Source organism: Oryctolagus cuniculus, chromosome 9, assembly GCF_051225735.1.
Source record: "Oryctolagus cuniculus isolate XC-2025 breed Fujian yellow rabbit chromosome 9, ASM5122573v1, whole genome shotgun sequence".
Classification (NCBI taxonomy): Eukaryota; Metazoa; Chordata; class Mammalia; order Lagomorpha; family Leporidae; genus Oryctolagus; species Oryctolagus cuniculus.
This window is the reverse complement of record NC_142875.1, coordinates 39,787,169-40,363,884: the sequence shown is the minus strand read 5'-3', so window position 1 is coordinate 40,363,884 and position 576,716 is coordinate 39,787,169. Positions and strand designations below refer to the sequence as shown.

Sequence of the window (576,716 nt, the reverse complement as noted above, 5' to 3'; positions counted from 1 at the left end):
TTAAGATGAAATGATCTGGGACAAACTAATTGAGAAAACTAGTAGTGCATGCCTTCGGGAGGTTTTATTAATGGAACCAGACACATTGCTATAACAGAATGTACGACTGCTCTTTTACATTGATCTAATTAGAACATTTACATACTGAATGCCTCCTGGACAATTCCCTACCAATGACACTTACTGCGTGCACAAGGCAAGACTACTCTTTAGGTGAAATTGAACAAAGAAGTCATCAAGTCTCCTTTTTTTCTAAGAAAAATAACACTGTCAAAGGTCGTAACAGTCAATAAGCAGCTGTCATAGACTCAGCCTAAATGAGGATATTGGATTTCCTTAAATTTATGAAAGATGGGGAAACCAAAAGTTTTTCTCAGTCTGATAAGGAAGACACCCTAACCTTATGAGAAGAAATAGCTCTCTGCTTTTGAACAGAGAAGAGGTGTAAGAATAGAGTCGGGCCATGTAGATCATTTAAGAAAAAATGTAAGAATCATAGGTGAGTTCAATAGTTACAGTGGAAATTTCACAGCTGTGTGGTACTTCATAATAATTTACCTATTTTTATAGGCTTTAGCTCTTTTCATCCTCTAATTCTATGAAATCAGTGATTGTTTTAGAGATATAGGAAAATGGACGTGGCCAAAGGCGTTAGTGGTTGAGTAGGGCCAGGAACCTGAACATCCATCTCCTGGTTCAAGCTTGCTTTGATATATCTGTGTGGAAAAGAGTTTTTTCCATGTCTACTCCCTCCTCCATTCCCCCACAAACTCCTCTCAACAACCCTAACTGCCACAGCCCCAATTTTTAACCTGTTCTTCATTGTCTGAAACTTTCGTGAGTGGATAATGAAATCTCTGTATAAGTTTAGAGCATCACAGATATTTAGAATGCATTAATTAATGGTTCAGAGTATGGAATATCTGAAAAGGAACCTGAAAAAAAAAAAAAGACACATATTTTCAGAACCTACATTTAAAGCCACTATCCTGATACTACAGATACATAAATACCATCCTGATAGGAACTGCTTGTGTGTCCTAGTTTCAGAGAAAGTCTTTAGGGTTCTAAAAAGTTCAGAAATATGGTGGTATAAGTATAAAACAGGCACTTGCATAACATATGTGACACTAAATAGGTAAAACAAATCTACTCATGCATTTCTTTGGTTTCTCTCTTCATTCCAGCTCATTTTCTTTTTACCCCTCACGTCTACTCACAAAAAAGAGGAGACCAACCCACTTATAATGAGACTAAGTAAAAATTCATCATAAAATAATTAAAGCACAATCCCTTATCCCTAAACTAAATAAATAACAAGCATCTGTTAAACAAGGGAAGCAGCTCACTATTCAAAAGAGAAATCACAAGAAAGATATGTCCCTCTTCAAAGGGCATTAGTATGCAAAATATATTAAGTACTGGAATCACATTAAAGAGATGGAAGGCCTTATCCAAACAAGTCTGTTTATATTGTTGACCAACAGCTGAACGAACATTGTTTCTGACCATGATGAGCTTTTTATGGATAGTCAATGCTCACAACATTGGAGAAACAGATCGTTGAGACACAAGCCAGACATTTACAGAGAAGTAGTTCATCCCAGATGCTCTTAGTATCATATTGAAATTTTCCACCAGTGACTCAATAATTATTCTGCTGCATATACTCTGCAAGCTAGACATATGTGTTACTTTATGAGACCTCAAGGCCTTGTCTGGGCAGCACATTCAGCTGGCCTCCAGCCTAATGAACTCGTTGTAGACTGCATCCCAATGGTCCATTGTTCCAGGATTTTTTCACACTCATGGAAGTGCAGCTTCTCCTAGTTTCAGACCTCGGAGAACCAACAGGCATAGAGACAACTAAATTTTCTGAACTGTATATGCATTTATCACATTACAACTCAACTTTGCAAGAAAAATATGAAATATTTTGTAGCTAATTTGATACTTATCATAATGGCCTCAACCAATTACGTAGTGGAGGGAAAATTAAATTTAGTCCAATCTGGATTATAATGTAATCTAAACCAATAATTGAAACTCTCAGTTTCAGTCAGCCTTGGGAAGATATTCAATCATTAGATTTTTTTTTCCATGTCTCCTTTGCTGTAGAGTAATACAGTGTCTTTGTATGTGGATAAGACTTACAGAATACTATGACGCTGAGATTAACAGGAATCTTCGGACCTGTATTGGCCTTTGGTCATTCGTTGGTTCTCTGAAATTTTCTATGTAATGGCTGGTTCATTCCCATGTAGAAGCATACTGTTACATGCCCCAGTCAATAATTGTGGTCGGTGAACTAGTGGTTGATTCTTTCTTGGGTCAGTCATTGCCTAATGGCCCATCCTATGTACTTGACCTCTTCTCTACTCATCCACTTGTTGGTGCCATAGACCCCCTGATCCTCTGTCACATTCTGTAATACCTGTACTTCTTTGTCCCTCTCAGATGCCAGCATGTCAAGGTCCAGCATTGCCAACCAGCTCTCATCTTGTTATTCATACCTCACAGTGATCAATGGGTTTCTGAAGTGCAAACTAAACCCTCTATCTACCTGAGTCCTCTACTTTTCTGCTTTATAGTGCATGAGCTGCCCCCACATTATTGCAAGAACACCCTGCTCAGTCTCTCTGCAGAGCTAAAAAAGCAAAACAATTAAAAACAAAAACCATGGAGCAAAAGTTCCTCTACTTTCTGTTTGCATCTATAACCTAGCTAACTCATCTCTTCTGCACTCACATACTTGAAGCCACAAAGACAGAATGTGGAGACAAAATTCTAACAACTTTCCTCCCTTAGCCCACTCATCTTCTCCCCGGTAACCACCGAGTATGAAGGAGAGGGGAGCTGGGGGCTCACTTTTTCTACCTAACTGCACAGAACATTCGTTATGTCGTAGCTTTATGTTTTCCAAAATGACTTCCTCTTTTCTCTCTTACTTGAACCCAGTAGTAAATACAAGAAACTGAATTATTATTAATGGCAGATAAGTCAGGAAGTTGTATAAAATATCGTATTTATGACACAGACTTAGGAGACATCTCAGGCAGAGAGAAAATGGGAAAATTCTTTCAGAGCCCAGTGTTTGGCCAGAGGTGGATTTGGCTATCAGCAGTGAAATTCTAGATACCATTCGTTTTGTTTCAGAACCTTACTAAACTGCCGCATTTTACATACTTGTCCTAAGGCTTATTATAGAAGACCACAATAGCACTTTTCATTCTCTCTTCTAACCATTGACACCCCTCTGCTATAAGCAATTTTTAGATATAAAGCCTTGCGTGTGCTGACAGAACATTCTATCCTGTTTTCTTAACCTGTTTATTTTAGAAATTGCCTTCATGGTTTCAAGGACAAAGTGAATGCATTTCTTTTTTATAGTTCCCTTTGGTCTTCTGTTGTTTGATTTGTTTGTTGCCTCATGTTCGACTTGGATAGTCCAAGAGCTTCAGACATGTTAAGGGTTGAAGGGGAGACCATCCAAATTGATTTTTATGGTTACTAATTATGCTCTATCAAAGAAAGAAATTGTCCTAAGTATTCAAGGAACTTGAACAAAATTCCAGATACCAAAGTTCAGTGGGGGAAAATTCCCAGTGTTAAGCAAACTAATCTACCTTAAATGCTTTCATGGAACACGTTTCTCCTTTTCTTATCTTTCAGTTGAACTGTTCCCTCAAGCAAATGCAGAGTTTAAAAGCAATATTTTTACAAGAAGGAATAAATGATCTTCTTCTCAGTGTTCCACTTCAGGGCCCGGGAACCAGACACAAACTATCCTTGTCTCTTGGAGACAAAGTCCATCCTTCAATACCAGCCTAGAAAGAAGAAGCCAGGTTCTCTGCCTGGCTTCCCTGAATCAACTTCATCAGTATATAACAGATAAGTCATTGAAACACTGGGCATTACTTCCATGCCTCCCTAAGTCTGCAGTCCTGTTTTGGTTCTCTCAGGATTATTGTTGTTCATGCCATTCTTCTGATGGATATAAATAGCCAAGCCCTCCCCTCCACACACACCTGGATCCAGTCTGACAGAGGTAGGTTCACACACACAACTTGTTAAGGATAACATGTGGGCAAGGTTCTGGTTTGAAATCCACAGGGTTTGACCAACATAATTGACTAAAACACATCGTGGTACACCCCAAAGCATGACAAATTGCTCCAGACACAGAAGTTAATGCAACACGTCTGAAACCAAGATCTCGTAATCTCCATCATGTGATAGGTATTAGGATTTTCCTGGTGAAGGAATAGCACTATTATCTAACACAGTTGACTAACGTGTTAGAGAAATCACACAATTTGTTGTTCTCTTCCAAGTTATACTGACTATTAAAAAATCATAATAGGAGTGAGCATTTAGCCTAGCAGACAAGACATCCACATCCAACACTGAAGTGCCTGGGTTCTGTTCCCAGCTCCAGCTCCTGACTCCAGCTTCCCATCAGTGCAGACCACAGGAGGCAGCAGATGATGGCTCAAGTGACTGACTCCCTGTCACCCTGCAGAAAAACTGGGTTGCATTCCTGGGCTCCAGGCTTCCAGCTTCTGCCTCTGCCCATCAGTCTAGCAGCCCAGCAACCTCGACCTCTGCAAGCAGCTGGGGAATAAACCAATGGATGAATCTCCTCCCCTCTCTTCCTTTTCTCCTCTCTCTCTTCCTCTCCCTCTCCCCCTCTCTCTTCCTCTCAAGTAAGTACAGAAAATCATAATTCTTTATATATTCGACTTTATGTAGAAGGCCAGTGGGATGATCTATATGTGGCCCAAAGAAATGTTTGTTGTTCATTTCCCAAATCATATATGCAAGCAATGTCTCTCAAATGTGACTCCCTCTGTTCTTTAAACAACAAAACGTGCAGACCACAAGGATCTGACACGTGGTAACTGTATTTATTTTTATACTTTGTAATTTTCAAGATACAGATTGTCACACAAGCAAATTCTAGAGAATAAATATTAAAATAATGCTAAGATTTCACTGAGGGGATTTCAAATTAAACCTTATATTCTTGGTAGGTTTCATGTAATACCAGCCCAAATTTCACCAAACCATAAAAATCATTTTGAACTAACATGATACGAAATTAGATGAGCCATGATGTCTAGGCAAAATCAGCTAAGTTTAAAATGTAGCAGCATATATAAATGTATATATTATAAATATAAATGAAACAGATCACAGGGTAGTCAAAAAGTGACAGCTGCTTTAATTCGTAGGAGTTTAGACTTCCAGCCCCTCTGGAAATTATGAAATGAGGAATAACAAAAAAAAACCTACCCCCTATTATTATCCAAGCACAAGTGGTATAAGATCATTTATCTTGATGTATGTCACCTTAGAGCACATATTATCCCTATCTCTCAAAGTGTTTTTTCCCCCTTATTTCATCTCTGACATTCATTGTAAATTTAATGATCCACATACGATTTGCTGGTGTCTCAGTCTGGTGTTTTGAATCATGAAACTAGTGCTAAATTTATGGCACTGCAGTACCACTTAGTGAATCATTAAGCAGTACAGTGATTTTAATGATTTGGATCATACTGGACCTCATCACTATATAATGAGGTTCCATTTAGTGTAAATTTTATGTAAAAATTCAATTTGCAAACCAACAACATGAAACTACAACATTTTTTCTAACTTGACATTGTATTTATTTATCACATATTTCTACCAGATTCTATTATTAATTTCATTAGCAGAGTAATCTTTTCTTCTCTTTTCTTTTTGTTAGCATAATATTTAAGTGAGTCCAACAATGAAGGTGACCAGCAATACCTTACACCACCTAAAACTTTTTCTTTGTCAAGTTTGCTCAACTCAGAGGTCTCCAAAATAATTGCAGCTTTTATATGGTTGTAATATCCTTGATAGTATACATTCCTGTTACCATTCACAAATTAAATCACTTTATAGGCCATCTTTCAGTCTCAGGACACATCACGAATGCAGAAAAGAAACAATGGCTACTCCACTCTCTCCTGCCACTTCCATTTGATAAAAGTACATAGGCTTCAACAATGACGCTCCTTCTGAGGAGACAAAATTTAACACTGTAAATGATATGGAATTAAAATGCCAACTATAATTTGACTATGCCAAATCAATTAGTTGAGAATCTCCCTTAATATAATCTTCGACCTCAAAGAATATGCAGATTAATATTATAGCATTAAACTTCACAACTGGAATTAGTTTCAAAAATAGTTAAGAGTTGGCTGGGTGCTTAGTGATAATCTTTTATTTAGCAGAAAAGGAAACTGAGACCAAGAGAGATTAATTATCTTGACCAAGGTTATGTAGCTGTTATGTGACATCGAGAAGCAAATCCATGTCCCTGGACTGCAACTGTTTTCTAAATTCATTTTAAAATTGAAGAGTAACATAGCAATATATTCATATTTTATCTGTTAGCTAAATTTGTTTTTTAATTAATTTTTAAAAATTTTTAAGGTAAACAGATTTCATATATACAGATTTAGGAACATAGTGATTAAATAAATTTCTGACTTTACGTTTTATATTTCACTTTCCTCTGTATCATTGATAAGCATGTCTGCCTAGTGACCTGTTTCACCCCGTATTAAATAAAGACTCTAACAACCAAGTTCTAACAAGCATAGTAATAATATTAAGTTCATAAGGTACACTGAAACTGAATTATTTACAGTCTGAATGAATAGTAAAGTATAATTTTAAAAGTAGTTCCTTGACCTAAGCAAATGTTATTCAAAGGGCTAAGCCTATAGTTGATTGCAGAACTCATTCCTTGTTCATACTGAATAATACATGCTTTTTAACTTTAAAAGAATGGAAGAGAAATTAAGAACATAATTTGAATAGACCCATGTTTCCAATAGAAGCAATGAACTATACAGCTGTGTGCTTTTTATTATTTTTTTTTCTTTAAAAGAATTATTTGAGGCAGAGAGGGAGGCAGACACACAGAAGGAGAGAGAAAGAGCTCCCTTCCTGGTTCACCACCTACATGCTCCCAACAGCCAGAGTTAGGCCAGGCTGAAGTTGGGAGCTGGGAACTCAATTTATGTCTCCCAGGTGGGTGGCAGACATCCAACTACTTGAACTGTTACTGGGGCCTCTCTGGGCTCACATTAGCAGGAAACTGGAATCAGGAGTTAGAGCTGGGGATCAAATTCCTGCATTCATATACAGGACACAAGCACCCCAACAGGAGGCTTACCCACTCGGCTAATCAACCTCCCCTATGTTGTGTTTTCAAGTCAGGAAGAACCATGGGGGACAATCTCCCCAAAACTCCCACTTAGACCTAATCCACTAAGTACTGAAACTTGAAAACATGAAACATAGCTGCTTTCTGATTTATTTCAGTGCATCAGGAAACGGTGGTGTCCGTTGCTCTGTGGGTACTGACAGAGTCAGAGCACGGGAAGAGAGGTTTTCAAACTGCCTCTTCTTGGGTAGGTGAGGTCACTAAAGCCAGGGTACTTACTTCCTTTCAAAGGGGCCCAGTATACACAGCCATACTTTGGCAGGGACTGCCTCATGCCTTGGAGATGGCAACAGATTACATGATTTTAGTCCTTTTTTCCTATGCTGATTGCCATTTTTCATCTTGTTTGGACTTCAGCTGCTACTTTGTATTTTTTTTTTTTTTTAAGATTTAGTTACTTGAAAGGCAGAATTACAGAGAGGCAGAGGCAGAGAGAGAGAGAGAGAGGTCTTCCATCCACTCATTCACTCCCCAGATGGCCGAAACGGCCAGAGCTGCACTGATCCGAAGCCAGGAGCCAGGAGCTTCTTCTAGGTCTTCCACGTGGGTGCAGGGCCCAAAGACTTGGGCCATCTTCAACTGCTTTCCCAGGCCATAGCAGAGAGCTCTATCAGAAGTGGAGTAGCCAGGACTCTAACCAGCACCCATATGGGATGCCGGCGCTGCAGGCCTCAACCTTAGCAACTTTGCCACAGCGCAAGTTTCCCGGCTGCTACTATTGAAAAGGTTCATACTCAAGTGTAAGAATGCATAGGAGGGGCTGGCGCCGTGGCGCACTAGGTTAATCCTCCGCCTGCAGTGCCGGCATCCCATATGGTCACCAGGTTCTAGTCCCAATTGCTCCCCTTCCAGTCCAGGTCTCTGCTATGGCCTGGGAAATCAGTAGAAGCTGGCCCAAGCGTTTGGGCCCCTGCACCCACATGGGAGACCAGGAAGAGGCACCTGGCTCCTGGCGTAGCAGCCATTTGGGGAGTGAACCAATGGAAGGAAGACCTTTCTCTCTGTCTCTTTCTCTCTCACTGTCTGTAACTCTGCCTGTCAAATAAATAAAATAAAAAAATCTTTAAAACCAAAAAAAAAAAACAAACAAAAAGAATGCATAGGAATGAGAACAAGACAGCCCAGGGTTCCTTCTACCCAAAATTCTCTGTTTCCTCCATTTCTAACTGCTAGGTCAAACACCCAAATTTTCTATGAATGGTACCCAATTTGTCAGGATTATCAATAATCTCAAAAAATAAAGGTACATCGTATATTACTCTTATGCTTATTACTGGCATTTCTTTTTTAATAATAAATAAAATATACAAGTAGTCAAGATACGTATTCAAATCTCTCACACTGATATCAAGGGACAGAAGATCTCAAAACTGTATGATTCCAATGTGGTCAGTCAAAGGTGCTAACTTACATGGTAACATGTTGAAAAGTAGACAAACCTGAATGTGGTCAAATGTGGAAGAGTATAGTTAGATGCAAGGTTGACAAGCAGATTAAGTTCAAACTGTGGCAGCCAAGCAATGCTCTGAAGAAGAATTGTATAGATATTACAGAGGGGAAAATTGAGGAGGTCTAGAAATTTGTATTTAAGTCTCTAAGTCTTCCCCCAAGGGATTTCTATTTTGATCACATTTCCATAGAACATTCTACCATTCTTTTAACTCTACTTGGTCTAAACAGCTATTCCTGGTGCTAGGTTTTAGAGATTCCCTTTTCTTTTTTGACAGGCAGAGTTAGACAGTGAGAGAGAGAGGCAGAGAGAAAGGGTCTTCCTTCCATTGGTTCACCCCCCAAATGGCCACTACGTTCAACTGGACTAGGCTAATCCTCCACCTGCAGTGTCGGCACCCCGGGTTCTAGTCCTGGTTGGGGCGCTGGATTCTGTCCTGGTTGCTCCTCTTCCAGTCCAGCTCTCTGCTGTGGCCCGGGAAGGCAGTGGAGGATGGCCCAAGTGCTTGGGCCCTACACCCACATGGGAGACCAGGAGGAAGCACCTGGCTCCTGGCTTCGGATCGGCACAGTGCGCCAGCTGTAGCAGCCATTTGGGGGGTGAACCAACAGAAGGAAGACCTTTCTCTCTGTCTCTCTCTCACTGACTGTCTAACTCGGCCTGTCAAAAAATTTAAAAATAAAAAAAAAAAGACATTGTTTGGGATACCTGCATTCCATATTGGAGTGTCCAGGTTCGAGTGTGGGCTACACTCCTAATTGCAGCTTCCTACTAACAGGCATCTTGGAGGTAGAAGATTATGGCTGAAGTGCTTTGTTACACATGGGAGGCTTGGATTGAGTTCTCAGCTCCCAGCTTCAATTTGGCCCAGACCCAGCTTTGGAAAGAATTGGCAAATGGGAGGTTCTCTATTTCTCTCTCTCTCTCTCTCTCTCTCTCTCTCTCTCTCTCTCTCTCTCATTCATTCTTTCTATCTTTCAAATAAAATTTAAAAACAAACAAAAACATCAGTATCCTAGGACTGGCGCTATGGTTTAATGGGTAAAGCCGCTGCCTGCAGTGCCAACATCCCATATGGACACCGGTTCAAGACCCAGCTGCTCCACTTCCAATCCAGCTCTCTGCTATGGCCTGGGAAAGCAGTGGAAGATGGCCCAGATGCTCAGGCCCCTACATTTTGGATTGGCTCAGCTCCGGCCATTTCAGCCATTTGGAGAGTGAACCAGTGGGTGGAAAAGCTTTCTCTCTGTCTCAGTCTCTCACTATCTATAATTCATCTCTCAAAATATAAATGAAATCTTTAAAAAAAAATCAGTCTCCTTATTTTACTCTGGGCTCATCTTCATCACCCACTTGTCCTAGGGATCCCAGGATTTCAGAGCAAGAATTATACTTGGGAAGGGCATTTTCTAGTCAAGTGGTCACGCGGTTACTCTTTGCCATTACCTTAACATTCCCATATGGAAACTGGAAGAGATGAGAGCCCGGGGTCACAGAACTCCTGCAGTGCTGAAGCCCAGGTGCCAAAGGCCCAGCCCCCAAGGGGAACCATGACCCTTCCCAACATGCCCTGCATCATGGCAGGGGCCCAAATGTTACAAGTTCCTCCCTAGTCTTGATGACCTCACACGCTTGCTCCGATGCAGCCACTTCCATCTCTTTCTCCAAGCTCAGCCTCTCTGAGATAGATTGTGATGATGTCTTCAAAGAGCTCTGACTCTCAAAACCAGAACCTGGAGGAAATATAGATTGAATGTAGAAGAGAAGTTTAACAATATATTCAAGAACATTCTGTTTTCTGCACTATAAAACAATGATCTTGAGGCAAAGGAACCAAGAGTTCTGGTTATTTTCATGATAAAGGAAAGAAGGAAAAATAGGTTAATATTTTAATTTTCCAATAAATACTTATCCTGCCAAACAGATCAAACAATAGCATTAAGTATATATTTAAGTATTAATTGTTAATTATACTATTAATTGAGTATTTATTATGTACAGAGCTCTGTCCTCCTCACTATGGAAAAATAACAAATAGAAGAAACTTATTAAACACCTATTATGTACCAAATACAGCTACAACAGTCTCTGTCAGAGACACCCACAGTTAAATAAGGGTACAGTGTGTATTCATAATACATAGGAATACTAAGATAGGGACTGATGGGTTATCTATCATAGTTTAAGTGGCAGAGAGTTAGTTCACAGGTACCAAGGAATCACAGTGGGTGGGTAAGTGACCAGTGTGAGGTAGAGTACATATAAATGTCTCAGTTGTATTCATTACATTTTTTGCATTTTCATCCTAGGTCACTGAACACTTGCCAGTTTTTAAAGTAAATTATATTCATGATGCTTTAAGTCACAATTTATCATAGAAGGGAAAAGAGACAGGGGTAGGGTCTCCAACTGCTCAGTCTCAAATGCAGGGCTCTGATGTGAAATCCTGACTCTTGATTTATTAACTTCTAGTCCACTCATGGAAATGCTTACACCTAAGAAAAGTAACTTCAGTGCATTTCACAAGCCCGCGTGACATCTTGGTATGACTGGCCCCTGATGTGATTGCCCTTTGTGAAAATTCACCCAAACTTCAAAAAAATGCAAGAAATGAGAACCCATGCCTAGCAATACACACTAGAAAACTTCTGAATTGTACCAAAAGTTTGATAAAATGTATCCCTTTCAATGCTTGTCAAAAGTTGATACCTAGAAAAATTCTCTAAATGGTAATTTTAACTATATTCTGAATGAATATTGGACTTCAAAGATTTTAACCTACAATTATGTACCATTGGATGGGTCTTTGACGCGTTCAGTGAGTTGTGGACCGAGGGAGATGAAATATTTGAATGTCATTACTTTGGCTGCTGAGAATCCATGAGGATGAATAGTGAACTCTCACCACTGCACAGTTCTCTCTTTTTTACACACTAAAGTCAGTTTCTTTTAATTGACATAATAATTGTACATATGTATGAGGTACAAGGTGATAATCTGATACATGTATACTTTATGCAATGATTAAATCAGGGTACATAGCTTATCCATCACCTCATGCATTTATCATTTCTTTGTGGTGAGGTAACTCAGACGCAGAAAGACAAATCTTATGTGATCTCACTAATATGTGGAATTTAAAAATGCTAACCAAATTGCAGGGGAAAGTTGAAGAATGGGAAGAGTGGGGAAAGGTAGGGTGAAGGTGTGAAGGAGGAGGCTGATAGGTATAAAGTCACAAGTAGAAAGGAAGAAGTGCCAGTGCTGATTTCCACTGTGTGGTGACTGTAGTTAACAATGATACACTGTATATTCCAAAACAGCTGGAAAAGAGGTTTCCAAATGTTCTTACCTCCAAGAATGGTAAACAAAGACAATTGTTGCCTCTACCTAACTTTCTGTTTGGAAAGGTTCTATAAATATACATAAACTCATGTTAACAAGACTTCGTGCTCATTGGGAAATAGTAAAACCTCCATCTTCAAGAGTCTTGTGTTTGCAGCTTCACTTCTTTTCAGAGTATTTACTCTGAATTTAGCAATTACCTAAACTCAAGGAATTAAATTCCAGTGATTCTGGTTTAGGACCCGGCCCTTATCTGATTCTAGTCCCTATTCTGTAACAAGCTGCAGGGATAAAATTCCTTAAACCAAAACCATAGAACTCCTTTTGGTAGGGAGAGGGAAAAATACCCTATTTAGACCAGCGTATATAAATAGTGATAACGCTAGTATTTTACAGCAAAGAAAATATGTAACATTTACAACCTAAAAAATCCATTGCAGTGTTTCTGGGTACAATTTTAACACATGACAGCATTCTCAATTACATAGACTTCATGGAACATGAAGCTTTACTTTTGAAAAATTTGTTCAAGCTTTCTAAATAAATGCTCATTCACCAGATACAGGAAAAATACACTTAGCAACAAACCTGAACCATGGGAAATGTCCTCAGATGTGTCATCCACGGTGACTCTCTGCTCTAGTTTCGGGGCAGTTACAGTGTTAATCAGTATGTGATACTCCCAAGTGCCCCAAGCCAGGCCCAACACAAATCTTAGAATAGGAATTAGAGTTCAGGAGCTCCAGGAGTCGCAGGCCATTCTCTCAGGAGTGAAGAGGAAAGCCAGAACTCCAGGAGCCCAGGACAAGCATTTGGCGCAGTGATTAAGCTGCTGCTTGGGACACCTGCATCCAATGCCTGGGTTGTAGACCTGGCTCCGCTGTGAATTCCAGCTCCCTATTAATGCACACCCTGTGAAGCAGCAGATCCTGGCCCAAGTACTGGGGTCCCTGGCAGCTGCGTGGGATACCTGGGCTGAATTCTAGGCTCCTGGATTCAGCCTGACCCAATCCCAAAGTCGTGGGCATTTGGAAAACGAATCAGCAGATGGAAAATCTCTCTCCTTTCCCCCAAATAAAATTTTTAAACATGATAAAGTGAGTTTTTAAAAATCTCAAGGCCCATGGCAAGATCCTTTGTCTGCTAGCACTTACTGCCTGCCTTATGACAATCAGGATGAGCTTTAGGGGTCCTTTATCTCTGTTTAGATTGTCCCATGAAGCCCAGGAATCCCAGCCAGTCCCTCATCCCCTGCATGCTAATTGTCATTTGGTTCATGAGTAGAGAAGCAATAAAACCTCTACCCATGTCTCCTGCTACACTCCCCCCCCCCTTAGTGCTTTATTTTTCTTTATTGTAGTTACCATCAGCTGAAAAACCATATTTATCCCTAGTTGTTTCCCTCTGAATGCATGGTCGAGGAAGTCTTTTTTTATACTGTTGTATTCCAAACACTGAAAACAGTTCCCAGGAGAGAGCATGTGCTTAATAATGAAAAACTGAGTGGATGAATGAATGAACTACAAGTAAATTATACGAATCTGATTTATGTCAATTTATGTTTATCATGCACTAAAAGGTGTCAGGCACCTGTGTGATGATGCTGAGTTAGGAATTAGAGGTATTGGGATGGTGGAGATGAATGAGATCTGGTGCCTTCGTGTTACAATCCTTGATCCCTCGTAAGTGGCGTTTGCCTTAAAAATGTAGGAGCGGGCAGTTGGCATAGAAGTTGAGACATCCACTTGAAACACCAGCATCCCATATACAAATGACTGAGCCCGAGTCCTGGCTCCACTCCTAATTCTATCTTCTTGCTAATATGAACCCTAGAAGGCAGCAGACAACAGTCAACTATTGGATCCCTGCTGCCCATGTGGGAGATATGGATTGAGCTTCAGGTTCCTGGCTTTATGCTGACCCAGTCCCAGGGATTTGGGGCAACAGTTAGGAGATCTCTTATCTGTCCATTTTCTTTTCCTCTCTCTCTCTCTCCCCCTTTCCTTCCAAATACACGAAATAATTAAATGATTTTTTAAAGATAGATGACGCTCTAGAGAAAATATCACTAATTTTTATATCACATTTATATGGCTCCATAGGAGGAAGTATTGACACAATACACAATATTGACACTCCATTTCATCTCCTTGTAATTTTTGATGAACAAGTATGTAAACCTACAATGGTATAGGCAATATTTAGTGAGAAATATGTATTTTTAGGGCTCAAATCAAATTCCCTTATATGCCAAGTAAAAATAATTTGTTTGAATGGGATATTTTCAGTGAAGAAAATAATGTACCAAAAGACATTGAAAGTCACAAGAGAAAACAAGGTTATTAGTAGGCCTTTATTCAATTTGTGATAACCTATCTCCAGAGGGCCAAAAATGGTCCCATTCCTCATTGTTGGCAATTCTTCTCAATGACCAATATGTCTACCAACATTTTCTTCTTCAAAATACAGTCAAAGTTGTAACAGAAAATCACAGATGCAATCAAATTCATACTAATGGATGAAATGTACCATATGTGCTCTGATACCTATGCACAATAGGGTGCAGGTTTAATGACTTTCTTATTGTGCCCCTGTTGTAATTAGGTATTAAAGGACATATGGTATGCTGCCGTTTTAACAGTGAATTTCCTTGTTTTTTATTGTTTTCCATCAGAAGCTTAACAGTCTTTCAGGGTAGTATTAGTAGTGAGAATTAAACCACATGTTGATTTCATTTTTTTAAGCCTTGGAATCTCATCTTGATTAGCCTTATTAGTGTAGTGCCAAAGAAAACATCCAAATCAAATCTATTTTCAGTAAATATGGAACAAAAACACATTTGAATTGCTAAGAAATTAGGGGAAACTCCATTAGAAATAGGCTTAGGATACTATAGAAAGAGGCTTAGAAATCAAATAATAGCTATATTTTTAGTCATCGAAGTATGATGGTTTTCAGATTTTTCCAACATGTGTCAAAAATAGACAGTTACCTTTTAAGAGTTTTTGTGTGATAGGTAAAGGATTCAATAAAATTCCAAACAAATGTACTCACACACACACACACACACACACACACGAAAACCAAATATGAGCATTGGAACTGTGAGTCATGTTGTTTAATTTTGCTTGTCCAAACACAAGCTAAAATTTTTCAAATACCATGATTTATGCCAATTTAATAAGTTTGCAGAAAATCTGGATCAACCTCAGAAGATGATTTTTATCACCATAAAAAAATATTGAGAAACAGAGATGATAGCAAACCACCTTCTTTCAAGTTGTTCCAAAATTTACCTTAAATTTAATTAAGTCTTCCTCATATTTTAGCATGTATATCAACCAAGCACTGGGCAATTTCAAATTCTAATGGTCCTGGGCATCTAGAAGGAATGCTACAGACCCTCAGGAAGGATTTTTTTCACTAGAATCCACAGCATTCCTCTCAGCTTTATGAGATTCTGCATTTCGGGTCAAGGAAAGGGAAAGATCTTATCATGCAAGTTTATATTCTTCAGTCATAAGCATGACTACACATCCCTGTCCCAGTCAGCACGAGGGCACATTACAAGATAGCCAGCTAGGCTTCCAAATGAGGCATGAAGATTAATAAAATACAGTCTCCAGTGCATGTTGGCACCTCCTTGTCAGGCTAGCTAATGAGTACTGTGTTACTCTAAGAGTCAACTGTCACATTATCTCTGGACTAATAAATGGATTCTAAGACAAATAACAATACACAACTAAAATTCAGTCTGAAAAGAGCTTTTCATTTGCTGCAGCCCCAAGAGGCTTTCTTGCTGTCAGCTCCATAAGCGTTGTCACTTATTACAGGAAGTGTTCAATAAGGACAGAGTCAGTTGAGGCAAAAGAAATTTAGAGCTGTGTTGCAAAAATCAAGGTTTAAAATTAATGCCCACTATTATGAAGTTTAATTTGTTTTCATCCAAGTAATTTATAATACTTAGAGAAAAATATGTTTAAACTAGGCCTATTAAAAATGCACTAGACAAAGCTGGTTTGGGGAAAATAGTTGTTTCATATTTGAAAAACTTTTAAAATGTCAATGAGAATTCCTATCCTGTCGCGATATGTCTACTAGAAGTTAACTTCACTAGAGAGATGAAATGGCACTGCAGTACTTTTGTGTACATCTTTCCAGACCCTAACAGAGAGAGGGGACTGGGTAGATGACTATAAATATGGACATCACACTTGTAATTGTCTTTCTTCAGATTGCAGTTTGGCAATCCATGGATTTATTCTGATTAGGAGAGTATGCATATACTATAATAAGGAGAAACAATTCCTGCAAAGTTACAAAAGATCAAAGTTTCTGATAATAACTATGATGAATGGGATAAAGGATATGACCTAAAAAGTAGTTTTTCTCATTTTCAATTACTGAGACCAGAAGCAGAGAAAGAAGAAAGGGGAAGAAGAAAAGAAAAAGAAAGAAATTTGTACTAATACAATGCACCATAATTCACCTCGTAGCATCTGGAAAGTATGTTCTCAAACATAAATGATGAGGTGGTTGGCCAATGGTGGATTTCTATGAGAATTTCATGAACAGGAAAAAAAATATGAAAGGGTTACCATCGTGGCATGAATTTCTGATCTAGCCAGTGGAATATTCTAACTATAGTGATAATTTAGGACTTGTATGATGAAATGTGAATTCTATTTGTTTTCTGTTTCTATTACTTTCATGTTGCAAATTAAATTCCAAAAGCATGAGATGCCTTCCTTGACCCCTGATGTAGCAGATTTAATGCACTCTGGGCTATACCTCACACTTAGCAGGAGCTTAAGACATATTCATTCTCTTCCTCTCTTCCTCTTTATCTCCTTCTCCTTTTACTTCCTCTCTCCTCTGTTCAACTTTCAAGTGATGAATCATGCAGAGGACAGAGATCAATTACTCTGGAGAGCTTCCTTCTCTACCTCTCCCTGCCCCTCCCTGATCCTCCATGGTTGATGTCAACAAGATGATCACAAAAAAAATCTTTGATACATGAAGGGCTAATTTTTCAATCCACTAAGGGACTAATTTTATAAAATATTGGGTTGACTTACCAAGAAAATGAGATAAAATAAATATAACAATGAGATAAAATAAATATTAGCTACTATTGTTACCATAATATTGTTATTACTGTATTGGCTAGAAATTTGTTAAGTTATTTTTGGGTTTACATAAGCTCTGAAAGTAAGGAGCTCCCTGGCTTCCTTCTTTCAATTTATTGCAGTGCTTCTTTTTATTGGTTCTTTGTACTGCCCACAGACATTGCAGAAAAAGATTCTGTCCATGAAATACTCAGAATGACAAGAAGAAAAACAATGGTTAAGTGCCAGTCACTTCACCGGCATTATTTATTGAATCTTCACAGAAACTTACAGCCAAGTGCTGTGATGATCTTGATTTTACAGATGTGGAAACTGAGGCTTAGAGATTTAAATAACTCAAAGTCACACACTGGGAACCAACAGTAAAATCAGATTCAAACTTTGGCTATCAGACTCCCCATGTGAACAATATTCTGCCACCCAAGTGCATCCTTCCCCTGACCATGCCCCGTGTAGGGTGTTTTCCTGAGGACAAGTTTATGACCAATATTTGGTATTCTCCTTTTTCAGAAACCAGATGCCCCAGGATTCCCAGAGAACCACTCTAGCTTTATTGAGCCTTCTGTTGAGGGTGTTGTAAAAATGCAGTGGGGCACCACTCACATCATTTCATCAGCCCACGGAAGAGCTGCAAACAAACAGGACAAACCAAATAAGGAAGGCTTTTCTTCCTTCTCCCACCCAGTTCTAAAGGCTGCGTGGTTGTGTGTTCCAGACCCAAAATGAAGACTTGCAGCATATTACATACGTCTGCAACATTCGCAGCATCTTGGTCAAGATACAGATCTCCAAATGGGCAAGCCAAAATTGAATTAATTGAAGAGGATACTCCAAGTTCTCACCAAGCAGGCTCTTGTAGGCTGTGACAGAGAAACACACTGACTGTCTTTGTTGCATCTTCTTTGTGTGGGGGAGATTTTTCCAGTCGTGTCTGTTGCATGCCAGCTTTGTAAGCCTGGAACTTTTTTAAAAAAAAGTACTGAAAAAAAAAAAAAAAAGAGAGACGAACATGTCCAAGAATAACAAATGAGAAAATATCTTCAAAATATGTAGATTTGAGATTTGTTTCAGTGGAAAAAAAAACACAAGCTCTACTGAGCATCTGTAACAATGATATATCTACACATTATATGGCCGGCTATCTTTAGTTTGTTTTTATATCCTGTGGAGTGTGACATCTGTGCAAAAATTATGAACTGACTCATATACACGAGGTGCTTTTTCAGAATTTGAAAAATGGGCCTATTCTTCTGAAGTCCAATTATTTATGAAGAAATTAGGAAGAAACTTTAAAACCTTGGAATCTTTTTCTTCATTTATTTGTGTGTTACTCTCGTCAGCCTGATCAAGCAGAAACTATCTGTAACAAAGGTGAAGGTTTTCCAAAGTGGGTTAATTATATTTATTTTCATGGAGACCAGTCCCTCATTTGCTTTTTATAAATTACTCAGGGCAAGGGGCTAATCTCTGTGATCGCTCTCAATCTAGATGTTACAGCTCAACCTTTCATTTGAAGTGGATCTTTTCTATTACTACCCTTTTATGAACCACCTGTGAAAGGAAGGAAGGCTATATCCACGTGGAGATATAGATATATGCATATAAAAATTTATAACTATTCCCTAATCACTCAGACGTGTAGGCTAAGCATCACTTATGATTACTACACAGATACTATTACACAGAGAAGTACATTTATATGGAAAACTAAAGAAAGCTTTTATTATAAGAATAAATGCTCACTGATCCTTAACTCTAACTATCCTATTAATGCAACAATAAGAAGGTTCATTCATCTTTGTCAGTCCATACTTAAGTCCCCTTAAGTGTGTCTACAAGTAACTAAGAGAATTTAGATGATTTTCTCTCCCTACTTTCCTATTCTGGCATGAAATTCTTCCCCTGTCCTGTCCTCCCCCTGTATTTTCCTTTGACTTCTAAATAAGTTTTCAATCAGTATTCTAGTAATAGTATAGAACATTAATCCTTGGTGTATTAAAAACATCTTTGCAGATAGTCTGTTCAAATCTATTTTGATACCAACTATGGTGAAGGACACTGCTTGGGAGCATATAGAGAGCATGTAACCCTCCAGGTGGCAGGCATTCGGCCCAGCAATTAAGATGCCCCTTGGGATGCCTGCATTCCATATGAGAGTGACTGGGTTTGAGTCCCAGCTCTCCTTCTTTATTATTTTTTTAAAATTTATTTATTTGTGGCTGGTGTTGTGGCATACAGGGTTAAGGTGCCACAGCAATGCCAATGTCCCCTATGGGTGCTGGATTGTGATCTGGCTGCTCTACTTCCTATCCAGCTATTTGTTAATATACTTGGGAAATCAGCAGAAGATGGCCCAAGTGATTGGGTGCCTCCACCCACATGGGAGACCTGTAAGAAGCTCCTGGCTCCTGGCTTCAGCCTGGCCCAGTGCTGGCTGTTGCAACCATCTGGAGAGTGAAATAGCAGATGGAAGATCTCTCTCTCTCTCTCTCTCTCTCTCTCTCTCTTTGTCTCTCCCTCACTCTTTGTGACTCTGCCTTTCAAATAAATCTTTTTTAAAATAATTTTTAAAGGTTTATTTATTTATTTGAAAGGCAGAGTGACAGTTTAAGAGACTTTCCATCCACTGATTCACTTCCTAAACACCTGCAAGAGCCAAAGCTGAGCCAGGCTGAAACTAAGAGCCAGGAACTCCACCCCGGTCTCCCTCATAGGTGGCAGGAACCCAAGTACTCAGGCCATCACTTGCTGCCTCCCAGGTACATAAGCATGAAGTTGGATTGGAAGCAGAGAAGCTATGATTCAAACCAGGCACTCTCATATTGAATGAATGCACCCTACTTGTGGTCTAACCCACTGCACACCCAGCCCCCAGCTCTACTTCTGATTCCAGTTTCTTTATTTAAAAAAAAAAAAAAAAGATTTATTTTATTTATTTGAAAGACAGAGTTACAGAGAGAGGGAGAGACAGAGAGAGAAGTCTTCCATCCACTGGTTCACTCCCCAGATGGCCACAACAGCTGGAGCTGCGTTGATCTGAAACCAGGAGCCAGGAGCTTCTTCCAGGCCTCCCATGTGGGTGCAGGGGCCCAAGGACTTGCGCCATAGTCTACTGTTTTCCCAGGTCATAGCAGAGAACTGGATCGGAAGAGGAACAGCCAGGACTAGAACCAGAGCCCACATGGGATGCTGGTGCTTCAGGCCAGGGCTTTAACCTGCTGTGCCACAGTGCCAGCCCTGTCTGATTCTAGTTTCATGCTAATGTGCACCCTGGGATGCAGCAGGTGATGGCTCAATTACTCAGGTCCCTGCCACCCATATGAAGACCTAGGCTGAGTTCTACACTCCTGACTTTAGCCTGGCTCACTCTCTTGCTCGAGCTCACTCTCTCTCTCTCTCTCTCTCCCTCTCCATTTCAAATCCATAATAAAATAAAATTTTAAAAATACACATTTTTTAAAAAAGAATTCACACCTCCAAAACAACTGACTTCCATCTTCTGCCCAGTCCTCTCTGAAGCTGAATCCACATCAGGAGAGAAAAATAAGGAAAGTAGAAAAAGTGAAAGAACCAGGGAGTGCAGTGGAGGATGGCCCAAGTACTTGGGTCCTGCACCCCATGGGAGACCAGGAGAAGCACCTGGCTCCTGCCATCGGATCAGCGCGGTGCGCCGGCCGCAGTGTGCCAGCCGCAGCGGCCATTGGAGGGTGAACCAACGGCAAAAGGAAGACCTTTCTCTCTGTCTCTGTCTCTCTCTCTCACTGTCCACTCTGCCTGTCCAAAAAAAAAAAAAAAAGTGAAAGAGAAGACGGTAGAAGAGAACTAGATTTTTTTCTTTGAGCAGCTACCATGTGCCAGGCACTGCACCCAGTACATTATCATACATTTTTAAAAAGTATGAAGCAATTTAAGTTAACTTTTCAGCATGGAAATAATAAACAGTTGAAAACGTATGAGCTTAGAGGCAATTTTCCCTTCAACTATTGGGATCGTCTCCATCTGAAAATAGTCACACACATCTGAGAGACAAGGAAGGTATTTTCTTACAAGTTGGTTGTTTATAGCTCCTGTAGGGGGCGCAAAGCCAAGCGTCTGCATTCTCTAGCATTCAAGTAAACAAGGGAAGCTTTACAATTGAAGTCAGTAACTTCTAGGCTGTTTTTAAGGAATTGTTTGGCAGGGCTCTCAACTACAAATCGTAACCCCAACACACATCATTTCACCAGTGTGGTTGTGTTTTGTTTATTCTCAATGATGCCTCTGAAACCTAACAATAGAGTTGCATGTTTGGTCAGTGTGAGGTACATTCTGACCTGTCCATTAATAGGCTAGCTACGGTTAGTGGAAAGTGATAAGTGTTGTTTGGAACAAGGGATATAGGTCTGAAAAGTAATACAGGAATTTAAGAGAAGAATTTGATAGGAAGAAGTAACTTTGAAAAGAAGTATGTGAAAGTATGGGCACAATAGGATAGATTGACACAAAGAAGCATTGGCCAACTGTCTACATTTAGCTAAAGCAGCCATGTGCAGAAATTGTAACAAAACACAGAAAAGAAATTACACCATACTTGGGCCAGCGTGGTGACAAAGCAGGTTAAGCCACAACCTGGAACACTGGCTTCCCATATGGGTGCAAGTTTGCATCTTTGCAGCTCTACTTCCAGTCCAACACCCTGCTGATGCACCTGGGAAAGCAGTGGAAGATGGCCCAGATACTTGGATGCCTGCACCCGTGTGGGAGACCCAGATGGAGCTCCTGACTTGGCTTTGGTCTGGCCAGAACAGTCTTGGCTATTTCAGCCACCTGAGGAATGAACCAGCAGACAGAAGATTCTCTCTCTCTCTCTCTCTCTCTTACTTTTCTGTTATTCTGCCTTTCAAATAAATAAATAAATCTTTAAAAGGAAGAAAGACCATATTGATTGCTATTTTTAATCAGCTCTATTGGCTGTTCTAATTTTTAATGGCGTGATAATCTTGCAAAGTCAGCCCCTCAATGCAAAAAATAAAAAATAAAAACAAAAAAAAAAAGGAAAGCTGTTCTTTGTTCCAATAGGCACCTGTCTTACATCAAATTCATGAACAGTCAATAACATCACCTGTGGGAAGAATGTAGATAGGATTTTTGATTGCTGCAGAATCCCTAAAACAGGATTGTCAAGGAGTTGGCAATAGTGAGTTGTGAAGTAATTACTCGACTACTGGTTTTGGTTTGTTTGGCTTTAGTTTCTTTCAGTAAATATCTTATTATAAAAATATTGTTTTCAGGTCACTAAAAAGTAAGCAAAAAGCAAGGCACAGAGACAAGTTTCCTTTAAAATTTGCCAGACTGACAGCATCCTTGTTAATCAAGCGTTTATTGGGGGCCCACTGAGCACCGTGACAGTCCAGCCTCCCAGTGCTCCTTCCCGCCTCGTTCTCCCCTGGACACCAGCCTCTCTGTGCATAGTTAAACACCGCCCATGAAGCTCTCTTGGTTTATCGTTAATTAACTTTAAGTCTAGATTCCCTCCACATACAACTGAAAATACAAATTGTGCACACTTTGAACATAAAGTCTTTGAACATTCCTCACTAATTGTTTAAATGATGTGTGGATTTTGTCTTTAGCAGTTAGTTTCACTTTAACCTTTGGACAAATTGAAAACTCCTTTTTTTTTTTTTTAAGAAAAACTCCGTTCCTCTTTGTAGTCTTAATTTTGTACTACAGGGACTCTTTAATAAGCTGTGTGCAGGTAGAAAGGAAAGACCTGATGACCCAATATTCTCAGTTTTCCCCAATGATTAGACGTAAAAATTAGTCAACAAAAAGAAAACTGGATTATGATTGGTTACATATAAATAGGACCAATTCCCTGAAGTCGTTAAGGAAGCAATAATGAGAGAAGAGTTGTTGCTAAAATTGATTTTAGGCGGAAGCCAGCTTTATTTTCCTAAAAAATCTTTTGTATATTTATTTAGTAATTGGTCATGAAATAATGCTTTGGACAGGCATTTTCGAAAGCATACCTCCTGTTTCATAAATCTGAGACTTTGATAATTATTAATGCACAAATGCCAGCAGAGAGATGCTTTATTCCCCATGTCGTGGTACAGCTATTAATGATACTCAAAGGAGTGAAAATTACCATTTCGGAAGTGTCCAAAGCAGTAAACTGGTAAACAAGCCTGCAGTTAGGGATCTGGATGATGTGAATCAACAAGGGTGAAAAGATTTGGTTATTCTGTGTATTAGTGTTAATAGGAATAGATTATAGAGGAATATTTGTGATGTGACCTTCTGTGCACTAATTGAAATAGTATTCAGAGTCAGCATTGGCGTAATCAAGTTAAACACGGAATCATAAATCATCATGAAAAGTGCTGTCACAACTTCACCGTTAATGCCCTGGACTGCTGGGCAGCCTCGAGAAAATATCTGCTATGCCGATCTTTAGGTTAATAGGAACAGAAATGGCATTTAAAGACTATTTGGATCAAATCTGCTCTGAGGTTGAAAGTGTTCCTCTGTTAATTTACTGGTAATTTGAAGTGATGTAGTTAGGGTTAGAAGGAGCACAGCTGAGCCCCTTATAGCAAAACAAAGGGCTGTGGGAGTTTCTTCTAATATTTATTTAATTGCTTTAGGGTACAATGCTAATCAGTTTTAATATACATGTGTAGTTTCCTTTGTTTCTCCGATATAAAACAGTTGGCAAGGTGATCAAATGCATATCGTTAACGATATAGCTGGAGGTGATGAGTTTGACGAGGATAACTTGAGCACCCTTCTATTTGACAAACAGAAAGGTTTTGTATTTTGTATACATGGGAATATTTCTGACAAGTTTTAAACTATGCTGTATTCTGGAGTAAGAATAGGAGTTTACTAGCAATACTTTTCTTAAGAACATTTTCTATTGATTGAATGGACTCAAACTAACTGGCTCACAAAAGAATCACAGAGGAATTTGTTAAGAAATGATATATACTATTGCCAATAAAGCCTCATGTCTCCAAGCAGGGAAAGGTTGTGCTAATTTAATCAGCTGCTCATCAGCTCATGTAGACAATAAGATGTATGATGCTAAGAAGTAAAGGGCTTGTTTATTATAATTTGTTCCAAATGCTATAAACTGATAGAAAATCCAGCAAGTAATGATAATAAAATCTTTTCAAAAGTAGCATATTTTACCTAAAATCTGAAAACACTTCAAGTCTACCCCAGTTGCAATAATGGATTTTAAACTTGGTGGGCAAGGTAGGTGCATAAATGTATGGAATCCATACATATGAGGGGTCTTCAACAAGCTTACAGAAATGTATATTGTGAAAAAAAACTAGATACCAATTTCAAAATATTTTTGCACCTAAATAAACTTACCATTTAATTCCATTTTTTTCTGGAATTTTTGAAGTGCCCCTTTAGATTTGTCTGTTAGATAATCCTAGGAGGAAATTTCTTCTGAATTGTTGAATTCCCACTAAGTAGGGAGGGAAGGGAGGAAGGGACTACTCACTCATAAATAAAGTAGAACCTTTTAAGTAAGTACTAAATTTTAACTGATCGTGTGGTTCACCTATAACAGAAAAATACATGCTATAGAAACGCTGAGATCACTCTGCAGTTCAGATGCATTAGATTCTTTCTCCTGGAGATTCGTGACTTTTGCAATCCTTCAAGTTACTCTGGTTCCCCTTCAGGATCTTGGCACGTTGCCAGGCCCAGGTGGCCCACCTCAGCCCAAACTCAATGAACAAATGAGAAAGCTCAGACTTGAGCACAGCAGCTTGGCTAAATTCCCACAGCCAGCCAGAATGCACACTGTTTAATGATAACTAATCCACACGGGCGTCCCTAAGCCATTACCCCGAAAGTTCCCACTTCATATTCTTACATGAAAGTTTATCATCTTGTAGATGGCACTCCACTTTTTTCACTTGCAACATTTTTAAAAAATTTTCTACCTTGTACTCTCACTTAAAAATTCTACTTTAATTTTCACTTCATACTCCCAGTAGCCAAATCAACTGCTGACACTTGAAAGAGTATATGCTGGGGCCAGCATTGTGGCATAGCAGGTTAGAGCCCCGGAATCCCATATGCGCACCAGTTCAAGTCCCAGCTGCTCCACTGCCAACAGCTCCCTGCTAATGCACCTGGGAAAGCAGCAGAGGATGGTCCAAGTCCCTGGGCCCCTCCACCCACCTCCAGGGAGACCTGGAAGAAGCTCCTGGCTCCTGGCTTCATTCAGTTCAGCTCAGCTCCAGCCATTGTGCCTATTTAGGGAGTGAACCAGCAGATGGAAAATCTTTCTCTCTGCCTCTACCTCTCTCTGTAAAGCTGTCTTTCAAATAAATAAAATAAATCTTTAAAACCAAAAGAGTATATGCTTCCCTGCTAAGTATCAGAAGTGTTTGCTACCATAAAATGACCAAAATGTGGCTAACAAAATATTCACTGAAATGGAAGTCGTATTTCAGGAAAATTACTAAAAAATGTTGAAAAAAGTTTCAATCAATACATTAAATGGGGTGTTAGTCATGAAAAATCAGCTGATGATCTCTGCATTAATTTGATTAACAGCAAAGTGAATTAGTTGTCATATGCAGTGAATTCTCTGTCTTTGGAAGAGGAAACTGGTTCTTCATCGATTAAGCAAGGTGAAGAAAAGGAAGGAGGAATCTTTACTTCATATGGAGAACTTTGTCTTCTACCCTTTCTTCCTTTACCACTAGAGATTTTTAGGAAAGGAAAAAAAAAAAAGAATTAGACACAGTTGCTAATGTTGTAAACTAAACTCACAGTCTAAAAGGGACTAACCCTTTGAGGGGCAAAGTCAGATAAAAACCTTAAAAAGCTCCTAGCTCTTAGTGGACTGTGGCAGCAGCAGGACCTGAAGCAGTGTTCCCGAGTCTAAGCCCATGGCCCAAGCTCTTCCACCACAAGGCTCTGGATAACCTGCGGAGCAGGGAATAACTCATCCCACCCTGGACTGCAACTCCAAAATGACTAGAGGAGAAAAAGCAAGGAAGTCAGAGACAGTCCCTGTACATTTAGGGACTCTACAAACCTACACTAGCGTAGGAGCACCCGCTGCTGCCAGCAAACAACGTGACCAACCCTTTCACAACGACATGTGGCCCCTCTTCCAGAAAATCTGAAATGGGAAGCCACAGAACAGCTCTTGTCACCAACTGATGACTTGGTGTTTCCTGTCATTCAGGATAGGTGATGCTCGCGCTGTAATATCAACTGAATACATGTTGTTAAGGCATTTTTTTTCTTGTTGTTGCTACCTGTTGTCTTCTGAAAACTGCAGGTTGTTCCCAATTTTGGTTTACTTATAATGACCTAGCAAGTGTCTGGCACACAGTGAATACTGTTATAAATATTTGTTTAACTTCAAGATGTGTCCGGGTTCCTTATCTTGCGTGTCTACTCTGCTGTCATAATTTTCAGTTTTTAAGATTTTTAAAAGATGGGTTTCTGAGAAGTATAACAGAACCGTGAATGGAACTGACAACCAAGTGGAGATGTTGTACTTGAGTGTAACAATTCCACATCTGACAGTAATTTTAAACTCTTTTCTCCCAAATGCCCGCTCACTACCTTGGCTTTATAGGCTGCCCTGCCATCCGTGAGCATAGCTGCGTGTCTCCTCCACTTGAAGAGCCCCAGGAGCATAATATAGTCAGTGGGAGTGCAAGACAGGAAAAATATACACTGCTTTGCACACAGCCTGAAAATCAAGGCATAAAAGAGGGAAAATAAATCAGTGAGCCCCATTCAGCCTTTGCATGCATAATTCATCAGTAGAAATAAGTATCTAAAGTGTCTCACCACTGAGTGTAGGGTAAGTAACTTTGTTTTTCATTAATATCTAAATCTCACCTGTGTCCCAGATAATTCCAGTATAGATTATTTGAACTATGTATGCCAGATATTTAAGGTGCATAAATATCAACTTGTTGATTTTAAGGCTATATTTATTTCTTAAAAGTGTGGTTCATCCAGTTTTAAGGATGGTCTATAAAACCGAAGCACTTAGATCCGTTTGCAAATAGCTGAAAGACTGTGAAAACATCAGTGATCACTATAGTAAGCATTTTCATATGTATTATCTCACTTAATCTTCCCAGGCATCTCTATTTAGAGATAAAAGCACTAAGGGCCGACTCAGTAGCTTACTCATGGTCACACAGGTATTGAACAGCAGAGTCCAGATCTGAACCCAGGTTTCTTAGATCTAAAGCCAAGCATATTTTATCACCTTATACTGCTCCTCTATTCAGTTCCAGAACTGTATATAAAATAGGCTATATTCTTGAAGAGAGCCATGCGTTTAAATATATTTACCTATAGTTATGTGTAAGTATATATTTACTTATGCTATTGGGTTTGTGGATAATAAATGAGCAAAAAAAATTGCCAGGTCAAATTTGGGCACTGTTAGCTGTATAATCCTTCTCTGCTAAGCGAGTATAGCCCGACCAGCCCTTGGCAAACATTTGTAACTTTACCTTTCTCCTCCAACAGAAAGGGCTTTTGACATTTGAGGATGGATGAGCTGGTGGACCCAGAGGGATAGGATGAAGGAAGCTTTGCTCTCTGGGTACTCTTGTCTGATTTTCCACTACAATCAGAGATCCAAGGAATCACGCACATCCAGAGAACCTGCACGGTACTGAAAGATGGCCAAAAAAGACTATGACCAGTAAGTACAGAGGGGACAAATGTAAGGCAAAAGGAGTAACAAGAATTTTCTCTCCCGAAGTATAAAGTATCACCTTCCATGATCAAAGTTCTGATAGCATAGTTCAGGGTACCTTTCCCTTGGTCACCCTCACAGGAGTGCCTTCCCTGGACTAGCAGAGGAGGAGTGGAGAAGAGCGTCCTTCACCTTCTTCATCTTCAGCTGGGATCTCCAGGCACCTGTTGTTCACCAGCATATGCATCCCCTCCTCCCCTGCCCCGCTTCCCACAGAGGAATCAACTCCACTGAGCCTTGACACACCTGATCCTGTGATAAAAAGAAGTAGATTGATAATTTCAGGTAAATGAATCCTCAACCACAGAAAGACAGGTACATGGTTAGATATATTTTATGGATGATAGTTTTATAGATTTTAATATGTCCTCCTGTAAATAACAATGCTATCATGAAAGTCACCCTAATTCCATTTCATCCTGTGATCTTTGAAGAAATCTATAGCCAAATCATAGCTGACATTTAATACATTATGTGAACATCAGCTAAAAATGTACCATTTGTATGAAAACCATGGGTAATCACATTAACAACCAAAAAATTACATTCAAACTGTTTCACATGTGAAAGGCATTTTATCACATAGTTAAGTTCCTTTAACTCTCAAAAATTTGAAAACTCAATTATTTTACTCATAAAATAAGTATATTTATATCAACATTATCAGTTTCGCAATATTTTTCCTGTTCTGTTTTCCCAAGATATTGTGTCTCTATCTTCACATTATGTACCAACAGTGCATTTAAAAAAAGGAGCCTGATTTATTAACTTAAATTAGAACAAAATAACTGTATTATTTTTTGAGATGCTGTTCTCTGCTAAGTTCCTAAAGATTTTCAAATTAAATGTTCAGTTCCAAAACTCCAAGCAACTTATTTTACTTGAGAGGCAAAAAAAGACTTAAAATATGATTTAATAAAATTCTATCCCATACATTAGGCTGCTTGGCAAAGAACAAAGTATGTACAAGAGAAAGATAAATCAAAACTAATATTATAACTTTTAATAATAAAAATATATAGATTCAAAACCCCTTCAGTGACCCTGTTTTACACAGTATAATTCCCTAAAACTTCTAAGTCACTCAATGATAAGAGGCTGATCTAAACGCTTCCACTGCATTAATCAAATACCAGGTCTAATTAAAAGAGCCATGCACAAAGCTTTTTCAAAATGTTGCTCAGGTATTGCAATAATTTCTGATCACCCAAGCCTGGAAGACAAATAATTAGAGCTGCCAGAGCATTCTGATGAGTGATGTCAGCATCTCCAAGTGACCTTCCCTCCACTAATTAATTTTCATCTTAAGAAAAGAGACCCTGTTGTTGCACATTATTAATTGAGTTCACTAAAAGATGCGCCTGATTAATTTTTGTTGATAATACTTGTCATTCTAGGCAGCGGCTGTAATCATTCTATTGGGTTTTATTTTTTTAAGTTGATCTAAGTCCTTTGCAATGTGACTGATATATCTGATACAAAATATCATGCATAAGGGCATATCCTATAATGTGTCTGGGCTATTTTTCATTGCAGTTGTTTGCCGAGGTAAAATGAAATGTCAGAGTGGAGTTTTCTGAACTGCTGGAAACTGCAAAAGTGTCGTTTCGCTTTGCCCTTGTGGCTCAGCACCGCCGCTGACTCCCAAGTCCCTGAAACATATAGCTGCACCCATTGTGTAGCTTCTTCTTGTGTGTTGGGGTGAATCATCCATCACCAGCAAAGACACTGCACTCCTCTTACAAGAGTTCCTCTTGTCATCTCTGTGATTGCCAAAGACTTCTAACAACTTCCTTTGTCCTAGTCGGCTAGGTAATTCCAGCCACCTGACCCTGTGGGAGAGGAAAACTAAGTCCAGAGTTTGGATTGTTGCCCTGTTCATTCATAGAATATGAGGATTAGGAAAAATATAGGGACAGCTGTCTTAAAGTATTTATTTAATTAATCTAAAATTAAATAGGAAATTCAGTCACACACCTAATGAATGCAAGCTGTACTCTACAGGGGACATTCCCATGTCATTGAATTGCAGACCCCTTATTAAAACCAGTTTGTTTTCAGTGGAACCTTCTAAATGTAGAATTAATTTCTTGGGAAAATATTTTGTTTCGCTTTCTAAGTGAAAATATTTTATTTGTATTCGGAAAATGAGCTCACAGTCTTCTGAGGTTTTAAAGGGGTCCCAGTAGGCAAATCTGGATGAATTAGTCGAAGTGACCCAAAAATGTCATTTTGTGAATGCATGTGCTTAAAAACTGGAAGAAAAATGCTTAATGTCTTTTGTTTTGCAGAACCCAAGCTTCCATAAAGTGTCTTGTTAGTCTAAACAGACAAATTCAGATTCTATCATCCACACCTATGCTATTTGCTTAGAAGTACAAAAGAACTCATAAATAGTATGACTCCGAAAGAAAACTACAAAACTGTATCTCTTGAATCTCTTTTGAGGAAGCCTTCCCCTGCTCTGTTGTAAGCCTTTTTCCTTATTCATTTCCCACTGGGTAAATACAAGATGGTTCTAAGTCATCCTATGCCAAAAGTTGCCCTATTGTAAGCCAAACTTCTACCTCTCTGTGAGTGATCTTCAGTAAAGGGAAATGTGTCACTGGTTCCCCAATATCAGAGCTTAAATTCACCATAATCAATCAATACCACTATTAAATATCCGCCAAGAAGGAAGCACTTTGCATAGCCTTAAATTTAGAAGACCTGCAGCGGGCAAACCATTCCATTTCATTCCTGAAGAAACAGCTTTGAAAGCCTAAGGTTTGGTCTGAGATAGATACACTCACCCTGATTTGAATATCATACAGTAAACACATGGATCCAAATATCAGGTGGTATCCACAAATGGTGTAAATTTATGCATAAATTTAAGTGTACAAGAAGCAAGTGTTGTGGTGCAATGGGTTAAACCTCCACTAGGGGCACTCACATCCCACATCAGAATGTCAGTTTGAGTTCTGGCTACTGTATTTCCAATCCAGCTTCCTACTAATGTGCACCCTGGGAGGCAGCAAAAGATAGCTCAAATGCTTGGGTCTCTGTCACCTATGTGGGGGAACTCAATGGAGTTCTAGGTTCCTGGCTGTGGCCTGGTCCAGCCCCCTTGCTCTTGCATGCATTTGGGGATAAAAATCAGACTATGGAATCTCTCTCACTTTCTCTCTCTCTCTCTGCCTTTCAAGTATATGAAAATTAACCTTTTTTTATAAGAATATGAAAGTGTGGCTGTTTTGGAGCACGAAAGAAAAAAGGAAAACTTAAGTTTTGAGGACAATGATAATACTTATGTGAGTTGAATGCTGTAGTCATAATTCAAAAAACACCTCATGTACTAACACCAAATTTGATGTTTTATGAGATGTTTTATTGCCACAGTCTTTTAGAACCCAAAAGAACTTTAAATATCACTTCTAACCCCAATATTTCACATATAAAGAAGCAGATTCCTAGAACATTTTGACTGAGTAACAGAAGATTTAATCCTTTGCTATGCAAAGGGTATATACAGACAGTGATTGATAAACACTAACTTGTATTTAGTTAAAATGTAATTATTCAGAATCACAAGGGTTCATATTTCTCATGAGTCATTGCAGTTGTTTTTTTTTTTAAGATTTATTTTATTTTTTGAAAGGTAGAGAGAGGGAGGGACAGAGAGAGATAAAGCTTCCATCCTCTGGTTCACTCCCCAAAGTGGCCACAAAAGCTGGGGCTGGACCAGGAAGTGAAGAGCCGGGAACTCCAGCCAAGCCTCCCCCATGGGTGGTAGGGGCCTAAGCACTTGGGCCATCTTCTGCTGCTCTCCCAGGCACATTAGCAGGGAGCTGGATAAGAAGTGAAGCAGCTGGGACTCGAACCAACACTGTGTTACTGTGTGCCTATGATGCAGGTAGCTGCTTAACCCACTGCTCCACAAGGCCAGCCTCCACGCAGTTGTTTCATAGCACTGTTTAGGTATCTGTATGTATCATCGCATAGGTATTTATGGGTATTGATGTCTTCCACATTAATGTACAAACTGTTGCCTTCTTCGGTTGGAAAGCAATGAACAAATGGGACAAGGGAGAGGAAGAAAAAGTAAAGGAGAGGAAGGGGACAGAAAGGGAAGCGAGGAATGAAGGAAAGAGGCATGAGAATATTTTCTCCTAATTACGCTTTCAGATTTTAATGTGCAAACTTAGGAAGGTTGCCATTCATCTGATAATGTCTGGGCAATTGTAATGTCTTTCCTCTGAAGATTTATTTATTTATTTTAAAGGCAGAGTTACAGAAAGTTAGAAGTAGAAACGGAGAGGGAGACAGTGAGACCTTCCATCTGCTGGTTCTCTCCCCAAATGGCTGCAATGACAGGGGGTAGGCCAGGCTGAAGCCAGGAGCCAGGAGTTTTATTCTGGGTGTAGGGGCCCAAGTACTTGGACCATCTTCTGCTGCTTTCCCAGGCCATTAGCAGGGAGCTGGATCGAAAGTGAAGCAACCAGGACTCAAACTGACTCCCATAAGGGATGCTGGCCCTGCAGTCCATGGCTTAACCCACTGTGCCACAGGACCAACTCCAGTGTCTTTCCTTTGAGAAACTCATCTCAAAAATATTAAACAAATAGGAGAAAATAAAGTTGGAAAGGGGCTATGCTACAGTGTTCCTCACAAATTCACTTTGCATAACCTCTACTCTGTAGAATCTTCCTGGGTTCAGTGACTGCAAGAAGTGATAGGGCATTTGCAAAGCAATGTCAATGAAACACATCAGGATAGGATTTCTACCAGTGAGAAAATATTAAGTTTTTTTTTTTCAATTCAAAGAAAGCTTAATGATCTTGAGAGAACAGCATTTGGGATTTTATGGAAGAAAAGACAAATGGGACCCAGGATACCTTCCTGAGGATACAGAAGAGGAAGCTGGAGGGGAACGGCAGGGTTGCTCTGAGTCCAGGTCATTAGAGCTAAAAGAACACAGACTTCTGAGAGTTTGTTCTTTGAGTGATGTGATTGAAATCAATACGGAGAGGGATTCTCTGGCTAATATAGCTGGCATTAATCTTCGAATCAGATTTCACTTATAGGCTATCAGCATTCCTTTGACAAATAATCATCAGTATTTACTTCCATGCATGATCTCTCTCCTTTTTTGTAGTCTTTTTCCGGTTTGAGTAATACTGCACTGCAGTAATTATATTTAAGCAAATGACAAACTGAAAAAGAGATCCTCCAACTTTGGAGTCTGACTTTCAGCTGCATCATCACTCTAGACCACCAGTGAGTTTTCAGCATCAATTAAAGAACACTTACATAGGGGCAAGCGATGTGACACAACTGGATAAGCTGCTGCCTGCAATGTCAGCCTCGCCTTGTGAGTGCCAGTACCTGTCCCAGCTGCTCCACTTCCATTTCAGCTCCCTGGAATGCTCCTTCGAAAGCACCAGAAGATAGCCCATGTGCTCGGGCCCCTGCCACCCACGTGGGAGATGGGAATGAGGTTCCTGGTTGCTGGATTTGGACTAATCCTTACCCAAGGTCAAATTTGCTAGACAGTTTGAAATTATACAAGTGTTTCATGAAATAGCTCATATTTAACAAGCATTAGAAAGTTGCTCAGAGGTTTTGAGGTGGAAATGCAATAGGAAAGAGCCATTGGCAGTTAAAAATTTTAAAGTAACGATTTGATTGTTTTTCAACCCTTTTCAACCAAAAAAAAAAAAAAAAGAATTTTAAAGTTTAAAAGGTTGGCAAGCACTATGATCTTATGATCTAGTTTAACTTCTTAAATGGAGTTTCACAGACCTTACTAATTTTTGACAAATCTCATATCATTTAATGTTTTAAGGAGGTATGTTTGACCCAAGGTTTGTGAAATACCTTTATGTCTGACCTAGAATGCACCTTCAGCCTTGCCTCTTTTAAAGATAATTTTGACAGAAAGTTAGTTTTGGCTAGTAGCCACACCACCATAAGTTTTGACCTTGAATGAGCTCCAATTTCTAGTAGTATTTGAATAAGTGACTGTTGGGTAAAAGTGAGAGGTCAGGAGATAAAGTACTGAAGTTATCAGGATTGATTTTTATTATTCCTCTCTCATTAATTGCCTCTGTACTACCCCTTACCCTCCAATTTAATACCTTCTGAAAATCTCCTTCATTTGTAGGTCATTAACAGTAATTTTAATGTAGGTCATGTCCTATTATAACAAATTTCAAAGATTTGTCAGAAGCAAGATGATAGAGTAGAAAAAGCTTTAGACTTGTAATAAGAATGCATAGATTCCCAACCAGTTTCTGCCACTAACTAGTTGAATAAACTGTCCTTACCTCATATGAGATGATAATCAGCCCTCCAAACTCACAGGATTTTTACTTGGTTTAAGTAACTTCTCTCCTGTGAAAGCATATAGAAAGCTGTAATGTATTGCACACATAAATCATTACACTAATTAAATTATACATTTGATTTATGGTCTTGAAAATCTGAGGATCAAATATTGTTTCAATAAAGGACTCTTGGAAATAAGCTCATTTTAAAGATATTGAAATAAAAATATTTGCATTCACAGAATTTAGGCTACAACATCCAAGGTTGTGGTTCCCAAAATAATTCTGCTCTGTGAAGTTAACCCTGCTTTACTACAAGAGCCTCTTAAGGAGTCACATTGCTTCTTTCCTTGCCCGTTGAAAGTTTACTTTCAATAGTTGCCAGAATAAGCCTTTTAAATGAGTCAGATCATTTCATTCCTCAATTCAAAACTATCCAGTGATTTCCCATGACTCTTTGTCACTCAAAGGAATAGCTAAAGGGCTCACAATGACCAAAAGGACTTACTGGGACTGAGATTTCTATAGCACTTGTCTCTTGTAGACCTTGCCTACTATTGAAATCCAAGATACACATTTTGTCCTAAGAATCCCTGTGCTGTCTGTTCCTTCTACCTGGACCAATTTTCTCCAGTTGTGGCTGACTCACTCATGGCATTCAAGTGTTTGTTTAAAGATCATCTTCCCTATTAGACCTACCCTCATGATCCAACTTAAAACTGCACCCCTCCTCCAAGCATCCAAAGACCTTTTTCAACTCTAATTGTTTGTTTTTAATCACAAACATTGCCTGCTAACCTATTATATATATAATGTATACATTTATTACATTGATCATTTGCCTCCACTCACCATAACATAAATTCTATCAAGTAGAGGATTTCATCTTTCTTGTTCACTGATATATCCCAAGTACTTCAAACAACACCCGGGCTATACAAGTTCCCAAAAATTGTTAATTGAGAGAACAAATGATTTAGCGATGATGTCACATATACCCTTGTCAGTAGGTGTGCTGACTTCTCCGACCCATTCTTGTGACCAACCTAAGCATTTATGACATATGTGCATCCAGTAAGAGGTGATAAATGTGACTGTAAAAAGAAAATAAAACTATCTGGCTTTTCTAGCCAGGGAAACCATGACATTAAAAACTCTTTGTACATTTCTCAACCAATGATATTAACAGGATTTTCTCTGTCCTAGGTCTATTGAATAGAACAATATTAATCTCTTACTAAATTTGCATAAAATTTACAAACAGACTTTCATGATTTGTAATACCAAAATCAAAGCATAACTCAGCAACTTCACTGTCTTCTATCAACAGTAATCAGATTTTCCCATAATTCTTTTTAAATGATCATAGCTCATCTTTCTGCCGTTCTCAAGAGACAGATTAGTAAATTCTCCTCTTTTATTATTTTATTTCAATATTCTGTTTAAGATTTAACTAATTACACCTAGTATTGCAAATTACCCAAATATTTCATCTTTCAATCTATACATTGCTTCTAAGCCTTTTGGCTAAGTTCAAAGGTGAAACCTATAATATATTTCTTTTTATTTGTATTTAGCAATCTAAAGTTTCATACTGGTCTTTAAAATCCAATCAGTATTGGGTCAGTAATTCAGCTACTTGGGCATCTTAGACAAATGGGCAAACTAGTGCCTTTAACTGGGGCTGCATCACACTTTAGTAGTACTATAAATTCATTAATACTGTCATTTAATGATGGCAACTGTGATCTTTGGTTTCCTGTTTATAGTATTAGTCTTTCTTTCTAGTTTATAGTGGTATACCAAGATTCTGCTTCTGTCCCCAAATTCCCAATATAAAGATAAGGGATTTGGTCTGAGCAGATTATTATATGTAATGATGAGAATGAAGGAAGGAAATCAAAGATAGTCTTATCAATGAAGCCATAGCTCTTCTTTTTTTTTTTTTTTTTTTTTTTTTGACAGGCAGAGTTAGACAATGACAGAGAGAGAGAGACAGAGAGAAAGGTCTTCCTTTTTCCATTGGTTCACCCCCCAAGTGGCCACTAAGGCCGGCACATTGCGGTTGGTGTGCTGCGCTGATCCAAAGCCAGAAGCCAGGTGCTTCCTCCTGGTCTCCCATGTGGGTGCAGGGCCCAAGGACCTGGGTCATCCTCCACTGCACTCCTGGGCCACAGCAGAGAGCTGGACTGGAAGAGGAGCAACAGAATCCAGCGCCCCGACCGGGACTAGAACCTGGGGTGCCAGCACTGCAGGTGGAGGATTAGCCTAGTGAGCCGTGGCACCAGCAGCCATAACTCTTAAGATGACTTGTGTCTCCATATTATCAGCAATGGTGGACCTCTGGAAACTGCCACACAAGACTGAAATCCTTTTCCACAGTCATGTTGCTACAAAAATCTGAATTTTAAATATTCAGTCATTCAGTAAAATATGTTTAAATACTTTGCCAGTCTTGTTTTTCTTTCTTTCCCTTTTATTTATTTATTTACTGGTGTATTTATTGTCTGAGCACACAAATGCCTAAAGGTTGCTAGATACATTTTCTAGGGATTTTCATTTTTCCTAATTTTGACCAACAACCTGAGAATTCTGTTCCTCCTTAGTTTTCACTAACCATCATTCAACTCAAGTGTTAATGCACTCTCTCTCTCTCTGGCTTTTAGGACAATTGAAATTTTCATAAAAATTAACTTGGGGAGGCAACGCTGTGACATGGTGGATAAAGCTGCTGTCAAAAGTGCCAGCATCCCACGTGGGCGCCAGTCCAAGTCCCAGCTGCTCCACTTCTGATCCAGCTCTCTGCTATGGCCTGGGAAAACAGTAGAAGATGGCCCAAGTCCTTCGGCCCCTGCACCCACATGAGAGATCTGGAAGAAGCTCCTGGCTCTTGGTTTCAGATCAGCCCAGCTCCAGCCATTGCAGCCATCTGGTAAGTGAACCAGTGGATGGAAGACCTCTCTCTCTCTCTCTCTCTCTCTCCCTCTGCCTCTGTCTCTCGATAACTTTGCCTTTCAAATAAATAAATAAATATTTTATTAAAAAATTGATATGAAGGGCCCGCGCTGTGGCGTGAGAGGTTAAGCCTCTGCCCGCAGCACCAGCATCCCATATGAGCACTACTTCCAACCTAGCTCTCTGCTAATGGCCTGGAGAAGCAGTGGAAGATGGCCGAGTCCTTGGGCCCCTGCACCCACGTGGGAGACCTGAAAGAAGCTCCTGGCTGCTGGCCTTGGCCTGGCCCAGCCCCAGCCCCAGCCCCAGCAGTTGCAGTGATCTGGGGAGTGAACTGGAAATGAAAGATTTTTTTTCTATATTTCTGCCTTTCAAATAAATTAATAAATCTTTTTTTAAAAAATTGAAAGAGAAACTAAATCTATCTCACTGGATGGCAGCGATAGGACAAACTGGGGGAAAAGCTAAGACTCCTCAGTGTGTTTGTGTACACAGGACTCTACAGACATTTTTAAACAACACAGAGTATGTTGTGCTCCTCTTCCCATTTCTCTGTATAACCTGGTTTCTCTTCTAAAGTTTGAAACAGGATTATGTGATATAATTCTATGATTTTGTTTCCTAAAATGTCTCCATTTCCCTCATTAATCTTTAAAAATATCATTATTTGCTGCCTTATCAAAATATATTTCTCTAGAAATATTACATAAACATTATCCAGGTGTGCTAACTCCAGGGTTTTGGCTATTGTCCAAAACTTGAACAATTAGTTAAATTCTCTTTTAGTTTTAACCAGATGTTACAGTGCTCATTTCCTGACTCGAAGGCTCTTTCAAATTATAGAGAACTTTTAAATGCTTGTCCCATTCTCCTTTCAAACTAGCTGCACTGGAGTGCTAACTTAATATGGTCTGATATTCAATATGTCCATGTAATTAGTTAGGTTTATACAACACTTGGAATAAATCAGGCCTAAACATACTTTAAACATAAAAATGCAAGCAGTAATCAGCAAAGATCCCCACTCTGTGTATCCACTGACTCTAAACTCCTTTCACCAAGTTTTTCAGTTGAGATATTGGGGACTAAAGAAGTGGGGACTTTAGTGTTAGAGTGTTCAAACCAAGGGGTAGTTTCTTCTATTCAATTCAACTGTCATCTTTCTGATGTGTGCCTTTTACCTAATTTGTATGTTATTCATGAAATAGTTCATACTACTCACATTGCAAGTCCCCAATACATGCCAGTTAATTTATGATGTGCAGCCTTGTGTTTTTATGTTTGAAGAATTTTGAAAAACCACCAGGAAAATCAAAATTTTTCTAGCCCTAAGAAACAATATAAGTCATCCATGATCACAACCGTTTTAAACTATTTTTTCTTAAATTAGCTTTATTTTAGTTTACTTATTCGAGAAGCAAGGGGACAAACAGAATTCCTATCCATTGGTTTCTTCCCCAATTGCCTGAAACAGCCGGGGCTGTGCCAATCCAAAGACAGGAACAGGAAATGCAATCTGGGCTTCCCACGGAGGTAACCAACTCAGTCACTTGATCCATCAGCCGCTGCCTCTCATAGAGAACAGAGTTGGGACTGGAACCCAGGCACCCCAATAGGAGATGCCAGCGTCCTAGCTGCTACCTTAGCTACTTAGTCCAAATGCCACCACTACTCCCTACCAGAAGCAACATTATTGAAGTTCAATCTACCGATTAGGAGAAAATCCTCAAGATGTACAATGTGTGCAACAAACTTCTGGGAGAAAATACCAGCCCAAAGCAATGCTTAATCTTCCTGTTCCTTACATCTCAGACTGCTGAAACCAAATGCTTAGGTCTTTTAGACACAGCCTTTGGGTAAGTGTTGTTCCGTGTTTAGATAAAAGTGAGTTCAATATTTCTATATTAATTTTAATGACATAACAAGAATGCTGTATCATTTTGACATAAAGAGCTCAAAGTTACTATGCAAGCACTCTTCCATTAATCTTTAAAATATATTTGCTGGGTGAGCAGCCAGCATAATCCTGGCTAAACAGATAAGAAAATAGAGAGCTGGTGATAAGGTGACTTGTTTAAAGCTGCACAACAAATCAAGAATGAAACTGGAGCTCAATTTCTGCCCAGTGTCCCTGGCTGTGGGCGCCGCCTCAGGCACACACGCCCTCACCAGCAGCAAGAACCCGATGCCCCAGAGCTGCAAATCACAGGATAAAAGGACCTCATTCTGACCATTTCTGGGGAGTTCAGAAGAGAATTCCTCAACTGAAAAAATATATATATTTTTCTGTCATGTCAGTATTTTGAGCTGTGTGCCACACTTGCATAGCATCAGTTTTTAATTATTTAGAGAATAATTATCCACTTGTGGCTTATCAAATCCCCTTCCTTCTCTCTTGCTTCCTGCCTTTGGGCCATTTCACTGCTCATTAATATTTGCACCAGAGGCCAGATCTGCTGCTTTGCTGGTGAGTCCTGTGAAAAGACACAGTGGGCAAACAGATAGAAGCCACTGACCACATGAAGTTCAGTGATTACCTGAAAGTTGAACCCGGCCGTACTGGACTAAAGAGTTGAGCTCAATAACAAATGATAACGTAGTTTGTGAAGCAAGGGTCCACTCCTTTCTGCCTATCTATTTTTCTCTAACTCTATATTTGCTGCTTATTATCACAGATCATCGAAATTCAACAAAATATGCAATCATCTAATAGATTTCGACAGGGTCCGTGTGTTTAAAGTTCGCGTTTCCTGCCCTTCAGAAAAGAAAACTCAATAAATACATCTTGCGTTTATTAAGGAATAAATGAAAGACGTGTTGTTTCCGTATTATTTGTGGGTTGCTAGATAAAATACAGCAACCAGCGTCCTGCCATCTGCCTCCCACCCCTCCAGGTTCCTCCCCCATTAAAGAGCTGGAGCTGGTGGTGGCGGATTAGTAACAAGTTGTGATTGCTTCATGAATCAGGGTGAAGCCGCTCACAGGTGGCAGAGAGTTTGATCTTCCTAGTCACTCAAGGAGGACATATATCCTTCGTGATGATTACTCACAAGGATATCCTTGAAGGAAAACGAGGCTGCCTCACCAAAATACAGCTAAAGGAAACAAACAAAATGAACAGTGACAAGGTAAGGGAGCAAAGGAGAAAATTCTTTCAGAATCTAGACCAATAAAACGGAGTGTACTAGTGAACTCCCTCTGCTGCCACCTCTCAAAGTCCTATTCCTAGAGCTGTGCTGACCGCATCAAAACAATGCTGCTGCATAAGCAAGGGAATAAACAAAGCAAAGACCCATTAGCTCTGTTTCCATTAGACACGCAGAGGGTAAAAAAAAATCAATAACAGGCAAACAGAGATAAAATTGATAGGAAAGAAATGTTAATTTTAGAGCTTTCAAATAAAGCATTGCAAACAATGGCATGCAATAAAGCCTTAAAAACTATTTTTAAAACTTTCAAAATCATTTACATGGGGAGAAGAACTCTAGTAGAAACATATACAGCATATTAAACTTTAGTGCATTTTTAATGACTTGTCTTAAACAAATTATGCATGAGATAGATTACACATCCCTCACCCACTTAACAAAAAGGCAGACGCATGAACAACAAACAAAACCAGGTGGCTTTTAAAAAGAAATTAAGTGTATACTTGGTGACTGGTTGGGAGAAATGCCAAGAGATATGAAGGACTGCACAGAATAGAGGTCTCTTGAAAGAACTTAGATTGATGGCCCTTTCAAGGCCAGACAGTAGGCAGAGCTGTGCAGATCAGTCCCCACTACTGGAGCCCACAACCTGTAAATGCCCTCAGCAGACAGGGTAGGAGTAGAAAGAGCAAGAACTCTGGGGGAACAAGCCCTAGATTTCAGTCCCAACCTCACCATTCATTAACTGTACCCAACATGGGCAAGTCGTGCACCTGCCCTTCATTTCTTCCTTTGTAAGACAGAGATAATAATACTCATGCTGTCTTGCCTTTCTAACTTGGAGGGAGGTCCATGCTTTGGTATTTTAAAGGTCTCAGTTTATTGTAATCTACAGCCTAGTTCAAAGCCACTGGCTTAGAGCATCGGTTCTCAAACATTCACGGTGTGTCTGAATCACCTGGAAGAATTTATTAAAACAGACGCTGCTGAGCCCTGGCCTTAGAGTTTCTGAGTCAGTAAATCAGGAATGATGCATAAAAATTTGTATGTCTACCAAACACCCAAGTGATTTTTACACTGTTTTCAGAGTCCGTGCTTTGAGGACTCCTTCTCAAGCCCTGTGATTTTAGCGTGGTCCACTCTCCCGCAGGGTCAGGATCATCCAGGACCATACAGACCCACCTACAGAGCCATTCTAGATTTCCCAATGATTGGTAGGCACATAAAAGTTTGAGAGGCACTGGTCTAGAGTACATTGGAAGGCAGCAGAACAGATTTTAAAAATTGTCAAAATACACTGGAGGATGCTTGTAAGAAAAAGTCCCCCACCACACAAAACAACAAAAAAACAGGTCATTAGTGTTAGTATTTCCCCATAGGAAGTCCCATTTTTGTGAAAGCAACAACACACACCTACTGGAAAAACAGTTCTTGTCATGCAGGGGGCTTACATCCACCACAGCAGATGCCAGGTCGATGGGTGCCTTCAGAGCCCTGGGGCCGGGTTGCACACACTGGAGCATCTTTTCATGTTTAATATGAATTTGTTTCCTTAGACGAAGACCTTTTCCGTGCTTCCTTTCCTGTCATCCCTAGAAGGCTTCCCTCGTGTTTCCTGTTTATTTGCTTGTTTTGTACATAATTATGATCTTGGTAATATGAAATTTGGTCAGAAGCAAAGTAAACTGAAAACATCATGTGCATTTCCATCCGAGAGATCCTGTAAGCTGAAGAGGCATTGGGTTAGGTGTCAATGATCTAATATCAGCCTAGCATCACCACAACCCCTTCATTCAAACAAGGCTCCCATTACAGGGAATACAAATCGGAGAACCCGCTTCACATTTGTGAGATTTATATGACCATTTAGAGAAATTCCTCTTGTACCTCCTCTGATAACATCACTGGCAATACAACGCTGAATGGTTCAACTCAGATTTCATCTGTACTATGTAGTGGTTTAGTGTTTGAGGATGAACTTACAGACTATTAAATTTAAAAAAACAAAGACAAATATACAACATAAAACAATTCAAGCTCCAAACGCTTTATATTAGCTTTTTTAAAAGAACAGCTCCAGAAAGAAAAAGGTAGTGAAGATTAAATCTTTGAAGATTCAATTTGTCTGTCCTGCCATATAAGGCATAACCTTGCCGGAGACTTAGAATTACGACTTTATTTCGGTCCACAAGTAAGCAAAGCAGCAGATAACATTTCAATGATAAGTTTTACAGTAAAATCAATGGGAAAATATTCTGAATTTCAGAACTACCACCATAAGTGATATTAATAATGCAAGTATTATTGTGAAAATGTGTATATCATAGTAACAATATAACACAATTTTTCCCTTTTAGTTTCATATTGATGATTTCTTTCTTAAAAATGAAGAAATGCTGAAAATAACGAACTATTAGAACCTAAGAGATATTCAGATTTGAATTAGTTTTCAGCATAGCAACCCAATCTTTTTTCTTGCTAACATCTTAAAAACAGAGGCAGGAGGTTCAAACATTGGTTGGGACAGCTGTATCCCATATCAGAGTACCTGGGTTCTAGTCCTGACTCCTGTCTGAATTCTAGTATCTTGCTAATTCACACCCTGGGAAGCAGTAAGTGAGGACTTGAGTAATTGTGTCCCTGCCATCCAATGAGGGAGACCTACACTGAGTTTCCAGCTCACAGTTTTGGTCAGGCACAGTTCCACAAATGGAATTCTCATTCTCTTCTCTCTCTCCTTCATAAATAATTAGAACTTTTGGGGCTGGTGCTTTGGCGCAGTGGGTTAACATCCTGGCCTGAAGCACTGGCATGCCATATGGGCGCTGGTTCTAGTCCCGGCTGCTCCACTTCCAATCCAGCTCTCTGCTATGGCTTGGGAAAATAGTAGAAGATGGCCCAAGTCCTTGAGCCCCTGCACCCACGTGGGAGACCTGGAGGAGACTCCTGGCTTCGGATCGGCGCAGCTCTGGCCATTGCAGCCAATTGCAGAGTGAACCATTGGATGGAAGACCTCTCTCTCTCTCTCTCTCTCTGCCTCTCCTCTCTCTGCGTAACTCTGACTTTCAAATAAATGAATAAATCTTTTTAAAACTCTTTTAAGAAATGAAATAAAATTGAAGACATCATCTTTCTCAAACAAATAAATCAGAACTCAACACTCCCTTCAGGGCACATACTTCTGGCTTCCAATAGTTTGCATTTCCAATGCAGCATTTCTCTGAACAGATTTTTTTTCTCCTTACATCAGTTTGCTGTTGCATTCAAAATTACTCCTGGTTTTATGGGAATCAAAGAATTCATGTTTCTTCATTGCCATTGATGGAAATTTTCTGTTATATATTTTTGGATTTATTAACTAATCACATTACATAATCTAGTACACACCTGTGGAAAGAAGTCTGATTATTTCAATTGAATGATAGTTCACTGATTTTCTTTATATTCAATATATTTACCCCAAAAATAATCCAATCTTGCATCGAGGAATTATTTGTTTGAAAGATATCAGACATATTTGAAATATTCCTACTTCTGCATTGCACCAAGCCTTTAGGAATATTAGCCACTGTTGAAGTAATAATGCCATAACAATGAAATCTCTTAGATTATGACTTTTTAAACACAGCAGCCCAAATACTTTTTCTCTGATGTCAGGAGACACAGAAAGTTCAAAACTGAATCTATATTCCAAGTAGACATGAACTGGATGCACCTGCCAACACCCATGCAAAGGACCCTGCACTGAGCATTCTGCCTGTTGAATGGAAGAATGGAAAAACAGAACTCGCCCCTAGGCATCCACTTCGGTATGCAAGGGGATGAGCTGCTTCCTACTCACAGTGTTGAACAGGGAACACTGGGTAAGACCCTTATCCAAATAAAAAGAGGCTTTGAATTATGGAATAAATAGCCTCTGTTGACTTGGATTTAATTGTTGAGCTCCTTGAAGGCAGGTTGTTCGCTGTCAACCCCACTGAGCCTAGCAAAGAGCTGTGGACTTAGCAGTTACTTGTCAAATTCAACTAAATTGGCTCAATAACAGCCATTTACTATTAACAACATAAAAACATGTATTACTACAGTGTTCCAAATATACTCAATAGAATTATCCTGTTTCAAAAACTACTTTTTTAAATTTCAAGTTAATTGTTGATTAGGTACTTCATGTGAGTTGTGAAAGGGGATATGGTAAAGTGAGTCTCCATTACCCTGACTCCCAGGTACCTCGAATTCGTCCAGGGGAAAAAATACAGAAAACACATTACTATAAAAGGAAGTGTGGTGTTGTTGCTGCTGCTGCTGCTGCTGCTGCTGCTGCTCTTGTAAGTTCGATGGAAAGTGAATGCTTTCTTTTTCATACTATTATTCTCAAATTTTTCTTAGTATTTTTCAATCCAGAAACTAAAACACAGTATACCAACTGAGATCTGCAAATAGTATTAGTAATATTAGCAGCATAACTGATCTTCTGTATATAAAGAGAATCGAAAATGAATCTTGATGTGAATGGAAGGGGAGAGGGAGTGGGAAAGGGGAGGGTTGCGGGTGGGAGGGCTGTTATTGGGGGGAAGCCATTGTAATCCATAAGCCATACTTTGGAAATTTATATTCATTAAATAAAAGTTTTTTAAAAAAAAGTAATATTAGCAGCAGCAAGTCCAAAAGCCACCCACCTGGGACAAATGGCCTTACCATGCTTTCTCCTCTGCAATCTGGAACAATCGCACTGCTGCTCTCAGTACAACGGAGCGCAGGTCTTAGCTCCCACAGCCCTCTGTGGTGGCAGCAGCCACGGATCAGCTGGGATGTGAGTTTGCACTGGAAGTGTTCTGCGTTCCCTAGGTTATTTCTCATAGTCAGCGCCCATACAATCAAGGACCTTTCCTAAGCGGTAGTTTAAGGAAGCAGTGAGTGCTTTGCTGCTCTTTCTGATCCCATAGGTAGGGATCAACCACTCAGACTAAGACTAAAGATGGAGGATTAAGACCAACAGCAGCCATTTATATTGACAGAATTTCCTGATGTGTCAAATCTACTGTTCCTATTTTTTGTTGGTTTATTTGGCTTTGTTATGGTTTATTAGATTACATAGACATTTCACATATATAGAGGAGGACAGAAATTTCACTAAAGCTAGAAGAAAATGTTGCTTTATGTGCTAAATAAGCACAGATCCAAAAAATGCATTTTGGCCCTATGAGGGGAATAGCATTATTAACTCCATTTGTGATCTTACTTGAATGTTAGTGAATTTAAAGAAATTCTATAGCATTTCTTATGTGTTCAGCAACCATTGTTCAGAAATGACTTTAAATAGGAAAACAGAAAGGGAAGAAGCTAGCCTTGAAAAAAGATGTTTTGGAGACAATGACAAATGCACCTTATATGAACACTTATGAAATATTTCACACCATGCCTGCCTGCTCCACCATACCACAAAATCCTGGCTTTGACCCGAGATAACTTTTTTAGGCACTAGATAAGCATTAAATTGTCTTTGGATTTATTTGAGGGCCTGAAATCTCTCAAGTAACACTTCATGCTAAATTAAATAAGAGAATACTACAAACAGATCATCTTGTGTATTATGAGTTTGCAAATCAATTCCACAACTCAGGATGCTATTTTGTTCTCTGAGCAGTTGGCATAAAGTACAACATAATATGAACAATCACCTACTAAAACTTGCAAGCACATGCCTAATGCAGATTTTTCCAAAATACGTGATAATGCATACTGTGTATTAGAAGGTAAGGCAGAGCCCTTAACATTCCCCAAGGGATCACTGACTCTCTTTTTCTTCATTCTTTCCAACAGCAATGGTCCTTGCTTCAGGTTCTCTGGTTTTAAGATGTTTTATGAATTATTTCAACTTTTAAAAAGTGAATCAGATTAAATCCAAAAAGGAAAAGGAAGATAGTAGCATTTACACATTTCTGGAAGCTGGCAGCAAGATAAATGCAATGTGACAAATCTCTGTGGGCTATTAAGTGAATTTTGTTATGGAAAGCACACATAAGGCATGCCTAATGAGAATGGAAGGTGCTGGGTTTTGAGAAATGGCTATTATTTATGAACACGAGGTGGTATCCAAAGACATGCATTTAAGGGTTTAAACACTGATCTCTCCAGGGCCTAAACTTTGCTCTATGCATTACTCAAGACAGAAAGCAAGAGATGACATGGTGTATATGTGATCCTTTGGATAACCACACATTTTTATAGGATAATACATAAGTCTTTGAAGCCTCTGGGCTTTTCATTTTACTAACCAAAACCCCAGTACAGATTTTCAAAGAAAACATCTGTGCCAGAGTAGAAAGAGCTCTATCCTAGAAGTCAGAAATTTTTGATTCAAATTGTGATCTGGGGACCACAGTTTCTTTACCTAACACTAGATATAATGCTTGCCCTTCTCACTGCACAATGTCCTTGTAAGTTCCCATGAAATAATGCTTAGGAGAGAGATTTTAAAATAAGAGTGCTTTAAACGTGCACAACATTAGCATTATTAATGTCTGAGAAATCATCATGGCCATTTGGACTTACTCTATGTCAAAATTGCTTCAGGAACCACAAAAGACCCTGAATAGACAAAGCAATCTTGAGTAAAAACAACAAAGAGTGATCACACTGACTCCAAAATAGAATGCTGAGGTGCCAGCATTGTGGCACAGTGGGTTAAGCTGCCTCTTGGGATGCCAGCATCCCCTGTGAGCACCAGTTCGAGTCCCACCTATTCCACTTCTTATCCAGCTCATAGCTAATGCACCTGGGAAAGCAACGGAAGATGGTCCAAATGCTTGGGCCCCTACCACCCATGTGGGAGACCCAGATGGAGTTCTAGGCTCCTGGCTTTGGCCTGGCCAGGCCCTGACCCATGAGGCCATTTGGGGAGTGATCCAGCAGATGGAGGAACTCTCTCTCTGTGTCTCTCTGTCTCTCCCCCTTTCTCTCCCTCTGTTTCTTCCTCCTTCCCTCTCTCTCTCTCTGTGTAACTCTGCCATTCAACTAAAGAAATAAATCTTATTTAAAAATGTGATGCTCGTTTGTTCTACTTAATACTTTTGGTTGAATACTGTAATCAATACACAATTATTCTTAAGTGCTGAAACTTAACTGAAAAGTGATCGCTGTTAAATATAAGAGTGGGAATAAGAGAGGGAAGAGATGTGCAATTCGGGACATGCTCAAGCTGACTTACCTCAAACGGTAGAGTTAGAAACATACCAGGAGATTCCAATTCAATCCCATCAAGGTGGCATGTACCAATGCCATCTCACTAGTCCCAGTGATCAATTTCTGTTCACAATTGATCATAATGATAGGACTAAGAACAAAGGGATCACATAAACAAGAATAGTGTCTGCAAATACTAGCTGATAGAATAAAAAGGGAGAGAATGATCCAACATGGGAAGTGAGATACTCAGCAGACCCATAGAATGGCAGATGTCCTAAACAGCACTCTGGCCTCAGAATCAGCCCTTAAGGCATGCAGATCCTGCTGAAAAGCCCATGAGAGTATTTCAGGCATGGAAAGCCAAGACACTCTGGGGAAAAAAAAAAAAAAAACCTAAATGAAAGATCTCTGTGAATGAGATCCCAGTGGAAAGAACGGGTCATCAAAGAAGGAGGGACCTTTCTCTTAAGGGAGGAGAGAACTTCCACTTTGACCATGGCCTTGTCTAAATATGATCAGAGTCAGTGAACTCAGAGGGCTTCCATAGCCTTGGCAGCTCATGACAAGAGCCTAGGGTGATGACTGATGCCATAAACAAGAGTGTCAATTTGTTAAGTCAACAACAGGAGTCACTGTGCACTTACTCCTCATGTAGGATCTTTGTCCTTAGTGTGCTGTACATTGAGATTTAATGCTATAACTAGTACTCAAACAGTATTTTTCACTCTATGTTTCTGTGTGGGAGCAAACTGTTGAAATCGTTACTTAATGTATGCTAAACTGATCTTCTGTATATAAAGAGAATCGAAAATGAATCTTGATGTGAATGGAAAGGGAGAGGGAGTGGGAAAGGGGAGGGTTGCGGGTGGGAGGGACGAATGGGGGGGGAAACCATTGTAATCCATAAGCTGTACTTTGGAAATTTATATTCATTAAATAAAAGTTAAAAAAAAATGTGATGCAAAGCTATAATAACCTGAACAGCAAGGTACTGACAAAAAACAGATACATCGACTAATAAAACAGAACAGAGACCCCAGAAATAAATTCACACTTATGGTCAGTTGATTTTCTTCTCTTTTCTTTTTTTATTTGAAAGGCAGAGTTACAGAGAGAAGAGGAAAGAGAGGTCTTCCATCTGATGGTTCACTCCCCAGACAGCCATAACGGCCAGGGCCGGGCCAGGCCAAAGTCTGGAGCCTGGAACTTTTTCAGGGTCTCCCACGTGGGTGCAGGGGCCCAAGCACTAGGACCATCATCCGCTGCTTTCCTGGGTGCATTTAGCAGGGAGCCTGATCGGAAGTAGAGCAACCGGACCTAGAACCTGTGCCCATACGAAATGCTGGTGCTATAGGTGGCGGCTTTACCCACTACACAAAACAGCACTGGCGCTGGTGAGTTGATTGTTAACAAGATACCAAGAACACACAGTGGAGAAAGGACAATCTTTTTAGTAAATGATATTGGAACAACTGGATATCACAAGCAGGAGAATAAAATGACACCCTTATGTCGCACTAAATATAAAAATCAATGCAAAATAGTTTAAAGTATTAATCATAAGACCTTCAATATGAACTACTAAAACAAAACATTGGAGAAAATTTCCATGATATTTATCTGGGAAATGATTTTTTGGAAATTAGCCCAAAAGTTCAGAAAATAAAGCAAAAATACATAAATGAGATTGCATAAAATAAAAAGCTCTACATAACAAAGAAAACAATCAACAGAATGAAGAGGCAACTTACACAATGGAGAAAATATTTTTAAACAGTACATCTGAGAAGTAGGTAGTACCCAAAAAATATAAGGAACTACAATAAGTTAATAGTAAGAAAAGAACTAATCTGTTTTCTTAAGTGGACAAAAGACCTGGATAGACATTCCTCAAAAGAAGAGATACAAATGGTCTGTAGGTGTATGGGAAAAATGTTCAGCATCATTAATCATCAGCAAAATGAAAATTAAAACCACAATAAGGTACTATCTCAGACTTGCCAGCATGGTTATTATCAAAAAGACAAAAGATAACAAGTGTTGGAGAGAACGGAGAGATAAGAAAAGCTTCCTGCTACTGTTAGTACAAGCCATCAAGGATAATAGTATGAAAGTCCCTCAAAAACCTAAAATTAGAACTCTCATTGGATCCAGCAATCTCACCATTAGGTATGTACCCAAGGGAAATTCAAAGGTGTCTTCACTTCCACAGTCATCGCAGTATTATTTGCAATAGTTGTTTAGATGCAGAATCAATGTGAGTGTCCATCAACAGGTGAATGGGTAGAGAATTTATGACACATATATATACACAATAGAATACTCTCTAGCCCTTAAATAAAAAGGAACATCTACCATCTGCAGCAACTCGGATGAACCTGGAAGACTTTATGTTAAGTGAGATAATCCAGGCTTAGAAAGACAAATACTGCACAATCCCAACTATATGTAGAATCTAGAATAGTTTAATTCATATCAACAGAGAGTAGGATGGTGGGTACTAATGACTAGAGCACAAGAGGGAAATGTTGGTCAAGAATATAAAATATTAGTTAAATGTAAGGAATAACTTAGTAAAACATACTGACTGTAGATAATAACAATTGCATTATACTCATATGCTTGAAAATGTTTTGAAAACTAGGTTTTAAGTGTTCTCACCATACAAAAAATAGATTAGTATTAAAGTAACACATATGTTAACTGACTTCATTTGGCTATTCTATGATGTACACATATTTTAAAACAACACGCTGTACATAGTAAAAATATATATATTTGATTTTTACTTACTGATTTTATGAATAACTTTTTAAAACCTCTAGGGAAAAAATATTGCCTCATGGCCAAAATTGAGCAGGACAAACTGCTCTACCAGCCCAAGGAAACCAGCCAATCCAAATCCATTGCTGTGAAGGTTGAAAGGGCAAAGGTGCCAGAAGCCAATTTCATGAATATTGCGGCTTTAAGCTCTTCTACCCTATTCCAGGCACCTTGTCTGCTCAGATCCTACTTTGTTCATCTCTGTATCCCCAGCATCCAGCAGAGTTAACCCTCACCAAATGACTGTGAAGGAAATGAGCCAGATGTCTGCTATGTCCATATGGACTGTGTCAGTCATTGGGACAGGTGGATGAGTCAGAGTGCGAACAGAGAAGTAGAATCACTAGGAAATGCACACACTAAGTGATTTGTTGAAGAAAGGAGTGACCCTGCTCCATTGGGGAGCAGCTTAAACAGGACTGGGAGATTTTGCTCTTGCGTTGGTGCTGGAGTCTGAAGTGGGCAAACAGGACAAAGTAGAATCTGCAGGAACAAGTGGAATGCAAACTCACGCAGATGTCTCACCACCTCCCAGACACCTCCTTTGATGAGAAAGGGGTCCTGCAGTTAACACAGATGTTCATCAGAGCCATTCACCTGGCCTGAGAGAGAGAGAAACTGACAGAAAAAAGCCCACAGGCCCACCGTAGCCATGCCACCCAGGTGAGTCAGTAGATATTTGACCACTGAGCTGCAAGAAGACCTCGTATCCTGTACAGATTCTCAACCCAAATGATGTGGCTGCAGTTTCATTTGTGTCTTCCAAATCTCATGCAAAAAGGTCTCTCGTGACCCACAAAATGCAGAGAAGGGGATTCTGGGAAACAAGTGGTAAGCATCAAGTGGTAAGCATCTGCTAGTTGCCTGACAATTTGCATATTCATTAGAACCCTACAACTCTGTAGAGCTATTGTCTTCCATTTCAAAGATGAAATCTTAAAAATTCAGTTCGCAGTGCTGACATACAGAGCAGCTGGAGCATTCCCATGCATCCTGAGCTTGCCTTTGAGTTATTTGTCAGGACAGCCCTGAGGACAACCTGCAGCATCTGGGAAGAGCACCTATCAGCTTCCCCATTGTCAACAGTGATGAAGACAAAGCTGAGGATGGACATTCTTTCAATGTGTCCCAGCAGTGCCTCGTACAGAAGCCCCTAGAGGAACATGTTGAGATCCCTCCAATCCTACACTCTTAAACTGGGTTGAGGTCACTCACTTCAGATGTTCCCAGGCACACTCAGCAAGCAGGTAACAAGGAGCCTCCATGGGCTTGGATGGGCCAGTCATGGGTGTCCTTCTGGCACTCAGTAACAAGTTGTGCCATGCAGAGATCACTTGTTCCTTCCTAGGGACTCTCTCCCATGGTGCCTGCCTGTGAGCTACCTCACATTCCTGAACACTGGAGCTGGTTATGTTAGATGCATTTCACAATTCCTGGTTTCTTAAAAATGCAGTTGCTTCCTTCAACATAAAAAAATGCAATTGCTGCTCTCTGTCTCTCCCTCTTTCCCCCTGTAACTCTACCTTTTAAATAATTAAATCTTGAAAAAAAATACAACTGTTCATATTCGCATACACCCCTTTCTAGTAGTGGCATTTCTCTCAGGTATGCTTCCCTGGAGCCCGAAGTGCTTCAGGAAATCGCATTTTATTTCATTAGAGTCTTTTTAAGTTTGAAATCTGAGAAAAAACGAAGTCAGCTGTGTTGTAGGAAGAGAAATACATAAATTTGTGAACTTGAGGTTCATTGATAATTTTAGGAGAATTTTTACATTTTAAAATCTACCTGCTAGCTTTTCATGTATGTAACATTACTAAAAGAATGTGAATTTTGAAGTCTTGAAAATATTTAGATATAAACTCTTTAAAAATTGTTTCATTTTGCTCCACCTTGCGGCGCCGGCACACCGGGTTCTAGTCCCGGTTGGGGCGCCAGATTCTGTCCCGGTTGCCCCTCTTCCAGGCCAGCTCTCTGCTATGGCCAGGGAGTGCAGTGGAGGATGGCCCAAGTGCTTGGGCCCTGCACCCCATGGGAGACCAGGAAAAGCACCTGGCTCCTGGCTCCTGCCAGGATCAGCGCGGTGCGCCGGCTGCAGCGGCGGCCATTGGAGGGTGAACCAGCGGCAAAGGAAGACCTTTCTCTCTCTGTCTCTCTCTCTCACTGTCCACTCTGCCTGTCAAAAAAAAAAAAAAAAAAAATTGTTTCATTTTGCTATTAATTGTGTGCATGAACCAAGTGAGGAATAGAACCAGCCCTATTTCATTTTAGCACTAGCACATCTTCAGTCTACCCAAGGCAGGCCTCGGGCAAAGCAGGAAGGAGAGGAAGTTAAATATTTCAAAGATCTCCAAACTTGCATCCTGCCACAAGGCATTCTAGAACCCATGAACTAGAAACTTCCTAACATAAGTTTAATTTCGCTTGTGCTCATTCTTGCTGAGTCTCTGTCTACTACCAAAACATCATATTTATATAATTGCATACAAGACTTAATAATGACCCGCCCTGTAACACAATTCCTATGGAGACCTTCAAATTCTCAAGTAAGTGGCTGAAAAAGGTTTTTTTTTAATTTTCTGGAAGGCAAATGAGGTAGTTGCTTTGTTAAGGGGGCCAACAAAAGTCAGTCACAGACAAAAAGGGAATCTGAATCTTTAAGAAAGATGAAAATTATACAGAAAACCTTTGTGGTCATAAAGTAGATAAAATATGGTTCATGGGAACATGTACTTTTATGCCATTCTCTTTTGAGTAAAACATCATTTCCATGCAGTGAGATATTTTTAGGAAGGTAGAAATCACCTTTCCTTTCTCTCCTCCTATTTCACATTAGAGTTTTTTCCAAGGTCGTTAAAATGAAAGAATGACAGTAGACTTTCTTATCAACAGCTTGTTCCAACAGATACAATACATGGGTAGGGGATCAAAAAGAGCAGGAGAAGCATTTCTGCCAACATTGTAGAAAATATTGAACATCTGCTATATCTGGGATACTGGGAGTTGTAATTATAATTTTTTGAAATCTGTACACAAGAGTTATAAATATTAGAACTGTAGCCTGTGAAAGCCATGAAATATTTAACTTGTTTGGCAGGCTTAAGCAAAACTCATAAACTTAATTTAAGCAAGCCAAACACTATAGTTTTACCAATTTTATATCTTTCATGTCATTAGTTAGATAAATTAAAGCAAACTATAAAACAGTGTAGAGACTGCCGAGTGGAAGTCCTGTGGGTATACCAAAAACAATGCACTTGGAAAAACGGCTCATGTTATGAGCTAAAGGTTTACCTTTCACCTCTCCCAGTTACCCACACACGTCAAGACGTCACTCTAGCTTGGGGTTGGGGAGGCAGATTGCCAATAAGAAGCAGCTTCAAAGACAAAAACAGGTACCAAGAGCCCTAAGCAGGTCCACAAAAGCTTCAGCAAACCCCAAAGGCCACTCGTGGTTTCCACAAGCGTTGGTTCAATCTGTTAACAGCCCACAGGCCAGCCTGGGCGGAAACCTTTCCAATTGAAAAACGAAGTCCTGGCGGACAGGTTGGTGCTGCTGCAGCAGGTGAGTCCAGTTACGTCTCAGAGATGTGGAAAGGAATATGGGGTGGGGTGAGTCCGCCGCATCACCTTCCAGGTGCTTTTATACTTAACAGGTGACAGGGATGACAGAGCCAACCGCCATGCCTATTTCAAAGCTAACAGCACCCGACAATCAGCCTCGGTATTTCCTCCCTGACATCCCCCACGTGCTCTCTACCCCTGCCCAGAAATTAAGGTTAAGAACATTCCCATGAGAGATCCTGAGTGCGGAAGATAACTGATGATGATGCTATTTATGTGACAGCCCTTTATTTTTTGTATCGTTTTGCAACTGAACTTCAAAGCAAGCCTGTTTATATGTGTGACTTTTGCATATTAAAGATAAATAAAAAGGCACAAAACAGTGGTAAGATAGGCTCACAATTGAACCACTGACAGCCCTGCCACTGGCCCTGTGTTCTCCCAGGACTTGGATCAGCGCTCTGGTCACCAGGATGGCAGCAATTCACAGAACATCTGCTCTGACAAGAGACTGAAACCGGAATGAGCTGCGGATGGTACTTTTAGGACTCATAGCTTCCCTTCCTCTTGCCCCTACCCTGTGCCCTGCTGCTTTGCACATTCGGTATCTCTATTAAAACTTCTCCTCCTCTTTGCCGGCCTTGTCTCCCTCTCTTAACCCCTACAAAGAACTGAAACTGGCTGTCAGCTCTGGGGCTCGCCACAGTCATAGCAGCCTTTGTTAACAAGTTAAGAAGCTACAGGAATCCCCTCTTTGCTGTCTCTACACTCTGTACAAGAGAGCAATCAAATGGATCAGCTGGAAACCCCTCGCTGTGAATGCATAAAAGAGCAAATGAATAGGAAAGTTCAAAGGAGATATTTCACTGAAATACCCTGCTGGTCCTGTTTTATTCCGCATTTAAGAAAATAATACCCATGCCCAAACAGCCTCTTTCTCGCTGAAGTAGAAGGTTGATATCATACAGGCTTGTCTACACAGGGGAACCAATTCAAGGCAGAACTGAAAGTCCCAATTCAATCCACTCAGCCCTTGTCATATGTCTGGGGCCCATCCAACAGGGCTTAGACTGCAGTTTAAAAGAGCCTATGTGGGTTGTGGTTGGCCCACACAGGCAGACACTGCTACCTCAGGTTCTCTTGGAGGAAAAGAAACTCCAAGATTTTTAGTGAACCTCCTGTGCACCAGGCATCGTGTGAGCTTTCAATAGGCATTTCCTAATTCGCCTCCACAACAGGCTTAGGAGATAGATTTTGGTACCAGTACCGCCCCTTCTTTTATTTTTTAAAATATTTATTTACTTATTTGAAAGGCAGAATTACAGAGAAAGAGAGAGAGCCAGAGAAGGAGAGATCCATGCAGAAGCCAGCAGCCAGCGACTCCATCTGGGTCTCCCACAAGGGTGGCAGGGACCCAGGCACTTGGGCCATCTTACACTGCTTTCTCAGGTGCATTAGCAGGAAGCTGGATCAGAAGTGGAGAAGCCAAGACTTGAACCGGCACTCATGTGAGATGCCAGTGATGTCACAGGTGGCAATTTAACTTGCTGTGCCACAACACTGACCCTATAGTATTCCCCCTTTTAAACAGACATTAAATCATTTCTATATAATCAATAAGCCAGTAAGTAGAAGACAGAAATATTGCATGCAAATCTACAGCAAACAAAAATTTTAGGATTATCTGTACTCAACTTACCCTCAAGAACGGTGCATTCCTAGGGAAGAAGGAGGAGAAGAAGGAGGGATGCTAAAAAAAAAAAAAAAAAAAAAAAAAAAACAAAAAAAAAAACAGCTGAGTGCTAATTCTAAGGGGGAATATCCTCCCCGCAAGCCTCCACAAAGGGCACCCAAGACGTCGGTGCCATGGTCCCGACTCTAGAGATAGGTGTGAGCAGCATGAAAAGAAAGACTGAAGGAGCAAGGGCCCTTGCCTTCCTTCCTGTCGCATCACAAATAAAATCAAAACAGGACCAGAATCAAGGCTCAAAGACTTTTATAACATGGACACTAAAGAGACATAAATGGGGGCATGGGTAAAGCCACTGCCTGCAGTGCTGGCATCCCATTTGGGCGCAAGTTCAAGTCCCGGCTGCTCCACTTCTGATCCAGCTCTCTGCTGTGGCCTGGGAAAGCAGTAGAAGATGGCCCAAGTCCTTGGGCCCCTGCACCCACATGAGAGACCTGAAAGAAGCTCCTGGTTCCTGGCTTCGGATCAGCATAGCTCCTGCCATTGCGGCCTATTGGGGAGTGAACCAGTGGATGGAAGACCTCTCTCTCTCTCTCTCTCTCTCTGTCTCTCTCTCTCTGCCTCTCCCTCTCTCTGTGTGTAACTTAGACTTTCAAATAAATTTTCTTTTTTTAAAAAAAACTAATCTTAGACTTCCTTTTTGAAAAAAGACATAAGTGTCATGATGAGCCATGATTTTTCCTTTTGCAAAGAATCATAAGCTGGAAATGCCAGTCGCTCTGCAGAAGTCTTCAATTCAGTTCCCCCTCAGAGTGGAAAACTGTGTTTCTGCTGCCTGGTACTGGCGCTTCTCTTCCACAGGAAGGCGTTGTCTCAATCTGATTAGATGGACAGGTTCAAGGTCTTGAGGGTCAGGGCCACTGACAAGTTCTGCGAGCAGACAGAGCGGTGTTTAGTGAGACCTGCGGCACAGGAGCTGTAGGCTGCAGGGTGCAAACACCTTGCTGCTTTCTTTCTCTGTGTGCATAAGTAGTGCAGGCTCGGAGCCCCTTTCCAGGATGGCTGTATGAGAGTGAAAGCTGCTACCCCTCCAAGATTTCACAGTGACAGGAGGCAGCCCCACCAGGACTCCTCATCAAGCCACCACGTCTGGTGGGAACTGCATTCCGGCGAAGATAGTTAGGCTTGTTTACATGTGTTTTATTCCACACTACAGTAATCTGCTCACAAGAGACAGAAATCCTGGTAAATCAATCCTTATGGCCTGTTGACATTTGTCCACTTGGCAGATCATAAAAGCCCCTGGAAAAATCGCAGGAGTAAATGTGTAAACCACTTCCCAAATTAGATGATGTAAATGCCGAGAGAAGGCGTTCTCAGGATAAGATCACTGAATTGTGACTGCCTTCCGAACGTAACTTTATTTGGGCCTTGGGTTCTATCTGAGGTATTGCCAAGATCAACCGAGAGAGAGACAAAGATGTATGAATTCAGCCCCCAAACTGGCTTTTAAGTTCTCTGTCTTCAAAAAAGAGTGGAGATTCTTTATGAGATGTAGTTTTGCATAAACAATCTCTGCTAACAAGGCTTTTCCCTGAATATCAGTTAACTTTTAACTAGTTTCCTACAAATGTTTCGTGAGTGAGTGCCAGAAACGGCCGTGGAGTGTTGACAGAAAAAAAACAGAACTGAAGAAGACTTCATTGCATACATATATACATAAACTACATGCTGCAATGGTTGGTGGCAACCGCACCGCAAGGGGCTGAGACTTCAAGGCGACTGGCACCACTGCCCCAGGATTATCTCCAGAGAGATTGCCCAGAAGACTTGAAGAGGAATGTAAGAGAATAATCCCTCACAAAGAAACGAGAAGTGCTCAGTCCTCGTATCAGTACAGGCAAATCTACACCTGAAGCTGTCCTGACGGAATGGAGGCTTAGCGCAGCCTCTTTGAGAAATCCAGCCCAAAGTCTAAAACCTTTTTATGTTACAGTGATCTCTACACATAGATTCCATTTGAAGCCCTGGCCTCGGTTGCCTACCAGTTGCTCATGTCTGAATCGTCCACAGAGACAGCACATTCGGGCTTTACATCTCTCTACTGTTTTACACGTCGTACTGGATACTCAGTGAGAAGTGAGACAGGAGGGGCAGGCGAGGGAGGACAGAGGGGGAAGAGGTTGGTAGAGCAGGGGAGAGGGAGAGAGTTGGAAATGAACGTTATTGTGTACTGTGAGGTATGGAATCCCATTAATATTCATGCATGTCTTGCATCAGCTAAAGCTAATGTAAGGAATAGCTCTGGATCTCCAGGGTCACCAGAGTTCTTGTGGATGGAAGGGGCGTGACTTCTTCCTGTGGGAGGAGCCTGGGCAGGGTTTCTGGTGCAACACAGCCATCTCCCTCTTCACTGTGTATGATATATGTGGTGAGACATATGTATGATGTTGAGGCCTACACAAAAGATTTTATGTGTTAAATTGTGTTTCTGTCAAATTAAGTTATATTTGAATATCAAGGATTGAAGTAAATTTCACCCACTTAATGCAGAGATCTGACCACTGAGACACAAAGGAGGATAAAATGTTTTTGTCTGTGAAACTCATCATGTGGTAGAAGCAGTATCTTTTTTAAATTTCATGTTGTCAAAAACAACATTATCAAATGACAGCAATAGTTATTTAGTTTTGTAAAAAGATTGAAAGGTGTTTTGAGTAATTGGGTTGAGTAGACAGAAATCCAAAATAAAAGTTTCTGTCCTCTTACTCATAAGTATTAATTCCTATCCTTAAATGTCCACTGAAAATCAAAATGCATTGTGATCAGAAGTTAGCTCAGTGACACTTCCCTATATTGACTTTGAGAGTCACTACAGAGCTAACAGACAAAATGAAACAAAGCATTGAAGTGGATGTACGAGAGGCTGATGTGAGCCAAGCGTGGACATGGTGAGAAATGGACTGTAAGAACAAGCTCTAGGCCGGCGCAGCGGCTCACTAGGCTAATCCTCCGCCTTGCGGCGCCAGCACACCGGGTTCTAGTCCCGGTCGGGGCGCCAGATTCTGTCCCGGTTGCCCCTCTTCCAGGCCAGCTCTCTGCTGTGGCCAGGGAGTGCAGTGGAGGATGGCCCAAGTCCTTGGGTCCTGCACCCACATGGGAGACCTGGCTTCAGATCAGCGCGGTGCACCGGCCGCAGCGCCAGCCGCAGCGGCCATTGGCGGGTGAACCAACGGCAAAGGAAGACCTTTCTCTCTGTCTCTCTCTCTCTCACTGTCCACTCTGCCTGTCAAAAAAAAAAAAAAGCTCTGTGAGAAAATTCTGAAAAGGAAGAAACCATCATTGGCAGTTAAATGTTTACCAAGAAGGGAGGGTTACAGGTCAAAATTAAAGAAGATAATCTGATCTTTAAAAAGATCTCCTAGATTCCACTTGAACCTCTTTCTGCCCTAATCAAAGGATTTTTTTTTTGAGATTCTCTTAATTTAAACCAAGGTTTCTCAACATTGGCATTAACTTTTGACAGCTTGGACTGCACTCTTCCTTTTTCGAAGGCTGCCCTCTGCACTGTAGGGTCTTCTACAGTACCCTTGGCAAGTCTACACTGAATGCCAATTTCAACAAATAATGTCTCCAAATATTGCCTATGCCCCATGATGGGGCAAAATCAATCCTCTTGAAGAGCCACTAAATTTTTATTTTTCATAAGATTTATTTTATTTATTTGAAAGAAAGAGCCAAAGAGGGGAGAGAGAGAGAGAGAGAGAGGTCCTCCATCTGCTGGTTCACTCCCCAAATGGCTGCAATGGCCAGGGCCAGGCCAGGCCAAAGCTAGGAGCCAGGAGCTTCTTCCAGGTCTCCCACATGGGTTCAGTGGTCCAAGCATTTGAGTCAACCTCCATTGCTTTCCCAGGCCATTAGCAGGGAGCTGGATTGGACGTGGGGAAGCCAGAACTCACACTGGTGTCCATATGGGATATGGGCACTGCAGGTGGCAGCCCAACCCAGTACACCACAACACTGGCCCTAGAACCTCTGATTTAAACTAACAGAGATGAGGAAACAGAATGTAATCAAAGGAATTTAGTGGGCATTGAAAAGGATCTTTATTACAAAAATTCTTCTAATTCCTAATTCCACTATTGTAGATAATAAACATTCTCCGAGATTTTCAATTTGAATAATCTTTAGAGTCTGATACACACACCAACACACACACACACACACACATTACAAATGAAGTGGATTTTTTCTGTCTTTGTATTATGTTCATACTACAAAAACAAATTGTGCTCTGTGTAACACAAGAATTAAATGGATTTCCAAATCAGCTTCCTAGGGTTTCAGAATAATTTTGTGTTACCCTATCAATGCTGGAAAAAATATACATCTCATCAAAACTATTCCAGAAGTACCTCATTTTGATAGGAAAGTACTTTGTGATGATTACCTAATAGGCAGCATTTGTTGAAATGCTTTTAATAGACCTTTTTTATCACATGCAAAAGAATTTCTATGCTAGTTCAGTCTCCTGTTTCATTCTGTCATGAATCAATTTGTAGAGACATTTAGAAGTCAATAATCCACTGCAGCTTTGATGACAGGTGATTAATTTCTACATTTTAGAGACATAATAAGATTTAGCAATAAAAAGGCCTTGAAGTAACCTACCAAACAGCTTTAATCTCAGCCTTGGGACTGTTGCTAAATATGAATGCTTGTACACAAATGCGAATGATTTAAGTTAGTAGGTTTTATTGCAGACTCCTTGTGCTTTCATATTAATCTTGCTTACAATCAGGCTATCTATACAATCAATTTATGTTGGGTATTTTTTCCAACACAATGCTTGAAGGGAGGAGGGGGCCAACAAATTATTTACACTCAAAGGGTTTGTTCTACAAAAGAAGTCATTTTACATGCTTATTGCTGAGGGGATGACTGATTTTATTGGTGTAGCAAGGAAAGAGAAAAAAGTGAAGGTGGTCTCCAAAAGGCTCAGACAGGGGACAGAACCAGAGAGCAGATTGGAATGAGTGCTGAGCCATACCTAAAACTCTCTTCGTAATGACCAGCTACGCTCTTGCTCAAAGCATCTCTCTCCTTTCTTATTCTTTACATGATTAGAGTCCTAAGAGTAGTTTCCAATTCTTATCAAATGATTTCTGTACATCGAAGAACTAACTTTAGAAAGGTGATGGGGTTGGTTTTTGGTCCAGCAAATAAGATGCTGCTTGGGACACCTGCCTGCCTCAGGGAAGCGTGTGTGTTTGAGTCTCAGCTCCAGTTCCAGTCCAGCTTCCTGCTAATGTGCACCCTGGGAGACAGCAGCAGATGATTCAAGTATCTGTGCTCTTCCCACTCACAGGAGACCCAGTTGGAGTTCCAGGATTCTGGTTTCAGCCTGGCCCAACCTCGGCTCTTGCAGGCATTTGGGGCGTGAACCAGAGGATGGGAGAGCATGCTCTGTCTGTCCATTCCCCTCTATCTTTTCCTGCCTTTCAAATAAATAAAATGCATAAATAATTTTTAAAAGTGTGACATTAATCTATCTTTTATTTAAAAAAAGTGTCTTTTGTTGCCACTGAGGGAACTGAAGACCAAATATAGAACTTTGTTTAAAAATAAATGTATAAATGAATATGGATAAATTTGATGTTCTACATAATATATCATTTCTGATCAGCAAATGACAGTGTTCTTAGAAAGCACTGAGTATTCCTAAAGCAGATATCCCAGGTTCAGCCGAGCTGTGCCCGTGCTTGTTAAGTCTTGGGAGCTTGAGGTTTCACTTTGTTCTGACATGTTTTTGATGTAAGTGGAGGATCATTGCTGACATTCTTTATGGAAAAAAAATTTTCTCCTTTCAGAAGAAAACAACTAGAGAAGCGTGGCTGCTTGACACACACAGCAAAAACGACAAGGCAGTAGGCTTTCAGGGAAGCTCCTGGAACAGCACACAGACACAGAAATAAATGGCTTCTTAGGAGACCACCCAGCAGACCCAAAATCAAACTCACCTCCCACCACTGTGTTCTTTCCCTTCCCCAACCACCATGATCAAGATTCTCCTTTCGTCATAATTCTCCCTGTTTTAAATATTAAACATCTGTTATTTCCTTTAATTCTTCCCTGTTTTTTTAATCCAAATTTGGCACATCTCCTATTAAAATGTTTAACGGAGTCCCTTCTTCTTTCTTGTCTGAGTTAGGGCAGCAAGTCCTCCTAAAGCATCTCTATGCTCACAACTGATGTGGCTGCCTCCAGCCTAAGCCCAAGCACTCTCCCAAGCAGAATCAGCACCACTGCCAGACTAGCCTTCCCACAGCTTGCTTACCTCTTTCCTTCTTTGTTCATTCACATGTCCAAGGAGCAAGTCTGAAAATTAATACATGCTGGGCAGTAGGGTAGGGACTGGGAATCTAAAGATGAAAGTACAGAATCTATCCAGAAAGACAGACACATAAGTAACCAGCAGAGTGCAAGTGCTGTGGCATATGTGCAGGTAAGTAATGGACAAAGTGCAGTATGTGCCCGACTGAAACTGTGATTAATACCTCTCAAGAAGAAGATATCAGGGCTAAAATGTGACAGATCTTACCAGGGGGAGAGGAGCTATCCAGACAAAGCAAGCAATGCAGTAAACAGTCACTGATAGAGAAGAGGGCTAAGGGAGAGAGAGAGAGAGAGAGAGGGAGAGAGAGAGAGAGAGAGAGAGAGAGAGAGGAAGGAAGGAAGGAAGGAAGGAAGGAAGGAAGGAAGGAAGGAAGGAAGGAAGGAAGGAAGGAAGGAAGGAAGGAAGAGGGAGGGAGGGAGGGAAGGAGGGAAGGAAGGAGGGAGGGAGGGAGGGAAGGTAGGAGGGAGAGAGGGAAGGAAAGAAAGTAGGAGGGAGGGAGGGAGGAAGGAAGGAGGAAGAGAGGGAGGGAGGGTGGGAGGAAGGGAGGGAAGGAAAGAAGGAAGGAGGGAAGAGAGGGAAGGAAGGAAAAGGGAAATAGATAATAAAGGATAGAACAGGATCTCCTGTTTCTCCCTCCCTTTCCCACCCCACTCTGTCATGCACACATACACATGAACACACATATATCATTTTACTCCTTTCTTTCTCTTGAAAATCTCTGTTTGCTGCCTTCCCACTAATCTCAGCCCATGAAACCACTGACACTCTTCCCTGCACTGAAAAGCTATGTGATCTCCTAGATACCAAATCAAAAGCATGCTTTCCATTTTTATCTTACTGGAATACACTTGCATTTAAATTTTTTGTGTATGCCCTCATTTTAAAACTCTCTAGTTCCTTGGCTTTGACACACATTCAAACATCCTTGTGCATCTGCTATCTCCAACGCTCCTTTTTGGGCATTGCTTTTTCACCCTTCACTGAAGGTTGAGTTCTTGAACTATCCCTTCTCATTGCACACACCTTCATTTAAGAGAAGAGAAGCATCATTGTCATGGTTATAAACAGATCTTATAAACCAACCCCCATCAGTCTCCAGCCCAAACTTCCCTCCTAGAGTCAGAAATATTGTATAAAGCTACCTGTAGAATAGCCTACAGCATTATATCTAATGATCTATAGAATGTCTGTCAATGGGCCACAAAATATTATTTTTAAGGAGAAGGGAAGAAAGATGGCGATTTTCAAAAGTAGAGAGTTTGCTTCATCTAGATTCAGCAGCTCCATGTGTCAGAGAGGCGATCTGTACAATAACGAACACATCCATGAGTGAAACAGCATATTCCAATCAGGATGAAGGGAGATGAACACTACTAGTACCTGAATATTTTAAATAAGACTAAGCCCCACTGTGTGTGTGTGTATATATATATATATATAGAGAGAGAGAGAGAGAGAGAAAGAGACATAAAAATAATTTGATTAGACTACAGGATCAAAAATCCTTGGAAATCACCGAATAAACCATATTTCCTATAAGACAAGCTTATGGGTTCAGTCCTGGAAAGAACAATTATTTTACTCTGTTACTTACAAGTTAGTCTATGTTCCTATTTTTTTCTGCAGAAGAATGAAAAAATACTAATTCAAATCCTAAATATTACTGTTATCCTATTTATATAAAATGTTATTTTTCATGTCAATATGCCCTTTGACATCCAGACAATAAATTCTAAAGATATTATCAAGATTGACAATCTCATGAGTATTTGGCCCCATCAGCAAATGATGGGATAATGTCCACTGTCTCTCACAGGTTTTCCAACACTCCCATTGATCATATAGAAACCTTAAACACACACATACACAAAACAGGTACATACATATTTGTTAATCTCCCTTTTGTTTGAATAGCAGTATCTACCATTTACTGGCATTTTCTGTGACAGGCTATAAATGTTATATATGCATTTACTTATCTAAGCTTCAGAACAATCTGATGAAGTAAATACTACTCTCACATTAATTTTACAGGAAACAGAGAGACAAAGAAAATAACTAATAACTAATTTTTCAGGATTTGTTTGGATTCAGGTCAGTCTCCATGATGTCTCAGCTCTTCCACAATTAAGAGGCAGAAAGACAAGACCTAATAGATCTTTTTTAAAAAGATTTATTTATTTACTTGAAAGTCAGAGTTATACAGAGAGAGAAGGAGAAGGAGAAGCAGAGACAGAGAGAGAAAGAGAGAGAGAGAGACAGAGAGATAGAGGTCTTCATCCGCTGGTGCACTCCCCAGATGGCCTCAACGGCTGGAGCTGCACCAATCCAAAGCCAGGAGCCTCTTCTGGGTCTCCCAAGTGGGTGCAGGGGCCCAAGGACTTGGGCCATCTTCTACTGCTTTCCCAGGCCATAGCAGAGAGCTGGATCAGAAGTGGAGCAGCCGGGACTCGAGCCAGCACCCATATGGGATGCACGCACTGCAAGCGGCAGCTCCACTCACTACACCACAGCGCCGGCCCCAACCTCGGCCCTAGCTCCAGAGAACAAAACTTCAGCATCCCCCCTCCAATTCAATGCTCATTCCTACTCCAGTCCTTTGATCAATCCTTTCCTCTCCCCCTCAAAAGTTGAAAAGTCACCTTCTCTTTCTTGTTCAAAACCTTTACTTGGAAGGGGAGAGGGAGTGGGAAAGGGGAGGGTTGTGGGTGGGAGGGACGGTATGGGGGGGGAAGCCATTGTAATCCATAAGTCGTACTTTGGAAATTTATATGCATTAAATAAAAGTTAAAAAAAAAAAAAACCTTTACTTCCTTCAAGCCCAACTCATATCTTTGACCAGGAACTTCTTTGGCAGTTATCATCTATATTACTATCTCTAGTTATCTGTTCTTGAGTTGTTTTCATGTATACAGTTTTTTCCCCATTATAGTACAATTTCCATGAAGACAGAGAGCCATCTCATTTCTCTTTTCTCCATAACTTCACACCTGCCTATGTAGCATGCTATCAATAAGTATTTGTGAATGATTAAATGAATGAAGGGCAATCAGGCATAATAAAATAAATGAATAAAGGTAGCAAGGAACTTAAAAGTTCATCTTATGTAAATAAATAGAACTCATCCAATAGTTTCAAAAGTTTCATAAAAGTATTTTTTATAGTTCCAATCTCCATGAAGCTGACAGTAAATGGGGGATAGAAGCTAACATTGATAGAGCACTTATTGCGTGCCAGGTCTCCACGTGCACTCTGAAGTGTCTCAGTCAAGTCATGCAATAGTCCTGCAACGTTCATCAGCCCCACTTTACAGATGATGAAACTAAGATTCAGAAAAGATAGGTAACAGTCCCAAGTACAAGGAACATACTGTGAATCCAGCTCTAAATGAATCTCCAGCCAATCTCTTTCCATTGGTTTTTCTTCACTCTCAGTAAGATGATTAAAGTTTCCTTGGCCGTTCTGTGAAGCTATGCCAACACTATCAATGTTTTTCTAAAGATGTGTGAAGACCACAAGAAGGGACACGCAGATCTTGTTCTGCTCTCATAGGTGAACTATTCTCAATCAATATCAGTATCTATTTTAATCTCTACAAATACCACCAATCCCCAAAGTCTCTCTGCACCTCTCCTGAAATATCCAAAGTCCCACTCTGTAGAGGACCTTTGGAGATTAATTTGGAGATAATATGGAGACTACCTCCTCAGAAGCACATTCTCCAATACTCAGCATGCAAACATGAGAAAACAGCATTTTTCTGAAGATGCTTAAGTGAGGAGAAGGCATGAGAATCCAGGCTAAGTCAACTTCCTACAAATGTTCAACTCAAGTCCCATACATAATTTGGAATCACAGAGCCACATGGTATGTCGAGAAAAGCACAGGCTACACTGAGAAAACTAAACTCAACTTCTAGATCTGCCACTTTTGAGCTGCGTAACATCAGGGAGGAATTGTAGCCTCTGTGACAGCCACTGTTTTCCCAGCTGCAAAATGGAGATAAGACCCAGAAGGTTTCCATAAAGATTAATCAAAACATTTACATAAAGAACCTGCAAAATAATGAATAATTAATATTATTTTCTGTCCTCACAGAAGTATTCTCAACAGGGAATATTTACTCTCTCTCTCTCTCTCTCTCTCTATATATATATATATATATATATATAACAGAAACATGTAAAAATACAGGCATGAATTAGTATTCAGACAAACTGATGAAAATTAACTAAGTATTGCTATAACTGATAAAAGTCTTAAGAATACCTATAAATATTACAGAATTATAAGTTATGAATATCAGTTGAGATAGAAAAAATTAATTTTATAGACACATTGAAAGAAAAAATACTTAATCCTACATCTTTTTTTATTCTTCAGTTATTTGCTTTAGCAGATTTATCAAAGAACACAGTTAAGAGGCAAGAAAAATTACTTAAAACCACAACTAGCTTTATTATCCATTCTTGTGATTTTTTTTCTGATTTTTCTGGCTCTTACGTATCAAAAAAAATATCAAAGATGGAAACACTGCTAAGACAAAAGGATAATTGTTTGCTGTGTTAACTTCAAAAGCTATTGCAGCACAGTAGCATCTGTAATAAGACGACGGATGCCTGCTTTTTCACCAATGTCAAATCATCGTAAAATACTGAGGAGAAGGGAGGAATCAAATCTTGCAGTCCTAGAAATCTGATATGAAGTCTATAACCAAGCCTGAGCGAGACGGGTAGCTTTTACAAGAGGGCAAACACACAGTAAGGGAATGAATCAAAGCAAAGGATTAGATAATTGAGGAGGTGACAACACATCAGATCGCGGGTGGCAGAGTGAGGTATGGAACAGGAGTTGCCTGCCCAGTAACACACAAGAAGAGTTACGACATTTATGCATTTTCATTTCTACAGGTGGGAACCTCAAATCATTCCATGGGCTAGCCCCTGAGTACCTCTAATCCAAGCCTGCCAAGGATCAGGTGATATACTCCTGTATCGTCAGAGATGGGCCCAACATATTTTCAACAATATTTCTTTGGTTGTAACAAGATACATTTTAAGTCTAAATAACCTGTAAATTCAAACCTTGTTTTCTATCTTTAAGATATATGTCCTTACAGGTTCCATTGTACACAGCCATAGATCTAGGAAACATTCTATGACCACCTACTCTGTGCCAGGCTGGTGTAAAACTATTCTGTGATTTTTTTCATTGAATCCTAATAGCCATGCTCTGATGTTTATGCTAGTATCCTCCTTGAGTAGGCGAGAGATTAAGAATCAGAGACAATAAGTGACAAGCTCAGGGTGTTCTGCTTTAGAAGAATGCTTTACCCTCAATAGGGAACGTGGTGTTACAGTGGCAACAGTGAAGGACTGTAAGACTAGAATGCACTCACCCTTCCCGGAGGCTCAGAGCTTTTGAGCACAGACTTTCTCTCCTCTCCAGGGCTATGTAAGGATCTCACACCCAGGAAGTCTTCAGCCAAGCTTGTCAACTTTTGGCAGCATTTTGTCCATTTTGTTTCCAACAGTAGATTTGTCCTTATTAAAGACAATATAAAATGATTGTTTTCCAACTTCATTGTATGGTATATTTTACAATATTCAAGTTTTTCTTTCTCAGTCTTCAGCAGATGAAATAAGTATATAGATTAAAGGGCCAAGAATAAGTCAGCACCCTAACAAAGGACAATTATCCCTCAAAATAGATTTGAGCCCTCCTAACAGATCTCCATTTCAATTTTAAATTATCTTCTTGACCTTAAAGACAATGCTCTGTGGGAGTGAGACACCTAAAACTACTGTTCTTCATAACTCAGTTCAACAATGAATATAAAGGTTCCCACAAAATAGCAATAAATCCATATTCAAAGACAGTTTAGGAAAGCTATAGGAAAAAATGTTGCTCTCTTATCCCAAGGACTTTTCAGTGCTTAAAGAAGCTAATTGTTTAAACTCCAGAGTCTTGAACTCATAGGACTTTCTGAAGCAAATCAGGTGTCCCCCCAAAAAATCTGCCTGAAAACCTAAAGGACATCAAAATGTCAGCATAGGGGGCCCCTCACTGTGATCTTGCCACACATTGAATGTTGAACGCAAGAACTGGCACTGTGGTGCGTCAGTTTAAGCCACCTTCTACAAATCTGGCATCCCATATGAGAGCCAATTCAGTCCTATTAATGCACCCAAAAAAGCAGCAGAAGATGGCCTCAGAGCTTAGGACACTGTCACCCAGTGAGAGACCCTGATGAAGTTACTGGCTCCTGGCTAAGACCTGGCCCAGCCCCAGCCTTTGCAGCCATTAGAAGAGTGAATCAGCTGAAAATACTTCTTTCTGGGGCTGGCGCTGTGGCATAGCGGGTTAAAGCCCTGGCTTGAAACACCAGCATTTCATGTGGGTGCCAGTTCTAGTCCCGGCTGCTCCACTTCCAATCCAGCTCTCTGCTGTGGCCTGGGAAAGCAGTGGAAGATGGCCCAAATCCTTGGGCCCCTCCATCCACGTGGGAGACCTGGAAGAAGCTCCTGGCTCCTGGTTCCTGGCTTCGGATCGGCGCAGCTACGGCCATTGCAGCCATCTGGGGAGCAGATGGAAGGCCTCTCTCTCTCTATCTCTACCTCTCTCTCTCTGTAAATCTGTCTTTCAAATAAATAAAAATAAATCTATAAAAAAAAAAAGGATACCTCTGTCTACTCTCTCCCTGATCCCTACTCTCTACCCCCACATGTGACTCTGCCTTTCAAATAAATAAAATAAATCTTTAAAAAAAAATAGCTGAAAGCAAAGTAATTCCAACTTTTAATGGGATTCAGTGTAGGAAGTCAGTGTTATGAATGGGATGGGAAGGAACAGATCGGTTAAGACTTGTACCCAGATGACCAGTTTACAGAGCTTGAGCTTTGTAGAAGATCAAAGTCCACAGGCGGAGCTGGCTTGAAATCTGCCTTCCATGATCTGAAAAAGACTTTTATATCATTCTGGAATCCACATTATTGTACATATGTACATTATCGTGCATGATGCTTGGAATATTGTAGGAGAATCAAATACTGAGACAAAACTAATTCTCCTCCTACCTCCAATGACTCAGCATGAGACCTAGCACATGTAGTTCTGGGCACTTTGCTGACTCACTTAAAAACTGTAGGATACTCAACTAAGGTATTTAGAAACCTCTTATGATTTCACTTCATTAATAAACCTTTGAAGTTTACTTCAAAGTAAACTTAATCATCTTGATTTCAGAATGGATTTATCTAATACCAAGTTCTTTTCAACTCATTCATTATGGAAGCCAAGCAGTAGTTGTCTGGAGTTAGAGGAGTTCCTTGTTGGTATTTCTTTTTTTAAAAGATGTAACTATTTATTTGAAAGGCAAAGAGAGAGAGCAGCAGGACTGAAACCAGCATCCCAACATGGAATTGTTGGTTTCACAAACAGTGGCTTAACCTGCTGCACTAAGGCACTGGCCCCTTCCTCTTTAGTCCTAAAGATGAAGTGAGTCATATCTCTGCTAGAACACTCATTTCAACAGAACTCTATTGAATAACCCTAGAGCATGACAAGCATTCTGAGGTCCCTATAACTGTGGGGGGCAGGGAAGAAGGCATTATGATATAATATGATAAGGCAATAATAAGTTCTATTCTTTCAGCATGTACTAGATGTCAGTAGGTGATACTATTAAATAGACAATGGTGAACTGAAAAATGGGACATTTTTGAAACCAGTCAATGAGCAACTCATTTTCTACTGCCTCCCTCAAGACTAGAACAACACTCTAAGACATAGGTTGGGTTATATATTTTATGAATCAATAAATAAATGAAAACAATTAATGAATCTGTTTCAACCTTGCCATCCAACAAGCAAAACACACAGAAGCTAAGGAATTTATCCTTAATTATTAGCAAACAAAAATTCAAACTTATGCCCTCTATATTTTCTCCTATGTCATATTGTAAATTTTCCTGCTGTTTACTTGCTTGTTTTAATATTTAGAAAATGTAAGTTTGTATTGACTAATCTCAAAATACCATAGCACACAATTTCAAATGTGCCTACGTACAGAAATCACCTGGTGTGCTTATTAAAGTTCCCAGACCTCTGCCTGAGGCTTCTGATTCAGTATCTCTCACCAGCCAAAGCTAGAAGGCACCAACCAAGACAGGTCTCAGTAGAGGGGAGGGTCTCATGTCCTCATTTTAAGTCCACTCAGTTCAAATCAGAGAAAAGAGGGTGAGGAGACCCTTGCCTACTCCATTAGATGCAGCATATAAGAGGCTTTGTGTATTGCTCATAGTCAAAGGACACAGAAGTGAGCAGAGAGGGAGGTGAGTTTGAGGGCAGAAAACACCTGGGAGATACAGCACTCACCTCTGATTCGTTAATTAGATCTGCACAAAGGCAGCTGCTCCAGAGGCCAGCAGCTGCACTGCTGCTCTCCACCTTTTTATGAAAAAGAAACAAATGACGTAAGGGCAGACTGATGTAGGGTTTTTCTTCTGCCAAAACCTAAGTTTCAGCACTATTAATTAGTACTCAATTATTTCTATGGTCCATATCAATTTCATGGACATTTTTACCATTTCTACCACTGACCAGAAAAGGATTCAGATATAAATATTTGCTGGTTGAGTGAATGAATAAGAGGAGCATTCTCTCTTCAATTATTAGTACTAGTGAATGAGAATTTATTTGAATATTTTTTTTCTGGACTCAATATCTTTCCTTTCTGAAATATGTATACTATGAATTACATTATTGTAGATATCAAAAAATGGGGGAAGAACCAATGATAGGGCAGAAGGAAAAACGCAATTTTGAAAGCACACAAGTTAAAGCCCTGAGGAAAATAAAACACTACTCAAGACTAAACATGAAGATGCAGTCTGAAGATTGCATGAAGATTGCAGTCTGGTCTCTGTATCCATGAAGGAGAAAGATGAGAAGCCAAGAGATGTGCTTAGGAGGGGTTCACGTCTCTAGTTTTCAGTTTTCATGAACTAAGCTAATATAATAATGGACAGCAACGTCCATGAACACTGTGCATTTGCTGAATGCAAGTTTTCAAGGGCAAAGTCAATGTCAGCCTTGACACATTTATTGTAGACAATAAATTTTGGATGGATGGATGGGTAGATAATCTTGGATATTTAAGGGATGAGTAAGGATATAAAAATTCTGAGCTTTTTTAATATCCACAAGCCAAATTGTTCTTAGTCTCTGGAATCATAATGGGATACAGAAGATGGGACCTACCAAGTGGAAGTCAGTAATCTCTTCATAAAATCAGCAGGGCATTAAGTGTTGATGGAAGACTGATGTGCTAGGTTTACTAGGGCACCTGCAGCAAAGTGCCGCACAGAGGGTGCCTTCAACACCAGTATCTATTGTCTCCCAGTTCAGGATACGAGAAGTCCAGGATCAAGCTTTTAGAAGGGATGGTTCCTTCAAAGTGCTGTGAAAAAGAATCTGTTCCACGCTTCTCTGTCCTTCTGGGGCTTTGCTGGCAGGTTCTGGTATTGCCTGACTTGTAGACACATCACTCCATCTCTGCCCTGATGTTTATCTGCCACTCTCCATGGGTGAATGTGTAGGTCCTCACATTTACTCTTTTGTATGGGATATTCATGAGTTATAGTATATTGGGGTCCATGCTCTGTAAAGAATCTACCTAAGATCCTGGGGGTTAGAATCTCAACACATGAACTTGAACATGGGGCCAGGACATAATTCAACCAATAACATCCAATTACATTAATGAGTTTCTCCTCGAGTTCTTCAACAAAATAAAACTAAATTATTGTTTAAGTTTTTCATTAAAAGAGAGGATATCTTGGCCGGCGCCGCGGCTCACTAGGCTAATTCTCCTCCTGCGGCGCCGGCACACCGGGTTCTAGTCCCGGTCGGGGCGCCGGATTCTGTCCCGGTTGCCCCTCTTCCAGGCCAGCTCTCTGCTGTGGCCAGGGAGTGCAGTGGAGGATGGCCCAGGTGCTTGGGCCCTGCACCCGCATGGGAGACCAGGAGAAGCACCTGGCTCCTGCCTTCGGATCAGCGCGGTGCGCCGGCTGCAGCAGCCATTGGAGGGTGAACCAACGGAAAAAGGAAGACCTTTCTTTCTGTCTCTCTCTCTCTCTCACTGTCCACTCTGCCTGTCAAAAAAATAAAAATAAAAAAAAGAGAGAGGATATCCCAGTAATAAAGAGATAGTAAATAAAAATCAGTACAAATTATCCAATTGTTATTTAAGATTTCTAAAATGCTATTGATATTCTCTTAGTTCTATTTCTGGTAGTTTTTTTCTCTTTTGTTCTTTTTATTTTTAATTAATTTTTATTCATATAAACAGAACAGGTTTCATGTAGTTCATAGATAAAATTTTAAGAATGTAATGATGCTTTCCTCCCTCACTCACTCCATCTTGTCTTTGTTCCTTTCTTTTAATTTTTGCAATAACATTTTTAATTTAGTTTATAGTCACAGGCTTAATCCTCCATAAATAAAGAGCTCAACAAGTAAAAAGTAAGAACACCACTGTTCTGCAGGAATATAGAGAAAGGTTACAAACAATAATCAAATTCCAAGATGTCAATTTCACTCATATACATTAAGTTTTCTGTGTATGCCTTTATTAAGACTTTAAACACTCAGCCTTTATGTAATAATTATAACAGCCTTAGTAGCTGCACTTGTAACACCATTTCCCTCTTATCCTCTTTTCCATCTAACAGCTAAGTTCCTCCAACACAGGGTTTTTAGAAAAACTAAACTCTGTGGAGGAAAATAAATATATATAGCGTTGCATATATTTGGAAAAATATCAGTCTAAAATAAATTTAGAACTTTGACCCTTGAAAAGATAACATTCTCAGAAAATTTACTTATTCAAAAAGCTCATATTCTGACAATAATGAACAACTGAGATTGTGGTATTTATAAAAGTGATTTAACCGGATCTATGCGCAGTGTACTTCACATGAGAACAAGTGCTCTATGAAGGTGGAAAAGGAGAGGACTAAAGGAATGTCCAACACAAGCTTTCAAAAGCTTAGCTATGCTGTACAAGTCACATCCATTGGGAGTCTGATAAACATCAAGAGGAAAAGATCAAAATCACTGTCATAGTAAAAAATCAGGATACTTGCCATTTTTTGCTCTATGAAAGAGGCATCAAACATATCCTCTGAGTACAATGGACTTGGAAAAGAGAAAATTGGGAGAGCTAAATGTTAAGTCGTACACTCAGAAAGCTCAGGGAAAGCAAGATGGCCCGGGCATAGATTCTAAATGAGCAAAAAGACTAAGAATGCAGAAATACTGAAAAGCAAGGTTTATTTCACTGTCCAACACTTATAATTCACCCTGATCATAAAAGGAAAGATTTTAATTAAGCAAGCCTTTGCTATGAAATCAAGGATCCATGTATATCTGTACTAATAAGAGTCTCTCTTTCTCTCTCTCTTTCTCTCTGTGACTCTGCCCTTCAAATAAGTAAAATAAATCTTTCTTTAAAAAGAATTATACAGATGTTCAGAAAAAGGAATATATTAAAATTATGTTTCCTGACTATTGACAATATTCCAATAGAAATATGCTACTTTAGCCTCCCACTCATAATTGCATAAAAATATGTAAAATATATAGGAATAAATCAAGCATAAAATACATAAAATCAATATGCAGAAAATTATAAAATAGTTTTAGCAAATAAATAGGGTAAGCAAGTTAATGAGGTGATTCAATATTGCAATAATGTCCATTTTCCTCATCTACAGTTTTAAGATTTTTCCACTGAAAACTCCCATAGAGTTTTCTAACTAAATGAATACAAAGTTTATTTGAAAGAATAATGTCTCAGTATAATCAAGAATATTTTCAGAAAGAAAAATTGCATGGAGATTTGCCCCAGCAGATCTTAAATGTGTTTTTGTGAAGCTGCAATAATTACATGAGTTCAATGAACTATAATTGCACACAACTTACCATATGATAGGCCAAAAAGCTCCTGAAAATTTAGACTGCATTTCCAACAATGTCAAGAGGAACACTGCCAAAGCAGAGTTTACCTCAAGAAGAGGATGCTGTCATTGGACTGCTTCCATGGTAGAAGTTTGGCCTAAAGGACTTCAGCTGTTCCTCTCTACTAAGACTCTATGAAATTAAAGCGGAATATATGCAGATGTCTGTGATCATAAGTCTTTTAAAAATCTTTTCATCCAAGCCCTTCTATTTTATCAGAGTGCTTTAGGCACCCCTGTGGCAAGTAAGTGGAGGGAGAAAAGGGTGTGTTCAGGTTTGCATATCATAAAGATCACTTGGTGCAGTGTAACAGAGTGGAGGGGGAGGAGAAGGCAGCAGGAAGGCCATCTTGACAGTTACTATAATAGTTTCGTGTTGATGGAAGAGAGTAGCTGTGAAGGTGAACAAGAAACAGAAGAGTCAAGAAGTATTTAGGAGGTGAAATTGTCTTGACGCTCAACAGTCCATCAAAATAAATTTGAAAGAAATTCCAAAATCATTCACAGGTATTCAATCTTAAAGCAATTGGTGATGAAGAATAAAGACAGACTGGTTTAGAAAGAAAGATAATGAGTTCAGTTGTTAGTCTAGTTTTAAGGACAAAAGGTACAGTTTAATAATCAACTTTTTAGGGCTTACTACAAGTGTGCTTATGAAGTCATGTGATTTTCATCTATTCACCTGATCAGTGTCAAACATGAACCTGTTAGTTCTGAGATGTAACCCCAGCCTTGTTTTCAGATTACTAGACTACATGATCATAGAACGTGTGGATCTTTCACTTCTGACCTGGTGAGTACCTGTAAATTCTCTTCGTCTAATTATTTACATTGTGCAAGAAATTTGAATCCAAGACATTGTCCTGGCTCACACAGTGAATCTAGCGACAGAACCCGGATTACAAGAAATCCCAATCTGCCATGTGGCCTCCTGCTGCACCCTGCCTCACCACTGGATGCTAAATCTGGCAATAAAATGAATAGCATTTCATAAAACTTTGCGAAATAAGTTACATTTTTAATTAATAAAAGAGATTAAATGTATTATCTTACTCCATCCTCATGACTCTATGAGACAAGAAGATATCCTCTGTACAGATGAAGAAACCAAAATTTATACAAAAATGTAACTTGCCCAATCACACAGCAGGTGTAAAACTTGAACCCAGATCTTGGAAAGCAAAGCTCTTTCCCCTAAATCCCACAATCATGAGAGAAATGAAATTAAACACGCACATCCATACTTACGTACTCCATTGATGCTATTTTTATGATTTAATGCCAAATTCCACATAGCTCTGTTGTACCATGGCGAAAAATAAATAAAATATACAAGGCTTGTGTATCCTATTAAAATCAGAATTTTAAAACCTGCTTACCTAATACATTTACTTTGACATCATAGATTACCTTTAATACTACCCTTGTCCTGATATATTTGACCTCTATTCATAGAAAATGAAACACAGCTGTAAGGATTGATTTTTAGATCTCTTTATTCAAAGTAAAAGATGAGCCAAAATCAAATTTTGGTGTGTCTAATATTTATGCTTGCAAAGACACTCTAGCAAGTGTCAACACTGGGTGTATATTAGCATTATGGAAGATCAGCAGGTATTGGGTGAAAAGGCCATCATCAATAAGACAGCCTCATGTAACAGAAAACATAAATTCAGAGAAGCATCATTTGCAAAGTATATGCAGCATGTACTTAGGCTTCAGTTATAACAGTGTCCCTTAAGTCAATTTTCCTAAAATACATAAAACTAATTAATTTAATTAATTTATTTGAAAGGCGGAGAAACAAACAGATCTTCCACCCACTGGTTCATTCCCCAAATGCTCACAACAATCAAGGCAAAGCCAGGCTGAAATCAAAAACCAAAACTCAATGCAGGCCTCCCAAGTGAGTGGCAGGGACTCAAGTACTTGAGCCATCATCCACTACTTCCCAAGATGCACGTTAGCAGGAAGCTAGAATCAGGAGCAAAGTCAGGTTTCAAACCCAGGGATTCCAATAAGGGATGTGGGTATCCCAAGCAGCATCTTAACTGTTGCACCAAGTACCTGTCACATAACTAATTTTTTTTTTTTTTTTTTGACAGGCAGAGTGGACAGTGAGAGAGAGAGACAGAGAAAGGTCTTCCTTTGCCGTTGGTTCAACCTCCAATGGCCGCCACTGCCTGCGCACTGCGGCCGGCGCACCATGCTGATCCAAAGGCAGGAGCCAGGTGCTTCTCCTGGTCTCCCATACGGGTGCAGGGCCCAAGCACTTGGGCCATCCTCCACTGCACTCCCTGGCCACAGCAGAGAGCTGGCCTGGAAGAGGGACAACCGGGACAGAATCCGGTGCCCCGACCGGGACTAGAACCCGGTGTGCCGGCGCTGCAAGATGGAGGATTAGCCTAGTGAGCCGCGGCGCCGGCCCCATAACTAATTATTTTTAACACCAGATTCCAGGCAACCTTCTTCATATTTGGAAATAGAAGTAATTAGCCAATGTGGTAGAAATTTAAATGTATGAAACCAATAGCACTGGATTCTTGCTCTAGACAACATAATGAAGTAAGGACAAAGACTCAACTAGCTGCCTCATTCCATTTCTGGCTTTCCCACTCACTAGTATGTGATAGTGGCCATCTTCTTCATCTTCATCGTGCCTCAATTTCTTCATCTATTACATAAAGCTAGTGATAGTTCCATCTATCTCATAGAGTTAGTATTAGGAACAAATTAATATTCATAAAGCATATAGAATAACATTTGACACAAACTAAGAATTGAACAAATCGTCAGCCAAATCATTCAACTTATCTGTGCCTTGATTGCATTTTTTATAATAGAAATTGCACAACCTCTATTTTCTGTTGGTTTTATTATTTTAATATTTATGTATTTTTAAATGCAGTGCAAAAGAGGGGGGTGGCTGACAGAGAGAGAGAGAAAGAGGTCTTCCATTCACTGAGTCATTCCCACAAATGGATGCAACAGCCAAGTCTGAGCCAGATCAAAGCCTGCAACTCCATCCCGGCCTCCCACAAGTGTGAAGGGGGCCCAAGTACTTGGTCCATCTTCTGCTGCATGCCCAGGCGCATTAGCAGGAAACTGAATCAGAAGTGGAGTAGGTGGGACTCCAACCAGCATTCTGAGGTGAGATATGGTACACCAAGTGATTGCTTAACCCCCTGCACCACATTGCCAGTCCCCCTGTTGATTTTAAATCTTGATGAACCAAATGTTCACAACTACTGAATACCTTTTTTGCAAATTAAAAGCAAACAGCTTCCAATATTTATGAATTTCAAGTCTCCTCTTTGGGGGATAATTAGAAGCAGAATTGTAATGTAAAGAGGAAACAGAGGTAAAACAAAAGGATAAGTAATAGAATCATTGGAAATTAGATTTTGGGAAAGTGGTTAGGGGATTACAGCACTTGAATTTTGGAGGTAGTTTGACCATGGCCACTTCTGGCTTCTAACATGTGTGACCAATGACAGATTATTCAGCATCTCTGATCCTCACCATCCCATCTCTATTGCAACTTAATGACAACCACTATTTCAAAGTAGTCGGTAATGAGATTTGGCAAGTAAGCAAACCGTAAGTCTTGGCACATAGTAGAAATAAGAAATGATAATATCTAGTGTTCTGGTGGTGATGGAAAATAATGATTATGATGTCTATAAGCAAAATCAACAATTTTATAACTCTCCTATCAATTCATGAAATCATCATAAATATAAGAACTACATTAAACATGAAGTGTGGACTTTAGTCCAATTTAATTTTTTATTTTAGTTACCAGTTTCCAACACCTAAATTATATAAATATGAAGGTGAGCATTTTGCCTAGCAGCTAAGATACTGCATTAGAAAACCTGAGTTCAATTCCCAGTTCTGACCCCTAACTCCAACTTCCTGCTAATGCTGACCCTGGAGAGCAGAGAAAATGGCTCAAATAATTGGGCTTCTACCACCCACATAGAAGACCTGGATTGAGGACATGGCTCCGAACTTCAGCCCCAGCCATCACTGGCTGTTGTGGACATTTAGGAAATAAATCAATAAAATCAGAAGATGATTTCTCTCTCTCCCTCCCCTCTACCCCCCCCAACCTCTTAAATAAGTTTTTAAAGACTTGTTCTTTAAAATTTTAGATAAATATGAAAGTAGAAAAACATGTCATCACATCTCTTTCATTTTGAAATAAAAGACACCCACAATTTGAAAATTTGTAAGTGGAATTAAAACAACAATAATGTATTTGATGACTTTGTTTTAAGTAACAGAGAAGCAGAGAATTATCAATAACTCAAGGATGTGTGACTGTGGAGCACCAGAAATCTAGTGGAAGTCGTCCTGTCCAGATATGAAATTGTTTCTGCTGATGTCATGATCAGTGTACCTGCTCTAGTTGAATCAATAAGATTACTAATAATTTTGCAGGCTGAATAGATTTTAGTAGATCAAAGTAAGTTTTTAAACTGTTTCCAAAGCAACCCATAAACTCTATTTCAAAGCCATAAGAATTACTTGAGGGGGAAGAATGATGCTAAGGGCTCATTTTATGTATTTATTTGTAATCTTTATGAAAGTTCTAATATCGTTCTCTTTTTGTATTTTACTATGCTACTATTTAGGCAAAATATGGTAAATGCTGTTTTAAAAAATAATGTACAGCAAAGATAAAAACTACCCCAAAACTGGACACACAAAAATGTTAATAGTTTGGAAAATATGAGACCTCAGATATTTACTTATATTAATTATGTACATACAGTTTTATGTTAATTATGACATTCCACATAGTATTTAACATTTTTCTCTCAAAAATATGTGTGTCCCTCTTTTTTTATTTCCATGAATTGTGGGTCTGTGTCATCATGTTCATTCTTGTATTGTGTTTCTAATACATATTACCAAAATTTAGGTAGTACATCATTGACAAACAATTAAACATTCTTATGTAATTATTTTATAGCATAAGATTATCTTCTCCCTCTAGTAATTCTTCCAGCCAATTGAAAGGTATTTAAAGAAAAAATACTTTAAAAATTAAAAGATCTTCTCTATCATGAAAATTACGAAACATTAAAGAAAGAAATAGAAAAAATGGAAAAATCTTCCATGTTCATGAATTAGAAAAATTAATAACATCAAAATGTCCATACTACTGAAAGCAACCTACAGATTCAATGCAATCTCAATCAAAATACCAACAACATTCTTCCCAGATCTAGAAAACACAATGCTAAAATCCATATGGAAGCACAAAAGAGGCCCCGAATAGCTAAAGCAATCTTTTTTGTTTTTATTTGACAGGTAGAGTTAGACAGTGAGAGGGAAGGACAGAGAGAAAGGTCTTCCTTCCGTTGGTTCACTCCCCAAATGGCCACCACGGCCGGAGCTACGCCGATCCGAAGCCAGGAGCCAGGAGCTTCCTCCTGGCCTCCCATGCGGGTGCAAGGGCCCAAGCACCTGGGCCATCCTCCACTGCCCTCCTGGGTCACAGCAGAGAGCTGGACTGGAAGAGGAGCAGCTGGGACTAGAACCGGCACTCATATGGGTTGCCGGCACTGCAGGCAGAGGATTAACCAAGTGAGCCACGGCACCGGCCCTAAAGCAATCTTATACAACAATAACAAAGCCAGAGGCATCACAATACCAGATTTCAAAACATACTACAGGGCAGTTATAGTCAAAACAGCCTGGTACTAGCACAAAAATAGATGCTGTAGACCAATGCAACAGAATAGAAACTCCAGAAATCAATCCACGCTTCTCCAACTAAACTTTTTTTTTTAACTTTTATTTCATGAATATAAATTTCCAAAGCACAGCTGATGGATTACAATGGCCTCCCCCGCCCCATAACTTCCCTCCCACTCGCAACCCTCCCATTTCCCGCTTCCTCTCCCCTTCCATTCACATCAAGATTCATTTTCAATTCTCTTTATATACAGAAGGTCAGTTTAGCATATATTAAGTAAAGATTTCAACAGTTTGCACCCACATAGAAACACAAAGTGAAAAATACTGTTTGAGTACTAGTTATAGCATTAAATCACAATGTACAGCACATAAGGACAGAGTTCCTACATGAGGAGTAAGTGCACAGTGACTACTCTTGTTGACTTAACAAATTGACACTCTTGTTTATGGCATCAGTCATCACCCTAGGCTCTTGTCATGAGTTGCCAAGGCTATGGAAGCCTTTTGACAAGGAGCCAAAATCAATCTCTGGAGTAAGGACAGTCTCTTCAATAAATGTTGATGGGAAAACTAGATCTCCTCATGCAGAAATATGAAACAAGACCCCTACCTTACACCTTATATAAAAATCCACTCAAAATGGATCAAGGACCTAAATCTATGACCCTATACCATCAAATTACTAGAGAACACTGGGGAAATTCTGCAAGACATTGGCATTGGCAAAGACGTCTTGGAAAATATCCCAGAACCATCACCAATCAGAGCCAAAATTGACAAATGGGATGATATCAAACTGAGAATCTTTTGCACTTAAAAAAAAACACTCAGCGAAATGAAGAGGCAACTGACAGAATGGGAGAAAATATTTGGAAACTATGAAATCATAAGGATTAATATCCAGAATCTATAAAGAGCTCAAAAAAATCAACAACAACAAAACAAACAATCCAGCTAAGAAACAGACTTGAATAGGCATTTTTCAAAAGAAGAAATTCAAATGACCAACAGACACATGAAAAAATGCTCAGGATCACTAACAATCAGGGAAATGTAAATCGAAACCAAAATGAGGTTTCAGTATTGTAAGAAAATTAATTCTTCCTAAAACAACCATAAGTTCAGTATAATTCCATTTTTTAAATTCTAGATTTTCGGTGTTTCTAAATATTATCTAAATAATAAATATGAAAGGATATTATGAATATTCAAGACCATTCTAGAAACTCTGAAAGAAGAGGAGAAAAAGAAACAGGAAGAGAATTAAGAAGCTAAGAAAAGAAAGAAGAGGCTTGCGTCGCGGCTCACTAGGCTAATCCTCCGTCTGCAGCGCCGGCACACCGGGTTCTAGTCCCGGTTGGGGCACCGGATTCTGTCCCGGTTGCCCCTCTTCCAGGCCAGCTCTCTGCTGTGGCCTGGGAGTGCAGTGGAAGATGGCCCAAGTGCTTGTTCCCTGCACCCCATGGGAGACCAGGAGAAGCACCTGGCTCCTGGCTTCGGATCAGCACAGTGCGCTGTCCGCAGTGCGCCAGCCGCAGCAGCCATTGTAGGGTGAACCAACGGAAAAAGGAAGATCTTTCTCTCTGTCTCTCTCTCTCACTGTCCACTCTGCCTGTCAAAAAAAAGAGAGAGAGAGAGAAGAAAGAAATGGAGAAGAACAAGAAGGAGGACACCAAAAATCCATTCCTAGCTAGTGAATTGTGAAAGAAATATCACATTCTTTGCCAGAGATGAGCCTTTGGCCTAGTGGTTACGATCCCCATAAGCCACAATGGAGTGCCTGGGTTTGACCCCTGGCTCCACTCTTGATTCCAGCTTCCTGCAAATGTGAACCCTGTTGTGATGGCTCAAGTAATTGAGTCCCTGTCACCCACTTGAGAAGTCTGGGGAGAGTTCCTGGTCCCTGGCCCAATCCTCACTGCTATGGGCATCTGGGGAGTTAACCAGCAAATGGGAACTCTGTCTTTCTGTCTTCTTTCTCTCTATATCTTCAATTAATTAATAATTTCTGAAAAATGTAGTACTGACAAAGGAATACGTGATGAGATCAGTGGAAGAGAATGCGCTTTCCAGGAATTTATGCAACGATCTACTGTATAATGAAGGTATTATTTCAAATCAAATCTGCAACTGTAATAAACAACATTAAGGTCAATTGTCATTGTTTATAAGAAGAAAATTAAAGCTAATGGCAACCTCAATCTTTACACTATAACAAATTCAAATAAGTCAAATATTTGAACTTCTACAATAAACCTACAAGCTATTAGAAGAAAACTAGGAGCTGTAGTATAATTTCAAAATAAGAGACATCTTTAAACATGTCATGACAAGTGGAAATCATAGAGGAATTGGACCTATTTGATTATATAAATTTTAAATGTTCCATATGATTTTTTTTTAAGAAATGGCATACACAATGTCAAAAGTCAAACCACAAACTGCTATCATTTTATGCAATTTTTCTACTGTAAAAAGGGTTTCACTTAATGATTGCCTAAAAAAATTATTTTAGACAGCTCACAAAATCTCAGTACAGGATGAATTCATGACCCTGCATCAACAACATACCAAAGTTTTTTTGAAATGCTCAGTATTCTCAATTCTTCCATCTGTAGCCTTTTTGCTTTAACACTGTTTAACACAGTAAACTTATTTAGTTATAAGGTGTTCAGATAGAGCCTTATTTTGCCATGTCAGTAAACTTCACATTTGTTGATGAACTTTGTTTCTAGTTCATTTATTTTATTTACTTGAGAAAGAAACGAGAGAGGGAGAGGGAGAGGGGGAGGAAGAGGGGGGAGGGAGAGGGAGAAGGAGGAGAAGGAGAGGGGGAGGGAGAGAGAGAAAGAGAGGATCTTCCATCCACTGTTTCACTCTCCAAATTCCCCCAATAGCCAGAGTTGGGCCAGGCCAAAGCCAGCAGGAACTCCCTCCAGGTCTCCCACATGGGTGCAGGGACCCACTTACTTGAGCCATCACCTGCTACCTCCAATTTTAGCAGGAATGCTGGATTGGAAGCAGGTCATTCAGGATTCAAACCAGGCACTCCGACATAGGATGCAGACATACCAAGCAGCAGCTTAACCCCAGTTCCTGCTGCAGAGATTTTTTTTAAGATATCTGTTCAGTCTCTGAAGGAATGCTGGGAAAAGGTTTCTCTTGCTTTCCCTGAGATAACCTTCCTTAATGGTACAAAGGTCCCTGGTGTAGTTATGAGCAGCTGATAGACAATTTCAGTACATACACACCCACACACACAAACAAAAACCCTAGACTACCTCAGCTGTAATGCAGGTGCCAACAAAATCATCATCATTTAGTCTAAAATAGTTTCTTTGTTATTTTTTCCCCTTCTTTTTGCCAGAACAACAGGATGTCAATGATTCGGACAGATTCATATCTACCCTCCATTTGACCAGGAGGGTCAAATGACTTAATATATCTATTTAAAACAATTTCTTAGCACCTAAGATTGTTTAATTAAGATGAATTGTTAATATCATTATTAGTGGTTACTATGTAGTCAAACTTAAGACAGGAACCCCTTACAGGCAGGAAACCATTACCTATGCCCCCTTAAATAAACTGTCCCTATGTGTCCATTTGATATTGGCATTGAAATGAGAACCAGATAGTGGCTCTGAGCCAGGTGATGATTTGTGGGATCTCACTAACGATGTCATTGCACTGTGCAATGCAGTCAGGGTGAAGGGGCAGGAGTTGGTCCATTGGTGCTCTTACCAAAGTCTGTTTAAGTTGCTCCTCTCACAACACTGTGCACTGTAGTCATAACAAAGGGAGAGCATGAGAAAGTAAACAGAGGCACTCAGGCTGTGGAGTCATCGGGGCAGCATCACATCCACAGCCTAGAAAGACTAGATGGGCAGCTAGCATTTTTAAGGCAATTGAGAGAGATGCTTTGTAGAGGGAACTTTGTGAAAGCGAATGAGGATTTGGTGTCCTACAGCAGATAACATGGGACAAGGGCCGTCCTGAGCTTTCTAAAGAGAATCCAGGCTGAATCACAACGGAATTGAATCCCCTTGACATGTCAATTAAGAGTTAAATGTCATCACCTCTTCTTCATAGTGGAGAAACTGCAAGTTGATATTAGAATTCATTGTGTTTCCTTAGTGTATGATATATATTCAGGAAAAAGCATTGTGTGTTTCAGATATGGGTTCAGTCAATCTCAAGAAATCCCATTGCCCATTGTCCTTTTCAAAAATTCCTGCATTAAGGGAAAAGCACAGAACAAAACTCTGATACCTTGAATGGACAGAACCAAAAAACAAAGACACATTTCCACATGTGAACAAACTTCTTGCAGCCTGGCCATGCTCTCATTGAATAAGGACCTCCTAATGGACGGCATCTGGAAATGCCTGATGACTTCACACATTGGTCTGGTTTTGGTCATACAACATTTGCTTCAAATTATTCTTCTGTACCACGGAAAGAGGAAGTTCCCAGCCTCAATATTTAATTAGTACCTAATTAAGAGCATCAACACGACAAGTGATGCAGGGTCTGGCCCCAATGTTTGTACCTGGATATGGGCAAACAGTTCTAGTGAGTCTTGGCTGCCTGACAGCTCTCAGCTGTCATTGGCAATGCAGAGCCCAGGGAGGTGCTGACGCTCCTTGGCAAGTGTGCACTAGTCAACATCCAAAACGGTGGGAGAAGTCCGATCACACCAAGTAAAGCACTGAAAGGGAAAATATGGGCAGCCGGATACCGCAATACACGCACATGTAGGTGAGTCATAGTGAGCTGAAGTCATTCTTTCAGCCACTGGAGAGAGTTTTTCAACTCCTCCCACTTTGAACCAAGATATCAACTACTGCAAAGGTGTATTCAAGACTAGTGCTCACCCAGGCAGAGTCAGTACAACTGCCAAAAACCAAGTACTCATTTCATGCCAACAAAATCCTTGATGAACAGCAATTACCAAATTGACTTGCCTCTGGGGAGCAACCTGCCTTATGCCAAGCCACCCAGGGACTACATCAGTGATACCTGGAAATACTTGGAATTCTGAATGTTTTACCACTAGCCATTTTCTAAATGGAAAACTAAGCGACCGGGATTTTTGTACTTTCCTGCACATTCACTGATCGTGCAACCTTCGACTAGCCATTTAACCTTTCCAGACCTCAGCTTCTACACCTATAAAACAAAAGGATTATCCCAACTGCTTTCTATGAGCTCTTTCAGTTCTAAAATATGATTTGGTGCTGCGTATTTATATAGCATCTTCCTTCTGCAGATTTCAAAATCTCTCAAGAGACTCTCATTAGTATTCTCAATATTGCTGTGAGGCAGGCAGGTGGCAAGGTTTATTATCCCCATTTTTTTAAAAAAAAGAGACAATGAGACACTTTGCTGACAAAGCACTCTTGACCAAGTAAGGACTACAGATTCGGTGTCCTAATACTAATCAAGAACTCTGTTAAGTCACTTTGCAACTAAACTAAATGGAAAGTCTCTGATGAATAAAATATTCTGTGCTCATGGGGGCCAAAAAATGGAGTTTGATCATCCTGCAGAGATGTAATGGTTTAAAACAATGATTTCCAAATTGTATCCCAAACAATATTCCAGGTGATTTTCTCAGTTCTCACTGGCATAAGCATGTGCACATTTTCTCTTTCCTGATCCAAGTATCAAAATGAGAGTCTACCGAAGTGAAGGAGTGTAAAGGACATGTATAGGAAAAGTAAGAAGAGTGCCTGATGTAACAGTAATGAAACTTGCAACGGATAATTCTCAGAAAATAAACTCTATAATCCATATTAATATATAGATATTATAGCTAAATCTCAAGCATACTTATCCATGAACTGAGATTGTCATCCAAGGAACAATCCAGTTTTTAATAATATGTATGTATCCAGAACTATAAAAAGTCTAAAATTTTACACGTTTTGCAAGCCAATAAGTCAACAGAACACAGTTTCATGGATGCTGGCAGAAGACATGATACTCATAGGTCAGATGTAAAAGCTATTATTACTATCAGCAATAGCGATATCCAAGGTGTCATTACATTGGCTTTGCTTTCCCAGGCCCCAGTTCCCACAGTTCCCTTGCACAGAGTGCCAAGTGACCCCGGCACAAGCAGTCTGTTGCACTGGAGGAGAGAGACCCTGAGCTTGGAGATTTGGAATCATTTATTGTAGTAGACAGTAAGCATGTCTGCCCTGTTCTCCAGAGGAATACACTATATCTTCCAAGGATGGTCAACACACCAACATGCCTGGAAAGATGGCAGAGAACTAAATCAGTCAGTTCCAAAAAGTGTAGAAGCAGGAAATATGCAGAGAAAAATCTCCCAATGATGTTTTCTGGTTTGACTATCTGTGTGTCCTTTGTTCTGAGAATTCTTAAGTACTCAAAGTAAACAATGTGAGGTCCGTGTTATGGTACAGCAGGTTAAACCACCACCTGTGATACCAGCATCCCATATCGAGTCCCTGCTAATATCTTCATTATTGTTTGAGCAATAAGTCTGTGAATTTGGGCAATTAGAGAAGACATTTGTGGATAAATCAACTTTTCCACATCACCTATTCATCAGCAAAACTGTTATCAGTTGTTACAAAGAACTACTCCAAGTACTTTCTGTACATGAAATATTTTAATCCTCCCCAAGCCCTAAAATGTTGGTGTTATTACACTCATTTTGGAAAACCTGGGAAAGCAGTAGAAGACAGCCCAATTGCTTAGGTCCTGTCACCCATGTGGGAGACCCGGATGGAGTTCCAAGATTCTGGCCCAGCCCTGGCTGCTGTTGCCATTTGTGGAATATGGATGGAAGATATCTCTCGCGCGCGCACACGCGCTCGGGGTATGTGTGTGTGTGTGTGTGTGTGTGTGTGTCTTTCCCTTTCTCTTGGTGACTCAACCTTTTACATAAATAAAATTTAAATAATTAAGAATGTGATAAAACTGAAGGAAAATAGAACATTTTCCCTAGCCTGCACTCCTACTGGATGTCTTCTTGCTTCTGTCTCCATCGTAATAGTTCCATGAATCCTTGGTTCACACTTGCCACTTGTGTGGTGGGCCAGCGGGTGGATGCTCCAGAGACTGGCAATGGCAGACAAATCCTGGAGGTGCTACTCACTAGCTATTTGACCTTGACTTGGCCTTATTAAAGTTCTTAGTGCCTCAGCTCTCCTATCTGCAAAATGAGTGTAATAACACCAACATTTTAGGGCTTGGAGAGGATTAAAATATTTCATATACAGAAAGTACTTGGAGTAGGTCTTTGTAACAACTGATAACAGTTTTGCTGATGAATAGGTGATGTGGAAAAGTTGATTTATCCACAAATGTCTTCTCTAATTGCCCAAATTCACAGACTTATTGCTCAAACAATAATGAAGATATTAAGGGAAAGGTGTAGATAATGAGCAGCACAGTTTTTGTAGAGCCTACCTCTCATTTCTAGTCTGTTCTTATGATCTGGGAGGAAGGAAGAGCGTAATCTAATTCATACATTAAGAAAGAAAACTATTTCGGTGTAGTTTGCTGTATTCAATCTATTTCATCGGTTATTAAATGAGCATTTTCTCCTGCACTCAAGGTCTAATATCAAACTGCTAGTTTTGTTTCTTAACAGATTATGAGGTTATGATTGGTGAGCTGTGACCTTCCCCTCTGCACAGGGAAAGTTAGGTTTTGCAGAAATATAAATTGTTATTTTGAGTGGAAATGTGAAGGTCTTACAAGCAGTACAACGGTACAAGTGGACAAACAAACATAGAACAAGACGAAGTAAATAAATGGTAATGACCTTTCTGAAATGACATTTTAGGATATTTAAAGGGACCACAAGAACAATAAGTACAGTTTGTGTTTGACTGTCTTTGAAGTTCTAATCAGTTCATGCCACTAAATCATCAAGGAAGATTATTTTTAACTTGTTATGTTAGGAAATTTAAAAAAAAAAATAGAGCTTTCTCTGAGTATGAAACGTCAGCTACAGAGGGATTTCTCCATGTCCTGAGTCTACTAAGGTGATAGATACATGGATCGGAGAGAATTCTTTTCTCCCAAAATTTTCCAAAAGACTATGACAAGATTCACCGCATAGGAATGGTGTGTTTTCCTAAACATCTTCTTTGAGCTGCTTTATAAGTGAAATATTTGTGTGTCTCCTTAAACCACAGTACAGATTTCACCAATTACAAAGCAGCATCATTGGAAACTAGATGCGAACCTGATTAGAGGGCCCTCCAGAAAAGAGACCAGCATCCCTGCCGTCCCGCAGAAGAAATGCGACACCAGACCCAGGAAGGAGTGCACTGTTCTCAGGAAAGTCCCCTCCACTGGCTCCTTTATGAAAAAGTCTTTTCCCTCCCTGCATTGCCCTTCTCTCCCTCTCATTTTCCTCTGGTCAGCTCTCTCAAGCACCATGCAGACCCCTATACCCTTACCTCCTTTAACCTATGTTATTTTGTATTATTATTCTTTTATTTCTATCTAAAAATATATGTTTCCATGGTATCTTCCCTTCACCCTAAAATAGATATATCTGATACATAATGTTCCCGCACATCCTGAATTTTGTTAAATCACTGAGTGAGACTTTGGCTGTAGACACCCCCTTGCTTTGAGTCCGCGTGAGATTCTGCATTCAACATTCTTCTTCCAAGAGAGTGAATCGCTCTCGCCGTGCCACACGGTCCACTCTTCTTTAATCAGGTCTTGAAACTTTTATTTTTATAATGTGCAACATAAATAGTGCCCTCTCTGCAGTTGGGGAGAGAATGGAAAGATCCAAATTTCTCTCACACTTTAATGTGGGTGAGCCATGATCTACTTGTTAAAATTCTTGGATTGCTAATAAAAGTCATAATATACCAAATGGTGGTAATTTGGATGAAACAAGCATATCAATCATTGAAGAATGGGCTCATGGCTCTTTATCTGGGCAGAATCATTAAGTAGAATTTATGATATATAATGTATACTATTAAGCAGCTTCCATTAAACTTGCCTGCCAAACTCATTCTATATAGCAGGACGTTGCTAAAACAAGATGTATGCAAGAGCGCCACCTATAGTAAAACGTCCACATTTATTTTACAGTGCAAAAACTGCAGAGAATTGCTAGGTTTTGAACCAGAAACTTTAAAGAAAACAAGAATATCCAAGAAATGAAATGTATGGTTTAACTTATAAATCTGAACTAGCTCAAAAAATGAAATTGTATAAAATTCATTTGAATAAAAATATAAGTATTCTAAAATACAATTAAAGAAAATATGTTCCAGTTTTACATGTTTGCCACAGGAATAGCTTCTCTTCTAATTTGAATAAATTATAATTCAAACAAGCTGTTATATACTTTGTTATTCTCTATCTTGCTTTTGTTAACTTGGCTTTTTGAGACCAAAAAGCAGCCATCTAAAGTACAAATTAAAAAAACTGCTTTCTCTTGCTTAATTCCTTAAAAACACATGGCCCGAATTCTTTACTTCATCCCAAATATAAGATAAATGGAGAAGGCTAAGGAAGTGGTGCCTGGTACTGCTGCTGTGACATGTCCTTTAGGAGTTGATATCCACAGAAATTTAGTCTTAAACACTTGTTACTTTGACCTAAAAGCTAATTATGAGGGAGTTGAGCCAAAAAGCGGGATGAATAAAAAGACATTTTATTGGTATTGCAGAGATAGTTGCCAGAAACAGCTTACAAATCATGGATCTACGCAAAGATGAAAAGTTGAGTCTAAATTATTATTCAGCTGGGTCTTTAAATCAATGGAGAACAAAAATGATTACAGCGGACCTTTAATTTTCAACAATAAAAAGTCAACGCACTGGCACATTCAACAATGTTCTACTGCAGGCTATTGAGAGAGGCCTTGGCTTCTTCATTTCCAAAAAGAATAAGCTTTGTTGCCGTTGTGGTTTTCACATAAGCTAAAACCAGTCATTGCAGCAGGTCACAGAGGAAGCCACTCGGCTTTCTGAGCTAGAGTGGGTTAGCAGGAAGCAAACCAGGAGAGAATGAGGCCCGGCAGGTAGCCCTCATTATCTCACACCTGAGTACCTTTGACTTCTCATGGGCCCAGGGTTCATTTGGGCGAGGCTGGATTTAAGTGGATTCAGTGCCCATCAAGCAAGGTGCCAAACAGCACTACAAACCGATGTCCTCTGTTTGCTAAGCACAGTAGCAGGGACCGTGCCCGCTTTCCCACAATGCACTGCACCGCTGCTTCATCTCTGCCCTGGGAGGCCTACTTCTCAGGATGAGAGGATAATTCACTTGCTATAGCCCATTCAATCTTCCGCATCTCGGCTGACGCTGCCAACAGAAGTGCCAATTAATGCCAATTACAATGGTGACTTTTCTGATATGGACACCTACTCATATAGGCCATCAAACAGCCATCATATATTAATGACTGTCAGTCATTACCAATATGGGCAAAGTTTGAACTAGTGACCTAGAGGAGAACTGCTCTTTATCCTACTTCCAACTCCCTGAACCGTCCAATTCCCCTCCCCCTTTCTTGGCCAATGTTCTTAATTATAGTTTTGTACCTGAATAATGAATGTGCTACATTTTGACAGTGACAATTGCCGAAACTGTGACAGCAGAAGTGCAGCTACTGTCTGCCATTTAGCAGTCCCTGTCACAGCCTTCAGGCCAGCGAGGTCCAGCTCAAACCTTCAGGGGGCACTGCCCTTCGCAATGTCATTTCACCAGGTACATTTTTTTTTATTTGTCTTTACTTCTCCTTAGAAATAAGGAGAGCATTTTTTATGCAGATAAAATGTGTCAGGGACTTCTTATGCAGATGCTGCATTGGGCTTTTCTTATCTGCTCATTATTTCTATAGCCTTATGAGACAGAAACTCCTCAGACAATTAAATATGAGGCAAATTGATCTCCAAGTACACTTTTCAGTTTCAAAAAGGGAAAACAGGTTCAGCACAACAAATATTCTAAATGATAGAAAAGTTCCGAGTTCCTTTTGGAAAGCAAAAACCTTAGCCTTTATGTCTGGGAGTATCATTTTGAGCTACTCCTGGCTACAAGCCCCTAACTGACCAGTGGCTGGCTGTTCTCTTCACCCAGATGTTTTTGTTTTTCAGACACCTGGAGTGAATCACCTTACTTAACTCTCAGAGTGTACACAGCCTACAGCAGTTGGGTGTCGAGTCTGTTATTCTGAGATCTGAGCAGTAAAAACTTCATGGCAAAGAAATTGATACTAAGGGGCTGGTGCTGTGGCACAGTGGGTAAAACTGCCACCTGCTGTGCTGGCATCCTATATAGGTGCTGGTTTCAGTTCCAACTGCTCCTCTTCCCATCCAGCTCTCTGCTATGGCCTGGGAAAGCAGTGAAAGATGGCCCAGGTCCTTGGGCTGCTGTGCCCACATGGGAGACCTGGAAGAAGCTCCTGGCTCCTGACTTCAGATCAGCACGGCTCTGGCCATTGCAGTGGATCAAAGACCCCTCTCTCTCTCTCTCTCTCTCTCTCTCTCTCTCTCTGCCTTTACTTCTCTCTGTGTGTAACTCTGACTTTCAAGTAAATAAATAAATCTTAAAAAAAAAAAAAAAGAAATTGATGCTAAGCCCCTCACTGTCCCTGCCAAGGACCCAGAATGAAGACCCAGAAATCGCCCCCACACTCCTGAAATGTTAGAATAACAGAAGGAAGCAAGCGGCAAAGTACCTCACACTTCTAACTTCTCACTCTTTCTTTAAAAATGGCACCAAAAAAATTTCTAAAAGAAAAAATATTCTGAAATTTCCCTTAACTCCTCTACATTATAATGTGTTTCAAAAAGAACAATTCCTTTAAAATCTGAATCCCAACACATGAACCCAGTGGTAAAGGTTACATAATCTGCCCTGTCCACCTGGAAAGGCTGTGGGAAAAGTCAGATTAAAACACAAGCTGGTGCTGCCCCGGAGCAGATTAAACCACACGGGCATCCCATCTGGGTGCCAGTTTGTATCTTGCCTGCTTCACTTCTATCTCCATGAGAAACAGCCAAAGATGATCCAAGGGCCTAGGCCCCTAACAACGAAGTGGGAGACCTAGATGAAGCCCTTGGCTTCTTGCTTCAGCCTGGTCCATCCAAGGCCACTGTGACTATTTAGCAAGTGAACCAGCAGATGGAAAAGCTCTCTCGCCCATTCACTCTCTCTTGCCCTCTCTGTCTCTATCTCTGTAACTCTGCCTTTCAAATAAATAAATAAATCTTTTTTAAAAAATAAACTCAAGCACAAAGGTTTTTTTATTTTTTTCTTTTTTTATTATCTCTCCTTAAACACAAAGGTTTTTCCATTCTTGTTGACACCACTGATGTTTTCAACTTTGGCATCCTCCTCTGAGTGCTACACACACACAGCTCCATGCAACAGACAACCTGAAAGGGCAAAATAATCAGCGAGCACCATTCTGCGGATTCTGAGACTGCCCAAGATACCCGTCTCTTGGTATCACTAGCTCCAAAGAACCAGATGGTTCAACATGTCACAAGGCTTTGAGGCTGCTCAGTGTTCCTTGGGCCATCGCAATTGCTATACCCAATAGTCAGGTGATCTACAAATTGTTGAGATGTTATGTCACTGCAAGGCACCATACAGTAAATCAGGACAGACAGCATTCAATACTAAATAAAGGTGGCAGAAAATGCTCTAGTTTCCATTCTTCTCAATGGTGTTGAAGAGACTGGGAGGTAGGAAATTCAGGACATGGGCTTTTCTTGAATACTCCAAGGATGTGAATCCCAAAGGGCCCCGTAGAATACTATTTTAAATAAAATACAATATTTTTAGTACTATCAGTGACCATTTACTGAAGTCTACCGAGAACTTTATAGCATCATATGCTATTTAATCCTGATGATTGGGTGTTATTATCCCATTTAATAGATTAAGAAACTGAGCTCAACTAAGTTCAGCAAGTTGTCCAAATGTACCAAGGTTGAGCTGGAGTCTGGGCCCAGCACCCACAAACTCCAGAGTCAGAGGTGCATTTTCACAGCTCTTTCCCTCAACATGATCTTTCTTCACATAGCTTTCTGTGCTTATATGTTTGGGGATGGGAGAGGAGGGAGTCCCAGAAGGATATTTTTTAAATAGATTAAGGAGTCTATCCTTGAATAACAGGCAGAAGAGTACATGAAAAAGTATTTTGGAAAGTACCAACCTCAAGAGAAAATATCAAAAATATCTTAAGATGATTCTTTATCTTGCAGCCTATTTTAAATGACAAAGACTTTTCCAACTTCTAGATTGGAAAAAAAAAAAAAACAGGCCAGTCAGTGTACACTGTACATAGACTACTGACGTCTAGAAAAATAACTAAGAGTAACCTTTCTCTCTGCTGACCCTGCTTCTCAAAATAGTTACAACATCAGCTCGCCTGCAATATGGAATAAACTCCCTTAAAGACACAACAGTCTCTGGTTTTTGAAAAATGCATGTTGAAATATCCCCACCACCATGACACAAAGGCTCAGCTACAATATTTCCTTTACCTAAAGCATATTAAGATTCAAGAATCCCTTCTTGTCCTATGCAAAAATACACATGAAATATTAGAAATTACAATGGCAATGAATTCTTTCTTAAGAGTAGAATTCTAACCCTGGATGTGATAGATGCTTCAAGGGCACAGCACCACAGCAGTATGAGGTCACTCTGAACCAAACCCAAGGAAATGGGCCTGGGAGATAAGCAATTTTAAGGTCCTGGTAAGGAAAACTCTAGGATCAAGGGATAATAAATACAACAAAGAGTGAACTGCAAAGTCGTGAAAGATTCAAGGAAATAATAAAATGTTTGTGATTTCAGGAAATCTGGCTTGGAGGAAATGTACCGCAACTAGAGGAATGTCCCTGGAGGAAATGCACTACAGAAATATAGACATTACTTGTTGGTTCAGCGTCAACCAAACGGCTTCTGATGCTCTGCAAGATTTAGCTGGGATGCAATTTTGAGAATTTCTGACAACTTCCCTGCAGAAAAGCCAGGACATCCTTTAAAAGAACAAAAATTTAAATATTCCACTCTTGATGCCAAACAAGAAAATAAACGCCAGTATATGAAACAAGAAAAGACACAAGGATCAAAGCTTTTTTTTTTTTTAAAGAACATGAAAAACTGAGAACAATGAGAATGAAAAAGAAGATGAAATAAGTTGCTAAACAAACCGGTTTACATTTCAGACGAAAATTAAATGTGAAGATTGAGTTGTGTGCTTGAGTCTTCTTGGTTTCCATTCACAGAAAAATAGCAGTTGTTCATCTTTTAAGACCTCGAAGCCCTTCCTCTAACTTACAAATCTTATCTGAAAGCTTTCTTCCCCTTGCTTTCATTTTTCTTCTTAGATTTGAATATTTTCCTTGCTCTAGCTACATTTGGAATGTTACTATTTCAACTTTTAAACAGTTTGTATGCAAGATGTTGTTTTATGTAAAGAAGGGGAAAGATTGACAAATCTAAACCAAACAGGGCAGAATTATAAATATTTTGCTTCACTATTGCAGCTTTCTCCATATGCCTCAAATAAAACATTTCCAATCAAGCTCCACTTCTGCAGAAAGCTTACCAACAAAATACGTCTTTATTTGCATGTAACATGTGTAAATGTAATTAGCTTTTTAAAAAGAAACAATTGAAATACGATGCTTGTGGAAAGAGACTGGATTTTTATTTATTTATTTCTTGCAAATGAAATCTGAAACTGTACAAGATATTGACAGACTGATGGCTGGGTCTGTTGCCAGAAACTGGTTAGGAAGTCGGTATGAAGGTCACTAATTTCATTCTGTTTTATTTCAACAGGACCTTGAAACAAAGAACACAGTGTTAAATAGATGGTGAGGAGGGATGGGTTATTAAACCAGTGCTATACTATCAGTTCTGCCTGATCTTTAAAAATATAGAGGGAGCATACTTTACCAGAATATATATATATTTTCTTTTATGATAATATATATATATATATATATCCTACATTTTATTATAAAAGCAAAGTAACTAAGAATAAGGTAGGGAAATGTTATTTGTAGCAGTGACTGACTTTTATTTTTGCAATATTACTTGCATTTTCCTTTCTATTTCCTGATATTATTATTATTATTATTATAATTTGAAGGAAATCAGTTAATGCCTTTATGAAGTGGATGCCCAGGCTGTATAGGGATTATTCTATACTTTGAGAAAATCCTATAATTTCTCATCTTATTTCAGTAGTCTCTCTCAGATATCATCCTTTGTTTTTCCAAGTTCATTCTTCTCATCAATTAGCAAGGAAATCACCAAACAGCAGTCCATTTCTCAAAGACCATGACTTGTAAGTTGTTTTTTAATAAAATTAAGTAGTGAAAGAAAAGGGTATCATATTTAGTACAAATATTTTAGCTAAAATATTTTAGTTCAGCTAAAAATTTTTGCTTTGTTTTGGTTTTTATTAGAAGAAATAAGTCTGAGTAAGCTCATAAATGACCTGAACTATGCTGTATGCATAAAATTACTAAGCACAGTACCATTATAGTTTAAAGTTCTCTCAAAATCTAAATACACAATCCTAAACCTTATAATGAATTCTACTCTATTTTTTTCTCTTTTTCTGATCTGAGAATTATTCTAAAATATACAATCTGTTGTGCAAAGACACATAGACACACACCCGTGGGAGAATTTAAATCTAGTAAATAGTACAGAAGGAAATTAAGAGGGAAAAAGCTAATTAGTCAAAAAAATCAAAAGAAGTCCTCATGTGTTCTGCTGAATAGACAAAAACCCAAGAGAAATCAAGAATGAACCTAAACATTACACAGGACCCCATTACTCTCAAGTACTTTCTGGTACTTGAGTTAACACCCCAAATGTCAGCAGCGCCAGGAACCTCCAACAGCATAAGGCTTGGTTCAACCCTGCAGAGATAGCACGGCAAGGTCAGCCTCAAAAATGCAGTCCCCTCCATGTCTATTTGTCCCCAGGAGAGAAAAGAGGGTTCATGTGTTTTCCCTTGGGCCACAGAGACTTTTCACTTCCTAAGTCCTTCCAAAGCCACCAGCTAGAGGACATTACATGGTGCTATGGACTGAATGGTGTGTGTGTATGTGTGTGGGGGGAAGGTATGTATGTGTGTGTATGGGGGTGTGGTGTGTGTGTGTATGTGTGTGTATATGTGTAGGGGTGTGTATGTGTGTATAGGGGGTGTGGGGTGTGTGTGGAGTGTGTGTATGTGTGATGCATATGTATGTCTATGGTGTGTGTGTGTGCAGGGTGTGTATGTGTGTAGGAGGGTGGGAGGGGGTGTGGGGTTGTGTGTGCAGGGTGTGTATGTGTGTAGCAGGGTGGGAGGGGGTGTGGGGTGTGTGTGTGTGTTCTCAAAATCCTCATGTAGAAACCCTCATCCCCAAGAAAGCAGTATTTGGAGCTGGAGCCTTTGGGAGATAATTAGGCCATGAGGGCGGAGCCTTCAGGAAGGGCATAGTCTCCTTGTAAGAAGAGATGGGGAAAAGTTTGTCCTCGTTCTCTGTCTCTGTCTCTCTGTCTCTCTCTCTCTCTCTTTCTCCCACCCGCCTCCGCCTCTGTCTCTACCAACCGAGGAGATAGCAAGAAAGTGATTGCAACCCAGTGCCAGTCTTCCCAAGAACCCAGCCATGCCAAGTATGAGAAATAGAAGCTGCTGAAGCCACTCAAGCTACAGTATTCTTGGTACAGCAGCCCAAACACAGACTCCTAGATGGCACAGCAGTGATGAGCTAACTGTTCCCAGATGCACACAGCATTGCCCTCTCCAGTGCTTTTTTAACCACTGGCTGAAACCTCCCTCCTCCCAGCTGCCAGACCTGCGGGCCCTCTGGTGTTTGTGGGGTGAAGGCTTAGAATCATGGTTTCCCCTTTCCCTCACTAGTTTCAAGGCTGACCTTGCTCCAAGCTGTGCCAAGACTGCCTCTCCACAAGGTGGAGCTCTAGTCCCCTTATTTGAGAAAGACATTCCAAGACCCTACCCCCCTTCCCACACCCCCACCTCCCAACCCCCTCCAACCCCCACCCCCATAACCCTCACACCCCCAGTGGGTGCCTGAACACATGAATAGTACCAAACTCTATGTAAACAATCACTGAAGAGTTTTTTCCTGAGTGGCTAAAGGGTAGGTAGCATATACAGAGTGAAGACCCTGGACAAAAAGATGATTGATGTCCAAATGGAACAGCACAAGATTCCATCACACTACATAGATTATGAGCAAATTAAAACATATGAATTGTTTATTTCCAGAATTTTCCATTTCATTTTTAAAGGTTTTTTTTTGTTGGTTTATTTATTTGAAAGTCAGAGTTATAGAGAGGGAGGGACAGACAGAGAAAGATCTTCCCTCTACTCCCCAGATGGCCACAATGCCCAGGGCTGGGGCAGATGAAAGCCAGCAACCAGGAGCTTCTTGCGGGTCTTCCACATGGACAACAGGGGCCTAAGTACTTGGGCCATCTTCTGCTGCTTTCCCAGGCCATCAGCAGGGAGTTGGTTCAGAAGTAGAGCAGCCATGACTTGAACCCACATACTGGCACCCATTTAGGATGCCAATGCCTCAGGCAGTGCCTTTACCCACTCTACCACAATGTCGGCCTCCATTTCATATTTTCAAATCACAGTTGACTGATATAACTGAAACTGTGGAAAGCAACACCACAGCTAAGGGGGTACTGCTATACCTTGTAGCAACTCCTCTGACACAACTTCCTGCCGTGTAGAAAACAGGTGTGAGCCTTGCCAGTGAAATCTCACACTTCTCTGTCCCTCTTTGCCCCCTCTTACCCCGATTCACCTTGCGAGGCCAGATTCCCAGAACAGGGCTTCACTGCCTCAGAGGCAGGAGTTGTCAGCAGAACAGCTCAGCAGGATCTCTGCGTGCCACCTGCACCATCTTACCTGTGGCTCCATTTACCAACCTACTTTACAGGAGGGCAAACCCTTCCCCGTACTGTCTGTGGAGTGCTGCTTCCCTTGGACTTTCTCCACCAGGTCCCAAAACATTCCTTGCTTCTAATATGTATTTTGTATGATCTGTAGAGCAGCCTTCCCCATCCCCAACATCCATGATCACCTAAGCCAAAGAGTCAGGCACATATTGCAGACTTCAGAGCTCCGGGCACACAAAGTAATTTCTCTTCTTGTTTCCTTCCACTCCTCAGTTATCAGATTGCATGCCTTTACATAGGAATTCTAATCAATTAATCATCCAAAACTTCCTTACCTGGAAAAAAAAAAGTGCCCCTACCATGAAGGGGAAAAAAAAAATCTGTTAAAAATATTAAGCGATCCCAGTGCTAAATAGTTTATGAGCTCTCTGGAAATGTATACACAAACACATACACAGAACAGTAACAGTGCCAGTGACTACAATGTACCGGCAGTGGGGATAATCTCTTAGACTTCCTCTTTGTGGCACATTAACTTCACAAAAGGACATTGCAGTAGAATTGCATCTTCATGATTTTAACATAAGAGACATTAGCTTACATATCTTGCTTTTCAGAATTTCTGATTAAATGTTTTAATTTAAATGGAAAATAATATTTAATGTAATATCTAGCCTAAAGTGTCCCTGAAGCTTCAATTGCAAACAATCATAATAAAGAATGTTCCTGTTTAATCTACAAAATAAGTACATTTGATTTTAATTACTTGGATAATGACCAAGCAAGTACATCAGGCACATCCCTTCCAAGAGATAATGAAAGACACAGAGGAGCAAACAATATTCCTGCGAACAGACCATCACATTCTGACTCTGAGGATGACTCCACTAATGAAAATCTGTCTTTGCAAATGACTCATCTTCTGAAGATGTTGGAAATCAGAATGATGCATGTGAAAATGAAATTAATCAATATGAAGATGGGGAACAGCAGTCTATCACAGAAGGGCTGTTTGATAATAATGAAATTGAGGAAACAGTCAGTGGTAGAGAAACAAATGAAAGCACAGGAAATGTCAATGATAATAATGAATAAGTAACTAATTCTTGAAATTCAAGAGGAAGAGTTAGCAAACAAAGATAAATTATCATACAGATAAATGACACAGAAATGAGACCGTGACTTTTAAGTTGATTCCAAGTTTCTAAAGTTATGAAAACACTACTATGGTAGGAAACTCAATAGCAAGAGAGTCTAAAATTTTCAAAATTTCACATCAATAGTGAAGCTATGTAAGTGTCTCATTTGGCCTGAACAATTTAGTATAACAGGGTAGTGGTAGTTGGAGATAAGACTAAAACATTCTTCTGGGTTTCCAGGAGGCATCCGTCAACAGTAGGAGTCTTCTTCCTTTATGACCTTGCCTGTTTTAGGTCACATTGTCCCAGGTCCACAGTTCTAGCCAGATCCACAGCTGTTTGTCACATCATGAGATTTCCCAGTCTGTCTTCAACTGCTCTCTAAGTTCAGTCTTCAAAGTGCAAGGATTTTACCTCAATTGCAAGGTTTTTATCAGTTTGTTTCCCTCCTAAATGCTGTTATTTTTATGCCAAATTCACACATCCACGTCATGGTACCTGGAGAAACTACAGTTCCCTTGTGCGTTTGAAAGGCAAATACCTCTGACACTGCTTTGAATGCTGTCCAGAAGATTCTTTGCTGCTCTGAAATAATCTGTTCTCTATAGCATAAATATTCTCTTTTCTCACTTCAGAAACCTCCAAAAGCTCATTTGAACCAAGACTCATAAGCTTTTATTTAACTGGGTCATATCCTCAAAGTGTTAGGTACACTGAACAACAGTTCATATTCGTTCATTTTTTTCCTGATTGCTCATAGACCTTAGGTCTTTGTATGTCTGCTAATTTTTTTCCACAAACTCAATTCATTACATTTGGTTGCTCTCTCTACTTGCACTGTGACTTTTGAGCTATGTTTTCCTCAGGTTGGACCTCATTCAACCTAAATCCTGGTATTTAATATGTACCAGGTATTTAACAGTTATTGGAAGTTTTACTGAAGGAATTATGGAGGACAAGGTAAGAATAGGGTAGAAAGCATACTACTGGGTACAAATGTCACTTTAATTCAGTTATTTTCATCAGTTTTCAAAACTACACTGGAAGCATTTAATTGTGGATGTTTCCTTGTCTGACCTATGCTGTCCATGCCATATATAGCGTAGGAGAATATCCAAATGGAAAAGGACCACACCATCAGTGCGTCCCCAGAATGTTAAGCCACCGGTGGTAATATGTGTAAATGAGAAAGAAGTTACAGTGGATTAAGCCACAGAGATTTGGAGTTTGATGACACAGCATAGTATCCTACTATATCCTGACTGATACCCAGGGGCAGCATGCGAATCACAGAGTGATGGACCCAATATTGCTGGGTTCACACTTGTTAAATGATTTATTAGTTTTTTTTATCAGTCACGTGGTATGCTGAATTTTTGGTAAACAAAAATTGGAAACCAGAATTTTTTCATTACAGGAGCCCTCACTTAATTCAATAGAAGCTTACGTTTCTTCTAAACATATAAACTTACAAATATTGCCATAACAGACACTTGTCAGAGATTCAGGGAACACTCGCTTTAACAAGACCAGGATCCTTAAACTTCCCACTAAGTTATTCCTCACATCTCCCATCATAAACTCTGTGCTCTGAAACTTAAACAAGTGGAAATTTCCTCATAAAATTCCTGCCTCTATGTTTAATTTATACTATCTTTGCCTAGATGCTTTTACCTACCATCAACTTAACCCAGTAGACCCTTTTTTTGTGAAGTGTTTCATTTCTCTTTTAAACACATGCATCTATAATACACACACCAAAAAAAAAATCCTTCATTCAGGGCCTGCATTGTGGCGTAGCAGGAAAAGCCACCGCTTGCAGTGCCAGCATCCCATATGGATGCTGGTTCGAGTCCCAGCTACTCCACTTCCAATCCAGTTCTCTGCTATGGCCTGGGAAAGCAACAGAAAATGGCCAAAGTCCTTAGGCCCCTGCATCCACGTGGGAGACCTGGAAGAAGCTTCTGGCTCCTGGCTTGAGATCAATGCAGCTCCGACTATTGCGGCTATCTGGGGAGTGAACCAGCGGTTCACAGTGAACCTCTCTCTCTCTCTCTCTCTCTCTCTGCCTCTCCTCTCTGTGTAACTCTTTCAAATAAATAAATAAACCTTAAAAAAATCCTTCATTCAAGTAAAAGAAAGGGAAAACACACTTTCTCTTTAAAAATATTCATTAACATGCAATACTTGTACATTTGTATGGGGGGCAGTGCAATACTTCAACACATATACACAGATTAAACTAATCAAACCAGGTAAGTAGACTTTCCATTTCCTTATCTTTTCTTTGTGTGGGAGCACAGCTCCTGTCTTTCTGTTCTTTATATATATTATATATAATACATTGCTCTGAACAACAGCAGCCCCGCAGTGTAACACCAGAACCTGTTACCTCCATGACTATGTTTGGCTAGCTGATATCCAAACTCCTTCTGACTGTCTCCTACCAGGCTTTTCCCAGCCTCAAGTAATCACTATCTTAAATTTAGACTTCTCATAGTTTGTAACACTCACATACGAGAGAGGGCACATGGTACTTGTCTTCCTGAGTCTGGCTCCTTTCACATAGCATAATGATCTCCAGTTCTACCTATGTCACTACAAATGTCAGAATTACTATATTTTATCGAATACCCCATGATGCTACTGTTACTGTATGTGTTTTTTATGTTTGTCCTTGAATTCCTTGAGTGCTCTATTTTCTCCTCTCTTGTGGCTATATATTATATGTTAGATAGATAGATAAATAGATAGATAGATAGATAGATAGATAGATATTTGCGTCTTTATCATCATTCTTAAAAAGAGTTATTCATTTGAAAGGCTAGTGACAGAGAGAGAAAGTGAGAGAAACAGAGAGGGGGGACCTTCCAGCTGATGGTTCATTCCCCAAATGCCCACAACAATAAAGGGCTGAGTTAGTCTGAAGCCAGGAATAGGAGCTCCATACGGGTCTCCTGCATAGGTGACAGATACTCAAGTATTTGATCCATTACCTGCTGCCTCCGATGTGCACTGGCAGAAAGCTGGATCAGAAGCATAATACTGAAACTTGAAGTGGAGCTCTGATGTAAGATGTGAGTGTCCCAAACAGAGGCTAAACTCACTGTACCTCCGTGCCCCTCCCCATCCCTTTACCATCTTTGAGGACAAATTCAAGGTCACTTGCAGGTGCACCCTGACGTCTGGCATGTGGCAAAGTCTCCAGAAATATTTTTTAAATGAAAGAATGCTCTTAAGTTCCTTTTTAATGTCTCCAATATACAAAAGATTCTGAAGGGGCAAGAAATCTGATGGTAATATGATTTTTGCCTCTACTAGTATGCCTGATTGCACAGCTTAAGAAATTATTCCAATGTCAGGTTGCAGGCATGATTTAAAGCTTCATTCTGTCCCCTGAAAAAAAAAAAAGGCACAGGTAGCCAGGGTCCTACCACTGAAGTTTCCTTCCCAGTAAAGACACTCAGGAATTGTATCTGTTACACACATCTCATGAGCATGAACACTTAACTATCATAAAGTGAGACTCACTGAAACAACTGACCAATCAGGAGACAGGAATAAAACTGTGCGAGGAAGCCCAGAGAAACAGTAAAACAGCTTTCAGCTTCACAGGACACTAATTAATCATTTTGGCTAGAAAGCCCCTCTCCCCATGGAGCACAATGGCTTCCAAGGAAGGTTTGGATGAAACATTTCACCAGATGGACCCAGTACCTACATTAAGACTCTGCCACCCACACCCTTATGTATTCCTTAATTTCTCCATAAAGCATTTGTTCATGTGTTGAGGTAGAAGAGGAATCTGTGTTAACCCCAGACTAAAGAAAATGTGTGACAATTCAACTCCAATTTCTCATAGCCGCGTGTAGGCTAAAATGGAGGCTCATAATTAAAATTATGTCATCGTATAAATATTGAGCAGTTTGGAGTGATTTAAGCTTAAATTTTCAATTTATTCTTTTTGAATAATGAACCAGGGTGGCAGGATGGCAGTGGTAAGCAAATTCCACAACAACTCAGGGCCTATTTCATACTGCCTCACTCACATTTAGAGAAGTAAAACATCTGCTTAATTTCGAAACCACATGGGGATAAAAATCTGTATAGTACATATTCCCTTAAGTCATTGGATTTAAATTGCAAATTACATAACAAGAGTTGCCACTTTTTGAGCACTACAACATAGCTATGATTATCCCATTGCAGAAATGAGAAAAGTGAGCCTCAGAAAGGTTAAGTTACCCAAGGTGATGGACTCGTATTAGGAAGAGCCAGTATTCAACTCCAGGTCCTCCAGGTCCCCCATATGCAAAGCTTTAGGCTCCCTTCAAAATTACTCTTTGTTATACAGCAACATGCTGTTTCAGAGTTTTCATTCATATATGTAAGAAACACGTAAGACTTACCAAGACAATGAACATTGAAAAAGAAGCACCTCAAGTATTTAACCTGCTAAGAGCAGACAGTGATAAAAGAACTGAGCCACAAAATACGAGTTTTTGCTTTTACCTAAAAATTAATAATGATCAGCTTTATCTGCAAGGCTTTACAGCAAAGGTTAAAATAAATGTTGATAAATTAAGACTATTAACACAGACTGGTAATAGTCTAAATAGCAATTTAGTGGCATTGCTATCTTACACTTTAATGAAATGAAAACTTGAATTGATTATATAAGGAAAGAATCTCTTGTTTATTCTGATCTTAATATTATGGTTGATAATTTCAGCAGCAGTCCTGATGAAAATGTACCTGATATAACAACGCCACAGGAAACTAATGATCATAATGAATCTACTTGTCGCTGAAGAACAAAGATACAGACTCATAAATCTTGTAAAAATTACTAAAACCAAACAAGTGATCAGGGCAAGCAAATTATTATTTTAGCATTGTTTATATGTCTTCTACTCTATATTTATTATCTTGTTTCCTGGGGAAAGTGGTCAAAATCCCTTTAAATATTTGCATTTAATTTTAACCTTTATTATCTTCACTCCACAGAAGCTCTTAGAAACTGAATTTCAGCAACCTTTGTTTAATTGTCTTTGTGAGATGGCTATTTAATCTTTTTTTTTCCTCTTCCTCAAAAGATAATCAGTAGTCAGCTGACAAACAATATTTATTCACCTCTTAATACAATCTTTTCCCAATTTTTATGACTCAGTAACTTGATTGTAAATTATTATTCAATCTGAAAGTGTGTGTAGATAGCCTTGTTTTAAAGAATACCTTTTTTCCCAAAAATGTCTAAAACTCATGATGCAGTTTATTATTTATTTTGTTACTTTAAGTTGATATTCCATAACCGAAATGAGAAGTCCAATAAATTACTCAGAAAGTTCCGTTGTCCCCATCGTCACCTCTGGAGAAAACAAAGCTTAACAAAATAAAATAGTACTTCACTCAAAGATAGTTACAATTGGCATAGCAGTTGCGAAAGCTACTTAGGAAGTCTCTATCTCAGATCAGAGTGCCTGGGTATGAGTCCTGCTCTACTGCTGATTCCAGCTTCCCTTTGGGAGGCAGGGCTGATGGCTCAAGTACATGGATCCCTGCCACCCATAGTGGAGACCCAGAATGGATTCTGGGCCCTTGGCTTCAGCCTGTCCTGGTCCTGGCTGTTACAAGCATTTGGAGAGTGAACCAATGGACTGGGTCTCTTTCTCTTTTTCTCAATCATTCTCTTTTTCAAATAGATAGTTGTAATCATTTAGGTAATTGCCTCTTGCAAACTTTCTTTAAGAGTGCCAAGTCCAAACATGACCAATGTGTCATAATCAGAGACTAAAGCTATGCATGCTGAGTTCAGATGAATAGGAATAGAAGATCAGAAATTTATTTTTAAAAAAAATCAGAATATTTTGGGGCTGGTGCTGTGGCATAGCAGGTAAAGCTGCCGCCTGCAGTGCCAGCATCTCATATGGGTGCCGGTTCAAGTCCCGGCTGCTCCACTTCCTACCCAGCTCTCTGCTATGGCATGGGAAAGCAGTAGAAGATGGCCCAAGCCCTTGGATCCCTGCACCCACATGGGAGACCCAGAAGAAGCTCCTGGCTCCTGGCTTCGGATCAGCTCAGCTCCAGCCTTATGACCAACTGGGGAGTGAACCAGTGGATGGAAGACCTCTCTTTCTCTCTGCCTCTCCTTCTCTCTCTGTGTAACTCTGACTTTCAAATAAATAAATACATGTTAAAAAATCAGAATATTTTTATTTATAATATTTACTGTTGTTTTTATAGAATTTAACATTTCCATATTCTTAGATACTACCATGTCTCCCAAAACTATGCATGGGATAAAAAAAATTTAAAAATACATAATCTTCTATAACTGCTTCATCCTTGATCACCCAGTAACCAACTAGACTAGTTAAGTAGCATTATGACAGCAGTCATGAGCACAGTCAGGGGTGGGGGCAAATACTCTTCCCAACATCATCGAGCATATTCAAGTTTGAACCTTGGTCTCAAATAAACTTAGATTTGAAATCCAGCCATCCCAATTATTAGCTACATGACATTGATTAAGTCACTTAACGTTTCTGTGCCTCAGCTTCCTGGTCTCTACAATGAGAATAATAAAAGCACCGGCCCCAGAGGTGTGGCTGTCAATATTAAAAAAGATAAGGCACTCAAGTGGTAAAGCCAGGGCTTGGCATGTATGAAGGATCCAATATATATAAATATTGCTGTAGCTTTTTAAAGTTTGTTTTGGTATCTGAAAGGCTGAGACAGGGAGACAGACAGAGATCTTTCAGCCACTCAAATGCCCTCAACAGCCAGGGCTGAGCTACCCTGAAGCCAGGAGGCCAGAACTCAATCCAGGTCTCCTACATGAGTGACAAGGACCCAGCTACTTTTACCATCACCACTTCCTCCCAGGGTACACATTAGCAGAAAGCTGGAATTGGGAGAAGAGCCAAGATTCAAACCAAGATACTCTAATGTGGGATGAAGGCATCCCTAACAGTGGCTTACCCCCTGGATCAAACACCTGCCCCTGTGGTTATTCTTAAAGACACTTCCATGTGTGCAAACAGTAAGGATTCCAAACCAGAGACTGAGCACACACACATTTTCCTAATCCTAGTAAATCTACGTAAATGGAATGGCTAAAACATTGGTTAGCTGAGAAACCCACAGGAAAAGAATGCTAAACAGTGACTTCTACAGGATGACTTGCAGTCATTACACAAAAATTTGAGCCAAAAATTCGATATTCTTTGGTGACCCACAGCTGGGCCCTGACCTGTTTCCATTGTTAGATACCCTTTGTTCTTCTCATGTTCAAATCAATCTGTTGCTTAGCTGTTTTTCTTAGATTAGCACAACATTCATTTCTGGCATGGGAGAGTCGTTGATTCTTCTCTCTCTGGTTCTCAATCTCAGGGTTATGGATCTGAGAGGTTATTTAGACCTTTCAAGAGAGCAGAAATTCCATATATTCACCCCATGGTGAATTCAACTGAAGTATTATGTCTTTCCATAGATGATAGATAGATAGATACATAGATACATAGATAGATAGATACATAGATACATAGATTGATTGAAAGATACACAGTATTTTTCAAATGTATGTAGATGCTGTTTTGACTCAGGAAATATTCTCACAACAAATTGGCCCTAGTCCTATGAATTTTAACCTAGCAATGCTTCTAGAATACTCACTTTTCTATTCCCACTGGCACTGCCTTCAGCCTGACCCTCACATTCATCACCTAACTCTTCCAGCGGACTTCTAACTGGCCCTCTTCACCCCAGTGTGGCTCAACTCAAGTCTGTTCCTTTGTTCATGATCTGGGGCTCAGTTTTCTCCTCTTAAAATGGACCGATATTAATCTAGTCACTCATAAGATCACTAGGGAGATATAATGAGTTGACTGTAAAAGCATCTTATATAGTATACCTCTCTCTGAAAATATTAATTACTGTTAGGAAGAATTCTGACTTTAGCCAGGAGTGATTTATTTATTCAACAAAAATGTATCAATGCTTATTAGGTTTGTGCAAAATGGTATGCAAAGTGCTAGTGACAAAAATATCAATGAAACACAGTCCGTACCCTTGAAGGAGCACAAAATCAATTACTGGTAACCATTCCTAGTATCTGTCTGACTGAGGCCCTGGTGTCCTGATCCTGAGGGCTGTCTCTCATTCACAGGATGGGCCTGAACAGACAGAAACTATGTGACTCCCTCCCCATGGATAGGGTGGATTGGACAGGGATGGACTTTGGAAGTAAGATCAACCCTGCAGACCGGAATTCTCCAGAAAATTTGAAACAGATTCACAGACAGCCACTTAGTCTCCACAGGCGGTCAGAACTGCAACTCCTGTGAATTTAGTTACCGAGTCTCAGTGGGGACAGGAAAACCAGGAAGCTGGTCTGCAGGATAAGAGGAATGAATGTGACAACAAAAACAGGCTATCTGAATGTCTGGCAACCTTTTCACTCAATTCAGGTCCCTGCCTGAGCCCAGGTGTATTTTCTTATTTCTACCCCAGTAGAATTAAAATACCATCTTTTCTCCTAATAATACCCACTATGAGTTCCATTACTTTCAACCACAAGAACATAATATATTATAATCATCACATAATTACAGCCAACATAACACAACAACTACTATGATAAAAAAAAAAAAAAAGCTTTGGAAGCCTATAGATTGCTGCAAGTTGACTGACTTTTAGATTGCTTTCCAGGAGAAATGAAATTTGGGTTGTTATCTGTTGCCATGTCTTCCTTCTAAGAGACCTGATCGGCCTGCCTAAAGAGCCTTCCTCCACACCCATGCTCTGCTTATGAACCACCCTCAGGAAAAGGATTCGTTCCAAACCCCAGCCTCATTGTGCCCAGTCACAAGCTATTTAAGTGAACCACATCAGCTTGAAGGTCAACACACCCATGCTGTCAAAATTTTTCAAGCAGAGAAACTGAGTCATTGTTCTGTGTTTTGGGTTATTTGCTCAGGATCATAAAAGCTCTTAAGAGATTTTGAAGACAAATATTCTGATTCCTAGAGGTGGGCAGGTGGCTAGGAAGGCACAGATTGAGTAATCTTGCAGACCCTGTTGCCAACAAACTCAAGTCCAAAGTCTTTGGCATGTCATTCAAAACCTTCAGCAAGCTGGTTTCTATCAGTCACTCCTGTCTCTCTGCCCACATACCCACCATATCAGACCTTGGGCAACCCCTACACTGGCCACTGCTTCTCTTTGTCTTACTCCAGCAGTCATGACTTTCTACCCACTGCTTCCCTCCATCAAGCCTTCCTCTAGTCACGGGCAGATTTCATCACCCCAAACTCTACTTGACCTTGTACTTCAGTCATCTGCTAACACGGTGCTGAACCATAAATGCCCCCTCAGTAGACTGTCAGTCCATACCAAATTCTCATTTCCACATAATCACGGTCAAACACATTTAAACAGGAAACAGGTAGGAGCGGAGACAAATTTACAAAGAAAGAGAGTGGATATGATCTGAGATGTAGCTAAAGATTGTGCCAGCAGCAAAATTTTTTTCATACCCAAGGACTTTGGTGCCTGAAATCACACTATTAGAGATTTATTTCTTTGACTCTGGCATTACTTGGTCTTTTATTAATATGAAAATGTTTGAGTAACCTGAGTGTAAATTACTGTGGAATATATTTCCTCTGTGACAACAGGAACGAAGCCATGAAAGAAGCAGGTGCATAAGAAATGAGGTATAGAAAAGAGAGGAAAGGTCAGAGCAAGGGAACATCCAGATAGCAAAATGTATCCTTGATTGGGGCTTAAGAATCATGCATTTAATTGATTAGAAAACTAATGACATCACTATCACTGGTATCAGCAGGATTTTGTTTCCTTCTCTGAAAGAATTTTCTGCAACTGGAGTTGAAATTTTATTTCAATTGATTTTTAATACATGACAGCTTACATTTCCTTTTGCCATCTTGCTGTGACAATTGAGAAGACACTGGCTATAGCATTAATAGATGAGAAACTCCATTATACCCAGTTCATAAGAATGATTTGATAATGTAACGAAAGTCAATTCAGTTTTTGGTCAGTTAGCACAAGAGGTGTTAAATACCCATCACTCGGTTTCTTGTGCTGCAAATCACTTGATGTTCTCATTGATACCAACAATGTAGAAAGATGCAAAGCCTGCCAGATAAGAGGAAAAGTAGCTCAACCCCATTTTGCTTTGCCACTAACCCAGTATACAGTATCATGACTATGTTGCTAAATCTGCATGTAGGTTTCTTCACTTGCGAAATTAGGATAAGAATGCTGTACCCCTCAAAGAGCATAAAATAATTAGTTGAGTGCATTAAAAAATAGAAACTGATTTTATGATAAGCAAGGTAAATAAAACACATCCTTGGCCAGAAAATGGTCTCATGATCAAAATTACTTTATAAACAATATTTATAATCATCTTTAATTTACTAAAAGAAGGCATTTTAAAAACAGTGTTAAGTTGTGGGCATTTGGCCAATTGGTTAGGATACCCACAACCCACATCAGAGTACCTGGGTTCAGCTCCTAGCTCTGGCTCCTGATTCCAGCTTCCTACTAATAATATAAACTCTGGGAGGCAATAGCGACAGCTCAAGAAATTGGCTTCCTGTCACCCTCCTGGGAGATTTGAATTGAGTCACCAGCTTCCAGCTTCAGCTTCAGCCCATCTCTTGCCATAGCAGGCATTTGGAGAGCGAACCAGATGTGAGTACTCTCACTCTCTCACTCTCTCGCTTGGACGCTCTCCTCACAAGCATTCTGTGTGTGTGTGTGTGTGTGTGTGTGTGACTGTTTTTGTGTCCCTCTGCTTCTCAAATGAATAATTTAAAAAAAATTTTATAAGCAAAGATACTTCATGATCTCAAACATAAACTAAAGATTTGTTTTCATCTTATTCTTTTCTTCTGGAATCCATGCTGCAGCCTGTGGTTTTAATATTTGCAATGAACCCTCTCCCAGTAGTAAGTTGCTGTTTTTTATTTTTTGTGCTTTTTTTGATGAATGTAAAAATCTCATCTCATTACAGCCACAAAAACAATAGTAATAACATCAGGAAACAAAACATGTGTTTTCCTTGCATGATCTCATTTAATTCACACAGTTAATTTTATAGGTAAGGAAACAGGGAGTTTAAGAGAGTACAAACAACTTGGTCCCAATGACAGTTGGTGGAATCACAAAACTCAAACCTGTATAATACAGCCCAGGTATGTTCAGCATTGCCGATGTTGTTGTTGTACTTGGCCTTGGGTTATTAGGGAACACACAGCTCAACTTGATATCCCCAAGCAACTTCTAGGAAGTAGGCATCAGAATTCCCTCTACCACACCAGCCTACCTTGCTTGCCGTGTTTGCCTGTGCTCAGTCCCCGAGCTGGTAAATCGCATGTTGAGCCCTGTCTTCCAGGATCTCTCCCTTTTTCAGGGACTATTCCTTTTGTATCTATTTCAAGCCTTTGTATTATGAAAGCTTCCCAGCTGCTGGCTGTATGTAAATGGGACTTAAAAAGACAAGATTACAGGTATGAATATCAAGCAGTATGCCATGTGAAATACACTTGTAAAGGAAAATGCACACCTATTAATCATGTGTACAAAATTGCGCATCTTCTCTTGTATTTTGTTGGCTATTATAATTGACCAACTATACACACCATTCTTTAAATATTGTAACATTCGAAGAATAACTCCCCTCCCCTGTTAGGACTCTCTCATTTTTGTTTCGGCTGGCACACTTCATGTCAGTTGGCAACTACACTCTTTACCTAATTCTGAAATATTAAACTGTATGCTAAATAAGTAAAATATTTTAAGATAATGTCCTAAGGGAATAGTATTTCATATTATAACTCAATACACTCTAAGGTAATTATTCAGATATCAATATGCAAAACAGCAGTATGTTGTAGTACACATATTTCTTTTTATTTTGCTTCTTTGTAGCAAGCAATACATTTCAGGGTACAAAGGGAAAAAAACATTAAAGGAAAAGTTTGCCGTTGATTTTCTTAATAAGATTGTTTGCCTAGGGAGAGAGAAATTTCACTTGGTCCTTTCCTAATTATTCATGTAAATTAAATTCTACGAGTGAAGAAAAATTCATAAAAGTCATACTTACTCATCTGAGAGGGAGACACGGCATATGAATGGGGCCCATAACCTTAGAAGGTGAAATGTGGAAAATATCACAAGCAACTCCCACATTAAGTTAAGTGAACCAAAAAAGGGAGATTCCCGGTGTGAAGGAGACTTCAAGGATACCCTCCCTAATCGCCTCTTAATAGCCTCAAATCTCTGACACAGGAAGCAAATCAAGAATTCAAAGAACATGGAATTATTAATCACTTATATTTGATACCAAATGTAAGCACTACTAGACACATTTTAAATTTTAAAAAGCTCTTGCATATTATGTTCAAAAAGGAAGCACAGCATGTAATCTAATTTTTAAGCCATTGGTATGTTGCACATCTTAAAAGAGACAACTGCACATTCTTTTGTATTTCTGAAATCCACAATTTTTTCTTCCTGAGCCTAAAATATGCCAGGATGAAATTATGCAATCAACTACTACAGACTCATTCACTGACTGACATCCAATATTCAGAGTGAATGCAAATCATTCAGCAAATATTTATGAAGTGCCTCTTGTGTGTAAGGCATTGTACTCAACAGCACTTATAATAGCACCTTTCTTTGAATAAACAGTTTAATCGATATTTTTCACAAAAGAGTTCATCATTAAATGGAAAAATATGTCCACCAATCAGGAGTATATCTGTCTCCCCTCAGGATGGAGTTAAAAACTGTGAAGGAAAAATACGCCAAAGCTGGTGATTAGTTGAATGTGGAAGATGAAGATGAAGAAAATGATGAGAAACCAAAACAAAGCAAAGGTAAAAACAGTCAGTGACAGGAATTGGGAGACAATGGTAAGATCAGGGCAGCATTTTAAGCACCATGAACGTAGAGCTTGAAATACATCTAGGTATCCAAAGACAGCTGTGTGAGAGAAGCTGGTATCTGACCAGAACTTGAAAGCCAGCTTTAAGGGAGAGTCTAAAACTATACAATGAGAGGCCAGCTTGGTGTCTCAGTTGGTTACCTTTCTGGGACATCCCATGTCAGAGTGCTACTCTGCTTCCAACCCAGTTTCCTGACAATGCACCTGGGAAAGCAGCGGGTGGCAGAAGATTGTTCAAGTACTTGGGCACCTGCCACCTACCTGGGAGACTCAGATGGAGTTCTTGGCTTCTGGCTTTTGCCTGGCCCACAATAGCTGTTTCAACCATTTGGGAAATAAACCAGTGGATAGAAGATTTCTCTCTCTCTCTCTCTCTCTCTCTCTCTCTCTCTCTCTCCCTCCCTCCTCCTCCTCCTCCTTCCCCTCTCACTCTCCCTCTCCATCTCTATCTCTATCTTTATCTCTCTCTCTGCCCCCTTGCTTTGCTTTTCAAATAAATAAATCATTTTAAAAAAATAACATAAAAGACACAGTGAGAAATAAATTATCAAGAGTACTTGCAGTTAAGAAACAAACATATCCGGCCGGCGCCGCGGCTCAATAGGCTAATCCTCCGCCTAGCGGCGCCGGCACACCGGGTTCTAGTCCCGGTCGGGGCGCCGGATTCTGTCTCGGTTGCCCCTCTTCCAGGCCAGCCCTCTGCTGTGGCCAGGGAGTGCAGTGGAGGATGGCCCAGGTGCTTGGGCCCTGCACCCCATGGGAGACCAGGAAAAGCACCTGGCTCCTGGCTCCTGCCATCGGATCAGCGCGGTGCGCCGGCTGCAGCGCGCCGGCCGCGGCGGCCATTGGAGGGTGAACCAACGGCAAAGGAAGACCTTTCTCTCTGTCTCTCTCTCTCACTGTCCACTCTGCCTGTCAAAAAATAAAAAAAAAAAAAAAAAAGAAACAAACATATCTGAAATGAAAGGCAACACCAGTGGCTTTAAGAACAGAACATTCAAGTATATACACAGCAAGAATATATATCCATCTATAATATATCCATCTATACAACAAGAATATGCATATATAAAACAAAACAAATATTAGCAAGGACATGGAAAGATGATAACTTTCACTCACTGCTATGGAAAAGTGTGATAATTCCTAAGTTACTCATACAATTATCATGGGGTCTAGCAATTCTACTACCAGATGTATACCCAAAAGAATTGAAAGAAGAAATGCAGGGGCCATTGCTGTGGCCTAATGGGTAAAGCCACCACCTGCAGTGCCAGCATCCCATATAGACTCTGGTTCAAGTCCTGGCTGCTCTACTTCTGATCCAGCTTCCTGCTTGTGTGCCTGGGAAAACAGCAGAGGATGGCTCAAGTGCTGAGGCCCCTGCACCTATGTGGGAGAGCCAGAGGAAGCTCCTGGCTCCTACCTTCTGTCTGGCTCAGCCCTGGCTGTTGCGGCCATTTGGAAAGTTAAACAGCAAATGGAACGTCTCTCTTTCTCTCCCTCTCTCTGTGTAACTCTACATTTCAAATAAATAAAATAAATCTTTAAAGAGAGAGAGAAAGAGAAGAGATGCAAAAGATACTTGCCCATCAATTCCTAGAAGCGTTACTCACAATAGCCAAAATACGGACACAGCACAATGTCCACTGATGAGTGAAAGGATCAACAAAATGTGGTGGATACCTCCAATGAAATGTTATTCAGTCATTAAAAGGAATGGCATTCTGATACATGGAGGACGCTAGAGGACACAAAAGGAAAAATGCATCATAATTCCACTTATATGAGGTACCTAGGAAAGACAGAAAGGAGAACAGAGGTTCTCAGAGGCTGGGAGGAAAGGGGAGGATGGAGAGTTTTCGCTTACTGGGTGCAGTGTTTCCATTAGGGGTGATGGAGAGTTCTGGAGAATGGTGAAGATTCCACAACACCATGATAGTACTAAATGCCAAGAAATGGGCAGGGAGCGGGGAGGACACAGCAGAAGGCTGTTAGAGGAAAAACCGGACAACAGGAGATCACAAAGCAGAGAGGGGCGGTGCAGGGATGATCTGGGGCTTACACATGACTCTCAGCTGAGAAATAGGTACACCTGCAGGACAGTAAGGCTTCCTCTTCCCTACCCAACTGCTGTGGTCTGAAGGGGTTCCTCCCAAAATCCATAGGCTGAGACCTAATCACCATGTGATGGTATTAAGAGGCAAGGCCTTTGAGGAGTGATTAAGTCATGAGGATGGCGCCTTTGTGATGGGATGAGTGCTCCTAAAAGAGAGGAGTGAGGGAGCTGTTCACTCCTTCCACCAAGAGAGACACAGCAATAAGGCACCATCTATGAAGCAGAGATGGAGCCCTGAACAAGACCCAAAGCTCCCCGCACCTTAATCTTGGATTTCTCAGCCGCCCAAACTAGAAACAGAAAGTTCCTGTTTATAAGTTACTCAGCTAAATGGACTAAGACACCAATCTTCCCCCCAAAATACTCAGTACAGCTCCAAACCTGTAAAGCCTTTTATACAGTAAACTAATAACTCAAAAGTCAGCCTCAATTCAAAGAAGTAGCATGCTAACTTAAATTCCTCCTGAGATACAATTGTTAGGTATCAGACTTCCTAAAAATAACATTCATGAAGATTCTAGTTTTCCCTTTTACCCAAGGTTGGCAACATGATTCAGCAATATTTAAAAAAACCAAAAGTTAAACTGTTATGAAATTAACATTGCTGAGCACTTTCTACATAGTACCTCCTAGGAGGTAGGTTTCTGAAATTTTCAAAAATATCAAATTCGACATCATTATAAATTACAGATAGCCACTAAAGCATACCTATTTATCTTTTGAGGAGACTTCAGCAATTTCATGGATCATAAGGGAACCATAATCTTAGTTCTACAGTTTTAATGTGCCATCTACTTGTTTTCAAAAATCAATTGATCAATTTTTTTATTCTAAGTAAAATTGTCAGAAACTTATACTTTTTTCTTTGCATTTCATGTTTGTATTTTTCCTTGAGATTATGGTGGTAAATATTATCTCTTAAAATGTGTCCTTAAGTAAACTGTGTACAAATAATTATGTATTTATTCAATGAACAATCATTTCCTACAAAACTACTGTGTATCAAACACTGTATCTGATACATGATAAGAGCGGACAGAGAAGGAGAGGGAGAGATAGTGGAAGCAAAAAGAAAAGAGTCAAGTCTTTCTTCCTCTCAAGGATCACCCTGTCCAGTAGGAGAGATAGGCATATATAACTCATCATAATACAAGTGGGGACTGCCAGACACAGACAGGTATGGGACTATGAAGACCCAGAAATAAAGTCCCTACCATCTCAATGGGTAAGGCCTAGTATTACGTAGTGGGGTCTTCAAGCTTATGAAAGGATATGCTGCAGCCTTCTAAAAGCTTATAACTATATAATAGAATAAAATACATACAGAAAGTATACAAACACATCAAGGGAATATTTACGAGCGCCACGAGAGTGATACAAAAATATAAATTCCTAGGATGGTCTTCACATGCAACTAGGAATGATAACACAGCCCCTTATGGAATAGATTTCAACCATCAGGCACCTCTCTGAAGTCTTCATATACCTAAGTTTCACATTTGAGGGCTGAGAATTGTGGCAGATCCTCATATAGCCGCACACCATCTCCACTCCTCCATTCTCACTCCTTGGGTGATTCACTTCGTCCTGAGTGCAGCCAATGTCTGAGACTTTCTTTTAGTCAACACAACATGACAGAGGTGATGCGATGTCATTTCCTGGATCCATCATTCTCAAGATCGTAACATCAGCTTGCAGGCTGTAAGAAGCAAGATGACAGTTGACACGGAGCTGAGGGGAAATTTCAGCCTCCAACCAGCAGAGAGGCTGTCAGTGCAACAGCCAGAAGGAACTGATTTCTGTCTGTAAGCATGTAGAGCTAGAGGCAGATGCTTCCCCTGTCAAGTCTTGAGATGAGACTGCAGCCCAGGCTCAAACCTTGATTACAGCTTTCATAAGAAATCCTAGAGCATGGAACTCAATAAAGCCGTGTCTGACTCCCGACCCACAGAAGCTGTGAGGTAGACAGTTGTTGTGTAAGTCATAAAATTGGTGATGATATTGCTACAAAACCACAGAAAATCAACACAGATATTGTGATGCCCATTTTTAAATAGAGAAATGTGCCTTAGAGGCCACTCAAACATTCAAAAATTAAAAACTAGTGGTAGGGAAGAAAGTCAAGAGGAGAAGCTGCAGTTAAAGACAGGTTAAAGAGATTAGTTTCCAGCAGGAGATTCATATAGAGTTGTACAACTAGTCATTGGAATCTTGAACTTGAACCAAAGAAAAGAGATGGCATGACAGTGTCTTCCAAGTGGATTGATACCAAGAAAATGAGCTTAAAGAACAGAAGACTGTAAGCAATGTGGAGCTGCATACATATGCACACCAATGAAATCACACGTGTGTATCTAACCTCAGGAAGAGGTAAGAGAAGGAGATGTAGAGTTATGATGTTGTGAACGTTGTGGTTGACTCTTCAGCATCCTTTCTGCCCCAGATGATTGGTCTAGACCACCCAGACAAATGAATTCCCTTAGCAATTAACATTGGTCCAGGAGCTTCTCATTTCCTATGTTGGCCTGATCATGTTGAAGGGAAGATTTTATACTTCTGAATGAGAATAGCGTTTTTAGATATGATAAGGCAACATGCAGTAATAATTATCACTGGCAGCCATCTACCAGCCATGAGTGAAGCCAGTATGAGAACAAATCCGACTCAAGCAGAAGACAGAGTTCCCAAGAATGCAAAGATACAGCTCTGACATGCTCAGTCTAGATTGCACTCCTCCAGGAATTTCATTAAATAAAATGCTGTGTTTTCTTGTTGCATGAAACCACTTAGTGGAGACAAAGATCTTTCTAGCTAATGCAAGTATGGATAAAGAAAATTCAAATATTGCAGACAAGGAAAGTATGAGGGGAAAAAAAACTGTTTTTCACCAGTTAGGTAGATTGTACTTTAATTTATCATGACTTACTCCTGCTCTCCATCACCTGAAAGAGTGAATTGTATTTTCCTGCCCCTTGTCAGGGGACTTGCCCATGTCTTCTTTGACAGGCATATACACCCAGCTTCAGATGCATGCAGACAATGGAATACTAGTGGGCAGGGAAGATACTTCAGGAAGCATCAGGTGTTTCCACCGAAGTTCTTATTCTTGCCATCTGCCACATCCCAAACTGTGACTTCTTTTAGCTGAGTTCTGAAAGAGAAGACAAAGAAAGAGTGCCCAACAGAGCTGAAAAGTGAGAGCCATAGGGGCAGTGGTCAATCGACAACTGACAATATGTTATGTGAGTAAAAGCCAAATATTTAGGGGTAAGCATTTGGCATACTGGTTGAGACACATTTGGATCCCACAGCCTGTATTCAAGTGCCTAGTTTTCAGCCCTGACATTGCTCCTGAGTCCAGTTTCCTGACAATGGGTACCCTGGGAAGCGGCAAGGATGACTCAAGTAGTTGGGAGATCTGGATTGAGTTCCCTGCTCCTAGCTTTAGCCTGGCACAGACTCAGCTCTTGCAGCCATTTGGAGAATGAACCAGCAGATGAGAGTTTGATATATCTCTCTGTGTGTCACTCTCTCTCTTCTTCTCTGTTCCTTTTAAATCAAATAAAAAATAAATAATAAATAAATTTAAACAAATATTTATATGTTAATTGAATGATACATTTGGATTGTTACTACAGCAAAGGTGACTAGTATACCAATAGAAAACCAAGAAGATCTTCAAGAAAGCAGTTTTTCTAGACTGGTTACACCAATAGATAATTTCCAAAAAGATTAAGAATTGAAAGAATAGGCAGGAAGAGAAACAGCTCCTTTACCACTGCTTCAGACACCCACATCACCTATCAGTGTCTGGATTCAAGTCCTGCTTCCACTTCTGATCCAGCTTCCTGCTAACGCACAACCAGGGAGGCAGCAGTAACTGGTTCAAGTAGTTGAGTTTCTGCCACCCACATGGAAGACCTGGATTGAGTTCCTGACTCCTGCCTCTGGCCTGGGCCAGCCCCAGATGTTGGAGGCATTTGGGGAGTGAATCAGCAGATGGAAGATAGCTCCCTCTTTTCCTGTTTCTTTCTCCCTCTCTCTCTCTCTCTCTCTCTCTCCCCCTCCCTTCCCTTCCTCCATCCCCCTCCCTCCATCCCTCTCAAATAAATGAAAATAAGTGTTTTTTAAAAAGAATGTAGAAAGCCCCATACCAAGTCATTCAGCCTAACATTGAGACAATCTTAATCAATATACAAGCCATAACTTCTCTTGGGTCCATCAGAGAGGTTGGCAACCACCTCCAGTGAGAGACATGGCACACAAACTGCTTCACACATGTCAGAGCATGAGAGGAGCAGACGATGACCATGGGAGTAGGTAAAAAGTAAGTGAAAGTCGGGGCCAGTGCTGTGGCACGGCAGGTTAAAGCCATGGCCCAAAACGCTGGTATCCTATATGAGCACCAGTTCTAGTCCCAGCAGCTCCTCTTCCAATCCATCTCTCTGCTATGGCCTGGGAAAGCAGTAGAAGATGGCCCAAGTTCTTGGGCCCCTGCACCCATGTAGCAGACCCGGAAGAAACTCCTGGCTCCTGGCTTCAGATTGGTGCAGCTCCAGCCGTTGTGGCCTTCTGGGGAGTGAACCAGTGGATGGAAGACCTCTTTCTCTCTCTCTATCTCTCTCTGTAAATCTGTCTTTCAAATAAATAAAATAAATCTTTTAAAAAAAATAAGTGAAAGTCATGAAAAATGTTCAGGACCACTAGCCATCAGGAAATGCAAATCAAAACCACATGAGGTTACATCTCACCCCAATTAGAATGGCTATCATACAGAAATCAACAAAGAACAAATGCTGGTGAGGATGTAGGAACAAAGGTACACTAATCCACTGTTGGTGGGAATGTAAACTGGTACAGCCACTGTGGAAGACAGTATGGAGATACCTCAGAAATTTGAATATAGACACCATATGATGAGCCACCCACTCCTGGGAATTTACCCAAAGGAAATGAAATTAGCATATGGAAGAGTTATCTGTACCTCCTGTTAACTGCAGCTCAATTCACAATAGCCAAGATATGGAATCAACCCAAATGTCCATTAACTGAAGACCAGATAAAGACAGTATGATGTAAGTACACTATAGATTACTACACAATGGTGAAAAAAATGAAATCCTGTAATTTGCAACAAAATGGATGCAACTAGAAAACATTATACTTACTGAAATCAGCCAGTTCCAATAAAACAAGTGTTCTCCCTGATCTGCAGTAACTAATAGAATACCTAAAAGATAATCTATAGAAGTAAAACTGACACTTTGAGATGTGATGATTTTGAACAGCCCTTCTCTCAACTGTTGAGGAATAGTTTTTTTCTTCATCTATTTGTTGAAATCTTTACTTAGTGTAGGGTTAATCTCATGTGTATAAAGTTAATTGAAAATAGATCTTTGTGGGGCCGATGCTGTGGCATAGCAGGTAAAGGCGCAGCCTGCAGTGCCAGCATCATATGGGTACCAGTTCTAGTCCCAGCTGCTCCACTCCCAATCCAGCTCTCTGCTATGGCCTGGGAAAGCAGTGGAAGATGGCCCAAGTCCGTGGGCCCCTGCAGCCATGTGGGAGACCCAGAAGAAGCTCCTGGATCAGCACAGCTCTGGCTGTTGTGGTCATCTGGGGTCACCAGTGGATGGAAGACTTCCTTCTCTCTCTCTTTCTCTTTCTCTCTCTCTCTGCCTCTGCATCTCTGTAACTCTGCCTTTAAAATAAATAAATAAAACCTTTTTTAAAAAGAAACAAAATATATCTTTGTAAAAAATAAGAATGAGAATAGGAGAGAGAGGAGGAAGAAGGGTGGGAGTGCGGGTGGGAGGAAAGATAGGATGGGAAGAATCACTATGTTCCTAAATTTGTATATATGAAATGCATGAAGTTTGTATACCCTAAATAAAAGCTTTCTAGGTTAAATAAATAAATAAATAAATTGAACTACTGTTTGAAAAATAAACAAACAAATAAGTGAAAGTAACGAGCTTACTCATTTAACAATGGTAAGAAAAAAAGCAAAGCCCAAAATGAGGAAAGCAATTGAAGACAGAACCTTACTGCTTTACCAAGTTCAAGTTTTTGGCCTAAATTATACCGGAAGATACTGAAAGAACTTGCAAGTGAGAGTTCCCAGCCACTGATAATGACTTTTGAATAAAGATGAAGGAAAAGTGAATGTTTAAAAAAGTAGATTGGGGTAAAGTGAGTGAAACTTTTAAAAAGGGGAGGTAGGCTCTGCAAACACCAGATCTAGCTCTGTGAGGATAGACCCAGGCAAGTCTTCACAACGAATTACAAAAGGGATGTTTGCAAGTCTCTAGAGGACAAAATGAGTTAGCCAAGAAGAATGCTTACCTCTTCTTATCCTGAATAAGATAGACTAGTAGGTCAGCAAAATCCATTGCCATGATGTAGTTGAATGTTAGTAAGCTGTGTGATAAAGTCTTTCGTGATATTCATATACACAAGTTGGAGTTATATGAATTGGCATAAGTAGAAAACAAGAACAATCAGGACATGGGGATATAGGAATTTGAAAAATAGTGGTCCCTGTTATAAAGAGATTCCAGGAAAGTGAGCGTTAATGTGGACAGGCTGCTCAATTAAGGCAAAAAATTAGTGTAGCCATTATTTGAATAGGTTTAGTAACAGCAAGAATGACTTATTTTAAAATGAATTAATTATAGATTTATTTCATTTGAAAGCCAGAGAGACAGAGACACACCAAGAGACACACAGAGACAGAGATCTCCTACCCACTGGTTCTCTTCCCAAATGCCTACAAAAGCCAGGAGCCAAGAGCTCAATCCAGAGCAAGTTGGAACTCAAACTCAGGCTTTCATATGGGAGATGCAGGCATCTCAAGTTGGGTATTAACTTTTGCACCAAGTGCCGGCCCTGATAATGACTTATTTAGTACTTACTTACTCTATGCCAGGTAAGATGCTAAAGCATCAGAGAAACATAAGCTCCTTTAGCCGTCAGCACAATCATTTTAGTTAGATATGATTTCCTATTTTACAAAGGAAAGTTTCAGAGAGGTTAAGCAGCCTCCCCAGTGTAACACAGCTAGCAGGAGGAAGAATGGTATTATGAGCTAAGTTTGAGTCTAATATCTGTGCTCTTCAGAATTATGCTGGGCCGGCGCCGCGGCTCAGTAGGCTAATCCTCTGCCTTGCAGCGCCAGCACACCGGGTTCTAGTCCCAGTCGGGGCGCCGGATTCTGTCCCGGTTGCCCCTCTTCCAGGCCAGCTCTCTGCTGTGGCCAGGGAGTGCAGTGGAGGATGGCCCAAGTACTTGGGCCCTGCACCCGCATGGGAGACCAGGAGAAGCACCTGGCTCCTGCCATAGGATCAGCGCGGTGCGCCGGCCGCGGTGGCCATTGGAGGGTGAACCAACGGCAAAGGAAGACCTTTCTCTCTGTCTCTCTCTCTCACTGTCCACTCTGCCTGTCAAAAAAAAAATAAAAAAAAAAAAAAGAATTATGCTGACCCTGAGATGCTTCTGGGCACTTATCAAACACAGGGCAAAAATCACCAGACGATGTGGAAAGATTGGCAAGACCTGATCTGCAGCAAGAGGCGGCAGTAAAAGCCAGTGTTAGAGCTGGCAGAAGGCAAGGATGACAGGAATGAAATGGGAAGAGGACGAGAGGCAGGTTATGGGGACTTGGTTGTGGGGCAAGTGGAGCAGGGAAACAGTGGGCTGCTATGAATTGTGACTAATGAAGCAGATTAAAGGAATGATGTGACTTACTTTTCTTCTAACAAAGACACTAGAGAATGCACCTATCAACAATGCTATGCTCAGTCCAGTCAACGCCCTCACTATTGCTGGTGGAAATAAACAGATTGGTTGATGGAGACTTTCACAGGACTGATGTAATAGATATGTCTGCAGCCTTCTCCTTTAATTACTCCTAATAACTTTATTACTCTTAATAACTTCATAATTAAAATATATGGCCTTCCTCACAAATCTCAAAATTTTCTTCACTTATCAAACAAGACAAAATATGTAAAATGTAATATTTTTTCAATATTTAATCTCATTATTCTTTCTTTCATTTATATCAATATTGCACTTAAACAATGGAAATCTATCTATATAAATTTTTTTAACTGTTGGAAGATACTACTATTATATGTTGCTGTCAAGTACCACAGAAACCTAAGCAGAGTAATTTTTCCAAGCTTAATGTGCAGCAATTTGTGCTATCTAAATAACAAATCTGGAATTGGGGGACGTCATTAAGGTTTATGGAAGTAAATAAGAAGAGGTTCAAAAGCAACAGAGCTTTTTAAGTTTCAGTGGTTAATACAGACAGAAATTAACATAGCCAAATAATCCAGAGGTAGCGCCATAAATGGGGAGCTAATATCATTATGTTTGTGTATGTTACACTGTATGCACACTTTGCAAATTTTGAGTTCAAACAGTGCAAAGGAAACGCCGTTTTTATCTAAGCCTATGGAAACAGTCGGTCACCTGCTGAGTCCAAGGAGGGTCTCAAGTTTTCCGTCATTTATAAGCAGTCTCCTGCCTTAAATATAAAATCATTGGCTTACACAGTGAATCATTATAAATCTCTCACAAGCTTTTAAACCAATCAGTCAAGCTTAGAACGCAGTGATTTGGAGAATCATAGCTCTGAGGCTTTGGGGCCTCACTGTGCAAGGGTAATAAATGTAAATGATTTTGTAACTTGTAGAAACATAGGTTAGTTCGCTCTTTACCTCCCAAAGAGCAACTGAGTTTGACTAAGGAGGTTTACTGTGATCCTAGGGAAAAAAAAATCTATTATGTCATTTTCTTTCCTGGATCCTGGGGAAAAGAATAACATAAAAAGCAGTTAATCTGTTAAGCACACAAAGCCTACTATATAGAAAACTGCCAGTCAAAAAGCCTGGATTCCTTATGTAATTTGTAGCCTACCCGGAGAGAAAAGAACCTTTCTAAAGTGGTGCCATTTACCCAATTTATCCCACTTGAGGTGAGAGAAACTTAAGTACAACAGTCAGGGAATACTCATTGTATGTCATCACCATCCACCCAACCCCCCAGAAAAAAAGCAATCCAAATTTTAAAATAACTCATACACAGAACTCAAGTGACTCTTTTCAACCTGAGCTTTAATTTCATGAATACAGCAAACAGATTTACTGAGAATGGCAGTGATGTTTAAAAAATGAGAAGTATATACATATCATCGCACAGTTAATTAAATCTTAATTATATACAACAAAACTATACATGATATAAAATGAGGTTTTGATTATTCTTACCATGCTGCCTCCCGTAACGCAAAAAGGATAATAAAATGTACCTCTTGTAAGTCCAGTCTGGATTTTTCATCTCTGGTTGTTTTATTTCTTTTGAAGGTCTTTGTGTCCGTGGATCATATGTATATGCTCCCATAGTGTCATCTACAAAGTCATGTTGTCTTCATGTCAAAACATGTATTGCTTCATCTTTTTTTCCCTTCTCAATACTTGGGTTTTAAATAAATAGTTGCCTGAACAGGTTTTGTCAAATTCCTTCCACTCAGCACCTCTGCTTTCTCGAACCTACTCTAAGCCCTTGTGTTCCCATCCATGCCTTCCGCATTTTTCACCTTCATATAAAGAAGTCAGCTTGGATATCTTTTTAGCAAGATTTCTAATTGAAGTCCAAACAACAAGAGAAAGCTTTTAAAAAGGTCTGGATATTCACAACGGGGAGAAATGTAGATAACGTAAAGCATTCTAACATGCAACACCTTCTCCCTACCCTACGCTCTCTCTGCCACCAAAGCTGAAGCTGTCTGGGGGATGCTCTTGGATAACCCATTTGTTGCCAATATCATCTCAGCTAAGCTTACAGATGCCCAAGGCTAAATTACATGTTACTATATTTAAGCAATGATTTCTACTTTAACTGAGAGGAGAACTTTTGGCGATGGTAGGTCCTGAACCAGTTGAAAAGGGTCATTTTAGAACAGTGCATGAATGAAATGCAGACATATATGGGAGAGGTGTATGAATATACACCATTCTCTCCAATCAATGCATTTTTATATACTTTTAAAATTACACTGAAACTCAATATGTTCAAGGCACGGAAGCATACAATAAATCTTCATTTCTGTAGGAGAACCAATACATCGATATCCAAACAAATTTTTTCCTTTGAAAATTTGTTATAATGGTTGATTAGCAGTGATTACTAACAGAATACAAGTAATTAAAAACAAGCAGAAATTGATTGAAAATTGATTAAGAAAACAACTTAGTAGAAGCAAGGAACTTAAGAATAAGAGCATTTTGAATACAGTTTCAGATTTTTTAAATATTTATTTATTTATTCAAAAAGTAGAGTTATAAAGGGGTCAGGGGGAGAGACAGAAATCTTCCATCTGCTGGTTTACTCCCCAAATGGCCACAGTGATCAGTGCTGGGTCGATCTGAAGCCAAGAGCCAGAAGCTTCTTCTGGGTCTCCTTTATGGGTGCAGGGGTCCAAGGACTTGGGCCATCTTCAACTGTTTTCCCAGGTGCATTAGCAGGAAGCTGGATCAGAAGTGGAGCAGCCGAGACCTAAACCTGGGATGCCAGCACCGCAGGAGGCAGCTTTACCTGCTACACCACAGCATTGACTCATTAGCCTTTTTTCTCTTCCAACATGAAATACAAAAGAAAAATCTTTGTATATTGGTGAAAAAGATTTTTTGATCTGTGAACAGTTCTCAATTTAATTATTTATTGGAACCTGTAAATTCCAAAAGACCTTTTATTAAATTGTATAAATTATTTATGTAACAACATTAGTAAATAACATTAGGTACTAAAAAAACTATCAATTTCATGTTTCCAAACATAGTTCAAGATAAAACAGGCTCAAGGAAGACCCTATGAAAGATTCTTATTGAATATAAGCAAAAAATGTAGACTCTTTGAAGAAAACAATGGGATGAGCTTATGAGATTTTGAAATGCCTTTCACTGGCAATCTTCCACCCAGAGTCATTTTTTAGTCATATCTTAAAAGAGAAAAATGGCTGGCACCACAGCTCACTAGGCTAATCCCCTGCCTGTGGCACCAGCACCCTGGGTTCTAGTCCCGGTTGGGGTGCCGGATTCTGTCCTGGTTGCTCCTCTTCCAGTCCAGCTCTCTGCTGTGGCCCAGGAAAGCAGTGGAGGATGGCCCAAGAGCTTGGGCTTTGCACCCCATGGGAGACCAGGAGGAAGCATCTGGCTCCTGCCTTCGGATCAGCGCAGCGTGCCGACCATGGCAGCCATTTGGGGGATGAACCAACGGAAGGAAGACCTTTCTCTCTGTCTCTCTCTCTCAGTCTAACTCTGCTTGTCAAAAAAATAAATAAATAAATAAAAATAAAAAAATAAAAAGAGAGAGAGAAAGAATAATAAGTTTTCCAAAAGTAAAGGCATGACTAAATGGTTGCTTCAAGATCCCTCAGAAGTGTCTAGTATTACATTCCTTTTTGTTTATGTATATGCTTCCACTTGTGCTTGCATAGACATGGACCAAATTGACTCTATAATTTTTCAATACAGTCATACACCCAAATTAAAATTTCAATGAGTGACGGACCACATAGATGAAGGTAGTGCCTGAGATTATAAAGGAGCTAAAATATTCCTAATGCCTAATGACGTCATAATTGACAGCATATGGTGCCACAACATGTTATTCACATGTTTGTAGTCTACTACACTGCCACCCATATAAAGGTAGAACACATACAATTAGTATACTACATAATACCTGGTAATAAGAAATGATCATGCTACTCTTTTATGTATTTACTATATTGGACTTTTTATCATTAGAGTGTACTCCTATTTATAAAAAAATATTTACTGTAAAACAATATGCAGCATTATGCCAGCAGCAGCCTCATATATCCGGAGCATTATTTCCCTACATTCTTGATTTAATCTCAGGTTGTTTTGCTCATCATGGCAATAAGAACAATATACTATAAATATGTCCCATATAGTCTGGGTGTCTATTAGACCATGCCATTGGGGTTTGTATAAGCACAATCCTCCCACAATGACACGGTCACCTAGTGATACATTTCTCAGAATGTATCCCCATGGTTAAGTGCATGACTATACTCAGATTATCACTAAAAATCCTGTGTGGAGTAAATAGCCCAAAAGGGTTTATGTGTATAAATTGAGCTTTACATTTCCTGGTCAAGTTTCCAACCATTATTATGTACAACAATCCGCTTTTATAGTTTAAGAGTTAATTTATTAACATTAATTATTGGTCCATGTAAAGTTAGAAAATGTGATCTTGAAAAAAACTAAGTTTAACTATAATATCACAGAGCCGATACTTCAATGGTTACATTCATCAGGTAATAAATAGCTCCCTTTGATCATTGTTTTTAAAGTCTCTTGAACCATGCTTTGATTAGTTCTATTTAATATTTAACATCTGGTTAGTCAATTTCAATCTGCAGGAAACACTGCTGGAAAAATTCTATGCTGACTAAATACATTTATAATACTACAAAGCTGACATGTAATTGATTTTAGTTCTCATAAAAGGATTATGTTAACTTTCCTTAATCTATATATTTGTATTTTGTGCAGTCTAGTGAGTTCACACCAGGGATGCTAAATTTTTATTTCTTATCAATATTTTATGTCAAATTGATAGGATTATATTTTAGTCTAAGTACCACTTTCCCATTTTTCCCTTGAAAAGAAAATAACAAACCGAAATATGACTGCACCGCCACAGCGCTACCACAGCTGGCCAGAGGTTTGCTGGCAGACTGAGTGCTTCTAATCATCAAAAAGCACATTGCAGTGCTTTGCACGGGCTCTCAGATCCCAGAGAGAATGTGAGATACTAAATAAAAAAGGAAACATTTTTATTTCTCTCAGGTCTAAGTCTGCTGGTCTGTTTTTAGTATTGTCTAATTACAAATTAAATAAAGCAATGGTTGCAAGCATTTATTTATCAGTGTTCTGGCTGAACGTCCTTGAATATTTAATATTATTGTTTATTAAAATGTGTATGACAAATTTCTAATTAAGAACCGTTCCTAGATCCAGCAGTTGGCCTACTAGGAAAGATGCTGGTTGAGAACCTTGCTTCCTGCAGCACTGTCTGGGTTCGTGTCCTGGCTCTGGTTCTCAATTCTTTTTTTTTTTTTTTGACAGAGTGGACAGTGAGAGAGAGAAACAGAGAGAAAGATCTTCCTTTTGCTGTTGGTTCACCCTCCAATGGCCGCCGCGGCCGGCGCGCTGCGGCCGGCGCACCGCGCTGATCCGATGGCAGGAGCCAGGTGCTTCTCCTGGTCTCCCATGGGGTGCAGGGCCCAAGCACTTGGGCCATCCTCCACTGCACTCCCTGGCCACAGCAGAGAGCTGGCCTGGAAGAGGGGCAACCGGGACAGAATCCGGCGCCCCGACCAGGACTAGAACCCGGTGTGCCGGCACTGCAAGGCGTAGGATTAGCCTAGTGAGCCGCGGCGCTGGCCATGGTTCCCAATTTCAGCTTCTCACTAAGCAGACTCTGAGAGGCAGCATGTGATAGCTCAAGTAATTGGATCTCTTCTACTCACACAGGAGACCTGGCTTTGGCCTGCACTGGCTGCAACTGTTGTAGCATTTGCGGAATGAAGCATTGGATGCGAGCTCTCTCCTATCCCGCCCTCACTCTGTCTTTGTCTCTCTTGCCCCATCACTCACTCTCTCTTTCTGCCTCTCAAATAATAAATAAAATAGCCATTTCTAATCAGGCTATTTTATAGAACAGAAATTTTATGAAACAGAAATTTTGGTTGTCCTCATAACATTGACCCAACTGACAGAGAAGTTCGTTTTTCTTAGATAGATAAAACTTACTTTTAGTCTATTTGATTTCAGAGACTCAATTTGTTGAAATTGGAGTTCCTTTAAATTTATGGTTTTGATTTTCCTTTTGTGTGGGGGGAAGATGGGTAAAAAGTCAAAATGTGATATGAAAAGTATGAAAACAAAATCCAAACCTAGACTCATTCTCTAATCTTCTCTCTAATCTTCTCTAATATATATCTTCCATTATAGTTCCAAAAAGTTAAAACAGTCACTAATTATGGAAAGAAAGAATACTTAAAGCAACACTAAAAGAGCAATAAAATTTTTCACAGGGTTAGTGCTGCGGCACAGTAAATTAATCTTCTGCATGAGAACCCAAAATCTCATATGGGCGCTGGTTCCAGTCCTAGCTGCTCCACTTCTGATCCAACTCCCAGCTTATGGCCTGGGAAAGCAGTGGAAGAGGGCCCCTGCATCCACATGGGAGGCCCAGAAGAAACTCCTGGCTCCTGGCTTCAGATAAGCTCAGCTCCAATCACTGTGGCCATTTGGGGAGTGAAGCAGCGGATGGAAGACCTCTCTCTGTGTAACTATGCCTCTCAAATAAATAAACAAACCTTAAAATTAAAAAAAAAAACTGTTGAACAAGAAAGATTTGTGAAGTCTCAAATTTCTGAAAGTTTTACTAACATGTCTTGGTCAAAGGTTATTGAACACATACAGAAAGCTTTAACAACTGGTTAAAATTCAGTGATATGGAAGGATGCTGTATTTGCTTTAAACTATAATGACTTTGTCAATCCAAGTCTTAATTCAGGTGCCACCTAATGTATTGATACTCAAGGAACTCGAGAGAGGGAAGCAGGAGAGAACACGCAGGCATTTATTTATTTATAATTGATTAATAAAAATTACATGTATTTATAGTATACATGTTATTTTGAAATATTCATTGTATATATTTGTAATATAGTAAAATTTAACTAGTTAGCACATGCTTTCCCATATAGATTTATTGTTTTTGTGATGAGAACATCTTACATCCATCCTCATAGCAACTTGCAAGAATACCATAACAGGCCAGCATTGTGACACACTGGCTTAACCTGCTGCATGGGACACTTGCATCTCATATCAAAGCACTGGTCTGAGACCTGGCTTCTCCACTTCTGATTCAGCTCCCTGCTGATGGCCTGGGAAAGCTGCAGAAGATGGCTGAAGTACTTGGGCCCCTGAACCCACGAGGGTGACTCGAATGGAGTTTCTGGCTCCTGGCTTCAGCCTTGCCTAGCCTTGTCTGTTGCAGCCATTTGTAGACTGAACCTTGGACTAAAAGATCTCTTTGTTTCTCTCCCTTTATGTCTGTCACTCTGCCTCTCAAATAAGTAAGTGAATCAATAAAATAAATCTTTTTTTCTAAAAAGGAATACAATGAGATAAGGCATTTTTATAGAGTTACATTCTTTCTGACATCTTGTGAAATTTTCCAGAAGTATACGAAATGGCAAATACATTTTTAGTAATTCCATTCCATTTTAACAATATTTATTGAGCATTTGTGATAGGATGGTTTCTGAGGGACTTAAAAGTTAAATAGAAATCTCATAAATTTTGAAAAATACAACATATTATGACTCTCAAGATACCTGCATTCTAAAGGGGAAATATAAGCAATATAGGAGATATGCTTCAAAAGCAGTGGTTTTTAAAACTAATGTGAATAAGAATTTATGCATCCAACCCAAGAGATTCTTTGATGGATCCAGAGTGAGACCTAACATTTAAACCAAATTCCATGTGATTCTTTTTTTAATTAATTAATCTGAGAGGCAGAGACTGTGTGGGAGCAAGTGCCATCCACTGGTTCACCTCCCCTTCCCAGCCATGGTGAGAACTCAACCCATATCTCCCACAAGCATAGCAGGAAACCAATTATTTGAACCCTGTTTTCCAGTGCTGTCATTAACCAGGAGCTGAAATCAGGATCTGCAACCAAGACTTGAACCGAGGTACGGTGATACGAAACATAGGATTTTTTTCTTTTTAAAGATTTATTTATTTACTTATTTGAAAGGCAGAGTTACAGAGAGGCAGAGACAGAGGTAGAAGAGAGAGAGAGCTCTTCCATTCGCTGGCTCACTCCCCCAAATGGCCAATCTGAAGCCAGCAGCCAGGAGCTTCTTCTGGGCCTCCCACGCAGGTGCAGGGGCCCAAGTACTTGGGCCATCTTCCACTGCTTTCCCAGGTCATAGCAAAGAGCTGGATCGGAAGAGGAGCAGCCAGGACTTGAACCGGTGCCCACATGGGATGTCTACACTGTATGGGGCAGCTTTAGCCACTATGCCATGGCACTCTTAAACAAAGGACTCTTAACTAGCATCTTTACCATTAGGCTAAACATCTACCCCAAATTCCATGCAACTCTAATGAGGATGGTCTGTAGCTTTAAATATTGGGACTAACTTTCAAATGTACCTGGAGAAAATTATCCTATTGATTTATAATGTCATATAACTAATTTAGATAAGTAGGGGTATTCTAAGCCTTAAGATAAAGGTAACACTGGTTTAACTTCCAAAATGTGTCCCCTACTTGGGGGCCAATGCTGTGGTGTAGTAGGTAAAGCCACCACCTGCAGTGCCGGCATCCCCCTTGGGTTTTTTGAGACCCGGCTGCTTCACTTCTGATCCAGGTCTCTGCTATGGGCTGGGAAAGCAGTGGAAGATGGCTCAAATACTTCAGCTCCTGCACCGGTGTGGGAGACCTGGTAGAAGCTCCTGGCTCCTGGCTTCAGATCAGCACAGCTCTGGCCATTGTGGCCACCTGGGGAGTGAACCAATGGATGGAAGATTTCTCTCTCTCTGCCTCTGCCTCTGCCTGTCTGTAACTCTGCCTTCCAAATCAATAAATAAATCTTTAAAAAAAAAAAAAAACTGTCACTCTGAAAGTCTAAAAGTTCTCTTTAAGATTTCAGAGAAGTAAACTTTTCAGCCTTTTGCTCAATTCTGACTCTCAGATACCTGCTTCTATATACCACTTCTTTCCTGCACAGTTTTTTTAAAGATATATTTTATTTATTTGAAAGGCAGAGTTGTAGGGAGAGAGAGGGAGAGAGAGAGAGAGAGAGAGAGAGAGAGAGTCTTTCATCCACTGTTTCACTCCCCAATGGCCCCATGGCCCCAGTGTCTGGGGCTGGGCCAGACTGGAGCCAGGAGCACAGAACTCCTTAGGCCGTCTTCTGCTGCTTCCCCAGGCCATTAGCAGCAAGCTGAGTCAGAAACGGAGCAGCCAGGACTCAACCTGCCACTCAGACGGGATGCTGGTGTCACAGCAGCAGCTTAACCCCTGCACTCCAACACTGGACCCCAGGCACAGTTTTTACACAGCTGTGAGTCTCCTCCCTCTACCACCCTATCCTCCACGTATACGCACACTCAGCGTTGAGAAATAGAATGGATATTACTAAAACTTGAGGGAAAAGAGTTGAGACAATGAAGAGCAGACCCTATAAAAACGTGTTAGCACGGGGCAGTCAGTTGGCAGAGTAGTTAAGTCACTGCTTGGGGTGCTGGTGTTGCACATCAGAGTGCCTGATTCATGTCCCAGCTCCTCTGCTTTCTGTCCAGCTCCCTGCCGATGCGCACCTTGCGAAGCAGCAGGTGATGGCTCAAGTACTTGGGTCCCTGCCACCCACAGGAGCACCTGGCTCCTGGCTTCAGCATGTTCCAGCCCCTGTAGCTGCAGGCACCTGGGGAGTAGGCCAGCAGATGGAGGGTCCTCTCCAGCCCCCCTCCCTTTCAAATAAAATCAAAATAAATTTAAATGTTTTAGAAAAGAAACTTCTCAATTTTAAAATTTAAAATTCAGGATTAAGTATCACTGGCACTCCCTTCCCTCAAATCAGAATTTTCCTATCTCTGCGCTTTGCAACAGTTACCTGAAGCACTATATATAAAACAGAAATAAGTGATACTTAAACTTACTCTATTGTGGAGATACTGAAATATCAGATCATTCTGTAGAATTGCTCCTTATTAAGTTGGTAGAAACAACAGCTACCGTGATTTCTCCACCTTAAAGAACAGGGTTTGGGGCAGCAGTATGGCATAGTAGGTTAGGCCTCCGCCCGCGGCACTGGCCTCCCATTTGGGCAGCAGTTTGAGTCTGGACTGCTCCAATTCCAATCCAACTCCCGGTAAATGCCCTGGGAAAGCAGTAGAAGATGGCCCAAGTGCTTGGGTCCTTGCACCCACATGGGAGACCCAGAAGAAGCTCCAGGCTCTGGCTTCGGATTGGCCCAGCTCCAATTGTTGAGGCCATTTGGGGCATGAATCAGTGGACAGAAGACCTCTCTCTCTCTCTCTCTCTCTCTCTCTCTCTCTCTGTAACTCTGCCTCTCAAATAAATAAATAAATCTTAAAAAAAAAAAAAAAGAAGAAGAAGAAGAAGAATAGGTATAATAGGACCTTTTCCCCATCAGCGTCTGTTCTGTAGTTATTACTACTGGCTCAGAACTTCTCTCTAAGGCCCCCTAAAAGAGCATATTCACATATGATGTGAGTTCAGTTGGAAACTTGCAGCAGTAAGCAATTCATTTAAAATTTGGGAGCCTAAGAGACACACAGGAAATCAGAGGAGCCGTATGCTATGGTACCGCTAAATCAACAGAGGATCATTTCCGAAGCGTAACAAAGAACTCGGTACACACAACACTCACTTCAGCCTCATTTACAGTATCTGTGCCAGGGGAGCAAAGGTCTCCAGATTCCTCTTCCATGTAGAGAAGGCCCCATCCTGGTTCCAACGGCAATGTGAAGTTAACTGTACATAAAACTGTAAAGAACCAACCACAGCATCAAATTTAGGTCATTTTTTTCTTCTATTTTGGATTTGCCTCTTAATCATCATGTTAATATTGTAGGCCACAGGCATGACAGCCAATGAGCAGGTGAAATCAGAAGGAAAGGGTTCAAAGACCCCTGTGCTCCCCAGCAGGCTTCTGAGTGGACCGCTGTGGCCCACAGAGAAGGCTGGAGAAGGAGCCAGGAGACGCTGCATGCGCTCTGACAGCCCGCAAACTACGCTGTGTCTCTTTGGACTTTCAAGTTGTTCCTATGCAGCTTCTTTCATTTCTTTGGAATTGAATAAACCAGATGATTCTTCCACGGTGGGGAGAAAGTCAGTTAGACAGCAGTGATTGTCACAGTGGGCTACTGTGCTGTTGTCTTGAAGGGATCAGACAGATCAGAAGACAGATTCCTTGGGGGAAAAAAAATCCTTAGAGGAGCCCAAACTTGACACAGGGAGAGGATGGGCATAGGTGCATTTTGACGAGAAGTGGAGCTTAAGAGTGGAAGTGGAGGGCGCACTGGTGAAGAGTGACAGGATAGATACCTGGTTGAGGCGGCGTGCCCATCTGTCATTGTCAGGGAGGCTGGATAGTTTGGATAAAAGTGGCTCATGAGGAATATTAGAGGTTTAATTTCAAACACATGGTTGGAAGATAGAAGATGATTATTTTGGGGCTTCAGGGGGATTCAATTCAAAATTGAAAAGGGAATAACTTAATTTAAAAGAGAAAGCAAGTGTTTCAATAAGCCTGATGAATAATAAATGAATGCATGATTATTTCAGAGGCAGGAGACTGGCCTAGCCGTTAAAACGCCAGTGAGTGCCGTGTGCCACACAGAAGCACCTGGATTCAATACCTAGCTCCAGCTCCTGGTTAGAGCTTCCTACTAATGCAGACCCTGGGAGGCAGCAGGTAGTTGAGTCCCTGCCACCTACATGAGAGACTTGGATTGAGTTTCCAGCTCTTAGCTTAAGCCTGGCCCAGTCCCTGCACTTCTGAACATTTGAAGAGTGGACTAGTGGAAGACAGCATTTCTGGCCGGCGCCGCAGCTCAATAGGCTAATCCTCCACCTGGCGGCGCCGGCACACCGGGTTCTAGTCCCAGTCGGGGCGCCGGATTCTGTCCCGGTTGTCCCTCTTCCAGGCCAGCTCTCTGCTATAGCCCGGGAAGGCAGTGGAGGATGGCCCAAGTCCTTGGGCCCTGCACCCCATGGGAGACCAGGAGAAACACCTGGCTCCTGCCATCAGATCAGCACGGAGCGCCAGCCGCAGCGCGCTGGCTGCGGCGGCCATTGGGGGTTGAACCAATGGAAAAAAGGAAGACCTTTCTCTCTGTCTCTCACTATCCACTCTGCCTGTCAAAAAAAAAAAAAAAAAGACAGCATTTCTATCTCTATCTCTATCTCTATCCCACTCCTCTGTATCTGCCTTCCAAATAATTTTTTTATTATTTTAGTTGCCTATGTAATAATAACAGCCGAAATGTATTGAGAGCATGTTATAGGTGATTTTATTTCCCTCTACAACCTGTTTAGAAGCCCATTTTACAGGTGATAAAATTGAGGCACAGGGTTGTTAAATCACATGCCTAAGTTTACATTGCATGTAAAGTAACTGAAATTTTAAACTAAGCACCTCATCTCCTATAAGTCTGATCTCTTAACTACTATAACTCACTAGAGGTGTGAAGGATTGTAAAAAGAAAGAAAAGAGAGCTAATAAACATTACAAAGCAAGAACTGCAAGGATTTAGGGGTCAAATGAGAGGAAGGAACTGAAGATGGCTCCAGTCTCCAGTGTAAGGAAGGAACAGGAAGGATTGATAGTGTGTTTGATACCAACTTAAGTTTTAGAAGTGTGTTAGTGACACAGTAATAGGCAGAGGTGATGATCTATTTCCCAATCAATATGTGAATGTCGTTTCTTTTAATGTAAGGCATTTTCCACATTGGGGAAAAAATAGATTAGGAGTTGATTGTTCCTCTTAGTAGCTATATTTAAAGTATTCCAGCTATTTTTCATATGAGACAATACTCTATATTTATGTAACACCTTTCTTCTAAGGAGCTCAAAGCATTTTACCACCACGTATTACCTTATTCATCCTCATCATATCCCCTGTTAAGAAAGGAAGTGTCAAGTATAATGACCACAATTTTACAGACGGGAACACTAAGACAAATGGAGCCAGTGACTTGCCAAGATCGCAAAAAAAGTCCTGTAGCACAACTAAGCATGGAACTGGTGCTTTTGGAAATTTAAAATGCTTTCCAATCTCTTCTCAGTGCTATGTCTGAAACCTGTCTTAACTTGTGGCATTACTTTATCTATAATTTGTTTAGAATTGAGTTATAATCTGGTGTTATCCAAGAAGTGTGCATCATGAACTTGAATAAACCTATAAAACTGTGAAGGACAGTGCTTTTTGCTTTTAAAATATCAAAACTCTCCCCCACAATTAACTCTAAAGAAGTTTTCATGTATACAAAAACCCTAAAAGACTTAAGAAAATGCTTTTAGGGGCCGGCGCCATAGCATAGCAGGTAAAGCTGCTGTCTGCAGTGCCAGTATCCCATATGGTTCCTAGTTTGAGTCCTGGCTGCTCCACTTCTGATCCAGCTCTCCACTATGGCCTGGGAAAGCAGTGGAAATTGTGCCCAAGTCCTTGGGCCCCTGCACCCTCATGGGAGGACCTGGAGGAAGCTCCTGGCCCCTGGCTTCAGATCAGCGCAGCTCCACCCATTGTGGCCAACTGGGGAGTAAACCAGCAGATGGAAGACCTCTCTCTCTCTCTGCCTCTCCTCTGTGTAACTCTGACTTTCAAATAAATTGATAAATCTTTAAAAAAAAATGTTTTTATTTAAGGCAACCTTACTATTTAGAAACCCCAGATTATCAATAAAAGAAATAAGATGACACACACCCATGCCAACTCAGGTAATAAAGCAAGAAATCAAGTGGTTTTTTTTTTTTTTAGAGGAAACTAGGTATTTTTCTCCAGATAATAAGACAACAAACAAAAGGCCCTCAAATCCTAGGAAATATTTTTTAAGATATTTATTTATTTATTTATTTGACAGGTAGGGTTACAGACAATGAGAGTGACAGAGACAGAAAGAAAGGTCTTCCTTCCATTGGTTTACTCCCCAATGGCTGCTACGGCCAGCGCTGTGCCGTTCCGAAGCCAGGAGCCAGGTGCTTCATCCTGGTCTCTCATGCGGGTGCAGGGGCCCAAGCACTTGGGCCATCCTCCACTGCCCTCCTGGGCCACAGCAGAGAGCTGGACTGGAAGAGGGGCAGCCGGGACTAGAACCCGGCGCCCATATGGGATGCCAGCGCCAGAGGCAGAGGATTAACCTAGTGAGCCACGGCACTGGCCCCCCTAGGAAATATTTTTAAACTCAAAAATTATGTTATTGCTCACTTCTATATTAACTAAGATTTCTATCTGATTTTTTAATTTATCTCATTATAAATGCAATGCAAAATTAGTTAATAATTGCATATTTAGATGTTCAAGTCTTAAAACAGAAAAGAGAGAAGTGTCCATTGAATTTCTTTTAAACAGCTAAAAATAATATTCGCTTTCAGAGTCCTTTAATAGAATCCTTATGTATACTGTGGGTGGTGAGCACAGGCTATGGTACAAGGTGAACTACATACAACAAGACAACCGAAGATCAAAGGCTCAGTCATTGGTTTCCACACTTAAAGGCACCTACGTGTTTTACTTTTCCTCCTTAAGTTGCACCAGCTCTGCTCTTAAATGTGTAAAATCTTTTAGAAATTCTACCACAGGTTAGCAGGATATTACAGTTGAAAAATGAAGCAGAATAGCTTTTACAATGACAGTACATGAAAAGAACAAAGAAGATGAAAAACAAATTGTGCATAATAACATGCCCAAAACTGTGTCAAATCAGATTCATCAGTGCCCCCAAAGTTAGAGGATCGTTCTGGGAACTAAGTTATATCGTATGTTTATGCTATTTTCTCTAGCAAGTATAAAACATTGTAGATAAACACTTCATATTTTTTTTTAATAACTACCATTAATACTCAAGGACATGATTAACCATCTCCAAATTAAATAGAAATTCTAAGTGGGCCTTCTGAATCACTCAGATTATTGCTATATGCTTTGGGTATTATAAAATGTCAAACTCAGCTTGAAAATGGACACAGACAAAAAAGGCAGTTTTTTGACAGCACAAATGATACAATGTAAATTCATTCATTTATTCAACAAATATTTTTAAACATTTTCTATGTTTCAAGTGTTGTTGAGAACAATTGAAAAAAAGCAATGAAGAAAATCAAAGTCACTACTTTTCTTGGTACACATATTCCAGAGGGAAAACACAGAACATACTTTATAATGAATTAATTATAATATGTAGTATGTTTAGTGGTGATAATTGCTAAGAACAAAAGTAAACTGCCTTAGGGCCGGCGCCGCGGCTCACTAGGCTAATCCTCCGCCTAGCGGCGCCAGCACACCGGGTTCTAGTCCCGGTCGGGGCGCCAGATTCTGTCCCGGTTGCCCCTCTTCCAGGCCAGCCCTCTGCTGTGGCCAGGGAGTGCAGTGGAGGATGGCCCAGGTGCTTGGGCCCTGCACCCCATGGGAGACCAGGAAAAGCACCTGGCTCCTGGCTCCTGCCATCGGATCAGCGCGGTGCGCCGGCCGCAGCGCGCCGGCCGCGGCGGCCAGTGGAGGGTGAACCAACGGCAAAGGAAGACCTTTCTCTCTGTCTCTCTCTCTCACTGTCCACTCTGCCTGTCAAAAAAAAAAAAAAAAAAAAAAAAGTAAACTGCCTTAGAATCAATGCAGTAGGACTGTAAATGGATAATAAAACATTCTATCCTTGTGTTGCTTGAATTAGATCAAATCTGGAAGCTATCAAAGGTAATTCAAAAATGTATTATATTTTGCCTTATTAGAGAGTTCAGGAAAATCCAATATAGTTGGAAAAACACTGGTGAATTGCTCTGCTGTGTTGTTCATTTCTGGGATTTCTTCCACGTGAAAATGATGAGCATTGAATTTTTTCATACATCCCATAAACATGTACTAAAGACCTGCTGTATACACGGTCATATGTTCAGGACTGTGTATGTTAAGTGAGATCCGCACTTGATCCTTAGGGACACTCTACTTCCCTGAAAAAAGAAGGCACAAAACCAAGTGAGCTATATAGGTACTCAAAAATAGTCTAGAAACATTACCAAAAGTGCAAAGAATTGAGCAAATAAATCCTTGTAAAGGACTCAAGAGAGGCTTCAGAGAGAGTGGTACCTGAGTAGGACCATGGAGGATGAGCGCATTTAAGTCAAAAGTACAGCAGAAGCAGAGGAGAGTGTGGGGAGGTTTGCTGGGTCTTGGTGGGACCAGAAGTACAGGAAGCAGTGGCGATGGGGCTGTAAAGGTTAAGTTGAGGACAGATGATGGGAGGACTGAAAAGAATAGATATAAACTTCATCCTTCAGGAAACTGAGAACCTCTGAATATTATTGAACCAACAAAATATTGGCACAACCTAGAGGAGAACTGAAAAGGGAAAACAGTGAAGTCAAAACAGAATGTCAGCTCCTGCATTAGTCACGTGGGAAACGCAATGGCTCTAAACTGAAAAAGTGGAAACAGAGATTGGAAGGATAGAAACAGATGAACTTTTCACTTGACAGCAAATTAACAATGAGTATGGAGCAATGGAAACATCTTTTTATACTCAGAAGTGGGATATTTTCAGGAACCACTTTTTTTTTTTAAGATTTATTTTATTTATTTGAAAGACAGAGTTACAGAAAGAGGTAGAGACAGAGAAAGAGGTCCTCCGTCCACTGGTTCATTCCCCAGATGGCCACAACGGCTGGAACTGCGGCCATTTGAAGCCAGGAGCCAGGAGCCTCTTCGGGGTCTCCCACGTGGGTGAAGGGGCCCAAGCTCATAGGTCATCTTGTACTGCTTTCCCAGGCCATAGCAGAGAGCTGGATCGGAAGAGGAGCAGCTGGGTCTTGAACCAGCACCCGTATGGGATGCAAGCATCTCAGGCCGAGGCACTAACCCACTGCACCACAGCGCCGGCCCCAGGAACCACTTTAAATGTACACATTCTGCTTCAAAAGTAAGTATGGCTTTTGACTTAATGAAGCATACATGGAGGGTATAATGGGTGCCCAACATTGGTAGGCTCTGTATGAAATGAAAATATAAAGCCTCAAACCAATTCTTCCTCCCAACATAAAAGATAGTAAACTGTTAAAATCAGTATGTAATACAGCGTTTAATTAAGTGGCACATTCTAAAAACGCTACTGGGGCACTAGCAATTAACATGAGGTCCTTGGTAAGTGTTCTGTTAATCACCCTTAGACTTTTTATATTTGAATGTTTTGTTCACAAGAAGAGTTGAATGATTTGATCAGTCTTCCATCGGCCAGAAAACAACTGCTTACAATAAAAACTCATTTTCTGGGGCAAATGCTTGGTGAAGCAGTGATGACATCAGCTAGGACGCCTGTATCTCCTGCTCCTGACTCCAGCTTCCTACTAATGTAGACCCTGGGAGGCAGCCATGCTAACTCAAGCAATGGGATTCCTGCCTCCCTAGAGAGACCTGAACTGAATTTCCAGCTCCCAGCTTCAGCCTGGCCCAGACTGAGCTATTGCAGGCATTTGGGGGAGTGAACCAGAGGATGGGAGTCTTCTCTGTCTCTCTCCCTTTTAAATAAGTAAACCCTTTGTTTTTCCTTTTTTTTATAAGAACATTATCAGACTAGATTAGGACTCACTCTATCAGCCTCTTTTTTTAAAGAAAGATTGATTTATTTATTCGAAAGCCAGAGTTACAGAGAGAGAGAGGGAGAGACAAAGAGAGAGAGAGAGATCTGGGGCCAGCGCCATGGCTCACTTGGTTAATCCTCCGCCTTGCAGCGCTGGCATCCCATATGGGAGCAGGGTTCTAGTCCCGGTTGCTCCTCTTCCAGTCAAGCTCTCTGCTGTGGCCCCAGAGTGCAGTGGAGGATGGCTCAAGTGCTTGGGCCCTGCACCCGCATGGGAGACCAGGAAGAAGCTCCTGGCTTCGGATCGGCACAGTGCTGGCCATAGCAGCCATTTGGGGAGTGAACCAAAGGAAGGAAGACCTTTGTCTCTGTCTCTCTCTCTCTCACACTGTCTATAACTGTACCTGTCAAATAAAAGAGAGAGAGAGAGAGAGAGAGAGAGAGAATCTTCCACCCACTGGCCTACTCCCCAGATCAGAGTTGGACCAATCTGAAGCCAGGACACAGGAGCTTCTCCCAGGTCTCCCACGAGGGTGCAGGGGCCCAAGGTCTTAGGCTATCTTCCTCTGCCCTCCCAGGCACATTAGCAGGGAGCTGTATCAGAAGTGGAACAGCCAGGACTCGAACCAGTGCCTATATAGGATGCTGGCACTGTGAGCAGCGGCTTTGCCTGCTATACCACAGAGTTAGCTCCAAATAAGTGAACTTTAAAAAAAAATATTTCTTTTCTGGAACCAGCAGTGTGGCATAGAAATAAAGCCGCTGCCTGCAAAACCTGCATCCCTAATGGGTGCTGGTTCAGGTCCTGGCTACTCCACTTCCGATACAGCTCCCTGCTAACAGCCCGGGCAAAGCAACAGAAGATGGCCAAAGTGCCTAAGCCCCTGCTACCCACGTGGGAACCTGGAAGAAACTCCTGGCTCCTGGCTTCAGCCTGGCCCAGTGCTGGCCATTGCAGCTACCTGGGGGGTGAACAAATGGATGGAAGATCTCTCTCTCACTCGCTCTCTCTTTCTCTGTCTGTCTCTCCCTTTCTCTAATTCTGACTTTCAAATAAATAGATAAATGTTTTGAAAAAAAAATTTCCTTTCTAGTTTCAAACCTTCAGAAATAATAGGTACTTTGAACTTCCCATAAGAAGAGTTTTCCAAAAACTGATGATTTTCAATGTCAAAGAGTTCTTCTGTCTAAATTATTCCCGGTAATTTACTCTTTTGTATCATTTTAAATAATTCCACTGCCACCTTTTTAACTTTCAAATATTTGTAGAATCTTATAATATAGTCTGTAGTCATTACTTGCCTAGCTATATATTTATCTACTTAAACCTTTACTTATAAATTAATCCTTTCCTTCTCTTAATCATTGCAATTGCTTTTTCCTGGCCTAGCTCCAAATTTTCTTCAAATCATTGGTTCTGAGGTACCTGAAGTCTAATACACTATTTTAGGCTTAGATTATATCCAGATATTTCCTTTTTATTTATTTATTGTACTGCCCTTGTGTGGGTGATTTGCTGTATACTATTGCCCTTATAGATACTAGGCCAGGCAGAAATGTACTTCATATATTAATGATAATCATAAAAACACCCAAATGTGATAAGCATCTCTTTCTATCCAGCACTTATTAGCTAGCATAATGAATCTAAAATACTCCATTACCCACATTAATAAAGTAACTTATTTAATTTTTTATTTTTATTTTGTTTCAATTTTCATTTTAACATCATATTTTTCTTCTTGGTCTTTATAAAAATGTATTCAACTATAATATTTTATTTTTCAATGTGTATGTCACTTGGGAGAAAGGTATAAATTCCTGAAATTATTTTGTGTATTTCTCCTTTCATTATATTCTTACTAAATTTATATATTGCTTGTATGTTAAGCTATTTTTGTTGTTTTTAAAATAATAATATTTACCCTAGTTTCCAAAACATCTGGACCTATTGACTGTGTTAGCAGATGGAGTCAGTATTTGCAGAAGGAATTTTTTAAAAGTGACCTGATTGAGAAAAACTACCATTCTTTCTTTTCTTCATTATGTTGCTTTCCATTTTCTCTGACTCCTTGGAATCCCATTTATTTTCATATACACTTATAACAGTGGCATTTGATAATAGTAAATTATGTAGTAAATGCTGGCCATCTGATAATAGTAGATTTTAGACATCCATAAACCAGTTGTTGAAATTGGAATAAGCTCTGTATATTAGCTCATTTTCTTTTGCTGTAATCAAATACAAAAGGCCAAGCACTTTATGAATAAGGTTATTTCACTCCCACTTCTGAAGGTTCAAGGATTGCTCCAGCACCAGCCCAGCTCCAGCCATATCCCAGCATGGTAGATGGTGGCATGGTTAGAGCGTGTGGGAGAGGGAGAGGCCACGTGGGCAGACAAGAAGCCAAAGGGATTCAGAGGCAGGCTTGCTCTTTTCATAACAACTCACCCTCACAGCAACTCACCCACTCCACAAGACCAGCACTAATGCTTTCCAAGGGTGATGTCCCCTGACCTAATTACCTCACACTAGACCACACCTCAACACTGCCACAATGAAGACCAAGCTTCTGGCACACGAACCTCTTGGGAGACACACTGAAGGCATATCCTAGCCATGTCACTGTAAGTCAGATATTACCACTGTGGTAACTATTGACTTCCTAATTGTCATGTTAGATTATGGCCTTGTTTTCAAAAAATACATGTGAAAGTATTTAGAGAAAAAGGTGTTACGTCTACAACTTATCTTCTAATGGTTCTGAATAAAAAATCCCCCCTGCACACAGACATGTAAGGTAGAGAGAGACAGCAAAAGAGAGACATAGTAACAGAGAAGAGAGAATAGTTAAAGAAATAATAAAACAAATTAAGCAAATGTGACCATTTGGGGAATATGGGTGAGGGTTCGTGAGAATTTCTTACTTATGTGACTTATCTGCAAGTCTGAAATTGTTATTAAAAAAGAAAAACTCTTTTAAAATATTACTTTTCATTTGATTGGTAACATCCCATTCATAAAATGTTTTCACATATGACACTATCTTACTGAATCTTTCCCATTGCTTTTTCTTTATTTTTCCCCTTAAATAAAAGAAGGAAACTCAGTGTTAGAAGTGAAAATAAAAGGCTCTGGGGCCTGTGTTGTGGCACAGCAGGTTAAGCCACCACCTGAGACGCCAGCATCCCAAATGAGATGGATCGTGAGCATGAGTCCCGCCATCTTAGGACAGGCCCCGAAAATGGAAGCACAAGTCAGCAAGCATCACAACCCACCCAACATCACCAGAGTCCACGCAAACAAGCTTAACCCACCTAGTGCCCAGCTACCCGGAACTGCTGACAAGAGCAAGTAACTCTGGCTCTACACAAACTTAATCGTACAAAAATGGTATGCAATACTCTTGCTGGTAGTGAGTCCCTCTTGGGTTTGTCTCCAAGTAAACCTATACTGGCCATTGAGTTCGTGATCTCCTCCTCCTCTTTGGCTCATTCCTATACTTTAACAATATGAGCACTGGTTCGAATCCTGGCTCCTCCATTTCTAAATCAGTTCCATATTGATGCACCTGAGAAAAGCAAAGGAAAACGGCCCAAGAGCTCAGGACCCTGCACTCACATGGGACACCTGGATGGAGTTCCAGGTTCCTGGCTTCTTGCTGCCATATGAAGAATACCCAGTGGATGGATGGACAGATGGATGGTCTCTCCCTGTCTCCTCTCCCTCTCTCCCTCTCTCCCTCTCTCTCTCTCTCTCTCTCTCTCCAACTCTGTAACTCTGTATTTCCAATACATAAATAAAAATCTTCAAAAACACAAAATCAAAGGCTTCTAACTCAAAATACATGGTTCTATTACAGGATCATAAAGGTCATTTCAGTTCTTGTCATACATTGAGGAAGAATTTCCATGCACACAGGGACTGTGAGCAAAGTGAGACTTTGTGAAGTGAGAACCTCCTGCTTCAGCAGTCGGTGGAGGGTGGGGGATGGAGTCCAAGGGAGGAGTTGCCTGGGGAAGCCTGCAGACCTTGGCTCTTTTATGCACAAAAGTGGCTACGTAGATTTAACCAATCAGGGAGGAGAATAACAGCAAACAACCAATCAGATAGCTAAAATAACAACCAATCAGAGGGCTGCAATAAGAGCCAAACAGAGGTAGGGATAAAAACCCATCAGAGGACTGGAATTTGTAATCCTCTGCAGCCTGCTTTTGTGAAAAAACTAAAAACACTGGACCCGGCATTGTGACCTACTGGGTTAAGCAGCTGCCTGTGGTGCCGGTATCCCATATCTTGTTTAAGTCCCAGCTGCTCCAGTTCCAATCCAGCTCCCTGCTGATGTACCCGGGGAAAGCAGTGGAGGACAGTCCAAGTGCTTGGGCCCCTGCTCCCATGTGGGAGATCTGGAAGAAGCTCCTGGCTCTTGGCTTTGGCTTAGCCCAGTCTCAGCTACTGTGGCTATTTGGGGAGTGAACCAGTGGATAGAAGACCTCTCTGTATTTCTTCTTCTCTGTGTGTAACTCTGCCTTTCAAATAAATAAGTAAATCTTCAAAAACAAATAAATAAACAACTAAAAATTAAAATTGGTGATCCTGACTAGCCTATTCTCATGGTAAAACTAAGTGTTGCTAAAGGCAGCCTCTGGGAAGAAGCAAACACTTTGACCACCCTTAAAGGGACTCTGCCCCTTTTCTGATTCCTGCAGGAACTTGACCTACTGCCTATTAACCCATCAAACTGCCCAAAATTTCACCTGCCATTCTTCTTTTTAATTAAAAAAATTCAAATACATTGCATTGAGACATTTGAAGTGTTTTGTGTCATTAATAAATATTTCCTTTTTTTCAACTTATATTTTATTTATATTGACAAACTTGGTACAAATGCAGGAAATCCATTATGAAAGTAACTGTATTCAATAACTAGGTTTTTTTCCCCCAAATGACAGTTTGCAAATTGTAATATACACGATACATCTATTTTGGTTCATTCTTTAGCAGCAAAATACAGTACTTTATTCCCATTAAAATTTCCAACAGAATTAATTGCATGTAGATTCTTTGTATTACAAAAAAAAAAGATAAATTATGCGTGTTGTAATTGTAACAGGTGTGTTTACACAAAAACAACCCAATTTCAGGTTTGTGAAATATTTTTTCTATTAAAATTGAATGCATCAGAGGAGAATTCAAATAAGTGAATTTAGCCTGATTCCTCCATAGTTAAAGGCATCTAAAATCAGAGGCCTATGGAAACTACCAGTGCTGTATTGAACCCATCCACTCCCCAACTGTTCTCTCACACCCATCCACATTCCCTTCCTGATCACTGTCTCTTGACTGTGGCCACAATTCTGCGACAAAAAAAAATTCACTCAGCGTCTCCATCGTTCTCATGAAAACAGACTTGCATGAATAAGAAAGCATATTAAAGATCACTTCTGATTTCTTTCTAATTCTGGACACCACATCTGAATGGCACCCTAGTTCCTTGGAAGCATCAGACTATCCCAAGGATGATTTCATCCAGACCACTCTAGATCCTTTAATTAAGTATGAACTTTCATGGCCCAAAAAAGTAGTCACAATTCCATTTACATCTCTCCAGAATTCATTAACATGGGGCAGGATACATAAGAATAGGTCTTTCACTCAGAGTCACTAACTTTCATATGCTATGCCTTGGTTTCAATAATTCCTTTCACCGCTCTGATTCAAGACTCTGGAATACTTACCACTTCCCAATCATTTCAAATTATTTTTTTAACTTTTTGCCCAATACACACTAATTTCAATAAACTCCACTGTCTCGATAATTCACTCACTTTGGAAGCAGAATAAAAAGCTGATCTCCGTGGACTGCATTTTATTATAAAGAAGACTACTCTTCCTCATTTAAAAACTACTCACAACTAAATAGTTTAAGCTCTTTCCTTTTCTTTCTAGAAAGATTGACCCTGAACTGACAACAAAACCCTAGGTGGGATATTTAAATCTTAAGTGAGTGGTCAGTTAAGCGCTTGTAGAGGTAAAAGGACAGATCACATATTTGGTATGCTAATAGAACCTATTTACTTCAAGGAAAGTGACAAAAACATCAATCAAATCAGAAGAGGCTATTAAGGATTGTTAACTCCCTTTCAGATGAGCAATGATTTCCATTGGGATTTAAATAAATATTCATGAAAAAGACCAATGACAGAAATTTCACCAAAAATCATGCCATAGTAAGGTTTCCAAATGGCTTACAACAAGACTTACATGGCCCCCAGTTTCACAGGAGTTTTGAATGTTTGTGGCATGCTCACACTTAAAATATCAATGAAGATTGGCATTTTTTTTTTTGTAATTTTAGATCTAGAATGCACTTAGGTAAAATTATGCCCTTAATGGATCTCTAATTCTCAAAAATATCATATAAATATCTTCTCCAATCATAAAATTCATACCAATGCTAATCCACTGGTATTATTCAGAATATACTGTACAAAAATAAAACTCTGAAGAAATATAAAAAGATTAAGAAAGCAGTATAAAGTCATAATTTAAAATTACATGCAAATTATGTGACAGCAATTTTTATTAAACAGGTTAGGTGGTGATAGCTCTATACAGGTTTACCTCAAATAAATAACCCAAAATAAAACCTCATTAGTAAAGTCCAGTTCAATTTAATTCAACTCAATTCAATTCGTAAATATCCATCAAGCTATTAGGATATTCCTGACACTGGTTTAGACTGTTAGGAACACAAAAGTAAAGCATTGGGACCCTATCTTAAAGGTACTTTTAATTGAGATAGAAAATCAAGCTAATAGGCCGGCGCCACCGTGGCTCAATAGGCTAATCCTCCACCTTGCAGCGCCGGCATACCGGGTTCTAGTCCCGGTCGGGGCACCGGATTCTGTCCCGGTTGCCCCTCTTCCAGTCCAGCTCTCTGCTATGGCCCGGGAGTGCAGTGGAGGATGGCCCAAGTCCTTGGACCCTGCACCCGCATGGGAGACCAGGAAAAGCACCTGGCTCCTGGCTTTGGATCAGCGTGATGTGCCGGCTGCAGCGGCCATTGGAGGGTGAACCAACGGCAAAAGGAAGACCTTCCTCTCTGTCTCTCTCTCTCTCTCACTGTCCACTCTGCCTGTCAAAAAAAAAAAAAATCAAGCTAATAAAAGAAAAATTCTTAAACACTATAGAACAGTATTAAATAAATATTAAACATAAGAGAAAAGGCAAGAAATCAGATATAAACCTGACATATCAAGTTTCTAGGTGAACTGAGACTTGAAATGGGATTTAGAAAAATTGGGAGAGGACAGATCATAAAGGTAAATCAAGAGGATGTTAGACATGGTATATAAAGTAACGGGGAGCCTGGAAATTTCTTGATCACATGATTGACATAATAAAAGTGAAATTTGGGTAAGAGTCCTCCAAAAGAAATCTCCAGTATGGACAAGACCAAAAAGATGGGGACCGGTCCAGAAGCAGGACTCCAATTATGAGTTGACAGAATCTATGTAGATCAACAGCTATCAAAATGGAAAGGAAATAAACAAGCTAGGATATCTCACAAGAAAACTTTAAAGAAATTATTGGTTTTTGAAAAGGAGAGAGAAAGTCATCACTTTAACACCATTAGCAAAAGAATTGAGAGAAGAAAAGTGCATGAGTGGAAAAAAATTATGCATTGGAGACACTGATTTTGAGAGGATACTGAGATATGAAGGAAGAGATTCCAAACTTAGATCCTCTTTGTAGAAGTTAGGATGTAGGCTGGCGCCATGGCTCAATAGGCTAATCCTCCGCCTTGCAGCACCAGCACACCAGGTTCTAGTCCCGTTCGGGGCACCAGATTCTGTCCCGGTTGCCCCTCTTCCAGGTGGCCATTGGAGGATGAACCAACGGCAAAAGGAAGACCTTTCTCTCTGTCTCTCTCTCTCTCTCTCTCTCACTGTCCACTCTGTCAAAAAAAAAAAAAAAAAAAAAAAAAAGAAGAAGTTAGGATGTAACTAATGACAGAATTATGTAGCATTTCTCCATTTTTAATTCTCTACCTAAGAGTGAAGTTTCACCTCAAAGAAATCCTTGTGAAAATTAGTCTTGATAAGATTCATATCCCACTAATTGAGTCCCTTCGAACTGCCAATCACTGTGGTAGACACTTTCACATACATTATCACATTTAATTCTCACAGCAACTGCGTGAAGTTGTTTATCTAGAAATTCTAATTAATTATATTGTAATGAAAATGCAACTGCCAAATATTAATCAAATATTCATTGAATTAATTAGACATATATTGTTTGATTTCTAATCCTATACTGCTCCACTGCCCAGGTTCCAATTTTCCTTTTAATAGACATTATTAGCACAAAGTAACAAAAAGAGTAGTTCAATGTCAAATAATGCACATGAAAATTCCTCAGTGAAAACAGAGGCATGTTGGGGATGGAAGATCCAAGTTACTAACCAAGCTCAACCTTAGGCAAATCATTAAATTTTTCGAGCCCTAGATATTTCATCCTTCTCACATGGAATTAATGATTCTCTTTCAGTCCATCTTCAGAGGTTGCTGTATGGTTCAAATAGGGTACAGGCAAAAAATAAAAACGTTGCTCACTAAACAGAGGATATAGGTCAAGGTTTAGAAAAAAGGGAAGGGAGATATCTTTCTCCAGGCCTCTCTTTCTATTTTCAAAATCTTCCTCCAAGTCTATCAAGTGGATAGAAAAATGGCAGGAAAGGGGACCTGTGGTCCTTACCAATATCCGACACCTGTTCCTTTTCCTCTTCTGTGTACCTAAATCCATACTCAGATATGTTCTTGCAACTAAGCCAATCAACTTGCTATAAACAACAGTTCATATGGTTTTACTCAATCATTGTTGTAACTCTTGGCTTTGAATCATTGAAATTCACCAACCATTGACACTCACCAGTGAACTGAGAAGTTCTTTGAAGAAGCAAAAGTGAGTAGATTGAGCATCACCAGCATATTAACTGCAAATATGAGCTGAGCTTATCTGCAGAATCCACTTCTTCAAAACAAAACCTTAAGAAGAAAGCTATAAAGTCATTAGGAGCAAAAGCCATACAGAGCTTACCTAACATCTAATTTTAAATGCATATATAATTACAAGCTAACTCAAGCATCCCTGCAGCACTGATTTGATGTCAATGGCCAACCTTTCCTTCCAGGGAATTCATGAAGCACTCACAGAGGCTCTGATAGGGTATCTGTCCTTGGACTTGTAAGAAATGGCACCAAGTCCTACCCTCACTTCTTTACCTGGTAGAGTTCCCTTCTTCAACCTCATCCCGGACTTCTCAGTTCTGTCTTGATGCCCACATGCTGAGGTCTCAGCCTACCTATCCACAGTTGCTCAGCATTGAGGCACAGCTGTTCTCTCTGACACTCACAGAATTACTACCTGTAGTTCACTGTGGCCTCTGTTCTAGTTCAACCCAGTGAGCTTGTACAGCACAGGAACTATACAAGTTTCACCTTCCCCCATGACTCCCTCAATATAAATGTGCACAAATGGTCCCCAAAGACCTTGGACCCTGATGTTGCTGGAGTGAGAAAGGTTTGAAGAACTCTATAGCCTTAGGTACGGGAAGGAATATCTCACCAGAGCCCCTCGTCTACCACGCAAGGTTTCCATCCATGACTGCAAGCATCTTCTCCTTTATAGGAATCCCCTTACCCCCTCCATTTTGCTAAGAACTACTTATCACTGAATATTGCATACAACCAGGGTAAACTGCCCTGTTTAACATACACTGATGGGCCAGCACTGTGGCACAGCAGGTTAACGCCCCAGGCTACAGTGCCATATGGGTGCTGGTTCGAGACCCGGCTGCTCCACTTCCGATCCAATTCTCTGCTATGGCCTGGGAGGGCAGTGGAAGATGGCCCAAATCCTCGGGCCCCTGCACCCACGTAGGAGACCTGGAGGAAGCTCCTGGATCCTGGCTTCATATTGGTGCAGCTCCATTGGTTGCGGCCAATTGGGGATTGGATGGACCTCTCCTCTCTCCAACTCTGTCTTTTAAATAAATAAATAAATCTTTTAAAAAAATACACTTAACATGGTCAATATGCTTTCTAAATTAAAGCTGTGAGGTACACCTTTTATTTTCATCAACCCTCTATGATTCCTTCTATTATCACTGTAGCAAATATCATTTATGGGACCACCACCTATGGCACTGTACTTAGCCCTTACAAACATTAAATATAACAAGAAGAAATTATCATTTTCATAAGGAAGATATAGGCCATTTCCTATGATTCACATAATATTTTTCATCCACAATCCTTCACAACCATAAAAAAATAGACGTAATTATGCCCATACCAGAGCCAAGAAAACCAAAACTCAGGATAGTTACTAGGCCATGGTCAGACACCTGAAGAAGTGCTGGAGCTCAGCTTGAAAGCAACTACCGGGGCTGGAGCTATGGCCTTGCTGGTAAAGCCACCACCTGCAGTGCCAGCATCCCATATGGGTGCTGGTTTACATCCTGGCTGCTCCACTTCCGATCCAGCTCTCTGCTGTGGGCTGGGAAAGCAGTAGAAGATGGCTCAAGTCCTTGGGCCCCTGCACCCATGTGGGAAGACCCAGAGGAGGCTCCTGGCTCCTGGCTTCAGATTGGCACAGCCCCGGTTGTTGCAGCCAATTGGGGAGTAAACCAGCGGATGGAAGATCTGTCTCTCTCTCTCTGCCTCTCCTTCTCTCTGTGTGCAACACTGACTTTCAAATAAATAAATAAATCTTAAAAAAAAAAAAAAAAGAGTAACTACCAAAGTGCCATCATCACATGCACCCTCACAAAGAGAGATAAGGAGGTAAATGGGAGTGTGGAGCAATCTGTGGAAGCGAGTACAGGTAAGGAAAGCAGACTACGAGACAACGTGAGGATGACAGCGCAGAGGCAACGCGTAGTAACAGACTCCAGGGACACATCCTGGAATGCAAATAAAACACTCTTCTTCCCCTCTGCAAGGACAGCACAGGAAGAAAAAAGTGTAGAAGCCTGCACAAAATTAGCTTGAAAATAAAGAAAAATGGCCTCGCAATTTAAATATAGGAATGGCTTACCCATAAAACCAGATGGCTTGCCCTCTTCCGGGTCTCCCACGTGGGTGCAGGGGCCCAAGGACTTGGGCCATCTTCTACTGCTTTCCCAGGCCATAGCAGAGAGCTGGATCAGAAGCAAAACAGCCAGGTCTTGAACCAGCACCCATATGGGATGCCAGCACTGTATGCCAGGCCGTTAACCTGCTGTGCCACAGCGCCAGCCCCTCAGTGTATGCCCTCAGTCTTTAAAATGTGTAATACCAAGAATCCTAAAGAAAAAGAAGTGACCAAATGATGGGAAAAAATGTTAATAAGTTGACCCCAACCGCAAGTGAGGACAGTAAGAGGGGAAAATGCAGACAGCTTGAGAACCCGACAGCATCAGTCACTGAGCTGCCACTCGGATCCCGTCTCCCAGCTGTGCTTGGAAAAGGACTCGCAACTGGGCAGTGCAACTTTGGGGCCGAAGTGGAAGGAAGGGTTAATTTACCTAATTTTATGCTACTTGACAAAACAGAAATCCAAGAGCAAGCTATCAAGGCCAAACCTTGAGAAGGATTAATATCCAATAAGTTTGCATAAAAGTGTATATCTTGGTAAGATCTAAAGCCAGTGAAATGAAGAGCCAGTCATCAGTAAGAGAGAAGTGGACATTTGACGCAGGCACTGTGCTATAAAGGACATGGAATGTCTCTCAAAGCTACTACGAATATGCTGAAGGCACACATTCCCATCTAATGAGGTCAACCTTCATTCATTCACTGAGCTTCCTCTTTTCTTTCATTAAAAATCATCTGGATAAATCAGAAATATGTTAAATGGAAATTATCCATGAACACTCTCACTGAAGCTAAAAAAGCTTTTCATATTTTAAATTTCTCTTCTAGACTAAGTAATTGTGACCACTGTGCTCATAAAATTTGTAATAGGGCTTTCAAGATAGAAACTAGGGCCAGCGCCGCAGCTCACTAGGCTAATCCTCCGCCTTGCAGCACCGGCACACCGGATTCTAGTCCCGGTCGGGGCGCCGGATTCTGTCCTGGTTGCCCCTCTTCCAGGCCGGCTCTCTGCTGTGGCCAGGGAGTGCAGTGGAGGATGGCCCAAATGTTTGGACCCTGCACCCCAGGGGAGACCAGGATAAGTACCTGGCTCCTGCCATCGGATCAGTGCGGTGCGCCGGCCACAGCGCGCCGGCCGCGCCGGCCATTGGAGGGTGAACCAACGGCAAAGGAAGCCTTTCTCTCTGTCTCTCTCTCTCACTGTCCACTCTGCCTGTCAAAAAAAAAAAAAAAAAAAAAAAAAAAAAAAGATAGAAACTAGGATCTATTCTGAATACTCCCCTGAAAAATTGAAAACATTTTTTTCTTTCTTTAAGTTCCAAATTCCAACAAAGAGTTCTATAGTGGGCATCTGTTGCATTTGCCTTCCCAGGATTAATTCCCTTATGTAAAAGAATAATTCTCCTTTGGGAACATTTGTCTATCCCTACCTTAGCCCATTTGGTTTAGGTCAGTTTGACTCGGGCCAGGAGACAGGTAGTGAGTGGATTGGACAAACTGGGCAGCAAAAAGTCGTGTGACACTCATCAATTCAATTAGGCACAATCTTGGAAAGTTCCCCATCTGCTAGGTTTAAAGCTGAAAGACTACAGAGGCTGGTGTGTGGCATAGCATGTAAAGCCACCACCTGCAACACTGGCACCCTATGTGGGTACTGGTTCCTGTCGCAGCTGCTCCACTTCCCATCCAGCACTCGCTAATAGCCTGAGAAAATAACAGAGAATGGCCCAAATACTTAGTTCCCTGCCATCCATGTGGGAGACCCAGAAGAAGCTCCTGGATCTTGGCTTCAGCCTGGCCATTGTGGCCATCGGGGGGCGGGGGGGACAGTAAACAAACAAACAAAAAAAAAACCCTCAAAAGGGTTTAGGCCTGAACTTACCTAAGGCCAGCACAGGTAGGAGTTTGGGACTTTATAACCAACAGAGAGGAGTTTAATTTGAACAACGGATTTGGAAATAAGAGAAAAAAAGAACAAATCCAAGCCTTATTGATCGTTTTTGAGTCCCTAGATGCAGTTGTGCCTGACTCTTTAAATGTTTGAGCCAAAAACTTCCCTTTGAGGTTTAAGCCAATTTGAGTTAGATTTCTATTACTTGGAACTGAAATGGCCTCAAATGATACAATGTATTTGAGAAAGCAGGCGTAACAATAGGAAACAGGGTATATACACCGAGAACCTTAGATTTAAGGGAACATGTGGACAACTTTCTCTGTTAATATATATGAGGGGATTTAAGAAATTTCTTGGAAAGTGAAATTTAAGAGATAATGTGAATTTTCCATGAATTCTTGGACCCTTCTCATATACAGTCCTGTGCTGCATATGGCCATCCTGGTCAACAAGAGACCTTACAGACATCAGGATGTGCCATCCAGCCTGGGTATATGTGACATATATCATTTAGGTTTGTGTAGATACACTGTATGATTTTAATGACGCCTTTCTTGAATATATCCCATTATTAAGTGACACACGGCTGTACTTCACTCAGACATAAACTAAACATTATGGGGTTTAAAACTTAAAATGTATAAGACACAGAAGAGGGTATTTGATGTAGAGATTAGGTTGCCTCTTGGGTAGCTTATTTGTTATATTGGAGTGCCTGGTTCAAATCTAGGCTCCTCTGGTTCCAATCCAGCTTCTTGCTAGTGCACACCCTGGAAGGCAGCAGATGGAGATGGCTCAAGTCCTTGGGTACCTGACACCCAAGTGGGACATCTGTGTTGAGTTCCGGGCTCCTGGCTTCAACCTGGCCTGGGCCAGGCTATTGGGAGTGTTAGGGGAGTGAACCAGCAATGGAAGATCTCTCTTTCTCTCTCTCTCTCTGTCCCTTTCAAATAAAATGAAAATAATTGTTAATGTATAAAAATGCAGTGTTGTTATGAGGTGACTCAAGAGACTGCAGTGAGCCTGCACAGCTAGCTGGGCTCTGAGGTCTGGCTGCAGGATGAAATCCAACCTTGTTCCAGCTACTTTTTGTTGCTGCCCAGTAGGAGTCAGCCCCTCTGCCTTACATACTGGTGGGGAATTCTACATTCTGTCTCAGACTTCAACTCTTAAGACAGGTGCAGGGCTGGCACTGTGACACAGTAGGTTAATGCCCTGGCCCGAAGCGCCGGCATCCCTTATGGGTGCTAGTTCTAGTCCCAGCTGCTCTGCTTCCGATCCAGCTCTCTGCTGTGGTCTGGGAAAGCAGTAGAAGATGGCTCAAGTGCTTGGGCCCCTGCACCCACGTGGGAGACCCGGAGGAAGCTCCTGGCTCCTGGCTTCGGATCAGCTCAGCTCCAGCTGTTGCAGCCAGTTGGGGACTGAACCATCGGATGGAAGACCTCTCTCTCTCTCTGCCTCTCTCTCTCTCTGTGTGTGTGTGTGTAACTCTGACTTTCAAATAAATAAATAAATCTTAAAAGAAATAAAAAAAAGGTGCACATAATCTGATTTGTTCTTAAGCTCATACTCTGTGAGGTAGGGCTTATTGGAGTGGCCACTGTATAGGTGAGGACATTATCCTGTCTTCCTAATAATGATCCTCCATGTTTCATTTTCAGGCCCATCATTTTACATGTGAGGCCCTGAGCCATGAGGAGTCAGAGTGGCTCCCCAAAAATCAGCAAATCTCAAACAAGATGAGGGCTTGAACATAGCTCCCCTCACCCTGTTCTTTCTCTCCCATATGCTCACTTTGTTCTTTAGATTTCTGTCCTATAGCCTTAAGAACAGATACAGAATTGGGGAAAACTACTTTTCAACAATCCACATTAGACATAGCATGGCAAGCTTTAAAACCAGCAAGGGGCCGGCGCCACGGGTCACTAGGCTAATCCTTCGCCTTGCTGCGCCGGCACACCGGGTTCTAGTCCCGGTAAGGGCTCCGGATTCTGTCCCGGTTGCCCCTCTTCCAGGCCAGCTCTCTGCTGTGGCCCGGGAGTGCAGTGGAGGGTGGCCAAAGTGCTTGGGCCCTGTACCCGCATGGGAGACCAGGAGAAGGACCTGGCTCCTGCCTTCTGATCAGCACGGTGCGCCGGCTGCAGTGTGCCGGCCGCGGCAGCCATTGGAGGGTGAACCAATGGCGAAGGAACACCTCTCTCTCTGTCTCTCTCTCTCTCAGTGTCCACTCTGCCTGTCAAAAATATATATATATAAATAAATTTAAAAAAAAAAACAGCAAGGAAGGAATTGATAGAGTGAGGCGGGTGGGGGACAACAGGCCATTTGGGAGGAGAAATCTTAAACAGCCTCTCCTTGGAGGGGTGGGCAGCAAAACTCCAATGCATGTCCTTATTCTTAACTGCCATATTTACAATTGATCCTTTCCAGTATAAAAGTATCCCTGGGTGGGGAAGATACCCATGAGGAAACAATTCAGGAATTTGTAAGAAATTAAATTCTTCTCCCTTATTCTCATCATTGGAAGAATCAAAAATAAATGTCAAAGGAGTTTTCCTCTTGTTTATTAAGTAACATCTAGTAAGATGAGCCAAGAACAAACTGCAAACAGTGAATACAAGAGTGGGTAGAACTCGGGCATTGTGAGATGAGAGTGATTCAAAAAGCCCAAACAGCTGACATGGTGGGTCACTTGCTCACCCAGTGAGGCTCATTATGCTCAAGCCAGTGAACTTGGTGCTTGAAATGATGTCCACGTGAGCAACTGGGGTCGCTCTGTGCTCGCCTACTCCATCCCATCCTAAAAAAGCATTATCAAGAATAAGGCCAGTTTCTCTTTCTTCATGTATTAGGCGGATCAGATCCAAGCACAAATCTCCCTTAAAGAGCTCGGATAAACACCACAGGGTGCCAAGTAAAACAGACACCAAGAACCTCAACATGGCTTATTTAACCAGCTAATTGTTAACTGGTAGGAGGTGGGTGATGGCAGGGAACAGGAATGGGCCCACCTTCCACATGAATGAATTCAGCACATGGAATTCATGTTCATATTTACATTTATAACTTACAGGATTTCTATGTCATTGACCCCAAGCTGATAAACAAAATTACAAAGTTCATTTTAATTTCACAGACTTGGCCAACCTCATCAGTCTCCCCATTAGGTTTTCATATTAAAAGGAAGAGAAAAAAATGAGAAAGCATATGTTTATGGCCAAGAATAAATATAACAATAATAAAGGAAATAAAAAAGAAAAACTAACCTTGGCACAGTTACTTAAATTTTTCCACCTTTCTCATATGGATGGTTTCCAAGTTCTACCATTTCAAAGAAAACACCTCATCGAAGAACACATAATTGCACGTTGTTTCCATTCTTTAAATGTGGGAAATGAAGCCTTTTCACATTCACATCATCAGCTGTGCCCCAGGAAACCTTCCATTCTTTCCAAATTAGTTTTTGTATCATTAAACCAATCAGCATTAGGTGCTTAGGATTATTTTCTGGAATAAACCCTGAATCATTACCTACATTGTGTATGTAATAAAGTCAAATAATGACATCATTATATAGCACATGAGCACTGACCCTAAGTGACCAGGACCTAAAAAAGTAAAAAAAATAAAATAAAAAATAAAAAATCAGGGCAGTGCTAATAAGAATCAGGCAGGATGCCTAATGAAAATCAAACAGCAAGCCTAATAAGAAACAATGTATTTTGCCTCTCCTTCAAATTCACTTTTGATTTGCTTTTCATGAGAATCTCTGTTTGAAGTGGAGCTCCCACAGGCTAGAACTCTCAGAGGTAGCTCTGAGATGAGTAACTTCCAGATGTTTCCCTGGACCATTTGATCTGGGATAAGAACCACTCGCTTGTGGAGTTTAAGTGTCTGTTGAACATTTACTATAACATCGACTTCAGCTGCTTGGCTCTTGTTTTAGGTCAACAAACATTTACTGAGTGCCTAGCACAAAGAATGATGGCAGCCTTAGAAACTGAACTGATGTCATAGATGCCACTTAGAGTATATTTACTACATGCCAGGCACAAACACACATGCATTATTTACTAATGATTTAATATTCCCAGCAACCCTATAAGTAAGTGTATATTTTACCCATTTTACAGGTGTGGAAAGTAAGGGTCGTCTAGACTAAGAGGCTTACCCAAGACCACACTGCTAAGGAGTGGCAGAGCTGGTCAGAAAGTCTGTCCTCATTTCAAGCAATGCATTCTCTTCAGCTTAAACTACTTACAATTGTTGCTATTTAACCATTTTTTATGTACAGATGACAAATATTCCTCCACCCGCATCTCCAGCAGAGCTCAGGGTATGGTAGAGAAGCAGAAATGTCACCAAAGCAACACAATGTCGGATGAGTTGCAGTATGATATCATCTCACATGAGTATGCCCAGCCCCCATTCTTTGTCTAAAGAAGGAAACCATCATTTTAGATGAATTTTTACTTATTTATTCTCATTTTACTTGAAAGAGAGACAGACGAAAAGACATTTTTTTTCCATCTGCTGGTTTACTCCCCAGATGCCCACAACAGCTAAGGAGAGGCCAGAATGAAACCAGGAGCCCAGAATTCAGCCTGTTTCTCCCACATTGCTGGCCAGGACAGAAGTACTTGAGCCATCATCACCTGCTGCCTCTGATGGTGCGCATCAACAGGAAGCTGAATTAGACGTGGAATAGGCAGGACTTCACCTAGGCGCTTAACGATTTAAAAACTGCATTCTCCCCCCTGCACACACACACACACACACAGAGACACACACACATTCTGTGGCCTTATCTGTAAACTGAAACTCTTCACTTTTTGTCCCCATCAAAAATAAGCAAGCAGATAATGTGCTCATCTGCATCTTCTTTTCCTTTTTAAAAAAGATTTATTTATTTATTTGCAAGCAGAGTTAACAGAGAGAGAGAGAAGGAGAGACAGAGAGACAGAGAGAGAAGAAGGAGACACATAGAGAGAGAAAGAGAGAGAGATCTTTCATCTGCTGGTTCACTACGCAAATGGTTGCAACAGCCAGGACTGAGCCAGGCCTAAGCCAGAAGCCAGGAGCCTCTTCCTGGCCTCCTGCATGGGTGCAGGAGCCCAAGCACTTGGGCCATCTTCCATTGCTTTCCAAGGTACAGTAGCAGGGACCTGGATCGAAGGTGGAGCAGCCAGGACTTGAGCTGACAGTCAAATGGTATGCCAGCGCTGCAGGCTGGAGTTTAACCGGTGAGCCACAATGCCAGCCCCTCTTTTTTCTTATGCTGACTAAGGCCCCAGTCACCCTTGTCATAGCTCTCATAACCTTGGAATGGAAAAGCAAAAAGTATTTGTTGTGATTTGTCCTGCCAAAGATGGAGATTCAAATATCCTGGACATGGTGTGTGTCCAAGAAAAAGCCCACACACACAAGCTTCTAAGTGGCAGATTTGCAACATTCTTTTATACAAATTATTTACAAGCTTGATTCTCTGGCTCATATTTTTTAAAGCATCTTGCAAATCTTAAAGAATAGATATAGTGTGAGCATCCGCATGTTTTTTCCTTCTTAAATTTATTTTTATTATTAATATAAAGAGAAGATATTTCATATATTTCATAAATTAAATTCTAAGAACATAAAGAGACAGAAACTTTCTATCTTCCGTGGTAAATGTTGGATAAGCACTAATTCCTCCAACCACTTGTTTTCTATTCTGCACCCGTGTTCAGCTAGTACCTAACTGTGCATGAGCCTTGAGAAAGACCAGAAATGACTGTACGTTAGCATGATTCCCTAGATATCTAAGTATGCAAACAGTGATAGAATTGGTTGATTAACATACTTTGTACGGGGAATTAGTCTTTTGCTTCCAAGACTCTCAGCCCCTTGAAAGCAAGGTCCACATCTTTTAATTCCGGATGTTTCATGCATTAATGGTACACCATGCAAATGGAGTTGCTTGCTTGGTTTATTTAGGGCTCAAATAGTATTTGCAACTACTAGAGTGATGAACCAAGTAAGAAAATGTGTCTATAGCCTTGATGTTTATAATAAAAAAAAAAAAAAGGCTGAGTTGCAGGAAGCAATGTTTTGTCAGTCAACCATTAAAAATATTCCACATAGTATTAAGCCTATGCAGCGCCCAAACTGAGCAACATGAAATACTTCATCTCCTTGGACAACATATCCCGTAAATTATGAAAAGAAAACGGTATTTTATGAGAGCCAGGCAACCTCATTTTCTAGGCAGCACATTTCATTCATATTGCAGTTATTAATAGGTCACTTAGAGGATTCATAACTTGTACCCCTGCATGAAGGTACCCACACATGGACAATCACCAGGGCAAAGCAGTAACTTTAGCAAAACTCTCACAGATGCCCTTTGAACGCCACGTTAATATTCTCTAATTGGATTTTAGATTTTGTTCACCAGAGTTCCTAGAAGACTTTTTTTTTAACTTTAAAACTTTCAAAAAAAAACTTTCAAAATCTCCTTTTCACCATGAATTTTGCCTCCTGAAGTTAGCATGTCCATGAACTTAAGCACTTAAAGTGCCTGGTTGTACTTTGTAACTCACATCAGCTAGTCTCTTGCATGAGCAAATGTATTCAATATTTTCAAAATTAGAAGGGAAAGCATACCTAGGATAAGGTGTCACTATAAAGTGAGCAAGGACAGATAATTAAGGATTAAAATCTAAACCATTACCTCTCGGGCAAGGTACAGCAAGAAGCACGGCTGACTTCTCATCTCCCTAGAGACATACAGATACAATGCACCAGATAAGGCATCCTGTAGTTTTCATTATAAAGTTAATATTTATCTTACAGCATTGAGTTTATCTTACCAACACATCTCGTTCACAAAAAGAAGAATTTCTTGATTTACAACATTAAAGTAAATATTGCTTGAGATACGTGTTAAATTTTTAATAAAAACCACCCTATCTCTGTTGGATCAAAGAGAGCTGCTTCAGCTGAGATACAAACAAAACCAAATAAAAATACCTAACACCAAATACTGAGCATCCCCACACATGTTGACCAGCCTGCCTGCGTTAGTAGCAGTTTGTTGTGCCTGAACATTTCAGAGCTTCGCCCACATTTATTGCAAGCCATAATCTTGGAGCTAAAAAGTGCAATTAACCGCACCTGTAAAGCTGACCCACAGGGTAGCATTTCAGAGCTGCATATTCCTTGTCCCTGAACTATGCCCCCAAAAGGCACAAAAGTGAAATTCAATTCAATTAGATTTGCAAACATCACCCTTTGCCTTGTGTGGACACAGTGCTAGCATGGGAGATTTATTAGCGTGGTGTGTTTTTCTCTGTTCAGGATAGATTTAGATGTAAAAAGCAAGTTTGTTTTCACTTGCTCAGAATTCCTTACGCTCACAATAAAAATCCTATTACTGAAGAGCAAAAACGACCTGGTATAAAGGAGAAGACACAGTCAGCAAGCCCAGCAAGGGTGACCCTCGCGTATTTATGAAATGTTTCTCCATCAGCCTGTGGTTAGGACTCATAGAATCTCTTTCTCATTCTGGAATAAGCTATTTAGAGGGGGAGAACACAAGACAAGAGGAGCACAGGATAAAGATTGCTTCAAACCTTCAAGTTCAAAGGGAAAGAATAAAATCCTCAAAATTATAGCATCAATCAAAACAACAGGTCTCAGTCTGGCCTCTTTTGTGCAATGCCCTGTAATGGAAAAGCACCAAGGGGCAGGTGGCACAGCAGTTAAGTCGCTGCTTGCAACACCCACATCCCAAATTGGAGTGCCTGGTTTGAGTTCGGGCTATGCCACTTACCATCTAGTTTCCTGCTAACTTGCTGCCTGGGAGTAAACAGATGGTGGCTCAAGTACTTTGGTCCTTGCCACACATGTGGGAGACCAGGATGGAATTCCGGGCTTCCAGCTTTGGCCCAGGCCAGCCCCAGTATCGCAGGCATTTGGAAGATCCTCTCTGTCTGTCTGTCTAATTTTCAAATAAAATGAAAATAAATAATAGTTTAAAAAAGGAAAGCACTATGGCCTAAGACCACAAACTCTGCATCCTGACTCCCATGCATTTGAATTTGCCACCTGCTAGCTGTGTGAACTCCAGGAAGTTTCGTAACTTCTCTGTGCCTGGGTTTCCTCATCTGTAGAATGAAGGTAATAACCATTTCTATCTCTTAGGGCTGAAATGAAAAGTAAATGAGTTAATATGTGTTAAGCTCTTGGATAGACTTTGCACATGACACTGTATAAGTACTTGTCAAATAAAGTAAAATGTTGATTCTGCTGGCTTTCTTGATTTATACTATTAGAAACCTGGAGATAAAATCAAATTCTATCTTCCTCCAACCCCATGACTTTTTTCTTTTCCTCTCTCCCCAACTCATATCACATTCAGTGATATCTCTTTCTCTCAATGAAAAGAAAAGCTGACATTTAGTAAACTCTCTCTATGTGCCAGGCAATTTATTTCAGTCAATCCTCATTAAATACCATGAATTGAATGCTGTTATTTTCCCCATTTGAAAGATGAAGGCATGAAGGCTCTCAAAGTTTAAGTGAATTGTCCAAGATAATAGCATTTATGGAGCAGAACCAGGATTTGAACCCAGCATTGATATTTTTAAAGAATTTTTATTAATATAAGGAGAACAGATTTTATGTAGCTCATAGATACAATCCTAAGAGAAGAACCATATTTCCTTGGCTCCCTCAATCTCCTCTTTTTCCTTCCTTTCTTTTTTTTAATTTCTTTTTAATTTTGGCAATAACCTGATTTCAATTTACTTTATAATCACAGGCTTAATGCACCACCAACCATAATGCTCAATAAGTAAAAAGTAGAAAGACCAGTGTTCCCAGAGTTAAAGTAGGTAAAAGCAATAATCAAATCATGAGATGTCAGACTTGTCACATGGAGAGGAAATAGGTCATACTACAAAAACATTCCCTAATAAACTTTCTAAAAAAGTAATCCTCATGCAAAATTTCCTCCTACACCAGTCAAGCTCACTGTAGGCAAGCTAATGCCCAGACACCCTGCAAACCCATGAGAACAAATGATTGTTGTCTTCAGCCATGGAGTTTGAGGGTTGCTTCTTTTATAGCAAGCCTATAGCAAAGCTCACGGACACAGGCTTTTTGAATGCTTGTGATAAAAACAAATACGCAACAAAGAAATGTTGAACGCCTGTATATTTTCTTTGCTTACCCACATATATGCAAATTTTAGGCCTATTGTTTAAAGGCAGCATAAATAAAATTTCTGCTAATAAACAATCCCTTTCCCCCTTAACACTAAAGTCCATCCCTACATTCCAGGTTAGTGTGTTTTTAAATCAGCAGCAAAAAGACACTTAATTCTTACAAAAGATCCAATTTTCTATGAAGACGAAAGGCTATCACCAAAACAGTTAAACCAGACAACAGCTGAAGAAGAGAAACAGCAAGTATGATGACAAAAGTGTTCCCAAAGAGAGACATTCAGATGCCAAAGAATTAAAGGATTCCCTTGCAAAAATTGATAAAGTCCTTGAGTCACTTTACACAATGGTATCTTTTATGATTGTGCTATGTAGAGAAGGCAAGTCCGGAACTCCTCCCCTAGGGGGCAGAGCTGAGCTAGCAGAGCATAGGGGGAGTCTACCCAAAAAGGAGAAAAAAGGTACTTAATTCATTTTGATACATGGCTGAAAATAAAATCTAAACTTAGCTAAATGTAAGAATAATTGGAAAAATTTTTATAATCCTCAAGTTCTTTTTCAAGATAAATTCCCACTCAAACCCTTTTTTCCTCATCATGTTTTGGCCAACATTTGTAAGTGGATTCACTTTTTTTTTATTAGAAAAGCAGAGAGGGAGAGAGAGAGAATCTTTCCATCTACTGATTTATTCTCCAAATGCCCATAATAGCCAGAATGAGGCCGGGCCAAAACAAGGAGTCTAGAAGTCCATCCAGATCTCTCACATGAGCGGCAGGGAAGAGGTACTTGAGCCATCAGCTGCTGCCTCCCAGGTGCACACCAGCAAGCAGCTGGATGGGAAGCAGAGCTGGACTGAAACCCAGGACTCCAATATGGTGCTAGGGCTTCCAAAGCGATGCCTTAACATGCTGTGCCAAAGGCCTTGGATTCACTTTAAGAAGCCTTTTTTCCCTCTGGTTATAGGTGTGGCATTCCTTATTCTGAGCTGCTTCATAACTGGGATGTTTTTTGGTTTCAGGTCTTGGAATATTTTCATATTCATCATGAGGTACATTGGGAATGGGACTCAAGTCTAAACATGAAATTTACTCACTTCATATAAACATTACACACATGGTCTAGAGGGATCATTATCTAACATTTTCTGTGTGCCCATATTTTAATTGTGACCTATCATGTGAAGTCAGGTGTGGAATTTTCAACTCGTGGCATCATGTCAGTGTCACAAAGTTTCAGGTTTTGGAGCATTTTGGATTTCAGATTTTTTCATTAGGACACTCACCATGTACCAATTATCGTCAGATAATGAGGTAAGGAAAAATTCATCTCCTGCATTGCTGCAAGAGTTTCCAATAAATAAACCTAAGTCAGAGAAAGATTATAACAAGAGTAATTCTGCTATCTGGTGGCAAAACACATAAACAACAGGAGCAAAGAATTGAGCACCAAAGAATGGGTCTAAAGTTTTATTACATTTCTTAAGAATGGCGGATTTGGGGGGCTGGTATCGTGGTGTAATGGGTTAAGCTGCCAACTGCCATGCTGACATCCCATATGGATGCCAGTTAAAGTCGTGGCTGCTCCATTTCTGATCCAGCTCCCTACTAATGTACCTGGGAAAGCAACGGAAGATGGCCCAAGTCCTTGGTCCCCTGCCACACAAGAGCAAGACCCAGAAGAAGCTTCTGGCTCCTTGCTTCAGCCTGGCCCATCCCCAGCCATTACAGCCTTTTGAGGAGTGAACCAGTGGATGGAAGATCTCTCTCTATACTCACACACACACACACACACACACACACACACATCTTTCCCTTCCCCTCTCTCTTTACAACTCTGCCTTTAAATAAATTTAAAAAAATTTTTAAAGAACGACTGATTTTCTCATCTGAACTAAAAAATAAACCACTTGAATTTTGTTAAGAACTCATTACTTTTAATAAGATAAGAAAGAAACTGAAAGGAAGGAATATTATCGAATACTGTGTACTGTAGGCTGCCATTGGAAGCCTAGCATTCAATTTAATAGAAAATTTGAATCACCAAGACCTTCCTTCACCAACAATGGACAGCTATCCAGTGAAATTCAACTGCCACCAAGACAAACTGGTTCATCTGTCATCGTGTGACCAATGCTTCCTCTGATTGACAAACATACCAAATGAATCTTAGAGCAGGAAGAGATCTTAAACATCATCTAGGCTGCCAGCCTTGGTTTGCAGAAACCAGGATTAAGTGACTTGTCTATAACTATACAGCTTGTTGGAATCAACACAGGGCCCAGAACCAACAGAGATCTTTCCTTTCTCTCCACTGAGAAGTGGCAGTAGAGTTACCAGGGAGAAGTTCACCTGAAGCCTGTTTCACCTCTTAGATTCTCCTCCAGTGAGCCTATTTCTCCCATGTGAAAAAGAGTGGAACGGATACACCAAGTGTACCGCTAGTGTTGTTTTCCACGCTTAAACCCGACAGAGCCTTACGCCCTCAGAGCAGACTGCAGGGGCACCTGGAGCAGGGCAGAGCAGCCTGTGGGTTTGATCTGCTCCGCATTTCCACGACCAGGCACTCTAGAGCAGCACACAGCCTGCACGGTGGTTCTCAAACCGTGGGACTCAGATCTGCAGCAGCAGCATCCGAGAACTTCTGAGAAATCCACACTCGTGGGTGCCACCCCAGATCTACTGGACGAGAAACTCTGCGAGTGAGGTCTCAAGCAAACTGTGGTTTACCAAGCCCATCAGATGTTTCTGATGCACCCTGAACTTGGAGGACCACTGATCTACATACCCAATACACTGGCTGCATCCATACAACCTGAAGTCGTCCCACCTGAGAGGCAGTTTTTGTCAAGTACAGAAATGCCAGCTCACTTTGCACGTGGATTTTGTTACCTTAAGTTTAAAACACTGGCACAAAACTTTCCCTACAGCAATTGTTTCTTTTTAAAAAAAAGGTTTTATTTATTTATTTATTTGAGAAGTAGAGTTACAGACAGTGAGAGGGAGAAAAAGAAAGGTCTTCCTTCTGTTGGTTCACTCCCCAAATGGTCCCAACGGCTGGAGCTGCGCCTATCTGAAGCCAGGAGCCAGGAGTCTCTTCCTGGTCTCCCAAGTGGGTGCAGGGGCCCAAGGACTTGGGCCATCTTCTACTGCTTTCCCAGGCCTCAGCAGAGAGCTGGATTGGAAGAGGAGCAGCTGGGACTAGAACCGGTGCCCATATGGGATGCCGGCACCGCAAGAGGAGGATTAACATACTGTGCCACGGTACCGGCCACACAGCAATTGTTTCAATCTGCTTGTGGAAGCCCATTCTTACTTATATTTAAGATTTGGAGGGTAGGTTGCTTTATTCCCCACGAATAACGTTTTCCCATCTGTGCAGAAACCAATGAGCAGAATGGGAAGCAATGTGCCCAGAGCACGGAGACCAGTCCAAGAGACATCTGCATTTCCTTCTTTTCCTCTCATGTCTCTGCTTTCTTCACCTCAATCTATTCAGGCACAACTAACTTCTTTTCATTTTTTAAAAAGATGTATTTATTTATTTATTTATTTGAGAAGCGGGGGGAGGGAGTGTCTTCCATCTCCTGGTTCACTCCCCAAATGGCTGCAACAGCTGAAGCTGAGCCAATCTGAAGCCAGGAACTTCTTCCAGGTCTCCCACACAGGTTCAAGGGCCCAAGCACTTGGACCATCTTCCTTAGCTTTCCCAGGCACGTTAGCAGGGAGCTGGATTGGAAGAGGAGTAGCCTGGACACACACCGGTGCCCATATGGGATGCTGGCAGAGGTGGAGGCTTAACCCACCATGCCACAGTGCTGGTCCTCACAACTAACTTTTCAACCATGATTGACTCCTGCTTCCACTAAATGCTGCTGATATGGCCACTGTCAGCTACTATCACTACAACCTCTGTCCCTTTTCCTTCACTTTGTAACTACCATGACTTCCCCTTTTTAACTGCCAATTTCACTATGCGATCATTTAACTTCAGAACTTAAGTAATCTCATTACCTACAAGATATTTAAGTCTAGTAAGATCCATCTGATACAGACGACAAAAATCTAGGCCTGGGAAAATTAAATAAATCACTCACTGCTATACAACTCTTCCAACTAATGAAATATGATTACATATTTTTCTTCTATATAGATGTATTGCTTGAATCCAGAATTTTAGCTCCCTCAAAAATTGGTATAGCTTGGTTTTAAAATTGTGTAGTTATTTTTCCTAGCTCAACTTCATCACAAAAGTTCCTAAGTCTTCTTTTTGTATGTTCAACCAAGCTTTATTGAGAATGAGAAGGATCCTAAAGCAATCCGTCCACTGGAGACCTTCCTTGAGGTTATCATCAAGACATTGGCTCTGAAGATGGTGGACTAGGGAGGGAGCTTGCTGCTCATGATAGGGGGCGATAGTTAAAAAGGCGTTGAGAGAGTGCAATCTCAGGGAAGAGTTAGGGAGAAAATAGCAGAGGGAACTCCACCAAATTAGAGGGACGCTGTGAACCTGCACGGATGGTGTGGATGTGCACAACTCGGGACTCCGGTAGCTGAGAGCCTCAGCACCAGCTTTGGAGAGTGAGGTGAGACCAGACTGCAGCAGCCCAAGCCACTGGTGATAAAGCCACAGGAAGAGCCTGAGATGAGTCTGGCTTGGAGCTGGTGGGGGACAGTGTACCTGCCAACCTAGAGGACAGAGAGAGGGCACGTTTCTCTCTCCCCAGCTCTATACTTTGTATAGAGTTCATCTTCTGTGTATAAAGTTCATTGAAAATAGGCCTTAGTAAAAAGAATGGGCATAGGAGAAGGAAGAGGAAGAAGGGTGCGAGTGGGATGGGAGGGTGGGTGCTGCGGTGAAAAAAATCACTATCACCATGTTCCTAAAGTTGTATTTATGAAATGCATGAAGTGTGTATACCTTAAATAAAAGGTTTCTGAGAACAAAAAAAAAAAAAAAGACAGCAGCTCTGAAGGTTCAATTCCAATAGCACTTATTACCATTTGGTCTGTTTATCAGTATCTACAGAAAATTATTCCTCCTTTGGAACACTAGTTGTGTGCCATGTACTGGTGATACAGCAGTTCAGAGAAAGGGGTGGGGCAAGGGAGTTAAACTGCCCCCTTGCAGCCCACATTCCAGCTGGGGAGAGAGAATCAGTGCATTAAACAATACACGTGCCAAGGAGAAAACAGGGAGAGGGAAAGTTGACATTTAAAATAGGGTGAACAGGTGAGGTCATTAAGATGGGAACATTTGCATATCTCAAGTTTCTTATATGTGCTTTTCTCCAATGTCTTAGGCTTCTGATCTAAAGATCGGATCTAAAGATCACTAGAAACTATTTGCTTTTAGATTGCTCAAAAGCCCTTTGTTTAACAATACATCCTGGAATTCTCTAGAATTTAACTTCAACTCTTTTAGGTCTGTGTGTTTCTGAATCTGCCCTTTATTTTCTCAGAATCAGTAATTTCAAAATACTAGTGAAAAAACAGATCTACCGGTCTGTATAAAAATAAACGGAAAGTATCATGTCACAGTTGAAGAACTGTTTGTTTCCCAACAAGGAAAAATCCCATGGAAGTTACAATTTAGAAAACATGGTTTGCCCTTGTGCCCTCGTCTACTGAAAGAAAAATATCAGTGCTTATTATGATTATAGCCAGCTTCCCAATCTACTAAGAACTTGGCAATAAACTGTGAAATGGCTACGTGGGTAGGAAAGAAAAATTGTGAGTAAAAGCAGGATGAGTCTTTCAAGCATCTTTTGTTGTGAACTGTATTCACCTCTTTGTTCAGCCTGAACTAGTAAAGACATAATTTATTTATCTGAAGCACCTCAAGTCAGATAGAGTGTCCGCATTGTCCAGGGGATATCTTTTTATGCCGTTTTATGGCTTGGTTCACACAGGAACAATGAGTTCATGCAATTTGGCCAAGGTCACATGCCAAGAGTTTCTGGTTTTGTCTGTTTTAAAATTGGAGAACTTAATGATTTCCCCTTCTTCTTGTAATCATCAGAATCCATTGTCTCTTTAAGTCTCTGCTCAATTTTACAGGAAAAAAAAAAAAACAACTTTAAATCCTTAAGTACTTTACCTGTTTTGATCATTTTAATACTTCCAAAGTTGACATTAGCACGAATAACTTAACATTCACTATAATTAGTCACTGTAAAAGAATTGTCCAGAAAAATGAAGCGTTGCTGCTTGAGAAAAATGAATGTTGTGGGGATACCGGGTAAAACAAGAACAAAAGCGCAAACAATGAACAAAATTTGTACAGAATAAACACACAGTGACTGAATCAGACTTCCCAGGGTCATATGCAAAATCTGATGACATACCCTGCTTTTTTTGGAAAAGACTTGTGGTGATAAGTCAAAACACTGAACTATAACCTCCTCCAAATAAGCTAATTAAAGAATCCATAGGTTGCTGATTAAGTTTCAAACTATAGTGGCCTTTGTGCACCATAAAATCCTGGTTTTTTTGCTTCTTTCTATTTAGCAATTTTTCAAAAGGATTGCTTCTGACACCTAATTGTCTTAGTACAAATTAGAACTTTACATCGAGAAGTTTTTCTCCATTCTCGAATTCCCTGCTTTATTTTTTCCTCACAAGAAGTTTTTCTTTGTTGCCTTAAACAATATGCTTTATTACATAAGGTTTACAGGATAATTCTCAAAAATATAGAGAATTAAGATAAGTAAAATGAAGAACATCTAAATTATTCATATTCCTGATAATTAAAAATAATGGTTAACAGTTTGTGTGTATCTTTCCAATCTTTTCTTCTACAGCTACATATAGTATTTCTTTTTTATTGTGTTATTAACACCTCATCATTAAAATGCAATACATACACAGTCAAAAAGTACATAAGTCAATGAATTTTCACAAAGTGAATAGACAATGTCAGTACTTTCTCAAAAAAAATTATGTATTTATTTGAAAGTCAGAATTAGAGAGAGAAAGGGAAAGACAGAGAGGTCTTCCATGTAATGGTTCACTCCCATGATGGCCACAATGGCCAGGGCTGGGCCAGGCTGAAGCCAGGAGCCAAGAGCTTCTTCTGGGTCTCCCATGTGGCTGGAAGGGTCACAAGCACTTGTGTCACCTTCTGCTGCTTTCCCGGGCACTTTAGCAGGGAGCTGGATCAGAAATGGAGCAGCCAGGACTGAAACCAGTGCCCACGTGGGACGCCGGCACCATAAGCGGCAGTTTTACTCTCTATACTAAACAGCACTGGCCCTACCAAGCATGTTTTGTTGTGCTTTTGAACTTAACAATGCATCGGGACCCTGGGGTGGGGGTGGGGGGGCAGACATTTTTGGCATCAAGCTGTCCAGCCAGACTGCCTGAGGCTGAATCCTGCTCTACACAGTCTTGGTGATGTGACTTAGAACACGTTATTTAACCGTTCTAGGTCTTGGTTAACTCATCTGTTAAACATTAATAGCTTCTCCTATTATGAAGATTAAATGAGTTACTGTAAATAATTTATGTAGAACAGCATACAATGTACAGGATACATGCAGTCCACACTCAGGAATGTCAGGTATTATAACTACAATAGCAGGACAGCCTCTTGCCTCACAACGATTAAACGTAGCCTCACACACATGGGAGTCATATTTTTTCTTTTGGGATTTGGTTTGCTCCCTTAAAATCTTCTTTGATTCCCTCTGATACAATTAGTAAAACGCAGAGCAGTCACGATTCTCACAGTAAACCTCATGCTTCCATGTAGGGATCAGACTCCCTCCCCTCTAACAGAGACTACACAGCACCTATCACGCTCTCCAACGTATCTTTCCAAGCATACACCCTTTTGCTCCCTTCTATAAATACTCCTAAATCAAGCGAGCCACCCTCCTCTAAATACTTAAAATCTTTTCCTACTTCTGGCTTTGGGCTTACATCTCCACGCCTCCTGGAATCGCTGTTGTTCCTAAGAATGCTTTCCTCTAGGTGGAGCTGTCTCTGGCCTCTGAACTCAGCATAGCTCCCCGCCCCCCCACACACACACCCTTTTGACAATCTCTGCACTGCCTTCAAATACACTTTGCAGCTTAGAACACACTTAGATATGCAGTGACTTCTTCTCTTCTGTCTTTTTTTCTTATTCAAGAAGAACAGAGGAGAGAGAGAGGGAGAAACTCTAGCTCTCATTCACTGGTTCACATCCCACACCCCAAATGCCCTCAAAGAAACTCAGTTCAGGTCTCCCACCTGAGTGGCAGAAACCCTATGACTTTAGCCACCGCCACTCCTCCCAGGATGCGCCTTGGCTGAAGCTGGAGTGAGAGCCAGGTGGGTATCGAACTCAGGAACTCTGATATGGGACACTAGCATCCTAGTTCATCTTAATCGCTAGGCTAAATATGGGCCACCAGAGTCTCTTTCCATCTGCACACTGTGATGAAATAGATAAAGCTGTGACTATGATCCCTGTTTTGCCTCAAGGAAATGAACTCTTTGTCCTGAAAATACATGCAGTCCCTGCCTAGAATGAAAACTGCCCCAGACCAAAGACATTGTACTTCTCTTGGTTTCCTTGACCTTGAGACATGGGAGTATTTCAGAAAAATCAATGGAAAGTGGAATTAAAGGATAAGTTTATTTGATGCAAAAAAAAATTGAAGCCCTTGCATAGTTTTTTCATAGCACACATTTTACATAAAAATTTTTTGGAAGACCCCTTGTATTTGATCTGGGACTGTATTACATTCATGTAATTGTGATCAATAAAAAGAGCCAACTTGTGGGTACCTTTTGCTAATACACACATCGAGTCATCCTGCAGGATCCTGGACGTCAGTCTCTTCGTGTATGATATGGAGGCAATGCACTCTGACCTGACCCTCTCACACGAGCAGTAGCAAGATCAAAGATACCCACGTGCTCCATACGCTCACGAGTATGAAGAGTGTCAGCACCAGACAGTTGAGACACGGTGCTGCCATCGTGGCCCCACACTCCAGCTGCGAAGAAAAGACATGTACCTAAGGAGACGAAGTCCAATATAACATGATGGCCGAACGCACACACAGGTGACTCAGAACACAAAAACAACATTCAGCTTCTCAATCAGAAAGTTAAAACATTATTCCAAATCTTAGTTTGACCCCTATTTTATTAATGGTTAAATTGTGAAAATATTCATTCTTCTTTTTTATTTATTTTTAAAATTTATGTAAGATATACAAATTTCATGTATTTCCTATAAACAGCTTCAGGAACATAGTGATGCTTCCCACCCAAACCTCCCCGCCCCCCGACCCTTCTTCCTCTCCCCTCTCCTATTCCCATTCTTAAGTTTTACAAAGATCTATATTCAGTTAACTTTATATTCGTCAGATTAAGCCTACACTAAGCAAAGAGTTCGCTAAATAGTATGAAGAAAAAAATACTACTCCTCAATAGTCGAGACGAGGGCTGTTAAAAATCATAGAATCATAATTTTCAACCAGATCAGATTACATTTTTGTGTTTAAAACATGAAGTAAATGCCCTGGTCCTGGGGCAGCAGCTCTCCACCCGGGTTGATTTCATTCTCCCACACCCATTCCAGCGGCCTTAGTTCCTACCCCTCCCAGACTTCTGCGGTAGAAAGAACAGGAGAAAATGTAAGGAAGCAGCTCTTTGATCTCCATGTACATCAATTATAGGTAATAAATCCCCCTGCAGTTGGAGCTAAGACAGAATCTCTGAAGCACATGGGCTTTTCCTATTAGAAAATATAAACCCAATAGTGACTATTTGTTGTTTAGATTTATTTTGTGAGTAATGTAACTGAAAAAACAACCCAGCATTGAAGGATGTATCATTTTTAATCTCAGCACTTTTAGCTACTGCCAACACCAGATAGAGTATCTTATTGCAATAATTCAAGGATTTCTCTATTAGTTTCTCTAAGCCCTTAAAGCAAATGAAGCTCTTATGATATAAAACACCTCCTTTCTCTATTTTTTTTCTCAGCGTTCAGGCCAAAATGCATTTCAGGGTAGAATTTTAAATGAACTAGATAAATGAAATTCTATCTAACTGTATTAATTTTTGACACTCTTTTTATGATTCTTTTAAAAAGAACATAGAAACGAATTGCAGCTCTGGCTGCTGTACAGTCATGATGAATAGCATGCTACAAATAATATTTTTTTCTAACTTTTGAAAGAACAATTTAGATTTTTAATCTCTCAGGTGGGTTTACAAACACCTCACATCGGTAATTGACCAAAGAGCTGTCAATGGGATTTCTAAAACAAAGAAAAGCATTCCTATGTTAAAGGAAGCATTTTCACACTTTTTCTCCCTATTGTTTAACCTTTTGTTCCCATCACAAATATCTACGCATAGTTTTATCTCCGACCTTGGGGAGTGTACAGCCTTATGGAGGCTTCCTTTTAGATCACAGATGACCTTCAGCTGATATCATTGACCTCTGACCTGCCTCCGTAATCTGCTTGCACAAAATACATATGCTGAACAGTGCTGGTGTGTGCAGTAGGGGTAAGTGAATTATTTACAAAAATTTGAGTTGACACCTTTTATCAAATGTGGAAAGATGAAGACAAAACAGCTGCTATTGCTGTCGTAAGCAATCTGCTGGTGATTGAATAAAAGTGTCAAGAAAATGGCTGCTTGATGGCCTTTTGTTCTCCCTCATCCAGCTTGATGTTAGTTTGAGCTGTCAGTTAGGAATCACGGCAGTGTGATTTATCAATAGACTGAGTGACCTTCTGTTTTAGCTTGTGATAGAGCTAGAAGACAGCACCCTCTACTGCGAGTACACAGCGCTTCCTCTGACTCGGCCATGAGTCCTAGGGAATGGTTTGCACTTGCTGAAAGCAACTCACCCTTAGGATACTTCAGGCTTTTTCAATTTTCTCCACGCATTTATTCAAAATTAGTGAAATCTCAAAAAATCTTCAAGCATATTTCTATACCTTCCAGCAAACTAACTCAGAAAATCAGTATTTGAGATGAACTGCTTCCTACTTGCTAATTCAACTGCAGAAAAAGGAAACATCATCTTTGAAAGCAATCTGAATTTCTAATAATGTTTTGATTATATTGATATTAATAACTCATCTGCATTAACTCAAATTATTTGATAGTCTCTATAGAAAGAAGGATTTACTTTTCTGACATAACATCATGGCACCCTCTGGAAAGATGATTATCAATCAGGCATTTGTGGGTCTTTGAGTGACATGAAATCATGTTGGAGCAGGACCTTCCAATGAACAGTCTTACTGCCATCAGGTAGAATACCATATATGTATTTTTTAGGTAGGGTTTTCTAATTGGATAGATGTTTATTTCATCTAAATCCCAAATAAGTTGAAGGTAAATTATGAGAAAAAAGATAGTGTAGCAGTTATTGAGAAGGAAAGACTTAAAAGAATTAAAATAGCATTATCTGATTTCCAGTAGCACATAATCTTTTAATGTTCAGCTCCAATTTGATAAAAATATGCAACAAATATTGTTCTTTTAAAAATGCTACACATATGCTATTTCAAATATAGTTGTAGTCTCTCTAAGGGATTTCATAGTTATTTTTCATTTTAATTTCTCATTTTGCACTTTTGAATCAGACATGAAAAATCATTATGAAAGTCTCATTTTCTTGCCTGTATCATGGGCTTCACTATCTAGAAATACTTTCACAGAGTCATGTCTGTCTCCAGTCTATCTTAGATATAGCCTTCATTGCGCTGTAGATTAGGGCAGACCATGTTAGGAATAGTTAGAAAGATGTGCTTCACTGATTCCAAAATTCTTACTTTGTGCTAAATGCCCTTTCCTCCTCCTGATTAAATGTCCACAGTTAGAGAACTAGTTCACTCTCACATCCACAGAAGCACCACGGGCAGATCCAGACTTGGGGGGGTCAGACCTTGACTTCCTGCCTACGCTTCGCCCTTTGCTTCTCCACCCTGATATACATACACACCATGACTTGTTCGTAAAAGCTCTGCGGCAAAGTTGAATAATATGTAAATTTTATGTTGTAATGAATTAGGTCCTAAGATCTTTAAAGGTCAGACACCTGGTATAATACATCACATTCTTTAATATCAACTACAAAATAACTGTAATAAATTTCTCCAACACCACATCCTCACACACTGTTACCCACAAGGAAGCACCAAAGGAAATGTGTCATTTGTCAAAACATGCACAAAAACTGGCATGTGTACAAGTCACTTTAAAAGTAATGCTCAGATTAGAAAAAGCTTTCCAAATGATATTTTGTGGTTACACAAAGAAAAATACATTAGTGCTTAACTGAAATCATCTCCTGATATGTTACCAAAAAAGGAGAAACAACTAACAGTCTAGAATTTATGATAAGATAGTTTTAATTAGCTACAGGATGATGCATATGCTATAGGCACAGAGCTTTATTTTACTTTCTTTAGGGAAAAATTCAACAGGCAGGGAACTGCAACTTAGCATGGATAAATGAGTAGGACCATGAGTCACAGAAATTTGATAGTTGCTATGTAAACAAAGATATTTATTTCTTTTATAATGCTATTTGTAAGCTTCAATTACATGTCTACTATAAAAGTATGTCTGTTAGCAAGAGAAGGAAAAGAGATTTGCCTGAAAATAAAGCAGATTTGGGGGAACTAAGAAATGCAAACCACATCAACATGTGCTTTCATTCCCAGTCACCTCATGTTCTTATTTTCCAATATCATATTTCATTAACTTACCACACAAAAGAAATAGGTGTGGGCCGGCACCGCGGCTCACTAGGCTAATCCTCCGCCTAGCGGCGCCGGCACACCGGGTTCTAGTCCCGGTCGGGGCGCCGGATTCTGTCCTGGTTGCCCCTCTTCCAGGCCAGCTCTCTGCTGTGGCCAGGGAGTGCAGTGGAGGATGGCCCAGGTGCTTGGGCCCTGCACCCCATGGGAGACCAGGAAAAGCACCTGGCTCCTGGCTCCTGCCATCGGATCAGCGCGGTGCGCCGGCCGCAGCGCGCCGGCCGCGGCGGCCATTGGAGGGTGAACCAACGGCAAAGGAAGACCTTTCTCTCTGTCTCTCTCTCACTGTCCACTCTGCCTGTCAAAAAAAAAAAAAAAAAAAAAGAAATAGGTGTGTAACTCAGAGTGTCTACCTTTAGACTTTCTAGTGTGGATCCAAACAGGTCTCTGATATGTTATTTTTTATGCTTTTAAAGGTTTTTCTTTAAAAATATACATATAAGAGGTTGTTTTGGTTTGGCAATGAATTTCCAGATGGAGACTGAATTGTATTTGAGAAACAACTGGAAGTATTTATCAATTGAAATAATGTTTGTGTTTTAAACTTGAATATGCTTAAGAAATTAATTAAACAATCAATTGGTTTTGTTAAGACATACACGTGGCATCAATCAGAAGTCAGAAAATGAAGTGGCAATATTGTCAAGATCATTAAGAGGCACCCCATGAGTAAAAAAATTGATGTCTGTATAGTTTGGTATTTGGAATTTCTGGAAAATTACCAAAGCCCCACCCTCTTTGATATATACATACATGTTAGCCAAAACATTCATAACCTTTATAGCCAGACCTCAAATGGACTTTCCAAGGTGGGAAGAATGTGTTGGCCTAAACTCCTCCTCCAACAAGCAGCTGGACACCTTTGCTGCTGCTGCTAGTGCATTCAACCCATAGCCCGTTAGGAAGGCCACAGGAAGTAAGGAGTTCAAGAGTGAACCTTTCAGTGTTTTAAATAACTTGTCCAAAGTGGGCAAAGAATGAAGAGACAATTTAAAGAAAAGAAAGATATACTAGTCAGAGGAAGAAATTTGAGGTAAACTGATCCCTGCAAATGTCTTGGATCATAACTCATAATGTGCAGTGCAGCGTAGTGAGAAGCACATGCTGAAACTGCACTTGTGGACATGCGTGTTTCTTTAGCTTTCTGGTAAACGATTTGGCAGTATGACTGATTTTCTGATTCAACAAAGGTATTTTGAGTGCTTAATTAATGCCTCTCTCTGGGTAGAGGGAGAGCACCCTACAATAACACCCCATGGGAACTCAGCCTGTTTTCCTGTGCCTGTCCCAGCTCTGAGTTTTCTCAGAAAGAACTCACATTAATGTTTTCCTTCTATCCTAGGAACCAAGCAGAAATCCAAACCAAATATGTTTTTTAAAGTTATCCATCATCAAGAAGACATACAAATGGTCAGCAAGTATGAGGAAAATGTTCAACATCACTAATCTTCAGGGAAATACAAATCAGAACTACATCACCCCAATTAGAATGATTACTATCAAAAAGACAAATAATAACAAATGCTAAAGTGGACGTGGGGGCCGGCGCCGCAGCTCAATAGGCTAATCCTCTGCCTGCAGTGCCGGCACACCGGGTTCTAGTCCCGGTCGGGGCACCGGATTCTGTCCCAGTTGTCCCTCTTCCAGGCCAGCTCTCTGCTATGGCCTGGGAGAGCAGTAGAGGATGGCCCAAGTGCTTGGGCCCTGCACCCCATGGGAGACCAGGAAAAGCACCTGACTCCTGGCTTCGGATCAGCGCGATGCACTGGCCACAGCGCGCCGGCCGTGGCAGCCGTTGGAGGGTGAACCAACGGCAAAGGAAGACCTTTCTCTCTGTCTCTCTCTCACTGTCCACTCTGCCTGTCAAAATAAATAAATAAATAAAAATAAAAATAAATAAAATGGATGTGGGGAAATGAGAGCCCTTACATTCTGTTGTTAGGAATATAAATTAGTACAACTATTACGGAAAATATGAAGGTCCCTCAAATAAAGATAGAACTACCATGTGATCTAGCAATCCCATAACGAGGTATGTCTCCAAAAGAAATTAAATCAGTTTGTCAAAGAGATTATATGCACTCCCATGTTTATTGCAGCACTAGTCACAACAGCCAAGACATGCACTCAATCTGGATATCCATCAACAAATGAATGGATAGTGAAAATGTGGCATATGCATACAATAGAATGCTATTTGGTCAAAAAAAGGGGTTAAATCCTTTGTGGCAACATGGGTGAACCTGAAGGACACTGTGTTATGGGAAATAAGCCAGGGACAGACAGGTAAATGCCACATGATCCAATTCACTCCTGGTATCCCATAGAGGGACAGAATAGAACAGTGGTTACTAGAGGTTGCAAAGGGTAAGATGGGAGGAGACGGAGAAAGACTAGCCAGTGGGTACAAAATTATGGTTTAATACTAGGAACAAGTTATAGTAGTCTATTGTACAGTAGAATGGCTACCGTTAACTTTTATTTAGCATTTTAGAATAACTAGAAGAGGGGATTTTTAATGTTCTCACATCAAAGAAATTGCACGTTTGAGGTGAGGGATATGCTTAATACTTGGACTTGATCATTACACAATGTATACTTGCATATATGTAAAAACATCACACCCTATCTCACAAATATTTGCAATTATATCTCAATTAAAAAGAAAATAAAATTTAAATATATGTAACATGAAATTAAGTTAGTCATTGTTATTTACACTAGAAGTGGCCAATGAAAAAACAGATGACATTATATACTTACAATGATTTTGACACATATATACACAGCATATGGAAAGAAAAAAAAGAATTACAGTAATGAGTCAGCAATAAGTATGGCACAAGGGTCAGTAAACTATAGCCCATGGCACCAAATCTTACCCAAGTTTGTTTTTGTACATAAAATTTTATTGAAAGACTATCATGCCCATTCATGGAGCTGCTTTTATGTTACAGCAAGGTTCAGTAGCTGCAGTCAAGACTAGATAGCCTACAAGCCTAAAATATTAACTATCTGGCCCTTGACACAAAAAGCTTGTAGTGCCCTGGTCTATACATTTGGGTTGTAGATATTTCCGTTTCTTTCAGTATGTCTCTGTATTTTCCATATTCTCTAAAGATAAAAATATAGGATGATTATAGTCAGGAAAAAAGAAACATAAATAAATAATTTTGTTTTTTTTCCATTGTTCTGAGAATACACTATGAAATGATGAATGGTTAATACCAAACCCGGTTTTGTCCTTGGCCATGGTTAAATAATTTATAATGGGTGTCTATCAAGTTACTATTTATGTCACAAATATTTGTTGTTAGCACTTACTACATTTCAGGCACTGTTCTAAGTGCCTTGCAACTATAAGCTCATCCAATCCTCATAATAACTCTGTAGGACAAGTAGTATTACCTCCTTTCACAAATGAGGAAACTAGAAAACAAAGGAATTCAGTAAGTCAACCCAAGTCACATACACATAGATGGGATCCAGAATTAAAATCCAAGCAGTCTGGAAATAGCATCTACTCTCAAGTTCTACACTGATCCTTGTGCCTTTTACTCTTGCACCTCCTTCTCACAGGAAAATGCTCCTTGTTTGTGGTAACGATTCGTTCTCCCAAGTTAATAGCTAAAGTCCAAAAGCATTGGCAGAGATTGAAAGTGAGAAGAGAGGAGTGGAAAGGAGGAAAAAAATGAAGGGATATAATAGGTTAAATATTCATAGTTACTAAATATTACAAAGGCAGGTTGTGAAAAGAAGTCTGGTTTGCCAGAGAAAAAGAACCAATAGAATGGGTATGTGTATAAATAGAGAGATTTATTTTGAAAAATTGGCTCATATGGTTTTAGATTGCTGAATCCAAAATCTACAGGATAGCCAGGCAGGCTGGACTTTGAGAGTTTACAGCTCAGGTAAATCCAGAGAACAACACGCATTGGATTCTCACAGTGGCCCCAGTAGGGTCCCAAGTGAGTATCGAGTAAGTGTTTGAGCAACAGACATGAGTGAGAGCAGAAGGGGGGTTATTCTACAAGCCAGATGTCAGACATCCCTAGAGAATCTTCAGATAACTAACTGGGGAGGCGGGGCATGGGTTATGAGGATTAGGGGATGGGTTAAGGCTGCTGCTCCCCCAGTTGTATGCATAGGCTGGGGAATCTCTGGTGATCCATTCCTCTGCAATGCCTGGTTTTTGCTTTTTTGTTTTTCTGATTCATGTATTTGTTTATCCAAAAGGCAGAATGACAGCTAGGTATAGACGGAGACTGAGAGAGAGAGAGAGATCTTCCATCCTCCAGTTCACTAGCCACATGCCCACAACAACCAGGGCTTGACCAGGTTGAAACCCAGAGCCAGGACTACCATCCGGGTCTCCCACATGGATGATGGGGACCCAGGTATTTGGGTCATCATCTGCACATTAGCAAGAAGCTGGATCAGTGTGGAGAGAGGCAGAGCAACCTGAGACACTCAGGGGCTGGGACACCTGCATGTGGTTTGCGCATTGGAGTACAGAGTATGCTTGGGGGGCGGGGGCAGAGTGGGCATCACAGAGTCCCTCAGTTCAGATTCAGTCAATGAAGTGTAATGGCTTCTCCTTCCATCTCCCTGCATCCACTACTCCCCAGGCTGCTTCCCTGAAAAGTCCTCTTCCTCATTGCGTCCATCTCCCCTCCCAGAGAAAACTGCCCTGTTAACTTGCAAACCAATAATTACCAAATGTGTTTGATTGGCAGCAAAAGTAGAAGGTAAGCTCCCTCAAGGCAGGAATGTTGTTTTCTGTTGTTCACCGTGTTTTCCGTGGCTCTAAACAGAGAGAGGCAGCCAAGATACTTTGCTAAGAAAAGGAATGGAAAGCCAACACAGTCTCCTTTTATTTTCTCAATCAATAGCAAATCAGGGAAGCCCAGGGGTGGAGGGTGGATATAAAATTACCTACAGATTGCCTGGGACATAGAAAGTGGTCAGCAAATGCCAGCTGTTATTATTCTTTACATAACTAAAATGAGAGAGACTGAAAATCACTTTTTAGGAAACAAAATATTAGGCATGTAGGGGCTGGACTATGTAGGGCCTCCAAGACATGCTTTGATGTTTCAGTTTGATCTGAAGGCAGAAGTGGAACTTTCAGAAAACCTGAAGAAAGGAATCGAGGGGTTACATTTCAAGGAGGTTTTCTTCATAGCAGGAACAAACTGGAGTGGAATTTTGGAAAGCCAGAACAATAGAAAGGAGGCGGCCGACGGAAAGGTATTTGAGAAATTAAATCTGGCAGAAATAGTGAAGCAATTCAAGAAAAAGAATAAGAGCTGACCAAAAAGGAAATGCAGCATGACTACTTTAGGCTTAAAAGAGAATTTTTACACATATCTTTATATGTGGTTTACCAAGGAAACACACACGATCTCCTTTTTTTTTTTTTTTTTTTTTTTTTTTTTGACAGGCAGAGTGGACAGTGAGAGAGAGAGACAGAGAGAAAGGTCTTCCTTTTTTCCATTGGTTCAATCCCCAATGGCCACCGTGGCTGGCGCACCGCGCTGATCTGAAGCCAGGAGCCAGGTGCTTCTCCTGGTCTTCCATGGGGTGCAGGGCCCAAGGACTTGGGCCATCCTCCACTGCACTCCCGGGCCATAGCAGAGAGCTGGACTGGAAGAGGAGCAACCAGGATAGAATCCGGCGCCCCGACCAGGACTGGAATCTGGTGTGCCGGCACTGCAGGCAGAGGATTAGCCTAGTGAGCCACAGCGCCGGCCATGATCTCCTTTAAAAATGAGACAGAGGGGTAGGTGTTGTGGCACAGCAGGGTAAGTTGCTGTTGGGATGCCCACATCCCATGTTGGAGTACCTGCTGTGATCCAACTTCCTGTTAGAGACCTGAAAGGCAGCAAGTGATAGCTCAAGTACTTATATCCCTAACACCCATGTGGGAGACCCAGTTGGAGATCCTGGCTCCTGGCCTCAGTCAGGCCCAGCCCAACTCTTGCAGGCATTTGGGGACTGAACCAGTGAATGAGAGATTGCTCTCTCTCTCTCTCCATGTGTGTGTGTGTGTGTGTGTGTGTGTGTGTGTGTGAAATTTTTAAATGTATACAAATCTTTTGGTTGGTAGTTGAATGCTTGAGCTTGTTCTCTGATACGCTCTTTTGATGCTATGATTTCAAAAGAAAAGCAAAATGCAGATATAAGAGGAAATAGAAATAATTTATAGTATTTAAAAGATTTTAATCATATATACATTTTATCTTTACAACTTCTTAATATGTTGGAGTTTTTATGGCTGAGTTTCAGAGAGAGAGAGAGAGAGAGAGAGAGAGAGATCTTCCATCCACTGGTTCACTTCCCAAATGACCACAGAGATGGAACTGGCCCAGGCTGAAGCCAGGAGCCAGGAGCCAGGAAATCCACCGGGTCTCCCACATGGGTAGCAGGGACCAATGTTCTTGTACCATCATTCACACTGCTTTCCCAAGCACATTCGCAGGGAACTGGAGAGGAAATGGAGCAGCTGGGACTGAACCAGCACTCCATCATGGCAAGCAGTGGCTTAACAAGCTGGGCCACAAAGCCGGCCCCTTCACAATTCCCTGCACTGTTTTTATTTATGTACACAGTTTTGTCCATTCACCTTTAAATATGCTATCTCCCTCTGCCCGTGATTTTTTCCAATCATGTTCTTATTATGTCTCATCACTTTATGAAAATGACATTGCTGCACTGTGACTTCGTGACTGTAAAGAAACAATATGAGTTTACAGCTGAAAAAAGTATAATTAAAAACATCAATTATGGCTGCTGTCAAGAAAACAGACATTAACAATGAAACTTAGAACATAACACAGAAATAGGTTGGGTTCGTGCTACCTGAAACCATTGTCAATCTTGAGAGTGTTTTCTCTACCAATAATCCACCTAAAACTTACTTCATCTTTTTAAACAAAGAAATGAGGTGATTTACTCTATCTTGCCTCTTTTCCTGTTTCATCCTCCAGATACATGACACTCTCTTATTAAAAGGTGTAATGAGAAAGTATTGCAGGCCACTGAGAGAGAGATTAGTATAAACTAGATGGTAGATGGCACTAAAAAAAAACAAAGACAGTAGGAATCTATGCATAAACAGAAATCTTTAAATTTGTACAAAGTCCAAGGAAACTTCTCCAACATCTGAAAAATATGATGGTTCAACTGCCATCTGCTAGGTAAAATCACAGCTGTATCCATTCTTTAATTGGGCACAGTTTTAGAGCTGGAAATCCTTACCAGGCTTTTTTTTTTTTTTTTTTTTTTTTTTGCTTGGACTGATGAGCCTCCTGAGCAGAGATCTACAGCACATGATGCTGTACAAATGCGGAGCGCCTGGTCACTTTATTGGGGGTATTCCAATGGAAATCTATGATCAATTCCAAGGGATACAATGGATGAGCTCTAACAACACCTATCTCCTTCTTTTTTTTAAGATTTATTTATTTATTTGAAAGGCAGAGTTACAGAGAGGAAGAGGCAGAGAGAGAGAGAGATTTTCCTCCATTGGTTCAGCCCCCAGATGGCCACAATGGCCAAAGCTGGGCTGATCTGAAGCCAGGAGCCAGGAGCTTCTTCCAGGTCTCCCACGCGGGTGCAGGAGCCCAAGGACTCGGGCCATCCTCCACTGCTTTCCCAGGCCATAACAGAGAGCTGGATCAGGAGTGGAGCAGCCGAGACTCAAACCGGCACCCAGATGGGATGCCGGCACTGCAGGTGGTGCATTTACCTGCTACCCCACAGCACTGGCCCCAAAAGGTTTTCAAATCTATGGAAATAAGGGTCGGGCATGTAGTACATCACTCAGGACACCCTCATGGTATACTGAAGTACATGAGTTCAAGTCTCAGCTCTGCCCTCAATTTCAACTTCTGCTAACGCACATCCTGAGAGGCAGCTCAAGTACTTTAGTCCCTGCCTCCCACATGAGAAACCTAGATGGAAGGCCAAGCCCGGTTCTCAGCCTGGTCCACACATAGTGGCTCATTTGACAGGAGATTCTCTCTCTTTCGATATATATATATATATATATATATATATACACACACACACACATACATATATACATATATATATTTCTCTATCTTTCGAATAAATAAGTGTAAGTCCACATAAATACACACACACAAAGTGTGTGTGTGTATACCTACATGTCTATATTGATATGTACATAGATACATGAATATATGATGTTTTAGATTCTTGAGATTTTATTTATACATCTATATGTATAAATATGTATGTAGAGATATATGAACCAAACTTCACCAAAGTTCCAGAGACTTAATATATTCATGACCCTACTGAACAAAGAAAGATGTAAATATATAATTTCTAGTTTCTTGAGTTTTTATTTATATATCAATATATATAAATGGGTATATAGATATATATTTTTAAAGTTCAGGGGCTGCTGCTGTGGCATAGCAGGTAAAGCCACCACCTGCTGTGCCAACATCGCATGTGAGTACTGGTTTGAGTCCTGGCTGCTCCACTTCTGATATAGCTCTCTGCTATGGCCTAGGAAAGCAATAGAAGAGAGTCCAAGTCCTCGGGCCTCCGCACCTGTGTGGGACACCCAGAGGAAACTCCTGGCTCCTGGCTTCGGATCAGCCCAGCTCTGGACTTTAGGGCCATTTGGGGAGTGAACCAGTGGATAGAAGGCTTCTCTCCCTTTCTACCTCTGCCTCTCTGTAACTCTGCCTTTCAAATAAATAAATAAATCTTTAAAAAAATGAAAAAAATAAATGAAAGTTCAATAATATTCCAGAGCATGCCCTTACTGAAAAAGAAAAAAGAAAGTGGTACAAAGAAAATGCATCTAAGAACAAGGATTCCTGGGCATTTTGGAAAGACTTAATCTGCTCCACTCTCTGGACCCTGAGAAACACAATGAGACAACCTCACTTGTGTGGTTGTAATATAAGGAAATGTCAGGTTATATATAATATGTCTTCAGAAATATTTTCCATTCTTTGCTTTTAATTTATATATTGCAAACTCCCCTACATATTTCATAATTATTGAAGCTGTTTTACAGAAAGAAAAGAGATTATTCTCAACATATATGAAGAAATAGTTTCCAAATGTCAGAGAGCAGATTATTTATTCCTGTATCCAATACTTCAGCACTAAAGAATCTGCATATGTGATAAACAAGTAGACTCTTTGAAGAGTAATTTGTCATGTTTACCAAAATGTGAGGTCTAATTTCTGTTAAAATATTTTTTCAATATTTTTAATGAATTTTAATAAAGGTTTATCAGGCGCTTGTTATGGTGCAGAACTTTTATTAAATTCTGTGATCCATAAAACGTTTTTTTGAATGACACATAGTTTAGTTTTTCATTTAGAGGCTATAAAAGTGTTCACAAAAGTTATGTTGAAAAAAAAGTGATTGAAAGTGCTAAAACACTGTACAGAATATAAAATCCTTTCATAGACTTTTTATGACACATGAAACATGAGTCTTAAAGGTTTAATGTTACTGACTTTTATACAAGGCTTTTTAATTCTTGATTCCAGTTATGGTTCTGCAAATGAACTGTGACATTAAAAGGAATCAGGCTGGAACTGCTGGACTCCCATTCTAGATGAGCCCCAACTGGCCAGGAGAGGCTTGCCCGAGGACCCGCCCCTCTCACTGTTGATTAGCACTCGCTGGTCTGCCCGGAACTGAGGAGTGAGCCTGCTTGCCAGAGTCCCTCCTACCAAAATTCAGTATTAATGTTAGGGAGGGGCCATGGATTACTATCAGCAAATACGAAGAGTGAAAGATCGCTGGGCCTCCATCTTTGTTTATTTAATGCCATACAATGTTTACTGCTATAACTGCAGTGATGTCTTGGTGAACTACAAAACCAATATTGCCCGCTGTCCCATTAAGATAATGGATAGAAATTCACTTTGTTTCTATCTTTGAGAATTTTGAGTCCACACGCTGACCTGCATCCAGTGCAGAAGACAGATCCACTTCTTTCTCCCAAAGTATTGGATTCAACCAAATGCAGATGCCAGTTTTGAAAGTTTGAAATAGCTGGCACCTTCAATTCCTTATGGCTCACCTTAATTCTCCAAGATTGTCTAAAAGTAATGTTTCAAAAATCATGCTGATGGTTGGTTTACATTAAGAAGAGAACAGAACAATGTATGATGAATCAGATCAATATAAGAAACCAATTTAGGTAATTTAGGTTAGATTTCAGGATAATATGCTTGGCTTAAATGTTCTCGAATACTGTCTTAACATCACACATGATTTTGGATATGTAGATACTGTTCTTCTTGGCTAATTTCCTAGAGGACTCACACAGAGTCCCAGTTTCCATCTGTTGATGTTATACTATAAACATAATTTAGGGAAGAGCTTAAGTTTATAAAAACGAATGAAAAAAAACACGGTGTTGAGTAAGTATATACCATATAAACAATCCAAGGCAATATTTTGGTTCTGTAGCTCAAAAAAACAACATTGTAATTGTAACAGCAAATGGTGTATAACATTAAAGAAACAAAGATTATGGCATAATAGTCCTCCTTCACACTTCATATTCACTAGTAGTAATCTATGTGCCCTTTCCCACATTAATCATCGGTGGTACACTCCAAAAGGCTGAAATAAAATATCTCTGGCATATAAGGTATTCATAATTCATCTGTTTGTTTTAATAAAGAATCCCTTTCTTATTTCAGAATTATTTTAATACAAAAAAAAACCTAGACACTGGATTTCTCAACATGAGTTATAACCTAATATCCTGCATGTAACCACAGGTATATCAAATATTATAAAAATTTCTACTTCCTTGTAATCTGTAAGTTTCTCATATGAAGCATGTGATTCTAATTTAGCATAATTTTAACATAATTTATTTAAACATATAGCACTACATATTTTAAATGGAAGACTCACAAGTTTTACAATACTTTTAATGTACTTCAGAAATTATTGAAAGACATTTTTGATCCATGGCAATACAGTGCACTGAAGACCTATTTTTTCATTAACTTGCATGATTTTATGTATCATTTTTGTAGTTCAGTTATCATATATGTTGTATTTGGAAGATATTGAAGTTGTCTTTCAGCTAGATAGAATATTCTAGAATCACTCATTACAACAAGCTTACTGTTCTCTTATAATTCTAATTTAACAAATTTTTACTGAATTGCCAATGATTTCTCTACGATATGAATTTTGATTACTAGCTCTCTAGTACTCTGAACAATATAAAATTAAAAATATCTAGTCCACTAAAGCAGAGAGCTAACAAGCAAACGTCTTTCCTGACACCCAATAAACTACAAGAAAGGTATCCAGAGGGAGAGAAGCATCTAAGCTTAGTGTGGGGGGCATTACAAGTTGTGTCAATATTAAAGACATCTTTAGAGCAAACATTACTAATTTAGAAGGAGAAAGAATAACTAAGGAACTGAAAAATCTAACTTTTTAAAAAAGTTTCTCTCTTTGAAAGAGAGAGAGAGATCGAGATCCTCTATCCACTGATTGATTCCCCAAATGCCCACAACAGCCGGGCCTGGACCAGGCCAAAGCCAGGATCCAGGCCCTCCATGCAGGTCTCCCAGATAGGTGGCTGGAACCCAAGTACTTGAGCCATGATGTGATGCCTCCCAGGGTGCACATTAGCAGGAAGTTGGACTTGAAGCACTCAATTTAGGCACTCTGATATGGTATTTGATTGTTCCCAAGCAGTGGCTTAATCCATTTCTCCACAGCACCCACCACCAAAATCTAATTTTTTAAAAAATTGCTTCCAAACAGCTGATATTTATAAAAATTATATTTTAATCTTTCAGTGTGTGTTACACATATTGCTTCTTTTATTTTTTTGTGTCTACTGCTTGCTCTTTCTCTGTATTCTAAAATTATGAGCAGACATGTGTTACTTTCCACTGGAGGCAGTAGGAGCAGATGTGTTGTCTCTGTGCTGGGTTCCCTTTCTGCAGTGATTTGAGAAACTACAGCTGAGATGGGAGAGCCACAAAGTGGACAAATCTTGGTTCTGTGGTCACTGCGTGGAGCAGAGCTACTCAGAAGAATGGATCTGAAATTTGCAGGAGGGAAAAAAAACCTTGCGTTAAATCGCTGGTACGTCCGGATTTCTTCATTACAACAAAGCTTATCTCGACAGTACCCTATTGCATAAACTAAATCCTCAGTCTCTTGCTCTTATTCATTCAGCACATCAAGTCAGTCAGCCCCCCACCAAATGTATATATATATATATATATATATATATATAGCCTCCTTAACTCCTGCTCTACTTTCTTTCCTCAAAATTATGCATTTATTTTATTTGTTTGAAAGGCAGAAAGAAAAAGAGCGAGAGAGAAACAAAGAGGTCTGCCATTCACTGGTTCACTCCTGCAATAGGCAGAACTGGGCCAGACTGAGGGGGCTGCGCCTGGCTGAGCCTGGAGCCCACAGCCCATCCCACATGGGTGGTAGGCGCTCAAGTACTTTAGCCATCATCTGCTGTCTCCCAGAGTGCCTGTTAGCAGGAAGCTGAACTAGAAGCGGAGCCGAGACTTGAAACAGACACTCCAAAACGGGATGCAGGTGTCCAAAGTGCCAACCTAACTGCTGCAGCCAAACACCCACCCCTGCTGTTTCAATTTCAGCTGCTAAAATACTATTATAACACCAAGAACTATTAAAATGACACCACCAATCTGGTCTCCCTGCTTTTCAGACCTCTGCCCTCCACTACCCTACTTCCATTCCCCCAGTGCCAATTAGCTGATCCCTTTAAAGTTCAGAAACAACTGGGCCATTCATCTGCTTCAAAGTGCTCCACAGCCTACCCCCCAGTCCCATGTGCAGCACTTCTCTGGGCGCTCACCACAGAAAACTCAGCTTGCCTTAAACACTCCAAGCTTTTCACACCATTCAGCTCATTGTCTACACTTGCCTTGACTTGGCAACTCACCTCGCTTTCCCTTTGCTGGGCGTCAATAACTAGTCCAGGTTTTTACACAGCTGGTGATAGAACCAGTGTAAGAACCTGTCGAGTGCTTCTCCGCCTTCTGACTAAGACCAAGTGAAGAACTTAGCTCATTTGGACAGTTGCATTCCAGATTTGTGCAGCAGAAATTAACCACTATGCTTCTTAATTCCCAGGTAAAAAAAATTCCCTGTGGAACACACTGTCTTCCCTTCTAGCTTCTTTTCCTTCCCTTTCTCCCAAGTACTCAGCAGTAATCTAGCCATAGCAAGCACACACATCTTAGTGTGTCACTCCCTCATTCTGAAAGACCTTCTTCACATATTTGTCCACCTTTTGCCTTGTGCCTCCCTGTGTCAAAGCTAGCATCCCCTTCTCAGCTCTCCACGTCAAACGAATGCCTCCATCACTGCTCTCTCTACACATTCCTGTTGTGGTACGGACCACCGTGTGCTCTTGTTCTCTTTCTCCCTCATCACCCAAGAACCTCGTGAGAGCCAACACTAATCTTACCTCCATCCCCAGAATCTACCAGAATATTTGTCATGTAGTAAGTGCTCAAAAAAATCCGTTTGAGTGAATGCAAGAATGAGATAGATTTTGTTATCCACATTTTATCATTACCAAAAAGTTGGTCTTCCAAATTTTTAACTTTTATTTTTGAATGAAAGGCATTTTCATGCTTTGCTAACAACTTCCTAATGAAAGATTCAATTTGTGAGTTATATTATCACATTCAATATAATATTTCTTAATCCGTTATTTATTTTACTCGTATACTGTGGGGAGCAATTCAGACTAGACTAAGTTACTGGAATTAAGACTTATTCTATGCATCTGCTCTCCCACAATATGGCGCTGGGAGAGAAGAAAACAGCTTCTACGCAGCTGCCTCCAGTTCAACCAATAAACTGTAGGACCTACTCCTGATTGGAGGAGAGCAGCGTACTCGGCGTGTGGGCAGCCGAGTTGGGATTGGCGGAGGAGGACTATAAAGGAGGAGAGAGACGGCATTCACGAGGAACATCTAAGGGAACACCTGTGCAGCCCCCGAGAGAGCCGGCCGGCGGTGTGCCGCTCCCCTGCGGAAGTGGGGAATGTGGCAGGGGGAACTGCCCTTCCACGGAGGTGGAAGGGATAGTAGCCAACCCTGGAAGAACCAGCAGCAAACCCGGGGAGGGCCGAGCAGACGAAAGAATAGCGCAGGGTCCTGTGTCGTTCCTCCACGAAGAGGGGGAGCGACAGTATACAAACATGCAGATATATATTACAGAAAATTAAAGCCTCAGATTGAGAATTAAAATATTTTCTCCTGGCCGGCGCCACAGCTCACTAGGCTAATCCTCCGCCTGCAGCGCTGGCACCCTGGGTTCTAGTCCCAGTTGGGGCGCCAGATTCTGTTCCAGTTGCTCCTGTTCCAGTCCAGCTCTCTGCCGTGGCCCGGGATGGCAGTGGATGATGGCCCACGTCCTTGGGCCCTGTACCCGCATGGGAGACCAGGAGGAAGCACCTGGCTCCTGGCATCGGATCGGCACAGCGAGCTGGCTGTAACACACTGGCCATAGTGGCCACTTGGGGGGTGAACCAACAGAAAAAAGAAGACCTTTCTCTCTGTCTCTCTCTCTCACTGTCTAACTCTGCCTGTCAAAATAAAATTTTTTTTAAATAATAAAATATTTTCTCCAAAAATTTTTATTTCAAAAGCAATCTTAAAATGTAACTGTGGGGAGCAACCCGGACTAGACTAAGTTACTGGAATTAAGACTTATTCTATGCATCTGCTCTCCCACAATATGGCGCTGGGAGAGGAGAAAACAGCTTCTACGCAGCTGCCTCTTGCCAACTTGAGTGATGACCTGCAGGAGCTGATCCTGCTCCTGATTGGAGGAGAGCAGCGTACTCGGCGTGTGGGTAGCAGAGTTGGGATTGGTGGAAGAGGACTATAAAGGAGGAGAGAGACAACATGCACCAGGAACATCTAAGGGGAACATCTATCTGAAGGAACACCTGTGCAGCCCCCGAGAGAGCCGGCCGGCGGTGTGCCGCTCCCCTGCGGAAGTGGGGAAAGTGGCCAGGGGGAACTGCCCTTCCACGGAGGTGGAAGGGAAAGTAGCCAACCCGGGAAGAACCAGCAGCCAACCCGGGAAGGGCCGAGCAGACGAAAGAACAACACAGGGTCCTGTGTCGTTCCTCCACGAAGACGGGGAGCGACAGTAACATTCCCAATTTTGCCATTTTTCTTGTTGTTTCCTAAAAGAGTTAATAATCAGCTGAGGAAATAGTAAGAGTTTCAAAGTATTGAGCTCCTTGAATGCATCAATCTTTGTTTTCATGCCATACATTAAGCGCTCATGTCTCCTTTCAACACACCTACAAGATTGATATTATTATTCCCATTTTATACTTAAAGAAACCAAGGAACTTTGATATTCCGTAATGCATTTAAGGTCACGCAGTGAAAGCAGGGCTTACAGATTGCTTTCCTGCTCAAAGTCATCTCAGAGGGTTTTAAACGAAGAAGATAGTCAGAATGGTAAAATAGTAGTAGCCTACATTTAAGCTATGAGAGAATTATGGGGCTGTAAGAAGGTCTCGCATGTTGTATTTGATTCTACCTGCACATCCTTGCAGTATCTTGGTGAAGTCTAGTACAATCATTGGGCTACTCCTCTCACTGTATGTGACTCTACCTCTCAAAAAAAAAAAAGATGTATCCAGACTCTTTTGTAATATTTTTTCCTAATTCATGTGCCTGAAAAAAGACAAAGCTATAAAAACAGAGAAATGAATATGAACTGTTTTTTTAAAAAAGAGAATTCATTGCTTCAGCAGGCATTTATTAAGTGGTTATTACATGTAGGACGCAGATGATACAAATTAGAATAGAAAGTGCTGTCTTTCCTTGGAGATCTCATTATCCAATTAGGGAAAGGATGTGTTTATAGTTAAAAATATGAGTCTTTAAATAAGATTAAGAAACTTTAAATTGATAGCGAAAATGAATCAAAGAGCAAAAAAAATATTTAAAATAGATTATCATCCAAGCAGAATTAAAGAGCACATTTGAGGAAAGATAAAAACAGGCTCCTTTAAAAGGAATAAAGGGTAAATTGAGCCAGATGGAACACATAAAAGGAACTTAAAAGCTGTGTACGCTACATTAGCTGGAGTTAACGTGTTCTCATATTTTCATCAATAGCAAAAACAGTAGCATGAACCCCCAATGTCATGAGAGCAACTGATATCTGTGATACAGGAACTGACTATTTCAAATATTAGGTTGCATAGAATGATTAAATCCAAACTAGGATTTGGGAAAGTTAGGATCTCTATAAATTCTTGGTAAACAATTTAAATAGCCTAAAGCTACCAGCTATTCATATCACACAATTGACTGGGTATTAGAATGTGTTAATGAGTCTCACTTATCCACTAGAAGTAAAAAGTAACAACCCCTAAACTAATAGAGATCCCCAATGGGGAAAAAATTGGTGATATTAAAATAAATCGAGTCAGCAAAAATGCTTCAGATTTTCCAGAATTATTTTGGCAAAGGGTGAGCAAATAAATTAAGTGGTCGGTAAATACATCAGGGATGCAAAGCAGCAATGCAAATAACAATCCATTTTTTATAATTAAAGCTTAGCTAAACTATCATTTGGTCACAATGATAATTTTTTATAGAACTATAAATACCAACAGGGGATTTGTGGAGAAAAATTGCCTTGCAGCATTTTTGAAAAAATTAATGCATATTCAATATTGATCTTGATTTGTGCATGTTAAATTGTGCCTCCTCAAGTAAAATATTCTTGAAGAAGTCAATAATATGCCATAATTTCATATGACACTAATAAAATAACATAAATGACAATTCATTTTTTGTTTACTTGTCTATGACTTAATGGAAGGATAAATTTTGTTAAAAGAGGAAGCAAAAATTTGGTGCATAGTAGGCATATTTATAAAACAATTGTGATTGATTTTTTTGGTCACTTTCCTAAGAGAGAAAGTGAAACAATCAATCTCTTGGAATTCTTTGCAGAAAAGTGTTTTTATAGCTGTTGATATATGTTATGAATTTCAGAGGACCGAAGCCACATATATTAGGCAGTTTGTTTTGTTTCCCAAGATATAATAGAGTAGTGCTGTTGCAAATAAAGTCCAAGGAAGCTAAAAATATGCAAAACAATGGCATTATAATGACTTTATCTGTAACACGATTAATTGTATTTACTCAAAATTGCTGAAATTAGTAACACTGACACTGTTTTCTTATACTCAAGGGATACTACTACACGAAAAGAGTAACTGAACAGTGAGATAGTCAAGTGAAGCCTTAGACTTAAAAAAAATAGAGCAAATAACTATTTTTCATCTAATCCAATTTTGTTATTCATCCATTATGAGAATGCAATGAATTACTGACTTAGGTTTGCTCAGTACACCAATGTGGTCTGCAGTAACTGGTTTTGTGGAGCGAATACAAACAACATATCTTAAGAAAATAAATTTGAGGAGCAGGTTTGTGTCATAGCTGTTTAAGCTACTGTTTGTAACACTCACATGCCATAAGTAAGTTCAAGTCCTGGCTGCTCCATTTCTTATCTAGCTTCCTGCTAATGCATCTTGGGAAGTAACAAACAAGGTACTGGGGGGCCCCTGAGGCTTGCATGGGAGACTCAAATACAGTTCTTAGAGCCTGTCTTCAGCCTGGCCCTGCCCTGTCTGTTGTAGACATTTAGGGGAATAAGTCAGCAGATGGAAGGTCAGTCTCTCTCTCTACCCCACCTCGTGCCTTTCAAATACATGAAAATAAATAACCAAACATTATTTCTTTTTTAACAGAAAAGAAATTTGAATCCGATTCTTCTAAGTGCCTGCTATTTCCGACTCATCGTTCAAATTCTTAGACAAGCACATGAACTCTTTCAAGATGACAAATAATCCATTTAGATCACAGTAGAAACATTAAAGTAAGAGTTAAGGTTACACTTGAACCCAAAAACTTAGAACATGGAAGTTCCTTGAACAACAAGAATTCCTCTGAGGCAGGCATTCTCTACAGAAAATATTGTTTGAACACGGTGTAAGTTTGACCATGTTATATACAGAACTGAAATGTTAAACAGAGTGATAACTTAGGCAAAGGATCAGTTGTTAAAAACCACCAGCTCACCCACACAGCAATGGTATTTAAAAGGGAAGCTCTATCCCCTTCATGCTTCATTGAGATCTTCCTGACAAAAGAAGATATATAAAAAACCTCACTCACATATAAAAAACCTCACTCAAAATGGAACATGGAACTAAATGTGAAAACTGAAACTATAGAACATGCAAAAGAGAATTTAGGACAAACTCTTTATGACCTTGAGTTTCAGCAAAGGTTTTTCAAATATGACAGCAAAAACACAAAGAAAAAATTGGTAAACTGGGCTTCATCACAATTAAAACCTTTTGTCCTTTAAGACACCACTGCAGAAGGAAAAGATAAAGTATACATCTGAGAAAATATTTACAAAGAATATACAGTTGTTCTACAGTGTTTTTAATGGATTGGTTCCAGGACACCTCACGGATTCCAAAATCCACAATGTTCAAATCCTTTATATAAAATTGCATAGCATTTGCCTGTAACCTGAGCATGTACCCCCATATACTTAAAACACCTCTAGTTTACGTATAACACCAAATACTATATAAATGCTATACAAATAGATGTTATACTATACTATGTAAGGAAAAACGACAAAAGTCTATGTAAGTCCAGTCAGATGCCTTTTTTTTTTTTTTTTTTTTTTTTGTATTTTCCACCTGAGGTTGGTTAAGAACACAGATTTGGAACCTGCCAATACAGGGGATCAAATACATTTGATAAATAACTTTCGTCTAGGGGCCAGCATTGTGGTGTAGAGAGTAAAGCTGTTACCTGCAATGCCAGCATCCCATATGGGCACCTGTTTGAGTCATGGCTGCCCCTCTTCCCATCCAGGTCCCTGCTAATGGCCTTGGAAAAGAAAATGGCGCCGGCGCCTCGGCTCACTAGGCTAATCCTCCGCCTTGCAGCGCCAGCACACCGGGTTCTAGTCCCGGTCGGGGCGCCGGATTCTGTCCCGGTTGCCCCTCTTCCAGGCCAGCTCTCTGCTGTGGCCCAGGAGTGCAGTGGAGGATGGCCCAAGTCCTTGGGCCCTGCACCCTATGGCTCCTGCCTTCGGATCAGCGCGGTGCACTGGCCGCAGCGCACTGGCCACGGCGGCCACTGGAGGGTGAACCAACGGAAAAGGAAGACCTTTCTCTCTGTCTCTCTGTCTCTCTCGCTGTCCACTCTGCCTGTCAAAAAAAAAAAAAAAAAAAGAAAAGAAAAAAAGAAAATGGCCTAAGTGTTTGAGCCCCTGCCACCCACACAGGAAACCAAGAAGAAGCTCCTGGCTCCTGGCTTTGGCCTGGGTGGTTGTGGACATCTGGGAGTGAATCAGGGGATGGAAAATTCTCTCTCTTTATCTCTTTCTCTGTAACTCTTTCAAATAAATAAATAAATCTTTTAAAAAATCCTTGTATCTAGGGATATAAAGATCTCTTAAAATAGTAATGAGATAACAACCTAAATTTTTTTGAATGGGCAAAAGATTTATTATTTTTTTTTTTTGACAGGTAAAGTTATAGACAGTGAGAGAGACAGAGAGAAAGGTCTTCCTTCCGTTGGTTCACTCCCCAAATGGCCACTACGGCGGTGCGCTGCGCCGATCCAAAGCCAGGAGCCAGGTGCTTCTTCCTGGTCTCCCATGTGGGTGCAGGGACCCAAGCACTTGGGCCATCCTCCACTGCCTTCCCGGGCCACAGCAGAGAGCTGGACTGGAAGAGGAGCAACCGGGACTAGAACCCGGCGCCCATATGGGATGCTGGCACTGCAGGCGGAGGATTAACCAAGTGAGACATGGCACCGGCCCCAAATGGGCAGAAGATTTAAACAGATCTTCACCAGAGAAGCTATTCTGATCACAAATAAGTGCATGAAAAGATGATAACTATTATTAGTCATTAGGGAAATACAAATTAATCCACAATGAGATAATAACTCCACGCTTCCTAAAATGATTGAAATTTAAAAAACTGATCACACCAAATGTCAGCAAGAATGTGTAGTAACTAGAATTTGATCACCTATCTATGGGAATGTAAAATGGAACAGTCATTTCAGAAAGCAGTTTGGCTGTTTCTCAAAATGATAGACACCTGCCCATGACTCAGCCATTGCGCTCCCAGATATTCATTCCAGAGAAACGAAAGCATCTGTCCATAGAAAACCTTGCCATCAGTGTTCGAAGTACCTTCACTTGCAATAGCCCAAACTCAAAACAACTCCAATGTCCCACAAAAAACAGTGGCATACTAATCCACTAGAATACTAATCAGCATACACTACTGATCCACAAAACAAATTGGATAAATCTTGAACTAATTACACCCAGTTAAAGGAGCCAGACCAAAAAAAAAAAAAATACATGAGTATGATTCTATTTATATAAAACTAGAAAATGCAAAGTAGAGTTACAGAAAGCAGATCAGTGGTTGCCAGGGAGCGGGTGGGGATAGTAGGAGAGTCTGGGAGGGCAGGTACTGGGGAGGAAATACAAAAAGGACACGGAAATGTTTGGATATGATTGACATGGTAAGCATCTGGACTGTGGTGATGGCTCCAGCTCTTCAAATAGTACATTTAAATATATGTAATTTATTGTATGACAATCATAGCTCCATCAAGTCATTTTTTCCAAGTGAAGATCTAACCCCTTTTTGCTTTACTGGACTCTCCTAGAAAAAGGGAAGTGCAAGTAAGTAAAAACATCTTTTCATCGTGATCTATTAAATCTGCTTGATTGATGGACCCTGAGTTCACAGCACCTGACCTGCAGACTTCTTTGGAGAGGTGACTAATCCCACTCCCCAGGTGAATTCCACAGGTCCTGCTTGTGCATCAGGAACCTCAATAAAAGCTGGACTCTATTGTATGGCAAATGTACTCCTAACACTTCATATGCACTATTTCACTTAATTTCATGATAATACCATGAGATAGACATCAGTATTTCCATTTTACAGCACAAAGAATTGGAACACATAGGGGTTAAGTAAAATGTTCAGTATCACACAGTCAATAACAAGTTAATTACGCCAGAGCATGTGAGCCTAAATATTATGCTATGTTGCTTCAGTGTAGTGACCATGTGATCATTTGTTTATTGCCACTGTGAAAAAGTATGGAAGAAGAGAATTAGTTTCTTAGGACTGTTGTAACAAAGTGCCAAAATGTGGGTGGCTTAAGACAACAGAAATGCACTGTCTTCCAGTTCTGGAGGCTGAAACGAAGATGCTGGCTGGGCTTGGCTCTCTCTCTGATGACTTTCGGGGAGAAGGCACCGTTGTTCGCCTAACTTCTGCTGTTTGCTGGCAGTCCTTGGCTTGCCTCAGCTCCTAGGTCCATCACCCCAGGCACACAGGCTCTTCGGATCCCCTTTCTTCTAGGCAATGTCTCTTACCATGACCAAATTTCCCCTGTTTATGAGGACCCCAGTCACAGTGGATGAGGACCCACCCTAATGATCTCGCTTTAACTCAATTGCTTCTGCAAAGACCCTCTTTCCAAATAGGGTCACATTCTGAGATATTGGGCATGAGGGTTCAAAATTCTTATTCGGGGAAACGTACTTCGACCTGTTTTAGTCTCTTTTCCATTTTTATAACAAAAGCCCTGCTGCTGGGCACTTTCTACATAAAACTAGTTTCTTTAGCTCTCAGTGCTCGAGGCTGAAAATCCAAGCTTGGGCAGCCTTCTCGGTTTGGCTGTACCACATTGGCAACGCGTCGTGCAGCACTGTCACTTTTGACAGTCAGGCCATGGTAGTCCTCCAGTTTCATCCCGACTAAAGGCTGAGCCTTCACAGTGGTTCTAGCTTCTCAGCCTCCCCTGTCCCTGCTGTACTGTTGCTCTCAGACCGCCTTGCTCTACTTACTCCAGTGACACTGCTCTTGCCGCTGGCCTAGAACAGGACACTCTTGTCCCGGCATTAGGGTGTGACATTGACTTATTTTTCTGCCAGAGATCCACCGGCTGATTCCTGCACCTTCGTCAAGTCTTCTTCAGTGTCATCACTCTATGTGAGCTTGCGTCTCACCTTTTCCCAACGACCCTTCCACATTTTCAGTTCCCCGTTCCCTGCCCAATGCTTTTCCCATAGCGTTTACCCCTTGTAACCTACTGCGACTTCCTTAGCTCCGGACACTCATTGCCAGTCGGTCTTCTTCCACTAGGATGCAGGCTCCCTCGGGGTGGAGACCTCTGTTCCCTTCATTGATGTGTCTCCAAATACAGCAACTGTGACATAAAAGACCTTCTTTTTTTTTTTCCTTTAATGAATGAAGTGAGAAAAAAGAAATCCCATGTACTATAAATAATCATTTTCTTATTTTTTTTTTGTTTTTTTGAACTACATTTCAGTTTGTTCTATGAACTGGAAGAAAAATAATCATATTCTTGAAATTACTGATTTTCTATTTTAATCATTTGGTAACACCGATATAAAACTCAAATAGTTTAACTGCTTATGAAATTATTCAAGTATTAACAGGACCAATACATTAGCAACCAATACTTCACCTTCTATACATGCCCAGGAAAACGTATGACTGAAAATCAGTGTAATAATGTAGAAAAGACATTCAATACAAATGAAAAATTGATAATCATTTTTCACTGGAGCATTAAAAGCACATGGCATAAACGCAGAAGGTAAAATATATATCTGTAGAGAGCTCTTCCATGTCTTACAAGAGTATCAAAAAGTAGGGTTCTGCTAATGAGATTTGCACATGGAACGAATACTATCATAACTGCATATCAGATCACTCTAGCAATAGTGTGCATCCTGCTACCTCCAATTTTCAGTGTTCACCAAGATAAATTTAAAAAATAGTTTTTATGGGGCTGGTGTTGTGGCCTAGCGGGTAAAGCCACTGCCTGTGATGCCAGTATCCCATCATGTCCCAGCTGCTACACCTCTGATGCACCTCCCTGCTAATGGCCTGAAAAAAGCAGCAGGTGGCCCAAGGGCTTAGGCCCCTGCACCCATGTGGGCGACCTGGAAGAATTTCCTGGCTCCTGGCTTCAGTCTGGCCCATACCTGGACATTGTGGCCCTCCAGGGAGTGAAACAGCAGATGGAAGATCTCGCTCTGTCTCTCCCTCTCTCTCTGTAGCTCTTTCAAATAAATAAATAAATCTTTTTTAAAAAATTGTTTTCATGTTATCACAACCTGATCCTTCCTGATTCAATACAGCATAATTATTTAGAACACAGACTCTGGGACAGAGTGCCTGGTTTAAATCGGTTTCCAGCAATAGCTCTGGGACTTGAGCAAATTACTCAACTTCTCCCGGCTTCATCCATACATGGGGTGTTTAAAGAATCTAAGTAACACTTAGAGTGGTACCTACACACAGAAAGTGCTGTACACATTTTTACTGTGTTCCTGTAGGCGACTGCAAGCCAAGTTTTTGTGTCCTCAAAAGTTTCTTTAACTAGCAAGATTTAAGTTAGGCAGAAATCCTCTCACAGGAAATGGATAGGTTTTAATACTAAGAGGAGAAAAACATTTCCCAGATATTTCATTAAATTGCAAAACTCTAATCTCATTTTGCCTTCGATAGTTGTGAAGTTTCTAAATGGAGTAAGCCTTTTATGCTTAAATGTTTGTGGTAGTCTCATGTATTTCAAAATTACAGAACTAAAGACATTATCACTAAAACCAGCACTTCAAACAATGTGATCACTTGTGTTTTGACTAGAATCTACTTCTGTCTCAGATTTCCAGGAATTCCAATCTAGATGAGCAACATTCATTAAAGAACCCACTGCTTGCTTTATTATTTATGGTTTCGATGTCTACCCATTCAACAAAGAGGCAGATTGTCTTCTAGCTGGGGCACCTGGAAGGTGCGGGCAGTACAAAGCCCAGGCTTCCCGAGTTTGCAGTGCAGTCAACAAGCAATTACCTTTGCATGGCATGAGACTGTCAGCTTCAAACACAGGACATTCTTTGGGAAGATTAGTCCAAATTACATTTTATTACCTTGGCCCTCTTGAATGGCCTAAACTTCATCTAGTTCTTATTCTAATGGAATTCCAACTGGGGCACTCGTATATTGTTTATGACATGTTTGGCGTTCTTGCGTTATCAGCAGGCATTCATGAGAGAAGCTTCAAATCGTATCAGATAACAGTGAGCGGGATGTTGGATGTTGTACAGCACAGGGGATTTTATCATCTTGTTGAACCAGTGGCAGTGATTAAATTAAACTGTCGGAACAAAGCTTTTGCATGTCAGACTGTTGAATGGCAAAATGAAAGAGTGACACACTTCAAAGATCAGAGAAAGGGAGAGAGGGCTAGGAAAACACAGTTATGTAACTCTTCACAGCACGCAGAAGCAGAGCCAGCAGCTAAGAGTAGCTTCCATTTTCCTCATCTGGAACATTTTCATTTCTACATACATTTCCAAACATTCTGCTTCACATCACGTATTTCATTTTACTTGGGACATTTGACCAAATTATGAGGCCATGTAAAGGTTTTTGCTTATGTTCTGTTCCTTATGTGAGGAGTGGCTTTTTTTTTCCTTTAAAAAAAGATTTATTTACTTATTAATTTGAAAGGCAGAGTTACATAGAGAGGAAGAGACAGAGAGAGAGAGACAGAGAAAGAGATCTTCCATCTCCTGGTTCACTCCCTAAATGACCACAACAGCCAAGCCTGGGCCAGGCCAAAGCCAGGAGTCAGGAGTTCATCTGAGTCTCCCTCTTGGATGCAGAGGCCCAAGGACTTGCATTGTTTTCTTTAGCTTTCCCAGGCACATTAGCAGGGAGCTGGATGGGAAGTGGAGCTGCTGGGACTCAAACCGGCACCCGCTTAGGATGCCAGCATCGCAAGCAGTGCTTAAATTCACTGTGCCACAATGCCAGCTCCTTTTTAACTTGTCTTAATTTCTAATTTTTCTCTATTTCCAAATGAAATAGTTCAGGAAGAAAATTCCAGGAATATTAAGATGTTCCTTTGGCTGGCGCCGCGGCTCACTAGGCTAATCCTCTTGCCTTGCGGCGTCGGCACACCGGGTTCTAGTCCCGGTCAGGGCGCCAGATTCTGTCTCGGTTGCCCCTCTTCCAGGCCAGCTCTCTGCTGTGGCCAGGGAGTGCAGTGGAGGATGGCCCAAGTGCTTGGGCCCTGCACCCCATGGGAGACCAGAAGAAGCACCTGGCTCCCGCCTTCGGATCAGCACGGTGTGTCGGCCGCAGCGTGCCAGCCATGGCGGCCATTGGAAGGTGAACCAATGGCAAAGGAAGACCTTCCTCTCTGTCTCTCTCTCTCACTATACACTCTGCCTGTCAAAAAAAAAAAAAAAAAAAAAAAAAAAAAAAAAAAAAAGATAAGCACAAGTTTTATTTGAGGAGAAAAGCACAAGGTTTTATTTTTCCACTTCAAGCATGATACGAGGATGGGAGGAAGGGTAGGACGGTGGGCATGGTGGGAAGAATCACTATATTCCTAAAGTCATCCTTATGAAATGTATGGTTTGTATTCCTTAAATAAAAGGTTTCTTTGGGAGGGAATAAAAATAAAAATAAACATAAATAAATATTAAAAATTAAGAAAGAATGATACAGAAGTTCAAGACAATAGAACTAAACTAAACTGAAATTTGTAATATGTAAACTTTCTGAGGATGGTTGTTACAGAAAACTTCTAAGTATCTAGATGTATCTGGGTTACAAAATAACTTTTAGAGGAATCCACATGTTTCCCATCCATGAGGTTTTTTAAATCAACAAAGTGTTCTGACATCTCTTTATTATTATCTTTGTTAGTTTTAAAAAGTAGTGGTTCTGTTAGTATTAAGAAAACAGTTATTTCCTCTCAAACAAAATAAAACTGGGAAAAAATCCAGAAAAAGCAAATGGAGTTTTAGTGATATTTCCATGACAAAGTCTACATAGCTTCACTTCTAAATTATTGGCTAGATTAGTGGTTTCCTTTTTATGGGAAACTCTAAGTTAACTGTTAAGAAACATTTTAAAGACTTCAATGTGTCGTCACAAAAGGTAAATTTTCAGGTGCCATCACTCCTTATAAGTTTATCAGTTTCTATTCTTATTTCATTTTTGACTCATCTGTAGGGCAATGCTATTTTGAAGTAAACACTTGCTCTTAGCACATCTTCATGAGCTAGTTTTGTTTTGTTTTGTAATTAATTAATTTGAAACACAAAGTGACAGAGGAAGAGGAGGGAGAGAAAAAGAGAGATCTTCCATCCGCTGGTTCATTCCACAAATGCCTACAACAGTTAAGACTGGGCCAGGCAGAAGGCAGAAGCTAGGAATCCCAACCATGTCTCCTGCATGAATGTCAAGGACCCGAGCACTTGGATCAGCAACTGTTGCCTCCCAGATGTACTCGCCAAAAGCGGGATCAGAAGCACAGACTAAGTGGGACTCAAAGCACGCACCCGAGGGTGGGATGCTGGCATCCTGAACGGCAGCTTAACCCCCTGCGCACAATGCCTGCCCTTAGAATTGCTTTTGGCCAGCGCCCCGGCTCACTAGGCTAATCCTCCGCCTGCGGTGCCGGCACCCCAGGTTCTGGTCCCGGTGGGGTGCCGGATTCTGTCCCCGTTGCCCCTCTTCCAGTCCAGCTCTCTGCTGTGGTCCGGGAGGGCAGTGGAGGATGGCCCAGGTCCTTGGGCCCTGTACCCACATGGGAGACCAGGAGAAGCACCTGGCTCCTGGCTTCGGATTGGCACAGCGCACCAGCCATAGCGGCCATTTGGGGGGTGAACCAACGGAAAAAGGAAGACCTTTCTCTCTCTCTCTCTCTCTCTCTCTCACTGTCTAACTCTGCCTTTCAAAAAAAAAAAAAGAATTGCATTTTAATTTAACATGAAAGATGACAGATTCTCTGCTCAGTGACATCTACTAACATGTTAAAGTACCAAGTGCTCTAAGTTAATTCTGGTTGTCTGGTGGCAAAAAAAAAAAAAAAAAGAAAAAGAAAAAAGTGTAAACAAAGTCAAAGTCAACCCACCCTCTTGGAACATTGCATGAATAACCTCATCAGAGTGAGTGCTTTACAAGTTTACTTAGTCTTTTCTTTAACCTGCAAACTAGCCAAGAAAGCCCAACTAGAGTATGTGATAAACAGCAGAGTCCTTGTAGAATGTACTATGTGAAATATTAGAGAAACAAACAGGATTGTGCACAAATTTAAACAAAAGATGAACTTTGACTTAGCCAAGTAACTGATTCTAGAGTTGGGATAGAAACATTCTTATTTAGAACTCTGTGTGCAGAGCATAAGAATTCTTAAAGTCATAATTGCAGCACCCTGAAATGTATTTGATTGTAAACTTATTCAGTGTTTCATTTGTAAACTGTTTTCAGAGTCTGTACTTTTGATTAAAATATAATCAAGAAGTGAGTTGTTTTGGGCATTTTCTGCTATACAGAATGCTAATGCTTGTGTTTATCAAAGGTGTTCTTTCATTTACTCAAAGTCTTCTATAATCTCAAAATCAAACAAAAATGTAAATGGAGCTAAAATAATACACGTAACAGGAGTTCCATAAAGATCCATGTTTAAAAACAAAAAATAAACATTTCCCTTTCAGATACTTTACAAATATTTATAAATTAGACAATGAAGTAAGCCTCTGAAGTTATAAAGACAGAAAAATGTCAGTATGCATAACCTACTAAATATAATAAAATTAAAAATTAATAACAACATTTATATAATCAATAATCAGGAAATTGCAGGACACATCCTCAATAAAACCTGTCTCAGTAAGAACTATGAAAGCATCATGGATCAAAACTCCTGAAATATTTCCAAGGCAGAATTTTCAAAACAAAGTTATAGACCTGAATGTTTATATCATCCATGAAAAAAAATTAGATACAAATTAGATGACTACTCAAGTAAAGAAGTTACAGGAAAAACAAAAGTATCCACAGAAAGTAAAAAGGAACTAATAAACATAATTTAATAAAATAGAAACAGAAGACTTCAGGATTAATTACTACATCCATAAAATGATACTTGGAAAAGGTCAATAAAACAAACTCTTGGCATGTTTACTTTAAAAAACAGAAATAAAATAAAATACAATGTTAAAAATCAAAAAGAATCTATAAACAAAATTAAATTATAGGGGCTGGCACTGCAGCATAGTAGGTTAAGCCTCCATCTGCAGTGCCAGCATCCCATATGGGTGCCAGTTCATATCCTGGCTGCTCCTCTTCTGATCCAGCTCCCTGCTGATGGCCTGGGAAAGCAGCAGAAGATGGCCCAAGTGTTTGGGCCCCTGCACCCACATGGAAGACCCAGAGGAATATCCTAACTCCTGGTTTCAGACTGGCCCAGCTCCAGTTGTTGCCACCATTTGGGGAGTGAACCAGTGGATGTAAGACCTCTCTTTCTATCTCTCCTCTCTATCTATAACACTGCTTCTCAAATAAATAAATAAATATTTTAAAATTAAATTATAAGAAGATACTATTTTTTTAAAGATTTAATTATTTATTTGAAAGTCAGAGTTACACAGAGAGAGAAGGAGAGGCAGAGAGAGAGAGAGAAAGAGAGGTCTTCCATCCACTGGTTCATTTTCCAATTGGCCACAATGGCCAGAGCTGCGCCGATCTGAAGCCAGGAGCCAGGAGCTTCCTCCAGGCCTCCCATGTGGGTGCAGGGGCCCAAAGTCTTGGGTCATCATCTACTGCTTTCCCAAGCCATAGCAGAGAGCTGGATTGGAAGTGGAGCAGACAGGTCTCATACTGGTGCCCATATGGGATGCTGGTACTGCAGGTGATGGCTTTATCTACTATGCCACAGTGCTGGCCCCAAGAAGACACTATTAACACAAAAATCCAGAAGCTAAGAGAGAGAGAGTGAGAGAGAGAGTTAGTTATTGATTTTACTACATAAAACTGAAAAATTTTATTTGGCGAAAGATATTCTCAACAAATTTAGTAAATAAATATAGTGGGAGAAAATGTGTAATATATATGAAAGACAAGTAAAACAAGAATAATCAAATTTTCAGGAAAAATAAATATGGCTGCAAAGCTTTAAAAACATGATTTCTGGGGCCAGCGCTGTGGCACAATGGGTTAAGCTGACACCTGCAGTGCCTGTATCCCATATGGGTGCTGGTTCGAGTCCCAGCTGCTCCAATTCAATCCAGCTCCCTGCTAATGCATGTAGGAAAGCAGCCGAAGATGACCCAAATCCTTGGGCCCCTGCACCCACGTGGGAGACCCAAATGAAGCTCTTGGCTTAGAACTGGCCCAGCCCTGGCCATTTTGGTCATTTGGGGAGTGAACCAGAGGGTGGAATACCTCTTTATCTTTCCCTCTCTTTGTAGCTCTGACTTCCAAATAAATAAATAAATAAGTCTTTTTAAAAAGTAAGAAAAAATTATACTTATAAAAAGCATGATTTCTCTTTGACTTAGCAGTTCTAATTGTAGTAAATTGCCCTGGAAGATTTTAAATGTTTATTTATTTATGTGTGTTTGAAAATCAGACAGACATATGCCAAGAAAGACAGAGAGCTCCCATCTGCTTGTCCACTCTCCAAATGCCTGCAACAGCCAGGGCAGGAGCAGGCCCATACCAGAAGCTAGGAACTCAATGAAGTTTTCCCATAGGAGTGGTAAGGACCCAACCACTTGAGCCATCACCTGCTGCCTTCCAAGGTGCACATTAGCAGGAAGCTGGAATCGGCATGGGAGCTGGGATTCGAACCTAAGCACAGTATCCCCAGACAACGTCTTAACCACTGTGCCAAACTCCTGCCCTCTGTAAAAATCTTTGAAAAGATATAATGAGATGTCCATCACAGTTAACTGTAATAGAGAAAAATGAGAAACAAGTTACATTCATTGGTAAAAACACATTATGGTACAAACACACAGTGAAATAATATGCAGTCATTAAAGGAGTTAGGAAGGGTAGGGGTTAAGAGTACAGGGGTACTGTTGCATAGAAGGAACAACATGTACGTTTCTATAACAAAATATGATAACTATGGGTTGAAAGCAAAAACTGAGTATTTCAGAATAGCTAATAGAAAGAATTGTCATTGTTACCAATATAAAGACATGATATATGTATGAGGTGATAGATATGCCAGTGTTACACATTGAACTCTATAAATACAATGATTTAAAATATATGTTAAAATTTGAAAACAGATAAAGTGAAAAATCTCCCAACCTGGTTGTTAAACAGGGAATAAGAGGTAGAAGGTTACAGAACAATATGTATGCATGTTCAAAATTATGAAAAATGTGAGATGATGTGGGGAGCAGCTCGGACTAGACTAAGTTACTGGAATTAAGACTTATTCTATGCATCTGCTCTCCTCTGTGGGGAGCAGCTCGGACTAGACTAAGTTACTGGAATTAAGACTTATTCTATGCATCTGCTCTCCTACAATATGGCGCTGGGAGAGGAGAAAACAGCTTCTACCCAGCTGCCTTCAGTTCAACCAATAAACTGTAGGACTTGCTCCTGATTGGAGAGCAGCGTACTCGGCGTGTGGGCAGCCGAGTTGGGATTGGCGGAGGAGGACTATAAAGGAGGAGAGAGACGGCATGCACCAGGAACATCTATGGGGAACATCTAAGGGAACCCGTGCAGCCCCCGAGAAAGCCGGCCGGCGGTGTGCCGCTCCCCTGCGGAAGTGGGGAATGCGGCCAGGGGGAACTGCCCTTCCACGGAGGTGGAAGGGATAGTAGCCAACCCGGGAAGAACCAGCAGCAAACCCGGGGAGGGCCGAGCAGACGAAAGAACAGCGCAGGGTCCTGTGTCATTCCTCCACGAAGAGGGGGAGCGACATAATGGTGCCGTGACTCGGATAGGAAACTTAGGAGGGAAGAAACGGGAAGAAGTGGGAAAATACCGGAGAGAGAGACTAGCAAAGAGCCTAGGTGCTGGAAGAAGCTATTGAAAGCCTAGGCATAGACTTGGATACGGACTGTGGGAAAGAAGTTAGGATTGAAAGCGAAAGTGAAAGCTTTCATAGACTCGGATGCGGACTATGGCGGGGAAGCTAGGAGACTGAAAGCGAAAGTGAAACCTGGAGGAGGCTTGGACTCGGATACGGACTGTGGGGAGAAGCCAGGAGAAATGAGAGGAATATTGTTGGAAGAAAACTTAGAGAAACATACCGGGTAGAGAAAAATGTTAGGGAGGATGAAGCCGCGAGTGCAGGCCAAGCCATCTTGGAATTCTTCAAGTCACCCCGGGGAGCAAGAGGCGAAGATCTGGAACCAGAGGCAGCGACGTGGGCCGCCAGGATTCGCCAGGTTAGTCCGGGGAACTTGGACTGAATGCCGGTAGTGGCGGAAACATTCGCGGAAGCCGCCGCGTGCAGAGAGCGCACGGGGCGTGAACAGATAGGAAACGCGAGGCTGGCGCAAGGCCGTGGTGCGGGCGCGAAGTGCGTGGAGACCGCGGAGCGTGCGCGCAGAGCCGGCGGGGCGAGGCGCCGGGAAGCCGCGCAAAGCCGGGAAGCCGCCGCGAGGCGGGCGCCGGCGGGGCGAGGCGCCGGGAAGCCGCGCAGAGCCGTGAAGCCGCCGCGGGGCGGGCGCCGGCGGGGCGAGGCGCCGGGAAGCCGCGCAGAGCCGTGAAGCTGCCGCGGGGCGAGGTGCCGAGAAGCAGCCTCGGGCGGGCGCCGGGAAGCCGCAGGGATAAGAGAAACAGAAGTTTAGAAGTAAGATGAGAGAAATGGGAATGTTGGCAGACAGAAGTAAAATGGGAGAAATAGGAATGCCCGGAGATAGAGAAATAGAGAAATGGAAAGGCCTCCCCTCAACATGGCAATAAGAAAGCTTGGATTCGGTCTGCCTGATTAAGTGAGGCGATGAGCACCTGGGCGGCTAGCAGCTTATGCGCCGCAGGTCACCGAAGACAGGCACGAATTAACATCAGTAAGGCTTCCCCACAATGCAACAATTAGGAGGCTTGGATTCGGTCTGCCTGATTAAGGCGGTAAGCGCCAGCAAAGCTCGACCAAAGCATGAGCTGCAGGTCACCGAAGATAGGCACAAACCAACACTAATAAGTCTCCCCCACAATACGGCAATGAGAAGGCTTGGATTCGGTTTGCCTGATAGGTTTTGTAAGCACCTGCAGGCAGTTCTAGCAGAGCAGAGCATGCGCTGCAGGGCACCGAACACAGGCACGCATCAGCGCCTAAAAACCTCCTCACAACATGGCGAAGAGAGGACCCGGATTCGGTTTGCCTGATAGGACTTGTAAGAGCCTGTGGCAACTCTAGCAAGTAGAGCAGAGTGTGTGCCGCGGGACACCGAAGACAGGCGCGTATCAACGCTAAAAAATAAAAAGAAAGGGGGATCTGTGGGGAGCAATCCGGACTAGACTAAGTTACTCGAATTAGGACTTATTCTATGCATCTGCTCTCCTCTGTGGGGAGCAGCTCGGACTAGACTAAGTTACTGGAATTAAGACTTATTCTATGCATCTGCTCTCCCACAATATGGCGCTGGGAGAGAAGTAAACAGCTTCCGCACAGCTGCCTCCAGTTCAACCAATAAACTGTAGGACTTGCTCCTGATTGGAGGAGAGCAGCGTACTCGGCGTGTGGGCAGCCGAGTTGGGATTGGCGGAGGAGGACTATAAAGGAGGAGAGAGACGGCATGCACCAGGAACATCTATGGGGAACATCTAAGGGAACCCGTGCAGCCCCCGAGAGAACCGGCCGGCGGTGTGCCGCTCCCCTGCGGAAGTGGGGAATGTGGCCAGGGGGAACTGCCCTTCCACGGAGGTGGAAGGGATAGTAGCCAACCCGGGAAGAACCAGCAGCCAACCCGGGGAGGGCCGAGCAGACAGAAGAACAGCGCAGGGTCCTGTGTCGTTCCCCCATGAAGACGGGGAGCGACAAGATGAGAGATCACACGTGAAGACAAGAAGGGCCTAACAGATTAAACTCTGACTTAGTGATAAAAGTTATACGGGAATTGGCATTATGATAAGAAATAGCTTCAGCCTCCTTCCACCCAGAGCAGGCTGCTTTGTGTTTCCATGACATTGTCTGGGTAGGAAACCCATGTCCCTCGTCCTGTAGCACGTCCCACCTCTGGGCCATTTAATGTGTGTGTTGTATGAGTAGCTGATGGCTCTGGTCTATCTCCCGTGTAACCTGTAACCGGAAGTTATGGCTGAAGTCTTACTTGTGTATTCAGATGAGACACTTCATGCAAAATATACCCAGCTTTCTCTGTGGCAAAGGATTATAGTTAGAGTACAGAAGAATACAGTGATACTGACTCTCAGGTTATTTGGGATTTTACAGTTAACAAGTTTCTGTATTATGTTTGGAAAAACAGAAATTTTGCAGATACAGAAGAAATGTAGGCTGGTGCCACGATATAGTTGGTTAAGCTTCCACCTGCAGTGGTGGCATCCCACATGAGCGTCAGTTACTGTCCCGGCTGCTCTACTTCTGATCCAACTCCCTGCTAATGGCCTGGGAAAGCAGTGGAAGATGGCCCAAGTGCTTGGGACCCCACTCCCACGTGGGAGAACCGGATAATGCTTCTGGCTCCTGGCTTCGGATTGGCGTAGCTCCAGCCATTTTGGCTATTTGGGGAGTGAACCAACAGATGGAAGACCTCTCTCTGTCTCCCTCTCTGTGTGTCTGTAACTCTACCTCTCAAATAAATAAATAAAATCTTTAGGAAATCATAAAAAAGAAGAAATGTATAAGTATAGCAATCATATGTTAAAGGGAAAAAAAGCAAGTTACAAATAAGTTATTTTTAGTAAAAAAAAATTGTACCTCTGTATGTGTATACATCCACATATATTCATATAGAGTCTAATGATGTAGATACCTATCAAGAAAGATGAAAAAATGTGAATAGAGATTACCTCCAATGGTCTGATTATTGGTTCACTATATTGTTTTATCTTTACTTTGAATTTCTAGTTTTCCTTCCATGAATATGTAATACTTTTGCTAAGAGGTAGAATGTGTGGTTATTTCATAAAACTGATTATTTTAGATGTTGAAAAATAGTAGAAGAATTACAAACAAAAACAAAAAAGGAGCAATGTTAGAATACTTCTATGCCTTGGTTCTCTAGAAAATACCAAGGTATATCAAAAAAAAGTGATATTTATTTTTCAAAGCTGTGCATTCCCAGGAAATGTGTCCCTAGATGTGTCCTCATAAAGCAATCTACATTATAATTGTGTTTGTGACTAGCAGAGAAATATATTTATTTCATGGAACTTTGCTGAATAAATCATAGCTATGACCAAATTTCATTAAAATCACAGCAACAACCATAGCCAGCTGCAATCATTTAAAATATAAAACTAAATTCTAAGTAGTAAAAACGAACATGGATGTGGTGCTTGTTAGCACACAAGGGGCCTGGAAATACATAAACCAAAATGTATTGTTATAATTTGAGCTTTTGTAAGCTTTATTTTGTAAATTTTTTAAAGAAATTTTTCATAACTATGTCAAGAGGATTAATATCATTCCAATGGACTAAGCAGATCTTGACATTGAACTATTACCTGGTTAACTAGACATTGCATTTGGATCCTCTAAGTCCTTACTTTAAGTTTGGGGTTATGCAGTCTTTGAAAGAATGAATGCATAAATCTTTCTTGGGGCTGGTATTCCGTATAGCAGAAAAAGCTGCTGCCTGCGGTGTCAGCATCAGATGGGCACCAGTTCATGTCCAGGCTGCCCCACTTCAAATCCAGCTCCCTACTAATGTACCTGGGAAAGCAGCAGAAGATGGCCTAAGTGCTTGGGCCTCTGCATCCACGTGGGAGACTTGGGAGAATCTCCTGACTCCTTGTTTTGGCTTGGCTCAGCCCCGGCCATTGCAGCCAATTGGAGAATGAACAAGTGGATGGAAGATATGTCTCTCTTTCCTCTCTCTGTAACTCGGCCTTTCAAAAACATGAATAAATCTTAAAAAAAAAAAAAGACCTGAAGCACTATAAATAAAGAAAAAACAATGACCCTGTGAAAAAGAATGAAACTCTGCAAGGATTCAGAGGATTCCAAAATATGGAAAACTGGCAAATTCATCTAAGCAACTTTCCAATCTCCACACAGGAGTGCCATAAGATGGGATTCTACAGCTAAAACATCACCCTCAACCTTAAGCAGAAAACAAATCCACAGGTACCAGTATGAGTGGCAAATGAATGAAACAAATAACACCATGCAATTTACCATCCTCTTTAAAAAAATTTATTTATTTGAGAAGCAGAGTAACATAGAGGCAGGGGCAGACAGAGAGAGAGAGAGAGAGAGAGAGAGATCTTCCATCTGCTGGTTTATTCCCTAAATGGCCACAATGGCCAGAGATGAGTAGATCTGAAGCCAGAGGAGCCAGAAGCTTCTTCCAGGTCTCCCATGCAGGTACAGGGCCCCAAGCACTTGGGCTATTTTCTATTGCTTTCCTAGGCCATATCAGAGAGCTGGATTGGAAGTGGAGCAGCTGGGAGTCAAACCGGTGCCCATATGGAGTGCTGGCACTGCAGGTGGTGGCTTTACCTGCTATGCCACACCACTAGCCCCATCCACCCTTATTTTTCAAGCTCTGTTTTTTGTGTGTATTTTCTTCAGAAGAAAAACATCAGTGGCAGACTGGTTATCAGGTAATATACAAAAAGCACAAGGTTCAACGATCTACAAACTAGAACCAGAAAGTGCACAAAAGTGTTAGTTACTCTAATTTTTAATGCAGCATTGAATGTAGAAAAATTGAGACCAACCTACATGGTCATCAGAATGGATGGAATATTGGACAGTGTTTAGAAATGATGTTAGAGATATACTCACTGACATAGAGAGATATCTGTGACTCATTCTGTGATGAAACACAACTTGTTCAATAATATACATCTCATGATCCTACTTTTGTAAGAAAAAAAAAGGTGTGTGTCTAGTCCACAGATGCATGTATTTAATTATGATAGACGGATAGACAAAAGGGCAGAATGATAAGCAACTGCTTGTTCACACTGATTATCTCTGGGGATTGAAATTGGAGAGCACATTAGTTATCTCTTGCTGTAAACAAATTACTCCAAACAACAAGCATTCATTATCTTAGTTTCCATGGATCAGAAAGCGGGGAACAGCCCTGCTGGATGGTGATGGCAAGAGCTTCCCACCGAGTGCACCCAAGGGGTTGGCTGGGTCACCTTGAGATTCACCTGGGGAGGGCCCGTTGTAAATCATTTCCAGAAGATCCCTTCCTTTTTTGTTTGTTTTATTTGATCTTTAGTTAGCACATGACCATTAAACATATTTAGGGGTGTATAATGTGATGTTTCAATGCACAAAGACATTATGGAATGTTCAGTTGGGTTACCTGGTATACCCACTGCCTCGGCAGTGCCTTCATTATCCAGAGCTGCCCCAGTTCTTCTCCACGTGGCCCCTCATCTTCCAGGACATCTATGTTCCATGTGGACCTCTGGAAGGACAGCCAGGACTTCCTTTAAAATTCTTTTCATTAAAGATGTCACTATTTAGAGCAGTTTTATTGTCATTGAAAAGGTGAAAGGGCAGTGTGAAGATTTCCCGGGTGGCCCTGCCCCACACATGCACAGCTGCCTCCCCTGTAGTGCTCCTCACCTGAGTGAGGCTATATATGTGCTATAAGGGATGAATCCACATTGCCACAGTACCAGCATTTGTATTATGGTTCACTCCTCAAGTTGTATGCTTGATGGGTTTGGACAAACGATTGAAGTAGAGAAGATCCAATATAGTATCCTACAGAGTAGTTTCACTGCCCTAAAAATCCTCAATGCTCTGCTTATTCATCCTCCATCTCCAGTCCTGGCACCCACTGACCTCTTTACTGTCTCCATAGTTTTGCCTCTTCCAGAACACATACACGTGGCATCACGCAGTATGCAGCCTTTTCAGTGCGGCTTCTTTCACTTAGCAGTATGCCTCTAGGTTTCCTTCGTGTCATTTCATGGCTTGGTAGCTCATTTCTCTTTAGCCCTGAACAATATTTCACCATTTATTTATCCACTCACCTACTGAAGGATGTATTTGTTCAAGTTTTGGAAATTATGAAAATATAGCTGCTATTAACATCTGTATGCATGTTTTTTATGTGAATCTACATTTTCAACTTCCTAGGAGTGAGTTTGCTGGACTGTGTGGAATGCATATGTATAGTTCTTTTTTCTTTTAATATTTATTTGTTTGAAATGCAGAAATACAGAGAGAGAGAGAGAGAGAGAGAGAGAGAGAGGAGGGAGAAAGAGATAGAGAGGGAGAGAGAATCTCTAATCCGCTGGTTCACTCCCTAAATGGCCTCAACAGTCCAGGCTGCACCAGGCCGAAGCCAAGAGCCAGGAGCCTCCTTTGGGCCTCCCACATGGTGTAAGGGCCTAAGCACTTGGGCCATCCTCACTGCTTTTCCCAGAAGCATTAGCAGAGAACTGGATTGGAAGTGGAGCAACCAGGACTCAAACTGGTGCCCATATGTGACACTAGCACTGCAGGCAGAGGCTTAACCATCTACGTCACAGCACCGGCCCATAAGCATAGTTCTTTAAGAAACTGCCACATTGTCTTCCAGTGTCAATACCACTTTGCATTTATGTGGCCAACTAGTCATATAAAGAGTTGGCCCTCCATATCTGTGGAGATTGATTCCAGAATCATCTATGGATACCAAAATTTACAGATTCTAATCTATGACATAAGATGACATAGTAGAATTTGCATATAACCTATGAACATCTTCTAGTATGTTTTAAATAACCTCCAAATTGCTTGTAATACCTACTGCAATTTAAATGGGATGTAAATAGCTGCTATACTGTATGTCCAGGGAATAACGTCAAGGAAGAAAGGTCTGTATACATTCAGTACACACGCAGATGTTCTTTCCCAAATACTTACAACCATGACTGGTGGCATTTACAGATGTGAAATCCTAGGATACAGAGGGCCAACCGCACTTACCTGTATTCACCTACCTACTTAGAGTCATACATATTTACATAGTATTTTAAAATTTTTGACACCAGTTGAAACATATTTTATGCAAATATTTTGGGTAGTTAGATTGATAATATTTTTAGTAAGCGCTTTTCATCTCTTCAGGGCAAATTGAGATGAATGAACATCTAGTAAGTAATGAGTGATATATATGCATAAATCAATTCAGGAGAGACTTTTTAATCATTTTAACTACTGCAAGAAATGTATAATATTATTAGCGATTATTATTAAGATTATAATAGCACATAAACAGAAGTTTTCATCTTTCTGAGAACTTAGGAACATTCAATCCTCCCTGAGTCTGCTGGAGGTTGTCTTTTTTATTTGGTGTTTTAATCAATATAATATTCTATCAAGAGACTATCATGGTTTTTCTGGAGAGTCAGTTCAGTATGATACCTAAGAGCAGTGACTCCAGAGCCAGTTGGGTGGCTTCAAATCCTAGTCCAACCATTTACCTTAAGCAAGTTAGTGAACCTGTCTCTGTCAGTTTTCTCATTCATAACAGGAAGATGAAAAGACTTTTGTAGGTATTGAATATGATTTAACCCTCACAAAACTCTTAAAATAATACCTCGCACAAAGTAGTCACTCAATAGTTATCAGACATTATCATTATCATTAATGTTTATATTCAATTTATGAGTAAGGTTAACATAAGAATATTTAACCTGGGAGCAGTTTTTTTTTATTTTTGTTTTGTTTTTTACAGATTAGCATGCATCGTGCCAACAGAAACAGTATTTCCAATAGTGGATAAGAAACCAGAGAAGCCCGCAAAAAATCACATTTTGTCCATGATGTGATTGAAATAACAAAGATTATACTTCCAATCCCTACACTTTTTCAGTGTCTCTAAGTTCTGGGAGCAGAGAAGAAAATTCCAAAGTGTAGGGGCCGGTGCTGTGGCGTAGCGGGTAAAGCCACCGCCTGCAGTGCCGGCATCCCATATGGGCACCAGTTCAAGCCCTGGCTGCTTCCGACCCAGCTCTCTGCTATTTCCTGTGAAAGCAGTAGAAGATGGCCCAAGCACCCACGTGGGAGACCCGGAAGAAGCTCCTGGCTCCTGGCTTCGGATTGGCGCAGCTCCAGCCATTGTGGCCAATTGGGGAGTGAACCAGCGTATGGAAGACCTCTTTCTTTCTGCCTCTCTCTCTATGTGTAACCTTTCAAATAAATACATAAATCTTTAAAAAAAGAAAATTCCTTGGTGTGGAAGGAATTGTGTACCCAGCTGCACCAGGGAGCACCAAGGTGTTATGGGGAAAATCCAGATGGAGATTGTGAGGGCTCCAATGTAGCTCCAACAAAGGCAGTGGAAACAGGCTTGATGTTTGGAGAAGGTCCCAGGGCCAAGATTCCAAGCATGTCAAGCATAAGGAAAGGTTCCAGGTTCTAAGTATGTTAGCCTGTTTAATGATTTTTAAATACACTTTGCTAAACTCTGTGTCAGCATTATAGTTCTCAAGGTAAGAAAAGTACTGCGGTGGGGGTTGGCTTAGGGATTAAGAAGCCGCTCAGGACACCTGCACTCGATAATGGAGTACCTGGGTCCAAATCTGCACAGACCAAAAGGGCCTACACTGCAGCCTGCACATGGTAAAGCATCTGGGCCTTTGCACCTGCTGTTTCTGCCATCTACCCCCCCCCCCCTTTTTTAAGTTTTTTCTTCTTTTCAAATCAAACCTCTACTTGATCTTCTGGTATTATTTAGAAATCACTAACAGCATTCACATCCATCTAAACTAGACATGTGTTCACCTCCATTGTGGCAGTTACAGACCAATCAGAAAATCTTGTGTTTAGTCTTTATTACTTTGAGCTTCTCAAGGAAAAAGAAAACATTGTACTCATTCTTCTATCTGCAACCCATATGGGCACTCGTTCAAGTCCCGCTTGCTCCATTTCCAATCCAGCTCCCTGCTAATGCGCCTGGGAAAGCAGTGGAAGATGGTCCAAGTGCTGAAGACCCTGCACCCACATGGGAGAACCCGAAGAAGCTCCTTGCTCCAGGCTTCAGACTGGTCCAACTCCAGCCATTGTGGCCATTTGGGGAGTAAACCAGTGGATGGAAGACCTCTCTCTCTCTCTCCCTTTCTCTCTCTCTCTCTCTTTCTGTGATTCTACCTCTCAAATAGATAAATGAATCTTAGAAACAAATAGAGAGCTTAGGTTTCTACGTAATCCAGGAAAGTTGACAGAATCAGGAAATCACAAGCAGTGTCAGAGTAGAAGTCCCAAACAGAGAAAAGAGCTGTTGTTATCCAATTAAACTAACCTCCGAATTCTGCATTTAAATAATGCTGGCATAGAGCTAAGTAGACATGCACTGAAAGCTTTTGTTTCCTCTAAACGTATTTATTGAAACCTGAACCCCCAATATGATGGCAGCAAGAGGTGGTTATGTTGGAAGAGTGTACTCTCACCATTTTTTTTCTCTTTTTATAAGGATCTATTTATTTTAAAGGTGGAGTTACAGAGAGGCAGAGACAGAGGCAGAGAGAGAGGTCTTCCATCTGCTGGTTCACTCCCCAATGGCTGCAATGGTGCAGGGGCTTAAGCACTTGGGCCATCTTCCACTGCTTTCCCAGACCATAGCACAGAGCTGGATCAGAAGTGCAGCAGCTGGGTCTTGAACCGGCACCCATATGGGATGCAGGCACTGCAGGTGGCAGCTTCACCCACTACGCCACAGCGCTGGCCCCGCTCACCCTTTCTATCATGTGAATATACAACGTAAAGTCAGCAGTCCGCAAGCCAGAAGAGGTCCCTCACAAAAATCCAGCCATGCTGTTCCTAATCTCAGTTTTTCAGCCTCCAAATGATGAGAAAAAAATTATGTTGCTTATAAAACCACCCAGCCCATGGCCTTCTGTGACAGCAGCCTGATTAGACAAAGACAGCAGATAAGCAGGTACAGATCCAAGAGGAGAATGGAAACCAGAAGAGTAAACACTCAATTCAAAGTCACTTTAAAAAAAAAACAAACTTTAAGTTATACAAGTTTCACATATTTCATATATACAGATTTAGGAATGTAGGGATACCTCCCCCCATGCTCCCTTCCTCCTCCTCCCTCTCACAGTCCCACTCCTAATTTTTACAAAGATCTATTTTCAGTTTATTTAATGATCATATAGTTAACCCTACACTAAGTAAAAGAGTTCAACAAATGTATGAAGGAAAAAAAAAAATGTTCCTCAACAGAAGAGACAAGAGCTGTAAACAACCATTGAATCTCAAAATGTCCATTTCACTCCAAAACATCACATTTTAGGTACTCTATTTGTTAACTCGGATTAGGGAAAACATAAGGTATTTGTTTTATTTTGGGACTGGCTTTATTCAACTAAGTATAATGGCTTCCAGTTATATTCATCTTGTTGCAAAAGATAAGACTTCTTTTTTTTTTTTTTTTTTTTTTTTTTTTTTTTTTTTTTGCAACTGAGTAGTACTCCATGATGTATGTATACCATAGTTTCTTTATCTGGTCAACATCAAACTCACTTTTACAGAGGAAGGATCTGTATACTTCTGTCACACTGGATAAATGTGGTTAGGGAACAAGGGCAGAGTCTGAGAGCAGAAAGCAAGCTGGGTGCTCTGGGTTCTTGCTCCTCTTCCTGCCTGCAAAGCAGGTCATCTGTAAGACCCATCAGTAGGAACACGCAGGTGACTAAAGAAAAGTGGTCCATCCCTTATTATCATTATGACTGTTAAACATAGCCGCAGGTTAGCAAGCACACTTACAGAAAGAGTTGGTCCCAGATTAGAGATAAGTAAATACTTCTATATTCCATTTATGGAAATGAGAGCCAAGCACTTAACTGCCACTAAGAGACAATTTTCTAGCTCAATAGGACTAAGGAATTCTTAGCTTTTAAACTCAGTTTTATCAGATGGGAGGAGGTAATATTGGAGAATGGGCAGATTAAATGTCAAGGCTAAGTTCATATCTACATACAACAATCAAATCAGCCAAAGTGCAGTGAAGCCAATACACTCTGTGGCCTCCGTGATGGAGCTGTGTGGTGATCAGCCCTGTCACCTGGCTTGTGATCGAACACCGTCTCTTAGAAACAATCAGTCGCGCTGCAGCAATTCAATGACTTTTGTTACAATCTTAAATAGAGTGTTTTTGGTCTTCCTTTAAAACTTTATAAGGAGACACGGTTCAGTCAAAATGGTCAGGTCTTCCCTCGAAGATTGAAAATTATTTAAAATATAGGATTTCCGCCAATACCAGATGCTTTGTTGAAATGACTGCTTAAACATATTCATTATGGTTCTCATATTAAATTACTGACATTTTTGATTATTTCTTTTTTTTTTCAAGTGTGTTGCTTTATCTTGTTTGTGAACTGACCTAATAATCAAGATGTTGGGTTTGGCCTCATTTTGCCTACCTTTTCTATGATATGATGCACATACAGTTCTCACCCAAAGCATAACTATAGAAGATTTTCAATAGCTAACAGTAACATGTGAATTGATTTCATTGTGAATTGATCACTTAAATAAATACAAACTATCCTCCTTCCTGTCCCTTCTTATGAATTCATAAATGAATATTACTACTTTTGAAATCAAATCTTAATTTATTCCTTAGTCCTCACCAGCTTCCTTTTCCTATTTTCTCACTTCCCTGCACATAAGCAAATGAAATTCATAAGAGCTAGCATTTATTGAGTGGTTTCTATGCTTAGGAACTGTGTTGTTTTCTTTATAAACCATATCTTTTTCCCAATAATTCCTTAATGTAGGTACTATTATGATTTTCTCTATGTCACACGTGAAAACACTGAGGTGCTCTTCCTGTAAGTGGGCCTTAGGTGATCAGTGAAAATGGTTCGCTACTCACTTGACCCAGAAAACCCCACAAAATCATGCAAATCCAGAAGTTCAAATCTTCGTGTTCACTTTAAGAACACTCGAGAAACTGCCCAGGCCATCAAGGGTATGCATGTCCGAAAAGCCACCAAGTGTCTGAAAGATGTCACGTTAAAGAAGCAGTGTGTTCCATTCATTTGCTAGAATGGTGTAGCTGGTAGCTGTGCCCAGGCAAAGCCATGGGGTTAGACAGCGGGTCGATGGACCCTGCAAAAAAAAAAAAAATGCTGAATTTCTGTGGCATGTGCTTAAAAATGCAAAGTATTGCCAAAATGAGGGTTTGGATAAAGATCATCTGGTCATTGAACACATCCAAGTGAAAAAAGCCCCCAATATGTGCTGTCCCTTCAGAGCCCATGGTCAGATTAATCCATACATGAGCTCTCCGTGCCAGACTGATATGATCCGCACTTAAAAGTAACAAATTGTTCCTAAATCAGAGGAGGAGGTGGCACAGAAGAAAAAGATATCCCAGAAGAAACTAAAGAAACAAAAACTTATGGCTTGGGAATAAATTCAACATAAAATAAATGCAAAAACATTAATACAGGTAGAGTATGTGCATGCACAGTAGACTTAGCTGCATTTTTTAAAAGATTTATTTATTTTAAATCCAGAGTTACACAGAGAGAGAAGGAGAGGCAAAGAGATAGAGAGAGAGAGAGAGTCTTCCATCCACTGGTTCACTCCCCAATTGGCTGCAACAGCCAGAGCTGCGCTGATCTGAAGCCAGGAGCCAGGAGCTGCCTCCGGTCTTCCCATGCAGGTGCAGGGGCCCAAGTCCTTGAGCCATCTTCTACTGCTTTCCCAGGCCATAGCAGAGAGCTGGATCAGAAGTGGAGCCGATATGGGACGCCAGCACTGCAGGCAGCAGCTTTACCCACTATGCCACAGCACTGGCCCCAACTGCGCTTTTTTTTTTTTTTTTTTTTTTTGGACAGGCAGAGTGGACAGTGAGAGAGACAGAGAGAAAGGTCTTCCTTTTTGCCATTGGTTCACCCTCCAATGGCCGCCGTGGCCAGCGTGCTGCGGCCGGTGCACCACGCTGATCTGAAGCCAGGAGCCAGGTGCTTCTCCTGGTCTCCCATGCGGGTGCAGGGCCCAAGCACTTGGGCCATCCTCCACTGCACTCCCGGGCCACAGCAGAGAGCTGGCCTGGAAGAGGGGCAACCGGGACAGAATCCGGCGCCCCGACCAGGACTAGAACCCGGTGTGCCGGCACTGCAAGGCGGAGGATTAGCCTAGTGAGCCACGACGGCACCGGCCCCCAGCTGCTTCTTAATATTGGACTTGGTCATTGGATTTCCTTGAGTCTACAGAACACTAACAGATATGACATGGGCAGAGGCCTTACATGTGCATCATGGATTTGGTTTGTCTCTCACATCACGTGATCCACCATGAAAAGAACATGGTTCAGATGAATGCTGCTCCTTCAGCCTGGGCCACATAATGAAACACATAGATCAGAGTCTTTGCCCTAGGAAGCCATTGATACCAGCATTAAGAAACATAACTCTGTGTTAAACCTATGTCCTAGAACCTGGAGGCAAGTTGCCATGGACTTGCAGACCTGTGACCAAGAAAATCAATTATTATTATTTTATACCTCTTAGTTTGGGGGCACTTTGTTGTTATGGACTGAATGCTTGTGCCTCCTGCACTCTCCCTCCAATTCATATGTTGAAGCCAAGTCCTGAGCTCCAATCCGATGATGTTAGGAGATGGGGCCTTTGGGAGCTAATTAAGTCATGAAGCTGAAGCCCTCATCGATGGGATTAGTGCACTTATTAGAAGATACACAATAGGCCGGTGCCGCAGCTCAATAGGCTAATCCTCTGCCTGCGGCACTGGCATCCCGGGTTCTAGTCCCAATCGGGGCGCTGGAGTCTGTCCCGGTTGCTCCTCTTCCAGTCCAGCTCTCTGCTGTGGCCCAGGAGTGAAGTGGAGAATGGCCCAAGTGCTTGGACCCTGCACCCGCATGGGAGACCAGGAGGAAGCACCTGGCTCCTGGCTTCAGATCAGTGCAGTGCACCGGCCGCAGCACGCCGGCCACGGCGGCCATTGGAGGGCGAACCAATGGCAAAGGAAGAACTTTCTCTCTGTCTCTCTCTTTCACTGTCCACTCTGCCTGCCAAAAAAAAAGAAGAAGGAGATACACAAGAGAAATGATCTCTCTCTGGCTCTGTCATGTGAGGATACAGCAAGAAGATACCCACTTGCCAACCAGGAAGCAGCCTCACCAGGAATGAAACTGGCCTGCACTCAATGTTGGACTTCTAAGCTTTGGAACTCTGAGAAAGAAATTTCTATTGTTTAGGCCACTCTGTCTATGGTATTTTTGTTATAGCAGCCCAAGGTGACCAAAATATTTTTTATGCTGCATTCTGGAGGTAATATAGACAGTTAGTTGCTGACTAGGTTTCAATCCTATGTCTACTGAGTGCCAAACCAGGAGCACTCGCTGCTTACTTAATAGTACCTGTCTGTGAAATGGGAGAATAGGGCATTCAACACAAACGCATGGCTCTAAGGGCTGAAGATTAAAGGCAAAATGATTTTTAAAGGAAAATGGAGGGTACGTTAAGAAGAGGAATAGGGAAGCTTGGGCCTTCCAAGCTGCTGGGGAAGGGGGCCTCCAAATGACTCAAGGCTTTCTACTCCCGATGCTCAGTTCCCACGTCCACACCTCTTCTTCCACCCTGTTGACCCAGCCTTGGCTTCTGGCCCCTGCAGGGAAGATAAAACCAATAGTATGTGCTGGCCTAAAGAAAGCAACAATCCATAAAAAATCCAAAAAGAGAAAAATCCACAAGGGGTGTGCAGTGGTTAAGTTGCTTCTTGTGAAGCTTGCATAGCATCGGAGTGCCTGGTTGGAGTCTGGGTCTGCAATTTCTGATCCAGCTTCCTGCTACTGTGCACGCTGGAAGGCAGCAGGTGACAGCTCAAGTGTTTAGGTCCCCGCCCCTCATGAGGAAGAGCCTGATTGAACTCTGGGCTCTTGGCTTCATCCTGGCCCAGCCTGGGCTGTTGCAGGTGTTTGGGGAGGGAATCAGTAGAGGAAAGATCTCTGTCTGTGTCTCTCTTGCTCTCTCTCTCTCTCTCTCTCTGCCTTTCAAATAAAATGACAAAATATTGTTTTTTTTAAAAAATAAAAATCTTGAAAGTATCTGCTTTACATATATTTTTCTCATCTTTCACTTTAAAATATTAGAGAATACTTCTGTACCTATTTCCCATGGCTAGAAGGATCCAGAAAACCAGTTATTTAACAAATACTTTAATATAAGTGGATTCCTTTTGATAACAAAATCATTTACTGATGGAGTAGGGACTCAAATTCACAATATTGGCTTTGAGTAAAGGACATCTTTTGCACTTTTTTATGACAAAAATTATTAGCACTTGTCTTTTGGCAAAAATCCAAGCCAAGCAATTATATCATACCTGTTCATGCTCCTCCCATGATTTCAAATGTCATTCTTCTTGCTTTCTTCCTTGAAACAATGTGATGCCACTGTGAACGCCTAATTCAATTCCAGAAGTCAGTGAGCCATGGTTTCTCTTTTCTTAATACCAGGGCTCTTAGAATTTTAATTAACTAATCACTAAAAAGCAATCATATGAAAGGAAATATGGTATATCAACTGATTTTATAATACTTAAAGCTAATATGATTAAGAGAGATAAATTATAAAACTCCCTCATTCTCTTCCAATCCCAATGCCTATGATAGTTCAGGAAGTTTTGGTTCTTTTTTTAAAAAAGATTTATTTATTTACTTGAGAGGCAGAGTTACAGACAGAGGGAGATACAGAGAGGTCTTCCATCTGCTGGTTAATCCCCAAATGGTTACAATGGCTGGAGCTGGACTGATCCAAAGTCAGGAGCCAGGGGCTTCTTTAGGTTCTCCCAAATGGGTGCCAGTGTCCAAGGACTTGGGCCATCTTCTACTGCTTTCCCAGGCCATCAGCAGGAAGCTGAATCAGAAGTGGAGCAGCCAGGACTCGAACTGACACCTATATGGGATGCCAGTGCCGCAGGCGGATGCTTAACCTACTACGCCACAGCACTGGCCCCTGACAGTTCAGGAACTTTTTGCCAGAATTAAGACTTCTCTCTAAGCCAGACTTATTACTAAATCCATATTTAGTATTTTCTTGATAAAAATTAGAGCCACTTTAGAGCAATGAGTGAGATCAGATTTTATTTTACTTTTGGATTCTAAATTTATTGCTATCATGCTTGAACTTGGGATTTATTATAGCATTTTTTTTTTTTTGGACAGGCAGAATGGACAGTCAGAGAGAGAGACAGAGAGAAAGGTCTTCCTTTTCCGTTGGTTCACCCTCCAAAGGCCGCCGCGGCCAGTGCGCTGCGGCGGGCGCACTGCGTTGATCTGATGGCAGGAGCCAGGTGCTTCTCCTGGTCTCCCATGCGGGTGCAGGGCCCAAGCACTTGGGCCATCCTCCACTGCACTCCCTGGCCACAGCAGAGAGCTGGCCTGGAAGAGGGGCAACCGGGAAAGAATCTGGCGCCCTGACCAGGACTAGAACCCGGTGTGCCGGCGCTGCAAGGCGGAGGATTAGCCTAGTGAGCTGCGGCGCCGGCCTATTATAGCACTTCAAATCATGCTCTCCCACAGGTTGAAAGTTCTTCTCTAACTCATGTATTAGGGTTTGCCAGATAAACAGTGCCAAAAGTGTGTGTGTGTGCATATAGAAATTAAAAGAGAGGATTTTTAATCAGTTGGCACAAGCAGTTATAAGAAAACAATAAAATCTCAGCTTATTGGCAAGCACTTGACATGTTAAAACACTGGTTAAGACTTCTGCATTCCTTATCAGAGTATCTGAGTGCAGTCCCTGACTCTGGCTCCTGATTCCAGTTTCTTGCTGGTGCACATGATGGGAAGCAGTGGTGACGGCTCAAGTAGTTGGGTTCCACCCACACAGGAAACCTGGATTGGGTTCTCAGTTCCAGCATCACCTCCTATTAGACAATGCCTTTGGGAGTGAGTCAGTGGATGGGAGTTCTCTTTTTCTTTCTGGCCGTCTCTCTGCCTCTCAAATAAATAAAAAAAAAAAAAAAAAAACACATCCTTGGGCACCTGCACCTGCATGGGAAACCTGGAAGAAGCTCCTGGCTCCTGACTGTGGATCATTTAGCTCCAGCCATTGTAGCCATTTGGGGAGTGAATCAGCAGATGGAAGTCCTCTCTGTGTGTGTATACCTCTCTCTATAACTCTTTCAAATAAATAAAAATAAATCTTAAAAAAAGGAATATTCCCCAACATAATCAAGGCAATCTATGAGAAACCCACAGCCAGCATCCTATTGAATGGGGAAAACTGGAAGCATTCACCCTAAGACCCAGAATCAGACAATGGTACCCACTCTCACCATTGCTATTTAATATAGCCCTGGAAGTTTTAGTCAGAGGCATTAGACAAGAAAAACAAATTAAAAGGATACAAACTGGAAAGGAGAAAATCAAACTATCCCTATTTGCAGATGACATAATTCTCTATATAGAGGACCAAAAAGATTCCACTAAGAGGCTATTGGAACTTATAAAAGAGTTTGGTAAAATGGCAGGATATAAAATCAACAAAGAAAAATCAATAGCTTTTGTATACACAGACAATAACAATGCTGAGAAAGAACTTTGAAGATCAGTTCCATTCACACTAGCTCCAAAAAGAATCAAATACCTTGGAATAAATTTAACCAAGGGTGTCAAAGATCTCTATGATCAAAATTACAGAACACTAAAGAAAGAAATAGAAGACACTAAAAGCTGGAAAAATCTCCCATGTTCATGGATTAAAAGAATCAACATCATCAAAATGTCCTCACTACCAAAAGCAATTTACAGATTCAATGCAATCCCAATCAAAATATCAATGACATTCTTTGCAGATCTATAAAAAATGATTCTAAAACTCATATGTAAATACAAGAGATCCTGAAGAGCTAAATCCACCTAATACAACAAAAATAAAGCCAGAGGCATCAAAATACCTGATTTCAAGACATATTACAGGGGCTGGTGCTATGGCATACCGGGTAAAGCCACCCCCTGCATTGCCAGCATCTTTCATGGGCTCCAGTTTGAGTCCTGGCTGCTCCACTTCCGATCCATCTCTCTGCTATGGCCTGGGAAAGCAGTAGAAGACAGCCCAAGTCTTTGGGCTCCTGCACCCATGTGGGAGACCTGAAGGAAGCTCCAAGCTCCTGGCTTCAGATTGGCGCAGCTCTGGCCATTGCGGCCATCTGGGGAGTGAACCAGCAGAAGGAAGACCTCTCTCTTTCTTCTTCTGCCTCTACCTCTCTGTAACAATGCCTTTCAAATAAATAAATAAATCTTTAAAAGAAAAAGACTTACTAGACTTACTACAGGGCAGTTATAATCAAAACAGCCCGGTACTGGCACAAAAACAGACTTGTAGAACAATGGAACAGAATAGAAACTCCAGGAACCAATCCATGCATCTAAAACCAACTTATCTTTGACAAAAGAGCTAAAATCACTCCCTAGAGGAACAACAGTCTCTTTAAAGAATGGTGCTGGGGCTCTGGCCTCAGAATCAGCCCTTCAGGCATTCAGTTCTGGCTAAAAAGCCCATGAAAGTTTCTCAGGCATGGAAAGCCAAGACACTGACATCATAAATAAGAGTGTTAATTGTTAAATCAACAATAGGAGTCACTGTGCACTTACTCGCCATGTAGGATCTCTGTCCTTAATATGTGTTGTACTATGAGAATTAATAGTAAAACTAGTCTTCAGACAGTATTTTATACTTTGTGTGTCTGTGTGGATGCAAACTGTTGAAATCTTTACATAGCATATACCAAGTTGATCTTCTGTATACAAAGATAATTAAAAATTAATCTTGATGAATAAAGGGATGGGAGAGGGTGTAGGAGATGGGATGTTTTGTGGGTGGGAGGGTGGTTATGGGGGGAAAACCTGCTGTAATCCTAAAGTTGTACTTTAAAAATTTATATTTATTAAATAAGTTTTCTAAAAAAAAAAAAAAAAAAAAAGAATGGTGCTGGGGAAACTGGATCTCCACATGCAGAAATCTGAAACTAGACTTATACTTTATACCTTACACAAAAATCCACTCAAAATTGATCAAAGACCTAAATCTATAACCCAATACCCTCAAATTACTAGAGAACATTGGATAAACTCTGCAAGGCATTGGTATAGGTGAAGATTTCTTGGAAAAGACACCAGAAGCACAGGCAATCATAGCCAAAATTGACAAGTGGGATTACATCAAGCCAAGAAGCTTCTGCACTGCAAAAGAAACACTCAGCAGAGTGAAGAGTCAACTGACAGAATGCAAGAAAATCTTTGCAAACTATGCAACTAACTGATAAAGGATTAACCTCCAGAATCTACAAAGAGCTCAAGAAATTCAACAACAATAAAACAAACAACCCAGTTAAGAAATGGGGAAAGGCCTTAAATGGGCATTTTTCAAGAGCAGAAATTCAAATGGCCAACAGACACTTGAGAAAATGCTCAGGATCACAAGCCATCAGGGAAATGTGAATCAAAACCACAATGAGATTTCACTTCACTCCACTTAGAGTGGTTCACATACAGAAATCAACAAACAACAAATGCTGGCAAGGATGTGGGGAAAAAGGTGCCCTGGTTCATTAGTGGGAATGTAAACTGGTAAAGCCACTATGGAAGACAATATGGTGATACCTTAGAAATCTGAATATAGACCTACCATATATGATCCAGCCATCCCACTCTTGGGAATTTACCCAAATCAAAAGAAATCAGCATATGAAAGAGTTCTCCATACCTCTATATTCACTGTAGCACAATCCACAATAGTTGAGATATGGAATCAACCCAGATATCCATCAACTGTTGATTGGATAAAGAAATTATGGTGTATATATACACTATGGAGTACTACTCAACTGTAAAAAAAAAAAAAAGAAAGAAATTCTGCTTTTGCAACAAGATGAATGCAACTGGAAACCATTATACTTAGTGAAATACGCCAGTCCCAAAATGACAGGTATCATATATTTTCCCTGATCCAAGGTAACTAATAAAGTACCTGAAATGTAATATATTGGAATGAAATGGACATTTTGAGATTAGATGATTGTTTATAGCCCTTATCTCTTCTACTGAGAAAGAGTGTTTTGTTGTTTTCTTTTTTTTCCTTCATAATAGTTGTTGAACTCTAAGTGTAGGTTAACTATAGGATCATTAAACAAATTGCAAATAGATCTTTGTAAAAATTAAGAGTGGGAATCTGAGAAGGAGGAGGAGGAAGGGTTGGAGCATGGGTGGATGGAAAGGTAGGGGGAGAAGTGTCACTTTGTTCCTAAATCTGTATATATGAAATACATTAAACTTATATGACTTAAATAAAATTTAAAAAAAAAAAGACATAAACCAACATCGTGAGCCTTCCTTAATATACACATTTGATAAGACCATCTTCCCTCCCCTTAGGGATTTCTTGCTGTCACTTGGTGCTATGGTCTGAATGCTGCCGTCCCTCCAGAATTTGTGTTCTGAAATCCTGACCCCTCCCCAGGTGATGGAATTAGGAGGTGAGGCCTTTGGGAGGTGGTTAGATCATGCAATTAGTGACCCTGCTATATGAGGCCTAGAGGAACATCTTCACCCCTTCCAGCACATGAGCACGTGGTGAGAAGGAGGCCTCTCCAGGTATCAGAATGTGTGGGACCTTGATATGGGACTTGCTGTCCTGAACTGTGAGAATTAAATTTCTTTAGTTTCTAAGCCACTTTGTTTGTTGTATTTTGTTACAGTAGTCTAAACAAATGACAGGAAATAAGGCTTCCAACAGTTTCCTAATATCCAAATCAACAGCCCTGTCTCATTTCTTCCATGGTTGGAAATTTCATGCCCACTCTTTATTATTCCCTTCTTTCCTAGTTCTACCACCAGCTTCATCTGCTCTCTTCTTACTACCTTCATTTCTCCTCACCATCCACCGTGCCCTAAGGCAGAGAATTTTAAATTTTAATGATGACAACAAAACTGTTGGCAGCTTAGACAAAATAAAGAGCACTTATCCTTATCCCAGAATTCTGATAAAGTAGATATAAAGAGGGCCCAGAAATACCTATTTTCTTTTTTTCTGAAAAGATTATGTATTCAAAAGGCAGAGTTGGGGGGGAGGGGGCAGAGAGAATCTTCCATCCATTGGTTCTCTCCCTAGATGGCTACAACAGCCAGTGCTGGGCCAGGCTGAAGCCAGAAGCCAGAAGCTTCATCTGGGTCTCCCATATAGGTGGCAGGAATCCAAACACTTGGGCCATCTTCTGCTGTTTTTCCCAGGCCATTAGCAGGGAGCTGGATCAGAAGTGGAGCAACCAGGACATGAACTGGCCCCCATATGGGAGGCTGGCATCGCAGGTGGCAGCTTTACCCACCACGCCACCACGCTGACCCATAAACACATATTTTCTTTTTTTTTTTTTTTTTTTTTTTTTTTTTTGACAGGCAGAGTGGACAGTGAGAGAGAGAGACAGAGAGAAAGGTCTTCCTTTTGCCGTTGGTTCACCCTCCAATGGCCGCCGCGGCCGGCGCACTGCGGCCGGCGCACCGCGCTGATCCGATGGCAGGAGCCAGGAGCCAGGTGCTTCTCCTGGTCTCCCATGGGGTGCAGGGCCCAAGCACCTGGGCCATCCTCCACTGCACTCCCTGGCCACAGCAGTGGGCTGGCCTGGAAGAGGGGCAACCGGGACAGAATCCGGCGCCCCGACCGGGACTAGAACCCGGTGTGCCGGCGCCGCTAGGCGGAGGATTAGCCTAGTGAGCCGCGGCGCCGGCCCATATTTTCAATAAAGCTCTTCCCTGGTATGGTCCTCAGGCCAAGGCATCCACTCAGGACACATACCTGTGTGATTTTAATCTATGGTTTTGGTCTCAACTTCTATTAGGATGGACCCCAACTCTGTATCTCTTGGCTTGCTTTTCATTAGAACTCTAAACCTGCATTTCTAACTGTTCATCTCTCCTTCTCCAGTTTTAAAGCAAACACTTCACACACATGTGGTTTCAGAAACAAAGCCATCGGCTTCCTCCTAGTCCTGTTTCTATTTCTGACTGATTCAGCCTTGCTAATCACTCTTTTCCCAATTGCAGGGGTTCAAAAGCTTCAGAAAACCCCAGTCACTGTCAGGTAGTTATTGATCCAAATGAAGGCTGCAAACGGTTTTCTCCTTTGCATTCACAAGAGTGGCTGCAGCTGTCTCTCACCTGACCTTGCCAGCTTCCTAACTGGTTCACTCATCTTTATCTTGCAGCCAACCCAACCTACTGCTGCTAGACAAATCTTCCTTAAGGACAACTCTGATTCTAGCCAACTTTGAGGTCTCTTTTTCATAAAATTAAATCAAACACCTTAATGTGTAATCAGCACAATCTTTTAAGAACCTACATATTCCCTCCTACTTTTCCACGAACACCTCCTCTTCCTAACTTAGAGGCAGGAAACTAACCCTCTGTGGACCATACATGTGGCCAGTATTTTTTTTTTCACTTTCTGTTGTCATTCAAATTTGTTCAACCTTTACTACTTCTTGTTTGCTGCCATCTTCTTTGCGTTAGGCTTTTTGTTTGTTTGTCTGTTCAAGGTTTTTGTGTGTCACTCTAGAGTTTGCCATCTTGTTTTATATGTTTTCTATAATGTCCTCTTTCAGATCTTAGACTGCGAACTATGTCATAATAATACTATTTTTTTTTTTTTTTGACAGGCAGAGTGGACAGTGAGAGAGACAGAGAGAAAGGTCTTCCTTTTCCGTTGGTTCACCCTCCAATGGCCGCCACAGCCGGCACACCGCGCTGATCCAATGGCAGGAGCCAGGTGCTTCTCCTGGTCTCCCATGGGATGCAGGGCCCAAGGACTTGGACCATCCACCACTGCACTCCCTGGCCACAGCAGAGAGCTGGCCTGGAAGAGGGGCAACTGGGACAGAATCTGGTGCCCCAACCGGAACTAGAACCCAGTGTGCCGGCGCCGCTAGGTGGAGGATTAGCCTAGTGAGCCGCGGCGCCGGCTAATAATACTATTATTTATACATATAATGAACGTATGGCTGAACACCTGCAATGAGCTATTATTTTTAGTGCCTTACAAATACTAACTCTTTAAATCCTCATTTCAACATGTTAGGTACTACTCTTAGATAACCCCTACACAGATGTCAAAACTAAGGGAACTTGACCAAGGCCACACAACTGGTCAAACAAGGCACACAACTAAGTAACCCTGGTAGAGCCAGGCAGTTTGGTTCCAGAAACCCTGCTCTAAACCACTAACCAATTCTATTCTGCTCTGTTGTGTATGAAAAAATAATGGACTCAAAAGGACTTATTGAAGAAGTGAAATGCAGTATAATGGTGCTCATATTTCTGACCTATGAATATGAGAGGTCACAAAAGACGACTGAGCAACCAGAACATGAACTGCCACAGTTCCCAAAACTGAGACTCTGAGTTAGGAGGCTCTCAGAGGGCACCGGTCCACACGTACCTGGTTAGCTAAAAGGGAGACCTCAGATGATGAATAGGAGACAGCACAAAAACAAACAAACAAACAAACAAAAAACCTGGACTCCAACGCCATGGGAAGTTTTGCACCTCAGACACACTCTCATCTGGGACACTGCTGTGGTGTGCTGTCAGCCGTCACTGCGCTGAGCCCCTCTGGGAGGTGCTGAGTATGCATCCACAGTGCATGTGTGCCCTGAGGAGCCCCACCGCCCAATCTTCCTGAGTTTCAGCAGGAACACAGAACCACACAGCACGCTGGGACAAAATCTGCTCGGAGCTGAGTCAGGGTAAGAGAGCTATTCACACAGTCCCAAGGCAGGGACTCTGGCTCAGGCTGTAGATTCCTAAAGACACTTGCAGTAACATCACTGGATAGAAGGCAAGCGTTTACACAAAAGGCCTAATTGTATTTCTTTAATAGGAAAGCAAAAAGGGAGCTAATGGGTTGGATGGTTGGTTAAGATGCCACTTGGAACAGACATCCCATGAAAGGTGCTGGGATTGAGTTCTGGTTCTGCTCCTGATTGCAGCTTTCTGCTAATGCACACCCTGGGAGGTGGAGAGTGATGGCTCAAGGATTTGGGTCCTTGCCACCTGACTGAGCTCCCAGCTCCCTACTTCGGGTAGGCCCGCCTCTGGCTGTTGAAGGCATTTGAGAATGACCAGAGGATGCAATCTCTCTCTCAATCTCTCTCTCTCTCTCTCTCTCTCTCTCTGCACCTTCCTCCATTTCCCCCTTCCCTAATAAATTTTGTAAAAAATTTTAAAAACAAAGCTGAACACCTAAAAAGTTGGCATGACAGACTGACATTGGGACCTTAAGCCAGAGTTCTTTTCCATTTGTTTCAATCAAATGCTGAGCTCTTGGAGTTTGTATTCTCATACAGAGAGTGAATGCTGGGATTCTAACTCTCTGATGATGGGGAGTGGGGAGAAATTTTAGCAGAGAGATGTAAAGTGACCAGTCAGGCCACATACTTAGCCAGTAGCAAGAATTCAGGTGCCTCATGGGACTTTCTAAATTTGGCTCTGCAAGGAAATAGTACTGCAAATCCAATGATCAAAAGCACCCCGGGGCCGGTGCCGCGGCTCACTAGGCTAATCCTCCGCCTTGCGGTGCCTGCACACCAGGTTCTAGTCCCGGTCGGGGCGCTGGAGTCTGTCCTGGTTGCCCCTCTTCCAGTCCAGCTCTCTGCTGTGGCCAGGGAGTACAGTGGAGGATGGCCCAAGTCCTTGGGCCCTGCACCCCATGGGAGACCAGGAGAAGCACCTGGTTCCTGCCATTGGATCAGCGCGGCCGCGGCGGCCATTGGAGGGTGAACCAACAGCAAAGGAAGACCTTTCTCTCTGTCTCTCTCTCTCACTGTCCACTCTGTCAAAAACAAAAAAACAAAAAAAAAAAAACAAAAAAAAACAAAAAAAAAAACCCGGATGGAACTCCCTTCAATTTTTAAAATTTCTTTTGATTGTTTTTAACTCACAGGTGTCTTTACACAGAAATAAGCACAAATATAGTCTTCTGGTCAATATGTCAAGGGAAGAGAATCTACTCAGAAATTATATTGTCCTGGAAACTAATTTACTGAACCATGCAAGTGGCTTCTTCCACAGAGTTACTGACTTCCCTTCAGTCAAAACAAGATCCGGCATCTTTACTGCATCCAGCACAGAGTTTTCTGGCCGAGAGCTGGGTGTGGGTATAATTTGGTTTGCACAGATAGCAAGCTAGAACGAGGTTGTTACAGACCTGATTTCCACTTCTCCTTCCCATACTCCTAGGAGACCCTCCCTGGGTCTCTGAGGACTGGGGGCGTTACTAGCATGCTCCAGTCCTGCTTTTGCTCTTGTTTTGTAAGGCACGTGGCAGCCAGCCAAGGCTGAGAGAGGAAAGAGCTGGGGTAACAACACCACCATGGCAAGCATCCCATAATTTCATCCACTTTCTTACTTCTTTCCCTTTGCCTGCCTAAATCTCCCCTGCGTTCTTTGAGAGACACAGCCTTGGCTCTGTTTGTAATACAGCTTGCAGCAAGCACTCAACAAATTTTTGCGGCCTTCACAAATGATTGGATTTCACTCCAGTTCATCACCTCTCATTTTTCATTATCCTCACTTCTTTTTTGGTCCATTCTTTAGTTTTTTAAAAGGCAGTTCTGAGGCCAGTGCCGTGGCACAGTAGGTTAATCCTCCACCCGCGGTGCTGGCATCCCATATGGGTGCTGGTTCTAGTCCTGGCTGCTCCTCTTCCAATCCAGCTCTTTGCTGTGGCCTGGGAAAGCAGTAGAATTTAGCCCAAGTCCTTGGGTCCCTGCACCCACATGGGAGACCAGGAAGAAGAACCTGGCTCTTGGCTTCGGATTGGTGCAGCTCTGGCCTTTGCAGCCATTTGGGGAGTGAACCAAGAGAAGAAAGACCTTTCTCTCTGTCTCTCCCTCTGTCTGTAACTCTACTTCTCAAATAAATAAATAAAATCTTAAAAAAAAAAGGAAAAGAAAAAAACAGCAGTTCTAAGATATTCAGCAAAACCAATGGCTGAAATGGGGACAAAATACTTAGTTTCTTTGAATTGGTTTTTATTTTATAATTTCATATTACACTAGGAAATCACACTGGTGTTTCCTAACATACTCACTTTTTTATAACTCACTTATTAACCATTTTGGTCTTTGCAGGTCCAGAAAATATTATTCTCTTGGTTGTAAATAAGCCAGAGAGCATAGCTGTCTATGCAACTAGTGCCTAGTGGAGTGTTCTAATTACAAATGTCCCTATATAATTATTGATAAATGACAAAATGGTACCTAAATGCAGGGTAAAATAAAATCACACTATAATTATTAACATGGTAAGAAAAAAAATACATATGCTACATTTTTGTGTTAAATTTATCTAGTCTGATTTTTATTCTTTTTAAAAAGGCACATTTTGAGTTTATAATAGTGTTTGTATCAACACTGTCATATTATCAATACTTGTAATATATCACAATTAAGTACGGGTCAGTTGAACACCTAATTATATCTAAATGTAACATAAAATGTTTCTGTATTCATTCAGAAATGTATTTAAGTATTACCTTGTATTTAAAGAGATGGATTAGAAGAGAACATGCAGTATTCTAAAGCTATTCTACCTTTTATATCTAAAATTAAATGTGTGGATGAATGTGTACTTAAACAAACACAAACTAATTTAAAGTTTCCTCTTTAATCTTAAGCTTAATATGATTAAACTGGTTATAGAATAATCAGTTGTCTTATTCTACTGTTCAAACTGAAATTAAATATATTTTTAAAAGTCTGCAGAATTGATTAAATACATGACAATGTCATTTCTATTACAAGTGCCTTTTCTGCCATCTAGTGGAAAAATGAAATCTATGAAGAATCACGAATTACATTTTTTAAATTCTCATGCCTTAAAATATTTAGCAAAGGCTTACTTGAAATCTCAAAAAAAGAAACCAAAGTAATGCAGTCTCTCCTCAGTTCTGATATGGTCTTCAGGTAGACCAGATGTGTGTGATCCTACAAACTCCCTGTGTTGCTGTAGGAATTGCACAGAAAAAATGTAGAAGGTGCTTCTGGCTTCTATAAAAATCACTGAAGCCATTAACTCTAAAACAAAATATCAGCACCCTATGCTTTACATAATTGGGTTGTCGTTCATTGTCAAAGTGACAAAGGATGCCTCAAATCCCTACATTCTTTCTGCTCCTATCAATACTCTAACCCTGTAAACTGGAGGAGGAGAAATATATTGGAGTGATGACTTGGTGGACTCTGTCTTGATTGTTGACTTTCAAACCTTTAAGCCTGCAACTCAATGAAAACATGTATTTGACATTGTGACCCAGAACACACACGTGTGTATATTAGAACACCAAGTGATAATCTTTATAGAAGCACCCACTATATTTTATGTTCTGTTTGGTTTTATCCTGTTTCACATCTTTGGTAATATTTCACATTTTAAGTTGACTCCATGATACAGTACTAGCCCCAAAGTTTAAAAAAGTACTGAATATATTTCCTCAGAAGCCCTAAGTATTTATCTCTCTTATTTTAAAAGCTTAACATTATAAAAAGGTTAAAAAAATAAAGATATGAAAGTATTGGTAAACTAATTAAAAGACTGAGATATTCTGTTAAGGATATTTGATGAGTGTTCACTTCTATTACTAGCAAGATCATCTTTCTCACCCAGAAGAGAAGATTCATAGTCATCTTCATAAGTACCTCATTTATCAAAATCAGTCACCAAGGGCAGGCATTTGACCTAGCAGTGAAGACCTCACTTGTGATGCCCACATCCCATATCAGATTGCCTGAGTTCAACTCCTGGCTCAGATTTTGGTCCAGCATCCTCTTCCTGTGCACCCTAAGAGGCAGCAGATGATGTCTCAAGTAGCTGGTTCCTGCCTCCTACATGGGAGACCTGGGTGTCCCAGGTTCTGGGCCAATGTGGGCATTTTGGAGAGTAAACCAGCAGATGGGAATGTCCTCTCTTTTTCTCACCCTCAACTAAAAATACATAAAAATTTTGAAAATCAGCAAAGCCATCATCAATTTCTGTGGATTCTGTCCTCACAGTGTCTTGTATCTCTATTCCCTTTTCCATGTTTAGCACATTTGGCACCTTCCCACTTCCCTCCTGGATGAGCACTGCTCTTCTTGACTCCATCCGTCCCTCACTCCTCTGGTCCATCCTTCACACAAGTGCCAAGACATCAAATGACATCATTCATTGCTTCCTCTGCCTAATGAATAAAACCCATGCCCATTAGGGTGGCATGGAACACTCTGTTTGCTTAGTGCTCCATCAGCATTTACTGATGGAAACTTGATGCTCTCTCTCCCCATTAGGCAGTGAGTAAGGACTGTCTTTGTCTCTCTTTAAGTGTACTATATTTGTTCCATTAAATATAGTGCCTAATATTTTTGAAAGGCACTGAGTGAAACTTTTTTTCTGACTTTCAGCTCCTCCTGTGTGCACTCTGTAGTTTCTGTTCTACTAACCAACCTTTCCCAGAACTCTTAATTATTCTTTAAGAGTAGTACCTAACATGTTGAAATGAGGATTTAAAGACTTACTATTTTGCCAGGAGGGAGGTGGGAGTATTGGTGGGACGGCAGGTACAGTAGGAAGAATCACCATGTTCCTAAAGTTGTAATTATGAAATGTATGATGTTTGTAACTGTAAAGATGTATAATTCTTCATACATTCCTATGGACTTACTTCTAAGGGAATAGTTTAAAAACTTGCCATGGGACCCCAAATCCCCTTAAACTGACAGGTAAAAATAGCATTTTAAGTGTTAAAAGTGATCACATGGATAGGAATAAGTGTTAAAGTGATCATATAGATAGGATTAAGTGTTATAGTGATCACATAAATAGGATTAAGTGTTATATTGATCACATAAATAGGATTAAGTGTCTAGTAATAATAATAGATAGAATTAAAAAGGATTGACTGGTCCACCACGGGAAGCTGACCACACAGCAGACTCATAGAATGACAACTGCTTTCAGTAGCACTCTGACCTCAGAATCAGCCCTTAAGGCATTCGAAACTGGCTGATGAGCCCATGAGAGCATTTCAGGCATGGAAAGCCAAGACACTGTGGCAAAAAAAGTCCTACATAAAGGACCACTGTGGGTGAGATCCCAGTGGAAAAAGTGGTCATCAAAGAAGGAGGTACTTTTCTTTGAGGGGAGGAAAGAACTTCCACTTTGGGACCAGCACTGCGGCATAGTGAGTAAAGCCACTGCCTGCAGAGCTGGCATCCCATATGCACACCAGTTTGAGTCCCAGCTGCTCTACTTCCAACCAGCTCTCTGCTATGGCCTAGGAAAGCATTAGAGGATGGCCCAAGTCCTTGGACCCCTGCATCCACGTAGGAGACCTAGAAGAAGCTCTTGGCTCCTGGCTTCAAATTGGCCCAGCTCCAACCATTGTGGCCATCTTGGGAATGAACTAGTGGAAGGAAGATTTCTTTCTCTCTTTCTGCCTCTGTCTCTCAAATAAATAAACAAATATTCAAATAAATATTTCAAATAAATAAACAAATATTAAAAAAAAGAACTTCCACTTTGCTTATGGCCTTATCTAAATACTAACGGAGTTTGTGGATTCAAAAGGTTTCATAGCCTAGGCAGCTCATGTCAAGAGCCTTGGGTGATCACTGACATCATACATAAGAGTGTTAATTGTTAAATTAGCAACAGGAGTCACTGTGCACTAACTCCCCATGAAGGACTTCTTTCCTCAAAGAGTTGTATTATGAAAGTTAATAGTGGCCGATGCTGTGGCTCAATAGGCTAATCCTCCACCTAGTAGCACCAGCACACCAGGTTCTAGTCCCGGTCAGGGCGCCAGATTCTCTCCCGGTTGCCCCTCTTCCAGGCCAGCTCTCTGCTGTGGCCCGGGAAGGCAGTGGAGGATGGTCCAAGTCCTTGGGCCCTGCACCCCATGGGAGACCAGGAAAAGCACCTGGCTCCTGCCTTTGGGTCCACATGGTGCGCCGGCCACAGTGCACCAGCCGTGGTGGCCATTGGAGGGTGAACCAACGGCAAAAGGAAGACCTTTCTCTCTGTCTCTCTCTCTCTCACTGTCCACTCTGCCTGTCAAAAAAAAAAAAAAAAAGTTAATAGTAAAACTTATTCTCAAAGATTTACTTTGTTTTAGTGTATTAAGTGGAGGACATTCTTATGTCTCATAGTTATATCTAAGTGTTTGCAAAAGATGTATAATTCTTGGGTTCTTTTTTAAACTTAATTAAGCTTCTCCAAAAAATGCTTTAAAAAGTGAAATTAACTTCAAGATGCAATGACTTTGAACAGCCCTTGTCTCAACTATTGAGGAACAGTTTTTTTTTTTATACAATTTGTTGAACTCTTTACTTAGTATAGAGTTCATCTTCTGTGTATAAAGTTAATTCAATTTGTTAAATTGTTAAAAATAAAACTGGGAATAGGAGAGGGAGAAGGAAGAGGAGTGGGAAGGCAAGTACGGTGGCAAGAATCAATATGTTCCTAAAGTTGTATTCATGAAATGCATGACGTTTATATTACTTAAATAAAAGGTTTCTTGGGGGGGAGGGAATGTGTATTATGAGAAAATTACACATGGATTTTGAGGTTTTTTTTATGTGCCAAAACTAAACTGAGCTTTTAATTCCATTTTCCATGAACTTTTTGGGATACCTTCATACGGGTCAGCCAAGCCTTCAGTGGGCTTACCTGGACTGTATATTTAATTCTGAGTTGGGATTTGATCAAGCTTTCTAGTCTGGAGTATGAGCCCACATCATCAATTTTTTTCTTTTTTTAGTTATCTACTGGGCACTGTACGTGGCTAAAGAGACCAACATGTGGAAAAGCTAGCTGCCACCCTTATGCCACGCATGCCCCCTGGGTAGCCCTTCTCTGTGTTCTTGTAATGACCTGTACGTTCTTATATCACTGTCTTTCTTCCCTGTACTTCATATACCCATGAACTGCTCTAGGGCAAGGAGTATCTCTCACTGATTTGTATACTAAGCAACTAATATACTATCTGAATATAGCAGATGCTTAATACATACATGCTGGTGAAGTATCATTAAAGATACAAAAAAAAGATGTAAAGGATTGAAAAGAAGTGTTACGTATTGTGTGCATTCTCAAAGAGCTGGTGTAACATTTAAAGAAATAATTATCTAAATATTCTGTCTATAATGTCCTATACTTAATAGTTACTGAATACATTTTCACCAAATGAATGAAATGGAAGCTAATTTCCAGGAAACATACAAGAAATACAAAGGACTGTGTCCATCCCTTAGGAGAGTATAATCAGGTGTGAAGCAATAAAAATGTTCACAAATACTTACATTACTCAGCAGGTTGTATTTGCTGCCAAATGTGTCTCAGACACACCACTGTTGTCAGCTAGTGTGGATCCCAAGAGATTTTTGAAGGAGTCTTTGTCAGGAACTGCGGAAAATCTGAGATTTCATCCAACTTTCAAACTGCAAAGTTAAACAGCCACATTTCAACTGGTGCTGGCAGAGAAAGAGAGTCCCCTGAGTCAGAGACTGGGTGTTGTTACTCACAGCACAGCAGGCATCATGAGTTTCACTTTTACATTTTTTTCTCCCTATATTTTAAAGAATGAAAAAAAAAATCCCAGGTATGTTATCCACGCTCTAGGTTTATATTACAGCAGAGGCCCAACCTAAAGAAACCCCAGTTCTCTAAAAGAGACCTATCCAGTCTCTGTCCTGGAGGGAAACATTTTCCTTATCTCCCTGATCAGAGGACAAATCCGACTCATGCCCTGCTGGGAGACACCTTCTCCATGTTTCAAGATCACTTGCTACATAAGCATGTATGAAAAGATAGCCCGGGATAAATGTTGTTGACGGCTTTCCTCAGAAACACAAGCAATCAAGGGAGAACCAGTGGTCTTAATTAGGTTCTCAAAGACTGACTGATTTGGTCAAACAATAGAATGAGAAAGGATACTCTAAGAGGAGGAATGTCATATGCACTTATTTGTGTCATCACAGACCAACCTGGGCTTCAGTTTCCTTACCTGAAAAACTGGAGTATCAATATCTACAACACAAGGTTGCTCTGAAAGATATTTGAAGTAATGTATGCATGACTTCCAGCTTGGTGCCTGATATGTTGCCAAACTGTTAGCTCTTTTTTTCATTTCCCTATGAAATGTGACTTTGTAGACTGTTCTGATGTAAAGAAAGGGGGAAGATGAGATGCATTTAGCAAGTCCATTCACTAACATTTTTTATTCAGCATCTTCTATCTGCTAAGTACCAGGCTAGACCCTATGCCTGCCCTCTTGATGCTTATGGTCTGTTTCAAAGGGAAAACAGAGAAGAAACTTGTACATTGTAGATGTCTAAAATTTTATGGCAATCCCATGTGGCCAGAAAGTTGGGAAATTGTGGAGACATAGAGGAAAAAAACCCTAAAGGAAGAGCATATGCCAGTTAACATCATGTTTTCCTGGTCACACTGAAGAGAAGGATATTAATAATTGTAGCAGGAAAATTTCATGTTACTATTATTGCCATTGTCAGTTTTCCCTAACTATTAACAAAATACCTGAGGCGGGGCAACTTCTAAGAAAAGATGGGTACTTAGCTCAAAGTGCCACAGCTCTTGTATGGCTCCCCCTGGCTGCATCGCCTCATGGCAGATGGCATCATGGTGGCAAGAATGCATCCCATAGAGAGAGATGACATGAAAAACTAGGAAGTCAGAGTATGGGGAGGGACTGGTCTTGGAACCACCTACAAGAGCTCACCTCTTAAAGGTCACATCACCTCTTGATATTACCATGCTAGAGAGCAAGCTTCCAATACATGTACCATTGGGGGACACATCCAGACCATACCCAGACCATAGCACCACATATGTATGATTTTTAATCACTCATTCAAATGTTATTGAGTATTCCCTGCATGTTGTATATAGTGATAGATGCTGGGGTTAAGGATCAAGAACAGGAATTCCCTTGAGGATGAGTTAGCCCCAAAAGATAAGGGATTGGTTTTTCACAAGACAGTGTCAACGTCCATGTATATACATGCATGGAGAGAGAAGTGTGAGAAGCCAGTGATATTGTGAATAAGGTGTTTCATTTAAAGATGATTAAAGTATTGGTTTACGGGATAACCTATATTAGATGTTGGAGAGAAAGTGGTTAAAATGTTCTTTATCTGTGGAATATAGGATTATTTGTTTTATTACAGACTAAATTTATGCCTGAAATATTTTGTAGTGATAATATAGTAATTTGGGAGTGGGAAGAAAAGATAATTATAAAGGAGGTCCATACAATAGGGGTGGGACTTGTTAATTTGACCACTGTGTTAAATTAGATACATTAGAATTAGATATTATCTAATTAGAATTAGATACATTAGAATAGGATATGAAAAGGTAGCCCCAGTTTTTTTTTTCTGGAAGAATTATGGTAATAGCACTTTGTTCCTATCTCATGTCCAGTGCGATATAGACTGGATTTCAGATACTTGTCTAGAATCTACCTACTGGGCTAGATTGTCAGAAATGCAGGGACTATGTGACAGCTGAGTGATGGGGAACTAGCTAGGAGAAGTGAATTATATTTGAAATGGGAACCTGAGTACAAGGTAAGCAAAGCCAAAGAGAGGAGCCCTTCATCTATATTTCTATTACTCATGGATCATGAGGAGGGCTTTATATTAGTCTTATATTGGATGGCTTAAGGGAGTACTGAGTCCAGCAGCCAAATGACTGAAGGTCCTAAGCAAACCCTCTCCACCTGCCAATCTCATCCTCTCCCCTACCACCCTGTGCTACCTGGTTGGCTGCATTCTTCAAGTTCAATCGTACCTCCAGGGCAAGCTTTTCCCCAGAGAAGGGAGTTACATTATTAGAAACATCTCAGTACAGATTCTTTTGGGATGATTTGAGCCTGTGAGTGAAACAAGAAAGCTTGGCCCAAAATGCTGAAAGTGAGAGAAGAAAAGACTTGAGAAATCCCAGGTGGGGAAGTATCTTCTCTCTCCTACAAGTTGATTTCCCTAGGGGCTCTCTGGTTCACCAGATTTTCTACTAAATCTCTACACAGATTCTCATGCCTGTCTGTGTTGATGAAAATGGCAGGGCAGGGGTCAGAATACTCCATCACAACTACTCTTTTTATGTCTAAGTCATGCTGGTGCTGCTGCCTTCAGAGGTCAAGTCCACACCACCTTTTCCTGACTGTAGGACCACCAAGGTCCTGGCCCAACTGCTTGTCAATGTAATCACAACTCAGTAGAGAGTGCACCTTTTGGAAAATTAAAGCACTGTGTCTTTGTTTCATGTAAAATGTCCCTTTCCCTGAATTTGGTCTTGAATGATGAAATTCTTTCCATTTCTATTAGGTAAACTTGGTCAAAGCAGGCATGATTTTTACCCAGGCCTTAAATTAAACCCTATAGAACCCTCCTCCCTCACAATTTTTTGAGTCAACTTCCAAGGATGCTTTCATTTAGCCAGCTGTTTGCTCCTCTTTCACATGATGGTTTTCAGTTCAGCAGGAGCAAAGATCACTGATATTCCCATTGGGTTTATCGAAGCAACTGAGAACAATGGGTTCTTTTTGTGTTGAACATAGAGACTCAAAATTTATTCATAATCTTTACCTCTTCTCCCAATACATTCTCAACCCCACGAGTTTCTTTCTCTAATCAGCTATGCAAGTCTTAACACTAAAAATTAGCTACACATGACTCATTCATTTTTATTAGTATGGTGGTGTCTTGATCTTCCTCCCTACACAATCTCTATATCTGCTTAAATTTAAATCCATTTTGTTGGGGCCAGTCTTGTGGCTCAGTGGGTTAAGCTGCCACCTGCAAAGCTGGCATCCCCTATGGAAACTGGCTCATGTCCTAGCTGCCCCACTTCTGATCTGGCTCTCTGGTAATGTGCCTCGGAAAGCAGCAGAAGATGGCCCAAGTCCTTGAGCCCCTTGCACCCACACAAGAGATCCAGAAGAAGCTCCTAGCTTCTGCCTGGCCCAGCCCTAGCCACTGCAGCCATCTGGGGGGAGTGGTGAATGGAAGAACTCTCAGAAGCTAGGAGCCAGAAGCTTCTTCCAGGTCTCCCACATGGGTTCAGGAGCCCAAGCACTTAGATGGGAAGCAGAACAGCCAGGACTCAAACCAGCGCCCATATGGGATGCTGGCACTGCAGGCAGTGGCTTTACCCATTACATCACAATGCTGGATCTTCCATTTAATCTTTACAACACTGTGAGCTGTATGTTACTCTCCTCTTAAGATTACAAACTGATTAGAGAGGGCACACAGAATGAAGTCTATCTCACTCCAAACTAGTGCTGTCTACACTAAATTTTTTTTAAAGATTTATTTATTTATTTGAAAGTCAGAGTTACACAGAGAGAGGAGAGGAGAGGAGAGGAGAGGAGAGGAGAGGAGAGGCGGGGGGGGTCTTCCATCCAATGGTTCACTCTCCAGTTGGCCGCAATGGCCGGAGCTGCTCTGATCGGAAGCCAGGAGCCAGGAGCTTCTTCTGGGTCACCCATACAGGTGCAGGGGCCCAAGAACTTGGGCCATCCTCTACTGCTTTCCCAGGCCATAGCAGAGAGCTGGATTAGAAGTGGAGTAGCCAAGTCTCAAACCGGCACCCATATGAAATGCCAGTGCTTCAGGCCAGGGCATTAACCCGCTGTGCCACAGCACCGGCCCCTATCTACATTAAAGTACATGAGTGTTAGAGCCAAAAGGATGAGGGTTATCAAAGACAGTCATTTCCTAAAGTGGAGGATAGATACCAAAAAAGGGGATACATGGGACACTGAATTTAAAATTCAATAAATGGGGGCAGGCATTGAGCTGCAGTAGGTTAAGCCACCACTTGGGATGCCTGTATCCACTATTAAGTGTGTTGGGTGGAATTCTGCCAACTCTCCTTCCAATCAAACTTCCTGATAATTGCACCGTGGCAGGCAGCAGATTATGGTTTAAGTACCCCTGTCACCCATGTAGGAGACCTGAATGGAGTTCTTGACCTTGGCTTTGGCCTGGACCATTCCTGGCTATTCTAGACTTGGGTGAGTAAACCAGAGGATGAAAGCTCTGTTATTCTGCCTTTTGAGTAGATGAAAAATAAATAGTTAAAAATCAATATCATAAAAAACTAAAATGCAACAAATACCCTAGTGAAGAAGTTAATTTCTTTTCAGTACTTTTCTTTTATTTATTTATTTATTTATTTTGACAGGCAGAGTGGACAGTGAGAGAGACAGAGAGAAAGGTCTTCCTTTGCCGCTAGTTCACCCTCCAATGGCCGCCGCCAGCACGCCGGCCACTCATCTGATGGCAGGAGCCAGGTGCTTCTCCTGGTCTCCCATGGGGTGCAGGGCCCAAGCACTTGGGCCATCCTCCACTGCACTCCCTGGCCACAGCAGAGAGCTGGCCTGGAAGAGGGGCAACCGGGACAGAATCTGGCGCCCCGACAGGGACTAGAACCCGTTGTGCCAGCACCGCAAGGTGGAGGATTAGCCTAGTGAGCCGCGGCGCCGGCCATCTTTTCAGTACTTTTCTAATCCTTTTGATAACATTCAGAGGAAATTCAGTTCTACATTATACAAAGGCACTTCAAAAGGTTCACAGAAAATGGAATTAAAAGATAACTTTACTTTGGTATAAAACATTGAAACCCATGCATCTCAGTTGTTCAAAAGTTCATAGAAATGCGTACTTTCTAAAAATTGCATGATTTTCAAAAATTTTAAGCACCAAAACGAGTATCACTAATTCCAAGTTTCCACAAACTCTTGGAAGTGCTCACAAATGCTGGATACTTGCTCATTTGCTTTTTTTTTTTTACTCAAGAAAAACAATTCTCAGACAACTAGCAAAAAATATAACTACATTTTTCATTGTAATTATTCTTATAGCTATGGCAAATGGTTTTATTCAGTTTAGTAGTCATAAAAATTTTAATTTTCAAGATAAAATGTTTTTAGTTTTTTTAAAGTGAGCCTACTTTTCTAAATACTGAAGGATTTTGTGGATTCAAAAGGTTTCCATAGCTTTAGCAGCTCATGTCAAGAGCCTCAGGTGATCACTGACGTCATACATAGGAGTGTTGATAAATTAACAACAGGAGTCACTGTACACTAACTTCCCAATCAGGACCTCTGTTCTCAAAGAGCTGTATTATGAGAGTTAACAGTAAAACTTGTTCTCAAAGATTTATTTCATCTTAATGTAGTAAGTGGAAGATATTCTTATGTCTCATAAGTTTTCAATATGCCTAAATGTCCAACTCCATTGCTTAGTTTCTTAGGTGCTTCCTTAATTAATGATAAAACTCATTCTCAAGAACTTACTTTTATTAATTGTATTAAGTGGAGGATATTCTTATGTCTCACAAGTTATAGTTATGTCTAAGTGTTCACAAAAGATGTATCACTTTTGGGTGCTTCTTTAATTTTCTCAAAAAAAAGTGAAATTAACTTTGAGATGCAATGACTTTGAACAGCTCTTGTCTCAACAGTTGAGGAAGTGCTTTTTTTACGTGCAAATTGTTGAACTCTACTTAGTATAGAGTTGGTCTTCTATGTAAAAAGTTAATTGAAAAATGAATCTTACTGAGAATGGGATTAGGAATGGGAAGGGAGGAGGAGGAGGGGTGGCAGTGTGGGTGGGAGAGTGGTATGGTGGGAAGAATCACTAAATTCCTAAAGTTGTACTTATGAAATGTATGAAGTTTGTATTCCTTAAATAAAAGGTTTCTTAGAGCAGGGGGGAGTGAGACTAGTCACATAAAAATGTTTCTAGGCCAGTGTTGTGGCATACTGGATTGGACTGCTGCCTGCAACTCCAGCATTCTGTATGGGCGCTGTTTCAAGTCCCAGCTGCTACACTTCTGACACAGCTCCCTGCTAATGCACCTGGGAAGGCAGCAGAAAATGGCCTGGTACTTGAACCCCTGCACTCATGTGGGAGACCTAGCTATAGCTCCTGGCTCTTGGCTTTGTCCTGGTCCATCCCTGGCTTTTGTGGCTGTTTGTGGAGTCGGTCAGCAGATGGAAAATCTCTCTATCTCTCGCCCATCCCCTCCGGGAATCTGCCTTTCAAAAAAAAATAATAATAATAAACAAATCTTTTAAAAATAAGTTTCTAAATATTCAGCAGCATACAGATGTGGTTAAAAACCATGAAGATGGGGGCCAGCACTGTGGCGCAGTGGGTTAACACCTTGGCCAGAAGTGCCAGCATCCCATATGGGTGCCAGTTGGAGACCCGGCTGCTCCTCTTCCAATCCAGCCCTCTGCTATGGCCTGGGAAAGCAGTAGAGAATAGCCCAAGTCCTTGGGCCCCTGCACCCACATGGGAGACCCAGAAGAAGCTCCTGGCTCCTGTCTTTTGATCAGAGCAGCTCCAGCCATTGCGGCCAACTGGAGAGTGAACCATCGGATGGGAGACCTCTCTCTCTCTGCCTCTCCTCTCTCTGTGTAACTCTGACTTTCAAATAAATAAATAAATAAATCTTTAAAAAAAAAAAAAACCATGAAGATGCTTCAGGAAATCCAGACTTAAGGGCCACAGACCTAGATTCTAGGTGAAAACCCTCCTGATACAACCAAAGAATGTCTAGAGCTGTTCAATGTCCAGGTCCAGGTTTCCTGAATTGCTAACACGTGACTAATTCCCCTGATTTCCTCACAAGCAAGTCAAGTCAACTTCCACTGTTTGCATTTTTCCTGCAGTTCATCAGGCACCTTTTGACCAACAAATAGACAAAAATTATAGGAACAAAAAAAAACTATTTCCAGAGCTGTCATAGTTTTCTTCTTGCTGAAGGATGTGACGTTGAAGTGGGTATATTTTACTATTTGTATTTGAAAGACAGAGTTACAGAGAGGGACAATCTTCCATCTGCTGGTTCACTCACCAGGTGGACCCAGTGGCCACAGGTGGGCAAGGCCAAAGTCAGGAGCCAGGAGTTTCATCTGGGTCTCTCATACAGATAGCGGGGACCCAAACATCTGGGTCATCTTCTAATGCTTTTCCTAGGCCATTAGCAGGGAGCAGGATTGGAAGTGGAACAACCAGGACACGAATCAGTGCCCATATGGGATGCCAGCATTGGAGGCAGCAGCGTTATCTGCTATGCTGTAACAATGGCCCCTTAAGTAGGTGTATTTTAGACTACTTTGATAATGTGGGTATTCAAATTAAATCCAAAGTTGATATTTTTATAAAATTCACATTACTTTAAATATCTCTATGTATAACAGTGAGCAAATTCAAGTCTAAGCTGTAGTTAAGAGAATAAAAAGCCCATTATCTCTTGAAAGCCAAGTGTCAGAACAATTTCTTCAAAGGCTCTTGATATAGCTCTCCCAAGGATACATCTATTGCCTACAGTAGTTGCAAGTGATAAAATGGACTTCTAACATAACATGCCTGCATTTCCAGTCAGCTACCCGAGCCCACAAGATACCTCAACATTCTGCTCTATTCCAATGAAGTGTTTTACCAGCAGATTTCTTGAGGGCTGCTATTTAGGGTTGTCAGATGCACCATCTTTTTTCATAACATTTAAAAATACTCCAACCTGAAGTTCATGAAAAGGGAGATTTTTTTTTGTTGTTGTTAGAACTGGGTTACCTAAGTATAGCATTTGTAGAAAATAAGGGGCTTTAACCTGTTAATTTTTTGTCCTAATTAGAAGGCAGCAATATATATTTGCTACAAAACTCACCAGTCCACTGCCATCAGCAACAGCATACTTATAGGAAAAGAATGGGGCAACCTTGAGGAAGGTAAGCATCTGTCCTTAGTTTCTTGTTAGCTTCAAGTACCACTTTAGGCATCTGATTCCCACTCCCATTTTGCCTCTAGTTGTTGCAGTGGATTCGTTTCTGGGAGGAGGAGCGTGGTGGGGGCAAGAGGCATGGAGTCACCACACAGACCCTGGGAGTCGGGTGAAAGCAGGCCTGAGGCAAGCAACCTGCAGACTCATTTGTTTCAGTTGCTACAGCTGCTTATATAGCCAAGGCAGCCAATTCGGTCAAGGGGCGGTCTATGCCCTAACCAATCACACCCTGTTGCCAGGCAGTTTTGAAGCCATCCAATCACAGCCTGTTGCCAGGCATACTTTGTTGCCAGTGGCCATCTTGGCATGGCCTTCTCATTCCACCACATTTCCCCCTTTTCATTTATTTTTGAGCAATGGGAGGCATGATTCTTGGCCATACCATTGTTGACCCCGTTTCCATGTGGCCTCCGTATGTGGCTGTGCCTGTCTTAGGTTGTCCCCCAGGGGATCTTACCCATCGTTGACTAACCAGCGCTCAAAACGGGAGATCACAGGAGTGCTTGCTCAGATGGGGGTAGGAATGAGGGACGATGTTAATCAGAAATGGCTTAACTGCACACAGGCTGTGGGCCATTTAAGTGGCTGACCAGTGGGGTATAAAACAGTAATGGATGTGGCTATGGGCAATTCGTCAGGGTAGGATGATAGGGCAGGTGCATCCACTAACAAGGCGGACTCTCCGTCTTGTTCAGCTGGTTCTGGTTGGCTGTCAGTTGCAGGCTTGATGTTTCTGGCTGGTACCCAAATGGGCTGTCCCGCATTCTCTGGAAAGACACAAGCATATTCTCGACCCTTGGTTAGCAGAAGGTATGGTCCCTTCCATTCTCCTGTCAGGGGGTTTTTCCACCTAACTATAGGGGCTGCGGTCTGGGATGGAAAGGATCCCCAGTGTTTATAAGCTGGGTTGACCCCTTGGGAATCAAAACTAAGAAAATTGATAATGAAAAGGACCTTAGTCAAAGCAAGCTGTGGGTCTGGGGGCATATGATTATTTTTCTGTCTTTGTGAGAGATCTTTAATCGTCCTATGAGTTCTTTCAATGATTGCCTATCCCTGTGGGTTGTATTGGATACCTGTGGTAGACTGTATGTTCCAGGATTTCAGGAAGGAATTAAATTCCTGTGATGTATACGCTGGCCCATTATCAGTCTTTATGGTCCAGGGGACACCAAGGACCAGCATGGCTGATTTAACCGCCTTTATCGCATTACTCGCCTTTTCTCCAGTTTGGGCTGTTGCAAATACAGCTTTTGAATAAGTATCTACCACCACATGGACAAACTTAAGTTTACCAAAGGAGTTAATGTGAGTGATGTCCACTTGCCAGAGCTTATTAGGAGCAAGGCCTTGCGGGTTCACTCCTGCTTGTTGCAGTGGGCTAATGGTGCGAGGGGTGCACAATTCTTGCAAGAGTGCACTAGGTGTTTGCATTGGCTCATTGTTAGCTCCGGGAAAAGCAACTTTATGTTGCTTGCTGACATATGAAATTTTTGGTGTAGAATACGGGCTTGCTCTAGGTGTCTGATGGAAGCCGTGTTGCAGGAGATCAGACAATCAACCTTTCTGTTGCCTTGGTTAATAAAGCCAGGTAACCCAGTGTGTGATCTTATGTGTGAGATATACCATGGGTGTTTTCTGTTCTCAGTTAGCTCTTTAAGTGTTGTGAACATCTGGTCAATTGGCTTATTGGTCGGGTTAAAGACTGCAAAAGGAATCATCTTTGCTACCTGTACTGAGTATTTGCTGTCCGAAAATATATTTACTGGCCCATCCTGGCTAAGGAGTAGAACCTTGATTATTGCCCTTATTTCTCCCAATTGTACTGATCCCCTGTGGGGTTCTACATGGATCTTATCTTTTTCTGTTGAGGATTTTATCACCATTCCAAACAGTAACTTGTTGGCATCCGTAAACGCACATGGTGCCATGGGTATAGGTTGATTAGCAGGGAAAGCATGTTTTGGATAGTCTATTTCTAAGGTTTGTAAGGTCTGGAGTAGCCTGTCCACTGGCAGGTGATTGTCAACCTGTCCTGGGAAATTTATCATTAACATTTGAAAGAGCGTGCTATTCTGCATCAATGTCGACAGTTCTAATTGTGAGAGGGGTAGGACCACTATGTCTGGCTCTATGTTAAATATCTCATTGGCGTAATATCTTAATTTAAGTCCCATCATAAGGATGGCATCTACTTTGTTAACTATTTTATGACACTCGCTCCAGGCTATGTGCACCCAAAAAAGTGGTCCGTGTTGTTGCCAAATAACTACTATAGGGGCCTTGAGGGTAGATATGGTTATGGCAAATGGAGGCACCTGAGGGTCATATTTAAAGGTTTTTAAATTTGACATCTGGGTGTTGATCTTTTCTATAGTGGATTTAGCTGCTGGTGTCAATGTGATTTTTGAAGAAGGGCTGTTTCCCTTAGTAAATCGTATAGCGGTCTAAGCTCTGCAGGTGTTAGGGGAAGGAAGGGCTTCAGCCAATTGATTTGGCCGCATAGTTGCTGAAGTTCATTAGGTAAGTATTTATGCTTGACTTTTTAGGTTTGGGCCCACTGGAGATATATGGGAGATTTGATAACCCAAGAATTGAAAGGGAGGAAAATGTTGTACCTTTTCTGTGGCAATAGACAAACCCAGGAATTGTAAATTTCTTACCGTCTCACTTAGGCCTTCAGAGTTGCTGCATTCTTGTGAGCAAGTAAGATATCATTCACATAATGTATGACCAAGCACTGATCTTTAAGTGTGCTGGTCGCATGAGAAACATATCTTTGGAAAAGCAGGGCTATTTTTCACGCCTTGTGGGAGTACTGCCCACTGGAATCTTTTTGCAGGGAGCTGGAAATTGGGCTCCCATACTGTAAAGGCGAAGTAGGCCTTACCCTACTCCGTGATGGGAATGGAAAACAAGCAATTTTTGATATCAATGGTAACAATGTGGTATCCGTTAGGAATGGCCCCTGGATGGGGAATGCCAGCCTGGAATGTTCCCATCTTTTTTATGATTTTGTTGATGGCTCTCCAATCCTATAGTAGCCTGTATCTTCCCTGTTTCTTTGGTATCACAAAAATGGGTGTGTTGTGAGGGCTAGTGGAAGGCTCTATGTGTCCCTTTTCCAATTGTTCCTGTACCAATTCTCTAAGGATGCAAAGTTTGGGTTGTAATATTGGCTACTGCTCTACCCAGATGTTTCCTGTTTTTTCCCATTCAATGGGGATTGGGCCTGGTTTTTGTATGAGGTGAGCAGTGGCCCTAGAATTGGGGGTGAACCTTACTTGTAGGCTCTCCATTAAAGCTGTTGGCTTGTGGAGATTTGTGATCCGTAGTAAGGACCACTTGCATTTAGGAGAGCACATCACTCCCCCATAAGGTCGTGGAAACCTCAGCAATTAGTGGAAAGATGGTTCCCGTACCTCCATTGTCACAAAGGTGTAAACGAAGGAGCCAGTTTACCTGGCTTGAATCTTGGCTCCAACGCTTCCATGATTAAACTATTGCTTTCTCACTGCCTCAGCTTTAGCATTTGCCATCGGATGATGCTATCTCCTTAGGCTGCTTTAAGGATCAAACTATTCTATTTGTAGCATCCAGTCAGTGCCCTGATGTACAAAGTTCTGAGTATCAGTCATTATTTTTCTGAGTGCTCAATCTAGATATTCATCCAGCCAACGTGCACTGCACTCATACACATCAATAACAAGAAAAATCCCTGATCTTGTGGGGCCTTTTTTGGTATAGGTAGAAAATGATCAACAATTATAGCCGAGTAAACTACATACTGTTAGAGGAAAAGATTGGGATCAAATATAGAGTTCTTAAAATTTTCCAGGAAAATTAATTTCCATTTACTGCTAATCATTCTTCATTACACAGGTTTAGAAATGCAAGTCATCCTTCTTCCTTGCCTATTCCCCTCCAAATCTGCCATTACATATTTTTTATTTTTTTAAATCTATTGAAGCTACATTTATCTGAGCACTGGGGCCTGGGTTACTGGCATAGTGCCCTAACTAGTCTCCACTTCTAGCATCTGCATACTCTAACTCATCCTATGGGTAAACTTAGTGAAGCTGGTTCAATAGCTTGATCAAGTCTTCTCCTTTTTCCAATGCCTTTGGAATAAAGGGCAAACGTCTTAGGGATATTCATAACCTGGAAATTCCACTTCTGGGTATATCCCCAGAAAAACTGAAACCAGGAACTTGATGGGGCCAGCACTGTGGGGTAGTGGGTAAAGCCACTGCCTGCAGTGCTGGCATCCCATGTTCCACTTCCAATCCAGCTCTCTGCTATGGCCTGAAAAACTAGTATAAGATGGTCCAAGTGCTTGGGCCCCTGTACCTGCATGGGCGACCCAGCAGAAGATCCTGGCTTCGGATCAGCCCAGCTCTGGCCATTGTGGCAATTTAGGGAGTGAACCAGCGGATGGAAGACCTCTCTCTCTCTCTGCCTCTCTGTTAACTCTGCTTTTCAAATAAATAAGTAAATCTTAAAAACAAACAAAAAACATCAGGGACTTGAACAGTATTTGTTCATAGCAACACTAATTAAGTAGCCAAAAGGTAGAAACATCCAGTTGTACACTGACAGAAGATAAATGAAATGTGGTATATACATAAATATTGAGTATTATTCAGTCCTGAAAAGGAAGAGGATTCTGATATATGCTATAACATGGATAAATCTTGAAGATTATTATGCTGTTGCATTACAACATGGAAAAGGACAAATGAGTGATTCTACTCTTATTGCTCAACAGGTACAAAGATTCAGTTTGGGATGCTGAAAAAGTCCTAGAGGTAAGAGTGGTAAAGACCGCAAATGATGTGAATATTATTACCTCTAACCTATGCAACTTAAAAATGGTTAAACTGATACATTTTAACCTATGTATCTTTTACTACAATAAGTAGATTAGTGAGACTGGAACTGGATTTTTAATTTTAATGGAATGTTTAACTTTTAAACATGTTTGGAACAATGTATATGTAAATTTCATACTGTAAGGAAGTTCTTTTTTTGAAGTATAGAAATATATGGGGGGTCTTCAAAAAGTTCATTGAAATTGATGTTGAATAAACTGAGGATTTTGAAAAAGTCTGCAGCAAAACAAAAACCTTTTCATTTTGCTTTTCTGCAAACTTTCTGAAGTACTATCTTACAATTTCAGTTACTTGAATTACCAACTTTGTTTTAAAGCCTGAGGCAGTGTTAATAGCGCTATCTCCTTTAACTACCAGGGGAAAAGCAATCCATTTTTTATCTCAAGCCTAACAAGGGTTTTAAATTATACAATATGCCTTTAAATAGTTTTCAGTAACATATAATACACATTTTAATATTTACAGGTGGGGTTGGTGCTGTGGCACAGTGGGTAAAGCCACCACCTGCAGTGCCAGCATCCCATATGGGCACCAATTCACATCCTGGCTGCTCCATTTTTTACCCAGCTCTGTTAATGTACCTGGAAAAGCAGTGGAAGATGCCCCAAAGTGCTTGGGCCCCTGCACCCACGTGGGAGACCCTGAAGAAGCTCCTGGCTCCTGGCTTCGGAATGGCACAGCTCTGGCTGTTGCGACACAGCTCTGGCTGAGTGACCCAGGAGATGGAAGACCTGTCTCTTTCTCTCTCTGTCTCTGCCTCTCTGTAACTCTGACTTTCAAATAATTAAATAAATCTTTAAAATAAAATAAATGATAACAAAAAGAAAAGAGCTCTTTAAAAAAAATACTTACAGGTTATCTGTAGAAACAACTGAATTCACAGAGACATATTAAATCAGAAATAAATGTCAACACCACCAAAATGGTTTTATTTTAGTCATTGACAACATGCACAACACTGCAATTGTATCATAATTTTGCTCAGTTTCTTAAATATTAAGTATGCATTAAAAATACATTTACATTTAAGAAATGTGACACATTAAAGAAGTCCTCTGTAAACATAATCCCTCAATATATTTTCCCACTATTATTTCACACATAAATAACTTAATCTACAAAGTCATAAATAAAACTACCAATTCTTACAGCCTAGAAATATATACAAATTTTTGAGTAGGACAAAAGTGTTCTCTTTGATTTTTTAAATAAGAACATGTTGTTATTTGCAGTGTTTATTATCAATCAAATGATTTGTCACAAGTTCTTACTGTCTCCCAAACTGTTCTGTCAATGACAGACCATTCAGTGCTATGCATTTAAAAAGTTAAAATGGTCAAAGGCTTACATTAAGAGAAAGTTGCGATTTAAATACAGTTTTCTTAAATCCATATCAGCTTGTTGGAACAACAGAAAATGGTAACAGTGAATGCTTGTACTATCATTTAAATGGTATTTAACAAAATATAAAATTTGGGAAACAATAGAATCAGATTCACTCCATATTAGTCTTGCAAAAACTTCTACTGAGATTCTGTTACAGGAACAGAACCAACACAATGATAAATTTCCTAAAATTCACTTTTGAATTATCACTTTCATTGGTTAAAACTTTAAGGGAAGGCCGGCGCCGGCACACCGGGTTCTAGTCCCAGTCCGGGCGCCGGATTCTGTCCCGGTTGCCCCTCTTCCAGGCCAGCTCTCTGCTGTGGCCCGGGAGTGCAGTGGAGGATGGCCCAAGTGCTTGGGCCCTACACCCGCATGGGAGACCAGTAGAAGCACCTGGCTCCTGCCTTTGGATCAGCGCAATGCGCAGGCCACGGCGGCCATTGGAGGGTGAACCAATGGCAAAAGGAAGACCTTTCTCTCTGTCTCTCTCACTGTCCACTTTGCCTGTCAAAAACAAAAACAAAAACAAAAACAAAAAAAACTTGAAACTTTAAGGGTAAAAATAACGACACAAAATGACTTTAGAATGTAATACTTAGAACTCCTGATGCAGAACATTTGATTAGTTTTATACTTAATGACTAGAAATCTTTAATCTTCAGAAATCATTAAATATCTGTTGAAATATATCACCCATCTAGTGATTTATTAAGTAACCACTCAAGATCTATTCGGTAAACATTCCAATTACTCTTATGTAGTAAAAGTAAAAAGGAATTTTGCATGCTGGCTATGTTTTGCTTTATACAGTTTTTTTTTAGGCCTTAATTTATAGGATAACTTCATTTATGTCTAAAATCTAGAAAGAAAAATATTCTTAACTAAAATTCTCATTAGAGTTAAATGATTCAAATTATAAGCACTACTAAGCTAAGTAATATTATTTTTAAAATCTAAATTTCTAAAAATTTTATTTTCCAATCAATACAAAAATGGTCTTGTTCACATTATTATCTGCTCAAAAACTGTTTTAAAAAATAAGTATTACTAAAGAACAGATTACAATAAATGTTTTCAATGCTCTGATTTAAAAAAAAAAACAAGATTCTGATATACATAATGAATTTAAATCACAATTCTCAAATAGTGGCTGAAATCCTGTCAACTTTCAGCCCAATACAACATAAATCCACAGTTATTACACAAAAACAATTCAAAATTAACGTTTATAATGGAAATGTCAACAAGTCAACTACTACACATCACTACTGATGGGTTCCACTATACTTCAACCAGGCACAGCAGATGTGCACATCTGATAGACAGACTGCTTAGAAAATTAAAGTTATCAGAGCTATAAATAAGGAATACATAAATATGAACACTGCAATGCCAAAGCATTAGGGTAGTTTAAAAAAGTGAATGAGATGAGATGTAAACACACCTGATGGTTCTTCCTGTAAGCTACTTTCCACTGATTTATAAAGCCATAGTTTTATAACTCTTTAAAAAAGGGAAACTTTCCTACACTGCTGCATGCAATAATTTCACTGTTCATTCTTGACTACAATGCAATCCTCAAATCCTCTTGCAGAGCTTGACACATCTCATCAGGACTTCTCCACAAAGTCAGCTTGTCATGTTTTCAGCAGTCTAGAACAAAAAAGTAAGATTGATTAAATTAAAACCACAGAAAATGAGACATCATGGAGATAAATTTGTTAATACTGCACTGTCATCAACAACTATTCCTCCATGTAGCTAAACCATTTTTACAGTTTTTTATTTTTTTTTGGGGGGGGGGAGGAGGGAGAGAGGGAAAGAAGGAGAAGGAGGGAGAGAGGAAAAGAGGGAGAGGCAGAGAGGGAGAGTGGAAGAGGCAGAGAGGGAGAGAAGGAGAGGGGAAGAGAGAGGGAAAGACAGGAAGAGAGGGAGAGGGGGAGAGGGGGAGAGGGGGAGAGGGGGAGAGGGAGAATGGGAGAGAGGGAGAGAGGGGGAGGAGGGAGAGAGGGAGAGAGAGAGAACCACAAGAGCACTCAAGAGATATCCCCCATCTGTTGGTCTGCTCCCCAAATGCCTGCAAGGGAGCAGAGTCCAAGATGGAAACTCAACCCAGGTTTCCCACCTAAGTGGCAGGGGCCCAACCACTTGAACCCTGCTTCCCAGGGTGTGCATTAGCAGAAAGCTAGAACTGGGAGCCAGAGCCAGGAGGACTAGAACTTAGGCATTCCAATGTAGAATGCAAGCATCCTAGCTGGCATATTTATTGCTGGCTTGAAATGCTTGCCTCCAATTTTTTTTTAAACAAACAGGATAGTGGATACTCCAGTAATTTTCATTTTTTACTGCATATCAGGACTATCTTCTGAATTCACTGCTAAAACAAAAGTAGAAAACAGCTATATCATTTTTGGAGGGGAGGGGTAATTTTTTAAAAAGATTTATTTATTTTATTTGAAAGGCAGTTACAGAGAGGTCTTCCATCCACTGGTTCAATCCCCAAATGGCTGTGATGGCTGGCGCTGAGCCCAATCCAAAGACAGGAGCCAGGAGCTTCTTCTGGGTTCCCCAGAAGCTTCTTCTGGGTACAGGGGCCAAAGGACTTGGGCCATCTTCTACTGATTTCCCAGGGCATAGCAGAGAGCTGGATTGGAAGTGGAGCAGCCAGGACTCAAATCAGTGTCCATATGGGATGCCAGCACTGCATGCAGTGGCTTTACCCACTATGCCACAGCACCAGCCCAGGCATATTATTTTAAATAAAGTTAAGGGTAGATGTAAAAATGTACTGCCACTTGAAAAATTAATCTATTAACCTTTGTTCCCATAGTTTCCATTAGTTTGTCTATTGTTATATTATATTATATTATATTGTCTATTGCTTTATTATAGTGCAAAAAGGGTATTAAGAATGAAAAAGGCTTTTGATGCTATAGATGGAAAAAAAGCAAATGAGAACTAGTGAATATCTGGCTAACCCTGTTTCATCCTACCCCTAACAACTATATTTTCCGAGATGATTCTGAAGAAATCCCACTGTCATCTTTCATCAATAAATAATTTCAGGGGCCAGCGTTGTGGTATGGTGAAGTCACCACCTGTGATGCTGTCATCCCATATGGGTACCAGTTCTTGTGCCAGCTGCTCTACTTCCATTCCAGCTCCCTGCTAATAGCCTCAGAAAAACAGCAGAGATGGCCTAACTCCTTGGGAGCCTGCTACCCATTAGGTACCTATATAGGTGTGAAAATAGAAAGATCTACATTTGTATAATGTGAATGCTATAGTAATGCTTACTTAGATGAAGTGAAAATGTTTTATTCATTGTATATGGGCAGAAAACCTCTAGTATTAGTAAGAAAATAGAATGGGACAAGAAAAATCACATTTGATTGTTACTTTGACTTTTTAAAAACTTGTGTATGTAATTTCAAGTCTTCTTTGAATTAGGCAATACTGATATTGAGGCTAGGGAGCTAACAGGTGTGTGCCTGCAGAGTGTTGCTAAAGCTAATATAGGAACTTACAATGATTGACAGAAGTAAGAACTGTTTTAGATCAGTGGAACTTTTTTAGGGAAATAGGTCTGTGAACTTGACTATACTACAGAAAAACAAGGTTAGCTCTGTGAAGAGAAAGTTTCATCCTTATTCCATATTGCATTATCTAGTTTTTCCAGTATTGGTGAAGATTTTCATAAAAGAGCTCTGAATATAGAATAAGGCAAGTTTTAATTGCATTAGAAATATGAGTGGGGGCTGGTGCTATGGCATAGTAGGTTAAGCATCCACCTGTACTGCTGCCTTCCCATATGGGTGCTGGTTCGAGTCCCGGCTGTTCCACTTCTGAACAAACTCTCTGCTGATGTACCTGAGAAAGCAGTGGAAGATGGCCAAAGTGCTTGGGTCTCTGATCCACGTGGGAGACCTGGAAGAATCTGGCTTTGAATTGGCCCTGCTCTTGCCTTTGCAGCCATTTGTGGAGTGAACCAGTGAATGGAAGACCTCTCTGTCTCTCTTTCTCTGTCTCTTAACCATGTCTCTCAAGTAAATAAATAATTTTTTTAGTGTCAATCAAGAATGTTTATTACTCTGCCTTGATCAGTAAACATTGTATTAAAATATCATAGTAGCCCATAAATATATGTAATTTTTGTTGTATATGTGTAAACAAATTTTTATTCCATGAATAAATTGATGAACTATATATATATATATATATATAACATTTTTTAATCCATGAATCCACTGTTGGAATATATATATATATATATTTTTTTTTTTTTTTTTCTTTTTTGGGGTCGGCGCTGTGGCGCAGCAGGTTAACGCCCTGGCCTGAAGTGCTGGCATCCTATATGGGCGCTGGTTCAACACCCAGCCTGGCTGCTCTACTTCCTGTCCAGCTGGCCTGGGAAAGCAGTAGAAGATGGCCCAACTCAGCAATTTTACTTCTAGATACACACCTAACAATTCAATCCCATCAAGGTGGCATGTACCAATGCCATCTCACTAGTCCAAGTGATCAATTTCAGTTCACAATTGATCATAATGAAAGGACTAAGAGTCAAAGGGATCACATAAACAAGTCTAGTACCTGCTAATACTAACTGATAGAATAAATAAAGGGGAGGGTGATCCAACATGGGAAGTGAGATACACAGCAGACTCATAGAATGGCAGATGTCCTAAACAGCACTCTGGCCTCAGAATCAGCCCTAAAGGCATTCGGATCTGGCTGAAATGCCCATGAGAGTATTTCAGGCATGGAAAGCCAAGATACTCTGGCAAAAAAAAAAAAAAAAAAAAAAACCTAAATGAAAGATCTCTGTGAGTGAGATCCCAGTGGAAAGAACAGGTCTTCAAAGAAGGAGGTACCTTTCTCTGAAGGGAGGAGAGAACCTCCACTTTGACTATGACCTTGTCTAAACAAGGTAAGAGTCAGAGAACTCAAAAGGCTTCCATAGCCTTGGAAACTCATGACTGGTGCATAGGGAGATTACTGATGCCATAAACACGAGTGTCAACAGGAGTCACTGTGCACTTACTCCTCATGTAGGATCTCTGTCCTTAATGTGCTGTACATTGAGATTTAATGCTATAATGAGTACTCAAACAGTATATTTCACTTTATGTTTCTATGTGGGTGCAAACTGTTGAAATCTTTACTTAATGTATACTAAACTGATCTTCTGTATATATAGAAAATTGAAAATGAATCTTGATATGAATGGAAGGGGAGAGAGAGTGGGAAAGGGGAGGGTTGCAGGTGGGAGGGAAGTCATGGCGGGGGGGAGGGGGAAGCCAATGTAGTCCATAAGCTGTACTTTGGAAATCTATATTCATTAAATAGAAGTTAAAAAAAAAATGCATGCAGACATGCAGCAACAGACATGGATAACAATGCTCAAATCAGCATTATCTGGATTAGCCCAACAAAATATAACATAACTTAATATCTATTTATGGTAGGGATGGTAAGTAAATTGCAGTGTATCTGTACAACAGAACACACTACAGTGAAAAGGAATGCTTTTCAGCTATATGCAATGTAAGTGAACCTGGTAGACACAATGTTAAATCAAGAATGCAGTAATGGAGCCGGCGCTGTGGCGTAGCGGGTAAAGCCACCGCCTGCAGTGCCGGCATCCCATATGGGCACCAGTTCGAGACCCAGCTGCTCCACTTCCAATCCAACTCTCTGCTATGGCTTGGGAAAGCAGTAGAAGATGGCCCAAGTGCTTGGGCTCCTGCACCTGCATGGGAGACCTGGAAGAATCTTCTGGCTCCTGGCTTCAGATTGGCGCAGCTCTGGCCAATGCAGCCAATTGGGGAGTGAACCAGAGGATGGAAGACCCTCACCCTCTCCCTCCCTCTCTCTCTGTGTATCTCTAACTTTCAAATACATACAATAAATCTTTAGGAAAAAAAAAAAAGAATCCAGTAAAAGTGAATGTTATAACAAAGATTTTAGATACAGTTCAAATATGCTACATATTTGAGATTCATGTTTAGTCAGGAAAACATTCATGAGAATGTATTGGGACTTGCACTGTGACACCGTGGGTTAAGCTATCTGAAGCCACCAGCTAAAATTTTTCCAGCTGGTTCTTCTTTTTCCAATCTATCCATTACCCAATCCCAAAGCCATTTCCATGTTTTAAATTATTTAACAGCACCCCACTTCCCTCTACTAAAACTGATATGACACTTTGAAGGTTGCCATAACAAAGTTCTATAAACTGGGTGGTATAAAATACAAATCTATTCTTCTACAGTTCTGAATCCAGAGGTCCACAATCAAGGTGTCAGCTAGACCATAATCTCTGGAGGCTCCAGATGGGGATCCTTCCTTCCCTCTTCCTAGCTTCTGGTGGCTGCCAAACAAACAAACAAACAAACAAAAACAAACAAACAAACAAAAAAAAAAAACCTTGCTTTTCTTGGCTTGTATATTTGTACATTCATTCACTTCTAATTCTGTCTCCATTGTCACACAGCCTTCAACCTGCTGTGTCTTCCCATGGTACTGTCTCTGTATATCTGCACCCAGATTTCCCTAGGTCTATAAGGACACCCAATTATTGGATCAGACCTACCCTAATCTAGCACAGGACATCTCAACTTGACTGCTTCTGCAAAGACATTACTCCTAAATGAGATCATTTTCACCTATACCAGGATTTAGGCCAGGAATATTTTTAAAGGCAGACACAATTCTACTCAACACGAAGGAAAATTCTAAACACAGATAAAGACTTTTGATATATGGCCTAAATAGGAGCGTTAATTGTTAAATCAACAAGAGGAATCACTGTGTACTTGCTCCCCATGTAGGACCTCTGTCCTTAATGAGTTGTACTGTGAGAATTAACTGTAAAAGCTGTTTTCAAACAGTACTTTATACTTTGTGTGTGTGTGTGTGTGGTGCAAATTGCTGAAATCTTTACTTAGTATAGAGTTGGTCTTCTGTATATAAAGTTAATTAAAAACGAACCTTAATGAAGAATAGGATGGGAAGAGGGAGTAGGGGTGGGAAGGTGGGTATGGGACGAAGAGCTGCTATATTCCTAAAGCTGTACCTATGAAATTTATATTCATTAAATAAAAGCTTTCTTAAAAAAGAAAAGATAATATGGCCTGTAAAATATTAAGTTCAGCTTTTAGAATTTGTCCTGATGGTGCTGGAAATTAGTTGAGCATCGCTCAACTAAGATCTTCCATATAACTTCATCATCAATTATTTTCTAATCAAAAGTACCATGTCTTAGAATTAAACAAATCTCTAACCTTTAGTGCTTCAGTAGCCTTGCGAAGCTCCTTAATAACCGATGATAAAGCTTCTGGATTAATTCCTTGTTCACAAAGCCGCACACATATAGACAGTGTTTCCATATCTAAGCCAGTATTCAAAATTCTTGAAATCTCAAGCAGAACTGAAAAACAATTAAGAAAGCATTTTTTAAAACTTTATATTTTAAAATATATAAAATCACGTAATACTATTGTCCCCTTAACTAGCTTTAAAAATTCCTGTTTTATGGAATACCACACTTAGGCAGTCTATTATTTAAGAGTTAGGAAGCTCTCATGTCTCCCTTATTCAAATAATATTTAAAAAAAAAATAGATTTGGATCTATTGTAAGAAGAACTACTCAGCCAGTAAAATGCCCTTTTTTTCTTTAAAAAAAGCTTTTTGTTTGAAAGGCGGAGTTACAGAGAGGGAGAGATGCAGAGGCAGAAACAGAAGTCTTCTATCACTGTTTCACTCCCCAAATGGCTGCAACAGCCAGGGCTGGGCCAGACGGAAGCCAGGAGCAAAGAGCTTCATCTGAGTCACCCATGTGGGTGGGTGCAGGGGCCCAAGCACTTTGGCCATCTTCTGCTGCTTTCCCAGGTGCATTAGCAGGGAGCTCGATCAGCAGTGGAGCAGCCAGGACTTGAACCAGCACCCATATAGAATTCTAGCACTGCAGGTAGCCACAGAGTCAGCCCATAAAATACATAATTTAGGATTCAAGAGAGCTTAGAAATTTCTACAACAATATCACTATTTATCGGAGTCTAATAATAAAAATGAAAGCTTGTATTTTCTAACTTCATTTTTATAGCACGACACATTATGTGGTTTATAAAAATTATCTATCTTTGATGCAAGCAGCACTAGCATAGAGAAACTAGGGGCTGGCGCTGCGGCTCACTAGGCTAATCCTCCGCCTTGCGGCACCGGCACACCGGGTTCTAGTCCCGGTCGGGGTGCCGGATTCTGTCCCGGTTGCTCCTCTTCCAGGCCAGCTCTCTGCTGTGGCCAGGGAGTGCAGTGGAGGATGGCCCAAGTGCTTAGGTCCTGCACCCCATGGGAGACCAGGAGAAGCACCTGGCTCCTGCCTTCAGAAAGGCGTGTGTGCCAGCCGCAGCGGCCATTGGAGGGTGAACCAACAGCAAAGGAGCAAAGGAAGACCTTTCTCTCTGTTTCTCTCTCTCACTGTCCACTCTGTCAAAAAAAAAAAAAAAGAAAAAGAAAAAAAAAGAAAAGAAAAGAAACTATGAGTCCAAAGCGATTTTTTTCAAGAATCCCTTCCCTTCCATTACAGGGTGTAAATATGTTAATTCCACTGGACTTTGTCTTACGGTTGCTGTTTCCCAGAATGTATTAAGAATGTTTTAAGTCCATTGTCAACACGTTATCTATTGTTTCCTATATTTTTCCCTTGACATTATGCTTATTAAGTTGCTACCTACATAAAGATCATACTTACCAGAATTCTCTTCCAGCTCCTGAAAGTTTATTTCCTCCCTCCTACTCCATAAACACATTTTAATTTCCTTGAGTTTGGACAGAAAGTAGGACCTAATTTTTCCTCCCAGAAATAAGTCAGGTGCCCCAATATAATTTATTGAATGACCTTTTAACCACTCAACTGAGATGTTAGATTTATCACATAGTAGATAAACCTCACACTAATTTTATATTACATGCAAGAGGTTAGATTCCTTTGCTACTATTCATTTATATAAACCCTTTTATTCTCTGGGTGAACTTAGAATCTTCCATCAATCCACAAACAACACAAATGTGATTTGGATTCTGATTTTAACTGCATGAAAACCATATTATTTTTGAAGAACAGACAAGTTAACAGTATTTATTTTGTCTTTCATTAACTAAGTCCTTCTGAAAATTTTTCTGTTATTCATAATGTTCATGATTTGGACTCATTCTACTTTTCCACATTAGACATTCACTTTCATCTCGGAGTTCAATTTAAGTCTTTAAAATACATGTTTTGTCTTCCATGCTCATACTATACTTTCTGAATACAAAGAGTACAGTTCCAATGCTCTTGTCTAATTCTACCATCTGTGTTATCTCTGGGTCTGTTTCAACTGATTGACATTTTTTCTCCTCATCACAGGCCACTTTTTTAACTGCTTTGCATATCTGGTAATCTTCAATTAGATGCCAGGTGGTGTTCATTTTATTTGGTTGGGTGCTAGGCATTTTTGTATTTCTTTTTAAAATGGATTAGATAGATCTTACATCCACGGTTTACTCCCAAATGCCTGCAACTTTCAAGGTCAGGCCAGGTTGAAGCCAGGAATCAGGAACTTCATCTGGGTCTTCCCCACCAAATGGCAAGAACCCAAGAACTTGGGTCATGATCTTCTGTCTCCCAGGTGCATTAAGAGGAAGCTGGATGGGAAGCTCTAAGTAGCCAGGACTTGAACCAGTCACTCCAAAACAGGTTGTGGGAACCAAGCTGTGGCTTTACCCATTGTGCCAAAACACCTGTCCCAGACATTTTTATATTCTGTATATATTTTTGAGCTAAAAGATACTTTATCTGTGAACAGTTCAATTCTTTTGGGGTCTTATTTTTCAGATTTATTAGGCAGAACCAAAATCCTGTCTAGTGTGGAGTAAATTGCTTCCCACTACTGAGGCAGGACACTTCTGAGAAGTCTACCAATATCTGGTGAATTATCTATTTTTCATTCTGGCTGGTAGATACTGGCACTATTCTCTACCCTTTCTGAGCATGGTGTACTGTTCTTTCTAATCCTCTGGGAGGGTTCTTCACCCAGCTTTCTGGGTACTTTTCTCATATACATGCTAATCAATACTGTGCTGAATATTCGTGGCGGGACTCTTCTACAGATCTCCAGAATTCTCTGTACAGCTGTCTTCTTTCAGGTACACTACAAACTCTACCTGCCTCGGTCTCCCTGGCCTCGTAACTTCCTTGTGTGCACTTCAGGTCGTCCACTAAGTCCCACCAGGGACCTCTAGCCACACTGCAGTCTGAAACTCTGAGGGCAGCAAGCTCTATGACCACACAGCTTGCTCCACTGTGCCCTGTCTCAGGGATTATTGTCCTTTGACGCCTGATGTGCAGTGTCCTGAGTGCCATTGTCTGTATGTTTTACCTGGGTTTTATTGGTTGCTTCAAGTCAGAGAGCAACCTCTGTCCCTGTCAATCTGGCTTGTCTGACAGCTGACATTTTCATTTCTTCAGGTTTTTTTTTTTTTTTTTTTGGACAGGCAGAGTGGACACAGAGAGAGAGACAGAGAGAAAGGTCTTCCTTTACTGTTGGTTCACCCTCCAATGGCCGCTGTGGCCAGCGCACCGCGCTGATCCGAAGCCGGGAGCCAGGTGCTTCTCCTGGTCTCCCATGCAGGTGCAGGGCCCAAGCACTTGGGCCATCCTCCACTGCGCTCCTGGGCCACAGCAGAGAGCTGGCCTGGAAGAGGGGCAACCGGGACAGAATCCAGTGCCCCAACCGGGACTAGAACCCGGTGTGCCGGTGCCACAAGGTGGAGGATTAGCCTATTGAGCCGCGGCGCCAGTCTCATTTCTTCAGTTTTAAAATTCCAGTTTACTGAACACTTTGCTCTTCATTTGTATCTGCTGAATTTATTCTGAATTTGTTCTGGATTTCTAATTCCTTCCTAACATCCTCTCCTCATAATCACTTTTTCCTGTTTCATAAATAAATGCCTATTTATAACCCATCCCTACTTCATGGCTGGCTCTCAAGCCTTTATCTAGTTAAGGCTATATTATTAAAACTGTTTTTGAGATTTTTCTCTTATATCTATTTTTGGAAGAATAAGCAAGCAGCAAAATAGTAGGGCTAAGTGGGTAATCTCCAGAGCCAGACAAGCTGGGGTCAAATTCAGCTTTCTTATTTACTGTGCAAGTTAAACTTACTGTAACTTTAATTCATGATTCTACAAAATGGAGATAATAGTACTTATTTTATGCAACTGATGTGCGGATTAAAGGATATATTTAAGAATGGTGCCTGGCACATGCAGCACTATGAGTTACTAGCTACCACTACTACTTTTCTTTCTTGCCCACCCCAAAATCTACTTAATTTTCTATTTCAGTTATTTACCTTCTTTAAAAAATCTACCTTAGGTGCTTTGTGATTCTTGGATAAAGCTTACCTTCCATAGAGGATTTCTCTCAGATGTCATAAATTGGGAACATGTTATTGGACAGTATTCCTCACCCCGTTCTCAGCACCCTGGGTTAGGCCTCAGAGAAGCATCTTAGCTCTGGACCCAGAAGACACATGGCAGATGCCACTCCACCCCTGACCACAGCAGATGGGTCATCTCTGACTCCAGCTTCACTCGGGCAAGGCAGCATGTTTCATCAGCTTCTCTTTCCACTCTCCTGCTGTGGTTCCCGTTGGGGAAACCACTCTCTAATCAATAGAGACTCCCCTTTTGCTTTCTGAATATGGCCATATTGATAATAACCAATACTTTCTTATTATTTCCAATAATTCTTATATGATTGGATCAAAAAGCTTCAGCAAGTGCTCAATCTGCCTTATTTAATATTAATTTTCTTTAACTTTTTGTACATGGGTTCCACTTCCTGCTTGCACATTCTAAGTAGTTACTGCTGATACGTCTAATAGTTTTTTTTTTTTTTTTTTTTTGTTTTTTTTTTGACAGGCAGAGTGGACAGTGAGAGAGAGAGACAGAGAGAGAAAGGTCTTCCTTTTTGCCGTTGGTTCACCCTCCAATGGCCGCCGCTGCAGCCGGCGCACCGCGCTGATCCTGGCAGGAGCCAGGAGCCAGGTGCTTTTCCTGGTCTCCCATGGGGTGCAGGGCCCAAGCACCTGGGCCATCCTCCACTGCACTCCCTGGCCATAGCAGAGAGCTGGCCTGGAAGAGGGGCAACCGGGACAGAATCCGGCGCCCCAACCGGGACTAGAACCCGGTGTGCCGGCGCCGCAAGGTGGAGGATTAGCCTATTGAGCCACGGCGCCGGCTACGTCTAATAGTTTTTTAGTTGACTGACTTGTATTTTTTAATCAGATGATTATTTCCCCTACAAATAAGTTTCGTCTCTTTATTAATAATTTTTTCCTTATCCTCTGCTATTTGGCAAAGCCTTAAAAATCAGTATTTGAAAAAAAGTGATCTGGAATACATTAATAATGATGTTGGTTTCATATTGCTAACCTGTACTTGAAAAAAATGATACTAACAGCTTTTCATCAATGACTGAAATGATCACATAGCTCTTCTCTCCTTTGAAGTAATGCGTTACTTTGACAGACTTCCTAACTGCATCTAAAGAACAGTGACCTTGGAAAATCCTTACTTTTACAGGAAGGGGTTAGCAAACCAGCTCTCACTGGGAATATGTTACCAGAAGTCTGAGAAACAGCCTAAGGAAAGAGCACTGGATGCACAGCCTTGCATTCTTGGTTTACAGAGCAAGTAAGTCCAGGTATGTTGGGAGCCTATTGCTGACTTCAAAGTCCTCACCTGAGTGACACTGTATCAACTTCCAATGCTGGGTTAAAAGAGGCAATGGGGGCCCGCGCTGTGGTGCAGCAGGTTAAAGCCCTAGCCTGAAGTGCCGGCATCCCATATGGACACAGGTTTTAGTCCCAGCTGCTCCTCTTCCAATCCAGCTCTCTGCTTTGGCCTGGGAAAGCAGAAGATGGCCCAAGTCCTTGGGCACCTGTACCCACGTGGGAGAACAAAAGTTCCTGGCTCCTGGCTTCAGACCAGCGCAGCTCCAGCCGCTGCAGCCATCTGGGGAGTGAACCAGTGGGTGGAAGACCTCTCTCTCTGTCTCTACCTCTCTGTAACTCTTAAAAAAAAATAAAAAAGGCAATGTAGGAGTGGGCACACTGTCTAGTACACCTTCCTTATCAGAGTGCCTAGGTTCAATATCTGGCTATAGTGCCTCACCCCGATTTCCTGCTAATGCAGACCCTAGGAGGCAACAGTGATGGCTCAAGGAACTGGATTCCTACAGAACTCAGGAGGTCTAGACTGTGGTCCCAGCACAGCCCCAGTGGTTGGGGTATTTAGGGAGTGAACCAGCCTGTAGATGAGTGTTCTATCTCCCTACCCCAACAACTACAAGAGGATAATGTAGTTTCCTTCTGGCTCTCCATTGTTATTCCATATCTCGAACCCAGCCACCAAATGTGGCTCTTCAGTCTACCAACATCAACATCAACAAGCAGCTATGTGAATAAGAAAGCCCTGAGATGACTCCAGACAGAGAGTATCTAAATAGAATACATGAGGGACTCAGTAACACCCACCTAGATGAGCCAGATCAGCACCCAAAACTATGAGATACGAAACTTCTGTTGCTTAATGTTACTAGGTTTGGGTAATTTCATCACACAGCAACTAAAAGCTGGAACATGTACTATGACCCTATTCCAATTCTATCGTTATCACCATTGCCACCAACTCTTCCTGACAATCTCTCCTTGTTCTCTCACTTGTTCTCTCCTTGGTAGACCGCTACCTATAAATGTCACACTCGTGCCTGATGTCACTGCCCTTCACTCATGCTTTTCTCCTCTGCTTGTCCTCTTCCTCTTTCCCTGGATGCTGTCTTTCAGGTCTACCTCAGTCCTAGTATTTCTTCCTTTAAGCTTTCTTTAACATTTTTAAAGTAGTAGTGTGTGTTAATTCGAGAGGAAGAGAGAGAGGGCACAATTCCACCTACCAATTCACTCTCCAAATGCCTGGCAATGGCTGGGGTGAGGCTATGCTGGGATCAGAGCTGGGACTCCATTCTAGATCTTTCACATGGGTGACACCACTGCCTCCCAGTCTGCATTTGTGGAAAACTAGTCAGCGGCTGGGGTGGGAACTCAAATCCAGTCTCTAATGCAGGATTTTGGTATCTTAAGGGCTAGGCTAAATATCTAATCCCTACACTTTTTTTTTTTTTAAGATTTATTTATTTATTTGAAAGAGTTACATAGAGAGGAGAGGCAGAGAGAGAGAGAGAGAGAGAGAGAGAGAAGTCTTCCATCTGATGATTCACTCCCCAATTGGCTGCAACGGCTGGAGATAGCCAATCCGAAGCCAGGATCCAGGAGCCTCCTCTGGGTCTCCAGCGTGGGTGCAGGGGCCCAAGGACTTGGACCATCCTCTACTGCTATCCCGGGCCATAGCAGAGAGCTGGATCGGAAGTGGAGCAGCCAGGATGTAAACCAGCTGGACAGTAAGTGGAGCAGCTGGGTTTCGAACCGGCACCCATATGGGATGCCAGTGCTTCAGGCCAGGGTGTTAACCCACTGTGCCACAGTGCCAGCCCCTAAGCTTTCTTTTAAACTGACAACAATCTTTACTTCCTATCTTTACAAACTGTCTATAATCAACACTATCTCTTTAGTGCCTACTGTGTACTTGGTACCCATGTATATATTGTGCCTATAATTCTACTACTGGAATTACAACTGTAAACAAAACAAATTATCTGAGGTGTCACAGATACCGCAGTCTAGGAGGCAGCATATATTAAAATCAATTCCAACTATGACAAATAAAAGAACGGAATAGTGTGCTTCTGAAACAAATTACAAGGGCATCTTACCAAGTTTGGAAGTGTACAATATTTAGCAGACTTGTCTGAAGACATGACACTTAAGTCTCGACTTAAAGGGCAAGAAGAAATCAATCAGACCAATGCAGAGGCAGGGTGAAGAGTGGTAGCGAAGACAGCTTGTGCAACGCCTCCTCCACTAGAGAGAAGCTGCTAAGTTCATAGACTTACATGGCTAATGTGAAAGTAATCTAAGTAAGGCAGAGGATGGGTGTAAAACGCAAATCCACTGAGGCCCTATTAAAGATCTTAGCAGGGCTGGTGTTTTGACACAGGTTAAGCTGCATTTTGCAAAGAAGGCTTCTCGTACTGGAGTTCTCCACTGCTCCCCGTTCACGTGCCAGGGAAAGCAGATGATGGCTCAAGTACTTGGGTCTCTGCCTCCCATACAGGAGACCCAGAGACCCAGATGGAATTCCCAGCTTATGGGCTTTGGCCTGGCCTGGTCCAGCCCTGCCATCTCTCTCTCTCTGACTTTCAAATAAAAAAATAAATGTTTTAACTATTTTTAAAAAAGAAATTGGGTGGGGTGGAGGGCAGCGCTGTGGCATAGCAGGTAAAACCGCTGCCTGCCGTGCCAGCATCCCATATTGGCACCAGTTCGAGTTCCAGCTGCTCTACTTTTGATCCAGTTCTCTGCTGTGGCCTGGGAAAGCAGTACGCGATGGCCCAAGTCCTCGGGCCCCTGCACCTGTATGTGAGACCCGGAAGAAGCTTCTGGCTCCTGGCTTCAGATCAGCGCAGCTCTGGCTGCTGCGCCCAACTGGGGAATGAACCAGCAGATGGAAGACTTCTCTCTCTGCCTCTGCCTCTCCTCTCTCTGTATAACTCTGACTTTCAAATAAATAGATAAATCTTAAAAAAAAAAATTGAGGGAAGTCACTGGAAAATAATAAAATGGGGAATATACGAAGATCAGATCAGCATTTAAAAAAAACTGCCTGAATATGTAACGGGATTTGGAAAATGGCAGAGCACCTGAGGCAAGGAAGTCCAGTTATTATAATGTTGGTGAAAGACTAGTGATAGGAGAGATTAAGACAAGTGGTCAAATCTGAGATGAGTGAAAAATTGGAAAGACTTAATGAATAACTGGATTGGATTTACTCTGCTGACAGGGCCTTGCAGGGCAGGTCAAATGAGGTGAATACACTGTGAACTCTCTTAACCTCGGCTCTGTATGATGCATTCCTTAAATTCACTCTCTGATTAAGTATAAAGTAGTACTACACTGAAGCCTTTGGGATCCTACAGCAATATAAATAAGGAACTCAAGGACAGCTAACAGAGAAGACAGGCTGGACCCAAGGCCTCAGCCTCTCCATCCTGTTAAAAATGGAAACACTCCTGCAGGCACTGTGGCACAGGTTATCCCATATGGGTGCCGGCTCAAGTCCCGGCTGCTCCACTTCCGATCCAGCTCTCTGCTATGGCCTGGGAAAGCAGTACAAGATGGCCCAAGTCCTTGGGCCTCTGCACCTCCGTGGGAGACCTGGAAGAAGCTCCTGGCTCCTGGCTTCGGATTGGCGTTGGGGAGTGAACTATCGCCTGGAAGACCTCTCTCTCTCTCTCTAACTCTGACTTTCAAATAAATAAATAAATCTTTAAAAAAAAATAGAAACACTGACTTCCAAGGAAACATACAAGATAATATTACTTATACAGAAATCCTCATGTACATAAATCTAAATTCATTTATAAAATTGGTATGCCATGACACATCAATGAGGATGAAAAATAGGCTGGATGCTGTGTCATAAAAGAAAATTCTCAGAAAACCAGCAAAGTAGATACTGGATGAGTAAGAAATGAATGCAAAGTCTCCACTAGTGTTAGGTGAGTCTTTGAAGAGGAAAGCAGCAGCCAGTGCAAAAAGTCAGAAGCCTTCATCAGAAACTCTTACATGCAGGGACTGATAGATAGCAAGTGGGACTTCCGGTGAACAAAACATTGTAGGAAGCCTGACACTCCCTAGTGAGGATTCCACAGCGGTCTCTTTTTAACAGAGATGGAAAATACCGTGGCAGACTGCAAACAGGACCTAGGACTATTTAACAGCACTCAAATCCTCTCACGCAAGGAGGCTGCAACCGGGTTGACATCTAATCCCCCTCCCCCCAAATCGATCCTCGCTATGCCTTTATCTGCTTTGTCTTTAAATAATCACAGTAACCCTGCTTCCTGCATGCCCCGGGGAGGGAGGGAGGCGGAGTGGTGAGAACACGCTTAAAGATGTCGCAGCAGCTTGTCCAAACTCACTCCGAGAGCTTATACTGGAAGGGCCGACACTGGAGGGTACAAGGTGACTTGGTCTACCACCCACGTGGAGGCTTGGCCGCCACGTGCCTCGGGGTGCACGCGACGACGCCCACCGCATCCGGACACGCGTCACCCGCTCCGACACGCAACGGGGGCGACTCTAATAACAGATATCTAAACAGCGCCTGTCCCTGCTGTGCCAGGGGCAGGGGCCACGGCGGTGGCCACGCACACGCGGCCCACGTCCGCACAGACTTCCATCCGAAGCGTTCCGCAGACACTGGACGCGCGCGGGAAGCGGAGTGGGCGCGGCGCGCGAGCAACGGACTGGCGTGCGGGGCCGGGACGCCGCGCGCGACCAACGACCCAGGAGCGGAGAGACAACTCTGCAGGGACGGGACCAGCAGCAGCCTTGCGGCCCCGGCGAATCGCTTTCCCGGATCTTCCAAGATGCCCGTCGGGGCGGGAAGGCGACCTCAAGTCCTCCCCGGGCTGTCCTCCGCCTGGGGGCCTCGGCCAGATAAAGAGGCCACAAGGGACACTCACCGTCCATGGTCTCCCTCACTGCGTTCAGATTCGCCGCCGCGGCCGCCCCCGCCGCCCCGGAGCCGCTACTGCTCGCCATGGCAGAGGCCGAGGGAAGCGGCTGCGGGCCCGACCCGGAACTGGAGCGCCTTGCTTTTCTCCCGGGCAATCACACCGCGCGTCGCCCGCTCACGCCGGGCAGGCTCCGCCCCTCGCGCTCGCCGCCAGCGTGCGGCTGCGTGGATTTGAATTTGGAGCCTCGTTCCTCTGCGCGGAATGTGGGGGGCGAGGCGTTGCCATTCGAATTTACCTCGCGGCTTGGATGTGATTGGCTGGTTCGCGGACGGCGGTGCGACGCCATTGGCCAGTCGTCGTCAGGCCCCGTGCGCTGGTTGGCCTAAGACAGCGCGGAAGCGGGGAGTTAAAGAGTCTGCGGCTGTCGTGGGAGCTGGCCTGGCCCCCTCTTGGGAGCATCCTGGAGTTGATGTTGTGGAGGGATTGCTTTTCCCACGCGCCAGTGCGTAAGTTCTTTCCTCTGCTTCCCTCCTTTCTTGACTGGAGAGCTTGCTTTTCTCGGCTTCAGGCCTGCCTGCCCGCTCGCCCCGGGGTGGGGACGGGAGCAGCGAGGGAGTGGGGTCTTGCCCAGAGGGGTTGCGCAGACAGAGCGATCGCGTGGGCCCGGGGCCGTGACACGTCCTCCCCGCTGCTCACCCGAGGAAGCCGGCTGCACTTCGCCCTTGCAGAGGCGGGATGCTGGCTTTTCTGGAGATGGAGCCCTTTGAACTGGAAGCCGTGCGGCCTCGCTGTCTCTCTCGGGAGGGTCTTGGCGACGGGAGCGGGAGGTTTGCGGAGAGGCCCCCGTCAGTCGGACTTGGCTGGCCAAGGTCTCCTGTGCGAAGAAGGCGCCCGCGCGCTGGCTTCCTCATCTGCTCGCTGGCCCACAAAGCACTGGAGTTCGGCCCAGAGTGGCTGGAGTATCGGCCTGTGGCGAATCTTGAAGGAATGGATGAGAAGCTGTAGGCAGAAGGGAAGATATTTTTCCCTGCTGGAACGTTTAGTCGCCTCGAAGGCAGGCCTGAATTCATTCCTATTTGATTGACTGCTACTTAGAAGCCTCTTAACTTCTCTAAGCTTAATTCTGCTGCAGAATGGTGGCAGTCTGGCTTCCCGGGTTATTGGAGGAGCACTCTAGGAAATGTTTAAGTAATGCTTTTTTTGGGGTGGGGTGGGGAGGAGAGAGGGTAAGCTATAAGATAGCCCCAAGAGAGTTAGGTTTGGAGTTAATCCTTTCCATGAAATGTGATTGTTCAGTACATTTTGTCATAGTCGCTGTCTGTGAAACTGTATAGTTTTGATACGGATGTTTCTGATTTTGTTTTTTAGTTTTCGCTGCAGGCTATGGGAGAAGTCAAAGAATTAAAGATGCAAATATCACCAGAAACTCCAGGGAGGATCCCTGTTTTAAATCCTTTTGAAAGTCCTAGTGATTATTGTAATCTCCATGAGCAAACTCTCGCCAGTCCTTCTGTTTTTAAATCAGCAAAATTGCCAGTGAGTTATTCTTGGCTAATCTTTACTACTAATTTTAAGTGTTAACAGCTACAAATAATTGTAGATGTAAATATCTTTATAAGGTAAAGGGGGACTATATCACAGAATATATATATATATATATATAAATGGCTGCAGTGTGCAAAAATTTTGTTGGTGGCTTGAGAGGCAGGCAGGGCGAGAGATTCCATCTAATAGTTCATCTGGGAAGTCCAGGGTGAGGGCTGGGCTGAGGCTGAAGCTGGAAGTCAGGAAGACAATCCATGTCTCCTGGCTGAGAGGTAGGAACCCAGTTACTTGAGCCATCAATGCTGCCTCCCACAGTGTGTATCGTCAGACAGCTGAAGTCAAGAGGCAGACCCAGGAATCAAACCCAGGCACTCCAGTGTGCAACAAGGGTGTCTTTTTATTTTACTTTTTAATAGATTTTATTTATTTATTTGAGAGGCAGAGTTAAAGCGAGAGGGAGAGACAGAGAAAGGTCTTCCGTCTGCTGGTTCACTCCTCAACTGGCTGCAATGGCCAGAGCTGGAGCTGAGCCAATCCAAAGCCAGGAGCAAGGAACTTCTTCCAGGTCTCCCACGTGGGTGCAGGGGCCCAAGCACTCAGGTCATCTTCACTGCTTTCTACCTGAGTGTCTTTTTTTTTTTTTTTTTTTTTTTTTGACAGGCAGAGTGGACAGTGAGAGAGAGACAGAGAGAAAGGTCTTCCTTTGCCATTGGTTCACCCTCCAATGGCCGCCGCGGCCGGCGCACCACGCTGATCCTATGGCAGGAGCCAGGTGCTTCTCCTGGTTTCCCATGCGGGTGCAGGGCCCAAGCACTTGGGCCATCCTCCACTGCACTCCCTGGCCACAGCAGAGAGCTGGACTGGAAGAGGGGCAACCGGGACAGAATCCAGCGCCCCGACCGGGACTAGAACCCGGTGTGCTGGTGCCGCAAGGTGGAGGATTAGCCTAGTGAACTGCGGCGCCGGAACTCTACCTGAGTGTCTTAACGTTAGGCTAAACACTTGTTCCCCAGTTTGCTTTTATAATTATAGAGTGTTCATTAAAATCTAGTAATTGGTCAGTAATTTAACTAGAAAATTTCTTTAAAGTTATTACTTGCCTCCCTTTTTTAATTCAGAGAGATAGCATATGTTAGCTTCCTACAATTTAAAGTGTAGCTATATACCGTAATTCATGATGTATCTACTAATACCATATTAAGATAGGAACTGGGGCCGGCGCTGCGGCTCACTAGGCTAATCCTCCACCTGCGGCGCCGGCATTCCGGGTTCTAGTCCTGGTTGGGGTGCCAGGTTCTGTCCCGGTTGCTCCTCTTCCAGTCCAGCTCCCTGCTGTGGCCTGGGAGTGCAGTGGAGGATGGCCCAAGTGCTTGGGCCCTGCACCCACATGGGAGACCAGGAGAAGCACCTGGCTCCTGGTTTCGGATCGGCATAGCTCTGGCTGTTGCGGCCATTTGGGGAGTGAACCAACGGAAGGAAGACCTTTCTCTCTGTCTCTCTCTCTCACTGTCTAACTCTGCCTGTCAAAAAAAAATAAAAAAATATAAAAAATAAAAAGATAGGAACTGGGTCATCTAATAATCTGTTTTTATTTGTTCAGCAAACATTTGAGTATGCCATGTGTCTGATTACTGCTAAACGCAGGGGTGCAAACACTCAAGTAGCTTATACTTTTTTGCAAGGGTCAGAAAACTTCTGGCTGAAGCTAGATAGGTAATATCTGATTCTGTTACAACTACTCCTGCTTTGTATCGCAAAAGCAGCCTTAAGCACGTGTGAGCAAATGAATGTGGCTGTTATTAAAATAAAACTGCATCTGTGAACACTGCAATTTGAATCCCATTTCATTTTAATGTGTCATGAAACAATATTGTTAGGTTTTTTTCAGATTAAAGAATGTCAGAAACCATTGTTCAGCTTGCAGGCTGTTTTTTTTTTTTTTAAGATTAATTTTTATTATTTATTTGAAAGAGTTACACAGAGAGAGGAGAGAGAGAGAGAGAGGTCTTCCATCTGATGGTTCACTCCCCAGCTGGCCACAGTGGCCGGAGCTGTGCTGATCTGAAGCCAGGAGCTTCTTCCGGGTCTCCCACCTGGGTGCAGGGGCCCAAGGACTTGGGCCATCTCGTACTGCTTTCCCAGGCCATAGCAGAGAGCTGGATCAGAAGAGGAGCAGCCAGGTTGAGAACCAATGCCCATGTAGGATGCTGGTGCTTCAGGCCAGGGCATTAACCTGCTATGCCACAGCACTGGCCCCTGCAGGCTGTTTTAAAAAAACCAATCCCTACTGTAATGAGATAGGACAAACTAAATGGGCAATTTCAGAACAAAGTCATATGGATGATTCATGGCTAGCACAAGGGTGATATGGAGGGGAAAGTGCTCCACTGGAGATTAGAGAAGCCTTCATCACTTTAGCTTATTTTCATTGTTATTTGCTGTACTGGGTAAGTTCTTCGGAAGTCTCGTCTTGTCTGTCACTAGTAGATTACCAGAAAAAATGCAAACTGGGTGACTGTTTTTGCTGTCTCAGCTTAGATCTTTTTTTCTTTCATTTCTTTTTTTTTCTCCAAGATTTTTTTATTTATTTATTTATTTGAAAAGCAGAAATACAGAGAAGGAGAGAGAGAGAGAGGTGCTGGTTCACTCCCCAAATGGCCCTAATGGCCAGGGCTGGGCCAGGCCAAACCCAGGAGCTTCATCTGGGTCTCTTATGTAGGTGCAGGGGCCCCAGCACATGGGCCATCTTCAGCCAGGCATATTAGCGGGGAACTGGATCAGAAGTGGGGCACCCGGGACTCAAACCAGCGCCCGTATGGGATGGCAACACTGGAGAAAGTGGTTTTACCCACTAAGCCACAGTGTTGGCCTCTGAACTTATCTTGTAATTTACATTTTCCATGAACTTTTGGAAGTCTACTTGTATTGGCCCATTTCATTAATCTGACCTTATGCGTTTTAATTGAATCGCGTTACAGATTAGTTATCTGTTAGTTTTAATGAGAATAAATAATGGAATGATGGCAGTTTAATCCACAAAACTGGAATGTGTGGCATCCTGGGGTTTTTTTGGCCTGAGTTTGTCAAGAATATATATATTCCCAACTTTAGATTAGTGCTCGGATAAGCGTTTGGATAGTTGAATATTTAAAGGCAGCCCTAGTTACCCTTTGTAATTATTTTAAGGATCAATTACTTTATGACATTTTGCAGCTGTAGTTAGGACTTTAATTTCAGTTCATTCTTAATGAAAGTAAAGACCTTTAATAATGCTAAGAGATTTTTATATTTACATACTCATGATGTGTTACTGATGAGTCTTGTGAAATTCCTGTACCTTTATTACTCTGTTGTGATTTTGCTATTATTATGCAATTAATATTAAATTTAAAAATGGAAGCTTGTATTTTAGTAGAGCTATAATCAAGTCATTTAATGCAGTGTGATTTGATTCCCATTTGCCATTTAATTAACTGGTCCAATCAAGTTTTAAAATATGAACTTTTAAATATTTTTATATTGTAACCATTCACAACATTTTCGATAGTGACATTGTTAGCATTTTGATGAACTCTTTTGGTTTGCTTTTGCTCATAAGCTCACTTTCTTTTGTTAAGACTCCAGGGAAATTTAGATGGTCTATTGATCAACTCGCTGTTATAAATCCTGTAGAAATAGACCCAGAAGATATTCATCGTCAAGCGTCGTATTTAAGTCATTCTCGGTGAGTTTTCTTTTCTTGCTCCTAAATAGAATAACATGCTGTTAAGTGACGAGATATTGGAAATTCTATAGGTTGGATATTTTTATATGTGAAGGTATCAGGGAGAAAAAAATTCTTAATACAGATTATTACCATCTAAACAAGTGAGTTCAGAGAACTACATCCAGAAAGATTCCTTTAAGATTCCTCTGTTTATGGAACAGAACAGCTCTGCCTTCCCAGCACTTGGTAGAGGGGAGGGCATTTTGGAACTTGTACATTTCTATACGTGGTTGTGACCTGTTTTGTTTTGTTGTGTTGTAGTTTTAAGGTAAAGCAAAAAGCTGTTTAATTGCTGTGTGTGTCAGGGGACACCCAGAATCTCCACAGTAAGTTAAGACACACTGGAAGGGTATTCATTCACCACAGAGATATTTTCTAGATGTCATCTAACCTTTCATAATTCATTATTTGCTTGAATTCTACATAACACCTGGCAGTCCTAGCTTATTTGCTTATCATTGGTGCAGGTTTTAAGGCATTCGTGAGCCTCAGATTTGTGAACTTAATGATGCCTCATGTAGTGAAAACATGCAGTTCTTTAGGGGAACAGACCTAGTTTTTGCTTTATGCTTTGAGGGACTCTTGTTTTATAGTCTGATTGCTTTATGTTTAAAAAAATATGATATGACCAGTTTTAATTTTCTGTCCCGAGAGATGTGTTGTCAATTCAAAATGATGGATAACCCCTTTCCCTTTGACTTTAAAATTCAGTCAGACAAGATGCATACATGTTTTGCTAAGCTTTTGTACTTCATCCTCTCTTTGCTTGGTAATTTGATGATCATTCACTTATCAATTGCTATCCATTCAGAGGTCATAAGAAGAGAATAGAATAGGAATAAAACATAAATGAATTTTAGTGTTGGGGCCAGTATTGTGGTGTAACTGTTAAAACGACCACCTGCCTCACCAGCATCCCATATGGGCTCTGGTTCAAGTCCCGGCTTCTCTACTTCCAATCCAGATCACTGCTGATGTGCCTGGAATCAGCAGAGAATGGCTGAAGTCCTTGGGCCCCTGCAACCACATGGGAGACCCAGATGAAGCTTCTGGCTTTTGGCTTTGGCCTGGCCCAGCCCTGGCCGTTGCAGCCATTTGGGAAGTGAACCAGTAGATGGAAGACCTCTCTCTGTCTCTCCCTCTCAAATGAATAAAATAAATCTTTAATTAAAAAAAATAATTTTAGTGTTAAATTTAAATAATGCTTTTGAAAAGCATACTTACATTTAAATGTAAGAATACTTACATTTAAATGAGTAATATTCACTTTTTGGTTTCACACAGACTGTATGCTTTATTATTTTTCCTCACCTCTTTGATATTTTGGACAACTGTTACATGCATCACATTGAGCACTCTGAGGCACTGTGAGGTAGAGTAAAGCAATGTAGGATGTTATTCCTGCTTAGAACAGTCAATAACAGGTGGGTACTTCCGAAAGTGCATGGACAGTGGAATTAAAAGATAGGTTTATTTTAGCACCAGATTTTTGGAAATCCGTGTATAAGAAAGGTCTTCAAAAAGTTTGCCTAAAATGAGTATGATGAAAAAACTATGCATGAATTTCAAAATTTTTTTGCACCAGAACAAACTGATCTTTTAACTCCATATATCCATACCCTTTGAAGTATCCTCATACAATTAGACCAAAGTTGCAACCCAGGAACTTTATATCTATTAATAAATAATGTGTTGTCTGGGTAGGTTTATAGAAAGAATCTTGGTATATTTCAGCAGATAGATATGTGAGAGGGAAGTAGGGAAAATATCCTAATTTTTTATTTAATTTAATAATGTAATTCAATACATGGTAATGGCTTCTACTAAGGGTAGTGAGTACACTCTTAACAGAGCAGGTTAATTCATTCTTAGACATAAGCAGTGTTTTCTCATCTGTCTTCTTGTCTAATCAGAGCTCTCTATTTTTAGTTCTTTGCATTCTGTTCATGCATAATACACACAGATGATGATAACTGTAAGGCATACTGATGTAATCAGCATTCTTGTCCACACAGGAGGTGGCCAATTCTGAAGGTCTCCTCTTCTGCCAGCTTCCCCGAAGGACCAGCCTTCAGGGCACACCTGTTATTGTTTGCATCCTAACCTTGCTCAGTGGTGTGCTGGTTAGGATACTTTGCCCAGATGACTTCCTAGAACCTCCCATGATGTGGCTCTGGGATATTTGGTTAGACTGATTTTTACTGCATCCTACAATCATCTGTATATTTGAGTCCCTCTGATGAAATAGCAGGTTTCTGAAGGAGGTAAACCTACAGCAGAGCTTGCTTACTCTAAGCTAAGATCTGACACTTTGACCCGATTGTGACTGTGATAAAATGAAGGGAACAGAGTTATTATCCTCAAAATGACTGTTGTTTAAGTGAAGATATGTGGCATTACCTCTGTTTAGTTTGTTTTCTCAATAATTACTTTACTTGAAAAATCCACTTGATTTAACTTTTTTGAAATGCTTCCCTTCTCATGTAAGCTTTGTTAAGCCATGAACACATGTACATGAAAAGTTTTTGAGAGAAAATGATCTTGGATTGTTTAAAAAAAAGTGATTTACCACCAATTTATTGGTAGAAAGCGAGCATTTTTTCCTAGAACAGAATAAAAAGTAGTTTTGTGAGGATATACCTTGTGTTTGAGACCTGATCTTTTATACTAAATCTTGTGACTGAGAAATGTGTATTGCTGTAATTGCATGGTGTATCAAGGTGAAAAAAAAATTGGGTGAAGTTTTGTATTGTTGATGTTTTATTTCAACATTAATGTTTTTACCTATTTATTCAGAACTGTAAGGATGTTAGTTTTTTTTTTCTCTTTCAGAGTAAGAGTTAATTCTAAAGTTATAAGAACAGCTTTAGACAATTTTTAGATTTCTGTTAGAACAAAATACTTCTTAGTTTGTGTTGATTAAAGAACAAAGGTTTATTTGAATCACTTTATGTGTACAATAGTTTAAAATTTATACCAATGTAGACCTTTTAAAAGAAAACATTCTATTCAAACTTTGAATGGAAAAGGGGGAGATAAGCCTAATAGCCAAATGCTGAATTTCAGAATATTGCCATTTACAGAATGTTATGAGAAACCAATTTTTCTTTTAAAGTGAACTTACTTGCCAATTTTCAATGGAGGGAAATTATTTCTTTGAAAGATTATTGTTTTAAATGTCCAATAAGCTAAAGTAATGGCATGGTTATTTTTCTTCTTTATCTCTGTATAGAATAGATAAAGATGTGGAAGACAAAAGACAAAAAGCCATTGAAGAGGTAACTTAAAACTGTGGGTGATTAAGCCAGTTAAGGATCTATTCTGCATGTGTGTCACCTCTCTCAGGAAGACATTCTTCAGATCTTTCACTGTCCATTTCCCCAACAGCCCTACCCCCTTCCCCAACTAAATTAAGCACCCCTTCTGTGCTTTCCTAAGACCAATGGTTTTTAACTATGCCTGTCCTACCCATAGTCCTGCATATTATTGTAAGGACCCGTTTGCTGCTTCTCTACTCTACAGTGAGTTCTTTGTTGGCCAGTTGTGTGTTTCAGACATCTTTTCATTCTCAGAATCTATAGTGATTGGTCTTCCTTGTGCCTTCAGAATATCCATTAGTCCAAACCTGTTTGAAGTTAGAAATTTATGCAGAAGTTGAATGTTTTTCAGGACTTAAAATCTAGATTGGCATTGGCAATAAATTTGTTGTTGTTTTTAATATTTAGGGTTTTTAGAAAATATTATATATTTCATGAAAGTAAGTGTCTGACTGCTAAGCAGGAAAAGTATATCATAAATATAGGGTACTTTTTAAAATAATAATAATGTTTCTTTTTGCTTTTTTGTTTGCTGAACTCCTCTTGCAGGATAAAAGTTATCTAAATCTTTCCTTAGAAAGTCTTCATGTTATGGTAGCATTTCTAATTAGCCCTCTCTACTCATGTCTGTTCTTTGCTTTGCAATGGTCTCTTGCATCCCAAGACTTCTGCTATGGTGTGTTCATAGAGCATGTGATGCACTGGCTCCCTCCTGCACTTCTTTTTCTAGTGCAGTTTTTATCTCCTTGTATTTCAGATATGCATATTTTTCAGAAAACAATTTGATATATTTACTCCTGCCAAACATTAGCTGCTTGTTAACCGAGTAACCTCAAAATTTTTATTCTGATTCAGTCACTTGATTCCCCCAAGCTGAAAATTCGTAGACTCTTCTTCCAGTTACCCAACATTTTGAAAATTATGCTTCCTTAGAATCCTCGACTTTAAAGGGAAATTCAGGTGCTAAAACTTAAGAAAATGATGTCAGCATTAAATTATAATTAGAAACAAATTGTTTTTATTTTTCTTTGAAACTAGAATAAGTACATACACATGTACAACCAAAAAAATTTCAAATGAAAAGATTCTTGTTCCTCTATTATGCTACTTCCTGAAGGTAACTACTATAATGTTTCTTGTGTATACTTTCAGGTTAATTTATATATAAAATAGCATATTTTAAATGCTTTAGACAAACAGGATTATCATTCTCATAGTGTTTTGCATCTTTTATTTTGCTTAAGAATTTTTCTTTTATGATCAGCACATACAGAGTCTTATACTCTTTCAGTAATAGCATAGTAACCAAGGCTATATTGAAAGATGTTTAAGTCATGTTAATTTTCTTTATGTCACAAATAATGCTGTGGTGATTTGTACATTTACTTTGTGTACTTGCAATGCACTTACTAAGTCAGAGGCTTTGTGAATTTTGAGTTTTGGTATATTTTGTCATGGTGGCCTCCTTAAAAATGTTGTACGAATTCATACTCCTGGTTATGATACCTTTTTTTTATTTTTCACATCTGCAATGCTATTTTCAAACTTCTTAAATTGTGCTTCACCTACTACTTTAAAATGACAGCTTGTTATTTGGATTTGTATTTTTCAATTTTTGGGTGCACAAATGCCTCATTTCCTCAGTTTATGGGCCCTTCACCTTTCTTTTTCTCCTGGGAATTGTCTTCAGTTTCTGTCTTCCACATCCTTTTTATGTCTTTTCTTCATAATTTCAAAGGTAGGTTAGTTCAGAAATGAGCTCTTTGTCATATATGTAGCAAAATATAAGGAAAATGTTTTGACATATCTCCAAAATATAAGGAAAGGAAAAATCCTTTAGTGGGAATGTTAATATGCAGAAGTGTATCCAAATGCTGTTATTCCCTTTGGGTATCCTGGCCCATAGAATGCTGGGAGATGTTTAAGCCCTGGTCCTTTGGTTTTAGAGAGAGTATGATGTACATTGATTGCTGCTGCTATCTGTAGTGTAAATACTCCAACTATGAGGCGAGTTCAGCCTACCAATGTGGTGTCACTGGAAAAGATGTGCAGTAGCACATCGGTGCACAACACATAATTAACTTTGAGGGGACAGCTGCTGATAAATGCAGTCAATTAATGAGCAAAGGATGAATTTCTGAATCCTGTTTCCTTTATGCTTAATATTTAAGTGTATTTTATTTTTTAATATTGGCTTTCACAACTAGTACACAAAATTCCTGAAAATTTTAATAATCAGATCTTAAGAGCCAGTCCAAGCAAGCTCCAGCACACCATTCGTGCTTCTGACTTGCCTCCTTCTGTCTCCATTGATTCTTTCCCTCTCCAGCCCTCCTTTTTATCAGCACCCTGCCCCCAAGAAAAGTCACAGAGAAATTAAAATTATTTTCTCTACGATGAGTGCCCTTAACTTAATTTTTTTACAAGTTTAAAATTTAGGTGCTAGATTTGAAGTGTCAGATTTCCTCTTTATGTTTATACTTGAAATTTCTTCCACCTACCTTTGGTTGGTTGTACTTTCAAGTATTCATAATTTAAAGATAACAAGTCAGTAAATGACAAGAGCAATGGTTATTTGAGAATAATATGAGTACCTTCTCAAATTTTTTGGAGGCATTTATGCCTAATTGTGTGATTTTAATTTTCCTAGTTTTTCACTAAAGATGTCATCGTACCCTCTCCGTGGACTGATCATGAAGGGAAACAGCTTTCAGAGTATCATGCCAAAAAATGTGAGTGTACTGAAAATTATATTCATAAAAATCATAGCATCAAAATAGTCTTGAAAAATCAGTGTCTGTAAAGCAGAATAGAGTGAAGTGCCAATTTATCTGCTTTAGTAAGTATCTTGCTTAAAATTAAATTTCTAGGTAACACAGTTTGGTTCTATTCAGGGTAAGGATTCAGCAGTTGATCATTCTATTCTGCATTTAATTTGCCCCTTGTGAATATCAGTTTTGATGTTTATCGAGTTAAGTTGTAAATGACTTTAGCAGTGATTTGGAATGTTAAAATTTTAAAATTCTGAAATTGCTTTCCTGTTTTTTGCTAATTTGCTGACTTCTCATAAAAGTGGAAGAAATAGATACTAAGATGAAGGACCGGCGCCATGGCTCACTTGGTTAATCCTCCCCCTGCGGTACCACATCCCATATGGGCACCGGCTTCTGTCCCGGTTGCTCCTCTTCCAGTCCAGCTCTCTGCTGTGGCCTGGGAAGGCGGTGGAGGATGGCCCAAGTGCTTGGGCCCTGCACCCGCATGGGAGACCAGGAGAAGCACCTGGCTCCTGGCTTCGGATAGGTGCAGCACTGGCCGTGGTGTCCATTTGGGGGGTGAACCAATGGAAGGAAGACCTTTGTCTCTCTCAGTGTCTATAACTCTACCTGTCAAATAAAAAATTAAAAAAAGACGATCTCTGTGTTAGTATATATTGGAGCTGATTATTTGCAAAATCAATAAAGAAATTAAAGGGCAAATTAGTAATTTCCAGTATCTTTCTACCTGCAGGCAGTGCTTCTTTCATATTTGCTCTCACTGCCCTTTGCAAGGTAGATAGTGCTCAAATATCATTCCTGTGTTTTCACCTCTTGTTGCATCGCAATTACTCACTTTTCTATTCAGCATCCCTTAATTGTGCTCTCAGGATAAGAGGGAATATTTGTTCCATTTTTTAATCAAAAGCACAGCAGTGACAGGTAAAATGGATTGAGCACTTTCTTGATGCCCAGCCAACACTAAGGGCTTTTAGTAATTGTGATTCATATGAGGTAGATGTAATTGTTGTTCCATTTTATAGGTGAGAAAACCCAGTTTGAGAAAAGTTAGAGCTTGTGTCAGGGGTAACTAAGGTGATTAAAAATAGGAGAACCTGGATTCAAAACTATATCAGAGTCTGTATTCTCAGTGTTGCAAACTAAAAACAGGATACAGTAGTGGATGAAGACCTGGGTTGTAAACTGTGGGGAGCAATTCGGACTAGACTAAGTTACTGGAATTGGGACTTATTCTATGCATCTGCTCTCCCACAATATGGCGCTGGGAGAGAAGAAAACAGCTTTTACACAGCTGCCTCCAGTTCAACCAATAAACTGTAGGACTTGCTCCTGATTGGAGAGCAGCGTACTCGGTGTGTGGGCAGCCGAGTTAGGATTGGCGGAGGAGGACTATAAAGGAGGAGAGAGACGGCATGCACCAGGAACATCTAAGGGGAACATCTAGCTGAAGGAACACCTGTGCAGCCCCCGAGAGAGCCGGCCGGCGGAGTGCCGCTCCCCTGCGGAAGTGGGGAAAGTGGCCAGGGGGAACCGCCCTTCCACGGAGGTGGAAGGGACAGTAGCCAACCCGGGAAGAACCAGCAGCAAACCTGGGGAGGGCCGAGCAGACGAAAGAACAGCGCAGGGCTTAGTGTCGTTCCTCCACGACGAGGGGGAGCGACATAATGGTGCCGTGACTCGGATATGAAGCCTAGGCAGGGTTTAGTGTCGTTCCCCCATGAAGACGGGGAGCGATATAAACCACTCTGTGTATAAGCCAGGGAAGTTGCTTAGACCAGATTAGTCAATCTCATTGCATCGTGTTTTTGTTTGTAAAACAAAAGGATTAACTAGAGGGTTGTCTGTTATACCCACGTGGGAGACCTGGAAGAAGCTTCTACATCCTAGATTTGTTCTGGCTTAGTACTGGCCATTGCAGCCATCTGGGGAGTGTACCAGGAATCGAAAGATCTCTCTCTCTCTCTCCCTCTCTCCCTCTCCCTCTCTCCCTCTCTCCCCCTCTCCCCCTTTCCCTCTCTCTCTCTCCCTCTCTCCCTCTCCCCCCCCCTGCCCCTCCTCCCACCTGCCCTACATCTCTCTGTAACTCTTTCAAAATAAATAAATCTTTAAAAAGGTTACTTGGGATTCAGCAGTCCCATTTCTGGATTTATATCCAAAGAATTGTCATCACATGTTTGCTGCAGCAGTATTCATCATAGTCAAGATAGGTTCATCAACATTTGAATGGATTAAATAATGTGGCACATATACACAATGGAATACCATTTAGCCTCTAAAAAGAAGGAAATTCTGTCATTTGTGACAGCCTGAGTGAATTGGAAGACATTGTGCTAAGTGAAATAAGCCAGGCACAGAAAGACAAGTCCATTGTAGGACATCACTCATATATAGAATCTAAGAGAGTCAACCTTACAGAAACATAATAGAGTGGTGGCTAGAGGTTGGAGGTTAGGAGATGTGGGTCAAAGTTTGTTACACATAAACAGTTTATTTTTCTTGACTTGTTGCATACCATGGTAACTAAAAAATTGTGTACTTCAGAATTGCGAAAATATTCTCACTACAAAGACATAAGCATGTGAGGTGATAAATATGTAAATTAGCCTGATCTACTCATTCCACAGTGTATATGTATCAAAAAATTACCTGGTACCCCATAAATATATATAATTATCCATTTTCATTTTTAAAAAATGACTTTTGTGGGGGAGTGTTACTTCGTACCTTCACCTTCATTGCTACTCTTTCAGTTTTATACGTGTACTTCCTCAGTGTTAAAAAATTAATCAAGGGGCTGGCACTTCGCATAGCAGTTAAGACTGAGTTTGCTGAATCCCCATTTCTTAGTACACAATTTTAGGTCTTGCCGCTACTTTCAGTTTCAGCTTCCTACTGTTGTGCCTGGAGATGGCAGGTGACGACTCGAACACTTGGGTCCCTCTCACCCAGGTGGGAGATCTGGATTGAGGGATTGAGTGCCCTAATCCTGGCTTTGGCTGGCCCCATCCTGGCTATTTAATTGTTGTAGTAAAAAAATTTCCATTTGGTTAATTTTTTCACTCTGGAAAATTTAATGGTAAAGTAATTGATGAATATAAAATGTAGGACTTTCAACTTAAAATGTTTTATAGGTATTAACATAAATAATGACTCTCCAGTTGGAAGAAAGCTGACCATTCTTTCTGAAAAAACCAATGGTGAGTATAAACAGAAGATGAACAGTATGTTCCATAGTAAGGTACATTTGATTTATAAACCCAGTTCTGGTAGTGACACTTTACTCTGGAATTAAATCTTCTTAATTTCTATGAATGAGTTGTATATATATTTGTTTCAGAAGGAACTATATATGAATAGTTGAATACAACTGTGATATGGAAATAGCAGGAGCACGCTATTTTCTTGTTGAAAGTGGGTGAATTGATTTCTGATTTTGAAAAGCATTCTTTTGGAAATTTGTTAATGTGGGAAATTCTGTTCACAAAGATAGGCTTCCCTTTTGATTCAAGTGTCAGCATCACAGCCAGGGGTTAACTCTGACGATGAACACAGTCACATCAGTTGTGGAAAGGTGGCGCGATCTGTAACAGAATGTGGAGATGGAACAGTCCACTTTGGCCAGGAATCATGGGGAAATGGCTGCTTGGGAGGCATGTGTTCAGTTGCATGTCATGCTTTTGTTGACCTATCTGTTTGTATTTATGTAATTATTTATTTGCTTGCTTCCAGCTGCTTGTCAGACATTGCTGTCTCTTCCTGTGGATTTTAATTTAGAAAGTATATTAGGTAAATACTGTATGTGTTTAAGCCTTTAATAATGTAAATCAACGTTTTGTTTTGTGATCTTTGTAAATGGGAATTTGTGCAGTGCCTCTTTTAATTTCATTGAGACACAGAAAGAGCTCTCATCCACTGGCTCACTTTCCAAATACTTGGAGTGACACTTGGCCAGGCCGGGGCTGAAGCTGGAAGCCATGAACTCAACCCAGACCCCTTGTGGAAGGCAGGAGCCCACTTACTTGTACCATCACCCCTGACTCTCAGGGTCTGCTTTAGCAGGAAGCCAAAGTCAAGAGCCAGAGCCTGTACTTGAACCCAGACACTCTGATATGGGACGCAGACACCTTAGCTAAGCCAAATACCCGCCCCAGCAGTGCCTTTTTCTAAACAAGTACTTTAAGATTTAAAACGTAACACATAACATTAAACCTTGTTCTCTTTTTTTGAAAAAAATTCAGAGCACATACTGGCTTTTAAAAAAGTTAGGTAGCTGCTGGCATTGTGGCATAGTAGGTAAAGCTGCCGTCTGTGATGCCAAATCCCATATGGGAACCAGTTAGAGTCGTGGCTGATCTATTTCCATTCCAGCTCCCTGCTAATGGCCTGAGGAAAGCAGTGGAAGGTAGCCGAAGTATTTGGGCTCCTGCAACCACGTGGGAGACCCAGAAGAATTTCCTGGCTCCTGGCTTTGGCCTGGCCCAGCCCTGGCCGTTGTGGCCATTCGGGGAGTGAACCAGCAGATAGAAGATCCCTTTCTCTGTGTCTGCCTCTCTCTCTTTGTAACTCTCACTTTCAAATAAATAAATAAATAAATAAATCTTTAAAAAGAAATTAGGTAACTTCTCACAGTGATTGGTGTTACCCTTTATTCTGTTATCATTAAATATAGGTGACTATTTTAGAGCTGATGAATTTGCTGATCAGTCTCCTGGGAACCTCAGTTCGTCATCCCTCAGAAGAAAGCTGTTTCTAGATGGGAATGGAAGCATCTCTGACTCCTTACCTCCAGGTTCTCCCAGTGGTTCACACAGTGGTGCTCAGACATCACTCGAGGTTTTTTATTCAATAGATTTATCTCCCGTACGGTGTAGGAGCCCTGTGCAGACACCAGGTTCGGTAAGAAGTAGACTAAAAAGTGTCTGGTTATTTTGTTGTAGATGAACTTGGACCAAGATGTTCATAACTGTATTCAAGAAGATAGTTGTCCTTTGAGTATTATACGTCATGTATATTAACCTCATTCACGTATTGTCGTTAGTCATGGCAATGCTTTTGGCCAGACTCTCTGATTTTGTATCTGTAGATATAGGAGATGACCAAATTCAACATGAGTCTTAAGGAATGATGTAGGACCTTGGTGGAACCACATCAGTTAGGATTAACAGTATAACACAACTAGATGGGCATTCATGGAGTATATTACATAAAATGTTTCATAGCCAGCTGCTTGGTTGGAAATTGAATAGTTTGTTTTACACCGTGCATTTACTCACTACCATACTCTATTTCAAAATTTTTGTAGCAGTCGTTGGTTGTCTTTTTAAGAGATGCCTTTTGGTTCTTCTTGTGAACAATTCCTAGTTTATAGAGGTATTTTGATTGTTTCTCGATCGTTTGCTAAGATCAAGTGCAAAAGTGTTTTGAAAATGAAAACAAGTAGTATGTGGTGTGTCACTGAGCTGAAGAATAGAATTACCCCAATTTATTATTTGTTTTTATCCTAGGGGCAGTTTTCTTCTAGCCCTATTCAGGGCAGTGCAAAGAAATACAGTTTGGGAAGCGTAGCTAGTCCTTCCCCGATTTCTTCACCCACTTTCTCTCCGATTGCATTTCAGATAGGAAAGACGCCACTCTCAGGTATGTCTCAAAATAATGAGTGTTAGGGTCTTGATGAATTTTGCCAAACATTCTTCTTGGAAGGTTGTGCCAATGGAAATATTCATCAGCGAGTGTATAAGGAAGTCCTTTCTCCCCATCCAGAAACACTGGTATTATCTTCTGATGTTTGCCAATTTAACACATTAAGATCTTGTACTGCTTTAATTTTTATATCTTCAGTCATTAGTGATCCTGACTTTTTCCAAGTGTTTATTGGCCATGTTTTTTTTTTTTTTTTTTGATGGGGGTTTTTGTTGGTTCAGACTCAAGTATTGTTATTAAGTGAATGGTTTCTCATTGCTTTATCTTCTATATATTTTATTACTTGCATGGCTAAACACTTAGGTTTATTTACCACTGGGAAGGTCGCTTATGTGTTTTAGCCAATTTTTAAAAGCTTTTTTTAAGTTAATGAAGTTATCAAAAATATTGCTTTAAAGCATTTTGATTATCATTGTTGGACTCTTCATTGCATATAGTATTTTTCAGTTTTTTTTTTCTGCCTTTTAATACTACTTACTGTGTTTTACATAAACACATGGATTTTTCCCATATTTCATTTACCAGGTAAGATATAGCTTTCAGTTGATTTGCTTGGGATCTTTGTACATGAACCTTACTGGTATAATAGCATTATGCTTACAAAGAAGTAATTCTCAAGGGGTAAAATATTTTAAGTGAACTTGGGAAAATACCAGTGAAATTATTTTTGAAGTCCTTCATCCTTATTGAAACACATTAAATTGTGCTGCTGTTTTTACCAAAATTTCACTTCCACAGCAGCACAACTGCTACAGAAAATCCAGTTTTTCTGGCTTGAAACATGATTACCATTTAGTAACAGCTCTTCCATGTCCCTGTTTTTATGATGTGATTTTTTTGCCTCCCAATCTTTTAGAACAAAGGAAGTTTGCTTTTCATTCTCCTGATGCTTCATCTTGTGCAAATGCTCATGGAATTTCTAATCCATGTATCCGAAGTCCTTACATAGAAGGCTGCTCACCAATCAAAAACTGGTCTCCCATGAGACTCCAGATGTGTCGAGGCGGTACCCAGTATCGAAGCTCACTGATTCGGATGCCCCTTACTCTCGAGGCTCACAGTGAAGATGAAGAAGATAAAGAGAATCTTCCTTCCTCAGATGTCTCATCGCCAGCCCTGGGTGCTGCTGGAGTGCACCTGCGGCAGGTGAATCCTGACACCTCTGCACATGGCACACATCTAGTGGTGACTGCCATGTCCATCACCCAGAACCAGTCCAGCGCTTCTGAGAAAGAGCTGGCACTGTTGCAGGATGTTGAACCTGAGAAGGACAATGACACTGTAGATATGGTTGATCCTACAGAGACAGCAGATGAGAACACTTGGATTAAGGAGCCGGTTGATAGTGAGAGTTTGCCCATGGCTGATTTTGTGAATGGAATTGCCTTCAGTATTGAAAACTCTCAGATGTGCATGTCACCTCTCGCAGAAAGCAGTGTCATTCCTTGTGAAAACAGTAACATTCAGGTAAGGTACTTGAATATTCCACAGCCCTCTATTTACCTATCTTGGTATTTTTTATCCTTTTTTAGGGTTATGGCTTAAAAGAAGAAAGGGAATAAGTGTGAAGACTGTAGCATTACATAGCTTTTAAAAATATCAATACCAAATCCTGCTAAGAGGGTTAATACTTTTCATTAGGACTGATTACGTATATTTAATATTCACATTAACATACTTATTTGGACTAGGGAAAATGAGAGCAGAAAAGCAGTGAAGCCTTTCACAGACTTCTAGAGCCAGGCAGTTGCTCAGGATTCAGCTGTGTTTCATATAGATCTAATGTCAAAGAAAAGCAATTTCCAGTATACTATTTGTATTCTGAAAATAAGGCAGTTTTTGTACCTTTATGTGATTCAGGGGGAATAATCACATTGAAAAACATGACTTATAGCTGGAATTTTTGCATGTAATCATATACTTTTAATTTGAAAGGTCCAGATCCAGAGAAACTTGCTTCATCTGACAGATACATACAAACATAGTTACCAGCACTTACTTTCCAAGGACATGTCTTCAGTTAATTGCAATATTCTTTGAGCTAAAATTTTGAAAGAACTTCAAAATAGCCTAAAGGGAAATTCTTTCAACATAATATTTATGTAGCATCTTCTACCCAAATTTTAAAAAGTTTATGGAAAACGTGTACAAAAAGTTTTAAACTTTATTTTCACTTACTTGAAAGGAACAGTGACACGCAAAGAGAGGCAGAAAGAGAAAGATCTCCACCCACTGGTTAACTCCACAAGCCAGAGCTGGGTCAGGCCAAAGCTAGGAGCTTGGAACTCCATGCATGTCTCCCATGTGTGTGGCAGGGACCTGTTGCATGTCATGGTTCACATTAGCAGGAAGCTGGATTGAAAGTAAAGGTGGGACGCAAACCCTGGCACTCTGATATGGGATGTAGACTTAACTGCTGCGCCACAACTCCCATCCCTGCTTGCCAATTTTTTTTTTTAAAGATCTATTTTTTTATTTTATTTATTTATTTATTTATTTTGGATAGGCAGAGCTAGACAGAGAGAGACAGAGAGAAAGGTCTTTTCCATTGGTCCTCCCCAACCCCCCCCAAATGGCCGCTACGGCCGGCGCTGCACCGATCTGAAGCCAGGAGCCAGGTGCTTCCTCCTCGTCTCCCATGCGGGTGCATGGGCCATCCTCCACTGCACTCCCGGGCCACAGCAGAGAGTTGGACTGGAAGAGGAGCAACTGGGACAGACCCCGGCACCCCAGCCGGTGTTAGAACCCGGGGAGCCGGTGCCGCAGGCAGAGGATTAGCCAAGTGAGCCGCGGTGCTGGCCATATTTCTTTATTTTAAAAGAGTTACACAGAGAGAACCAGGAGCCAGAAGCTTCATCCAGGCCTCCCATATGGGTGGTAGGGGCCAAAACACTTGGGCCATCCTCTACTACTTATTAGCAGGGAGTTGGATCGGAAGTGGAATAGCTGGGACATGAACCGGCTCCCGCATAGGACGCTGGCATTATAGGCTGCAGCTTTACTCACTACTCTACCCTCTATGCTGGGCCCCCCTACTTATCTGTGTTTTCACAAACTTTTTGAAGTACCTTTGTTTATGCCAGGCACTTATTTTGAGCCCTTTACATGTGTTAATTTGTTTGGATTTCACAACAATCCTGTGAAATTATTAGGTGAAGTATTATAGCCATTTTACTTATGAGAAAAGTAAGTAAACAGACTAAAGCTCTATGTAACTGGTAAGTAGTGGAGATCTGATCTTGGCATTCTGGCTGTAGAGTCTGTGTTCTTTAAGTTTATGCCGTCTCATAGTTATGCTTACACAGTGCTTTGATGTCCCAGGCACCTTTCTTTTTTTTGCAGAGAGAGGCCGTCCCTCAGCTCATGGCTGCTCTTTATGCACTGGAAGCATAGATTACTCTCCAGGCACTTTTTTTTTTTTTTAACTTTTATTTAGTAAATATAAATTTCCAAAGTACAGTTTATGGATTACATTGGCTTCCACCCCCATAATTTCCCTCCCATCTCCCGCTCCCTCTCCCATTCCATTCACATCAAGATTCATTTTCAATTCTCTTTATATACAGAAGATCGATTTAGTATATATTAAGTAAAGATTTCACCAGTTTGCACCCACATAGCCACACAAAGTGTAAAATACTGTTTCAGTACCAATTATAGCATTACTTCACATTGGATAACACATTAAGGACAGATCCCACATGAGAAGTAAGTACACAGTGACTCCTGTTGTTGACTTAACAAATTGTCACTCTTGTTTATGGTGTCAGTAATCTTCCTACGCTCTAGTCATGAGTTGCCAAGGCTATGGAAGCCTTTTGAGTTCACCGACTTTGATCTTATTCAGATAGGGTCATAGTCAAAGTGGAAGTTCTCTCCTCCCTTCAGAGAAAGGTACCTCCTTCTTTGATGGCCCCATTCTTTCCACTGGGATCTCACTCACAGAGATCTTTCATTTAGGTCTTCTTTTTTTTTTTTTTTTTTTTTCCCCCAGAGTGTCTTGGCTTTCCATGCCAGGCATTTTTCTAACCACTTTTTTTGTACAGATAAGTAAGTTCATTTAATTCTCACAAAAACCTGTAATGCTTTAGTGTTGTTGAGTTTGGCTTGCAAAAGTTCAAAACTCTTGTAAGGATTCTAAATGACTGAAAATTAAATACAAGCTTTTGCTCATATTTTTATGCCTCTATTACCTGTTCTGAATTCTGTATTCCTTGGATGCACACACAAAATCACATTTATAAATTTTAGCTTTTAAGGTTGTTTCCCAAGTAGGAAAAGCACATATAGTCATAGAAATTACAAAGCACTTCTGTTGAAATACACCTTAATAATCAAATCCAACTACCCCTTGGAAGTCCGTATTCTATAATTGCAGTCTCCATTAAGTTGTCATCCAGTCTGTGTTTGCATAACTGCAAGAGTATTCCATTTTGTTTTTGTCTTTCCCTTACCATTGCAAAGCTCTTCCTTTTAAAATATAGTTTTAGCTGTGATATCTACATAGTAGTCTGTTTTAATTTGGCCCTCACATCATAATGCTTGCTTTTTGCACAACTATTTGTAGGCTAAAAATGTTCTCATGGATTTTTTTCTACCAGTTAGTTAGCTTTAAAGCATGCACACGCAGCCATAGTTTCCCAGAACCTTTTGAGTTCTGGGAATCACTGTGGGTTGATCCCCTTCATCATCACCTTGGAGTGTGCCACAAACCTCTCCTGTGTTCTGTATCTTGTTTTCTGGGCCTTTTTCTTTTTCCTGGTTTACTTCTCATTTTATAAGAACACATTGTTCTTAAGGCTTTTTGAAGAAGAAACATTTTTAAGACACTGCAGGTCTGATATATTCCTTTTTTCTTACATGTGAGAATTTAGAAATAATTGCCTTGTATAGTTGAGGTGTTGCTTCATTTTATTGCAGTATTATTCTTGGGAGATCTGGAACTATGCCAGTGCTAAATCTGCTCATGGTCTCTTTTTTCCTCTCTGGATATGCGTAGACTCTATTTTTCCACAGATTTCTGAAATTTCAGGGGTGTTCTCTGGTGTTCTTTTTTTGAAAGAGTTACAGAGAGGCAGAGGCAGAGAGACAGGCAGGTGACAGGTCTTCCATCCGCTGGTTCACTCCCCAAATAGCTGCAATGGCCAGAGCTGAGCCAATCCGAAGCCATGAGCCAGGAGCTTCCTCTGGGTCTCTCACGTAGGTGCAGGGGCCCAAGGACTTGGACCATCTTCCACTGCTTTCCCAGGCCATAGCAGAGAGCTGGACTGGAAGTGAAGCAGCTGGGACTCAAACTGGTGCTGGCACTGTAGGCAGCGGCCTTACCTGCTATGCCACAGCACCAGCCCTGGTGTAGGTTTCTTGTCATCCTTTGTACCAAGCACACAGAATGCCCTAATGGTCTATAGACTTTCACTCTCTACTTCTTGGACCTTTTATTGAATAAAATCTCAATATTTCTCTCTTGTAATTTTTATTCTGTGAAACACCTTTAGATTCTCTAGTTTTCTTTACTATGTCTATGCATTTTTTTTATTTTCCTTTTCTAATTTTTTGGGAGATTTTCTCAAGTTTACATATACCCATCATTGTGTTATGTATGTTCATCTTTCAAAAGGCAGAGCCGCTGGTTCACTCCCCCAAACCCATGATAGCCAGTGTTGGACCAGGCCAAAGCAGGAGCCATGAACTCCATCTGGGTCTCTTCCTTGGAGGGCAGAGGCCCAAGCACTTGGGCCATCATCTGCTGCCTCCTGGGAAGCATTAGCAGGAAGCTAGATTGGAAGCAGAGGTGCTGGGACTCAAACTGGCAGTGTGATATGAGATGTGGGTGTCCAAGCAAGGCTTTGCATGGTCTAGCCCTTCCCCTACTCTCCGTCTTCAACTTGTTTCACCTCATTTTCTTTGTTTCAGTCCCACTGGCCTTCGAGAGTTTTGAATTGCTGTATTTCCTCCTGGCAAAGGGCCTTTGCACAGACTGTGTAGAATCTCTTTCTATCCCACCTCACCTGTTCACATATTCCCTGAAGGCTTCCCTGATCGCACTAGCCAGGCTAGACCTCATTAAATGCTCTCATAACTCCAAGAGCATTTGGTGTTCTTTCCAGACTATTAATCCAGCAATCAGGTATGTTTTTCTTTATCCCCAATGCTTATTTATATTTTAAAAAAAGCCCTGGTAAATAATAGCTACTCATTAAATATTTGTATAATGAATACATAGGTAGATTCAACCAGATGGACTGTATATAGTGAGAACAAGTGGGTCAAGATTTGGAGCCCTGAGGAAACATTCAGGGGTTGGATAATGGACGCAGAGCTCTTGAAGGAGACTGAGACCAACCAACCAAAGAGGAGGAAAAGACTCTAGGAAAGCATGGTGTCTTGGAGCATCTCACACAGGAAAGAAGGGTTAGTACTGGCCAAATAGGAGCAAGGAATAGAGAGCTTGAAACATGGCTGTTGCATTAATAATAGAAGGAACTGGTAACTGAACAGGCTTGAGGTAAGGAGATACAAAGCAAATGGAGGTGAATTAATGAAATAAAGCTCTCTGAAGAAGGTTACTTGTGAGGGGAAAGACAATAACTGAGGAGAATAACAAGTCCAAGATCATTTTGTAATTTGCTTTTTACTTAGAAACAGTATATTTAAATGAGGAAGAGAGGGAGAGGATTTTTAAATAGTTAAGATTGGCAGGATAGTTGTTAATACGAGGTATCTGTGGGCAATGGGTTAAGCCACCACCTGTGACACCAGCATCCCATGTGGAGTCCCAGCTGCTCCACTTGCAATCTAGCTCCCCGTTAATGCCCTGGGAAAGCAGAAGATGGCCCAAGTACTTGGGCCCCTTGCACCCGCATGGGAGATCCTAATAGAGTTCCTGGATCCTGGCTTCAGCTGTTGGGACCATTTAGGGATAGAACCTGCAAATGGAAGATCTCTCTTCTCTGTAATTCTGCCTTTCTTTTTTGTTTCCTATTTGTGTGTGTGTGTGTGTAACTATGCCTTTTAAATAAAGAAATTAATCTTTAAAAAGTATCAATTATGAGTTCAAGTACTATAGTCTGCAAAGCATTTTGCACTGAGTCTAATCACCATGATAGCTTACAAATGGAGTAGCTATCTTTATCTGTGATCCATTTTATAGATGAGGGGATTGAGGCATGCAGTTTAGGGTAGAATCTAGAGCCCTGGAAACCAGCAGCATAGCAGTAGATAGAGAACACGGGTTGCTGGGAGCATAATGGCAGGTTTCAGCTTACAGCCCAGCTCTGTCCCTTTTATAAATATCAAGAAGTGGCAACTTGTTTCAGCTTGTTAGCTCTTTAAACTGGAGATAGGAAAACAGGATTAAGGATAATAATATGATCATAGCCTGAGTAAACAGTCCCTGAACACTGTTGGTTTTCAATCAGTAGATTCTAAGGGGAGACCTCTGAATGGTAGCCAGCAAGGGGGACTGAGAATGAGGGTGGGCTGACATGGAGGCCATATATCAAAAATGCCTTTGTAAGACACAACTGTTGCCTATTGCAAACCTTTTAAAGTTTTCAGAAGACGGTGGCATCTGGTTTATGTGGTGTGTGTAGGATGACAACAGAGAGACACCCTCAGTTGGAAGAACAGAAACTGGGCAATTAGAGTTAAGTTTGAATTTGAGTTCTGTGGGGAGCAACTCGGACTAGACTAAGTTACTGGAATTGGGATTTATTCTATGCATCTGCTCTCCCACAATATGGCGCTGAAAGGGAGTAAACAACTTCTACACAACTGCCTCTCACCAACTTGACTGATAAGCTGCAGGAGCTGATCCTGCTCCTGATTGGAGGAGAGCAGCGTGCTTGGCGTGCGGGTAGCAGAGTTGGGATTGGTGGAAGAGGACTATAAAGGAGGAGAGAGACAACATGCACCAGGAACATCTGGATAACATCTGAGCAGCCCCCAAGAGAGCCGGCCGGCGGTGTGCCACTGCCCCGTGGAAGTGGGGAAAGTGGCAGGGGGAGCCGCCCCTCCACGGAGGTGGAGGGGTCGGCAGCCAACCCGGGAAGGACCAACAGCAAACCCGGGAAGGGCCGAGCAGACAAAAGAACAGCGCAGGGTCCTGTGTCGTTCCTCCACGAATGGGGGAGCGACAAGTTCTTTTAATCCCAAGCTGTGGGATCTTAAGGCAAGATACCCTGATAGTGACGAGGGCATGACTTTTTCATGATTTTTTTTAGCATCTTCTCCCTCCTCCCCAGCTATAAAATGGAACTGATGAGTACCACTACATCTGCAGAGAGTATGATGATCTGTGTTGCCTAGTTGGTACACAGTGGGCAGTGACATGAGTAATTGTCTAGATGAGAGACAGTGAAACAGATCTTCTATCTGCTGACTCCCCAAATGGCCTCAACAGCTGGGCTTGTGCCAGTCAGAAGCCAGTAGCCAGGAACTCTGTCCACATCTCCAATGTTGGTGGCAGGGTCCCAGCCACTTAAGCCATCTGCTTCCTTCTGAGGTACATTTACAGGAAGCTGGATCAGCCGGGACTTGAATCAGCACTTGATTTGAGATGCCAGCCCCATCTGCTACCATCTTAACAGGTCTCCCATTGATACTGCTCTTCCCAGAGCCTGACAGATTCAACCTTTCTCCTGATGTAATGTCAAGTATTAGCAGTGAGTTAGGAGCCACTTAGCTGGCAGTGATAAATATTAGAAGAGTAATTAGCAGATTCTTTGGAAGCTATCTGTTATTTATATTTTTGATCAAATATCTACTGATACAGACAAGGTGTTTCCTGAGATATGACTGATGTTAAATTCTGTATGTCACAAGACTTTCATACTAATGGCACATGACTCCTAGTGGTGAGCAGATATGCATATATCCAAAAAAACTGGCACATTTTTCTTAGTTACGGGTGGCAGAGTTTACCTTCTAGGCTATTCTGTGTTGGTGAGAATAGTAAAAGTTCATGGTCAGTCTTCCCTCTGATCCTAATTTTGCAAAGGATCAGGTGAAAGGTGTTATAAATGTCAAGATAGTCTCTCATTGTGCCTAATTTGTAAATTAAAAGTTATATTTAATTAATAAAAGTTATATACATAAAAGGGGCTCATGAAAAATATACCTTAACTTTTGCATGTTTTCACATTTGTAATGTGAATATATATATGAAAAATAGTATATATAAGCATCCAGATATTATATATGTCAGGAATTCACTGGGAGGTTTCACATATCCCCTGCAGATAAAAGGGGACTACTTGACATGCACAACTGGAAGTTTGTTAGAATCTTTATTTTGCTCTTATGGATTAGAACAGTGTGTCTTAGAATGCTAGAATTTTTGTTACCTTAAAAACCTGAACTATCAATGTAGAGCCATTCATTATACTTGTGGCACGATTATGAACAACTGGGTGTGATGTAACCCACATTTAAGAATGTGTGTTATTTTGAATACTTTTAAAGGCAGCATACCTCTTAGGTAAAATTTAGAGTTACAACTAAGCCATTTAGAGACAAACTGGGAAAATGAGTTAGAGGGTAAAATTGATCATAACACTCATTTTCTTCTACTGGGTATGATCACAGAGTAACAGGAAAGAAAACATGTTTTCAATGGCTTGTTAATTGATTCTAAAGGGAATTACAAGATATATTTCACTGGAAGGAATTATGAAGTTACACTGAAAAATCATCAGTTCTGTACAGAACTACCTTTTATGTTTTTTAAAAATTTTATTGTGATCCATATTACATATTACTTTTCAAATGCAGTAAATGACACTATATAGTTATTCACTCAACTATTTAACTTCTGAGTTCTCACAATGTATTTTATGGGTTATTGATAAGTGAACTAGAGTTTGCCATTTTAATCCTTAGGGTTTTTTTCTCTTTTCCTCTTCCTCATGTCAGATGGATAGCGGCTATAATACGCACACTTGTGGAAGCAATCTCATGGATGCAGTTGGAGCAGAAAGTGATGTGCAATCCTTTGAAATTGAAAACAAACCTCAAGTTTTTAATACAAAGGTATGCAGAAAATACAAATAGCTTAAAATAGTTTATAGATGAAAAGTATTTACTAACTCCAACTTTTTATAATCTATTTTCCCTCCACTCTGTTTCAAGTTAAGTATGTTTATGTCCTGCTTATTTAACAGTGGCAAAAGCTGGTTTTTAAAAATGTACACACTTCACTTTTCTAGCTCTTTCACTATGGGAGAAGGTAAGAGAAGAGGTTGTAGGAGAGGGAGGACCAGTTCAGTTTTGGAAGGGTGCTTGACATCAGTTCCTTACAAAGGAATATGGGAGTCAGTCTTTTGCCCCTAATGTTGATTTTGCTGTCTGTGAAATATTGCAGATATCTGGAAGCTAAGCATATAAAAATTTAGATTCTGAGAAATACTACAATTCAGACTTCACGTTAATTAAAAACACAAAAAGGGCTGTTTTCTTAGATTCAGTAGCCTTTGAACATTATTTGCTCTGAATGAAAGAACACACAAGTAACTTACAATGTGTTTGTACAGGACATTTACTCAGCCTTCTAGGTATGGTGATTAGTGATTACTACTATCTATTTATACTTGAAGAAACCCATCGTACTTTTAGGCACTTCTCAAGACATTCTTTGATTTTATATGCCAATTTATTAATAAACGCTAGAAACAGTAGCAAATGTATAAATGACCACAACTCTAAATGAAATTATTTTTCCTTTCTTCCATTTTGCAATTCTGTTTTAATGTAAGAACAGATCTCTTTTTCAAGATCAACTTGAACAAAGTTGATTATGATAGTCGGCATTAAGACACAGGAAGAATTCTTTCTGTATCTTTAGTAAGAAATTTCATTTCAAGTTTTAAAAATAGTTCCCATAGTAGTTGCATCCTTGAATGATGCTATTTAAAAACAAGGCATTTCCTTCTTTCTTCACAGCAAGACCACACAACACAGAGGTGTTGGATGAAAACAGCAAGTCCCTCTCCATGCGGCAGCCCATAGAATACCTCTGTCAGAAACAAAGACTCACTGCGCAGCTCCTTCCATATTTCATACACAAAATCAAAAATGTGATGGTGCCTGGGAAGAAACTACTTCAAGTAACATGCTGAGATTTTGCTCTCCCTCCTTAATGTGAAAAATGAAGGGCTTAATCTGGTTAACATATTAGCAACTCCTGGAACCTTAAGTTGCTGAACTACAAGTATATTTTTTATTAATAAATATTTTTGTACTTACCTTGAGTGACATGTTTAATGCTAGAAAACTAACAGAGCTGCTGACTGGCTCCTGTTCTACAGGATCAATACACTGCTTATGAAGCCTCAACAGCACTGGATTTAGCAGTGGTTCTGATAACAGGTAAAAATGTGTTACAAAGGGGCACTGTGTGCTTTGTAAAATAAATACCTCCATCCCTTGAGTGGGGTAACCTTTCTAGCTCAGACCCAGCTAGGCAGAGGAAAGAACATGGGAGAACCCAGAGAAAAACTGGCTACTGGGAGAGCAGAGTTCCAGTAGGGCTCAGATGCATGAAGTAAGGCAGGTATGTGAGTCACATACAACTAGTTTTGAAAAACTTAAATCAGTGTTGGGAGCAGATGGATATAATGTTGGGAAGTATCATTGGATAACATACATATGTACTAATCATCTCCCAAAAAAGGAATGATTTATGTGTAGCCTGAGGAAATAAAGACAAACATTATCAGTGTGTCTTTTTCATCCTTATCTTGTACCTAGGAAGCCTACAGATTCCTTCTTGTATACCTAGCTCATCTTCAGCCACCCATTAACCATATTAGGAAGCTGAGTTTTTAGTTACATAGGGTGTTGAGTGAATAATAAATTCACATAAAAACAACTGCTGCAAGGCTGGCACTGTGCATAGACAGCTAAACCTCTACCTACAGTGCCGGCATCCCATATTGGTGCCAGTTTGTGTCCTGGCTGCTCCACTTCCGATCCAGCTCCCTGCTGATGCACTTGGGAAAGCAGTGGAAGATGGCCCAAGTGCTTGGGCCCCTGCACCCACGGGGGAGGCCTGGAAAAAGCTCCAGGCTCTTGGCTTCAAATTGGCCCAGCTCCAGCCATTGCAGCCATTTGGGAAGTGAACTACTAGATGGAAGACATTTCTGTCTCTGCCTCTCTCTGTAACTCTGCCTCTTAAATTATATACAATTTAAAAAAAAGAAAAATACAACTGCTACAAATCAAAGAGGAGCTCTAGGTGATAAGGATAAGAGCTTCCCTGGCTATTATTTTTTACTAGCACAAGTCAAGAATGAATGAAGCAGTTGCTTCCCTGGCTATCATTTTTTACTAGCACAAGTCAAGAATGAATGAAGCAGTTATTTTAATCAGCATTTAAAATTCCTCTCCACTCTCATTACTTTATGAGCCATAAACTTCATTATTTTTGATATTAAAAAGAGGATCATGGGGGCCAGCGCCGCGGCTCACTAGGCTAATCCTCCGCCTTGCGGCGCCAGCACACCGGGTTCTAGTCCCGGTTGACCCTCTTCCAGGCCCGCTCTCTGCTGTGGCCAGGGAGTGCGGTGGAGGATGGCCCAGGTGCTTGGGCCCTGCACCCCATGGGAGACCAGGAGAAGCACCTGGCTCCTGCCATCGGATCGGCGCGGTGCGCAGGCCGCAGCTTGCCAGCCATTGGAGGGTGAACCAACGGCAAAGGAGGACCTTTCTCTCTGTCTCTCTCTCTCACTGTCCACTCTGCCTGTCAAAAAAAAAAAAAAAAAAAAAATCATGGGGCTAGCATTTGTGGTGCAGTGACTGCAATGCCAGCACCCCGTAGTGGAGCAGCCAGTCTAGGTCAAGGCTGCTCTGCTTCTGACCCAGCTCCCTACTAACTTGCTTGATGCAGGATAATTATTTGAAACTTATATCCATATCTATTGAGAAAGATATCGGAGTGTAGCCATGCTCACTTGTTTACATACTGTCTGGCTGCTTCACTCACTACAGCTACGGCAGAAGTAAGTACCCCATATTGCTTGAGTATGTTAGTCATTGTCCCCACTTTACTTGGATCAAAAACTACTTCAGGCTGTTTCCCTTCAGTTAAAATGAGTTCTGCCTCAGTGCATGGATGTTTCCTTCAATAACAGAAAACTGGGAACACTCAACCATTACTGAATGCCTAAATAATTGTAAATATTGTTAATTGTAGTCACTTAGGATACCACTGATTTGTCTGCCAGTCTTTTCTCATACTGCAAGCTCTTTGAAGGGAGAGTTTACTTGACTGATGATTGACCTGATAACACCATCAAATGCTTTAGGAATTGAAAAGCCAAGTCAAAGGTCTTGGGGCTGACATTGCAGACGGCAGGGTTAAGCCACTGCCTGCAACACCGGCATCCCGTATCAGACTACCTGTTCGAGTTCCAGCTATTCCACTTCCAGTCAGCTCCCTGCTAATGCGCTTGCGAGGGCAACAGAAGATGACCCAAGGACTTGGAACCCTGCCACCGACATAGGAGACTCAGAATTCCTGGCTTTGGCCTGGCCTAGTCCCAACCCTTGTGGCCACTGAGGGAGTGAACTAGAGGATGGAAATTCTGTCCCTCTCTCTGTCACTCTTTCAAATAAAAATTTTTAACAAGTCAAAGGTTTTAAGAAACTGTATCTCAAAATACTGAAAACACATTTAGTCATTGGTAATCTCTATGGTTAATAGGAAAGTAGTCAATCTGACACACCAAATTATAAAACTAATTTAAATCTGTTCCTTTTATTATGTTCTTATACAATTCCTCCTCTCCTATATAATCTGATACAAATGGAATTTAAAACCCATTATGTTTTTACAAGATAAAAAGATGTAGACATTTACCATCTGTATTTCTCTGAGCTGATTCCCTATCCTGGGGAGAGATTAGAGCTGAAAGTCAAGGAATATAATCACACTTACTACCTGGTAATAAAAAAAGTATTTTCCAAGTCAGCTCTCATTATCCTGTTTTTATCTTGGTTTCCTACCAATTGCTAAACATAGCTGTGCAAGGACCACTTAAAAAACAGTAGAGGGAATACTTAATGTAAGTTAGGTAAATTAAAGATGGCAAAAAAGATTAAATACCAAACACTGATGGCTTTCAAGATTTGGAAAGATTGTTCCTTCTCAAATGCTCATTTTCCTGTGTTAGGAAAATGATGGGGTTTTTTCCTACCAATATTGAAGTGGTTATGTAACATTAATCTGCCCTTCAATGAGCAGATGAGTGCTCCATTTCAATGATCTGTACAGATCCCTGACGTTGCTCATCCTGTCACTAAGTGATGGATAATCAACTGAATTTTTCGCATAAATAGTTCTGTTCAATCTGGAAACAAAGTGGTATGATAAAGACAGTCAACAGTTCAATAAAAATGCAAATTTCTAAAATTATTAAAATATACTTAAAAGTAACAAACTATCACACACACTTAGGCTTAGAAGTGGTCTCTCAAGATTTTTTTTTAAACCAGTTTTTGAAAATTTTTCTCGAATGTAGCTATTTTTCAAGCTTCCTCTTCTTTTTCCCTGGTTCAGAATCCATATTTGAAATATCCATAGGAACGCTTATCCCTGGTATCTAAAATAATGCAAATGGAGGAAAAAATCAGGTGATTTTAAAAGTGTAATATAAGAAATACTCCTTCCCTCCCCCATTTCCACTTTCAAGTTTAAAAAGATGTAGGAATTGAGACACGTAATAGGTGTTAATAAAGGTTTTACACACAAAGTCATAATGGTTCAAATAGTAGACCTGGTTCTCAACAGGTGAGAGGCATGTCATATTTGACAGTGTTTTAACTGCAACACAGCCTTTCCCATGTTCAGTTTACACTGGTGCAGTTAGTGTGTTTGACAGAGAGCTACAGGAGCCCCAGGTACGTTGAGGTTAAGAACCAGTGTGTCTCAGGGCTGGCACAGTGGCTTAGTAGGTTAAGCCTATGCGGGCGGTGCTGGCATCCCACGTGGGCGCTGGTTCATGTCCTGGTTGCTCCACTTCCAATCCAGCTCCCTGATGGTGGCCTGGGAAAGCAGCAGAAGATGGCCCAAGTCCTTGGGCCCCTGCGCCCATGTGGGAGACCTAGAAGAAGCTCCTGGTTCCTGGCTTTGGATCAGCCTAGCTCCAGCTGTTGTGGCCATTTGGGGATTGAACCAGCAGATGGAAGATCTGTCTCTTAAATAAATAAATCTTTAAAAAAATTTTTATAAAACAACCAAAAAACAAAAAAAGGAACCAATGTCTGAGCTGAAAACACCTACACTTTATCTTCAATAGTACAGATTTCAAAACTCAGGGAGAAGGATTAGGCAGGAGGATGGAAAGATATTTTGAGAACTTCAGAAGAATCTTAGGTTTCTATGATGCAATGGCCTAAAGAAATCAGGGAAAAAAGCATTTTCTAGGCAAATATTTGGCTTCCACACTTAAAGGATTCCCTCTGACATTAAACCAAAACAATGAAATCCCTGTCTTTTACAAATTTTCACCATTTGTTCCACCGCAACTTGGAAATTTTAAGTCTGATCCAACCTGAGGTTCCACCAGGGCCATTCGGATTTTCTGATGCTGAAGATTAGATGAATCTAACATAATTTTCACTTTGACTTTATCAAACACATGGAACACTGTATCTTCTATTTTAAGTGAAGGTATCTAAACAAAACACAATTATCACTCTTAATTGCATTCTCATATTGAAGCTTTGTTCTAATTCTTCACAATTTATCTTTCAAAGTAAAAGTTTAAAAAGTACCTCAATATTAATAAGCATCTAGATGTTCAACTTAACAAAACCTACTAACCTAGTAGTCTCACATAACTACGACTTCTTTATGTGCATACTTCTTTGATTAAGGTGGTCTTAATATGTACTCATTCATCTTAAGATTCTCTCTCTACTGATTAGCAAACTGCCTGTGTGTCTAGTAGAGGAGCACAAGATGGTTGGGCACAGTTTATTTTTTAAATAATCTCTGAGTTAGAGTCCTACCAAAGTTAGAGAAGTAACAGTGTCAGATAACGGTATGAAAGGACAACCTTTATATATGGGAAAATATCCTGAGGTGAGAAATTATGAACAAAACCATAACTTAGCTAGTATAATTCAATGTGGATTTTTCTGGCATGTACTTAGAGATCTGAAGTAAATACTGTATGATACAAAAATAACGTTATACTTTATAAGTATCATTTATAAACTGTCACAGTGTCCCCTCCTCCCCAAAAAGGAAAAGCATGAGAAATACTATACCTCATCATCGTAAATAAGCCGTGGCTTTGGTTTATCCTTTTCTTCAAAAAAGACTGTACCTTCTAAACCATATTTTGGAATTAACACCACGATGGCATTCTTTCTTACAAATAGAATATAGGCTTCTTCGCTTACTATTCCTTTGCTTTTGAAAAATAACTGCAAAATAACATGCAATCTTTTTATTTAAAATAGTCTCTAATATTATGAAATTAGGAAAAATAACTGCTAAAGAAAAAGCAAACAAAAGTTCTTTTCTCCTAGCATTATTGTAGAAGGCAAATACCTGGGTGTGAAATGCCACTGATGCACGTTGGGCATACTGAGCCATTTTGTGCCGGTAATTCAAATTTTTACAAATATCTGCAAGTTTGTGTTTGTCTGTCAACTCTGGATAAGTACAGTCAGCTCCAATAGCCACAGCCAACAGCCGATGAACAATGATATCCGCATATCTAGGTGTACAAAGGAGAAATAAGAACCATAGTACATTAGCACTAAAATGTCCTTTTAAATTTCCTCTCTCCTTTCACGTCAAGGGAAATACCTTCGGATGGGTGAAGTAAAATGTGTGTATATTGGCGATGCTAAGCCATAGTGATGAAAGTCATTATCCATTCCAGAACAGAAATACACAGCTTGCATCATGCAGCGGGTGGCTAATATTCTTAACAGAGTGTTTAGATACGGGAAAACAGGAGACTCAGCCCGGTCCAAAGAGTCAGCCAAAGACTTGGCAGTATCAGTGTTAATTTCCAAATTCTGTGAATCAAAAGAGGGAAGAACATATTAGATTTTTATAAATCAGTACGAGCGTGTCTTATAACTAGCCAACTGAACAAACAATAGTGTTTTTGACCACATATTCTATGTTTATACCTTTTATTCTTCATATAGGAAAATTAAAATACATACATAAAAAGTAATGACTGTTTTGTGCAATACTAAAAGTTAAAACTTTCGGAATGTATTTAAGAGTCATGAAGTATCAAGGCTTGAAGAAGTCTCCTGTGGGGGAAGGAGAACGTAACAGTCGTGTTATTTCTTGAAGCCTCATTTGCCTCTGCCTAATGTTTGAGTGGGTGAAAAAAAATCAAAGAAAGCAGACCTGGAATCTTTCTCAGCATGTCAAGTTTTCATCTCTAGTGATCTTCCATCCATTCAAAGTAGACATAAAGGCCAAACTACAGGACACTATAGTTCACTCAGAACAGTGGGAACAGGGAGAAGCAGTCAAAAATACTTAAACCCTCCTTTCTCTACCTGGCTCTTAACAAGATGACAGACAATGGGAACAAATCCCCCAATTTATGAAATAATTCTGAAGTAGAGAAGTGAGAAGTTGATTCAGTCCTCATAGATATGACAGAGGTAGGCACACCAGAAAAGTCTGAGCCAAAATTAGAAACCAACACCACGGTGGTAGAATGATGCCTGGAGAGCCCAGGCTACTCCATGCAGTTGTCTTCCAGATGGGAAAGATGGAGCCTGGCCAGGTGAGCCAAGGAAAACCAACATAAGCCACAATTACCACAAAGGTCAAGTGTGCTAAATAAGTCCACTAACCAGAGACAGGGGTTATGCAGGGCTGAGAAAATGGTGCCCTTTCCATAGTTTTCCTCTTTTCCATTAGTGCAATAAATAAACTTCCTTCTTAGAGACATGACATAAATTTAACAGGATTTAACAGAGTTGAGAAACAAAAAAACATATTTGTTTAGGTAGTTCATAAAAACCATGAAGTTATAGGCTCAAAAATTTATGGGGAGTCTTCAGAAAGTTGTGGAATATACATATTATGAACAAACTGCACCAATTTCAAATTTTTTTTGCACCAAGATATTCCTTTTAGGTTATCTTTTAATTCCTTTCTAGCACGTGAACTTTTTGAAGTAGCCTCATAAATGTAATGACAAAAATAGTAGAACAACTTTTTATGTCCAAGATACTGCAAATAACTTAGTCTAGAATATCCGGCTTTAGCATGCAGCGTTCTTTAAAGGCAGTAACAGATTTTACTAAGCAGACGACCTCAATGCAGGAAGAGATGACCATATCTAAGTTAAATTTTTTTCCATCAAAAGAACTATGGCCATATTTTTCAACAATAAACAACATAAGTTTTATGTAGATGTGAATAAAAAGTGTTCAGTACAATGGCTAGACCATTACACAAATACAAATGATTTTTCAAGCTGCAAGCTTTTACCTTGGACTTAGCTGCCTTAACAAGAATTTCATAATTTGATGGAGGTGGAGCAGGATGTTTTCGGAGCAGAGCATGTTCTGAAAACTCTTCATGAATTTTTTTGGCAACAGAGATATTGGCAAGTAACATAAATTCTTCCACCATGGAATTTGTTTCTCTGCAAATTGAAAAAGTAATGTATTAAACGAGGAAAGAAAATCTGAGATTGCTATACATCCTGTTTACTCACAGGTAACCAGTAAGCCAGTAAGATAACTGAAGCATTTCCTGTATAAACATTCATGTGTGTGCACATGTACGTTTTCTTAATATATGGCTCTTTAGTTTCTCATGCGCATTCTCATTCACTTCAATCTTTTATTACAGATCTACTGTGTGAGTAAATCTCACATGCTAGAGGAGACTAGAAATTGTACTCAAGAAAAGCAGAAGCTTTACTAACGCCATTAGTACCTAAAATCTAAAACATCACCATTTTCATCTCCTTTTACTGGGTCCAATGAAATTTTTATTTAATTTTAGAAACATAAACTTCACTCAGAAGAAATAAAAGCTTTTTAGATCATACAAATTTTGGCTTAAAAAATTAGTTTTCCCCCACCAGTGACTGAGGAGATATATTCACAATGAGTCATGCACTGTGCTCTAAGGGCGCGCACACACACACACACACACACACACACACACACTGTTCTGCAGATGAGGAAACTGAAGATGTGCAACATCATTCCACTCAAGGTACAAGGCACTAGCAGTTTCAGAATCCAAGTCCATACAATTTTACCTAAACTCAAGCAGCCTGCCTGACAGCTTTGTTTTCTTCCTTCCAAGTCACTGAACAGACACTAATCTCATTCATGCTCTCATTTTTAATAATAAAACCCTGTGACTTCTTGGCAAGGTTCCTAACAAATATTGATTGTATAAATAGTAGGAAAACTTCCAATCATACAGGGACAATCTTAGATAGGTGATGTTCTACTCTAGCAACCTTTTCCTCAAAAAAGTTTCTAGTATTGTGCTTATTGTTAATATTAACATTAGACATAGTTCCACAGAAGTTCCATTCAGGAATTCAGAAATTCTTGGTCTAAAACTAAAGTGGTTCTAAGAAATGAATCTGAGTTAACCCTTGATTGTCTCCTAGAAAAGCACTCATGCATGATTAATCTTATATCTACCTCATAAAAGATGCAGAGGTCTAAATTCTGATTTAATCAAATAGCCTTGCTTCATGCATCTGAACTAAATCAAGAAAAAAACAAGACAACATTAACAAACATCCAAGCAGTGTTCCTTGAAGCATGACTTGAGGTAGGTATGACTTTCAGCAGTAACTTACAAATACACCATGGCATGGAGAGGTTAATGTATTGGTCGATAAACAGGTAATAGTGGCAGATGTGGAATCCAAACCTAGACAGTCTGGCTTCAAATCCTCTCCTCTATTTTACCACTTTATGTATTTACTACTTAAGAAATTAATCAGGGCAGTCTACTTTTACTTCCCAGAATTATTATCAGTCAAGTTCTAATATACTTTACATTAAAACAAACAAATTAAAAATGGAATTTTTTCTATTATATTCCAGATACTAGTATTACATAAAAAAGTGAGATATCTGTTTTCCATGTATTTTACAAGCCAAGAAAATATATAGAAATGATAACCTTAATAAAACTAGATGATCTGGTTATTCACATACTAGTCTTTTTATTTCAAAATTTTAACAGTGCATACCTAAGTTCCTTGGTCTGCAGATCTATAGGATCATGAGTTTCACTGTCCATGTGGAATCGAACTTCTGGAGAAGAAAGAGTCAAAGCCCTAAGAGAAAATTAAAGAGGCAAATCATGAAGCAAGCCAGTACAGACACAACTTTCTGCAAATGATTCATTTAAAGTAGAAAATAACTGAGCAAGTACAGAGCAGTTGTTCAGAATTCTGGAAGCTTTAGGATTATTGCTACATTTTATATTATCTAAATGAACAGTATTTTACAAATCTAAAAATGGGGGGGGGGGGGTAATGTTGTGGGTAGCAGGTAAAGCCACCATCTGTGATGCTGGCATCCCAGAAGGGTGCCAGTTTGAGTCCTGGCTGGTCTACTTCCAATCCAGTTCCCAGTTTGTGTGCCTGGGAAAGTAGTGGAGGATGGCCCAAGTGCTTGGGCCCCTGCTACCAATGTCTGAGACCACGATGGAATTCCTGGCTCCTGGCTTAAACCTGGCCCAGCTGTTGTGGCCATATTGGGAATGAATCAGAAGATAGAAGATCTTATTCTCTATGACTCTCCTTTTCTCTAACTCTGCCTTTCAAAGAAATAAACCTTTAAAAATAAAATAAAAATGAAAATAAAAACCCATCTAACAAAACAGTAATACTTGAAGAAAAATGTGAGTCCTTATGCTTCTAGGGGCTGGAATAACTTCTGTACCCAAACTATGAGTTTTTACTGAGTGACTTTTTTATATTATTAGCATTGATTGTTCACTTTTACAAATAAAGACACCTGGCAGGACTTTATCTACTATAGAAAACAACGGGAGTCGGCGTTGTGGCACAGAAGTTTGTAAAGCCATGGCCTGCAACACCAGCATCCCATGTGGACGCCAATTCGAGTCCCAGCTGCTCCACTTCCCACCCAGCTCCCTGAGAATGTGCCTGGGAAAGCAGCAGAGAATGGCCCAAGAACTTGGGCCCTTACACCCACATGGGAGATGCAGATGAAACTCCTGGCTCCTGGCTTCAGACTGGCCCAGTCCTGGCCATTGTGATCATTTGGGGAGTGAATCAGTGTATGGAAGATCTGTCTCTCTCTAACTCTACCTTTCAAGTGAATAAATATTAAAAAGAAAAAATAAAAAAAATAAAAAAAGAAAGCAATAAACTGAGGTGGGGAACATTGGAAAGAGGCAAAAAGGAAGCTACCTTGGGGAGGCTGGCTACATCAGAAGATCCACAGCTCAAAAGTACATCCCAGGAAGATTTAATCAAGAGAGCAGACTGGTAAACTAGTACCATTACTAGATCATCAGTGCCAACGGCTATTAATATGTGAGTGCTATGTGTCAGATAACTTATTATGCTAAGGGGCTAAATGTATTAAGTTTTCTTTCTTTTTTTCTTAATGCAGTTGACTACTCTTTTTTTTTTAAAGATTTCTCTTATGTATTTGCAAGGCAGAATTAGAGACAGAGTGAGGAAGAGACAGAGAGAAAGGTCTTCCATCCACTGGTTCACTTCCTAAATGGCCACAATGGCCGAAGCTGGGCCAAACTGAACTCAGGAGCTAAGAGCTTCTTTTGGGTCTCCCATGTGGGTGCAAGGGCCCAAGCACTTGGGCTATCTTCCACTGTTTTCCCAGGCCATTAGCAGGGAGCTGGACTGGAAATGGAGCAGCTGGGACACGAACCAGAACCCATATGGGATGCTGGTGCCACAGGCAGAGGCTTAGCCTACTATGCCACAGCACTGGCCCCTTCAGTTCTCCTTCGAAAAGTATATTTCCACAAGGCAACATAATGTTTCTTCATGGGGCCAGTGCTGTAGCACAGCAGGTTAAGCTGTCACCTGCAGTGCTGGCATCCCATGTGGGCACCAGTTTGATTCCCAGCTGCCCTATTTCTGATCCAGCTCCCTGCTAATGCATCTGGGAAAGTAGCAGAAGGTGGTCCAAGTTCTTTGGCCCCTGCACCCTTGTGGGAGACCAGGATGAAGCTCCTGGCTCCTGACTTTGGTTTGGCCCAGCTCCATCCACTGCAGGCATTTGAAGAGTGAACCAACTATTCCTCTCCCTCTCTCTGTAATTCTGCTTTTCAAATAAAATAAATAAATCTTTTTAAAAAAAGTTTCTTCATACACTAACATTACTTTAAAATGGCTGCAGATCAACCTAGAACTAAGAAATTCCTTTTTAAAAAATCTCTGTATTTTTATTTATTAGAAAGTCAGAGAGAATAAAGAGAGGGACAGACAGAAAGATCTTTCACCCACTGCTTCATTACCCAAATGCCTGTAACTACCAGGGATGAGTCAGTCTGAAGCCACCAGCTCAGAAATCAATCTGGGCCTCCCTAGTGGGTAGCAGGGAACCAAGTACTTAGTCATCACCTGCTGTCTCCCAGGGTGCACATTAGCAGAAGGTTAGAATTGGAAGTGGACTTGAACCCAGATATTCCGATATGAAATGTGGGTATTTCAAGTCACACCTTAACCACTGAACCAAATGCCCACTTCCTAAATTTAAATAGGTACATCTTAGGAACTAGTACAGATGTAGAGTGTGTACTCACCAACAATAACATTTTGTAGTAACCACTTGTGACACTACCCTGATGATCATGAGAGCCCAGAGACCAGCTTCTGAAAGGCTCATGTGCTTGCTACCCCCGATAACCGTTTTTCAAGAATAAAAAAAAAAAACTTAAATATTAATTTATTTGAGAGGCAGAGTTACAAAGAAAGGGAGAGACAGAGCGAAATGTCCTCCATCTGCTGGCTCACTCCTCAAATGCCCACAACTGCTGGAGTTGGGCTGATCTGAAGCCAGGAGCCAGGAGCTTCCTCCGAGTCTCCCACGCAGGGGCAGGGGCCCACGCACTTGGGCCATCTTCTACTGCCTTCCCAGGCTAGAGCAGATCCAGAGCTGGATCGAAGAAGAGCAGCCTGTACATGAACTGGCATCCACAGGGGACCCTGGTGCCACAGTGGAGTCCCAGCCTACGACTACTACCAGCACCAGCCCCAAGAACGAAATTTTTAACTGCTTTTTTTCAACAATGTTGGGTTAGGACTTTAGGATTCTTTGCTTTATGCCTTTTGCAATTAGGCAAATACCATGACATAATGGTTAGAATACCCTAAGCTGCCACTTGCCATCAGATCATTGGAAAGATTCCATCTGTGTATCTTTCAGTTATTTAAAAAATGAAGGAGTTGCATTGAACAATTCCTAAATCTCTTCTAACTCTAATATTTATTTCAACATCTGAAAATTAATATTCATCCTGGAGACTCATTACTATTTAAAAATAAAACAAACCATGGAAGTTCTAAGGTGTTCTTACCTTCTAGAAATTTAAGAACTTTTAAATCAAGCACATCATTTTTTAGTACAATTTACCAGACAGAATTCCGGAGCAAAGTTCAGTTTACAGCCCAACTGCTAATATTCAGAAGGCATCTAGAAGAGATGGGATGTGTCCACTTAAGAGCTTCTATTCAGCTTATCAAGTAATAAATGTGGAGCCAGTATACTGGTACAGTGGGTTAAGCTGCTATTTGCAAATTCAGCATCTACAATTTGAGTCCTAGCTGCTCTGCTTCCAATCTAGCTTCCTGCTAATGCACCTGGGAAGGTAGGGGATGATGGCCCAAGTACTTGGGGCTCTGACATCCATGATAGAGATCCAGATGAAGCTCTGGGCTCCTGGCCTAGGCCTGGCCCATCCCTGATATTTGTAGTCTTCTGGGGACTGAACAAGCAAATGGAAGATGTGTGTATCTCACTCTTTCTCTCTTTCAAATAAATATGTTTTTAAAAAATAATAAATTGTCATCCATGATCAACTATTTTACATAGAACTCACAAGTTATCTTAATATTGATATATGTTGTGATATTAACATGTATTAATTAATTAATATTAGATACACATCCTAATATGTATTTTAAAACAGTTTTTTAAAAGTACCCATTTTCAATTCTTCTTCTTTTCAGAATTTTAGCTAGCTTATTTAGTCCACGAAGACTAGTGGTGATATCATCATTCATGGTTGCTGAATCAATTCTCATCTGAGCTTCAGCATATGTAAGAGAAGCCTAAAGAAGAAAATATATGTTAAAACGATAAATCTAGCTTATTACGTTCTATTTCTAAACAAAATCCATAATTTCAAAAAATTTAAAACATTAACAAGTTTATAGCTATACCTTTTTTTAAAGATTTTTATTTATTTATTTATTTGTTTCACAGAGTTACAGACAGAGAGAGGGAGAGACAGAGAGAAAGGGAGAGACAGAGAGGTCTTCTATCCCCAGATGGCTGCAAAGGCTGAAGAGCTGGGCTGATCTGGAGCCAGGAACTTTTTCTGGGTCTCCCTTGAGGGTGCAAGGGCCAAAACACTTAGGCCACCTTCTACTGCTTTCCCAGGCGATAGCAGAGATATGGATCAGAAGAGAAGCAGCCAGGACTTGAACTGGCGCCCATATGGATTGCCGGGGCCACAGGTGTAGGATAGAGCCCACTATGCCACAGTGCTGGCCCTGTTATACTATTCTTTACATCTATGATTCTGCTTCATCAATTCTTCTCTGAGGTACTATAAACTTAAAGTAAAATGACAACATTCTTAAATTAAGTGGCTTAAATTTTAATTACTTTGACAGTTCCGTTAAAATATAAATACTAGGGCCAGTATTGTGGCATAGCAGGTAAAGCTGCTGGCCTGTGACGCCAGCATCCCAATATGGGCACCAGTTTGTGTCCCAGCTGCTCCACTTCTGATCTAGCCTGTTGCTAACAGCCTGGGAAAGCAGAAGACAGCCCAAGTGCTTGGCTCCCTGCCACCCACATGGGAGACTGGGATGAAGCTCCAGGCTCTTGGCTTTGGTTTGGCCCTGCCCCATCCTTTATGGCCATCTGGGAAGTGAACCAGCAGATGGAAGATCTAACTCTTTTAAATAAATAATTAAATCTTTAAATACACTAAGATCATGCTAAAATAAAGCACAAAGGCAGGCCAGATCTTTGACAACAGCTGTTGAAAGTGAAACTCTTTCCAGCTGATCATTATTCCCGACTCACTGGCAAATAATTAGACAGGAAGACCGCAGGAGTCTGGATGTCATGTTTTGAGGAAATCTACTAAATATCCAAAAGTCAGTCCCTAAAAATGGGACCTGTATCGATAGAGAAGATTTAAAGTAATCTCCAAAGACAACTCAAATACAGAAAGTTTCTCTGCTAGTGGAAAACTACCTTTTTTGTTTTAAATAAAAAAACAATAAAAATGAAGGAGACTATAATGAAAGTACCAAAAAATGGAAAAGGATGAGAAAGACTATGTGGCTCCCTTATGTCTGAACTAATCTCAGGCTAGTTTTACTAGAATCCAACTATGATTTGAAATATCACTTTGATAAGAAAGTATGAAGATGGAAGACATGGTAACCTTTAAAACACTATTAGGGGCCGGCGCCGTGGCTCACTAGGCTAATCCTCTGCCTTGTGGCGCCGGCACACCGGGTTCTAGTCCCGGTTGCCCCTCTTCCAGGCCAGCTCTCTGCTGTGGCCGGGAGTGCAGTGGAGGATGGCCCAAGTGGTTGAGCCCTGCACCCCATGGGAGACCAGGAGAAGCACCTGGCTCCTGCCATCGGAACAGTGTGATGCGCAGGCCGCAGCATGCCGGCCATTGGAGGGTGAACCAACGGCAAAGGAAGACCTTTCTCTCTGTCTCTCTCTCTCACTGTCCACTCTGCCTGTCAAAAAATAAAAAAAAATAAAAAATAAAAAAACACTATTAGGAACAACTTCAATTACTGGGATTCCTGAGACAGGGCATCGATTTGGTCTGCTCAAGTATTTACACAGGCTTTGCAAATTTTTGAGAATAAGACAAATGCTACATTAACTAATTTTTGAGTAACATCAAAAACTAAGCAGATAACTAAAAAAAAAAAAGATTTTGCTGCAACATTGCAGAAAAATTTTGTTATAAGCCTAAATTTTTGAAGACAATCTTGGAAACTGTTAAAAGAATGAAAGATTTTAAAACATTAGAGATCAACATGAAACTAACCTTGGAGTTAATGACACTTTTGGTAAATTTTGTTCTTAAGATTTCGGCATTGTGATTCATTTCCCAAATACATGAAAATGCCAGCCTATGAGGAAAAACAGGGCCTGTTAAAAGGACTCAGTTAAAGTAGTAACCATAGTGATCTTATTGAAAATATATGCATAAATACCTGTCAACATCACATCTTAAGGAACATAAGTTAGAGCTAAGCAACTCTGGAACCATGTCAATCCTCTGCAAAAGATAAAAATAGAGGTAGAGTCCCAGATCACTTAGCTATGTCTGTACATTTATCTGAAGGTCTTTTCTCAAACAACAATAATCTATCAAGAGGAGGAAAAGTGTGTTTTTTTGACTAGCATAACAGAGAGAATGTCTAACTAAATGTCTGTTTTTGGAAAAGAGCTTACAAGAAATTGTTACAGAAGGAACCCATGAAACAAAACTGAACTTTACTGCAGCAGATTTAGGTTTAAGTCCTCCATATTAACCACCCAGCTCTCCTCTCAAGGTCTGAAGTCCCTTGCTTACATAAGGTGGTACTCAGTAACGGACATAAACTCAACCAAGCTCTATGACTGGACCTTTCTCTGATGCTAAACGCAAACTACATAGTGTAAAAATACTTTAACAAGGGACAAAGCTCATGGAGGACTAATAGATTGAGTTTTGCTTTCCCCTTCACTTTCACAACTGCTCTCTAAGTTTATGGGGACAACACTTAAAGCATAAATGCTACACAATTTGTATTAAATACATGTACTTGCTAGCTAGACCACAACATAACAAGAATTTGCAACCTTTTCAATGAGTAAGGACACCTTATTCTATGTATTTCCTACAGCTAAAACCCTGAACTATTTAGACTATGACTGTTCAAGAATTCATAGGCTGGGGCTGGCATTGAGCTGCAGCGTATCAGGGCACCACCTGCCATGTCAGGCATCTCCTACTGGAGTGCTGCTTGAGTCCCAGCTGCTACATTTCCAACACAGTTCCTTCCTAATGCACCAGACAAGGCTGTGGAAGAAGGTCCAAACACTTGGGGCCCTCCCACCCACTGGAACACCCAGGAGAAATGGGCTCCCAGCTTCGACTTGGACCAGCCCCAGTGAACCAACAGATATCTCTCTATCCCTGCATTTCACGTAAGTAAGTAAGTAAATAAATATTTCATTTAAAAATTTCCTAAAAAATAGAATTCAAAAGTGCCCATGATTGTTAGAAGTTCTTAAGTTCCTTACCTTTTCACAAAGGTACACAGTTGTTCCTCTTCTGGCTGATTCTTGATCCAAGGCATTTCCTGGTCTGATAAAATGGCTAACATCAGCAATATGAACCCCAACCTTCCAAAGATCAAAATAAAAGGATGTCAGTATGCTTAATTAGGTAGCTGTACCAATAAAATTTTAATACAAAGAATGTCAGCTAAACTGAAAAGGTTGCATCTACCATTTCCATAGCTTTAACTATACTTCCCATGAATAATTCACAATTTCTCCCCTGGGTCAAAAGAATGAACTCATAAATAGAATTATATTTAGGTAAGAACATCATTATAATATGATTACCTCCAAATTTCCATTTTCCAGTTCTCTGCAATGCAAGGCATCATCTATATCTGTACATCCTGGCGGGTCCACACTACAAACACAGAGATGTCGCAGGTCTACTCGGTGTTTCATGTCCTAGAAGATGCCATATTATAAAGAAATAAAAAAGTATTCTGACAGTACGACTGCAACATAGCTCTTCCAATGATAGCTCTTCTTAGCGATAACCACACATTATCATTTGTAACTAGTGGCCTTTGAAATGTCTGTCATACAAATGCTCTAGTATATGCCCCCAGAAATATTTATTTATTTATTTATTTATTTTTTGACAGGCAGAGTTAGACAGTGAGAAAGAGACAAAGAGAAAGGTCTTCTTTCCATTGGTTCACTCCCCTAATGGCCACCACGGCTGATGCGCTGCGCCAATCCAAAGCCAGGAGCCAGGTACTCCCTTCTGGTCTCCCATGCGGGTGCAGGGACCCAAGCACTTGGGCCATCCTCCACTGCCCTCCCAGCCCACAGCAGAGAGCTGGACTGGAAGAGGAGCAACTGGGACTAGTACCCATCGCCCCATTCGGGACTAGAACCCAGGGTGCCGGCGCCGCAGGCGAAGGATTAGCCAAGTGAGCCACAGTGCTGGCCTGAAAAATTTATTTTTCAGTAAAGAAGCAAATGATTTTCATCATGCCTCAGAATACTGTACCTAAGTACATTTTTAGGGGAGGAGGAGGGACCATGGCTTCCATGTATTTAAGAAGAGGTATGGAAATTAAATTAATTAGGATATAAGAATAACATTTATAAAGTCATTATGAATTCCTTTCAACTCACCTTTTCAGTAATGCTCCAGGGCATCTTTGGCAGAAAGCTGAGTACAGCCTGGGAAAAGGGCTGATGGGGAACATCATGCTCAAGTAACAGAACTTCTGTTTCAGTCTCTTTCTCTCCAACATCGCCTAAGTTTTTTACGAAGTGTCCCTAAAACCAAATATTAGAAAGGCATACTTTACAGCTAATTGCTATTATAGTACATACTACATTCTTCAGAATTTATAAATCACCTTGGTATTTCTCAAAGTTCCTGTATTGATTTTTTTTTTAAAGATTTATTTATGTGAAAGGCAGAGTTACAGAGAAGCAGAGGCTGAGAGAGAGAAGTCTCCATCCACTGATTCACTCTCCAGATGGCTGCACTGGGTAGAGCTGGGTTGATCCAAAGCTAAAGCTAGGAGGCTATTCCAGGTCTCCTACGCAGGTGCAGGGTCCCAAGGACTTGGGCCGTCTTCTACTGTTTTCTCAGGCCATAGCAGAGAGCTGGTTCAGAAGTGGAGCGGCTTAGATGGAAACTGGTGCCCATATGAGATGTTGGCACTGCAGGCGGTAGCTTTACCACTACGCTACAGCGCCGGCCCCTGTATTGACTTCTTAAAAATACTTCTTTGGGGATCAGTGCTATGGTGCAGAGGGTTAAAGCCCTGGCCTTGGCCCTAGCCTGTGGCACTGGCATCCCATGTGGGTGCCAGTTCAAGTCCCAACTGCTCCACTTCTCATCCAGCTCCCTGCTAATGCACCTGATAAAGCAGCGGAGGATAGCCCAAGTCCTTGGGCCCCTGCACACACATAGGAGACCTGAAAGAAGCTCCTGTCTCCTGGTTTCAGATTGGCTCAGCTTCGAACATTGAGGCCATGTGGGGAGTGAACCAGCGAATGGAAGACCTGTCTCTGTCTCTACCTCTCGGTAACTCTTTCAAATAAATCTTCAAAAAAAAAGACTTCTAATGGACACTTCATAAAGGCCCAGTTCTTGTATCACAATGCATCTATTTCCCATTCACTTTCAAATTTAAAGTATTCTTCAAATAGCTTCAGGGTTTATTGATTAGAATCTATTATCTATTTAGGACTCAAACACCTTTTTCATAGTCTTGATGTATAACAAGTACTTGCTTGGGAATTTGAGTAAAAGTAACCACATAATTTATATTAGCATTTCATAAAATTGGTTTTTAAATTACATATGCCATTTATCAGGTAACTTAACGGAGTATCCCCAAGTTTCAGTACAAATCCTATATAAAAGTAGATCCTATTCTCATTAAAAAGCAGCAATGTCATTCATAAATGATTAATATCTTAAATTGAATTAATACTTTCAGCTTACATTTGGATATCTGGAATTTCTGGGCCAACCATCAATAGCAACAATTATTCTCCGTCCTTCTAATGTAGAAGCCTGTCTGGTTTCTATCCGAATTCGAGGGATTCTTCTATCAGCAGGCGTAAAGAGATGTCTTCTGGACTGGAGGGAATTAGGAAAGATATTTTACACACACAGTATCTGAGGATGGAGGCAAAGACAGGGCTATCAGTTCAAGACAATGTTTATCACTTCCTATTACACAGTGACACCCTCTTTACTCACCTCCTTGATGCCGGACTTGGAAAGCATGCCACAATATGGTCTCCAATTCCTTTTTATTATTCCTACAACTCTACCTGTAGGCTTTAACATTTTTTCATTGACAGTAGTTTTCAGCTGAGAAACAGAGAAAAATAATCTGGTTTACTTTCCCTCTAAGTCTAATGAGAAAATTTCTCTTCAAAATTAAAATATGTACATGGATACTAACACATTCAAACAGGAAACTGCAGAATCTTTACGCTTCAAAATTCTATGCAAAGAACACGCCAAACCAAACCACAGAAATGGTTTCATGATTTTAAAAAAGCCATTACAAAAACAGAAAATCAAACAATAAAAATAGCTAAATAAATATGACAGAAGTCAGTTTTTCCCAGTTACATGAAGATTCCCTGATTTGAGGACACACCAGCTCTGGGAATTAGCAGTCTAGATTTTGGAACTAATCTGCACTGAGTGACTACAGTCACCACTTCCTTTGGACCTTTATTAATTCATTGAAAAGAGATGTATCTTTGTTTTTAGATTTATTTGCTACAGTGGAGTTACAGTTACAGTTACAGATCTCATGGTGTTTCCCCTCTAACATTCTCCAAAAGCCTCGACTCTTCAAGAATAATGTTAAGACTTCAGAGCACTGAACATAACTGATGGGAAAAGAACTGCAAATGTTGCATGTATTGAAACTACTATCATTATAAAATAAGGATATAAAAAGGTCATATAAGGTAGACATAGATCTTAAGAAATAACTGAAAGCATTCTCTTCATTATAAATACGGTAATAAAGAGGAATAATTAAAAATCCTCAAATCTTAAGTACATTATGCTAAGGGAATTTTAACAACAGAAAAGTATGTCGGAAAATTTTTAATGTCATAGATTTCTAATTTTGTACTCAAATCTTTTTGTATCTAACCCATTTCTTTGAGAAAATAAGAAATTAAAACTACTTAAAAGGAAAAAGTCAAATGTGTATGATATGTATTAAACCTGCAGAGCTACAATTTTATTCAATCAATATGAAATTTGTTCAGCTTCCTCAGAAGAGGACATGGTACATAATAATGCAAAGCTGCACAGACAATATAAAACCTGGCTGGTTTCCTACCATGCGCTCTTTCTCCTCTTCTTTCTCCATATCATCTTCATTTTGACCTTCATCATGCAAAACCACAGAAGATGGTGCCACCCACTGACTCTTGGGGAAAAGCTCCACAGCCACAATATCTTCATGAATCGCTCGGTTTAAATGTTTAAGTCCTTGCAATATTATCTGTTTAAAACAGCAAACAGCATGTGCCCAAGTTTTTTTAATGACAACAAGGGAAAGGTTTTCTAACAGAAGTGTTTCCATTATTGAATATCTATACCTATGCAATCTCTCTTTCTTCTATGTTTTTCTTTCATTATAGTCTCCCTTTATCTCACACCATCAATTTCTCAGTATCAAGGAGAAAAAAAAGGTCATGGCTCCACCATAACTTCTAATGGTTCCAAGAGGCTTGGGAAAATTTCTTTAACTTTCTATATCTCAACATTCTCATGGGCAACTGAAAAACAGAGTATCTATTATAGGTTGAGTGGAAGATTAAATGAAATGCAAAGAGTTAGAAGTGTCCCCAGCAAATACTGAACACTCCAAAAATGGTTGCTATTTGCTTTAAAGTATGGGACGCTCTCTGCAAGTGCTATGCAAATAGTATAACAGGTCATAACACTTAAAGTAAAAACATTTTATTTTTTATTATTTGGGGACTAGATTTTATTCCTTTTTCCCATTTTTAAACAATTTTTATTTGCTTATCTTCATTTTCTATTTGAAAAGTAGAAGCAGAGACAGGGATCTTCCATTTACTAATTCACTGCTCTAAATGCTCACAATAGTCAGAGCTGGGCAAGGGCAAAGCCAGGAGCCAGAAACTCAGTTTGGATCTTCCACATGAGTGGTAGGAACCCAACTACTTAAGATATCTTCTGGTAGGCATTACCAGGAAGTTGGAAACAATGTGGAACCAGCATACTGAACCCAGGCACTCTGATACTGGGATGCAAGTGTGCCAAACAGCATCTTAGCCACTGTATCAAATGCCCAACCCAAAATTTTATTCTCTTCAAAGTGAGTTAATAGAGTCATTTTCTACCACAGCAATTTCCTAAAAAGAGTGATTAATTCTACTAGTATGGATAACTTCCTGTATAACTGCCTTCAAGTTGATGAATTGGCAAGATAAAGCAAATTTAAATTCTCAAATTTCTAAACACTTGTTAAAGAATATATGGAACAGAAAAAGTACTGGTTTACAAGGTATTTATTTCCACACTTGCCTCTTTATTTTCTTCCGTGTCTCCATGAATCCATACTGTAGCTTCTAAGTAATTTTCCCTGCTGGCTCTAAAGGTTCCTTGAAGGTAAATACCAGATTTTATACCTTGTTGTAACTTACTTAAGGGAAGATGCTCGGAAAATATTATTTTCCCACTTTCTATTTCATTCTGTAAAATAAATAAACCAAAAGATAAGTTAGTTAAGTCTTCTGTTTGTTCAGCCTACAGCCATCAATATCACATCCATATTATTATATACAACTCTATAAATGTGAGAGAATACACTGTATCTCTTAAACCAGTGTTAAAGCTTTCTGTGATGTCTAATATGGTAGCCATCAGGCACAAATTTCTCCTGAACACCTGAAACATAAAGAGTATAACTGACAAACTGAATTTTAAGTTCAGTGAAATTTAAACAATCACATGTAACTAGTAGCTACATGTTGGACAGGACGAATCTAAATCTGTATTCCAAAAATTGATCCTAACTTTTTAATCTTCTCATTTCCTTTAGCTTTGTAAAGTAGCTGGTTAAAGGCAAACAGGGTTGAAAGAAATATTATGAAGACTGCACATATGTATAACATCCTAGTACATAAAACTTACTATTATAACAACAGCTGCTATGTTCCCAGGTACTAGGAATTTTACTAATGGAACTGTTATAATCTTTAAATCCTTGTAGCAAAGCTAGGAATTCATTACTGCTAAATCTACTTTATGTACTCATATAAGGAAATGAAGACTCAGAATATAATTATCCCTGAGCACGCCTTCTCAGATCAGCTCCTGCAGTGACCCCATCACTCATCTGTTTGTCTCTAATCCTGCCCTCTATGCAATGCTTCACCTTACCTTTTGACATGAGAGTGATCTTCAAATAAATACCATTTCTTATCATGCTCCCCCAACCCACACTCTCATATAGCCCTGACTTCCCTCAGCCTGCCACAGAAGGCAGTGAGCTCAGCATTCTATCAGTTATATTCTCATCACAAGAGCTCTTTAGGTAGATATTTTTAAGATGTTTGAAACATTACTAACCTACAGAACAACTTCTGGTTTATCATTATCTGGCTCTTTCTCTTCTGTTCTACCTCATCCTAGGACTCCCTTCTTCCTCCTTTGGCCCTTATGCTGTCTGTACTTTATTTGACAAATACTCCTCAATCACTAGTCACAGTTTCCATTCTTTTGCTCACCACACAAACAGTGCACCATCATGTGCCAGGCAACTACTAAGGTTTCTGGGAATACAGCTACTTTAGAAAGTCAATTCATTTAGCAGTAAGTCTCATATAGCCACTTTTGTTTTTTTATGACCCAACTGCTAATCTAATACCAGCTTACCTACCCATGTTCCAATTTTTTAAATTTGGTAACTAAAATCTAATATCCCAAAGTGGCTATGTTAATATTTCACTTCACAAAAATAAATTAGAAGGAAAAAACATCTGAAACATACCCCTTCTTCAGACAAACAAGCAAGACGATCTATGAGTTCAGGGTTAGCAGTTAAGCTCTTAATATATTCTTCACCTGAAAAATGAGTTTATGTCATTCTTGATAAATTCAAGTGTTGTTTTTCTTAGGTACGAAAGAACATGTAACAGTATCTCTTGTCAATTTTGGGGGAAAAAAAAGAAAAAGAAAATCAACTTGTTGATGTGCTCATGACTAAGGCAGTGGGTCCACCTATCTATGAACTTATCATTACAGCAATTGCAAATGGTGAAGGGGAAGAAAGCCAACCACTATTAGGTACCACAATTTATCTAGCTGAAAAACACTGAGAAATTAATAAATGCAGAAAACAAAAACAAAAGAATCACACAAAGTTATACAGCACTATGACAATATCAGCCAAGTGACTATCCGACCATGGGCCTGCTAAATCTTACATGCGAACACGCGCTAACACTTCTACCTTGACACTTACAAGTGAAAGCTGGTATCCCTTCTTCTACAGCTTTCTCTTTGTTTTTCCTGTCATTTGTTATGAAGATAACTTGTGGCTGATTCTCTGCTGACAATTTCTTTAAATGTTCATTATACCATTTTGCTGCTACTCGAATGGCTCTATCATTCCTGTCATTCGCATTTTCTCCCTGTTCTTGTTCCACATAGGTTTCCCTAAATGGAAAGAAAAAAAATGAAAAACAAATTTTAAAAAGGATACATAAAAACTCTTAGGATATAAATATTCAACCCTGAATTGGAAAGTCTTCTTTCTCTTGGCATGTACTGAGATTTATACCTTTGAGAAAAAATAAATAGGATGATTATTTAAATTAGTTAAAATTTTAAGACAACAGTTTACTTGGAAAATAAGAAAATTATGTGACTAATGGAAAAATAAAAAGGCTAATATAATTTTATTGCATAAAAAGAGAAATTCAAGATCTGACTTTATTCTTTAGGTTGGGACATTAAATAAACAGTTCATCAAAACAAGCTGTAATATATTGCAAATCTGTTGAGATTTTATTCAAACTGCAGAACAAGAGCAATTCATAAAAGCTACAAATAGTAGCTGTGACTATGATCATGTGATTCCATAGTCATTAAATGCATAACAGATGTAAATTATCCATTGCAAACACTAAATAGAGGGCAGAGGCTATCTAGAGACTGAAGGATCAGGTCAGATATGATTATTTAAGTCTAATTGCTCTGAACTCCCAAATAACCGGTCTTCAATGCCAAATTTAAGCACAACAAAATATAGTACAATAGGTTCTTGCGATTAAAGACAACAGATACTTAAACTTATTACAGTAATGGTTTTTAGAATTATTTTGTTCCCTACCACTATATGTACCTGTTAATATTTAAGCTCTTGAGCAAAGGACATAAAAGAGTCCTAAGTTTGAATTTGGTTGAGCAAGACTTGAGTAGTAAAATCTTAGATGGATTTGCCCGGGTGTCCTAAGAGTTTACCATCAACTCCCATTCAGCTAAGGTCTATTCACTGCATTTGAGCTGACAGAACTGCTGTCCTCTGACATGAAATCTGAAGATTATACTAACACCAAATTACAGGTCTTTCTACAATGAAAAACAACTGATGCTTCTGTTTCTACACAGTAAGGTGCTAAAAATAAGACTACAAGTGCTTTACTGATAATGTTCTTTATAACAACAATATTAAATGTGGGATGTAAGAATAAAGAAGAGAAATTGGAGGGGCCAGTGTTGCAGTGCAGCAGGTTAAGCTGCTGTCTGCAACTTAGGCATCCCACATGAGTGCCAATTCAAGTTCTAGCTGCTCCACTTCTGATCTAGCTCCCTGCTAATGTGCCTGCGAAGGCAGAAGATGGCCCAAGTGCTTGGGTTCCTGACATCCATGTGGCAAACAACGATGAAGTTCTGGGCCCCTGGCATCAGTCTGGCCTAGCCCCGGCTATTGGTGGCCATTTGGGGAGTGAACCAGTATATGAAGATTAAAATCAAGATCTCGATGTCCCCCTCCCCTTTTACTCTTTCAAATATATGAACTTTTTTTTTTAAAAAAAAGCGTTTCTTTTAAATTTGCCTAAGCTTATGGAATTGCATTACCAGAATTCCACTCTAACCCAGTGCAATCTTTGTTGTTATTTTTTTTTTTAAGATATATTTATTTTTTTGAAAGGCAGAGTTACAGAAAGGCAGAGGCAGAGAGAGAGAGAGAGAGAGAGGTCTTCCATCCACTGGTTCACTCGTCAGATGGCCACAATGGCCAGAGTTACACTGATCTGAAGCCAGGAACTTTTTCCTGGTCTCCGATGCGGGTGCAGGGGCCTAAGGACTTGGGCCATCTTCTACTGCTTTCCCAGGCCACAGCAGAGACTGGATCGGAAATGGAGCAGCCAGAATTTGAACCGGCGCCTGTATGGGATGCTGGTACTTGCAGGCGGTAGCTTTTACCTGCTATGCCACAGCGCTGGCCCCACCCAGTGGTTCTTAATTGGGGGATGAATTTTCCCACAGTGGGTGATGGTCATGTAGGTAGACAGTTTTAAGTTGGTACCACTGAGTAGGGAGGGTTGGTGCCAGAATCTAGTAGCCAAGGATGCTACTAAACATATCACAGTATATAAGAAGTCTTTAACAATAGTCTTTATTAATAGTGCCAATATTGAAAAACTCTAATAAAATATCATAAATACCTTCAATAGATTATTTATGTAAGATCATAAACAGGCAATACCATTTTCTAAGAACACACATTAAAACTGTTTCTTAATCTTCATTGTAATGTTTTAAGATACTAAACTTTTTCAAGCTCGTTAGGAATAAATCTATATAGTTTTATATGGAATTCCAGGCATTTAGGCAAATCTCATCCCCCAAGATTCTGTTGCTCAATTCATGCTAATCCCAACCTGAAAACATTTTGGGAAATAAGAGCACCTGCTATATCCCAGGGGGCAGTAGACGTATACTCAGGGCTTTACCCCATCAACGTCCATTGGTTTTAGTTAGAGCCACTGAGTACGATTTGCTGCCCAGCTTGCACAAGAATGAAATATCTGAGAAAACACAGCCTTTATCTTCTGACGACTACTCCCAGAAACTCCCCCTCCCCAACTCAGCTACTCCCATGGTTCTCTGGTAGTCTAATTTGCTCCTACCTATGGTGCTCGTTAGTAAACGTATAGAAATGCTTCTCTTGGTTATTCGTCACATCTCGGATTCGTTTATACACAGGGGCGCTCCGATTTCTCACTTCTTGGAGAACTGTTTGCAGCACAATCACATTCCTGATGGCCGGATCTTCGAGAACATCAATCTTAGAGGGAAGAAAAAAAAAAGTTAAATTTTTCCTATATGAAACTGTAGACTATATCTGTCAAACATAAAATCCTATCAGCTTAAAAAAATATTAATTACGCAGTAAGTCAAGGAACCACTTTGCTACAGGAAAAGTGACAAGAGTCACTCAACCCTTCAGGTCTTGCAAAGAGAAGTAATACACGGTCCAATCACAAAAGTCCTCCGAAGTAAGGCTACTGATAAGTAAACATGTTGGCCCACACAGTTTTCGTTTGTAGGCACTTACAAGCTGCCTGGGGGTCGCAAGCTGGAGGCCACACAAGCCCAGGTCCCCGGCCTCCAAGCACTTACAATCTAAGGCAGAAGAGACACCAGGAGTTAGAAAACGAGCCTGTCTAATATACGACTCCCAGAACTGAAAAGAAAAAAAAAAAAAACAGCACAGGGAGAAGAACTTGAGCAGGGACAGAGGAAGCTGGGTAACAGCGGAGTCTGCTTCTCCCCAGCTACGTGACACTACCAAACACCCTCCTCCTTGGCCTTCAGATTCCCTGTCACATCCCCTGTCGCCCGGGTCGGGCCGCGAGGTCCGCAATTCGCCCGCCGGCCGACGCACCTGGTGCAGCAACACGTTGGTGTCCGGCAGCAAATAGTGCGGACTTGGGCAGAGGGTGCTGGCCGGGTCCTGGGGCTGTGGCTCCAAGACCGGCCCTTCGTGCGCGCCGCCGCACGCCGAGCAGCCGGGAGCGCCGCAGCCAATGTCATCCCGCAGGTAGTGCTCGCGCACGATTTTCATCACACCGCCCGCCCGGGTCTTTTTTAAGAACGTTTTGGACTTGAGCATCTTGCCTCGCGGTGCAGAATCGCGACCCCGGCAGCACTTTTCCGGTAACCAGCGTCACGTTTGGAACCCTATCGCACAACTCTATTTCACCCGGAGCTTCCTCCCTTCCCGCTCCAGGACAGTCACACCTCCTCTCGCGAGACTGACATTGGTTGTGTCTCTGGCAACCCCGCGAGGATTGGGCGAGAGCTCGGAGGATGGGCGGAGCACAGAGCCATTTCCGCTCGAGGCTTGGGCGGAGCTCGCCTGTAGACTCCAGCTCCCAGCATGCCTTGCTGCGCGCCCCACGGAGGCTCCCGAGAGGCCAAGTTCCGGTGGGGTGCGCTGGCTTCCGTCCCCCTGCAGGTGCGGAAGTGGTTGTCTTGGTTACGAATCCTAACGGTCCCCAGTCCTGAGATCCTTTGCTGAGGGGCTACAACCCGAGTGACTGACCGGAGGCGCCTCTGCACCTGCGAAGTGTCTGCGGTGTGGCTGGCCCAGCCCTGGGTGTGGAGTACTTGAAGCTTTGGAGGTAGCCTGCGGCCCTACGTCTCCCTTCCTTTCCCGCACGAGGCAAGGAATCCGAAGCTTCCAAGTTTGGGGCTTAATCATCACGCCTGCCGTGCGGACCGCCGGTGCCAGTCTCTGATCTTTGTAATCCAGGAGAGCATTTGTCTTTGATTTCACTTTTCCCTACCCTCTTCTCTTTAAAAAGGAACGAGGCCGGTCTTACTGTAGTTTTTCATGTTTCCCGCTTCATACATCTCTTTCCTGATCCTTCAGTTAAGACATCCTGAAATGTACAATACCATAAAAATTGTTATTATACTGTGAAGAAATAAAGCAAGGAAGTCACTCAGATTCTTGCGAAAGGGTAAGAAGTTCCATTTAGAATACTTGGGTTTTCTCTTCTACTCCCTTGTTTACATTGTTATCTAGCTCGTCTGTGAGAATGTTTGTGTCTCAGTGCTTCCATATTTTAAAATGCTCCAGGGATGCCTCATTGCCTGTAGAATAAAATCCGAATCCACTGTGGTATTTAAGTCCCTGCACAGTCTTAATCTTTTCTTGTGTGGGTGTAGGGGGTGGGAGTCACTATTCAGATGCAAACTTGGCCCTACCCCGACTGCAGACTCTGTTGTTTCCCACTTCCTCCACTTCTGTACCAGCCTGAATACCTGCTGCATATTCCCTTATGACTATGCCTGTGCAAAGCTACTTCTGTGTTACCTTCTTCTGACCAAGGAAGAAGTGATTCCTCTTTGAGTATGCATTGCTTTTCTGAGGGACATTTTGGGGTGCTGTTGGGCTTACTGCTTTACTCGTACATTTCTTTGCCTCCCCAAGAGCAGATTCCTGCTGCCAGGAACTGTGGGGTGTTTTTTATTTGTTTTATCAAAGGACTGAGTTCATAGTAGGATTTATTGGGTGTATGTTGATTTGAGCAGTAATTTACTGTCATAATCTGTCCTAGGTTTGAAGTTCTCCAAATTGCCTAATAATTATTTAAGAAATCCTTATTGTCTCCTTAATACTCTCTATGCTGTCTGTATTTTCTGGAGCTAATATTGCACTAATCTTTAGTTGTTTTTTTTTTTTTTCTCTACAGAAGATTGAAAGAGAATTAGAGAAGAAAACTGACCCATAATTTAAAAAAATGTCTCGAAAAATTTCTAAGGAGTCAAAAAAAGTGAATATTTCTAGTTCTCTGGAGTCTGAAGACATTAGTTTAGAAACAACAGTTCCTACAGATGATATTTCCTCATCAGAAGAGCAAGAGGGTAAAATCAAAATCACCAGGCAGCTAATTGAACGAAAAGAACTGCTTCATAATATTCAGTTGCTGAAAATAGAGCTGTCCCAGAAAAACATGATGATCGACAATTTGAAAGTGGATTATCTTACAAAGGTAAGAGCAGATGAAAATTTTGTGTTCTATATGCTTTACTGTCTTTAAGCAGCAGATGAGTAAGGATGAAGTGTTTATGTTGTCTGAACTTGAAATGAGAACATTTATATTTCTTGTCCGGGATGGCCTATTTAAAGTATTGACAGGTGGAGTGATTTAAAGGTGGGCAGGGATGAATTATTTCTGTGTGCTCCACTTAAAAAATCTAGTGTGTGTGAGATATATATTCTTAGGTATATTTTCTACCCAAGGGATTTTCTGCTTCATTGAGAACTAAACTTGATGGTGCCTAGTTTGTGAGGGAGAATCGAGATCATGATTATATTATTGAATCTGTATTGTGCTTTGCCCTGGAGATTTGGTTTCTTTGGTACCTTTCTATTTACTAGTTACTGTGTCTTGTCTATTTGAGAGTTACTGTATAAGAGGTATAAATTACAGGTGTCTATAGTCAGTAGTTTTGCTATGCAAATGAGATGGTCTAAGTCCTTGTTTTTCTACCTTGTGTGGTTGTTTACAGATAGTTTTATGTAAGACCTGGTAAAGTTATACTAGCTATAAGAAAAAGATGGTGATTTCAGAAAGACAAGAGTCAGTTTGATATTAATACTTAGGTTTCTGGGGAAAACTGTTCTTTGCAATGGTAAACCCTCCATCTTTGCTCTTGGTCCCAGCTCTTTCAACCTCCCCATTTTGTTGTTTCAGTTACACATTTATCTCCCATTCTAGCTCCTGCCTATACTATATAAATTAACATACCTCAGAGTTCTGCCATAAGAAAACAAATCTTGAGGAAATACCTTTTCTTTCTAGGAAAGTATGAAAGTGTCCAAAATCTCAAGATCTTGATGAGATGAAGAAGTTGTTTGGGTAAATTTAAGAATCTGTAATAATAGCTAACGTTTATGGAGTGCTTATGCTGGGCCAGACACAGTTTGGAGAGCTTTTCATTGAGTTGTCTCATTTAAGCCTCACAACAACTCTGATTTTCAGATGCTTTTTGAGTGTGTGTGATGGTGATAGGATAAGAGTCTTCCTGATCCATCATATTTCAATGAACTAATAAAATAAATTGGGTTGCTGTCTGATACTTAGTTTCTTTTATAAGGGTACCACTGTTCACACTGATAGGGTACGACCAATATATTTTAATCATCTGCCTAAATGCCCCCACTCCTATTATTATCACATTAGTATTGGATTTCAGTACATGAATTTTGAAAGGACAAAAGCAATAAACATGCAGCAGGGGCCTCGCGTCGTGGCTTAGTGGGTAAAGCCACTGCCTACAATGCCACCATCCCATATGGGTGCCATTTCGTGTCCCAGCTGTTCCACTTCAGATCCAGCTCTCTGCTAATGGCCTGGAAAAAGCAGTGGAGGATGGCCCAAGTACTTGGGCCACTGCCACCAATGTGGGAGATCCAGATGAAGCTTCTGACTGCTGGCTTCAGCCTGGCCTAGCTCTGGACATGGCAGCTAACTGGGGAGTAAAGCTGCACAGGGAAGATCTCTCTCTCTCTCACTCTCCTTCCATAACTCTTTCAAATAAATTAATTAATTTTTAAAATGCAACAGATATTAGCTATTATTATAAACTAAAACGGTATTCTCATTTTTTTCACCCCCTTTATTTTCTGTTCCTCATCCAAATGTCCACAGGACTGACTGTTTGGTATTTGTCTTTCTAATAGACTGAAGTGCACAAGGAAAGGAATGTATTTGTATTCACTTCTGTATTTCCAGCACTTAGAATCTTTAAAAAAAAAAACATATAGTAAGTGCTCAAATATTTCTTTTTCTTTTTTAAAAGATTTATGTATTTACTTGAAAGTCAGAGTTACACAGAGAGAGAAGAAGAGGCAGAGAGAGGAGAGAGAGGTCTTCCATCCGCTGGTTCTCTTCCCAGTTGGCCACAGTGCTGGAGCTGCGCCAGTCCGATCCAAAAGCAGAAGCCAGGAGTTTCTTCTGGGTGCAGGGGCCCAAGGACTTGGGCCATCTTCTACTGCTTTCCCAGACCATAGCAAAGAGGTGGATCGGAAGTGGAGCAGCCAGGACTCAAACCAGCACCCATATAGGATGCCAGCACTGCAGGTGGCGGCGGCTTTACCTGCTATGCCACCATGCTGGCCCCAGGCTCCCTCAACTGTTTCTTAAATAAATGGCTGAAACTCATTTTGCTGTTAATGAAACAAAGCCAGCAGATCGTTAATAGCCTACTCCAGTCATTCAGGACAGACAGAAGTGAGGGAGCCGGGTGGAATTCAGACCCAGAAAGTCTAAAGCCCATTCTTTGTGCAAGTGAATCTCCAAACACTTTCTATTAGCTGCCCTGTATAGTCACCACCCCTAGACAAGGTCGCTCGATATTTTGTCAGTGTAGCCAGGCATTTCCCGTCCCTAGTCCTTCACTCAAATTCCCTTTACGCCTCAAAGGGATTCTACATTGCTGCTGGCTCAGTATTTCCATCTCAGAATCTCCTGTAATACAAGTCATTGAAGAAGTCTGAAGGTACTCTCCCATTCCATCATCCACCCATTCGTTCAACATGTATTTCATTACATGCTGATTGTGTGCCATATTCTGACTTAAATTTTGTTTGGCAACAACTTGTTTTCCACTTGGCATTATGCTTGGTTATAAATGTCTTCCCCTCTTTTTAAGTGTAAGTTTTAATTACAGAAATGGTGACTGATTCATGAGAGATTCCATAGTGTAATGGATCATAGCCAGAGTTCTAAGTATACAAAGTGTGGGTTAATCCTAGCTTGTATATATATATATATATACTTTGTATAAATCCCGTAAATTTTTATATCCCCTGATTTCTTGTAAAATAATGATAATATTTACTTGGGTTTCTTGAGAGAATTAAATTAATCCATGCAAGCTCTTACATGCCTGGTATATAATAAAAATATGCTTATTCACATATTATATATTACTGTAATATATTTGTAGCTGCACTTTATCAGCACTATACTGTTGTTTTTGTACCCCCATGGGGCTTAGTATAGTTTGTTGTAATAGTTTTTTTTTTTTTAAGATTTTTTATTTATTTTATTTGAGAGGTAGAGTTACAGTGAGAGGGAGAGACAGAGAGAAAGGTTTTCCTTCTGCTGGTTCACTCCCCAAATGGCTGCAACGGCCAGAGCTGCGCCAATCCAAAGCCAGGATCCAGGCACTTCTTCCTGGTCTCCTATGTGGGTGCAAGGGCCCAAGGACTTGGGCCATCTTCCACTGCTTTCCCAGGCCATAGCAGAGAGCAGGATTTGAAGACCTGGCTTTATGGGATGCCAGTGCCTCAGGCAGAGGATTAATCTACTGCGCCACTGTGCGGGCCCCATAATGGTTTGCTTTTTTTTTTTTTTTTTGATTTATTTATTTATTTGAAAGTCAGAGTTACACAGAGAGAGGAGAGGCAGAGAGAGAGAGAGAGAGGTCTTCCATCCGATGGCTCCCTCCCCAATTGGCTGCAACTGCCAGAGCTGCGCCACTCAGAAGCCAGGAGCCAGGAACTTCTTCCAGGTCTCTCACATGGGTGCAGGGGCCCAAGGATTTGGGCCATCTTCTTCCAGGCCATAGCAGAGAGTTGGACTGGAAGTGGAGCAGCCGGGTCTCGAACTAGCACCCCTGTGGGATGCCAATGCTTCAGGCCAGGGCATTAACCTGCTGTGCCACAGCACCAGCCCCTCCACTGATGGTTTTCTTTTTTTTAAAAGATTTATTTATTTACTTGAAAATCAGAGTTACACAGAGAGAGGAGAGGCAGAGAGAGAAAGAGAAAGAGAGGTCCTCCATCCGCTGGTTCACTCCCCAATTGGCCACAACAATCCTGAGCTGCGCCAATCCGAAGCCAGGAGCCAGAATTTTCCTCTGGGTCTCCCATAAGTGTGCAGGGGCCCAAGGACTCTCGAACTAGCGCCCATGTGGCATTCCGGTGCTTTGGGCCAGGGCGTTAACCCGCTGCACCACAGCTCCGCCCCCCCCCAATTGTTTTCTAGTTGTACAACAAGCATAGAAAATTGAATCAATATTATTCCTGGGTTTATGACACAAAATCATTGATTCTTGCAAGGCCACTAGGTTTTTAATATATTTATTTTTGTTACTGCCTTATTCCTATCTGTTTCCCCTCCATGCAACTATTCCAGTGTTAATCCTTTAGTTTGCATGTAATCTTGAGAATGTATATTAATTTTTACTTTATGTAAATGGTAGATCATATTTTTAGACCTCATCTCTTTTTTCTATCTAGTACTAATTTTTAAATCCTTTGTTACTGTGTGTGCATCTAATCCTTTTTTTTCACCTTAATTCTCTATGTGCATGTAATGATACATCCGTCCACTCCCACAGTGATAGGCATCCTGGCTGCCTACAACTTTTTACCACCATTGTAGAATTGGCCTCTAGACCTCATGAGCATTTCTTATTTTTGTGTTCCTGTAATTTTTAAAGTTTTGTTTATTTGTTTTCATTATATTTGAAAGACAGAAAGACAAAGAGAGATCTTCCATCCACTAGTTCATTCTCCCAATTCTTGCCACAGCTAGGACTGGGCAGGTTGAAGCCAGGAGCCCAGAACTCCATCTGGGTCTCTCACATGGGAGCTGGATCCGAGGCAGAGCAGCGGGACTCGAACCTGTACGCATTTGGGACGCCAGCACTGCAGAAGGTGTCTTAATCCGCTGCAACACAGCTCTGGCTCCTATAGTTTAAATTACTCTGAATGTCTTGACCAGGTTGATTTGATTTCCCCATGTCTAAAACCAAAAATAAACAAGTCCAAGAGAACTGAGAAAACATTGATTTCCACTTCCCATTCAGAAAACCAGGAGAAATTAAAGTGTAGCTACTCAGGGCCAGCATAGTGGTGTAACAGGTAAAGCAGCTACCTGCAATGCTGGTATCCCATATGGGTTCTGGTTCGTGTCCTGGCTGCTCCACTTCCCATCCACCTCCCTGCCAGTGGCCTGGGAAAGCAGAGGAAGATAATCCAAGTGGTTGGGGGCCCCTGACTCACATGTGGGATACCAAGATGAAATGTCTAACTTCTAGCTTAAGCCTGGCCTAGCCAAGCCATGGTGGCCATCTGGGGAGTAAACCACCACATGGAAGATCTCTCTTCGTCTCTCCCTCTCTGTAACTCTGGCTTTCAAATAAATTAATAAATCTTAAAAAAAAAAAAAAAAAAGTGTAGCCTCTCAGTCCAAACCTCCTGATACTACAGAATTGCCAGCTTACACTTTAGTCCCCATCCATTGCTACCTAAATCCCTTTCCATACTCTTTCTTTGTTCCTTTCCTCTTCACTCTTATCTGTCAGTTTTCAAATGCCTAAACCTCATTCTGTTAACCCCATGTTTCAGATCTGTGTGTTCCTTACTACATGATAGATGAAAGAGGTTGTCTTCCCAGGTTGACACTGAGCTAGCAGACTTAATTGAGAAGTTAGTTGAAATTGTAAAACTGGACACCTTAAAAAAAAAGTTCCTTAACAAGTGATAACATTATTTTTGATTTGCAAAATAAGAATTTTGAGTAGTGTGGTTGTTTTATATTTTTTATTGATTTAATACATTGATTGAGAACTATTGCTGGGGTTATAGAAATAACTATGGGAGTCCCCTTTTTACAGAGACTATATTCAAGTGAAAGTCTTGATCAAAAAAAAAAATTAAACAAGATATCCTCAAGAGCATGTGAAAGTCACTTAGCAAAAAGAAAAACAGAAAAGAAATGCCTTTGTGTGTATCAGTACTGCTGCAAATATAGTTTTGTCAACTCTTATTTTATATCTTTGTCAAACCAATAGTTAAGAGTGATGTGCTACTATAGTTTTCAGGATCTGTGATTATTTTAAAATTTACTGTATATGATGTATCTTTTCAGTTGATTATTATTTATAACCCTTGCCTATATTCCAGTAGAACTAGAATCTTTGTACTTTTTACTTGCTGAACTCTTTATTTAGTGGAGCGTTGAACCTTTGACTGTCATGTAAATTAAAAATATGTTATCTCAAAAACTAAGAAAGAGAGAGGGATGGAAGTATCATTATATTTTTAGAACTGTTTGAACTACAGAGAATCAATTCTTTTTGTCTTAGTATCATATTAACATGAGAATTGATGTGAATTTTGTTGTATTAATTAGCATGTGTTTGCTGAGACCCCGAGAGTCTAATTAATAAATTCCTTAAAATTTTTTTAATTCTTTTTTTTTTTTAAGATTTATTTACTTTATTTGAAAGGCAGAGTCACAGAGAGGCAGAGGCATAGAGAGAGAGAGAGATCTTCCATCTGCTGGTTCACTCCCCAGATGGCTGCAACAGCTGGAGCTGAAGCCAGGAGCTTCTTCCGGGGTCTCCCACGCAGGTGCAGGGGCCCAAGAACTTGGGCCATCCTCTACTGCTTTCCCAGGCCATAGCAGAGAGCTGGATTGGAAGTCGAGCAGCTGAGACTTGAACCAGCACCCATAAGGGATGCTGGCACTGCAGGTGGCAGCTTTACCTGCTACGCCACAGCACTGGCCCCAAATTCCTTAAAATTGGAAAAAAAAAAAATAAAGTACATTACCTTGCCCAATGCAATGGAGTTTGTTTTACTTTAGTTAAAGAATCAGCAAACATTTTCTATAAAGGGCTAGGCAGTAAATATTTTATGCTTTGCTGGCCACATTAATTGTCTGTCACATATTATTCTTGTTTTTTCTTTAAAGGACTTTTAAAAATCTAAGCTCATTCTTAGCCCTTGGGCTATATAGAAACAGCACAAGACCTGTATTTGGCTTTGCACCATTGTAAAGTCTGTCTTTAGTTTACATAGTAAGAAAAATCATTGTCAGATTTTAGGCAGTTGGAGTTACACATCAAGATTTTATATTCAAAATGAACCTGAAGGAATCGAGCAAAGGATAAGGCAGAAGCAGAAGATAGTTATCAGCTATTGTCTGATGTAAGACTCCCAGATTTTTGGCCTTATCAACTGGAACCATTCATTGATAAATGGAAGGATGGGATAAAGCTGATCTGGAAGAGAAAACAGAAGTTCTGTTTTTAATATGTTAGATTTTAGATTTCTTTGAGATTCCTAAATTGAATTGTCAATTAGAGTTTATGGGAGAGTCCATGACAGTTTATCTGTCTATGAAACACATGAGGATTAAAGATCAGCTATTAAATACAACTAAAGGGACTCACAGGCTAAGAAGAATTTCCTGAATTGAAAAGGAGGAACTAAGAACTTTTCTCAATAAACTAAAAGCAGATAGAGGTTTAAAACAAAGCACAATGCATTTGGGGAATGGCAAGCACCTGAGTTTTTTGTTTTTTTGTTTTGTTTTGTTTTGTTTTGTTTTGTTTTTTATTCCAGTAAAAAAAGAAGTGATTGGTAAAGGCCAGATCAAGAACTAGTGCACTCTGCCACAAAGTTCAGAATTTATTCTGAAGTCAGTGAGAATTCTGTGGTGGAATTAGAACTAGGGAAATATACTTTTGATAACTTGTTTCAAAGGTAAGATAAAGAAAGATGGATTTGAAGATTGGCAAAACTATAGGCAGGGAAACCAAGGAGGAAGCTATTGTAATAGCCTAGGCAAAAGATGATAGAGGTCTAACTCAAGTCTCCTTGGTGGATATTCCAGAGCATGGTACTGTTTTGACATCTACTTAATGAAACAACTTTAACAAAACAATTGGTGTCTAATCACAAAAAGCAGTAAAGGAGAACTAAGCATATCAAACATGACTCAGGTTTTTGGGTTTTTTTTGTTTTATTTTGGATATCAGAAGATGCAAGGAATACAAGATTATGTGTGTTTGCTTTTTCATTTCATTTTGAATGTTGGTAGCATTACCTGTGTGATAGTCACTTGAAGACTTACAGTAGTCGGATTCATGGTTCTGGATACAAACAAGCATTTGGCCTGCAGATAATTAAATGGGCAGGCCACCAACATGAAATTCCAGTTGTCAGTAGCTTCTCAGCATGGGTTAAGGAAAAGAAATAGTTAAAAAAAAATTTCTGAGGCAATAGTTTCAAGCTGAAGTATGAGCACACATTGAACTTAGTGAACACAACAATTGCAAAAAAGAAAAATTAAGTCTTTAAAAATTTTTTAAACAACCATTTTTAAATATTTATTTATTTGAAGTCAGAGTTACAAAGACAGAAAGAGATCTTCCAACCACTGGCTCACTCCCCAGATGGCTGCAACAGCCAGGGCTGGGCCAGGCCAAAGACAGGATCCTGGAGCTCCATCTGGGTCTCCCACTTGGGTAGCATCAGGTACCAGCCTGAGTACTTGGTCCATCTCCCACTGCTTACCAGCACTCATATGGGATGCCACCATTACTAAGTGGCAGCTTAACCTTTTGTGCTACAGTGCTGGCCCCTTAAAATTTTTATTTTTTAAACCAAAGGTTTTGACCGGCGCCGCGGCTCACTAGGCTAATCCTCTGCCTTGCGGCGCTGGCACACCGGGTTCTAGTCCCGGTTGGGGCGCCGGATTCTGTCCTGGTTGCCCCTCTTCCAGGCCAGCTCTCTGCTGTGGCCCAGGAGTGCAGTGGAGGATGGCCCAGGTGCTTGGGCCCTGCACCCCATGGGAGACCAGGAAAAGCACCTGGCTCCTGGCTCCTGCCATCAGATCAGCGCAGCGCGCCGGCCACGGCGGCCATTGGAGGGTGAACCAACGGCAAAGGAAGACCTTTCTCTCTGTCTCTCTCTCTCTCTCTCTCTCACTGTCCACTCTGCCTGTCAAAAAAAAAAACAAAAAAAACAAAAAAAAAAACAAAGGCTTTTCTTTATGGTAAATTTGAAAATTGAATATATGATTTACTTTTTTCTTTTTTAAGATTGAAGAATTGGAAGAAAAACTTAATGATGCACTTCACCAGAAGCAGCTACTAACATTGAGATTAGATAGCCAATTAACTTTTCAGCAGAAGGATGCCAGGTAAGAAAAACTTTAAAAAGTAACTGTATTTATCTAACAATTAAAGTAGCTTCATTACCTGTTTATGCATAATGTTATAAACTAAAATAGAGAGGTTTCAAATTTAAGATAAAAGTTATTTTCACATCCAGGCCATAATAATATATTATTTGATAGAGTACACAAAATGTAAAAAGTCAGAATTCAACATCCTTTCAGCAAGTCATTGATAAGTAAAAAAACGTTGGTCAATAGAAGTAAAGCAGAAAGTGACAAAGGAGGCGCTCTAAATTCACCACTAATTAACTTGCTATCTGGATTAACCTTTCTTCATTTACCTTACAAAACATACTGAGTCTCGTGGTACATTGAACTTTCTCTTAGCTTCCACATTATGCCTGTATACTTTCTCCAGCTCAGCTGGAGTCCATTGTTTACTTTCAAATACACCTATGCCAAGTTCCTTTTTATATTTATGTATTCAATTAAAACTACACTTGATCTTGGCCAAAAGGCTGAGAAACGATTAGTTTAATTAAAGCTTAATAAACAGTGAACTATAAATACAAAAAGATGTGCTGTTTCTCTAAAAACTATCAATGGATTCTTTGAGAAAGATTCAAGAAAAGTAAGTGATTTAAAAAATCATCAAATTAGGCCGGCGACGCGGCTCACTTGTCTAATCCTCCACCTTTGGCGCCAGCACCCCAGGTTCTAGTCCTGGTTGGGGCGCCGGATTCTGTCCCGGTTGCTCCTCTTCAAGTCCAGCTCTCTGCTGTGGCCCCGGGAAGGCAGTGGAGGATGGCCCAAGTGCTTGGGCCCTGCACCCGCATGGGAGACCAGGAGTAAGCACCTAGCTCTTGGCTTCGGATCAGCACAGCGCACCAGCCATAGTGGCCATTTTGGGGGTGAACCAATGGAAAGGAAGACCTTTCTCTCTGTCTCTCTCTCATACTAACTCTGCCTGTCAAAAAAAAAATAATCAAATTAAGTGTAAGCAAGTAGATTTGAAGATTGTGGACAAAAAAAATCAAATCTATTAGAAACTGTCTTCTCAGATCTTCCTATGTGTCTTTCAAGTTCCTCTGCCATTTTAAAGAAATTGTGTTTGGAAATTATGACCAAAACTTGTATTAGTCAGCATTTCATCACTATGATGTAATATCTAACAGGGTAATTATGAAGGGAGGGAGGTTTATATCTGTGTATGATTGGGTGGGCCACATGGGTCTTGTCACCTAGGGAGGCCAGAGTGTGGCAGCAGTGGAATGTGTGCAGGGTAGTGATCATTTAGCGAGCGAGGAAGCAGAGAACAGCAGCTGGTCCTGAGTCTGGTGCTTATAACTAACCTTCTCTAGAGAACTACCTTCCAAAAATAAGCCCCCAGTGACTTAAGGACCTCCCATTAGGACCACCCTGTAGGCACCATAATTGGATTAAGACTCTACTGCCTTAGTACATCAGTCCTTGACTTTGAGGCTTAACTATCTGCATGAGTTTAGGAGCCATGTTATATTCAAACCATAGCAAACATTTATCCATAAAGAAAGCATACCTCTATAAGTTAAAAATCAGTACTGTAATTAACAATGTGTCAAGAATGTTTGTTTCTGTGTCTTAGTGGTAAACATGTCAAGTAGGTATCTTTTTCTCATGTCAAGATTTCACTACTGGGGCCAGCATTGTGACACAGAGGGTTAAACTGCCACCTACAATGCCAACATCCCATAGGAGCCTTGGTTCAGTTTCTTGCTGCTCTACTTCCAATCCAAATCCCTGCTAATGTGCCTGGGAAAGCAGCAGAGGATGACCCAAGTACCTGGGCCCCTGCCACCCATGTGGAAGAACCTAGTGGAGATCCAGGCTTCTGGTTTCATCCTGGCCCAGTTCTGGCCATTGTGACCATTTGGGGTGTGAACTAGCAGATGGAAAATCTCTCAGGCTGGCGCTGCAGCTTAATAGGCTAATCCTCCGCCTGCAGCACCATCACACCGGGTTATAGTCCCGGTTGGGGCGCCAGATTCTGTCCCGGTTGCCCCTCATCCAGGCCAGCTCTCTGCTGTGGCCCGGGAAGGCAGTGGAGGATGGCCCAAGTGCTTGGGCCCTGCACCTGCATGGGAGACCAGGAGAAGCACCTGGCTCCTGCCTTCGGATCAGCGCTGTGGGCCGGCCACAGCACGCAGGCTGCAGCGGCCATTGGAGGGTGAACCAACGGCAAAGGAAGACCTTTCTCACTGTCCACTCTGCCTGTCCAAAAAAAAAAAAAGAAAAAGAAAATATCTCTCTCTCCAACTCTGTCTTTTCAAATAAATAAGTCTTTAAAAAAAGAAAAGAATAGCAACTCCTGGCTCCTGATTTCGGCTTGGCCTAATCCTGGCCGTTGTAGCAGATGGAAGATCTTGCTGTCTTCCTTTGTCTCTCCCTCTCTTTCTCTCTCTGTAACTCTGACTTTCAAATAAATAAATAAACCTTTGAAACAAATTACCTAGGGGCCAGAGCTGCAGTGTAGCAGGTTAAACCACTTGCCTGTAACACCAGCATCCCATATGGGTGTGGGTTCAAGACCCAGTTGCTCCACTTCTGATCCAGCTCCCTGTTAATGTACCTGGGAAAGCATCAGAAGATGGTCCAACTTTTAGGGCCCCTGCACCCACAAGAAAGAACAAGTTGAAGCTCCTGGCTCCTGGCTTCAGCCAGGCCCAGCCCTGGCTAGTACAACAATTTGGGGAGTGAACCAGCGGATGGAGGATCTCCTCTCTCCCTCTCCCTCTCCCTCTCCCTCTCCCTCTCCCTCTCTCCCTCCATTTCTCTCTCTCTCTCTCTCTCTGTAACTGAATTTCAAATAAATAAGTAAATATTTTAAAAATTACCTGGCCAATTATTAGCTGTTGTCACATTGAATCAGTGGATCTTAAACTTTAGTATCTATCAGAAACACTCGAAGAACTTGTTAAAAAAGATTACTGGGTCCCACTCTCAGAAGTTCTGATTTGGGTGAGTCCTGAGGTTTGCATTTCTGCCAGCTTCCTGAGTTGCTGATGTTGCTGGTCCAGGACAACACTTTGAGAACCACTACCTTTGATTATAGGTGTGCTGTAATGTTTTAGACATTTCATCAGATTGAGTAATGCTGCTGAGAGAACAGTTAGGAGGCTGTTGGAATAATGTTGTCACTGGGTGATGGTGGTAAAAAGTGTTAGGTTCCGAATATATTTTGAAAGTAGAGTTGATAGTTTGTCTTTACAGATTAGGTGTGGGATTTAAGAGAAAATGGGGGCCAGCGCTGTGGCATTGTTGGTAAAGCTGCTGCCTGCAGTGCTGGCATACCGTATGGGCACCTGTTCAAGTTCTGGCTGCTCCACTTCCGATCCAGCTCTCTGCTATGACCTGGGAAAGCAGTAGAAGATGGCCCAAGTCCTTGGGCCCCTGCACCCACATGGGAGACCTGGAAGAAGCTCCTGGCTCCTGGCTTTGGATCAGTGCAGCTCTGGCCTTGCAGCCATCTGGGGAGTGAATGAGAGGATGGAAGATCTCTCCCTCTCTCCCTCTCTCCCTCTCTCCTCTGCCTCTCTTTAACTCTACCTTTCAAATAAATAAATAAATCTTTTTTAAAAAGTGAAAATGAAGAGTCAAGGATTGCACTAATATTTTTGGCTTGAATTACTGAAAAAACTGGAGTGGTGTCAACTAAGGTAGGAGAAACCACAGTAGAAAGGGTTTGTGAGTCAAGACCAGGAGTTCCATTTGAGATGTGTTAAATTAGACTTGTCTTAGAAATCTATCCTGAGATGTGAAAAGTTGCACCTGAAGTACAAATCAGGGAGTCAGTAGGATGTGGACAATATTTAAGTTATGAGGCTGGATGAATTACCTAAGGAAGTGACAGAGAAGAGGAGTAGATATGCCAACACTGACACAAAAGAGATTGAGAAGGTGTCAGAGTCAGAGAGGAGAAAGATGAAAAGAGAAAAAAGTTTTGTGCCTTGGAAGACAGTTGAGTCGAAGGAAGGAAAGATCAGTGTATCAAGTGCTGTCATTCTGTCATGGATGAGGAGATCTAAGAATTGATCCTTAGCATTCTGGATGTTATTGATAACTTTTAGATTTCAATAGAGAGGGTAAAAACCTAGTTGGCTGGGGTGGACGGACAAATTGGAGACAGCAAATATAGATAACATTTCAGCTGTTTTTGTTTTTCTTTCTTTTTTTTTACAAAGTGATAAAGTTTATTAAAAAGGTAAGGAAATCACACACACACACACACACACACACACTCACACGTAGGCCATGTTCAGGAATAGAGTGGTACAGGAGGGGAAAAGATGAGAGAAAGAGAGAGACAGAGATTTCAGTACCTTGCTCCTCTTTTTCTGTAAGAAGAGAGAGAGAGTGCGCGCAGAGATGTTTTTCTCCAAAAGGAAAAATAAAGAAGTCAAGAGTTGTGTTTCTGTTTATAGTAGTAATAGCACACTTACCTGTTGATGGGACTGAGATCCTAGGGAAAGAGGGAGATTGGATTAAAATCTTTTGGTAGGCAACTAATAATAGCAATATTGGCTACATGTGGTTCTTTGAGAATGATGAATTTTTGTAGATTACTGTTTTTGTGGCCTCATTGGGTGAGTGAATACTCTGTTAAACAGCTTTTCATTACAACTAAAATACCTGAGAGGTGCCAAGTAGGCAAGAAGCTTATTTGGCTTGTAGTTCAGAGGTTCACAGTCCACAGTGTGATGATTCCATTAGCCTTGCATCTAGCAGAGGCTGGCAATGGTGGAAGCCGGTGTGGGGGAATAGTCACATGACAAGCCAGGAAGCAGAAGAGACAGCGAGTGCACTCGTGTTATGTAACCAAGCCTCTCGTGGGAACTGTCTTCTGAGGCTAAGTATCCAGGAACCTAACTTACTCCTCATGTAGGATCTTTGTCCTTAGTGTGCTGTACATTGTGATTTAATGCTATAACCAGTACTCAAACAGTATTGTTCACTTTGTGTTTCTATGTGGGTGCAAACTATTGAAATCTTTACTTAATATATGCTAAACTGATCTTCTGTATATAAAGAGAATTGAAAATGAATCTTGATGTGAATGGAAGGGGGGAGGGAGAGAAAAGGGTTGCGGGTGGGAGGGAAGTTATGGGGGGGAAGCCATTGTAATCCATAAGCTGTACATTGGAAATTTATATTCATTAAATAAAAGTTTAAAAAAAGAAATAAAATATTTTAACCAAAAAAAAAAAAAAAAAAAGAACTCCCACTAGGCCTCTCTCAGATACCATAATTCAATCAAGCCTGCTTTAATCCACTAATATTAACCCATTAACCATTAACGTAGGGCTTTGATTTAAACATCTGCATAAGCCAAATCCTATTGAAACCATAACAGATACTTTATGGTAGTTCACTGTTGCCATCTTCAAGAGATATTCCTTGATGTACAAGAATAAATGAAAAATGAAAATTAATAAGTAGAGTCTGGAACAGATGAATGAAAGTTAAACTTTATGCAGAAGTAATATGATTTTATAATTTGAATTTTAAAAATTATTTAAGATATCAGTTTTCTGTGTATGTGCCTACACATTTAATAATTTTTATGAAATTGTCACTTGATATTTAACTGGTTACGTAAGTAAACATTTAAATGGAGCCAAAAATACTATTGGACTTCTTATTTCCTAATTTTGTTACTGTAAGTAGAGAACTGTGAGAAAATATTTTTAATGGTTGCCATAAATTCCCTCCTAATATAGAAAATATCAAGAACTAATGAAACAAGAAATGGAAACCATTTTAGTGAGACAGAAACAGCTAGAAGAGACAAATATTCAGCTACGAGAGAAAGCTGGAGATATTCGTCGAAACCTGCGTGACATTGAATTAACAGATGAGCAGTATATGAAGCTAAAAGCTTTTCCTGAAGATCAGCTTTCTATTCCGGAATATGTATCTGTAAGTGTCTTGTTTTACCTAAAAAAAAAAAAAAAAAAGAAGAGAACTGCATACATTTTAGATTAAAATTTGCCATTGATGTAGTAGCCGTTATTTTTTAAGAACCCAACTGACAAATTATTCTGTGGCCATAATCTAAAGTTATTGAGTGGCATTCATAGCACCAACTTTTAAAGGCTCTTGACCTTTGATCTCCAAAGTCAAGCAATAAATTGGGCTCTGAACTTAATGACTGCATAGTCCATAGAAATGACTTATCTTATCATAAGCTAGTGGCTTATGCTCTCAAATTGAAACCTTTTGGAGATGAACAACAGATTCGTTGTTTCCAGGGTTTTGTTCGGGATAGTGAGGCAGAGCAAAGCTGATATGTTTATAAAAGGGATATAAGATGCTGAAAAGCTTTATAGGAAGAGATTGGCAAATATTCTTTTTTTAAAATAATTTTCTATTTGACACATAATTGTACATACTTAGTGGGTACAGTGTGATTTGTCAATACATAGTTCAGAATCTTGCAATATTGGTTATATAAATATAAATTCAGGATTAATATGTGTCAGTGTTCTCAGATTGTTTGGTGTCATATCGCTTTACACTCAAAAAATTATTCAGGACTCCAAAAAGCTGTATCAGTATTTACTATATTAGAAATTAAAATAGAGATTTTTTTAAAAACAGAATGCATAAAAATACAGTCTGTTAAACTTAGAACCAGTGATATCATATATCATCTAGCCATCAGAAAATGCCACTGAAGAATCGTTAGAGAATTGAACAGGTGCCAAAAAGTTCTTAATTAGGAAGATAGTTTTGATCTTCTGAGTTGTTTGAAAGGGTCTCATAATGACAGACAGGGCAGGGAAGTGGGGTCCCCCAACCGCAGATAAGAATTGTTGGCTTTGGTGCAGTACTGTGGTATAGTGGGTTAAGCTGCTGCTTGCGGTGCTGGCATCCCATATGGTGCCAATTCAAGTCTCAGCTGCTCCACTTCCAATCCAGCTCCCTGCTAATAGGCCTAAGAAAGCAGTGGGGGCCAACCCAAGTACATGGGCCTCTGCACCCATTTGGGAGACCTGCGTGAAGCTCTTGGCTTCAGTCTTGCCCAGCTCTGGCTGTTGTGACCATTTGGGGAGTGAATGAGCAGATGGAAGACTTCTCTCTCTCTCTCTGCCTCTGCCTCTCCCTCTCTGTCACTCTGCCACTCTGCCTTTCAAATAAACAAATAAATTGAAAAAAAGAAAAAAAAAGAAAAGAAAAGAACTGTTGGCTTTTGATATATAGCCATCATTTCTCTCTCTCTCTTTTTTTAAAGATTTATTTTATTTCATTTGAAAGGCAGAATTACAGAGAGGCAGAGGCAGAGAGAAAGAAAGGTCTTCCACTGGTTCACTCCCCAAATGGTCACAGTGGCTGGAGCTGTGCCAATCCGAAGCCAGGAGGTTCTTCCACATCTCCCATGTGGGTGCAAGGGCCCAAGGACTTAGGCCATCTTCCACTGTATAGCTGTCATTTCACCCTAAGAGGTTTGAATTTTTTTCATCTGTTAAAAGAGTTAATGATACCAATGCCTTTCTATTTCAGTAATTGTGAAGGTTATGGACACGTGTGTAAGATGCTTACTACAGTGTTTAGAATACAATAAACACATAATAAACACTACCATTATTTTTGCTGGAGAAGTAGTTGCTATTCTTGGCTTTCACTGGGATAAGGTTTGCAGATTAGTGATTTCTTATAAAATGAATTGTTATCTTTTTTTGTCCAGCTGTTTATTTTAATAGCTGAAGCACAGTTTTCTTCCCAAAATGTACTGACTAAAATAAATATTCCAAGCACTGTCATTTATCCATAGTAATTACAAAATATCTCACTGGTGACAATTATGCTTATTTTTGATTTGTTAATATTTCTTGTTACATCTCTTGTTTCCACAGATAGTATTACCCCAACTGATTAGTTATATGCATTCATTGCATTGAAGGCTAACCTTAGAACTTGTTTCTTTCCACATATGAGAATACTTCAAAAAGTTTGTAAAAAGATGGAATTAGAAGATGTTTATATTGGTGCAAAAACTTGTGAAATCCGTCGATTTTTTTTTTGTAATGTACATTTTCCATGAGCTCTGTGAAGGCGCCTCATTTGCATGGATTTTCAAAATGTATTTCAAACATAAATTTCTTCTAGTTTCATTTTTCCACCATCTTTTTGAAGAAACTATATATGGTACTTTTGCAGCAGATCATACACTGATGAATTTCAGAACGTGTATCTGTACAGTAAATAGTCCTTAATAGCCCTCTCCAAATTTGCTGATGGCTTGTCAGTTTTCTAGGACCTTTTCACATAGAACAGTTTACTGGCTTAGGACAGGAAAAATCCTCTCAGAGAATTATGAATGGGCAGAAAGATCTGAACTGAATGAAAGTAGCGGTTAAAAATAGATCCTTCCTGACTCATCCTCGTTATCCCACACCCTGCAGTGGCAGCAGTAAGTAGAGCTTCACAAGAGCTTGAGAGGAGAATAAAAACAGACTTTATCTCTTCATCAGGTATTTATTGAGTGCTTATCATATAGTTAGGCATTGGCGATTGAGCAATGTAGAAGCAAGACAAAAATTCCCGCCCTCATGAAGCTTTCATTCTCCCTGAGCAATACAGACAATAACTGAAATATAGGAAATGTCTGTTTGTCCTAGGTGCAATGGAGGAAGGGCAGGAGTGAAGACCAGGGAGGACTGCAAGGGCAGGGTGCAATTTTAACTCAGGGTAGTGAAATCCAGTAAGGCGTTACTAGTAAGGTGATATTGATCAGGGACCTAAAGGATACAAGGCATGATCCATGCGTTTGTATGTGGACAACAGCAAGACCTTTGGACACTTGATGTGTTCAAGAAGTTTGCAAGCATATAGTGTGGAGTGAGCAGTAGGGTGGCAATGAGAAGTAAGCAATAAATGAGAGGAATGGCAGACCCTCAGGTTGCTGTCAGTTACTGATCATCTGGTCCTTGAGGTAACTTAACTGAACATTGAGTCTTAATAAAGTATTTACAGTTAGAGTCAATTAATGACTGTTTTAATTTTGTAGAATTTCCTTGTATTGTTGATCACTGAAAACGGCATACTGGCAAATTTTAATTGTAACTTTGATTTATGACTTTTTTCTTTTCTTTTTGAAGATTCGGTTCTATGAGCTAGTGACTCCATTAAGAAAGGAAATATGTGAACTACAAATGAAAAAGAATGATCTGTCAGAAGAATTAAGTACAAACAAAAGCCAACTGAAGCAGCTTACAGAGGTTTGTATAGTTTTGATTGCTGGTAAAAACAAACTCTCAACTTTTTGCTGTAAGGAGTTCAAGATTTGTAATAAGAAATAGAAAAATCAATGGCAGATATTTCCTTACATGTGATGCAAACCCACTGCATAGGTAGCATTCATCTGGATTTCTGGGCCTAGAACCCATGGGTCCTAAGGTAGGGCCTGAGGAACCCACTCAAGGTGAAGCTCAGAGTGCTTGCTGCATTGTAATTAATTAAACCTTTATTTTTAAAAAAATCAATGATAGAAAAATTTAACTAGGGGATGCTGATTGCTATGGTTTCTCATAAATAGTGGGAAACAGATTAAATTGGAAGTAGTCATCCTAAAAATTGGCAAGCCTATGATCTTGAGCTATAATCCATTGTTGAGCATTTTTGTAACTTGTTTTTCATAATCAATTGCTTTTAATTCATAGCAGGGTTCTATTCAAAATTGCTGTGAAAGGACTGAAATGACACATTTGTATATCAGGGTTTGTTTAGTAATTTAAATATCTACATGTAATGTTCTGTCAAGAAATTTAGGTAAGAAATGTAAACCAGAATATGCAGGGACTCTCTTGCAGGTTCCATGAGTAAAAAGAAGAGGAGGATCCCTTTGGCTTTTAATTATGGTGACTCATAGGTTCCCATTTACCTTGAACAGTCCCATTATTCCCAATATATAAATATTAATAACACTCCACTCATTTCCAGAAGCACCCCAATGTACATGATAAATTATATGGTCATCATACTTGTAACTCTCATTTATAGAGGGTGGGTTATAGCATTAACCAAATATCCAGAATACTATCCTGCAATTGTAACCTGTTAAGAGAAAAGTGGTTGATTGAGTCTTGCTGTCATGTAGCACTTAGGAATGAGATAGCGTTCTTCAAGGATTTTATCGGTCCAGAAGAGAAACACTTAAGGTTATAATTTACAAATAGAGTCTGCTGCAGGTCTTCACAACAGGTTAACCTTGTTCATGATATAAAAGGGAGCTGCACTCCAACTGCCAGTTATTTTTGCTGCTTCTTCAGATGCAGTTAACTCTCCTAATGCTTGTTCTGAACAGGTGTACTAACATTAGCATTAACCCCAGTGATGTGCGTGGTGCTGTGCTACATGCTGACAATAGTAAACACAAGAAAGAATATGTCTGCCCTTCTAGAGTTTAAATTCTAGTAGATTAGAGGTAGAACATTAGAGGATATCCTGATCTGCTCATTTACTGTGTCCTTTAACAAATTGCATCCTGTCAAATGGAGAAAATATTGTTTGTCCATTCATTTCATTGAATTGTCCATGTTTCTGTTTCAAAGTAAAAATATGATTTTAGCAAAGTTGTGTATACGTATTTCTTTTATGCTTTATTTAAAAAGTTTTTAGCCAATGTATTTTTATCCAGAAATGAATAATTACAATGTATATTTTCAGTGGTGTGCTGCACTATTAATACTGGATAGAATTTACTTGTCATCAAGTTAGAGTCAATAACAACATTACAGGCAAAATAAAGGCCTAGCTTCCTTCCTTTCCTTAGAGTAGAAATTTTGTCAATAGGGCAAATGCTAGACAGGCAGACTTGCACCTACTCCCATCCTCTGTTAGTTTGTTTCTTCCTTGCTAATACTTTTATAGAGAATAAAGCATAGATAACTAATAAGGTGTTTGAGTCAGAGTTCCTCAGTTTTTTCTTTATGCACTAAATAACTCTTGAGTATGGAAACTATTTGGTTTGTTAAGTCTGTATTAATCAGGGTTCTCCAGAGAAATATAACCAAGAGCCTGTATGTGTGTGTGTGTGTGTGTGTGTGTGGGAGGGAGAAAGAACAAGAAAGAAATGGAGAAAGAGACAGATTAAAGAAGTTTAGCAAATCTAAAATCTTCAGGGTAGGTTGGCAGGCTGGATATCAGAAAAGAGTTGCAGTTCAAGTCCAAAGGCAGCCTGCCAGCAGAGCTCTTTGCTTTCAAAGGTCAATCTTTATTTATTTATTTATTTATTTATTTTTAAGTCTTCAACTGATTGAGGCCCAACCATCTAATAGAGGATGACATACTTTACATAAAGTTTGCTGATTTAAATGTTAGTATCATCTGAAAAATACCTTCAGAGGATCACCTCAAATAGTGCTTGATCAAATGTATTATGACTTCCCTAAGTGAACACATAAAAGATGGCACCATAGAATCATTCCATACACAAGTTTATTTCTTAAGGATTTATTACCTCTCAGCTGAGAGTGTAATCTTTTGTTTTAAACCCCTTGCTGGATTTGTTAACAGTGTGAACAAAGAATTATATCACAGTCAGGAAAAAATTAAGCAATGTCCTATTGTTTAATAATAGGTACAAGTTAAGAGAATATGGTTGAGACAAAATAGAATTAGTTTTATGTTAAGGCCATCTTTAGAGTTTGGTTCATCTGCTCTGTCAAGGGCCTATTACAGGTCAACTTTCCAAATACGAAAAAAGTAAACAGAATGTTTTTAAAAGATTTCTTTATTTATTTGAAATGCAGAGCAATAGAGAAAGGGGTGGAAAGAGAGATCATCCCCCAAATGCTCGTAACAGACAGGACTGGGCCAAGCCAAAGCAGGAGCTAGGAACTCCCATTTGGGTCTCCCACATGAGTGGCTAGCACCTATGCACTTGGGCTATCCTCTGCTGCCTTCCCAGGCGTGTTAGCAGGAAGCTGAATTGGAAGCAGAACAGTCAGGTCTCAAAAAATGAAGCCAACACCATTAAACAACTTTTATTATTGTTTCATAAAAAGACCTTTATATAAGGCTGTGAAGAACAATAAATATATTTGATATTGCAAATTTTGCTACATATTTATTTTAAGGTTTGTTTTTTGAAATGATTCATTAAATTATTTACTGCTCTAATAGTATTGGAACAATTCAAAGGTACTGGCTTGAGCTTCATCTGGGCAACTTGACAATGGTGTGATAATCTGAGATAATAAAAAACTCAGTCCTATGGATCCCCCGTCTTATAACTTCTCCATCAGCAAAATGGGGGTGGTAATAGTTAATACCTACCTCACATGGTCATTATTATAAAGAATGTAGTGTATTCAGTAAATACAGATTGTGTGTCTATTACATGACAGGCATTATTCTAGGTGCCTGGGATATCTCATTGAACAAAACAGCAAGCCCTGCCCTCATGGAGTTATAGTTTTAAAAGGGTGTCTATAGACATATATTTCAAAATAAGCAAATCATCTAATATGATAGAAAGTGACAACTACAATGGATAAAAGAAAAAAATTGATGATGATGAAATGATTGGGGTGCTGCATGGAGAACAGAGGAAAAATCACCTGCAGATTTGTACTAGGTTGGCTGGTAGGTCTCATTAAGGAGGCAGCAGGCTTCTCAAGGGAGAGCTTCCAGGCAGAGGACCCAGTCAGTGCAAAGGAATGAGAGTGGCTTGGTGATTGTGGAGTGATGAGGAGGCCAACGTAACTGATAGGATTGAAGGAAGAGGGGCTGGCGCTGTGGTGTAGTAGGCTAAAGCATGTGCCTGTGGTACCAGCATTCCATATGGGCACTGTTTGTAGTCTCAGCTGCTCCTCTTCTGATCTAGCTCTCTGCTAATGCCTGGGAAAGCAGCGGAAGATGGCCCTAGTGTTTGGTTCCCTGCACCCACATGGGAAACACAGAAGCACCTGGCTTCTGGCTTCAGATTGGCCCAGCTCCAGCCATTGCAGCCATCTGGGGAGTGAACCAGTGGATGAAAGACCTCTCTCTGTGTCTCTCCCTCCCTCTCTCTCTAACTCTACCTCTCAAATAAATAAATAAATCTTGAAAAAAAAAAAAAAAAGAAGGGAGAAAGAATAGTCGGAGGTAGATCAGTGAGATAAGGGATCTGCTGAGGTCATGTGAAGAAACAAAGCATATAAGTGAAATGAAGCATTGCAGCTTTTGGAAAGAGGTATGACATGATCTGATACATATTTAAAATATGGCTCTGGCTGGTGCACAGTGGACTGTCAACAAGTGCTTATTTGTTGAGATATTTTTAATGACTATTAAGTCGCTTTCATAATGTCCTAGATAATGGTTTAAAGGCAATTCTCTGTGCTGAGAAGAGAACCATGGAGATGTAAGGATAGAAGCAGAGAGATTTCAAAGGGGGCTCTTGGAGTAATCAGAGAGGTGATAGAGTTTCATTCAGATCAAGGTGGCAGCAGTGGAAGTGGTGACAACTGTTTTAAAGTAGAACCACTAGAACTTCCTCATGAATTGGATGGACTTGGAGGAAAAAAGGTAGAGTCAAATAACTCCAAGGATTTGGGCCTCAATAACTGAAAAGATGGAACTTTACTGAGCTGAGATGGGTATGGTGTGATACAAAAGACTTTAGGGCAAAAGAGAATTCAAGTGTTCGATATATTTTCTTTGAGAGATCTGTTAGATACCCAGTAGGAAATTTATGGATGTGCAAAGCTGAGCTAGATACCCAGCTGGGACTCATAAGCATAAAAAGATATTTAAAACCAGAAAGAGATCACCAGAGGAGAGTGAATGTAGAGAGAAAAAAGGGAAGGGGGGGAGAGAGAAAGAAGGATGGAAAGTCACCCAGGAAAGAAGGAAACCAGAAGAATTACGTTCCTGAAAGTCAAGAAGAAGTGGTGTGTTAAGAAAGAGTGATCACCTGCTTCAAATGTTGTTGATGGGTCCACTTAGTTGAAGATTAAAAATTGGCCATGCATTTAGCAAGGTCATTGAGAACCTTGTCGAGAGTAGTTCCAATAGAGGAGTGAAATCAAAAGTTGATTACAATGAGTGTGAGAGTGAATGAGAGAAAAAAATTGGACCTGGAAGTACAGAGAGTTCTTCCTGATAATTTTAATGCATAGAAAGGAATAGAGAGGGCCGGCGCTGCGGCTCACTAGGCTAATCCTCCGCCTAGCGGCGCCGGCACACCAGGTTCTAGTCCCGGTCGGGGTGCCGGATTCTGTCCCGGTTGCCCCTCTTCCAGGCCAGCTCTCTGCTATGGCCAGGGAGTGCAGTGGAGGATGGCCCAAGTCCTTGGGCCCTGCACCTGCATGGGAGACCAGGAGAAGCACCTGGCTCCTGCCTTCGGATCAGTGCGGTGCGCCGGGTGCAGTGGCCACTGGAGGGTGAACCAACTGCAAAAGGAAGACCTGTCAAAAAAAAAAAAAAAAAAAAAAGAAAGGAATAGAGAGACAGGATTGACAATGACAGGAGAAGAGGAGTCAAAGGAAGGTTTTGTTTTGTTTTTTTAAATAGAAGTCACAGCAAATGTAAGTAAATTCATGTTATAAACCGTAAAGCTTTTCTCTTTACCAAGAACGGTAGAAAAGCATTCATCTGATTTTAGCAGCAATGTTTTTGGATGCCCAGTCTGATCCATGCAATGAAATGAGTCATCTGTATTTGGGCCTTACTCAATAATATATGCTTCTGTAGTTACGGCATTTGCAGAAGAGAACAGAGAGTGTTTGATGGAATTACTCCTATTGAGTTTTATGGAATTTTCATTAGTAAAGTGAGATAATTTATCTCAGTGGCTTAGTCTTTTTTTAATTTTTTAAAGATTGATTTATTTAGGCCGGCGCCGCGGCTCACTAGGCTAATCCTCTGCCTTGCGGTGCCGGCACACCGGGTTCTAGTCCCGGTCGGGGCGCCGGATTCTGTCCCGGTTGCCCCTCTTCCAGGCCAGCTCTCTGCTGTGGCCAGGGAGTGCAGTGGAGGATGGCCCAAGTCCTTGGGCCCTGCACCCCATGGGAGACCAGGATAAGTACCTGGCTCCTGCCTTCAGATCAGCCTGGTGCACTGGCCGCAGGCGCCGGCCGCGGCTGCCATTGGAAGGTGAACCAACGGCAAAGGAAGATCTTTCTCTCTCTCTCTCTCACTGTCCACTCTGCCTGTCAAAAAAAAAAAAAAAAAAATTACAGAATGACATGACCAGTTCATCAGTTGAAAGTTTCTGTTTTCTCTTGTATTTGAAATGTTTTCATATTGGTGTTTTTCACACATTGACGTTTTGTTTTTCTCTCTTCTTCAGAATGGGGGCTAGAATATATAGTATTGCTGGGCAGAGGGAGGCTATGAAAACATGAAAATGCCCATCCTATCCAAACACAGCAGGACATTTTGACTTTTATAGTAGTCTCATTAAGTTTCTTGACCCAAAAAAGTAAATTTTCCTTTTAACTATTTGTGAGACAAAATTTAGATTTCTTCCCTACCAGAGGAGGAAAAAAAAAGCTAATTTTTTTCCCCATCCGTTATAAGGTTCATGGCTGAGGTCCCTGTAACAAAAGACATATTGATAAGAGAAGAGTGTAACACATTTATTTAATTTAAGTTTCATGTAATACAGGAACCTTCAGAAATGAAGACTCAAAGATACACGTAGAACTATTTTTGTGGACAGTTGGCAAAAGTGTGATTACAGGACAGAGGTAACAGCTAGGGGAAATACAGCAAGGCCTACTTGTTCAGTCACTGTGTGACACTCCTCGTCTTTGGCTGTAGGAGACACTTGGCACAGGAGGGATCTTCAGGGGAGAAGGAGAGAGCAGAATTTCAGATTCTGTGACCTGCTTCTGGACAGAGAGAGGGTATGAGAAAGTCACAGAGACCTCCGTGCTTCTGCCTTTTTCTCAGTTTCCTGCCATTTAAAATATTCAGTATGCTGAGGTACTATATTTTGGAGTTTCCTGTTCCTAGCCCCAACAAGGCAATAAACATTTCATTTTTTTAGTAAACAAAGAGAACATACATCCAGTGAAAGATAGCACACTTTGATTCAAAGGCCTCCTGAATGAACAAATGTAAGAATGTGGGAGTATTACTTTGTTCAATACATAAAGATACATTGCCATAGTAAGTCTTGAGACAAAGCTCTGGTGTTAAGAGCTGCAACAGCTATAAAGTAAAGATATGATCTGTGTTTCTCATATTACATTATTTTAATGAACATACAGTTAATTCAGAAAATACTTTAGGCTTCAAATTACATACATTTAAAGATTGGAATTTTAAGAATGGTATGGTGCTTATAAGTGATTATGTAACTTTAAAGGTGAATAAAACATAAACTTTGACAAGTTATATGATTAGATGGTGTTCACACAAGAATTTTAAAGGACCTTAAAGGCTAACATGAAGCTGCAGCTCATGGTTAATTTTACCAAATGGAGCCCTTAGAGTAGGGCTCATTGCTTGAAAGCTAGTAAATTGCCGACCTGACTCTAGAAATTAAGGACCTCATGAGATAGAAACTGATAAACCAAACTTGTGTCCTAAGTTTATGTAATATGAGAATTAATTTCAGTGAATATTTTGGCAAGTATTAACCATTGAGGGAAAGTCAACAAAGGACTTTTTAATATATTTCTATTTTTTTGAGACACAAAGAGAAAAGAGAGACAGAACTAGCTTCCATTCACTGGTTGGTTCACTCCCCAAATGCCCGCAATAGCCAGGGCTGGACCAGGCTGAAGCCAGGAACATGGAACTCAATCCAGGTCGCCCTTGTAGATGGCAAGGATCAAAGTTCTCGAGCCATCACCTACTGCTTCCCAGGGTGTACATTAAGCAGGAAGCTGGAGTTGGGAGCAGAAATAAGACTTAAACCCAGGCATTCCAATATTGGATGCCTACATCCTAAGTGGTATCTTAACCATTCTGCCAAATGCCTACGCCACGAAGAATTTTATAAATGAACATATTATAATATTTCATTTGGGTAGTAACTGTGCATGTGTATTAGGATTAAGTAAAGAATAAAAAATGTAGATTTCAAAAAGCATTGTCAGGGTTCTAAAATAGTTCTTAAAAATTGACAGGCTTTTTTATTAGGATCAAAATGTAATATTTACCATTTCAGCCATTTCCAAGTATACAATTCAGTGTTGCTAAGTATATTTACATTGTTGTGCAACAGATCTCTAGAACATTTTCATCTTGCAGCTGAAGCCACATACCTATTAGACACTAACTTTGTCTTCTCTTCTCCTGCCATTAGGAACTACTTTTCTACTTTGCTTTCCTTCCTGTGATTTTTAGATACTGTCGTATGAGTGGAAGCCTTTTGCTTCACATTATGTCCTCGACATTCATCCACGTCATAGCACACGACAGAATTTCCTTCTTATTTAAGTTGCATAATATTCCATAGTATGTGTGTGCCACATTTTCTCTATCCATGGATCTGTCGATAGACATCTGGATTGATTCCATCTCTTGGCAAACATTGAGACTTCTTAAACTGTTGTGGGCTCTTAAGAAATTGGTTTCTCTGTAGTGGCTGCCAAAAAGTAGGAATAAAAAAGAACTCAATAAAAAATGAAAAGTGAAGTGTTCTCCAGAGATAACTGTTAAGTCCAGTCATACTCAGCATTTAACATTTTTTTTTTTTTAATTTTTTTTTTTTGACAGGCAGAGTGGACAGTGAGAGAGAGAGAGAGAGAGAGATAAAGGTCTTCCTTTGCCGTTGGTTCACCCTCCAATGGCCGCCGCGGCCGGCGCGCTGCGGCCGGCGCACCGCGCTGATCCGATGGCAGGAGCCAGGAGCCAGGTGCTTTTCCTGGTCTCCCATGGGGTGCAGGGCCCAAGCACCTGGGCCATCCTCCACTGCACTCCCTGGCCACAGCAGACGGCTGGCCTGGAAGAGGGGCAACCGGGACAGAATCCGGCGCCCCGACCGGGACTAGAACCCGGTGTGCCGGCGCCGCTAGGCGGAGGATTAGCCTAGTGAGCCGCGGCGCCGGCCAGCATTTAACATTTTAATACATTATATTGATGAGGAAGCACAAAGTAAAACTTTGAGTGTGTCCATGGTAAAGTTTGAGTCGCAGAATACCAAACTAGTCAGGCAAATTACAGGAGGATTTCAGAAGATAAATGAACTGATTATAACTTCTGTGGTTTTTTTTTTTTAATAACCAGTTTATATTTGCAAAATGCACTTCTGCCCTAGAGAATGAAATTTTTTCCATTTCATTATAAAAATTTTCAAATGTGGATAACTTGGAAGAATTTTACAACAAACACCAGTACATTTATGACTATAATTTTACTATATTTGTCTTACCATGTAATCTGTTCACTTATCCATCCATTCATTAGTCACACTTAATTTTATGAGACACTTCCAGACCTTTTTTTTTAAAAAAAAAAAAGATTTATTTATTTATTTATTTGAAAGTCAGAGTTATAGAGGGTCAGAGACAGAAGCAGAGAGAGAGAGAGAGAGAGAGAGAAGGAGGGATGTTTTCCATCTGCTGGTCCACTCCCCAGATGGCCACAATGGCTGGAGCTGTGCTGATCCAAAGCCAGGAGCCAGTAGCTTCTTCCGGGTCTCCTATGTGGTTGCAGTGGCCCAAGGACTTAGGCCATCTTCTGCTTTCCCAGCAGAGCGCTGGATCGGAAGTGGAACAGCCACTGGCGCCCATATGGGTTGCTGGCAACTGCAGGTTGCTGGCACTGCAGACGGCTTTACCTGCTATGCCAGAGTGCCAGCCCCCAGACCTTTTTTTTTACATGTCAGCAATTTCTTCCTTTTTGTTGCTGAGTAATTATCATTGTGTGGATCTACTCATTTACTAGTTGATGGGCATTTGAATTGTTTCCATTTTTGAGCCTTTGTAAATAAAGCTGCTGCAAACATTTGAATATGGATTTTTTGTGTGGACATACATTTTTGTTTATTGGGGTAAATATTTAAGCATGCAATTTTTCATTTCTAGAATTTCCATTTAGTTAATAACTAGAGTTTCATTTTTTGGGTAAGGATTTTCTGTTGTACTTTTTTTTCATCCAACATGGCACAGAAAAGACCTGCTCTTAAACTAATGGCCATTAAAATAAAATAAAACAAAACCACCACTCACCCAAGTGCTGGTCCCTTTTCCCTTTAAGTGTACTCCCCTCTAGACTCCCAGTCAGTCTCCTCTTGCTGATTTTAGTCACTTTCTTAGGCCTTCAGGTAGTTTTATATTTTGTACAGAATTTAGAGTTAATTCTGCACTGAGTTGGTCAGATGGGAGCTTACCTGGTCTTTATCTGGAGCAGAATCACTACATTTTTGTTTTAAACAAAACTGAAGGAACAAAATCCAGTCTCTCTCTCTTTTTTTTTTTTTTGAGAGGTAGAATTACAGACAGAAAGATCTGCCATCCGCTGGTTCACTCCACAAATGGCCACAAACCCCGAACGGTGCCAATACACTGCCTCCAAGCCATAAGCAGAGAACTGGACTGGACGAGGAGCAGCTTAGACCCAAACTGGCACCCAAATGGGAAGCTGGCACCGCACTTAGCCTACCATGCCATAGCACCAATCCCAAAAATCCGGTCTTTGCCTGTAGACCTTTAGATCCCTCTGATTTCCCTATAAAGAATCTCAGCTTCGTTGCAGACTTTTTCTCAACATGGTTAGCTTTGTTTTGATATGAATAAGTGGCCTGTTAGATATTTTCATTTTTATTTTAAAATAATTATTTTAGTTTTTATCAGTTTCAATAGTTTCATAGGTACAATTCCAAGAATGTAATGACACTCCCTCTCTCCAGCCCTCCGCATCTTCTCTGCTTTCCACCCTCCCTCCCCCTCTACCTTTCCCCCTTCTCTCCCTCACTGTTTAGATAACATATCTTTAATTGACATTACCTTCAAGGGCTTAATGCTCCACTAAAGGAAGAGTTCAACTAGTAAAAAGCCAAAATACCTCGGTTTAGCAGAAATATAAGCAGGGGCTATAAACAATAATCAAATGAAAGGTAACCATTTCACCCATATATAGTAAATTTCAAAGTCATCCCAGATCACTAGAACTATGGTGGTGTAATATTTTAGGCTTTAGTAAGTCTGACAAACTATATTTGCAGCAATACTGACACACATGGCCTGTAAGATTCTGTGAAGGCAAATATAACAAGAAAAATTACCAGACTTTAAACAAAATATAGAGTTTTAAGGACACTTTTAAACTGGTTATTTTCAATTCTTAACAAATTAATAATTACTGAAATGCTGATAGAATTATAAAGTACAGAGTACAGAAACTAAAATCTGGTAATTGGGGAACCAAGTTTACTATCAGAGGACACAAAAAGATTTGAATGTCAAATGAACACCAGCAGCTCAGAAAAGTGTAATTGAAATTCATAAAATCACAGGGCAGATTGGGTAATAGATATTACTATTTCATCCAACAAGTAATAAACTAATGGAAACATAGAAGGCAGCAGCTAACAAATGTAGTACAAAAAATGACAGTAATAATGACAACTCCACAGTAATTAAGAAAAAACAAAATATTTGTTACTTATCTCTGAGTTTTGAGATTGGCGATTAGGAAAACACTTCCCATTTTAAAACGCCTCTGTCTTATGCAAAATGGTTATAATTTTTTTCACCACATGGTGGCAGTATGTACCCACCTGTTTTTCTGCTCAGCAACTTGTTTTTGACTTAGTAACCAAAGCATTACATTAAATTACCCTATTTTCATTTAAATTAATTATTTCGGATCACCTGTTATACTGTTATTCCTAACAAAATTCAGTAGATCTATAGCTGGGAGGGAGAATTATAAAACTGACACTCTTCTTCCATAGTATGTATTCATATCAAAGGAGTGTGGATTTTGATACTGATTTCATAATGATGCCTACACAAAAACATTCAGAGTAATCAAAGCCACACAACTACACAGTTCATTTAACTCTGGTTTTGTTCATATAATCTGCTAGTTCATTACAGGTATAAGTTTAAAACTTTTAGAAGTTTCCTAGTAGGTGATTTTTGACCTTTAAGAAAGTTCCTTCCCAAAGTGCTGATTTTAATGGGTTTCAGGGATTTTTCTTTTATAATTTTTTCTTGATCCTTAGTTATGTGGAAATAATATCTAGATACTAACACTGGAAATAGAGCTCATGTTTTAACTTAAAAGATGTCTACTTAGAGCCTATTTTAAACTTTTATATGAGGCTACTTCAGAAAGTTTATAGAATATTTGAATTAAAAAGTAAATTCATTTTTATGCAAAAAAATTAAAATCCATGCATAGTTTTTTTTTTATAACATGTGTCTCCATGGACTTTTGAAGATCCCCATGTGGGTGGATTACAAAATTTTTTTTCCACCAATGTAACTAAATCTTCTCTTTTCTATGAACTTTTTTGAAGTACTCTCATATGTGTGACCTTTTATGGGGTAGTTACTCTTTTTAAGTACTTACAGATACTTCTTAGGAGTTTTCTTTACAGCAGGGCAGAATTGCATCCCCATCTCATGCAGCGGAGCTGTATGCAGCTGTTAGGCTGTTGTCAAATTAGCTCAATGCGCTTGTTTCGTTTCAAAATAAAAAAAAAAAAAAGAGAGAGAGATGTTAATGGTAATACCTGTGTGAATGGTAACACGTATGTAAGTATTACTGAGTCTGTACTTAATAAAGCGCTTCAGTTTCATGAGGAAATGGTGAAATGTTTTTTCTCTTACGAGAACTTTGGTAACTAGGAAGCGGTAACATTGTTTTGTTCAAGGTAACTTCCTTGTTTAGAAATACACTTCTTGAGAAAACTTCTGCAAGATTACCCTGGGGCTTATCATAAATATTCAGATGTAAGTGATCCAGTTAGTTTTACTTGTAGGGAAATGAGATAGTTCACTAATGACACATACTGCCACTATAGATTTTTATAAATTTCAAGGGATAGTAACTGTTTTCAGAGATTTATTTTTATCCTAGCTAGTGAGCTTAAAACTCCTTTATGAGATAACGTATACAATGATATTCAGATAAAATTGGCCCTGCCCAGTAGATGCAGGAATTTAGGGAGCTGAGCCAGTGGTTGTTCTTTGTTTCTGTCTCTCTGCCTTTAAGATAAAGTGAAAATAAATTTTACAAGTGAAGTATACAGGAGAGTGTGCGTAAGTTATGTGTAAGTAGTATGCCATTTTATAGAAGCTGGGTTGGGAACCCATCCCCCAGGGATACCAAGCGAAGAATGTAATTCAATAGTAAAATTACTTCTTTTGCTGTTAAGTCACCTGTCACCACTCTGTACATCCTCATTGCCTCAAGAGCAAAATAATAATAATAATAATAATTTGAATTTGACTCTTAGTGGTGAATCAGTATAATTCTTTTATGCCTTCCATTCACATTTGTTTATACTTTCAGTCTTTTCTAAATCCCTTAAAAAGCATGGAAAAACTGTACTTTTCTTGCTTTGATTCATTTAAATTCTTTCAGTGAGTTTTTGAATAATTTGGCAACTTGTCCTTGTAAGCATTATGATTAAAATTTGTTTGGCTCAGCCATACTTGGGTCAGTACCTGTGGAAAGGCCAACTTTTCATATTTGTTTCAGTTTACCAAATAAAGTGTTTATTGTAAAAATTGCCACCCAACATTCAGCATACCTTTTTGCAACAGTGGGTTCTGCTAGATACATGGACGAGGGATCCTGTTGAAGCAGGGCAGGTTAAGCCACTGCTCGAGTTATCCGCATCCCATATCATAGTGCCTGTTCAAGTTCCAGCTGCTCCGCTTCCATTCCAGCTTCTTGCTACTGCACCTTGGAAAGCAGTAAAAGATGGCCCAGCCCTGACTGTTTCAGCCATTTAAGGAAAGAAACAGTGGATGGAATCTCTTGAACTAAATAAAATAGTAATGTAGTATTTAGCATGATCATCAATGCATAAAAATAAAGGAGCCAGTGGATCTGTTAGTGTGCTCGCTTTGTGGAGGCAGCATTAAGTGCAAAGGAGTTGGCCGACAGAACCATCATTTGATCCTGTGTCTTATTCTAATCTAGGGTCCACCACATGTGATGAAAGCTGTCTTTCTTCATCACTCTGATTTTTTTTTAACTTTTTTTCCCTTTGAAAAACTTAAACTTTTTTTAACTCACATTTATCCAAATAGATGAAAAATTAGCATATTATCAAAGATATAATTTTCTTGATTTATTTTAACCCATAGCATATTTTTAACACTTGTGTGTCATAGAAGTCAGAATTTAAAACATTCATTCATTTCTGGAAGCTCTTAGCAACAAAGAGCAGTATCCGGCAGCAAAACGGGCTCTGTTGTTACTTACAGGGACAGTGTATAACAATCTAAGTGTCGCTCCCCGTCTTCGTGGAGGAACGACACAGGACCCTGCGCTGTTCTTTTGTCTGCTTGGCCCTCCCCGGGTTTGCTGCTGGTTCTTGCCGGGTTGGCTACCGTCCCTTCCACCTCCATGGAAGGGCGGTTCCCCCTGCCACTTTCCCCACTTCCGCGGGGGAGCAGCACACCGCCGGCCGGCTCTCTCGGGGGCTGCACAGGTGTTCCTTCAAATAGATGTTCCTGGTGCATGTTGTCTCTCTCCTCCTTTATAGTCCTCTTCCACCAATCCCAACTCTGCTACCCACATGCCGAGTACGCTGCTCTCCTCCAATCAGGAGCAGGTCCTGCTGTTTATTGGTTGAACTGGAGGCAGCTGAGTAGAAGCTGTTTCCTCCTCTCCCAGCGCCATATTGTGGGAGAGCAGATGCATAGAATAAGTCTTAATTCCAGTAACAGTCTAGTCCGAGTTGCTCCCAGTTGCTCCCCACACTAAGTTAATTAGGTTTCTCGCTCTCTTCAGTATTTGATTGCAGGGATTAGATTATTGATAATATGAAACTTGTGGGAATTCTGAGGAACAAATAAATTCTTGCCTTCCCAGAACAAGTAGCCATGCCATTTCTTATCATTCGCTGAACTGCTTCCTATCAGGGAAATGCCACTTGATCCTGTTTCTGATTTCCTTCGCTGTCCTGTCTCCCCATAGGCAGGAGATCACTTTGTTTATTAAACATTTATGTTCACAAGTTTCCATTTTCTTCTCAGTTCACATGGTATGAAAGACAAAAGTTTCAGTGATGTTTAGAAATGCATTATATTCAAAGTAATTGCCTTTTGGTTACACAGCTGCTGACTTTTGAAAAAGTGTTAATTCCATCTTGGAATACATTCTACTTTTTGTAGAAACATTTGGATTCAATGTTACTTTGTCCAATGATTTTTTAAAAACATGTGCTTAAGAGATAATTATAACAATTGTTTCAAAGAAGAGGAGCCCAAAATTAACTTTGATTTATACATATACCACATTGAAACCTGTGAAATTGGTAGTTAAAGTTCTTTAACACCCTGGACTTGAGCAGTAAATAATATCATTAACTTCTGATCAGCTGTTTTACATTTCTCACAGAATAGACTCTTCAAAACAAGAATTCGAAACTAAGAAAGAAATGAACTATGTAAAGAATTCAAGAGCCTTTATTCTAGCTCTGTCTCTGCTAGCTGTGGACTCCTGACAAACCTTTCAACCCTACCAAGCCTTAGTATCTTATCTTGAAAATAGATTGTAGTAGCTTATCTCCAGGGCATCTTCCATATCTGAAATGTTCTGTGTCGAAAATGGTGACCGCTGTTGTTTGGCAGCAAGAGGAGTAGAAATCTCATCTCATTATAGAAAGGAAAGGCCTAATGGTTGGTAGCTTAGCCCATTTGGTATAACTGAAGACTCCCAGTTTCTTAGGTCAAATGGTCAACCAGAGAGCTACAGAATAGAACAGTGTCTTTTCATTACCCCCATTGTCTGTGGCTTTTCCCCTTGATATGACCCTCACATGCTCCTTTTCCCATTCCAGATACACAAAGCTGACACAGCAGCTTCTGCCCAGTAAATGTTTCCTGCATTTATGCCTCTTGTTTTTTTTTTTTTTTTTAAGATTTATGTATGTATTTATTTATTTGAAAGTCAGAAAGAGAGAGAGAGAGAGAGAGGTCTTCCATTTACTGGTTCATTCCCCAGATGGCCACAATGGCCAGGGCTGGGCCAGGCCAAAGCCAGGAGCCCAGAATTCCATCCAGATCTCCAGGGGCCTAAGCACTTGGGCCATACTCTGCTGGGAGCTGGATCAGAAGTGGAGCTGCCAGTACATGTATTTGTGCCCACATGGGATGCCAGTGCTGCAGGCAGTGACTATACCCACTTCGCCACAGGCTAGCCCCTTGTTGTGGTTTTAAAAACATAATTGTGAAAAAGTCATAATTATAAAGCTTGATTATTTTTTTCAAAGTGACATCACCCACCCCGTTAATGACCACCCAGATCAAGAAATAGAAACCCTCTTCATGCAGTCTTCCTCAAAATCTTTGAGGAAATTCTGCATATATATATTGCAGAGAAAATTGTTTCAGATATAGTGTTTCATTTGCAGATATAGGATAATCTTTACTTAAAGTTAGAAGTAATAATTTGTTAAGCACTTATTAATTTTTAAACTCAATTTTTCTATTTCCTGAGCCAGTTATTTTAAATGTTACTGCTGTGTGGTCTGTTCATGATTCAATATTAGTTCATTCTGCCAACATTTCCTTTGTAACTAATATGTAAGTATTCCTAGGAGTAAGAGACAAGACAGATTTCTAAGAGGCTCTAAGTGGTCTGTGGGTATAGGGAAAGGTGAGGGTTAGAGACAAAACATGCCATCGCAGTAACAGATTTACTGTTTTCTGGCTAGAGGTAGCCTTGTATAATTTCCTTGTATGAATAATTTAGGAGGTTGAAAAGATGACATTAACTCTGGCAGTCAGAAAATGACTTCCATTCCATAAACTTGGAAAACAAGCAAGCAATTGAAATCTTCTCAATGACTTGTATTGCCTTTATTTTCTCTGTGTAATTTTGTTTTATTTTGATTTTTTTAATTAAAAAAGGAAATTGAAACTTGGCTGTGAACCCATTTACTATTAGGTAGAAATTTTCTGTTAGAAAGCATTGGTGACTGGCCATTTTATGTCTACTTCTTTCTTTTGAAAAGGCTAGATTTTTGCTACATTTATTTCAGTCTAATTAATGTCCTTTCTTCGCCCCCGTTTCTATGGGCTTTAATTGCAAGCCTCTCTGTAATAGGTGCAGTGCTAGGTTCTAGGACTGTGGAAAGCACCCCTACATTTCTATCTCCGGCTGTGGGAGGCATGTAATAGCTGCTCACAGTATGTGCCAAGTGTTTTCTGACAGAGGTTAAGAAGCAGATGCTAGGAGAAAATAGAAGATGGCCATCTAACTCAGCTGAGACTCTGAGACCTCCCACAGGATAGCAGAGAAAATGGTCTTCTGCTCCCTGTAGCCCTGACCACAACATTGCATGCAGTCATGGGATTTGGTTTATTTTGAGAGAAGATATGCTTTTCCTGTTTTCCATTGCTGTGCCTTCCTTTGTTTTAGTTGCTAATCAGTTTTTGTTTGTTTGTTTTCAAAATACAAAAGTTAGTATTTTCCTTAAGGGGAGATTTTTAGAATATATGCATTCCTATACTAAACTGCTTATACTCATACTTGTTCATGTGTTGTTTGTACTTAAAGAAAATTTATGTATCCACACATGATATATGTACATGCAACTATGTATATATGAGTGAATGTGTATAAATCCATGTTTCTGAATCCTCCCACAGAGCCACTCTCTGGACCAGGAGTTCAATATCCCACATATCTCAGGGTCAAATGTTGATGTCACCTCTAGATCTTTATACTTTTAGGTCTTTGCACTTCTGCCCTCACACAAAATCTCTGGCTGCTTTTGGGCAGTCCTGTCAGCTGGATACTCTGCCTGCTAACCGTCCTCATTTGCACACCAAGGCGACATTCCTCTGTATTTAGTGGCATCCTTGTTCTAGATTTAGTTTTCCTTTCCACCTCAGCTGCTGCCTGGGTTTCTTTTTTCTTTTTTTTTTTTTTTTCCTTTAAAGATAGTACAATGAATGTCTGAATTTTTTTAAATATTTATTTTATTTATTTGAAGAGTAACGGGGGCGGGGCGGGGGGGTCTTCCATGTGCTAGTTCATTCCCTAAATGGCTGCAACAACCAGAGCTGAGCAGATCCGAAGCCAGAAGCCAGGAACTTCTTCTGGATCTCCCATGTGGGTTCAGGGGCCCAAGGACCTGGGCCATCCTCCGCTGCTTTCCCTGGGCTCATTATGGAGCTGGATTGGATGCAGAACAGCTAGAACTCGAACTGGCACCCATATGGGATGCCAGTGCAGCAGACTAGGGCTTTAACCCACTGTACCACAGTGCCAGCCCCCTGGGTTGCTTCTGAGATTCATCTAAAACCTTGGCCTTGGATGTTGTTACCTTCTTAATCCTAGTGATTGACCCTCTAAGCTTTAATGTTCCATCTCATAGGTCACATTCTATTCCTTGTCACTCAAAATCGATTTACTTCTGAAGTTATTAATTCAGTGATCCACATAACATACTACTTCCTATATTTCCATGTTTCTCAATCATCAACTTCCAGCTTTTAAGAAATTCCATCTGGGGCCAGTGCTGTGGCATAGTGGGTAAAGCAGCCACCTGTGATGCCGGCATCCCATATGAGTGCTGATTTGTGTCCCTGTTGCTCCACTTGCAATCCAGTTCCCTGCTTGTGTGTCTAGGAAAGCAGTGGAAGATGACCCAGGTGCTTGGGCTCCTGCATCCACGTGAGAGACCCAGAAGAAGCTCCTGGCCATTTGGGGAGTGATCCAGCAAATGGAAGATCTCTCTCTCTCTCTCTCTCTCTCTGTAACTCTGTCCAGTAGGGAGCTGGGCCAGAAGTGGAGCAGTTCGTACTCTTAACTGGTGCTCATATGGGAATGTCAGCATTGCAGGTGATAGCTAACCCGCTATGCCACAATGCCAGCCCCCATGTTGTCAGTCTTAAATCTGTCTCTTGCCAATGTCTTCTCACTACCCCTCCACCTCTGCTTTCTTTTTGTCAAACCATCCTGGCAAAAATCTGAACTCTTGGCGTTTCTAACTGAACACTCCTGGCAAAAATCGTAGCAGCAGTAACAAGCACTAGGTTCTTGTGAGCAGCTTCAGTCAGGCCCACACAGCTGTGCTCTCATTCTGTTTCTTCTAGTCCTCTTTTTTCACAGAGATTATTTAAGGGGTTCTTCACTCTCCTTACATCCCCGGCTTTCCACTTTGCTCCACTCTCAGCAGGTGACTTGGTATTTCATTTTACAGAGAAAATAGAAATCCTTAGATGAGAACTCCCAAAATTTCCTGCTACCAAACCTACAAATGTACTTCCATCTGCACTCATTCTGATTTGTTCGTTTGTTTGTTCTTACTGTTTCTAGTGAACTTATAAATGGAAAAAGATCAAACATCTTTAGAAACCAAGTAGATGCTATAAACATGTGAAGCATTGGGGTTAGGAGTTGGCTGTGACCAAAGCAAATTGTAAGACCTATGTAAAAAATTCAAGTTTTAATTTTTTCTAAGATTTTATTATTTGAGAGGTAGAGTTACAGACAGTGAGAGGGAAAGACAGAGAGAGGGTTCTTCCATCCACTGGTTCATTCTCCAAATAGCCACAATGGCCAGAGCTGAGCCGATCCGAAGCCAACAGCCAGGAGCTTCTTCCAAGTCTCCCACGTGGGTGCAGAGGCCCAAGCTCTTGGGACATCTTCTACTGCTTTCCCACGCCATAGCAGAGAGCTGGATGTGGGCACCACAGGTGGAGGATTAACCTCCTGCACTACAGAGCCGGCCCCTCAGTGTTTAATACTTTGTCAGGGGCCTGCGCTGTGGCGTAGTAGGTTAAGCCTCTGCCTGCAGCGGCAACATCCCATATTGGCGCTGGTTCTAGCCTTGGCTGCTCTCTGCTGTGGGGTAGGAAAGCAGTGGAAGATGGCCCAAGTGCTTGGGCCCTGTAGCCACATAGGAGATCTGGAGGAAGCTCCTGGCTCCTGGCTTTGGATCGGCCCAGCTCCAGCCATTGTGGCCCTTTGGAGAATGAACCAGTGGATGTAAAACCTCTCTCTCTGTCTCTCCTCCCTGTCAGTAGCTCTGCCTCTCAAATAAATAAATAAATCTTAAAAAAAAATAGTTTTTCAGCTGGGAAAAAAAATCTAATCCTAGGGAGCATAGCTTCTGATTTAAAATTAATATTTGCGTCTGAGCTCTGGATTCCAACCCCTGAAGCCTTCTGAGGGGCTTCCTCTATTTAAATATGTCCCTTTCTCTAGTCTTAATCCCTCTTTGCTATTAATGTTTTTCCACCAATATTTGAAACTCTCAAGCTTGTTCCATATTTTCTTATCCAGCCACTGTGCTTGCTTTCTCTACTTTTATTACTAAACTATAGGAAGAGTTGCTTGTAGTTTAATTTTGACAAACTTATATGGCAGTCCTCACTCCATTTTCTGAGTTCTGAAACTTCCCCAGTCTGAACCCATATCTTCATCTGAAAATAAGAAAATCTTTGTTCACACTCATAAAAATTAAGTGTGTATGTAAGTGATATAATGTGTATGAAATAACATAAGCCAAAACACATTGAGTATTCAGATATATTGACTTTAGTTTCTCGGGCTGTGTCCCTGAGGGCTCTGCCTATCAGTGTTTACAGGGTGTTAGTTGTTTGTTTTTTTTCTTACTGTGTTAATGACTGCTTTGACTCCTTAAAGCACACTCTTTGGCTGTTGTTCCTGAAACATGTCTCTGGCTCGCCCTTGGCCTCTGTGAATCCTCTCCCGGGTTCCTTGGGATCTTTGTCTTTTGTCCATCCTTTAAAATGTTTATATTTCTTTTATTCATATTCCTCTGGATTTTATCATGGTGTTTGAGCAGTTACTAAAGTTAAACTGTCAGTTTGGCTACGATCTTTTTGTAAGCCAAAGCAAAAGAGGAAGCATTGTAACCATGTTAGTTTAGATTTAATGAGCATTTACTCCATATTAGCTAGTTGTATAAGCACTTTACAATCTTACTTGATATGATCTTCACAAGAACTCCATGAGGTAAACACTGAAATACACAGAAGTAAACTAAACCAGCCGAAATCTTACTACAGTAATTCAATTCTAGACAATTACATTCTGGAGTTTGCCTTCCTAAGCTTAATACCAAAATACTTACTTGGAAAGTAAAACATTCTTCAAGGGAATTAGAGCTTCTTGTAGGACTCATGTCTGAAATACTGTGCAGCACGTAAGTCACAATGTCATTCTTGGGAAGTGGTAGAGCGTCTTCAGGTGTAGTCTTACAATAAATACCATTGTAACATTCCGCTATCATGAGGAACTTCAGTGTAGGAGAGAACGATTTTTTTTTTTTTTAGAGATTTATTTATTTATTTGAAAGTCAGAGTTACACAGAGAGAGGAGAGGCAGAGAGAGTCTTCCATCCAATTGTTCACTCCCCATTTGCCGCAATGGCCGGAGCTGTGCCGATCTGAAGCCAGGAGCTAGGAGCTTCTTCCTGGTCTCCCACGCATGTGCAGGGGCCCAGGGACTTGGGCCATCTTCTATTGCTTTCCCAGGCCATGGAAGAGAGCTGGATTGGATGTGGAGCAGCTGGGACTTGAACTGGTGCCCATATGGGATGCCGGCACTTCAGGCCAGGGCGTTAACCCACTGCGCCACTGCGCAGGCCCCAGAGAGGAACAATTTTTATTTAAAAATTTATTTTATTTGTTTGAAAGACAGAGTTACAGAGAGAAGTAGAGTCTGAGAGAGACTGCTGGTTCACTCCCCAAATGGCCGCAATGGCTAGAGCTGGGCCAATCCGAAGCCAGGAGCCAGGAGCTTCTTCTGGGTCTTCCACGTGGGTGCAGGGGCCCAAGGACTTGGGCCATCCTCCACTACTTTCCTAGGCCATAGCAGAGAGCTGGATTGGAAGTGGAGCAGCCAGGACTCGAACCCACACCCATATGGGATGCTGGCACTGCAGGCTGGGGTTTTAACCCACTGTACCACAGTGCCAGCCCCAGAAGAACAATTTTTATGAAGCGAGTGTGACCAACACTTAGCTGATCAGCTCTTGAGAGGAATGAATCAGGACAGGATGTACTTAACATACCAGCTTTTGGGTGTGGAGTTCATGGTTGGTTACAAGATCTGATGAGTTCAAAGGGACAAAATAGGTAGGAATTCAGTCCTTGTGTCCTGCTTCCTGTTTGAGTTTTCATATTTATCTATTTCTTGATCAATCTATTCAGAAGTGCTTGTTTCATTCCTACTATAGATCAGGTGTTTTGTAAAGTGATGGAGATCCAGTGGGGTCAAGGAAAAGTCAGTGCTCTTCAAAGAAGCTGACGTGATGGTGCAGTGAGCTGATCCGTACTCCAAAGAAGGCCAGTATTCAGGTTATATGCAGGTTTTCAGGCAGTGGCAACAACTTAGAAATGAAGCATGGTATGTTTAGAGAGCTTCAGGTCTCCATTAGGATTGGAGGGCGAAATGTGATACGAGAAATGGTGAGAAATAAAACTTGTAGAAAGTGGGGCCAGACGGTGAAGGACCTTGTGATCCACTGTAAGGTTTTCACTTCCATCTCTCTCCCCATATTTCAACCATCTTTTTTTCATGTGCTGCTAGAATGGGGAAAATGAAGGCGAGAAGAACATAGACATGTGTTCTGAGGGCCCCACAACTCCTTTATTGCTGAGTACCACTTTTAGAACTGTATGGAGATACTGGTATTCGTATGGCTCCTTATCTCTCAATTGTGAGCTCCTGAAGAACAAGGACTGTATATTATTCATTTCTGTACCTTTAGCATATAATACTTACTCAATGTTGAAAATGTCAATTAGCATTGTCATCTTACATATTAGTCTAGTAACCAAAACAGGATTGTTTTATTTTGTTTGTTGAGAAACAGAGTTTGTTTTAAACAAAAATGAAATTACAAGCTATGGTGTGACTTTTAAATTATCTGTCTTTGAGTAGGGAAAAATTAATAAATAGAGGATTTATAAATTGAAGATTTTTGTTTGATTATGAGAACATTCACAGCTAAACAGAATTTGGCCAACTATGTTTGAGATGTTTTATTATTTCTTTGATTTATAGACATATGAGGAAGATCGAAGAAACTATTCTGAATTGCAAGTTAGATGTCAGCGTTTGGCCTTAGAATTAGCAGACACAAAACAGTTAATTCAGCAGGGTGACTATCGCCAAGAGAACTATGATAAGGTCAAGAGGTAAGTAATTAAGATAGCTGCAGCAGTTGTTCTCATTTTTAACATTCATTAAATTATTTTTTTTTTAAGATTTGATTTATTTGGAAGACAAAGTGACAGAGACAGGGAGACACAGAGAGAGAAAGACCTTCCATTCACTGGTTCATTCTTCAAATAACCACAATGGTGGGGCCTGGGCTGGGCCGAAGCCAGAAGCCGGGAGCGTCTTCCATTCTCCCACATGGGTGGCAGGAGCCTAAGCACTTGTGCCATCTTTCACTGCTTTTCCAGGCACGTTAGCAGGGAGGTGGATCAGAAGTGGAGCAGATGGGACAGGAACCGGCAACCATATGGGATATCAGTTGTAGGCAGCAGCTTAACCTGCTATGCCACAACACTGGCCCCATGTTACCTGAGTTTTCACCACCAAACTTGTTAATTTCGTATTTACCTTTTTTCTTTTTTGCCAAGCAACATGTAGTTGTGGCAGTTCAGGGTTGGGGAACCTTTTTTCTGCCAAGGGCCATTTGGGTATTGATATCATCAGTCCCAGGCCATCCAGAATTATCAATTTAACCTGCCGTACATTCATTGAATTTCAAGGCCCACCTACAGTTTCCTTGGCAAGGCCAGACTGAATGATTTCGCAGGGCTTATATGGCCTATGGGCCAAACATTCCTCACCCCTTTAAATTGTATTCAGATATATTTTTTTGTTTAGAAAGTGTTGCTTTTTTTTTTAATGTAAAGGAAGATAGGAAATTCCCATGTGTGTAAATATTTTAAATGTGAGTTGATGATTACTTTTATGTAAAAGAATCAATTTAAATTCTTCAGGTTTTTTTCCCTAAAGTGTTTTTCAGCTATTTCTTCTTTTTTTTTAAAGAAAAGAAGATTTATTTGCTTGAAAGGCAGAGCCACAGAGAGAGGGAGAGACAGAGAGGGAGAGATCTTCCATCTGCTGGTTCACTTCTCAAACGGCCACAACAGCCAGGCAGAGCCAGGCCAAGGCCAGGAGTCAGGAGCTTCTCCTATGTGGGTGACAGGGCCCAAACACTTGGGCCATCTTCTGCTTTTCCAGGTGCATTAGCAGGGAGCTGAATTGGAAGTAGAGCAGCAGGTCTTGAACTAGCACCCATATAGGATGCTGGAGTTGCTGGTGGCAACTCAATCTACTATGCCAGACACTGGCCCCAGTTGTTTCTTACAAAAGGCATTCACTCTTTTGTAAAATTCTGAGAATATGTGTTTCCCAATATGTTGCTACTAAGTAGGTATGATATATATATATATATGTATATGTATGTATTTAACTGGAATATACTTTTCTATTGTTTGTACAATAATTTAATGAACAACTGCTTAGCTCTGTGTTCCTAGGTAAATCTCTTTTTGTCCTGAGATTCATTTGTGAGATGGTGCAAATGCAAATAACTGTACTATAAAAACTAAGATCAAATGAAGAAGTATTTGTGAAAGTCTTTACATAAACACACACAATTTATATATGAGGGTACTTCAAAAAAGACCCGTTGTAAGTGTAAATAGAATGACATTATCCTAATCATTTACTGTTATATCTACCTGCACCCAGAATAATTCTTGAAATATAGTAGTCAGTGATTATTTTTAAATAGATGAATGAGTGCCTTAAATTGTATAAACTATAAGCTAGATAATACTGTAATTTAATTTGCAAAGATTTAGGTATGTAACAAAAGTACTTCTACTCCCACCGTGACCAACATATAATACATATTTTTATGTATATATCATTATGCCAAAATACCAAAATTATTGGAGCTTGAAACCTGTGAGAGCTGGACTCTGTGGACTTGATTAAAGCTGGACTTCAAAAGAAACATTTAAAAGTGAAATAGGGCCTGGCATTGTAGCATCATGGAATTAAGCTCCCACCTACAATGCCAGCATCCCATAATTGAGTGACTTTTTGAATCCCAACTACTCTGCTTCCCATCCAATTTCCTGCTAATGTGCCTAGGAAGACAACAGAAGATGGCCCAAGTACTTGGGCCCCTGCCACCCACATGGAAGGCCAGGATGGAATTCCTGGCTCCTGGCTTCAGACTGACATGGACCTGGCTATTGCAGTCATTTGGGGAATGAACCAGCAAATGGAAGATCTCTCTGTCTCTGTCTTTCTCTCCCTCCCTCCCTCTCTCTTACTCTCTCTAACTCTGTCACCCTACCTTGCAAATAAATAAGTATATCTTAAAAGATAAAATGAACAGATTGTGATGGCAAGGTAATACTTTGCATTGATATTTTAATGTCTACTGTTCCACTATAAATCTATAACAATGATAGATAAAATATAAAAGGAGAAAACTAAAAAGCATAGTCATCAGAATAATCCGGAGGGGCCATGAATGAAGGATAAATAAAACAACATGAGTCATGAGTTAATAATTATTGAAGCTGGGTAGTGGAAGCATGGGTGTTCATTATATCATCTCTATTTTTACATACTTGTATGTTTTCATTTTCTATAATAAAAACCAAGAAAGAAAAACATAGCCTTGATCAAAAGGCATGATAAGCATCTTCATGTGCTAGAAATGGAATAGAAAAACAAGCAACAGGACCTCAAATTGTGAACCTTGTGGTTAACTCAGTACAGTGTCTGGGTTTAAAAAAAAATGGACAGGACACAAAAATGCAAAATAAACTGGGGAAGAAAAAGTAGCAATTTATGTGCTTAGTAAATTCTCAAGTTGACATGATTTATAGAGGTTAATTGGTATTATTATTAGGGAGAACTCAGGTCCTTTTAAATATCAGAATGGAAAGTAAAATGTGATTTATTTTTATAATTCTACGTGGCAGTAAAATTGTTACCTCTGAATGTATTTTTTAGCAGTTCCTTACTTTCTGGATAACATAATATTCCTGGTTTTATTTTGTAATTTCATTACCCTTGCCCTTTCTCTAGTCCTGATTCCTTTTAGTGAGAAATACTATTTAGAAATTAAGATGGGTGCTATGGTCATTTCTAGATTGGTCATTATTCTTAGGCTCTTTCAGTAGGTAGAGGCAGTGGAGGGGAGAGGGCAGAGTCTTAATACACTGTAGATAAGATCATACTGATACCTCTCATTGCAAACCAATACCACAGTTGCCATTTTGAAGAAGCTCCATATGGCCAAATATAATAGAGTACAACTTGAATATTAAAATGAATGTTGATGATAATGGACTGTAACCCAGTGAATAGACTAGGAACCCATGAGTGCATGTTTATAATAAGTTAACAGTGAAAAGGGATATTTACAATAGAATGCCAACCATCAAATGTATGTGTATGTTAGATTGACCATTGTATAACCTCATAGTGATACTTGGTTCAGAATCATTAATGGAACCTAAAACCATTATGTAAAATTGTAGCGGGAAGTAAATAGTTACACAATCTCTTAGAGTATCTCCCCACAAATTAGTTATTAATTATGAGGGACGAAACAATAGCTTTACAGTGGAAAACTCTGACAGACACCTTACCCAAGTGACTATATTATGAAGTGTACTACTTCATAATGATTATCCCTAATAATAGGATAAACTGGTATCATGTGCCTCTTCATGTGATGTACGGAGGACACATGAGTTCCATAATATACCTGCCCGAAGTGTTCAGATTCTAGTCACCAGGAAACATCAGACATGAGAATTAAGGGGTATTCCATAATACAGGTGGCCCATGCTCTACAAAAAGTCAATATCATAAATGAAGGAAAAGCTAAGGAGCTGTTGAAGGTTAAAAGAGACTAAAGAAACATGACATCCTGTTGCAAGGCATAATGGAGTGGATCCGGGGCAGGTTGCAACAAAGGACATTTTTGGGACAATCGCCAAAATTTAAAAATGGGGAGCTGGAGCTGTGGCTCACTTGGTTAATCCTCTGCCTGCGGTGCCGGCATCCCATATGGGCTTCAGGTTCTAGTCCCAGTTGCCCCTCTTCTAGTCCAGCTCTTTGTTGTGGCCTGGGAGTGCAGTGGAGGATGGCCCAGGTGCTCAGGCCTCTGCACCCGCATGGGAGACCAGAGAGAAGTGCCTGGCTCCTGGCTTTGGATCCACTCAGAGCCACCGGCCGTAGCAGCCATTTGAGAAGTGAACCAATGGAAGGAAGACCTTTCTCTCAGTCTCTCTCTCTCTCACTGTCTATAACTCTACCTGTCAAATAAATTTAAAAAAAAATTTTTTTTAAATGGGTTGTATATTAGATAATAGTATTAATGCTTAGTCTCCTGAATTAGATAATTATACTGTGATTATATAAGAGAATATCTTTACTCTTAGGAGATTCACATAGGCATTTAGTGATAAATGAACCTAAAGTCTACATATAAACCTTAAATAGTTGACGGGGGGAAATGCATGTGTTTGAATTTGCATGCATGTTTAGTTATGTATTTTTGTATGTGTGCATGTATACTGAAATATATTCATTCACATATATCACCAAGAGAGGAAGACAAGATACTATTTGGCAAATATTGCAAAGTAAGTATGATACTGTTTACAATTGATGGATAAACTATTTTTAAAAGCATACATAATATGAAAATATACTAAATTCATTTTTATATCTAGAGAGGTAATAGTGAAGAACATATAGAGGACTTCAAGTTTACTTTTTTTTTTTTTTTTGGACAGGCAGAGTGGATAGTGAGAGAGAGAGACAGAGAGAAAGGTCTTCCTTTTGCCGTTGGTTCACCCTCCAATGGCCGCCGCAGCTGGCGCGCTGCGGCCGGCGCACCGCGCTGATCCGAAGGCAGGAGCCAGGTGCTTCTCCTGGTCTCCCATGGGGTGCAGGACCCAAGCACTTGGGCCATCCTCCACTGCCTTCCCGGGCCACAGCAGAGAGCTGGCCTGGAAGAGGGGCAACCGGGAAAGAATCCGGCGCCCCGACCAGGATTAGAACCCAGTGTGCCGGGGCCACTAGGTGGAGGATTAGGCTATTGAGCGTCGGCGCCGGCCTCAAGTTTACCTCTTTTATCTTTTAAGAAACAAAACAGTACAAGAATAGATAAATGTTAACTGGATTAATTACAAATTCATGTGTGTACTACTTCATAATAACTTCATAATAATAATAGTTCATAATAACTTCTACATAAAAATCATAGCAAAAGGATTAGGATCATTCTTGTAAAAACATTTACATATGAAAAGCCCAAAATACTTAGAGTAAGATTCATCAGTATGGATAGTAATGTTTAATTAGTGGATTATGGGTGGTTATTACATTTTATATTGTACTTTGCTCAGTTTTCTTCAATAAACATTGCAGACTTGTTGTTAACCAGCAAGGGGAAAAAACTTTCTAAATGAATTATTGAAATCTACTGGGAAAAAATTTTTAATACCATTTGGGTCAATGAAATATATTACAAAGACATTGCTTCTCACAGGAGAAGAGTAAACAAATCTATTTCTTTGCTCATTTCTAAGATGTCTATGGTAGGTCTTTGCCCAGTTCTTGGTTTCACTATTTTGGGGTGAGAGCTTATCTGAAAATGGAAATTAAAACCTGTGAGTCACCATAAACAATTTATGAATGAAGTATCCACAAGAATATCTGCCTGTGTGTCTACTATGCAATCTGAGTAATAAATTGGGAGGGGTTCTTAACCCTAATTGAACTGAAAGCCTGGAGCCTTGTATACATTCTTTAAAAGTTTGGCCTTAAAATAAGATTGACTGAAAGAATACCACAGGTACCTTTAGAAAGTTTTATCATTTACTGGTTAGTGTAGCTAATGGTTTTATTTTTAAAGGTAATAAATTGATGTTTATCTGAACAGTGTCTTGGACAGTCCCTGTTAAGTTTGAAAAACAGATACTTTATGTTGGACATCCCCACTGCCTAGTATCTGTTCAGTTTCTTGATGTATAGCCACCCTTTTAAAATGTTCACTGTAATAGAGATGCAAAATTTACATGAGTATTTGAATTGTATTTTAATAGTGAACGTGATGCACTTGAACAGGAAGTCAGTGAGATTAGGAGAAAACATGAAATACTTGAAGCTTCTCACATAACTCAAGCTAAAGAAAGAAGTGAATTATCCAAAGAGGTAAGCCTATAAACAGAATCACTAGAAATTTATTGTACAATAGTAATAGTGGGAAATAGCCCGGAGTAAAATTGTGGGAGGAACACTTTTCCTTTTTGATGCAGTTGCCAAAAACACAAAAGTTTCAGTAGGTCTTTTTGGATATAAAATTGTGGGGTTAAGAATTAGTCCTTCCAAAAAGGAGACTTTATATGTGATGAGTGAAAGCAGGATGAAGGAAATTAATACAGCCGAATAATAGTATTTGAAAATTAAGTGAGCATCGCTTTGGCTGCTGCTCTGCTGTTTGTCTCTGTATTCCCCTAGGTAGTCACCTTACGGCAGACGGTTACTTTACTGCAAAAGGATAAAGAGTATCTCAGTCGCCAGAACATGGAACTTAGTGTCCGCTGTGCCCATGAAGAAGATCGCCTGGAAAGACTTCAGACTCAACTGGAAGAAACTAAAAAGGCCAGAGAAGAGATGTATGAAAAATACGTAACATCCAGGTAAGATTGGCATTGTTTTTCGTGTAGACAGATGAAAATTAACATCGTCTTCTTTGAGGGAACTCTTGGTTTGTGTGATTCTGATTAGTGATTCTGTTTTTAAGGTCTGTGAGACAATATTAAGATAATAATTCATTTTGTTTCAAGAGATTCTTTTTTAGTTAACATTTTAAAAGACATTGTGGTTTTCCAAAAACATCTGAAGACTTTTGGTTTCTCAGGTGCTGAGTAAAAGACTTTTGATAGGGAGATTACAGATAACTGTAATTCTCTATAACTAAGATCTCTCCATAAATATCTTTATGGAAGTATCTTTGAGGCAAATCTTGGTGTGCTGAAGATTTCCTGACTGTGAATGAGGAGAGAGTATTGTGTAGTCTTTGAATCAGATTCCCTGGGTTTCAGTCCTGCCTTCTCTCTTCTACTAGTTGTGTAAATGAGCTACAGTAATTTATTCTTATTAGCACCTCAGAAGCTAAAAGTCTAAATTTCACCTTGAACAGTTCACAGGTTCATAACCTTTCCCCTAACCTGTAGTATTTTTTCATCGGTTTATACCATTCTTGCTAATATCCTATGTAGTAACTTGGCTTTGCTAAAAGAATACCATGTGGTTAAGATTGGAGTCCTAGCAGAGAAAGGTTTTATGAAGAGTCAGAGTCATTTGCCTTTATTTTTTTTGTTAGTAGTGTTCATGGCTCAACATGTACCACACTAGATTATTATTTTTAAATGAGGGTATTCTGTATGCATCAGTTTTCAAGCCCTGACCACATGCATTAAAAACTATTTGTAAAACATTTTTGAAGAAGAATAATTATCCAACATAAATGATTAACATTCTGTATAGTAATTAAGCCTTTTAAGCAGTGTTTAGCAGACTGAGATCTTAGATGGAACTAGTTTGGAACAGTTATTTTTAGGGATTATACAACTTTATATTTAATAGTTAACTTTTCCAAGTAACAAAATCTATGAAACATACTCAATATAAGCTGTTAAATCTTACATGGAGGGCAAAATCCCATTTGTTTCACACAGAAAAGAATTCATGAATATTCCTTTTGACTCCTTGCAGAGACCATTATAAAGCAGAATATGAAAATAAACTACATGATGAACTAGAACAAATCAAATTGAAAACTAATCAAGAAATTGATCAACTTCGAAGTGCCTCTAGGGAAATGTATGAACGAGAAAACAGGTAAAAAAAAAAAAAAGTGTGTATGTGTGTGGCAGGGTTTCCCCTTTGGCGATTATAGGAATTTTATTGAAATTAAATATTTTTAATATGGTAAAAAATACTTCCATAACTATAAATATAAATGAAATAGGACTATTAAGATTCTAAAATATTTGGTACAGGGTTTGCCGGTCTTTAGACCTTGTCACAGTGATTTTCCCATTCCCTCTTTTATCCTGATAACTTGTCTTTTTGCTTTTACCTCAATTCAGATTGAGGACAGGTATAGAAAAGGAAATGAGAGGGTGCTAAGAGATACTAATAGTTTCTCCTATAACATGCCAAGAATTCCTCCTGGAAACTTTTAAAAGCTGAAATAGTACTTTGAAATATTTCATATGCCTGATTTCACTACTGACCCTGAAAGATATTATGTTAGATAATGCTGAAGAAATATTTTTGCCCATGCACTTACTTTTAGACCACTATATATTGGGTGTAGTCCCTCTATTTAGTGATTACCTATGTTGGGGGGAAATAAATGCTAGTTATTTCAGTGATACTTGATTTTACATACAATCATTATACTTCGTATGGCTTTTAGAAGTTTGTATTTTAACAGGAAAATTATTTTGAAGTTGGCTTAATTGCCATAGTAGATTATCAGCACTGATTTGAGTATATGCTATTTTGATTGTTGTCAGCAAGATTTTAAATCAGACTTCAGTGATCTATAATTAGCATTGTAACATGTCATTTCTACTGAGAGTATAGTAGCAGAAACTTTGGAATTTCAATCCTTCAGTTCCAGAGCAAAAAGCTGCTGTATTAATATAGTATTTATAAATGCCTCCACTGTAAAAACTACATTTGTAGAATTATTCTTTGGGTAGTAAATTGGCAAAGGTATTTTTAAGTTACTGTTAAATTATGTTAACATGGAGAGTGTAAGACATTTTTATAATGCTGAAATCTTTTTGAGTGATATAATTTCCTCTAGAGTTTCTTTTGTGTTGTTTATGGTGCTAAAGTAGTAGATATACAACTTAAAACAACATTTTTAGGATATTTTCTTGGTATGACTTGATACTTATGAATTAAATAAAAATGAAAGCATTATTTTCCTCATAAATTTTGCATGAATTAATTTTTAGTTACCTGTTTGATATTTTTTATTTCTTTCTTTTTTTGACAGGCAGAGTTAGACAGTGAGAGAGAGACAGAGAGAAAGGTCTTCCTTCCATTGGTTCACCCCCTAAATGGCCACTAAAGCTGGCACCGCTGCGCCAATCTGAAGCCAAGAGCCAGGTGCTTCCTTATGGTCTCCCATGCAGGTGCAGGGACCCAAGCACTTGGGCCATCCTCCACTGCCTTCCTGGGCCGCAGCAGAGAGCTAGACTGGAAGAGGAGCAACTGTTTGATCTATTTTTAAAAGTCTACCTGGAGGCCAGTGTTGTGGCTCACCTGGCTAATCCTCCGCCTACAGCGCCAGTACCCTGGGTTCTAGCCCCGGTTGGGGTGCCGGATTCTGTCCTGGTTGCTCCTCTTGCAGTCCAGCTCTCTGCTCTGTGGCCCAGGAGTGCAGTGGAGGATGTCCCAAGTGCTTGGGCCCTACACCCACATGGGAGACCGGGAGGAAGCACCTGGTTCCTGGCTTCGGATCGGTGCAGCACCGGCTGTAGAGGCCATTAGGGGAGTGAACCAATGGAAAGAAGACCTTTCTTTCTGTCTCTCTCTCTCATTGTCTATAACTCTCTCTCTCTCTCTCTCTCTCTCACTCTCTCACTGTCTAACTCTGCCTGGCAAAAGCAAACAAACAAACAAAAAAAAACAAAAAGAAGTCTACCTGGAAGTATATTTTCAAAAAACACCAAACAAAAAGAAATAATTTATTGTTGCATTTATAGATGTTTACTTCTGCTCGTGTTCTGTTTGATCTGTAAGAGAATTATGGTATAGTCATAATTTAGAATAGTATTTATAATGAAAATGGCAAAGAATTTTGTTATATAAAAATTCTAGGTGATTATTCAATGCTATATTACCAGTAGACAAACTAAATGACTTTGAGTACTGCAAAGCAGAAACAAAAAATGTCTATGTTTTGGGAAAAATATTAGACATATTACATTATGTTTTAAATGAACTTCTCATTTTAGGAAAAATAAAAACACTTCTGGGCTTCCTTATACTTAATCTGTGTTTTAATATTTAAATTACCTGTGGGAATTCTGTAACCATTTTTAGGATCAAGGCCTCTGAAATCCAGAGCTAATCTTCATATCTTGAATCCTGAGAAGGTATTTTCCAAAGTAGCTCAAAGAAATTTTGAACCACTATTCAAATATAATTTTTTTGTCATTTACTGTGATTGTTTTCCTTTTTTACTTTATAAATGTTTGCATGTATGTGTATGTAAGATATAACAGATTTTCAGAAACAATTTTGCATGCATTTAATAAATAATTTTAATTAAATACCATTTATCCAAATCAAGAAGTAAAACAATTGAGACCCTTCGAACTGCTTAACTCTTCCCTACCTTAAGGCTACTTATGAATACTATTCCATTTGCATGCTGATAACTTCTTTTGTTTTCCTTATGCATTTGTCATCTATGTTAGCAGTAAATAAGCATCTCTGTAGAACATAGTTCAGTTATTTATAATTGTATTAATATCCTACATATGGAGTTATGCTGTATACATAATTTTTTGTCCATAACATGGTTTTCAGATTAATTAGCTGTTGCACTTAGTTGTCTCTTCCTGTTGATGACATTTAAGTGAGTGTGCATACCTAGAGTAGCAGGGTCATTAGGAGATTGGAAAGAGACACATCCAGACAGATTAGAGAATTCCAAACACATTGTTCATCATTTTGGAAAGTTTTGCTTAGTGCTAGCCTTATATTAGAAAGGAAGGATCTTGTACCTTATGATTACTTGCTCTTAGGGCTCAAAAGCAGGCCTAATGAAGAGGTATACACGCCTGTTATATGTGTTATGTTAGAAAATTTTATGTTTGACCTCTTGTTTAGTTCTCAGAGCAACATTGTTCTGCCTGTCTTAGATGTAAGTGATGACCTTTGCCTGTACAAAGCTGTTAGGGTAATGAAGGATGAGGACAAATCGAGAAACAGTTATCATAAATATGATCATAATAGAGAACATGATGGGGCCCAAAGGATTAAACCGCCTGAGTGTCAAACCCAGCCTTAGGGAGGAATCAGGAAAGACTTCATGGGGGAAGCAGTACTCAACGCTGACATCTGTGTATGATGGAGAGTAAGACTGCATGTCATGGGAAAGCAGGGAATTGGGAGAGTGAAGATACAGCATATGTAAAAACCTGGAGGTGCAAAAAGATGAAGCTTTGTTGAGCAAACTGAAAATAATTATGACTGAGGCATAAACTGAAAGACAGGGAGTTATAAGAGATGAAACAGAAAAGAGAAACAGGATCAAATCATGCCTTTGGAGCTCTGTGTGAGATCTGTGGGGAAGAATTGAAAGATTGTAAGAAAGGGCATGATCTGATCTGCTCTTTTATTACAAAATCACTGCAACACAGAGAACAGGCTGGAGGAGTGTACTGCTGGAGATAATTTCCATTATCATGGTGAGAGGAGGTGATGAAACTGGATTTGTGGAAGTAGAGAAGACAGAAACAGGACAGTTTGGAAAAATGTGTAGGAGAGAGAGAACCAAGAAGACTCAGTGACTAGACTGGATTGGAGGGAAGAAGTTAGGGATGTCACCCAGGTATCTGAATTGGATAGCCACATAGATGGTGATTGCAGTTTGTAAAACATTGGCAAAATACCAGGCCTTCAAAGGAAAACATAATTTCATTTTAAGTATCTGTGGGATATCTAAATAGAAAAGTAGGCCTATATAATTCTGAATCACCCAGGAGAAAGATCTCAGTATGAGAGACCCTTGTTATAGGTAATATTATTTCTGTTTTACAAACAGTGCTGTTGGTTCTGTGGCTCGCTTTTGTTACAGATTTTTAGGCTTTTGATGACTGAGCTAATAACCTTAACATCTGTGGGATTATTTCTTTGGTAAAGTAGATGACTATTTTTAAGCAGTTCATGTAACCACATAAACTTTGCTGTGTAGTCAAATGGAGTTGCCGGCGCCGCAGTTCACTAGGCTAATCCTCCGCCTTACGGCGCCAGCACACGGGGTTCTAGTCCCGGTCCGGGCGCCGGATTCTGTCCCGGTTGCCCCTCTTCCAGGCTAGCTCTCTGCTGTGGCCAGGGAGTGCAGTGGAGGATGGCCCAAGTGCTTGGGCCCTGCACCCCATGGGAGACCAGGATAAGTACCTGGCTCCTGCCATCGGATCAGCGCTGTGGGCCGGCCACAGCGGCCATTGGAGGGTGAACCAACGGCAAAGGAAGACCTTTCTCTCTGTCTCTCTCTCTCTCTCTCACTGTCCACTCTGCCTGTCAAAAAAAAAAAAAAAATTGAGTTTCCAGACTTCTTGGTTGCTATCTGTTCTTGCTGAAAGGAAAGTAATGCATCCCATCGTCACATAAATGTAGATATATGAGCCTCTGTTTTCTGAGGTGGTTGATAGAGGTAAGTTGGTAAAGCCCTGTGGGAAAAAAAACCAACAGAGCCATTTCTGGAAACTGAAAACATATTTCCTTGTCCCAAGGATTGTTGTGGCCCCATGTCTGCAACAAAATGGATACCATCTAACTGGAAGATTCTGTGAATTGGGGCTGCCTTGCACACCCCAATCAGCTACAGGTCTCAGAATTGATCCCATGAATGTTGAGCTAGACAGTTGCCACCAGGTGGTGCCAAACTGCAGCCTGAGCCCAGGTGGATCTCGGTTGCATGGGGACGCCCAACCAGCTAGTTGTCTATGCTTGCCTGTATCGTTTTAACCTCGCAGTAATCCAACCCTGAATTTTATGTGATTGAGTCTTTTGGGGACATAGTTTCTTTGTTATGTCAGGTTTAACTGTAGTTAGAGCTTATATCCCACTAGTCCTTCAACAAGGTAAAAATAAATTGTAAATTATTTCTTTTGAAAACTTACAATTTAAAGTAATTAAGAAAAGCATTTTTGTCTTCCTTGTTATAAAGCGTGAAATTCAGAATAAATTTCTATATTTGGTTTTGGGGGTCTGGATGATTTTGTTGCTTTGGCCTTAGATATTGTGTCAATTACTTGTATTATATCAAAGTGTGCTCTTACAATATGAGTTAAAATATATGAAGTACAAATAAATATGCTTGCATATTTGTACTTAGTCTCCTTAACTCTTCCTGAATAAACATATTTAGGAGAAATTGAAATAAGTTAAAGAAATATATTTTGTCTTTAGTTTGTGTATATCAAAAAATAATGAGACAGTGAGTTTTATTTTCTCTTCCTGAATGTAGAAAAATCAGGTGTAACTCATGCCATCTGCTCTGGGTATCTATCTGTCCCTGCAGTAGTTTTTGAAGTGAAGGGGTTGAGAGAGGAGGATGATTGTAGAAGATGTAAAGGCTTAAGAAAGAGATAAGCCAAGTGAAAAACCAAGTATCTGTGTACATTAAAACACTGTAGTTGGATTACAAGGCTTTTGTTTGATGTGGCTCAATCTCTGTTTGGTTTCATACCTTTTTCTCTGTGTTCTAGTTACCTTTAAGTCCAGTTCAGGAGCTTTGGAAACTAATGAGTGAAAGTCACTCTAGGGGTGAGATTTATTATATAAATAACTTCTTGCTTAGTAAGTATTATGTGACTGAAGTGTTACAGACTCTGTCACATTTGGAAATAAGACATTATTCAGTGAGTGGGAGTATTATGAAAGAGATACTCTACCACTTAATAGCTGAATGGATAAATCACTTAATATCCCTGAGTTTAATTTCCTTTTTTATAAGATAAAGTAATACTGTTATTTCACAGAACGACCTGTGAGGTCTAAATGAGATAATATAAGAATAATTGAAAAACTGTGTGAAAATGGAATTAAAAGATAACTACCTTTGTGGTGCAAAAAAAAATTGAAATCAATGCTTAGGTTTCTCATAATATGTTTTTTTTTTCATGAACTTTTTCAAGACCTCTCATATATGTGAAAAGTATATTATAAATTATGAAGCTTTCTATAAATATATATACCTTAGTACCTATTACCTATGTGGAATGGTTTTTTAAAAGATTTATTTACTTATTTATTTGAGAGGTAGGATTACAGACAGAGAGAGGGAGAGACAGAGAAAGGTCTTCCATCTGCTGGTTCACTCCCCAAATGGCCGCAATAGCCAGCACTGGGCTGATCCAAAGCCAGGAGCTTCTTCCTGGTCTCTCAGAGGCCCAAGCACTTGGGCCATCTTCCACTGCTTTCCCAGGCCATTTGCAGGGAGCTGTTTCAGAAGTGGAGCAGCTGGGACTTGAACTGACGCCCATATCTGATGCCAGGGCTGCAGGCAGAGGCTTAACTTACTCTGCCTCAGTGCCAGCCACATGGAATGCTTTTAAAAATGCTTTGGGGCAGGAGTTTTGCACAGCCATTTAAGACACTGCTTGGGACTCCTGCATCCCATATTGGAGTACCTAGGTTCAAGTCCTACCTCTGTCCAATTCCACCTTCTCCTTCTCCTCCTCCTCTTCCTCTATCTCTTTCTCCTTCCCCTTCTCCTCCTCCTCCTTCTTCTTCTTCTCTCCTTCTCCTCCTCCCTCCCCTCCTCCTCCGCCTCCTCTTCCCCCCCTTTCTTCTTCTCCTTCCCCTCCTCCTCCTCTTCCTTCTTCTTCTTCTTCTCTCTCTCTCTCTCTCTCTCTCTCTCCATCTCTCACTGTAACTCTGACTTTCAAATAAAAATAAATTGGGGCTGGTGCTGTGGCATAGCAGGTTAAGTCGCCACCTGCCATGCCAGCATCCCATATGAACGCCAGTCCAAGACCCAGCTGCTCCACTTCCGATCCAGCTCTCTTCTATGGCCTGGGAAAGCAGTAAAAGATAGCCCAAGTCCTTAGTCCCCTGCACCTACGTGGGAGATCTGGAAGAAGCTCCTGGGCCCTGGCTTTGGATTGGTGCAGCTCTGTCCGTTGCGGCCAACTGGGGAGTGAACCAGCAGATAGAAGAACTCTGTCTCTCTCTTCTCTCTGCCTCTCCTTCTCTCTCTGTGTAACTCTGATTTTCAAATAAATAAATAAATCTTTAAAAAATTTAAAAATACAAAAATAAAGTCTTTAGAAATAGAAAGTTAACTGATAATGTCATGAGCTTATCTATTATCATTAAAAGGCACTATTAAAAATGTATAGTTATTTTTAAGTGTTTATCTCCATAGCATTTAACCATATTTCTTAAATGACATAATATAGACGTGGAAGGTCTGCCTGCCATTTATTTCTGTCTAAATATCTGCATAGAATGACTAACTTAATTTGTTTCCTGGAAATTATTATTATGAGATAATAAAGTAAAGAGATATTTTTAGTTGATTTTTAAGCCCTTTCAGAAAGTAAAACTACCTTTATATAAACAGAGGAAGAAAGAACTGTTCTGAGTAATACTATAAAAAGGATGAGAATGAGTTTGTTGGAGGTATTATTCATTATGCTTTTGATGCTGTACAGAAGAAATCTGGAAATTCAAATAGCTTTACAGTTGCTTCAAAGGAAGTAAGCAGTAGAGGAAAGGAGATCAAAAAGATGCTTTTAAATATAAAGATTAGTGTTACTTTGGTGATTTTATTTTTCTAGTTTATGAATAAAAACCACCTTGACCACAATTTTATTATGTTCCAAAAGTATTCAGGACATTTTCTTTAATGACATAAATGTAAAAGTTGTTTAGAGTCATGGAGTGATATTAAATAGCTTTGAATCTTGAATGTTTATTTACAAGATTAATGGAGTGTAGGTAATACTTTACAAGAGGCAAATTAGAACTAGTTTATAGAGGTTTCAGTCATCAATTTAAAGTTCACATCTCATTAGAGTTTAAGCAAAACAAACTTCTTTTGTTTATATCTTGCCACATTTAAGTATAATTTTTCTACTTCTTTATGGAAAAGCATAAGATTGTTTAACTTTTTTCTTTTCATTTAGACTATTCTGAAAGTACCAAGGGTTTTCAAAAAGTCCACAGACAATGCATATTATAAAATACCTCTCTATGAATTTCAAAAAAAGTTAAACGTTTTTAAATTCTGTTTGTCATGAACTTTTTGAAGTTCCCTCATGTATACCTTTGCAGATAACTCCATCTGAAGTTCTTAAATAATTATAACTGAATTTTTATTGTCAGTGATCAGTTTTTCTTAACTGCATTCTTTGTTTGTTGATGACCACCTGTGTTCCCTTGTTATTTAATATTCAAGTACTTAAAGTTTATAGGGTATTCCAGAAATGAACTTCTTAATAATACTTAAGTATTTGAAGCAAGGTGAGTTCAGGTTTTGCAAGAATTAAGAGTTACCTACTGCATTGTTTCTTCCCTGAGCATCGGGTAAGGTTGGTAAAGAAGGACTAGACAAGATTTTTAAAGATTTATTTATTTATTTATTTGAAAGGTAGAATTAGAGAGAGGAGAGGAAGAGAGAGAGAGATCTCCCATCCGCTGGCTCACTCCTAAGATGACCGCAACGGCCAGAGCTGTGCCAATCCAAAGCCAGGAGCCAAGAGCTTCTTCTGGGTCTCCCACGTGGATGCAAGGGCCTAAGGACTTAGGCCATCTTCTACTGCTTTCCCAGGCCACAGCAGAGAGCTGGATTGGAAGTAGAGTAGCCAGGTCTTGAACCGGCGCCCATATGGGATGCCGGCATTGCAGGCGGCTTTTCCGGCTACACCACAGTGTTGGCCCCCAGAGCTGCTTCTGAGTCTCTCATGTGGATGGCAGACTTGGGCCAACTTGCTGCTTTTCCCAGGCCATTAGCAGGGAGCTACTTCCAGGACTCCAGCTGGTGTCTGCAAATAAGATAACAGCATTGCAGGCAGCAGCTTTACCTGCTGCACCACGATGCCTGAGCCATCATTTGCTTTTTATGCAATAAAAAATCTTAGAGAACATTACTGTAATTATCATTCCTGAATGTGAATATCTTCATATTTTAAGTTAGATTTTCATATGTAGATAACATACTGACAATAGATACTATTTGTTGAATATCTATTATTCATCAAGTACTGTTCTCTGCACTGTACATACATACAGAGAGAATTAAACAGAACATGTTTTGAGAGTGTAAATATGAGGTGTTAGTATCTCCATTTTACAAATGAGGAAACTAAGATGCAGAGAGTGTGTGATTTTCCAATGATTACAAACGTTTTGTTGGTAAAACTACACGTGCCTGACTGTGCAATGCGATCTGGACTCCTGTTTAGCTGATGAGGGCTATGAAAGTTGACCACTTTTACTCATCAAAACCGTAGTTTTAGAGGTTCTTTACTAAGAGAAACGTGATCTTTGAAGAGCATTTGCAACCCCACTCCATACTTGAGGACTAAGTAAGGATCATTAGAACTTAATAAAACTTTCATAATCTAGAATTCAGTAAAGGAGACTTTTCTATAAGATGGCATGATTTTGTGATAGAGCCTGCCTCTCTGATACTACTCGCCCAAGACCCCAGCTCTCCCTACTACACTAGAGCCCATCCCTGTCTCTTGCTCAAGGACTAACTCCAGCGTTCTGCCCTGGGTCTCCAGGATAATCAGTCTTCGCCCCTGACCTGCTGACTCCCACTGTGTTCAAACATGTTACTTCCCCATCTTTAAAAGCCTTCTTTGTCTCCACTTCCCCTCGCTGTTGCCCTATTTCTTTACTCCCTTTTGTAGCCATATTACTGCAAAGGGTTTTATATTCTATCTTTACTTCAGTTTTTAAAAATCCAGTATCAAGCTTTTGTACCCCGCCCCCCAACTCTCACGCGCACCCCTCGCCCATGCTGCTCTAACACAGCAGTTCCTGTCAAAGCCCCACCTCCTTCATGCTGCTGAAATCCAGTGGTCATGTTCAGGTCCTGGCCCCACTGTATTCGAGTTTTGTAGTTTGAAACATCTGGTACAATGTTGGGCACTTGGCAACTCCCAACATCTCTCTCTTACCGAAATTACATTTGGTTGTACACTCAGTTTGGACTTTTAAAAGTTGAGCTTTATTAGTTTATTCATGCTACAGATAGCTTCTATCAATTTTTCAAGTTTCCCTTTTGAAGGACGTTTGGATGCCTGTTATTTGTCCCATAATTGTATTTCTGTTACATCTTCTAATGCACTTAACATTTAGAAATGGATTATTTATTAGTTATATGGAAGTTATTATGTTATCTGTGGCAGGAATACAATCCATCTGGTATTTTATCAAAACAGCCTAATTTTGAAAGAGCATATTAGCATACTGTGAACCATAAAAGCAAATGTGTAATATATTCACAGTTCTTTCATGATTAATTTGGATTTAACATCTATTTGTACCATGAGATTATCTTGTAATATAAATCTCATAATGTCTGGATTTCCTGAGGAGAAAACCTCTGTGAGACAAAGGAAATCTTAAGAGGCAGCACAGAATGATTTAAAGCAAGGGTTCTGGAGCCCGACTCGATTCACATTTGAACACCATAGCTTCCTCACCTAAGGCTAGTAGTTCACCTCCCAAAGATTCAGTCTTGTCATCTATAAAATGGAGGTAATGACACAAGCTACCTTTGAGATGTTTGTGACAGTTAAATGAGTTATTGTGTAAAGTGCCTAGACAACTCCTGGCACTATGTGTTTGCTGTTTCTGTTGTCAATGGAAAATGCATTCAGTTTCTCTCTCACACCCTTTATTTGAAGTAGATGCTATTAAAGAAAGCATCTGCTTTTAAGGAATTGGGTTGCGTCCTGTACAAAGTACGCAGATATGGACAGCGTGGTACCTGACAAGGAGAGTGGGTTTCTACAGACATCTGGAAGATGACCTATTGGTAGAAGCCTTAGCTTCTAGCACTTTGCCCCACTTTGTGTCATTTTTCTCTTTCTGAACTGCCTGACCTATTTGTCTTTCAGGGTCCAAGTTACATGTCACTTTTTGGAGATATGTTCCTTTATTCACTTGTCTTATTCCAGTTAAAAATAAAAATTCCCTCTTCTTTGTGGCTATAGAGTTTTGTTTATGGCTTAACATAACACTTAGAGTTAGCTGGGTGATATAGGTTGTAGTATGGCAAAGTATACCTCCTCTCACAGGCCCTAGTATTGGTTTGTTTTGGGTTTTATATCATTCCCTGATGCTTTAATTTCTAATACTCATTGTTGAAAGAACAGAAATATAGTTAGGGATAGAAGCTTCTGTATATACCAACTAAGGAGTCATGATTAATTCGTACTGTAAATGTGACCTACTTGTTGGAATTCTACTACTGAAATAAAATATATTATAATGAGGCTGTATTTCAGAAATGAAAATTAAAACCAATTTGGGGTGATTTACTGACTAAAATATTTAGGTCATTCAGGTATAAAAATAAATAAATGCTTAATGTATTTTGACAATTTTACTGTCTCTAAAGTTAATTTTTCATGTTTCAGTAGGTTTGATAATAGAATATTTTTGAAGGTCATTCCAATTAGGAGATATCAGAAAATAACAACATGAATTTTGTCATAACTACTTCAGAATGCACTTCCACTTAGATAATAGCATATATAAATAGTTTTTCTTTTTAATAAGTTACCTGTACTCCAATTTGAAAAAAGAAACATTTTATTTCTGGTCCTTAAATTATTTTCCTGACAAATCTCTAATAGTTGACTTGTTCTAAATTTTAAATCTGTTGTTAGCATCACCATGCAAAAGACTACATTGAGTACTGGCACAGCAAATATACCGCTAAGCATTTCTATCCAATATTTATGAAATGGATTTATTCAAACTGTGTGGGCTTTCATTACTCCCTACTGACATTCTCTATGCATAATAAAAAAATAAATCCTAATATCCACTCCAGTTCTTTATGGGAGATAGAGTTGTATGATGTAAAAACCACTGGCTTTGGAGTAAAACATAGCTGGATTCAAATTATGGCCCTTTAATGCTTAAGCTGGGTGACTTGAGACTAGGTACATAAGCTCTCTAAACTTCAGTGTATCCAGCTAAATAAAATAGGTTAGAAAATGCAGCATACAGGGATTTGTAGGGATTAAGCAAGCAAAATCCTTTATTTTCATTACATTCTGTATTTATGTTATACTCTGTTGAGCAAGAGTTGTTTTTTTTTTAAGTTCACTGTTGATATTTTTCTTTATCCAAAATTTCATCTTGATTAAAGCAAAAATAGAATTTGATTTTTGAAGGTTCATTCCTGGTTGCATAGTCTCCTAATTGCTCACTGCTGTTACCTTCTACCTCTTGGACACTCCCCTTAACTGGCAATAAATCTCATCTTTCAGTCAATTTCCATTCCTACTGTCATCACCACTGTATGTAGATGATGAATCTAATACCTAGGCCTCGTAATTCTTTGAGCCCTACATGAGCCTACTCAGCTCTGCTTCACTTAGCCATTCTGATAGTCAGACCCTGTTGTCTCATCAGCTTAAAATTCTAAACTTTTAATTCTGCTAAAATGCAGCTACTGAAATTAACTTTACTAACTCTAGATAACCATTCTTCTCCAGTCTTCTATCCTGATTGAAAAGCTACCTCCAGTTCATCTGTTTGTCATCTTAAAAGGACCTCCAGTCCTTTGTCTCTTTTATTTTCTCCTAATTTATCAGCCTTTCTGTGTTCCCTTGTCTCTCCTTCCTTTACAGCTAGGATTCCAAGGTCGGTCATTTTAAATATTCTCTTGCCCAAATCTGAATCTTTCTGCCCATTTTGATTGATCTCCATATCTTTGACTTAAAATATTTTATAGAACACGTAGTTAACCTCTCAGTTTCTTATGAATAATGTGTGAGTAACTAACTTCCTCAATGGATTGTGGTAAGGATTAAATGACTTACTATATATATAAATTATTTAGCCTAGTCTTCAACCCAGGAGATAAAAATCGTGGAGAAACTTTTAAAACTGTGTGGGTTTCTATGACCCTCCACTGATATTCTCTATGAATAACAGAAAACCAGATTCTAATGTCAATCCCATTCTGGCATTTAGTAGGGATTGTCTGCAGCTGCATTGCTGCAAGTTGCCAGTGATACTCACCACGCCAGGTTGTCTATTCATGTAACAGACACTTTGGTCACCAACCTGCCATGGGTCCTTAAGATTGTCATGTAGTCCAACTCTGAGTAAGCACACACCTGTGAGCTTTAAATGACAGATACTTAGGCATTTGAAATAATTGTAATGCTCGTTTAAATTTCAGAAATCTCCGAGAAGCAAGGGATAATGCTGTGGCTGAAAAAGACAGAGCAGTGATGGCTGAAAAGGATGCTTTAGAAAAACATGACCAGCTCTTGGACAGGTAAGCATCCTGAGAATAGAAATGTTAAAACCTTTCTACTGGGTTCTTGTTAGTTCTTCTTTAAAAAATTATTGTAATGAAAGTAAAAATTTCATTTCAATTGAAATGTAATTTATATATATTATTTTACATATTATTGCATGTAGTGGAAACATGATGTGGAGCAGTTCAGAACTTCAGACACTTTCCATATACCCCTTTCACTGCACATTGACCGCTATCCCTCAAAAGCAACCACTTTCTGATCTCTAACATATAGTTTAGTTTTCCATTTCTTTTTTTTTTTTCGAACATGGCAACAGTGCTGGCTCTCCTGTTAGCCATGTGGTCTTTTTTTTTTTTTTTTTAAAGATTTATTTATTTATTTGACATGTAGAGTTACAGAGAGTGAGAGAGAAAGAAAGGTCTTCCTTCCGTTGGTTCGCCCCACAAATGGCCGCTATGGCCGGCGCTGCGCCGATCTGAAGCCAGGTGCTTCTTCCTGGTCTCCTGGTGCAGGAGCCCAAGCACTTGGGCCATCCTCCACTGCTCTCCCGGGCCACAGCAGAGAGCTGGACTGGAAGAGGGGCAACCGGGACAGAATCCAGCGCCCATATGGGATGCGGGCGCCACAGGCAGAGGATTAGCCAAGTGAGCCACAGCGCCGGGCCCAGTTTTTCATTTCTTAGAATCAAAATAAATAGAATCATATAATATGTACTCTGTGTCTAGCAACTTTCACTTAACATTATATGTTTTCATCCATTCTGTTGGGTTAGTAGTTCATTCCTGATTATAGCTGAATATAGAGATACCTGTTTATTACCTTCACCTGCCAATGGTTATTTCAGACATGTCCAATTTGAGCAACAAGATAAGAAAAAGTAAAGATAAACTTTCTAATAGAGTTGTGTTTATTTTTTAAAATTTATTTTATTTTCCTGAAGGGCATAGTTAGAGAGAGGCTAGAGAGGTCATCATCCACTGCTTCACTCCACAAATGGCTGCAATGGCCAGGATTGAGCCAGGCCAAAACCGGGAGCCTGGAGCTTCACCTGGGTCTCCCACATGGATGTGGGGACCAAAGAATTTGGAACATCTTCCACTCCTTTCCCAGGTGCGTTAGCAGAGAGTTAGATCAGAGGCAGAGCAGCCAGGACTCGAAGTGGCACCCATATGGGATGCTGGCACTACAGGCAGCGGCTTAACCCATTGTACCACAACACCAGCTCTCTATTATACAGTTTTTTTAAATGCATTATCATCTCATACATTTTCTATCAGTAAAAGTGTTCAGGCATACTCTGGCCAAGCTGAATGTGCTTGTAAGGATTGAAGCATAGGCCGGCGCCGTGGCTCACTAGGCTAATCCTCCGCTTTGCCGTGCCAGCACACCAGGTTCTAGTCCTGGTTGGGGCGCCAGATTCTGTCCCGGTTGCCCCTCTTCCAGGCCAGCTCTCTGCTGTGGCCCGGGAGTGCAGTGGAGGATGGCCCAGGTGCTTGGGCCCTGCACCCCATGGGAGACCAGGAGAAGCACCTGGCTCCTGCCTTCGGACTGGCGCAGTGCACCAGCAGCAGCGCTCCTGCTGCGGCGGCCATTGGAGGGTGAGCCAACGGCAAAAGGAAGACCTTTCTCTCTGTCTCTCTCTCTGCCTGTCAAAAAGAAAAAAAAAAAAAAAAGGATTGAAGCATCAAGTGAGTAGCTTGATGAGTTTGAAGTCTCTTTTGATCTTGACATTATCTGTACAACAGCTTAAAAAGATAGACTAGTGGAGGGGCTGGCACTATGACACAACGAGTTAAAGCCCTGGCCAGAAGTGCTGGCATCCCCTATGTGCGCCGGTTCTAGTCCTGGCTGCTCCACTTCCGATCTAGCTCTCTGCTATGGCCTGGGATATCAGAAGATCGCCCAAGTCCTTGGGCCCCTGCACCCACATGGGAGACCCAGAAGAAACTCTTGGCTCCTGGCTTCAGATCGGTGCAGCTCCCGCTGTTGGAGCCATCTGAGGAGTGAACCAGTGGATGGAAGACCTCTCTCTCTGTCTCTAACTCTCTCTGCAATATTAAAAAAAAAAAAAGACTAGGGGGACTGGTATTGTGGCATAGCTGGTAAAGCTGCTGCCTGCAAGGGATAATGCCTGCAGTGCCAGCATCCCATATGGGTGCCAGTTCAAGTCCTGCCGCCCCACTTCTGATCCAGCTACATGCTAATGTGCTTGGGAAAGCAGAAGATGGCCCAGCTTCTTGGGCCCCTGCACCCACATTGCGGATCTGGAAGAAGCTCCAGGCTCCCAGCTTCGGATCAGCCCAGCTCTGGCCATTGTAACCATTTGGGTGTGAACCAGTGGATGGAAGACCTCTCTCTGCCTCTGCCTCTGCCTCTGCGTCTCTCTAATTCTGCCTTCCAAATAAATAAGTCAATCTTGGGGCGGGGGGGGGGGTACTGATTAAGTCACCATGTGAAAGAAATGATGAACCTAAGCTCCTTTTGAAGGTATTAGTGAACAGATCTCCACAGTTACTGCATTTAAAAGAAAAAAAAAAGCCTAAAGGTTAGAACTGTTATTTGAAAAGATTTATTTATTCGAAAGACAGAATGACAGAGAGACAGAGAGAGAACTTCCATCTACTGCTTCAGTCCCCGATGCCTGGAACAACTGGGCTGGGAGGTCAAACCCGGTACCTAGGTTCTTGATCTGGTTCTTATGTGGGTGGTGGAGAGCCAAGTAATTGGACCATAATTCGCTGCTTTCCCAAGTGCATTGGCAGAAAGCTAGATCAGAAGAACAGTCTAGACTTGAACCAGGCACTCCAATATGAGATGCCCACATTGCAAGAAGTAGTATAACCTGCTTTGCCACAGCACCAGTTCCCTCCACTGAAATTCTTTTGAGTAAATTTGCCTGTGTGTTTGAACTCAAATTTTGAGAATATTTTGTATATTTTTTGTATGTAGTGAAACCCAAGGAAAAATAGTCAGGTGTCTGATTTTTTAGAGGTTGAGCTTTTAATATTCAAATGTGATTCTAGCTTGTTGTGTATTAAAATTTGAGTAAACAAATGTTTTAATCTTTACGTGGGATGAAATTTGCCTGGATCATGCTTGCTTGTACAGTGTTCTACTCAAGAGTAATTAGTCTCATCTTTTTTGTTTATGTTAGAAGCTTTTCTTTATCAGATATCTCATTTTCTGGTTAAATAACATGTTTTTATCAAGAGATATGTAAAGGGACAGTGTGCCAGTTTGAAATGTGTGAAAAAAGCATTTTACTCAAGGACTTTAATTTGCTACAAAGGAAGGGATTTTTCTCAGGCATATGAAAGATGTGTGTGTCCCAGTTCAAGCTCAACGATTTATCTAAAAATAAGTAACAAATACTCCAGTTTCATGGACATGAACATTTTCGTTCAAGTTCTGTTGCTTTGAGTCCTTGCACACAGTCTGAGTGTTCTTTCTGCCAAAAAGAAGAAATTTTTAAGACTCAATCAGTATGAGTAGTAAAGTAAGTTGAATACATTGTTGAATTTGTGGCATCCTCTATGGGAGGGCTATATTTGATTCTGAAGTGTAAGCTTGCAATTCAAAATTAATTTTACTAATAAAATCTTTAGATTACAGTTTGTTTTAAAAAGTACATTCTGTCCTTTGGTCTATAAGTATTTGTAAATGAATATTACTATAAGTTGTGTTTTCAATCCCACAATCTGCATGGTAATTGTAGACTTTTTGACCTGATTTTTTTTACTAGCAAAAGACAAAAGAGGGCATAGGAGATTAGATGAATAGAATAAGTGATTTTTATGTCATACTGAGCTAGTTTAAAAAAGCTTGATATAGAAACTAGCTGTCCTAAATTTCTGTTCAGTGCTTTATCCCCAAGAGTAGAGTAAGTTCAGTGTCTCTTTATTCTGCCTTTTTCATATTTCTATGTACTTTTTCCTTTGTTTATCTGTGTTAACCTGCTGCCTTCTTCAGTAGGCAAGGAAATATTTGTGTCATTTGCAAGAGCCACTCAATAGAATGAAGGATATTGATATTTCAAATAAGAGCTATAGTATCATATAAACCTTTGTTTTACTTAGACTAATAATTTTATCATTATTATTCCTAATTTTCATGGTCATGGAAAAGAATCACATAATTTTTTGAATGCAGAAATTCCTGATTTTTAATCCTGAATTGAAATACTTTTTTGTCATCCTCTTAATGAGGGAAAGAATATACAAAAAATTTATACTTTTTTTAAAATTTTATATTGCTTTTATTTATTTATTTATTTTTGACAGCAGAGTGGATAGTGAGAGAGAGAGAGAGAGACAAAGGTCTTCCTTTGCCGTTGGTTCACCCTCCAATGGCCGCCACGGCAGGCGCACCACGCTGATCCGATGGCAGGAGCCAGGTGCTTCTCCTGGTCTCCCATGGGGTGCAGGGCCCAAGCACTTGGGCCATCCTCCACTGCACTCCCTGGCCACAGCAGAGAGCTGGCCTGGAAGAGGGGCAACCGGACCGGGACTAGAACCCGGTGTGCCGGCGCCTCAAGGCAGAGGATTAGCCTAGTGAGCCGCAGCGCCGGCCACAAATTTATACTTCTTAAATAAAATATTTCAGTACCTAAACTTTTCCAAATTTTGATCATTTGAAATGTACTTTCATTAATGAACAACTCATGGGTTTCTGAATTGGTAAAATTTTTTGTTACTTAATTTCTCTTAGTGCTTGCAGTCTACTGTTTTTTCAATAGGTTTATTTTGTTTATGTTGAAAATCTAGCTGCATGTTTTTCTGAAGTTTTCCCATAGCTACATAGCTACAGTTCCCTTTAACGTATATTCATTTGGATAGGTTTATGTCTCAACTGATTCATGACTTCCTAGGTCACCACAGGTGATTCCACTTCTTTCCCCATAAAGGCTTTACAATTAGTGCTAATACAGTAGACTTGAAAGCATTAAGAAGTATAGTGCCGAGATGACAAATATCTGTTCCTTTTCAGTCTGACATAAAGCTCTAGAAGGAAGTGATAAGAAAGTTCCAATTCAGATCACAGTGTATGGATTTTATTTTTATGCCACCTCTCATCTATCTTCCTTTTTCTTTATTAGAGTTTGGTCAAATCTGAAATCCCTTGTCCCTCCAAGATCAATAGCCCTAGAGAATCCTTTAACTAACATTCATGGATAATTTATTGCTTTTAAGTGTGTGTAAGTGGCACTAGTTCTGAACTGATACACCACCTCTTCTCCCTACCTCAAAGGAATACATCTTGAATATTTTTGTGCAGCAAGTCAGAATACACACACACACACACACACTCACATACTGCCTTGATATTGTTTTCTTTGGATCAGTGTTTTTCCTTTTAGAAGGATGAGGGAGAGGTGAAGGATCTGTGTCAGAAAATATCAGGAGAATTATTGATGGATGCCACAGTTGTTTACCTGAAATTCTGTGGGACAGAACATCTTTATACAGAAATGGACTATAATTATCAGCATTTTTTGTTGTTTAAATAGAATATTTGGTGTAGGGAAATGCTATTTCCATGCCTACTGACATAAATTTCTCTACTCAATCCTAAATAATCAAATGACCATCATTCTCAGGAGATGAATTCACATTTTACTTATGAAATCAAGACTGTGTCTCAGCGTTCTATTTTGGTCTTTATTATTTTTAAAATCTTATTTAAAATAATGTCATATTGTGTAAAAGCTTTTAGAATACTATAAAAAGTTCTTGCATATCTTTTATCCAGATTCTCCTCATTTTAACATTTTGCTAAATTTCTTTTATGTTTTTTGGGTTTTTTTTATTTAACATTTTTTGATTAACATCTAATTCTTTTATATTTATGTGGCATTTAATGCAGCATTTCAACACATATACACAGCATAAACCAGTCAAACCAGACAACTAACCTTTCATTTCCTTATCCCTTCTTCCTATTTGCAGCCTACCAGCTCCTCCCTCCCAGTTCTTTATACCGTGTATTATATTATTATGAACTGTAGTGTGCTGTGCAACAATGAAATTGGTTCCTTCTATATGACTATATTTTGATAACCATTATCCAGTCTCCCTCAGTTCTTCCTCCCTCTCTTTTCTCAGCCTCTAGTAATCACTATTCTAATTTCAGATCTACCATTTTTAATAATTTCCACATGTGAGAGAGAACATGCAGGATTCATTTCTGGCTTATTTCACTTAACCTAATGATCTGCAATCCCATCCAATTTTGCTGCAAATGTCAGGATTTTCCTCTTCTTTGTGACTGAATAATATTCCATTATGTATACAGACTAGATTTTTTTTTTAAACTTTTATTTAATGCATATAAATTTCCAAAGTACGACTTATGGATTACAATGGCTTTCCCCCCATACGAGATTTTTTTACCCATTCATCCATCAGTTGCTGATTATGTGTCTTATCTAGATTGATTGTGTATCTTATCTATTATAAACAGTACTGTACTGAACACGAGGGTGCGGATATCTCTTTCAAATGCAGATTTCATGTTCTTTGGAGATGTACCTTGGAAGTGGAATAGTTTAGTCATACGGTATATTTTAAGGTATTTGAGGCACCTCCATAATGGTTGCACTAGTTTTTATTCCTACCAACAGGATATTAAGGTTCCTTTTCTCCACATCCTTGCCAGCATTTGCTATTATTTATCTTTTTGATAATAGTCACTTACTAAGTGTGATGATATCTCATTATGGTTTAGATTCTCATTTTCCAGATGAAATTGAACACTTATTTCAGGTATTTTTTGGCCATTTTCATTATTTATTTTGAGAAATATTTATTCAGATCCTTTGCCCATTTCTTAAATGGATTGTTTTTTGTTGTTCAGTTTTCTAGTCCCTTATATATTCTGGATAGTAATCCTTTGTCAATGAAGAGTTTACAAATATTTTCTACCATTCTGTCAGTTGTCTCTTCACTCTTAATTGCTCCCTTTGCTATATAGAAGCTTCCTAGTTTGATGTCATCCCATTGTCTATTTTTACCTTTGTTCCCTGTGCTTTTGGGATCTAATAAAAAATGTAATTGCTTGGGTCAATGTCTTAAACTGTTTGCTCTGTGTTTTCTTCTAGTAGTGTCATAGCTTTAGGTCTACTAAGCTTCAACTGTTATTGTAGGAAATGACTGACAGTGTTTTAAAAACTCAAGCCATACCTCTTTTCATGACTTGTAAATTCAGATTTCTAGCTGCATAACTGACATTTTTATCCAAATGTTTCTCTGGAACTTTTAACTCAGCATTTCTGAAATGAACTCAGCATCCTTTCACGTTCACGCCTTTGAAAAGAAAAATTCACTTCAACTGACTTCACTTCTGTAAGCTGTACCACTATTTCTATTTGAATCCTCAGAATAATCATTCTTCCTCCTTGCTGTTATGTTTAATCACCTCTGATATTCTGCACAAGGAGCCTTTAAAAATTTCATGAAAAAAATGAAATTAACTGATAAATTTTTCATGAGCTTTTTGAAATGCCATCATATATTCTACTCCATAGGGTCTCTGAATTCTTTTCAGTCCTGCTGTCATCATCTTGGATTATGTTCTCACTGCTTCTTGGCTAGTCTCATGTCGTAATTGTATACAATAACCTCTTAATTGGTTGTTCCATCTTCCCCCATTCAGTTAATCCTCTTGCCCAGACCTGTTCTTCTTCTCATAGTTCTGAATTCTATCAGCATCATTTGCTCAGGCACTTGAACAATACAGCATGTAATTCACTATTTTCTCCTCTCCTCTCCCTTCCCAATTATTTATCTACAGATATTTGTCGATACCTTCCATATGCCAGGCACTATGCTGAGGTAATGCATATACAGGTCTACATTAGCTCATAAACTGGAGATTCACCTACTGAGAGTCATTTGAGAGAAACAGCAAATTAACAGCTACATACATAATTATTATGTTATAATTGTGTATTTTGAGGATTATTTTGAGCTAAGTTGCATAAGGAAGAAGAATATTGGTGGAGTACCACGATAAAGATTCAAGGAAGGCCTCTCTGACACTTGAGCTAACTACGTTGTGTTGATTCTAATTTCTAAATATATCTTATCATTTCCCGTCTCTTAATCCCAGGTGCCACTGCTTTAATTAAGCTTTAATTTTATGTTTTACCTATTAACAGTAGTCTCTGAACTCTCTCTCTGATTTCAGTGTAGTCCCTTCTATTTTCATAACTCATTTTCTGAGAGTAAGAATTATAATCTTGGCATTCAGTGGAATGGCGTCTAGACTTCACAACTTAGCATTTAAGGTCATTCACAATACTCTTTGCCTGTATTTTCAAACTCAAATCTTTCTTTTGATTTTTCCCCTAAAAATTTCAAACAAATTGATCTCTTACATTCTCTAAGTACATGCTGCTTTCTCTTCATCCTTTTATATCGTGTGGGCTTTTTGTTTGTTTGTTTGTTTTGCTAAGAATGATGTTTTCTCTTCTCTTACTCTTACCATTTATCTACTAAGTAGCTGCCCATTAGTATATTAAGAGTGAACTCCGGGGCCAGCGCTGTAGGGTAGTGGGTAAAGCCGTCACCTGCAGTGCCGGCATCCCATATGGGCACCTGTTCAAGACTCAACTGCTCTACTTCTGATCCAGCTCTCTGCTATGGTCTGGGAAAGCAGTAGAAGATGGCCCAAGCCCTTGAGCCCCTACACCCACATGGGAGACCTGGAAGAAGATCCTGGCTCCTGGCTTTGGATTGGCACAGCTCCAGCCATTGCAGCCAGTTGGGGAGTGGACCAGTGGATGGAGGAATTCTCTCTCTCTCTCTCTCTGCCTCTTGTTCTCTCTGTGTGTAACTCTGACTTTCAAGTAAATAGTCTTAAAAAAAAAAAAAAAAAACTCAATGGTCACATCGTCACATCTATGAAACCCAACTTCCATCAGGAATTTTTAAGATTCTTTGCTGTATTATCTGCCACTGTAGTTGTGTTTATTTATATGTCTTTTTCTCTTTGCTTCTGTAATAAGGCCTCTACTCCATGTGTTTTGTTGTAAGTAGTTCTCAACAAGTATTTATCATTCTAACTTACTACAATTTTCCATCTCAATTTTGGCTTACAATTTTCCATTGTGATGGTAATCTGAATGCTATGTTGAATATTCTGGGCTATCAATTCTCTTCCTCATTTCACAGTGGCTCCCAGTTCTAGATGAATTTCAGTCGCCTGGAAACTCCTTTTGTTTTACAAGACTGTTCTTTTGCCACCATCAACTTTCAGTAAATAGGGATCTCTGCAAAGGAAGTCCAGGAATGTGTGCTTCTCAAAAAGCTCCCCAGTTGATCCTGATGTGTGCCTTCCTCAAATACACATTTGGGAAGCACTGTACTATAGTTTTTTAAAACACTTTGTAAATTTACATACTAATTATTTGCCATTTACTAAGTATTTGCAGTACTAATTATTACTATTGAATGCTGTGCCCAGCCTTCTCAAGTAAGAAGTAAGCTTCTTATCTATGTCTAATACCTTAGTACCCCAAGGTTTAAAAGAACTTTAGGAAATGATCATAGGAAATATGTTGGTTATCTTGCTCAAACATTGCATTCAGAACAAGTGCCAGAAATCTTGAAGCATGCAAATGTCCTTATTCTCTGAAATGTTGAAAAGGAAGGATTCCAGAATCATGTTCCAGTAAACTTGAATGCAACCCACCATGAATGTTCTAAAGCATGTTATTACACAGTTAGTGAGCATTTAGAAAAGGAAATGGTGAAAACCAAAAGATACCCTTAGTGGACTATTAAGTCTTGACAAACTATTTTTTACTTCTCTTTTTTGAGGTATTTATTAGAACCTCTTTAGGAGAATGCCAGTGGTAGAAGGAATTCCATTTGAAGCAAAAGATCATAAAGATAAAAAGATCTTTGGCAACACATGGATCAATGTGAAGTAAATAACAATATAATTAAGTGACAAATTTAAAACAGTTAAATGGATTTAAAACAGATTAAATCTCAATTTCCAAAGAATATTCATTTGTAGATTAATTTAGACATTACTGATAAGCATAGTGGCAGGGGTGGGGGACAAAAAGAGGGTTTGCTTTTGTAACTTTTGATGATCATGATACAAAGTTGTTGTTCAGAAATACTGTACTATTAATGGGCATAGTTGTAAAATGAAAAAAGTCCTTTCTAAACAGGAGATGCGGTCTGCTGCTGGATCACCAAGTGCCTGGGGAGGTGGGCCTGGCAACTTTATGAGTAGTGTGGATAACTCTGGAGGTGGCAGAAGTAATTTTGGCCGTGGTGGAAACTTTGGTGGAAGAGGAGGCTATGGTGGTGGAGGTGGTGGCAGCAAAGGAAGTTATGAAGGAGATCATGGTAGATATAATGATTTTGGAGATGATGGTACCAGCGGTGGTGGTGGTTCTGGTTAGGAGGCTATGGTGATAGTGGACCAGGATATGGAAACTAAGGTGGTGGATATGGTGGAGGAGGAAGATGATAGGGTTACAATGAAGGAGGAAATTCTCTAGGTAACTGTGGTGGTGGTGGAAACTAGAATGATTTGGGAAATTATAGTGGACAGTAGCAATCAAATAATGGATCCATGAAAAGGGGAAGTTTTGGTAGAAGAAGCTTGGACAGGCCTTATGTGGTGGAAGTGGTGGATATAGTAGCAGAAGGTTCTAAAAACAGCAGAAAAGGGCTACAGTTCTTAGCAGGAGAACGAGCAAGGACATGTCAGGAAAGCTGCAGGTTCCTTTGAGACAGTTGTCCCAAACACGTTAGAGGAACTGTAAAAATCCACTACAGAAGGAATGATGATCCTTAGTCAGAAAAGCTACTGCAGCTTAAACAGGAAACACTTCTTGTTCAGGACTGTTATAGCCACAGTTTGCAAAAAGTGCAGCTATTGATTAATGCAATGTAATGTCAGTTAGGTGCACATTCCTGGGGTCTTTTATCTATTATAGCTTTGTCTTTTCTTTTTCTTCTCATTACATAAGATATATTGTCCTGTAAATTATGGTAGAGGTACCAGGAATAAAAAAGTAAAGAATTTGTATAGTTCAGTTTTTTTATAATTTAGAATAGAATGTTTAACATAATGCAGTTTTGAAGGTGTTTCCTTGTGAGTTAACAAGTGAAGAAGATTACTGTTAGTTACTATTTTGTATGAGTTTTGCTAAAATTAACCATAAAAAATCACCTGCTGACTTGTGAGTTAAGAGGAATCTATTCTCCCAATTTCCAAACCATAGTATGAATGAGCACTGATGTGGAGAGAATAGATATTTGTATGTTTGCCTTGTGTGTTTTACATAAACAGCATTGGGTATTTAAATTAGCATATTTGTGAGTTTAATAGTGTTAAAACTGCATTCAAATGAAAATCTCAAAATTACTTAAAAAAATAAAGACATTACTAATTCAATGTTTTCAGAGTGTGTATGTGATTTTTGTCAATCTTTCCTTAAATCAGATTGGTTAAACCTAGATTTCAGGGTCAGTACCATGGCATAGTAGGTTAAGCCGCCACCTGTGGTATTGGCACCTCAAATGAGTCCTGGATCAAGTCCCAGCTGCTCCAGTTCCAGTCAAGCTCACTGTGGGGAGCAACTCGGACTAGACTAAGTTACTGGAATTAAGACTTATTCTATGCATCTGTTCTCCCACAATATGGCGCTGGGAGAGGAGTAAAAACAACTTTTACACAGCTGCCTCCAGTTCAACCAGTAACCTGCAGGGGCTGATCCCGCTCCTGATTGGAGGAGAGCAGCGTGCTCGGCGTGTGGGTAGCAGAGTTGGGATTGGTGGAAGAGGACTATAAAGGAGGAGAGAGACAACATGCACCAGGAACATCTAAGAGGAACATCTATCTGAAGGAACATCTGAGCAGCCCCCGAGAGAGCCGGCCGGCGGTGTGCCGCTCCCCTGCGGAAGTGGGGAAAGTAGCAGGGGGAACCGCCCTTCCACGGAGATGGAAGGGTCGGTAGCCAACCCGGGAGGAACCAGCAGCAAACCCAGGAAGGGCCAAGCAGACAAAAGAACAGCGCAGGGTCTAGTGTCGTTCCTCCGTGAAGAGGGGGAGCGACATAATGGTGCCATGACTCGGATATGAAGCCTAGGCAGGGTCCTGTGTCGTTCCTCCGCGAAGAGGGGGAGCGACAGCTCACTGCTAATGGCTTGAGAGGACAACAGAGGATGGGCCAAGTGCATGGGCCCTTTGCACTCACCTGGGAGACCCAGAAGAAGCTCTTGGCTCCTGGCTCCTGTTGCAGCCATTTAGGGAGAGAACCAACAGAACGACCTCTCTGCTTCTCCTTCTCTCTGTCTGTAACTTTGCCTCTCAAATTTAAAAAAAAAAAAGGATTTCACGGTGAGTCCTATGCAAAATAAAGGTAGTGCTGTTCAAATTCCACAATTTAAACACATCTCCATTTCAGTTACAAATTCAATAAAGTGAGCATCTTATACCCCATTTTGATATCTCTCCTCCATTAGCAGTGATTACCAGGAGAATAACTGTAAATTAGCTAGATTTTTCAGAAAATCATAAGCCAGGCAGGAAACACTGACCTGTGGCTTAACCAGGAATTTTTAAAGTTCAGTTGTTGCAGACATAGAAAGAAAAATGCCATGTGTTCACCCTTATGTGGGAACTAAAATTTAAAAACTTAAAGAAATGCCTGTGTGTATCAGTTTTGCTGCAAATAGTGTTTAAAACTTTGTTTTAAATCTTTTGTCAAACAAATTGTTAACAGTTACATACTATCATAATTTTCATGATCTCTGTTTTAAAATTCACTTTATATGACTGAAGTTGAATATTTTTCATTTGATTATTGTTTATCCCCTTGCCTATATTCCTGCTGAACTATGATCTTTTAACTTTTTATTTGTGGATCTCTTTACCTAGTAGAGCATTAAGCCTTTGATTATAATGTAAATTAAAAATACATGCTCTCAAAAATAACAAAAAAAGAAGAAAAATAGAAATCTTCTGTCTACTGGCTCACTCCCCAAAATGGTTGCCACTCCATCTGCGCTTCCCAGTGGTGTCAGTGGCGTAAGCACTTGGGCCATCTTCCAGTGTTTTCCCAGGCACATTAGCAAGGAGCTGGAACACAAACAGAGCATCCTGGGCTTGCCTTGCTGGCAACAACTTAACTGGCAAGCCACACCAATTCCAATTTTTCTTTCTTCTATGTGATTTAGATTCTCAGCTAGGAATGATAGTTTGGGATAAAGCAAATAATTGGATTGCAAATTGACTAGCTGTAAAACAGATGACTATGCAGAGAAAAATACTTGCTACCCCCATGAGTTGAATGGGGGTTGTTTAAATTCTGAAGAGCTGTGATAAAAAATTTTTTAGTCTAAACTGACTTTTTCACCATTTTGGTTAATGCTCCCAGAAGGAGAAAAATAAATATAAAACCTGAGAGATAACAACATATAAATTTCCGGCCGGCACCGCAGGTCACTAGGCTAATCCTCCGCCTGCGGCGCCGGTACCCTGGGTTCTAGTCCCCTGTTGGGGCGCCGGATTCTGTCCCGGCTGCTCCTCTTCCAGTCCACCTCTCTGCTATGGCCCAGGTCCTTGGGCCCTGCACCTGCATGGGAGACCAGGAGGAAACACCTGGCTTCTGGCTTCGGATTGGCGCAGTGCACCAGCCGCAATGCACCAGCCGTAGTGGCCACTTGGGGGGTGAACCAACAGAAAAAGGAAGACTTTTCTCTGTGTCTCTCTCTCACTGTCTAACTCTGCCTGTCAAAAACAACAACAACAACATCACATAAATTTCCAATCCCATAAACATGACAATAGGTACAGGAATTTAGAAAAGCACAAAGATTAAGTTCTAGACTCACTTCTCACAACCCCAGCTTTCTCTCCTCCTTCAAGTAAGTAAATTACTGAGCAGTAATTAGTATTTCCTAATCTTTGAATTCATCAGATAATGGGACAACCCAAATCATGTCTCATTAAACATGAAAGAGACTGAAAAACAGAGTCCTATTTAGACTATGTTGATCATAAAATGCTAGCTTGGCTGGAACTACCTTCATTCAAAAATTAAGTGATTGTTGGGAGAAGGGGATTAGAGAAACAAGTATGAAACATAAGTAAAGATTTATTTAAATAGAGATAAGTCTAATATGAAAGCTATAAAAAATAAAGAGAACATGTAAAGGATTTGTTCTAGGTCTAAAAAATTTATTATAGCCTATTCACAACTGAAGAAATGTTTTTAATGATTTTATTTGAGAGACAGTTACAAAGAGAGAGACAGGGAGACAGGGAGAAAGGTGTTCCATCCACTGGTTCACTCCCCATATGGCTGCAACAGCCGAAGCTGAGCTGATCTGAAGCCAGGAGCCATGTGTTTCTTCCAGGTTTCTCATGCAGGTGCAGCGGCCTAAGCACTTGGGCCATCTTCTGCTGCTTTCCCAGGCCATAGCAGAGAGCTGGATCGAAAGAGGACCAGCCAAGAAAAGAACTGGCACATGTATGGGATGCAGGCACCAAAGTGGAGACTTAGCCTACTATGCCACAGCTCTTGTCCCCACAACCAAGGAAATTTAAGAAAGCATAGAATCTTTTTTTTTTTAAGATTTTTTATTTATTTATTTATTTGACAGGTAGAATTACAGACAGTGAGAGAGAGAGACAGAGAAAAAGGTCTTCCTTCCGTTGGTTCACCCCCAAAATGGCCGCTACGGCTGGAGCTACCCCAATCCAAAGCCAGGAGCCAGGTGCTCCTCCTGGTCTCCCACACTGGTGCAGGGCCCAAGCACTTGGGCCATCTTCCACTGCCTTCCCGGGCCACAGCGGAGAGCTGGACTGGAAGAGGAGCAACCTGGGCTAGAACCCGGCGCCCATATGAGATTGCCCTGGCTCCCATATGGGATGCCAGCACCGCAGGCGGAGGATTAACCAAGTAAGCCACGGCACCGGCCCCCAAGAAAGCCTAGAATCTTTAAAGCCAACAGTATGGCAAAGAATGAGATGATAAAGTTAAAGAGAAAAATTCCTATGAAAAATGATAATACAAAGCTTAAAATGGAAAAGTAGTGAGATGGGTATTAGGAATCTGGAAAACCAAACTGATAAGGGAGGTTTATAAAGAAAAGAAAGAAGGGAGCGAGTTAAAATGATAAAAAAGTAATAGAGAAGAATGACACACAACATATATTCACATTTAGAAAATGTGCCAAAGAGAAGAAAACAACAAAATAGGAGAGAAAAAAAAATAATGCAGTAAGGTGTCTGCAATTTAAAAGAATTTACCAGATTCTGGGTTGCAGAAAACAGCAATGTCAAAAATCCAAGTGAAGTTATTGAAGATGGATATTAAAGGAACATTATTAGAAGCATCTGGGCTTGATGAGTGAGTCTTTTACTATGGGAAAAAATAAATCTCTTAGAGCTTAATTTTTCCTCTACAGCTATACTTAATTCATTCCACAATAGTCATTAACAATGTTCTTTGTGCCAGGCACTGTTTCTAGACACTGGATTTAAGAATTTAGCAAGATGAAAGGTACATAAAAGTAAGCAACAAATTAAGATAAATTTTAGGTAATATCAGTTATTTGAATAGTATAAAACATAATGTTCTGCACTGAAGTTTGCCGTTTGAGTGGTGAGAAGGAGCCCGTCATATGAGGATTCCTGAAGCATATTACTCATGTGGCCTTCCTGAAAATCCTGCTTGAACTCGTAACCTCACAAACCAAATGAAAAAATCAAGTAACTCTTGAATTGGGATGTCAAGTTGTAAAAGAACTGATAGTGACTATTTAGTATAAAATGAAATCGTAACTATCATTTCGGTTGCAAACATATTATAATTGTAATTGTTAAGGGGAAACTACCATAAAAAAGGGATAATTTAACAGAAGTAGAAAATCACAGAAACTTACAAATAAAATTATGAAATTGATAAGAGGAAACCATGTTTATATGTATAATATATGTAATTTCCTCAGATTTCATGAGCTAATCAATAGTTTTATCAAGAAATATGTTTAAGCATCTCACTTAAAGTAATGAGTGGAATCATTAATTAGAAAGACTATATATTTTATGTATTACCATAGGAGAAAACAATAAGCAGACATAATCCTTATAACAAAGACAACAAACCACAGCTAGGAAACAAGGAGAGAAAACATAAAATAAGGTGAAAGAAGACAACTGAACATATCTTTCCAACAATTGTAAATATGACAAACTATCTATGAATGTAGGAAAATAAATATAATTTGATTTAAAAATTATTTTCTTCCCACTTCAATATATAACTCACAAAATTGACAAATGTTGATAATTATAAATGCTAAATAATAGCTACGCAGGGGTTCACCATACTTGTTTGTTATTCTTGTGTTGGATTATTTCCAAGTAAAAATTTATAAACAAACAAAAAAGAAAACTACAGTGGGAGAATATATGCAAAATGGAATAATGTTGAATTAGAAGATCGTAATATGTGATATAAATATTTGTTAGTCATTAAAAATGAAACTAGATAAAAAGACAAAAATGATACAGGATCTAAAACTGTTCAAAGATACTTTATTAAATATTGTTTTAAAGTAATAATTCAGAAGCTGGTGAATCCTTTTGTGCTGGCAATGTATACACAATAAAGATGTGCTCAAGAGCCTTTATGTGTCAAGTTTCCAAGAGGGAAAGTGCTTTTGGTCCCACTTCAGGTTTCATCCCTGCACCCAAACAGCTTAACTATAGTCAGAAGTCTGAGATTTGGGGATAGGGATAGCATCTAGATAAAGTCTTGGGTAAACAAGTATCCATGCATAGGAATCTTCACTATTCATGGACAATGTGTAATGTAACAAAAAATTCAGGGATTTCAAAATGTTTGCACCAAAATAGCTTTTAAAATTGTATGTATTTATTTGAGGGGTAGAGTTACAGACAGAGGGAAAGGTAGAAAGGTTTTCCATCTGCTGGTTCACTCCCCAGATGGCCGCAGCAGCCGGAGCTGAGCTAATCCGAAGCCAGGAGCCAGGAGCTTCTGTCAGGTCTCCCACACAGGTGCAAGGGCCAAAGCACTTGGGCCATCCTCCACTGGTTTCCCAGGCCATAAGCAGAGAACTGGATTGGAAGAGGAGCAGCCAGGGTACGAACCAGCGCCCAAATGGGATGCCAACACTGCAGGCGCAGACTTAGCCTACTACACCACAACACCAGTCCCATTACTTAACTTTTAATTCCATCTTTCCAGGAACTTTCTGAAGTAACATCGTATACTTCAATGAGGTTTTTACCTCAGTTCCTGCTTTATGCACAACTGATGAAGCAAGGAAACAAAACTCAGAAAACCTAGACTCATATTACTAATTCATAAACACTTATTAATTGAAAGTAGCATAAGGCCAAACTAAAATTATGATTATAGGGGCTGCCATTGTGACACAGTAGGTTAAGCTGTGGCCTGTAATGCTGGCACCCTGTACCAGAGTCCTGGTTCAAGTCCTGACTACTCCACTTCCAATCCAACTACCTGCTAATGCTCCTGGGAAGACAGCAAATGATAACCCAAATACTTGAGTCCCTGCTACCCCTATGGGAGACCCAGGTGAAATTCCTGGCTCCTGGAGTCAGCCTGGGTAAACCCTGACTATGGTGGCCTTTTGGAAGTGAACTAGCAGATAGAGGATATTTCTCTCTCTCTCTCTCTCTCTTTCTCTCTCTCTCTCTGCTTCTCATATAAATAATTCTTTTTAAAAGTTATGATTATGGATATGTATTTAAGAATGTGACTCCTTTTTTAGCTTTGAAAGAATGTGCTGTATCTTACAGGCCTTTTTAGGAAGGAAGAGGAGGACAGAGTGTTCCATAGTCTTTTCGAAGTCAGTCAGCTGCCTCACAAATGTGTAATTTTGGGTCATAGTGTAGAAAGTAGATTGAATCAATACAACTAAGTAAGTGCTACTAGAAAAACAACTCAAATACCTGCCCCTCTGATGACATATCAATAACATCATGTTTGTAAATAAAGGAAAATACATTATTATATGTGCACTTTTTTAAGAGTTTCTTAGAAATCTAGAGTGGATGAATTATGCATATGAACTGAACCAGAGAGAGAGTTTATACAGTTTCCTTTATAGGATGCTGCTCTGTTGCTTTGGGGGAAAGTTTTCATAGATTTACATTTGGTAAATATACCCAGGTCCAAAAACAAGATGTCTAAAAAGTCGGAATGCCAGCTAACTAAATCAACTCATAAAAAAGCAAAGTTAAAAGCAAGATATTTTCCACGATTATTTTAAAATATGATGTTTACTGGAAGGAAAGTCCAGAGAATTACCACAGATGAAGTGTGAGTGTATTTCTCCCACTTGTAAATGAGCTCTTATTTCCTACAGTGTATATTCTGGTCCACAATGAGTCATTTTCAACATGTTTCAATTTAACTCCTAATACATTTTTAAACTTGGCAGGCATATTTAGATGAACATTACTTCCAGTTTTAGAGACTATTTCTAAGTTATATTTCAGTCTTGCAGTCATCATGAAAAGTTCTTTCAGTAAAAAGGAAGCAGGATTGATTGGAAGTGTATGTTTTGGAGAAGCCAAAAAAAATGGTTACCATTTTTAAATCTTGTTACTACAAAAACTGTCTTAACATGTTAAAATATTGTAGTTGTGAGGTCCTTTTTATTCACAGAAGATGCTTAAGAAAAGATATAATTTATTGTGGATAATAATTTATTATTCATTAAATTCTTATTGTGCTTCATACGTTCTTAGTATTGTATATGGATGAACTTTTTAAATGCATACATAATAGGTAGTAGTTTATTTTCCACAAACTACTTCAGGCCTCATTTCTGTTACAGAACATGGAGCCTGGCATATTTCTGGACATATAACTAGTGCTACATGAGTGGTTGTAAAAGCTAATGACTATATGGAGAATTTTACAGATTGCCAAACCTCAAAAGTATTTAATAATTATCATTTATAAATTTGTACGATCCTATGACTCTTCTAGCAGATTTCATGTTGCCAACCCTATACTGTTACTTTTTAAATCTGCTCCATATTTATTACAGCTATTTTTACCTTATACCGTATTATTTTTAACACTCTAAAAATTCACAAAAACTTTAGATTTGGAAAAAAAACTTAAAAGATCATTGAAAACATTCCACTTATTCTGAGAATGAGGAAACAAGTCTATAGAGGCTATGCGACTTGTCCTCAGTTACACTGTTATTAGAAGCAGAACCAGAATGAGACATCTGTTTGCTTTGTTTCCATCCCAGTTGTTCAGTCTGCCACACCACTATGTCATGCTTATTAGTAAACAGAGTGTGAAACATAATGGCGTATGATGTCGAATAATATCAGTACATACAGATTTTTGCTTTCAAATATATGTGTGTATATATATATATTTAAAAACAATTCAGAACTATGCTATATTAATTTGCTATAGAAGCGAAGATAAGTTACCAGAACATGGTGACCTAAAACTGTAGGAATTTATTCTCACATATCTGGAGGCCAGGGCTCTGAAACCAGGGTGCTGACGTGGCTTTACTTCCTCCAAAGGCTCCGGGGAAGCTCTCTCTTTGCCTCCTCTACCTTCTGGGGGCTCTGTGGTTTTTCAGCTTCTTTCACTTGTGACCACCTCCCTCATTTCAGTCTCTACCTCCGTCTTCACATAACCTCTTTTCTGTGCCTCAGAAGCGTACACATGATCACATTTATAACCTAACCAGGTGATCCAAGACAGGATTCCCATCTCAAGGTATTTAGTCACTTGTAGAAAGACCATTTTTGGGGGCCAGCACCGTGGCATAGAAGGTTAAGCCTATGCCCGCAGCACTAGCATCCCATATGGGCACCTGTTCAAGGCCTGGCTGCTCCACTTCTGATCCAGCTCCCTGATAATGCTTCTGGGAAAGTAGTGGCGAATGACCCAAGTCCTTGGGCCCCTGCACCCATGTGGGAGACCTGGAAGAAGCTCAGAGCTCCTGGTTTCAGGTTGGCATATACCCAGCTGTGGCAGCCATTTGGGGAGTAAACCAGCAGATAGAAGTTTTCTTTCTCTCTCCTTTTTCAGTCCACTAGTTCACTCCCCAAATGGCTGCAACAGCTGGAGCTGGGTTTGGTCCTAAACCAGGAGCCAATGCAGGGACCCAAGGACTTGGTCCATCCTCCACTGCTTTTTCAGCAGAGAGCTGGATCGGAAGTGGAACAGCCAGGACTCGAACCGGCGCCCACAGGGAATGCCAGCTCTGCAGGCTGCAACATCACCCACTACACCATAGCACCAACCCCCAATAATTTTTTTTTTAAATAAAGGCTGTTTTTCCAAGAAAGGTAATATTACAGATTTTGCAGATTAGGACAGGAATGTATCTTTTTGGGGAGGCGACCATCCAACTCACTACATACATCTGTAAGTCATGTTGGTTATATTTATTTGTGTCCTTCAATGGGAGTAATATTTTATTGTAAATTTTCAACCAGAATTTTATAAGGTATAAGCTAATCTAAGGAATCAGTAATAACATTTCATATTTCTGAGAATTATCTTTCCAACCTACTAGTGTGTAATTTAGCAAATAATTAACTTTTGAACAAAGTGGTACCTTAGATGTTCTAGACTGTACCTTATGATTTATGGCATATATTTATTTTTAATTAAAAGTTGTCCTGTATCCTGTGTGACTTTTAAATGTATTATTATTTGTTATTATTATTGTTAGTTTTGCGAGTCAGAGAAACAGAGAGAGGATGTTCCCATCCTGTGGTTCACTCCTCAAATGGCCATGATTTCAACCTGGCTCAGCCAAACTGTTGCAATCATTTAGGGGAATAAACCAGCAAATGGAAAATACTTCTCTGTCCACCTTTCAAATAAAATGAAAAAAAAAAAACAGTTTGATTTTTACTATAAGTGAAAAAATAGATGTATCCACTACATAGATCTATGCACATAGATCTATGCCTCATAAATTATAATTAAATAAGATTTGTATACAGTTTTAAGTTTTCAATAAATGTTCACTATTATTATTTATTGTCATTTTGTTAGTTGATTTTTAAAGTAAGATATATCTTTATTCTCTATTCATTACCATAAAGATTGAACAGTCTCCTAGTAGATCTGGTAATAGATCCTAGTAGATCTATTTTTTGCAGATGGATAATCATCACTGTTAAAAAGCTCTCTAAAGAACAAAGTCCTGATCCTCAGCCTATAATATATTCTAAATGTTACCAATTTAAATTATTCTGCTTTTAATTATATCTTTTTATAAGTTTTGAAAATCACACTCATGTGTTTTAAAATCAATGTCTTTTCTTATAACTTCAAGTCAATGTGTTTTTATTTCTATCTTTATTCATTTGTAAAAAATGGAAATGATTTAATGCATCTTCAAACAGCAAAGCTTAAGAGATGAGTGCATATTGTGGCACAGCAGATTTAAACCTCTGCTTTGGACATCTATGTCCCTTGTTGGAGTGCCTACTTCTAGTCCCAGCTAGTTGGTGCTTCCTGCTAATGAACCTGGGAAGCAGTAGAAGATGGCCCAAGTACATGGGTTTCTGCCACCTGCGTAGAAAATCCAGCCCTAGCTATTGCAGGCATTTATGAATAAAGATTCATTCTCTCTCTCTTTCTTTCTCTCCCTCTCTCCCTCACTCTCTTTCTCATTATCCTTTTCTTTGTCACTCTGCCTTTCAAATAAATATTTTTAAAAAGATTTAAGAAGAAAGATACATAATACATATCTGTTAGTAGAATTCAAATGTTTTCTTTTAATTCACTAAAACCCCAAATGTGAGTTTTTGTTAACTAAATTATTCATAGATTTTCTGAATGTAATGATGCTTATCACTTCTCAAAAAATTTTTTTTGGCAAAATCAAAGCTCAAAAGTACCTTCCAAGAGCCAGCAACACGGCTCACTAGGCTAATCCTCTGCCTTGCGGTGCCGGCACACCGGGTTCTAGTCCCGGTTGGGGCACCGGATTCTGTCCCAGTTGCCCCTCTTCCAGGCCAGCTCTCTGCTGTGGCCCGGGAAGGCAGTGGAGGATGGCCCAAGTACTTGGGCCCTGCACCCCGTGGGAGACCAGGATAAGTACCTGGCTCCTGCCATCGGATCAGCGCGGTGCGCCGGCCACAGCGCGCCTGCCATGGTGGCCATTGGAGGGTGAACCAACGGCAAAGGAAGACCTTTCTCTCTGTCTCTCTCTCTCTGTCCACTCTGCCTGTCAAAAAAAAAAAAAAAGAAAAAAAAAAAGTACCCTCCAAGATTTATCTCCTTCCCCCCAATGCAAGAGTGCACCCAGATCAATCTAGTCTAATAGACTGCCCATAATCATCTACCTATAAATGAAATGTTAGTTTTGCAGTAGTTTCTAGAAGTAGTTTACAGGAAAGTCAAGCTATCTATGGTAAATAGCCTGTCATTTCTGAGAATGGAATGTTCTGTATGTTAGTGCCACAAAACATGTCTATTCTTATTCATCATCTTTTGCCATTGGTTAAACTATGCATTTGATCCAAAACAAGTTAACAGATGTTTAAATAAGAAATGTATGTTGTGAAACTCAGTCATTTATATGTTGTAAACAACTTTTGAGTGCAAAGAAACAGCACTTACAAGACATAAGTTGGATTTTTCTTTTAATAAAAGCAATGATCTCTAATTTTGAAAATTAAAACTATGGAATAAATACTTCAAAAGGAAGCAATTTGTCAGCCAGTTTTCCATGTAGCCAGCTGCTGTATACTTAAACTAGATATCCAGTATAGCCAAATAATACTTTTTAATTGTAAAAACTACCTCTTTCCTGTAACCATCCATCCTCCTCTTAAACATTAAACACTCACTTATAAGACATTTGTTCGTTCTGATTGTCTTTCACTGTTCTTATGTACCAGTATTCATTCCCCAAATGTTAGACAGTACTACAATTACAAAACATAAAGTTATACCAAAGTATAAAGTTCTTGAGCTTTTTATTAAAGATTTATTTATTTATTTCAAAAAGTTACAGAGAGGGAAAAGCAGAGAGAGAGACAGACATCCATCCATCCATCTTCCATCCACTGGTTCACTCTGCAGATGGCTGCAATGGCCAGAGCTGGGCCATGCTGAAGCTAGGAGCCAAGAACTTCATTTGGGTCTCTCACATAGTATGCTGGGGCCCAAGCACTTAAGCTATCTTTCACTGCTTTCTCAAGTGCATGGGCAGGGAGCTGGGTCAGAAGTGGAGCTGCCAGGACACAAACCAGTGCCTGTATGGGATGCCGGCATCATAGGCAGCAGCTTAACCCACTACGCCACAACACCGGCCCCAGTCTTGACTGCTTAACCATACATACATCTTTGATGTTAGCAATAGAGCAGTATCATGAGCTTTCAATGAAAAGAATAGGAATAGTGGTTCTTGGAGCTCATGTGGAGAAGATTATGAAGAAAATTGTCTTAACTTCTTTCTGTGAATTTTATTTGTAAAAATTACAATTCAATTTTATAAACACTTTCACACACTTTTAATTACAGATATCGTCTAATAAATGTGATTAACTTTTCTACTTAATTGTACATGAAATGGAACTCCTCGTAGCTAAACAGTTTCCATTAGCATTTCATAACAGAACCTAATAAAAATTAGTTGCTATAACTGCTTCTTCCCTATGAGAATTGAGTCTCCATTGCCCAACTCCATGAACTGTTCCTGTTCCCCTTAATTCATAAGTGTCTGTTAAGCTTTCTTTCATGCCAACTCCTAATGTTTAAGATTGCTTGCCTTGCTTCCTTTTATTTTAAATGAGAGCATTATCAACTCTGCATTTTACTGAGAACATCAAAAGGTAAAAGAAACATATCTCTCCGCATGGTTTCAGAAGAGAATGTGGAGAAAAATATGTATGTTGGGCTCATATTTCTCTTTGTTAGAGTATAAACTATGAAAAGAGGAATAAAGAGCTAAGATACCTCTAAGCTGTTCCATTGGTAGGCTAGAAATTTTTCAGCTCAGTATTCATTAATTTGTGCATGACACACTTCAAACTTTTTTTTATATTTATTTTTTAAGGAATACAAATTTCTTAAGTACAACTTTAGGAATATAGTGATTCTTCTTCCCATCATACCTGCCCTCCCACCCCTCCACCTCCTCCATCTCCCCTTGCCAGTCCTATTCAATTTGCACACACACACACACACACAAAAACTGAACTAGTTTTACAGTTAACTCTCATAATACAACTCATTGAGGACAGGTCCTGCTTGGGGAGTTAGTGCACAGTGACTCCTGTTGATAATTTAACAATTAACACTCTTATGTATGATGTCAGTGATCACCTGAGGCTCTTGACATGAACTGTCTAGGCTATGGAACCCTTTTGAGTCCACAAATTCCATCAGTATTTGGACAAGACCATAAAGAATGTGGAAGTTCTCACCTCCCTTCAGAGAAAAATACATCCTTCGGTGATGGCCACTTCTTTCCACTTGGTCTCACTAACAGAGATCTTCATGTAGAACATTTTTGGCCACGGTGTATTGGCTTTCTATGCCTGAAATGCTCTCGGGTGTTTCAGCCAAATCAGGAAGCCTTAAGGACTGATTCTGAGGTCAGACTGTTACTTAAAGCAATTGTCATTCTATGAGGCTGCTGTGTGGACTGCTTCCTATTTTGGAACATTCTCTCCTTCTTAATTCTATCTGTTATTATTACCAGACACTTGATCCTATTTATATGATCACTTTAACACTTAATCATATCTATATGTTCACTTTAACACTTAATGTAATCACTTTAACAATTAGGATGGCATTTTTACCACCAAGTTTAATGGGATTTGGAGTCCTATGACAAGTTTTTAAACTGTATCCTTAAAATTAAGTTTATAGGAATGTATACAGCTTATCTCCACTCTTACTTTTTACTGAGATCTATTTTCAAATGACTTTATACACATATGATTAATTCTATGTTAAGTAAAGAGTTCAACAAATAGTATGAAGAAAGAAAAAGGAAACGCTAATACATTCAAGTATAGAAGTAGGGAGGAATAGAAGACTCAGTAAGAGTTTCTTTTTTTTTTTTTTTTTTTTTTTTTTTTTTTTTTTTTTGAGTTATAGACAGTGAGAGAGAGAGACAGAGACAAAGGTCTTCCTTCCATTGGTTCACTCCCCAAATGGCCACCACAGCCAGCGTTGCGCCAATCCAAAGCCAGGAGCCAGGTGCTTTCTCCTGGTCTCCCATGTGGGTGCAGGGGCCCAAGCATTTGGGCCATCCTCCACCGCCCTCCCAGGCCATAGCAGAGAGCTGGACTGGAAAAGGAGCAACCGGGATTAGAACCCCGCACCCATATGGGATGCCGGCACCACAGGTAGAAAATTAACCAAGTGAGCCACAGCGCTGGCCCCATGTAAAATTTTCTTAAAATGTCAGCTCAGGGCTGGCGCTGTGGTACAGCGGGTTAACGCCCTGTCCTGAAGCACTGGCATCCCATATGGGCGCCAGTTTGAGACCTGGCTGCTCCACTTCCGATCCAGCTCTCTGCTATGGCCTGGGAAAGAGTAGAAGATGGCCCAAGTGCTTGGGCTCCTGCACCCGCATGGGTGACCTGGAAGAAGCTCCTGGCTCCTGGCTTTGGATCAGCGCAGCTACGGCTGTTGTGGCCAACTGGGGAGTGAACCATCAGATGGAAGACCTTTCTCTCTCTATCTCTCTGCCTCTCCTCTGTCTGTGTAACTCTTTCAAATAAAATAAAATAAATCTTTTAAAAAAACGTATCTTATAAAAAAATAAAATAAAATGTCATGGATGGAATCTACAAATTTACTACTACAAGTAATAAGTAACTTCACCAAAATTGTAGGATACAAGGTGATTTTGACAAAGCATAGTTGTTTCTATATATTAGCAGTAAGATTACTGTTCACAGTAACATCAAAAGTGCTAAATATTTAACAATATCAGTAAAATGTGAAGTGAATAGAAGATTCATACACGGAAAATAGTGAATATTACTGAGAAAAAGTAAGTAAGACCTAAATAACTGGAGAGGTAGATTATGTTCCTGTATCTGAACACTTAATATTGATTGCTAAAGTGTAAATTGTCCCCCAAACAGATTTATAGATTAAATGCAATCCTGATCAAAAACACAGCAGACTTTTTTGTAGACATTGAAAAGCTGACCTAAAATTTACATAGCATTTCACAGAACCTGAATATCCAAAACAGTTTTGGAAAATAATTTTGAAGGTGCCAGGATTCAGGAAATGATATTCTTCTCAACAAATTATGCTAGAACATCTCAACATCCATATGCAAAAAATTTAATCTCCACCCTTACTGTCACACATAAAAAAATTCATAATCATTCACACATCTAAATGTAAGAACAAAAAACAAAGACGGGCATTATGTCATAGTGGATTAAGCTGCCACTTAGGACACCTGCCTGATTCAAGTCCTAGCTTCTTTGCTTCCAGTCCAGCTTCCTGCTTATGCATCCTGGGAAGCAGTAGTTGGTAGTTTGTGTGCTTGCACTCTTGCCACAAGTAGAAAAAGATGAAGTCCCATGCTCCTGGCTTCAGCATGGCCCAGAACTGGCTGTTGTGGGCATTTGGGGGAATTAACCAGTCGAAGGAAGATAAATAAATGAAGATAAATAAGTGTTAAAAATATACAGTGCCTTCCAGGCCAGCTCTCTGCTGTGGCCCAGGAAGGCAGTGGAGGATGGCCCAAGTCCTTGGGCCCTGCACCCGCATGGGAGACCAGGAGAAGCGCCTGGCTCCTGGCTTCGGATCAGCGCGGTGTGCCGGGCCCAGTGCTGTGGCGCAGCAGGTTAACGCCCTGGCTTAAAGCACCGGCATCCCATATGGGTGCTGGTTTGAGCCCCAGATGTTCTACTTCCAATCCAGCTCTCTGCTATGGCCTGGGAAAGCAGTGGAAGATGGCCCAAGTCCTTGGGCCCCTGCACCCACATGGGAGACCCAGAAGAAGCTTTTGGCTCCTGGCTTTGGATCGGCACAGCTCCAGCCATTGTGGCCAATTGGGAAGTGACCCATCGGATGGAAGACTTCTCTCTCTCTGCCTCTCCTCTCTTTGTGTAATTCTAACTTTCAAATAAATAAATCTTTAAAAAAAATACAATGCATTTTAAAACATAACTAAAACTAGAAAATAATAGGAGAAATATTTAGAGATCTTAGATTAGTCCAAGATTGCATATATAGGACATTAAAGAACGGGCCACTATAGAAAAACTTGTTAAATTGGATTTCATCAAAATAAGGAATTTTTGCTCCTCTAGTAAGATAGGAAAAAGAGGGCAGGAGGAGGGAAGAGTGGGAAGGATCACTATGTTCCCAGATGTGTATACATGAAATACATGAAGTTTCTATGCTTTGCAATTTTTTTTAAAACAAAGATAGGAAAAAGACAAGCCACAGTCTTGGAGAAAATATTTGAAAAACATTTGTCTAATAAAAGGCTTTCATCCAGAACTCTTGATACTTACCAGGATAAGCTTCCCAACTTAAAGTTTAAAAAAATGGCCAAAGGATTTGAATGGACACTTTTCTAAAGAAGAGGTACACATGACCAAGAAACACCAAAAAAATTTTCTCAATATTATTAGTCATCAGGAAAGTGAAAATTGTAACCATAGATACTATATGATCATTAGAATGGCTAGTTTTTATTTTATTTTTTAATTTTATTTAAGGTATAAAATTTCATATATTTCATGTGTACAAATTTAGGAACATAATGCTACTTCCCACCCTGCTCTCACTCCCACCCGCACTCCCACCCTTCCTCCTCTTTTCTCTCCTATTCTCTCTTGTAGTTTTTACAATGACCTGCTTTTTGTTTATACTCTCTAAGATTAACCCTACACTAAGTAAAGAGTTCAACAAATAGTAAGAAGGAAAAAACACTGTTCCTCAACAGTTAACACAAGGGCTATAAACAATCATTGAAGCTCAAAATGTCATTTTCACTCCTATACATTATATTTTAGGTACTCTCTTACTACAGAACAAGGAAAACTTATGGTATTTGTATTTTGGGGACTGGCTTATTTCATTAAGTATAATGGTTTCCAGTTGCATCTGTTTTGTTGCAAAAGGTGGGATTTTGTTTCTTTTTTTATGAATGAGTAGTATTCCATAGTGTTGAGGGACAGCTGGGTTGTTTCCATATCTTAGCTGTTGTGAACTGAGCTGCAATGAACCTGAGTATAATGATCACTCTTTTATCTGCTGATTTCATTTTGTTTGTTTAAATTCCCAGGAGTGAGATTGCTGGGTCATAAGATATATCTATTTTCAGCTTTCTGAGTTATCTCTGTACTTTTTTCCACAGTGGATATACTAGTTTACATTCCCACCAAAAGTGTATTAGAGTATCATTTTCCCCTCATTTTCACCAGCATTTACTGTTTTTTGATTTTTGGATGATAGCCACTCTAACTGGGGTGAGGTGAAACCACACTGTTTTTGTTGTTGTTGTTTGTTTGTTTTTGAAAGGCAGAGTTAGTGAGAGAGAGAGACAGAGAGAAAGGTCTTCCTTCCGTTGGTTCACCCCCCAAATGGCCGCCACAGCCGGCATGCTGTGCCAATCCGAAGCCAGGAGCTTCCTCCTGGTCTCCCATGCGGGTGCATCCTCCACTGCCTTCCCAGGCCACAGCAGAGAGCTGGACTGGAAGAGGAGCAACCGGGACAGAACCAGCACCCCAACCAGGACTAGAACATGGTGTGCTGGCGCCGCAGGCAGAGGATTAGCCTAGTGAGCCACAGCGCCGGCCCTCACTGTGGTTTTGATTTGCATTTTCCTGGGGGCAAGGTATCTTGAGCATTTTTTCATGTGTCTGTTGGCCATTTGAATTTCCTCTTTTGAAAAATCCCTATTCAAGTCATTTGCCCATTGCTTAACTGGATTGCTTGTTTTGTTGTTGAGTTTCTTGAGTTCTTTATAGATTCTGAATATTAATCCTTTATCAGTTTCACAGTTTGTAAACATTTTCTCCCATTCTGTCAATTGCCTGTTCACTTTGTTGAGTGTTTCTTTTGCAGTTCAGAAGCTTCTCAGCTTGATGTAATCTCATTTGTCAATTTTGGCTTTGATTGCCTGTGCTCTGGGGTCTTTTCCATGAAGTCTTTTCCTATGTCTTGCAGAATTTCCCCAATCTTGTCCTCTCATAATTTGAGGTATCAGGTCTTAGATTCAGATGCTTGATCCATTTTAAGTTGATTTTTGTATAAGGTGTAAGGTAGGGATCTTGTTTCAAACTTCTGCACATGGCGATCCAATTTTCCCAGCAGCATCTGTAGAAGAGACTGTCCTTTCTTCAGGGATTGATTTTAGATCCTTTGTTAAAGATTAATTGGTTGTAGATGTGTGGATTGATTTCTAGAGTTTCTTCTGTTCCGTTGGTTTTCATGTCTGTTTTTGTGCTAGTACCAGACTGTTGTGATTATAATTGCCCTGTAGTTGCCAGCAATGTGGCCTGCAGCACTGGCATCCCGTATGGGCACTGATTTAAAGTCCCAGCTGTTCCACTTCTGATCCAGCTCCCTGCTAATGCACCTGGGAAAGCAGTGGAAAATATCCCAAGTGCTTGGCCCCTGTAACCTTATGGGAGACACAGAAGAAGCTCTTGGCTCCTGGATCCTTGCTTCAGATCAGCACAGCTCGAGTTGTTGCAACCATTTGGGTAGTGAAATATGAATGGAAGACCTCTCTCTCTCTCTCTCTCTCTCTCTCTCCCTCTCTCTCCCTCTCTCTCTCCCTCCCTCCCTCCCTCTCTAACTCTGCCTCTCGATAAATTCATTAATTAAAAAAAATTGCCCTGTAGTATGTCTTAAAATCAAGTATTATGATGCCTCCAGCTTTGTTTTTTTGTATAAGATTGCTTTAGCTATTGGGAGTCTCTTACGTTTCCATATAAATTTTAGCATCTTTTTTTCTAGATCTCAAAAGAATGTCCTTGATATTTTTATTGGGATCACATTGAATCTGTAAATTAATTTTGGTAGTATGAACATTTTGATAATGTTGATTCTTCTAATGCATGAACATGGAATATTTTTCCATTTTTTAATATTTTCTCCTATTTCTTGCTTTTTTTCATTGTAGAGATCTTTCACCTCCTTAGTTAAATGTATTGAAAGGTATTCAATTTTTTCTCTAGCTATTATGGATGGTATTGATCTTAGAAGTTCTTTCTCAGCCAAGGCATTGTCTATGTATACAAAGGCTATTTATTTTTATGTGTTGATTTTATATCCTGCCACTTTACTGAACTCTTTTATCAGTTTCAGTTGTCTCTTAATGGAGTCTTTTGGTTCCCCTACATATAGAATCATGTCATCTGCATATGGGGATAATTTGACTTCCTATTTTCCCTTTGATTGCTTTTTCTCACCTAATAGCTCTAGCTAAAACTTCTAGGACTACATTGAATAGCAATGGTGAGAGTGAGCATCTTTGTCTGGTACCGAATCTCTACTTTTCCCCACTCAGTAGTGTGGGGAGCAGGGCCTGTCTCCCGTAACATGGCAGGGCGCATCGCCCAGGAGACAAATAAGTACTAAGACTGTGGACAAATAAATACTGAGGACAAATACTGAAATTACCGAGACTAGACTAAACTACTGGAACTGCTAAGACTAACTCTATGCATCTGATCTCCCACCATATGGCGCTGAGAGGGAGTAAACAACTTCTACACAGCTGCCTCACCAATTTGACTAACAAGCTGCAGGAGCTGATCCTGCCCCTGATTGGAGGAGAGCAGTGTGCTCAGCGAGTGGGGAGAGAACGCCAGCAGAGTTGGGATTGGTGGAAGAGGACTATAAAGGAGAAGAGAGACAACATGCAGGAGGAATATCTAAGGAACCCCTGAGAGAGCCGGCTGGCGGTGTGCCACTCCTCCGCAGAAGCGGGGGAAGTGGCGGGGGTGCCGCCCCTCCGCGGAGGCGGCGGGGGGGGGGGGGAGCGGCAAAAAACCCGGGAAGGGCCAGGGAAAGAGAACAGCGCAGTGTCCGGTGTCGTTCTTCTGCTAGTGGGGGAGCGACAAGTAGGTTGCAGGCTGTGGGTTTGTCATAAATTGCCTTGATTGTGTTGAGGAATGTTCCTTCTATATCCAATTTGCTTAGAGTTTTCATCATGAAAGAATGTTGTATTTGATCATATGCTTTCTCTGCATCTATTGAAATAATCATATGGTTTTTACTTTTCAGTTTGTTAATGTGATGTATCACATTTATTGATCTGCAAATGTTGAACCATCCCTGCATACCAGGGATAAATCCCAATTGGTCCAAATGAATGATGTGTCTGATGTGTTGTTGGATTCAGTTAGCTAGTATTAGACTTTTGTATCTGTGTTTATCATGGATATTAGTCTACAGTTCTCGTTCTTTGTTGTATCTTTTTCTGGGTTTGGAATTAAGATGATCTTGCCTTCGTAAAAGAAGTTTGGGAGGATTCCCTTCCTTTAGTTATTTTGAATAGCTTGAGAGGAATTAATTGGAATTTGTTCTTTAGAATTCAGCAGTGGGCTTTCTTTGTTGGCAGGGTCTTTTGTTTTTTAAGATTTATTTATTTTTTACTTGAGAGTCAGAGTTACACAGAGAGAGGAGAGGCAGAGAGAGAGAGAGATCTTCCATCCGATGGTTCACTCCCCAGTTGGCCACAATGGCCAGAGCTGCACTGATCTGAAGCCAGGAACCAGGAGCTTCTTCCAGGTCTCCCACACAGGTGCAGGGGCCCAAGTACTTGGGCCATCTTCTACTGCTTTCCCAGATCATTAGCAGGGATCAGAAGTGGAGCAGCCAGGTCTTGAACCCACACCCACCTGGGATGCTAGCAGTGCAGGCAGTGGCTTTACCCACTACACCACAGTGCTGGCTCCCCTGTTTCTCTGCTTCTGATCCAGCTTCCTGCTAATGCTCCTGGGAAAGCAGTACAAGATGGCCCAAGTACTTGGGTACCTGCCACCCACATGAGAGACCTGAATGGAGTTCCTGGCTCCTGACATGTGGCCTAGTAATGGCTATTTGGACATTTGGGGAATGAATCAGCAAATGGAAAAACCTCTCTATCTCTTTCTCTCTCTTTCTCTCTCTCTCTATCTTTCAAGAAAAATCCTAAAAAGCACATATTTGGGAAAGTTCACCAGTGAGCCCATCTGGACCTAATGCTTTCAACATTAGAAGGTCAATTATTGATTGATTCAATTCCCTTTATGTCTTCAGATTCTGTTTCCTCTATGTCTTATGACAGGTTGTGTCTTTCAAGGAATTGGTTCATTTTATCTAGGTTATCAGATTTGTAAGCATAGTGTTGTTCCTAGTATTCTTTTGTTGTCTTTTCAGTGTCCATGTAATCTGTAGTGATGTCTGCAGTTTCATTTCTGATATTGGTAATTAGTATCCTTTCTTTTTTTTTCTTAGTTAGCCTAGCTAAAGTATTACTAATCTTATTGATTTTTTTTCAAAGAACCACATTAGGATTTATTGATTTTTTTCTATTTCCTGTTTTCAGTTGTATTGATTTTAGCTGTCATTGTTTCTTTTCTACTGCATACTTTGAATTTAATTTACTCTTCTTTTTCTAGTTTCCTAAAGTGTACACTTAATGATTTGAGATCTTTCTTCTATTTAAATGTATGTATCCAATCTATAAATTTCCCACTAGGAACATTTTCATTGCATCCTGCAAATTGTTTTAAGTTGTATTTTTATTCTCATTTAATATATTTCTAATTTCTCTTTTTCTCTTCTTTGGCCAATGTGTTTTTAGAAGTGTGTTAATTTCCAGGTATTTTGGAAATTCCGAACTGTCTTTATTGATTCCTAGTTTTATTCAATTGTGGTCTGAGAGTAGACAAATTTTCTATTCTTTCAAACATGTTGATATGCATGTATGGCCCAGAATGCTTTGATGAGTATTGTATGTGAGCTTTAGACGGATGTATATTCTGCTTGTATTGAATAAAGAATACCATAGATATCAACTATATTGCAGTTGATGGTGATGATGTTGAGTTCAACATTGTCCATATTAATTTTTCACTTGAAAAATTTCAAGACATCTTCATTTCAAAGATGAATTTTGAAGTCTGCAACTATAATGGGGGATTCATCTGTTTCTCCTTGCAGTTCTTTCAGTTTTCCTCATATTTTTTGATTTTGTGTTAGTTGGTACATAAACGTCAAGTATTGTTACCTCTTAGAAAATTGACTCTTTTACCATTATGTCATGTTCCTTTTTATCCCTGATAAATTTCCTTGATCTGGTCTGGAATTAATATAGCTACTCTAACTTTCTTTTGACTAATATTATATGATATGTTTTTCTTCTGTATTTACTTTTTTAAAAGTTTGTATTTTTTAGAATTTGTATCTATTTATTTATTTTAAATGCACATGACAGACACAGAAAGAGAGCACGTGATAACCAATCTTATTTTATTCCCCTAATGCCCGCAAAAGCCCATGCTGGGCCAGGCAAACAACAGAAGTGGGGAACTCAGTTCAAGTCCCCTGTGTAGGTGGCAGGGACCCAAGTACTTGAGCCATCATTGCTACTGTCAATAGTGTGCATTAGTAGGAAGCTGAGATCTGAAGTGGAGCTAGCACTTGGACCCAGGCACTCCAATTTGGGATACAAGTATACCAAACCTCTCTGTTTTTGTACATCCTGCAAGGTAACAGTGAGTTTTATATTTTTTTAATTAACAGAGCAAAAGTCAAAAGAATAATAAATGTTTCTATGACACATTGAAATTATATGAAATGCAGATGTTAGTGTTTATAAATAAAGTTTTCTTAGAACATTCTCACATTATCTATGCTGCTTTTTTTTTTACAGTTGTACAGTCAAAATTGTTACAACACATCTTTTTTTTTCCCCCAGAAACCATTTATATAAGGAATGCAAACTTCATACATTTCATAATTACAACTTTAGGAACATGGTGATTTGTCCAAATGCAGCTGCCCTCCCACCCAAACTCCCACCCATCTTCTTCCTCCCTCTCCCTATTCCCATTTTTTACTAGGTTTTTTTTGTTTTTGTTTTTGTTTTTTTTTTTGTTTTTTTTTTTTTGTTTTTTTTGACAGGCAGAGTGGACTGTGAGAGAGAGAGACAGAGAGAAAGGTCTTCCTTTGCTGTTGGTTTGCCCTCCAATGGCCACCACGGCCACTGTGCTGCGCTGATCCAAAGGCAGGAGCCAGGTAATTCTCCTGGTCTCCCATGGGGTGCAGGGCCCAAGCACTTGGGCCATCCTCCACTGCACTCTCTGGCCACAGCAGAGAGCTGGCCTGGAAGAGGGGCAACTGGGACAGAATCCAGCGCCCCGACTGGGACTAGAACCTGGTGTGCCGGCACCGCAAGGCGGAGGATTAGCCTATTGAGCCGCGGTGCTGGCCACTAAGATCTATTTTCAATTAACTTTATACACATGTGATTAATTCTGTGTTAAGTAAAAAGTTCAACAAGTAGTATGAAAAACGAAATTGTTCGTCAACAGTTGAGACAGTGGCTGTTCAAAGTCATTGCTTTTCTTTTTTATTTATTTATTTGACAGGTAGAGTTATAGACAGAGAAACAGAGAGAAAGGTCTTCCTTCTGTTGGTTCACTCCCCAAATGGCCACTATGGCTGGCACAGCGCCGATCTGAGGCCAGGAGCCAGGTGCTTCTTCCTGGTCTCCCATGCGGGTGCAGGGGCCCAAGCACTTGGGCCATCCTCCTCTGTCTTCCTGGGCCACAGCAGACAGCTGGACTGGAAGAGGAGCAACCAGGACTAGAACCCGGCACCCATATGGGATGCTGGCGCCACAGGCGGAGGGTTAACCAAGTGAGCCATGGCACCAGCGCCAGTCATTGCTTTTCAAAGTGTCAATTTCACGTCTATGAGTTGTCTTTTAGGTGCACTATTAGTTGTCACAGTTCAAAGAGAACATATGGTATTCATCTTTTTGGGACTAGCTTATTTCACTAAGTATGATATTTTCTAGATTCATCCATTTTGTTGCAAACAACCGAATTTTTTTTTACTACTGTATAGTATTCCATGGTGTATATTTCATATAATTTCTTTATTCAGTCTTCAGTTGACAGGTCTTTGGGTTGATTCCATATCTTGGCTATTGTGAATTGTGCTGCAGTGAACATGGGGTACAGTTAACTCTTTCACATGCTGATTTCATTTCCTTTAGGTAAATTCCCAGGAGTGGAATGGCTGGGTCATTTGGTAGGTTTTTACTACAATTTCTGAGATATCTCCATACTGTCTTCCATAGTGGCTTTACCAGTTTACGTTCCACCAACAGTGGATTAGGGTATCTTTTCCCACATTTTCACCAGCATTTGTTGTTTGTTGATTTTTGTATGAAAGCCATTCTAACAGGAGTGAGATGAAACCTCATTGTGGTTATAAATTGCATTTCCCTGAGAGCTAGTGATCCTGAGCATTTTTTCATTTGTGTTGGCCATTTGGATTTCCTCTTTTGGAAAATGCCTGTTTAAGTCCTTTGCCCATTTCTTAACTGGGTTATTTGTTTTGTTGTTGTTGAGTTTCTTGATCTCTTTATATATATTCTGGTTATTAATCCTTTATCAATTGCATAGTTTACAAATAATTTCTCCCATTCTTTTGGTTGCCTCTTGACTTTGCTGAGTGCTTCTTTTGCCGTACAGAAGCTTTTCAATTAGGTGTAATCCCATTTGTCAATTTTGGTTTAGGTTGTCTGTGCCTCTGGGGTCTTTTCCAAGAACTCTTTGGCTATGCCAGTGTCTTGTAGGAATTCCCCAATGTCCTCTAATAATCTGATAGTATTGGGTGTAGATTTAGGTCTTTAATCCATTTTGAGTGAATTTTTATGTAAGATGTAAGGTAGGGGTCACTTCATACTTCTGCGTATGGAGATCCAGTGTTCCCAGCACTATTTGTTAAAAAGACTATCCTTGCTACAGGGATTGATTTTAGCTCCTTTGTCAAAGGTAAGTTGGTGGTAGATGCATGGATTGATTTCTGGCATTTCTATTCTGTTCCATTGGTCTAACCATCTGTTTTTGTATCAGTACCAGGCTGTTTCGATTGTAACTGCCTTGTGGCAGTTGTCTTGAAATCTGGTATTGTGATGCCTCTTGCTTTGTTTTTGTTGTATAAGATCACTTTAGCTATTCGGGGTCTCCTATGTTTCAATGTGAATTTCAGCATCCTTTTTTCTAGATCTCAGAAGAATATTCTTGGTATTTTGCAAGCCAGTGGTCTTCTGTTGCCTTTCAGAATAATGAGTGACTACTCAGTGGGAGAGACTTTATAAGGACTCAAATAAAACATTCCTCCCATTTTTTCCTCAAGGATAGTTTGAGAGGAAAGGCCTTTTCTGAAATGCATGCATGGACTGTAATGTTTATAAGGCACAGAGTCATCTTTGTCTAAAGCAAGGGAAATAACTTTTCTCTCCATCTTCCTATGTAGAGCTTTTGGGTATTTTGTTTTTTGCATTGTGTCCTCGCCTGTTTTCTTCTTTATCTTTCTGTCATATACTTTGTCATTACTACCTTCCTGCTTTAGTTGTCTCTGTCCATCTTTACTTGCCAATGGTGTACTGCTGGAGATTATGTATGTGTTTTGTCTACATGCTTTATTTTTATTTTTATTTTAATATATATATATATTCTCTCTTGGATGCACATTGTTGCAGTATAAGCACCTAGGAATCTCATACAGACCTGGGCATAAATTCTAGCATTGCTACTTCTTTGGTCAGGTCACTCGCTTTTCAGAATCTCTGGATCTTTATCTCTAAAAAGAATAATTCTGAATTATATGTTAGGGTTTTAGAGATTATTAAGTAGGGAAATGTGTGTGTGTGTGTGTTTATGAAAAGTAAATAAAAACACAAAATACTCAAATGTTAAATTCCTTTCTTTTGTGTGGGTCAGCATGCACCAATTCACACCATTTCAGGTTTCCTCTTAGTAAAGGCTTTTAGAGTTCATCTATGGCTTTTTATCACAAGCCTCTAACAACCCACTTGGGTCGTGATTATAATACCAAGTGAGAGCACAGGAATAGGAATCAGAGCAATAAAAGAGAGAGAAGAAGCTAGAGAGGAGAAGCAACTTGTAGGAAAAGTATAGGGAAACAAATCAGATCCAAGAAAATATTTTTAAAAAGAGAAGGCATTTCTTCAAAATAATAATGTAGGATATATAAGTGTTTAGTTTTTAATTGATATTTATTTACTTTATTTGATTAAATTATTGGGTTTTTTTTTTTTTGTCTTGAAGTGTTTATAGCCATAATTGGGTGGTCAAATAGACATGTAGTTGTATAGATATTTTCTAGAACTTTACAAGCTTTTTCATTTCATAAACAGCTGTGGAAAATAAAACTATGATCACAACATGATATATGTTTACTGAATGCTACCTAGCATAACATTACATTTAATATATACTTAGAAAACCCCAAGGTAGTAGTTTACAAAAGTACTGGTAAGTAGTTATTTTATCCAATAAGTTTAATGAGAGAGATTAAGAGATGAGAAAATAGACTCCACAAAGTGATTTAATTCTTCTCGTTATTGTGTTTTTCTACTTCCCTTCTGTTTTGCATGCCCTCATGATAGACTTTATCACATTCTGTGAATAGGCTACTGAGTCACACTTAGTTGGCTTCCTAAAATTTTGCATAAGTTCTGCAATAATTTCAACAAATTATACAGCTTAGAGCTTATCATAGCATGCTAACTTTTCTCTCTGTTTGGCACTTCTGTGTTTAAAATGTTTTTAGAATGTTGTCAGGCCTCTTTCTACCACCTTAGTCATTATCGAAACTACATTTTTAGAAACATTAATCTTTCCTGTAGTTCAGTTAAACCTATGCTATAATCATTTTGGTTTCTCTTTCTTTACTCCCTATAATTTGCTTCATCTTATACTGATATCGAAAGCTGGTAATAGTCATCCTAATTTATTATTTTTGTCACATTTCAGAAAGGATTGCCCCTGGTCAAATTCATTTTTGATACTTCAGGGTTTACTATTGGGAATTGAAACTATTAAGTAGTTTATATTTTATAACACAAAGGAAACCTCAAGTTTAATATGACTCCATTCTCTTCTCTTATTTGATAAAGGTTTATTAAGAGCTTATAAATATCCTAGGTAATGTACTAGATAGTAGGAACCCAAAGATAGGTTATCACACACGATTCTGTCACTTAAGCAACTTCTGTTTCGGTTACACAAGCACTGTTGTGAGCATTTTACTTGTACTAGCTTATTTAATCACCCAAAACTCAACATGACATCTTTTTCGCAGGGATTTTCATTTAGTAAATCTAAGACAGAGCTATGGTAATTAGAGTTCCAGAAGTTCCACAAGTGGTTCTGACGATCCTTTCTGGCTAGGCTGAAGAAAATCAGGAATCCTTCTCATTCAGAAAACACACAAGCGTCACTAATGACCCAGCGCTACTCCCAAACCACTTGAGTTTAAAGATCCAGGACAGTGGAGTCTGCATCCCAGTTCAGGAGTTTCCTAGAGTTCTTGTGGAATTCTGTGGCCCTTTTTCATAATGCTAATTTATATTAGTTAAAATTAAAAGAACTTGCCTGTTATTGGGAAATTGACCTAGATAAATGACTTTTGGATCCTTTTTTTCCTTTAAAATACTTTTTATACTAACCACAGTGATTTATTTCTTATCTTTAAGCTATATATTGTAGAAAAATAGTATAAAACCACGATTAGCTCCATCTTGCTACTACTAGAGCTTTAAACTGTTCTTCATAACAGCATCCCCCTCCAAAAAAAGTGCTTTTTCCAATGACCTTTTTAGATACCACTCATATATTTTACTTTTTTCTTAAATATAACCCTCCATTCTGAGTTAAATATTGAATCCATCATGAAATAGAGCTTTGAGTACTGCAAAGCATGCTGATACAATTGGTTCAGATAATGGTTTAAACTGAATTTTAAGAGTTTGTTGTCATGTTATAAAAAAGGGGAAACCAGCAACCCATTTTGCTCTATTTTAACTGATGGCAGGTTTGATTTATTTTAAGACAACATTCTTTTCATTTATATTTGTTTCACTTAAATATTTTTATCTTTGCATACCTGTGATGCCTATTTTTTGCCTGTGTAAGATAGCCAAATATTACTACATGTTATTTATTTTATTAATGACATTACATATTTATTTGATCATGATATGATAGATGCACTGAATTACTCTAATTGCATGCTTGGAATTCTTATAAATCCACGCTACAGTTGTTAAACATACTCAGCGTATTTCAGCTCGCAAAAAAAAAGTTCTCTCACATTCATTTAAGAATTAGCTTGTAAGCCAAAAATGACAGATGTAGTATTACAGCTGAGAAGTGAACGAGTTGAAGAAGTCTAAATGGAAGAAACGTTTGGACAAATACCCAAATGCCTTTTGAATGTCTTTCTCATGTCCAGCAGTAATCATTGTTGTGACACTGATGATGATTTTTTAAGTTTTCCCTACCTGCTTGCTTTTTAATTTGGAAAATTTCACAATTGCAAGGGGAAGACTAGAGTTACTAGAATTCTGTTCCTCGTTAATTTTATGTCTTCAGAGTTCTGTAGTTACTCCCCTAATTTTCATTGGAAATAATTTTGAGCAGATATCTAACTACATATTTAGAAGTTTTTAATATAGAAATAACAGAAGAGTGAAAGAAAATAGTGGTAAAACAATAGAAAAAAAATAATGCACAAGGGACTGGCACTGTGGTGTAGTAGGTTGGGCCTCCACCTGCGGCGCCAGCATTACATGTGGGTGCTGGTTCATGTCCTGGCAGCTCCATTTCCAATCCAGCTCCCTGCTGGTGGCCTGGGAGGACGGCTAAGTGCTTGGACCCCTGCACCCACATGGGAGACGCAGATCCTGGCTTTGGATCAGCCCAGCTCCAGCTGTTGCAGCCATTCGGGGAGTGAACCATAGGATGGAATACCTCTCTCTCTCTCGCTCGCTGGCTTTCTCTCTCTCTCTTCTGTGTGTGTGTGTGTGTGTGTGTGTGTGTGTATAACTCTGCCTCTCAAAAATATGAATAAATCTTTTATAAATACACAAAAATAAAATCTCTGATAGCATTTTATATTTTAATCTCAATATGAAAACAATTTGAAGTGTATTCTCTAGTATATAGTTATTATTCTTAACATGTTTTCTACATTCAAGACTTTCACATGTGTTGCCTACTCCCATTCTTAACGTATATAGTGATTCTCAACTAGAGGATAAACACATCTCACTAGGAGGACATATTATAATACAACAAGTTGGTATGCAATCTAACAAGATTCCCAGGTGCCCTCCTTACCACCTAATGCGTAGATTGATACAACTGAAGAAAAATGACCTTGCAGAAAGTTGTTTTTAAATAAGTGTCTGTAGACTTTCACAAATCTGCTTTTGAACATTCAGTTCTAAGTTGTAGTATTGTTATATAAATATATAGAAATGTGTATATAATTTGATGTATTTTGAAATATTTACAACAGAATCAAAGTGTGTATTATAAAAAAAAAAAAAAGAGTTATTTACTCGAAAGAGAGAGAGAGATCTTCCATCTGCCTGTTCACTCCCTAGATGGCCACAGAGACCAGGGCTGAGCCAGGAGCTTCTTCCAGGTCTCCCATGTGGGTAGCAGGAGTCCCCCACTGCTTCTCCCAGGCCATTAGCAGGGAGCTGAATCAGAAATGGCAGTGCCATAGCCACAATGCCAGCCCCTCAGAGTATGAATTTTTTCACCTTATTAAAGTAAAAGATTAGAAATTATAGATTGGCTGTATCAGGGCAAAGGTGCTTATTTCTGTATTCTAAAGTCTTTCAAATTTTTTAGGATACAGAAAAAACTAACCAAAGATTTATGATAGACACTAATGATACAATAAATACTTCATCCCTTACTTGCCTTTATAACACTTTGTTATGAGATGTAAATGATGTATTTGAGCCAAAATTACTTAGTATTTTATTTCTTGAATCTCCTATTTCAAAAATTTTAAGTTGCCTTTGGTAAAATTACTCTTAAGTTGGAGCATGTAATATGAAAATGACTGAGTTTCTTTTCTCACCTCCTTACCTTTTAGGTAAGATATCCCAGATCTTATTTCTTTAGGCTATTTACTTTTTTTATATATCATTATAAATGTGATTTTTAGATATGTTCATGATTAATGTCCAACTATATATGTAAATAATGAGTCCAGATTCATTTTTTAAAGAAACATATCAGAATATATGGGCAACTAAGAATATCTGCTGCTGAATTCAGTACATTAGGGGTCCATACACTTTTCCCAAGAGGGCTGGTATTGCTGAATACGTTACTTCGCAGCTTAGTCCTTGGAGCAGTCTTTCATTGCGGTGGCCTTCTTCCATCAAAGATGTATTTTGTTTGGGGAAATTAAAACTGTATTCAGAGGAAAGTCCATTACATTTGGGTGGGTGAATAAACTGAGTAGAAGCATTTGCTGTGAAAAATGAGGTGAGAAATTGGGCAGAGGCTCAATGTGTAACAATAGGAGAATTATTGAGGATGGAAAATTATGAAGCCAATGAAAATATTTATGGAGGGGCTTCGAGAACATGGGAAGATTTTTAAGTTATAATATCATTGGAGAAAATGGTAGTGAATTCTATGTGAAGGTATAATTCATTTTTAATGTGCATAGCAAACATTTTTATGGATGATAATATCAAATATTGGTGAGGACATTGAGAATTATATTTCATATTCTTCTGGTTGCATTCAAAGTTGGTATAACTATTTGGGAGGAAAATAGGCAGTGTTAAAATTTAAAATCCTTTGACCCAACAATTCCACTTGACTATATGTTTCTTAGATGAATTCTCATTGTACATAGGAGGCAATCACTAGGATAATCATTTTTTTTTCTTTATATTTATTTATTTTTATTTGAGAGACGCAGAAACAGAGAGAGAGCAGAGAGATAGCGATAGCAAAAGCACACTCCCATCCGCTGGTTCATTCCCCATATGCGAGCATAAGTGGAGGTGGCAGAGACAGGTTAAACAGGAACCACAACACAATCCAGGTCTCCCACATGAATGGCAGGAAGCCACTACTTCAGCCAAAGGATGAGCCTTGAAGCCCTGTGAATGATGTTTCGAGTCATTTCGAAACAACCTAAATGTTTATGAGTTTAGGGTAAAATAAATTGAAATTCATTTTATAATTTTGTCAACATCATGCTCTACTATGTAGCAAATGAAATGAGTACAGACATGAAACGATCCTGACATATTCTTAAGTGAAATAAATTACAGAAGAAAAGAAATATGGTATAATGTTATTTGTTTTAAAAAGGAAACTGATACTATCTTTCCATGATGCACATACGCATTTTTTTTAAATCTCTAGAAAAATTCACAGAAAACTCATAATAGTGGTTATCCATGAAAGGAGAAATGAAATTGAAAATTGTTACAAACAGGCCTGAAACCTTTATTGGAAGGTTTGAAGTTTTTACTCTAAAAATGGATTTGATAAATTATAGAATAGAAAATAAATTTGAAAATAGTTACTGTACAGCAAAGAAGAGAAAATGTCAAAACAGAAACAACAGTTATCTTTTTGAGCAAAATTGAGTTCTCAGTTAATAGAGGTATCAGCTCTACTCTTGTCAACTCTGATTTCCAGCAGCAAATCCACCACAGTCTCCCTCTATGGAAATTCAGGCTCATCTCTTAGAGCACACCACTCAAGTGTAGGAAAATTATCAGCAGACTCTGCCCCACTTGCTTGTCAATTTAGAATTGTATCATCCTGCTCACACAAGGGATTTAGTGATCTAGCCTTGACTACCTGCTCCCATGCATTCTTCTAAGTCACAGTATTTTCTTTTTACTGTCCTCTTTTTCAGTATTCAAAGTATCTTTTAATGCGTTCAGTCCACCCAGTAACTCTACCTACTGGCTGAGTATTAAAAATCCTTCCCTGGGACTGGCACTGTGGCGCAGTGGGTTAAAACCCAGTCTGCAATGCCAGCATTCCACATGGGTGCCGGTTCGAGTCCTGGCTACTCCACTTCCAATCCAGCTCTCTGCTGTGGCCTGGGAAAGCAGTAGAAGATGGCCCAAGTCCTTGGGCCCCTGCACCCATGTGGGAGACCCAGAGGAAGCTCTGGCTCCTGGCTTCAGATGATGCAACTCTGGCCATTGCAGCCATCTGGAGAGTGAACCAGCAGATGGAAGACCTTTCTCTCTCTCTCTCTCTCTCTCTCTCTCTCTCTGCTTCTCTGTAACTGCCTTTCAAATAAATAAATAATAAATCTGAAAAAAAAAAAAAAACTTCCATGAGCCTTCCTGGTACTTTATGTTTTTTCTTAAAAATTTATTTTATTTGTCCCTGTATATGGGACAAATACCATATGTTCTCCCTGATCGGTGACAACTGACTGAACACCAGAAAGGAAACCTGTTGAAGTGAAATGGACACTATGAGAAACGGTGACTTGATCAGCATAGCCCTGACTGTTAATGAACAACTTAATATATTATCCCTCTTAGTAGTTTTTTTTTGTCTGTTCTACTTAATATGACTGGTTTAATTCTGTAATTAATACACAGTTATTCTTAAGTGTTGAAATTTAACTGAAATGTGATCCCTGTTAAACATAAGAGTGGGAATAAGAGAGGGAAGAGATGTATAATTTGGGACATGCTCAAGCTGACTTGCCCCAAATGGTAGAGTTAGAAACATACCAGGGGACTCCAATTTAATCCCATCAAGGTGGCATGTACCAATGCCATCTCACTAGTCCAAGTGATCAATTTCAGTTCACAATTGATCATAATGAAAGGACTAAGAGTCAAAGGGAGCACATAAACAAGTCTAGTACCTGCTAATACTAACTGATAGAATAAATAAGGGGGAGAGTGATCCAACATGGGAAGCGAGATACTCAGCAGACTCATAGAATGGTGGATGTCCTAAACAGCACTCTGGCATCAGAATCAGCCCTAAAGGCATTCGGATCTGGCTGAAAAGCCCATGAGAGTATTTCAGGCATGGAAAGCCAAGACACTCTGGGAAAAAAAAAAAAAAAAAAAAACCCTAAATGAAAGATCTCTGTGAGTGAGATCCCAGTGGAAAGAACAGGTCTTCAAAGAAGGAGGTACCTTTCTCTGAAGAGAGGAGAGAACTTCCACTTTGACTATGACCTTGTCTAAACAAGATAAGAGTCAGAGAACTCAAGGGGCTTCCATAGCCTTGGAAACTCATGACTGGTGCATAGGGAGATTACTGATGCCATAAACAGGAGTGTCAATTTGTAAAGTCAACAACAGGAGTCACTGTGCACTTACTCCTCATGTAGGATCTCTGTCCTTAATGTGCTGTACATTGAGACTTAATGCTATAACGAGTACTCAAACAGTATATTTCACTTTGTGTTTCTATGGGGGTGCAAACTGTTGAAATCTTTACTTAATGTATACTAAACTGATCTTCTGTAAAAAAAAAAAAAAAAAAAGAAGAAGAAGAAAAAGAAGAAATTATCAATTCCCAACTTGACTCTCACTGGGATTAAACATGACAATAGGTCTGATCTGATTTCATCATCATTTAAGAAATCATCTATTATTTTTCACTTTATGTTTCTGTGTGGGAGCAAACTGTTGAAATCTTTACTTAATGTATGCTAAACTGATCTTCTGTATATAAAGAGAATCGAAAATGAAAAAAAAATTTATTTTATTTATTTGAAAGGCAGAGTTACAGAGAGAGAAAGAGAGAGAGAGGTTTTCTTTCTTTTTTTTTTTTTTTGGCAGGCAGAGTGGACAGTGAGAGAGAGAGACAGAGAGACGTCTTCCTTTTGCCGTTGGTTCACCCTCCAATGGCTGCCGTGGCGGGCGCACTGCAGCCGGCACACCACACTGATCCGATGGCAAGAGCCAGGTACTTATCCTGGTCTCCCATGGGGTGCAGGGCCCAAGCACTTGGGCCATCCTCCACTGCACTCCCTGGCCACAGCAGAGAGCTGGCCTGGAAGAGGGGCAGCCAGGACACTATCCGGCGCCCCGACCGGGACTAGAACCTGGTGTGCCGGCGCCGCAAGGCGGAGGATTAGCCTAGTGAGCTGCGGCGCCGGCCCGGAGAGGTTTTCTATCCACTGACTTACTCCCCAAATGGTCACAACAGCTGGGGCTGGGTCACGCTGAAGCCACGAGCCAGGAGCCAGGTTTATCCAGGTCTCCCACATGGGTACAGGGGCCCAGACACTTCTGCCATCTTCTGCTACCTTCCCAGGCACATCAGCAGGGAACTGGATCAGAAATGAAGCAGCCAGGACTTGAACAGGCATCTGTATGGGATGCCTGCATTGCAGGCAGCAACCTAATTTGTTATGCCACAATGCCAGCCCCTAGTACTTTAGATCCTGTCACTTGGCTTTGTTCTCTTTGCCAGTAGATCTTGGAACAGACAGGGTCTTAGTGTTTATCTACACGTAGCTGACCTGCTACATACAAACAAATGCTGTGCTTCAACTGCTTCAGTATCTTACTTAAATCTCTAACAGCTCCTAAATTTCATAATGGAAGGACCATGTTCTTTTCCTGGTGATCAGAGGAACCTCACCACTGAATACAATACTTTTTATCTGTTTTGCCTGAGAATGCCTCTCTGCCAAATAAGATTAGATAACTGAGTTCAGAATAAATGTACAATTTATAATATAGTACAAGCCAGGAACATTTTATGGAAAAGATTCAAAAATCACTTGTTTCTCATTGGTTTGAAAACAGATTAAAAAGTAAATAATGGGTTAAATATTGATCTTTCAACTTATTACTCAATGATGACATTGTTGATAGAATTGGAAATAAATCATATATATGCTTGACTTTATAAATAAGAATATAATGAGTAAAACTTTCCTTGTGGTCAGTGTGGAAAGCTGCCTGTATAAATATTGTATGAAAATCTGTTGTTATTTGATGTTTTATCCAGGGCTTTTGTTGAAATAAGTTCTCCCATTTCTGAGAATCCAGTGTCATGTTGATGTCTCTCCTGCAGTTATTTTTCAGCATCATAGAATGTACCGTGCTGCTTGGAGCATTTTTTATGAATTAACTTCTTTGTAGCTCCTAATATAGTCTCTGGTTTCCACCTGATTTTTTCCCCCTTGTACCTCCAGCTCAAAGATTCATCTTGTTGTGAATATTTCTTCAAAGCAAACTGTTCATTCATTCCAGGACTAAATTATTACTTTTTAAGTAGCATGTGATAGTTATATAGGTGGGTCTATGAAAACTAAAAACCCATTCACAAAATAGCATAAACAGAAATGTAGCCAAATTTCCATCCTGGGATTATTAGATAGTTGTTAGGATAGTAGGAGATTCCATTGTACTTTAACTTTATGGGAAATTTGACCTCTTAAGGGTACTATGCTGAATTAGAATGTCAAATATAAAGTTGTTAATGTGTGAAATAATATTGACTTAGTTCAAATACGATGTTCAAATTGAGAGGATGAGATGAGAAGTCTGAGTCAACAAGGCAAAATGTAACAGGTTGTATTAGCAAAACAAATTAAGTGGGAGTTACCTGAAACTGTCAGTTTATGCTCTTGGCACCATTAGTTCCTCACTGCTGGAGCTACTTTCGTAGCTGTAATGTTTGTTCAACATTTTCATAGTTCAGTTTAACAAATTAAAGTTATTAAAACAGCGTAGTGATTTGGGGCAGATTTCTTTCACTGTATAAACAACATGTGAGTGTTTTAGGGTTATCATTTGGTTTTATAGAAGCTTCAATTCATTAAAGGGCATACTCAAGACTTCTACTGAGCACACTCAGATAACAATAATTATTCCCTAGATAGTTCATTGCTTAACTCTTGTTAAATAGTCTATATTCTGAATGTCTAAATATTGTCCACAGTTTAACTTTTTAATATAGCAGTTAATATTAGTGCTAAAAGTAACTTCAGGTGCTATATAATGAATGAGTAATGCCAAGAACTGACTGTTCCTAATTACCTATTTGAAGTTGTCATTGATACCAGAATCTCCCAAATTCTTGAATCCATAAAAAGGCAAACTTTATATTTTGATCTTTGCAAAACAAACTAACTTAAAAGTCATTATCCACATTCTAAATGACTTATCCAGAATTTGTTTTAGTAATGTGGCCTATATGTGTCCCATAAGTTATCATAAAAGAAGATAATGATTTCGGGACCGGCACTGTGTCATACTGGGTAAAAGCTACCACCAGCAGTGCTGGCATCCCATATGGGCGCCGGTTCAAGTCCCAGCTGCTCCACTTCTGATCCAGCTCTCTGCTATAGCCTGAGAAAGCAGTGGAAGATGGCCCAAGTGTTTGCGTCCCTGCACCCACATCAGAGACCCAGAAGAAGCTCCTTGCTTCAGATTGGCACAGCTTGGGCCGTTATGGCCATTTGGGGAGTGAACTGGTGAATGGAAGACCTCTTTCTCTCTCTCTCTCTCTCTCTCTCTCTCTCTCTCTCTGCCTCTCTGTACCTTTGCTTTTCAAATAATAAAATAAATCTTTAAAAAAAAGTTTCATAAAATGATATTTGTAGCAATACAAATACAGATGTTTCTCTTTTTTTGTTTTTGTTTTTTAAATTTTAGCTCCCACATATAAGGGAGAACATGTCCTATTTGTCTTTCTGGGTCCAGCTTATTTCACTCAACATGATATCCTCTAGTTGCACCATTCTACTGCAAATGGTAGAATTTTTTTTTAGCTGAATAACATTCCATTATGTATACTTAAAGCCACATTTTCTTTATCCATTCATCTGATGATGGGCTCCTTGGTTGAGTCCAAATTTTGGCTCTAGTAAGCAGTGCTGCTCTGAACATGGTGGTGCAAGTATCTCTTGGATATATTCTGTTCAAGTCGTTTTGGGTATATACCCAGTAGTGGGATTGCTGTATCATATGGCAAGTCTATTTCTAGTTTTTTAAGAAATCTCCACACTGTTGTCCACAGTGACTACACTAACAATGTATAAGTGTTCCTCTTTCTCCATATCCTCACCAGCGTTTGTTATTCTCTCTGTTTTGGATTTTAGCCATTCTGACAGGGATGAGTTGATATGTCATTGTGATTTTGGTTTGCATTTCCCTGATGACTAGTGATGCTGAGCATTTTTCATATATTTGTTGGTCATGTGTATTTCTTTTGAGAAGTGCCTATTGGAAGTCCTTTTTTCATTTCTCAACTGGAGAACAACAATGTTGTTGTTGAGTTAAGTTGCTAATATATTTGGGATATTAATCCTCTGTCAGGTGGTTTGCAAATATTTTTTCGCATTCTGTTGTCTCTTAACTCTATTGATGGCTTCCTTTGCTGAGCAAAAACTTGTGAATTTGATATAGTCCCATTTGTTTAGTTTTGCTTTTGTTGCCTGCGCTTTGGGGGTCTTGTCCAAGAAGTTGTGCATTACGCCAATGTCTTAGAGTGTTTCCCCTATGTTTTCTTAGTCTCAAGTCTTAAATTTAGGTCTTTGGTCCATCTTGAGTTGATTTTTATATATGTTGTGAGGTATGGATCTGATTTCATTCTTCTACATGTATACATCCAGTTTTGCCAGCACCATTTGTTGACAAGACTATCCTTACTCTACTGGATGGTCTGAACACTTTTGACAGTCACTTTCAAGCCTTGCTATAATACATTGTATAGAACTTCCACTAGTCTGAATGAGATCTACTTTTACCAAAGATAAAAGTGCCAAGAGTGAAACTGTAGCCTGTGATGGATATATAATGCCTCTCTTCTCTGATTATTCTTTGAATGCTGTTATCACTTACAGGAATGAAGTGACTTTTACAAAACATGTTAGGGACCAGTGGTGTGACACAGCAGATTAAGCTACTCCTTGCAATGCTGGCATCCTTATTGGAGTGCCAGTTTGAGTCCCTGCTGCTCCGCTTCTGGTTCAGCTCCCTGCTAATACAGCTAGGAAGGCAGAAGTTTGACCAAAGTCCTTGCTGCTCTGCCACCCATATAGGAGACCTGGATGGAGCTTTAGTCTCCTGGATTCAGCCTGGCCAGATCTGGCTGTTGTAGCCATTTGGCAAGTGAGCCAGCAGATAGAAGATCTCTATGTGTGTGTCTCTATCTCTCACTGTCTCTGTCTCTCTCTCTCTCTCTCACTCTCTCTGTCCCTCTGCTTTTCAAAGGCATAAATAAATCTTTTTTAAAACATTTTATAGTTTATCTTACCTCAAATATTGCTTAATTGAAATAGTGAAAGGACTATTCCTATAGAGTTGAATGTAAAAACCCAACCTGAAATTTACAAGTAGATTGTTTCTGTCAAACAATTTGACACCTCTGAGTCTCGGGCTCCTCATCTACAAACACAGAATTGGGCTATTGGAAGGATTAAATGAGATGCCATGGATAAAACAGACTCTGTTCTCTGCTGCCCTGTCCTGCACATAGCCGGTTTCTTCCCTAGAACACTGCCCGCTCTGTACCTCCTCCTGTGTTAGACATATACTCACACACGCATCTGTATACCAACCCAGTTACAGTCCTTCCTATTCATCCTGGGGATTATCCTATTGAAGCACATACCAGTCTGTTTGGAATTTTCATATTGATGTGTTTGCCTTTCCCAGAAAGCTCAAGTTATTTAAGGGAAAAAAAAAAAACAATATTTTATCTACCAGTACATGCTCATTACTTAGCATTTTGACTAGCTTGATAAATATCTGGATAAATTTAAATAACAGATCTAACATTATCTTGGGGTTCATGGTAGCTCCCTGAAAAGCTGTAATGTATTTGTGTTTTGCTTTCTGTTAGAACACAGTCAATCTAAAGTATCTCCAAATTTACAATATGTGGGCATTTGCATGTTAAGTGAAAATGTTTCTGTCACTAGTTATAACTATGAAATAAAGAAAATGTTCCTTAACTATGTTGTAATGGACTACTTGTAGTTCTAAATTTATCTTCACAATTTGTACATTATATTTTGTTTAATATTAAATATATCTATTTACTAACTTAATTTATTTTGCAAGTATCTCAGGAATTTGAACTTTAATGCTTGCATTTCATGCCATTCTTCTCCATCTGACATTATTTAGATTTAGAATAAAAAAGCTCAATGCTGTAAATTTAAGAAGGCCTATGAAAAATAATCATTTTAAGCAATATAACTAAACTTTGTTCTTTCCATTTTTTATTTTAAATGTCTTACAAATAGCAATGATAAGCAAATACTTTTGAATAGAACAAATGAAAATAAGGAAGAAATGGGGATGTTAATTCTCTGGACTTAACTTCTGTACATATGCACATCTAAATTATTTATAAAAGCTTTGTTAAGTTAAGTGTAATTATGAATTGCATAAATATGGGGATATGGAAGATGTAGAAGTAGGGTTTAGGTTTATATAACCCATTGAGACTGCTTTCTTTGGACTCATAACCCTTCTGCTTCTTTCAGGTACCGAGAACTACAACTTAGTACAGAAAGCAAAGTCACAGAATTTTTCCATCAAAGTAAATTAAAGTCTTTTGAAAGTGAACGCATGCAGCTTCTACAGGAGGAAACTGCAAGAAATCTCACACAGTGTCAATTGGAATGTGAAAAATATCAGAAAAAACTGGAGGTACGTTGTACAGTCTTCAAAATCAGCATAAGGCATGTAAACTCCCTAGGTACAGATTTATATCAAGTTTTACACTGTCCTCCACACACACAAAAAAGGAAATATATATCAGAAATATATATACTGGAAAAAAACTAGAATTGTTAGGAAACAAAAATAGGGAAAGAGCTCATTCACAATAGCAATCAAAATATATAACTACTTAGGATACTTTTAATTAGAACCATGTAGAGTATATATATCAAGAAAACTATAGGGGCCAGTGCTGTGGCACAGTGGGTTAAAGCCCCAGCCTGCAGCACCGTTCGCATTCTGGCTGCTCCTCTTCCGATCCAGCTCTCTGTTATGGCCTAGGAAAGCAGTAGAAGATGACCCAAGTCCTTGGGCCCCTGCACCTGCATGGGAGATATGGAGGAAGCTGCTGGCTCCTGGCTTCGAATCAGCTCAGCTCTGGCCATTGAGGTCATTTGGGGAGTGAACCAGTGGAATGGAAGACTTCCCTCTCTCCCTGGCTCTACCTCTCTCTGTAACTCTGTCTTTCAAAGAAATAATTCTTAAAAAAAAAAAAAAAAAAAAAGAAAAAACTATAGTCCCTCACTGATGTAAATAAGAAGAAACACCATATTTCTAGAAAAGAATATTCAGAATTATACGTAGTTCAGTTTGCATCAAGTAATACTGGATTAGTTCATTTCTAATCAAATGTTAGCATGCATTTCTAATCTAATGGAGTAATTCTGTAGTCCAAGTAGAACAAAAACTAAATAGATAATAGTATTTTTAGGCTGGCGCCGTGGCTCACTAGGCTAATCCTCCACCTAGCGGTGCTGGCACACCGGGTTCTAGTCCCGGTCAGGGCGCCAGATTCTATCCCGGTTGCTCCTCTTCCAGTCTAGCTCTCTGCTGTGGCCCGGGAGTGCAGTGGAGGATGGCCCAAGTCCTTGGGCCCTGCACCCACGTGGGAGACCAGGAGAAGCACTTGGCTCCTGGCTTCGGATCAGCGTGGTGTGTCCGACTCAGCGCGCGGGCCGCAGCGGCCATTGCGGGGTGAACCAACCGAAAAGGAAGACCTTTCTCTCTGTCTCTCTCTCTCACTGTCCACTCTGCCTGTCAAAAAAAAAAAAAAGTAAATACAGAGAAAATTTATCTATGTCAGTTTAGGAATTAATCTGTTCATCTATCAATTAAAGTTAGGAAAGAAATACAGGAATAGTAAAACCTGTGTTCTTAAAAAAGTTCTAAAATACTAAAGGATAACAGAAACAGAAAAGTAATATTCGTATTATATCCTTATTTTAAAAGGTCTCTCATCAGGAAGACATAACTCTTTTCTTCTAGATAAAAAAATTAGAAAAAAAAACAGAATAAATATTTTATAAGAAAAGAAATACAAATTGCTAATAGATGAAAATTAATATTATCCACTGATAGCTAAAGAAATATAAATCTGAACACCCTTTTTACCTTTGCCTACATCTGTGTGTTGTTTTTTAAGTGCTAACAAGAATACCCTTAAATAGAATATGTCATATAATCAAAAAATAAAAGATGGGGCTGGTGCTATAGCACAGCATGTTAAACCCACTCCTGCAATGCCGGCATCCCATTTGATCACTAGTTCGTATCCCAGTTGGTCCACTTCTTTTTTTTTTTTTTTTTTTTTAAGATTTATTTATTTATTTGAAAGTCAGAGTTACGCAGAGGGAGAGAGAGAGGTCTTCCATCCAATGGTTCACTCCCCAACTGGCCGCAACGGCCAGAGCTGCGCTGATCTGAAGCCAGAAGCCAGGAACTTCTTCCAGGTCTCCTACACAGGTGCAGGGTCCCAAGGACTTGGGTCATCTTCTACTGCTTTCCCAGGCCTTAGTAGAGAGCTGGACTGGAAGTGGAGCAGCCAAGGACTTGAACTGGCGCCCATATGGGATGCCAGTGCTTCAAGCAAGGGCGTTAACCCACTGTGCCGCAGTGCTGGCCCCCGGAGTTGATCCACTTCTGATCCAGCTCCCACTAATGCAGCTGGGAAAGCAGCAGAGGATGGCTCAAGTGCTTGGGCCCCTGCCACCCATGGGAAGACCCGGAAGAAGCTCCTGGCTCTTGGCTTTGACCTGGTCCAGCCCCAGTCGTTGCAGCCTTTTGGGGAGTGAACTAGGATATGGGAGATTTCTCTCTCTCTGTAACTCTACCTTTCAAATAAAAAACAAATACATCTTTAAAAATTGAAGAAAAGTAGAACAGTACTTCTGAAGAATAATATGGTAATCTGTGTTAATTGCCTTAAGAAACCTGATCCATTAATTTTAAAGTAATGTTTCCTAAAGTAAAGGAGGTACTATAAAGATTTATATTAATGATGCATATGTCACAGCATTGTTTTATTATAGTAAAAATTAGAAGTAACGTAAAAGTCCAGTAGCAAATAAACAGTTTTCAATGTACATTAAATATTATTTATTTTGCTGTTTCCATGTATCGTATGATTGCATATAATCATATTGCCTATTTTAGATTTGGGTGAAACTAAATATATTGAATGATCTTGACTTGAGGGTTTGTCTTCAGTAAAAATCTTTAGTGTCCATAGAAATAATGATTTGAAGGACATACACCAAAATATTAGAGTTCAATCCTGTATAGTATAATTATTGGTGTTTTTATGTTTGTCATTCTCTCCTCTGAACTATAAATCCCATTATAGCAATGCCTATCCCTTATTTAAAATTCCAGTGTATTCCATATCCTAGCCATGGTCTGGCACATAGTTAAATCAATAGTATTCAGTACTTGGCAACTGAGCATCTGTTAAATGATATGCATTGTAGTGGGCCTGATTGTGCACACAGTTTTTAACAAAAAATTATTCCTATATGCAAGAAATAGTTTTGAACAGGACTTTGAATAGTACTTTCTGGAATGATAGAAATGTTCTATCTGCACTATCCAGTGCAGTAGCCAGTATTTCACACTTGGAATGTGCACAGTCTGTTGAAGAACTAAATTTATTTTAGCTCATCTTAATTAAATTTAACCTAAATTTAATTAGCCACAAGTGGCTAATGGCTGTGGTATTAGACTGCACACTCTGGACATTCAACCAGATAACACACATTCTTACTGTTGGGCAGTGGTGAGAACCGAAAACTTTCTTTTTGGTTTTATCATAGAAGAAAAATTGATACTTTTTTCTGGACAAATAGGAGTTCTCATAGCAGTATTGAACAGTATGTAGGCTTCCGATTCTCTGGTGAACAGAACAAAGATTGGAATCCCAATTAGTCACTGATTTCTAGATAAACTACTCATTTTCTCTGAGCCTCTGTTGCCTCATTTACTAAACAGGAATAATAGTAGTAACTACTTCCTGACAGTGTTATAGAAAGTCTGTGTGGCATATATTAGAGCACTCATTTTTAGCACATATCAGAAATTCTCAAAATATTTTGTTTCAGTGCTAAAGAATTTTGTTTTAGGTAAAGTTAGGTGATATTAGGAAAATGAAAGTATTCTTTCCTAAAAGATAAATATTTGGTAAAAAGATAAATGAAGTTTTTCTTTCCCTTTTCAGATCTCACAATAGTTAGCCAGCTGGTAAAGTCAAACATTTTATACTTCCCCAGTTTTCCTTTCTGTATATGAAAGTTTCTGAAAATGTGTAATTGTAGGTCATTAAACAGACACTGAAAAGCAAAGGAACAAAGCCAACTAGACACCTTTCCCAAGTGAAAATTAATCAGATATTAAAGCATTTTTCCCAAATTATAATGTAAGATTATACAGTAAATATCACAAAATATAATTGTTTGTAATCTAAAACATGTATATTACCTACATGTATACAAAATACCAAGTTTTCTTTTTTTAACTATTTTCATTCAACTGTCCTCTCAAAACTACTTTAAAAGATCTAACATTCTAGGAACTGGCATTGTGGCAAAGTGGATAAAGCTGCTGCCTGTGACGCCAGCATGCCAGATGGGTACCAGTTAGAGTCCCAGCTGCTCCACTTCCTACCCAGCTTCCTGCTAATGCACCTGGGAAAGCAGCAGAAGATGGCCCAAGCACTTGGGCCCCTGTACCAACATGGGAGACCTCTAAGAAGCTCCTGGCTTCTGGCTTTGGTCTGGCCCATCCCTGGCCATTGTAGCCATCTGGGGAATGAAACAGCAGATGAAAGATCTCTCTGTCTCTTCCTCTCTCTCTGTGACTCTGCCTTTCAATAAATAAAATAAATCTTTAAAAATCTAAATTAATCTGTTACTTCTTAAAATAATTTGGCAGTGTATGTTTGTAAAGATATATCTTAACTATGTAAAAAACTTCAGACACAGATTCTTATTGCAGTAGTAGAACAGAGAAGAACTAAAAATTATAAAATACTGTTACTAGAAAAGGGTCACATTAAAATATAAATATTTAAAATTTGTTGCATTTTATATACTAAATTTTCATTTAAATGTTAATATAGATGTATATAATAGAATAGTATCAAATTAATATTTTAAGGCCACACAATGATTTGGAAAATACATTTTATTATCATGTTAAATGAAAATAGCCCTTATACTCTATAAACACTAGATGTTTAAAAATGCCTGGGAGGGGGTGAGATTTTGAAGAAATCTATGGTTAAACTATTAACCATAATGTTATTAGTTGTTATGACTGATTAAGAAATAAGCATGTGTACTTTATTTCTACTGTTTTCTTCATAATAAAGTTAAATTACCTAAGTTCACATAACAGTTAAGTGATTAACTATGATTCAGACTCACATCTGCGCAGTCTAACTTCAAATCCATACTTTTAACCACAATGATATTCAAGTAAATAATGCCTAGAAACTTTAAAAAAAAAAAAGTTCATAGAAAATGTAATTTAAAGTATGAGTTTATTTTGGTCCCAAAAAATTGATAATCCATGCATAGTTATTTCATATATGCATGTTCCATACATTACCCAAAAAAATTCGCACCAAAGAAAAATTTTGCACCAGAATTGCTCAAATTTATTTCCATTTTTCCATGAACTTTTCGAAGTACCCACATTTAACTGTTAGGCCAAGTGCCTTCCTGAGAAGTTCTCTTTTACAGTTAATTTACTGAGAAATATTTTTGTGAAAGATAAAGATTTTGGACTTTCCTGTGACTTTTATGCAGTATTCTCATTGATTATAACTTGGGGATGATTTGTTTAGTTTTTGCTTAAACAAAATCTGCCAAAACATAGGCTTTTTATATTTGTCTCTTTAAAATAGGTATTGACATATGATCTGTATTATCATTATTGAAAAGCTTACATTTCTGACAAGGATCCTAATTAGTGAAACCAAACATCACAATATGAAGGATCTCAGAAAATAAAGCCACAATAGGAAACATAAAAACTGTATTAAATGTGTGTGTGTATTTAAAGACAATAAGCAAAAGTTGTTAGTGATGTCTGCATCTAAAGTAAATCAGTGTTCAACATTTGAAGCCATTTCAAATGCCTTCTTCAGAAAACTGTTGCAGTTGATTTTCCCACGCATTTTCAGCTGAGCTCTGATTTGCAGTTTGTCTTTTGCAAGCCTTGTTTATCATGGTATAAGTTTCCTCATTCCCAGCAAAATGCCTTTCCTTCTTTTCATATTGAATCTCTGTGCTTAAGAATGTTGGGGCTGAGGTAGAATGGATATAAGGGAGAAGCTATTTATGTTGAAAATAGAGGACACTCTTCTGTCTACTTCTGAAGCAAATGTTTCACGGAACAAAACTTTGGGACAATTGAGTGTGTTATATTCAAAACCATTCTATTCTGTTGTCTTCAGTTGGTTGCAAACTGAGCTTTTTCCTGACCTCCCAAAGGTTGGGATTTGCGTTTGAAAACCACTTTGCCATAGACTCATTCACTCCACCTCTATAGAGGCAGGTGACTAGTAATTGTATTATTTTAATAGTCTTACGTGGAGAAAGCACCTTTGTTGAAATGCTACGGTTCTTAAAACTCTGGTTGGCAAAGCTAAGCTCTAGGAGAATTTCTTTACATTTTATGCCTCTTTTAAGCTAAGGCCTTGAGAGCAGTACTGCTCTCTTATTATATTCCCAGTGTCTAGCACAATGCCTCTCTCATGGTGGATACTTGATAAATATTTAATAAATGAATTTTGACTGAGGCTAATGTAGTCACTTCATTTGATTATTTGTCTCTAAGTTCCTTTTTTCTTTTTTTTTTTTTTTAAGTTGAGAGACAGAGATAGTCTCTCAGAGTTCTTATCCACTGGTTCACTCCCCAAATTCCCACAACTGCCAGGACTGGGTCAGACTACATACAGGAGCCAGGAACTCAGCCCAAGTTTCCCATGTGGGTGGCAGGAACCCAGTTAGTTGGGCTAACACCACTGCTTCTCAGGGTGTACATTAGCAAGACTTGGGTTAGGACCTGGAGCCAGGAATGAAACCTAGGCACTCTCATATATGACATGCCCATCTTAACTGTTAGACCAAGTGTCCTCCTGAGAAGTTCTCTTTTACAGTTAATTTACTGAGAAATATTTTTGTGAAAGATAAAGATTTTGGACTTTCCTGTGACTTTTATGCAGTATTCTCATTGATTATAACTTGGGGATGATTTGTTTAGTTTTTGCTTAAACAAAATCTGCCAAAACATAGGCTTTTTATATTTGTCTCTTTAAAATAGGTATTGACATATAATCTGTATTATCATTATTGAAAAGACAGGAACTTCTACTGTGAGAGCTTGACATTTAATAGATTCCTAAAAGCAGTTGACCTATTTTATACCTCTGTGTTTAAACTCAAATGTTCATATATTAGTTCTTCCTAAAGGCTCTTTACTATAATAAGCTTCTGTAAGACCCATAATCGAGTTCTTTGGCTTTTCAGAAACAGTAATAAATTTATTCTTAGAGGCAAATTCATAGGAAAGAAGAATTCTAACAACTGTTGGGAGATACCCTGTCAGAAGTTTCTTGGGACCTGTCCATGACCTGAGAAAAGAATTTAAATTGTTCTCTCTCAGTCTAATACTACTTTTAAAATCTCTACCTAAGAACACTTCATGAAATATCCTATCTTCAATATTTTGAGTGGGAATAGTCATTTAATACTACCTTTACTGATTTTCTCTCTTTTTTAAAAAAGATTTATTTATTTATTTGAAAGTCAGAGTTACACAGAGAGAGAGAAGAGAGGCAAAGAGAGAGAGAAAGAGAAGTCTTCCATCGATAGTTCACTCTCCAGTTGGCCGCAATGGCCGGAGCTGCACCAATCTGAAGCCAGGAGCCAGGAGCCTCCTCCGGGTCTCCCATGCGGATACAGGGGCCCAACGACTTGGGCCATCTTCTACTGCTTTCCAAGGCCATAGCAGAGAGCTGGATTGGAAGTGGAGCAGCCAGGACTTGAACCGACACCTATATGGGATGCTGGCAGCGCTTCAGGCCAAGGCGTTAACCTGCTGTGCCACAGCGCCAGCCCTCTTAAGCAGTATCTTAACAGCTGTGCCAAACACCTGCCCGAGCCACCAGATTCTTAATGAGTTATATTCCAATTTAGTAAAGTCCATTAAAGCCTCAGATTGACTCACTGAACAGTACTTTTTAATAATAAATTATTAAGTTTTTATAAAACACATTCCTAGTCATCAAGAATAAAAAAGAAATAATGCTAAACATATGAGTTTTGTTTTTCTGATCCAATTGGCGACACTAAAAATCATCTTAAAATATTATTCCCATGTTACTGCTTCTCCACCCTCCAGATGATTGTATGGGGATGTTTTGTCTACTTTTAGGGGAAGTTTTATGAAAATTAAAGTAAATTACATGGAATAAATCCAGAAAAAATAAATTATAACTTCTGCTTGTTAAGAACTATAAATAAGTTTTTATTGTCTGTATTTTCTCCTTTTGCAATATCACAGAAATCACACATTTATACACATTTGTTAAGGTGAAATTCATGTCATTAAAGAAAATCACTTGTTTTCAAAAGTACTTAATTACAAGGAATTTAGGATAATTACATCAGTAGAGCTCTATTTCCATGAGATTATTTAATACAAAGTTTCATAATTGCATTTATTGTTACAGTAACGGTATTTTTCAACACTCCATCTAGGCACTTTGCTAAGCATTTTGACTTTATCATTTCATTTAATCCTTCAGCAGTGTTTTAAGATATTACCTAGGATCACAGCTAGTAAGTATCAAAATCATATTGAAAACCAAATATTTCTGGCTCCAAACCAAATTCTTAACCATAATACTTTATTTCCTCGTAGGAAACAGTACTTTCCTTATGCTGTTTAACAAAGCAGGCATAGTTAGTCTAGTTCTAATAAGTAAACTACTAAGCACAAGTCAGTAAACGCTCTAGGTAATTGGAGTGGACTTTAAGCATTAAAACATTCCTTTGTTACTAGAAGCATCTCCAGATTCATTGTTCTGATCATAGAGATCCCCTCAGTGAGATATCACTGAAGGGCAGAGGACTTCGTGCTCTGCACAAAATAACTCATTTCTAAGTTTTCTATATTTTTTCCTTATACATTTTTTTGTCCTTTCTTCCTTTGCGAAGGCATTTTCTTATACTACCCTCAAGCAGTACTTAAGATTTATCTTTTGATTTGCTAATTTGAATTTATGACTATTCAGGAAACCAAAATCTTACTAAAATTATGGAAAACTTAGATTAAATAAGCTGTCACAGAAAATCGAAGGACTCATTACAAGTGTATCATTTTTATGCACATTTCTGTCAGCCTTTCTCAAACAGCTGTGAGTGCCAGATAAATGACCTCCAGGTAAGTATGACATCATTGCCTCTTTTGAATTCTAATAAGCAAATGCTAATCCTACTCCTATACCTACTTCTAAGTTTCAAATGCATTTGTATTCAGTTCATACAATAAAGAAAAGGTCTAAATAATTTTCAGTTAGAAGCAACTGACGAGCCGGCGCCGTGGCTCAATAGGCTAATCCTCCACCTTGCGGCGCCGGCACACCGGGTTCTAGTCCCGGTTGGGGCGCCGGATTCTGTCCCGGTTGCCCCTCTTCCAGGCCAGCTCTCTGCTATGGCCAGGGATGCAGTGGAGGATGGCCCAGGTGCTTGGGCCCTGCACCCCATGGGAGACCAGGAAAAAGCACCTGGATCCTGGCTCCTGCCATCGGATCAGCACGGTGCGCCGGCTGCAGCGGCGGCCATTGGAGGGTGATCCAACGGCAAAGGAAGACCTTTCTCTCTGTCTCTCTCTCTCACTGTCCACTCTGCCTGTAAAAAAAAAAAAAAAAAAAAAAAAAAAAAAAAAAAAAGAAGCAACTGACATATTCACCTTAGAAGTAAGTATGTTTTACTTCATTAGTTATCTCAATTAAGTGACTTTCTTTTAATATTTTATGAAAAAGAGAAAAAGCTTAAATGTATTCTGTGTCATGTTTTTGTCGTAACTGTGTCATTCTTTTCTTCTGTTAGGTTTTAACTAAAGAATTTTACAGTCTCCAAGCATGTTCTGAAAAACGCATTACTGAACTTCAGGCACAGAACTCTGAGCATCAGGCAAGACTAGACATTTATGAGAAATTGGAAAAAGAGCTTGATGAAATAATAATGCAAACTGCAGAAAGTAAGTCTCCCCCAACTCCCAGCACACACACACGTACACATGAACTTTTTTTCTAACAGTGCAAGAAATCTTGCATCATTTCTAAAACTGTTGGTATATAGTTCTTTAAAAAAAAAAAAAAAGATTATTTATTCAAAAATCAGAGTTACACAGAGAGAGGAGAAGCAGAGAGAGAGAGTGAGAGGTCTTCCATCCAATGGCTCACTCCCAAATTGCCCACAATGGCCAGAGCTCCGCCGATCCAAAGCCAGGATCCAGGAGCTTCTTCTGGGTCTCCCAAGCAGGTGCAGGGGCCCAAGGGCTTGGGCCATCTTCTACTGCTTTCCCAGGCCATAGCAGAGAGCTGGATTGGAAGTGGAGCAGCCGGGGCTCAAACCAGCGCCCATATGGGATGCCGGCGCTACAGGCCAGGGCGTTAACCCACTGTGCCATAGTGCTGGCCCCCGGAATTTAGTTCTTTAAAAAATAATTGCTGTCTTTTTTAAAGAATATTCTGTATTTTAAATAGTAGTTCATCTTCATTACAAACTCTTGGAATCAAAGAAGAAATAAAGGGGTAGACGTTGGGCCTGATGGTTAAAACAATATTTAAGACACATATTAAAGATGCCTGCATGAGATTTTGGAGTGCCTAGGCTTGAGTCTGGACTTTGTCTTGACTCTAGCTTCATGTTAATGCGATCCCTGAGAGGCAGCAGTGATGACTGAAGTGATTGCGTTACTGCCACCCATGTGAGAGTTCCATGTGGAGTGAGTTCCATGCTCCCAGCCTCAGCCTATCCTGAAGCCATTTCAGCCATTTGGGGAATGAACCAGAGGATGGGAGCTCGTGCACTGTCTTTCTGCCTCTCAAACAATGTGATTAATTTTTTAAAAAGAAGAAAAAAACAGATTAAATATGATTTACTTATTTATTTAATTCATTCATTCAGTAGGAATTGGGGATATGGAGTTCATGCAAGTTATTCTCGTCTCACAGGAGTTCCTAGTGTAGTCTGTTGGGAGAGACAAGCATTGCTATAAGCTAGAGATAGGCAATTCTCAGTGAAAATACAGAGATCATGATTTAGTTTCACTTTGGAGGTGAGGAATATCAAAGAGGGGAGATGATAGTTAAATTGAGTCTAGAGAGATGAGTATACATTCTTATAAAAGTGGATTTAAACTTCAGCTGCAATTGCATCTGAGTCTAGGTGAGGTTCTAATTATTTGGGGGCATTTTTATGTATGAATTATATTGATGGGTCAATTTAAGGAAAACTTAGTTCATTCCTGTTGTCTTGTTTTCTACTTCCAAGGACAATATCTGATGACTACAGTAGAATCCAAAATTATCCTCTGTTTCATCTCTAGAGTCATAGTAGTCTTCGTAAATCACAGATTTGATCATAGCATCTATCTGCTTTGCTCTATGTTGTCTTCATAAAAACTACCTAAAAGGAAATTCCTTAGAATGAGTTTTTATGATCAGACTCTTGTTAATCTTTCTGCTTTTCATGTCTTGCCATTTCCCATAATATCATATTATTTTGAAAGTTACATACTTTAGTTTCTAAACTCCAACGTTTTTGCACATATTCTTTTGTCTAAACAAATTACGAATAGAAGATAACTTACTCAGTCTGATGTAGGCGTGTACAAGAAAGCTATAACTAATAAAATTTTGATTGGTTAATGAATGTTTTTCCCATTAAGGGAGAGAATAAGACAGTGATTTCTAAATTGTGACTTATTAAATTTTAGCTCCTATTCAATTAAATAAAACCAGTAAAAAGAAATAAAAAGTATAAAGATCAGAAAAGAAGAGAAAGACTATATTTTCAGGTTATAAAACACAACTAAAATTGATAAATTTAGCAGGATATAAGGTCATGACATGAAAATATACTTAGATGCAATCAATTGGGAATGTAAATATGAAAGGTAATTTGATTTACAAAACAATGTCAAATTAAACAAAATGCTAAGAAACAAATTTAATAAAGAAGAAACCCACAAAACATTGTTAAACAAAATTACCCCAAAATCAAGAAATAAATCGTGAATGCTATAAATTTAGTGGTGTCCCAATCATAATGCCAGCAGGCTTTTTTTTATGTTCCATTTATATGGAAGTACAAAGGACCTATATTAGCCAAAGCAATCTTGAGAAAGGGACAAAGTTAGAAGGTATAAACTGCCTGACTCCAAGACTTACTATAAAGCTAGGATGTCTAACTGATACAGTATACCGTGGTATAAAGAGAAACAAATACAGTGATAAACTAGAGAACGCAAAAACAGAGCCTTCCTTAAATGATTGATTTTTTTAATGTATTTATTTATTTTAAAGGCAGAGTTACAGAAAGAGGAGGAGAGACAGAGAGAAATCTTCTATCCAATGGTTCACTCCCCAAATGACTGCAACGGCTAGGGCTGGACCAGGCCAAAGCCAGGAGTCAGGAGCCTTGTTCAGGTTTCCCACATAGTGGCAGGGGCTCACATACTGAGGCCATTCTCCACTGTTTGCCAAGGCACATTAGCAGGGAGTTGGCTCAGAAGTAGAGCAGCTGGGACCCAAACTGGAACCCATATGGGATGCTGGCATCACAGCTGGCAGCTTAACCCGTTATGCCACAACACCAACCTCAATTATTTGATTGTTAACAAAGACAACAAAATAATCAATTGGAGAAACGAGTTTGTTCAATAAATGTTGCTTAAAAATTGGACATCTTTATGGAAATGAATCTCAATATACCAGTGTTAATTTGAGATGAAGTCTAATTGTAGTAGCTAAAATTAAAAACCTTTAGTAGAAAATATAGTTGAATACCTTTGTAACTGGGGGTCAGCTAAGAGTTTTTAGGCCCTCACAAGCATTCACAAAAAGAAAGATTATTAGATATCGGGGCCGGCACTGTGGCATAGCGGATAAAGCTGTTGTCTGCAGTGCCAGCATCCCATATAGGCACTCGTTCTAGTCTCGGCTGCTGTACTTCTAATCCAACCCTCTGCTATGGCCTGGGAAAGCAGTGGAAGATGGCCCAAGTCCTTGGGCCCCTGCACCCACATAGGAGACCTGGAAGAAGCTCCTGGGTCCTGGCTTCTGATCAGCGCAGCTCCAGCCATTGCAGCCAATTGGGGAGTGAACCAGCAGACGGAAGACCCCTCTCTCTGCCTCTCTCTCTGTGTAACTCTGAATTTCAAATAAATAAGTAAAAATCTTTTTTAAAAATTAGATATCAATGTGTAAAACTTCTGTTCTTCAAAAGATAGCATTAAGAAATGAATAGCCAAGCCCCAGGCATAAACAAAATATTCATAATTTTGTACCTGAAAAAGGAATGGTATCCACAATAAGAAAATACTTAGGAGAAAATGTTCACAAAATGTAGACTAGAAAAAGAACTGATATCTGAGTAGGCTGGAAAATAATCTCCCAAAGATATACCTTTCCTAATGCGTGAAATTTGCGACTATTTTACCTTAGATGGCAAAAGAGACTTTGCAGATATGATTAAGTTAATGCTATTTTTGATTAGCTTATTTATATGAAGGGCAGAACAAGAGGTCTTACATCTGCAGGTTCATTCCCCATATGTGTGCAACTGCCAGGACTGGCCAGGAGGCCAGGAGGAGAAACCAGGAGGCTGGAATTCAGTCAGGTCCCCCATGAGGGTGCAGGGATGCAGGTACTTGAGCCATCACACTCTGGCTCCCAGGGTGAACATTTGCAGAAACTGGATTGGAATTAGAGCTTGGACTGGATTCCAAGCACTCTGATACAGAATGGACCCCAAGCAGCATCTTACTGGTACACTAAACACACTTCTCCCCCCTCCCCCCACTCCCATTAAGGCTCTTGAGATGAGATTATGTCAGATGATATGCTTAAAGCCAGTAGAGTCAGAAGGGTCCTTATAAGAGAAAATGTGATATAGTGATGAGATCAGAGAGAATCTGAAGATGCTGCACTGTTGGCCTTGGACATGGAGGATGGTGCTAAGGTTAGGCATGCAAACAGTCCCAGAAACCAGAAGAGGCAAGGAAATGGATTCTCCCCTGTAAATTCAAGAAAGAACTTTAGGCCAGTGAGACTGACTGATTTTTGGACTTCTGACCTCTAGAACGATAAGATAGTAAACTTGTATTTATTTAAAGCACTCATATAGCCCGATGATAAAAAGAAATTTATCCATTTTGAAACTAGAGCAGGGGCCCGTGCGGTTCAAGTCCTGGCTGCTCCACTTCCAATCCAGCTCTCTGCTAATGGCTTGGGAAAGCAGTAGAAGATGGCCCAAGTCCGTAGGCCCCTGCACCCGCATGGGAGACCCGGAAGAAGCTCCTGGCTCCTGGCTTTGGATCGGCTGAGCTCTAGATGTTGTGGCCATCTGGGGAGTGAACCAGTGGATGGAACACCTCCCTCTCTCCCTCCCTCTCTCGCTCTCTCACTCTCTCGCTCTCTCTCGCGTGCTCTCTCTCTCTCTGCTTCTCTGTAACTCTGCCTTTCAAATAAAATCTTAAAAAATAAATAAATAAAAGAAAAGAAAAAGAAACAAGGGCAACAAGTTCAAGGGTACAGAACTTTTTTCTGCCAAGGACTATTTGGATATTTTTCATGGGCCATACAAAATTATCAACTTAAAAATTATCGTGCCATATAGATTTATTGCCTTGTCAGGGTCAGACTCGATGATTTTGCAGGCCTTATATGGCCCATGGGCTGAATGTCCCCCACCCCAGAACAAAACACTTACATAAGAAGATGTGTGACTGGCCAATAAGCAGAATAAGACTATCAACATTATTAGTCATGAAGCAAATGCAGATTAAAAGCCTGATGAAGGTACCAGTGTTGTGGCATAGCAGATTAAGCTGCCACCTATGACACCAGCTTCCCATTTGTGAATCAGATAGAGTCCCGGCTGCTCTACTTCTTATTCAGCTCCCTACTAATGGCCTGGGAAAGCAGCAGAAGATGGGCCAAGTACCTGGGCCCCCTGCCACCCATGTGGGAGACCCAGATGAAGCTCCCAGTTCCTGGCTTTGGCCTGGTGCAGCTCTGGCTGTTGCCACCATTCAGGGAGTGAACCAACAAATGGAAAATATCTCTCTCTCTCTCTCCCTTTCTCTTTCTCTCTTTCTTTCCCTCCCTCCCTCCCTCCCTCCCCCCTCTGTATGTAACACTGCCTGTCAAATAAAAGTGAAATAAATATTAAAAAAAAAAAGCCCAATGGAAATACTACTATACATCCACCAGAATGGCCAACATTTTTAAACTGGCAATTCCAAATGCTGATGGGAATGTGAAACAACTGGCATTTTTTTAATGAAATAACCAAATAATTCAGTGATGTAACAATTTCATTACTAATTATTTATCAATGATCAATGAAAGCATATGCACAGAAAAAGCCTTATAGAATCTTCATTGTTGATTTGTTCAAAACAGTGAAAATATAGCAACAGTTCAGGTGTCTATTACAGGAAAATGGTTAAACAAATCATCATACATTTATAGAGGAGAATCTGACTCCTCAATAATAGAAACAAGCAACTGATTCACTCAGCAACATGAGATAAGTCTGAAAACATTATGCTTAATCTAAAGGCCTTTCCTGAAAAAGTTCATGTGGTATGATTAAATTCTATGAAGTTCTAGAATAAGCAAACTATGTTTGGTGAAAAAAATTACAACAGTGCTTGTCTCTAAGGATGTCTGTCATCACAGTTAACAGGGAGAAGAGTCGTGACGGGACTTTCCAGAGTGTTCAACATGTTCTGTATATCATGACTTATGTTACATGTGTGTATGCATTTCAAAACTTTTATTAGTTTCTAAACCTCATTGAATGGTAGATTTAAGATTTGTATCTTTCAGCATATGTAAATTTTGTTTTATGGAAAGAACTGAAGGTAGATACTGAACTGTAATTGATGATTTGTATGCTGAGCTAACTGTTCAGAAAGTGAAATGTGCAGATGTCGGTAACTTTGGAATGCATCAAAAGTAAGATACGCAGGTGGGTAAAAGGATAGGTGGATGTGTGATAATCAAATGTAGTACAATGTTTAATTTAGAATCCAGCATATACAAGTATATACTATACAGTTCTTTCAGCATTTCCAAATGTGTAAATATTCCTTAAAATCTTTAGGAATATTTAGAAATTATCTTTTATTATGTTGTCTAAATCATCTTAGAATAAAATATGTGCACTTATACTGAAAGTTCAATAATTAGGTTCTTCTTTATCAGCTCACATTGGAAATTATATCCTATTCTTAATGAACACTTCTTGATTAACCAAAATTTCATTTTTAATAGCATAATATGTACATTTTTCAAAGGTTAACCATCTAATTCAACTAATGTCAGCAGACAAAAAGATAGTTAGGCTTCCACTATGGAAAACAGTTTGGAGATTGCTCAGAAACCTTAATATACCCTACCACATGACTCAACCATCCCAATCCTTGGAATTTACCCAAAGGAAATTAAATTGGCAAATAAAAGAGCTGTCTGCACCTCAATGTTTATTGCAGCTCAGTTCACAATAGCTAAGACATGGAATCAACCTGAAGGCCCATCAACAGAAGACTGGATAAAGAAATTATGGGATATGTACTCAATAGAATACTATACAGCAGTAAAAAAAAAATGAAATCCAGTCATTTGCAACAAAATGGAGGAATCTGGAAAACATCATGCTGAGTGAAATAAGCCAGTCCCAAAGGGACAAATATCTTATGTTCCCCCTGATCGGTAACAATTAACTGAGCACCTAAAAGGAAACCTGTTGAAGTGAAATGGACACTGTGAGAAACAATGTCTTGATCAGCCCTTGTCCTGACTGTCAAGGAACAACTTACTATTTTACTCCTTTTAGTATTTCTCTAGTTCTACTTAATACTATTGGTTGAACTCTTTAATCAACACACAATTATTCTTAGGCATTTAAAATTAACTGAAAAGTGATCCCTGTTAAATATAAGAGTGGGAATAAGAGAGGGAGAAGATGTACAGTTTGACACATGCTCACTCGGACTTACCCCTAATGATGGAGTTAGAAATGTGCCAGGGGATTCCAATTCAATCCCATAAAGAAGGCATGTACCAATGCCATCTTACTTGTTAAAGTGATCAGTTTAAGTTCATAATTGATCAAAAAGATAGGATTAAGTGTCAACAGGATTACATAAATAAGATAGAATTAAAAAGGAGAGAATGATCCTACATGGGAAGCAGGATACACAGAAGACTCATAGAATGTCAGATGCCCTAAACAGCACTCTGGCCTCAGAATCAGCCCTTAAGGCATTTGGATCTGGCTAAAAAGCCCATTAGAGTTTTGCAAGCATGGAAAGCCAAGACACTATGGCAAAAAAAAAAAAAAAAAAACGAAATGAAAGATCTCTGTGAGTGAGATCCCAGCGGAAAGAAACAGGCCATCAAAGAAGGAGGTACCTTTCTCAGAAGGGAGGAGAGAACTTCCACTTTGATTATGGCCTTGTCTAAATAAAGTCAGAGTTGGCGAACTCAAGAGGCCTCCGTAGCCTTGGCGGCTCATGACAAGAGCCTTGGGTGATTACTGACATCATAAATAAGAGTGTCAATTGTTAAATCAACAACGGGAGTCACTGTGCACGTACTCCCCGTGTAGGATCTCTGTACTTAATGTGTTGTACTATGCAAATTAACAGTAAAACTACTACTCAAGCAGTACTCTATATTTTGTGTGTCTGTGTGGGTGCAGTCTGTTGAAATCTTTACTTAGTAGATACTAAGTTGATCTTCTGTATATAAAGATAATTGAAAATGAATCTCAATGGAGAATGGGATGGGAGAGGGAGTGGGAAATGGGATGGTTGCGGGTGGGAGGGAGGTTATGGGGGGAAAAGCCGCTATAATTCAAAAGTTGTACTTTGGGCTGGCGCCGCGGCTCACTAGGCTAATCCTCCGCCTTGTGGCGCTGGCACACCGGGTTCTAGTCCCGGTCAGGGCGCCGGATTCTGTCCCGGTTGCCCCTCTTCCAGGCCAGCTCTCTGCTGTGGCCAGGGAGTGCAGTGGAGGATGGCCCAAGTACTTGGGCCCTGCACCCCATAGGAGACCAGGAGAAGCACCTGGCTCCTGCCATCGGATCAGCACGGTGCGCCGGCCGCAGCGTGCCAGCCGCGGCGGCCATTGGAGGGTGAACCAATGGCAAAGGAAGACCTTTCTCTCTGTCTCTCTCTCTCTCTCTCTCTCACTGTCCACTCTGCCTGTCAAAAAAAAAAAAAAAAAGTTGTACTTTGGAAATCTATATTTATTAAATAAAAGTTGAAAAAAAGAATTACCATAACACAAAATGTGTATGCTGTTTTTCCAAAAGTAACATCTTTAAAGAGACCATACAAATACAAGAAAAGGATAAACTAACTGCATTTAAGTTTTTACTGTTATGTAGGTTGTTACAAAATTGCATACTGAAATAGTCTTTTTTTATATAAAACTACTGCAGAACTCCAAGAAAAAAGAGAAAAAAAAAAGATAGTTAGGCTTCATTTATTAAGAAATAGCCATCACAAATTACAGAATCCTGTTTACCTCTGAGTTACTTTTTCTGAGCAAGTAAATGTTTGATTTGGATATTTGAGTTTAGTTTTCAAATATCCTATCAGGTTGCTAAAAGCTCAAATATTGCCTAAATACCAAATAAATCTGAAAGAATGTTTTTAACTGTATTTCTGGTTGTCAAATTCAGAGTTGCCTACCCCTCCCTATCATACTTGTAACCTCTGTTAGGTATTTCATACCTTCCTTAGAACTACGTTCTCTTGCTTCTTGATTCACCTCTCTGTTTCTTCTCTGTTACTCTTGTCTCTTCTGCCTGACACTACCACTATCTACTCCAGTAATTGTTTCCAGCAGGGTTTTCTCTTGTTCTCTTCAATTCTTAAATACTTAGCCAACTTTCTAATCTACTTTGTAGGTGATCTCATTCTTTCTACAGTTTCTCTGCCATATACTTCTAAGACATGTTGTTCAAGTCTTTTTTGCTAACATTTGTCCTGTTGTGTATGTTGTTTCTGTAAGTGAAGTGCTGCTACAGTAATTATCCCCATGTATTATTAAACTCAGATTTAGCACGTCCAGCTGATGGGCTTTTGAGGTCTGAACTAAATTTACCCCCTCCCTTCTGATTTTAGAACTATTTAGAGATATGAGAATCAGATATGTGTGTAAATGCTAGCGCTTTTTCTGATAGAGTTGAATTGGATAAATTATTTTGAATTGAGTTGTCTGATACCTGATGAACAGTACTGGCAATGGCATGCGTCATCCATTTTGTCCTTCCCATTTGTCCCTTCCAGCTAATAATCCTACCTTTAAAAGTTGATCCTGATGTACTGTGAAAAATAAGGATAAAATTAAAGGAAAACAGTTTTATTCCTAAATCTTTCTCACAGGAGGATCAATCAGCAAGTATGTGCATAGTACATTGATAAGCATACAAATAGCCAAGTTTTACTTCTAGGTCTAAAATAAGATGGTTTTGTTTTAAATCTGAAACACTCCTCCTGAAAGTAGGTTTCTCTTTCTCTCTCTCTCTCTCTCTCTCTCTCCCCCTCCCTCCCTCCCTCCCTCCCTCCCTCTTTAAGATGCATTTATTTATTTAAAAAGGCAGGGTTACAAGAGGGAGAGGGGGATGCGGAGGCAGAGAGAGATCTTCCATCTGCTGGTTCACTTCCCAAATGAACCAGCTTCCCAAATGAACCAAATCGCCCAGCCAGGGCTGGGCCAGACCAAAGCCAGGAGCCAGGATCTTCTTCTGGGTCTCCCATGTGGGTGGCCCAAGAACTTGGGCCACCTTCTACTGCTTTCCCAGGCCCATTAGCAGGGAGCTGGATTCGAAGTGGAGCAGCTTGGATGGGAACCAAACCAACAACCATATGGAATGCCAGCACTACTAGACCACAACACTGACCCCATAGGTTTGTCTTTTTAACATTAAAATTATAGTTGCTAATCAACATTGCAAAAGTTTTTATGTCATTTTGACTGCTTTCATTTGAGGTGGTAAAACTTTAGTTTTTATTCCCTTAAATATTTTTAAGCCCAACTTGCAATAAAATTTCATTGCATTTAAACTTTTTACCCATATTATGTTAACCTGATAGTTAAGATTCCTTTTGGGGAGTAATATGATAATAGTGAAATTTAGAGGTAAATTACTTGGGGTAAATATTTTTTTAATTTTCATTTTATTTAGAAGGCAGAGAGATAGAAAAATCTCCTTTCTGCTGATTCAGTCCCCCAAATACCTGCAAGGACCAGAGCCAGTCAAAGACAGGAATTTGATACACAGGTAACAGGGACCCAATTACTTGAGTAGTCACCTGCTGCCTCCCAGGATGGGCATTAGCAGGAAACTGGAACTGGAGCTAGGACTCTGATACAGGATGTGGGTGTCACAGGCAGTGTCTTAACTGCTGTGCCAAATGCCCGCCCCAGCCCTGAATATTTTTGCAGTTAAAAAAAGTAAGGCCATCAATGGATGAGTTGCATATTTTCTTCACATAGTAGCCTACGTAAGTGCATAATTTCATTATTACATGTTAAAATGGAGTTGTTTCATTAAGATAATGAATATCTTCTAATTAAAAAGACATTTCTTTCATAAAGAAACAATGAAATTCATGTTGTTATGTGCATATAGCATACATTTTATGAGAAAAAAAGCTTTGAATCCGTCAGAATTTTGCTTTATAACAAGAAATTCAACTTGTCACATTATGCAGTCCTTTATGCCTTTTAAAATTAAATGGAACAGTTTCAAGCAAGGATATACTTTAAGAAATATGCTTGTACTTACAAATGAGTTTGATATTATGCATTAGTCCTTTTTATGTTTTTATGCTTCCTAATTCATTATCATAACCTCTTCTATTTTCACTCCTGTCATGGTTTTTAGGAAGAAAAAGTTAATTTTACATCATAAACTTTATGTTTTCCAGTTGAAAATGAAGATGAAGCTGAAAGGGTTCTTTTTTCCTACGGCTATGGTGCTAATGTTCCCACAACAGCCAAAAGACGACTAAAGCAGAGGTAAAATCAATATATATTTATTTGACTTATGTACTCAGGCTAGATGTAATTACATTGTGCTTTTTGATAATATGCTGAGTTGGATGACAAGGTGAACTTACTTTATTCTTGGACTGCATAAATATTAATTTTCTCACAAAATAAAACACACTAAGTAATAATCATGCATTTCATGTATATTTAAGTGAGTACAATAGTAAAATAGAGGTGTACATTAGAATTTTCATAGAATTTGAGTGATAAGGCTGTCATTTTTATTTTTGTTTCACATTAATTTCAGTTGAGTTACAAATGCTTTGTATCAACCATTTTCAGGTTAAAACTAATTATGCTTCCTTTTATTTCTTTGTGTCTGGTTTTTTTGGTCATCTGCCTGTATTCCTTGACATACACTTGAGAGAGAGGGAGAGAAAGAGAGAGAGAAATCTAAGGTAGCATATTTATTGTGACTGAAATTATAAAAGACTTTGTGAATAGAAGGAAAGTTTTTGGAAGATCTACTAGTTATCTTAGGAGGTACTACTTTAAAGTACCATAACAAAAAATTGTACCAATGTCAGTCAGTTTCTTGGTTGGCCTACCTGCTATTTTCCTAACTCCTCTCCCAGCTAAATTCATCCTACTTTGCCAAAACATCTCACTGCCCCATTTGCTAACACAGCAAAATGGAATGTCTCCGCCAGACTTCTAAAGCCCTCTGTAATGAAGCCCCACCTCTCCAGCCTTATTTACCCCTCCACCTCATGTGAGGATAGGTCTGTCTCTTTGCCTGTGAATATCTATTTTCTTCTTACCACACAACAAAACATTTCTCTTAACTCATTAGCTGCCATTTCCCAAGTAATTTTCCCAACAAGATGGAAAGTTCTCCAAGGTGAACAACCACATCTTAGTCTTGTTTTTTCCCAGCTGTCTACCTAGCAGGATGACTAGTAGAATTTCCTCTTCACTGAATATCTAAAGACTAAGGATTCAAAGCTGCTTGCTTGTCTCTTATTTTTATGTGAATTGATTAAGATGTGCAGAAACACTCCACTCTGTGTAAGAGAAATAATCAATCTCTTAATTTTCATGCTTTTGTAGAAACTTTGAAGTGATGGCTCCAAGAATAAGATTTCTTTATGCCTTCCTAAGGAGAAGTAAAATATAAAATGTTTTAAGGGAAGTAATGAAGCAATGCTTAGAACTTAGGTTTTTACTGGTTAAACGAAGTATCTGTCAAATTTGGATCAAGGATAGATGAATGGAAAATGTCAATTTGTAGCTGGAATGATTAACTCCATCTGGTAAAGATTCAAGTATTTCTGAATTATGTGTGTCTTATTTGAAAAATTTGTTATAGCCCTAACTCTTACCAGTTGCTTCAAGATCACTAATTGGTGACTTAGGATATTTTGTGATTTTCAACCTATCTCTGTTTTTGAGTGTGATGTTGCCTAGGAGAAGCAGAAATATAGTTTAATGGCTAAAACAGTTCTTTATCTGTGGTAAAGATTGATAACATATTAAAAATTAGAAATCAATGGGAAAAGTCCATTCTCTTCTCTATTTTAGCATATGAATCCTTCTAGTGACCCTTTTTAAAGAAAAAGAGAATTTTGTTGTGTAAACTTTCTTTAGCCCCAATTGCTGAGTTCCTCTGAAATTCGAAGTAATGATTCTTGTTATACCAAACTGTTTTTAAAGAGTTTCCAAAAACAGAGATTGATTCCTTTAATATTTAGGGTGAAGACTTAAGGAACCACATCTGATTCATATTCTAAATAATCTTAACTGTCCAAATATTTCTAAAGATTCTATCACTGAGCTATCTATGTGCCTTGAACAAGTGCCTAATGGGTGTGCTATTAATATCTCCTGCCAGCTGGTGCCAGGCATTCTTCTCATGGTGAGCCAGAGGGTTATTTTGAGGAAGTGCTTCTCAGGTCATCTAAACTGAGGGAAGGGAAAGTAAGTCTAGATATCCAAAAAGGACGCTTATGCATTCCTAAACCCATTCATTCAAGAACTTTTCTTGAGTGCCTAATGTATTCACAAAATTGGCCAGTGGCACGGAAGGGTGGGATGCCTTTGTGAAGTTTACAAAACGCGTATTTGATTTCTTAATGGGTACGTGAAAAGAAGGCAGTGCCTTTGTGCTCTCTTTAATTTATTTAAAATGAAAGCAAAACAGCCTTTCAGAGAATCAGTACTTAATCCTTCAAATTTGAATTTAAAGCAATAGAAACTTAATAATGAATTATAAAATTACTTAGAACAGTAAATGAAATGTTTGCATAGTAAAGTTTATATTACACATGTCTATACCAAAGATACATCAAAATTTCAAAGAATTTTATTTCCCAAGTACTGCCAAAAATATTCTACCCATTCTAAATCAGATTTAAAATCTCATATATTTATAACAGCCCAAATCAGATATTTTAGAAGAATACTTAATTAGAGGGAGGTTTCTGATTACAAATATATGTTTGTTTTACAAAATTAAGAAAATTACTAGTAATTCTACCACCTAAAATAACCATTCAGAAATGTACATGTGTGTGTAATTTATTACATATTTGGAATTTCTTGTGTGTAATTTAGTTTTTATTTTTATCATCCCATCTTGAACATTTTCTTAGCATTGAATATTCTTCAAAAAGATCATTTTTTTAATGATTATCTAAAACGTGAGTTTCTAGGACTTCTGGTTTTGAATGCCATGTTGCTATTAAATTTGATAGTCACTGAAAAATGTCATTGGTTACCTGTTGCTACTCAAGAGATGCTATGAAGTTAAGGTGAAAAATGATGTGATGCCTACTACACGGTGCCTGGCATAAAGTAGATATTTGGCAAATGCTAATTTGTCACGCCAGCTAATATGTTCTTAAAGTAAATTGTGGGGCTGGAGCTGTGACTTAGCAGGTAAAGCCACTACTGGCAGTGCTGGCATCCCATATTGGCTCCAGATCAAGTCTCAGCTGCTCCACTTCAGATTCCGCTCCCTGCTAATGTGCGTGGGAAAGCAGCTGAAGGTGGTCCAAGTCCCTGGGCTCCTGTACCCACATGGAAGACTCTGATGAAACTCCTGGCTCCTGGCTTTGGCCTTGCCCAGCCCCGGCTGTTGGGGCCATTTGGGGAGTGAACCAACAGATGAAATGTCTCCCTCTCTCTTTCTCCTTCTCTTTCTGCCTTTCAAATAAATAAATAAATCTTTAAAAAATAATAATTTTAAAAATAATTTTAAAAAGTAAATCACAGAGTTAATTTTATACAAAAAGCCAGGGCTCCAGAACGTTTCACTAGACACAATTTGGGTTTTCATTTAAGCTAATTTTGTTTTAGAATTTTTTTTTTAATTTTTTTTTTTTTATTTGAAAGGCAGAGTGACACAGAAAGAAAAGAAGAGACAGAGACAGAGAAAGGGATATTCGATCCACTGGCTCACTCCCTAAATGGCCACAATGGCTGGGGATGGGCCAGGCCAAAGCCAGGAGCCAGGAGCTTCTTCTGGGTCTCCCACATGGGTGCAGAGGCCCAACCAGTTGGGCCATTCTCCACTACTTTCCCAGGCACATTAGCAGGAAGCTGGATCAGAAGTAGAATAGTCAGGACTTGAACTGGTGTCTATATAGGATACCAGTTGCAGGCTTTGACTTTACCAGGTACTCCATAACGCCAGCCGTTGTTTTAGAATTTTAATGGTGAAAAGAATCACTATAGTCCTAAAGTTGTATTTACAAAAAAAATAGTTATACATTCAAAAAATAAAGTTTTAGATCAACATTTTTTAAAAAAAGAATTTTAATGAAGCTTCTTAATAATTAAGGACACTCTCTGGATATGAAAGTAGTTTCGAAATTTATTTTATTTGATTAATTTCTTAAAATATATTATAAGCCAATTTTCTTTAAAGTAGTAGCATAATCAGATTTTTTAGTTTGAAAAATAGCTCTCAAACATACCTCTTAAACACATTGTAATTATAAAATAAGGTTACTCCATTTTGAAGTTTTATAGAGGTATGAAAGGTAAGTAAATATTCTGTTTAACGCTCTTCTGGGACACAATTGTGGGAAGTTAAAAGGGCTTATACAATTAAAGTAGATTAAAATGGGCTCTTCCTGACTTGACTGAACTTGAAGATCTGAAGTAATGTTTTCATTTCAGTTGTGACTGTTTTGAAAATAGCAAACAAGATTTTCTGGTTATGTGTTATGGCTGAGGTTTCTAACCTGCCCCACTAAATGGGTGACACCCAGGCAATAACATGGTCTTAGTGTGTTTCTCTCTGTTTGTTTTGGCTGATCTCAATATGAAGACTTTTCTGAAAGCTTTTAAATCTTTTAAATTATAAGATTTACTACATGCTATATACCTTTTGTTTTAGTTTCTGTCTAGTTCTATAAAGAGCTTTAAGTTGAAACTTTCACAATGTACAGCTTCATAATTTATGAAAAATAGCAGAGGAAAATATCAAATTCTGGTGCATAATGAAAATTTGTTTTTCTCTCCTTTATTCTCATGTGAGTGAGTTATAATTTTTGTCCTGGGGAAGCTGGTATTTATTTCATTTGGGTTGGCTTTATGAATACTCCTTTCGAAGTTACTGCTGTTCCACTCATGATCAGTTTGGCAGTGTAAGCCTGTAGTTTCATATAACTACAGATAATCAGCATGACTCCATTGTGTAGTCCTCAGTCATTTCCTTCAGTGCAGGCAATGTAAGGACCAACCTGAAGCTTTCTTCTAGCCAACACAGAACTCTGATCTGATCTGCCAAAATTGGAAAAGATCAAAAAGCCAGGTATTGTTTCAACCAAGTAACTAACTAGCATACTTCACATATATTTATTTATTTATTTGGGATTTTGAAAATACTGAAAAGACCATACCAATATTGAAGGAGTTGGGACCAAACATTATTCCTCCATTGTGGGGGCCAGCGCTGTAGCACAGCAGGTTAAAGCCACCACCTGCAGTGCCAGCTCCCATATGGGTACTGGTTCAAGTCCCAGCTGTTCCACTTCCAATCCAGCTCTCTGCTATGACCTGGGAAAGCAGTAGAAGATGGCCCAAGTGCTTGGGCCCCTGCACCTGTGTGGGAAACCCAGAAAAAGCTCCTGGCTCCTGGCTCCTGGCTTCATATTAGCTCAGCTCTAACCATTGAAGCCATTTGGGAAGTGAACCAGTGGATGGAAGACCTCTCTCTCTCTCTCTTTCTCTCTTTCTCTCTTTCTCTCTCTCTGGCTCTACCTCCCTCTGTAACTCTTTCAAATAAATAAATCTTAAAAAAAAAAAAAATCCTCCGTTGTACTTTGACATTTCAGATGCAAATAGAGCTCTACCTTGTCCACAAGGCTGAATGAATACTGTTAGGAAATTCTGTGTAGTAATGGAAGTACTCACTGCCATTGACAGATTCAAGAGAAATAACCTTTGTTTGAAACTCAAATAGTACTGAGAGGGCTAAAAGATTACCCTTAGGGGAATAATCTTACCAGGTAACATGTAAAATTTTGATTTACTATTTAGATACAAAACTGTATATTTGGTCTAGCAGTTAAAATGGCAGTTTGAAATGCCTCCATTCCATATTTGGGTGGCAGAGTTCAAGTACCAGCTCCAGGGCCGGCACTGTGTAGCAGTGGGTTAACACCCTGGCCTGAAGCGCCAGCATCCCATTTGGGCACCGGTTTGAGACCCGGCCGCTCCACTTCCAATCCAGCTCTCTGCTATGGCCTGGGAAAGCAGTAGAAGATGGCCCAAGCCCTTGGGCCCATGCACCCGCGTGGGAGACCTGGAAGAAGCTCCTGGCTCCTGACTTCGGATCGGCACAGCTCTGGCCGTTGCGGCCAATTGGGGAGTGAACCAGCAGATGGAAGACCTCTATCTTTCTCTGCCTCTCCTCTCTGTAACTCTGACTTTCGAATAAATAAATAAATCTTAAAAAAAAAAAAAAGTACTAGCTCCACTTCTAATTCCAATTCCTGCTAATCTGTGCCCTGGGAGGCAGCAGATTAAAATAGTTTAAGGGGTTTTCTCCTTGCCTCTCACATGGGAGACCTGGATTATGTCCCCAGCTCCTGGCTTTGGCCTGTCCCAGCCTCAGCCATTGTAGACATTTGAAGAGTAAATCAGCAAATGGGAGAGCTCTGTCTCTCTAATTAATTAATTTTTTTATATGCTATAAGTTTGTAGTGTTTAGTTGATGTCAAATCTAATTTTGGCATAACTAAAAATCACATGGCAATTAATATCAATTAATATAATTAGGACGAAGTATTATATGTTTTACCTACTTTAATGTCCCAACACATAGATTGTAAAAGCATTGCTTTCTTGTAGAGTTCAGTACATTCTATATCAAAACATAATCATTGGCAAAAATCATTTTCCCTGATTACTTATAGTTGCTTTTTATAAAGAACTTGAAAGAAACTTATCTTCATTGTATGTGTATTGTATTAAGGAGACATAAACTCAACTTTACCTGAGAAAGTCATTTGTCTTGCTTTAAATTTCAGTTAACTGTCCTTTCTTTTTTTTTTTTTTTTTTTTTTTTTTTTTTTTTGACAGGCAGAGTGGACAGTGAGAGAGAGAGACAGAGAGAAAGGTCTTCCTTTTGCCGCTGGTTCACCCTCCAATGGCCGCCGCTGCAGCCGGCGCACCGCGCTGATCCTGGCAGGAGCCAGGAGCCAGGTGCTTTTCCTGGTCTCCCATGGGGTGCAGGGCCCAAGCACCTGGGCCATCCTCCACTGCACTCCCTGGCCATAGCAGAGAGCTGGCCTGGAAGAGGGGCAACCGGGACAGAATCCGGCGCCCCAACCGGGACTAGAACCCGGTGTGCCGGCGCCGCAAGGTGGAGGATTAGCCTATTGAGCCACGGCGCCGGCTCTGTCCTTTCTTCCAAATTCTAATATCCCAGATATTTAAACATGATACTCCTATAATATCGAATCACTCACCAAAAACAGTATGCCACATTTAAAGACTTAGGAGGTTGGCATCTGCCTCTCTTGGAACCCCCTTCTAGCTGCTGCAGCAGGAAGTTTGTGACTTAAATGAATCTTGCTTTGCTCAAAAAAATTTTTTTAAAAAGGACTTGGAGGTTGAAATATATTAGATGTGACTTGGTATCTGTGACCTTTGCTTTCTCCCTCATTGACTTCTATATTTTTTTAAATGCTAGTTCCTTGTTTAGATGCTAAGCATTAATTGTATTTTTTTTTTTTTGACAGGCAGAGTGGACAATGAGAGAGAGAGACAAAGGGAGTTACATGTGTTAATGGAAAAAAGATTGAAACACATGAAAGAATACTATAAAATATTCAAAACTATTTAGTTTATTGTTATATGATTGGCTATGTCAGTCAGAGGAAAAAAGATCAGTGAAGGTTTCATGGTCAGAAATGGACAAGGTAGAACTTGAAGAAAAGTTGGGTTCATAAGCAGCAGAACTGGTCTTCAGACTGGAGAACAGTGAAAAAAATGTACAAAATATGTTTGTGGGACATTGAGTAGAGTAGTAGACATTAGTGGAAAATGAGATTGGTTACAGTGAGATTATAGAGGACCTTGATATTTTTAAATAATTTAAATATAGAGTTTACTCCTATATTTATTCCTATGTTATAAAATTTAATAATTTAGCTTTTTTAAAAAAAAATTTACTTGAAAGAAGGAATTACAGAGAGGGAGAGGGAGAGGAAGAGGCAAAGAGAGATCTTCTATCCACTGGTTTACTCCTCAAATGGCCTCCACAGCCAAAACTGGACAAGACTGAAGCCGGGAGCTTCATCTGGGTCTGCCATGTAGGTACAGGGGCCAGAGCTCTTGGGCCATCTTCCACTGCCTTCCCAGGCACATCAGCAAGGAGCTGGATCAGGAGTGGAGCAGATAGGACTCCAACTGGCACCCATATGGCATGCTGGTGCTGCAGATAGTGGCTTAACTTGGTGCACCATAGCACTGGTCCCTACAGTTCAGCTCTTAAATTTAGATCTTTTATACATTTTTAATTGATTGTTTGATATCATGCAAAGGTAAGGGCTTTGTACTGTTTTTAATGCAACTACTAGAAAAGTTTAAATTACATGTATGTCTCGCATTATATTCCTACTGGACCATTATGGGTCATAAATGACATCAGTGTTCAAAGGAAAAGTCCAATTCTTCCCATTAGTGTTGATTCCTAGAATATTTTTCTTGGTAAAGTGTATTACAAGCTAGCAATCAGAGCACTGTAGAACATATTTTTTAAAGATTTATTTATTTGAGAGGCAGAGTTACAGAGAGAGGGATAGACAGAGAGGAAGATCTTCCATCTGCTGGTTCACTCCCCAAATGGCTGTGACAGCCAGGACTGAGCCAATAGGAGCCAGGAGCTTCATCCAGGTCTTCCAGGTGAGTGCAGGGGCTCAAGCACTTGGGCCATCATCCGGTGCTTTCCCAGGCCATTAGCAGGGAGCTGGGCCAGAAGTGGAGCAGCCAGGGCTCCAATCAGTGCCTGTACAGAATGTCGGCACTGTAGGTGGAGGCTTAACCCACTACACCACAGCTCCAACCCCTGTAGAACATGTGTATAAACATTCTGAAGATATCATAAAATACCTTCTTCCATTTAGAGTTGATTTTCTTAATTCAAAATCTCCCATCCAAACTCAAAGGAATTCCTATTACAAGGAGATAATTCTGCTGGTGAGGCATAAGCACTAATATATTAAGAATTTCTTGGGGCCAGCACTGTGGCCTAGCAGATAAAGCCACCGCCTGCAGTGCCGGCATCTGACATGGGTGCTAGTTCAAGTCCCAGCTGCTCCACTGCAGATCTAGTGCTGTGCTATCGCCTGAGAAAGCAGTGGGGAGAATGGCCCAATTCTTTCAGCCCCTGCACCCATGTAGGAGACCTGGAAGAAGCTCCTGGCTCCTGGTTTCAGACGGGCACAGCTCCGGCCATTGTGGCCATCTGAGGAGTGAACTAGCAGATGGAATACCTCTCTCTCTCTCTGCCTCTGCCTCTCTGTAACTCTGCCTTTCAAATAAATAATAAAGTAAATCTTAAAAAAATCTTAAATCAGTGTTTTATGTCATGATATTTTTTACCAGGGGGTGGTATCACCATATCTACATCACAGCATTGTGTAATGCCCCCCACAAAAGGAGAAAAGCACCGAAACAAAAGAAGCAATGTAATAATATTAAATTTGTTGCCTTCAAGTAATTATCTTCTTCAGAATGTTATAATGGATGACATTTGCATATAAGTATTGTTTCCTTAGATCTATTTGTCTTCTTTGTCATCTGTATCTCTTTCTGCATAATTCTATTTAATTTGTTCATTATTCTATACTAAGTATTATGCAAATATTGTCTATACCTTCAATATAGACCTACTGATAAATTCCTGTGTACTAAAGACTCTAATGCTGAGTTCTGTAGAAGATATATGAAAAACCTTACACCTAACATATACAAAGGGTGAGAAAGAAAAGATGAAGATATGAATGAAGATAGTTTCAAGGTTTTTAAATTAATCTAATAGGGGCCAGTGCCATGGCATAGTAGGTTAATCCTCCGCCTGCGGCTCTGGCATCCCATATGGGCGCCGGTTCTAGTTCCGGCTGCTCCTCTTCCAATCCAGCTCTCTGCTGTGGCCTGGGAAAGCAGTAGAAGATGGCCCAAGTGCTTGGGCCGCTGCACCCCCATGGGAAACCCGAAAGAAGCACTTGGCTCCTGGCTTCCGATCAGCGCAGCTCCGGCTTTTGCGGCCATTTGGGGAGTGAACCAACGGAAGGAAGACCTTTCTTTCTCTCTACCTCTCAAATAAATAAAATCTTTTTTAAAAATTCACCTTATAAAAAACAGAGCTACTGGTGTAAGATACTGATGTTTACAGCATCACGTAGTGAAATCAGAGATTGTAAAATGTGAACATAACATAATGCACAATTAACATTAACACTTGTATTAGCTTTCTTTAAAAAAAAATATTTATTTATTTATTTATTTGAGAGGTAGAGTTACAGACAGAGAGAGGGAGAGACAGAGAGAAAGGTCTTCTACCCACTGGTTCACTCCCTAAATGGCCACAACAGCCCGAGCTGGCCCTATCTGCCGCCAGGAGCTTCTTCCAGATCTCCCATGTGGGTGCCATCTTCCACTGCTTTCCTAGACACATCAGGAGAGAACTGGATCAGAAGTGGAGCAACAGGGACACGAACCGGCACCCATATGGGATGCCGGCACAGCACCAGCCCCTATTAGTCAGCTTTCTATTCCCATAACTAAATACCTGACACAGGCCACTTATAGAAGAAGGAGGTTCATTTCAAAGTCCACGGCTTTGGAGGTTCCCTGTCCAAGATTTAGAGGGCACTCTGGTTTAACTGTCTAGTGAAGCTGGCAGGCGGAGCACCTGCCAAGGAAGGCTCACATGGGGCAAGCCAGGAAGCAGAGTGACTGGACCTAACTAAGCTTTTTAACCAATCTTCTCACAAGAACTTGATTTCTAAGAGCACATCCCCAGAATCTCAGGACTTGCTAATTGTTTCCAGCCTTGAAACCAAGCTTTAACTCACAAGCTTTGGGGGGACACTCAAACTAGTACTAAACCACAGCAAGATTTACTTTATTTGTAGAGACTTTGTTATTTTAGGGTCAACTTAGAACAAGATAGCTACAAACCGTAAATACCTTCAAACTCTGGAAAAAATGAAAGTAGTTGAATGGCTCCCTAAGGGTTGGTGGAAGGATAGAATAGGAGACCGTGAAGGGGTGGGGAGGATGGGCAGTGACTGCTAATGGGAACCAAGTTTCTTTTTGTGGGAAAAAAAATTTCTAAAATTAGTGTGACTCCATACTAAAAATGATTGAATTATATACTTTAGATAGGCAGACATTATGATATATGTTGCTTGTCAATAAAATTATATGTCCATTAAGCTGGTTTTTTTTAAGAATGATTGTCAAAAAAAGAAGACTATGTATATTTTCCAACTCTAACAACAGCTGATTTTGTTTTTCAAGATTCATTTTATTTGAAAGGCAGTTATACAAGTTCAGAGTCTGTGAACTCAAGGGGCTGCCATAGCCTAGACAGCTCATAGCAAGAGTCTCAGGTGATTGCTGACATCATAAATAAGAGTGCCAATTGTTAAATCAACAACGGGAGTCACTGGGTACATGCTCCCCACGTAGGATCTCTGTCCTTAATGTGTTCTACTATGAAACTTAAAAACAACACTACTAGTCGAACAATACCCTATACCTTGTGCGGTTATGTGAGTGCAGCCTGTTGAAATCCTTGCTTAGTATATACTAAGTTGATCTTCAGTATATGAAGGTAATTGAAAATGAAACTCGATGAAGGGCGGGATGGGAGAGGGAGTGGGAGAGGGGAGGGCCACAGGAGGGAGGGAGGTTGGGGTGGGGGGAGCCACAACAATACAAAAGTTGCACTTTGTAAATTCACATTTATTAAATAAAAAAAAAAAAACTATATAACAAACAAAAGAAAAAGAAAAAAAAGGCAATTATAGGGGCTGGCGCCATGGCTCACTTGGTTAATCCTCCGCATGCGGCGCTGGCATCCCATATGGGCGCCGGGTTCTGGTCCCGGTTGCTCCTCTTCCAGTCCAGCTCTTTGCTGTGGCCCGGGAGGGCAGTGGAGGATGGCCCAAGTACTTGGGCCTCTGTACCTGCATGGGAGACCAGGAAGAAGCACCTGGCTCCTGGCTTCGGATCAGCGCAGCACTGGCCGTGGCGGCCATTTGGGGAGTGAACCAACAGAAGGAAGACCTTTCTCTCTGTCTCTCTTTCTCTCTCTCACTGTCTATAACTCTACCTGTCAAATTAAAAAAAAAAAAAAAAGAAAGAACGAAAAGGAAGGCAGTGATAAAGAGAGGGAGAGACAGAGGGAGAAAGACCTTCTATATACTGGTTCACTTTCCCAATGGCCACAGTGGCCCTGGTTGGGCCATGCTGAAGCCAGAAGCCTGGGCCCAACTACTTGGACTTCTGCTGCTTTCCAAGGCATATTAGCAGGGAGCTGGATATGAAGTGGAGCAACCAGGACTCAAACTGGCACCAACATGGGATGCAGGAAGCAGCCTCACCTACTGTACCACAATGCTGGTCCCTACAGTTGATTATTAAGGCAAAATATTATGCCAGTTGAAAGAATAGAATCAACAAACCCTCAAGTAAATTTTTATCAAAACTAATCTATTTTTACTTGGAATAACCATTTTTTTAAAATAGCTGTGTAAAATGGTATTTATTAATATTTCCAGAAGTTTTTCTACATTCCTTAATCTGATGTGAGGAAATGTTAAAAAATACAATAGAATTTTTTTTGAACTACAATTTTATTTAGAACAAAGATATTTTACTTGTCATTATAAACCTTACTGTCTTCTTGGATTCCATACATTCTACATTTTATAGATTAATATGGAACTTGAATATGTGATACATATGAAAGTTTTAAGTTATTGGAAATACAGAGAAATTCTTGGAATGATAGTTCTTTTCAACTTTATTAGCTGTTCTTTAAATAATAATGCCAGTTTTTCTTCCAGTGGTTAGAAGGAATGATTTCATAGCTGAAGCAGTTTTTTCCTTAAAATTGTTTCTTGGAAATAAGAGTTGGGAGTGGGTGTGCGGTTCAGCAGGTTAAGCTGCTGCTCAGGATGCCTGCATCCCATATTGGAGTGGATGGGTTCGAGTCCCACCTTCACTTCCAATCCACCTTCCCACTAATGCACATCCTGGGAAGATAGTAGATAGCTCAAGTACTTGAGTCCCTGACACCCACATGGGAGATTCAGATTGAGTTCCTGGCTCCTGGCTTTGGCCCCAGCTCTTGCAAGCATTTTGGCAATGAACTAACAGAAGGAAAGTCTCAGTCTCTCTCTCTCTCTCTCTTTCTCTCCCTCTCTCCCTCTCCCTCTCCCTCTCCCTCTCTCTCTCTCTCTCTCTCTCTCTTCCCCTCCTCCTCCCTCTCTCTCTCTCTTCCCTCTCTCTCTCGATCTCTCTCCTTCCCTCCTCCCCCCATCACTCTGCCTTTCACATAAATAAAAGTGAATAAATAAAACTTTTTTAAAAGAAATAGAATTGGGATGTTTCATAATTAATATTTTATTATTTGAGAGACAGATAATAGTCCCATCCGCTGTTTCACTCCCCCAAATGCCCACAACAGCCAGGGCTGGGTCAGCTAGAAGTCAAGAACTTGAACCAGGTCTCCATATGGGTGGTAAGAACCCAAATACATGAGATATCACTGCCGCCTCACAGGATCTGCCTCAGCAGGAAACTAGAATCAGAAGCCAGAAATGGGTATCCCCAGGTCCTCTGATATGGGACATAGGTAGGCGTCTTAACCACTAACCAAATGCCTACCCCTAATGTGATTTTAAATACTAAATGTCAGTACAGTAAGTGGTAGTTAATGCAGATCATCAGAAGGAGTGGTTTATTTTAGTCTAGAATCTATCCCTTTTCTGTAGACATTCTCCAAGTTTTATAGATATTATTCCATCTCCATTTTCAGTAGAAAATCTATTTGTTCACTTTCTATATTATAAAATGCATTATATTGGCCAGAGCCGTGGCTCAATAGGCTGATCCTTTACCTAGCAGCGCCGGCACACCGGGTCCTAGTCCCGGTCAGGGCGCCGGATTCTGTCCCGGTTGCTCCTCTTCCAGCCCAGCTCTCTGCTGTGGCCCGGGAGTGCAGTGGAGGATGGCCCAAGTGCTTGGGCCCTGCACCCCATGGGAGACCAGGAGATGCACCTGGCTCCTGCCTTCAGATCAGCGCGGTGCACCGGCCGCAGCGCTGGCTGCAGCGGCCATTGGAGGGTGAACCAACGGCAAAAGGAAGACCTTTCTCTCTGTCTCTCTCTCTCACTATCCACTCTGCCTGTCAAAAAAAAAAAAAAAAAAGGTGCATTATATTGTCTGAGGTGAAAGCTAATGCTTCTCAAAGTGTAACTTTGATCGTATTTCAACTAATTTCCTGCTTTGTTTATAATTGAGAAATCTTTGTTAAAATGGAGAAAAGGTGTAAATTTTTATATTATAGTCTTTTCAACAAGTATCATAATGTAACTCTCTACTCTTATAACAAGGACTAGAAACCATTACTGTAGCAGTCACTGTATCATGTCACGGTTAGTGTTACAGAGATTTTAATGTTACTTTCAGAATTCTTAATTGTTGTGGTATTTGTCTTCCATTGACTATTATTTGACTCTGTGTTTTTTCTGTTAATATTTAAGTATTATTAGGAAACAGCCCATTTTCAAGCACACAAACACATTTTAAATACTTTGGATAGCATTCTACTTTTGTAAGCCTTAATTTTCTCATTTCATTGGCCTAGTGTCCACTTGGCAAGAAGAGTACTTCAGTTAGAAAAACAGAACTCGTTGATTTTAAAAGACCTGGAACATCAAAAGGACCAAGTAACACAGCTTTCACAAGAGGTAAGTGACTTAAAAAAATGTATAAAGAATCACAGTGTTCGTTTCAGTTCTTCATAACTCTTGTTTATTTTCTGAGTTTTTAAATAAGCTGTTTGCTAGTACAAAATGATTTCACAATTTATGAAACTAATTAAATGTTAAGACCTTATAAAGCAACTTACAGTGTATGGCAAAACTAAGAACAAAAAGGGGATTAAATGCCCAAAGTATAAATGCAGACCAGACAGAGCTTTGATTTCTGAGAATATCAACCGGCAAAACAAGCTTGGCAAATTTCGGTAACATTTTAAGTTTTTCACTAATACCTCCCATTTCAAATAGATTTGCTTTCTCTGTGTTTGATGAAAAATCACTTAGCTATTAAAAACACAACTTGCCATACACTTAGAAAATCAGGTTCAAATTTCTGATTTCCTTTAGCCATATGTTAGGTCATTTAAAGAATATCTGGACATTTTCTACAGCTTCTAAAAAATGTATTTATTTGAGGAGCAGAAAGACCCACACATACGAAAAAAATTCCCATCCACTGGTTCTATCCTAAAATGCCTACAATGGCCAGAGCCAGCACCATGAATACAATCTAGGTCTCCCATGTGGGTAGAAGGGAGCCATCGTGGGGTCTACATTGGCAGACATCTGGAGTCAGGAGCCAGAGCTGAACCCATATACTTCAGTGTGGGATACAAGCATCTTAACCACTAGAACAGATACCCGCTCCCTTACATAACATTTTTAATCCATCTATTGTTTTTAATCCTCTTAATTATATCTTTCTGTACTTTTGAAATCCGAATTGTGAAACAAAGTTAAAGCAATCACCTCACTAGCATTCTTTTTATTTCCTACACTTTTTATATGTGTGTGTATGTATATTTATATATATATATACACACATATGTGTGTGTGTGTGTATAATTTGAAAGGAAGAGTTAGGGAGAGAGAGATCTTCCACTTCCATCTGCTGGTTGACTCTCCAAATGACCACAATAGCCAGGGCTGGGCCAGGCTGAAACCAGGAGCCTGGAACTCCATCCAGTGGGCCCACATGGGTGCAGGAGCCCAAGGACTTGGATCATCTTCTGCTGCTTTTCCAGGTGCATCAGCAGGAAACTGGGTTGAAAGTGGAGCAGCTGGGACATGAACTAGCATTGCAAACTGTAGTTTAACAGATGTTTTTCTGTTGACATTTTAAAATTTGAAAAAGTTGTTTATCTTATAATAAAGGGATTTTTTTTTTTAAGATTTACAAATTTATTTGAAAGGCAGAGTTACAGAGAGACTGAGGCAGAGAGAGAGAAAGAGAAGTCTTCCATCCGCTGGTTCACTCCCCAAATGGCTGCAATGGCTGGAGCTAGGCTGATCTGAAGCCAGGAGCCAGGAGCTTCTTCTGGGTCTCCCATGTGGGTGCAGGGGCCCAAGGACTTGGGCCATCTTCTACTGCTTTCCCAGAGAGCTGGATCGGAAGTGGAGCAGCTAAGACTAGGGGATGCCTGGCACTGCAGGTGGCAGCTTTACCCGCTATACCACAGCACTGGCCCCAATAAAGGGATTTTTAAATACTATTAATATATACTAAATATTCTTCCTGTGTAGTTTTCCTTAAGGATTTGTTTATCTTTATCTTACTATCTCTTCTTATGAATACTATAAAATTAGGAGGATATCTATATTCTAGTTTCAAAGAAAGCAGAAATATTTTATATTACTGCGGTACCTGGTCCTTAGTTAATGCTCAGGGTGGACACAGTGCAGTGCTGATAAATGTTAACATCCAGCTTTCCAAGAGGAGTGTAAGGAAGGATTCTGATTTGCAGCCTTTGCTTATTTCTGTGGTATAAATATTCCTACCATGGCTAACTTCAAACTACTTACATACTGTTACTGAACACAGAATCGTAGCTCAGTAGTCCACCATTACATAACGTTTGCACCATACGGATAACAACAGACATATATAAACTCGAGAGCATAGATAATAGTAAAACAATTAGAAATTAATGGCCTTGGTGCCATAGTGGGTAATGTTGCTGCCTGTGATGCTGTCATCCCTTATGTGCACTGGTTTGTGTCCCAGCTGCACCATTTCAGATCCAGCTCCCTGCTAATAGCCTGGGAAAAGCAGCAGAAGATGGCTCAAGTACTTGGGCCCCTGCCTACAATATGGGAGACCCAGATGAAGCTCCTGACTCCTGTCTTTGGCCTGGCTCAGCCCTGGCCATGGCAGAAATCTGGGGAGTGAACCAGAGGGTGGAAGATCAATCTCTCTCTCTCTCTCTCCCCCTCTCTTTGTAGATCTGACTTTCAAATAAATAAATAAATCTCTAAAAATTTAATGAGCTATTGTATATTTTTTTTACCTTCTTATACTACAATTTACCTGTTCTGTATATGTCATATAAATGAAATCATACAATATGTGACCTTTGTGTCTGATATCTTTCACTGAGCTTCCTATTTTTCAAATTTTTTGTACGTTGTAGCATGTATTCAGTACTTTGTTCTTTTCTAAGGCTGAATAACATTCATTGTATATATTTACCAAAATTTGTTCATTCATTTCATTGATGAACACTTGGGTTGTTTCCATTGTTGGATTATTATGAATACTGTTGCTGTGACCATGCAAAATACTGGTGTAACCTGATTTCGTTTCTCAAAAGTGTATACCTAGGAATCAAATTGCTAGGTTCACCTTTGTTTTTAGAAAGATAACTTTTCCTGGGTAAAGAATTTGATAATAATCTCTCTCTCTTTCTCTCTCTCTCTCTCTTTTGCCCTGTGTGTGTGCGCATACGCACATGTGAATACACAAAAGGTATTCTTCACTCTTCTAGTTTCTGCCAAGATATTGCTGTCATTCTAATTGTTGCTTCTCTCCTAGATAACATGTCTGATTTGTTTAGCTGATTTTAAGATTTGTCACTGGCTTTTAAGCAATTTGATTATGATGTGACTTGCTATCATTTTCCGCATACTTCTTGTGCCTGAGTTTTGTTGAAGGTTGTATATGGGAGTTCATCAAATTTAGATTTTTTTTAATTTATTCAAATATTTTTTCTCTCCTACCTTCTCTTTCCTTTGGGAAACTCAAAGAACACATATATTAGACTGTTTAAAAGTGTCCTACACCATGGGTCGGTGCCTTAGCTCACTAGGCTAATCCTCTGTCTGCGGCACCGGCACCCCGGGTTCTAGTCCCGGTCAGGGTGCCAGATTCTGTCCCGGTTGCTCCTCTTCCAGGCCAGCTCTCTGCTGTGGCCAGGGAGTGCAGTGGAGGATGGCCCAAGTGCTTGGGCCCTGTACCCCATGGGAGACCAGGAGAAGCACCTGGCTCCTGGCTTCGGATCAGTGCGGTGCGCCGGCTGCGGCAGCCATTGGAGGGTGAATCAACGGTAAAGGAAGACCTTTCTCTCTGTCTCTCTCTCTCTCTCACTGTCCACTCTGCCTGTCCAAAAAAAAAAAAAAAAAAAGTGTCCTACACCAGAATACAGAATACAGGAGACTCTGTTCATTTTTAAGTCTTTTTTTTATCTTTTCTTTTGCATCAAGTCCATAAATCTTCTGTAGTATATAATCTGCTCTTAATCCAATCTGGTGTGTTTTCATTTCAAATATTGTGGTTTCAGATATTGTGTTTTCCATTTCTAGTTCATTTTGATTCTTTCTGTATCTTCTAGCATTCTACTTAACATTCCTAAACTTATTTTCTTGAACATATGAAGTACAATTAGAATAACTTTTGGTATTCTGGTGTACCAGTTACATTGTGACATTTCTTGGTTCATTTCAGTTAAGCTTACTTATCTCATCATGTATCAGATCGTCCTCCATCTTTGCATACCTAGGAATTTTTTGCTGGATGCCAGACATTGTGAATTTTACCATGGTAGTAGTTAACATTTTGTATTCCTGTAAGTTTCTGTTAGCATTGTTAGGGAAGATGGTTTAAGTTTCTTGAAAACAGTTTGGTCCTCTCAGATCTTGCTTTTAAACCTTTGTAGAAAAAATAATTCATTTTAAGAGTAATTTTTCACTCAATACTGTGAAAAAACCCTTTTGACTACACAATCCCTTGTCCTCTAAGTTATGAAGTGTTCTTTGGCTGATCCGAATAGGTACTTTCCTGGCCTCTGTTAGCATCAGGAGCTGTTTCTGCTAATCTTGTCAGTATTTGTCTCCATTCTCTGGTGGTTTCTTTCCACACATGGACTGTTCAGTGCCAGGTAAGTATTTGGGACCCGGGAGAGAGGGCTGTCTATTGGTTTTTAGAGTTTTCTCTCTGTAACTCTTGTTTTCAGCACTCTGCTACACAAGCTATGGCACCTGGGTTTCTTCTTCTAGCAACCACTCCTTATCTCAGGGAATTTGGCAGCTTCTGCCTTGTTTTCCTTTCCTGCATCCCAGCATAGAAACTCTCTCTAGGCAATAAATGGGTAATCACTGGGCTCACCTTGTTTGTTTTCTATGACTCAGGGGTCGCTGTCCTTCATTACTTGATATCCAGTGTCTTTAAACCATTGTTTCACTAATTGATCCAGTATACAGGAGACGAATTGAATTTGTGTGAGGCGGGGGGGTTGCAAACACATCCATTAGTTCTCAAGAAACCATGTTGCCGGCACTGTGGCTTAGCAAGTAAAGCCACCTTCTGCAGTACCAGCATCCCATATGGGCGTCAGTTCAAGTCCCATCTGCCCCACTTCTGATCCAGCTCTCTGCTATGGCCTGGGAAAGCAGTGGAAGATGGCCCAAGTCCTTGGACCCCTGCACCCTCACAGGACACCTGGAAGATGCTCCTGGCTCCTGGCTTTAGATCAGTGCAGATTTGGCCATTGTGGACATTTGGGGAGTGAACCAGCAGATGGAAGACCTTTCTCTCTCTGCCTCTCCTCTCTCTGTGTAACTCTTTCAAATAAATTAATTAAAAAGAAAAGAAACCATGTTTAGAGTGTTGATGAGAGGTTTGTTAAGCAGTAGAAAATCCAGACTGAATCATAAAAGCTGTCACATTGCTACCACCAAGAATTGGTCTTCCTTAGCTGCCTTAAGCCTTCATTCTGGCTCTTACACTTCCTTTTTTTTTTTTTCCCTCCCTTTAGATTTATTTATTTATTTATTTGAGAGACAGAGTTACAGAGAGAGAGAAAGATCTTCCATCCTCTGGTTCAGCCCCCAAATAAATTATATATCAAACTCCCACTAAATTCAGCAACAAATGACACATTAGGCATGATCTTGCAGTCTTAACACATAGTCTTGTTCACAAATGCCCTATTATCTACTGTATGCGCTCAGATTTCTCTGTGACAGCTAACTTAATTTCAGAAAGCTGATCTAGAAAATGTGACATAGTCTCTAGTGACCAAATGACAGTGTTTAGTTGCCTGGAATTTTGTACTTAGCAGACACTTAGTGGAATCCAGGTAATTTGTTACAAAACTCCACATTGCTGGACTTAAAAGGATTTGAGACTTTAAGATACATAAGTAGAATAAAGTAAATCAGTGTATACTAACCTTAAAAGACATTCACGCTGTGGGGAGCAATCCGGACTAGACTAAGTTACTCGAATTGGGACTTATTCTATGCATCTGCTCTCCCACAATATGGCGCTGGGAGAGAAGTAAACAGCTTCCGCACAGCTGCCTCCAGTTCAACCAATTAACTGTAGGACTTGCTCCTGATTGGAGGAGAGCAGCGTACTCGGCGTGTGGGCAGCCGAGTTGGGATTGGCGGAGGAGGACTATAAAGGAGGAGAGAGACGGCATGCACCAGGAACATCTATGGGGAACATCTAGCTGAAGGAACACCTGTGCAGCCCCCGAGAAGAGCCGGCCGGCGGTGTGCCGCTCCCCTGCGGAAGTGGGGAATGTGGCCAGGGGGAACTGCCCTTCCACGGAGGTGGAAGGGATAGTAGCCAACCCGGGAAGAACCAGCAGCAAACCCGGGGAGGGCCGAGCAGACGAAAGAACAGCGCAGGGTCCTGTGTCGTTCCCCCATGAAGACGGGGAGCGACATAATGGTGCCGTGACTCGGATATGAAGCCTGGGCAGGGTTTAGTGTCGTTCCTCCACGAAGAGGGGGAGCGACATAATGGTGCCGTGACTCGGATAGGAAACCTAACTCGGATAGGAAACCTAGCTTGGATAGGAAACTTAGGACGGATAGCAAACTTAGGAGGGAAGAAACGGGAAGAATTGGGAAAATACCGGAGAGAGAGACTAGCAAACAGCCTAGGGAAAAGCCGGACGAAAAAGGTGCCGGAAGAAGCTATTGAAAGCCTAGGCATAGACTCGGATACGGACTACGGGGGGAAGCTGGGAGGAATCTCTAAGGTCGAAAGTGAAAGCTAGAACAAACAGACTTGGACGCGGACTGTGGGGAGAGGCCAGGAGAAATGAGGGAGGAGTATTGTTGGAGGAAAGCTTGGGGAAACATACCGGGTAGAGAAAAATGTTAGGGAAATTGAAGCCGCGGGGGGCAGGCCAAGGCGGACACGAAAGCCACTTTGGGATTCTCAAGTTAGCCCGGGAATAGGGGGCGAAAAGTTGAAACTAGAAGCTGAGACGCAAGCCAGGTTGGGATCCGTCTGATTAGCCCGGGGAGCAAAGGACGGGAAGCCAAATCGTGGGGCGGAGACGTACGCTGGGTTGAATTCGCCAGGCTAGCCCGGGGAATTTAGATTGAATCCTAGTGGCGGAGACGCAAGCTACGCTGTGTTACTCGCGGAAGCCGCCGCGTGCAGAGAGAGCACGGGGCGTGAATAGATAGGGAACGGGGCTGGCGTAGGCCGTGGTTTAGACGCGAAAGGGTTAAGCGTGGAGACCGCGGAGCGCGCGAAGCCGAGCCGCGCAAAGCCGGGAAGCTGCGCAGATGAGAGAGGCGCGCGGGCTGAAGCGGCGAGGTGCCGGGAAGCTGCGGGGATAAGAGAAACAGAAGTTTGGAAGTGAAGTAAAAGAGAAATGGGAATGCTGGAAGATAGAAGTGAAATGGGAGAGGTAGGAATGCCCGGAGATAGAGAAATAGAGAAAAATAAGGCCTCCCCTCAACATGCCAATTAGAAGGCTTGGATTCGGTCTGCCCGATTAGTGAGGCGATGAGCACCTGGGCGGCTAGCCGCAGGTCACCGAAGACAGGCACGAATTAACATCAGTAAAGCTTCCCCACAATGCAACAATTAGGAGGCTTGGATTCGGTCTGCCTGATTTAAGGCTGTAAGCGCCAGCAAAGCTCGACCAGAGTATGAGCTGCAGGTCACCGAAGATAGGCACGAACCAACACTAATAAGTCTCCCCCACAATAAGGCAATGAGAAGGCTTGGATTCGGTTTGCCTGATAGGTCTTGTAAGTCCCCTGCAGGCAGAGCAGAGCATGCGCTGCAGGGCACCGAACACAGGCACGCATCAGCGCCTAAAAACCTCCTCACAACATGGCGAAGAGAGGACCCGGATTCGGTTTTCCTGATTGATAGGACTTGTAAGAGCCTGTGGCAACTCTAGCAAGTAGAGCAGAGTGTGTGCTGCGGGACACCGAAGACAGGCGCGTATCAACGCTAAAAAATAAAAAGAAAGGGGGATCTGTGGGGAGCAATCCGGACTAGACTAAGTTACTCGAATTGGGACTTATTCTATGCATCTGCTCTCCCACAATATGGCGCTGGGAGAGAAGTAAACAGCTTCCGCACAGCTGCCTCCAGTTCAACCAATTAACTGTAGGACTTGCTCCTGATTGGAGGAGAGCAGCGTACTCGGCGTGTGGGCAGCCGAGTTGGGATTGGCGGAGGAGGACTATAAAGGAGGAGAGAGACGGCATGCACCAGGAACATCTATGGGGAACATCTAGCTGAAGGAACACCTGTGCAGCCCCCGAGAAGAGCCGGCCGGCGGTGTGCCGCTCCCCTGCGGAAGTGGGGAATGTGGCCAGGGGGAACTGCCCTTCCACGGAGGTGGAAGGGATAGTAGCCAACCCGGGAAGAACCAGCAGCAAACCCGGGGAGGGCCGAGCAGACGAAAGAACAGCGCAGGGTCCTGTGTCGTTCCCCCATGAAGACGGGGAGCGACACACGCTATGCTGATAATTTTTCAAAAAAAGATGAATTTCAGAATAACATGTATTGTTTCTCTTGATTTAAATATATGCATGTGTATGTATGCATGTATGCTTTCTTATACATGTGCAGAGGGAATGGGATTGTATTCCTGTTTAAATGTAAATAAAATGGTGTGAGGGAGGATAGGGTAGGAAGAATTACTGTGTTCCTAAATTTGTACTTATGAAATGCGTGAAGTTTATGTATCTTAAATAAAAGGTTTCTGGGGGGGAAAATAAACATAAAGAAAATGAAAAAAAATTAGAAAATACATCATGCCAAATACCACTAGTCCTGCACCGTAAATACAAAATAAGTTTCATTGGGTAAATTTACAGGCAGAAAATTAACACAGTATATACCTTCTGTCCAAGTTCTCTCCCGACCAAAAAGTATACGTAGGCCCGTTGTAGATGGCCTAGACGCGCCACTGAAAGGGCTATAATCCAAAGACTTCACCCTGTAACATTCTGCACATTTAAAAAGGAGGACAGGGAACATTGGAGGATTATGTAACAACAGCAGAAGAGTCTCTGGAGGTTAGTAGTTGGCATCAGCCCATTCTAACAGAACAGAAATAACTTGAAGAACCATCCCTGTTTGTCTCTTTAATAGTGGTCACCTCTGGGATGAGGAGTGGTATAGCAAGAAACAATTAGTTTTTACCTTTGGTATTTTTGAACTGTCTTCATTTATTTCAACCCACATGTATTACTTAGTTATTTGTAAAAATATGCTTAGATTTTTTTCAGTCTTATAATAGGTGTAAATTTCATGCTGATTCGTTAGATGTAGATCTAGACCATCCATCAAATTTAGATAGGTATGAAAATGCTGTTTACAAAAATAAGCAGCAAAAGTCGATTTTTAAAAATCATTTCTATAAACAAAGATTTACATTCTAGCAATATTATTTGTTCAGATCAAAAATTTCATTGCCAAGGAAGTGTATTCATGCATAGACATGGATTCCCACACATACATCATTTATGCTTATGATATATACATGAAGATACTTGGAATGACACACACACCAGAAGCGATCATTGATGTTGGTTATCATTGTGAAGAGGCACTGAGGGTTGAGAACAAGCAGGGAGATATCCTTTACATTTATTCTGTCATGGTTTGGGTGTGGTTTGTGCCCCCAGAGTTTTGTGTGTTGGAGGCTTGGTCCTAGCGTGGTAGGGGAGCTTTTACGAAGTAGTAAGAAGTAGGGCCTAATGACAGGTCCTTAAGTCATTGAGGACATGCCATCAGAAGGAACTGTGGGTCCCAGTCTATGGCTTCCTATTTAATGATATGATCTCTTTGTCTCACATGAACTCTTGCCATTGCCGTGGCCGTGGCCGTGGCCGTAGCCAGTTGCCATAAGGTGGGGTGGGCACTTCACTAGAACTTCACCATGCTGCTTGGACATCTGGCCTCCAAGACTGTGAACTAAATAAGCTATCTACTCTGTGAAGTTGGCCTGCCTCGGGTGTTTTGTTACAGTAATGAAAAGCAGACTAATACACAGCCCCTTGCTATAGTCTGGATGATTTCCCTGTTCATTTTGCATTCCTTCTTCCCTCCCTCCCTGCCTCACCTCCTTCTGTCCATTTCATTGTAAAGAACAAGTATGTTAATGAAATATAGAAGTTTTCCAGAATATCAGGAAAGGAATTTGCTGTAAGAAAAATGAAGACACCTCTAGAAACATAAAATAAATAATTAGAAAGCTTTAAAACTGAAAGAAGAATATCTAATGTATATTCAGGCAGGGAAAATGATGTGCGTTAAAAGGAAGTTTGTACTTGATTGAATCTTTATAATACTTGCCGATAGGTTCAAATACATGATTTCTACAAACATAAGAGCAAGTGCCCTTATCTTGTTGCCAGAATGTTCCTCCTAAAAGCAAATCTTTTTTTGTTGACCTCATATTTGGAGTGGTGTCCATTGCCTAAGAATAGTGATATATATTTATTGCTTTATAATTCACATTACATCACATCAAAAGGGACATAATTTCTAGTTGCCTCATCTTTAGTGATACTGAGGTTAATTAGTGAATACAGATGATTATGACCTCTTTGTACACAAAGGACTTATATTAGAATTCTTTGTACAATTAAAGTTATTGTTTTAATATATCCATGATGTTTGTCTCAGAATTAGAAATAAAGTATGGTTAGTAAATGAGTTTTGTTAAGTATTAGGCGATACTGATACCAAATTCTTTCAGCAAATATTTGTTGAGCACCTGCTATGTCAGCCATCACTAGAGATTCTGGGAATAACCAGTGAATGAGGCACTAAAATACCTGTCCTTTGGAATTTGTGTTGGAGATGGGGAGAGACATTTTTTCCAGTGAAATATATGCTACATATGTTGTATGACTCACAAGAAAGGGGATTGTGACCAGTTTATACTGCCTATAGTTCCCGGTCAGATGGTCATGCGGGAGACCCAAAATGGATACATGGTTCTTGAGTGTCTTCTGAAAGTAGCCAAAGGATGGATCAGGCACTTAGTAAAAAGATTCAGATGCCACTTGTGACGCCCATATCCCCTATCAGAATGCCTGTGTTCAAGTTCCATCGTTTCTTCCAATTCCAACTTCCTGCTCATGTGCACTCTGGGAGTCAGCAGGTGATGACTCAACCGGTTGGATCCCTGCCACCCTCCTAGGAGACCCAAATTGAGTTCTAGCCTCTTGGTTTCAGCTTAGCCCAACTCTGGCTATTGGGGACATACTGGGGAGTAAATTAACAAATGAAAGGCCTCTCTGTTTCTGTCTGTTTCCTTGGTTCACTGCCTTTCAAATACCTAAAAAATAAAATTTAAAAAAGGAAGTGACCAAAGTGGCAAGGAAAGGGGCATAAGAACCTGTAGGTGAAAGCCAGATAAAAGTAATCAAAAAGTGTCTATTACGGAAGAATGGCTGTGAAGCATGTTTGTGGATAGTTGATCATGTTTCTATATTACACGTATACAAGCACACATGCAGTCCCTTTAGTCCATATTCCTTATTTGGGGGTGGTAAGAAATGGAGATTCTTGGCCGGCGCCGCAGCTCAATAGGCTAATCCTCCGCCTGCGGAATCAGCACACCGGGTTCTAGTCCTGGTCGGGGTGCCGGATTCTGTCCCAGTCGCTCCTCTTCCAGTGCAGCTCTCTGCTATGGCCCGGGAGTGCAGTGGAGGATGGCCCAAGTGCTTGGGCCCTGCACCCCATGGGAGACCAGGAGAAGCACCTGGCTCCTGGCTTCAGATCAGCGCGGTGCACAGGCCACAGCGGCCATTGGAAGGTGAACCAACGGAAAAAGAAGACCTTTCTCTCTGTCTCTCTCTCTCTCTCACTGTCCACTCTGCCTGTCAAAAAAAAAAAAAAAAAAAGAGAGAGAGAGAGAGAGTTGGAGATTCTTATCTCTTTGCAATTTGTATTATTCTTACTTAATATTGCTTTCTTTCCTGTTATTGACATGTAACAACAAATCTTGGCTGAGCACATAATTCTGGGGCTAAACTCAGTGGGTTCAAAACTCAGTTCTGGCAGTTACTAACTATGCATACTTGGATAAATTCTTTAACCTCCCTGTGCCTCTGTTCCCAATTTGTAAAACATTAATAAATTCCAAATAAAACAAGTTTCACTGAAATAGTTGCTGATCAAATAAGTGAATTACTTTTATTTTTTAAGACAGATTATATTTTATAGCATCTAATAAGAAAAAAAATAGAAAAGATAACAAAGGAGAAAAAACAGCTTTTACAAAGAAGAAAGGACAGACATTTGGCAGAGCAGTTGACACTCCTTGGGACACCTTATCCCATGTTCGCTTGCCTGGGTTTGAGTCCTGGCCCTGCTTCCAAATCCAGCTTCCTGCTAATGCACACATTGGAAGATAGCACATGATGGTTCAAGTGCTTGAGTCCCTACCACCCACATGGGAGACCCAGACTGAGTTCCAGGCTTCTGGCTTAGCCTGCACAGCCCAGACTGTTGTGGGCATTTGTGGAGTAACCAATGAATCAAAGATTACTCACTCTCTCTCTCTCTCTCTCTCTCTCAAATACAATTTAAAATTAAATAGCAATTGTTAAATGTAAAATAAAATAAATGAGCCAGTGCTGTAGCACAGCAGTTAAGCCACCAGTTGCCATGCCTACAACCCTTACCAGAGTGTAAGGGTTTCAGTCCTGCCTCCACTTCCTGTCCTGATTGCTGCTAACACACACCTTGAGAGGGAGCAGATGATGGTACAAGGGCCTGAGTTCCTGCCATCCACGTGGAGAACCCAGATAAGAGTTCCTGGCTCCTAGCTTTGGGCATTTAGAGAGTGGACCAGTAGATGGAAGATATCTCTCCTACGCTCTATGTGGGGGCGGGGGAGAAAGACTGCTATTCAAATAAATAAAAATGAATCAACAGTTAAAATAACATAAAAGTAAATACTAAAAATGGGCAAATAAGAAGCAGTGGTTTAGCATAGCAAGATGCAGCTGTCCTGGACTGGGTTCCAGTCCAAGCTCTGGCTCCTGACTTCAGTTTCCTTCCAGTGATGGCTCAAATAATTGAACTCCTGCCACACACATGGGAGACCTTGATTGCATTCCTAGCTCCTGGCTTCTATGCAGCCCTTCCCCAACCTGGGCAGGCATTTGAGCAGTAAACAAGTGGTTGGGAATACTCTCTCCCTCCCCCTCTTCCTCTCTCTCTCTCTGTCTCTATCCCTCTGTCTGTGTGTGTGTGTGTGTCTGATCCTTCCCTCTCCCCCCTTCCTCACTCTTCCTTCTTCCTTCCCTCTCAAATAAATAAAATCATAAAATAAAAACTGGCAAAGACGATCTGAAAAGGCTACATATTGTTATCATTTCAACATGTACCTTTCCAAGAAAGATGAAACTAGAAGACAGTAAAAATATCAATGGTTGCCAGAAGCAGGGAGAAAGGAATGATAACAGGTAGAGCCCAGGGGATTTTTAGGGCAGTTAGGTGGATACATGTCATCATACATCTGTATCAGCCAATAGAATGTATACCACCAAGAGTGAACTTGAATTTTAACTACTTTGGGTGATAACGATGTCTATGTAGACAGGCTTACTTTCTGCTCAGTTTTGCTTTGAACCTATAACTGCTCTAAAATAAAGATTAAAAAGAGTGGCCGACTCTGGCATAGTGGGTTAAGCTGCCATCTGTAGCACCAGCATCCCATATAGGTGCCTGTTTGAGTCCCAGCTGCTCCACTTCTGATCCAGCTCCCTGCTAATGAACCTGGGAAAGCAGCAGAAGATGGCCCCTGCACCTGCATGGGAGACCTGGAAGAATTTCCTGACTCCTGGCTTTGGATCAGGCCACATCTGGCCATTGCAGCCATTTGGGGAGTAAACCAGTAGACGGAAGATCTTTCTCTGTCTCTGCCTCTATTTCAGTAACTCTGCATTTCAAATAAAATAAATAAGTCTTTAAGAAAAAAAGATAAAAGAAGGAGGGGGCTGTCAGTGACTCATTTTCTGTGTAGGTAATCATAACCACCTTTTGTCAGTTTTACAGTTTGGCAGTCATTGAAATTAGTTTTCTCAGTAGCAGGAATATAGCACCTGAAGGATAACTCTATTAATATGGTAAATTCACTTTTCTTTTTTAAAGTTTATTCATTTATTTGAAAGGCAGAGTTACGGAGAGGCGAGGCAGAGAAAGAAACATCTTCCATCTGCTGGTTCACTCCCCAAATGGCCACAATGGCCAGAGCTGGGCCAATATGAAGCAAGGAGCCAGGAGCTTCTTCCAGGTCTCCCACACAAGTGCAGGGACCCAAACACTTGAGCCATCTTCCACTGTTTTCCCAGGCCATAGCAGAGAGCTGGATTGGAAATGGACAGCTGGGTCTTGAACCAGCACCCATATGGGATGCCAGCACTCAGGCTGTGGCTTTTACCCACTACGCCATAGTGCGGGTCCCATGTAGCTTAACTTCTTAACAGAAGTTACTCATTGTAATGTTGAAGAATTTGGGAGAGTTTTCTCTGTGTATTTTATGTGGTAGTTTATTTGCCCCTTTTGAAGCTAGCATTCTCCTATATCTTGTGGCTGTTCAGCATATAATATAATATTGTGTAATTATAATGTATATGAGTAGTTGATAAAGTAGTGGTGCTTGGTAAAGTTCTATGAATAAGACTTAAAATGGAGAGGCTGTTGGAACAGACAAGGATCATAGATAATGTTTGGCATAATTACCACATAGTACCAGAAATGGCCTCCAACATGTTCAAATTGTTGTTAACTACTGTCACTGTCTCTTATTTTTTGAGGTTGTTTGATCAAGAATTACACAAAAAGTAACATTTTAATGGTGATGGACATATATTTATCTTCCATATGAATGGTTGATTTGTTACATGGGCAGAAAAATTCACTTTCATAATAATAACAGCTCAGTCTAACCTTGCCAAGTGCTTAAACCAGGAAGTCTATGTTATGGTTAATTCTAGAAAAATTCAGTTAACATGGACCTGGGACTGACTGTATACTATAATTTTTCATTAAAAGCTGTTTGCAAATCATGATACAGGTTCTACACACACACACACACACACACACACACACATAACTAGTACTGTTATGCCATTGAACCTAATCAAAAATAACTTTTTGGGTAGTTTTGAAGGTGAAATAATTTGGAAGCACTTGAACTTGAAATTCCATTCTCTGACTCTAATCTCTGTGCTTCTGGCTGTCCCCAGGCCTTCCATTCCCATTAAATCTATATTTTATCGGTATTCATTATGAATCCCAACCTCATAAGCTCTTCATATTTTACCAGTCTGTCAAGCCACCTTGCCCCCTGGTTTAAGTTTTCTTCTACCCAGTCTTGGACAGACTTATCAACCATCTGAGTATTGCAGTTCATTAGCCCTCTAGATTGCCTTTTTTTTTTTTTTTTTTTTACAGGCAGAGTTAGACAGTGAGAGAGAGACAGAGAGAAAGGTCTTCCTTCCGTTGGTTCACCCACCAAATGGCCACCACGGCCGGCGCCACACCTATCTGAAGCCAGGAGCCAGGTACTTCCTCCTGGTCTCCCATGCAGGTACAGTGCCCAAGGACTTGGGCCATCCTCCACTGCCTTCCTGGGCCACAGCAGAGAGCTGGCCTGGAATAGGAGCAACCGGGACAGATTCCGGCACCCCAAGCAGGACTAGAACCCGGGGTGCTGGCACCGCAGCCGGAGGATTAGCCAAATGAGCCGGCCTCTAGATTGCTTTGTTACCAAATTCATCCATCAGGCTTTTCTTGACAATCCTTACCTTTAGTATAGTATTTTATAATCAGGTAGTTACTCTATAAATATTTAATAAAAGGTAGATGAGAGAGAGAATTCTTTGGTTTTGCGGTAACATGATGAAAAATTATTAAAGAAGTCTGTTACCTGTGCTGCTTGGAAGCATTGCAAATTCCTATTTTTGAACATCAACCATGCTCTCACTACTGTTGCCCAGTAAATAGAATCTATCCTATTTTCCATTATTTCCATTACAGATACTTCCACTTCCTTAAATCATCAGTTCTCGTATCCGTTTCCTTTCCTTATTACAGTTAAGCCAAACCCCTTGGTTTCCTCAAACATCCTCCACCTAAGGATTTTTCAGTCTCTTCTTTTAGTCTTTTTCCCTCTCTTGGTCCCTTTTCAATATGTGTACGTATGTGTGTGTGTGTGTCTGTTTAAAGATTTATTTTTTATTTATTTGAAAGAGTTACAGAAGGAGATAGAGACAGAAATAGAGGCTTTCCATCCGTTAATTCACTCCCCAGATGGCCACAACAGTTGGAGCTGGCCCAATCAGGAGCCAGGAGCCAGGAGCTTCTTCCAAGTCTCCCACGTGGGTGCAGGAGCCCTTTGGCCATCCTCCACTGCTTTCTCAGGCACATTAGCAGGGAGTTGGATCAGAAGTGAAGCAACTGGGACTTGAACCTGTGCCCATGTGGGATGCCAGCACTGCAGGCCCGGCTTTAACTTGCTGCACCACAGCACCAGCCCCACATGTGTTTTAATATATGTATGTACATATGTGCATGTGTGTATTTTAGCATATATATGGAGGGAATATTGACATAGGTAACATTCAACTGTCTTTGTGCTTATTTCTTCTCTCCTCTCATTAGCCATGCCCTTCCTCGGTGGTCCTGCACGACTTCTTAATTGACAAACTTTTATTCTCAGTGCTCGTCCAGTTTGATTTATCTATGGCTTGACATTAGAGACATTCTAGAAATCATGTTCTCTTTTTGCATTATAGCACTTTTCTTCCTAAGTCTTGTTCCCTAACTCAGGTGGCTCCTTAGTGTATTAGTTGATACATTCATCTTCTACCAGTCTTTAAGTATAAGTCCCTCTCTTTAACAACAACAACAAAATCGGGGTCAGTACTATGGCGTAGTAAGTTAAGCCACAGCCTTCTGTGCCTTATGGGCACCAGTTAAAGTCCCGGCTGCTCCACTTCCAATCCAACTCCCTGCTAATGGCCTGAGAAAACCAACAGAGGATGGCCCAAGTGTCTAGGCCCCTGCACCTGCATGGGAGACCCAGAAGATGCTCCTGGCTCAGTCTTCCCCAGCACTGGCCATTGCAGCCATTTTTGGAGAGAACCCACAGATTCAAGACCTTTCTTTCTGTGTCTCCCCCTCTCTCTCTAACTGCATTTCTCTATTTAAAGTAAATACCTCATGTGTCTAACCCATGACTCTGCTCTTAGACCTCAGCACTACTTATGAGAACAAAAATCATTGAGTTTCTTATTTAAAACATACATTTTTGGGGTCCAGTGTTGTGACACTACAGTTAAGCTGCTGCCAACAACACCAGCATCCCATATTGGACTACTGGTTCAAGTCCTGCCTGTTCTGCTTCCAATCCAGCTCCCTGCTAATGTGCCTGGGAAAGCAGTAGAAGATGGCCCAAATACTTGGGCCCCTGCCACTTACATGGAAGATCCAAATGGAGTTCCTGACTTCTGTCAGGCCCAGCCCTGGCCACTTCAGCCATTTAGAGAGTGAACCAGTGAATGGAAAATCTTTCTGTATTCCCCTCTCTCTATCATTCTGCCTTTCAAAAAAAGCAAATACGTCTTTATAAAATGTTTGTTTCTGGTCCAATATTTGACACAGTGGTTAAGATACTGCTTGGGATGCCCGCATCTCAGAGTGTCGAGATAGGACAGTTCAAGTCAGCTCTGTTTTTCATTCCAGCTTCCTGCTAATGCACTCCCTGGGAGGCAGCAGGTGGTGGCCCAAGTATTAAGGTCCCTGCCACACACATTGGAAACCCAGATTGAGATTCAGGCTCCTGGCTTCAACCTGGCCCAACCCCAACACATTTGGAGATTAAGCTAGTAGTAGATGGAATAGCTCTCTCTCTATCTGTCTATCTGTGTGTGTGTGTGTGTACCTTTCAAAGAATAAAATAAATTTAAAAATAAATATATGTTCTAGGTCTTCCCTCAGAGAGTGGGATTAGGTGGATCTAGAATGATATGCAGGAATCTACCTTATTAACAAACACTAATAAAGTTGATGCAGCACCACACTTTGAAAAAATATTACTCTATAAATCTTATATATTGTAATTCCCATGCTGATTACTCTCAAGTATTTTAACATCCTTCTCTCATAAATTTTCCATTTTCCCTGTTACATACTTTGAGAATCTCAAAGAGAGAACTAGTGTTCATAATCAGGTAGCACTGGGGCCAGCACCGTGGCATAGAAGATTAAGCCTCCTCCTGCAGGGCCTGCATCCATATGAGTACTGGTTCCCGTCCCAGATTCTCCAGTTCCAATGCAGCTCCTGCTAATACACCTGAGAAACCAGCAGAGGATGGCCCAAATGCCTGGACCCTAGAAGAAGCTCCTGGCTCCTGGCTCCTGGCTCCTGGCTTCGGCCTGGCCTAACCTGGGCCATTGTGGCCATTCAGGGAGTGAACCAGCAGATGGAAGTTCTCTCTCTTGGGGCTCTCTCTTTCTCTCTTCCTTCTCTCTCTATTTCTTCCTTTCAAATAAATAAATAAATCTTGAAAAAATAAAGTAACACTAGGTAGCATGCACTTGCTTTTGGCTGTTAAACAATAAAATACTTTTTTATTTTTTATTTATTTATTTGTTTTCTGACAAAAAGACTGATAGGGAGCTGCTGCTGCAGGCCTGATTATCTTTGTACCACCACAATCTTATTAGTCCTGGCCCCTCTCTTCCAACCCCCTGGACCTGTCTAGAACTCAGCAACAAAGAGGTTATAACTGACACCAGAGTTTCTCTGGGATCCTAGTTGATTGAATTCTATCAGTTAAATCTTACCCACTAAATGTGATGTTAGTAAGCCTATGGGAACATGAGAGAAGGAACTGGTTTTAATGGAGAGGTTAGTAAGTTCAGCCTATAGGATGATTTTATCTACTAAAACAGTTGGATGAAGTAGCCTACAGCACGTCCAAGACTGTGCTTTCTAAATAACACCGAGCATCAGAATCTGAAGCTCAACCCTGAGAGATTTCAATTCAGTAAGACTGGTGTAGTTTCTAGAGATGACTGGTTCTTTAACACTTTCCCAAGTGATGGTGGACACACAGGTAATACTGAAGTGGCACCCATATTGGACTGCAGGTAGGCATTTGACATCAACAGCATAACCAAAAAGACTAACCAATGACACGTGGGTGATTCAGTATAAACTGTCACTACTATATGATATCATGTATATGTGTTTTATATACAGAAAGAAACAATGTCAAATTCTATTCAACAGAATATATTTTGTCACTGGCGAGAAAGAGTTCCACTTCTAGGAGTCTCTGTGCTTCTACAAGAAAAGTAATTCCGCATTTAGGAAAGACATAATAAAAAACAATTACATTTATATATTTTTTTTAATGTTAAGAGAGGAGCAGGCTTTCTGGCACAATGGGTTAAGGCCCTGCTTGAAACACCCACATTCTATATCAGAGTCCTGGTTTGAGTCCCAGCTATCCTGCACTTCTGAACTGGCTTCCTGCTAAGTGTACCTAGGATACAGCAGAAGTTGGCTTAAGTACTTGAGCTCCTGCGAACCATGTGAGAGACATGGATGGAGTTCCAGGCTCCTAGCTTTTACCTGGTCTAACCCTGGCTCTTACAGACATTTGGGGAGTGATCCAGCAAATCAAAGATACTTTGTCTATCTCTCCCCTCTCTTTGTCACTCTGCCTTATAAATAAATAAATAAATAATAAAGTTAAGAGACAACATGTGATTTTACATTATCATCCAAGTACAAGTTAAATTAGTGTTTGAAACAAAATACATGATTATGTTTTAGTCAAGTATGGCTTTTCTCTGAATCATATATACAGATTATTAAAACAAAGGGAATAACAATTCTATAAAATGTGTCATGGGTTTAATCCTGACTCATTCATTGCATATATGATTCCTGAGTCACTAATTACTAAGGCTTTCCTATAAGGAAGAGATTACTAACAATAGGCAAAGTGAGAGATTGTGAAACTTTTTGAATAATATTGTTATAGGTACAGAAAGACCTTTTAAAACTATACTGGAGTACTTATTTTCTGTTAAACTACACTTATTTCAGAAATAGAAATTATCATCACTTTTCATTGAAAGAAAGGTTTATAATTTTTTTCCTAAGGAATGAAATTGGATTTTGGGTAATTAAGCCTATCAACAAGCTTACCTAAAACTACAACACTAGAGTAATTCTATTCAGAGAGTAAGGGAAGTTATGGGTTGTATATGAGAAACTCCTTTGAAAGTAAAGCTTTTGTCCCTTTATTTTATTTATAATACTGAAACCTAACTTACATAATTGCTGTCATGAAGAAGTTGAACTGAAATGCTTAAGATTGTTGTTAGGCAATAGTGTGTGTAGTGGAAAGTAGATTTGATACGTTTTCAATAGCTCATACCAGGCTGAAGTTAACTACAGTTTGTAAATGCTCTTAGTCTTTCCTTGCCACCCTTGCCCCCTGCTCCACCCAAACTGCACACATGGGCTATTCTGCACTTTAAAACACAAAGCAACTTGTCAGTTCAGTTCATTCAGTTAGGGTCAGTTCTGTGAAAACAAAGTCAAGGCAATTGTTTGATTTAATTGACTAGAGAAACTGGTTATTCGAGTTACTAAAACTTAGTTTTATTTTTGTCCAGCTGCATAGTTGAATGTTCATAAAGTTACTTAGGAGGATAAGATTCCAGTGACATTGTAGTAGATTTTAGAGAATGATTACCAAAGAAAAGAAAAGGCACGCTTAAACCAAAACCATAGAAAATATTCATGGTATTTTTTTTCTCTTTGGCTCTGTTTTTACTGTATGTTATATGTTGTGTCTCTAAAAAAGAAATCTTTCCTTTCACTATCCATTTCCTTTTCTTTGAGGAATTTTTTTCCTGGACTCGCTTTAATATAACCAGAAGAACATTTTCAAATGTAATTGAAGTGAACTATTTAAATACTTTTGCAAAATAGGCCCCCACCTGCAAGTAGACATTCTCTGCCAGTTGATTAACAATCCCCTAACCCCCTCCGTGGCTTCATATTCCTCACTATACCCACCTGGACTCCTGGTTGATGACTTTAGCAATGTTTTCACCTTTACCCTTGTTTCTTTGTGCCTCCCACTGTACCCACCACACTGCTTTCTGACCCTTCATGTTGTTTTATTAAATGAGTGGGGGGAAAAAATGGGCTGCCAAAATAAATTATATGTGACTAAGGCTTAATTTTTTGAAGTGTATAGATGTCATAAATGTAACTCAAATACATTGATTCATAAATATAATGCAAATACAAATCACTTCTTATCCCAGAAGAACAACACAACTTTAGCCTCAATTGAGCTTGTTAGCAATTTTGAAGGGAAAAGAGGGAAAGCTTTTAAAGCATAAATTAAAAGCTAGAAATGTATTGCCACCAGCACAAATAAAGATCATAGAGTAGTCAGGAATTCTGTGATTTTGTTCTGTGTAATAAACACCTTCCTGTCCCTTCACACTTAAAACAGATACCGACTAATTTCATTGTGACTGCTCAGTTTTTCAAATCCAACTTGAGAATACGTTTTTCAAGAACCTATTATGTACCAAAGAAGCGATTACTGACACTGACAATTCAACATTTAGTCGTGTAGTGACATACATTTTACACTTGCTTAAAGAGAAAAAGATCAAAAATAAATTGGAAAAAAAAATCATTAAGGTTGAGTGGTATGTAAGGTGCTGAAATTCCTTAGGAAAGAATTTTAGACTTGAGCCTTGAATAGTTACTCCCCTAACAAAGAAAATATTAATGTGGGAAAAAACAGGGGGCAGACATTTGGCACAGCATTTAAGTCGCCTCTTAGAACTCCTGCACCCCATATAGGAGTGTCTGGTTTTAGCCTCGGCTCCTCCACCTCTGATCCAGCTTCCTGCTAATAATGCGTCCCCTGGGAGGCAACAGTTGATGACTCAAATGCCTGAGTCTAGGATCCAGGCTTTGGCCTGGTTCAGCCCTGGCTGTTAAGTTCTAATATATGGAACAACATGAACCTTGAAAACATTATACTAAGTGAACTAAGCGGACACATAAAGACCTATGTGTCAATTGTTAAATCAACAATGGGAGTCACTGTACAATTGCTCCCCATGTAGGATCTCTGTCCTTAATATGTTGTACTATGCGAATTAATAGTAAAACTACTACTCAAACAGTACTTTACACTTTGTGTATCTGTGTGGGGCAAACTGTTGAAATCTTTAGTTGTATATACCAGGTTGATCTTCTGTATATAAAGATAATTGAAAATGAATCATGATGGAGAATGGGATGGGAGAGGGAGTGGGAGATGGGGTGGTTGCAGGTGGGAGGGACGTTATGGGAGGAAAAGTCGCTATAATCCAAAAGTTGTTCTTTCGAAATTTATTAAATAAAAGTTTAAAAAAAAAGACCTATGTGTGTGTATAATTCCATATACAAATACATATATTTGTGTATATATATATGTGTATATATATATATTTATGCTTACATGAGTTATCTAGAAAAGGCAAGTGTATATATTTGTGTATATATATGTGTGTATATATATATATTTATGCTTACATGAGTTATCTAGAAAAGGCAAGTGCATAGAGAAAGAAGGCAGAATAAGAACTTTCCGGCCAGCGCCGCAGCTCACTAGGCTAATCCTCCACCTGCAGCACCGGCACACCGGGTTCCAGTCCCGGTCGGGTGCCAGATTCTGTCCTGGTTGCTCCTCTTCCAGTCCAGCTCTCTGCTGTGGCCCGGGAGTGCAGTGGAGGATGGCCCAAGTGCTTGGGCCCTGCACCTGCATGGGAGACCAAGAGGAAGCACCTGGCTCCTGGCTTCGGATCGGCATAGCACGCTGTCCGTAATGGCCATTTGGGGGGTGAACCAACGGAAGGAAGACCTTTCTCTCTGTCTCTCTCTCTCTCTCTCACTGTCTAACTCTGCCTGTCAAAAAAAAAAAAAAAGCTTTCCGGAGCCTGGAGAAAGAGGGGAATGGGAAATTTAGTTTAATAAGTATAGGGTTTCTATTGGACTGATGAAAATGTTTTGATAATAAGTAGCAGTGATCGCTATATAACATTGTGAATATACTTAATGCCATTGAATAGTATGCTTTAAAATGGTATATCTTACACTATTTCTATTGTTTAATAAATGAGGAATTTTTTAAGAATTTATTTATTTGAAAGGCAGAGCAACAGAGAGAGAGAGAGTCTTTCATCTGCTTGTTCACTCCCAAATGGCTGCAACAGCCAGGTCTGAGCCAGGAATTCCATCTTGGCCTCCCTCGTGGATGGCAGGAGCCCAAGTATTGGGCCACCCTTCCACCGCATTCCCAGGCCCATCAGTAGGAAGTTGGATCAGAAGCAGAACAGCTGAGACTGAAATCAGTACCCACTAACAGATGCCAGCATCAGAAGCAGAGACTTGGGGCTGATGCTGTGGTGTAGGGGTAAAGCCACTGCCTGAAGTACCAGTATCCCATGTGGGCACCAGTTCGAGTCCTGGCTGCTCCACTTCCAATCCAGCTCCCTGTTATGGCATAGGAAAGCAGTAGAAGATGGCTCAAGTCCTTGGGCCCCTGCACCCACATGGAAGACCCTGATGAAGCTTCTGGCTCCTAGCTTTGATCTGGCCCAGCCTTGGCCATTGTGGTCATTTGGGGAGTGAACCAACTGATGGAAGATCTGTCTATCTCTCCCTCTCTGATTGACTGCCTTTTGAATAAATGAAATAAATCTTTAAAAAAAAAAAAAAAAAAGAATAAGAAGAAACGGAGGCCAGCGCCGCAGCTCACTAGGCTAATCCTCCACCTTATGGCGCTGGCACACCGGGTTCTAGTCCTGGTCGGGGCGCAGGATTCTGTCCCGGTTGCCCCTCTTCCAAGCCAGCTCTCTGCTGTGGCCAGGGAGTGCAGTGGAGGATGTCCCAAGTGCTTGGGCCCTGCACCCCATGGGAGACCAGGAGAAGTACCTGGCTCCTGCCATCGGATCAGCGCAGTGCGCCGGCCGCCGCGGCGGCAATTGGAAGGTGAACCAACGGCAAAAGGAAGACCTTTCTCTCTGTCTCTCTTTCACTATCCACTCTGCCTGTCAAAAAAAAAAAAAAATGGAAAACTAATTATGATATGATTGTATAATTTTTAGTCAAAATAAAGCTAAAAAGATTTTCATTTTTCACTAAAGGGTTTTTATTCTCAGACCAACAAATAGAAAAATTTACGTGTCCCATTCTCAAAATTCATAACTCAATATCTTACTTAAAACTGGACTTCCCTATTTATAATCATTATTACTAAGAATAGCTATATTGATTAATTATTTTTAAAATCTTCAAAGTACACAAGAAGCACTTTTCAGAACAATTCACATAGAAAGTCTTGGTATTCTGCATTTGTGCTGGGGCTTTTTGAATGACTTTAGTTTGTTGTCACATTTTCTAGATTTTAATGAGATTTGTGTTTGTGTAGCTTAACAGGGCCAATTCGCTGTTAAACCAGACTCAGCAACCTTACAGATATCTCATTGAATCAGTGCGTCAGAGAGATTCGAAGATTGATTCACTGACGAAGTGTATAGCTGATCTTGAGAAAGATGTAGGGTAAGTCATCTGTAAATCTTTTATTTGAATCATATAACCATTGTAATCATAATACTGTTATGGAGGAATTCAGATTATAAATTGTGAAGACAAATTTAAATAATAAAGGTATTTTTCATTATAGTGAATATTAACCTTCTCTTAGAAAAAAACAGGTCACCTGACATCACATATTGATAGCCATTTTTTTATGGGATTTCAGTTACCAAAGAGAGAAGGAATATAATCAGATGACCATGTGTAGAGTTAAACCTTAACCACATAAAATGTACACATCTTACGCATTTACTTAGATTTTTTTTACTTAGATTTTTTTTACTTAGATTTTTTTACTTAGATTTTTTCAAAGGAATTTTTAGCCTTTTCTTCCTCTAACCTTTAAGATGAAGTGAGCCATGAACTACCTCATTGTAAATAAGTAAATTCCCTTCACTTCCTTAGTTTCAAATTGTTTTCTTGAGAACTTAACCAAAAGACTTGCTCCATTTATTAGTCATTCAAATTATTTACCTGATCATCTATGTGATCATTTTAATTTTTTTAGGTTGAAATGAAAGAATGGTACTATGTATTTTTCCTTTTATTTTTATTTTATTTATTTGAAAGATGTTATGTATTAAACGGTTTTAACTCATGAATGGTTGGTTAGTTGGCTTGATTGTTGGACTTTAAGATTATTTGAATAATTTAAGCTTTGTGGATAAATTACTTGTTTTTTGAAGGATTTATTTTTATTTATTTGAAGGGCAGAGTGACACAGATAGAGAGAAAGAGATCTTATCTGTTGGTTTGCTCCCCAAACAGCTAAAATGGCCAGAGCTGGGCTAGAAACCTAGAACTCCACCAGAATCTCCTATGTGAGTGCCAGGGGCCCAGATACTAGCGCCATCTTCCACTACCTTCCCAGGTGCATTAGCAGGGATCTGGATCAGAAGCAGAGCACCTGGGACTCAAACAAACACTCTAATATGGGATACTGGCATTGCAGGCGGCGGCCTTACCCACTGTGCCACTTTGCCAACCTCAGTGGAAAAATTATTAGCCCATATAAATATGGAAGCAGAGGATTAGGTAAGAAAGGAAATTGTTAATTAAGGAATTGAAAAACAATAAAGAGGATACTTGTTAAAACCAGGCATCCTAAGGTATATAACCAAAAATATAAAACTATTGGTGATTATCTCTAAATTATGAATATTCTTTCTTATCAATCAGAGTGGTTATCATCTTATTTCCAGAACACCAAAATAATTGACCCAGAACTTTACTTGTGATGTTAATTTTTTTATGATTTGATATAATAACTTAAAATTGTGATTATGCTTTAAACATCAAAATAGGAATGGGCATTTGGCCTAGCAAATAAGACACCAGTTAGGATGCCAGTGTCCCACTTCAGAGTCCCTAGGGTTAACTCCAGCTGCAGCTCCTGATTCCAGCTTCCTGCTAATGCAGACCCTGAGAGGCAGCAGTGACGACTTGGTAGTAGTTGGATTTCTGCCACTCATGAGGAGATTTTGGTGGAGCTTCCAGCTCGTGCTTTTGGCTTCCCAGCCAAGAACCAGTAGATAGGAGCTCACTCTTCTCTGTCTCTGTCTCTGTCTCTCTAATAGATAAGTAAGTAGAAACTTAAGCATCAAAATAAATAACAGTAATTTGTTTCTTGACTAATTTTAAAGTTAAAAACAATATCTATAGTGTATGTAACCAACATTAATAAGTTTGTTCAATTAATTGTTCTATAGGTAGCTATTGGGAACAGTAGAAATTATGTCTTTCATCATTCACTGGACATTTGGTTATCTTAGGGAAATTGAGGAAGGAACCTCAAATAGAACTTTTTCTGTGTTATATGTTTCTGTTATATCTGAAATTTGTTATAATAGTCTGGTTTTTACCTTAATTATCTTGGAGAGTTGATATACAAAAGACCTGAGGAAAAATTAACTCTTTCACAGTTACTTTCAAGTAAATTTATCTGAATATTTAATACTTTAATATAGAGAAACGTAATAGCTAGGAGGAGAAATTTATAAAGAGGAAAAAGTTCATCGCTAGAGATATTAAGCAATTTTGCCTTCATGACTGAGCCAAAATTTTTTTTTTTTAATTTATTTTTCCCCCCAGAGAAACCTTTCACTAAGGAATACAGAAGGAATACAGACTTCCTGCATTTCATAAGTACAACTTTAGGAATATAGTGGTTCTTCCCACTATACCCGCCCTCGCACCCACTCTCTCACCACTCCCCCTCCTCTCTCTCCCATTCCTAGTCCCATTCTCCACCAAAATCTGTTTTTGATTAACTTTATACACAGAAAACCAACTCTATACTAAGTAAAAAGTTCAACAATTTGCACAGTAAAAAAAAAATTTCTCAACAGTCGAAACAAGGGCTGTTCAAAGTCATTGCATCTTGAAGTTAATTTCACTTCTTTTTTTTTTTTTTAGAAACTTAATTAACTTTAATGAAGCACCCAAGAATGATACATCTTTTGGGAGCACTTTGACATAATTATAATACAACTCTTTGAGGACAGAGGTCCTGCATAGGAAGTTAGTGCACAATGACTCTTGTTGTTAATTTAACAATTAACACTCTTATGTATGACGTCAATGATCACCCAAGGCTCTTGACATGAGCTGCCAAGGCTGTGGAAAACTTTTGAATTCCACAAACTCCTTCAGTATTTGGACAGAGCCATAAGCAAAGTGGAAGTTCTATCCTCCCTTCAGAGAAAAAGTACCTCCTTCTTTGATGACCATTTCTTTCCACTGGGGTCTCACCCATGCAGATCCTTCATATAGGACATTTTTTGCCTCAGTGTCTTGGCTTTCCATGCCTGAAATGCAGAGCCAAAATTTAGATCCATATCTGTCTGCTTTCTAATTCTATACTCTTAAATATTATGTTATACTGCCTCCCCATGTTCTAGTCTGAATAAGGGAGGAGTTAACTAATGTAATTAACAAAGAAAAGCCAAAAAAAATAGCGTAGAACAGTGCTGATCACTGTTGAAGCTGGGTGAGAGACATATTCTATTTTCTCTATTTTGAATATTCTTTAATAATTTTTTAAATGGAGCACAGACTGTATAGATAGGTTGTTTATGTTCAAATCTAGTTCAGTACTTAGTTTTGGGCAAGTCAGCAAAACACTCTATATCTCTATTGTCCTATCAAACTTTCTGTAATGACAGACATATTCTATATTTGCACTGGCTGGTATGGTGGGCATTAGCAACATGTAGCTGTTGAGCATTTGAAATGTGGTAGTATTGCTGAGAACTAATGGCCATGACATTGGATGGCACAGCCACTTTCCTCATTGTGAAATGGGAGTGGTGCTAAGAGTACCTAATTTGTATTGGTTGTTCAGAGAATTGAATGATATAATCTTTATAATATACATAGAAATGTGCCTAAACATTTTTAATACTCAATAAATATTTTCAATGATTAGTATATATCTTACATTTAACAAATTTTTCATTGAAAATTCTGTTAAAAATGAAAAAATAGGGCAGATGTTCATCAGAAAGGGGCCCACATCCCATATCGGAGTACATGGTTTAAATCCCAATGGCACTGTGGCATAGCAGGTTAAAGCCCTGGCCTGAAGCTCCAGCATCCCATATGGGCACTGGGTCTAATCCTGGCTGCTCCTCTTCTGATCCAGCTCTCTGCTATGGCCTGGGAAAGCAGTAGAGGATGGCTCAAGTCCTTGGGCCCCTGCACCAACATGGGAGACCTGGAGAAAGCTCCTGGCTCCTGACTTTGGATTGGCTCAGCTCTGGCTGTTGTGGCCATCTGGGGAGTAAACCAGCAGATGGAAGACCCCTCTCTCTGTAACTCTGTTTTTCAAATAAAAAAAAAATTAAATCTTTAAAAAAAATGGGGCTGGGGCTGTGGCACAGCGGGTTAACGCCCTGGCCTGATGTGCTGGCATCCCATATAGGCGCTGGTTCGAAACCCAGCTGCTCCACTTCCAATCCAGCTCTCTGCTATGGCCTGGGAAAGCAGTACAAGATGGCCCAAGTCCTTGGGCCCCTACACCCGTGTGGGAGACCCAGAAGAAGCTCCTGGCTCCTGGCTTTGGATTGGCGAAGCTCTGGCTGTTGCAGCCAATTGGAGAGTGAACCATCGGATGGAAGACCTCCCTCTCTCTCTCTCTCTCTCTCTCTCTCTCTCTCTCTCTCTTTCTCTCTGCCTTTCCTTTCTCTGTGTAACTCTGACTTTCAAGTAAATAAATAAATCTTAAAAAATCACAGCTGCCCACTTCAAATCCAGCTTACTGCTGGTGCACACTTGGGAGGCTGATGGTTCTAGTACTTGAGTTCCAGCCACCCACATCAGAGACCTAGATTGAGTTCCATGCTCCTGGCTTCAGCCTAGCCCATCCCTGGCTGATACTGGCTGATGATGGCATTTAGGGAGTGGGTGAGGATCTCTCTCCATTTGCCTCTCTGCCTTTCAAATAAAATGAAAATAAACAAAGAAATTTTAAGAGAATTTTTTTTAAAGTGAAAAATAACAGCAACAGTGATCTTAAAAGCTATTGCCAATTATGGAGTTTACTGCCAAAGGAACTTTTTGCTACATATCTGATTCCTTTAATGATGCTGATTCATAAATTTATTGTATGCTATTTTAGTAGATTCTGAACTGTTTCATAAGATATGAAATCTACTCTTAATTGAAAAGTCTACCTTCTAATATAAAAATTAAAGTGCTTTCAATAGTTTAATTATGGTATTTGAGATGTTGTTATAGATATTCCCTGGTTACATAAATGAAATGATGTGATGTGACAATGCAGTAAAAACGTCAACTCAACCAACAAGTCAGCTGTAGGATTGGTCACAGTTTCATAAGCCTACAGTTTTATATATGCTCAGTTTTTCACCCCTACTGTGCAAAAATGGCATGTCAAATCCTATAGTGAAAAACATCAGACTGGTTTCTTTTCTCATGGTAAATGTGTTTATGAAGTTTTTAATGTGAACCTCAAGGTATTGTTGTGAAAATTAAATGGGGGCCAGCACTATAACGTAGCAGGTAAAACCGCTGCCTGTAGTGCCGGCATCCCATATGGGTGCCAGTTCGAGTCCCGGCTGCTTCACTTTCAATCCAACTCTCTGCTGTGGCCTGGGAAAGCAATAGAAGATGGCCTAAGTCCTTGGACCCCTGTACCCACGTGGGAGACCCAGAAAAAGCTCCTGGCTCCTGGCTTCAGATCGGCCCAACTCCAGCCATTGTGGCTAGTTGGGGAGTGAACCAGTGGATGCAAGACTCTCTCTCTCTCTTTCTCTTTCTCTCTCTCTCTCTCTCTGCCTCTGCCTTCTATAACTCTGCTTTTCAAATAAATAGATCTTTTTTAAAAATTAAGTGTAGGAACATTTATAAAGTTTCTGGCATGTAAGAGAAACTCAGTAAATATTCTTCCTCTTTCCCTTGTCCTGTATTAATTCAAAATTTAAACATCAGATGGCACATTCAAAAATGTTACTAAGTTATTATTTTCTTAAAAATTCTCATCCCTCTTTCCTGAATTGATATTTTTACTATAAAAATATTTACATCAATTGATTATAAAATATTTTAGCTTCCATAATAAAAACTAAAGAACTGAATAATGTTATGCTTTTCTTAGAAAATTAAACAATGTCATTATACCACACTCACCCTTAGCTAATTTAGATATTTATGCAATATACTCAATTTCTAGAAAGGTAAGAGTAAGTATGCACTAAAATAAAATTGTTATAAACATGTTTAAAGCTAACATTTGAGTTGTCACTATTAACTGCTTTAAATTCCCCTATCATTAAAGTAATAATCCATTTTAAAAGTAGCAGTGTGAACTCTTTGCCACCAAGCCACAAGAGACAGTCTGGGTAATATAGTTTGATTTCTTCTTCAGAACTGAAGGAAGCATGGAAAGAGAATAATTAGCATAAATTTTCTTTCCCTGTTGTCAGTTCTCAGTTTATTCTTAACCAGTAGTTAAAGAAGAAAAGACTACATTGTCAACTTCCCTTACAAGGCTAAGCCAGGGTGTATTGATCCAGGAAGTTAAGGAACAATATATCAGGAATATGTTTTCGTATAGCAGGTGAAACAGAGCCATAAACATGAATTTCTAAGTAATAATTAACAGTGAATTGAACAATTATGGGTGTAATATACCATTCAAGATAAATGTGCTTATAAGGAGATTTGTTTTGTAGTAGCTTTATGAGTCACGCATAGAAGCGTTGTATTTCTAAAGGTAATTTTCCACTGTTATGAAATATGTCTTACGAAGACTAAAATTCTATTGAGTAATTACATACACAATAGCAGTGAATATAGTCATCATATTTTGTTTTAGAGACCCACATGTTGAAGGTGGTCTCCTTTGTGGGTTGAGTCTATTATAAAGAGGACTAAGAAATATATACACCCAGATATGCAAATGATAGAAATGGTGTCTGTGGAGTTCATACTGTTTGTGATAAACCAGTATCTTAGAGATAGAACAAAGTTGCTCTGTAAACCAGTTTATTCACCCGCTTTGTATTCCATGTTATATGGTTAGTTTCACTGTTTAGTTGTAGAATCCTACACTACATATAAGGCATTTGTAAAGAATTAACCAGTCAAAATCCTGTAATTACTTCAACATTCCATTCCCATTACACTACATTTTATTTAGTGGGTCTGTTGATATTTGAGGCACAGAGTGAGCGAGCAAGCTAGAAAGTACACACGTATGCACTGCATGTCACTGTTAGTATACTGTGCAGGTATGTACGAACATAAGTAGGTGTAGAATATGAACACAAACACATGTATGTTCCTTGCTAATTCCTATTTCTGTTTACTGGGTTTTTGCTTTCATTTTGAAAAATAATTTATCTTCAAAATGATTTAGCTAAAGATGGATTGTAATTCTAGAGTTACAAAACCATCTGATCTTTACAGTGCTTTGGGGAATGCAGCAGAACATAGCACTCAGTTTCCTCAACACCATTTTGTTCTTTTCAGCTCGGCAGCTCTGTAGGATCTCTGGCGCCGAACTCCAAAAGTCAGTTTGTTTTTCTGCTGAGCTACCTTACCTTTATTGGCATTTAATTACTGTTTTCCTCTGACGCTTGTTTTTCAACTAAATTACTAATACAGCGTAGCATTTATACAGAGTTTTTATGTCCATCACTTTACATAGTCATCCATTAGATAATTTCCATATCCCCTTGACACACAGGGGTCCTCTTTCCCACTTACAGATGTGGCAGCAGGTTCAGTGGTGTGGCGCGCGTCCTGCTTTACACCGTCCAGGCAAACCAGTGGCACAGCAGGCAACGGATGTCAGAGTTGCACTAGTCTTTCTGCTTAGAGGACAGACCCCAGTGAAGTCCTCAGTTACTAGCAAGGAAGAGAATGTGGATGTCTCCATCTTAAATCCTTGGAATTACCAGTTCTTCCAGAATGTTTACTGCTGTTCCTTGAATTCAAACTGGTGCCTAGTATTTTAAAAATTGACTTGACTTTCCATTTTCTTGTAGTGTAGCCTAAAGATGTTTTACATGCTCAACAAAATAATTCTCATTGATTTTGCCCTCACAAATTTTATCTCAACACTTCAGGAATTATGTTACTTCAGTTTATTATTGCTTTTATTAATAATTATTATAGTTCTAATTGAGTATATCCATTGCACTGGCATTAGAATGTTTCATTTAATTGTTCTAATTAATTTTTCTACATTGAAAAATATACAAAGCAGTCTTCGAATAATTCTTTTTAAATATTATTAGTCCATAAGATGTCTTCTTACCCACTTCTTTTTTTTTTTTAAGATTTATTTATTTATTTGAAAGGCAGAATTACAGAAAGGCAGAGAGAGAGAGAGAATTCTTCCATCCACTGGTTCACTCTTCAGATGGCTGCAACAGCCAGAACTGTGCTGATCCAAAGCCAGGAGCCAGGAGCTTCCAGTGGGTCTTCCATGTGGGTGTAGGGGCCCAAGGACTTGAGCCATCTTCACTGCTTTCCCAGGCCATAGCAGAGAGTTGGATCAGAAGTGGAGCAGCAGGAACTGGAACCAGCGCCCATTGTGGGATGCCGGCACTGCAGGTGCACTGCAGGCGGTGGCTTTACCAGCTGTGCCACAGTACCAGCCCCCTTACCAACTTATAGATCATATCAAAGGGAAAGTCACAATGACAATTTCAAAACTGATTATTGAAGTAAGAATTTGAAGACAAAAATTCTTTTCCCAACGTGACCACAGACCAACTATCAGCTTCATTTACTTAACCCAATTCTATGCCTGTAAATTAAGCATTTTTTAAATTATAAAATGCTGCTTTCAATTTTAAGGATAAATGTCTTAACTTCCAATATCTGTGTTTTAATATTTTATCCAAATATACCTCTTTTTGCATTTCATGTAAGTCCTACTTCATCTTTTTAACATTTCGGTGGTAGTCATCTTTAAAACACTAATTTTATGCCCTTTCTAGGCAGAAAAATATTCTCTGAATGCAACTTAGTTGTACTGAAAATGATTATTAAAAGAAAAAGAAGGGCAGACGTTTATCCTTGCTATTAAAATGCCCATATCCCACATCATTGTGCCAGGTTTGATTCCCATCTTCAGCTCTTAACTTCACACTAATGCAAACCCAGAGGCAGCCGTGACAGCTCAAATAATTGGGTTTCTGCCACCCACATGGGAGACCTGGATTGTAATTCTGGCTCTGGGCTTCAGCCCAGCCCAGCTCAGCCCAGCCTAGCCCTTGCAGGCATTTGGAGAGTAAACCTGAGGATGGGAGCTTCCTCTGTTACTGTATTCTCTCTGTCTCTCTTCCTCTTTCTCTCTCTCTGCCTCTCAACTAAATAAATATTTTTTATTAATATTTTGTTGTTGTTGTTATTTAAATAAATAAATAAATTAGGGGAGCCAGTGTGTTGGTGCATTGGTTTAAGCCACTGCCTGTCTTTCTGGCTTCCCATATGTGAGCTGCTCCACTGCTGATTCAACTCCCTATTAATGTGCCTGGGAAAGCAGCAAAAGATGACCCAAGTATTTCAGTCCCTGCCACCCACATGAGAAACCCAGATGGAGTTCCAGGCTCCTGGTTCCAACATGGCCCAGATCTGGCTGTTGTAGCCATTTGGGGAATGAATCAGCAGTTGGAAGATCTCTTTCTGCCTCTATTTCTCCCTCTCTCCCACTCTCCCTTTCAAATAAATAAATCAGTCTTGAAAACAATAAATAAATCTTTTTAAAATTTGTTTTTAATTTTTAAAAAATCTCAACAAAATAGCTAGCTCATTCAATAAGAAACATTACAGCCATGGTATTTTTATGAACTGTAAATTTATCTTGAATTAAAACCATAATAATTATGTTTATTCTTTTGCAGTTTACTGTTTATTAACTAAATATACACTCAGTGATGACTTTTTAAAACTTTGTTTTTTTTTTTTCCAGTAATCTAAATAAAGAAAAGTCAGCTTTACTACAGATGAAGAATCAAATGGCATTAGATTTAGAACAACTTCTAAATCACCGTGAGGTACTTTGTCTACATTACCATACATTTTCCTATTTTAGACTTTTTCGCAATCAATCTTGGGTGAACTTTCTGGATACTAGTTGTCTACATCCATTAATGGTATCTCCCATTTGCATCTCACTGTGATCTCAACCTTTTTATTCAACTTGGGTTATGCTTCATTCCTAGAATTAATTCTTACTCCTGAACTGCCCCTTCTTTTAGACCAATATTGCTTTCTTCATATCTCTGTTGCTGAATTTCCACTTTATTTAATAAGTATGTTTTATCTCTTTCTGCCACTAGATAGTAAACTTTCTTGTGTATACCTCTGTCTTATTTATCATTATGTGCCCAGGTCCTAGTATTTGATATTTCTGTTGAGCTTTTAAAGTTCATAAAGTTCTTTTATTTTTTTTTCATTTGTTGCTCACCAAAAAAATTTTGAAGTATAATCCTCACTTTATAAAAGGAGAAATGAGTTTTAAGTGGCTAGCTCAAGGCCACTTAGTAACTGTAAGATAATCCCAGTTTTATTGAGTCATTAAGTCAGATAATTGAGGTATAATATGCAAACAGTAAGATTAGCCTTCTTAGCATGCATTTTGTGACTTTTGATAAATGCACACAGTGTGTAACCACCACCACAATCAATACATTAGAATAGTTCCATCACCCCCAAAAAGTTTCTCATGTCCCTTTAGTAATTAACCTCAACCCCAAGTCCTCAACCAACCCCAAGTCCCAACAACCACTTATCTATCTTCTATACCTAAAGTTTTACCTTTTATACCATTTTATACAAATGAAATTATCATTCTGTAACTTTTGAATATGGCTTTATTCATTTTCTGAGTATTCATTCATTATGCTTGTACCCAGTTTGATCCTTAAACCACTTGACAGACATTTGAACTATTTCCCTTTTGAAGCAACTACAAATAAAATAAATACATATAATAATAATTATATATACATTATAATGTAATGAATAAAGCATCTATAGACAGTCACGTTCAGGTTTTTTGTGTAAATGTAAATTTCCATTTCTCTTAAGTAAACACCCAAAGCAGATTGCCAGGTTATGTAGCAAATATATGTTTACATTTATAGAAAACTGCCAACTTTTCCAAAGTGAGTGACTTTTGCATTTCCACCCACAGTGATGAGAGTTCTAGTAGCAATGCATCCTCACCAACAATTGATATATTGAAACCTAGTGATTTAGTCCTAAGTATTATTGCCACTGAACCATCATATCACTGCCTCGTGTTAACCATCTTTTTTACCATTTTGTTATTCTAAAAGAGAAGGAAATGTTTAAAACAGATCTTTGGTTTATGAGTGTTCTTAAGATACTATTTCCTAGTCTGGGAAAGGTATACCAGATGTATTGGAAAAAATTATTGGAATAATATTATTGAGAGAGATGAACCAGGAACTGTTACTGGAAGTAGTTCAAAGTTACATATGCTAGAAATGGTGTCAGGGGAATTGGAGGATTTTCTGTATTTTAGATATGTCTGTTGGAGTGAATTCTCTAATAAATATCTTTTGGTGGGGGGGGTGCAGATAGTGTGGGGCAGGAAGAAAAAGAGAGCTTCTATCTGCTGGTTCCCTCTCCACATGCCAGCAGTGACCCCGACACACACACCTGGAACTGAAGCTGGAGGCAGGAACTCAGTTCAGATCTGCCATGTGAGTAGCAGGGACCTAACCACTTGAGCCATCACCGGCTGCCTCCCCAGAAACGTATTTTGCAGGAAGCTAGAATCAGGAGCGTAGCTGGGCTCAAACTTAGGCACTCCAGTGTGGGATGCAGGTGTCCCACGTAGCATCTTAACCACAAGGCCAAACTTCCCCCTCCCCGCCGAGAGGTGTCACCTACGGGATGGGTTAAAAGGATGAGAAGGTGTCCTAGACTGGACTCAGAGGTAACCTCTAGGTGGATAAGGCAGTCTAACAATAGGTGACAGCTGGGAAACCCTTCTCTGGAAGTACTTTTTCTTCTGTCTCTGACATTCCAGACTACATCACTTTTGTCCCAGGAATATTGCCTTCAAATAATTGTTTCTTACTGTGAAAGCCTGATTTATTCACCATGTGGAATCTTCACAAATGTTTTTCAAACTGAGTATTTAAGAGATAGTGGCTGGAAACGACTACTTAGTTATATCAGGTACATTTTTTCCAGAAAGCTGCATAACAAATATTTTTTAGAGTGGCAATTATCATTTGATTTAAATTATTATGAGACTTTGAAAAATATATAAGCAATTTTAATTTATGTATTCTCATACATCATTCTTGAAATCACATTATTCCTGTATCCAAATAAAAACTGAAATGCTAGGGGTGGGTGTTAGGAATGATAGATGAAGCCACCACTTGGGATGCCTGCATCCTACACTGGAGTGCCTGTTCCAGTCTCAGCTGCTCTGCTTGCCCTCTAGCTCTCTGCTAATACACCTGGGAAGCAGCAGATGGTGGCTGAATTCTGTGAGTTCCTGCCAGTCATGTGGGCTCAGATGGAGTTCCTGGGCCCAGCCCCAGCTATTCCAGCCATCTGGGGAGTGAAGCAGCAGGTGGTTTATCCCTTCCTCTCTCTCTCTCCCTCTCTCTATTATTCTTTTAGGTAAATCTGTTTCAAAAGGGGGGGGGGGGTTAAAAAGCTCTGTACTGAGTGGATTGAAAAGAAAATATGTTTAAGCATGCAAAGTAATGCAAACAAAAATGAAACTATTCATATAAATGGCCTACTGTCACAGCACACTGATGCAATTAGTATGGGTGCATACCTGATAGTTGTCAGTTAATTTCTGTATGTTTGACAATGTAGCTACATAAGCAATTACATCTTTTTTTTTTTTAGCCTACTCCTCTGAGTTTCTAATTTTTTTTTTAAGAATTATTTTATTTATTTGAGGCCGACACTGCGGCTCACTTGGCTAATCCTCCTCCTGCAGCACTGGCACTCGGGTTCTAGTCCCGGTTGGGATGCCGGATTCTGTCCCGGTTGCTCTTCTTCCAGTCCAGCTCTCTGCTGTGGCCCAGGAAGGTAGTGGAGGATGGCCCAGGTCCTTGGGTCCTGTGCCTGCATGGGCGACCAGGAGGAGGCACCTGGCTCCTGGCTTCAGATTAGCACAGCGTGCCGGCCGCAACGCGCCTGCCATAGCAGCCACATTGGGGGTGAACCAATGAAAAAAGGAAGACCTTTCTCTCTGTCTCTCTCTCTCTCACTGTCTAACTCTGCCTGTCAAAAAAATAAATAAATAAATAAATAAATTTTTTAAAAAGAATTATTGTATTTATTTGAAAGACAGAGTTACAGAGAGAGGTAGAGCCCAGAGAGAGGTTTTTCATTCCACTGATTCACTCCCCAAATGACCACAGTGGCCAGAGCTGAGCTGATCCAAAGCCAGGAGCCAGGAATTTCTTCCAGGTCTCCTACGCAGGTGCAGGGGCCCAAGAACTGAGGCCATCTGCTGCTGCTTTCCCAGGCCACAGCAGAGAGCTGGATCGGAAGAGGAGCAGCCATATGGGATGTGGGCGCTGCGGGCTGGAGCTTTAACCCACTGCGCCACAGCACTGGCCCCCAATTACATCTTAATAATCCAGTGTTGAGGCTTTTTATAGTGCCAAACATCTAAAGAAAAGCAAGTTTTTTTTCTTTTCACAGCAAAATAAAAATTAAAGTTTAGTGAAAACAAATTTGATACAAATTATTCATCTTTTTCTAAGAAATCATGTAATGCCAGCTTAGTGTGCGAGGTGCAAAGGCTTGAGCAAACTGCGTATGGAATTGCTGGGGACCCTTGGAAGTGCTTGGCTGTTCACGCGAACATTTACCTAACAAAACAGTCTGCAGAATCAATTTGTTTATTTTATGGCTCTGAGGACCATGCATTGAGAATAGCCACTAGGTAACAGTTGGACAAGGATAACTCTGGTAAATATATTTTGAAATTGAGAATCAGGGCTGAGGCTAGGCTGGGGAAAGAAAGGCACCTTGTGCACAAAGTGTAAGGGGACACCCATTCTCAGGTTAGTGTAAAGTGTGGGGTTGGCATCTGGGAGCTACTATCCCCTGACTAATTGTACCCAAAGCTGGCTTGACTCACTTATCTAATATGATTATCTAATATGAGTCATGATTTAATCCACTAAATTTTGACAGTTTAACCCAGTTTTTTCAAAAAAAAGATCACATGAACATTTTAAAGTTTTTTGTTTTCTTGTTTGTGCAGATAACGCTAGCTTTAGCTCTTTAAGCAGTGTTAGTTCTGATAAGAATATATATTTTCATGTAATATGAAATGAGATCACCAAATTATTTATAAAAACTGTGCAACATGTGGGTCAGGGTCACATGCTGACTCAAATATAATACCTTAAAAGGTTACCTGCTCTCGGGGCCAGTGCTGTAGCATAGCAGGTAAAGCCGCCACTTGTAGTACCGGCATCGCATATGGGTGCCCGTTCGAATCTCAGCTGCTCCACTTCCGATCCAGCTCTCTGCTATGGCCTGGGAAAGCAGTAGAAGATGGCCCAAGCCCTTGGGCCCATGTACCCACGTGGGAGACCAGGAAGAAGCTCCTGGCTTCGGATTGGCACAGCTCCAGCTGATGCAGGCAATTGGGGAATGAACCAACCTCTCTCTCTCTCTCTCTCTGCTTCTCCTTCTCTCTGTGTGTAACTTTGACTTTCAAGTAAATAAATCTTTAAAAAAAAATTAAAGATTATCTACTCTCACGTAGTTAAGTTGTAGTCTAAGGATTTCCAGGAATGGATAGTGGACTCTTATGCTATAAATTTTTCATATTGATACATTGAAAAAATAATCATGGGGGCTGAGGCTGATATTGTGGCATCTTGGATTAAGCCACTGCCTACAATGCCAGCAACCGACATCGGAATGCTGGTTTGAGTCCCGGCTGCTCTGCTTCTGTTTCAGCTCTCTGTTAATGCACCTGGGAAGGCAGCAGAAGATGATCCAAGTGCTTTGACCCTTACCATCTATGTTGGTGACTGGGTGGAATTCCTGGCTCCTGGCTTCAGCTTCACCCAACCTAGGCCATTACAGCCATTTAGGGAAGACATTCCCCATGCCACCCCCCACCCTGGTCTAACTGCCTTTCAAATAAATAGATAAATCTTTGAAAAGTAATAACTATATGTGTTTGGAATTGAGTGAGGTGTTAGGTGATTTTAAGCCTCAACTCTTCGTTAGGGAAAATATACTAGTCTAGGGGCCAACGTTGTAACATAGCTGATAAAGCTGCTGCCTGTGGTGCAAGTGTCCTGTATGAGCACTGGTTTGAATCCCAGCTGCTCCACTTCCAATCCAGCTCCCTATTAATGTGCCTGGGAAAGCAGCAGAAGACAATCCAAATACTCAGGCTCCTGCACTCACGTGGGAGACCAGGAAGAAGCTCCTGGCTCCTGGCTTCAACCTGGCCCAGCCCCAGCTCTTATGCCATTTGGATAGTGAACCAGTGGACAGAAGATCTCCTCTCCTTACCTCACTATAACTCTATCTTTCAAATAAAGAAAATATATCTTAAAGAAAAAACAAAAAAGATGTAGGCACTGTGGCACAGCAGGTTAAAGCCACAGCTTGCAGCACCAGCATCCCATATGAGTACCAGTTCAAGTCCCGGTTCCTCCACTTCCAACCCAGCTCCCTGCTGATGTCCCTGGGAAAGCAGCAGAGGAGAGCCCAAGTCCCTGGGCCCTTGCACCCACATGGGAGACATGGAAGAAGCTCCTGGTTACTGGCTTCGACCTGGTTGTTGTGGCCATTTGGGAAGTGAACAAGCGAATGGAAGATCTCTCTCCTCTCTTTCTGTCTCTCCTTCTCTCTCTGTAACTCTGCCTTTCAAATAAAATAAACAAATCTTTTATTTAAAAAAAGAAAATACATGTATGTCAATTTTTAAAGATTTATTCATTTTTTGAAAGGCAGAGTTATAGAGAGAGAGTAGGAGAGACAGAGAGAGAGATTTTTTTATCCACTGGATACTACTCAAATGGCCACAATGGCTGGAGCTGGGCCAGTCCGAAGCCAGGAGCCAGGAACTTCTGGATCTCCCTCATGGGTGCAGGAGCCCAGGGACTTGGACCATCTTCCACTGCTTTCCCAGTTGCATTAGCAGAGGACTGGATCTGAAGTAGAGCAGCCAAGAGTCAAACCTGCACCCATAAGGGATGCTGCCATTGTAGGTCATGACTTAACCCGCTGCACCACAGCGCCAGCCCCTAGTCCAATAATTTTTAAATAATAGAAATGGGAAGTGAGGTTGGGTATGGAGAAAAATACTTTATTTGAGGTTGCATTTTCAGACTATAAAGATCATTTGGGTTAGATAAATATATTAAGTTAAGATCTGCACAATTATTAACTAAAAAATGTGGTCATTAATTGAGTTGAGATCTCATACCTGTCCACACCCCTTCATTCTAAATTCTCCACATCTTGTCCTGCATTCAGTGAAACCTTCATAATACAGATTGACAAGAAAAGGCAAAATAACTCCACCCCCAGAATTCCTTCTAATAAGGCACACTTTAATGTCGGGTCCTCAGTTTTTATACACAATCAAAACGAAGTCTGGTCTTATCTCTTTGTTTTCTAAAACTGTTTAAGGTAGTCTAAGTACTTCCACATATGTACTTTCACATATGACAGTATTGCTTAAGTTAATCTTCACTAAAGTCACTGATGAACGTCTGCATTATTATTCCCATTGTGATAGATAAAGCTAATACTGATACTATTTAAGTAACTTAACCATGAGTGCATATTGTGAAAACTAAAAGCAAATCCATTTTTTTCTGAATAAAAAAAGCTTTTGTTCTTCCATTTACACAAAAATCTCATGAATTATTGCTTACATTAGTTCAAGGAAAATTTTTACCTCTGTTAGATGAAGTTACATCTTTCTTTTTGTCAAAAAATGAAAGCTTTGGAATTTAACATGTTTCCTTTTTGTCTTAGTTTCCAGAAAACTCACAGCAGAATGTCTTATACAGGTGTTATTATCTTTCTGTTTTCATTTCTGATGTCTCAGAATAACTTTCTATTTCCATCAAGTGGGTTGTAATCTGTTGTCTTCACTTGACTAGGACTCTAAGACCTACTGAATGTAAATAGAACATAAAACTAAATAATCTGGTATTTTTAAAAAGATTTATTTATTTATTTGAAAAGCAAAGTTACAGAGAGGCAGAGACAGAGAGAGAGATAGGTCTTCCATCCACTGATTCACTCCCTGAAATGGCCACAATGGCCATAGCTGAGCTGATCCAAAACCAGGAACCAGGAGCTTCTTCCGGGTCTCTCATGTGGTTACAGGGGCCCAAGGACTTAGACCATCTTCTACTGCTTTCCTAGGCTATAGTAGAGACCTGGATCAGAAGTGGAGCAGCCAGGACACAAACTGGCACCCTTATGGGATGCCAGCACTGCAGATGGCAGTTCTACCCACTACACGACAGCGTTGGCCTCAGGTAATTAGGTTTAAAAAAGAGGTCAAAGAAAAAGATCAACAAGTATGACCTCACTGTTAGATAATAGTAGCAGAACTTAAAACATTCAGCTTGAAAAGATTTTTTTTAAGATTTTTTTTTATTTGAAAGGCAAAGTTAGAGAGAAAGAGAGAGAGAGAGAGAGAGAGAGAGGTCTTCCATCCACTGGTTCACTCCCTAAGTGGCCAAAAGACCAGGCCGGCCCAGGCCAAAGCCAGGATCCAGGAGTGTCTTCCAGGTCTTCCGTGTAGATGCAGGGGCACAAGTATTTCAGCCATCTTCTGCTGCTTTCCCAGGTGCAATAGCAGGGAGCTGGATCGGAAGTGGAGCAACCGGAACTCAAACCAGTGCCCATATGGGATACCAGTGCTACAGACAATGGCTTAATCCACTATGCCACAACACTGGCCCAGAAAAGATTCTGAGAGCAAGAAATCTGATTTCTTAGAATGACTTTGTTCTTGAGCTTGTCTCTCAGGAGTCTGCATTAATTGTCTTTATTTTTCATCCATTTTTATCCACTCAGATGTTCCTTAAAGAAGCAAGGTTTAGCCGGCGCCGTGGCTCAATAGGCTAATCCTCCACCTTGCGGCGCCGGCACACCGGGTTCTAGTCCCGGTCGGGGCGCCGGATTCTGTCCCGGTTGCCCCTCTTCCAGGCCAGCTCTCTGCTATGGCCAGGGAGTGCAGTGGAGGATGGCCCAGGTGCTTGGGCCCTGCACCCCATGGGAGACCAGGAAAAGCACCTGGCTCCTGGCTCCTGCCAGGATCAGCGCGGTGCGCCGGCTGCAGTGGCGGCCATTGGAGGGTGAACCAACGGCAAAAGGAAGACCTTTCTCTCTCTGTCTCTCTCTCTCACTGTCCACTCTGCCTGTAAAAAAAAAAAAAAAAAAAAAAAAAAGAAGCAAGGTTTGCTGCTCACCTTTGGGAATTTTTTTTCTGTGTGTGTGGTTTTTTTTGTTTGTTTGTTTGTTTTTGTTTTTTTTTTTTGACAGGCAGAGTGGACAGTGAGAGAGAGAGAGAGAGAGAGAGAGAGAAAGGTCTTCCTTTGCCATTGGTTCACCCTCCAATGGCCGCTGCGGCCAGTGCACCGCACTGATCCGATGGCAGGAGCCAGGTACTTCTCCTGGTCTCCCATGGGGTGCAGGGCCCAAGCACTTGGGCCATCCTCCACTGCACTCCCTGGCCATAGCAGAGAGCTGGCCTGGAAGAGGGGCAACCAGGACAGAATCCGGCACCCCGACCGGGACTAGAACCCGGTGTGCCGGCGCCACAAGGCGGAGGATTAGCCTAGTGAGCCGCAGCGCCGGCCCACCTTTGGGAATTTTAATTCTGCTTGTCTTCGTATGAGGGGAGTCTTCAAAAAGTTTATGGGAAACATGTATAATGAAAAAAAAAATTACATATGGATTTCAGTATTTTTTTACCAAAATACACTTACCCTTTAATTCCATTTTCTAAGAACATACACATATTTGGATATGTGTATGTAGAATATAAGCTTTTGAGACAAGAAAAAGAATTTTTAACCAACCAACTGCCTGATAGACTACTGAGATCAGTTTTAAGAAACTGATATAAAAACTGCTTCCTCATGGTTTTTGGAATTAAATATTAAGAATAGTGGTAACAGCCCCACTTTGGAAGCTATTCCAATGTTTCAGTGAGTGATAGTGGTATCTTGAACTTGACTGGTGATAATACACTAAGACAAAATGGACTAATTTGAAATCTGTATATGAAGCAGAATTGGAGGGCGTTGGTGACTGACTTAATTTAGGGACTAATAAAGAGAAAAAACAAGAGTTGCTGCCAGATGTTTAGCTTGTATTCTGGGTCCATAGAGTTGCTACAAAGAATGTAGGTGGAAGCTGGCGCCGCGGCTCACTAGGCTAATTCTCCACCTAGCGGCGCCAGCACACTGGCTTCTAGTCCTGGTTGGGGCGCCGGATTCTTTCCCGGTTGCCCCTCTTCCAGGCCAGCTCTCTGCTGTGGCTGGGAAGGCAGTGGAGGATGGCCCAAGTGCTAGGGCCCTGCACCCCATGGGAGACCAGGAGAAGCACCTGGCTCCTGCCTTCAGATCAGCGCGGTGCGCCGACTGCAGCGCGCCAGCCATTGGAGAGTGAACCAACGGCAAAAGGAAGACCTTTCTCTCTGTCTCTCTCACTATCCACTCTGCCTGTCAAAAAAAAAAAAAAAAAAAAAAAAAAGAATGTAGATGGAATAGGTTTGGAGAAGAAACACTCAAGAAATGTTAAGTGCTTGAACCTGAGAAGGAGGACTCATCTAGAGATAGAGATTTGAGAGTCACAGCATAAAGGTGGTACTTTATTTACATGGAAGTAGATGAAATGAATTAGTCTGAGAATATTAATGAGAACAGAAAAAAGCCCAGGACAGAACCTTGGAGAGCACTAGCATTTAAGAGATGAGTAGGGAAAAGTGCTTACCCAAAGAAGAGTAAAGAGAAACCTAAGACGAGAGGAACTTCAAGGAGAGGGCACCATAGGTGAAGCCCAGGAAGAACCATTCAGAAGGGAGGGAGTTGTCAGCACTGGCAAATGCTGTCAAGAGGTCAGGCCCAACAGAGATTAAAAAAATAAGGTCTCATTTGGATTTACTAAGATGCCAAAGCAGATCTAGTAGAGCTACAAGATATATAGCAGTAAATCGACAAGTAAGTAGAAGCTGGAAAGTAGAGAAAAACAGGCAACTCTTAAGATATTTAAATAAGAGAATATAGAATGATCAGAGAGGGCCGTGATTTCAAGAGATTTTTATCTCCTAAAATTGGAGATTATGCAGTTTAAATGATAATGCTAGGAAGAAGCCAAATAGAGACATTAAAAGAAGAAAAGAGAAGGGGTAATCAATTGAGCAGAAGTGGTAAGAAAGGAAGTCTGCTGCAGCAGGATGGCACTGAGTGGCACCTGTTCCATTTTAAAAAGTAGAAAGAAAGATTATATGAAAAGAAGAGTAAGTTCATAAGAATTTTAGGTGGTAAGAATTTAGGGAGTTCTCAGGGTCAATACTGTGGCATAGTGTATTAAGCTGCCGCCTGCAGTGCCAGCATCCCAAAAGGGCACCGGTTTGAGTCCCCGCTACTTCACTTCCTATCCAGGTCCCTGCTAATGCGCCTGGGAAAGCAGCAGAGGATGGCCCAAGTCCATGGCCCCTGCACCCAGGTGGGAGACCTGGAAGAATCTCCTGGCTCTGGCTTCAGCCTGGCCCAGCCCTGGCTGTTACTGTCACTTGGGGAGTGAGCCAGTGAATGGAAAACCTCTCTCTGTGTGTCTCTTCCTCTCTCTCTCTCTCTCTCTCTCTCTCTGTAACTCTGCCTTTCAAATAAATAAAATAAATTCTAAATAAAGAAATTTAGGGAGTTCTCTTATAATGGTAATGGATGTGGTAGGATTAGAGTTTTAAGAACTATAGAATTTTTGAAATGGCTATATAGTAAATAACTGATACACATTAAAGAAACAAAAGAATTGCCATGTTGAAATGTCATATCACCAATAGCAGTAGCATTCTGTACAATTTTTCTTTAGCAGTACTCAGCACCCTAGGAAAAAACAAGCAGAATATGGACAGATGAATTGATCTAGAATTACATTCTATCTTCTACATATATTAATATATACATGTTCAGTTCTCAATGTATTGTGAGACTGGAATTACTTTCGTTTTTGGTTTTTGTTTTGTTTTGTTTTGTTTTGTTTTGTTTTGAAAGGCAGAGTTAGACAATGAGAGAGAGAAAGATCTTCCTTCTGTTGGTTCACCCCCCAAATGGCTGCTACAGCCGGCGCTGCACCGATCCGAAGCCAGGAGCCAGGTGCTTCTCCTGGTCTCCCATGCAGGTGCAGGGCCCAAGCACTTGGGCCATCCTCCACTGCCTTCCCAGGCCACAGCAGAAGCTAGACTAGAAGAGGAGCAACCGGGACAGAATCCAGCACCCCAGCCGGGACTAGAACCTTGGGTGCTGGCACCACAGGCGGAGGATTAGCCTAGTGAGCTGCAGCGCTGGCCGAGACTGGAATTACTTTCATGTAACACCAACATTCTGGAATACTGTGGAAAAAGCTATTAGTTAGACAAAACATGGGCTCATATTCCAGCTCTAATATTATAGCTGTAGATTCTTGGGACAATAATTTCATCCCTTTAAACCCAGTTTCCTCACCTATAAGTAAAGATAATACTTAAACTAATTATGGTCCTTTCCAGTCTTCACCAGTAATTGCACTAGAAGCTGTCAAATCAAAGTTTTAGAAATGGGCATTTCATATGTACTGGTCCACTCCCCTCAAAAAATGATTTCACTCTAATTGATAACATTTTAATTGGAAAAAACACAGAAACTCTCCTACACCCAAAACCAATTTCAAAAACATATCTGAAAGTAGCCAATGGAAAGTCATGTCTGAAAGGTCTGGCTAGAATACAGTTACTCCTAAAAGCCTGAACCTGGTGGTTGTAGCTTCAGAAACCATGAGGGTTATCTAAAGAAGAATCAAAGAGGTCTTCAAAAAGGCCATAGAAAATGCATATTATGAAGAAACTATGCATGGGTTTCAAAAATGTTTCCACCAAAACAAACTTATTTTCTCCAGGAACTTTCTGAAGTACTCTCATAAGTACTTACAGAATTGAAGACAGCTGTTTCTGAGACCTGAGCTACCGTCTACCTTCTCATGAGTGTTTCTGCCAATAACCTCTCTCAAGTACCAGTCATTTCAGTTAGCATTTAACTAGAAGTAATCAGCTCCTGCTTACCAAGTTTGTAGAATGCGCAGGGCCCCATACTGGCCTGAGTATTGGACTGATTCCCATTATGCCAGATAACTTGCTTCTTACAGCATTGTATGTCACTTAGCAAAAACAAACCCTGCAGTTAGCCAGGTTTCTTAAAAGTGAAGTCACAGTATAATTATCATTCTTTTAAGGTATGTTTATGTTCCCGGATTCTAACTCATGTGTTCTTTGTGATTTCTCGGAAGATTTCAGGGACATTTCAGCATCCCAAGTGCCCCTTAGGCAATCTACTTCATAAAAGGCTCCAACAAATTGCATATTTCTATATATGTGTCACTCTCTTTGATTCATACTTAACTGTTTTGAAATTTTCTTTAAGAATACCTTTTTACATGTTTTTCTTATATACCTATGTAGTTAAATTTTACAGTCAACATGCTTAAAAAAGAAAAGAAAAACAACCACTGAGCGGGTAAGTTAATTTTTCTTTAAATGAGAAGATGATGGTTTCCAAGACTCATACGTTTCTCATCATAATGGTACTCGAGTTAATTTTTTTCAGTTTGCTGGGTGTAAATGTGTTTTAACAGAAGACAATTATTAGAGCAAAAACCTAAAATATACATATACAGTGTAAGTTACATTTTCCCTATAATGTTTTAGAATGCATATTTTGGGGCCGGCGCCATGGCTCACTTGGTTAATCCTCCGCCTGCAGTGCCCCAGCATCCCATATGAGCACTGGGTTCTAGTCCCAGTTGCTCCTCTTCCAGTCCAGCTCTCTGCTGTGGCCCGGGAAGGCAGTGGAGGATGGCCCAAGTGCTTGGACGCCTGCACCCATGTGGGAGACCAGGAAGAAGTACCTGGCTCCTGGCTTCAGATCGGTGTAGCTCCGGCCGTAGCAGCCATTTGAGGGCTGAACCAATGGAAGGAAGACCTTTCTCTCTGTCTCTCTCTCTCACTGTCTAACTCTATCTGTCAAATAAATAATAATCATAAAAAAAGAAGAAAAATGCATATTTTTTCAAGGGCAAATATTTGATCTAGCAGTTAAAATCCCCAAGTCCAAGTCTGTTTCAGAGGACCTGGGATTGACACCCAGCTCTAGCTCCTGATCCCACCCTCTTGCTAATGTAGACCCTCGAAGGCAGTAGTGATGACTCAGGTCGTGGGGTTCCTAACACCCACTTGGGAAACTTGAATTGACTTCTTAGCTCCTGTCTTCAGCCCATCCCAGTCTCTGCCATCAAGGGCATTTAGGAAGTGAATTTGCAGATTGGACTGCTTTCTATTGCTTTCTCACTCACTCTCTCACTCTTTCTCTGCTTCTCAAAGTAGTAAATAAAAAAAATTTTTTAATGAATGGTTATTTTTTTCTACCTAATAGTGTGTGAATTCAGGTCTAAGGAAATTCAGTACAAATTAGTACAAAAAATACTCATTACAAGGGCAGATGTTTGACATATGTTTTAAGTCACCCATCGGGATCTGTACCTCTCATGTTGGGATAGCTGGGTTCAAGCTCTGGCTCTGTTCCCAATTCCAACTTCCTGGTAATGTACACTCAAGAAACAGCAGGTGGCTGGCTCAAGTACTTGGTCCCTGCAACCCATATGGGAGACATATGGCTCCCAGCTTTGGCCTGATGCAGCCCTAGCTGTTGCAGGTGTTTGGGGAGTAAACCAACAGATGGGTGAACTCTTTGTGTCTGTCTGTCTGTCTCTCTTTCATTCTCTCTGTCTACCTTTCAAATAGTTAAAATTTAAAAAACAATACAAATTGCAAATAAATATTTATACATTTTTTAAAGATTTATTTTATTAATTTGAAAAGCAGACTTACAGAAAGAGAGGTAGAGGAGGGGAGAAATCTTCCACACCCTTATTCACTCCCCATATGGCTGCAAGGAGTAGGGCTGAGCCAGAAGCCAGGAGCTTCTTCCAGGGTACAGGGGCCCAAGAATTTGGACCATCTTCTGCTGTTTTCCCATGCGCTTTAGTAGGGAGCGGAATCTGAATTGGAGCAGCTGGGACTCAAACCGACACCCATATGGCAGCTTTACCTTCTGTGCCACAATGCCGGCTCCTATTTACACATCCTTTAATGCATGATACAACCAAACCTTTTGTACAAGTATACTTCAAAAAGATCATGGAAGGTGGATTTAAAAGATGGATTTATTTTGGAGTAAAACATTTTTTGAAATTCATGCATAGTTTTTTCATAATATATATTTTCCATGACATTTTTTTTTAGAAACAAAGGAATATCTTCCATCCATTGGTTCGCAAATGCCTGTAGCAGGTGGGACTGGGCCAGGCTGAAGCTGGGGTCCTAGAACTAAGTCCAAGTTGTGACATGGGTAGCAAGGACCGAAGTTCTGAGCCGTCACCAGCTGCCTCTTACAATGTGCACCAGTCAGAAGTTGTATCAGAAACACAGTAGGCAGAACTTGAACCAGGCACTCCAATATGGAATGCAGACATCCTAAGCAGCAGCTTAACTGCTATGCCAAATGCCTGCCCCTCATTTTTTTTTTTTAATCTTTTATTTAATGAATATAAATTTCCAAAGTACGACTCATGGGTTACAATGGCTTTCCCCCCCATACCGTCCCTCCCACCCACAACCCTCCCCTTTCCCACTCCCTCTCCCCTTCCATTCACATCAAGATTCATTTTCGATTATCTTAATATACAGAAGATCAGCTTAGTATACCTTAAGTAAGGATTTCAACAGTTTGTTCCCACACAGAAACATAAAGTGAAAAATAATAGATGATTTTTTTTTAAATCATGATGAAATCAGATCAGACCTATTGTCATGTTTAATCCCAGTGAGAGTCAAGTTGGGAATTGATAATTTCTTTTTTTTTTTTTTTTTTTTTTTACAGAAGATCAGTTTAGTGTACATTAAGTAAAGATTTCAATCGTTTGCACCCCCATAGAAACACAAAGTGAAATATACTGTTTGAGTACTCGTTATAGCATTAAGCCTCAGTGTACAACACATTAAGGACAGAGATCCTACATGAGGAGTAAGTGCACAGTGACTCCTGTTGTTGACTTTACAAATTGACACTCCTGTTTATGGCATCAATAATCTCCCTATGCACCAGTCATGAGTTTCCAAGGCTATGGAAGCCCCTTGAGTTCTCCGACTCTTATCTTGTTTAGACAAGGTCATAGTCAAAGTGGAGGTTCTCTCCTCCCTTCAGAGAAAGGCACCTCCCTCTTTGAAGACCTGTTCTTTCCACTGGGATCTCACTCACAGAGATCTTTTTGCCAGAGTGCCTTGCCTGCCCCTCATTTTCCATGACCTTTTTAAATACCCTTTATATATGTGAACTTCAAAGTTTTGTACCAAAATAAACTTAGTTTAATTACATTTTCTTAAATTTTTTGAAATTACCCTTTAAAATGGTAATAATAAGAGTTTGAATTTTAATAACATCTTTCTACCAAAGTGTTTGAAATGCTTTCAAATTAATTATGTTATACTATCCCCTTTAGGAAACAGTTACAGATATGTTTCCACCAAGTGTCTGTGGAAATAGAAATTAGAAAAAAATTAGAAAAGCTTTAAATAATCCCTATATTTAAGAGAAGTGGCCGTTTGCTTACATTTTCTGGTATTCAAGAAGATAATTAAGCTTTTCTCCTGAAATATGTATTTTTCAGCAAGTAGCAGGAATGATCTTTTTATATTATTGTCTAGTTCTCTTTGTATTCATTTATTTCACCTAAACCTCACAACCACTCTAGGATAGTTATGCCTGTTTCACAGAAGCAACAGCTGAATCTCAATTATCCATTCTGTAGACTATTAACTCTTCTCAATTTTGAACTGCATAAAAGACACAAGACACTTGAATTTCTTTTACATTGTACTCTATGGGCCACTACATATATATGAATTTGTATAGAACTTAATAGAACTAGGTCAGAATTGTTTTGGTTTCTGTAAGTATTTTGGCTTCTTCTTTTAATCTTTTCATCATCTCTAAAATTACAAATACCTCTGTTGTATCCTGCAGGTAAAGCTTTGCCTTGTGTGAGACAATGTATCTCATCATCAAAATATTTTATCTGTGTATATATACCCTTTTACCTTTCTGTATCACATTGCACATCTATTGTGTGTCATATAAACTTGTCATTTTCTATAGTGTTTTTTTAAGAATGAAATGTATATTTCTCCTGACATTTTAGAAGCCTGTGGTACAATCTCTTTTAAATACCAAGTACACTTCTCTGGCCTTTTTTTTTTTTCTAAGTCAGTAAGGAACAAGTAAATGACCTCTTGCTATCACTTCTAACCCTGTGTTTTTATGACTCTCTTAGAATAGTAGCAGCTTATAACAAAGCAAACAATGCTAAGCAGAACTTGAGTGGACATAGAGAAACTGCTGGGCTCCAAGTCAGTCCTTGGAAATGTGTGGTGGCCAGTGTTAGGCACCATATTGACAGTAGTTTTTTTTTTCATATTTGTTTATAGGGAGAGATCTCCCACTCAGTGTTTCATTCCCCAAATGCCTGCAGCACCTAGGGCTGGCCCAAGCCAAAGCCAGGAGCTGGGAACTCTATCGAGGTCTCCCATGTGGGTGGCAGGGACCCATCTGCTTCAGCCATAATCAGCTGCTTTCCTGCAAGCACATTAGCAGAAAGCTGAATGGGAAGCTGAGGCGGGACTTGAACCCAGATACTCCATTACAGGATGCACATATCCCAAGCAGCAGCTTAACCCTTTGTACCCAACACCCAACCAATACTACTGAGTATTCTGAAATAAGCATTACAAACCATTGATCCAATAACAAGGAGCTAACAAGAGGAGAAGGCAAGATACACAACATGGAGGAAGTATAGGCGCTAGAGTAAATCACAGTGTGTTGACCAGTGCTTAAAGCAGAGGATAGGGTTTAGAATCTGACGTTAATGCTGAAAATGACAAAAATATTCATCAAAACTATCAGATTATGCTGAAATAGTAAAGGCCAGAAACTAGACAGCACCTGAGTGAATACTGTTATGGAAAGGAAAGCAGTACAGTTAGTCAAATAATCAGCCATGGTGGCAGGCTTTTGGCACAATGGTTTAAGGCACAGCTTGGGACGCCTACATCCCATGTTAGAGTACCGGTTCAAATCCTGTCTACTCCACTTCAAATCCAGTTTCTTCTGCTGCTTCCTAGGAAGCAGCAGACAGTGGCCCAAGTATGTGGTCCCCTTCCTGCCATGAGGGAGACCTGAATGAAGAAGTTCCAGGACCCTGACTTCAGTCTCTCTCTCTCTCTCTGCCTTTCAGGAGTTAATGAAAATAAATAAATAGTAGCTGGTGTCATGGCGCAGTGGGTTATGCCACCTCCTACAATGCCAGTATTCCATATGAGAGTACTGGTTCCAGAATGCCCACATCCTCTATCAGAGTGCCGGTTCAAGTCCTGGCTGCTCTGCTGCTGCTGCTTTTTTTTTTTTTTTTTTTTTTTTTAAGATTTATTTATTTGAAAGCCAGAGTTACACAGAGAGAGAAGGAGAGGCAGAGAGAGAGAGAGAGAGAGAGGTCTTCATCCACTAGTTCACTCCCCAATTGGCTGCAACAGCCAGAGCTGCGCCGATCCAAAGCCAGGAGCCAGGTGCTTCTTCCTGGTCTCCCATGTGGGTGCAGGGCCCAAGCACTTGGGCCATCCTCCACTGCCTTCCCAGGCCACAGCAGAGAGCTGGACTGGAAGAGGAACAACCAGGACAGAATCCAGCACCCCAACCGGGTCTAGAACCCAGGGTGCCAGCACTACAGGCGGAGGATTAGCCAAGTGAGCCCCGGCACCAGCCAAGGAGCCTGGAGTTTCTAATGAGTCTACCACATGGGTGCAGGGGCCCAAGGACTTGGGCCATCTTCACTGCTTTCCCAGGCCATAGCAGAGAGCTGGATTGGAAGTGGAGCAGCCAGGTCTTGAACCGGTGCCCATATGGGATGCCAGCACTGCAGGCGGCGGCTTTATCCGCTATGCCACAGTGCCGGCCCCTCGAGTCCTGGTTGCTTTGCTTCTGATCCAGCTTTCTGTTATGTACTTAGGAAGGCAGCAGATGATAGTCCAAGTGATTGAAGCCCTGTCACCAATGTGGGAGACCTAGATGGAGTTCCTGGCTCCTGGCTTTGTGGCCCAGCTCTGGCTATTTTGACCGTTTGGGGAGTAAACAAGTGAGTGGAAGATCGATCTCTCAGTCTGACAGTTTGTCTTTTAAATAAATAAGTCTTTTTAAAAACAAACAAACATTTAAAATTGAAAATAATGTATTTTTAGAAAGCCAGACATCAGGGCCAGCGTTGGCACAGTGGGTTAAGCTGCTGCCTATGATGCAGGCATCCCACACAGGTGTCAGTTCGTGTCCTGGCTACTGCACCACCAATCCAGCTCCCTGCTAATGTGACTGGGAAAGCAGCAGAGGATGGCCCAAGTCCTTGGGCCCGTACTACCCATGTGAAAGACCCAGATGGGGTTCCAGCCTCCTGGCTTTGGCCTAGCCCAGCCCTGGTCCCAACCCTGGTAATTTGGGGAGTGAATCAGTGCATAGAAAAATTTTTTCTCTCTCTATCTCCCCCTTCTCCCCCACCCCGTGTGTGTGTGTGTGTGTGTGTGTGTAACTCTATCTTTCATATAAATAAAATCTTTAAAAAAAGAAAAAAGCCAGGCATCAGGACGACCTGAATACCGTAAGGCGATGCAGGACAACTAGTGCAAGTTAAGAAGTGCAAGTTATCATTCAGTAACAAACTGAGCTAAGGGGTCTGGGCAGACCAACCAGGACAGAAGCACAGTTGCCACACTTCTGGTCTAAGTCAACAGTGGCAGTAAATATCAACCCAGGGGCCTGCTTCAGTGTGTTAGTGCCTTCCTCTATCTGGATCGCTGTGGAGAGTGACCCATAGGTCATATCCAGACTCGGGAAAGAACGTTTCAGGTTTAGTGCTGTCTCTGAGGCTGTGACAGCGGGAGTTGTCTCTCATTTGCTATCACTCATGTAAATGCTGCATTCTCACTAAGCTTTCAGTGACAGATAGCGTATTGGCACCAAAAATGTTTTTCACCTCAAGGACATAGGAATAAAAAATAGATGGACCTTATTCTGGTCTGCTGGATCCAGGACTTCTATCTTCTGTCCTAGGCCCCAAACTTTCAGTCTTAGGAGATAATCTAAGGAAAACAATCACGATGATGAAAGAATTCTTTTCAGTTGTAAGAGAGATGAATGAACTGGGAATGTTTAGAGAAGATAAGACTTAAAGGATGATAAGAAATGCAAAGTAACACGTAAAAGAGGCAGTAAGAGACTTGTTACACATGTCTCCAAAGGCCAGAATTAAAAACAAAGGACAGACGTAATCAGGAGACATCTTTCACTCTGTGTTGTTTTTCTTGTTGTTTTGCGTTTTGTTTTGTTTTTGTAGTTCAGTAAGGAAAAGCTACCATGGTAGGTCATTTATCTTTATTTTTCAAGCCTCAACTAGGCAGAATTAAGTCAGAGGGCATTTCTTTATTCTTTTTTTCTATTTTTAATTGACTATAATTGTACATGTTTATGGAGTAGAGTATAATTGAATACGTGTGTACAGTATGTACAGAGGGAATTTCTCAACTGTGTATAGAGGCCAGTTAAATAACTTAAAGATCCCCACCAAAGCTGAAATTGTATGTACCAAAGGTCTTGACAGAGGTATCAGCGTGATTCTGCACATAATGATAGCTTTGACCCCAGGAAGACCTGCAGCTAGATGAATATGGTTGCACTTCTGGAGCCTTCTAAGCCTCATTTTCTTCATCTTCAAACTTGAATAGTGTCTACCTTGCGGCATTTAAGAGAAAATCATTGTGTAAAATACTTAGCACAAAGCCTGGCACTTACAGATACTCAGTCTATGTAAATTTATGTCCCCTCCCCTCCCTCAGACCTAAAATCTTTGTATACTGCCTCAGAGGCAGAGATAATCCTAGAGTGAGGTTAGCCCAAAAATGGGAACACTTTTTGTTGTTGTTGTTGTAGCTATTTACTTATATTTATTTGAAAGGCAGAGAGAGAGAGAAGGATTTTTCTATCGACTGGTTTACTCCTGAATTCCCTGCAAGAGCAGGGACTGAGACAGGCTGAAGCCAGGAGCCAGAACTTAATCTGGATCTCCCACATGCCTGGTAGGGACTCAACTATTTGAGCCATCGCTGCTGCCGGCGAGGGTGCACATTACCAAGAAGCTGGAAATGGGAGCAGAACTGGGACTCAGCACAGACATTCCAGTGTGGGATGCAGACATCCCAAGTGGTGCCTTAGCCGCTGTGCCAAATGCCTGCCCTGGAACCACTTCTAGATGAGGAGGCTTTGAGACTGTAGGAATCAGCCAGTAGCAGTTACAAATATTGATGCCGTTCTCTAATAGCTTTTCCGTACAAAATCTGTTTTGTCTGTTGTTCGAATGTTGTGGCATTGCATTCAAGGTAACTTATTTACAAATCATGTTAAACTGTGCTAAAAACATGCTTTAATAATAAATTAAAAATCTTATTGAGCATTTAGAGTATGGGACAGATGGCTTTGAATTAAATTTATATTTTCTTTTAAATTTTTTAATTTTGGTAGATACAATAAGGACATTTTGCTATTTTTAAAAAATCGTTATCTGTTAAAATCTCTTCTGAAATACTTACAAGTAAAAGATCTAAGGTCTGAAATATGCTTTTTTTGTTTTAAAGGCTTATTTATTTCCAAGTCAGTGACAGAGAGAGAGAAAGAGAGAGATCTTCCATCTGCTGGTTCACGTCCCAAATGGCTGCAGCAGCCAGAGCTGGGCCAGGCTGAAGCCTGGAGACCAGAGCTGCATCCAGGTCTCCCATGTTGGTGGCAAGGGCCCAAGCACTTAGGTGATCCTCTTCTGCCTTCCTAGGTGCATTAGCAGAGAGTTGGATCGGATGAAATAATTGAGACTTGAATGAGCACTCATATGAGATGCCAGAATTGCAGGCAGTGGCTTAATCTGCTGTGCCACAATGTCAGCCCTTGCAATATGCTTTAAAGGATTAAAAAAAAATCGGTAAGAAAAGAGATTAAACAGTGTTAGTTTACATATGACACTTCAGTTTCATTCTTAGGTATAGATCTAAGACAAATTAAAATATCCACTGGGATAGGCAATGTGACAAAGAAACACAGCAGGTTAAGCCATCGCTTACAACGCTGGCATCCCATTTGAGCATAATCAGAGTCCTAGCTGCTCCACTTCTGATCCTGCCTCCTGCTAATGTACCTGGAAAGATAGCAGAAGATGGCCCAAGTACTTGTTTGGAGACAGATGGAGTTCCTACCTGCTGGCTTTGACTTGGCCCAGCCCTGTCATTGCAGCCATTTGGGTAGTGAACCAGTGGATGTAAGATCAATCACTCAGTCTCTAAATGTGTGTGTGTGTGCATGTAAATGTATATATATATCCATTTCTCCCTCTCTCTGTCACTGTGCCTTTCAAATAAATAAATCTTGAAAAAGAACATGTCTACAGGAAAACTTGGGCAAGCATGTTTATAGCAGCATTATTCATAATGGCCAAAAAGTAAAAACAGCCCAAATGTCCATGAACTGACAAATGGATTTTTTTTAAAAAATGTTTACCATCCATGCAATAAAATATTATTCTGCCAAAAAAGGAATAAAGTACTGACACCTATCACAATATGAATGAACCTTGAAAAACCTGTCAGGTAAAAGAAGCTAGTCACAAAGGGCCACATAGTATATGGTTACATTCCTGTGAAATGTCTAGAACAGGAAAAGTTACACGGACTGAAAGCAGATTAATGTTTGTTTAGGACTAAGGGATAAGGGACATGGTAGGTTAGAGGAGTAATAGCTAAAACAATCAAGGTTTCTTCTTGAGGTGTTGAAAATATATTTTTTAAAGATTTATTCATTTATTTAAAAAAGTTATAGAGCGAGAGAGACAGAGAGAGATCTTCTGTCCACTGGTTCACTCCCCAGATGGCTGCCACAGCCAGGGCTAGACCAGTGCTAGGCCAGACCTAAGCCAGAAGTCAGGAGCTTCATCTGGTCTCCCACATGGGTGGCAAGAACCTAAGCACATGGGTCGTCTTTCACTGCTTTTTCCAGGCACATTAGCAGGGAGCTGGATCAGAAGTAGAGTAGCTGGAACACAAACCAGTTCCCATATGGGATGCCAGTATCACAGGCAGTAGCTTTACCCGCAATGCGACAATGCCAAACCCCTGGAAAATATTTTAAAATTGACTCTGAAGTGGGTTCATGTGTCTATGAGTAAGGTTGCCGCTTATGACTTACGATGGGCTTACATCTAAATAAACTCAACAGTAAGTGAAAATATCTGAAGTGCGAAATGTTTTTGACACATTGAACATAATGAACACCAGAGCTTAGCCTAGCCTACCTTAAACATGCTCTGAACACATTAGCCCTCAGTTGGGCACATAAAGTCTGTTTTATAACAAAATGTTGAAAGCTCATGTAATTTACTGAATACTATGCAGAGGGTAAATGAGTCGAGGTAGCTACCACTAATTAATGTACAGTACTGAGAGCGCACAGGAGCGGAAGGTTGTATCAGTAGTTTCCTGTGTGATCTGCTCCTGCCCAGAATCACTGGAGAGCGTTGTCCCATATATCACCCAGAAATGGGCAAAATTCAAAATTTGGGTTATGGCTTCTATTCAATGCCTGTCACTTTTGCAATATCATAGAGTCGACAAATTGTAACATGAACCATTCTAAGTTCAGGACTGTCTGTATACTAAAAACCATTGAATTATACACCTGAATTCAAGAAACCACATGGTATCCAAATTATCTCAGTAAAGCTCAAAAATAGTAAAGGCAAGTGTTTGGCTGATAGTTATAACACTGGTACCCACATCCCAGATTGGAGTGCCTGGGTTTGTGTCTAAGCTCCACTCCCAATTCCAGCTTCCTGCTAACGCACACCCTGAGAGGTAGCAAGTGATGGCTAGAGTAGTTGGGTTCCTACCATCCACTTGGGAGACCTGGATTGGATTCCTGCCTCCAAGCTTCAGCATGACCCAGTCCAGGCCATTGTAAGCATTTGTAGAATGAGCCAGTAAATGGAAGGACGTGCTCACTCTCTCTCTCTTTCTCTCATAAATAAATAAATAAAACTTTTTAGAAAACAGAAAAACAGTTTTGTCAATGTTGGTAAAAGCTGAAATTATGTAATGCAAACTGGGAACTCAGTATGCTGTCTGTTTTTGTATCTTTGAACACCTCCATAATAAAATTATTATTTAAATATAATTTTGGATGAAATTTTAAAATATGAACTGTGTTTGTACTTGGTTTAAACTGAGGTTGGTTTTTACCTTATGTTACTTCAAGAGAGATGCACAGAATTATTCACCTTCTTAGTCATGATACATTGTTATTCATATATAAAAGCACTTCCATTTAACCTCCAGGGGAGCACATAGTTTGCATTATGCTTGTCAGAGCTATTTTCATCAAGAAATGCTATCTATGTGTCCCCTTGCCAACATCTTTGCAGAGTTTACAACTTTCAGCAATTTATTGGCATCAGCTATGCAATACTATTAAACAGCTGCTCTGCAGTTGAGCTGTTTTAATGTGCTACCACTCTGTGTGAATAGATAATATTAAATGACCAAGATACATGCTTTTGGATTCAAGAAAGCAATTTATCTGTCTGATGGAGATTGTGCTCTAAAAATCATCATAATATCATCATCTACAAATTTCATAAGAATGTCCCTGACCTTAACTTGTTTTTGAAAAGCAATTATTATACTGAAATATGATTTGTTTTGTTTTAGTTTTATCCTACATTTCAGTGGTATGGTCAGAGACAATTCTTCATTTTTTGATTTTAATAACTCACTTGTCCTAGTACTTTTGGATATTTTTGTATATTTGATGTGCTAAAATTATACTATTAGCTTTTGAAAATTAGTATAAAAGCATATTCAAATTATTATTATAAATCAGATGCTGTTATACAATATTTAAAAGTCTCAAGTAGTAAAAAGAAAAGAAGATTGAAGTGAGGGAGTTTTACAGTTTGAATTTTATGATGAGTAAGTGATAATTATATAATTTTAAAATACAAGCATTTTTTAAGATATTTTTTGGAAATGACTAAGTTAATGAAGCATCCACCAGGCATAGGCTGGAACTGCCAGAATGTGAGCTCCAGGTTGGGGTACTCCACATTTTGTCATTTGGGGCAGAGTCTACTTTCTCCGTGAGGTCCTTACAGTGAATCCTGCTAGACAGATTATCTTACCCGTGTATACTGTGTCATCCAGATAAGTAGCCTAGAGCAGAAGTAAAGCATGTGAACTGGTCCCTCATTCATAAATTGGGACACACAACAAAAAAACTCTAAGAAACTGGAAGAAAAATAACATAAAAGGGAAAAATCAGAAAGGGCCCCGTTCACCAAAGAAAACAAACCAAAAAAGAATTCCAGAGCAGAAAAGAACTTACAAAGTGTCTCAATTAGTTTTTTCAGAAACATTTGAGAAAGTGGTATTTCCATAAAGTAAAAATCAGTGAGCAAAATTCTGTGATATTTTCAAAAACTGCCAAAGCCAATATCATGAAGTTATACTAAAAATGCCTTTAAAAGATGTAGAAAAATCAAGGAGCTTTCCTAAAACTTACAAAAAGGTTCAAAGGTGGAAATAAACAGGGGGAAACAAAATTATATAGAAGATTCCAAAGAGAAAATACTTACAGAGAAATTAGATTGGCATCATAGTTCTTAAAACTTTCGTTCTGGAAGACAGAAGTAATAGTATCAAAGCACAATACTTTCTCCCACAGTATCCTCTCAGAAAATTAATAAAGTATATACCACCAAATAACAAAAAGATGAAAAGAAAGGTCCAAGAATTTAATGGAATTTGCCAAGTTGTGCAATAAAAAGAAATTTCAGAGTAATGGTTGTCCATCAGTCATAAAAGCAGTCAACAGAAAATTGATCCCAGCAAACACCATGATTAGGAAGATAGACAAGGCTGGGCATTGCAGTGCAGCGGGTTAAACCTCCACATGGGACATCTGCATCCCATAATGGAGTGCCAGGGATTGAGTCCTGCCTCCACTTCCTATCCAGCTTCCTACTGGTGTGCCTGGGAATCAGCAAAGATGGCCCAAGTATTTGGATTCCTTCTCCCGATGTGGGAGATCTCAATGGAATTCTTGGCTCCTAGCTTTGGCCTGGCCCAGCCCAGGCTGTTGCAGGCATTTGGACAGTGAACCTGCAAAAAGAGGATGTCTCTCTCTCTCTCTCTCCCTCTACCTCTTCCCCCTTTTTCCTTCTTCCTTCCCTCCCCCTCTTCCTCTTCCACTTTTCTCTGATATTCTGCCTTTCAGACAAATAAAAAATAATAAAAGTTCATGGAAGTAGGATTAAAAGATAAATTAATGTTTTAAAAAGCAGCCAAATTATAAAGGGCATACATTGCTTCCTTAATGACAAAGAAAAAAGAAATTGTGAGAAGAGGGGAAATTTTTTCTAAAAGTTGAGATTCATGTAGAAACCTAACCAAATGACATGATTTTGAGCAATCTGCACTACAAGAAAAGGAATCCAGTTGAACTTGATACTTTGAACATTCTTCTTTGAACATGATAGGTTTTGTTCTATCAAATCACCCTCTCTGCTCTACAGTGAACAGTATTTACAAATCATTAGACAGTACTTTCAAATAAGCTTACAGATCAATCAGCAAAGTCCACCTGTAAAAGAAAGAAGCAGAATCGGAAAGTAGAGAAGTAGAATGCAAAACTGAAGTGTAGACAGTAAGTACAGAATCTTGAGAGAATGTCATCACAAAAACTAAAAGAAAAATAGGAACGGAAGGAGTGTGGGTAGGAAGTATCATTATGTCCTTAAAAATGTATATATAAAATACATGAAATCTATTCCCTCTATATAAGTAATTAATTTAAAAATAAGTCAGAATCTTAAAACAGGAGAGGGAGCCAGCAACCATGAGCCAGACACAGGGTAAAGCCAAACCAGGTTAGAAATAAACTGGGTTTCAGGATGATTTCATTTTACCAAAAGAGTCAATTAAGTAGTGACAATGAAGATTGCTATGTCTAGCATATTATGCTGGTTTATTTGTTGTTTGCTTGTCAGTTTTTAAATTGAGATCTCATGAATCATGTTCATTTCATTGTAGTAGTAACATCAACTTTGGGAGAACAATTTTTGCCAAAAATGTAGGTAAAATATATTAAAATACTTTGATGGCTGGGAAGACTCAACCTCATAAACAAGTCGGTTCTTACTAATATTTTGTAATTCAACATTATTCTTCTGCTTATCTCCAAGAATGTAACTGGAAAAAAACTTCAATCATTAAACACTAAAACAGTGTGACATGGGTACATGAATAGACAGACTGTTGGAACAGAGTTTAAAGTCCAGAATAAATGATATACAATGGAAGTTTAGTATGTAATAAAGATAGCATGGTGGGGGGGAAGGAAAGTCTTTTTTAGTACATCATGTTGTTATAGGGTAGCCATCTTATGAGGAAAGATACTGGATCCATACCTTTCACCATAAACCAGTATGAACTTCAAACAGATCAGCATAAAAATAACCTAAGGAAAAATGTGGAAAAGAACATGAAAGATTGACACATTCAGGTATATCACCATCAGAAGTCTTGTACAACAACAAAAAAAAGGGGGGGGTGGGAGGGAAAGGCATAAATAAAGTTACATAAAAGAAAAGTAAACTGGAGGGGCCGGTGCCATGGCTCACTTGGTTAATCCTCTGCTTGCGGCGCTGGCATCCCATATGGGCACCGGGTTCTAGTCCTGGTTGCTCCTCTTCCAGTCCAGCTCTCTGGCCCCTGCACCCGCATGGGAGACCAGGAAGAAGCACCTAGCTCCTGGCACGCCGGCTGCAGCATGCCATTGGGGGGTGAACCAATGGAAAAAGGAAGACCTTTCTCTCTGTTTCTCTCTCTCTCTCTCTCTCTCTAACTCTGCCTGTCAAAGGAAGGGAGGGAGGGAGGGAGGAAGGAAGGAAGGAAGGAGGGAGGGAGGGAGGGAGGGAGGGAGGAAGGAGAGAGAAAGGAAGGAAGGAAGGAAGGAAGGAAGGAAGGAAGGAAGGAAGGAAGGAAGGAAGGAAGGAAGGAAGGAAGGAAGGAAGGAAGGAGAAAGGAAGGAAGGAAGGAAGGAAGGAAGGAAGGAAGGAAGGAAGGAAGGAAGGAAGGAAGGAAGGAGAAAGGAAGGGAAGGAAGGAGGAAGGAAGGAAGGAAGGAAGGAAGGAAGGAAGGAAGGAAGGAAGGAAGGAAGGAAGGAAGGAAGGAGAAAGGAAGGAAGGAAGAAGGAAGGAAGGAAGGAAGGAAGGAAGGAAGGAAGGAAGGAAGGAAGGAAGGAAGGAAATAAATGACCACTCACCATCCAGTAGAAAATGGACCAAAGATAGCAGCAGGAAAGGAAATGCCCTTAATACATGAAAAGCTGCTAAACCTCACAGTAGAAGAGTTGCAAAATAAACATATCAAAACACTTATCAGACTGGCAAAAATTTAAAAAGGTAACACAAGCATACATTTTATCAGTTAGGCAACTGAAGCTCACTGAACCAAATCAGGCTACCTGAGTTTACACAATTAATAGTGTCAAAAAGAGGTGTATCTTTGACCTCTAACCTAATACTGAAATATTACCTCTGCATGTTCTTGACTGTGTGCTCAGTGTATATTGGTTCTATGGATACTAGCATTAAAGTGATATTTGCTCAAATTTACCAGTGATGTGAAAGATATCATATAAGCAGACATACTGAAACTGAAAAAATGTGTTCCAAATGTAATTTCGGTATCCACTGTGACTGTATTATCCTAATAACAACTTTACAGAATTTTGTTGCTTTTAAAGAGTTCTTTACCTGGATTTCAGAAACCATACTATTGTTTATATTATGAGCTGAACAACAGTAGCATTGGAAGCACCTCAGATTGGAGTGATCCTAGTCTGGAAAAGCAAAGACATGAATTTCCCTGACCAACATTAAGGGTGATCTGTTTACTGTTTGTATACCAGCAACAAAAGGAAGCCAAAGGAAAACAAAATTATGACCTCCTTTAGTATATTTGTGAGCTGAAACCCTCTGCCTACCACAGCATTCAACTCCTTCCTTTTCCCCCTCTTCGTCTCCTCCCCTCTCCCTACTCCCATCCTAGCAGGTATGATTCACTAAACTCCTTTTACCTTATTTATTTGTAGAATAATGGTAAGTGCTATTGGATATAATTTTTCCTATTATTTTATCTTATCTTCATACCAAGACACAAGAGTTATAGGAAGTAAAAAGATGTTCTTTCAAATACAAAGTTATTCTCTCTTTTTTTTTTTTTTTTTTCCTGTGTGTGTGTGTTTTAATCTAAACAAGGCTGAGAGAGTTCCCATCCAGTCGTTCATTCCCAAAATGCCCATAAGGGCCAAGACTGGACCAGGCCAAAACTAGAACTGGGAATCCAATCCAGATCTCCCATGTGGTAACAAGAACCCAGTGACTTGAGCCATCACTTGCTGCCTCCCAGGGTATGTGGCAGCATTACCAGGAAGCTAGAATTGGGAGCCAGAGCCAGGAATTGAACCCAGGCACTCTGACATGGGCAGCTTAACTGCTAGGCCAAATACCCGCCCTAGAAAGTTCTTTTTAATAGGCTGGAAGACTGTCAGTTCCCCTTTCTCTTCTACTTATCTTAGTAAGTCAAATAGGAGCTAAAATCCAACTTCACATCAGACATGTTAAACATTAAGTCAGTGGTTATATACCTCATCATAGAGGAGCATATAAATTATATAACATAACATGGAAAGCAGAAGAAACCCCAGAGACCCAAATAGCAGCTGTCTGAAGGTATATACCTTTGTATGTACATTGGGCAAGACAGCCCCATCCTGCAGAAAAGAAGAAGAATTCTGGCACTATTTCTTCCAGCTCCTCTCTGCTCCTAAAATCTACTAAGGCAGTGAGGCTTAAACTCAGCAGCTCTGTTTTAAAATACACACTCAAGCTAGATGGTTCTAAATAGAACTAATGACAGCCAGAAAAGAAAGGCCTGTAGGAACTTGCTCTGACACGGAGCTGATGTCTATAAACAGATTAGTAGAAGGGAGCAAAACATCTTTCTCTCACCATAACTTCTGCGTCTTGGCAAGAAGATAAAATAAATAGGAAAAAATGATCTATTACACAGCCTGCTACTACTCCACAGATAAATAAGGTAAACGGGAGTTTAGTCTGTCATCTCCCCATATTTTTGTGTTTGATAAAGCTGTTTAGTAATTAATCAGAAATATCCACTAATTAAATGCTAAGAGTTGGTTATGGGAAAAAAATAATAGACAAAATAGGTTTGGAAGAAGGAATGGATGAAATTTTTTATCTGAATTCTTCAAAAAGTCCAGCATAATTAATTCTTGGTTCACAAGGCAATGAAAGCCAACTCCACTTAATATCCATGAAAGAATTAGGGGATAATATGCCTAAAGAAATTCTGGAGCTATTTTAAACTCACTGCTTCAACTGTTGGTTTGTAGCCAAAAAAAAAAAAAAAAAAAAAAAAAAAAAGATTTGGACCCTTTTTCTCTACCATCTTTATATAAGACTTCATAAAGATTATGGGACAGTTTAAGAGGGAGAAGATAAAAAGTACCTAATCTCAATAAGTGAATGTACTTCAAAATGTTTGAAAAATGAATGTAAAAGATGAGTTTATTTGGTGCAAAAAAAATTTTGAAATCCATGCATAGTTTTTTCATAATACACATTTTCCACAAACTTTCTAAAGACCTCTTGTATGCATGGACTTCAAAATTTTTGCAACAGGGACTGATTTTGTGGCACAGCAGGTTAAGCCACCTCTTGAGACATCTGCATCCTATATCAGGAGGCCTGGATTCAAGTGCCAGCTGCTGTGTTAATGATCCAGCTTCCTGCTAGTGCGTGTTGAGAAGCAGCAGATGATAGTCCAATAACTGAGTTCCTGCCATGCACATGGGAAACTTGGCTTAAATCTAGTCTTCTGCGTTCAGCTTGGCTCAGCCGCAGCTGCTGCAGTCATTTAGAAAGCGAACCAGGGGCCAGCACTGTGGTGTGGCGGGTAAAGCCACCCCCTGCAGTGCTGGCATCCCCTATGAGTGCTGGTTCGAGCCCCGGCTGCTCCTCTTCCAATCCAGCTCTCTGCTATGACCTAGGAAAGCTGAGGAAGATGGCCCAAGTCCTTGAGTCCCTGCACCCGCATGGGAGACCCAGAAGAAGCTACTGGCTCCTGGCTTTGGATTGGCGTTGTGGCCAATTGGGGAGTGAACCAGTGGATGGAAGACCTCTCTCTCTCTCTCTCTCTCTCTCTCTGCCTCTCCTTCTCTCTATGTAACTCTGATTTTCAAGTAAAAAAATAAATATTTTTTAAAAAATACATTAAGCATATTTTAAAAAAGAATGTGAACCAGCAGATGGAAGATCTCTGAGCTTCTCTGTCTTGACACACCTCTCTCTCGCTCTTGCTCTGCCTTCAAGTATATGAAAATAAATAAACATTTTTAAAAATTGCATCAGGGCCAGCATTGTAGTGTGGCAGATTAAGCTGCCACCTGCAACATCAGCATCTCATGGCACTGATTCAGTCCTGGTTGCTCCCCTTCCTATCCAGCTCCTTGCTAATGTGCCTGTGAAAGCAGCAGGAGACAGTCCAAGTGCTTGGGCTCTGTCACTCACATGGGGGAGACCCAGTTGGAGTTCCAGGTTCCTGGCTTCAGCCTGGCCTACCCCTAGCCATTGCAGCCATTTGGGAAGTGAACCAACAGATGGGAAGATCTCTGTCTCTCGCTCTCTGTCTCTGTAACTCTGCCTTTCAAATAAATAAATAAATCTTTTTGAAAATTGCATCAAAATAAATGTATCTTTTAATTCCACTTTTCACAAACTTTTTGAAGAACCCTCATGTGTAGAAAATCTACAATGGAAAGTAATTATGCCAGTGGTTCCCAAATCTCTGTCCATTGGGATCACCTGGAATATTTAAAATATTCCAAAACCCAGACCGTACACTCCACGCCAAGTATGTCACGCTCTCTAGAGTGGGATACAGGCACCATTTGTAGTTTTTGAAGCACCACAATGACTCTCATAGACTGAAGGATGTGGAAACCACTATATGTCAGTTATACTAAAAGTGATATCATACTTACTGATGATTATAAGTTCCTGTGCATGATCAGGGTACATTAACATTTTATTATTTTCACAACTTTCTTCATTGATGTAGTATAATTACCTCAAATATTTCTTCTACTTAAAGAAAAGTAAATATTTCAACATCAATCATTATTAGTCTGCTTGCCAAAATCATATTTGCCATTTTCTTCTGTTTTCATATATCAACAGGAATTGGCAGCGATGAAGCAGATTCTCATTAATATGCGTAGTAAACATGCTCAGAACAGCTTACTTCTGACGAAAGCAGAATCAAAACCTGCAACAGAAAATCAGAAATCACAGGCCTTGAATGTGCCCAGAGAACATGAAGACAATATATTTATACCCAAGCCAACACTTTTTGTGAGTATGCTTTTCCTTGCTGATTTTTACTACATATATTTTACTTAAATTTTTTCTTCTCATTCAGATTGATGGTAAACTAACTTTAATAGTTTCATAAAAGGGACTGAAGGAGTCTGCTATCATCCCTTTTCTGTATCTATTTTACAGATGATAGTTGGATTCTGTATTTCTAAACTTGCCCAGAAGTTATCTTAAATCTAGCACTTACCTCGGGTAAAAATGTGTATGCACAGAAATCAGTCCAAGAAAAAAGAAATAAGACAAATTTAGATAAAAGGTAGGGAAAATAAATTAGGGATTATTGAAAATTACTTATTTTGGCTGGCACTGCGGCTCACTAGGCTAATCCTCCGCCTTGCGGTGCCGGCACAGCGGGTTCTAGTCCCGGTCGGGGCACCGGATTCTGTCACGGTTGCCCCTCTTCCAGGCCAGCTCTCTGCTGTGGCCAGGGAGTGCAGTAGAGGATGGCCCAAGTACTTGGGCCCTGCACCCCACGGGAGACCAGGATAAGTACCTGGCTCCTGCCATCAGATCAGCGCGGTGCACCGGCCGCAGTGCGCCGGCCGCGGCGGCCATTGGAGGGTGAACCAATGGCAAAGGAAGACCTTTCTCTCTGTCTCTCTCTCTCACTGTCCACTCTGCCTGTCAAAAAATAAAAAAAAAGAAAAAAAGAAAAGAAAATTACTTATTTTAAAAAATAAGAATGGGGATAAAAGGATGATAGAATCAAAATAGGAGTGATGTTGTTAAATACTTCAACATGGTGCCCGGGCCATGTTTTCATTCTCAAAAGAACCACGATTTTTACTCTCTTTAAAAATTCTTGTACATTTATTTTCATTTTATTTTAAAGTCTGAGAGACAGAAAGAAATCTTCCAACCACTGGTTCACCTCTCAACTGCCTGCAGCAGCAGGGTCTGAGCCAGACTGAAGCCAGGAGCCCAGAATTCAATTCAGTTCTCCCATGTGGGTAACAGAGACCCAAATACTAAAGCCGTAACCAGCTTCCTCCCAGGGTTTGCATTAGCAGGAACTTCGAATTAGGAGCCAGGACTCAAACTTAGACATGCTGATATGGGTTGTGGACATCCCCCGCCCAGCTTAACCCCTGCACCAAACACCCACCCTGATTTTTACCTTCTAAACATTTAGACTTAAAGCCAGCAAGAATTTCTCTTTTACTCTAATATAGTGAGTCCCCAGAATCTTAATTTAAAAAAAAAAACTCCTTAGAGCATTATAATAATCAACCAAATATAGGAACTTCTGATCTAATACATGCAGATAATGCTACTGAGGATCAGTGAGATGAAAGGTTTCCTAGAGGTTATGTAAACCTAATTTTTTTAAAAATAAGGCAAAGTTGCAATAAGAATCAAATATGGGACAATTATTGTGAGGATACACGTAGTAGGAATGGAGGCTGCACTGTGGGGATGGAGAAAACAGGAAGCCTCCGTTGACCAGCCTGGACCCAAGGCAGCTCTCGGACTTTGAGCAGCTGAATCCATGGATCTCCCCCTCTGTAGTACACCTTCTCTTTCCTTCTCTCCTGGTTTCTGCTTACTCATGGTTTCCACTTCCTTATTAACCTGCTATGGCCCTTTGTCTACAGGAATGTTTGTTTGCATCCTTTCCACATCTGCTCTCTCTTAACCTAGCTCTCCCTCTATTTTCGTAGGATGAGAATCTAATAGTCACAGGCCACCCTCTTAGCTGGTAGTCCTGTGGCAAGAGTTCCTCAGGTCGGATGGCCCAAGTCTTTGGGCCCTGCACCCACATGGGAGACCAGGAGGAAGCACCTGGCTTCTGGCTTTGGATCGGCATAGCGCGCAGGTCGTAGTGGCCATTTAGTGGGGTGAACCAACGGAAGGTGAACCAACAGAAGGAAGACCTTTCTCTCTGTCTCTCTCTCACTGTCTAACTCTGCCTGTCAAAAAAAAAAAAAAAAAGAGTTCCTCAGGTCATTAGCCAACCTACAGAATGGCTGCCCTTCTTACTGGTGAGCAGAGGTCACGTGATGCCAAAGATAGCCACCTTGGGCTATTTATTCAGGACTGTAGCTAAGGAAGTTTCCAGGGCAGGGGGAAGAGGTAGTGGAAGATGCTGTGCTATGTGCATTGTATTATAATCTAAGGAAGCAAGCAGACTGAACACGTAGACTTTAATAGGAAAATAAAGTCAGATGGAAAACACAAGATAGGGGCCAGCACTGTGGCATAGCGGGTAAAGCCGCCACCTTCAGTGCCAGCATCCCATGTGGGCGCTGGTTTGAGTCCAGGCTGCTCCTCTTCCAATCCAGCTCTCTGCTATGGCCTGGGAAAGCAGTAGAGGATGGCCCAAGTCCTTGGGCCCCTGCACCCATGTGGGAGGCCCAGAAGAAGCTCCTGGCTCCTGGCTTAGGATCGGCGCAGCTTCGGTCATTGCAGTCATCTGGGAAGTAAACCAGCAGATAGAAGACCTCTCTCTCTCTCTCTCTGCAACTCTGTCTTTCAAATAAATAAATACATCTTAAAAAAAAAAGAAAGAAAGAAAGAAAAACACAAGCTAGAGCCTTATATTTAAAGCCTATCAGAACTCTCTGATCTACTTTTCTGACACTGTTCTCTTCCAAGCAGTGAACTTCTGCTGAACCTGACCTCCTCCTCCATTTCTGACTTGACTTTGACAGTCTGATTGTGATTTCTTGAAATCCTGCCTATAGCCAGGGCATGAGTAAGATTTCCTCAATACCTCAAGATAAGGTTACACAATGAAGATAAAATTAAGAAAATTCACTACGTAAAGGATGAATTGAGTGCCTTGTATTTATTTCTTTTTGATTATCTACATTCTTTATTTTGTTGTGCAAAAAACATTTTGTTGATAATAAGGAAATTTTTTCTTTTTTAAAAATATTTATTTATTTATTTGAAAGGAAAATGACAAAGAGAGGGAGGGAAGGAGAGAGGGGGAGAGGAAGGGAGAGAGAGAGATTCCATCCACTGTTTCACTCCACAAATAGCCACAATGGCTGGGACTGGGCCAGGCCACGCCTGAAAGCCCAGAAGTCCATCTTGTCTTCCACATAGGTGACAGGGGCCCAAGTACTTGGATCATCATGAGCTGCCTTCCCAGGTGTATCCACAGGGAGCTGGATTGGAAGCAGAGCAGCAAGGACTTGAACTGGCACTCAGATATGGGATGCCAGCATCCAAGCCATAGCCCAACTCGCTGTGCCGCACACAAGCCCCAAGGGAATACTTTTCAAAAGAGGTATGAGCTCAACTGTGTGCTCTTGAAAACTGAGAAGTAGTGCTATAAACCAGTCAGATCAAGACTGTGTGCTAATGCAGAATTAGCAATATGACTGCCTGGGTTACCTAGGGCAAGTCACTTAACAACTTATCTGTAAAATTAGGAGGGAAGTTACATGAAATACATACAGGACTCCTTTTTAACTAATATGCTATTAAGGCATCATAATTTTTATTCTTTTGATTATTTTCAGTTTTTCCTACCAATACTTAACATTTTCTTTGATCGTGTTAGCAAGGAACTTACAATGCAAGTATTTGAAATAAGATCTAGTAATGTCATTTGATAATCTCATGGTTTCTTAGCTAAAATGAGAACATTTTCTAGTGGTGAGCATTTAATGGAAGCAGTCAAGATGCCATTTTGGATGTGTGCATCCCAAGTCAGGGCGCCTGGATTCAATCCTAGCTGCGCTTCCTATTGCAGTTTCTTGCTAATGTTTACCTGGGAGGCAGCAGGGAATGACTCTAGTACTCGGGTCCCTGCCACTCACAAGCAAGACCCACATTGACTTCCCAGCTCCTAACTTGGGCCTGGTGCAGTCCCAGCTGTTGTGGGCATTTGAGGAGAAAGCCAGCAGGTAGGAGACACCGCGCTCTCTGTCTGCCTTTTAAATAAATAAAATAATTTTTTTTAAAAATCGATACATTAAAATGAAAACCTTTCTAATTTACTTCCAGATCTCTTGGCTGATTTTATTTGCTGTAGGTACTTTAATTGATATTAAATTCAGTAATGGAGGGGCACGTGTTTATCCATTGAAAACATGAGGAAATCACACACAAAGCTACACAAAGTTAATACTGGGTAATGGGGCGGGAACAGAGTTGTCATGTAAAGGAGGAGGAGAAATAAGAACTTGGTATTTTTCTTTATGTGCTTTTTTATATTTATTGCAAACACTTTGCAGTGTTCATGTGATATTTACATATGAAGACAACTTCAAAAGGTGCATTTTAAAGAAAAGCTCTGGCCATTGAAATCACACCTGTGACAGAGTTGTTAAGGCATTTGATGCACCAAGGATAACTAGATTGAACCACAAAATGTAAGCACCTAAGGACAGAAGCTGTGTGTATTCCTATTGTCCTGTGCAGAGGTTGAACAAAGCAGATGCTTATTTAAATATTTGCTAAGAGGGGGAAGCAGTTGTTTGTTTCTCCAATTGAGTTATCTTCTTGCCTGTTAAAACTCTAGACTGGGTAGGGGGATTGAAGTTTAAACTATACTTCAGGACAGTGAAAGTAGCAGCTCCCCTGACTGTAGTCCCTAGTGCTTCTGCAACAATCAACATCACTCCAGTCTCTTTCACTCAGAAACAGCCAGTTCATTCCCCTCCAATCACCTACTTTGTGTCTCAGGACAGCTTTTGCTGTGCTAGCCTGTTTTTCTAGCCTGACCTGTCTCCTTGCTAGAGAACCCCAGAGCTTTCTAATCCCCTTTAGAGCAACTTTCCTTTTTTCTACCCTCGGAGCATGGGACTCTTGCTACATTTCTGCTGCCATTTCTTTCCAAAAAATACCACTTATACTCAGGAATCACATCATTGTCACTAATTTCTTAATACCTTCTTCAAAAAGCAGACACTAGCAACCCTGCTGCAATCCTTTTTATAGATTGTAAGCATTAAAATAAACAGGGACCCACATTGTGGTACAGCAGGTTAAGCAGCTGCCTGCAGTGCATGCACACCGGCATCCCATAATGGACACCAATTTGAGACCTGGCTGTTCCACTTCTGATGCAGCTCCCTACTAGTGCTCCTGGGAAAGCAGCAGAAGATAACCCAAGTGCTTGGGCCCCTGCTGCCCACATGGGAGACCCAGATGGAGTTCTGGGCTGCTGGCTTTGGCCTGGCCTAGCCCTGGCCATTGTGGCCATTTGGGGAGGGAACTAGCAGATGGAAGAGTGATCTCTCTTTCTCTGTCATTCTTCTTTTTAAATAAAGAAAGAAAACTTTTAAAAAATAAACAGCCTTAGACTCCATAAGCAGCATAATAAAAGTATGCAGCATCGTCACGTATAAAATATCTGAACTGTAGTGTATTAATAATGAAGTTCAGATCTAGCCCTATATTGATTAGCTCATTGCTGACATATATTGGATGGGCAAATTGAAGTTTATATAATTTATACATAAATAGCTGATCCAGGTGATTCTCTAAAAGTGCTCTAGAAGGCTGCATGTGGTCATCTGGAAGGAGAAGTACATAATTGCAGCCAACAGGTGAATGCTAACTATCCTGAGTCGATAGGCTATCTAATCATTTGCACGGTTTCAGCTTTAGTGATGCTGTTTCTCTAGGATCAAAGACAATAAACAAATAACCACAGTATAAGACAAAATTAGGTGGCCTACTTTAAAGGAAATACAGATTGCTGCGGAAATTCAAAGAAAGAATAGATATGATATTGGTAGATGCCAAGCTGCCTTGCAACAAAGGAATTATTTGAACCTGACTTTAAAACATGTTTAGCATATTGAAGATGAGAGTTTATGAAAAATTATAAAGGCAAAAAAATGCAACATTTACAAAGTATTTTCTAGTTTGTGCTCCTTTTCATTAGTCAAGAATAGGATGTCTTTAGGAGGTATTATCTGCATCTAAATTGTTTTCCTTTTTTACTTGTATTCTTATGTCTGAAATAAGTCAGTTCACCACCAATTAACACTTTCCCTTAAGACAAAAGAGAAATTAAAATAGATAGGTATACCAAAAGTAGTCAAATTAATAGAAATAGTGGTGCCGCAGCTCACTAGGCGAATCCTCTCCGCCTTGCGGCGCCGGCACACCGGGTTCTGGTCCCGGTCGGGGCACCAGATTCTGTCCCGGTTGCCCCTCTTCCAGGCCAGCTCTCTGCTGTGGCCTGGGTGTGCAGTGGAGGATGGCCCAAGTGCTTGGGCCCTGCACCTGCATGGGAGACCAGGATAAGTACCTAACTCCTGCCATTGGATCAGCGCGGTGCGCCAGCCGCGGTGGCCATTGGAGGGTGAACCAACAGCAAAAAGGAAGACCTTTCTCTCTGTCTCTCTCTCTCACTGTCTACTCTGCCTGTCAGAAAAAAAAAAAAAAAATAGAAAGGGAAGTAGGGGCTGGGGATAGGAGTGGATTATTGTTTGAGGGGTAGAGAGTTTCAGTTATGCAAGATGAAAAGAGTTCTGTGAATGGACGGTACTAGTGGTTACATAATAATGTGTTACATAATGTCACTTTAAAAATGGTTAAGATGGCATATTTTATGTGTGTCTTACCAGATTTTAATTTTTTTTTTTTTTTTTTTTTTTTGACAGGCAGAGTGGATAGTGTGAGAGAGAGACAGAGAGAAAGGTCTTCCTTTGCCGTTGGTTCACCCTCCAATGGCCGCCGCTGCAGCCGGCGCACCGCGCTGATCCGATGGCAGGAGCCAGGATCCAGGTGCTTTTCCTGGTCTCCCATGGGGTGCAGGGCCCAAGCACCTGGGCCATCCTCCACTGCACTCCCTGGCCATAGCAGAGAGCTGGCCTGGAAGAGGGGTAACCGGGACAGAATCCGGCGCCCTGACCGGGACTAGAACCCGGTGTGCCGGCGCCGCAAGGTGGAGGATTAGCCTAGTGAGCCACGGCGCCGGCTCCAGATTTTAATTTTTTAAGATTTTATTTATTTGAGAGAGAGAGTTACAGACAGTGAGAGGGAGAGACAGAGAGAGGTTCTCCTTCCGTTGGTTCACTCCCCAAATGGCCGCAATGGCCGGAACTACACCGATCCAAAGCCAGGAGCCAGGAGCTTCTTCCAGGTCTCCCACACAGGTGTAGGGGCCCAACCTCTTGGACCATCTTCCACTGCTTTCCCAGGCCACAGCAGAGAGCTGGATTAGAAGAAGAGCAGCCGGGACCAGAACCGGCGCCCATATGGGGTGCCGGCGCCACAGGTGGAGGATTAACCTATAGCGCTGCCCCAATTTTTAAAATTTTTAAGTATATAGTGTTTTCTCATTATTTATTAATGAGGAAAAGTTTGTAATTTCATCAAATATGGAATTTAGCAGTTGTCTGTAATACAGTGGGTGCTATTGGACATATTAAGATGCATGACACAAGATGCTGCACTGGGCTAGCCGTGTATCACAGTTATATCCTAACCCTGTGCCTCCCAGCATTCTTGCTGTCATGATGCACGTGGAAAAGTGTAACAGTTTTGGGGCACAGCAGGATAAACACACTTTACTGGTAAACTGAATTTTACTCCCATCACCCCAGGCACTGGAAACTGAGAACATCAATAGCTCAACACACCTATAACAGTTTTTTGTAAAATTTGTGTTTCAGAGCTCTGATAATGCTTCTTTTTTTGAGCAGCACAGATACAGAGGAATAGAGAGAAAGACATAGACGGACAACTCCCATCCACTGGTTCATCCCCCAAATGCCTTCAATAGCCAGGGTTGAATAAGGCCAAAGCTAGAACTGGGAACTCAATCCAAATTTCCCAGGTGGGTGGCAGGGACCTAACTACCTCCCAGGATGTGCATTATGGGAAGGTGGAATGGAGAATGGAGCCAGGACTCCGCTCCAGGCGCTCAGATATGGGATGTAAGCATCGCAACTGGCAGCTTAACCTCTAGGTCAAACAGCTGCCTCTGGCGGGTCTCACGTGTTCGTGTTGAATCTAGACTCATCAGAGTGTCACCAGACTTCATGGTCTCTAGCTTTGTACATTTGTATTTTTTAGATACTGATTTTTCCACTTCTAGTGTCAGGCATGCTAACTCCAACCTCTTTGCTGGTGTGCTATTATAAATAAAGGATTTCTTAGTGAGCGTGGCATTAGGGGCAAATGATGGATGAGTGAACTCACACAGTCTCCCATGTAGTTGGTGTAAAGCTGGATCAACTCCTAGACTCACTGAAGTGGGACCCTGCCTGGGAGGATTCGGAAATATTTACACGTATTTATTTGAGTCCCAGCTTTTATCTTTTTTGGAAAACAACGTAATTGTATCTACCAGGCATAGTCTTTCTTTTCCTTAGAGGGGTAGTACTGGTTAAACACTAATAGATTCTTAATCTCTAGCTCTTTTTCTAGATTCCAAGAGTAATCCACCAGGCTTACCATGTCTACATTTATCAACCATCATTCCTTCTAATTTTAACAAACTTTCTCAATATGTTATAATCCCCAAGTTATATATTAATGTTTTACTTGGCTACATCCAGATAACACAAAGGGGCCTATCTTATCAGTTATTTGTCTTCAAAATCACATTGTAACATAGTAAATTACTTCTGGTAGTTTTCCAGTTAATCTTGTCATTTGTTTCTACAGCAGCTTTCTGGGCTACTTTGGGGCCTGATAAAACCCCACCAACAATTCAAGGTTTTTATTAATTTATACCATTTCTATACAAAATTTATAAACATAATTAACTTAAACCAGCACATAAAAGCTAAGGCATTGTTCCCAGTACAAAAGGTTACCTTTAAGTAATTTATTTGCCTATTGCAATGTTAATGTTTATATGAAAAGAGCTTCATATAAATTAGCCTATGAAGGTCTTAAATGTAAAATAAGAGCCTTCCTCAGTTAAAAAGTTAATTCTGTTATAACTGAAGAGGCATATAAATTTTTGTTACATAAGGCATCATCTTATGAGTAGGGAGGGAAAATAACTTTATTAAGATAGTAGGATTAAAGAAACACCACTATTCAGCTAGAAGACTGGAAGTATCAAAATACAAGCAGTTAATTGTATATCTGAGCTATTTTATTTTGCCTACTTAACTTAACAGCTACCTATCAAGAATCAGCAATCTCTTTCTATAAAGGGCAAAATAGTAAAAATTTTAGGCTTTGAGGTCTCCACTGTAGTTTCTTTTTTTATTTCATCTCCTTTTCTTTCCCTCTGTCTCCTTCTCCCTCTCCCTCTCCCTCTCTTTCCTTCCTTCCTCCCTCCCTTTCTCCCTTCCTTCCTCCTTTTCTCCCTTCCTTCTTAAGTTGTATCTTGAAAATTTTCTGAATTCCACCTGTGCAATTGTTGTTTGGCTCAATGACACATTCTTTTAAAAGTATTCATTTCTTTATGTCTTATTCTAGGCACATGGTCTCTGCCCTTGAGTGCCTCGCAGCCCAGCAGAGTAAACCATGTATGATAATTCGGTGTAATAGACCCTAAATAAAAGGCACATAGAGAATACTGTCTAGATCACATTTGTATTCTCAGCCCTTGACAACCGTGATAAAAAATGAATTACAAGAATGGAAAGGAAGATGCCACAGACTTTTATGTTAATTCAGCCAGAAATGAATAAAGTGGTAGAAGTGGCAGTGGAGGAAAATAAGTGGCAACTGTAGGGACAATTGGAAGAGACAATAGATAACCTACAAGAGAATGAAAATGAGCAGACAAGGTAATACTTGCTACCCAGTTGAAAGTGGAGTGAAGAAGGTGAATAATAGAGCAAAGGAACACTTGTGTTTCACTCTTTTTTTTTTTTTTTTTTTTTTTTTGACAGGCAGAGTGGACAGTGAGAGAGAGAGAGAGAGAGAAAGGTCTTCCTTTGCCATTGGTTCACCCTCCAGTGGCCGCCACAACCGGCGCACCATGCTGATCCGATGGCAGGAGCCAGGTACTTATCCTGGTCTCCCATGGGGTGCAGGGCCCAAGCACTTGGGCCATCCTCCACTGCACTCCCAGGCCACAGCAGAGAGCTGGCCTGGAAGAGGAGCAACCAGGACAGAATCCGATGCCCCGACTGGGACTAGAACCTGGTGTGCCGGCGCCGCTAGGTGGAGGATTAGGGATTAGCCTATTGAGCCGCAGCGCCGGCCGTGTTTTCATTCTTGCTTGCTGTGCCTCCTAGAGCTATGAAGAAATAAGGTTACATAGAAAGAAATTTAAAATTAAGTGCTTCAAAATATTGATATGATAAAATGTCAACAATACCACAGCAATTAGTTTAAAGTATAGGCTTTGGGACTGGTGTTGTGGCATGGCAGATCAAGCTTGCAATGCAGACATCTCGTATCAGAGTTCTGGTCTGTGTCCCCGCTGCTCTTCTGATCCAGCTGCCTGCACCTGGGAAGGCAGCAGATGATGGCCCAAGTACTTAAGTCCCTGCCACCCTGTGGGAGACCGAATGGAATTCCAGGCCCCTGGCTTTGGCCTGACCCAGCCCCAGCAATACGGCCTTTTATTTTTTTTCATTATGTGTATGTATTATGTATGTGTACATACAAGATGTGAGAAGACAGAGCCCCTGACTTTAATTTGATCCTTAATCACACCTGAGTTAAAATCATGAGGTACAGATTGCATTCATCATGATGCATATTACATTCCCAGTGGTTTACATACTCATTTAACATTAGGAAAGAAAGGCTATGGTTTTTTTCTTGAACTTTTATTTAATAAATATAAATTTCGAAAGTACAACTTTTGGGTTATAACAGTTTTTCCCCCAATAACCACTAACCACCCTCCCACCTGCAAACCATCCCATCTCCTACTCCCTCTCCCATCCCATTCTTCATTAAGATTCATTTTTAATTATCTTTATATACAGAAGATCAACTTGGTATATACGAAGTAAAGATTTCAACAGTTTGCACCCACACAGACACACAAAGTATAAAGTACTGTTTGAAGACTAGTTCTACCATTAATTCGCATAATACAACACATTAAGGACAGAGAGCCTACATGGGGCGTAAGTGCACAGTGACTCCCATTGTTGATTTAACAATTGACACTCTTCTTTATGACATCAGTAATCACCCATGGCTCTTGTCAAGAGCCATTAGCAGGGAGCTGAAATGGAAGTAGAGCAGCCTGGATTTGAACCAGTGCCCATATGGGATGCAGAGTCTCAGAAGGAGGCTTCACCTACTACGCCGCCACGGGGCTGGCCCCTGCTTTTTAAGTTCCTAAAAGGAACACCAAGAGAGGCTGTGTGGTATCACCACAGGCTTCCTGGGGGATGAGACTTTGGAACTGACTCCTTAAAAACAGTAGGAATGAGCTGTGCAGGGAGAAAGACCATCAGGTGGGAAACATTATCAGTAGTTAGCCTTTGTTGGAGTCTAAGTGCTTTACACAAATTACATCAGTTCTCTCAACAGCTCTCTGAGGTATGTTGGTATATCAAAGTCCTTTTAGGGAAAAGATGACACACTCTAAGGAGACTGTTTACAAGCCTGTGGAAATCAAGAGCTGATGAGCAAACATTTCAAGACCAGGAGCTGTGGGAAACCATAACCACCCTAGAACTCAAGGGACAGGGAAGGGATGGGAGTCTTGTTCCAGAAACTTCGGTGTTGCCTAGAAGAATGTAGCCCGTGCCAAACCACAGCTAGGAAAAGGACTTGGGCATAAATGCCCTGACTTGTTCTCCTTACCTGTGAGCCTGCTGTTTTATATTGAGGAACCTAACCTGAAAAGCTACAGATGGCCTCCTGGGACAGCAGGTGGAAAGGATGGTGAGTCCATCAGAGATACCAGGAATATCCAGCACAGTTATTTTTTCTTCATATTACATATGTGGTAACTGACAGATCACCAATATGCCCAAGTTTGTAAAGTGAAAAAAATAAAATAAAAAGCTGCAGCTTGTGTTGTTACCATTTGCAATACTGTGATCAAACCACAAAAGTCGGGGGATGGCGCTGTGGCATAGTAAGCTGAGCTTCTACCTGCAGCACCAGCATCCCTTATGGGTGCAGGTTCAAGTCCCAGCTGCTCCACTTCCTATCCAGTTCCCTACTAATGGCCTGAGAAAGCAGCAGAAGATGGCCCAAGTCCTTGGGCCCCTGTACCCACGTGGGAGACCCAAAAGAAGCTTCTGGCTCCTGGCTTCAGATCAGTCCAGCTGTGGCCATTGCAGCCATTGGGGAGTGAACCAGCTGATGGAAGACTTTTCTCTTTCTTTGCCTCTGCCTCTCTCCAACTCTACTTTTCTTTTAAAAAAAAAAAAAAAAAAAAGATTTATTTATTTGAAAGTCAGAGTTACAGAGAGGCAGAGGCAGAGAGAGAGAGAAAGATAGGTTTTCCATCCGATGGTTCACTCCTCAATTGGCCACAATGGCCAGAGCTGTGCTGATCTGAAGCCAGGAGCCAGGAGCTTCTTCTGGGTCTCCCACGCAGGTGCAGGGCCCAAGGACTTGGGCCGTCTTCTACTGCTTTCCCAGGCCATAGCAGAGAGCTGGATTGGAAGTGGAGCAGCCAGGTCTCAAACCAGCGCCCACGTAGGATGCTGGCGCTTCAGGCCAGGGCATTAACCCACTGCGCCACAGCACCAGCCCCATCTACTTTTCAAATAAATAAATAAATCTTAAAAAAAAAAAAAAGCCACAAAAATCAAAGGGAGCATGGTATTGAGTATGTACTGCAGTACTTTCCTATGTGCAGGCGATATAAAACATAAAACACTAATTTTATTTTAAAATTTTTAGTTACTTGAAAAGCAGACAGAGAGTTCCTATCAACTGATTCACTTCCCAAATGCAAGCAACACCCAACATTGGGCCAGGGCCAAAGCCAGGAGCCAAGAACACAATACAGGTTTCCCACATGGGTAGCAGGAACCCAGTTATTCAAACTACCATCACTGCCTTCTAGGGGTCTGCAATGGCAAGAAGTTGGAGACAGGAGTCCAAGCCAGGAATCAAACCCAGGGACACAGGCATCTTAGCCAACCTAAATGCCTGTTACACTGCAGATTATCTGAGGATAAGAGTCAGCATCGATAGGAACTGTATCCCTGTGCTAGTTCAGCAACTTTAGCGAAATTATTTAGTCTTAGGGACAACATTGTGGTGTAGCAGGTAAAGATGCCCACCTGAAGTGCTGGCATCCCATATGTGCACAGGTTCTAGTCCTGGCTGCTCCACTGTTGATCCAACTCCCTGCTAATGTGCCTGGGAAGGCAGCAGAGGATGGTCCAAGCACCTCCCCTGCATCCACATGGGAGACCTGGAGGAAGCTCCTGGCTCCTTGCTTCAGTCTAGCCCTTCCCTGCCCATTGCTTTCATTTGGGGAGTGAACCAGCAGATGGAAGACCTTTCTGTCTCTCCCTCTGTCTGTAACTCTGCCTTACAAATAAATAAATCTTAAAAAAAAAAAAAAGAAAGAAGATTGTTCAGTCTCTCAGATAAAAGCCTAGAGGTAAGCATTTCACAGACCTAGGTGCGTTCTGCCTTTCTTTTCAGCCATCCCTAGAGTGTAGATTCTATACCCTTAGAATCACAGAATCACAATATGGTTGCTGTAGCCCCAGCTATAATGTCTGAACTCTCAGTAGGAAGCAAGAGAAAAAGTCAAAAATGCTATCTCCCCTGGTAGGTGTTTCCTCGTAAGTTATACCCAACACCTTCAACTCATATCCCATTGACCAGAACTTAGTTACAGGGTCACATTTCACAGCAAAGGAGGCTAATAAATGTCTTTTTTAAGACATTTATTATTATTTATTATTATTAGCCCCTTGCTATCTTAATAAAATCAGAGTTCAGCTATTAAGAAGGAGGAAGTATGGGGCCAATGTTGTGGTGTAGCAAGTCAAGATGCCACCTGCAATGCTGGCATCCCATATGGACACTGGGTCAGGTTCCAGCTTCCAATTCAGCTCCCTGGTAATGGCCTGGGAAAGCAGTGGAAGGAGACCCAAGTAATTGGGCCTCTGTACCCACATAGGAGAGCTGGAAGAAATTCCTCGTTCCTGGCCTCGGCCTAGCCCAGCACCAGTCGTTGCAGCCATTTGGCAGCCATTTGGGGAGTGAACCAGAGAATGGAAGACCCCTCTCTCTCTCTGCAACTCTGCCTTTCCAATAAATAGAAAGCAAATCTTTTTTTTTTTTGTTTTGTTTTGTTTTTTAAAAAAAGGAAAAGAAAGAAAAGAAGGAGAAAATAGACAAAGTCTAGGCAACCAGCAGCTGCAATCACAGTCTTACTCATTTTTTTATTCCCAGAAGCTAACACAAGGATGAGCACATAAAAAGTGGTCAATGTTACAAAACTAATCTCAATATAACTAGTCTCTCTATAGCCATAGTTTTGCATTCCACAGTTTCAGTCACCCACAGTCAACAAGATAACAAAACTAATACAAATTTCTTTTTCTGTCATAATTTCACAGATAGAATATTCATTTTTACCATAAGTCTTAGCAATCTCACTTTATGATTTTGTTAATTTCCTTAGAAAGTCAAGAACTTTCACCTTTTCGCTTAAAGGAGGCATTTTATGGCTTCTTTTTGATACATGCGATTGACAGCTTTACTTGTCTTGCCCTTTGGTACCATTATGCACAAGAGCCACCTGAACACAAGAACCTCAGTCCCACAGCCATCAGTCTGATAACCCAGGTGGCTACGAACACACTTTCAGAGTGGAGAGACAGGCCATGTTCACATAACTTTTAGTGTAGGATGTTGTTTTCAGTTGATCTATTTTGTTATTCATTATTCATGTTAATCTCTTATTGTGCCTAATTTATAAGTTGTGGGGAGCAACTTGGACTAGACTAAGTTACTGGAATTAAGACATATTCTATGTATCTGCTCTCCCACAATATGGCGTTGGGAGAGGAGGAAACAGCTTCTACACAGCTGCCTCCAGTTCAACCAATAAACAGCAGGACCTGCTCCTGATTGGAGGAGAGCAGCGTACTCGGCATGTGGGTAGCAGAGTTGGGATTGGTGGAAGAGGACTATAAAGGAGGAGAGAGACAACATGCACCGGGAACATCTAAGGGGAACATCTATCTGAAGGAACACCTGTGCAGCCCCCGAGAGAGCCGGCCGGTGGTGTGCCGCTCCCTCGCAGAAGTGGGGAAAGTGGCAGGGGGAACCGCCCTTCCACAGAGGTGGAAGGGACGGTAGCCAACCCGGGAAGAACCAGCAGCAAACCCGGGGAGGGCCGAGCAGACAAAAGAACAGCGCAGGGTCCTGTATCGTTCCTCCACGAAGAGGGGGAGCGACATAATGGTGCCGTGACTCGGATAGGAAACCTAGGCAGGGTTTAGTGTCGTTCCTCCACGAAGAGGGGGAGCGACAATAAGTTAAACTTTATCACAGTTATATATGTGTAAAAAAAAAAAAAAAAAAAAAACATAGTCCATGGAAATGGAATTAAAAGATAAGTTCATTTTGATGCAAAAATTATTGAAATCCATGCATAGTTTTTTCATTATACATATTTTCCATGAAACTTTTCATATGCCCTAGTGTATTTAGGGTTTGGAATTATCTGGGGTTTCAGGCACTAAGGTGCTGTTTAGAGGTTTAGGAACATATCCCACACAGTTAAGAGAAGGCTACTGTAGAGGGGTGTAGGGTTAGAAACAGTTAAAAACCAAGCTATACCTAGCCTTCTCTCCTAAGTTGAATGTCATTAGAACATGACAGGGATTATAAACTTCACCCAAAGTAACCTGGTAATAAAGAACGTATAACTAGTCCTAAGGAAACAAACTTTTAAATTAACTTAAAATAGTTATGACCAAAGATCTGAAAAGTCACCTTATGAAGTGGAAAAGTAGTTAGTCCCCAGGAGAAGGCACACTTGGCTGGCACATCTATTTCATTAACACATCTGAAAAAAAAGTCATTGAAACTTTTTTTAAAAAGATGTATTTATTTATTCAAAAGTCAGAGTGAGAGGGAGAGAGAGAGAGATCTTCCATGCACTGGGTCACTCCACAGGTGGGCACAATGGTCAGTGCTGGGCCAGGTGGCAGCCAGGGGCTTCATCCAATCTCCATGTGAGTGGCAGGAGCCCAAACACTTGGGCCATCTTCTGCCACCTTTCCCAGGCCATTAGCAAGGAGCTGGATTGGAAGTGGAGCAGCCATGACACAAACCAGTCCCACAGGGGATGCCAGCATCAAAGGTGGCAGCTTTACCCACTGTGCCACAATGCCAGCTCATTGAAACTCTTGTACTGCCCATTTTGAGTGTTAAGATTCCTTTTTACTTTGAAAAATTCTACTTACCTTATCCTAGGTAACACACATAACCGAACTAAAACTGTTAGTATTGTATGAGAGAATGCAAACAAATTCTGTCCCCTTGACTATAAGCCTGAAGATCTGTAGCTTAACCTATAAAAGTTGCTTTCAATTCTTTTTTTGTCCAGGAGCCACAGTTACCAAACCTATTTTACATTGTGACCTAGTGATGATTACATGGTTTTTCAAAACAGAACTTATCCCTAGTTGGTGGAAACTCTAATACTCTATTCAATCTATTTAATTTCTTTCTCAATTCTTGTCTTTACCAACTAAATTGATTTGAGTCAAGACCTATGATTTGAAGGAGAAGAAAAATTAAAAAAAAAAAAAAAAAAACACTGGCATACATGTGCTTCTATGACTGGGAATAATGAGAGCTTTAACCATTTAGCTGACTCACCTTTTCCAGTCAGCCAAATCTGTGAATCTGATGATTATGAGATCACATAATCCTCTAGTTTTGCTCAGATTCTGCCTATGCTCTGTGACTGTTTTTATTTGAGAGAGAAAAAAGAGAGGGAGGGAGAGGGAGAGGAAAGGGGAGGAGAGAGAAGAGGAGGGGAGGGGAGGGGAGGGGAGAGGAGGGGAGGGGAGGGGAGGGGAGGGGAGGGGAGGGGAGAGAAAAACAAAGGATTCTGCAGGTGAGGAGCCTGGAAGTTACCACTCCAGCTGAGAAAAGCTGACTAAACTGAGAAATCAGCAACTCTTCTTAGACTCGTAAGTGAGGTCACAGGGCAAACTGCTGCCCCCCAAATCAGACATAGCAGGCAAATACAAAGTATCATGACATTCCAGAGTAGAACCTCCATGGTATAGGAAAACTTGAACTGCAACTGAGAAATTGCTGGAAGCCAGATATGGACAAGTCTGAGAATTAAAAATTCCAAAGAAACCCGATCATAGGGAACCCCACACTTTTGTGGGTTTTAACTCCCAAGAGCTTGACTTGGTTCTTCAGTGAATATTAGAGGGTAATTTCCCTGTGTTACTAACAGCGGAGGGGAGGGGACAAACATCTTGAAATAAAATACTAGAAGACTCTGTTCTCAACAAGGTCCGCCCTCAAGAGAAGTTATTTAACCAAAACCTAACCTGCTAGGGTGTTATCAGAGCCTAATTGACCTAGAAAAAAAGAAGTACCAGCTCTAGCCCACTCTTGGCATCCTGTCCCTCCCTCCTAAGGGAGAAGAAAAAAATCTAAGAAAGACTCGTGAAGTCCACAGTCCAGAGGCACAGTTTTGCCAAAGACTGAGACCAAATCGTAGGAGCACAGTTTGCCAGCAGATGTCTAACGTCCTATTTTTGTCAGTTCCTTTTACTCAGTACATCATTATCACATTCAGCTGTCAGTAAAAATCACAAGGCATACTAGAAGACAAAAGGTACGGTTTAAATAGAGCAAGCTTCGGAACCAGCCATGACCTATGTTGGAATTGTCAGACAGAGAACAATGATGATAGTATGCCAAGGACTCTAACAGATAAAGTAGACTGCATGCAGAATGCCTGGGCAATGGAGGATAGAGATAGAAGTGTTTGGGAGAACTACAAAAATGCTAGAGATAAAACACTAGCAGAAATGAAGAATGCCTTTGAAGGGCTGATTAGTACAGTGGGCACAGCTGAGGAAGGAATCTGTGACCTTGAGATTTCTCAGTAGAAATCTCCAAAGCTGAAAATCAAAAAGAAAAATGATTGGGGTAGAAGGGAAATAGAATATTCAAGGACTTTGGGACAACCAGAAAATGTGTAATGAATGTAATAGGAATACCAGAAGGAGAAGAAAGGGAAAAAGGAGCAGAGGAAATATTTGAAATAGTAATGACAGAATTCCCCCAAATTAATGTAAATATGAAATCCTAGGTCCAGAAAAATCAGATAACATCAAGCAGCATAAATGCCCAAAAAAAAACAAAATAAAAAATAAGCAACAACTGAATATATCATTTCCAAACAACAGAAAATGAAAGATAAGAAAAAATTCTGTAGTAAGCCTGAGGAAAAAAACGTCTATATAAGAAGAAAGAGCAGAATTGGGACCAGCATTGTGCCATAGTGGGTAGAGCTGCCACCTGCAACACCTGCATCCTATATGCTCCACTTCCAATCTGGCTCCCTGCAAATGCACTTGGGAAAGCAGCAGAAAATGTCCAGTGCTTGGGCCCCTGCACCCACACGGGAAGCTGGGATGAAGCTCCTAGCCCCTGGCTTTGGTCGGTCTGGCCCAGCTCTGTCCATTGTGGCTATTTGTGGAGTGAACCAGATCATGGAAGTTTCTGTCTCTCTCTCTCCATTTTTCTCTCTCTCTGTCTCTCCCTGTAACTCTGCTTTTCAAATAAATAAATCTTAAAAAAAAAAAAAAAAGCAGAATTACATCTGACGACTTCTCAGAAACTAGGCAAGCAAGAGGATACTATAGTGAAACATTTAAAACAATGAGAGAAAAAGACACCAACCTAGAATTCTGAACCCTGAAAAGTTACCCTATTTAGAAGTAGATAAAGACTTTGTCTCAAGCAAATATTGAAGAAACATGCTGCCAGTAGACCTTCCTTAGAAAAAATGTTAAAAGAAGTACTTTAGAGAAAAGAAAAAGAGCATAGATCAGAAACATACCTGAGAGCCTCAAAGAGGGAATGAGTGTTATATTTTTATTCTTCATTAGTAGATAAATTTGTGCAAAATAATAACCATGTACTCAGTTACTTGTGCTTATGTAAATATAGAACATATATATGTATGTATGAAAGGGAAGTGACAGCAATGATACAAGGGACAAGGCACAAGAATTGGGGTTATTTTGTTGTAAGTACTTTTCTTACCTATGAAGTTGTACTGTGTTATTTGAAAGTGAACTAGGATTAATTATAAGCATATGTTAAAAACTCTAGGGCAACCACTAAAAAAAAAAAGAAGTAAAAAGTAATGATAAGCTAAGAAAGAAGAGACCAGACTGGCATTGTGTCATAACAGGGTAAACTGCTACCTTATGCCAGCGTCCATTATGGATGCTGATTCCAGTCCTGGCTGCTCCACTTCCGATCCACCTCCTGCTAATGCACTTGGGAAACCAGGAGATGAGTCAAGTCCTTGGACCCCTAAACTCATGTGGGAAACCCAGATGAAGCTTCTAGATCCTGGCTTCAGCCTGGCCCAGCCCTAGCCATTGCAGCCACTTGAGGAGTGGACCAGTGAATGGAAGATATCTCTCTCTCTCTCTAACTCTGCCTTTCAAATAAATAAAATCTTTTAAAAAACTGAGAAAAAGGAAAGAAGAGACCATGGAATCATATGAGATTCCAATTAAAACCACAAAAGGGAGGCCAATATTGTGGCACAACCTGGGACACCAGTATCCCAGATCAGAGTGCCTGGGATTAGTTCCCACCTCTGCTTCCAATCCAGCTTTCTGCTCATGTATATCCTGGGAGGCAGTTGACCGCTCAAGTACTTGAGTCTCCCGCCACTCATGTGGGAGACCTAAATGGGAATTCCTAGCTCCTGATTGTGACCCTTCCCAACCCTGGTTGTCACAGGTATTTTAGAAGTGAACTAGTGGATGCAAGGTATCTCCATCTGTCTGTCACTCTACCTTTCAAATAAACAAAAATAAATAAATGAACTTTTAAAAATAAATAACTAGGGGCCAGCATTGTGGCGCAGCAGGTTAAGCTGTCATCCGCAGCACTTTCATCCCATTTCCGAGTGCTGGTTCAAAACCTTGTTGCTCCATTTCCAATCCAGCTGCCTGCTAATGCAGCTGGGAAAGCAGCAGGTGATGGTCCAACTGCTTGGGCCTCTGCCACCCATGTGAGAGACCCAGATGAAGTTCCTGACTCAGCAGCCAGGACTCAAACCGGCACCCATCTGGGATGCTGATGTTGCAGTCAGTGGTTCTTTGAACATAATCAAATCAACAGAGCTCTAGCCAAGTTAACTAAAAAAAGGGGATGGGGGGGACAAAAGTTCCCAATATCAGAAATGAAAGAGGGAGCATCTCTACAGATCCTGTGAACATTAAAAGGAAAATAAAAGAATATTATGAACTGTGTCCACATATTTGATAACCCAGATAGAATGGACTAATTCTTCGAAAGACAATGCAATCTGCACAACTCACACAAGAAGAAATAAACTATCTGAATAGGCCTGTATGTATGAAAGAAATTGAATCAATAACTAATAACCTTCTCAAACAGAAAGACACTGTTGAAACCTTCCAAACAAGTAAGGGAACAGTTGTACCAATTCTCTACAATCTGTTTCAGAAAATAGAAGCAGAAGAAATACTTCCCAACTCATTTTACAAGGCCAGCATTACCCTACTACCAAAACCAGACAAAGATAACACAGAAAAAGAAAACTACAGACCTGTGTCATTTATGAACATAGAAGCAAAAATCTATGAGCATTTTTAGGGCAATGAAACTATTCTGTATAATACTATAATGTTAAATTCGCTCATTAGGCATTTGTTCAACCCATAGAATTTAGAACATCAGAAGGTAACCCCCAAAGTAAGTTGTTAGAAGTTGGGTAATTATAATGTGTTGGTGCAGGTTCGTCAATTTTAATAGATGTGTGCTATAGTGAGTGATGACCATGCATGTGTCAAGATGGAGAATATATGGGATATTTCTAGAACTTCATCTCAGTTTTTCTGTGCACCAAAAACTACTCTTAAAGAAATAAAGTCTTTAAAAAAAGAAAGAAAGAAAGAAATCTGGGCGCCAGCACTGTGCTATAGTAGACTAAGCCTCTGCCTGCTGCGCCCTATCCCATATGGGTGCTGATTCATGTCCTCTGGTTCCTGCTCCTCTTCCAACCCAGCTGTCTGCTTAAAGCCTAGGAAAGCAGTAGAAGATGACCCTAGTGGCTGGGACCCTGCACTCACGTGGGAGTCCTGGAAGAAGCTCCTAGCTGCTGGCTTCAGATCGGCTCGGCTCAGCTCAGGCCGTTGCAGCCATTTAGGGAGGGAACCCATGGATGGAAGAGACCTTTCTCTCTGTCTTTCCCTCTCTCTAACTCTACCTCTCAAATAAATAAATTAATCTTAAAAAATAAACCTGGGAAAACTGAAAGATGTTTCTAGCCAAATGATAAAGTGGCATTCTGGCTTATACTTTGACTTCCTTTGGATTTGGTTAGAGCTGGCCACGTTTGAATTCTCTTGGCAAATAATACTTGACCTTTCCCTAGTGATTTCCTTATTTTGTCATGGAAGCCTCTTTCACCTTTAATACCAAGGCCTTTCGACTCTAAAGAAAGAACAACTATAGTGTTTTCATGCAGACTGACGTTTTAGAAAGATAAACCTAAAGAGGACGTTTGGCCTGCAGGTTAAGACTCAGTTTGGGGGCCGGCGCTGCAGCTCAGTAGGCTAATCCTCCACCTTGCGGTGCCAGCACACCGGGTTCTAGTCCTGGTCGGGGCACCGGATTCTGTCCTGGTTGCCCCTCTTCCAGGCCAGCTCTCTGCTGTGGCCCAAGTCCTTGGGCCCTGCACCCACATGGGAGACCAGGAGAAGCACCTGGCTCCTGGCTTTGGATCAGTGCATTGCGCCGGCCGTGGCCTCCATTGGAGGGTGAACCAACGGCAAAGACCTTTCTCTCTGTCTCTCTCTCTCACTGTCCACTCTGCCTGTCAAAAAAAAAAAAAAAAAGACTCAGTTTGGGACACCCACATCGCATATCAATGGCTGGGTTCAGGTCCTGGTTCTGCACTTGATTCCAGCTTCTTGCTAATTTGCACTCTGGGAGGCAGCAGTTGATAGCTCAAGTCCTAGGGTCCCTGCCACCCACATGGGAGGCCTGGGTTGTATTCATTGTTCCCAGCTTTGGCGTGGCTCAACCCAAGCTGTTGCAGGCACTAGGGGAGTAAACCAGCAGATAGGAGGTAGCTAAAGTGAGCTCTGTCTGTCTGCCTTTCAAATAAATTAAATAAATAATTCTTTTTAAGACAGAAAGATAAGCTTGAGAGGATTGTGAATGATGAATTGAAAGTAGAAGAAAGAGCCAGTCAGAATAGGAAGCTCTTGCAGAAGCTAAACCAGAAGAAATGAAATTCAAGGTCATCCATTGTGATCAAGACAGGGTAAAGAGTTAAAAAGATATTTCAGTAAGAGCCAGACACTGTTCAGAATGCATGTAGAAATCTAAAGTGAAGAGGACTCTAACATTTCTGGTTTATGTGAGTATTTTTAACACTTGTTAGAGGACTGGTATACAAATGAGGTGGAGGAGAAGCAAGAATTCATTGGTTTGTTTTGGCTAAGACCATGGATAAGGTCAAGAGATGATACTGATGTCACTTCCAGCAATTTGGGCATTAGCTATGATATAAAAAAATTAAAAGGATAAAAGAAAAAGCTGTCATACTTACCTATACGCATATAAACATATATATTTGGGAATACGGTCCTTCATAGTTTTAAGCAGATGTAAGTGGTAAAGAACCAAACTGCATATTTAATTTACTATATAATATAAAACAGGGTGTTCTGCTTGGAAGCAGTGCCTTATATAAGGAGTCCTAAATGTTTGTAATGTTTGCCTTCTCTGCTTTTTTCCTAGTGCTCTATGTGATACAGCCCCTTTTAGGCTGAATTGATTAAGCAATAAACCCAAGAATTACTCTGGAAAGTACTTAGCAACTCAGAGGAGTCAACTACACTAATTTTGATATAATAATCCTTCAATAAATACCTCTTGAGTTAATGAATATCCCTATATAGATGAGACAACTAAAAAGAAGTTGTGTCCTTGATTTTGTATCATTCTCACCAAAAATAGAATCAATTTATAAAATAGTGGTCTCTGGACTATGTTTGGAAAAAAACAGACTTTAAATCAGAAAAATATATAAGTAGGTGCAGGTGTTGTGACACAGCAGGTTAAGCCACTACTTTGAATAACTGCAACTCATAGCAGAGAGCCTAGTTCAAGTCCCAGGTACCCTGCTCCCCATCCAGCTTCCTGCTAGTGTGCCCGGAAGGCAGCAGATGATAGCTGAAGTACTTGGATCCCTGCTAGCCCTATGGGAGCGCCAGATGGAGTTCCAGACTCCCAGCTTTGCAGACATTTGGCATGTGGAGAGTGAACCAGCAGATGGGCGACATCTCTCCCTACCCAACCCCCACCTTTCAAATAAATAAATCTTTTTCTAAAAAAGAAAATATAGATGTGTGGTTTTGCTACATATATACCAGGTGGTGATTATTTCTAACAGAAGACAAGACCTTTGCTTAAATATACTTCTGAATTAAAAAAAAAAAAAAAATCTGTACTATAGTTTACATAAAAGCCCCAAGGATATATACTAGTTCTCTGAAATTCTTCTTTCTGATCTTCCTAGTAAACAATCTATTTGAACATATTTTTCTTTTTCTTTCAACAGACCAAAAAAGAAGCACCTGAGTGGTCTAAGAAGCAAAAGATGAAAACCTAATAGTTTGGCTGCAATGTACATGCTGCTCTATTACTCCTGAAGTCCTCTTCCTCATGGAAGAAAAAGCTCATTGTAATCATGTGGTTGGCATTAAGTAGCTAATTTAATATTCATTTTAACTACTGTTTAATTAACCGAGCTCAGCATAATCAAAATGTATAAAGTACAAACAATAATATACTTCATAGTTGGTTTTGTCTATTTTGTTACAAAATAAATTTCATATACTCTGATTTACATTTTGGAGTTTTTATAAATGTCTAATGCATTTTAAGTGTGGCTTATAAATATTTTGGTGAGTATGTTTTCCAGACTAGATAAATTCCAAGTTTAAATGCCATAGCATAACTAGTAAGACACCTTACATCTTGAAATATTAGGAATCATTTGTGAGGTCTCCTGGATCCTTTTGCTGCCTGATAATGAGAGGCAGATACTAGGTGGATATAAATTGCTGCTTCTTCCTTTAGGCTCACTCTTCTCGTATTTGATTTGATGAAAAGTCTTACAACATTGGTCAATACTGATCCAGATGGGTTATGGACCAATTCTTTCCCTTTCTCATTAAAGTTTTATAATTTACAAGGAGAACCGGACAGGTATTTGGCATAATGAATAGAATGCCTCTTGTGATGCCTGCATCCCATATCTGAGTGCCTGGTTCAGGTCCCAGCTCCTCTGCTTTCAGTCCCGCTTCCTGCTTATGTGCACCCTGGGCAGGCAGCAGGTGATGGATCAAGTACTTGAGTCCCTGCCACCCACGTGTGAGACTCAGACTGAATTCTGGGCTCCTGGCTTGGGCCTGGCTCAGTCCCAGCAGTTGCAGTTATTTGGGGAATGAACCAGTGGATGGAAGATTCTCTCTCTCTCTCTCTCTCTCTCTCTTTCTGCCCTTCGAATTAAATGAACTTTAAAAAAAAAAAAAAAAAAAGGAGGGGGTGGGAGGAAGAGGCAAGAAGAAGAGAAAAGCAAAGGTCTTGATTGATTTTATTTGTGATTCTGGGATCAGGCCACACTTCATTCCATAAATAGAATAAGAGTTTCACATGAGCAGAGCAAAACAGGCTGGTTTTAGAGGCAAAAAAAAAAAAAAAAAAAGGGTAAAGAATGCAGATTGCTCATTCCTTGCTTTTCTTCTAAAGTGGGAACAAGGGAAGAGAACAATAGAAAAATAGCTGACTGGTTAACATCAACTTCAGTTTTCTTCTTTTTCGTGAAAGGATTACACCAGAAAGAATTTCATTATCGTGCTGATTGAAATTGGCCTGTTTGGGACATTTTGTTATTATCTCTTTAATCCTGCTTTCTGGGAAGGTCAGATAACAACTTAGTTTCAGTTTGGTGACATGAAACTTCAGTATGGGTGACTACATTTTGATCTTAAGCCTCGTCTGTTGGGTCCTCGTGCAGGAGCTTAGTTTAAAACAGTGGCCTCCTATAATTCATTTAGTATAGGTAGCATACAGATCAGGTTTTCTCAACCACTATTGACATTTGCTGGAGAATTCTTCATTGGGGTATGAGTTGGGAGGCAGTCCAATACATTGTGAGATGTTTAGCGGTATCTGGCTTCACCACCAGACACTAGTAGCACCCGGCTGCATTCCAAGTTTTGACTAAAAAAAAAAAGTCCGTCTTTGACAGGCAGGCGCCGCAGCTCACTTGGCTAATCTTCTGCCTGCAGCGCCAGCACCCCAGGTTCTAGTCCCAGTTGGGGCGCCGGATTCTGTCCCGGTTGCCCCTCTTCCAGTCCAGCTCTCTGCTGTGACCCAGGAAGGCAGTGGAGGACGGCCCAAGTGCTTGGGCCCTGCACCCGCATGGGAGACCAGGAGGAAGCACCTGGCTTCTGGCTTCAGATTGGCGCAGCACGCCGGCCATAGCACCTATTCGGGGGGTGAACCAAGGAAAGAAAGGACCTCTCTCTGTCTCTCTCTCTCTCTCACTGTCTAACTCTGCCTGTCCAAAAAAAAAAGTCTTTGACATTTGGATGGCTGTCACCTCTTGGATATTGCTGTCACCTCTTGGACATTGCAATTCTCTAAAGTTCTTAAAGGATACCTCATCCCTTCTTGGCACTTAAAGTTTTCTTCTTTAAAAATAAACACAGTATTAGGGGCCGGCGTGTGGCTCACTTGGTTAATCCTCTGCCTGCTGCACTGGCATCCCATATGAGCGCCGGATTCTGTCCCGGTTGCTCCTCTTCCAGTCCAGCTTTCTGCTGTGGCCCGGGAAGGCAGTGGGGGATGGCCCAAGTGTTTGGACCCCTGCACCCGCTTGGGAGACCAGGAAGAAGTACCTGGCTCCTGGCAGCCATTTGGGGAGTGAACCAACGGAAGGAAGAGCTTTCTCTCTGTCTCTCTCTCTCATTGTCTAACCCTGTGAAATAAATTTTAAAAATAAAGTAAAATAAATAAACATAGTGGGCCAGAATTGTGGTGAGCAGGTAAAGCTACCTACCACCTGTGATGCCAGCATCCAGCATTCAACATGGATGCTGGTTCAAGTCCCAGCTGCTCCACTTCTGATCCAACTACTTGCTAATGACCTGGAAAAGCAGGGGAAGGTAGCCCAAGTGCTTAGACCCCTGGGCCACATGGGAAACCTGGATATAGCTCCTGCCTCCTAACTTCAGCCTGGCCTAGAGCTGGTTGTTGAGGCCATCTGGGGAGTGAACCAGCAGATAGAAGATTGAACTCTCTCTCTTTGTAACTCTTTCAGTCTAATTAAATAAACAAAAACAAGAGTAAGCTTAACATTCTTATTTTCTTCTCCATAAATGTTTTAGGAAATGCTGCCAAATGTAAGAATAATAGCTACCATTGTCAAACTCATTGTATCAGCCAGTTGTGTTCCTTGCTTTCGACTCCTTAATTTAATCTTCACAATAATTCTGCCAAGTTAGCATTATCTTTATTTTTAAAATGAAAAAAATTGGGCTGGTGTGGCACAGCACCAAGTCCAGCACTAAGTCCTGGCTGCCCCACTTCTGATCCAGCTCCCTGCTGATGTGTCTGGGAAAGCCGCGGAAGATGGCCCATGTACTTGGTCCTCTGCACCCATGTGGGGGATCCAGATGGAGTTCGTGGCTCCTGGCTTCTGGCTTTGTCCTCGCCCATCCCCAACTATCTCAGCCATTTGGGGAGTGAACCAACAGGTGGAAGATCTCTTTCTGTCTCTGTCTCTGTCATCCTGCCTTTCAAATTAAAAAAAAAAAATCTATCTTTAAATAAAAATAAAATAATAAACTGGGAAAACAGAGATTCAGAACAATCATACGGCCAAATTGCAGACACCTAACAAATAGAAGGGGGTCTGAACTGACTGGCTTCAGTGGCCATGCTGCTTCCAGGACACTACACTGCTTCTGCTTTGCCGCCCTTTCCAGCATTCACCCCCACTGGAATGGAAAAAAAAGGAAAAATCCTGATCCATTAGATTTCTTCAGAGAAAGGACAATCCTTGGGACCTAGCATAGTTACCTTTGTTGTTCAAGATAAGTTCGTGGATATCATATCTTTTCCGAAAATTTGCATGTTATAGTGATTCTCCTAACAAAGGAATTCCATGACGCTTCTAATAGTTCTTATTAGGTTAATAGCATATAGTCAGCTTTTCAGAACTAACTAAATGACATCTATTCATTCTTCTGATTCATACGTTCTTTCATTCAAGTAAACATGAAAAGCCTAAAATGCATAAGGCATTCAAACTATACATTGTCTTCATCCTTTTCCCAAAAGCCTTTGAAACAGAACTCTGTGATATTCACACATGGAGTTTATTCTTCTCATCTTCAATACAGAAATTTCTAAATAGAAGAGATCTCATCTGGTGACCCAGAGGACATATTCACAGCACATCCTGCACAGGCAGTGGTTGGAATTCTAGGGCAGGAGTCCCACATGAAGTTGTTAAATGAGCTGTGTTCCCTTTCATGCTAAGATCCCCAGTCGGACACAAGGCTACTGTATTATCTAGCCCACACTCACAGCTGTATGTGGGCTGCTTAGGTTTAACAAAGGTAATAATTCCCATTTAACTTTTTAAAAACATCTCACTTAAAAAAAAATGCTGGGGCCAGAATTGTGGCACAGCAGGTTAAACTGCTGCCTGCAATGCTAGCATCCCGTATCAGCACTGGTTCAGATCCTGGCTGCTCCCTTTGCAATCCAGTTCCCTGCTAATGTGCCTGGGGAACCAGCAGAAGATGGTCCAGGTGCTTGGGCCCCTGCCCATATGGGAGACCCAGAGAGAGTTCCAAACTCCCAGCTTCAGCCTGGCCCAGCTCTAGTCATTGCGGCCATTTGAGGAGTGAACCAGCAGGTGGAGGATCTCTCTCTCTCTCTGTCCTTCATTCTCTCAGTGTCTCTCTCTCTCTCTCTCTAATTCTGCCTTTCAAATAAGTGAATCTTATAAAAATTAATTTTTAAAAATAATACTGTCTTAAGAAAATGCTGCTTGTATCTGAAATGTCCTCGAGTGAAATTGATGCCAGGAATTTTTTTCACCTTTTATAAGATAAAAACTCGGGTTATTGTAACTTTCCCACTGATATTGGATAGGCTGATAATATGCAAGAAACAGTTTATTTCAATTTAACTCATTTTAAAATTTAATGAGAAATACAAGTGCTTCAAAGAAAGCATTCCTGAGGCATCAATGTCACCAGACAGAGTTAGCCAACTGGCTATCAAGAGTTCTCACATGTGAGCATTTATTTGGGTGGATTTGCTGTAGTCCAGTCCTCAGCTTTACAGGCTCAGAAACTCAACTTTGTTAATGCACTGAGGGCGTTACATCGCTCAGGAGTGTGCCCACGTTCCAGTGTTGCCATACTGCCTTTAGGAGAAAAGTAAAAATTCACACAGATTATAACTTACTGGGAGCTGGGGCTGGCACCGTGGCGCAGTAGGTTAATCCTCCTCCTGCAGCGCCAGCATCCCATGTGGGAGCCAGTTCTAGTCCCGGCCACCCCTCTTCCAATCCAGCTCTCTGCTATGGCCTGGGAAAGCAGTAGAGGACGGCCCAAGTCCTTGGGCCCCTGCACCCGTGTGGGAGCCTGGGAAGAAGCTCCTGACTCCTGGCTTCGGTTGGCGCAGCTCGATTGGCCATCTGGGGAGTGCAATAGTGGACGGATGACCTTTCTCTCTGTCTCTCCCTCTCACTGTAACTCTACCTCTCAAATAAATAACTAAAATCTTTAAAAAAAAAAAACTTCCTAAACTTTTTTTTTAATTAAACTATTATTTTGTCTTCTAGACTCTGCTTTTATTTTGCTTATTTTATAGTTGAGCACTTTAAAAAATGATGTACTTATATACTTATTTGAAAGGCAGAGTTAAAGAGGGAAGAGAGAGACAGAGATCTTGTAATTCCTATTTCACTCCTTAAATGGCCACAATAGCCAGGGCTGGGCCAAGCCAAAGCCAAGATCCATGAGTTTCTTTTGGGTCTCCCACATGTGTGCAGGAGCCAAAGCCCTTAGGCCACCTTTTGCTGCTTTCCTAGGCACATTAGCAGGGAAGTAGATAGGAAGTGGAGCAGCTGGGACTTGAACCATTGCCCATAGGGAATGCCAGCATCACAGGCGGCCGCTTAACCTGCTGCCCCTCAACACAGGTCTGTAGTTGAGCACTTTCTTTTAAAAAAAAATTTTTTTTTTATTTGACAGGTAGAGTTATAGACAGTGAGAGAGAGAGAGAGACAGAGAGAAAGGTCTTCCTTCCATTGGTTCACTCCCCAAATGGCCTATGGCCGGCTCTGCGCCGATCCGAAGCCAGGAGCCAGGGTCCGAGCGCCTCCTCCTGGTCTCCCATGCAGGTGCAAGGACCCAAGCACTTGGGCCATCCTCTGCTGCCTTCCCGGGCCACAGCAGAGAGCTGGACTGGAAGAGGAGCAGCCGGGACTAGAACCGGCACCCATATGGGATGCAGCACCGCAGGGGGAGGATTAACCAAGTGAGCCACAGCGCCGGCCCCAAGCATTTTCTAATTCATAAACATAACACTATCTATTGCATTTAATTGTATGGCTAGTAAAACTAACTCTAAAATATTTTAGACAGTGTATAATAAATTGTCACAGAATGAAATTGAGTGGAATATAATAAAAATATATTTTTAGGCTAGATGCAATAGAAAATATCCATGTTTTGTCTATTCTAATTTTTCTAAAATGCCATGTCATGTAGAACAAATGGATCAAGAATAAAGGAAAACTATTAATTATAATTTCTTCCTTTGAATAATCAAAATTTAAACCCAATAAATGAGAAGGAACACTAGAACCTAATGAAAAAATGTGAGTAGCTTCTCTGCAAGGTTAGGGAAGTGAGTTGAACACTTTTCAGTTAACTTATCATAGTTCCCTTGCAACCTCAGCCAGGGATGGGGCATAGGAAGACTTCTAAATATTCATGAAGACATGGTTAGTGCATTTTCACAGTGCCACTCTGATTTTGGTATATCACCCTGTTAGCATGTTGATTCTTGAAACTTTGCCAGTTCTTTGGCCTTTCTTCTTTTAACATCTAAAAACAAAAGTTAAAATGACATAGTTCCTTTCTGACCTCCATACTGCTTCTTAAGGTCTAAAGAAAGAAAAATCACATAATTGATGTTATAATTTTATTTTCAGTCAGTTTATATAAAGTAAATCAGGCTCCCATTAGTTTATTTTCCTAATTGAAACCCTCTGCTTATGTTACTAAATAACCTTATTTCTCAAGACTCCTGAAATAAATTACTTCATGTAAAAATTTTGAAATTCTAAGATGTTTGAATGCCTGTAAACTTATTTATTTATTTTCATTTTATTTGAAAGGCAGAGATAGAGAGATCTTCCATATAGTGGTTCACTCTCCAAATGCCTGCAACAGCCAGGGCTGGGCCAGGCTGAAGCCAGAAGCCTGGAGCTCCCCAGTTTTCCCACATGGGCAGCAGGAACCAAAGTATTTGAAGCATCCCCTACTGCCTCCCAAGGTGCACATTAGCAGAAGCTGGATCTGAAGTGGTGGAGTCTAACGAGGCACTTTGATATAGGATATACAGACTCCCCAAGCAGCAGCTTAATTGCTGTGTCAAACAAATGCCCATCCCTGAATGCCTGAAAATTATAAAAATAGGACCTTAGAATTGAAAGAAGCTTTTCTACCTTCTCATAATGAAAAACTGCCTCATCATGTGTAGAGCCTTCATTTCCCAGAAGGTAGGTTAGCGTGCCGTAAGTTTCTGTTTAAATTCCCTTCAAAATGTTTAGTCGGTTGTAAATACCTATGATACTTAAAAATCACAGTTAACCTACTTCATAGCTTGAAGACGAGAGAAAAAATTTTTATTACAATAAAGAGAACAGCTTTCATGTATTTCATGGGTACAGTTCTAAGATGATAACCCCACTTCCCTCCCTCCTATTCTCCCTCCCTCAATCCCTCTCCTTTACTCTTTCTTCAATGTTTGTGAAGACATAATTTCAATCCTTTCTATAGCCACAGGCTTAATTCACCACTAACCATGATATTCAACAAGTAAAAAGTAAGAAGACCGCAGTTCCACAGGCATATAAACAAAGACTAAGTTAGAAATTTTTGGTACAATATAAGCATATAAAATACACTACCAATATAAACCTACTCTTCTTAATGTGCTCATTTTTGTGTGTCAGCTACCATAAAATTTGCTTTGACATTTGATTGTGATTGCCAAATTTTTTAGGCAAGTAGATTCTTTCCTCAGGCTTATGAATGTTATTGTTTTATGAAAAGATTGAAAATCTCTCTTTTGAAAACCTGGATTAAAATCATTTTTCCTAAGTGCTAAAGATTTTTTTAAAAAATGTGCTGGAGAACTTTGGGAAGGAAAAAAGGGACATAATTTTAATTTGGGGTGATGTTTTGTATGTGCTGATAGTTTCGCTCCTGAACCCTAAAGAAAAATGGATCCAATTTTTAAAATAGTGAAGCCAGCAGTGTGCTCATCAGGGTTTTAACTACTGGCTCCCAGGAGAAACGGCCCCTGATTTTCCTGGTGGGGTGGGATAGAAACTCCCACCAGGGCCAGCATCAAGCAACCGAAGGGGAGCTGCGAAGAGATGCACCCCCACCAGCTTTGCAAACCAAATTCCTCTGGGGGGGGGGGGGTTCTCCATTACTCAGTTCCAGGAGCCCTCAATCCTTTCTTCCTGCAGGATCTTCACCAGGTGCCGCCTCCCAGGCCCAGAATACTGCTCCACCCTTCCCTGTTTGATTCCTCCCTCCCTTCCTCCCCCCCCCCGCCCCCCCAGGTCTCAGGCCCGCACACTACACACTCAGTACAAGAACTCCAGTCCCAAAAGAAAATGCATTTCTTACTGTAGTTCATGGTCAAAAACAAGCTTTTAAAACCACTGCCCTAGACAATACCAGGATGTGCACTGTCCTCCAGACTTGGAGTTTATAGGTTTCAGACTGGCTCTCCTGGCCTGGCCCTTTACCACCACATTGTCTTGCATATGCAAGGTTTCCTCCACTTGATTACATTCTCATCCCTTAGCCCGGGAGTCTGGGAAGCTGCCTCCTAGGTGACGCCGCCTCTCTCTGCTCTAACCCAGTAAAGGATGATTTGGGGAGATTCACTGACACAGCCACAGCACCCCTTTTTTATTTTGCCAATTCTTACTTGCCACACATAATATCTTGAAGCCTCACACCGGCTATATTGCATTTATCTATAGTGTTATTATCGTGATGTGATTTTGATGTGGTTGTTTAGATTTCTAATGTAACGTCCCTCTTAAAAAATATACTTCATTTCTCACCTAAGTCACTTACAGTTATTTGAAGTGTAAAAAAGTCACTTTAATTACCTTATCGTTGCCCTTTTTTAATTTCAAAAACTTTTATTGACATAAAAATGAAAATGTAAATAAATTGATACCAAATATTCCACTTAAATGCATATACAGTGTGACAAAAATACTATCATCAGTGCCTTTTAATAGGATTTTTTTTACATCACTGATATTTACTTCCGTTCACATCGTTTTCTCTGTTAAGATTTTTTAAAAAGATTTATTTTATTTTATTTATTTGAAAGGCAGAATTACAGAGTGAGGAAGAGACGGGGAGAGAGGGAGAGAGAGAGAGAGAGAGATCTTCCATCCACTGGTTCATTCCCTAAATGGCTGTAATGGCCAGTGGTGGGCTGATCTGAAGCCAGGAGCCAGGAGCTACTTCTGCATCTCCCACATGGATGCAGAGGCCCAAGCACTCAGGCCATCTTCCACTGTTTTCCCAGGTGCGTTAGCAGGGAGCTGATTGGAAATGGAGCAGCCAGAACTCGAACTGGCACTCTGGTATGGAATGCTGGCTTGCTATGCCACAACGCCAGCCCCTATTCACATCATTTTCAAGAAAACACTATAAAATTCTGCAAGGCCATGAACTTATTGTCTTCCTTCCTCTCTCTCTCTTTCTCTATCTCTCCCCTCTTTTCCCCATTCCTATCTCTCCTTCCCGCTCCTTCTCTGTGCCTTTCTATTTTATTAATATTAATTCTTATTTATTTGGAAGGTAGAGCTGGAGAGAGAGAAAGATTGAAAGCCAGGGAACTTCCATTCCCTGGCTCATTCCCCGGGGCTGAGCCATTCTAAAGCAAGGCCAGGAACTCCCTCCGGGTCTCCCAATTGGGTGGAAAGGATAGAAGTACTTGAGCCATCACCTGCTGCCTCCCAGGAAGTACTTAAGCCATCACCTGCTGCCTCCCAGGGTGTATATTAGTTGAAGCTGGGGAAGAAGCAGAGACAGGACTTGAATCAGACACTCAGATACTGGGTGCATGTGTCCTAAGCAGTGGCTTAACCAAACACCTGCCCCTATTTTTGAAAAAACTTTCTTGTCTTAATGTCCTTTAATTAGTAAAGTGGTTCCGCAATCAGAATAATGGATCTCTGTTTTTGTTTCTTTAATCCCTATTCCTTTCTAGGAAGTATTGATTGAATATATTTTTGTTTGTTTAAGCATGCTTTATCCTCTTTTTTTTTTAAAAAAAAAAAAAAGATTTATTTATTTATTTGAAAGTCAGAATTAGAGAGAGGCAGAGGCAGAGAGAGAGGGAGGAGTCTTCCATTCTCTGGTTCACTCCCCAAAAGGCTGCAATGGTGGAGCTGGGCCGATTCAAAGCCAGGAGCCAGAAGCCAGGAGCCAGGAGCTTCTTCTGGGTCTCCCACGCAGATGCAGGGGCCCAAGGACTTGAGCCACCTTCTACTGCTTTCCCAGGCCATAGCAGAGAGCCGAATTAGAAATGGAGCAGCTGAGACTCGAACCGGCACTAGAACCAGTTCCCTTATGGGATGCCGGCACTGCAGGCAGCAGCTTTACCTGCTATGCCACAGTGCCGGCTCCTTATCCTCTCTTTTTAAAGTATAGAACAACTGAAATATTTATTGAGAATCAAAAATTAAATTTCCTTTTTTTTTTTTTTTTTTTTTTTTTTTTTGACAGGCAGAGTGGACAGTGAGAGAGAGAGACAGAGAGAGAAAGGTCTTCCTTTGCCGTTGGTTCACCCTCCAATGGCCGCCGCTGCAGCCGGCGCACCGCACTGATCCTGGCAGGAGCCAGGAGCCAGGTGCTTTTCCTGGTCTCCCATGGGGTGCAGGGCCCAAGCACCTGGGCCATCCTCCACTGCACTCCCTGGCCATAGCAGAGAGCTGGCCTGGAAGAGGGGCAACCGGGACAGAATCCGGCGCCCCAACCGGGACTAGAACCCGGTGTGCCGGCGCCGCAAGGTGGAGGATTAGCCTATTGAGCCACGGCGCCGGCTAAAAATTAAATTTCTATCCCCAGGACAGACATTGGCATTGACTTAGCAGTACCTGTGTTGGTACCCAGCTGTGCTCCTGCGTGAGTCCTGCTAACCCTGGGAGCCAGTGGTGATGGCTCAAGTGATGGTGTTCCTGCCATTCACAGGGGAGACGGAATTCCCAGGTCCTGACTTCAGCAGTGCTGATCTGCTGGGGATACTTGGGGAATGAGCCAACAAACGGATGGGCTCTCTCGCTCGCTCGCTCTTCTTCTTTCATTAAAAATTCCTATACGCTAACCTTTCAATGTTCATAGCATATGTAGCTTCCCAAATGCCACGTGTTAGTGCTTTATTAAGCAAATAGTTAATGTTATGTAGCAGAAATGTCACCAACACTTAAAATTGTCCTCAAAAACATGTTGACATTCTACACTCCTGATGACCTCTCTCTTGTTCCTGTCCCTACTTGCAATACTAAAATCAGAGTCATAAATCTCCTGCCTTGTTTTACTTTCACTTCCTTCCGCTTATTTCTGGCCTGATCATCTTGATTTGCTATTATTTGTATGATTGGGTCTTTATCATTACCGGCTACTAGCACAGAGCCAGGAATGCACTACTCTATGAAATGATACCTCACTTGTGTTTTCTCACTTCTGGCATTTTCTAAAAAGAGATCTGTGTGTATATACACATAGATTCAGACATTTATACTCATCTGTATACACATAAATTCAAAATGCTTTCGCCAGGAGCTAGTACAAAACTTTGAACCTAGGGACCAGAACAAATTATGAAAATGTTTTGTCTAATTTCTGTTACCTTTGGTGATTAAAAGAAAGATGTGTCCCTCAGCTCAAATTCCAGGATGCAAAGAACATGTTTGTCATATCCACTGCAAGTGTACTCAGAAATTAGAACAATAAATAGGCAATAGAGGATTGCTAAATAGTTGAATCAGTGGGCAAGTAGGAGCTTGCATGGCCAAATACGTCAGAAAATGTTTGTCCATATAGAATCTTTAGTTGCAATTTCTTTATGTACATATTGTTGCAAAAAAGACTAAATAAAATTTAGCATGTGACTGATCCAGCAGTATTCATGCAGATGGAAGAAATGAGTTTCTTTTTTTAAATTTTTATGCATGTATTTGAGAGACAAGCGACACAGAGAGAAAGAGAGAGAGAGAGAAATAAGAAGAGCTAGAACTCCCATCCACTGGTTTACTCCCTAAATGCCTGCAATGGCTGAGTCTGGACCCAGCCAAAGTTGAGGGCCAGGAATTCAATCTGATCTGTGACATGGGTGGTAGGAAACAGTTACTTGAACCATCACCGCTGTCTCCCAGGGCCTGCTTTAGCAGGAAGCTCGAGTCAGAAATGGGACAGAGTATCAAAGCCAGACATTTCCACACAGGACAGGGATATCTTAACCAGCGTCTAAACCACGAGGCCCAAGGCCTGCCCCTGAGGTTTTTTTGTTTGTTTTCTTTTTAGAAAACCTGATTCTTGTTGGTTTTACAGGATGAGTGGTGAGTGGTTTGGGTAGAAGTATAGGGTATTACACAATATTGGTATGATTTTCTTTGACATCATAGTCTTAAATTTACATTTTTTGAACACCTGGATTTTGTAACTTATTCAACATGCAGAAGCATAATTATTTAAACATATAGAATAAAATTGAGTGTTCACCCTACACCCTCACACACATCACTCTATATTCTCTTTTTCTGTTTTCTGAAG

The 576,716-nt window shown here is 40.3% G+C and overlaps 4 protein-coding genes and 4 long non-coding RNA genes across 19 annotated transcripts; 3 read left to right on the top strand and 5 right to left on the bottom strand.

The window, feature by feature from the left end:
• Positions 1 to 26,797: 26,797 nt before the first annotated feature.
• LOC149124552 (uncharacterized) lies at positions 26,798 to 42,084 on the bottom strand. The gene is made up of 3 exons (XR_016213731.1): positions 41,776 to 42,084; positions 34,259 to 34,325; positions 26,798 to 28,202 (listed from the first exon to the last, which is right to left on the bottom strand). It is a non-coding gene; the product is annotated as an uncharacterized LOC149124552 (long non-coding RNA).
• A 168,753-nt stretch (positions 42,085 to 210,837) lies between these two features.
• LOC149124551 (uncharacterized) lies at positions 210,838 to 245,585 on the bottom strand. Its single transcript, XR_016212846.1, has 3 exons — positions 245,248 to 245,585; positions 236,841 to 236,978; positions 210,838 to 210,945 (listed from the first exon to the last, which is right to left on the bottom strand). It is a non-coding gene; the product is annotated as an uncharacterized LOC149124551 (long non-coding RNA).
• Positions 245,586 to 246,081: 496 nt separating this feature from the next.
• Positions 246,082 to 250,844, top strand: LOC149124550 (uncharacterized). Its single transcript, XR_016212845.1, has 3 exons — positions 246,082 to 246,171; positions 250,130 to 250,169; positions 250,719 to 250,844. It is a non-coding gene; the product is annotated as an uncharacterized LOC149124550 (long non-coding RNA).
• Positions 250,845 to 251,155: 311 nt separating this feature from the next.
• On the bottom strand, positions 251,156 to 269,456 carry MZT1 (mitotic spindle organizing protein 1). The gene is made up of 3 exons (XM_008260052.5): positions 269,336 to 269,456; positions 258,929 to 259,074; positions 251,156 to 253,295 (listed from the first exon to the last, which is right to left on the bottom strand). The coding sequence occupies exons 1-3, from the start codon at positions 269,412 to 269,414 to the stop codon at positions 253,272 to 253,274; spliced, it is 249 nt and encodes an 82-aa protein (XP_008258274.1). The 5' UTR covers positions 269,415 to 269,456; the 3' UTR covers positions 251,156 to 253,271.
• Positions 269,457 to 269,561: 105 nt separating this feature from the next.
• BORA (BORA aurora kinase A activator) lies at positions 269,562 to 297,672 on the top strand. 4 transcript variants are annotated; one of them, XM_008260047.5, is made up of 12 exons: positions 269,562 to 269,831; positions 270,698 to 270,865; positions 274,492 to 274,598; positions 277,873 to 277,918; positions 280,608 to 280,689; positions 283,863 to 283,928; positions 284,461 to 284,517; positions 285,401 to 285,627; positions 286,236 to 286,368; positions 287,288 to 287,898; positions 296,344 to 296,460; positions 297,370 to 297,672. In XM_008260047.5, the coding sequence occupies exons 1-12, from the start codon at positions 269,799 to 269,801 to the stop codon at positions 297,433 to 297,435; spliced, it is 1,713 nt and encodes a 570-aa protein (XP_008258269.3). In that variant the 5' UTR covers positions 269,562 to 269,798; the 3' UTR covers positions 297,436 to 297,672. The 4 variants fall into 4 exon arrangements, with proteins under 4 accessions (XP_008258269.3, XP_008258273.3, XP_069904830.1 ...); XM_008260050.5 differs by having other exon boundaries at positions 269,694 to 269,835; XM_008260051.5 differs by lacking the exon at positions 284,461 to 284,517.
• Positions 297,673 to 300,156: 2,484 nt separating this feature from the next.
• On the bottom strand, positions 300,157 to 324,779 carry DIS3 (DIS3 exosome endoribonuclease and 3'-5' exoribonuclease). Of its 3 annotated transcripts, XM_089303616.1 has the most exons (22): positions 324,393 to 324,756; positions 324,063 to 324,130; positions 323,635 to 323,792; positions 320,961 to 321,154; positions 320,487 to 320,560; positions 319,019 to 319,186; positions 317,802 to 317,966; positions 316,691 to 316,804; positions 316,430 to 316,567; positions 315,100 to 315,246; positions 314,284 to 314,400; positions 313,957 to 314,058; positions 312,882 to 312,946; positions 312,713 to 312,797; positions 310,606 to 310,733; positions 306,651 to 306,737; positions 304,910 to 305,066; positions 303,248 to 303,462; positions 302,987 to 303,155; positions 302,701 to 302,859; positions 301,980 to 302,102; positions 300,157 to 301,028 (listed from the first exon to the last, which is right to left on the bottom strand). In XM_089303616.1, exons 7-22 carry the CDS (start codon positions 317,829 to 317,831, stop codon positions 300,948 to 300,950), a joined length of 1,917 nt encoding a protein of 638 aa, XP_089159742.1. In that variant the 5' UTR covers positions 317,832 to 317,966; positions 319,019 to 319,186; positions 320,487 to 320,560; positions 320,961 to 321,154; positions 323,635 to 323,792; positions 324,063 to 324,130; positions 324,393 to 324,756; the 3' UTR covers positions 300,157 to 300,947. The 3 variants fall into 3 exon arrangements, with proteins under 3 accessions (XP_089159742.1, XP_002713032.1, XP_051706572.1); XM_002712986.6 differs by lacking the exon at positions 324,063 to 324,130 and having other exon boundaries at positions 324,393 to 324,779; XM_051850612.3 differs by lacking the exon at positions 323,635 to 323,792 and having other exon boundaries at positions 324,393 to 324,763.
• A 63-nt stretch (positions 324,780 to 324,842) lies between these two features.
• PIBF1 (progesterone immunomodulatory binding factor 1) lies at positions 324,843 to 564,430 on the top strand. 5 transcript variants are annotated; one of them, XM_070048727.2, is made up of 18 exons: positions 324,843 to 325,473; positions 326,209 to 326,508; positions 335,366 to 335,466; positions 341,199 to 341,397; positions 344,580 to 344,699; positions 367,597 to 367,730; positions 373,698 to 373,806; positions 374,113 to 374,294; positions 375,373 to 375,498; positions 388,796 to 388,894; positions 439,435 to 439,600; positions 449,065 to 449,215; positions 460,196 to 460,286; positions 474,658 to 474,760; positions 498,869 to 498,999; positions 508,481 to 508,565; positions 540,292 to 540,465; positions 564,143 to 564,430. In XM_070048727.2, exons 2-18 carry the CDS (start codon positions 326,257 to 326,259, stop codon positions 564,191 to 564,193), a joined length of 2,274 nt encoding a protein of 757 aa, XP_069904828.2. In that variant the 5' UTR covers positions 324,843 to 325,473; positions 326,209 to 326,256; the 3' UTR covers positions 564,194 to 564,430. The 5 variants fall into 5 exon arrangements, with proteins under 5 accessions (XP_069904828.2, XP_069904829.2, XP_089159745.1 ...); XM_089303617.1 differs by having other exon boundaries at positions 324,893 to 325,131; XM_089303618.1 differs by lacking the exon at positions 324,843 to 325,473 and adding an exon at positions 325,761 to 325,865.
• On the bottom strand, positions 332,915 to 358,947 carry LOC149124549 (uncharacterized). Of its 3 annotated transcripts, none has more exons than XR_016212843.1 (3): positions 358,807 to 358,947; positions 356,941 to 357,046; positions 332,915 to 333,053 (listed from the first exon to the last, which is right to left on the bottom strand). It is a non-coding gene; the product is annotated as an uncharacterized LOC149124549 (long non-coding RNA). The 3 variants fall into 3 exon arrangements; XR_016212842.1 differs by lacking the exon at positions 332,915 to 333,053 and adding an exon at positions 352,866 to 353,005; XR_016212844.1 differs by lacking the exons at positions 332,915 to 333,053; positions 358,807 to 358,947 and adding exons at positions 352,866 to 353,005; positions 358,127 to 358,263.
• Positions 564,431 to 576,716: the final 12,286 nt, after the last annotated feature.

Bases quoted from the DNA above. Each gene is read 5' to 3' on its own strand.
- MZT1 (XM_008260052.5), bottom strand. From the start codon at position 269,414: ATGGCGAGCAGTAGCGGCTCCGGGGCGGCGGGGGCGGCCGCGGCGGCG. The intron at 259,075-269,335 runs GTGAGTGTCCCT...ATTGTTTTTCAG, and splicing joins AGTGAGGGAGACCATGGACG to TTCTGCTTGAGATTTCAAGA. The intron at 253,296-258,928 runs GTTAGAGATTTG...TTTTTGTTCTAG, and splicing joins AGGCTACTGAAGCACTAAAG to ACTGCTGAAAACATGACAAG.
- BORA (XM_008260047.5), top strand. From the start codon at position 269,799: ATGTTGTGGAGGGATTGCTTTTCCCACGCGCCA. The intron at 269,832-270,697 runs GTGCGTAAGTTC...TTTGTTTTTTAG, and splicing joins ATTGCTTTTCCCACGCGCCA to TTTTCGCTGCAGGCTATGGG. The intron at 285,628-286,235 runs GTAAGAAGTAGA...TTTTTATCCTAG, and splicing joins CTGTGCAGACACCAGGTTCG to GGGCAGTTTTCTTCTAGCCC.
- DIS3 (XM_002712986.6), bottom strand. From the start codon at position 324,620: ATGCTCAAGTCCAAAACGTTCTTAAAAAAGACCCGGGCGGGCGGTGTG. The intron at 315,247-316,429 runs GTAAGCTGAAAG...ATTTGGTTTTAG, and splicing joins GAAATTCCAGATATCCAAAT to GGACACTTCGTAAAAAACTT. The intron at 314,401-315,099 runs GTGAGTTGAAAG...GGCATCTTCTAG, and splicing joins CCTGGAGCATTACTGAAAAG to GACATGAAACACCGAGTAGA.
- PIBF1 (XM_070048727.2), top strand. From the start codon at position 326,257: ATGTCTCGAAAAATTTCTAAGGAGTCAAAAAAAGTGAATATTTCTAGT. The intron at 344,700-367,596 runs GTTTGTATAGTT...TTTGATTTATAG, and splicing joins AACTGAAGCAGCTTACAGAG to ACATATGAGGAAGATCGAAG. The intron at 508,566-540,291 runs GTACTTTGTCTA...ATATATCAACAG, and splicing joins AACTTCTAAATCACCGTGAG to GAATTGGCAGCGATGAAGCA.